A 576,716-nucleotide genomic window follows, 5' to 3' on the forward strand; every position below is an offset into this window, starting at 1 on the left:
CTCCCTTCAGAGAAAGGTACCTCCTTCTTTGATGACCTGTTCTTTCCACTGGGATCTCACTCACAGAGATCTTTCATTTAGGTGTTTTTTTTTTTTTTTTTTTTTTTTTTTTGCCAGAGTGTCTTGGCTTTCCATGCCTGAAATACTCTCATGGGCTTTTCAGCCAGATCAGAATGCCTTTAGGGCTGATTCTGAGGCCAGAGTGCTGTTTAGGACATCTGCCATTCTATGAGTCTGCTGAGTATCTCGCTTCCCATGTTGGATCACTCTCCCCTTTATTTATTCTATTGGTTAGTATTAGCAGGTACTAGACTTGTTTATGTGATCCCTTTGACTCTTAGTCCTTTCATGATGATCAATTGTGAACTGAAATTGATCACTTGGACGAGTGAGATGGCATTGGTACATGCCACCTTGATGGGATTGAATTGGAATCCCCTGGTATGTTTCTAACTCTACCATTTGGGGCAAACAGCTCCTTTCAAACTATAAATTGTTAAATCAAGAAAATCTAATTGGTCAAGTATGGTAGTACTTGTCAGTTTTACAATACTTTTAAACATTATCCAACATCCAGCAAACAATTAGTATTATATGGAAGTAACATAAAACCTCTTAATTTAGCTCATACAAAAAAGGGACATTAATTATAAGATAAAGGGGTGTCTTATGGGATTGAGGATAAGGGCTCAGAAAAGAATTATAACTATGGTAGAATGCTCAGGCGTCCTGTATTAACCTGGACAGGCTGTTCTTTTACCTTCTTGTCTGCCAACATAAAAATATAAAAATGGGACAATTAACTGTCATTATAATTTTAATATGTTTTATCTGAATCCACAATGGATATTTAATAAATACTAGCTTAAGCATGTCAGGTTTTGCTTTTTCCCTTTTTAACCATCTGTAAATAAGCACTTGAGAAAAAGCTACCTAAAGGGACCCTGTGTTCTTCTAAAACATACAAATTTTTTGCTTAGCAAGAATGATTTACCCCTGGGTTATCTGTTGGCTAATAAGATGTTTAGGACCAGGGTGGCTATTTGGTGTAGCGATTAAGATGCTGTTGGATGCCCACATCCTGCCTGTATCAGTGTCCTGCCTCCACTTCTGATTTCAGCTTCCTGCTAATGTACCCTTTCAAGTGGCAGATGTTGGGTGTTTGAGCCAATGGATGGAAGACATCTCTCCTTCTGTTTCTCTTTTACTCAGTCTGTCTGTATCTCAGCCTTTCAAATAAATACATTTAAAAATATATGTTTAGATCCACATAATAAGCATTCTGTCTAGTATTGTAAAATCCAGTCCTGTGAAAAGTCATACTCTCCTACAGGAAAATGCGCAGGAAAAGTGTTGCTTCCTGCACATTCCCAGTGATATTCCTCATTTTGTAGACAACATACAACAACTTAAGCCAGCCGAGGAGGGCTATAGACCTTGTCTTTTCCATCTTTGTTCTCTCTCCTTCTGTTTCATTCCTTTTTCCCCACTCACAGAATTTTTCTCTGCTTCTGTTTTTCAATGGCTCCTCTCTTCAGGAAACCAGTCACACCAAGTTGCAAACCAATCTCTTATTCCTAATTCTAAATTCCCAGGAATTTTCTTTGGCAGCAAGTTGGACAGTGGTAGCGTCCAGAACACTTGTCAGAAAAGGAGATCTTGGGCACATGATCCAATACGGTCATGGATGAGGGCAAAGGTTTGGTGATTTCTTATACTGGTCCTTCTAGCAAAGTTTTTTCAATTGCACTCTTAGCCTCAGGTGTCTCTTTGAGCGCAGTGTTTGAGAATGTCAATTTTTTAAGTGCAAGGGATCTTTTGGTGATTCTTACACAGTTGGTAGGCACTGTTTTCTAATATGCTCTCAAAAAGACTTCATGAAAAGACAAAATTTCAGCCTAAGTATCTTTAATAAGTATTTCCTCTAAGAACATTTTTCAAACATTAGCTTTTCTTAATGTCTTGGGTATACCACACTCTCCAGTGGGGTTGGGCTACTTATCTCAAGCTCTTGGTTCTAGGACATAAGCAGAAGAACAGGGAGAGCCCTAGTTGGTTCCAGAGGCCACGGTAGGGGTGGATGGTGGTTCTTAGGTATTTGGCATTCTGCTAGTAGATTATTCATTGAGTTCAAGGGGTTGAACTTTGTGCTTTTGAGTTTATAGGTTGTAGCTTGGTACAGTTTTAAAAACCATTATCACTTAGAGTCATCCAACTTTTTTTTTAAAGCTTTATTTTATTAAAAGCAGAGTTAGAGAGAAAAGAGACACAGAAATATTTTCCACCCACTGGTTCACTACCCAAATGGCTGCCATGGCAAGGGTTTGGCCAGGCTGAAGCCAGGAACCAGGAGCTGCTTCTTGGTCTACCAGACAGGGCAGGAGCCCACAGACCTGGGTAACCCTCTGCTGCTTTCCCAGATGCATTAGCAGGGAGCTGGATGGGAAGTGGAGCAGCCGGGACTCAAACGGTACCCATAGGGATGCCAATGCCGCAGATGGTGGCTTAATCCACTATGCCACAGCTCCAGCTCTCAAAGTTTCCTTTTTAATAGTATGTTTATCACTGCCTACAAAAATAGGAAGATGGCTTATTACTATTTTTATAGGGACCCATTAACAAAACATATGTGTTCACATTCCTTTCCAATCCTGTTCCTCTGACCTTTTAGGAAGAAGAGTAACAAGAACAATTTTTCACTTTATTAGAAAAAGAAAAAGAAAAGGTATTTAATTTAAAGCACCTGCTATGTGTCAGCCACTGTGCTGGGGTATTTAATGTGCATTACTTCAGTAAATCTTCATGAGGTAGTTAATTTTTTTTTTTTCTTCTTCTTTTTGACAGGCAGAGTGGATAGTGAGAGAGAGAGAGACAGAGAGAAAGGTCTTCCTTTTTCTCTTGGTTCACCCCTCAGTGGCTGCTGTGGCCAGCGCGCTGCGGCCGTCGCACTGCGCTGATCCAAAGCCAGGAGCCAGGTGCTTCTCCTGGTCTCCTATGCGGGTGCAGGGCCCAAGCACTTGGGCCATCCTCCACTGCACTCCCTGGCCACAGTAGAGAGCTGGCCTGGAAGAGGGGCAACCGGGACAGAATCCGGTGCCCCGACCGGGACTAGAACCCGGGGTGCCGGCACTGCAGGCGGAGGATTAGCCTAGTGAGCTGCGGCGCTGGCCTGAGGTAGTTAATGTTATGACATAGTAATTACTACTTATGAATTCAGCAAAGTAGCTTGAAATGTGCAAGACTGGTCCCAAATCAAAGTGTTAGGGCTGATTTGAGACCAGCTAGGAGTAACACCAATGCCTCTGCGTTTTAGATCACATTATGTCAACATACACACGAAGGGGGCTACTGGCACATCCTGTCATTCTTCAAGGAGCAGCTCCAATCTCAGCCAGCCATGCAGGCTTTGCTGACATTCTTATATTTTTTTTTCTCTGCTCTTTTATTCAATACTTATAAACATATTTTATTATCCTAAAAAAATTCTGAAATTGAGACACATATTGCTGTGAGTGGTAGATAATAACTTGACAGTTTTTTCATTTTTGTTTCTTAATGGCACACAAAATTAAATGCATCTTAAAATTGCTAGCCTGTTTGATTAAGTGAAATACGATATATGCTGCTTTGATACTGAACAGTGGATGTGTCCTGTTAAAACCACATGGCAGAAATAGTGCTCATTAAATATCCACATGCTTGCCTACTGGCTGCGCTTCTTTGCTACTCTCCTGTGCCCACATGGCCAGGTCTGGCCGGTGGTTCACGAACAGAGGTGACATGTGTTCCCTCAGGCCCAGTGTCTCTTCCGTTTGCTTTTCCTCGTCACCGCAAACTTGGGAGCCAACAGGTATTAAATACTCATTTATTTCACAGGCGTGCAGTAATATACACTCACCTGACAACTGGACCATGAAGACTCCTTCTGCTGGGCTCCTCCTACGCAAGACTCATTACTTTACACACCTGACACTTAGCAGTGGCCCTGGGGGGCTGCTCCCTGCTTGTATCCTTTCCATCTCTCTGCTTTTCATTACCTGTGCTCTCAGCTAAACATCCAGAGGCAGCATCCCTCTGTGATACCCCGGCTGGGGATGGGAGTGGGCAAGAGGAATAATCCAAAGAGGAACACAAGGGGAACTCTGGACTTCTCCTCTTCACATATTTGCTAAGATGCTAGAGGTGACCATGTAGGAACATGAGCTTGAGAATACTGGGCGATTCCGCTAAGCTGCAAGTATTTCAGCCCAGGCCCATGGAGAAGCATGTAGGACAGAGCGGTCCCCAGAACACAGCAGCCCTCAAGCTTCACCCATCCTTTTGCAATGTACTTTTGGACTTATTTTTTGTGTTATCTCCGGAGAATCTCCTTGGTGGAAATGCCTTGTGGTATTGCCCTGAATTTGAAAAAGTGAGGAGAAAGACGGTTTACTTTGATGTAATCAGATTCTCGGAAATTTAATCCTATATCCTATTTATGGCTGAGCTGGCCATTCAAAATTAAAATGAACCTTTCATCCGTGTGTATCATAAATGGGCATTTATCAGGATTATATGATTTTGCAATCCATCTGAATACGTAACCAGAATTTGTTTTCTTCCCGTTTCCCTATGTAATTACCATGCAACAATAACAAAAGTGACATGTTTGAAGAACAGATAAAATGCTGTAAATTGGCCAGTAATGGTGATATTTCCTCATCTTCTGAAAAACCCATTTATTCTCTCTCAACAAATCAAGGCATTGTCAGCCCATACTCATCTTGTGGCCAGAGGGGCTCCACCAATTTCTGGATGTAAGCGAGTCCTGGAATGCAGATGAGACCCACTAACGAAGGCTTTCAGCACAAGCAGCTGGTCTTTGCTTGCCTCAATTTCTAAATCATCCATAATGGGGCCAAGACCTCCCAAGCACTAAAAAGAGCGAGCTGACATGCTGGACAAACTGTTAATTTTTTCCTGAAGAAGCTGCTATATTGCACATCTGTCACTGCAGCGCAGACAATTACTCACTGAGTCGGGGAAAAAAAAATCTGCCGTGTGTTTCTAGCTGAGTTGTTAAGGGACCTAATGGAGAAAGACAATGGCATGGGAGTCAAAAGAGGCTGGTTCCTGTGTGCTCGGCAATTGTTTCTTCATTTTGGAAGGCTATCTTGTGATATTAAAATATGTGTAAGTAGCCTAAGACATGTTAAGGAAAAAAACAGGAAAGAAATTACATGTGGTACAATAAAAAGATAGATGTATGACGACGCAGGAGGGTCAAAAAATAAAGCCTCACAGATTACGCACCACCGGACTTACTGCTGAGACCTAAAGACACGAGAGCCAGTGCATTAGAAATATCGTGGCTTTGTACTTTGTTTCTCACCGTGTGTATGTAATGTAGGTTACCTCTGTTGTTTCCACAGTGAACTGTAGCCGTCAATGAGGAACTTTAGAATCACAGATTAGCCACACATTCAAGTAACAGAACCTGTATCTTACCCCTCCCTCCCCCTTCCAAGTCATCTGTTTTATTCTAACTGAAATTTTGGCACTTGAAGAAATTCACTTTAATAGGGGATATGAGCATTTGCTTTTGGGAAGCAAGTACTAAATGGGTTAACATTACAAATTCTCATTCTTTCTGCTTTTCTTAAGAGAATGCTGCTTTCAGGAAGAAATGAACATTTCTTAGAAATTTACTAGGAAGAAGCAAACAAAATGGTTTTGACTATTTCCCTTTTTTGGGAAACTGCTGTAAGACAGTCATATCTCTTCCATCTTCTAGCTGAGAAATGAAGCCTTATATACACTCTTAAAATGCTGGGGATTTATTTTCAAAGTTCAAATTAATAGGAAGCAAAAAACCCCACAGTATTTAAAAAATAACCTTTGCCCAACTTCATTCTTAAAAAATTAAGGAGTAAACACAGGACATTCTGACAATGCAACGAGTGAGGTCGGTGAATCTGAGAATGATTTAAACTATCTGACAATCCCAAGATAGGAGACAACTCTAATGTACAGATAAAACTAAAAGTGGCAACAGTAGATCATACTCCTGGCAGTTAATGGCACTGACTCACTGGAGTCAAATCTGGATCTACTTAAGATGTCAGGTGTATAAAGTAATGATTCTTTGCTTAGGAGGAACCCAGCAGAAGGAGTCTTCATGGTCCACTTGTCAGTTGAGCATGTATTACTGCGCGCCTGTGAAATAAATGAGTATTTAATACCACTGGATAAAAAAAAAACACATACTAATAAAACTCTACTCAATATTTTGGAAGAAAAGATAAAATTGAATCAACATAAAGAGTGAAATGCTTCTTCTAGCAATTAAAACAAACAAAATTTAGCACATTCATGACAATTACAAAACATCTAAAATACCCAAGTAGCTTCATGAGAGGTTCTGGTTCCAGCGGGAGACAGAATGAATGTGACACATGTGACTGTGATTGATACTTTAAGTAACTTGAGAGAAAACCTGGAATAATAATCATAAATCCTGGAGTGGAAAGAAAACTTAAGCCAACTCTTATGTACAGATAAAATGAAAAGTGGCACAGCAGATCATACTCCTGGCAGTTAATGTCGGTAACCAGTCCAGCCAAGCTTCAGAGAAAACAAACAAGAAAATGTGGCAATGCAGGTCACGGTTCACTATGAATAAATTTGTGAGTCAAATAAGTTTACCAATTTCTTTCTCTAACTTCTTTTGAAATATTGAAAATTTCCAAGACTTAAAGATAACAATGATTTTACTGCACTATTTAATATTGCCAATGGGCAGTACATTAAAAAAAAAAAAAAACAAACTAAAAGTACTTGCAACTCTATTTTTTCTTGTTTTGTTTTTAACTTTTTTTTTAACTTTAAGGTAAGAAGGAAGTATTTCAAGTATAAAGACAATGACCACTTATAAATTACACTCTCAAACATTGCTTTATTCTTTCATTATGTGTTGTACTGTTAATAATTGTTTACTACCAAAAGAAAAAAACTAGAGAAAAATCCAAAATATTCTTTGCTAACAACTTCATTTTACAATACCAATTTAGATCACTTTTCTCTTTGAAAGACAAAATACAGGTGAAAATGATTTTAAAAAGCATGTCACCAGTGATTTTTCTCTTTGCTATCTGCTTAAAATGAAACGTACTGAAGAGAAGCAATTGTCAGTTCAATTAATTACAAGAATAACAATTTGAAAGGTTAAAATAAATGTTCATAAAATGCAATATTTTGCAATCATGACTGTACATGGTAGACATATGTGCACAGAAGATACCCCTCTATGTACACATTATGCATATCTTTAACCCATTGTCTTAACTTCAGCTTAACTCATACTACACATGAGTTATAAAATCTATGCATTCAAATCACTGATACCATTAATTGGCAACTTTTAGTTAGCACTGAATCTCCTTCTAAAGAGCTGCCATACCATTTAGAAATAAAGGCAAACAAACCTGAGGGGAATGTAACCTTAAAAATTGTATTTGGGGAGAAGGAAGGAAGGAAACGACTAAAGCAAACAGCCTAATCAATATCAAGCACAACAACTACATAAAAAAAAAAAAGTCAAATTGCTAAAGTAGTCATGCTCAGCCTCTCTAAGGTATCGCAGGAATGGATAATTTGGATAGTAAGGGAAGAGACCTATGCACTCTCAAAAAATATAGCATAACCAGTGGGTTTGATGTGAGATACGAGATACCGCGGAATAGAAGAGTAGCTTTATAAGAGAGCAGAGGAACTGCCTCACACCTTTTTTAGGACATGTGAATAAATGAGATATTCTAAATCATGAGCTCCATTGGATACTTTGGGCTCTAAGGGTGCAATAGATGGCAATATTAACTATAACGATATGTAAATAATAACTCTGTAGGCTTCATATCTAAAAGGACATTTGATTTACATTAAACATTCTTTATTTTAATTGTGAGTGTGTATTTCTTCAATTAAGTTTAGGAACAACCAGAACATCAGGTTGGCACTGATTTTTCTTAATGGCTGAATGTGAAGGCATATCTCTAAGAAGTATGGGGGAAGCTTGGGATGTTGTCACTTCTCTAAGTGTTGCTTCATATATTCTGTAGAGTTTAACACATAAAAGGAATACAAAATATTTTAAGTTCTCTGGTAAGCCACATTGTAGGCTCCTGGTGTCAAGATTAAGAAATTTTTTTTTTTTTTGCAGAAAATATGAAGATGAATTTTGGGGTGTGTTAGAGAAGCCAAGTAAACTCTTTAGAGGGGTTGCATTTTAACTTTGGCTTAACTCATACTACAATATGAGTTATAAAATCTATGCATTCAAATCACAGCCATCCATAAAGGCAATCAAAAAAAACCCTTCATAAAGACTGAATATTTCATTAAGGAGTTCCCCCATAATAGCTTGGGAAATGCAATGCTTTTCTTCACTATGCAAGTTTTACATTCATTGGACATGATGGAGTGAAAAGAATTGCCACATCCTTGGGAGTCTTAAAACAGTCTCACAATGGTATCATCATTTGTTACCAGTTGCTCAGCATTTGACTTTTTGAAATTCTAGGAATTTAGAAGAACTTCAGGCTTTGGAATTAAAAAAAACAAAAACAAAAACAAAAACAAAAACAAAAACAAAAACAAAATGAAGCTTTTGAATAGATCTTAGAACACAATACATTATCATAAAGAAATTTTAAAATTGGAATATAATCTCCCCTCTTCCCCCCTCTTCATAGACAGAACATTTAAAAAATCATTAAAAATGGCAATTTTCTAAGTGACAAGCTTGAAAAAAATTAATCACATAATACGGTTACCACAGGGTTACTTTATCCCATAGGAATGCTTCAAAAAAGCAACTCATCTGCTATTCTACAGTCCCTTAACCAAGCTTTCCTCTTATAACCATACCTCCAGAAAAGAAAATAATTCTTACAACAAATGTGTACATTTGGCAAACCATCAAAGCTTCAAATTGTTTCAAATTCAAACTTCCCCCTCCCTAGTTGGCAGTCATTTATTTAGGGACCACCTGAGAAACGTTTATTAAATGTATAAACTTCCTTTACTACCTTGTAAGAATTCTTTTGGGGATTAACAAAATTCAAAAAACCCACGAGAATGATGTGATATTATTACATAAGTAATCTCAATCTTTACCCAACCAACATAGGTCACTATAAATACAACTGTTACTGTTAATAGTTATTAATAATGAAATTCTTGGTAATGAAGATAACAAATCACTTCATCTAAACCAAGAGCAATTTAGAATTTCTGACAGGAAGTAACTGATCCAGCAATCACTCAGTCTTTGGCACATGATGATCAGGACTTGTTTTGCTTCGTTTTAGAGGAATAGCTTACATCTCATTAAGCGCAAATTAGTGCTGTGCACTCCCTCTGTTCATCTCTTAAGTGGGTTGGGCCATTGTGAGAAATTTGAATTCTTGAGAGAGTCATTTTCAAATCTTCAAATGAATTTATTCAATATTCTAACAACTCAGTCCAATGATTAAAATCAAAACTCAGTTTAATGCATTTGAGTTGATCTTAAAAAAATAACAACTTTGGGAAGAAAGAGGTAGAAGTAAGTCTGGATTAATAGAGTTTACAGTTTAGTAATGGTGAATTTAAAAAATACATTTTTTATAAATGTATTTATACATTTAGATAACTATCTTATGTTCTAAATGAGGTAAAATTTATATTATCTGCATTAATGTTGAGGGCACTGTGGTGATAACAATGAAGAGGTTTACTTTGTCAAAATGTCTGAGGGAAATATTAATTGCTGCTTATCAACTGTGAACTTCATCCTACATTGTCCAAAGATAGAAAATTAATGGGTAAAATACTGGAAAAAAATCCTTACGAGAAAACCAAATTCAAGGGATATGAAAATTGTCAAGCCTTTCGAACAAAGATTTGCTTAGGACTTCACTGATGGGATAATAGGGTTTTTGGGTTACTACAGGTAATGAGGCTATGAAACATAATCCTTTCAGGCCGGCTCCATTTTAGAAAACTGTGGATGTGCTCACACTTGCCTGCATCACACTCATGCACGAATCAAGCAAAGCATTAGAGGGTACTGAAAGATGAGATCAAAATAAATAAGAGAAATGAGCAGCTCTTTATACCAAGAAATAACTCCAAAAAAAAAAAAAAAAAAGAAGTAAGGGGAGAGGTTTTCACTTTAGCACCATGAATTGTGATGAAATCCCAGTTCTAACACTGTGGCAGTACTGTGTGCAGTTAGGAAGCTAGAGTGACAATATTGAGGAAATGCAGACTTCTGCTTCAAAAACAGAAGTATGTTGTAATTTAAGGACAACAGGATCTAATGAATAACAAGTGTACAGCATTTCTTCTTTGCCTTTCTTCTTAGGTGGATTTCCCTGAATTGGGGGTCGTAGTTACAGGAGTGTTTTTTGGTAGAGGAAATCCAAGTCCTAAGCCTTTTGGCCTCTGCATGGCCTGAATGGGCTCAGAGATCCCTTTGCCGTCTCGTCCAAGGCCTGATCCAGGCATCCAGCCCATATTCTGAAGCATTCGGTTTCCAATGTTGTTTTCTAGGATTGGCTGGGCATTTTCACCCACAAGTCCTGAAATGATAAAGTGATAATTGTGCATTAATAGGGACACAGTTGAACATCTTAGGATATGAAAACCACATGCTTGAAACATTTTTTTTTTTTCAAAAAGGTACCAAGGAGGGTCGTTTCTTCATCTTTGGAAACACACACAGTAGTGAGATCAATGGAAGACAGATCTTGCTTGGAATTTCATTTCCACCACTTTGAAGCAGGATAAATTATTTAAGACCCTCTGAGCTTTTGTTTTCTCATCTGTAAAAAGCAGGTATACTACACCATACACTGCTTAGCTCACAGAAAGTTGTACTATCAGATGAGATCATGCATGAGTGGTCTTCTACAAGTTCATGGAAAATGGATATTATGAAAAAAATGATCCATGGATTTTAAAATATATTTGCAGCAAAGTAAATTCCATTGTTTCTGATTTTTTTTGAAGTACCTCAATATGTAAGGGTAATTGACAGTAAATTGTGAAGTACTCTACAAATGGATATTTTTTCTTTTTATTACAATTAAAGTCTCAATGGGTGATTCTGAAAATCACTAACTTATAGCATAATATCTTACATTTGCCCAGGACTTTGACATTCAGCAAAACCAAATTCAAACTAAACCCAAAGCACTACTGATGGCATTCTAAATTCCTAGGAATTTATATTCTTATAATCCCCTTCTTGTTATTTATTATTCAGTCTGTAAACATATGCATCCTTTAGCTCTCTTCTTTCCTTCCAGGTCCATGTTTTAATGAGTATAGAGATGGGTAAGGAGAGGAAAATAATATTGAAATTTAAATATATATGTATATATAAACATACACATATAATGTAAAAACAGATATATATCTCTCACCACATATAAATAGTCCTTCTTATTTCTTGCTCTTCCTTCTCCTTCTGTCTACCTCCCCTTCTCACCATCTTCATTATTTGGCAAGGAATAGTCTAGTGCTTGTCATGAGAATTAGATAGAGCTGTTGTTTTCTTCTCTTAGCAAAGACACCTGAGAAATGCATCTAATTTTAAGATTCTCTTGGATGACAGTTTCAAAGATAAGTTTTTTTATTTAAAATTGGATTTTAGGCCCGTATGGGAAAAGTTGAGCATATATACTGTTTGATTTTAGGGAAAAACTTAGGAGTATTAAATATTTGAAGTCAGTGAACTGAGAAATTAACAAATATCATACATGTCAAAGAATCACAAGAACCTGAGATCTTTCTTGTAACTGCAGGCATGGACTTGGTCTGTCTGCCCCAGGTACAGTATAGGTTAGTACTCCTTGTTTGGTCTGTATCTGTTCATACTGTAGTGGCAGCAATTAGATTATGGTACAAGAAAAGAAGATAGCAAGAAAATCTTGACCTAGCCAAATACTAACAACTAGAACCTTAATTACCAGAGCATTTCTTGTGGTTACTTCCTAACCACAAAAGTGGTTATCAGCATTAGAGACTGTAGATTAGAAAAAAAGATTAGAAAAGGTAGGTAGTGACTGTACCTTCATATAACCTTTGCTTTAGTGAGAACACATTCAGTCCCATCTCTTCCACCAGGGCTTCCCACAAAAGTGCTGTAGAGCTCTGGAGTTGCACACTTACGGGGATGCAGTGCTTGACTGACATTCCCTCCCTGGGCCTCCAAGGTTGAAGATACCTTACTTTTCAAAGATCTGCATGATGTTCCTAGTGTATCAATTGAGCCCTGGGTCTAGCATACTTGTATTTATGCCCTGAAATGTGGGCTGAATCTTCCTACAAGGAGGCTGAGATGGGCAGCTTTTGACAAGACTGCTCACTGCTTTCCAAAGCTTGTGAGTCACATGTCTTTCTAGGACCAACCTAGACCTCCCCCCAGCCCCCACTGACCTTTTCTATCATCACATATTTCCTCCCTGACTCAGGATTATGACACTGCACATACCCAGCAGCAGCAACAACAACAAAAGCTGAGAACTTCTGTCCCTTTTGTCCCTCAGAACTCCTTTTCTGAGCCCACGCTCATGATCGCAGTGGTGTCACAGACAGAAAAATCCTTAAGATTCAGTCACAACAAAATATTACCTATGGGACCCCAAAGTGCTCTATTTCTTGGCCTGGGTCATGGCTGCACAAATGGTCAACTAATCATTATTCTTTAAACATATATATATATATATATATATATGTATATATCTATGTGTTCTTTGGTATACATATTTCACAGCAAAAAGTGAAGTAATGATAAAAAGAACTATTGTTTGTTGAACCAGTAGTATATCTGGAAATTTGTATCTGGCATTCTGGCAAACAGCAGGTGGGTTGTTTCTTGTGGTTTTTGACTTGTAAAAGAAGGAAAACTGCAAAGTGTTGGAGATGAGTTTTCTAAGTGTAACTCTTATTTACTACAGAGCAATCACTCATTGATTTTCAGAGCCCCTTGTGGGACATTTTGGGATGCTCAATCTTCATTACATTTTAGGAGTGAGAATAGAATGAATCACTGCCATTTGCAAAATTTATTATCGGGAATTAAAGATTAAGTAAACAGTGACTCTGGACATATCAAATGGATTCTTACTTGGAAACAAGCACTTTAATGTGAAACAGAAAAAATTTCCATTACCTGTACTTTGAATGGCCATGTCTGAGGTCAAAGAAAATATACTGCATAACATTATTTACTGAGGGCAAAATATGTGTAAATAGAGATTATAAGTAGACAAACTCAAAGAAAAGCCATTTACCAATAAATTTTGTTGAGCAAAAGAGTAATTGAGTTTTTATTTTGAATTTATGTTTAAAGTGACAACCAAGGCAGGCTTCCAAAACATGTAATTTTTGTCAAAACAGCTGCTGATCGGGTATGCTAGGTTCAACAGTGCACCAGCAGTCAGTCTTATAACCCTGATTTTTTGGTGATAGCCATGAATTAATTCAATTTCATTCGTAAGCTAAAAGCATATCAGAGGTCTAATGTTGCCGTAGGCTACACATCTGTTTACTCACATTTCAGACACAACATTTGCAAAAATTCAAGTTTAAAATTTGTTTAATTTTAAGAAAAAAAATAAGGCCAATTTAAAAATTTCTACATAAAACTGCTAAATTATGGCCAATTTTCAGCTCTACAGTTAACAGCAAGTGAAAAGAATTCACTTTCATAATTTTCAAATATTTTGTTTCAATCCAGGGGTGGTCTGACTATTCTCATGTTTGTGTTTTTAATATAGGTGGAAACTAACTCATTTCCCCACCTCTATCTCTTATAATGCTGAGTTCACTTCTCTTCTTTAAAATAAAGTATTGTTTATACTTGAAACAAAAAAGGAAGAAAAAAGTGTAACAGTTAATTCCTCAAATGCTAAAGCTTTCCCCATAGAAATACAACCTAAAAAAGTCAAAAGTCACAAATACTTCATTTTTCATGGAAGATGATACTAGCCCTACTGTTGGTCTCTTATCTGTCTTTTATGAGATTAAAGCATGGGAGTGGAATAACTGTCTTAGCACAGTATATACCATAACCATCATTTCCCCTTCTTCTGCTCTCGCAGTGTTAAATCCTTTAAGTCCTTTTCTAGAAAGCTCTTCTGCTCTGGCAGTTTTCACAAAACATAGCCTGCAAACCCTTCTGCATGCTCCCACTCCCAGCCTGTATGCTGGATCTCTTGTTTCTATTACAGCTGAGTAGGTCCTTTCCCTTCAAATCTTCCAAAGAGTATTGTGGAGGGTAATTCACTTGCGTAATTGGTTCAAGAGATGAAAATCTTGTAACGGCCTCTCTTAGCCACTAATCTATCCAGCTGACTGCAAGCCTAATTGGCAGCTTGTTTAGTAATTTGGCTCTGAAAGTGTTGTATTGATGTTGGCTCAACAGCCAATGGAAGGGGAGGTGACACATGCTGCCTCCCATATAACAGCTAATGCACTAATATTACGAAGACACTTAGTAGTTTGTGGTCACTCTTTCTTCCCATCTTCTTTTTCTTATCACTTCATTAGCCAGCTGAGGGGCAGGGCTACTGATATCATTATTAGAGATGTTAGTAAAACAGCAAGTGATTCTCAGTAAACTCATTATGGGACCTCAATTCCATTTTCAATAAGGGGAGGGCCATGATTTTTGAAGAAAGTTAATAACTCGAATTTTTGAAGACAGTAACTCAACGAACAACATTTAGTATAATTTGAGATGTGAGATAGTGGTAGATGCTACTATTTGTCAAGGGCTTTAATTTTTTTAATACAGTAAGAAAGACTCACTGATTCAGACTACTTTGTATTTTATCTGCCACATTGCAGATATTTCTCATATGATTTCTTAAAAATAGTAAGTTCAAATAGTTAATTGCAACAATGGCAATTCAAAGAAACCAGCATCTATTTTGTAGAAAAGGAAAATGTGGTCTACTATTGACATATTTGGAGAAGGGAGTGTTCTTATAAAGAAATATTTTGTTATAAAACATATATTTATCATGGAATGATCATCAAAGCCACAAAAAAAAAAAAAAAAAAAAAACACCTTAGGGCCGGTGCCCTGGCTCACTTGGCTAATTCTCCGCCTGTGGTGCCGGCACCCCGGGTTCTAGTCCCGGTTGGGGCGCCGGGTACTAGTCCCAGTTGCTTCTCTTCCAGTCCAGCTCTCTGCTGTGGCCCGGGAAGGGCAGTGGATGATGGCCCAAGTGCTTGGGTCCCTGCACCCGCATGGGAGACCAGGAGGAAGCACCCGGCTCCTGGCTTCGGATTGACACAGTGCTGGCCGTGGCGGCCACTAGGGGAGTGAACCAAAGGAAGGAAGACCTTTCTCTCTGTCTCTCTCTCACTGTCTATAACTCTACCTAATAAAAAAAAAAAAAAAAAAACAAAACAAACAAACAAAAAAAACCCAAACACCAAAAACCTTAAAAATCTGTTACACTAAATTTGTAAGCACAGAAGGGTGAATATTTGCTGTAACATCATCCAGACCATATATTTCCTGCTTACTATGTACCTGGTACAAGGTATCAGCATTCTGTAGGTGATATCCATTATCTCTATTCTTCACAACAACTGTGCTAGGGAGAGGGAATTTAATGATTCTCAAAGAGATGAACCAAACTGACCTTGACCATATAGTGAGTACGGTAGGATTTAACTTTAGTTAAGGTTACTCCAAAAGCCTACACATCTTCTATTACCTGCACTGTCACCTGTTGAGAATTTTTAGTAGAGATAATGTTTCAAACAATATTTTATTTATTTATTTTAATTTTTAACAAAAGATTTATTTATTTATTTATTTGAAAGTCAGAGCTTTGGGGAGGAGAGAGTGACAGAGAGAGATCGAGGTCTTTTATCTGCTGGTTGCCTCCCCAGAAGGCTGCAATGGCAAGGGCTGAGCCAGGCCAAAGCCAGGAGGCAGAAGCTCCATCCAGGTCTCCTGTGTGGATACAGGGGCTCAAGCACTTGGGCCATCTTCCACTGCTTTCCCAGGTGCATTAGCAGGTAGCTGGTTCGGAAGTGGAGCAGCAGGACATGAATCAGTGCTTCTACAGGATGCTGGCATCACAGGCAGCGGCTTTACCTGTTATGCCATAACACCAGCCCCACAACTGTATTTTAATAGTTTGTTGGGTAATATGTGAATTGCAACACTAACTTCTCTCAATTTATATATGGAAAAATCATGGCATATATACACTGAAACTCTTGGAAAACTTGAAATAAATAATGTTTATAGTCTTTGGAAATTAAAAAGGTCTCCATTTCTATAATTTCTTTTGATCTTCCTTATCAATAGGAAAGGTGGGGATTATTGGCCCTATTGTATACATTAAACTGATGTTTCGAGAGGGAATGTACCTGTCTAAGTCAACTACCTAGTAAGTGTCCCAGTTAGAACATTTACTTAGGGCATCTGAGTGCAAATATTACTCTTTCTATTGATTGAAATAATATAGAATTATATCATCAATATGTTATATTCTGTCATTTCTTCTGCCACATTTTTGCAACTGACTGAGGTTTTATTCTATTCAGAAACTTTAAACTCCTGGAAAAAATTTTAGTAGCTTTAAGCAGTATAGCAAGTCTTACTAAAAATATTGTTCTATCTCCTGAAATACCTCAAGATTCATTTTTGCTCGTTAGAATTCTAGCTACTTTCACTTTCTTTGGCTTGTATCTAAATCATACCAGATGTTTTACTTGCATTTACTGTGAATAGCACATACTAGGTTTTGTTCTTTTATCCATTATGATAATCCCTGAAATAAACTGATACATTTACTCCATTTACATTTATTGTGATTACTGATACATTTGTATTTCTTTTGCATTTAATGCAATTTTTATATTTGTCTTTATTTTGAGAGGCACAAGAGTGCTCCTGTCTGCTGGTGTACTCCACATATGTTCACAGTGGCCAAGGCTGGGCTGGGGCAGGAGCTAGGAATTCAATCAAGGTCTCCCAAATGGATAGCAGGAATCCAATTACTTGGCCATTGGCACTGCCTCCCAGGGTCAGCATCAATAGGAAGCTGGAATCAGGCGTTGGAGCAGGGAATCAGACCTAGACACTCTAAAATGGGATGTGATCTCTTAACTAGCAAGTTAATCACTAGGCCACAGGCCCACCTTTTAAGGCTATTAATAATGCTTTTTCTATACATTTTTATTTCTTCCTTTCTGACATCTACTAATTGATTATAACAGCTTGGAAACTATACACTATATTTGTATTACTTTACAAATTACTTTCAAAGAGTCAACATGTCTATCTGACTTATTTCCTCAAATTTTATTCATCACTGTTCAGAATTTTAGTTCCATCTTATTAATCATCTCTATGGCCATTGTCACCACCATTATTACTATTTGTATACATTTAGTATTAGTTTAGCTTTAAGTACATGTTCAACAATTTTCATTGTCTACCATTCCTCCCGATTGCCATTCTTTTCCAAATCGATTATCTTGTTCCACTTAAGGTAAAGAATTTAGTATGGTAGGTCTTTACCTGAAAATCACTTTATTTTATCCTCATTGGTGGGTAATAGCTTAACTGGATATATAACTTAGATTAATCCAGTCATTTTATCTAAGTACTTTGAAACATTATTTCTTATCTTCTAAACTGTACTGCTGTTTTGAAGTTTACTACTTGTATAATTTCATAGTATGGAGTCTATATCTCTTCTCTTTGACTATTCTTAAGTTCTTCTCTTTACCTATGGTGTTCTGAAATTTTGTTATATATGTCTAATTATGATTTTATTTATATGTAACATTTCCTCACACAGACTTGGACTTCCCGACTTTGAAGATGTATTTTTTTTTATTTGAGAGACAAAAGGAGAGGGGGAGAGGTAATCTCTTCAGATTTCTCTTAAAATTCACTGTCTTTTGGCTGTACTAAAACTGTCACTTAATCTGTGCAGTTATAATTTTAAGATATTTTCATAGTACATAATACATAATTATTCCTTTTCATTTTTCTAAAAGATTTACTTATATATCTGAGAGGCAGAGTTACAGGGAAATAGGGAGAGACAGAAAGAGAGAGAGAAGGAATTTTTTCCATATACTTTGGTTCACTCCCCAAATAAAGTCAGGAGCCTGGTGGCAGGGGCCCAAGGACTTGGGTCATCTTTTGCTGCTTTCCCAGGTGCAGTAGCAGAGAGCTAGATCAGAAGCGGAAAGGTTGGGACTCAAACTGGTGCTTATGTGGGATGCTGGAGTGGCAGGTGACAGGCTTAACCTGCTCTGCCACATGCCGGCTCCTCCTTTTCAGTTTTGAAACTGTTAGTATAACATTTTTCAGTTTTGGTTTATGAGATCATCTTCAGCAGGTTTTTATTTGTGGTGGTTCTGTGAGGTTTGGGTTGAAGGCATGTACCTCCAATGTACATGTGCTTCAGGGATCTGTTTTTATCTCAATATTTTGACGTGATGTAATTTTAAACTAGTGACTCATGAGAGAATAACTTGTTGGTTACAAATTTTAATAAGTTTTCTATATGGAGCCCAGGTAAAAACATTATTTATTTTCCCCTTTTGCAAATAGGTGGGGTTTGTTTCTGCTCTGCTCATTTCCCAGGATGGAGCTTCCTGGAAGTTTTGACTTGACAAGGAGCCTCACATCCAGCTCCCAGATCTGGCTCTCTTCCCGTGGGAGCTCTAACAAACAGATTTCCAGATTTCTGAGATGGGCCACAGTATTTGTGGACATGGGGATGTGGTCCTCGTATCAATTTTAGATCTGAACATTTCTTTGTCTTTCCTGCATTCTCAGCTTCACGTCTAAAAAGATGGTAATACATTTTATTCAGCATTTCCAGTTATCCTGTAGTTAAAATCTTTTCTGATTATTTAGTTTTTCATATCGCCAGGAATGACTGTTTTTTTTTTTTTTAATACCAGTTTGTAATGTTCCCTAGCATGAATGCTAATGAGACTTGTTCAAGACTACTAAAATGCATAAATAAAGGGAGGTTTGGTGGTGTGTGTGTCTAGGTATTTAGGGTTGTTTATGTCCTAGGCTTCTGCTGTACATTCAGACACTCTGGTTTCAAACTTAGTAATATAGGAATGAATCATCTAGCCTAGTATGTAAGATGTGTGCATCCCACACTGGAGCATCTGGGTTCAAGTCCTGGTCTGGCTCCCTGCCAACATAGATCCTGGGAGGCAGCAGTGATGGCTCAACATTGCACTCCCAGCTCCTGGCTCCTGCTCTGGCTTAACTCCAGCTGTGTGGGCATCTGGGGAGTGACCCAACAAATGGGAGTCTCTGTCTCTCTATGTTTTTCTCTGTCTCTGTACTTCACAAAACAAAATAAAACCAAAAAAGCTGTAGCCACAATATCTCAACAAACATACTTAGATCTTTTAATACCAAATCCTTTGTAAACGGACTTCTCCCTAAAACATAGACCATAACCAATACTGCTGACTATTTTTTAAGAATGCTTATAATATTTCTCCTGTTTTGCTTACTCTTTTTTTCACCTTTACAGGTGACATTTTTCAAACTATTAAATGCATTCTGCTGGCAAACCTTCTAGTCAGTAGTTCTCAATTTCATAACAGTAAATCTACATCCTTTGCTACTGAGACCTCCACTATCTTTTGGTATGTGACTTTCAGGCAGAGAACAAGCTATACATAAAAAAAAAAAATCAATATCTAACCTTATCAATATTCATTTTACTTTGTCAATACAAAATACAAAGGTGAAAGAGCAGTAAATAAGCTAAAGCACTGAAATAAATTTGGTGTTCCTGTCACAATTAATAAATGTTCAACTGATAACAAGGCCGGCTGGTCTGGGGCATTGTAAAGTGGCAAAATTATGCTTCAAAGCTGTTGCTACAAGATCAGAAACATTTTCAGTATCGGCAGGTAAACTGGATCCGATTTTGTGTTCAGTGGGGACTTAGATTTTTAAAAAAATATTTACTATGAACATAATATATTATTATTTATCCTTAGGGTCATAAATTATGATACAAACTTAGTTTGGGATTATAAAGTTAAAATGCCCAAATACAATTTTCTAACATTCTTTTCTGATATACCTTTTCTAAAACTGCTGTTTGTATAATATTTCAAATATCAATTGGAGGGAATTACCAAACCATATTCAAGCTGTCAGTCTTTTAACTCTTACTCCCTGTTTCAAATGAGAGAGCTTTATCTTCCTCTGTATTTTTGCAGCTTAGATTTAATGTTGACTAAAGGCAAGATATATCTCAATTCAATTTAATGTGCTTTCTAAGAGGTCTGCAAGGGCTTGTAAAATGGCAAGAATATTCTTTAAAATAATTCTACATGTGAGCTTAACTTCAGAGGTTTACAAATTATAACAGATTCTTTATTATGTGACTGAGGATATTCCAGAATTTGAAAATTGTAATCTTCAGAGGCAAGATGATCTAGGATCCATAACCTCATTATCAAAGTGTATTTATGCAAAAGCATTTCTTATGTGAATTCAGATAATAATCTTCACCTTAGAGTTGATTCATTAGTGCTAGAAGATATCCTATTTAAAACTGAGAACTTTAAAATAACCTCAATCTCTTCCTCTTTGAGAGAAGCAGTTATGCATAGATTTAAAAAATACGTTGAAAACCAGTAATATCATTCACCTCCTCCAGTACTTTTTGAGTTAATTAAAAATGCATTACACTTCTACAAATTTTATCTTTAAATAAAAATACAGCAGTGTAATAAAAATTCTTACTGTTAAGAGAATCATGACAATTTTGAGATGTAACATCTCAAATATGCTGGTGAAAGTTTATGAAAAAAAGCTGTTTTAGGCTAACATTTAATGTTTGTACCCATACTCCATATAGATGCTTTCCTCTGATGGTACTCAGTTGTAACACCAAAACTGCCTGGTAGAAATAATTATATTACCCACGCTTCAACCACTGTGCATTTTCCTTCTCACCTCATGGGTGTTCAGAGCGTTTGGACCTGACTCACTGCTGACACAATGGTGCTAGTAGCATGCCTCAGACTGCTCTTGGGCTGTCTTTGCCACTAATGCTTGAAATCACTGAAAGGTAGGAGAATTCAGGGGACCATTCAGCTTTAATGGGAACGTTAAAGAATCCTCCGCCTGCCTTATGAAAGATTTGAAGGAAAGAACTTATGTATTTGATCTAGAATGGGCTAGATGAGTGTATCTCTTTATGAAGAGATAGATACTTCTAAAGTGTTTCATGAATATTCTGTATTTCTATATATCATAGCTAAATACATCTTCTATACAATTCAATGCACATAACAGTGAGTTCAAATCAACAAAAACAATAGGACAGTCTCACAAAGAGGCTGTAAGTATGTTATTATGGAAAGAGCATGGGGGTTAGGAATAACTGACCTAAGCTTGCATCTCCTCTTCCCATTCAATAATTATATCATCTTAGGTAGCTAGCCTAAACCTGCACCTTAATTTTCTGATCTGTAAAATATTAACAACATCTAGCTTATAGAGTTATATACCTAAAATCATAAAGTTTCAGGTATATAGCAGGTCCCCAGTAAGTGGTAAATATCACTCTATATAAGCACAAATGTGCTATATACACAAAACATTCCCCAATTCCAAATCCTGAAATTTCATACCACTAGAAGCATAAAGAGCAGATATTGTGATTAAATGCATGCCTTTTTAGTGTAGCCCCTTATATGGAATAATTGCATAAGGAATCCTCCGATTTTAAGTAATTCTTGAATTTTCTGGAGCTGAACTATGCAATGGGTTTCCTAAACAGAGAATGTAAGCTTTACATCTTTTACTTCCTTTAAAATAACCAGGCCAACAAAACAGAAATAACAAAAAAGGAAGGAAAAGAAAGAAAGGGGCCTGCATTGTGGCGTAGCAGGTAAAGTCACTGCCTGCAATGCTGGCATCCCATACGGGAGACAGTTAGAGTCTCGGCTGCTCCACTTCTGATACAGCGCCTTGTTAATGTACCTGGGGAAAGCAGCAGAAGATGGCTCAAGTGTTTGGGCCTCTGCCACCCCTATGAGAAACTCAGATGAAGTTCTTGGTTTCAGGTTTGGCCTGGCCAAACCTTGGCCATTGCAGCCATCTGGAGAGTGAATCAGAGGATGGAAGATCTCTGTCTCTCCCTCTCTCTCTCTCAAATAAATCTTAAAAAAAAAGGCAGGAAAAGGAAAAATCTATCTATATACACATATATATTTATTTCTTGTCACTGCTTATTCTATTGATATGGTTCTTATTTTCATAGTCTATATTTAACATCATTTTTCTTAGAAAAGATTGCTCAGATGAAAGGAAGTCAAGTGAAAGTTTATAAACCTGGAATGGTTAAGGATCCCAGGCAATAGGCCAAGGTTGTTACTCTTAGTTAACTGACCAAGTATCCACTTTGGCTGAATTTTCTCATAGATTTTGCTACATCATAAACCCATCATGGCTAACTATTTTATAATCCTGTGTGACTGTGTACATATTAATGCCCAGGTGACTTCCTTCTGTTACTGTGCCTCACTTACCACTGCTCTTGCATTACATATTAATCTTACTCAATATTCCATTTCCAAGCACAAGTCTTTGCCATTTCCAAAAGGCTTCTAGTTCCCTCTGGTCTGTACTGACTTCCCTCTTATTAACACTTGTGGTGTTCTCCCAAACCATGCACATAATAAGAATTACATGTTATCAGAATGATAACTTTTGCAGGAAAAATGAGATTTTCTTTTATCCTAAAGCTAATGATGTCTAAATAAGGGAAGATGAATCTAAGACCGCTGGGTGGCCAGGATTAGAAACTAGACTGCCACATGCATAAGCCAAGTTCCCATCTACTACTGCTACATGGGGCATGTGTTTTGAGGCTGCTGCTTTATCTTTTGAATTTTTTATTTATTACCATTTTGTCTACATATGCCTATTTCCCCAACAAGTCTGTAAATTTCCTAAGACCAAAGATATAACCTTTGAAATTTTTGTATCTGTTATTTCTTCACAGAAAGTCTTGCATTTGGGCAGGTGTGTAGCAAATACTTTATTGATTGGCTACCTGGAAAATTTGCAGAAGGAACAGGTAATACAACCTGACACCAAAATCAAATGATTTGTTTTAATTGTTTCTTGCAACTGCACTGCTTACAGATTATCTATTTTACTCCTGATGATTTATGAACTCTACACTGGAGCTCCACTCCAACACCTCCTTTTTTTTACCTGCTGCAGTAGGTCCAGGCAAAGGTGCAGCTTTTCTCCTCCGTTTGATATCTCCCGTGCATAAGGATCCTAAATGCATGCTTGTTTGCCTACAAATAATTATCAGAAAAAACTATTAACAAAGGAGGGAAAAAATGACACATAAATACACAGCTTGTATAATCTGAACTTAAATCAAAACATTCTCAACAAAGATGGAGCTGCATAGTAAAACCACCAATCTTGTTTATATCGAAACGTAATTACGTTTGTTGACAAGCGTTCAGCAGCTAAATGCGCCATCATAAATTGTTACTGGAATGAATAATATAAAAGGAATGCTTTTTAATTTTCAAAACTGGCAATCTTTCTGGCTCAACATAAAATCAAGCACTGTTGCTTCTGACAGGAAAATAGCTAAGATTAATTATCTAAAGAGATCACAATATTGTTGCTAGGTTATCAATTGGTTACTAATGCTTTACTGTCAGAACAACATTTATTACAGGAAAAGTATGATCAATTTCTTTTAGGATATTATGCAGCAGTGAATTCTTTTAAAACATTTAAAATAAATGGAAGGAAAGTGATGTTCCCCTTATAACCCATCTCATTAGAATTCTTTAATTAATTATTTACTAACAGGTGAGAAAATGTAATTTGAACACATTGATGCTTGTCTACTGCTACTGAATAGTCTAACATGAAACTGGAGTATCTTTGGAAAGCCATGATACATAAAAACTGAGAATGGACCTTCAGCTATCTTGGAATCAGTTATAGTTAGATTATTCTGTTTACTCTTTGTCTCCTACATTAAAGAGTTTTGTAAAAATAAGAAATGGGCCAACTGGAAATAAAAAAAGACTAAAAAAAAAAAAAGGAAAGGATTTAAAGGTCTTCAAATTTTCAAACTATGGAAGGATCTTGTGTTTGTTTCCTGGTTCATAATTTTTGATGTGGGTTTGGGTTAGGACCTAGGGATCATGAAGCAGAGATAAATGAAGCATGTTTACTATAGTACAAGTTCTTTCAGTAATATACTGAAACAGCTGATTTCCTGGTGTTTTCAAATATCCAACTTGAAAACAACCATATTATTACACAGAATATAAAAGGAAAAAATTGGTTCAGGTAAAAGCCAAGCTATATATATGAATATATGTACTATACACATACATTCAGAGGTTTTACTATAATGAAAAATTAGTACTGGGTTGTGGAGGCACAAAGTCAAATCACAATGACCAACCTGGATAATCCAAGGGATGTACATTTAAATAAAATATGCTGTGAGCATCTATCAACGTAGCTTAACAGTAAATGGAGATTTCTCTTGAAATTTTTAACAATTATAATAGTGCTACAGAGAAGACATATTCCTTTGGTGCCAAGTTAATTCATCCCCTTATTCATCAAGCATTTATCAGTAGTATTATAAATTTAGATTAAAACACTACAGTGGTGGTGAAAATAGGAAGAACAGGAAGAGGAGATGGAGGATACAAAGGGTATGGATCATTTAAATTCTATTATTGGAAAAATTTAAAGTTTGAGTGGGAAAATAAAATCATAAATATGTGAAATAAATAAGGACAGTGTTGGTGGTGGCATGCACAACCAACTTAAAAAACTACTACTAGAGATGGCATTATTTAGTCCTTACAACAATTCTAAACATATTGCACTGAATATATATCTTTTGCAAGGGTGTGTAGGAAAAATTTCAATGAGAAAACTATACCTTTGGAGTAAACCCTTCCAGTCATCTTATTCTAATTCCATGGGAGCTACTTTACAACTTCAGGTTGCAGATAACTGAAAGTAATGAGAAATAATTCTGTATATAGAAATGCAAATTAATTCTGTCTTGAGGAAGGACAGCTATCCTTCTGTTGAGAAGCCCAGTTTTATGTACATTTTCATGTTCATTTCAATATTCCTTTACTCCTTATAAAATATTGTGCTTCTCTGACTTCTCCTTTTTTTTTCTGACTTCTCCTTTTAACCTGTTGTAATATCTGCCTATTTCTCTCTTTAATTAATGAGTTAAAAAACTTTAACATGTAACAATTTTATATCTGAGTAAGAGCTGTGATTTTACCTTTTTGTACAAAATGATTCTATCTCATCATTCATGAAATCTCTTAGTGCAGACTGGAGTAAAGTGTATCTTAGCACAGCATATACCAGACAGGCTAAGACACCAGGAAAAACTGACAAGGCAGGGAAAGTACCCTTTTTGAAAACAGGAATAAGGTAGGAATCTGTATTCTGAACTGTTGTCCTTCCATTATGGAGCTCTGAGAAGTCCTCCCATAGACTCCCTACTTAGGATACTCTGCTATAATAACCAGTTTTGCAGTTTTAGCAGCTGCTGATCTGGTTTTTTTTATTTGCTACTGAAAGAATTTCTTTTTTTTCTCTTTTGTTATTTAGTTTAATTATTTACTTTTATATTATTCTTTTTTTAAAACTTTTATTTAGCAAATATAAATTTCCAAAGTACAATTTATGGATTACAATGGCTTTTTTCCCCCATAACTTCCCTCCCGCCCATCACCCTCCCAATTCCTGCTCCCTCTCCCATTCCATTCACATCAAGATTCATTTTCAATTCTCTTTATATACAGAAGATCAATTTAGTATGTATTAAGTAAAGATTTCAACAGTTGTGCCCACACAGAACATAAAGTGTAAAATACTGTTTGAGTACTAGTTATAGCATTAATTCACATTGAACAACACATTAAGGACAGAGATCCCACATGAGGAGTAAGTGCACAGTGACTCCTGTTGTTGACTTAACAAATTGACACTCTTGTTTATGGTGTCAGTAATCACCCTAGGCTCTTGTCATGAGTTGCCAAGGCTATGGAAGCCTTTTGAGTTTGCCGACTCTTATTTAGACAAGGTCATAGTCAAAGTGGAGGTTCACTCCTCCCTTCAGAGAAAGGTATCTCCTTCTTTGATGGCCCATTCTTTCCACTGGGATCTCACTCACAGAGATCTTTCATTTAGGGTTTTTTTTTTTTTTTTTTTTTTTGCCAGAGTGTCTTGGCTTTCCATGCCTGTAATACTCTCATGGGCTTTTCAGCTGGATCCAAATGCCTTAAGGGCTGATTCTGAGGCCAGAGTGCTGTTTAGGACATCTGCCATTCTATGAGTCTGCTGTGTATCCTGCTTCCCATGTTGGATTGTTCTCTCCCTTTTTTATTCTATCAGTTAGTATTAGCAGACACTAGTCTTGTTTATGTGATCCCTTTGACTCTTAGACCTATCAGTATGATCAACTGTGAACAGAAATTGATCACTTTGACTAGTGAGATGGCATTGGTACATGCCACCTTGATGGGATTGGATTAGAATCCCCCGGCACATTTCTAACTCTGACCAATTATTGTCATATTTTTCACTTTAAACTACATATAATTAATCAGATTCACAGTCTTGCAATTCAATAAACACATTCATTGAGAAACTCTATATAGAAGCACTGTCACATTCCTTCAATCCTTCTGAGCCTTTTTCAAACTCTGATATGTGATTAAAATTGAAAGCTAACCTAGCAAGCAATTTCACAAAGTCCCTGAAATGGACAGTAACAAAGCAGTCTTTTTCAATTAAATCTTTTTTTTACAATTTTATTTAAAGTATATAAATTTCATACAGATTCAGAAAGAATTTCTGAGTGGCAAAGAGTCTGCTCTGTCCAGAAAACTATGAGTAGTTCATGATGTCTGCAGGGCCATGATCTGACATGGGACTATATGTTACGGATGGAGAATGCTGGGGCTGGGTCATGGGGCCATATATGCCACAGATGTCCAGGAAGGTGTTTCGACTGTACTGAGGATGTGGGGTCATTATAGGTTTTATAGGAGAGAAAAGGTCTGGATTCACCAGCTGCTGGTAGGGAACTCGGGTTTGGCGGAGTTGAGAAGGAAGAGAGGAGATGTCAGTAAGGTTTCCAATAATCTAGGCACATATTTCCTCTTGGAGTACTCATTTTAGTTATAATGACTTCAGCATAGTACAAAGTTGCTGCATAATAAAACTTTGTATTGGTGCAACTAGGTAAGGATGTGGAATAGGGTGGAAAGGTAGTCCATGAATGGTCATAATTCTAGATTATTAAAAATATAGCCTGGTTTTATTTCAGATGCATTTATAGTTCAAATTAAGCCAGACAATTATCACCAGGAGAACCCCCATTAATAAACACACTTTTAGAAATAATTAGAAGAAATACTCGGGTGAATGTTACATAGAATTGCTCACTGTGACTATGAATAGGACATTGTTCTTGCAGCAGCTGTGGATGCCTGGAGTGTTCTAAATGCTTGCAAATCACTCTCTGAGGCTAACATTGCCTTTACAACTTTATTTTTTATCCTATTTAAAATTTATTAGGAAGGAGTGTTTATAAAGATAGTGAAAATCAAACTTCAGAACAACTCCCTCTTCTAAACCTTTTTCCCATTTGATAGCCCATAGCCATAGAAGAGAAAAGAAACCAATGTTCAAGGAAAGGAAAGTTAAACTCACCAGCAGTGAACCTGAAGACCTGAGTCCTAAGGAAACAGCTGGCTGTATTTCAATAATTCTATCAAAAACTGACTATCTGCTACAGCACATCGAGAAGTCTGGATTATTGATTAGTGAGATACCCTATTTAGGCCTGCCCCTCCCTGCTTTCCTTCAGACACCTGTGATGGAGTTGCCACAAACAACCCTAAGTGAGGTCTACTCTGTTATTTAGTTGTCATTCTTAATGTAAAACATAGCTGTTGGTTTTTTAATTTAAAATCAATGAATGTCTGAAAGGCAGACTTGTTTCTTCAGTCTAAATGAGTCACTTGTCTTTGCAAACCGGAAAACTTGGATTACTACTCAAGGTGATAGCACAATTTTTTTTTCTTGCTTTAGCGTTTTGACGAATGACAATAGAATGTCCTATGAAGAGGTTCAGTTATTAAAAAATAATGTTAAGACAATTTTGTCGTTCTCTGTAAGAAAATTACCAACAAACTAGATTGGTATATAAGGGTGTTCAAAAAGTTCATGGAAATGTCCATTATAGAAACTGCATAGATTTCAAAACATATTGAACCAAAATAAATGTATCTTTTTAATTCCACTTTCCATGAATTTTGTGAAGAACCTTTGTATTTGTTTCAGTGAGGGTATTTTCATGGGGGTGGGGGAGACAGAGGGAGACAAATCAAAACTAACATTGTTTTTTAAGTGGAAAGAATAAACAAATGCTTTTTTATGGATTTGTCAGATGTGATTTGAAACATGGTTTCCATATATTGGTTCTGAAAATTTTTCTATGAAATATTGTATTGTTTTGCTTTTTCAACAGATTTAACTTGATTTATCCCAACAGTCTGCAGCAAGCTATCCTTTAAAACGGTGTGCTGTTAGGCAGTTGGGCATCTTATCCAGAAGAAAAAAAAGTAATGAAGCCAAAACAGAAACACAAGCCTGAGTGTGAACCACCTTGCCTGAAAACTTGACTTTTGGCATGAGCTGACGAGGACCGAAGCAGGCAGTGTCAACCACAATAATATTAAAAAGAAGACAAAAGGAACGTGTCTCTTCATCGAATACATTTACAAATAGAGACTTTTCAGAGAATTAGACCCAGTTAAAGCTGCCCCCTGGATAAAATGTGTTCCCAAGTAGCCTCAGACAAGCTGCAGAGCAGAGACAAACAGATGTGACTGTGGGCCCTGGCGTTTGGCAAGAACGCTCACTGTCAGTTAGAGAAATATCGGCCTGGACAGGGCATCAGCTGCACAGAAATGATGCAGGTCTGCAGTGTCACAGGAGGAGCAATCCAGTGGCAGAGGGGAAGATGGGGGCTGGGAAACCCGGCCCCCTGTGAACTTCCTTTTCTAGATCCAAATTACCCTCCCTCCCCCGTTACTGTGTGTCAACATGTCTTAACACATTAAACTGAGCAAGCAGACATCAGTATCTAGCTCTTTTCCTTTTGTGCTCAAATGTACACTAAGTATCAAGTACTTTCAAGCGTAAATATTTTTAACTACTAGGAGGCCTGCATTAAATCTTTGTTTTTAACAGTGTTTTCTTCCAAAGCCCTTTCTTGCTCAGGAAGGATACCACAGCAACCCCTTGCATTTGCTATTGTCAATCACACCCTGACCAGTCTGTGGTTCTGGCAACTTTTCTTCTCCCCACCCTCTGGCTTTAGTCATTAGAAAACACATTCTGTTTCAATCCCACTCTACTCCTTTTTGGAACAATCTTGACCTTAGCAAGGGATGGTTTAAGTTTTTGCTCAGCACAATAAAGTCAGGACTAGGGTTCCAGTAAAAGGTTGCATGCATTATTTTATGGACTTAACTATTTTGCTATAAGTCTTCTAATAACTTAGCTCTTTTAAAAATATTTATTTGAAAGGTAGAGTGACAAAGAGAGGGAGAGAGAGACAGATCTTCCATCTGCTGGTTCACTCCTGAAGTGGCTGCAATGGACAAGGCTGAGCAAAGCTAGGTGCCTCAAGAAACTCCATCTGGGCCGGCGCCTTGGCTCACTTTGCTAATCCTCTGCCTGCAGTGCCGGCACCCCACGTTCTAGTCCGGGTTGCTCCTCTTCCAGTCCAGCTCTCTGCTGTGGCCTGGGAGGGCAGCAGAGAATGGCCCAGGTACTTGGGTCCCTGCACCCGCATGGGAGACCAGGAGGAAGCACCCAGCTCCTGGCTTCGGATTGGCACAGCGCCGGACGTAGCAGCCATTAGCGGAGTGAACCAAAGGAAGAAGACCTTGCTCTCTGTCTCTCTCTCTCACTGTCTATAACTCTCTCTCTGTCTCTCTCTCACTGTCTAATTCTGCCTGGCAATAAATAAATAAATAAATAAATAAATAGATAGATATCTAGATAGATAGATAGATAAAGCTCCATCTGGGTCTCTCACAAGGGTGGCCGGGGTCCAAGCACTTGGACCATCATCTGGTGTTTTCCTAGGCACATTAGCAGAAAGTTTTATCAGAAGAAGAGCAGATGGGATTCCAATTGGTGCTCCCACATGGGATGTCAGCATCGCGCAATCACAGGCCACAGCTTAACCTGCTGTGCCACAATGGTGGCCCCTAGTATCTTAGTTCTTTAGAATGAGGTCCTTACCTCATCATATGCTAAAAATTCGGCCCTGAAATGCAATCTGGAGATAGTGGTGCTTTGAACACACCCGCTGGCCTGTCTCAGCATCAGCTGTTGCTGGCTTCCATTTCTATTCACTGCTTACCTGTTGGCAACTCAACTTTATGCCAACTAACCTTCCATCACCTGTCATCTGAGACTTCATCCCTTGGATACAGTGGTCTGCCTGCCAGTGCAGTTCCTCTCAACTGCTGCTGTTGGCTCTGTGCTGTTAGTTCCTCTTCTGCCCCAGTCACAATGTTGAGTTCCAGCTACTTGCCAATCGGCTTTATCTGGCTGCGGGTAATGGGTGGCTGCTGTTGGGGCTAAAGTGTACTCTGTTTCTCGTGTGCCGAGTGTGAGGGAGGCACCCCTGTGTGTCAGGAGGTTTCCGTGGGAGTTTTGGGACCTTGTTTCACTCTGCTCTCACTTTGTCAGTCAAGGACTCTCCCGACTCCTCAAAAATAGTGCCAGCATAGCTGAACTGATATGAGCAAGGAGACATGGAAGTAAGAAGCTAGGTGGGAACCATCAGGTACTCCGCGAATCTCATGAAAGCCAGGCACACTTAGCAAGCCAGGGGACAATGGTTTTTACCCATTTGCACCATTAACAGAGAACGTTACCTAAATAACAGAAAAAGTTGATTTAATTTGGTGTTCGTAATGAAAAATGGAAAAGTTACCTTAAAATTTTAATAGAATGTGTAAAACATGCCATACATAGGTCATCTTTTAAAATCAAAATATCACAAATAACAGAATTTAATAGTGTAAGTTTAAAATAAAATACTCATCTAAGTATCTACATTTACAATAATCTAAAAATGCAACCTTCTTTACTCTTGAGCCGTTTTACCCTGCTGTATTTGCTTCTTGGAACATGCTGTGGCTTGAGTGTGTTCGCCAAAGGTTCATGCGCCAGACACGGAATGCCCAGGGTGGCAGTGCTGAGGTGGTGGAACCTTTAAGAGTGGGGCTTAATGGAAGGTGACTGTGTCGTTGGAGGTGTGTCTTTGGAAGAGACTAATGTAGTTCTCATGGGGCCCAGTCAGTCCCTGTGAGTTCCTGGGTTGTTTATAATGGCGTCCCTGACTCGCTCTTGCGTTCTGTCTTACCCTGTCATCTCTCCTTCTTGCATGTGCTCCTGTGATGCCATCTGCCAGGTTGTGATGTAGCAAGAAGCCTGCATCAGAGCTAAGCAAATGCTGGCCCCAGAATCTTGGATCTCCAGAATTCTGAGCTGTATCACCATCTTTTCTACAGAATACATACTGGACTCAGATATTACTGTTACAGCAACACAAAGCAAACTCAGACAGTACACTAAGCTACATGCCCCAGTAAGTGACTATGCATGTGTGTCAGCGGAAAGGTATGGAAGACTGCAACAACAGAGCGATGGTCGTTCCTGTGGGATGGCATTTTGCAGGAACTTTCTTCTTCATAGCTGCCATTATTATTAGATTCCTTTCTGCAATAAGAATGCAACAAGATAGAAACCAATAAGAACTAGAAGTATTAGAAAAGAGAAAAACAAAGAATTGATATAGGCAAAGTGTTTCTGGCAGCTGGCTGAATTTCTTTTAAATTTTTTTTTAAAAAATTATTCTTTGAAGGAGGAGAGAGAGAGAGAGAAAAAGAGAGGAGAGGCAGAGTGAGGGAGGGAAGGAGAGAAGGAGAGATAGATAGATAGAAAGAGAGAGAAAGAAAGGTCTTCCTTTTTCCACTGGTTCACCCCTGAAGTGGCCGCTAAGGCTGGTGTGTTGTGGCCGGCATGCTGCGTCAATCCAAAGCCAGGAGCCAGACACTTCCTCCTGGTCTCCCATGCAGGTGCAGGGCCCAAGTACCTGGGCCATCCTCCGCTGCCCTCCCAGGCCACAGCAGAGAGCTGGGCTGGAAGAGGAGCAACTGGGACAGAACCGGTGCCCCAACTGGGACTAGAATCTGGTGTGCTGGTGCCACAGGCAGAGGATTAACCTAGTGAGCCACGGCGCCGGCCGAGATCATTAAATCTTTAAAATTGTATCTATGAACTATATTGAACTTGTTAAAAGCTAAAACAATTAAAAAAGAAGGAGAGAAAGAACATTTAGACTTGGGTGAGCTGGAAGAACTATGAAGGGATAAAGAGCAGGCTTTCCAAGGTGAGCAGAATTAGGAATTATAAAAAGGGGAAGTTTTGTGATAGGGAAAACACATTGCTCTAGTGCTCTTACATTAACATAGATGGATGGTCTGTGTGATTAGCAGCCCATTTAGCAATGTGAAAGAATTAGACAAATATGAGAAGCATGATGTCATTAAAATGCAACACCAATTCTCCCAAGTAGACTTTTTAAAGAAACTTCACTGAATGTTTTATTCTATGGAAAGTTCATTTCTCCAGATGTGAGAAATGTCTTCTTCACACTTATTTACTTAGAAAACTATAATAATTTGCACAAAACAATCACCACCACTTACAAATATAATTTATGTAGATAAAGAAGTGGTAGAAAAAGAATAATTTAGATGAACTCTTGAAATATGGGAAGTGTGTGTTTATTAACATACACAAGTCATGATACCATTAGAACAGCAGTCCCTCTTGGCTTCAGGAAAAGCCCAGCACACACCATATAATGGAACAACACATCTTAAAAGTACAAAGTGGGCCGGTGCTGCGGCTCAATAGGCTAATCCTCTGCCTGCGGCACTGGCACCCCGGGTTCTAGTCCCGGTCAGGGTGCCGGATTCTGTCCCAGTTGCTCCTCTTCCAGTCCAGCTCTCTGCTGTGGCCCGGGAGTGCAATGGAGGATGGCCCAAGCGCTTGGGCCCTGCACCTGCATGGGAGACCAGGAGAGGCACCTGGCTCCTGGCTTCGGATCAGCGTGGTGCACCGGCCACAGCACACCTGCCGCAGCGGCCATTGTGAGGATGAACCAACGGAAAAAAGGAAGACCTTTCTCTCTGTCTCTCTCTCTCACTGTCCACTCTGCCTGTCAAAAAATAAAAAAAAAGTACAAAGTGATAGTGAACAGAAAACCCACAGTAAAGGGATGACATGAGAATGTAAGTGGTTTTTAGACTTAGTGGCTTTTGAGGGTTTTTGAAAGTGAGTGGTACATTCTGGGATACTAAGACACATTTGAAGCAAGTAGAGGCGAACACTAAATAAAAATTTAATCTTTTGGATTATTTACCCCCAAGTAACTACTTGCTGTTGTTAGACTACACAAGTTCTTTAGCATATTAATAGCATTCACCTGTAATGACTTTATCCTGTCATAAGCATTCTTGTAAGTACCTTACATGATTAAGTGTTGACCATGGATTCCCCTTAACTGTGTGGACCAAGCCAAATTATTCCATTTTTCTGTGCCCTGGGCTTCTTAGCTGCAAAGTGCAGATGAGAATAATAGGAGAATTAATAACTAACAGTTAACAGTTGCTTACTGAGCACTGTTGTACCAGATGTTTTACATGAATGATTTCTGAATATTCAAAAAAATAAAATCTTTCAGTAAGACATAGTCTAATCATGGTTCTTAAAGGTAAAGGAAATTGAGGCATAGAGTGGCATGCCAAAGGTAGAGAAAAATCTTTCTCAAAACATTGACAAACATAACAAGTGGGCCTGTCAGAGATTCTCTATTGTTTCTAACTCTACCGTTTGAGGTAAGTCAGCTTGAGCATGTCCCGAATTGCACATCTCTTCCCTCTCTTATTCCCACTCTTATATTTAACAGCGATCCCTTTTCAGTTAAGTTTCAGCACTTAAGAATAATTGTGTATTGATTACAGTATTCAACCAAAAGTATTAAGTAGAATAAACAAAAAAAAAATACTAACAGGGATAACATATCAAGTTGCTCATCAACAGTCAAGGTGAGGGCTGATCATGTACTCTATAGAATACTATACAGCAGTCAAAAACAACGAAACCCGGTCATTTGCAACAAGATGGAGGAATTTGGAAAACATCATGCTGAGTGAATTAAGCCAGTCCCAAAGGGACAAATATCATATGTTCTCCCTGATCCGCGACAACTAACTGAGCACCAAAGCGGAAACTTGTTGAAATGAAATGGACACTATGAGAAACAGTGACTTGATCAGCTCTTGTCCTGACGGTTGATGTACAATGTAATACTTTATCCATTTTATTATTTTTTTGTTCTAGTACCATTGGTTGAACTCTGTAATTAACACACAATTATTCTTAGGTGTTTAAATTTAACTGAAAAGTGATCCCTGTTAGGAATTTGGAAAACATTATGCTGAGTGAAATAAGCCAATCCCAAAGGAACAAATACCACTTGTTCTCCTTGATAGGTGACAAACTAACTGAGCACCAAAAAGGAAACCTGTTAAAGTGAAATGAACACTATGAGAAATGGTGACTTGATCAGCCCTCACCCTGTTTTTCTCTTTTCTAATACTTCTAGTTCTTATTGGTTTCTATCTTGTTGCATTCTTATTGCAGAAAGGAATCTAATAATAATGGCAGCTATGAAGAAGAAAGTTCCTGCAAAATGCCATCCCACAGGAACGACCATCGCTCTGTTGTTGCAGTCTTCCATACCTTTCCGCTGACACACATGCATAGTCATTTACTGGGGCATGTAGCTTAGTGTACTGTCTGAGTTTGCTTTGTGTTGCTGTAACAGTAATATCTGAGTCCAGTATGTATTCTGTAGAAAAGATGGTGATACAGCTCAGAATTCTGGAGATCCAAGATTCTGGGGCCAGCATTTGCTTAGCTCTGATGCAGGCTTCTTGCTACGTCACAACCTGGCAGATGGCATCACAGGAGCACATGCAAGAAGGAGAGATGACAGGGTAAGACAGAACGCAAGAGCGAGTCAGGGACGCCATTATAAACAACCCAGGAACTCACAGGGACTGACTGGGGCCCCATGAGAACTACATTAGTCTCTTCCAAAGACACACCTCCAACGACACAGTCACCTTCCATTAAGCCCCACTCTTAAAGGTTCCACCACCTCAGCACTGCCACCCTGGGCATTCAGTGTCTGGTGCTGAACCTTTGGCGAACACACTCAAGCCACAGCATGTTCCAAGAAGCAAATACAGCAGGGTAAAACAGCTCAAGAGTAAAGAAGGTTGCATTTTTAGATTATTATGAATGCAGACAGTTCTGGGCTTGTGATTTCAGCCTGGCCCCGCCCTGACTGTAGCAGGCAGTTGGTAAGTGAATCTGTGAATGAAGGATCTTTCTTTCTCTCTCTCTCTTTCTGCCTTTCAAGCAGATGAAAATAAATAAAAATTATAATAAAAGAAGAATACAAGCTATTCAAATGTTTTGGCTTTATAGAAGAGGAAAATAGTCTTGGGTATCCAGGAAAAACCAGGTTACTTATATGTCAAATAAAATTCAGACTATATTAGACTTTGAAAGTAATTTTTGATACACATAATAGAGTAACATATTTAGAGAGATAAGGAAAGAAAATATGAGTCATGGGTTATTTCTGTCCACAATGACCTTTTAGTATCCATGCCATGGGTAAATTCTTTTTTTAACTACGTTTTTATTTATTAATATATAGAGAACAGATTTGATTAATTTCATAGATAGAATTCCAAGAATACAATGATATTTCCTTCCCTCACTCCTTTCCTTTTTTTTTCTTTTAAATGTTTTGCTGTAACATACTTTCCATATACTTTATAATAATAGGTTCAATGCTCCTCAACTGGATGTATTAAAGAATTACTGTTATTTTTACAGAGACTTGACAATGGGATTTTAACTTACTTTTAAGAGGCTGTTATTGTTTATAGGAACATACTGATATTTTTCAGCTGACATTGTGATAGGTTGGGTTTGAGACTGGAGGAAGGAGTAGGTAGAGATATAGAAGAAACAAATTACTCATACATTGATAATTATCTAGGCCAGCTGAGAGATACACTGGTTCTATCTTCTTCTCTGTATTTCTGTATATAATGAAATTTTCTACAATAAAGTATTTTTTTTAAGGGAAAGGGTTTATTGGGGAACACCCAACAGACCGGAGTGAAGGGGCGGCAAAGGAAAAAGAGATGGAAACTTTAAGAGAGAGAGACAGAGAGGAGGGAGAAGAGAGACGGGAGGAGGAGAGGAGCCAAGAGAGGCCAAGGGAGCGCAGGAGAGAAGGACCAAGAGAGCAGAACCAAGAGAGAAGAGTCAAGAGCCAAGAGACAATAAAGTATTGTTAAAAATTGCTCTTACCACTCTGACAATGCAAGCGAAAGAACATCTTCTCAACTCTTAAGACTGCCACTGTAAAGTCATTATAGCTTTCCCAGGGCTAGTGAACCTAAATTTGAAATTAGATTTTCCATGATGCCTAGGTCATGTCATTAGTATACATACCTGGACTGGAACTTGATATAAAAAAGTGAACAAAAATCTTTATCTGAGGTTTATTGTCCTTAGAAAGGATAATGCACAGTTTTTATTCCATCTTTCTAATTAGTAATTTAAACATATGTTCAGCATTTAAGTCTAAATGTTTGCCTTTTCCCCAAGCTCAAAGACAGCTGTCCAAGATTGGAATGCCAGAAAACATTTAAATATCAACATCTGTTGAATTATGTTAATTTAGTGTAATATAATTGGGCATGAGTTGAAATTGATCAGACGTATATGAAATAAACAAAGGTAAATCCCCACCAATATCTGGGTTTACAAGCAAATCACTAAGGAATGATGAAAAACATTTATTTCTAAATAGAAGAGGCAAAAGAAAAGTTTTGATTATAAAGAAATTCATTCTTTTAAAAACATAGTGCTAATATAGTTCTGACTCCATGGGACTTTATCTTGCTATTTTAAAATTAATCTCATAATTAAATGGAAGTGACAAATGGCTAAAGTAAGTCATAGTTAAATGTTTAATACCTGAACATTTTGTACATTAAGTAAAATATTCTAATTATATATGCATTAAATTTTTAGATTACACGGTAAGTCCTGATGAGCAGTAAATACCTTAAATTAAAGACTGATGTCATTTCAGTTCTACTGATAAAAATAGTATTTTTAAATTTAAAGAATTGTCAATGTGGCATATGAGTGCAGAAGATTTCTAGGGACTAAAAGGTGCAAAAGTAGTGGTTGTTTATTATTTTGCTAATTTCAAATATTAATTTTTACAGTGATTCCCTTTTCATAAATTAGGACTGCTTGTTTTGGGAAGTATTCAGGCTCATATACACATTGGATTAACAGATCCCTAAATGTACTCATAATGAAGTTATAACACAGGTTGCAGTAGTGACACAAGCTGTTACGATATGGCCCTGCAGGTGTACCTTAATCATTTCCTAGGAGAACCATCTCTGGGAGTTAAAGGTTAGTTCTGTGTCCATACCCATTTAATCACAGGACCAATTTAGAGAATGCCAACTGTGAAACAGACACCTGTCCTTAAGAAAATGGACTTCTGGCCATGAATTTATTTCCACTAAGGGTCACTGGAACAGCTTTCACATGTTAACTATTTTCCATCAATTAGTGACCATGGCCAACTTGCACGGTAGTCCTAGAGGTAAGAGGCTGTTCATGCTTTAGTCATTTGAAAGTATCTAATTCATCTACAGAACAAGAGAGGATGTGTGTATAAGAGTTTTACTAGGGAGTATTTGATTTCTTTCTTTTTTTAAGGTTAGCACACAGTGGACATATTAGATATTTGCAAAAGGCAAACTTTTTTTTTCCTGCATGAGTTCCTCATATTAAAATGAAAAGCAGCCTCTTGAAATCCTAATTGGCTAACTAATTTGATTTAGAATAATCACAACTTAAAATAACTCTCTATAATGATTACTTTAAAACCTTGGCAAGGAAGGTTAGAATTTCAGGTTGCCAAGAGGACAGGAGGCATGAAAACAGGCAATTTAAGGACAGGATAATTTTATAAAATATACTAATTTGGTTATACTAATTTGGTCATATATAGTAAAACAGATTAATTAAATGCTACTTAAAATAATTTTATGATGTATATGTGGCATGTTTCCAATTAATCACTCAAAGTGTCTCTATACCCACAAGCTATTCACATTTTCTTTTTAATTTAGAACACATATGTAATTGGATATATTCAAATTAAACAAATATGGAATGCATAGATTCTAATTAAGTGGAGCATGTGAATATTTTTATTAGTTTGCTCATGCATACTGAAGAATGAATCAAAATAATCAAGAATATGCTTTTTGTATCTGAAGCACTGGGTAAACTTTCAGAACAATGAAATTTAATGCCAATTTTGGGTTTGGAAAGAAAAAATGATGGAGTACTAAAATTTTTACTTAGAGTAAAAATAGAGTATTTTTAACTAGAGTAGTTAAGTGAAGCTTCAATCTATTATTTTGTACATATCATTATTAAATATATAACATAAAATGACAAGTGACCCAACTTACTTTAAAATACAATGTTGAATCACTATGGTTTTTATATAACAAAGAAGAATTTGTGTTAAAATCCTAACTCTATCAAGACAGGATAGGTAAATTCTCATTTTAAATAAATGAAATGAAACATCACTTAACTTTGCTGATACACTTAATTTTGTTGATACATTTCTGTGAAAAGAAACATTAAACAGAGTCCTCGCCACTGAATCGTACTCTAATGAACAGTTATCCTAGTCCAATTTATTAACAGCTGCTACAAAATGTAGTAATTAATAGTTTCATTTATTTTTGGCAAAGATGCAAAATGACAAATAGTTTTGTATCTGAACTGAATTAGGTCTCCTTTCCAAACAATGAATGGCAAAACGGAGCACACGCAACCCTTGAGCGTCTGCATCTTGGGAAGATCAAATAAAGAGCAGCTGCACTTCTATCTGTTGCATCTGCAATCAAATATAGTGATCTGTGCTGTGCTAGGAAAATGAACATGCTCAGGTTGAATATAAATAGGAACATCCTTCTAACTTGAGGGAAGAAGGCTGGCATGAATATGTGTGTGTGTGTGTGTATGCGTGTGCATGTGTATGTGAGAGAGAAAATGTTATTGGCTTTATAGCTATGATTAAGTCTATTGCCTTTTATCTACTTCAGGAGGCTGTTTTTACTACTAATTGGGCAAACTGACAGTGACAAAGAAAGTTTACTTTTTCTTTCTCACTATTAATAATTAACAAAGAATTAGAGCATTCAGTACCAGGGATTATTAAATCATTTGATAGTAAGTAGATGAAAAACAAAATGCTGTCAGAAATTACTAAAAGTGAATTAACACATGTTTTTAATAAAAAACTTTAAAACACTATGTAGAATTTTATAAATATCAGCAATAAAAGTATTCTTGCTTGATTTGAAATTATATGTCAGACTATTAAAAGATTTGGTCTTTGTGTTTCACAAGAGCAAGTGACAAAAGTGATTAAGGTAAGGAAGCAGGAAAACCCACTCCTTCCCTACAACATAACAGGGCCAAAAACAAAGGCCTTGCCATGATCTCAATATTTCAGTTGAGCTTTCTGGTGCGAGCCAAAGGTTTCTGACATGAGAAACAACGTGGTACTGTTTAACTATGGGATTAAATGAGGTGATGGCAGGGTGTTAGATCTTTCTAATTTTGAGAAGCTTAAAATTATATTTAAATACGGAAAACCAGAAAGCAAGATTGGATAGTGCAGGACAGCTTTCTGGGTGGCCTTGGACCAAATCAGTTTTTCCCATCTACTTCTCTCAGCATCTGTAGAAGGTGCTGGGAGTACCACATTCTGAGACAGGGAAGGACAGCCTGGCTCTAGTCTAGGACCCCTCAGAAACAGGATGTCCTGGTAGGACCTGTTGCCCTTGAGGTATATAACCTGACACCGCTGCCTTTCAAGGTCTCTCAGATGTGGTGCAAGAGGAGTACGTGCAGTTGAGACTCTGCTCCATGGAGCTTTCTTGAATCTTGGGGTAGCAGCTCGTGATGGATCCTAGCTTTCTTTTGTTCCTTGCATTCAATCTGTAAATAACAAATCTGTTCCATATAACTAGTTGATAGTGAGTGTGTTCTGTCTCACAGGACTTAAGATAATTTGGCAACCAGTGAACTTCGATAAGTTGGCAAACCAGATTCCAAATCTGGAATTTATGAGGACAAGAGTTGAAGAAATCAATCTAGGTGTCACTAGAATGTGTCTCTAACAAACCCTAAAGTGCATTTTTCTGTGTGTGTATGTATGTGTGTGCATGTAAATATGTTTGTTCACTCCAGCAATTACATGCAATAATACCTGAAAATGTTAATCATTAAATATTGAAAGTAACAGATAACAGGTATGTAGTTCATACATTACAAACATGCTTTTATGTTTTCATTTAAAGAATTTTATGTTTTCTTGCATTTATATTTAAATGCTCAAAAGTTTTAAAGTATATGTAAATGATTGAATGATATGAAGAAACTCTGAGATATTAATTAAATATTAGATAAGGGATAAAATGCAATAAAATTAAGATGATACTTCATAGTAGGAAAATGCACAGAAAACACTGGATAATGGAAGAATGACTAGAAAATAAAACCCTACAGACAAATCAAATAGAAATATCATATGGGAATAATCAAGATATAAACAACATGAAAGAACATCAGTCAAGAAACATATAACAACAAATATCACAATGCAAATTCTTGGGAAGACACATCAAATGAGTACATGATCTTGAGAACTCTCCCGAGGAGCTGAGAGCGAGATGTACTACACTTCAAAGGAATGCCTACTTTAAGAACATGCTATGGTCATGAACTTTGAAATCTAATATTTCAGTCACTGACAGTGGACCACTTCTGAATTTGGCTTTTCTTAGTTGCTTGGTATATTCTGAGAGTAAATGATCCTACAATTTATTGATTTAATACATTACGGTTCTCTTGTCTAACCTTACGTTTTCCCACAAGTTCAAAATGGGAAGTGTAGTCACTCATCTGAAAGGGGCAAAAAAAGTCAAAATAATACTAAAAACACTAAGAAACAAAATGGATTTAGGAAGAAAATAGAGAAATATACGCAGATAAGGAAGGTGAAGAATTTTTATCTTGCATTCATAAAGCTTGCCACAAAAACTAAACTTGACTAAGTTTTTCTCTCCTTATGTTTATTTCACTTTTTAAACTGCTCTGTGTCTAACACAATAAACAGCTTCAGAAAGATGAGAAAATACACTGAATCCATAAATAAAGATAGAGAGGATATATGAGAGGAACAAAGGGATAGTTTGTAAATAAAAAAATATAATAGCATGACTTTGATCATTACAACGTTTAGGACATAATGTTGAGAAAATCACCCAGAAGTCTTCCAATAAAACAATAATGTATTTTTTAAAAATTCAAGAAATTAGAATATTATTAAAAGGTGTTCAATACAAAATTATAAGAAGAAGACGACAGAAAATGTTAACACTGAATACTGAGACCCTGGAGGAATGTCTGAGGCAAATGATTTCCATGAAACCCAAGACTGAAGAACAGCAAGAAGCTGCACTTACTTCAGCCACGAAAAGACACACACACACACACACACACACAGAGGAAGGACAATATTCCCGGGACACTGGCTGAGAGAAATTTTTAGCGGAGAATGGACAGAACAGGGCAGACACTCTGCGTAGCAGCAAGAGGACAGATACGCGGCCGCTGGCTGCATGCCGCCAGTGACTCCCGCATCTACAGCTGTTACCCAGGGGAGAAGCGCCTTTTTTCCAAGGCACGGAGAGAGGAGGCTGCCACGGCCCCCCGCACTGGTGTCTTTGACTGAGAGACAACTCCACGGTCCTCCCTGGCTTTGCGATGGGCACGGGGAACTCTGGGGGCGCTGATCAGCGACTACGCTCCGTGAAGGGAGGCCACATCGCTGCCTTCCTCTGCTCCCACTCAAGTGACAGACTCAATTTTCTGAGGCGAAGCTGCAGCTAATCTCTGTGCTGACTCGGGGAACAGTGGGCAGCTCTCGCCAGGGACGAGGCAGCTCCTCTACCCTATGAGTGTGAGCGTTCTACGCATAAGCCATGGAACTGAAAGGGATGTGCTTTGTGGCTGGGTTCCTCTGCCAGTTTGCCAGCTTCTGACTGAGAAAACTGAGAGTTCCCTGCGCCAGGCACGGATCTCACAGAAGGTAAAGGGGACACACTACAAAGTACATCAGTGCTCTGCATGGTGCTCATGCCTGTGTGGGTCGGGTGCGCAGGCACCAAGATCTCACTCCAGGCCGTGAATCAGTTGGTTCACTTCGGCACAGGAAAGGGCTGGGATTGTGAACACACTAGCCAGCTCCTACATCCCCTCCCCTAACCGACTGTAACCAGAGGTGCTACCCCACTCCCAATTTGTTTGTCACTCTGGATCTCACTTACAAAGCAGCCAGAGCTCCCTGACCCCACCCAGCACAAAATACTGGGAATTATAATGTAAGCCTCAGGCATTCCACTAAGCCACAGAGGCACACTTCCAAGAATAAAGCCTGTAGCAATGTAACAAAAAATAAACAAATAAAAATCCCCCCAGAGGAGATAACAAGAGATTCCCCCAGGTAAATAAAAATCAGTGCGGAAACACAAGAAACATGAACAAGTAATGAAATATGACTCTCCAAAAGGAATATACTAATACATTAATAGTAGACTGTGAAGAAGGAGAGAGTGATGAAATAGTTGATGAGGAATTGAAAAGAATGATTTTATGGTTACTCAAAAACACATAGAAGCAGTTAAATAAAATAAGGAAGTCCAAACATGAAATGGATGAGAAATTTTGCAAAGAGAGATACTGAAGAAAAAGCAAACAGAAATATTAGAAATGAAGTACACATAAGTCAAATAAAAATATAGCGCAGTCTTGAGAAGGCAGATGAAAGGGTATCATTCTAAAAGACAAATCTTTTGAAATACCTCAAACTAAAAACAAACAAACAAAAAAAAAGGAGGAATTATACCAAAAGCAGTGTTCAGGATCTATGGGCCATCATCAGTTGACCAAATCTACAAGTCTTAGGAGTTCCTGAAGGTATGGAAAAGAATGAATGAGTTAAAAAACTTATTCAATGAAGGAACAGAATAGAATTTCTCCAATTTGGAGGAAGATATGGACATCCAAAAACAGGAAGTGCATAGAACCCTAGGTAGGAATGCTTAGAAAAGATCCTCACCATGGCACAATATTGTCAAACTTTCAAAAGTAAAACATAAAAATATCCTAAAATTGTTAAGAGAGAAATGCCACAACACTTTTTAAGGAAATCCCCTTAGATTGATAGCGTATTTCTCAACAGGAACCCTAGAGGCCATGAGAATGGATAGATACAGTTCAAGTTCTAAAAGAAAAAACAAAACAAAACTGCTAACCCAGAGTACTTTCACCCAGCAAAGCTCTCATTCATAAATGAAGGGAAAATAAAAACCTTAAAAGACCCACCAGCCTTACTTAAGGATGACACTTAAGGATGTAATACACACAGAAATAGAAAAAGACAATCAACATTATGAAAGAATGTGAAGGCAGAAAATCTCCTAGTAAAGAAACAAAAGAGATTCAAGTAAACAACAGAAATATTTATGGGAAAATGGCAGTACAAAGTTCTTACTTACAAAAAACAACCTTATATGTAAGTGAACTAAATTTTTCCAACTAAAAAAATACAGGCTGGATGGATTGATAAAAGAAAAAAACAAGATCCATCTATATTCTGCCAGCAAGAAACATACTTCACCAACAAAGATACAAACAGATTCAAAGTAAAAGGATGAATGATTGTGGGTGGGAGGGAGGTTACGTGAGGAAAAGCTGCTATAATCTGAAAGTTGTACTTTCAAAATTTTTATTTATTAAATAAAAGTTTAAAAAAATTATGCAGACATATCAAAAAAAAGATATTCCATACAAATGGAAATAAAAAGCCAGCAGGAGTAGCTATAGTCAAATCAGACAAAACAGACTTTAATACAAAAACCATTATAGAGACAAGAAAGTCATTATGTGATGGTTATGGGGTCAATTCTACAAGAAGATGTAACCAAGTCTGTACATGAACCCAATGCTAGGGCACCCAGTTTTAGAAAACAAATGTCTAAAGGGAAACATAAACTCCAATATAATAATGGCAGACTACAACATCCTACTTTCATCAATGGGCAGTTCAACTATCCCTCCCCCCAAAAAAAATCAATAAATAACAGAGCTAACCTATACTGTAGACTAAATGGGCCTAAAAGACATCTACAGAACATTTCATCCCAATGCTACAGAATATGCATTCTTATCACCAGTGCATGAACATTCTCCAGGATAGACCATATACGAGGCTATAGAACAAGTCTCAACAAATTCAAAAAAAATTGAAATAGAATCATTTTTCAGGCCACAATGTAATGAAACTGGAAATTAACAATAAAATAAACAAACTATACAAACACACGTAGACTGACCATGCTCCTGAATGAACAGTGCGTCATAGAAGAAATCAAAAGTGAAATTACAAAATTCCTTGAAATGAATGAAAATGAAACACATCAGAATTTACTGAATACAGCAAAAGCAATGTTAAAATGAAAGTGTATAGCAATTAGAGTCTGCACCAAAAACTTAGAACAGTACAAAATAAATGATCTGGTAATGCATCTCAAGAACAAACAAAACCCCAAGCTAGGAGAAGAAAAGAAATTGTAAAGATTAGAGAAGTAAAATATAAGTTAAAAAATATACAAAAGATTAGTGAAATGAAGAACTCACTTTTTGAAAACAAAATTGATAAACTGTTGATCCAACTAACCAAAAAAGCGAGAAGACCCACATTAATAAAATCAAAGATGAAAAAAGAGATTTTACAATTGACTCAACAGAAAAAAAAAAAGAGTAATTAGGGACTATCATAAGCAATTACAATAAAGAAAACCCCAATACCCAGATGGCTTCACTGCTGAATCCAACCAAACTTTTAAGGAAGAACTAATCCCAATTCTTCTTAAAGTGTTCAAATAATTGAAAGGGAGGGAACCCTTCCTACCTCATTCTATGTCCAGCATTGCCTTCATTCCCAAACCAGAGAAAGATACAACAAAAAAAGAGAACTATCAACCAGGATCCCTGATGAAAACACATACAAAAATCCTCAAGAAAATATTGGCAAATTAAATCCAACAACACATCAAAAAGATGATTCATATGGCTGGGACTGTAGCATAGAAGGTTAAGTCTCCACCTGCAGTGCCGACATCCCATATGATGGTTGGTTTGAATCATGGCTGCTCCACTTCTGATCCAGCTCTCTGCTAATGCAACTGGGAAAACACTGGAAGATGCCCCATGTCCTTGGGCCCCTGTCACCCATGTTGGAGACCCAGAAGAAGCTCCGAGCTCCCAGCTTCAGCCTGGCCTGGAATGAGCCAATGTGGACATTTGGGGGAGTGAACCAGCGGATGGAAGATGGATCTCTCTCTGCATTACAAATAAAAATATATACAAAAAAAGAAAAGATCATCCACCTAGACAAAGTGGGATTTCATCTCAGGGATGCAGGGACAGTTCAACTTAAGCAAATCAATAAATGTGACATATCACATCAGCAAAATGAAGGATAAAAACCATTAAGATTATCTCTGGCCGGTGTCACGGCTCACTAGGCTAATCTTCCGCCTGCGGCGCTGGCACCCCGGATTCTAGTCCCAATTTGGGTGCCGGATTCTGTCCCAGTTGCTCCTCTTCCAGTCCAGCTCTCTGCTGTGGCCCGGGAGTGCAGTGGAGGATGGCCCAAATCCTTGGGCCCTGCACCCGCATGGGAGACCAGGAGGAAGCACCTGGCTCCTTGTTCCGGATCAGCACAGCGCACCGGCCGTAGTGGCCATTTGGGGAGTGAACCAATGGAAGGAAGACCTTTCTCTCTCTCTCTCTCTCTCTCACTGTCTAATGCTGCCTGTCAAAAAAAAAAAATTATCTCAACATATGCAAAGAAAGCAGTTGGTACAATACACCTCCTTTCACTATAAAAACATTAAAAAATTGAGTATAGAAGGAATATACCTCAACACAATAACGGCAGTATAAGCCAGACCCACAGCCTGAATAATTTTGAATGGGCAAAAAGTTCGAAGCAACACCACTAAGATCTAGAACCAGACAAAGATGCCCATTTTTGCCATATTACTCAATATATTTTTGGAGGTATTAGCCAGAGCCATTAGATAACAAAAAGAAATCAAAAGGATACAAATTGGAAAAGAGGAAGTCAAATTATCACTACTTGTAGATGACATGATCCTTTATATAGGGAACCAAAAGATTGTACTAAGAGACTATTGGAACTCAGAAGAGAATTTGGCATATTTGTAGGATACAAAATCAACACACAAAAATCAAGAACATTCTTATACACCAGCAATGCTTGGGATGAGAAAGAACTTGTGAGATCAGTCACATTCACAATAGCTACAAAAAAAATTGAATACCTTGGGATAAATTTAACCAAGGATGTGAAAGATCTCTACAATGAAAATTATAAAGCATTAATGAAACAAACAGAAGACACACACACGCATACACACACACACACAGAAAAATCTTCAATGTTCATAAATTGGAAGAATTAATATCGTCAAAATGTCTAAACTATCCAAAGCAATGTACAGATTAAATGCAATCTCAATCAAAATACCCAGGACATTCCTCACAGCAGTACAAAAAAGCAATCCTAAAAACAAAGCCAGAGGTATCACAAAACCAGATTTTAAGAAGTACTACATGATTATTATAATCAAAACAGACTGGTATTAGACAAAATAAACATGCAGACCCATGGAAAAGAGTAGAAACCCCAGAAATTAATCCATACACCTATAATCAATCAAATGAGTTAAAATCAGTCCTTGGAGAAAGGAAAGTATCTTCAATAAAAGGTGTTTGGAAAATTAGATTTCCACATGCAGAAGTTTGAAGCAAGACCTCTGCCTTACACCCTAAACAAAAATCAACTCACAATGTATCAAGGGTCTAAACCTAAGACATAAAGCCATCAAATTTCTAGGGGATAACATTGAAAGACATTGGCAGAGGCAAAAGCCTCTTGGATAAGATCCCAGAAGCAGAGGCAATTAAAGCAAAAATAGACAAATGGGATTACATCAAACTAAGAAGCTTCTGCACAGCAAGAGGAAACAATTAACAAAGTGAAGAGCCTTCTGAAAGAATGGAAGAGAATATTTCCAAGCTGTGTATCTGATAAAGGACTAATATCTAGAATATATAAGGTGGTCAAGAAAATAACAAAGCAAACAGTCCAGTTAAGAAATGGGCAAAGAATATGAATATGTATTTTTCAAAGGATAAACTACAAGTGACCATCAGACGCATGAGAAAAATGCTCATAAAAACTACCATGAGGTACCACCTCACTCCAGTTAGAATGGCTATCATCTAAAAATCAAAAAAAAAAAAAAAATGCTGGCAAGGATGTGAAGAAAAAGTGACCTTGATACACTGTTGTAGGAATGTAAACTTGTACAACCACTATGGAAAACAGCATGGAGATTTCTCAGAAAACTAAAAATTAATCTACCATATGACCCAGCTATACCCCTCAGAATATATCCAAAGGAAATGAAAGCTGCACATAAAAAGAGCTACCTGGACTTCCATGTTTATAGCAGTTCAATTCCCAATAGCTAAGACATTGAATCAAGTTAGCATCCAACAACTGAAGACTGGATAAAGAAAATATGGTATATATATAAGCAATTGAATATTTTGAGCCATAAAAGACAAAATCCTCACATTTGCAACAAAATGGATGATCACTATGCTAAGTGAAATAAGCCAGACCCAAGAAGAAAAATATCACAATTTTGCTTATTTGTGATAGCTAATTTATAGAGAGGATAAAAATTGTGTGGATGTCAGATCATTTGGTATACAGTTATAAATGCTGCTTCACTGAATCATATCATGTAAATGACAATATACCTTTATTCTGTAAGTTAAAAAAAGGGAATGGGGAGGCAGAGGAATAGTGAGGACTCTTTGGGTAATAGTAATGCTTTGTTCTTATTTTGGGTATTAGTTATGAACATGATCAGATGAAAAAAAACTCACCGATCTGTACACTTATATGCATTTTCTGGTACGTATAATGTGTCTTAATAAATTGTTCAAAAAATGATTCCAAGCCAGATCAATTCCCAGGTAAATCACTATGAGTCAAGAATAAAGGCATTTTCAGACATGTGAAATCCGAGAAATTAAACCAGGCCTGTTCCCTTTCTTAGAAAGCTAAAGAAAAGGGGCCGGATTTGTGGCACAATGGTTTTAGCTGGCATCTGTGATGCCAGCATCCAATATGGGCACTGGTTCAAGTCCCAGCTTCTCCACTTACAATCCAGCTCCCTGTTAATGTGTTTGGGAAGGCAGCAGAAGGTGGCTCATGTGCCTGGGCACCTGCCACCTGCATGGGAGAACCAGATGGAATTCCTGGCTACTGGCTTTGGCTTGGTCCAGCTATAGCTGTTGCAGTAATTTGTGAAGTGAACCACTGAATGGGAGATATCTCTTTCTCTGTTTTTCTCCCTCTCTCTCTAACTCTTTCAAGTAAAAAAAATATTTTTAAAAAAATCTAAAGAAAAATAATGCTATGGGATTCAGGGAATGAGAAATCCCACAAGGAGAGAGATAAACAAAATTCTCAGGATGACAGTGAAGAGATATTCCAGGAAATCAGATATTCAGCAGGTGCAGAGAGCAAGCATTCTAGAATGAACCCCAAAAATAGAGGGCTCCAAAAAGGGTACCACCAAGTCAAAGAATGGGGAGGAGGTACACTTCTGAGGAAGTGGATGGTGAGTTAGGGACAGGTACACAGAGGGAGAAAAAAGCAAAATCAAAAACAAAACAATGACCTCTATGACAATTAAATACCATACATCTGTGAATAATAACTACAAACATAATCATATTAGTGCAAACAGAGAATACTTATTTGGTCTTGATGAAAGAGAAATATAAATTCAGGAGAGAGAGAGAGAGAGAGAGTCGTAATATTAAAGTAAAAACTTCCAAAAATAGTAACTTAAGCATGTAATACTAGAAACATGGAGGTCTGTAGTAGAAGAAATAGCTACAAGAGTTAAAAGTGGTTTCCTCTCGGGAGTGAAATTAAATGATGAAGAAGAATAGGGCTGGAGCCCGCTGTAATTTAAGTCTTACAGGAATAGAACAATTTAAGATTCCAAACTATGCATAAGGATAAAATTACTGAAGGTTACAAATTAACAAGTGTTTAGGAAACACACAGGTGAATAGGACAACAATAATATCATACTCCTAATTAAGAGCTCTGGGGTTTGGAGGGGATAGAGCAAAGGCATGACCATTTGTCCCATGTTCCACCAACTTTCCCAGCTCACCAGCAGCACTGAGAGCCACTCAATTTATTTTTGAAGACATCAGAGCATCTTTCTGAGTGGGGCAGGCACCATTCGTCCTGAAGTTTTAAGCAAGCTTAGATCCTTAAGGATTCCCATGGTACGTCACAGTCTTCCTCCGTTAGGCTGGACCACCTCCGGCTTCAGGTCCCAGCTGCCCCACCTCATATGCACAAGTTTAACAAGACAAAGCACTTCTTGCAGTTCCCTGTTTATTTTTCTATAATTTTTTCCTGGGTTGATATTATGAGACTGTGGCAGTAAACTTTTAGATTCGACTCTTGATTACAACAGGAACTTGAACAAACTTTCTACATAAATATTTAAGGCAGTAAAATTTTCTCTATTTACCATTTAACTGTAACCCACACATTTTGATTTCATTCGTTTTCCAGATATAGGAATTACTCAGAAATAACGTTTATTAACTCCGAACTTTAAAAAATATTGCATGTTTGTTACTGATTTCCAAGTCAACTACATCAGTCAGGGAATATGATTTTAATGATAAATATTCATTAAAATTTGTTGATACTAGCTTTATGGCCTGTTAAATGGTTAATTTTCTAAGGATTCTGTATCTTTAAGAATATATCCTCTTTAATAGTTTATATGCTGGGTTTTATAGAATTACATTCATTTAGGCTAGGTAATTTTGTGGAAAAATTTTTTGTTTATACATTTTCTGATGACTTAAGTTACCAATATCATGAAGTGGGATCAACATGATAGTAGTTAGTGAGTTTCTCTGTGTATTGCTATTGACATGTGCTTTATATGTTGTCTAAAACAATAAATTGGGGCAAATGTTTTGTATTAAAGAAAACAACAACATCAACGTACAACATAAAATGGACATGGCCGTAAAAGCATTTTTAAGAAAGAGATTAGGTGCTGGCATCATGGGCTAGTGGGTAAGGCCACCACATGAAACACCAGCATCTCTTGAGTCCCCGCTGCTCCACTTCCAATCCTGCTCCCTGCTAAGGGCCTGGGAAAGGCATTGCAAGAAGGCTCACGTAGTTGGGACCCTGCCAACCATGTGGGAGACCTCGGATGACCTCCTGGTTCCTGGCTTTGGCTGGGGAGTGAACCAGCAAATGGAAGATCTCTGTCTCTCCCTCTCTCTATGTAACTCTTTCAAATAAACTTTAAAAATCTTAAAAAAAAAAAAGACACTATTATCTTTTCAGTCGTTCATCATTTATATATTACTAGCATAAATACACATTTTGCTCTCATAAGGATAAGTAACATTTAAATTTGGGGAGAAAGATTAAATCGTTTTTTAAAGTCAAAAATAGAACAATTATTCTAAATGTTGATCTAAAATTCACCCATTACAAGAGACAGAAAAAATCCCTTTCTTTTTTTATTTTATTTTTTTGACAGGCAGAGTGGACAGTGAGAGAGAGAGACAGAGAGAGGGGTCTTCCTTTTCCGTTGGTTCACCCTCCAATGGCCGCTGATCCGAAGCCAGAAGCCAGGTGCTTCTCCTGGTCTCCCATGCGGGTGCAGGGCCCAAGGATTTGGGCCATCCTCCACTGCACTCCCGGGCCACAGCAGAGAGCTGGCCTGGAAGAGGGGCAACCGGGACAGAATCCAGCGCCCCTACCAGGACTAGAACCCGGTGTGCCTGGGCCCGCCAAATTCTTTTCTTTTTAAAATGTATTCTTCAGGGTTATGCATCTGGCTTAGTGATTACAATACTGCTTGTAACACCCACGTCGCGTAATAGAGTGCCTTGGCTTGAGTCTTATATCCACTGCTCCTACTTCTAGCTTCCTGAGAATGTGACCGTGTGAGGCAGCAAGTGATAGCTTAAGGAGCTGAATCCTTGCCACCCAAGTGTGAGAGCTGGGTTGAATTCCTGGCTCCTGGCTTCAGCTTGGCCCAGCTCTGGCCATTGCAGGCATTTAAGAAGCGAGCTAGCAGTTGGGAGAACTCTGTCTTCTCTCTCTGTCAGGCCCATAAATAAATTTCAAAAATCCATTCTTTGTTTTTCACCAGTGTTAAACAATTAAATAATATGATACATATATAAGTAAACAGTACAGAAAATATCTTAAGCCAGCTTTTTAGAGTCTAAGGCAACATAAACTACTACTCACCATATTCAGATTGGTATGGAAAACAATGGCAGGTGATTTCATGATGAGAATTAAAAGTGAACTTGAATGGCTTACCTGCTGGCTGTTTTCACAGAACAGTTTTTCTTGTGTCCTCTTTCGGCTCGGTTATCTCTCAGAAGCTGGTGCTATACAAAGTGTTAAGACAAAGTTGTAGAAACAAAAATATTTTCACTATATTATTTTGCAAGTAGAAAAATATTCTGCTCATTCAATGGAACAGTATTCATTCACTTGCTTTACTTTTTTTCTTCTAGTTTCTCTTCAAGCAAAGACTACTCATTTGGATTGAGATGCCACTGTCACTGTTGAAAAATGGTCTTGAGAGCTGGCAATGCAGTATTTTCTTGAGAGCTAAACTGCTCTCAGTCTTTGAATACCTATTCTGGAGCTGGAGGTCTAGAACTCAGTTCTGTTCCTGGTAATGTAACCACTTTTGGCAATAACCTCTACTATGCATGACATTCAGCTAAGGATATTTTGGGGCTTTGTCACCATACTGTACCTACTGGCCTAAACATGGTAAAGAAACATACTTACAACATTATTCTTCAAAGGAATTAACGGCTTGGAAATATATAATTAGAAAAATATAACTAATTTCCTCTTCAAAATACCTTATCATCTACTCCTCTAACTAATTGGAAAGAAAAAAGAAATAGCCAATACTCTTCATTATGTGTTTATTCAAACTCAGCTTAGCTTATTTATGCAGATCTATGATTATATGCAAGATTAGGCAGAAAAAAAGTTATCCAGTATATTAGAAAATTAACCCTGACAAAAACAGCAGTCTCAGAGGTAATAATGCAGGCTCTAATCCCAGGTGTACCAGTAACTAACAAGTCATTAAGTTCCAATAACAGCTTTACCACTTACAAGCTAGGTAACCTTAGGCAAAGTACTTAACCTCTCAGAGCCCAAGTCTCCAACTGTAAAATGGAGATAACAATAATATCCATGTGTAAGGCTGTTGAGAGTATTAAAGCAAGATGATGTAAAATGCTTAGCTCTATGGGACCAGAAGACAGAAAATGCTAAGATTTTTATTATAATTAATGAGTGAGGCTGTCAGTGGGTACTATCTTACCAATATCAATAGTTTTTACTGAAGAATAGCTGCTTTTAACTGTTCAATGACATCATTTAGAATCAATTATTTTATTTGGTTATCTCTGAGAAGGAATTCAGTTTAACTAGATCACTAAGAGCATGGTTAGATGATTCGCTCAGGAATGTCTTAACTAAATAAATACATCTGAAACCTCTTGAAAATGTCTATTTCTTTAGATTTCCACTACCAACATACTAGTCTATTTCTCTCACCTGTAATAGTCCCCTAGACGGCTTCCCAGACCCTGGCCTTGCTCTCATCTAATCCTTTTTTCATGTTATGGCCAATATGAACTTTCTGAAAGTAATCTGATCATATCGCTCACTTGAGATAAAACCTAAAATCTTATAAGGGCTTTCATGACCCTTCATAGCTTAGTATACATCTAAACTCATAATTTATTGGGCTTCCTCCTAACCCTGACCTAACCCCCTTACTTTATAAATCATATAAACTCAGCCATCTGAATCTTTTGTTTGGGATGTGCACCATAGTCCTGCACATCTCTGGTCCTTTGCTTCAGTTATTCAATCTGCCTGCATTCTCAGGTGTAGCACTGCATCTGAACAATTTGAGTGCTCAATAAATATTTCATGAATGAACGAATAAATGAATGAGAAGATGAGATGTATAGGGAGTGAGATCTGATATCTGATACATAACTGAAATCATATCTCGTTAGTAGTAAAGAAATTAACAACCATTTATTTGAAGTCCATTAATCTGAAAGTGTTTCAATCTAGAAACACTTCGTACCATGAACACTAAATTGCTTCTGAAAATAAAAATAAATTACTTCGGCATTTCTAAGTCTAGTGCCTTTAAAAATATGTAGCTACAAACCAACAGTTGTGACACAGATAGGTAGAGGTAAGATGATGGAATCTCTACCTCCATCTTTATTAATAGTAGTTAATTAACTTTCTAATTCTAAGGAAAAAAATATATTGAAGACTATTCCTAAAGTTGTTGATAAAAATGTTCAAAGATCTTAAAATTCTAAATACATACATTGTTCTGAAATAAAAATTCTATGGTTTCTCTTTGAAAAATGCAATTCTAATGACCACAACAAACATATGCTGTACCTGTTTGCTCTGGATAGCTCTCAGAGAGGCTACTACTTAGATGACCTCTAATGAGAATCACCTTCTCTGAATTTTGATGTGACAGCTCCTTCTTTTAGATCCATATGAGAGTATTTTTTTTTTCAAATTCACAGTTTCAATGGACTTTGAACATAAAGAAGTCACAAACACTGGAATTATTTAGTGCAATATATCCATATAAAAAGCATCACAAAATTACCTCACTTTGTCAATGACATTAGGAATCTGTAAATTTGTAACTTTAAAATGAAGTTCAGATAAAACTACAGACTTAGATCTCTTGGTCGTGGATATAACAAGTTAATACATGAACACAGATCTTTTTCAGGGCAAAGATAAAACAATCTAATGAGATATTAGAAGAGAAGATGAATATTTGTACTTAAAAGGTTCTCAGCAGGTCACTATCTTCTGAAATAAGTCAGGTTACAAATTCACAATGAAAGATGTAAGAATCCCCACTCTCTGCTCTAATAAGCAAGAGTAGCTCATCAGATTCTAAGAAATTCTTCATTCTTATTGATAATTTCTTTTTCCTTGGACTTCTATCAGTGTCACAAGTGAGGTCATTTTTCAAGGTTCTGGCTCAATAATATCAATTCTGTTTAAAAATAAAACTTTGGAATATGGTGCGAAGTGCTTCTTACCTTCCAACTTTCAGATTGCTGAACTTAGGCCAAACGAAGATACAATTCCCTTATTAGTGACCTGCAGGTGTATATTAAAAATGACTCATATAAGAATGACATTAAAATCCATAAATGTAAAACCTAGGTACACAATTGTAAAAGAAAAATGCTGAATTACATCAGGAAGTGTTTCTGTGGATAATGGTTTTTACTGTTACAGAAATGGAGCTAACTATTCATGACATTTAAAAAAAACTTAATGAAAGTCTCAAATCCCAAATGCAAAAGGAAATAGTAAAGACTAGAATTCTCACTCCACAGCAATCCTCTCTTTACTGTCTTATATGCATAAAGCAATCAAGCTTAGGGATATTTCTACTGGTAGCCACTTTCCAGAAAACTCTTTAAATGTCTCTAAAAGAACTTCAAGGTTTTTCATACTTGGCTTCTTAGTGTTCTCAACATTGAAAGGAGAACTATGTAATATCTAAACTATGACTCACGACTCAATTAGATACTTGTAAATTCTGTCAAAATGTCAAACTATGATGTTCAATGAGGAAAGCCTCAGATTTGAAAAGATAAAAAAAAAATAAAGCAAAAAGATGTGACATACCATTGCTTCTCCATCCTTCCTTCCATCTCTGAACTGACTTTGAACAATTTTATTCTATTGGCCTTTCTTGTATCCTCTCTATGGATTTCCTAAACATTTATCAACATATTCTAATTAAAGCTTCTCTGCCTCAGACTATAACCACCTCAAGAGAAAAAAGCCAAGCTGTTCTGTATAAATATCTCTTTTTATAAAACTGAGAGTCCCTAATAGATAATGCCTAAGTTATTTAACAATTATGTAAGAAAGGTATGATCTATGAATGGTGTAAATAAAAACAGTGTTTATTATTGAAGTAACCAAAACAGAACTGTAAGATATAGAAAAGGAGTGAAAGATGGTTTTAAAAATAAGTGGAGTTGGGGCCAGTGCTGAGGCATAGCATGTAAAGCTGCTTCCTGCAGTGCCGGTTCAAGTCCTGGCCACTCCACTTCTGATCCAGCTTTCTCCTATGGCCTGGGAAAGCAGTAGAAGATGGCCCAAGTCCTTGGGCCCATGCACCCATGTCGGAGACCTGGAGGAGGCTTCTGGCTCTTTGCTTTGGATCAGTGCAGCTCCGGCCATTGTGGCCATCTGGGGAGTGAACCAGCGAATGGAAGCCTTCTCTCTCTGTCTCTGCCTCTCTGTAACTCTGCCATTCAAATAAATAAATAAATAAATCTTTTTAAAGAAATAAGTGGAGTAAACATTATCATTTTTTGACAGTTGAGTATACACAGCTGATCCTTGTTATTTGTAGATTCTGTATTGTGAATTCATCTACTTGCTAAAATGTATTTGTATTACAAAATCAGTACTTCATCTGCTTTTGCAGTTCTTCATAGGCATATGCAAAGTGATAAAAAGATCTGAGTCACTGGTAATGGCATGTTTCCAGCTGAGATTCAACAAGGTGACACTGCCTTTTTGATTCAGCTCTCATATCATAACCAAATGTCTTTTTAACAATCTCTTTAGTATGATATTTTTTTTTCAGTTTGTACTTTTGTAAATGACTTCACTGTCCAAAACTGCCAATAAGCATAGTGCTGACGAGCTTTCTAGTGTGGCTAAGCACAAGGAGGTTGGAATGGGTTGTACAGAGAAAATGCATGTGTGTCAGATAAACCTTGTTCAGGCATGAGCTATAGTGCTGCTGACCTCATGTTCAATGTTAGTGACTCAATTATTTATACACACACACACACACACACACATATATAGATATATATAATGAGATTCTTTAAACCACATAACACAAGGTTATAAATGCATAGACTGATTAAAATATTTTGACTGGAGACTTGAAGGAGACTGTGCAATTTCCCTGCAAGCATTAGGTTTTTTTTATTTACTTTTTTTAACTTATTAATATACAGAGAACAGATTTCATGAATTTCATAGATACTATTCTAAGAACACACAATATTTTCTGCCCTCCCTCCCTCCAGGCATTGGTTTTGTATTCAATAATTTAGTGTTCAGTCTACTTCATAAAACAGAACTACAGTAAGTAACAAGAACTAATTCTATTCATTTATAACCTATCTAGTCAATATAAAAATCTGAAACAGAATACCAAAGTTTAAGCAAATGGCTCATTTAAGCATTAGTTTAAAAAGATGGCAAAATTTTGAAAATAAAAAGAATTGCTTGATTTTTCTACTTATATAATATTAGCTACTAGTTTTTTTTCTTTTAACATTTATTTTATTTGAAAGGCAGAGTTACAGAGAGGCAGAGGCAGAGAGGGACAGTGAGGTCCTTGATCCGCCAGTGCACTCCCCAGATGACTGCGATGGCTAGAGCAGGGCCAATCTGAAGCCAGGAGCCAGGAGCTTCTTCTGGGTCTCCCATGTGGGTACAGGGGCCCAAGCACTTAGGCCATCTTCTACTGCTTTCCTAGGCCATAGCAGAGAGCTGGATCTGAAGTGGAGGAGCTGGGACTTGCACCACGCACATATGGGATGCTGGCGCTGCAGGTGGCAGCTTTACACACTATGCCACAGCACTGGCCCCCCTAGTTAAATTTTGAATGGAGAATTAAACTTGATTGGAAGCATCCAAGTAAACCATAAACTAAAACACAAAGTTATACACTTTAGTACTTCCCAAGTTCTAAAGGGTGGAAAATGTACTTAAAAATTATGTTTGGAAATAAAACATATCCTTATGCAACCTAATAGTCCCAGTAGGATCATTTTTGTAAGCATTGAATAAAGAGGGACACATACCACCTGAGAAAGCAGTAAGTCTATTTTTTGAATACTCTGTGTTTCGAATCATAAGTAAGATAACATGGGGCTGGCTTTGGGGCTCAGCAGGTTAAAGCATCACTTGTGACACTGGCATCCTATACAGAGTGCCAGTTCGAGTCCTGGTTGCTTCGCTTCTGATCTGACTCCCTCCTAAGCTCCTGAGAAAACAGAGGTTGACGGCCTAGTTACTTGTGCCCCTGCCACCCATGTGGGAGACCCAGATGGAGTTCCAGGATCCTTGCCTCAGCCTGGCCCATGCTGGCTGCAGCCATTTGGAGATGGAACTAGCAGACAGAAGATCTCTCTTTCTCCTTCTTTTTCTCCTTCTATCCCTTTATCTCTGTTATTCTGCTTTTCAAATAAATAAATCTTAAAAAAATATTTATTTATTTGAAAGTCAGAGTTACCCAGAGAGGGGAGAGGCAGAGAGAGAGAGAGATGGTTCACTCCCTAATTGGCTGCAATGGCCGGAGCTTCGCCAATCCAAAGCCAGGAGACAGGAGCTTTCTCTGGGTCTCCCACCCGGGTGCAGGGGCCCAAGGACTTGCGCCATCTTCTACTGCTTTCCCAAGTCACAGCAGAGAGCTGGATCGGAGTGGAGCAGCTGGGTCTCAAACCAGCACCCATATGGGATGCCAGTGCTTCAGGCCAGGGAATTAACCAGTTGTACCACAGCGCCGGCCCCATTGAATTTTTTTTTAAAAAATAAGCAAGACAACACATCATTGATGTAACTTGGCCTAGTTAACTTCAAAATTTATAGGAACACTGGTGTAGGTTCTATTTTAAATGTGAGGAGTATCTTTTAAAAGGCAAATTACTCAGTAAAAAAGGCAAATTAAAGGAAAAAATTGTTACAGCTGAATTCATGAGAATTTTTTTAGCTATGTGTTATGAAATACAGTTTATAATGAAGTGCATTATTGAGTAGAAAGAACTATGGCATCTGCACCCAACTATGGACCTGTTGTTCAACTTAAGTCAATCTCACCAGTGTAGCAATGTTACCAATTACCATTACCCAACACAACCCCCTCTTTACTACCTTACTGTTCTCTCAGAAGAAATGATCTGCAGAGGTATGCAGTTCATCATTCTTATGTCTTTTAAAGGCATACTTTCTTACATACCATAGTTTTGTGTCACTTAATAAACAACTTCTATCTTTCGTAAGGAAAGAAACTTGCAAGGATGTAAACTCTAAAGTGGATATGTTTTAGAACTACCATAAATTTAAGCCCTGAATTATCATAACATGCTTCAGAAAGAGAATTAATATATTCAAGGAACAAAGAAAATAGTCTATTTCTTTAATATATAAAAAAACTAAAGTAAATGTCAAGTTCTTGCTAAGTCAACTAATCATTGTGCTCCCATGTATACCAGCAAAAGATTTTAAAAAACAAAACAAAACAACAATTCATCTAGAGCTATAATGTGAACTTGAAAAACACTACTGCCAAGCTGTAAAATTCAAGATAAAAATATGCTCTCACTGGCTGATCTTTAATATCACTTAATTTTTAAAGTTTAGGTGCTGTTGTGATACCTTAATTTTGTGAACAACAAATATAAACAGTGAAATCCTGCAAGAGTTCCAGAGGCTTTCCATGTGGTCACATGTATGTGTGACTGAGGAGGGTGACAGTAAAACAAACAAAGGAACAAAAACAAACACTGGTGCTTGTTGAGGGGAGTTTATTTGTTTAGCGGATTCAACCTTGGCACAATTACACTTCTTTTAAAATAAGCCAGGGATTTACATCCTTTCTCATAGAGCTGACTGACTACACTGAAGGGAGATGGATAAATGAAAGACACTAAGTAACTTTCTTATGAGCTCCTTACCTGGCCAAGCTCTGTCCTAGCCCCAGGGCTAAACCAATGGCTGCAGAGGAAAGAGAAAAGGAATTAGTGGGAACCTAACTAAAAGCATCTGGTCACACGTGATCAGTTTGCATGTGCTTTAAGACATTTATTCGCCAATAGCAATAAGGCCTTAAATATGCTTTATTTTAATGGATATTTCATGTAATTCTAGACTTACACCAATTTTGACAGAAATGTAAGAGTGCTCATAACCCAGTAATTTTCAATTTAATAAGCAAACTGAGTTAGAATTACATTTCCATTTAATTATGTTAACATAAACTGCTGGGACTGTATTCATTTTATGAATCAATTCTGGTTATAAAATCTACAAATGCTATCATTTACCACAACTTAATTATAGCATCATTACAACAAATTATGACCTTTTGGTTGTTGAAGTAATGAAAAAATGTTAAAAACACAAGAACATTATATTTTCTGGAAAAGCCCCCCAGGAACAACATAAAAACCCTTGATATGGATTCTGGAGCATCAGTGGAACTAATCCTTTCACAGTTTAAAGAACTGGGGTTCTGGCTGAGCACAAGTTCAACAATAACAACACAGAAGTCACTTCACAGCGGTAGCCTTCCCTTCTCACAGCTCAGTCCACTCCATATTGCATCAGCTGCTCTTATACTCTCACTCCTGACCTATGCGGCTGACAAATGGTTAATGGTTACTACCATTAGCTGGGTGCCCAGCTTTCTGGCAGTGTTCTATATAAAAACAAGCTGACATCAAGGACTGGGAAATTAAGAGAGATACTGTGGCAAATGAACCATGAAAAGTCCACAATATTTTAATGTGATGTACTATTTCAAGAACAATAAATAGTATTGAGTTCAACCCCTATGTACTAAGTCCTCTTTAGACACATGGCATGTACTACTTCCCACTCTGATAACAACATTCAAGTTTTGGATGCAGAAATGAGTGCACAGATATTAAGGTTAGTTGTCCAAAGTGTGCCTTTACCATACCTACTCTTGAAGTTCAAGGAGCTTACATTGAAAGGGTACATCTCCTGGTACTTTCTAAGACTTTCATATATTATAGAGCCTCTGTGGTACTAAAATTGGGAATAAATAGCTTCTGCCTTAATAGAATTTCTGTACACAGTTACCATTAAAATATTGTCCCTTGGCAGGTAAGTTTTTACCACTGATGGGCACATACTGGTATCAGTGAGTGACAACTGAATTAATCACCAGCTAGAAACAAATTATTCCCTTGCCAATGTTTTAAAATATTTTCCCCCTCTGCTTTGGATTGTGCCTTTTGCTATAAAGAAAAACATATTTTAAAAATCAAAATGCGTAGCTCAGTTAAAAAAAAAAACACAGAGTAAAAGAATTAAAAACAATAGTCATTTGTCTCCTCTGTCCTGACTCCAAAGCTCCTCTAGGGAAACAATTGCCAACAGTTTTTTGGTCTTTTCCTTTGGGATAATGTCATGTGGAGGTACTTCAAAAAAGCCATGACAAATACATATTAGGAAAACACTTTCCGTAGATTTCAAGATTTCTTTGCAGCAGAAAAATTTACAGTTTAATTTTCTGATGAGCTGTTTTAAGTTCTCTCATATTTCTAAACAGGGCTATATTGAGAGTTAGTGATTAGATGTTAATAACTGATTTTATATTATCATAAATATAGATTTAACTCTCAACCCTCTATTTCCATTGACAATATTATTTTTGATTAATCAATTGTGAATAGACATTAGTATGACTATGTGAATACTTTCTGCTGCTGAGATTTTGTTTCTCCTAAAGTTGATATTGCCTTCATTTTTTCCTTTGCTTTTTTTCTATGTACACACCAGCCTTCTTGATTACGAGCTATCCCATCTAAATATTAAAAAATTTCTGAAAATATATCCATCCTTTACTCCTTCCTCGTTATAGCCTGCAGAGATCTCCTTTCTAGAGCCCTTTATCCTATGATCTCAACTAGCAGCAATCCTCAGATCTGGTCTGGAACTGTCTTGGCTTTCATTACATGTTCATGTCATTTTTTTACCTTTCCTTAGATACTTTCTGGTGTCCTAATTTTTGCCTTTTGCCAAAGCCCTCATACTGCTTTGAGAATTATTGAGAAGTACCTTGTTTGAGTTGATCTTCCCCAGCCTCTCTTGCTTTGTCTTTTTCTTCACATGCTTTAATTTGCAATATATACATTCTTGAATATGTATTTATGCAGGTAAGTCTTAAAATATAGTAGAATACTTCCCACAACTTTATTCTCCATTTAAAAATAGTTTTAGCTATTTTAATTCCTTTGCTTTTATATACAAATTAAAAAATTTCATTTACATCTATAAGAAAATCTTGCTGGGTTTTGAGAGGAATTGCATTAAATCTGAATATCAATAGGAGGAGAACTGACATCTTTACTAAGTTGAATCTCCCAATCCATGGACATGGAATGTTTCATTATATTTCTAGCTCTTCTTCAATTTATTTCATCCTTATTTATACCTTATTTAATCTTTCATCACTCACACTAATTTTTTCTAAGATTTAAAAAAGAAAAATTTCAAATAGTAAAGTTGAAAGAATTTTAGAAGCAACACTCATGTTTCTATTATTTAGATTCTATCATTAACATTTTATTATATTTGGATTATAAAATATCTATCAATCTATTTAATGATGTCTTTTGATGAGTGGGTACCCCACCCTCGGTTGTTTGTAATGGATTATCTTTAGACTGAAGGCTTTTCTTAAATATCTAGTGATCCGCAGTTATCCATTCAATATTTAAAAGATACTATAAAACTGATCACAAGAGCAATGAATAAGCATTAAGGCTTCGATGGAGGCTTCGATGGAATAAAATATCTGTCACTTCATCTGCTTGCTGTTGAGTAACACTCTCTCATCGTATTGTGGGTTTATTTAACTTGTTCCTTCTTTTTGGTGGTATTTGGGTTTGAAGACTGAAAATAAATGTTTGGGGAGGTAAATAACCCAAAAGACAGCGGCATCACTGAAGCCATGGAAGGAAGTTTCAAGAAGGGAGTTGTCACTGGTGTAAAAAATGCTGAAATCAAGTCTGATAGAGATCAACAAAACACATTTGGAGGATCACTTCTAGAGAAGTTTCCAGGAAGCACCATGGGAAGAGATCAGAATCATAATGTCATTGCTGGGTACTGAACAAGGTGTATGTGAGTTTTAGATTGGGTGTAGTGTAATCCATTCTTTCTAGAAGTTTGGCTTTGAGAGAGAGAGAGAAAGAGAGAGACAGAAAGAGAGCAAGCGAGCAGTAGGGTTGAAAAGAACTAAAGAAGAGGCTATAAAATACATCAGATAATGCAGGAAGCTTTTGGAAAGGGAAAAAAATAAAGCTCCTTTCACTCAAAACCACAGGTCACAGAGTCAGCCTTTGAGAGAAGAAAAATCCTTTCCTCTAAGACAAAGAAAAAGGAGAATGAAGGAAAATATATTTGGATAAGTTCATCCTTATTTGAAGGTCAGTCTTAATGACTCTAAAGGACAGGGTAGGGCCGGCGCCACGGCTCAATAGGCTAATCCTCCGCCTAGCGGCGCCAGCACACCGGATTCTAGTCTGGCGCCGGATTCTGTCCCGGTTGCCCCTCTTCCAGGCCAGCTCTCTGCTGTGGCCAGGGAGTGCAGTGGAGGATGGCCCAAGTGCTTGGGCCCTGCACCCCATGGGAGACCAGGAGAAGCACCTGGCTCCTGCCTTTGGATCAGCGCGGTGCGCCGGCCGCCACGCCCTGGCAGCGGCGGCCATTGGAGGGTGAACCAATGGCAAAAGGAAGACCTTTCTCTCTGTCTTCTCTCTGTCTCTCTCATTGTCCACTCTGCCTGTCAAAAAAAAAAAAAAAAAAAAAAAAAAAAAAGGACAGGGTAGGAAGCAGAGGAGAAGAAAAACGCTGCAACACGTGTGGTTTGAAAATGGTACAACACAACTTAAAGTTTCAGAACATCGGTTCTGAGTGATGGTTCTAGTCAAGAGGAGCAAGGAGAGTGAGTTACTCAATGGTAAGCAGATGAAGGATGTTAGAGTGTTAGAGTCAGGGAGGAGGATCAGCTGTGCCAAGTGACAGATATTTTATTCCACTGAAGCCTCACCACAACACTGAGCCCTTACTAAAGGTCCAGACCCTGTTCTTACTTAATCCTTACACTATCCTGGGGGGCAGGTACTATCTCCAGTCTGCAAATAAAGACTCAGAGAGATTACTGATTTGCCAGTGGTTTGATAATCAAGTAGCACAGCTGAAATTCAAAGCCCAAGTTTCTTGTTACCATTACACATACTATCATTAATCAGGATAGCATCAACTGATGCAGAAGGGAGCCTAAACCAGGTGCCCAAGTCCTCCATGAATAAAGGTAAACAAGGAGCGATAGATGGTATTATGAACCTTTTGGAGGGAAAGGGCTGACTTTCTATTGATTGATTGTACACTCCCAAAGCTTAGCCTAATACATGGAAAATAAAAGTTACTTAATAATATTTTAGTGGAAAAAATGAGCAAATAAGGAAATACAGAAGTAGTTATTTCCTTGAAATTGAAAGAATCAAGTTTATGTAAAGGCAAAGGAGGGAAAAATGCCTTAAAAGAGAAAAAGAGTCATAGAGAGGCATTTATTTACATTAGAGCCAAGTTTCACGAGGGGTTCCCAGGGAGACCAGCAGTGGTAGAACTCTCTGGGAGTAGGAAGCACAGCATAGTTTGAAACTGATCACTTACGGGGCGGCACTGTGCTGTAGCAGGTAAAGCCGCCGCCTGCAGTGCCAGAATCTCATACGGGCGCCGATTCAGGACCCAGCTGCTCCACTTCCAATCCAGCTCTCTGCTTTGGCCTGGGAAAGCAGTAGAAAAAGATGGCCCAAATTCTTGGGCCCTGGCACCTGTGTGGGAGACCTGGAAGAAGCTCCTGGCTCCTGGTTTTGGATCAGTGCAGCTCTGGTCATTGCGGCTATCTGGGGAGTGAAACAGTAGATGGAAGACCTCTCTCTCTTTCTGCCTCTGCCTCTCTGTAACTCTGCCTTTCAAATAACATAAATAAATCTTTAAAAAAAAAAAAAGAAAAAGAAACCGACCACTTTCAGAGAATGGGTAAGCTGAGAGACACAAGGATTTCCTGTTCTCACAATTCAGGGGAAATAAACGTAGTTTCCAACTCAAAACTCCCTCTGGGACATAAGAAGCAGTTTAGGCATGGCTAGCACAAAGCCTGACATATATTATTTCATTTGGTTGTCATCATAGCTCTGTTGACAACAGGAAGATGGATCACCTATTAAGCCCTCACTATTGGGGTCTTTCAAGTAGAGAGGTTGTGGTTGGAAACTCTGTTGTGTGGATTTTTTTCCCTTCCTGTTAGAATGACTAGAAAATGAATCCTTAGAAAAAAAAGTGTTTTTTTTTTTTTAAATCTCTGCAAATACAGTTTCACACTAATTCTTCCCACTACCTCTTTTTTTTAATTTTTTTTTTTTTTTTGACAGGCAGAGTGGACAGTGAGAGAGAGAGAGACAGAGAGAAAGGTCTTCCTTTGCCATTGGTTCACCCTCCAATGGCCGCCGCGGCCAGCCAGCGCGCTGTGGCCAGCACACCGCACTGATCCGAAGCCAGGAGCCAGGTACTTCTGGTCTCCCATGGGGTGCAGGGCCCAAGTACTTGGGACATCCTCCACTGCACTCCCTGGCCACAGCAGAGGGCTGGCCTGGAAGAGGGGCAACCGGGACAGAATCCGGCGCCCCGACCGGGACTAGAACCCGGTGTGCCGGCGCCGCAAGGCGGAGGATTAGCCTAGTGAGCTGCGGCGCCGGCCCCCACTACCTCTTAATCCCTCTTCCCCAATAATAGTGTTGAACAACAGGTAGTAGAAATGTATAGGATTTCATATGAAGTCAATTAATATCCCATCTAAGGTAAAAGGATAGAGCCAACTTTAAGATTCTCAACTAAGTGCTCCTAAAATGTGCTTTTCAGAAGAAAAGAGTTATTGCAGTTTATGATATAGATATTTTATTGTTAGAGGTAAGTTCCTATTTTTTGAACTCAGAAGCACAAATAGTGAACCTTGCATATACAAAATGATCTAAATCTCTGCTGCCCTACATGGTAACCCCTAGCCATATATGGGTAATTAAATAGCCACAACTCAATTCTAGGCACATGTGGTTTAGTAGCTACTATAATGGGTAGTGTAGATAAAGAGTATTTTCATTATACTGTAAAGGGTTCTATTCCTTAACATTAGCCTAAATAAATTATCAGTGAAAATTTGCATAAACTTCAGAAATGGAAAATAATCTTCCATCTTAAACATCTTCACTGTGAACTAACTGCTTTATTGAAGAGATTTGCCAAGTATGAAGAAATATATAATAGGAAGGGGTAGAGGATTTGAGAAGTAAATATATATGCCAAACTCCTAACCAAATATCCTATAACAGTGTAAGCAGGCAGAGTATTACAATGTCATCTAGCTAGTTAAGAACAACATCCTGTCAGCAACCACAACCAAGGATGACACAATGGTCAATACAGAACAAGTGAACAAACAAATAAACAAAACAAGTGGTCTTAAGTGGTTTTTCCACTACTCTTAGGAGATTTCATAAGCTTTCCTTCCCTTTTGTCTATCTCAAATTCACTTTTAAAGTTCTCTGTTAGAGTACCTGGCTCAGTACATAACAATGCATTTATATATCACTGTACAATTGTACACCGAAGTCGATGCTTACTAATTAATGTTTGTTATCTCTTTAGAATGTTGAGTACTGTGAGGACAGCCATCATGTCTGTAGTCCATCATAGATATTTCCTTAATGGATAAATGAATGTTGCGAGACAAGGGACAAAGTTCCATCAATTACAGCCATTATGTTTTTCTCCATGAATGACAGCACAGGGCCTTGTGAACTTTGAAGATTCTTTTGGGCTCTTAAGTTTTATATACTACATAACCTGATAAAGATATTCCTCATTAACTTTTTCCTTTTTTTTAATTTGACAGGTAGAGTTATAGACAGTGAGAGAGAGACAGAGAGAAAGGTCTTCCTTCTGTTGGTTCACTCCCCTAACGGCTGCTGTGGCCGGCGCACCATGCTGATCTGAAGCCAGGAGCCAGGTGCTTCTCATGGTCTCCCATGCAGGTGCAGGGCCCAAGCACTTGGGCCATCCTACACTGCCCTCCTGGGCCACAGCAGAGAGCTGGACTGGAAGAGGAGCAACCGGCTCATAAGGGATGCTGGCGCTGCAGGTGGAGGATTAACCAAGTGAGCCACGGCGCCAGCCCCTCATTCATTAACTTTTTCTATGAAATAGTCAACTCTAAAATTATGCTCTTGGGGATCTTTTAAAAGTTCATTTCTTTTACGAAACTACAAACAAAAATTCAGCAAGTTTGGCTTGATGTGCTTACTAAATCAGAAAGACTTAGGTTTGGATATAGGCACTGGCTAGTTAGGTGAACTCTGGTAAATTATTTTTATTTTCTGATTCTTAGTTTCTTCCTCACATATAAAATAAATCCCTGCCAGTACTGGAGGCTTTAATAAGATTAAGGAAACAAAGTAGGTGTTTAAAATAAATATTAATTTTGTTCCCCCAGCAATAGACAGTGGAATATATTAATATGTGAACTTTTATTCTATGAGTTTTTATAGTCAATAATTACCTTTTAATTCCTAAATAGCTATAGAGAAAACAGTGCAATTGGATGCTACTCACTGAATTCCCCAACAAGTTAGCATGTTATCAAACACATAGATCATTAATACATTTGCTTTTTAACTGGCTTTTGATTGAGTGAAGAGTGTGACTTTGCAAAGGTCAAATTATCTATAAAATAAATGTATAACACCCACTATAACTACTGCAGAGAGGTAGTAAAAAACATTAAAAATGGTGGCACATGTGGAAATTCTCTGAAAAATAAAATATATACAATACAATAAAAAGTATCATTGTCATTTTGAAATGTTTCATACCTAGTTTTATCTTTCTATATTTTGTAAGCACTTTTACATAAGGAAGGGCTGTTACTGTATTTGTTCTATACATAAAAATGAAGACATGCATAAGCTAAAGGACTTTCCCAAGGAAATCATTCTAAATCAGAGGAATTGTCTCGTATATCTTATTTATCACAATCTAGTGTTAATTTTACTATAAAGCAACAGATGCTAAATTTAAAAGTGTGAAAGTATTTCCAAAGAACGCAACCTTTAATCCAGGCAAATATGGTTTCAAACAAATTTGATATTTACACAAAAGGTAAAATAAGGGGTGAATATTTGCTTTATTAAGGAATTCATCATAGGATTATGAGTCACCCATGTGCATTTAAAATAAGTTTGATGTAAATACAATACTTCAGGTAAATATCCTATACTTAAAATAAAAATATAAATGCCAGTGGAAAATCAGTTAATAATTCTATTTATCTCTACTTGAAAACTAGTATCTCTTAACTGACTGGAAAAAGAGAGAAAAGAAAATATTCTGCAACCATTTAGAGGGTAAACAAAAGGAGTTGAAGCTAATGAAAAGGAATTCTAATTTATTCTTCATATTTTTAAAAAGGTAATATGTAATTTTTTTCAATTTTAATATTTATATTTTCAGAAAATTAACATAGTAAATGAATGCCAATTTCAAAACTTAACACTGTTTTTACTCAGAAACTGGATGCTAATTTCTCCACTTTAGCTAGATTGAGGCTCTTGTCAGTTTTGTTTAGCTGTTTAGCTATTGTAATGAATATTTCACTTTTCTGAGCTAAATGGTTCGTACTAAAAGAAACAACATATATTAACAATTGGACTCGAAGTGCCATTTTATTAAGATGGTAACATTTTCACAATTATGACTTTCTGCCAGGCTTCTCAGTAACTGTCCAGAGCACATTACTTTACCTTGTAAAAACAAGAGTCCATTTTTCCACATGTATGCAGCAAAGTTGGCCATTCACCCAACAATTTTGAAGTTACTTTCTTTTTTTTTTTTTTGAAGTTCTTTTTTTTTTTTTTAATATTTATTTATTTATTTGAAAGAGTTAGAGAAAAGGAGAAGCAAAGAGAGAGAGAGGTCTTCCATCTGCTGGTTCACGCCCCAACTGGCCTCAACAGCTGGAGGTGCACTGATCTGAAGCCAGGAGCCGGGTCTCACATGTGGGTGGCAGGGGCCCAAGGACTTGGGCCATCTTCTGCTTTCCCAGGCCATAGCAGACAGCTGGATCAGAAGGCGGCTTTACCTGCTCCGCCACAGTACTGGCCCATAAAATATATTTTCAAAGAAACTATGCAAATTTTTACTGACTTGCTTCCATTCTTCTAATACACTGAGCTGGATAGTTAAATTGATATCTTTCCACACCCAACACCAAGCTAGGTGTTGATCAACTAATTCTAAGAACACCCTCTGCCCCTCTCCAGCTCAGTGGCTCTCTCTATTTTTTATGATGAGTTATTTTAAAGAGTTACAGAGAGAGGTAGAGACAGAAAGAGGTCTTCTATCCACTGGTTCACTCCCTAGATAGCTGCAGTGGTAGAGCTGGGCTAATCTGAAGCCAGGAGTCAGGAGCTTCTTCCAAGTCTCCCATGTGGGTACAGGAGCCTAGGACTTGGGCCATCTTCCACTGCTTTCCCAGGCACATTAGCAGGAGACTAGATCAGAACTGGAGCAGCCATGACTCAAACTGGGACCCATATGGGATGCCGGTGCTGCAGGCCAAGATTTTAACCAGCTACACCACAGCATCAGCCCCTCTGTTTCTCTTGATAACTATTTCAAGACTGCCCTTCATTGAATTTTAGCTGTATGAAATAATCCAAGCACACAGATTTAAAATTGAACCATTGTAAAATATTATTGCATTAAGGCCTATAAAATATTTCCCTGTTTATTAAAATCTATTTTTTCAGATTGAAATTTTAGCCAGTGAGATTAAGTAGTCATAGAAAAGGCTGTTTTTAGAGGAGATACTCCAACAAAAAATTATGCTGATTTAGAGGAATCATTAACTGGATGAAAATAATAGTTTGCTTTTTATTCAATTTGGAGTCCCTAAATATTCAATAATTTAACCACCATTTCTTAGCATTCTTACAGGTTCTTTACTAAAAACTCTGAGGTAAACTACTGTAAAGATTATACAAAATCACAGTTAATCTAAGTACAATGAATCTGTGTTTTTCCTGTACTATTGTGTAAGCATTGATTGTGTTAATGTTCATATACCTTGACAACTGATTCATTTGTTGGTTATGCTACCATATGGGACTGAATAAGTGCCCCCTTTCGAATGTGAAAACATTATCACATAGTGGTGATGTAAGATTACAGCAGGAAAAATCAATGATTAAATTACTCTGCTCATGGATAGGAGAATAGATTTAAGGGATCAGGAGCATAGAGAACCAAAGAATCTGATAACACGGTATGACAACAGGGTCTGAGTTCACTATCTTTAATTTAATTCTGAGTCATAATAGAAGGAACACAGAGTCTGGCTTCAAGTTCTGGATCCATTATTTAGTGGCACGTGTGTTAGAACAAGTTGCAGAGATGGTTTGAATTTCTGTCTTCCTATATTCAAAATGGGGCTCATAATCCATATCCTACTTATTTACTTGCAGTGCTTTTTTTTTTTTTACCAGAAGAAGCATACAAAAAAATGTAATCTACTTAGAAGAACTATACAATATGGTTATACATAGGTAACATTCTTATTATAATATTCAGAGTGGCTTTCCCATCCTCTAAATATAAAAATAGCATGCGGACTGAAATAAAGCTTGTTAAATATCAAAAGGGACTCCTACTTTGCCCCTTATCAAGCAAATGCAAGACAAACTTGCAATCATTCAGAGATGACTAATTTTAATGTTTACTTCTGATGATGGTCTGTCCTATATTTTTTGAGAGCTGGTGTGAGAACCTAAGCAAGCTTTTAGCCTTCCTGAGCTTCAATTTCTCACTTATAAAAATAAAGTGATTGGATTAGACTGTGTCTAAGATCCATTATAGCTCTAGGATTTGCTTCTTTTGCCAATTACCAATTTTTTTCAACAAGCATCCAGCATGTACTTTTATGAATACTTTCCATCACCAGCTAGCATTCAGCCCCTCTATATAGAAACCGGTACAATATTTAGAAGGTCTCTTTGTCTGGAACCCAAGAGGATTTTACACTATGCACCATTACGACTGGAGGTAGGAAGTGTCTTTTTCTTCCTCATGCTGGGGAAGGTAATTGTGAAAAGCAAAAACTAGTAAAATAACCAGGGGTGATGATTCCAGGAAAGAGGCTTACAGGTAGACACAAGGGATTTGGAAATTCACCCTCTTAAAACTATGGGTGGCCATGATTTCCTTGGATATTACCTGTAGATCATGAGAGCATGAATACCTTGGTTTTCTATTATGAGGTGCTGAATTTGATAAGAATCAGTTTCATGTAATTCATCTAGCCTAGAGAGCAGGTTGAATGGAAGACAGGCAACAGGCAATATGGACACACTTATTCTGGCTAAAATTTGGTGAAGCATATAACTAAAACTATCTTTGGCCATACCATGTACACTGACCATGTACTTTCTTCTGTAAATAAAACAATAATACTGGATTTTCCTTTTAGGGCAATGAGAGACAAAGTGAAGCAAAGTGGAGTCTGTTTCAAAGCAGAGAGCTGAGCTGTCCCTAGAAGGGGGTCGACCCAAGGTAAAGCAATTGGGATTCTGTGTGTGTGTGTGTGTGTGTGTTTGACAGAGTGCAAAGCCACGCATCTGTTTGGGTAAAATACCATTCCCATGCTGTAGTGTCCTCCAGCTTCTCTTTGCTAAGACTAAGATCTAGAAGGTAGCTTCCCTGTTGGCTCTATTAGGTAGGAAGGAAGGAAGGAAGGAAGGAAGGAAGGAAGGAAGGAAGGAAGGAAGGAAGAAAGGAAGGAAGGAAGGAAGGAAGGAAGGAAGGAAGGAAGGAAGGAAGGAAGGAAGGAAGGAAGGAAGAAAGAAAGAAAGAAAGAAAGAAAGAAAGAAAGAAAGAAAGAAAGAAAGAAAGAAAAAAGGCCCTCTATTAGGTAGACAGGAGTAAAAATACACATTTGCTAAAAACCAAAAATCCTAAATTGAATGAAAGCTTTGTTAAGCATGGAATTACAGACTAGAAGTCAAATTTGGAATCCCTAAATGGAAAGAGACAGTGACACGGAAGCGAGATTTAACAAGTATCATAAGTAATAGGACCAAGGTGCTCACCTAGACTTCCTTTGGAATACTTTTCTGTAGAATATCTTTGGCAAAGAGGAGGAGCCTATTGGCAAAGATTTCTTAAAGACTGGGACCCAACCTCTGGAGGCCCTAAACTGTTTTAGGGCAGAAATCTTTAAACTAAGTACTAAGTAAGGTACAGGAAGAACATCAAGGCCAGCAGCATTTTCTTGCATGTAATTATACAAATAAACAATATAAATCAACTACATTGAAATTGTTTATTTGGGAGCAGGCAGGGAGACAGAATTAGTGAGCACTCCCATCTAGCTAGCTCACTCCCATGTGCCTGCAAAAGCTAGACTGGGCCAGGACAAAGCCAGGAGCCAGGAACTCAATCCATGTCTCTCATGTGGGTGGCAGATCTTAATTACTTGAGCTATCAATTCCTGCCTCCCAGGAAGCACATCAGAAGGAAGCTGGAATTGGTGGTGGATCTGGGTCTTAAATCAAGGCACTTTTGGTAGTGTTGCAACCCAGTATCCTCATCACCAAGTGATACTCACCCTTCAGCTAATTTTGTAAAGAAACCTTAATGTTTAAACAACTTTGTGACCAATAATCAGTGGTAAGTGCCAAGGCAAATGGCAAACCCTTGATTTTCACCAACAAATAGACTGTTAAAAATGTGTGGTATCCTGGAAGGATATCTGCTGCATCAGGCCATAGCAATGATCCTATCAATATAAATAACAAGAAGGGCCCTCCAAAGAAACAGAGAGAGGACTGTTTGCCAAATGGGATATGAGTCTTATAAAATCTATGTATTAAGTATGTAGTTCCTGAATGGGAGCTTTTATTGAAATGGCTTGCCTTCCCCAGAATTCCAAATTTGTATTCATGCACATTTAATTTATAGGCCACCATTCCACAAAAAGCCATAGCCAGATCTGATTAAAACTTCACATCACTCTGAGGGCCTGGATGAGAGTTTGAGACAGTAGTAGTCTCTTTGAGAAAGCCAAGAAAGGAATTCCATAGGAGTATGTATGGAAGGAACAGTGTGTATGGATGTGGAGAAGTCAATGACTTAACTACAACAAATTTTGTTACTAGTTACCCAGATGACAGTATCTTCTTATTTTGTGAGGAGTAACCATGTGCCAGACTCTAGTAATCAGTCATGACGGAACGAAAATTTTGCTAGATGCTGCCCTTCCATAGCAAGTATAGAAGGTGACTGAGAGATTTGAGACTTTGTCTCTTAAAAAAAAAAAAAAAAAAAAAAAAAAAAAGGCAAAATAGGAGAGCTGCTAGCACTGTCTTTCCCTCATCAAAAGAGATATCAGATGTGGTTCAACAGCAGCCATCTTAACACTATGAGGAAAAACATATGCAGACAAAAGAAAAAAGGAAAAGAAAATATTGTGGGCAATCCTAAAAGACTTAGTAGAATTCTAACCCCCAATACTTGAGAATATGAAATCATTTAGAGGCAGGGCCCTTTACAGAAGTAATCAAGTTAAAATGAGGTCATTAAAGTGGGCTTTCATCCAATTGTGACCTTACACAATGTCCTTACATTTACAGCTGTCTCTGTGTCCTCATAGAAAGGTGAAAATAGGACTCAGAGACATAGTCACACATGAACACCATGTGAAGACAATGGTGGAGACAGGGGTGATGCAGAAAAGCCCAGAAACATCAAAGATTGCAGCACATCACGAGAAACCAAAGGGGAGGCCTGGAAGAAATTCAAAAAAAACTAATGGAATGGGAGAGGGAGCGGGAAATGGGAGGGTTGTGGGTGGGATGGAAGTTATGGGGGGGAAAAGCCACTGTAATACAAAAGCTGTAGTTTGGAAATTTATATTTATTAAATAAGAGTTAAAAAAAAGGAAAAAAAAAAAGAAACTAACTCTGCCAAGAACTTAACCTTGGACTTCCAGCCTTCAAAACTGGGAGAGAATAAATTTCCATTGTACAAGCCACCCAGTTTGTTGTGCTTTGCTATGCAGCCCTAGTAAACTGACATAGACAATGAAATGTTTTGAAAAATAGAAAGGGTCTGGTCCTAAAAGGCATCACTAAACTACTAAACAAGTCCTTCTTGAGTTCTTATGTGATGGGGTGGGGTGAGGGGGAGATTCTTGTGTAAATTGCTGTTAGTTGTAATTATGTTAATTCCACCTACTGAATTCTGATAAATGTTTTAAAATCAGCCTTGAATAAAAATAGGATTTTGATAGATACAAGTAGGAGGGGACACATGAGCAAACTCCCAGGCTAAAGGGGGCAGTGAAGTGCAGGTTAAAGTCAGGAGCGAACAGAAGCCTAGCAGAGAGCTGGACTGAAGTTTCTATGAGGGAGAGATAAGGTCCAAGGGTAAATGGGGCCAGATTGTGGAGGGTGTTCATTGATATGCTAAGGAGGTTTCTCCATGGCCAGAGGAAATATTGGAGCATTTGAGTAAGGGAAGAAGATAATCAGGAGTGAACTTGAGTAGCAGAAATAAGCAGTATGTAATGAAACACTGAGAAAGCTGAGATGGACAGATCCAGTAGGATCCTATATAAAAGATAACAGAGCTTTGATTAAGGTAATGGAGCAAGAAATGGAATAGAAGGGGTCAGTGTGTGATACTGAAAAGAATGGACTTTCAGAACATAAAATGTGAGGGAACATAATTATCCCAACATTTTAGTCCTGAGTTAAGAGAACTGTATTCTACACATACTGGAATCACCTTGGGAGCGCTAAAAATACTGACACTCAGGTGCCACCCCTGGAGGAGTTTAATTGATTGGAACCACCAGAGATTGAGGTGGAAGGGATGCAGGAAGATATGGCAAGGGCTATGTCTACCACTCTAGAAGCAACAGCAAAATTGACATTATCCAATTCATCTTATTTTAAATTCACACTTTCATGTCTTCATTTACTTACAACTACTTCTGACTGTTCACCGTATCCAGCCATGGTATTAGAACTAGCACTACAATGGTGACAGCATATGCACACTCGCAGAGCATTTAGTCTTTACTAAATAAAATCTGTGGTTTAAAAATAGACTTATATTTACTTGCCTGAGATTTGTGTGTTTTTTTTTTTAAATCAAAACAAAATTAAGAAGAAAATATAAACTTTTTCTTGGCTATAATAAATGCTTTACTTGCTGTTGGCATTTTTTCAATGGAGGGAAAAAAAGATAAGGTGTTATAGGAAAATAAAAATGAATGAAATCAGAGAAGACTAAAGATTATGACATTGTTTCCCTATAACTGAACAATAATTTGTTTTGTGTTTGTTAAAGAACAGATATAATAGGAATTAATGGTTCCTAATATGATTGCATGCCAGAAAAAAAACCCACAATCATTCAATAATTAATTCATGTTTTTCCATTCTTTATGGCCTTCTGCTAATTCAACCAATTTCACAGGAGACATACAATATTTTACTTAAACATATAACTTATGTAAGCTTATCCAGCAATGTTGTGTTTAGAAATAAAATTAGCACCTAAAAATTCAACACACAATTTATGAGAGTCAAATTTAATTGCTCAATTTTTTGAAATTCTCTAGTAAAGTTGTGCAGTCTCTTCTTTTTGTTGCTTGATGGAAATACGTCTGGTCCCATCACAGCTCTTTAATATCAAATGCTGGGCAGGAACAGAGAGTAGAGAAGTAACAAGAAAACCAGTCACTTAGGCTTCCTTTGTCTACTTTATATGGGTTGAGGCAGAGAGAGGAAAGGTGGAGGCTAATGAGGGGCTTGACACTACTCATTGTAATAACATTTTAAATGTTTCCAGATAGTTCATGAATTTCAGTGATGCCTGAATTTAAACTTCTATCACAAATGACACAAAAGAATGATTATATTTTTAAACTATTTAACTTTCTGTCATGGGTTTCATTTAACTTGTCATGCATTATTACCATTGGTGTATGATATTTACTATTTTTAAAGTGGTACAAATTAAACCACAATTACGAGTAATGTCTACCAATTTCACAAAAAATTACCATTGGTATATGATATTTATTATTTTTTAAAAAGGTACAAAATAAACCACTTTTACAAGTAATATCTGCCAATTTCACCAAAAAAATGTAGTGGGACACCCAACAGGGGTATATAAATACACTGAGTACTCACTCATGGTGGTGGGAATCTGGGGAAAAGTGAACCATTCTCTTGTTATTGACTGGGCCAGTACTGGGCACCTGGAGGGAGATTTAAAAAAAAAAAGTAAGTCAAGAATTTGTTTGCAAAAAGACAATGGATCCATTTGAGGACATCATTCTGAAATAGAGAACATAAAATTAAAACTCAAATCTAAGACAAAATGGAAAGGATCAAGTGAGTATTAAATGTCTAGAAAGAATGCTATACCTGGTGTTGTCTAGTATAGTTCCTCTGTGAGAATTTTAAGACTACTCTAAAAGTTTCTTTATAAATGTGTAAATACTTTTCTTATCCAACAGACCAGTGACTCTTATTTCCAAATACTGTTCAACCATGCACATAATCTTACTTGAGAAAAAGAAATTTAACTAGATCAGTATTGAGCAGCTGATATTTCTAGGGGCCCAAGTTATGTGCAGCTACTCTCTAACTATAAATAACATGTATTATCACCTACACATTTTAATGATTACACAAACACAAGTTAAGGAAACAGTGAAATTTAATAATTTCCCCATAGTTAGAAATTATCCATGTATTCACATGGAATAAAATGTAATTTCACCTAACAACATATTTTACTCCTTTATTTCTAAATAAAATTAGAAATATGACAAAGAACTATTCATATATTTTCTTAGTGAAGTAAAGTATTCCCATTTAAAAAAATTCTCAACGTTCCTATTTCATGGAGGATTTCCAAAGGGGGCAAAAACACAGTACCATGTACTACCATCACAACTGACAAGGCATGAGCTTACACTGATAGACCATTATGCTCTATCATAATAAAAACAACTGTAATTGTAGAAGTACCATTTTATGTAACATAATTTTTAAAAAAAGGCTTAACAGGAAGCAAACTACCTGTAAAAAAGAAAAGCCTGCATTTTCAAAAGTTTTCTTATCTCTTGGGTAATACGGATGTCAGCAAAGAATTCCAGAAATGCAAATATTGTAAATGTACACAGATAATGCCATTAATAACCCAATAGCTTGAGCACCACAGGTAAACATGTGGCTCAACTCCAGGACTACATCCTGCATTCATCTCAAAATGAGGTTTTCATGCTATTCCAGTGGGTATCCCTGGAATACAGTAATCCATTTTCTACACTGTGGCTATGAGAAAAGCCGACTGTGCCTATGTCATGCTTTGTTAGAGGTTCATGATCACATTATCTCATGGTGGACCTGACACTTTTATTCAGTTTACAGTATGTTCTATGTACAGGCAACTTATTTCCTTTGCCAGGGCTGCTGACAACCTTTTCCACACTATATTAATCTTGTTTACTGACTTTATCTTGGTACAAATATCAAAAAACTGAACTTTTTATCTCAGAGAAAAAATAAACAACATGTTGACAGAAGCAGAAGCTATTTTCAGGACTAAAATTGCTTGTTTACCTGAAGCTACACTTATGGAAAAATGTTTAAGTCTAGCTCTTGCTTGAAATACATAATCTGAAATTTAATAAATGAAGAAATTTCACATACACCCACGTGATAAATTGCCTGATGAAAACAATGCAGCTGAATACAATAAAATAGAATTTATAACTAATTTATACCATAATACAAATGTAAGCTTTCAATCTAGTCAGAAATAATCATACTACGTATTTCTCAGAAACTGTATATATGTATAAAGAAACTATAAGCTCAATTCAATTGCAGCAAATAACTCAAAGAAGATTTACAGTATCAAATGAGATATTTAAATGGTTTTACATATTTACGAAGCACATGGCTCTTTAAAAAAATAGAAGTGAATTTCCTTTACTCTTATTGAAAGTCAATTTCCCTTTTCTTAAAAAGGTAGCCAAAATAGGCATCTTTTATAATGTTGAAAAAGTGAAATAAAACAACACTGATAGACAAGCATGATGGTCTGAGCATCAGTGGCACTGGTGTGCCTCAGAAGTAGACTATTTCTACAATGAGAACCTTTTGCTACTTTACAATTAGCCACCCTTATGTAAACTCTGAAAATCAGATCTTTCAAATGGAATTCAACTTGTTCAAAACAGTGTTACACTTAAGTTCAAGTTGACTTTAAACTGGAGGATGGCCCAAGTGCTTGGGCCGCTGCACCCACATGGGAGACCGGGAGGAAGCACCTAGCTCCTGGCTTCGGATTGGTGCAGTTCTGGCCATAGCGGCCATTTAGGGGATGAACCAGTGGAAGGAAGACCTTTCTCTTTCTCTCTGTCTCTCTCTCTCTCTCACTGTCTATAACTCTACCTGTCAAATAATTAAAAAAAAATCCTTATTCTTTGACCCTAAATTATGAAAAAAAAAGTTGACTTTAAGCATTATAATGTTTAATATGACTGATTATCAGTAAAAAACTTATTATAAACATTTAAGAAACATACATAATGAATTATTTGGAAAAATTTATAATTGTTTCATCTCTAATTCCAAGTAGACAATGTTTAGAAAAATAAAGTGAGGTGGTTTCAACATAAAAGCAATAATTTCTAGGAAACCATTAAGATGACAATTTTATTCTCCAAAATATATGCCTTCCAATAATTCCAAAAACATCTTAGACAAAAATCATAAGTTGAAAAAAATCACTTTAGGGTCCGGGGCTGTGGCACAGCAGGTTAATGCCCTGGCTTGAAGTGCCGGCATCCCATATGGGCGCAGGTTCGAGACCCGGCAGCTCCACTTTTGATCCAGCTCTCTGCTATGGCCTGGGAAAGCAGTAGAAGATGGCCCAAGTCCTTGGACCTCTGCACCCATGTGGGAGACCCGGAGGAAGCTCCTGGCTCCTGGCTTTGGATTGGCACAGCTCCTCCCCGTTGCGGCCAATTGGAGAGTGAACCATTGGATGGAAGACCTCTCTCTCTCTCTCTCTCTCTCTCTCTGCCTCTCCTCTCTCTGTGTAACTCTTGACTTTCAAATAAATAAATAAATCTTTTAAAAAAATCATCACTTTAGGTAAGAATCTCTATATTCTTAAAGTTTTATTTATAAAATGCATGAAGTTTTTATGCCTTAAATAAAAGGTTTCTGGGGAACAACAGCAACAACAAAATAAAGATAACTGCTTTGAAAAATCACTTTAAGTATCGAATAAAATTTATTAGTAAAAAATAAAATTTTATGAAATAAAATTTATTTTACAAAATAAAATGAATAAAAATAAAAAAATTCATAAAATTTTATAGAGAACAAGGAATTTATTCTTCATAAGAAATAGGATCTCTGGGGACCCCAATGAGGTATAGTGGATAAAGCCACCACCTGTGGCGCCGGCATCTCTTAAGGGCACTGAATCCTGTCCTGGCTGCTCTACTTCCCATCCAGCTCCCTCCTAATGTTCCTGGGAAAGCAGTGGAAGATGGGCCAAGTGCTTGACCTCCTGCACCCACAGGGAAGATCCAGAAAAAGCTCCTGGCTCCTGGGTTTGGGTTGGCGCAGCTCCATCCATTGCAGTCATTAGGAGAGTGAACCAATAGATGGAAGATCTCTTTGTCTCTTTCTGTAACTCTGCCACTCAAATAAATAAATAAATCTTAAAAAACCCCCCCAAAAAAACAAGAAACAGAATCTCTTATCCAACTCCTGTTATTGTTAAAATTCTGAAAACAGTCATTTACGTAATTAGCTAATATTTAGTGATGATGACCATAGATATCACACATTACGGGCTAAATCTCATGACTCATTTGTTAAATATTACTACACCAATAACTACAATCCTAATAAAATAGCAATATTACATTTCATTACCTATGCTTACTGCACAGGCTTTTTAACAAGAATAGATAACATTACTGTTATGTCATAATGCTAAAAGATCACGAGTCTCAGTGTTTGCTGTTGGGTTCACAATCAAGTTATCAAACTCAGAAAACAGGGAATACAGGAGTAAAATGAAAAGTTTACAATAGTCGTACAAGTCCCACTATCAGTTCATAAAGCCAGCAATATCAACATTGGGAATTTACATTATATCAATGGCAAAATACCCAGTCCCTAAAGTTTAGCAGACATATTGAAAGCAATTTCTTTTTCTTTTTGTCTGTGACATATTAACACTAGTTTTATGACTTTCAAAAAAGATAAACAGAACAGATGGTTTTATATCTCATTTTCATTTTGTCATTACCAATTCCATTGCATCCCACCCTGTTCTTCTACAATTATAGCTGAACAAATCTCTTCTCAAATCAGATACCCTTATCTGAGAAGCACAATATTATCAGATCAAAGCCAAGGTTCAATATGAATGATATCCTGCCAACAGGGTCAATGAGTAATATTCTTCCTGAAAATTAATGAAGTTTCACATCCCCATGTAAGTACTAGAATCATCTTTGCTTCCTTCCCCTTAGTAAGGCCATTCCCCTCCAACTTTACTTTGATTTCCAGCTTCACTTTATTTGCTTTCCAAATGCTACTCTGCTTCAGTGCCCGCACTGACAAACACTTATGGTGGCAGGGTGCCAGCCAAAAGAGGGCTTTTCAATCTTGTGAGGACTGGTCAATCAGATCTGCCCAGGTGCTAGGTTGTAAGGAGGCCTAGCCTGAGCCTCCCTGCAGTTTGTCAAGACCCAGAAGTTTTCTGCTTCTCTTAGTACAATTATTAATTTGACGCAACTTCTTTGAAGAAAGAAGTAAGCCTTCAAAGTCTGGCAAGCTCTGCGTGAGGGCTTCTAGTACGTTCAACAAATATGTCAATCAATACATGTGACAGATATTATGGAAAACAACTTAGCAGAAACAGGTTTAAAAATGTGACTCTAAACCTTAGGGGTAGTAAGTAAGAGGAAGAGGGCAAAAAGAGGTAAAAAGAAATCAATTTTAGGTGCTGGTCTGTAAATGTATCATCATTTTTAAAAGTAAGCCAAGGAAATTTTTCTAAATGTTCTGCTGTAACTAATCAAAATGGTTATTAAAATCATTCTGTTTGGGTGGCCATTTGTTTGGCACAATGGTTAAGTTACTGCTTGGGATACTTTGATCCCGTATCAGAGTGTCTGCGTTCGAGTCCTGGTTCAGCTAATGTGTACCCTGGAAGGCAGAAGATGATGTACCAGTAGTTGCATCTCTGCCACTCATGTGGGAGCCTGGACCGAGTTGGAGCTCCTGACATTAGCCTCGCCTAGCCCCCAGCTATTGCAATCATTTTGGGAGGGGGCTAATGAATACAAGGATTTTTTCTCTTTTTTCTCTGATAGAATTCTCAAATATAATAAAATTTAGAAACTAAAAACAAATCTTGAATGTTTATATTTTAATCCTATACAGAAGCATAAAGAAATATTCTTCAAAACATTTCAAATGAGGGTACCTGTGTATTGGTGCTCTCAGAATTCTATTACAGCATAGTTGGGGGGAGTGAATAGAATATTTCATCATATCATCTATTCTCATAAATTACAGAATGGTCACAATTCACAAAAGGTACTATCTGAGGATAGAAAACATATGCAAGAAAATAACATTAGAATTACTTGAAAACAACATATCAAAAAAGTAAAAATTACTTTGGAATTACTTTTTTATTTGACAGGTAGAATTATAGACAGTGAGAGAGAGAGACAGAGAGAAAGGTCTTTCTTCTGCTGGTTCACTCCCCAAATGGCGGCTATGGCCAGCGCTGCACTGATCCGAAACTAGGTGCCAGGTGCTTCCTCCTGGTCTCCTGTGCGGGTGCAGGGGACCAAGCACTTGGGCCATCCTCCACTGCACTCCCAGACCACAGCAGAGAGCTGGACTGGAAGAGGAGCAACCGGGACTAGAACCTGGCACCCATATGGGATGCAGGCGCTGCAGGTGGAGGATTAACCAAGTGAGCCACGGTGCCAGCCCCTATTTTGGAATTACTTTTATAGAAAATATAAAGGGTGGCAATTCAAGTAGTATAAATTGGATATTATTTACAAGATTGAAGGAAAACAGTAATGGTTATCTGATTTAAGATGGGTAAGGGCCGGCGCCGCGGCTCACTAGGCTAATCCTCCGCCTTGTGGCACCGGCACACTGGCTTCTAGTCCCGTTTGGGGCGCCGGATTCTGTCCCGGTTGTCCATCTTCCAGGCCAGATCTCTGCTGTGGTCAGGGAGTGCAGTGGAGGATGGCCCAAGTGCTTGGGCCCTGCACCCCAAGGGAGACCAGGATAAGTACCTGGCTCCTACCATCGGATCAGTGCGGTCGCCGGCCACAGTGCGCCAGCCTTGGCGGCCATTGGAGGGTGAACCAACGGCAAAGGAAGACTTTTCTCTCTCTCTCTCTCTCACTAGAGTTCTATGCAATTTATCTCCCCTGGATCCAATCCATCTCACCAACTTGACAAATTCAACTTTCTAAATTGCTACATTTTACCTGTCAACTTCCTCATTTCAGAGCCACCCCTAGTTCTACACGGAAAGTAAAATGAAAACTAATGAGCTATGCATTCAGGGCTCTCCCTAATACAGTCCTTACTGACTTGCCAATGTGATCTAGCACTTAATGCAGCCCCTAGTCGCTCCTGTTCGAAACTCAATACTACTGCTTACTTGATAGTAAATATTTAAAAGAATACTACTGAATATATAAAAGTATGCTGAAATTTACTGTATAATAAGTAGTAGATGGTTCTCATTTAGTTGGGTGCTTTTTAGTTATATTATTTCACAGAACTAACCTTTTTGATGCTTTGCTAAAGTCTTGATTTATGGAATTCCTCTAATGGTAAGTTGTTGCTGTTCTATGTTTTAAATATAACATCAGTAAGTAATCCATGTGAGAATTCATATTTTCCTTTCAATTGTTTGGATTTCTATTAAAGGAAAATATGGGCTTATACAGTAGACCAATACAAATCATTTTCACTGGCAACAAGAAGCCAAACAAATAGGTACATGTAGGGTGCCTGAAGTGTGCTGAAAACTTTGGAGAGGTCACTTCAATTATCAGGAGGAGTTTTAGCTTCATAGTGTTATGCTTTCTAGAAGTGTTCAGGGGGGAATACGATCCATTTCTGAGGACAACCAGAGTACCTAAAATTTTGAAAACTTCCAGACTACATTACCAAATTTATATAATCTGGCATTCTATAGTATATGCCTCAAAATGCCTAGAAGCCTGGAATTTTATAAAACCTAATAATCATACAAAATGGTATGTTAGTTGGTATATATGCACTATGGAATACTACTCAGCTGTAAAAAAGAATGAAATCCTGTCTTTTGCAACAAAATGGATGCAACTGGAAACCATTATACTTGGTGAAATAAGCCAGTCTCAAAAAGACAGATATTATGTTTTCCTTTATCTGTGGTAACTATTAGAGAAGAAAAAATGTAATATATATGAGCAAAATTGACATTTTGAGATTGGATTATTGTTTATAGCTCTTGTTTCTACTGTTGAGGGACAGCCGTTTTTCCTTCTTACTATTTATTGAATTTTTTACTTAGTGGAGAGTTAAGCTTATGATTATATATAAAAAAAAAACAAACCTGAAAGTATATCACTGTAAAAATCAAAAGACAGAATAAGAAAGGGAGGAGGAGGGAGGCTGGGAGCATGGGCAAGAGGGAGGGGAGGGTGGGAAGTATCACTAAGTTCCCAAATTTGTACATATGAAATACATGAAATTTGTTCACCTTATACAAATTTTTAAATGATGCCAATAGTTTACCACTTTTCTCACTTTTATCAACATAGCTAACACTGGTACAGTTTTTAGAAGAAAATCTTTTATTAGAACCTATGTGGTATCTACCATTCATAGCCTTCATGTTGTTTTAATTATAGTGGGTATAACACAGTGGTTGAATCTGATGATTTACATGTTAGTCAAGATTAAGAGTTCCACGTTGTTATGTTCTATTTTTTTTCTCTTTCTTTCTTTCTTTCTTTTTTTTTTTTTTTTTTCAGGCAGAGTTAGACAGTGAGAGAGAGAGACAGAGAGAAAGGTCTTCCTTCCATTAGTTCACTCCCCAAATGGTTGCCACGGCTGGCGTGCTGCGCCAATCCAAAGCCAGGAGCCAGGTGCTTCCTCCTGGTCTCCCATGGGGTGCAGGGCCCAAGTACTTGGGCCATCCTCCACTGCCTTCCCGGGCCACAGCAGAGAGCTGGACTGGAAGAGGAGCAACCGGGACAGAATCTGGTGCCACAACTGGGACTAGAACCCGGGGTGCCGGTGCCGCAGGCGGAGAATTAGCCAAGTGAGCCACGGCGCCAGCCTGTAATGTTCTATTTTTACTAGGATGTTTTTAATTCTTCTTGGAAGGACTTAAGCACGAACAAAGCAACAAAAAATGAGTAATAATGGTCCCACATGACACATCAAGAATGAATTAATTTGTAGAAATATTAATACTGTCATTAATGATTGTGACACCCCCTTTTTTTATAGCTCTGCAAGCTTATAAATGTATTTTCACAAAGAAGGTGACTACAGTCAAGAGACATCATTATTCTCAAAACAGATGTAGGAACTAACACTCATTGACATGAGCGTACATATTATAAAGTTCCAAGATTTCTAGATTACAGTTTCAAGAGAGTTATCTTTAAACCTATGTTGTCCTATTTACCACCTTGTACTCCCTGCCCCCCCCCCAGTCATAAGGGGACTACACAAAGAGAATAACACACCAAGAAATAACAAAGCCAGTATTTTTTGTATTTGGAGATTGACTAGTGGAGATTACAGCCTAAATCTATAGTCTTGGAAATCTCCAGCTTAGAATTATACATCCAAAACCATTCTGGACCTGGCTTGTAACTTCCAGATAGCACATACATAACCTATTACTTATTGGATGGGTTGAGGGGAAGAAAGACCAACATGCCCCAAATGCTTGCAACAGTCAGGAATGGGCCAGGCTGAAGCTGGGAACTCAATACAGGTTTCACATGTAGGTGTCAGGGACTCAACTACTTGAGCCATTACTGCTACGTCTTTGGTTTGCACTGATAGGAAGCTGGGATAAGGAGCCAGGAATCAAACCCTGGCACTCTGAAATGAGACGAGGTCATCTTACTGGCTAGATCAAATGCCTGCCCCTAATTTATTGTAAATATAGCCAAAAGTGGGCACGGTAGCATGCGACAGGGTTGCCAGAATATGTTATGAATAGACTAATGAAACAACAAATGGCTCTACTACTGATCATTATTGCAAAAGTAGTTAAGAGATTTAAACACTGCCCTATATAGGAGAATAAGCATTCAATGATGAGAATACATGAAAGAGCTTGGAAAAAATTAGAGAACCAGGACCACCTTTTCTTCCCAAGTAGATATCAATCTAACTGTTAGATTACACCCTTAAACCAGAAAGGTTTTACAATGAATCAAAAAATCACAGGAAGTAAACCACAGAGAAGCACAAGGCTTTCCTTTCAATTGAGGATTAGCCTTCCTAGCAGGGAGTCAGTTCATGTGTCACAGGAAAGACACCAAGCACATAGCTGCCTGCACCACATTAAGCAGTGACTGAAGACAGACTTCAGGTAATTTTGAACTAATCTCCATACATTTTTGAGCAATAAAAGCATGTATATTTTTCTAAGAAGTATCAAATGAAAATTAGGTTAAATTGATGAAGGTTTAGAAATGTATTGTACTGATATAGTCATATAGATGATGTGAGCAAGCATCATTTTTTAACCTTAAACTAAATAATGTAATCATTTCAAATCATCATCAATGTTTTTTCCTAGTTAAAATAAGTCAGCATTAATAATTAAGAATTGAGAATTATTGGTCTATTAGAATAGTAATACTTCTAATTATTAAGTACATAAATTCTCATTTCTAGTATACATTCCTAATGAATGATCTAAATGCTTTAATGGAAAAGATTAATCACTATGTAATTAAAAAAACAAATACAGCTACAACTTTTTTCATACTGCTTCTTGGTAATAAACTAAAAATTAACCCACTCAGAATGATTCCTAATAGTGATAGTAAAGAAAGAATTTCACTTTGCTGTCCAGTTTTAGTAGCAAGCCATGAGTGGCCTCTACTGGCTGACCAAAAGCTTCCTAAATCCCTCACTTATAAATCCTGCAATATTATAGGCTTACAGAAAATAAGGGTATGTCAACAAATGTTTACATAAAACCTGCTGTGCATAAGACCTCATTTTCCGGAGAGTAAATGTCAAAATAGGAACCAAGATGTACAAAAGATGTTATAAAAAAACTTAATAATTTCATTCCACTGTTACATGTTTAAATTATATTGAGAATCCATACTCCTCTGAAATTTTTACCTATAAACCATTACATTCCAAATGTGAATTTTTTATTTAGCTCATATTAAAGTAATTTACATTATTTCACATTAAAATATTTTCTTGAGATTCACTGTATACACACACATACACATACACCCCTTCAAAACGAAGTATATATTTAGGCTTGTCAAATTGACTTTGGAGGCAAATACAAAGAAAATCAGAATTGGAACTCTTTGAAAGAAGTTGTGATTTTAAAAAAATGCATGGATATTCTATGTAATGGCTTATGAAAATACTATCCTGGACACAGTAATCCAAGGCAATATTAAAGAATTCTGTATTATTGTACTTAGGTTTGAGTTGAAGTAATTGTACATACAAAATATAAAATAGCAGGAAGAAAGAAAAATCTTGCTAGTATTAGGAAATGTCAATTCAGTATCCATAATAGAGAAGACAAATGCTTCAATTTTTCAGTCAGCAGCTTTCATTTAATATAGGCTTCCCACACATGGGAGAATTTATTAATTTTTTATTTATCTATGTAAACATAAGCTATATGCATTTGATTTGCTTCATTTTTCATCCTATTAAGGATTATTATCAAATATTTCTAATGATGTTAAAAGGTGGCTACATTTATTTTAAAGTTACTAAACAATAACGTGATGATAATCCAATATATATCAACCCTCATTTCAGAATTCAGGCCCATTATCTAGCCTGCTCAAAATTGTTCACAGGGTTATCTAGCTGACACATAAGATAACCCTCCATCTCACCAGACACCACTGGGATATGACACATGACCCATAGTAAGCCCTTCTTATTAGCCTGAAATACATAGTACATAATGTATCTCCTGCCAAGGAATTTGTTTATAAAATCTTTTTATTTCTCTGGACATTTAAAACACTTTCAAAAAGTGATGTTCTACAATTTTAAGGAATTTCAGTGAATGAAAATTATATGTTTTAAAGCCTCCTCTCCCATCCTCCACAATTTCACAAAAGAAAAAGAAAGTCTAATACATATACAGAAAATAAAAGTGTTATCTCCTTGGAGCAAAGTACAAAGACTATAACCTAAAGGGTAGGGCCTAAAATAAAAAAGGGAAATTAACAGTTTTCATTCCTAAGAATTACAACATGGTGCAGAGATCCGTACCTGTGGAATTCACTGTTTTTCTTTGTTCGTTTTTGGTAATAGAAGAGGTCAGAGGGTAACATAAGTTAAGACTTCAACAAAATTCAGCAAACCCATTTGATGACATAACAAATTGAGAGATTTTGACAAAAAGTTACATGTATGTTAAAAAGATTACATAAAATGAAGGCAAAGTGGGAAAACTTTTAAGTGGTTTGTTATACATTATTTTTATACTAAAACTAAAAATCACATCAATAGATAAAATTTTTTTCCACATTAGTTGGCAGTGTTTCTCAACATTATCAGTAGTATATATATATCTATATATCTTTTGAATTGTGTATATTTTTATTGTTTTGTTTTTATAAGTATTTTGATAATCTTGTCCATTTCTTCCTACCTTAAGCTACGGCGGTAGTGTATGTAATCTCAGTTTGCACCAAGGGCAAAAAATTACAGCTGGTTTTGATGTAACAAAGACTGATTCTAGTGGGGCAGGTCGTTGGTGGAAAGGTTAATGTGCCGCGTAGGACACCAGTATCACAAACTGGAGTCCCTGGGATCAAATCCTGACTCTCATTTTGATCTAGCTTTCTGCTCATACAGACCTTGGGAGGCAGTAGGTGATGGCTTAAGTACTTGGGTCCTTACTACCTACGTGGGCAACACATATTTAGCTCCTGGCTCCTGGCCTCGGCCTGGCTCTGAATCAGTGTATGGAAGATCTCTCTTGCTCTTTCTCTTGCTCACTCTTTCACTACTGCTCTTGCTCTCACTCTCTTGCTCTGTCTCTCTGCTTTTCAAACACAATTTTTAAGAAATATTATTTCTGAGAATCTCAAGGATATGTTGACAGCAGTTAATAAGAAAAATACTAAGTCTTCAATTTTTAAACTGATAACATCGTTCATATTTAGCAAATAAAACACTTAAAATTTTGTATTCTAGAGGGCTGTTTTCCTGGACAGGCAAGCAATCACTCACCCAGTCTTTTATGATGCAGTTTAATTTACCTTCAGTAATTAAAAAAAAAGTGTAACTTGCAAAAAAGATGTTTTCATTTGTTTGAAAGGTTGTTTCCAGTAGTTTGAAAGGAAAGAGGAAAAAGATCACAAGTACATACACATACAAACACATACAAACTATTCTTTAACATATAACCAAAGGAAAGAAAGTCAACTATTATTTATTAGAGAGCAGTTTAAGTATAATCTTAGTGTATTACATGCTCAATGACTGGCCACAAAAATCCCGGGTAATAACATGTAGCTTTAACATTTAGCCTATATCTATTTCATGTAAACAGTCACCTACTCAGACTCCAATATTTTGCAGAATTAGCTTTAAATGGAGAGAAGTAACTATCTGTCTCAACTCTGGTCACACAGAGTCCATCAGGCAGCCATGTCTGAGCAAATAAGTGCATGCAATCACCGAGTAGAGCTTACAAGCAAGGAGCTTTAAATGGGCCTTACACTCTTCTTTGTATTTCATGGCACCTACCAGCAGATGTCTAGTTTTGAACTAGGAATTACAGAGCTGGCCTGAAAGAGGGGCAACTGGGACAGAATCCAGCGCCCCAACCGGGACTAGAACCCGGGGTGCTGGCGCTGCAGGTGGAGGATTAGCCTAGTGAGCCGCGGCGCCGGCCCACCTCTATTCTTAAAAAATAACAATGACATTCAATGAATCTGGAATCCATAAAAGAGAGGAGATATTGAACATCTACTTTATCTGTCCAACAGTCTACTAGATGCTAAATAGAGGATTCCAAACAACTGGATAATGTAAGCTGCTCTAGAAAATATAGTGGAACTTAAAATATAGAAAACCAATAAAGATTAAACAACTGCTAAAATCTGAGCATAAATGAAACAAGACTTACGAAAAGAACGATCACTAAAGCCCAAATCAGCACATGTGTTTTCGGGAGGTGATGATACTCAACTGAGTGTCACCAGTGGGTAGCATTTCAGGGAATGGGAGAAGGGAAAATAAACGCTAAACATAAGTCCAATTTTATGGATCAAAAGGGTACAGATGTTGAAAAGGAGGAAATGTACATGGTTAGAAGCCAAGAGGAAATGAAGGCTACAGATAATGAAATTCAGAAATCTAGGGCTATCATTCATTCTGTAAAATAATCTATGTTCACATCTTTGGAACTTACGCTAAATTATCCTGACTGGTGAATGCTGTCAAATCAAAATAACTAAAAAGAAACAAACAAAAAAGGAGATATTTGAACTTATTAAGTTGCCATATTTTTGAATTCTTATTCCTTGCTGCTTTCTGGTTCCTATTTCAGTATTCTGGAAGATACAGAGTATTCTCTACAATGCTGCAGTAGGCAACCCCTTTTGCCTACAATTGCTAGACAATGAAACTTCTTGCCCTTTCTTGCTCCTGTGCAGCAGGGTAAGGAAAACTAAGGCAGGAGTTTAAAGTCAGTTGGAAGGTAGAGAGATATGAGCAAACTGAGGTACCACTTAAAAGGAGAAAGGTCTCTGGAAGTAGCCCCACTTTTCAGTTAGCATCTTGCCCAATATGACACAGAAGTTACAATGCTATATTTGTGGAAGGAGGCGAGATAGGAGCCTGAGATAATCAGGCTGGCTCCTTAAGGCCTCAATATACTAGACAGAACACCAAGATTTCTTATAGCCTAGTGAGTGGACTAGTGGATTAGCACAGTTTGGGAATCCCAGGAAATGTTGGGACTTGGAGATCAGAGGTAAATGGCTAGAATTCAAGGGCTTCAGGATTGGGGTACTCCGAAATCCTAAAAGACCAAATGGAAGCAGACTCATTTAAATGAATACAGTACCAGGGTTCAGACCACATCAGCCAGATGTCAGCATGAACAGAAGGACGGTGCATGTATCTAAGGTAACAGACTGCCCATAATCCCCAGGGATCATAAATTCCCTAGTACCACCATGGAAAGAAACTGTGTGGGGGGAGGGGGCTGCAAGATCCAGCATTTGTTTGAAAGGAGCTGAGTCACCAAATACATGGCTCACAATGAAGTACTGGGAGGGTCTGTTTTCCTTTCTCAGACTCATGTTCCCCAATATTCACTTCTCTCCCCATTGCCCACATACCCAGTATTAGTAATGGAGACATATGAAATATAGCAAAATGTAGTAAATAAGCAAACTATATAATTTCTTTTGCCCTAGTGTTAAATTTTTGTTTCACTACTCTTACAAACTGACATCAACCCTTTAGAATATACTTATGAATAGAGTTATTATTCCTACAATATTAGAATAATTTTTTATATTTGATTCAAAAACAAAGAGTAAAGCACTAAATATTGGTTTGTTTTTTCACTGTTTTGTGGCAAAATTTCATATAATGTATACCATCGTTTTCAATCCACATGTTGCAAAATCAACTGTGACAAGGATAAACTTAGTGTTAAGCTTAGAAAACAAAGCAATGCAAAATTCTAAGAGCAATCCTCACTATCCAATGTAGGGATAATAATGGGTTTTACCATCCATGAGCTTTAGCAAAATAAACTGGAATTTATGGATTTCATCATTTTTTCCCCCTGCAGTGTAAAGTGGTTCTTTAGAATAACATAGTGATGAAAGGTGACAGGTATGGAGCCAGATAGCCTGTGTCCAAATCCCGAGTCCCCTGCATTTCAGCTTGTGATTGCCTGAATCTCCCTGCTTATAAAGTGGAGATGATAATAATACCTGTTTTATGAGAATTTGATGACACCATTTGTAAAGCATATACATCAGTGTCTATCAGCTATCATATGTGTATTAATTGTTTCACAGTCCAATGTGAGATACACTCTCACTGTGACACAAGAGGTACTACAGTAGATGTAAGAAACAATAAAGGGCTTTTATACAATTGATAGGAATGGGAGTATGCACGCAGAGAAATGGTACAAGTGGAGTTGGTTATTTTGAAGTCATCACCACTTCTCTCATTCAATTACTTGAAATAACCTTGGATAGGTTTGATAAAAATCAAAGGAACAATTGCTTCTCGTGAGTATATCAGAAATGCAGTTACATATTTAATTTACAAAACACACTGAATTTTAAAGAGTAGTTACTTTACAAATTAAGTTAAAACCTTACAGTACCTTGTCTGAATCACAAAACTTAATAATTTTAAAGACATCATTAGTGACTATATAGGCTGATAATTCTGATGCTTTCCAATTAGTATAAAGGTCATGAGTTTAAATAAAACAGTTAAGTGTCTTATCTAAAATAATGGTCTCTAAATTGAATATTTTACAGCTGATTTGCTTTTTCAGTTATAAGAAACTGAAAGAAACTTAAAATTTGCAGACCAGCTGAATACATACTACCAGAAATGATAAAGGAAATGTACCTCTCTTGTGTCCAGTCTCTCTCCTCTCTCTCCCTGTCTCTCCCTCCCCCTCCTCCCCTCCCCCACTCCTGCCTTCTTTCATGTTTAATAGTTTCCCTTAATTTTTCACAAAACAACAATGAAAAATCTTGAAGACGACTTCTCGATCACAAACAATATAAGTAATTTCTCAATCCACTTTGAATTCCTATGTTTCTTTGTATCTTTCTTATATCACTGTAGTCTGTCTCATGTTGAAATCACATATGTATGTTTGTCTTCTCTAGAATAATATGCATTTCTCAAAAGTAGAGGCTACATCCAATTTACTGTTGTGTTGCCATCAGGGCTTGGCATCTTTACCTACACTGAAACATGTGTGGAACTAGTCAAAAGCACAAATATTGTTCATGAAAGCTGATTAGCATTTAGAGATAGTCATAAAACTCAGTGTATATCTGAAATAATTCACAAACAGTTTTTCAAAAAATCTGGGTATGTTGTCTTAGAAGCCATGTTGCCATCTGTCTAATTAAAACCATTCTCACACTGCTCTCAAAAAATTAAATAGTCCAAAAAAATGAAATTTAGCATGCAGAGAATAAACTGAGCAAATGAAGACAATTTACTAGGTGGTCTGCATAAAAAGTAGTTCATACTTTTGAACATGTAGAAAATGAAATATATATTATTGCTACCTTTAATGAGCTGCCAGAACCCTTTCAAACAAGTTGTCAAAAGTAATATAAAATAGAGAATACAAAGAAAAAGAATGCAGACTTACCTCTTTAGGCAGCACATAATTAAAATAATCCATTGAAAGAAAGGACGCTGTCAAGAAGTTATATATATATTCTCACAATATAATGGACTATCTCTTAGGAACTTTTAAGATCAAAAGTATGCTGGGCTACCTTTCAAGAATATTTCATATGATCTTAAGATCAGCTCTAGGAGAAGAAATCCATAAAACAATTCTAGCATCTAAGCATCAACAGAGCTAAAAATCTAGATCATCACCAATTATTCCTTGAATTGTTTAGTCGCTATTAACTATGAGCTCAGTGGACATTAAACCATACCACAGAACTTGACACGCTATCTTCTACCATGGTCAGTTTGTGAATCAGTGAAATAATGTCACTGTAACACCACTTTGCTGGCCTGGATACACAAACAGAATGCCAGATAGCACACTTTCACTGGGCTGTGAGCAATTCCACGAGCAGAGAAACTTGTGTTTCTTTGGTCCTCTGTGATTAACCCAGTATGGATTCGGTAAATAGTATCTATTATTATTGGCTTCCACAAATGCTGAACACTTCCTACATGGCAAGGACTCTCAGAAACTGCATATATAATATTTTGAATGCTCACAGCTTTGCCAGATTCTAATTATTATCTCAGACTTACAAATGCTCCCGAAGGGGATTAAAATAACTCACTTAGGGACATTTACCTAAGAAGCAGCAGACCCAAAACTGTGGTCTAGAAATGTTTCGTTCATTGGGATTAATTTTAGGTACCAACTTGACTGGAATGAGGGATGCCTAGAGAATTGTGAGATCAGTATTCCTAGTTGTGTCTGTAAGGATGTTTCTAGAAAAATTTTGTGTGGGATCATGGCTAAAATCATACCTGAAAATGTGGAAGTGGCTTTGGAGCTGGATAATGGGCTGAGGTTGGCATAATCTGGAGGAGAGGGCTAGAACAGGCCTGTATATAGAGTGTTATGGGTGAATCAGGTGAGGGTTCCAGAAGAGAAGGAGACTAGTTTCAGCTGGAAACGAAGATTCTATTGGAAACAGGATTAAAAGTCATCATTATTAACTACACCACAGCAAAAGAACTTTTGGCTGCACTGTGTTCATGTCCTAGAGCTTTATGGAAGGCTGCATTTAAAAACGTTGAAAACTGGCAGGAGAGTTTCTAAATAAAATGTAGAAGGGACTTTCTAGGTGTTTTGGTGGATTTCAGAGTGATTTAAGAGCAAAAGAAAATAGAATATTGAGATTCAGGAGATTCACCAGCCTGGCCATGGGAGGAGTGAGAAGAAAAGCTGTGTAAGTTGCTGCCAAGTGTTTGTTTGGTAAAAAGATTAGTGCAGCTACAAGAGAGCCAGGTGCTGTGCATCGTTGAAATTTGCGAGGCTACCTCTCCCATTATAGGCCACAAAGCTTTCAGGTAACTCTGGGGTGCTCTCCAACAAGCTTACTGCTCAGGCCGCCCTAGAATTCCATTTGTTTTCTGACAAAGCACTCCATGGCTGCAGCTGTAGTTCAAGTGGGTCCAAGCACTCCTCATGCCATCAGTAGATCTTTGTGGCAGCCATGTGGTGCTGGTTTTAACAGGCATTCAGAATGCAAGAGATACGGGGTCATGGTGGCTTCTGCCTGAATCGCAAAGAAAAACCATGGAAACCGGGCAAAAGATTGCCACAAGGTGAGAGCCCCTCCAGAGACCTCCTGATGGGGTGATGCCTAATAGAGAGCCAATGGGAACTCTAGAAAGGTGAAGAAACCAGCAATATGCAGTGCCCACTATGGAAAGTGGGAGGCAGTGTGAAAGGCCAACCTTAAAGAGTAACCAAATGGCATTCAATCAGCAAAATGGCATTCAATCAGCAAAGCCATGGGAGCACAGATGTCTGAGGTCTTTGAGGCCCACCACCTGCCACAGCGTGCACAGAATGCTGAACTTGGGAGCTAATATGTTCCCTGCTAGGTTTCAGTCTTACTTTGGGCTGATTGCTCCTTTCTCTTGCCTGTTTATCCCTTTCTGTGTCCTGCCAGTGGACCTTGGAAATCCACACCTTGTTTTCTGACTTTACAGGGGCTCATAGCTACAAGAATTTGTGTTAAATATCAGATGAGACTTTGGACTTGGTCACCTGAATGATGCTGGAACAAGATAAGGATCTGAGACTACTGGAAGTGTCTTTTATTTTGCATTGTGAGAAAGACATGAATTTTGGGGGCCTGGGGCAGAATTCTATGGCTTGCCTCTGGTTTGCCCCCATGAATTCAGGTGCTGGAAGTTTGCTCCCAATTGTGGCGATGTGACAGGTCATGGGATTTTAAAAGGTGGGGGCATCTCTCAGCGTCTCTCAGGAGCTGGAGCTAGCAACACAACCTATGCACTCAGTTGTGGGATCTTAACTGCTGGATGGAATGGCCCACTCTCATGAGTTTACAGGCTCAAGGATAGAATGGAGATTGGTTTGCACAAGGGAAGACAGGTCAGGGACTGGAAAAGGAGGTCAGAGAGCAGAAAGGAGCCAGACCATATAGGGTCCTGGTGGTCTGAATTCCAAAAAGTTGTGCTCTTTTATTTTATAGCAAAAGTCCCTTATTTTTCTACCTTTAGAAAAATTTAGGACTACAAAGTTATAAAGCGATTTTGTTCGTGTGGGTTATACCTATTCATATTTTATATCTTAGAAATTAAAATGGTGTTAATTTCTAAACAGCCACATATATAAGCACATACTTCCTGGAGACTGAAAAGTATCACTGTGAAGTTGTGAAAAAAATGAAAATAGACAAATAATATCTTAGTATTATTCTAACAACAGTTTTGCCCTTGTGGAACCCGTGAAAGAGTTTCAGGGACTTCCGCCACACTCTGGTACTTGCTATATACTGTGGTAGTTCCAAGTGTGCCTCCCAAACTATCAGTACCAGCATTACCTGGGAACCTGCTGAAAATGCAAATTCTCAGGCCTTGCCTGAAACCTACTGAATTAGCCGCCCAGCCACGTGTTCTAACAACTTTTCCAGGTGATTCTGATACACACTAAAGTTCAAGAACCACTGTAACTTACTGACCAAAGCAGGACAAACTGGAGAAAAACACTAACAAGGAGATCCTAAGAAATGCTTTAACATGTGCAAAAATTGGCTGCCATAAGCATAAATAAATGGCTAGAAACAGAATGTAGAAAACAACAACAACCTTGTAGCGAGGAGAATCAATAGAAGGGTGACTTCTTTTTAAACAAAGGTTTTCAGGCTGAATGAAAATTTAAGAAGCAAAACTGGAAACATTGACAGATTTTGCAAATACGCATGTGAGCATATCCAAATGTCAATTTTCATGGGTGAGTAACACAAACAGGGCCAGTGCTGAAGTGTCAGTCTTCTTAGGAATATGGATACCCACAGATAATGCACAACATCAAAAATGCTAACAAAGATAATGCACTTATGAAGAAAAATCTTAGTTCATGCAAATAATTATTTCTTGAGAACACTCTACATAACTCATCAGGCATTGTTTAGCAGTTTAGAAGAACAAATGAGTTTGGTGATGTGCATTAATATTTTGATTAATGCATTTAAAAATGTTTACTATATGCCAAATAATATTTTTGTTCTTTTCATTATACCTCATCTACAATGTTATAAATCTGTATTCATAATGACATCATAACTGTACTTTGGGATTCTATCAATCTTTATATATTTTAATCACTATACTTAAATGATTCATTACATAGTATTTTAAGTATTTATTTACTTAGCTAATTGTCTTATAGATTACAGAATCTGAGATTAGGAATCATTTCTTATTCAACTTTGTATCTCCCATACAATGTTCAGTGTCTGCAAAACAGCAGAAATGAAATAATATTAATTAGCTGACTTAAGAACTTAAGTTTTATCTTGACATTTACATTGAAATCTCCAGTTCAAAAGTCTTATCAGTTATTTCAGTTGTTTTGTGACTCATGTAACAGAATCCTAAGTATACATGTTTTCAATAAGCCCATACTTGCAGAGTTTAGAGATACATACTTTTTCTTTGGTAAATTACAATGGGAATAACAAATAGAATTAATGGAGAAACTCAATATGCTTTAATTGTGTATAGGAATATTTTAATAAGCATAAAATAGGATCTATAAAAAATTCTTACAGAATTGTCCTCTTTTCATAAAAATAATACAACAAAATTCTACAGTGCTCAATTCTTAAAAGATGTAGAGGGGCTGGCACTGTAGCATAGCAGGTAAAGCGCCACCTGAAGCGCCGGCATCCCATATGGGCGCCAGTTCAAGTACCGGCTGCTCTACTTCCAATCCAGTTCTCTGCTATGATCTGGGAAAGCAGTAGAAGATGGCCCAAATCCTTGGTCCCTTGCACCCACATGGGAAGATGCTTCCAGCTCCTGACTTTAAATTGCATGTTTAGAACTTTTGGTTTAAGAATTGAATTGTTTGCTAGAATGTCTCTTTTGTAAGATTTATTTATTTATTTAAAAGGCAGAATTACAGAGAAGCAGAGGCAGAGAGAGAGAGAGAGAGAGAGAGGTCTTACATCCACCGGTTCACTCCCCAGATGGCTGCAATGGCTGGAGCTGTGCCGATACGAAGCCAGGAGCCAGGAGCTTCCTCCGGGTCTCCCACATGGGCACAGGGGCCAAGGACTTGGGCCATCTTCCACTGCTATCCCAGGCCATAGCAGAGAGCTGGATAGGAAGAGGAGCAGCCGGGACTAGATCTGGCACCCATATGGATGCCAGCACTTCAGGCTAGGGCATTAACCCGCTGCACCACAACACTGGCCCCCATTTTCTTACTATTGAACAGTATCTTCCTGATGCAATTAACTTTAAATCTGAAACAATACCATGTTTTAGTCAAAATGAAATTCTCCTTTAAACTTCTATTAAATTATGTATAGTGTGTAAATTTTTTTTAGGATACTTAGAGATAATAAAATCTCACAATGGGTAACATGCATCCTCCATGACCTAGACGAAGCAACAATTAACTGTCCTCTTTAAAATCTAGACCTTTTGGTTCTTTCCCAATTCTCAGATGGTGACCAGATGTCACATGATCACAGAGTTGCATAGTTTACAAAATGTATTGCAATACAAAATGTAAAATACTAACTTAATTCAGTCTAGGATACTGCAGACACCTGTCTCAGTTAGCTCAACTTGGCATTGAATAACTGGAGTTAGCCTAGATTTTAAAGTCAGACTGTCTGGTTCAAATTCATGCCTGGACACTTTTTAGTTATGCAGTTACTTCACTTCCCTTTACTTCTGTTGCTTTATATTTAAAAGGTCAATAATAATAAAACCTGGCTCCAAAGGCTGTTGGGAGACTTATAGGAGTTGACACACATAAAGTGCTTGGAAAAATGCCTAGCACATAGTAAAGACTCAATAAGTGCTAGTCATTATCAGAAGTAGCACATCTAGATTTTATAGCTCCAATCTGCTTTACCAACAAGATTGACATTTCACTACAGACCTAGTTATTAGTACTATGCATTCCTTTGTTGCTAGATTTCGGTTCCAATCACTAAACATAATCAAAATAGAAAAAAATTAACTTTCTCAGTAGTTGACTGTTACTTCAATGTCAAGCAGCTACTTCTTCAAAGCTAACAGAATGGGTGAAGTGATACTGAGGTAAAAGTCTAATAAGGAGGAAGTTATTATTTTCTTTTCAGGCTTCTATAAAAGGTTGTTTAAATCAAAGCCAGGAAGGGGAGACTATTAGATATGCATCTTATGTACCTAAAATAGTACCTAGAACATTTGTTCAATGAGTAAATAGAAAACTGACTCAACCTTATACTTGGAAATGAAATTAAAAATCAGCAAGGAAGGAATGATTAGCCTACTGCATACTCTAGCAATAGATCCACTTCCTCACTTCTATTGATTTCAGCTTTCAAACATGTTTTTAACTTTTTTATTCCTTTTCACTTTATCCACCTCTTTTTCTCCCCAAATCACTTACTTTAGAGCTTACCTTTTCTTTCTTTCTTTGATTTCATATAAATCCCATAGAACTTTCTATTTGGTTAATCATATGATTCTTTAGATAGTTAGTAAAACTTCAAACTCACATGGATATAATTGTGCTTAAAAACGTCTTGACTATACAGGAAAGTAGGAAAGTGAAAGTACATAAATTTGGTAATTTATAGCAATGATATATCCATATTAAAAACCTGTCGGTAGGACAAAATCAGCATGTCTACAAATTTACTTATTTTTTCTAACTGGCACATTTTCCGTGGTGATATCTTTTGCCCTCAATTCTTTTCTCTATATTGTGTTTATTGAAGGTTCAATTATTATCTCTTTTTTTCTTTTTTTTTTAACTTTTATTTAATGAATATAAATTTCCAAAATACAGCTTATGGATTACAATGGCTTCCCCCCCAATAACGTCTCTCCCACCCGCAACCCTCCCCTTTCCCACTCCCTCTCCACTTCCATTCACATCAAGATTCCTTTTCAATTCTCTTTATATACAGAAGATCAGTTTAGCATACATTAAGTAAAGATTTCAACAGTTTGCTCCCACACAGAAACATAAAGTGAAAAATACTGTTTGAGTACTAGTTATAGCATTAAATCTCAAGGTACAGCTCACTAAGGACAGAGATCCTACATGAGGAGTAAGTGCACAGTGACTCCTGTTGTTGACTTAACAAATTGACACTCTTGTTTATGGCATCAGTAATCACCATGGCTCTTGTCATGAGCTGCCAAGGCTATGGAAGCCCCCTGAGTTCACTGACTCTGATCATATTTAGACAAGGTCATGGTCAAAGTAGAAGTTCTCTCCTCCCTTCAGAGAAAGGTACCCCCTTCTTTGATGACCCGTTCTTTCCACTGGGATCTCACTTGTGGAGATCTTTTATTTAGTTCCCCCCCCCCCCAGAGTGTCTTAGCTTTCTATGCCTGAAATCTCAAGGGCTTTTCAGCCAGATCCGCATGCCTTAAGGGCTGATTCTGAGGCCAGAGTGCTGTTTAGGACATCTGCCATTCTATGGGTCTGCTGTGTATCTCACTTCCCATGTTGGATTGTTCTCTCCCTTTTTTATTCTATCAGCTAGTATTTGCAGACACTATTCTTGTTTATGTGATCCCTTTGGTTCTTAGTCCTATCATTATGATCAATTGTGAACAGAAATTGATCACTGGGACTAGTGAGATGGCATTGGTACATGCCACCTTGATGGGATTGAATTGGAATCCCCTGGTATGTTTCTAACTCTACCATTTGAGGTAAGTCAGCTTGAGCATGTCCCGAATTGCACATCTCTTCCCTCTCTTATTCCCACTCTTATTTTTAACAGCGATCCCTTTTCAGTTAAGTTTCAGCACTTAAGAAGAATTGTGTATTGATTACAGTATTCAACCAAAAGTATTAAGTAAAACAAACAAAAAAAATACTAAGAGGGATAACATATTAAGTTGTTCATCAACAGTCAGGGCAAGGGCTGATCAAGTCACCGTTTCTCATAGTGTTCATTTCACTTTAACAGGTTTCCTTTTTGGTGCTCGGTTAGTTGTCACCTATCAGGGAGAACATGTGGTATTTGTCCCTTTGGGATTGGCTTATTTCACTAAGCATAATGTTTTCCAAATTCCTAACAGGGATCACTTTTCAGTTAAATTTAAACACCTAAGAATAACTGTATGTTAATTACAGAGTTCAACCAATGGTACTAGAACAAAAATAAAATACTAAAATGGGTAAAGTATTACATTGTACATCAACAGTCAGGACTGTTGATGAATATTCCATAAATAACACTGCCTGTTTTAATTTGCTATTTCATATATTCTGTAATTTTTTATCTGTTCTGAATATGCAAGAATCACCCCAAACCCCATATATCTAAATAAATTCACTGTACTCTTTCCCCATTAGCTTCTTTTCCTGAAACCCAATCACTAAGTTTACTTATTTATTTACTTACTTTTGGTTACTGGCCAACACCAGTACTCTTTTAGTCTCACAGGTAAGAAAATTCTGGGCTCTCTGAATTTACAGAATAGTATTACAGAAGAAGAAGGAGTGCCTTCTTCTGAAGCAATCTATGTTGGCTCTGTCACACAGCAATTATGTAATCAAGCTATGCTAATTAACTCACTGTTCCTCAATAGTCACATCCATAATTTGGATCTAATGTTGAACTAATAAGATGTCTGTACATATTGAAATGAAGGAATAAATAGGAAAAAACAGAAGTCCCAGAATGCTTGCAATAAACACACACACCTACACACTGAATATTACTGAATATTTCATCATGACTTTTGTGCCAGGAGCTGTCATTTTTAAACTTCAAGTTCACTGTTGTCTCTTATTTCTTCCCTTGACACACATCATGCCTGTAAACCTCTGCATCTGTCAAAAACATAAAACTCCATTTGTCCATGTCTTCTACAGTAGACTTCTCCTTTTCTATCTGCCTACATTTCTAATTTATTTGAAATGCAATGGTAATTATGGTGACTACTATATAATTCTGAACTTACCTGCTAAATTTCAAGTTATTAGGAAGGCTTCACCTAAACAGTAACCTCTATGAATGTACTAAATCCTTAGTCAAGAATTAAATTTAAGAAAAAAAAAAAAAAACTAGATGTATGAGCTTTGGAGAGTCACAGGAACTCAATTTTCAAATCTTTTTTAATATACATTTTCTTTAAAGTCTCTTATTATCAAAACCTGTCTGAGGGTCTATGTTTAGTTCTTAGATCATTTTCATATAGATTAGAATTCAAAGAGAAGGAATTCTTTTTGGTTCATCCCTTCTCTGAATTTCCGCAGTCCTTTACTCATTCTATTAACAAAGCCCTTACCTTTACAAGATTAGAGTGAGTGCATGTCTACTCTACTAGTAGCAAATCCCTGGGCAGTAGAGACTATTCCAATTGATCTTTATGTCTTTACTTAAGACAGTGACCAGCACATGGTAGGCATCTAATACAAGTTTGCTAAATTGCAATGAGTTCCCTTAAGAGGTTTGAGATGAGCAAGGGATAATTTGCTTCACTGACAACAGGTTCTCTCTTTCTCTCTCTTCCTTTCAAATAGAGAGAGAGAGAGAGAGGGTCCATCTGTGGGTTCACTCTCCAAATGCCAGCAATAGCCTGAGACTAGGGCCAAAGCTGAGAAATGTGAGTGGCAAGAACCCTATCAATTGGGACATCATTGTTGCCACTCAGGGGCTGCAATAGCAGGAAGCTGGAGTCAGTGAAGGAGCTGAGTATCTAATAAAAGTACTACAATAAAGGATGCAGGTATCTTAACTGCAAGGCCAAGCACATGTTCCAAACAACAGCTATTTTCTTTATAAAACCCACCACTCTATCACTGTCTTGATGTTACTGATGATATTAAACTATAATAAGTGGAAGAACTATCACTGCAATCAATAAAACCACGTCAAGATTATATGATACATACAGAGAACAAAAGTGTCAATTATACCAAAGTACATTCACACCACATTGGCCATCAATGTCCATTTAAAAGATTAAATAAGAAAAAAAGGGAAATGTTTAAATTAATTTATAAGTACATTTTCCCACTAATTCAATAATTTTGATAATGCTAAGAATTTCAAACTGACAATGACAACGAAATTGTATCTTTCAAGAATTTCTCACTGTAATTCTAATTTTTTATCCCAGAAATTAACAAAAAAGATTCTTTAAAGACGATAAGTATTAAACTACCTCACATATCTATATTTCAGTTACAAACATCAGATTTTTAGTTATATAAACATTACCTCTCCCTTATGAGGATCCTCTATTTTAGGACTACATACAGTTAAAACAAGTATACAACTATAACCTTAGCCCCCTTTACATCATAAAGCAGAAGGATTCTGTAGATATAAAAAACTGCAACATTTAAATCTTTTTTAAAAAGTTTGAATTCAAGAATTTTTGCAAGTGAGGTTATTCAAGAGACCTAAAAGCAACCTTTTGATACCATAATCAAAATTGAAATTAGATCCCTACCTCTCACCATATATAAACATCAATCCAAATTGTACTCAAGACTTAGATTTAAAACCTGAGACTATGAAATTGCTAGAGGAAAATATAGCGGAAACACACACCTGCCATGATTACTCATGTTTTTGTGACAATTTAACGTGAATCACATAATGGGGAAAGTGCTTGACAAGTAAGCTGAGCGAGCACTCCTATCTCAACACACTTCTGTTATTCCTAAAATGTCAGTACATCAGTGTTGTTGATGCAATTCAAAAAGGGTTCCTTCTCTTTGATTTCTAATCTACAGCTTCTACAAATATGGGGCTAATGTTACTAAAATTATATAATTTAGTAAAGAGTTTATTTTAGTGACAGAATTTACTTTAATAGCATTGTAAGTACTTTAGTATTATGTTTGTAAATTATTAATAGCCTGGAGGTCTAATTAATTTTTTTAGTTACATTTCACTGATTTTATAGGGGAAATACTGTGCTATATTTTACTATCTGCACATACATGGAGGTCTCAGGACAAATGTCTTGTAAATGTCAAGGGTCTACTGTAATTGTTTCCAGTCTGCCCACTGAAACTTAGCAAATGGCTAACACCTTGGCCCCTCCATTCTGACCGTAGCTTGGGTTGGAGGGTTAATCACTATTGAGAGCAGAACTGAACCTTAGTGTTAAGAGGGACATAAATTCTAATCCACAGTATATTTTTATTTTAACGAACAGGCTCTTCAGGTTACCACCAGCCAAGCTAAGTTCATCATTACTAGACATAGCAGTGTTGGTTCCAAATTTTCCATGCTGTTTTTATAAATGTTCTACTATCCAACAGCATGGTGTTTAGGGACAAATTCATTTAATACCTGTGCTGACTGCCATCACCCTTCTGTTTATTCAGTTCATTTTCCTGTATGGACTACCTGCTCAACTGAAAGCAGATGAGAAAGTGTATCAAGGTGGATAAGATTTGGGTTTGGGGGGTAGTGTGGATAGAATAGGTTTAAATTTAGAATTTCTGTGTGCTGATAACTGAATAGTTCAATAAGTGAACAAGAATTAAACCCATCATTCTATATATGAAGACATTACTACAAACAGTTTTCTTTTTAGTAAAGCAGAAATATCGACAAGTATGACTTCAAGTATAACACATTAGGGCTAATTTCAGAATGAGAAGCATCTCAATATCTTCAGAGTCTATAAATGGTTATTTTCTCAGCAAAAGAAGGATCATTAGTTTTAAATCAAGAGTAGTTTATATGATTAAAACAGTATCTATTAGCTCAATTTAATATCTAGAGATTCTACCAACAAGATTGAAACAGACTACTTGAAATTTGAGAAGGACAACATCCTCATTTTTCCCCTGGTACTATACAATCGCAGGTCAAACTTTTGTTCCTCTTGTCCTACAAACAATTTTCAAGCCCACGCTCAATAAATAAATTTGGTCTCAGCACTCCCAATCAGTGCTGCACAATCCCTCAGTAGCAGACCCATGATAAATGGACTTATTTTCCCAAATCAAACACTTGAATTTAAATTCAGATGAGTTAATGCAAAGGTCAACATTGTAATCAGTTCTTTTGATCTTTATAGAATTTCTGGAGTAATACATAATAAATCTGAAACAAGGCAATTTGCAGCTCTGTATGTGTGGCTGGCAATAAAAATCTTAACGATCAGAGCCTTTATGTACTTAGGGAACGTTTTATCGTAATGGCTAGTGAGGGCTTCAATGCATAGGAAACAATGGCAATAGATAACCCCGGAAGACTTGATTTCTTGATTGTTTTATAATTTATTTATATATGTATGTATATAAAACCATATTGAATATACATTATGCCTACTGCATTTTTGAAATATCCATTTTTATTATAATCACCTACTTTTGAGTTAATATGTCAGGCATAAAACTTGTTTAGGATAAAAATTAGCATATTAGGTTCAACCCCCAGTTTTCTGTATTTCTTTCGAGTTTTTCACATGAAGAAGTTTTGTGAGGTAAAGCTATTTAAAAATTATACAGAAGTGGGCATTTGGCCAAGCTGTTAAGATGCCAGCTTGGACTCCCACTTCCCATATCAGAATGTCTTGTTTTAACTCCTGGCTCTGGCTTCTCATTCTAGCTTCCTGCTAATGCAGACCCTGGGATGCAGAGGTGATGGTCCAAGTGACTGAGTTCCTTCCACCCACTAGGAGACTTGGATTTATTTCCTGGCTCCCAGCGTTGTCCTATCAACCCCACCTCCATCCCAACCCTCCCCTAGCTCACAAGACAGGCATCTGGGGGGAATGAATCAGTAAATGGCAGCGCTCTCTCTCTCTCTCTCTCTGTCAATTGAAAAATAAAAAAGTAGTGTATTTCAATTTTATGATCAATAAGCAAAGCAGAATAAATTATGGCACAATCACAAAGGAGTTCCAATGGTCTTTCCTCTGAAATTTAAGGAAGGAAGAAAAGAAGGAAAGAAGGAGAAAGAGAGAGAGGAAGGGAGATAGGAGGAAGGAAATATCATTATGGGTTTTTTTTGACAGGCAGAGTGGACAGTGAGAGAGAGAGACAGAGAGAAAGGTCTTCATTTTGCCTTTGGTTCACCCTCCAGTGGCCGTCGTGGCCAGCACGCTGCGGCCGGCGCATAGCGCTGATCCGAAGCCAGGAGCCAGGTGCTTCTCCTGGTCTCCCATGCGGGTGCAGGGCCCAAGGACTTGGGCCATCCTCCACTGCACTGCCGGGCCATAGCAGAGAGCTGGCCTGCAAGAGGAGCAACCGGGACAGAATCTGGCGCCCCGACCGGGATTAGAACCCGGGGTGCCAGTGCCGCAGGCGGAGGATTAGCCTATTGAGCCGCTGCGGCGCCGGCCATCATTATGTTCTCAGAATTGTGTCAACAGACCACACTGCATCTGTTAAAAACTAATTACAAATTAATATTAAAAAAGTAAAAAGAAAAAGAAACAATGAACATAAAGCCAGACAGACAGACCTGCAGCCAGGTGCCACCTTTACAACTACTGCTGAGATTACTCGGAAGTACAGCTTCAGGCTGTTCCCTTACTTTATAGTCCTATAATAACAATTTATTCTAAAGCTGCAGAGTCCCAGGTTTTCAACAAAACACTACAAGCTTAAGGATGGAAGTAACATGAATTTTTATATTGACAGCAGTGATGAATGAAAGCCTGTTCATTTTTTCCCCCAAAATACATGGTTTTCTTGTATCAATATAGCTAGTGATTACTTCTTGCTACTTTGTCAACTTTATTACAGTCAAGTGCACAGTGTTTGCACAATAGTGCTGCTCTCTAGAGGATCTGTTCTGATTCCAGTTCATGAGAATATTTGACTCATTCTGGTGGAAACTGATTCAAAAGTATTTTATTTAACATTCAAAATAAGCCACTTAATGAAATTTAATACCATGGAAAAAGCATCTGGTTTGTAGCAGTGAGGGTCCTATATATCTATAAAGTATACTCATGCACTGTATAAAGAAATTTCAGTCAATAATGGATATAATCTCATAAGATTATAATGGAGCTGAACAATTCCTAATGCCTAGTGACCAGGTAATCATTGTAACAGTCATATAATGCATTCATCTGTTGATTGGTGATAGTGAGATAAAGAATCCTATTGCACTGCCAGTTATATAAAAGAATATCACATTGATGACAGTAATAAGGATGGACTGGTACTGATTTATTGATCTGTTACACTGTACTTTTTACTGTTACATTACAGTGTACCTCTACTTTTTTTGGAAAAAAAAAAAAAAAAGAGCTTCCTGTGAAAGAATATGGGGTGTTATGCCAGCCTCAGACATCTTGTATTGACTTTGTTGGTTGCACCAGGAGAACACATTGAGTGATTGGCCTATACTGTGTGGATATATGTAAGTGCACTCTAAGGCAGTCACAGAAAGACAAAATTTGCTCGGGACACATTTCTCAGAACCTAGCCCTGTAGTTAAGCAATATGACTGCAGTTGTCCTAGGAAAACATATTGAAGGAGAAAGATTTTTTCTTTTTTTTTTAAAAGCTTTCTAAATGTCCTCTACTATCTGTGCTCCCACAATCTCTCCATACAGATCATCCCAAGAGCAATGACCCCCAAATCTAGCCTTGATTATATAAAGTTATATAAACTGATCTATGAATAGATCTTTGTAAAAAAAATAAGACTGAGAATAGGAGAGGGAGGAGGAAGGGTGGGAGTATGGGTGGGAGGGAGGGTAGGGTGGAAAGAATCACTATGTTCCTGAATTTGTATATATGAAATGCATAAAGTTTGTATTCTTTAAATAAATTAAAAGAAAAAAGAAAAAAATAATAAATAGGACCTCATACCAAAATTTATTCATCTGTTTTCTGGAGACTCAGTGAGAACATGGGTATGTAAGAGATAGAAGTATCCTATGGACTTAGGGCATGACAACCATTATTCAAACTGAAGCGAAACACTGTAGAGGGTTTGATCAAAAAACCAGAAATTTGAGAACACTCTGGGACAAAAATATTCATCTACAGTTTCTGTAGTAAGCACCTTCCTTTGTAGACAAATTTGATTAAGGACTATTAACTTTTTTTAAAAAAATATTATTTATTTGAGAGACAGAGAAATGAGAAGAGAGGGACAGCTAGAGATGGATCACTTTTGCTGGTTTACTCTCCAAATGCCCAGAATGGTTGGATCTGGGCCAGGCTGAACTTAGGAGCTAGGAACTCACTCTGAGTTTCCCATTGGAGTAGTAGTGAACCTAATAGTTGACCATCACTGCTTCCTCCAAGGGTGCACATAAGCAGGAGGCTGAATTTGGGATGACAGCCAGGACTTGACCCTAAACACTCTGATTTGGAGTGCAGTGTCTCATTTGGGGTCTTGAATACTAAGCCATTTTCCCACTCCTATTAGCTCCATTTGAAACAGTGACATCTATCATGGCTAAGATTTGCTCTTGAAAGCCAAAGAAAATTAAAATGTCTCATTCTAAAAATACTGTCAATTTCCCAACATGAGTTGAAATTGCTGTACTTTCTAACACAAATCATCAATATTCTTGTTTTTTCTTTCATTCCTTTTTTTTGTCCCTGTAGTTTCAAATACAAAGTGTACAGATGTCCTGTCACTATGGTTAAAAAGTACAGTCTGTGAGTCACTAGGGGTCTGACAAGTAGAGTCTTTCAAAACCCGGTAATTGCAAAAAGTCCTTGATTTGAGGAGAGATCATTCCATTTTTTTTTACTAAGTTTCTACAATATAGCATACATTAAGAAAACAAAGAAAATCAAAAAATTCAAGCTTACATATTCTGTTTAATCTCATCAGAACTGTAAAAAATTAGTGGTACTTAGATGTACACATCTAGAGAACATCAAAATCTTTTCTTAATCCTTGCAAATATTTTTATCATCTACTACATGCAAGGCAATGCACTATACTATATTTGATCTCCAAGCATACAACACAAATATTTTAAACAAATGACACAGCAGACACTGAGGACAACCAAGTCTAATTCCCAATGAAACGTTACAACCTCTTCACAAATTATATTTTAGATATATTGCATGTGAGCAGAATGAAGCACATATGAAGACAATTTTACCCATTTTCTTATTAGCATGTCCTGTGGTCCAACAAAAATGATGCAATAACTTTCTTTCTGGCAAAAAAATTCTTGGGATGGCTAAGTGTTATGAGGTCAAGAGGGTAAACATTACACAATACAAGCTTCGTTTCTTGGGGAATCTTTTTTGTTCTTGCTTAACATTATTTCTTTAGCTTTTTCTAATATATAATTTATGTGAAAGGCATCAAGACAGAGAGAGATCTTCCATCTGCTGGTTCATTCCCTAAATGCCCTTGACAGCCAGAGCTAGGCCAGGCAGAAGCCCAGAACTCAATCCAGGCCTCCTATGTGGGTTTCAGTGACCCAAGTACCCAAGCCATCATCTGACATCTCCTAGGGCATGCCTTAGCAGGAACTGGAATTGGAAGCAGAGTTGGGATTCAAATCCAGGGACTCCTATATGGGATGCAAGTATCCCAAGCAGCACCTTAACTGCTGCACTAAACACCTGCCCCTTCAGGAATCTGGCAGGATTTAAGCTCACTGGGGTATATATTGACTGCATGTGCAACAACTTTAACTCCTTCTTCTGAAATTTTCCTGCACAGGAAAGTACTCTTTTCCTACTGTTGATGTATGAGGTGTAGTGATATTCCTCCTCCACTGGCCCAAACCTGGCTATTCACAATCTCTCATCCCATGCTCGGTGTAGCTGGTTCAGGGATGTGCATATGACCTGGTCAAAGTCATCAAGAATTAATTCTAGGATATTTTTAACTACTGAGAAAAGAAAACTTATCTTTTTGGGAGAGGGAAGGATATGGAAAACAGAGTCCAGAGATGGAAGGAACAATATTTAATCCTGATGCCACTGTTTGAGCCTATGGATTCAATGTTTCAGCTCTTTGAGCCAATAAATTTTTCTTTTTGAAAAAATTGCATGAGATAGACTGAATTGGGCTTCTGTTACTTGCTATCAAAAAAAGTAAAAAGGATTAACACTAACATCCTAAACTGGAAATTTATGGTTAGTATCCTCTCCTAGAGTTGCCATGGTGTATTCGTTTCTTCCATTGACTTTCCCAATTTTCCTTAATCTGAAAGATGTTCCTGTAGTTTCTCACTAGCATCACAGCAACAATCTCCTACAGATCACGTGCACTCCGCATTGCTGTTAGACACTTTGCCAGATGAGCTGTAGCTGAAAAAGTAGACAGAAGAGTTACAGGTCTTCCAGATAGAGCTGAAGATGGAGAAAGAAGAAAAGGTACAGTTCCCAGAACAGCAAATTTTATGTCATGGTCAAGTGGATGATTTGACAACTGCTCTCGAAGAAATGAGTGGTTATCAGAAATGTCACAAAAAGCAAGTGGCCCGATGGCTCCCTCACCGGAAAAAACTCTCAGAGGAAGTCACTTAGGATACCTTCTTTGTCATGATCTTCTCAGACTCATCATCCCTGGAATGAAAACAGTTTTTGCAGTAATACTGAGGACAGCTGGTTTATTCTGGAATGATATTTCCTCCATTAAGCAAGTTTTCCCAACCTGCAGACTGAGCTCTCCTGAGCCTCACGTGAAGATAATTCACATCTACGAGGCAGGGACCTGGAAGTTTAGATCAATGTGCTAAGCAATAGAGCAGCACCCCATTAGTGCCAGGAGATTAATCCAGCCTCAGCCTAAAGTCTAAAGGTCACATTCAGATTTGTAGGAACAAAATCCTAATTAAATCGCCATGGGAGACATCACTGGGGAACCATGCTGTTGCCTTCTAACTTGGAACACATTCTGTCCCATCTTGGTTGGGATTCTGCACTTTCCTATAAATTTATATAACCTGAAGCTGCTTAAAGTTTCCTTGCTTAATAAATAAGGTGAAGGTATAGATGTAATAACATCTATCTCAAACAACACACTTTGGACTTTTTCATCTAAATTTACATCACTTTAAGGGGGCTGCAACTGTGGCACAGCAGGTTACAGTCCTGGCCTGAAGCACCGTCATCCCATATGGGCACTGGTTCTAGTCCTGGCTGCTCCTCTTCCAATCCAGCTCTCTGCTAAGGCCTGGGATAGCAGTAGAAGATGGCCCAAGTGCTTGGGCCCCTGCACCCACGTGGGAGACCTGGAAGAAGCTCCTGGCTCCTGGCTTCAGATCGGCACAGTTCCAGCCATAGCAGCCATCTGGGAAGTGAACCAGGATGGAAGACCTCTCTGTCTCTGCCTCTCTCTGTAACTCTTTTAAATAAATAAATCTTTAAAAAATAAATTTACATCACTTTTTGGTGCTACTTCACAAATATTTTAGTAAAACACACACGCGCGTACTCACACACACAAAATCTAGTATAAATGGCTCAGCAATCAGGGTCTCAGCTGACACTTCAATTCAGAAATGTGAATGGAGAGCACAATGAGGGACTGTTTGTTCATGGAAGGAGTTCCAGCAATGGGGAAGCAGTTGCCAAGATTACTTTGAGACCTTGGGAAGGGACCTGGTGTTCAGGGCTTAGAGCCAGGTCCTGGCATGTTTTGCTGTAGTTGTAGTCGTACAGGGCAGTCAGGGAGCACCTTTAAAGGTTGGCGACATAAAGGTGCATGCTGGCTATTTTCCTCCTGCAGAAAGGGAAAACAAAAGGAAAGGATTTTCTCAAGAAATTCTGAACTTAGTCAGAATGCTCTGTCCTTCTTTGGATGTTTAAATACTTAACAAAGAGTAATTTGATTTAATAGTCATTTGTCTAAAAATCTGATTCTTGATTCTAGTCTTCTGGGCAGTGGTCTATGCACTATTTTTCTCATTTTGCTCATGGCAGCCAGCATACTGAATTCTTAGAACAAGTCAAGGAATCAAGATGGCAAACAGGGATTTTGGGATGCCTTAATGTGTGGAAAATAAAATGAGTTAACATACAGAAAAAGTTTTATAAACTATAAAGCACCAACTGTGTATGAAATTATTTTATACGTAGCTAGCTCATAATGCATTTGGTGAACAAATGGATAAGGTTAACCAGACATTTGTGATTTTTTTTTGAAGCCAATGATGCCATTTCAATAAGCTAATCTGTGGGATAAACTGTGGGTCTAAATATATGCCAACTCTTAGGTTCTTATCTGTGAAAGGAAGTTACTCCTACCATGGAGTTTTTACATAATAAAGAATGGAATAATTACACCTGCTGTAAACACTAAGAGACACCTGCTTCTCTCAATCTATGCAAAAGCAGAAACATCAATGGTGAAAGAATACTTTGAATATTTACAGGCTTTATATAATGGACCAAATGGTTTATTATGTTTAATACAATTTTCTATGGAACTTTTTTGGGTCTACAGTGGAAAATATCAGAGTTTCATGATGATTCTCCATTTGGCTTTAAAACAAAAGAAGTCACCATAGAGTTAGCACCTGAGAAGTCTGAACTGCCAGATGCACACAAACATTCAGCTTTGCATTTAATTTCCTTTTTCTTTTCCCTTTTTTACACAGCATTGTCCAAGAAATTTTAAATACCTTCTTTTCAAAATATTTGTTTTGTCTTTCAGTCTCTTTAGTTCTATTCATGTAGCTCTGATCTAAGGCCACAGTTTCTCTGTTCAATCACAGAACAATTTATTGAGAATTTATTAGGGACTATGTGAGATTTATTTTAATTAATCTCAATTATAACATATTGTGAGCTGATAACTCAAATAGCTTATCTTTTTCAATTTAATTACAAATTTTATTTCCCTTCATATATGCATTTTCATATTATAAAAATTATAGTATTGTTAAGTCATATCTAACATTTAGGAAATCAAGATAGTAAATGTGCTTTTCAATGAAAATGCTCCAGAACCACTTAAGATATTATTGCTACTACATATGGAAAGATTAGTATCCCATGAAAAAAAGTTTATTTGACTTAATATCATCTTTCTCAATTTTTGATCTTATGATACAAACAAACGGTTTCATTACATCTGAACTGTAGCTCATACAGGACCATTCAAAAAGAGGCAGTGAAATATTTGGGGAACTCTGCTCATTCATTCACCCTTTTGGTTACTGATTGTTCACTGAACAAGGAATTGAGGATCCCTCATATGCCTTAGAAGACAAATCTACTTAAGTTGAACCAGGTAAGAGAATCATCAAAGAAGGGATCAAGTTGGTTAAATCACTGAAGAAGGATATCATAAAATATAACTTCTTAATCAGCAGGAGAATCTAAAAATGAATTCATTTTATGCAAACTGATGGGAATTAGAAAAAGAGAAAAGTTTAATGGCTGAGAACTTTGACCACACTTAGATTCAGTTTAGATGGTGCAAATAATCATGCTTCAGATAAATGCCAGTTGCTTTAAATTATGTACAAACAAAATCAAACCTCTGGGGCTAGAGTATGGCTTAGGAGTTAAGATGTTGATTGGGATACCTGAGTTCTATTTCAGAGTACCTGGGTTTGAGTTCTGGCTCCAGATCCCAATTCCTGCTTCTTGCCAAAGTAGAACTGGGACAGCAGCTAGTGACAGCTCAAGTAGTTGGTCCCTGCCACTCAATGCAGAGACCTGGGTTGTGTTCCTAGCTCCCAGCTTTTCTTCAGCCCAAGCCTAGTTATTGCATGCACCTGGGGAATAAACCAGCACTTGGGAGTTCTCTCTCGTTCTTTATCTCTCATTAAAAACAATCAAAAAAACCTTTTCTCTGACTCTGATTAATAGGAGGTCTCTACAAGGAATAACTGTTTATTTCTATTTTCCGAAATGCCAATCTTAAAAATGTTCCATTCTTCTGTCCCTAAGTACTACATAAGTTCCTACTCTGCCACACCCCACTGCTGAAGATAAGAACTTGAGGAAGTATGGTTTAGAGGTGAGAGTCTAGCTTCTCTAGCAGAAACACAAAGCTCCACCATTTGCTAGTGGTAATATTGGTGGTTCCATGTTTCTGTAAGTTCAGTTTCTTAGTGATTAGTAATGCCTATTCTTACAGGCTATGATGAAGACTATACATGTAAATACTTAGCAAGGACCCTGCATACAGTAGGTTAACAGTGAAATACAAATTATTATCATTCATTTATTCACCAGTTATTTCTAGATATCTGCTCAGTGCTGAATATTGACTTGACTGAAGATAATGGTGAAAAAACAGTCATTGCCTTCAAAGTTGTCATTCCCATGAAGGGAGATTGATTTTGAAAACACACACAAAATAAAACTATGATAGTGTTAAATACAAACTGAAATTATGCTACCATTATTAAATGAATTCTTTTCAGTGAATTTCACAAAAAGGAATTCACTATATTTCACTCAACTGACAATTGTAACTATGACATAGTAACAGCTGAAAGTCAGATTTTCTTATATTTAAAAAGATTTCACAAAAACTATTGATTAAATAAAGATGTTTAATAATTTAATTCAGTAATGAAAATTTGATAAAATGTTTTTTTCAAAAAAAAAGTAGCTTTCTCTGTACTTGAAATAATTTTAAAGGCATGATTTCAAAATAATGTTTAACTTCCACTATCCACTGAAAAATTATGGGCTGTTCTATACGATCTTAATGAACACATATTTTCAGTATGAGCAGTAAAATATCTGTGATATGGTACTGTATTTTTATAATTATATACTATTAATATAATTATTTAAATACATGTAGGGAAGCAAGTAACACACGAGATAATTAAGATATGCAATTACATGATTAGGAGTATAATTACACAGCATACAATCACAGACTTTATGGAGAATCTGCATACATGGACAGATAGTTTTTCATATACTTATGTATTTGATTATAACTATAAAAAAGATTTAAAATTTGAGATAGTTTATTTTAATTAAAATCATTCTGTAAACTCTCGAGTTGCTAAAAAAAATAAGAATTTTTTAGAAATCATTAACAAAACAGTGAAACTAAGACCAGTCATGAATGCAAATATGGTTAGATCAGAAGCAGAAAAGGAAGTCTGGGCAGGGAATACAGTTTTTACTCTTTCTAGGGCTACACTGCCTTCTATATGATGTCAATATTACCAAACAGCCAAAGTCTGGTCTCATAAATTCATGTAGTTCACTATCAAGAGTCAGGCTCTCTGAGACCAGTGTTCCTGGAAGCATAGACATCACCTTGGAACTGGGCAAAAATGCAAACCCTAATCTGACTCTCAGAACCAGAAACTGGGGTTGGTGCCCACCAACTTCTCTTTAACATTCCCTGCCAATGCTTCCATCCCCCACCCCAGGTGATTTTTATACACAGTCAAGTTTGAGAATCACTGCTCTAGATTAATATATTCAAAGAACCAAGATTACTGGTAACTATGGCCCTAAAAGTCCCCTTTGTCATCCCATTTAACAATCTCAACTGAGAAATGAGAAACAAGAACAAAAATGTAATTCTGTGCTGTTTTTAGGCATAATATCGTCTAGTAGCTTTTGAAAACCTTGTGCCCTGTTAAGTCAAATTCTACATGAGGAGTACTACCATCAACTCACTTCACAAGGGAGGAAACCAGAGTTTAGAGGTGGTTTTTAACTTGTATCAGGACAAGGGAGGAGAAAGTAACAGCATGCTTATCTATAAAAAATAACTACAATTATGTAACATCATCTGTTTGTCCATTATTTACTTTTCAATGATCACAGTCTTAGAGGCCACAGAAAAAATTCGTCAGCATCCCTGACAAGAGCCTTATTACGAAATTAAGTTCTTAATAACATCTTATATAATAATCATCTCATAAATAACATCTCATTCTAACATAAGTACAAGTAAAATATGTAGTTGCAAAATGCTTAGAAAGACCACTGATTGACTTACAAGTCAACCTGGTGTGTATGAATCAAATATCATACACTTTACTAATAGTTACTGAAGCACCCCCAAATAAGCTTCTGCCTTTATTTATAACAAGGCACTGCCAATATATTGCTATTCATTAGATCTTTAAATGAGATTCATGATCATATCCATATACATGCACGTACAACTGAAAATGCATTTGTATCATTTAATAACTTATCAAGTAAAAGATGTATGTGGCCTAACACAAATTCAATACTGATTTACGTGTTCTGGAAGCAGTAAAGGTAGTAGTGAAAGGGGCTACAGGAGGGCAGAGGGAGAAGAGTCTACACCCAACAGAGGATTTCAGCTGGACAGTGATGAAAAGTCCATATGTTACAATGCCACCATAAATTATGTTGGAATGAATGGTTAGGCCACAAAGGGGTTCCAAAAATAGGTTGAAACCACTCACAGTCTGAAAACAAATTGCCTAAATTCCAATATGAGAAAACAGTGTTCTTGACATACATTTTCACGTGGCCACCACTGGCTGAAGCTAAGCCTACAGAGATAAAATACAACATGCTTTGGCTTAGAAACTGGAAGTTGTTATTCCATCAAGATACTAAAACGCAAAGAAATCTGCAAGAGTCTGGTGCCTCAAGGCTTAAAGATTTATTATGAAGGAAAGACAAAATGAACAATGGCACATCACATGGCCTGAACCCTGGCAGCGAACCTGCATTTGGGAGGAATGGAAACCTCAGAAGTCTTACCTTTTAATCACCTCAGAAGTCTGAATTTGTATTAGATAATATTGGTTTATCTAAAATACATATTTAAGTTATAATTGTGAGAATATCATGCATTAAAAGCAAAAGTGCTCAAAGGGTTCCACTATTAATGAGTCCATTTTTCTTGAAGACACACATTAAATCTAAAATGTTAAGAAATAATTATATGATCAATTCTCTTAAAAGGCTGAAAATAAAGAGAAAAAAACATAATAAAAACAAACTAAGAGGATGTTTGTAATTTTTATTGAAGATGACTATGGTTAATAGGACAATCACTGGCCCCTCGGTTATTAAATTTGTAAAATCTTATTTTAAAAAATCACACAGTACACACAGTAAAGAGAAAATGCAGAATACATAATTATATCATTGTCATAAATGAAAATTCCACATTGTTGTGTATTTTTTAAAATTAAATATGCCTCTATGGAAGAACAATCACTCTAAGAATCATAGTATATTGATTACTCTTATCATAGAGGTATAATGGTGAAGGATCAAAAAATAGGGTTTTATTTTAAAAGGAACAATATTTAACTTTGACAGAACTGTCACAGGAAAATTATTCTTATTATAAATATGAATCTTATATGCATCAATAAGAGTAAAATAGGGAATATTAAGTGATACTTTAAAAATAATTTTAAAGTTCTAAAATATTTTTATTAATATCTATATTATTATTTTCAAAATTAAAAGTTATATATCATGTTGGAGAAACTGTATTATTCAACATAAAAAGGCATATGATTTAGGAGACAGATTTCAATTATGACTCAAATTGGATTAAGATTATGTTCATATTTGAGAATTCTTTGTCAACGGTGGAAAACATCATTAGCTCAGTTTTGGTATTTTTATGTAACTGCAAAATAACAAAGTAACCAAAAGCTCCCAAACAGAGCAAAAATGTTCTACTGAACTACCAAGAGAGAACCAAACAGTGCAAAGCCATATTGTCCCACAGCATGAAATGATCAGATACCTGCCTAAAATGATGGACAGCTCTGGCCTAGTGAAGAGACAAAAAAAAAAAAAAATCCCATTTACTCTCGTCCAGATGGGACCAACTGGACGCTTCAGTGCAAACAGCTCATCCTTCTTCGGACCTTCTTGTCCAGCTCTTGAGCTAGCTCCAGCTGATAATGATGAATATCAAGGCTACAGTAAAGTGGGTGACAACAGTAGCCTTGTTATAGCTGCCAGTCTTTCAGTCTTGTCATTATTACACATTGAAGATTTATTTGAGTTTATTGTGGTCCACAGGGTCTAGCCATTTGCAATTCATCACCTGCTACAGAAAGTTCAAGATAGTGGCCGAAGCTATAATTGCCACCTCCACCTGCTTCTGGAAATTATGAGGTCATCAGCTAGGGCAACCTAGTCCTCACTGAGCCCCCAAAGTTGCAGCAGCTTCAAGTATAAAATAGTCAGGTCCTATCTATACTTGAGAATCTCTTAAAATCACATTAATAATGTTATATTGCCTAGCAATTGATTAAAATGTATCTACAGTACAGCCTGCCCTATTGCAAAGACTAAAATGGTACTGTCATTAGAAAGAAATAATACAACTGTTAGAGCTGCTGCCACAGTTTGAACATTACTGTTAACACTGTAAATGGTGTCATTAGAATGTGTCGATTGGGGGGGGGAATATAAACCCATTACCATGGAACATTTCTTTTATTTAATCTGACATAATTTTTTAATCTTCAGAAGTCAAACCAGTCTCTGTTGTGAAAGTGGCTGAAATATAAATCCTATATAATAATATTTTAAAAACTAGTACTTTGGTATTATTGGCAGGACAGCTAAAAGCAATGTAAAGGCATGATTGTAATTGAAGAGAAAATGAAAATTTTCATGTATTTGAGATCTGGATGTTATTAAATGAGTATGTTAAATGAGTTTATGCAGAAAACTGTCAGTAATAAAAATAGCCAATCTTTGTTTTTCAATTGTCTTTTCTCATATATTTGTTAGTTTTACTTTTAAAAATACACAAATCTGGGCCAGCGCTGTGGCATAGAGGATAAAGCTGCTGCCTGCAGTGCCGGCATCCTATATGGACACTGGTTCGAATCCTGGCTGCTCCACTTCCAATCCAGCTCTCTGCTATGACCTGGGAAAGCAGTAGAAGATGGCCCAAGTCCTTGGGCCCCTATACCCGCATGGGAGAACTGGAAGAAGTTCTTGGCTCCTGGCTTAGGATCAGCACAGCTCTGGCTGTTGTGGTCAGTTGGGGAGTGAACCAGCGGATGGAAGACCTCTCTCTCTCTCTGCCTCTCGTTCTCTCTCTGTGTAACTCTGATTTTTGGATAAATAAATCTTAAAAAAAACACAAACTGTTTTGCCTTGAAATAACAATTCTGAGAGATTTACCTGTACTACTGAGTACTCTAGATTTTATTGTCAGTACAAGAGTAGAAGCTTATATGATTTCTTTAAAAACATGATTCATTCACCAGTTAGTTCTGTGTACAGATGACTTGAAAATTTATGACACCTGAATCTTTTCCTGCTTGTGCTATTACTTGGTGCAATGTCCTCATTGTTAATGAATTTCCAAGATTTACTGAGATAGCTATTTTTCGTTCCAAGACCTCTTTTTAAAAATCAACGTGACAAGTCAGACTGAAGTAACGGTAAGCTACAACCATAATTTAAGTTAAAACCCTAACTATTTGTAAAGATTGTCTGCATGTTATTCCTCAGAGCCTAGTGATATTCAGTGATTTCATTTTATGAGATTATTGAGGAATCAAAGTTCTAAGTGGCAATTTTTAGTCTATGGATTCTTCTACAAGTGGTATCATTCGTATACTATTAGCAGCTTTTTGCCACCTCAACTATTAATTCGGCTGGAGCAAGACACTTTGTTCCTACTTCTATGGTGGAGTATGATGGTTTCAGGTTATAACATAATTTTACTTAGAGGTTTGGTACCTGTTTTTTTGTTTTTTGTTTTTGTTTTAAATTTTGTTTGAGAGAGAGACAGAAAGAGATCTTCTACCTGCTGGCTCATTTTGCAAATACCTGCAATAGCTAGGGCTGAGCCAAGTTGAAGCCAGGATTCCAGACCTCAATCTGGGTCTTGCACATGGATGGCAGGGATTCAAGTGCTTGAGCCATCATCTGTTCCTTTCCAAGGTGTGCAGCAGCATCAAGCTGGACTGGAACCAGAGCTAGGGCTTGAACCTGCCACTTCAATATGGGATGCAGGCATCCCAAGCATCTACTCAACTGCTGCGCCTAATGACTGCACTGTTTTGCCATTTTAAATCCCACTGTGAGATATGGAAAAGACTATGTCCACGATACTAATTAATCAATAAAATGACAATCACACAATACCATAGTTAACATCTCAGCTAACTGTTCTATGTTATGAATTTCCTGGAAGGCTGCAGTGAATTGGATCCTGAAAACTTTTCTCTTCCTCACTTTTCATCAGCTGACTACTCAGTATAAAGTTGCATTGGAACAAATACCTGTAGAAACATCTAATAGGAACAAGCCTGCAACCATGGGAGATAAAGTTCACAAGAAAAATGACTAATAAATCAGCAAGTTAAGGAGATCTAGGAAATCTTCATTCAAAAATGTGTCACTCAAATTTTGCAAATCATCTCTAGCATATGAAACTCATCTTTGGTCAGGTGTTAGCTAGGGTGCTCAGCTACAGAGTGAGAGGCCAGAATTTTGATCTCACATACATATTCATCTTCACCTAAAGTGTATGAACTTACCTCACAAACACCACCTCATCTGATCCTGTGAGGTAACGGTTAACATTATACCAGTTTTGTACAGGGGGAAGACTGAAACTCAGATAGGGAATGGATTTTCAAAAGTAACAGATTTCCAAGTTGTAGAGCTGGATCTTGAACTCATTTCTTACTCTTAATTATTTTCTTTGTACTACACCATAGGCAGAACCAAAGTAGTCACCTTAACAATCAGTGGAACAGCTTTTCCTAATACTGACTATATTTTTGAGATTATATAATGAATAAATGTGCATCTCTATATTTTCTCGAAAAAAAATCCTTTATTTTTTAAAAGATGAAATCACCAAGGGGATAGAAACGAAAATACAGAAGAACATCATAATATCTGTTTTTGCTCTTTTTAAAACTGTGAAATATAGCTTACATAGTGAAGGCTGCATGAAACCATGTGAGTAATTTCAGGAACAGCAATTCAGGCCAAGAACTAGAATGCTGACATACTCTGGATGCCCTCACTCACCCCATTACATTGAAATCTTCTTCCTTCTCTCTGAGGAGCGACGAGTACCCTGAGTCAGATTTCATCATTCCCTTTCCTCCCACTGGTTGTTACCACTGGAGTATGTCCTCCTAAACAGAACTGTTTACTTTGACCAATCTTTGAACCTCATAAAAATGCAATCACACTGAATGTGTTGTTGTGCAACTTGCTTTTTCCTTCCGATATTATAAATTTTATATATATATATATGAGATTCATTAATGTTGACTCATGTAGCTGTAGTTCATTCATTCCTCCTATTGATATATCAGTGAATGGGTACACAACAATTTATCTGTTCTCATGCCAATATACATTTCTGGTGTTTCTGGGGAGGATTCGGTTTCCTCCACGGCAAAAACTGCCACTACCAATATTTTTGACATGTCTCAGCACAAAACCGCAGAACTTTCTCCAGGGGATATACCTTGTGAGGCTATGCAAGTTCATGAGACATGCAGTCTTTACCGACTACTGCATTTTTCCAAAACAGAAATACCAGTGTATATTCCCAAAAGCAGTGTTTTGGGCATCCCATTGATCCTTACCTAGTTAACAATTTATATTGTCTATTTTGAATTTTTGGCAGTTTTATGGGCAAGACATGGTATTTCATTCTGATTTTAACTACAGTTTCCTAATTTCTAACAAAATTGAACACATTTAAAGTTTACAGATCTCTATTATTTTCCTTTGCCCATCTTTCTACCAGGTATTTATGTTACACTCACAGAAAGCTTCCCCTACTTTTTTTCTTGGGGTATGTGCGTTTGCATCTGTGTTTGTAGGCTTATTTTACTCTCTATTATGTTAAGATATCAAGTTCTTAATTTTGATTGTGTTTGAATTTATCAATCTCTTCCTTTATACTTTAACAACCTTCGCATTATTTAAGATTTTTTTCTTTGTCTTGAAGGCATAGAGATATTACCAATATTTGTTATAATAGTGTTGTAGCTTTGCCTTTGCATTTACCTGTTAAGTACACTTGGAATAAATTTTTGCATGTGCTAATGAGGCAGGGATTCCAAGTTCATTTCCCCCCATATGGATAACTGATTATCCATCACTGATTAAAAAGTCTACTCTTTCCCACTGATCTGTGAAATTACCTTAGTCAAATGACACTAATCGATGGTTTTGTTTTGGACTCCTTGTTGTTTTTCATTTGGTTATTTCTTATCCTTGAACCAATACTGCCCATTAATGTACCCTTTATAAATATTAGAATTTCTAAAAATTTTCAGGACATAATATTCATATCCTAAAACAGGAGGAAATGTTACTACCACTTGCAAGTTAATAAACTGAAAGTCCAAGTTAATCTGAAGAGTGCTTCTGAATCATGATCCACATCTTATGATTTTCAAACTGTTAATTTTTTAACCCACTGATTTTTTAAAAAAATTTTCATGTTATCTCATCAATCTCAAATTTAATATGTCACCACATGTATTCAACGGCTTTATATTATTATGGAAAAAGAACAAGTTTTGGAGACATACACAAACACACACACACAAATGATCAGAGACAGGGTTCTGTAAAGACTGGTTGTATCAACTAGAATAAATCATTTGCCTTTCCAAGGATAAAATGATCTCATCTATACCATGTTGGAAACCACTATCTTGAAAGGTTTTGGAATGTAATAGAGATAACATATTGAGACATACAACACAGCACCTGAATAGAATATGCATTAAATAAATAATAATATTTATTTATGTCAGTTCATGTATCTTTTACTAATGAGGTAGTATAAGATAACATTAAACAATGTAATCAAACAACAAATATACAAATTTAATTATATTTTTTATAATCAACTACCCCATGGAATCCTAACACTGACTACCTGTATCCAGCTGATTACTAAAATGTCAAGAACCAGCCAGCCAACCATCCTGCGATGCAATTCCAGTTCACTAGTTTAGATCTTTTAAAGTCAAATTCTGATATTTCCCTGTTTATACTTCCCCTATTCTAAACCCATCAAAACTCAAATAACTTGTGGTTAACATTAAAACAAAAATTATCATCAATTAAAACCCAGAGGCCTAGAAGTCATTCTTGAGTCCTCCTTCCTTTCACTTCATCCAACACACTTGCGGAAATAAAATCCTGTCCAACAAACTCATTAAATCTTTCTCAAGCAAGTATTCCTATTTATCATCTCCCTTATTCTTCAAGTTCCTCATTCCTAACTGACCACACTGCCCTATACCTTACACACTGCTTCAGTAACACCTATAATCAATCATCATTTTAAAAATTAATTAACATGAGGGCCAGCGCCGTGGCTCACTTGGTTAATCCTCTGCCTGCGGCGCCGGCATCCCATATGGGAGCCGGGTTCTAGTACCAGTTGCTCCTCTTCCAGTCCAGCTCTCTGCTGTGGCCCGGGAAGGCAGTGGAGGATGGCCCAAGTGCTTGGGCCCTGAACCTGCATGGGAGACCAGGAGGAAGCACCTGGCTCTTGGCTTTGGATCAGCGTAGCTCCGGCCATATCAGCCATTTGGGGGGGTGAACCAATGGAAGGAAGACCTTTCTCTCTGTCTCTCTCTCTCACTGTCTAACTCTATCTGTCAAATAAAAACAAAAACAAAAATTAACAAATTTTTGAAATCACACCGAGTCTTATTGAATATTACAATAAACCCACACGGGGTGGGGAGAATATAATTATTTTGAAACAAGAAAATGGAAGAGGTTAGATGACACGTCTATGCCATACAGCTTTAGTACTTGATCTAGAATTCAAACCAGACCAACCAATGCCAGAATACACCTTTCAACCACCACACTATGCCACAGATTATGAATAATTCTAAAATGTAAACATGTTACCCCTGGTAAGAATCCTTCAAAATATCTGATTCTAGATATATTTTGAATACAGATTTTTCAGTGGCTCCTCTCTACCTGCAGCATGAATAATCAAACTCATTTTTTAATACTCCCTTGAAAGCTGTGCACTGTTTTCCCTGAGACTGAGTCCCATTCCTCTTCCTCACCCAATTTGAATGTTCTCTTTTCTCCTTCCTTAATAAATATCATTACCTTAATATTGTAGCAATACACATATGTTAAGCTAACTCAAGGGAGCTGGAAAATGCAAAGAGTGATAACCAAATAGGGTGAAGGCAAGAGAGAATGTGATCCCAAGAGAGGTCTAGCTAGGTGAGAGTGAATGAGAAAGCATACACAAGAGTCTGAAAGTGTACAAGGAAGCCCCAGCTCTGTTCAGGGAGAAACCACAGAATGGGCTTGGCTGAAGACAAACCAGACAACAAATGAGAGCCCATAACTGAATGAAAGAGAGCTTGGAAACCTATTTAGCACTCGGAAAAAGAGAGTGAGAGACAAGAGTGACACAATAATCCAGAGAGGGGAGAAGTCTATGCTCCTCACTGCCCTGCATCAGGCCACTCTGGGCCTGAAATATCTTTTGTCCCTCCTCTCTACCCATTTTTCTGATTACTCTAACTTGTCTTTCAAAACTCAGTTCAGGGTCCTTTTACTCCAAAGGCCATCTCCATACCCACACTGTGAGTACACAGTGCATGCATGCCCTTCCACTCGGCACTCACAGTATCCTACCTTTACAAATATCACTCAGGATATCATGTCTCTACAAATATCAGGCCCTTAGCAAATGGGTTTGGAAGGCACTCTGATTTTCTCCATCCTTCAGTGTAATTCCTTAGGGTACTGTTTTCTCGTTGATCAACAGTGTCTTTCACATAATGGGTTCAATAAATATTGAGTGAATGATGACAAACTAGAGTTTTTCAACTTCTCCAATCAACATAAAAATAATGAAGAAATTCATTGCCCAATTACCATGTCTCTCCCCACCACAAAAATATACACTCACTTTCTTTAACACATTTTTCTTTAATCTCGATTAATCTACATTGACTATGTAAAACATAAGCATTCTAAATATAATGGCTCATGTGCTTCAAGTAGAGCAGAATTTCTCAACTGTTGCACTACTGACCTCTGGGGCCATAGAATTCTTTGCTGCAGGAGACTGGTCTATGAATTGTAGAAGTTTAGCAGAATTTCTGACCTCTACCTGCTAGAGATGAGTAGCTTACCCACCCTGATTTAACAACCAAGAATAATTTTCTTCCACTTGGGGAACTATTGATTTACAAGGATTGCCATTTTCTTTGGATACTAGTCAGTTAAAGTTTTTCCTTTGCCACTTTCTCTATACAGGGCAGCTCCATTTTAATCTTAAACTTAAAAATAGGTTGAAGCAGGCATTTAGCCTATCAGTTAAGACATGCAAATTCCATAGTAAAGGGCCAGGGTTCAAGCTGTAGCCCCACACCTGATTCCAGCATCCTCTTAATGTAGACCCTGGTGGCAACAGTGATGCCTCAAATGGTGGGGGTTCTGTCACCTACATAAGGCATCTGAATAGGGTTCCCCACTCCTGGCTTCAGCCTGGCCTACCCCAGTCATGCAGTCATTTGGGGACTGAACAGCAGATGACAGTACTCTCTGTGTCTCTCTCTGTGTGTCTTGGTACTTCTCAAACAAATGAAAAATTTGAACAAAAGAAAAAGTACCTCAAAAACTGACATAAATTTTCATAAGATTAGTTGACAAGGTATAAGACAAAAAAAAAGTACAATGAATTCAAACTTCACTTTGAAAGGTAAAGATAATAATGGAAGTTTGTAAAGAAAGTTTTGATAACACAAATAATTTCACTCACTTTTGAAAACCGAAAAGAAAATATACCATTAATACATTATTTACACTTTTTTGGGAATTTTGTAGCTTTCAAAGTCACTTCTGTAATACTCTTTACTTTTTCCTTGTAGGTAGAATCAAAACAGACATTTAAAATTACAATTCAATATGAGGGTAAGTAACTGCATCTGCTCGGAAACTTAATAAAATGATCACAAAAACTGCTGCACTGCTGGCAGGAGGAGCTCTGATGTCATTACAACTGAAGAAAAGGCTTATTTAAAAACATATGCATGGCAGTTACTGGAGTAAAAATTAAATTTGGAGAAAAAGCTGAAAAATAAGGAGCATTTCAAGCAGTGAGAAGACTGATGACAATGTTTGTCAATGGGATGTGTGTGTGTTTGTGTGTGTGTGCGTGCGAGAGTGTATTTAATGCATTTCAGGCAAGCCCACTTCATTTGGTGGAAGTGCCTTCTCTTTTTTTTAAATGCAAACAAAAATTTTTTCTTTCTGAATTTTGATTTGTGCAATCTCATTTTTCAAAACCACATTTTCGCACATTGGTATTTCTTCTGCCAATGGTCTTTCCCTTTCTTTGAGGAAACTGCAGTTGTCCAGAAGGCCCACCAAGGAGTGTGGAAGGCACACTTACAGACTAAGCACCCATTAACCACATCATCACCCTTACTGTCACCTCTGGTAAGTTCAGGAGATAAAACAGAGAGACAACATGGGGTACACAGCTCACAGACACACTCTGCAGGGCAAGGCTATGATGCCTTGATTTTTCTTCTGACCTGACCCAGACGATTTTTGCAAGGCTATGGTAAGCCTGGCAGGACAGAAAATTCCTCTCTGGAAGAATGGTGCTAGTCTGAGTTTCTTCAAGAAGGTATAGTGGAATTTCAAAGAAGAATATACCTCTTATCATCAGCCATGCTGAGTTCTGAGCATACCTGAGCAAATCACAATTCACCACCAAGTACCACAGGGTCATAACACCACAGCCACACTGGTGCCCCAGGAGGTGGACCTGACTGTAGCAATTCCTAATGACATGAAAAGTATCCCAGTGCCAGGGAGGAGACATGTAGCTTAGAAAAATACTGATGTCTCTTTTTCCGCTCCTTTAAATGTTAGCATTAGGCTTGCTAACTTCATAATCAGGGATAAAGTCCTACTAATAATGTTACATGGAGAAGAGCTGCTGTCCTCTTACTCATTCCTGGGTCCCGTCACTCAGCCTGAGGGATCTGAGCACCAGCTTCGTGGAACACAGCTGGAGAACCACTGGGACAGAAACACTGATCAAGAACATACGGAGCCTCGTTTTAATAAGAGGGAAGAAAATCGCCAAGACAAGTGCAGTGATGAACCTAGAGTTCAAAGAACTGGACGTGAACCATAGTCCTGCATGTACTAGTGGCCCAAACTGAACCGAGGGGCTCACTTCACTGTGCTTCCCTGTTCTCATAATAAACTGGAAATAGACATGGATGACTAAACCACAGGGTTCCATTAGTGTCAAATGAGTGCCTTGTAGGCACTGTGATCCTCAACAAGTCACTTTCTCTCTCTGCACTTTAATTTCTTCATCTGCTAAAGAATGATTTTATTATCTACCTCAAACAGTTGTTACAAAGGTTAACAAGATATCTGCTCACCAGGAAATACTCAGTGAAAATCAGCTATTACCTCCTACTATTGTGAGTAGTAAACTTTGAAAACCATAAAAGTATCATAAAATATTTGGCAACACAGAATTTTTGTTATATTATTAACATTTTGGAGTTATTTTGCTTAGTTAATGACTTTGGACCAGGTATTGAGTTGTTATGATTTCTACCGAACTCCAGTCTACACTTAGATTTCAGAGTTCCCATTGATTGGATCTTTATTCTCAAATTTAAGTTATCCCACAAGTAAGGGAAATCCTACAACCCTTGTTGAAAATCCAAGCTTGAATTCCTTTGTAGAATTTTACATTAAGCCAGGGGATTTGCCAACAGAGCATAACTTTGCTCATTTAATTCAGCTTAAGTTACAGAGTCACCATTCTTAGTGCTTTTCCTCCAGCTTACAAAGAATTGTGTCAAGTCTATATTCAGGAACATCAAAATCACAAAAAATAGTTCTTCTGATCAACTCTTCAAACTTTTAATAAGTGGAAGAATTTTGTTATATAAAATGCTGCCTCCTCATGGACTGAGGCAAAATTAATCAGACTGGTTGTAAGGTAAAGAAATGGCCTTCTGTTTACTAAGATCTACCATGGAAGTGAGACAGAAAAGACTTTTGAGCTAATAAGTATAATCCTAGGTATCCACAGGAAGAAATTTACATAATAAGTCAACTGACATTGATCAAAAAATAAAGTGCATTTTCTCATTTTCTGAACTGTATTCTAAATACCTAAAAAGCTTAGACTTCCAGGAATTAAAGAAACAAAAAATGAATAATTTTTACTGAACATAACTGTAATATTCTATGAACAAAAAAGAAAATTAATATTGCATCTCTTTTCACTATAGTGTGTTGACATGAATGAAGAGAAAGTTTTAAAGAATTACGTGCGAAACAAATAATTTATTTCAGAATAATTTACAGATAGACTGGAAAGCTGCGAATTACTCAATGAGTTCAAAAAGTTTCTTTAATACCTTACTTGAAGTCTGATAAAATTCCTCACTTGAAAAAGGGGTAGCATTATTTGCAAATTGAGCAAGAGGACCGGATGATAGCCATATATAATCAGTTGTCACCTTGCAGCTCAATTAGCCCTCATGTAAAAACGAGGCATGTAAGGAGAAATGAGGTTTTGACATTATCTCTGCCAGCAAGATAATTACACAGCCTTCATTTAACAGTAGGGCAACACTACTGTAGCAACAAATTAACTCAGCTCCATTTGCAATTCATGGTGTGTTTTCTCATTTAATACCATTTGTCTTACCCCAAGTGAATGTTTCCATTAGTTTTCTCCAGCACAGCAAATACTCAGCTGGACTCCACACATTACATCACTGAGTTAAAGCTAACCTTCTAGCAACTCTGAAAGCATATTCCAAATGTGATAGAATATCCCATTCTCTTTTTCCACATTTAAATCCCCTCTCACTCATTTTAGTTACATGTTTTTCTGGTTAACAGGCATATAATAGGCAGTTTCATTTGTGTTGAACAATCATCATCATGAAATTCCCAATGCCTACAATCTACTTTGGAAGAGTTTGCTCTTTGCATAAAGAATGAAGAAACAAGTGTCAGTGAAGTCCTAACTTGGTTACAAAACCTATGTTAAGTTACTAATACATTTCCAAAAGGTTCACTGTAGGAAAGAAAACAATTTGTGTTGTTTGTATATATCATATCCTAGAAAGAAGATTATAATTTAATTTATTTTCCTTTATAGATTTTACAGTAAGAATATTTCCTTAACTTGAATTTAAAAGCTACTAATTGAATCCAGGAATAATTGTATTTATTTTATCTATTTATAGTTAAAATATTTGTTTAAATTGAAAATGTGAAAAACAATTAAGTAAAAGCCACCATTTCCTCCTAAAACTAGGCATGTTAGAGTTTGAAAAGGAGCAGAAAGTTTATATGGTTATGAGCACAGAAACAGAACTAGTTGGACTTTTGTACTGTCATAAATGGGCTGATGATTCAATTTTATGTTCAACTCTAAAAGATATTGCAAATTCAACAAGCAACTTATTGTTTGAGGTTTACTCACTGCATTATTCACCATTGACCATAGTCCCTGATACTGCTTTAGTCCAAGAAGACTTAAATCTATGCATAATGTGTTGAGTTTCAATTCAAACTCAAATGTATAGAGGCAACTGCATATGTTATCAACAAATGTGTTGGTAGAGAGACAAAAAAAAAACTGAAGAAAATAACTTCATAAGAACCTACAGAAATACTAGAGAGGAAGAGAAACTTCAGTTTTGAAAATAATCACTATTATGCATGAAATTAAAGGAAATTTCTGAGAAGGAATAGCAATTTTTTTCAGGAGTTTTATTTCATCATTCACAACAATCCGCAAAAAAAGTCATTGGAAAAACTGCATTTTATACTCTCAAAGAATTAGGAAAAAACAATACATGTACACCCAAGTCAGATACAGGGTCAATGCATAATGGTTATTTTAATATTGTAAACTAGCAAATAAGTATCCATAATATATTGATTTTCTTCATCTTTATTTTTATTGTATTTATATTTGTAACAAGTAAAATAAGTCCTCAATATCTTCAATATCTTAGAATAACTGTTCTAAGGAAAAAGCATGACAGGGGAGAGTTTAACAAGACCTGAGACAGGAAACTTCCATGATGTATGGAACAGAAAGTTCTACGTTTTATGTGATCTAACATGATACCCAAAGTCAAAGAGATTTCAAATAAATAAGATGGAAGAACCAATATTTTCCTAGTTCTTACAAACTCATTTTGTAAGTTAAATTTTTTCTCAATACATAATTTTATCTTATAAACTTCTTTAACAGTCATCTAGTCTCAGCTCAAACAATTCACATCCAGAGAAAAAATACACAATAGAGATAATGAAAAGTTAAAACATCTTTTTGTGCTCACTTGGCCTTATCAACTGCATATTCACCTGATATTGTACAGAGGGTAAACTGCTTAATCTTCAGTTATTTCTCCATCACTAGCTCTAAAATCATTAATGTCTTAACTGTTACAGGTCTCTGGCATATTGGAACAGTTAACAATAGACAAATGTGATGGATATGGTATTTTTATATATAGTTCAAACAAATAAATACTCAGGTAAAACATGAATGGCTATCATTTTCGGTATATGGAAAATTAATTTATCAATCCAATTATTGGTGAAATATATAGGCAAATATTCATTCTTTTGTTTGCAAAATTCCTTCATTACTCAACTAAACAATTTGATCAGTTTGGAAAAGATCAAGAATGACATATATTAAAAGTAATACTTAAGTTAATACTTAAAGGATTGAGTATGAAATATCTGAAAGGTATGCTAAAATATTAAGTTGGAATACTGATATTCTATTTTTCATTTAACACAGAGGTAGATGTTTAAAATATAATATTTGAGGCTGGCGCTGTGGTGTAGTGAGTGAGGCCACCGCCGGTGGTGCCAGCATCCCATATGGGGGCCGGCTCGAGTCCTAGCTGCTCCACTTCCAATTCAGCTCTCTGTTATGGCCTGGGAAAGCAGTGGAAGATGGCCCAAGCCCTTGGGCCCCTGCACCCAGGTGGGAGACCTGAAGGAGGCTCCTGGCTCCTGGCTCCTGGCTTCGGATTGGCCCAGCTCCAGCCGTTGCGGCCAATTGGGGAGTGAACCGGAGGATGAAGGACCTCTCTCTCTCTCTCCCTCTCTCTCTCTCTCTCTCTCTCTGCGTCTCCTTCTCTCTGTGTGACTCTTTCAAATAAGCAAATAAATATCAAAAAGATATAACATTTGATTGTCTTGCTAGTGTAGGAGTTTTACTCCTAACAAATTTCACAGTTTATTTGAATGCTATTAAAATTATTGTTTCAATGGGAAATACCTGGTTGAAAGATTGGGCTTTTAGACTCACAATAACATGGTTATTTTCAGGAAAACAGTTAAAGACTAAAAGGTTTTTTATGACTAGGAGTATATAGCTATAAAACCTAAATATCACTCAGTAAAATATAGCCCTTAATTACAACTAGCATTTGCTTAAGATTATTGTCTTTCTTTCCCAATTCATGATCAGCAATATAATTAATGTAATGCTTTATACATTTTTAAAATCACCTCTGAAAAAGCCTAAAGCCACTAAAACAATGCACCTGTGATGTATGAGGTGTAAGCAGACTGACTTAGCTCGTTCTCAATGCAAATCATATTCTCTTATAATCCTATTTTCTTTATGAACACATATACATAATGCAGGAGAAATGCCCATTAGTGATGTTGAAGAGTGTTTGCCCAGTTGTAATGTTTAGACACTGCTGATATATTAATGTGTGTTTTAATTGTAAATATTTAAGAATATCCATAATCTTCAACAAAGTAATTTTATTAATGTAACTTGCTCTAAGAAAATAACTGCTCTAAGAAACTAATTGTAACTTGCCCTAAGAAAATAATTGCACAAATATGTGTTTTGGAAGATAGACTATTTCATTCATAAAGACATTCACCAAAAGATTATTTAGTGTAAAACTGAGAACCTAAATACTTTATATATACACAATGAAATGTTATGTGACTATTAATATATTTGATTAGTAATATATCCTTAAATAAGTTAAACAATATATAGCTAAATAACAACTTAAGTACATCTAGTCAAAGTATTAAAAACTGCATGCACAGCATGTATTCATTAATTCAGACATCAATGAGCGTTGCCAGTTATATGTTAGACAATGTTCTAGGCTACAGACACATATGTTTTATAATAATCGGAAAAGAGATGAAGTGGTGTTAGAACAAGGAGGCAAAATTGAGGGTGACTAGAAAGGATTTGATATTAAGTACATCTGAAGACAGATCCAGTAAGATTTGCTAATTGATCAAAAATATGAGAGACAGAGAATCAAGGATGATACTAAGATTTATGGTATTAAAAACTAAAAATACAATACAGCTATTTGCTCTTTCAAAGAGAAACTACAAGAGGAACAATGGTCAAAGTTCAATTTAAGAGTAGTTTGGTGGAATGGGAGCAGGATATTTTGGAAAATCCATTCATAACTGGTTAAATGTTATGTTTGATTTGGATGAAAATGATAGAAAAAACTATATCCACAAAGGGACAGGTTAGTCTATTCAAAATCCTAAATGAGAAGCAATGAATATTTTCATCAAATAATGCAGGTTGGGGTATATGTGGGGTTGATATATTTTATGAAGTCAGTACTTAAGATAATGGATCAAATAAGCACAGCCTTTAAAAGAATATGTACATAATATGGGTCGAAGCCAAGGATGAACATAAAATAGTCACACAAACTCATTAAAATATCACAAGGAAGACAAGAGCCCATAATATTAATTGGAGATGCTGAAAAATGGTAAAGGCAAAAAAAAAGTGTGTAGGGGGATTCTAATTTATTTTTAGCAATGTTTGATGCAAGTAAATGAACAGAAAAAATATTTATTGCTTGGAGAGTTGTAATAAGATATAGAGAAGATAAGAATCTTGAATCCTCAAATTTTGAAGTAAATCGTTTAATCTCTGTAGGCCTCCGTTTCATCAGTAAACGTGTGAATAACAATATCTACCCTGAAAAGGTATCTTGATCTATAACTGAGATAATAAACACAATGCAAAACAGATACTTAAAAGGGGTATTAGTGCTCTTTTCTGGCTTGTACCCCAACTCAAATGCCACTTCTCCAAATCTTTCTCTATAAGAAGCAGCTTAGCCCAAGGCAGAGAAGATAAGAGTATTTATTTTTTAAAATGAGTTCAAACTGCTAGTATCAAAGATATTTCAGATTACCTTTATCTGTATAAATTATTAGATCTACAGACTAATGACCAGCAAAGTGAGGCAAAGTGGAGGTAAAGTTCTGTATTCTATGATTCATCAAGGCATTTATGTGGACATGGAAAAGGAGACACTGTCAGCATATGTTCAGTAAAAATAAATTCTGTAAGACAATATCATTTCATTATATTGGCAAAGTTCTGAGAGTCAAATGGTAGAAATATGGTGTATTTGAACTTCAAAATGGTATCTGGCCGTCTCTAATGGCATTATTGCAACACTGGCAGTAGACTGTGGCTGGCCAAGAGTTTAGTTAGGTAAAATTATAACAAATTTTATAACCTTAGGCAAATAACATTAATTAATGGATTGAAATAAACCTAAGAAGAAGTTTCCAATGGCAGACTACTAGGTGTTATTCTTGGTTCTTCAGTTTAATCTACATTGTTTTGATGTCTCAGAATGAATAGAATGTATGGTTCTCTAATGATACTAGTTCACTTTAGACGAAAGAATTAAGACTCAAAAGAAAATCCTATGGGTTGAATTTAGTATTGAACTAAAAATTAATAGGGACGCGACATATATATTTATTTTAACACACATACAGCACAAAAACTGCTCTAGAGAAAATGGAAAACTACATTAGTACAAGTCTTTTTGTAAATTGAAGGTTTTCATTGTAAATTCAAATAGGTGCTCAGTTTTAGACTAAATACAAAATGTGACATGCCTAGTTTGCTTCACCCTACATCCCAATAAAATACATTTAGAGTAAGAGAAGGAAAAATATTCAACACATTCAATATATTTTACTTCTGTGCACCACATCTAAAGGCCGTTAGAAAGGATATATGTGTGTGTGTATATATACACATATAAATATATATGTATACACACACATGACAGCAAATAGAAAAATGTGAGGGTTCAGAAATGTGAAAAATAACTGGAAAAAGTGAGTTATCTTGCATGAGTAACATATGATTCAAAACCATCCAAATGTAGATCATGTGGCCATTCTTTATAGCTTCCATTTTCCTGATATCACTGTATATATTCTATAGGTTAAAAGAGATTACACAGATATCTAGTAGAAGAATTAGAATCTAAATTTACTTCTTGTGAAAAAAAGGAATCTAGCTTATTCTGTCCAATTCCAGAGGATAGTACTCAATTCTTTCTGAAAGAAGATTGCTGGCCACTAAAAGAAAGATACAAAAACAAGGAAAAAGCTTAAAACCTTATACAATGGTGTACAGAAATTTCATAAAGTTAAATATATGTATAAAATGTCATCAAGAATGTCAGTATTTAAGAAGATTATTTATTGTTTCCTTAAATTAAGGGCATTCATTACATACTTTTTTTGCTTGTTTTTGTTTGAGAGGCAGAGAGGCTGGGACATACACACACACATGCACTCACAGATCCCATTTGTAGTTTCCCTGAACGCCTGCAATGGCCAATCCAGCAAAAGCCATGACCTAGGTCTCCCACGTGGATGGCAGGAACCCAGTTACTGTTGCATCCCAAGATCTACAATGGTTGGAAGTTTGAGTTGGGAACTAGAGCCGAGAATGGATCTCAGTTACTGTGATGGAAGATGTGGGCACTACAGCTGCTAGGCTAAAAAGGCCTGCTCCTGGACACACTGTATTCACTGAATTTACATAATTAACCATTGTGCCAGATATGATATCATAATCCTTTACTCTGCACAATAAGCGCTCCCCTCTCCTCCCCCCCAAAAAAAACAAGGAGTCTTATTAAAGACTAAGAGTTTGGGGGCTGGTGCTGTGGTGTGGTGGGTAAAGCTGCTGCCTGCAGTGCCAGCCTCCCATATGGCGCTGATTCAAGTCCCAGCTACTCCACTTTTGATGCAACTCTCTGCTATGGCCTGGGAAAGCAGTGGAAGATGGCGCAAGTCCTTGGGCACCTGAAACTGCATGGGAGACCTGGAAGAAGCTCCTGGCTCCTGGCTTTGGATTGTCGCAGCTCCAGCTCTTGTGGCCAACTGGGGAGTGAATCAATGGATGGAAGATCTCTCTCTCTCTCTCTCTCTCTCTCTCTCTCTCTCTGCCTCTCCTTCTCTTTCTGTGTAACTCTTTCAAATAAATGAATTTAAAAAAAATTATGAGTTTGCTCACAGCTGCAAATTGAACAAACATAATCAAAATTCAATCACAGGCATTCCTGATGCTTCCTTTAGTTCTGTCACCAATTGCAAATTCTAATCACCATGGGGCCAGACTCTGGCTCAGTCGGTTAAGCCATTGCCTGCAGTGCAGGTATCACATATGGGCACCAGTTCGAGTCCCAGCTGCTCCACTTTCCATTCAGCTCTCTGCTAATGTGCCAGAGAAAGCAGTGGAGGATGGCCCAAGTCCTTGGGCCCCAGCAGCAGCATAGGAGACCCGGATGAAGCTCCTGGGTTTGGCTCCAGGGCTTTGGCTTGGCCAAGCCCTGGTCATTGCAGCCATTTGGTGAGTGAACCAGCAGATGGGAAGATTTCTGTCTCTTCCTCTCCCTCTGTAATTCTGACTTTCAAAGACAATAAATAAATAAAAATAAATCTTAGAAAAATTTTATTCACTAAATCTCTTTTAAAATGCCGATGTCTGGGTCACACTTCTAGAGGTTCTGATTTACTGGGTTGAGCCAGTTGTTGATACCTGCACATGATTTCTCAAACAATTGGGTACATACATGGTCACACATCTAAGAGAGAAAAGTTATTTTTCAGGATGGTGAGGGTGGGAATAATAGTGAAAAAATAAGAAGAAATCTTAAATAGTGTGTAGCTCCATAATATAAATTAATTTTAATTGTAATGTGTGAACCTGCTTATGTTAAAACAAATCCAGGTATTCTAAGATCCGAAATATTAAAGATGCAAGAAAAAAGCAGTCTGATACTGCAGTTCATAATCCATTCATCTACAATATGCTTCTTAAACAAATAAAATGGCACTTTTTAAAGTCAAATACTGTAAAAGATAACTTGTCTTTTGCACAAGTGGCAGATCTGTTATCATTCTCATCATATTGAAAGCTTATCCACCAGATGCCCTCTCTGTGCCCTCCAATAGCTCTTTGTGCACTCAAAATTCACCCCACTATCACAGTGTTTCTTTGGATTAACCAATGTAAGACATTTGAACAGGTCTTTGTTGTTGTAAAATGAGGAAAGTTGCATTAAAAGCATTAAAATAATTGTGGTCACTTGGAAAAAAAAATCAGCAAAATACAGTGCCAGCATTTTATGTGAATCTTTCCTTGCAAAGGACTAACACAGTTTTCAACTCTTTAATTAAAGAGATATTCTTTAAAATCAGGAACAAATGTTAGGTTGAATGTCATCCCTTTTCTCCTATAAAGAATAACCTCTGATAAGTATCTAAACCATTTAAACACAAACACACATAAAATGTGATTTTTTTTCTAATTTAACAAACATAAACTTTGCAGTGTTTGAAGAAAAGTAAGAACCATTTTCTAAATTTAATTAAATGGAAAAAGAGAGCGCTGACAAGCAGATGAGTTGTCTAAATAAACTTTACAAGCTAGATGTTAGGAAAAGAAGTGTCATTTTTTGTTATAAGAGCCCAAGGTGACTGCTTATGTTTTGAACTGCTAGTTAATTCTAGCCGGAGTACAAATCTGTCTTTTCTCTTATAATTAATTCTCAGTGTCAAAACTGCTAGATGTCCTTTTCAGAATCAACCTATCCTGGCTGTTAATTATACTACAGAAATATGTTCAAATAATGTTAACGGTCTGATTCTAATGCTCATAGAACAAGTTGTAAGAAAAACTCAATTAATGACTTAGCTAAATATGTTTACTTAATTATTTTGCAGAGGACATGAGAATGGTTTACTTTTCCAAAATGATATCTGCAGGGATGATTTCCATACAGAAAAGAAATGTGTGCAGTCTTGACATGGACACAGGATAGAAACCACAGTTTGGATACTAAGACAAATAATGATTATTCTCAGAGTGCCTAGCATTGACATATTATTTCTTAGAGACTTTCTCAAATACTGAGCAAATGGACAAACAAGAGGAATATTCAGGCCAAGACAAAGTCCTTAGAAGGATAGAAATACAAAGTATATTTTTTTTAAAAAACACTTTTATATATATATATATATATATATATATATATTTTGCAACAGTCTTATTTTCTCAATGGTCTGTTTTTCTCCAGGTCCCACCCAAGCCTGTGCTCCAGAACCTGCCATGGAAATTTAGACTGAAACCAAGAAACCCATAACTGCCCCAGGGAAAGCCTGGAGCTGACAGAGTTGACTGGGAATCCCCCAGAGCTGCAAGACTAAGTGTAAGTCCACCAAGTGCCCTTCTACTGATGCCTGCAATGGAGAGTGACATGTAGTGTTCAGTTAGTGGATGGTTTATCTGCCTGTGGGTAGCCAGCTTGCAATTTATCAAAGTGAGACAAAATGATAAACGGGATAATCACAGTCTCCAAAAGACAGAAGAAAAATAACATTTTTAAGCATTATGATGAGCTAGTCATGTTGGGGTTTCTTTACATACCTTACATGGATACAATGCTTCTTTTCCCATAATCTTTTCAGCAAATAATACTATACCCCTTCGCAAAAGTAGTTAAGTAAACTGTCCAGAATCACTCAGTAACAGGTCTAACCAGAATTTGAGTCTGAGTCTTTTGGCTCCAAAGAGATGCTTATCTAGAAAACTAAAAAAGGAAGGCAAGATACAGGATTGAATTCAGAGATAAGGGAGATATGAAATCCAATCTCATACCAAATGGTATCTGAAATGTAAAAATCATTTTCCCCCTTCAATTCCTGATAAATCCAAATACAGGTCTGGAAATGAGTTGCTTATATGTTTGGTCTTGATCTGAGAAATCATTTGGCATATAGAGACCTTTGTATTTACAATCATATAATTTATAAATTAAAAAAATAAAATGAGAAATGGACATTTGGCACAGTGGTTAAGACACCACTTGGATGCCCACATCACATATCACAGTGCCTGTGTTCAAATACTGGCTACGTTTTCAATTTCAGTTACCGGCTAATGCACCCTGGGAGGCAGAAAGTGATTGCTAAAATACCTGAATTCCTGTTCATCTACACAGCAGACCCAGACTGAGTCCTAGGCTACTCACTTCAACCTGGCTCAGTACCACTATTTGCAAATATTTCAGGGATGAACAGTGGATAGAGGACTCTGTCTCTATCTCTAGGTCTTGCAAAAACAAAAATAGCAACCAAAATAAATAAATAAATAAATATTTGTCTTGCTCAAGATCACAGTGCTAGATTTCCACAAAGCTGGCATTAGAAGTCTGACCCATAGTCTGGTGTTTTCCATTACAAAGTGCTATTTTGATTTGGTTTTTCTCATAGTGCTACAAAAGGTTGTAATTGTTAGTTACCATAAGTATATTATACAACCATGAGAATAACATTAAAAATCTTCTGAAAATTAGCATATACAGTCATTACATTAAGAAGGAAACTAATTACCAGGAGATATCCATGTTTTCAAAAATAATCAAATGGCATTAAAAAACACACAAAACTAGGTAAACTCACTTAAATCAAAATTTTGGATTTATTGGTTAAAATTCTACGTAGCTCAGATTTAAAATACAGTTGATGTAAAAAGATCAATGTATCATGACATGAGAAAACTGTTACTGATTCTTTATGTGTTTCCAATTTGATTGCTTTGGCCTTCCAAACAAATAAATGGCAGTACCAGAAACCTATTAGTATGATAATAAAGCCTCTTCGCTCCTGGATGTGTACAATCTCTATACTTGGAGGATAACAAATAAACAAACAAAAGTCAGTGTAAAGACCTGCTCTAGATTTCAATTCAATAAAAGAACATTAGAACAAATTAAAAATCTAAAATTTTAAAGGATCAGAAGTGTTCATCTTCTTTGCATCCCTACAGACGTTTATTTCTGTAAATCTTAATAGCAAATAGCTTTTCTCTTTTAGCTTACTGTTCCTACTTTAGTTCATGCTTTTTTCTTCATAAGTCCAATTTAAAAAATCCAAACCTAATAACCTCAAATTATTATTACAAAAACAGTGAACATAGTGGGATTCTTTTATACACAGAAAATAATACAGCTAATAGGAATGTGTTTATGAGCAGAGAAAATGGAAATATATAGAAAGTACATAGTTATATATACACACATATACAGATGAATGTACATATACACTCACTTATATATCCATATTTCAATATTTGGAATGAACATGTCTGAATCATATACCTTCCATCTCCCTCAAAGTAGTTTAGTACTTTATAAAAATATACTTTCTTTTATGTCTTTTTCCTGTCACAAGCAATGAAATAAAGTTGGGACAGTGATTATATACTACCAATAATTCAATGATTGAGGTCTGATTTGAAGTAACAGTACACTTTCTTTGCACTTAATACTACTAAGTCATACATATTTCATATTTCAAATGATAATATAACATTTAAAGTAGTAATTTCAAAAAGAAAATAGGTAATACTTTTCAAAATTTTGTTCAATCTATATAGCTTCAAAAAGGAAACACATGTATATAAACATGCAAATGTGATCCCAGATTTTTATATATTCTCTTTATTCCCTTGTAGCCAGCCACATAATTCAGATGCAGAACTATCCCCCTTTGAACTAAATGAATTCCGTTATAATGGAGAGTTGAGACTTGAAAAAATTGCTTACAATTGCACATACAAGTAAAAAAGATAGCTAAGTCTAAATTAAGATGTTGGCTATGAGGTTTCCAATAGGACCTTGACATGACTGTTGACCTACTCATGACATGATCGCACCAGTACGGATTTGGAATTCTATTAGTATTACCAGAGGAAAAAAAGTCAAGGAGTCATCAAGAAAACAAATCTATATCTTCTACTCCATCAGCCAATTACTGTTGTTAAAGTGGAATTAGATGGGTATTGACAATGCGAAGGGGATAAGGATTAAGCAGATGACTGAATATATTGCAAACAGTGGTGATCATAGTTTGGTTCTTTAACACTGTTGTGTTTTGCTGAACAAAGTTTCTTAAAAAACTCTAAAATAGGAATGTGCAAAGAAGATTAATTACTAATACCATCACTGAAAAAAAAACACACAAATCATAATATATTTGCTAATCAGATAGGGCACAAGTAATTTCACATGAGTAGTATTTTAGCAACTTAACAAAGATTTAATAGAAATCGGCATCTGTTTACAAATAAAGGCACACAGGAGAGATAATAAAAGGTATTTTGATAAATGTATTAATCCAGAAAATTCCTTAATTGTACTTTGAAAATGATACCTTTTAAAAAAAAAAGAATGATACAACTCAACTGATTATAAAACTAAACAATTCTAAAACAGAAGAATGCAGTACACCCTAATATATGAGACCATGATCTTTGCATTAGAGACTTATTTTAAGTCTGAACTCTGCCATTTGACATAGCTTTGTGATCTTGAAGAAGTTATTTAACCTATGTTTTAATTTCCTAATCTGTAATATTAAGATATAATACCTGCATTATATGGTTGTTGTGAGGTTACATGAGCATGCTTCTGTAAAAAACCTAGCCTAGTACTCGATTAGTGTTAGCTTTAGCTATTCTAAAATGTTAAGTTTTATTTTTGTATTGAAATCAGCTATTTTGTCTCTAGACAAAATTCAGTTTTGTTACATAGTGAATGGAATTCCTAAGTATTAAATAGTGGTTACTAATGACAAAGTATTTCATAAAAATTGGTTTTACATAAAACTGAAACCCCAACTCCACCCAGTTAAAAAAAATCACAAAGCACTGAGCAGACTTCAGTGAACAGCCAAGGGAAAACTGCTAGTCTGAACTGCAAATACCACTGAGACCCAAAAATAGCTTTGAAATTTTAAGTGAAAATAATGCATTTTGATTAGTTCACAAAATTCTGGTTAAAGTTTCTGGTACTATTTTCTGTCATTTTCTTATATAAAGTTTTCAGCCATTTTTAAATTATGTACACTACTTCTCTCTTATCATATAATTTAGATATTTTGATATTAAGTGTATGTAGTACATCTTTTCTCTTGTAAAGTCAATGTTAAATTAATGGCATACAATATAGCTGACATGAGTATATTTATGTTAGTCTAAAATATCTGTGTAAAATCATAATAATGAATGTATCAATGAATTGGAGCAGCATCACTGATAAATCTAAAACACTAGTTCTTGTCTTCTTTGTGTGTGAATACAGAATGAGTGATCTTTTCATGCATCTTAATGACCTGACAATATTCTGCATTAGTAAAAATATGCAACATTTAAAATCCAATATATACACTTTATTCAGATGGACACTTTGAAATTATGGTGGATTATATTCTCATGAAAACGTCTGCATTTCCAAGGAGCTGAGGTATCCTTGCTTCATTTCTTTTTTAAAAAAGTACAATTTCTCCTAATCTTAAAAAAAAGGGATATAAAGGAAAGTGATTTTTATATGAATAAAACCCAAATAATGATATATATCGTAATAATACGAAAAACTTAAAACACATTGTTTTAAAATAGTCACAAAGAATGCCAAGAATATAATAAGGGACACCGGTGTTTCCAATGGTAATTCATTCATGATAGTAATCACAAAAATATTAAGGCATGGGAATGTATTAGTAACTTTTAGTATTATTTTTTCAGATAAAATTCCAATCAAGAATAAAAAGGCAGAGATGCCCAAACACAGACAAGAAAAAAACTCTAGCAAATCTAATAAATTTAACTTGCACTGCCAGATCTTTTTAACTTATTGGAAAATTCGCTTGACTTAATATTGACACAGAGATGTGTAAATCAATACATTCAGAATGAAAGATATATTTTAATTTAAAAATGTTCAAACTGCAGCAGTAAATCTATGCACTTAGCACATAAAAATCATCAAGAGTTTAAATGTTGAGACATAATACTGGGGCTAACCAACACCTAAAGGTGAATGTCAAATACTAAATTTTGACCATTAAAATTCTCACTTTTTAAATCACATATAAGACAATCTTTACTAAATTTGCTGTAATATATTTGTAAGCACCACATAAACTGAATTTTATTGGGAATCCTTCAAAGCCTGCAACCAGGGCACCACCTATCTGCTGCTGATAAAAAGTCTTATTTTTATATACAACCACAATTAGTGTGAGCTTTCCAAATAAAATGAGGAAAATTAAAGAACAGAAAGTACCCCTTAATCTTAATCTGTGTGATTTTCTATGCAAAGACTTTACCCGTATTATCTCAGTATGATAGCTACCAGTCTTGTGTTGAAAGTATGAAATACATAAATAGATTGAAGATTCCCTAGAAAGAAAGTATAACATATTTAGTCATTTGGCTATAATAATTTTATTATTATACACACAGATTTTTGGGATACAAAACCAGAAATAATCATTTATTTCATTTAGAAATGTACTTATTATATCAAAAAAAAGTGAGACTTCCAAAGACAAGCGAAACAATTGACTATAGTTTAACTTAATCTATTTAATACCTTTTGATGCACACATTTAACTTGGTATATCACACTATAAATCTAAACTTCCCTGAATTTAAGTAAGTTGGTAATGTCCTGGCTCCCTCATCTTTTATCTGCTGCCCATCACATAGCATTATACACAGGAAGGAAACGTAACAATCATCACCTTGATCATGAGCAAGCTAAGCTTTCCATTTTCAAACTTAATAAGAAAATGTTTTATTTCTTAAAAAATAAATCTCCAGCAAACAAAAAGGCTTGTGAATTGCTTATATTTACTAGAGTTGGCTGTAGCAATGTTTCACCAATTATTCAAAACCACAGCAAAGAGATCTGCTCCTTTTACCATACTGTAATTTCTCTTTATAACAGGTACAGCTCTCTGCCTTCAGTATTCCCTCTCCTTGTTACTCTTATCATCCTCATCCTTTAATAGTTTTCCTTTCGCCAACTATGCTATCAAGCCTTGCTACTTCATAAGGGTGACCCCAGACCAGCATGATCAGCATCATTTGGGAGCTTGTGATAAGTGCAGTATCTGGGCTCTACCTAGGAGTTATGAATCAGAATTCACATTTAAACAAGTTCTACCCTCACAATCTCTGGTTATTTGTAGGAATGATAAATTTAGGAGGTGCTATTATACACTCTTAGAAGAGCTTCTACCCCCACAATTTGTTTTTCTTGTCCTTTTACTTCACACACACACACACACACACACACACACTATCTACTCTCAGATTATAAAGCATTTTAGAGATAACTGATTTCAAAACAGATAAGAAAACTAGATATAAATGTGAAAACCTAGAACAAGACATTGCAGGGAAATGTTCTTGATAGACAATAAAGACAAGAGGAGGGAAACTGAAGTAAAAAAAGAGGTTAAGGATTTACACAAGTTATTGTAATTTCATTGCTGGTCTAAAATAAGAATCTCATGAGGATTCCACAGTCCAAATCTTCTTGCAACATATGAGGTTACTAACAAGACAAGAGCAGAGTTTCTGAGTGCTCTCATCCCTCCTTACTTCTCACTGGGTGGGCTATGCAGGCGAGCATATGCTCTTTGGGTAGATGTGTTCACATGTTAACAAATACATTTGCCTAACTGCTTCCTTAGGGAGTGGTGTGAACATTTAGAAGTTTAAAAATATAACTATTATAAATATGGCACTTTTGTTCAACTTAAGGTCAATTTGGGCAAATTTCCCCTAATGTTCCTCGATACTCTTTCCTTCTGTCAAAAAAACATTGGTGTTCCCTAAGAGTGGGTATCAGGAAGGCAAGTGCAAGCGGTATATGAGACAACTTTAAAACATAAACAAATGGCCTTCTCTGGGTTGGGCTTTACTGCTTGCGTCTGCCACTGTCCACTCTCCCCTATTTCTTTTGCCACCCTCTTCCTGTTCCACTGTCCACTGCTCATTTTTCTTTGACAGTCACAGAAAAGACAATGTCGAAATTACTGGGACAATACTCAGAATTCTTTGGTAAGAAAGTACTTTGTAAACATAATTTTTATTGCAAATGACAACAGAATTCTATAGTATTTAAAATTTCACTAAGTATTTTTAATTTTATTTTCACAAAAATTTTCTTAAAGTTCTTTTAACAATGTCAATTTTTTCAAATGAACTTATCTTTAACTCCACTGTCCAGTTTTTGTTTTTATGTTTTTTGTTGTTTTGTTTTAGAGGCAGAGAAACCAAAACACAGTGACAGAGAGAGATAGCCAAAGAACTCCAATCCATTGGTTCACTCCCCAGATGCTCACAAGAACCTTGGTTAGGTCAGCCCATAGCAGGGATCTGGGAATTCAATTAAGCTCTCCTGCCTGGATGGTAGGGACCTAACTACTTGAGACATCACCTGTTGCATCCCAGAGTATGGATTAGCAGGAAACTAGAACTGAGATTGGAGCTAAGAGTTGAACCCAGGCACCCCAGTATACAGGCATCCCAAGTGGCATCTTAATCATGAGGATAAATGTCATCCTCTCAAGAAGATTTTGATAATAGCAATGGTTACAAAGATAGGTTTTATATAAGAGCTTACTTAACACAAGATAAAAACTACTACACTTTTCCAAATAGCAGCATATTATAAAAAGCTTTAAAAGAAAATATTCAGGCAATGAACTAAAAATTTCAACAGCACAAAAAATAACACCATAATTTAAGTTTAAAAAAACTCTCAATATTAAAGTTTATAAAAAATATTGTAATACTTCTCAAAAACAGAATGCCTGAAAATCCAAATACTGTAGAGCCAAAGATAATGGATTAAACTGTGTCTTACAAAAGCACAGGAAAAAAAGTGAAATGTACATAACTAGTAAGCATGTCAGAAAACAGAGCTTTAACAGTTTTAATGACTGCTTCGTTACATGTTCATTTTTTTAACCTTTTTTTTTTAAATTTTTTAACAGGCAGAGTTAGACAGAGAGAGAGACATAGACAGTGAGAGAGAGACAGAGAGAAAGGTCTTCCTTTCGTTGGTTCACTCCCCTAATGGCCCCCACGGCCGGCGCTGCGCCAATCCAAAGCCAGGAGCTGCGTGCTTCCTCCCAGTCTCCCATGCGGGTGCAGGGATGCAAACACTTGGGCCATCCTCCACTACCCTCCCGGGCCACAGCTGAGAGCTGGACTGGAAGAGGAGCAACCGGGACTAGTACCGGGCACCCCAACCGGGACTAGAACCCGGGGTGCCGGCGCTGCAGGCAGAGGATTAGCCTAATGAGCCACGGCGCCGGCCCATTACATGTTACATTTGAGTATAAAATATACTCAGTTGTGAGCAATAGTTAACTGAGGCTGCATAGTTTATTCTATAATGGAAAAAGAACTACTGAAATAAATAAGTTTTTGCAATGATACAATGATATGACTAACTTTATTATGGAGGCATTTATTAGAATTTTCTGTCTTCTAAATTTCTTCACAGATAAAAAGTAGTAAGAACAAGGATAATTTAAAGTCTGTTATTTAGCATCTGATACACATATTATACATGTATTTGATATTCCTCAAAGCATGAATGAATTGAACAACAGATTAGACAGGAAGAAAAAGAGAATTAGTTACCTGGAAGACAGAGCTAAAAAAATTACAATGAAACACAGAAAGGCAAAGAAATGGAAACTAGGAGAAAAGGTCCAAGACACATTATGAATAAAATGAGAAAGTGCAATAATTCTGTTTGGAATCCTAAGAAGACAGAATCTAAATGATAGGATTTATTTGGATAAGGGTTGACACTCTTTAAAGCAATGACTAAAGATATGAATTCTAACATAAAGGAAGGACAACATAAAAAAGCAAAGCAAATAAATTCATACCTGTACATTTGTTATGAAACTATAGAATATCAAGACAAAAAATATTCTTAAAAGCAGCCACGGAGGAAAAATAAATGTGTATGATTAGTCTGACAATAACTTTCTGATAGCAACAGTAAATACCAGAAGACAATGTGAGGCTATCTTCTAATATTTCAGAAATATTATATAACTTGGATTTACATAACCAGAAAAATTAATATTCAAGAAAAGGGATGAAATAAAGTCAGTTTCAGATTAAGCCCAGCAAATCTATCACTTTAGAATTTCATTAAAAGATCCTCTAGGAACATAGTGGAAGAATAAGAAAACTGACCCTGTGAGGAAAGTCCAAAATATAAGAAACAGTGAGAAAGAATTTGATAACCCTTATAGATCTAAATAAATCCTGAATAATACGAATAATGTCTAGGGGCAGGTGTTGTGGTACAGCAGGTTAAGCTGCCTCTTGGGATGCCTGCATCCTACTGGCCTGCCAGTCCAATGCTAGTTCAAGTCCTGGCTACTCTGCTCTGACTCAGCTTCCTGCTAATGTACCTAGGAAATAGCAGATGATGACTCAAGGATTTGAGTTCTTACCTACCATAAGGGAGGACCTTAAAGGAGTTCTTTGCTGCTGGCTTCAGCCTGGCCCTTCTCCTTCTGTCTCTCAAATTAATATTTTAAAAAATGTCTAATTCACAGGTTTCTAAAACTAAGACATTAGAAAGCAACAAAATGCTTTGTTCATGGGGTGGCAAATTTAGTGTTCTAACGTCCTTGGATTCTTTTATTCAGGTGACATTAACAGCAGATTATGAAAGCTGTTAAACATGTCTAACACAATTTCAATATTAGAAGAAATGGTGGGCAAGGAAGCAAGCCACCTAGCCTCCAAAGTCATAGAATGAAGGAGGAAATGAGAATAAAACAAAAAGGGAAGGGAAGAAAACAACAAAAAGTAAGAGGAAACTTCAAAAGAAAGAAAAATTGAAAACACAAAAAAGGATGGTATAACCAAGTTTGCATATATCAGAAATCACAATAAATGAAAATATGAAATGGTTAGTTATTATGGTAAAAATTATAATAGTACACCTATTTAAATCCAAGTATATACTGGTTATAAAACATATACCTAAAACAAAAGAACAGAGAGAAGTAGAAAACAATAAAAAAAAAAGATGGTAGAAATAATACTAGGAAAACATAAGCTATAGAGAACTGAAGGTAGATATTTTACTATAATGGATGGTAGAAATTATAAGATAAGGAACTTATTAAGGATTTCATAAAAAGTTTAAATTCACTAGGAAACTTATTCCATAGCTTCCTTCATTTTGTTTATTTAGGCACATATTTTATATAGATGGGCTCTTAAATTACATTTTTTTCTGTAACTTCCTTTTCTCCCCATCAACATTTTTTCCTGAGACTCATCCGTGTTGATCTTTGCATTTCTGTTGATTTCATTGCTAAATTCCATAGAATTAAAATACACATTTAAAATGCATTCTACTCTTGATAGGCAAAAAATTAATCAGATGAGTACCAGAAAAAATGTTGTAATAGTCAAAAGCTAGGAATAATCCAAATACCAAAAAATGTTGATGGTGTGCTCATACACAGAGAACCATGTACTATAAAACAAACATAGTGCTGATTAACTTGAAATTCTTGATAGTAGTTACATCTGTGAGAAGAAGTGATGTAATCTGGGAGTGCCATAAAAAGAGTTTTGAAGGCATGGATGATGTATCATTTCTTCAGCCATTTGATATGTATATAGGAATATTCTTTTAAATAAAATCTAAATATATGTATAATATACATTAAATTGTACTTAATTTGATATATATATATCAACACAAGATTCTTTTTACGCATACTATATTTCATTTTTTCAAAGAAAAAATTGCTTTAAAATTCTTTGGGCTAGGTCATACATACATTATAGTTCTGTAAGTTTGGTTGGTTTTCTGACCCTAAATTCAAATGATTGCAGATAGCTAGGTGGTTGTTAGCAAGAATAAGATGGAAACCTGAATTTCTTGAATCTAAACAAGTTTCCAAGAGCATTTCACAAAATGAGAGTTCTAGAAACAGCCCCTTAAAAAAAAAAAAGTGAGGGTAGATTCTTGGGGATATATTACAAGTCATGTTTCTCTGCAGAGAGTTCTTACTAAAAGGCTTCAGAGCTTCTAATTTCAGAAACCTACTTAAATTGTTTAAATCTGGTGAGTCCCTGACAAATTTGATTATAGAACATCAGTCTCTTTCTTTTATATACAATAAAATAATATTTTAGAGATCAAGAAATTTCAGAACTTAAGAATGTGTGTTAAAGTATAGACGATTAAGCTGGAAAGAAAGGCACTGACGAAATTACACAGGGCCTTGAAAGTCAGCAGGCAAAGGGAAACCAGTAAAAGTTTCTGAATAAGTACCTGACACAGTCATGAACAGAATTATATTTTAGTAAGATTAAAGTAAGTATAACATGTTATATGAATAGTAATGTGAAATTAGGAGCTGGGGTACCGATCATAAAGCCCTGTTTAGAGTCTGACAGCTAATAAGGGACTAGAATAAAACAGGCAGCATGGAAAGGAAAATACAAGTGCACAACACAGAAAAGATCCTTTGCCTTTGAGAAGCTTACATGATTACAGTTGGAGACAAAAAACAAGAAAACAAAGACAATTTCAGATGAATAGAAATGCTATAAATGAAAGAGAGGATGATATGAGGGAAAGTAATTAAAATACAGAGGGAGATAAAGACAGCAAAATAATTTTGCCTAAGATCATGTAATAAATGGTATCTTGAACCTGGTTCATCTAATTCTGTCTCTTGGTCTTTCTACTACATCACACTACTCTTCCTCACATTCTTTATACAAAGATCTAATCTGTCAAAGGCACAGATCAAATGCCCTCTGTGATACTCCTAGGGGAAGTGATTATTCTCTGTATTCTGTTTCCAACAGTGCTATAGTTCACATGTTTGTTATGCACTTAAACTTATCTTATGTGTGTACAAGTCTTACATCACAAATGATTGTGAGATTTGTAAAAGTAGGGACATCTTTCATTAATTAACTTTCAGCTTCAAATTATTAGCAGAATTCTTAGAACACAGTACATCTCAATACATTTTTGTTCCTGAATGCAATTATGGTTTTCAAATTTTTATGGTCAAAATATGTACTATATACTTACTATACTTCTTCAAAGAAAAATTTGGATGTCCTTCAAAAGGATATACAAGCCAAATGGCCATAGTGATAACTTCATGGGAATTGACCAGAAAGCAGATAAAATTCTCATTGGGGAACAACGGTGATTCTTAATCAGAGAAAGGAAAGGAGGAAATCAAAGAGCAGACTAGCCATGGCCTCAAGTCATGTATCAGAGTTATCTGGTGGGATTTCAGCTCTAACACTCTTTCCCACTGTGGTAGCTATGACCCACAGCCACTGTTAAGAATTGCTATTTGAGTGAATCACTGCATTGAGGTACCATGTTATCATTTCTTAGATATATTGGGATGGCAAAAATACTAAGAACCAGGAAACACAGACGTAAAGACAAAATACTTAGTTGCTTCTATACAGAGAAAAAACTGGTAGCTGTTATAACAAAAGAGAAAGTATAGATAGAAGAATGTCTGATTTTAAAGACAAAACAAAACAATATATGAGAGTGCCAATATTCAAAAAGCAGGAAAAGGAGAATGCAGGACAACAGTCAAAGAACTATTAGAATATAGGAAAAAGCTGAAACTGGAAAATCAATAGAAATCAAGGTAGGCATGATGATGCTAAAGCGACCAATGTTGAAGAGTAGCAGGAGATAAAGTTGAGAAAGACTTAAATCTTCAGCCATAACAGTAATGGTGACCTGGGATTGTAACGACAGAGAGAAGGAGGAGGACTGAGGGAGGAAGACAGTGAGGGAAGAAAGTATGGTTACCTTCTTAGAACTGTACTTATGAAATTCATGATGTCTGTTCTATTGATATTAATAAAAATTTTTAAAAAATTTATAAAGGAAATAGAAAGGAATGGCACAGATAGATCAATGAAGAACAATTAAATCCCTGCAGGGACATAGAGTCTTTTCAGTACCACAGCCAAGGATCCAAATGTGAAGGACAACTAACAGCAATTACATAATTACCATATCTGGACAGCACCTTACCCAATGATGAAAACAATCAAGAGTGCTAACCTACCTACTGGAAGCAAGCTATTCAAAGGGTAACTTTTTTAAGTACATAGTTATATTTTTAAACATTATTATTTTGACTATTAGGATGACCTTGTCATTTTTTAAAAGGCTGACATTTTGCTTTTTTCAAATGAAGCTTTTTACCTATTAAAATTCAACCAAATCAATCCAGGGTGTGACATTCTCTGAAAAATGCCAATCACATAGTTAAATGCTTATCAAAATGAAAAAGTGAAAAAAAAAAAAAAAGAAATGTCTAACCCAGTAACATCTTCTTCATAGTTCTTTATTCCTTTCTTAGCATCATCATTCATGTAAACAATTATATACAACTGAAATAAATGACAACCTTCAAAAATCATAGCCATTATAATAGGTAACAATTATACACATTTGTCAGTTGATATCAGCAGAGACGTTTCATTCATTCTGTCGAAAACAAATCATTTAATACAGAATAAATAATATTTTACTACAAACATATAAGACCAATAGTATACACTTTAAATCCAACTAAAACACAATCAAGTATGCAAGGCCAATATTAGTTATGCAAAGTCATTTATTTGTATGAACTAGATGGCAGACAACTCAAAACGACAAATGTAAAGCAAGTTCAATAAAGGAGAAACACTGAGAACTTATGAATAAAATACTCTATCAAGAAAAGGTTTTAAAAAGTGAGACTTGGCACATGAGACCTATTCTTTAAAAACCTGATAAAAGTTCTGAGTCCCACGTGGTGGTATTAGACATGTTTCTCTTACATGTGAAAGAATGTGAGCCCACATGTTCTTCATCTTCAGCAGGACCTTATCGAGCCCATATGTTATTCCAAGTCATTTAAAAATCTTCAACAGGACCTTTATCCCCTTCATTAAAATGTCTAATTTCCAGGCAACTCATGGTGTGTTTCTTTATACCTCTTCAGTCTTACATTACTGTCTCTTCTACAAATTCTACTCCAGAATGCCTAAGTGCCTGTGGCTACCAGCTCACACCATGCTGCTTCAAGCCAAAAGTCCTCACATGCTTTCCACTCTGTGTAAAGTGCTAATTCTATTGCTCTTCACTTGAATAGCAGCAACTACCTTGCCAAGACTAAACTCAAGTTCTATCTCCTTGGCAAGTCATTTCCAGATTGTAGAGATTGTCATTTCACTGATAAATGACCACCCTCACCTCACCTCCCAACACACAGAGGAATATAGATTCACTAGAATCTACTGAGTCTTTGTTTTTTATATTACTATTGAAATAAGTCCGTATTAATTCTTTTTAAAGGCCCAAGAACCTAGTTGTACTTAAATCTACATTTTAGCACATTGGAAAATATGTATTTAGAAACATATTTAGATCTCTAAGGTTGAGAAAATAAATAGATGATGTTTCCCAGATCCCAGTGAAAATCCATATATTCTACTCTTCTTACTTGGAAACCTCTGATCCATCTTTCAGTATTTCCTTAACATCATTTCCTTGATCATCAACTAAAGGTAGGTATAGTATCTCTTATCTCTGTGTTGTAATTCTCTATACCTATTTCTATAATTAGAGTGAAGGCTCTTCTAGGGGCAAGGACAAAAACTACTTCAGAATTGTCTATTCCATTCATATAAAAGTGCTTGACAAATAACAGGCAATCTTTGCCTTGTAAGCTTTACAAAAGCAGGGGTTTTTTGGTGTGTGTTTTGACTTGTTAATGGTTCCCAAGTATTCAGTATGGTGCCTGAAACACCAAGTTGTACTCCATGAGTACAACTATGTGCTAATCAGTGTTTAAGAAATGCTTTATAAACTAAAATGAACTGTATGATTGGAAGATACCCAATTTTTGTAAATATCTCCAAATTTTGAAGTGCAATATGTATAGAACCTTGTAACCAAACATATACACAGCTGGAGAGTTATGTATTAATGAAGAAAGATAATTATTTGGGTGAAAAACCTACAATAGAATAAGTCTGTTACTTTATAAATAAACAAATGCTCTAAAAGCCAGTCAAATGAAATACAGAAAGAACTTTAAGGGAGTTTCTTTTCAATGAACTTATGCCAGGCAACTTACTGAGCAATACTATTTCATTATCTTAATGACTGATCTTCTCAGAAAAGGCATCTATTCCTTACTGTAATTTTAAGAAAGTTAAATGAGATCAAAACATTTATCCTCTATTTCTTGATGAGTGCAATGTACCATTCAGATAATAAATGCTGAATTAAAAAATTCTTCATTCATTTGTATTCAGTTAATCTAATGCAGTCAAGTTTCAATGAACTAGTACTAGAGGTAAGCTTGTGCCTTACTTATTTTTGAAAATCAATGTATCGGTTTTGGTAACACTCGCAGAAGATAATTTTTTCTCTTATCAAGGTCATCTGTTACCAGCTGTTCTTGCACAGATGCTTATTTCACTGGCAAATATGAGAAATATAAAAGGAATACAGAGACATTAGGGTCTGCTGGGTCTCTGATTTATTTTAAACTGTTGAGCTACGACTATATTACTTCGTTTTAAAGACCCAAGAATTAACTGTAGCTAAATCCAAGTTTTAAAAGTAGTTTCAAGTACATTGGATTTAGTTTCTAAGGATGAGAAAATAAATAGGACACATTTCCCAGATCTCAGGGAAAAGAATCATTAAATCTCAAGCACTGGGGTTTTCTTCAGCCAACTGTCAAACATCAGAGGGAAAAGCAATTGAACAGAATAGGGACTAGGCCGCCGCAGCTTACCAATGCAAAGATAACAGGGAAATAACATCTTAACAGCAAAATGCCTAAAATCCCAATTAACTATAACAGTGCTTCTATGGTCAACTCTATCTGAAAAGGAGTTAAGACAAAACTATGCATAGAATATACACAAAACGTTTTTACTGGAGAACTAAAAGACAAACTATGGTCCACATAATCCTTTTTCTATTTTTCCTATCTCCTGCATTCTGATCAAGGAAATTGCTTAAAATGCAAGCATTCCATTTCCCTCATGATGCATTTAAACTTCACGTGCCCACTGAAATCATCTGCTCACTCATCCACCTTCCCAAAGTTCATTAAGTATTTGCAACATGCAATGTTTTGTGGAAATGCAATGAAGCCTTTTTCAGCTTAAGCTAGGATAGGGAAGATGAAATACACAAGGAGGTGGCAGTAACTGGCCACTAGTTGGCCAGTGCTTTTTTTTTTTTTTTTTTTTTTTTAAATCACAGGATCATAAAAGGGGTTTGAAATTGAATACCATTAGTTAGGGAATGAACTTTCTAGCATGCCTATATATCCCTAACACCAAGCTACTTCACACAGGTATATCATTTGCCTGGTCCCTGAAGGCATTTGAGCTTTGGACTCTTGAGGTAAATGATTAATAATAGCTTCTTTACAGTCCACAAAATCCTATTATATACATTATTTCATTTTATCTTTTATTATCCCTATTTTAAGGATGAGGAAACTGAAGCTCAAAAAAGTGATTTCTCCAAGGTCATACAGCTAGTAAATCATGGATCTGAGAGAAGTTATTCTGCTTTCTAGATGCATGTTTTTTGCACTACACCAGAAATGACTAAAACACAGATCTTTCAGTAACCAAGTGATGGAGAGAAAGATGCCCCTGAATGAGACCAGAGATGCCTCTAGCAGTTTTATGAGGAGGGAGTTCTTTGGGTCAATGGGGGCATGCCCTCAGAAGGTGGTTCTTGTGAGAGCTTTGAGGAGGTCATGAACTACGTTCTTTCTCCTTCCTGGCTTGTGATGTGATCACTGTCAACATACCCACCATAGAGGCCGGTGCTGTGGCGTAGTGGGTAAAGCTGCCGCCTGCAGTACTGGCATCCCATATGGGCGCCAGCTCGAGACCCAGCTCCTCCACTTCCGATCCAGCTCTCTGCTATGGCCTGGGAAAGCAGTACAAGATGGCCCAAGTCCTTGGGCCCTAGCACCCACGTGGGAGAACCGGAAGAAGCTCCTGGCTCCTGGCTTCAGATCGGCGCAGCTCTGGCTGCTGTGGCCCTCTGGGGAGAACCAGCAGATGGAAGAGCCCTCTCTCTCTCTCTCTCTGTGCCTCTCCTCTGTGTAACTGTGACTTTCAAGTAAAATAAATAAATCTTAAAAAAAAAAAAAAAAACCATACCCACCATAAGCAGCGATCACTATACACTGGACTACAGAGCCACTGGATCCTGTAACCTCAACTGTAGGCTAAAAATATCTTCTTTCTTGTAAGAAACTCCTCTTTGGTACTATAGTTGAAATAATGAAAAGCTAATATATAATACTAATTGTCCTCCTTAAAAACACTCATTTTGCATGAAGTTAGTAAAATTTCCCTGGCAATTAACAACATTTCAGTATCTAGAATGAGGTATCATTCAACTGTAAGATTAGAGAGACAGGAGAAAACAGGCAAGTATACTGCTGGTCAGAATCTGCACACTCAACCTCAGTTCTGCCTTGTATTAGTCATGTCTGTTCCTATCTTCTACAAATTGTAACTTCCTCTTTTGGAACGTGGGTATGATAAACTTGCTCCTCACAAAACTGAAAAAGACATAATTGTGATATTTTATAGTCACTGTTATAGTTTTCATTGTTGACAGTCATTACACTCTAAACTCTTAGCAATATATTGACTCTTTATTAGCCAATGCTTATAAAATAACCAGAGGAATACCACTAAAAATTAAAATTGGTATCTTAAAAGAAAGGCATACACATTATAGTTTATCTTTTTCTTTCTTAACTTAAAGAAGCATGATTTGATTAACTTTCAAACTATGGGATGGGAAGAACAAATTAGGAAATCCAGAAGCTTTTACAGCAAGCTAAATTTATTAAAATTTATTTATTAAAATCTATTAAAGGAGGTGATAATTACATTCTAAAATTTGTAGTATGTATATTATGTGTAGAAAACTAAATTGATTTTATACATGTAGAATACAATGAAAAAAACAACAATCTGGAAATGTATATTTAGAGATTAAAATATACACCTGGAAAATAAGACTACTAAGGGAAAGGCCTTTGTGTAAAAACATAAAATACTGCTGATTATTTCTTAATTTTAATGCCACTTCTGAGGTACTGCTATCAACAGAAAGTAGAAGTAGGTTCCTATTATAATCAACATCTGACCCTAAATCAAATAAGCATTTCCTTCCTTTGTATCAAATACTTATATGAAATGGTGCCATAACCCCACGTATCTCTTTCACCCTTACTCCTCCTGTCTTTAAATCACAAATGGATCTATGGCAACAATATCCTAACAACCTCCTAAATGCTTGTTTTATGAATCTGGCCCTTATTCAAGAAGTTACACTGAAAAGTCTTTTAATCTTCTGAAAAGAATTTAGTGGATTGTATTTAAGTTCAAGTTCAAGGGTATTAAAATGTACAAAGGAGAGTGAAAAAGGTGCCAGGTTATAGATTTTAACTTCTTAACTAGGAAATTGACTCAAAATAGATTTTCTAATTTACAATGAATCAAAAGAGAAAACATTAGACCATAGCAAAAGTGGCACAAATGTATCAAAAACCAAATGAATAAACATTTGAGGAGATTTATTATTAGAAATTGCAATAAATTTTGGAAAGATGAATTGATTTTAGTTAAAAGGTATAACTGACAATTTATTGGGCGGGAAGATGCATTATTTTCCAATTGTTATCCATCTACAGTAAAACTGATTTGTGTCCTATTGTATTTTATGGAAAAGGAGAGTGCAACTTTCAGTGATTTAGATTAAATGTATTAATCATAACCAAGCACTGTGAACTATATATCTACTATTAAAGAAGATTTTTGACATTTAATTCTGTAGCAATATTTTGGCTCTGTACCACTCTTCCTAAATCCAATTCCTGCTACACTTGGCAGATTTCTTCCTTTTAATTTTATGAGGCTTAAAGTAGCATTTAACCACCCATGCGGTAAATAATGCGGGATTAGAAATATTTAGTGTTTTGTTTCCCTTTCAAGAGTGGTAATCCATCAAATCCAAAAATGTTCTCTAAAATTTTTCTATACTTTTGGCAATCTCTAATATAGGGTATCATAAAAACTATAAAATTAAATAAAATGCATAGCAGCCAGAATAGATATGCTTTTCCTGCATTAACCTAAAGAGCAGGTATATTCACTTTGAATCAGAAACATAAAATCCTTTTTGAAGAACCAAACAAAATTTAAAAAAAATAAGATTAAAACATGATAGTTTAGAATTTTATAATTTTAATCTCTCAGTAACAAATCTCAATGGCTATACAAATAAATTCTAAGCAGGGTAACAATTTAACATCCATTCAAAGCACATACTACTGTAAGACAAAATATTAAGAGTTGTGTAGAGGAGCCATCACTGTGGTGCAGTAGGTTAATGCCCTGGCCTGAAGTGCCGGCATCCTATATGGACACTGGTTTAAGTCCCAGCTGCTCCACTTCCTGTCAGCTCTCTGCTGTGGCCCTGGAAAGCAGTGGAGGATGGCCCAAGTCCTTGGGCCCCTGCACCCACGTGGAAGACCCAGAAGAAGCTCCTGGCTCCTGGCATCGGATCGGCATGGCTCTGGCCATTGTGGCCATCTGGGGAGTGAACCATCAGATGCAAAACCTCTCTCTCTTTCTCTGCCTCTCCTCTCTCTGTGTAACTCTGACTTTCAAATAAATAAACAAATCTTTAAAAAAAAAAAAAAGAGTTGTGTAGAACAATTATTGAACATCAAGGTACATGGCTAAATGTCCAATAAATGTAAACATAAATTTGAATGTAACATGATGCATATTTATTCTCAACAAAAAAATTCAAATCATAATATCTTATACAAGTAAAACATAAGGCAAATATGAGTAATAACTTATGAAGCTAATGCTTAATACAGAACAGTTATGAAGTATTTTTGTATTTTACATGTAGCCTTAAAAGTAACTAAAATCATAATCTTAAACTGCATATTGTTAAGATATCAAAATAACCACTAAAAGTAAAATTCTTTAAAGAAAATCAAATTCCAACTTTTAAATTTTAATTTATATAAAACGTTAATTTTGGTATTAATGAATCCAAATTATATAGCAATCACACTATAACTTCATGTGGTACTTAGAGATACAGCAAATAAGGTACCCTGTTAAGTGAATGATTATCTATATGTAATCTATATATAAAACAAATGCTCCAGATATGAGTAAAGTCTGTAATTTACTCAAGACCCAGTGATGTCATATATTCATGATTATAACATCTAATTTCTTCATCTATGTTCATACATTAATTCATACATAATGTAAGTCATAATAAGTATCCTGAAAATAAGTTGATGTCTAGGTACTGACTAAATAGATTAAAGGATTATCTATTAGAAACAAGATAATCCTAAAAGAAAGTGTATGGATATTTATGAAAAAGGTAAAGGTACCTTTTTCACATATGAATTGTCTGCTTTTTACTTCTTGTCCTTGATAGTGCTATATTTTCGAACTGTAGGTAATATATTGGGAGAATATTTTGGAAAAAAAACTTAGCAAGACAACTAACAACTTCAAGAACATTCCAGTGGAAAGTAAAAGTATTTCACTAACAAACTTATTATATTAATTAATATTTCCTGAAATCAATTTCAAAAAGTTAAGCATGTACTTCTTTTGGGAAGCTATATAAAGAAAGAGCATTAGTTAAGGGGAAAAATGTCTGATATTGGTATATGTCAAATTTATGGCTTGAACTAAATTATTTATACCAATGCAATCTGTAACAAATTGAAAGGGTTAATTAAGCATTCAACAATAAAATTTTTTGATAATTCCTCAAATGAGAACACAATCAAATTTTGAAATAGGTGACTTTTACAAGTTGATAAGAAATTTAAGTTTCAGGTCTCCTGATGCTATCCAAATTAACAGTTAAAACAGCAAAATCACATCACTTAAGCTCCTTCTGAAAGTACAGAAAAAAGGGACAATTTCTGAAAATTTTAATTTATAAACGATTGGTGTTCAAAATATCTGACTCTAATCCTTTATGTAACCAATTCTTTTAAAATTACTATTTGGCTCAATAGGCTAATCTTCCACCTGCGGCACAGGCACCCGGGGTTCTAGTCCTGGTTGGGGCGCCGGATTCTGTCTCAGTTGCTCCTCTTCCAGTCCAGCTCTCTGCTATGGCCCAGGAGTGCAGTGGAGGATGGCCCAAGTGTTTGGGCCCTGCACCCGCATGGGAGACCAGGAGGAAGCACCTGGCTCCTGGCTTTGCATCGGCTTAGAGCGCTGGCCATAGCGGCCATTTGAGGGGTGATCCAATGGAAGGAAGACCTTTCTCTCTATCTCTCTCACTGTCTAACTCTGCCTGTTAAAAAAAAAAATTGCTATTTGGGGGGTCTAGCACTGTGGTACAGTAGGCTAAACCTCCACCTGTGGCACCAGCGTCCCATATGGGTGCCAGTTCATGTCACTGCTGCTCCTCTTTGGATCCAGCTCCCTGCTATAGCCTGTGAAAGCAATAGAAGATGGCCCAAGTGCTTGGGCCCCTGCACCCACATGGGAGACCTGGAAGAAGCTCCTGGCTCGCGGCCATGTGGGGAGTGAACCAGTGGATAGAACACCTTTCCTCTCTCTCTCTCTGTAATTCTACATCTCAAATAAATAAATGAAATATATATTTTTAAAGATTTATTTTATTTATTTAAAAGACAGAGCCACAGAGAGAGAAGTCTTCCATCCACTGGTTCACGCCCCAGATGGCCGCAACAGCCGGAGCTGCGCTGATCTGGAGCCAGGAGCCAGGAGCTTCTTCCGGGTCATCCACATGGATGCAGGGGCCCAAGGACTTGTGCCATCTTCCACTGCTTTCCCAGACCATAGCAAAGAGCTGGATCTAAAGAGGAGCTGCTGGGACCTGAACTGGCGCCCATATTGGATGCCGGTGCTTCAGGCCAGGGCTTTAACCCACTGTGCCATAGCGGCTGGCCCCATAAATAAAATATTTTAACAAAAGTAAAAAAGAAAATCGCTTTTTGGGAATGCATAAAATGGGGATTATAATGATACGTACATAATAGGATGGATAGTGATTATAAAGGTGCAGCTTACAAAATACTAAGTGCTATTCAAATATTGTCACTAACATTTTATAATAGAAAAGAACAGAAAATGAGTAACAGAACATTTTTTTCCAGTATATTTGAGAAAGAAAAGATTTAAATGTCAGTAAGAACCTAATAAGTTGAATCAACAATTACCAAAGGATAGTGCAGAAAAAGGAAGTGAGGTAGGAGTGGAAGAAGGAAGAATTAATTGGAAGGGTGATCAAGAGTACCTTTATATGGTAAAGAACTATTGCATTGAAAAAAGTGCATGTATAATATATTAATTTGATTAAACAAACCTAAATAATCACATAGCTGATGAATTCATTGCTTTGACCAAAATATGTAAAGCATTAGAACTATCCAATTACCCAATTTAAAAAAATGGAAATTATATTTTACTCTTGCAGAGGAGTCCGCATAGTATGATTGTTAAGTCCTTGGAAAGCGTCCACAGGAGTAGAATTTAACTTGACACTACAAATTACCAGCTGTGACTTTGAGCAAATCATTTAAGTCATTTTTCCCTAGTTTTCTGGTCCATAAAATGAAGAGACAAGTAATTTTGACCCCAGTGGACTTTTTGTGAATATAGAATGAATTAATACACATAAAGAGGTAAGAACATTACAGGGCAAGTAGTAAGATAATAATGTCAAATAATGCTGTAAGCCATTAGAATTAACAGTAATCAAATATTTCTACCCTTTCACATTAGTTTAACACAAAATAAAAGCTTATATAAAAAATAAATTTTTAATAACATACATTTCCATGAACTTTTTGAAGCCTTTTTGCAAAACATAATGAACTATTATGCTACCAAATAAATAAAAATGTAAGTATTATTACAATCTCTCAAATACTTTGTTAGAGTATGAAAAGCACAGTGCAGAGTTAATAGATACTATATTTGCACAGACTGGCCTAGAATAGACTGGGTTTAAGGGAGGACTTTCCACTGGATATTTTTTGTCCCATTTGAATTTTAAAAACTGTGTAACCACTACTTTACAAAACAATAACAATTAAAGACACTGGTGGGGCTTTCGTGTAAACATAACACAGTGGTCATACACTTATTTCAGCTCTGTCTCATAACCCTATCTAAATGCAACTAAAGGGGTAAAAAGCTATAACTCTACAAGAGCAAAGAGAATACAAAAGAAGATACCACCAAAGAAGAGAAGTCAATAAAATCTGAAAATGAAAATCAAAAGGATTTAAGACTGGTTGCTCAGTTTGTCCTTTGTGCAACCAGGTGAGAAGATGGCAATAAGCCACAAGATGATTGAAGCACCAAACTCCAGAAAAGCTCAGGAATTAGAGGCTCTACATGCCTCTTAAACAGGCACCTAGTGGAAAATCTACTTTTAGAAAGGCTGATTTCTAGATCCCACTACTCAGCTCAAACAGTCATACATTACTACTCCTATTCCATATGCCAGTGAAAGTTCAAACTGTATTCTATGAAGGTGTTGAACTATAGAGTTAGCTATCATAGACCACTTGCTATAACTTTACTGAAGTCAGGGAAGGAAAGAGCAAGTGAGCCTCGGAAAATCTCCTGTTACCTGCTTTACAAAAGAAATGCTGGCAAGTGGACTCCAACACCATCCTACCTTCACTCTAAGTGACCTGAGGGAGATTATCCTCTCTGCAGTTGGTCAAAGGAAATCCCTATAACCCTATGGATGGCAACATTTAAAGACTCCGCTCCCCCTGCCCATCCCAGCAACCAAGAGGTCAGCAAGCCCAGCATCTGCACTGCAGGCATCTGATCAGCTTTTTAGTGCTCTCTCAAATGAAATCTTATATGCTATCATTTCATGAAATACATGAAATGATAAACTAAAAACATGAATGACTTTAATACTAATATTTGGTGGCAAGGATGCTGCTACATATAGTGGCACTGGCAATATAACTGGTGGCAAAAACTTCCTTAAAAAACAAAGTTACACCCACTAAATCACCATCAACACTTAAAAACCTATTAACATATGCTATGTGTTAAGTTTGGACTCCGAATATTGGAGTGTTACAGGCAGTTAGGAATATAATACAAAAACAAGCAGAAGAGTAACAGTATAAAATAACAGGTTATGCACAAATGAATGATTAAATGGTAAAAATGGCGCGTGCAATGATATTTCAGGTGATAAAGTGGCCTCAGAAGTGTGGAGATTAGGGATGGTTTTGAAGAAAAAGTCCAGAATTAAACTGTTCATTGAAGAGTATGAATTTAGCATGAAGAAGAGGAGAGGTTACACTGTTGTAAGCAAAGGCATAGAAAAAATGAATATGGTTGAATATGGGAAGATCTGAGGAGGAGTGGAGGCCCCAAGAACCTAAGACCATCTGGAAAGGATTAAAGTGTTGTGGGTAGGTGAAGGTAGAAAGCAACAAATCTTAATTTTGTTATAAAGACACAGAAAACTATTTTTCCAGTAGGTGGTGACATGGTGGTAACAAAATAGTGCCTAAACTTACTTGATTAGGTGTTGACATTCTAACCTTGTTTTAGAAATGTTCACTTGAAGTTACATGTGATATGAATTAGAGGCAGGAAAATCAGAGACCAGGGAGGAGACTAATGTGCTATCAAAATGCTAAGTGTAGGAGGGATAACAGCAGGGCAATGACAGATGCACTTGGAAAGATGATACTGTTAAGGCACAAAGAGAAATAGAGTCAGGTGTATAGAAAGAGTGGAGGAGTACAAAGACAACAGATAAAACCAAAGTTGAAGTTGAAGAATGAAAAATGACCTACAATCAATGCTTCCCTTAACAAATCTAATGTCTCCTTTTTTCCCTCTCCTTTCCCATTGTTACTAATCAAACTACAATATACTTGAGGACAAAGACATCTCTGACAGATTTTGTTTCCCTGGCTCCTCACACAAAACATTATAACACAAGACCTCAAACTTTCATAACGTGTATGAACTGTTGCATCAACCAATTTGTGGCTGAGAATACAATTAAGCAAGACCCTAAATTTCTGAGTCAAATGAAAATATATTTATTTATTCATCTGATAAATAATACAAAATTCTCTCAAATGTTTTTGTGGATCATGAAATTAGAAGAGTTTAACAAGAATATATGTAAATAAAATGAGAGGAAGTCTAAAGTAATAAATGTTTAGTTTTTAAAGAATATCTAAATTCTTAAAAAAAAACATGTACATATTATTAAAATTTACTGCAATTACATTGTAACCTAAGTATAAATATTTCTGTAAGACCACAATTATGTTTACCCGAAACATTTTAATAGTAAAAGGTCTATAACCAATTAGGGGATTTAAAAATGCATTTTTTAGAGCAAGATGTCACATTGTAATGACACAAGTAATTACTCTTCTATTATACAAAAAAAGGTTACACTTCTACTTTATTTGTCCACCAAGTGCTGATCAGTATTTCAGAAAATTGTGATTTAACAGCAACAAAAATTTCAAAAGTTTTCTCAGCTTAAAAAGTGGATGAACACCTGTTACCATGTACCCTTGGCTTCTCAGAACTCCTTTTCCTGGAGGACAGGCAACAACTGCCTGGTTCTGCTAACTGCAATACAGGGATCCCTTCTATCCACACAATTTCTTTGCGAATTCTCAGTTGTTTAAACTGACCTTCAGTTGGAGGATTTGCAGGTGACTTCAGTATAGAAAGCACTTGTTAAATATTATTTGGAAGTGTTCTACCCATCATTGATTTTGAACTTTTTGGATAATAGGTATCTAACATATCTGAAGGCAAATTAGAAAACTGAGTTTTATAGACCATCAGAATAATTCTATCAGCAACATAAAAGGCAGAAAACCAGAGTTGAAGCTTCTTAGAAAGTAAAATGCAGCATTTCTGTTTCCCTGATTTTGATTTAAAAAAGAAAAATAATGGGAATTCTGGCAATGTCACTACCATTTTAAAGGGCACAAAAGAAAAGATGTAGAGAATCCATAGGTGGAGTCAAATGATTATTAATCAGCTGCCTTAATTTCTAAAGAAAGTACATTTTAGAACACATTTTAAGAGTTTCTTACATTTTTGAAATGTAAACCAATGAGATAGGAGGCAGTTGTGACAGCTGAAGTAGTTTGGTCCCTGCCACCTATGTGGGAGACCCGAATTAAGTCTCAAACTCCCAACTACGGCCCTATGGCTATCACAGGCATTTAAAGAATGAAACAGTAGATAGGAGGGCTCTCTGTTTCTAAAAAAATAATAATAATAATAAAAATTTAAAAAGATAACCATAGTTCAATAAATATTTTAAAAGAACTTCATATGTTTGCAAATTCAATATTTTTAAAGGGGTTTATGAAAAAGTCCACTGATCAGATCCTCAAAAAACAAGCTATTTCTTTACAAATAAGAGGAAATCTAAGAATTTCTACATGAATACTAAAGTGAAAAAGAAAACAGAAAGCATGGCATGTTGTGTATTTACAAATATTCTAAGAGTGGTTGCAATGCAAAATCTTTCAGTAGCCATGAAAACGGAAGAGCAAACTGCTAACTTCTATAGCAAAGTTCTTACATATTAAATTTCAGCACATACACTAATTGTGATTAAATCTCCCTAAAGGAGCACTCAAATATCTATATGGCATACGCAAACTTTCTTTAAAAACATTCAAAGCATTAGTAATCATGCAATATTCTGTTAAAAAAAATGATATTCTTTCACCGTTGGCAGGCCTGTGTATAAGCTTAAAAGCTTCAGTCATCCTAGTCAGGAATCAGGAAAGTCAGCTAAAACCTAACACAATTTCTTGAATGAATACTCTGATTACTGAACACACTTGCTCCTTCCCCGACGTTGTTACAAGAGCAATGTGAAGAAAGGTTCTACCCCAGCCAAGACTGAAAATTATTGCAGCCTACAGATCATATTTTCTCCAATCACCTTCATGTCTTATAATTAATTCTCTAACACATTACCCAGCTTAATTTTCTCCATGGTCATCTTTGTTTTCTTACTTTCCTCCAACCCCTCAGCCAGGTTGATTTTTATTCACTAAAATGTAAGCTCCAGGAGACCATGTCTGTCTTGTTTACCACTGTAACACCCAACACCTAGAACCAGCATAACTGGCATCAATAAGTCAATGGCAAATGAATGGGTGGCATCCCAAAGTTGATCCAGATATTAAGTCCTGTAAAATAGAGAGGCTCAGTCTAATCTGTGGGTGCTACCTAATGGATGAATAGGTATGGACCATTGACTCCTGATATAGTGCATTAACTTATATAACCACTTAAGATTTCCTCTAAACTACTACTGTCAGTGTGATTTTCAAAGTTCAAACTGATTACTTTAACCCTTCAGAGATTACATGGGTTCACAAAATCCACAATGATCCAACCCCTGTTCAAGGTATCAACCAAACCCATTCTGTTATATATTCCTCCACACAAGCAGGCATTATATACCTCAGCATTAGTGGATTTATAATTTTATGAAAAGCTTATGCTGTTTTAACTTAAGTATTAAAAATGACTTTTGGTTGCCAATTCCCATCCCCAGTGAATTAGTGAGCTTCAATTAATTCTTAAATACCCAGATAAAGCATCTTCACCTTGTATGAGGTCTTCCCAGAATTTTCCCAATTTACATGAGAAAATGGAGGAAAAGTACATAAGACATGCAGACAACATCAACACAGTTGAACAAAAGTGGTGATGTGACAGTGATGAGGCACATTATAAAACAGGATGGAATGAACTACCACTACCTGTTGTCTCCCAGAATGCACATTAGGAGGAAGTGCAAATCAGAAGTGGAGCTGGAATTCAAACCTAGGCACTCTTGATATGAGATGTGGGTATTCTAACCAACACCTTAACCACTGTGTGAAACGCCTGTGCCTCCTGCCAGGTTTTTAAGACTAAGCATGGAGCACATAAGAAACATTCAACAACTATTGACTGAATAAATGAATATACTACTCTATCTGTGCAATTTGAATTTGTGAATATCAACCCCACTTTTAATAAAATATATCAGAGTACCAATATTGATATTGATATTGCTTAATGGAACTGACGGACAACTTGTTGGGTTCATTGTTTCAAATATCAATTATGGATATGGATTTATACTGTAGGCAATGATTGAGTGACACCAAAATACAGAATTGTAAATCAAACAAGAGATACTATTATAATGTCTTTTGTAAAAGAAATAAATATTCTATTAAGTTTTATTTTTCTCTGGTATATAATCAGCTTTATCTCAAAAGAAGTAGTAAGAAAAAAGTATCAGTTTCTAAAGTGAAATCTGAATCTCAGGGCAACTCGGATAAGATGAATGCTCAATTAACACACACAGTAATTAATCAGAATTTATGTGATATTTATAATATACTAATATGCTAAGTATGCAATCTTTTTATGCTTTCCAAAGTATTCAAATGTCTTTCAGGATACAACACAAGTATCAACTGACAGGGGCTTTAATGAAGCATTTTGGTACTGAATTTCACTGAAGAATTTTAGATAACTAGTCAGCACACAGTCAAATTAAAGGCTATTGGTATTTTCAAAAATCATTTTAGATTTGACTTTTTGCAACAATTTTTATCAAAAAAGAAAAAACGAAAAAGTTTATATAGTTGTTTTATTTAAACTAACTGTATTTTAAATGGTTCTTCTGTTGTAATAGGCTATAAATCAGAATAAACATTCCTAATTCAGTATCCTAAAAAAACCAAAAGTTTATCAAGATATATAGAGTAAATCATTACAATTTGAATATCATGATCAAAATGCCACTTATGCAATCCTTATTTTATTTGACTTTATAAGTGAAATAAAATCTATCATACTCCTTCTATCCTGGCTCAAGATACTGAACAGATATATTACTGTGTTTAAGGATGTTTTATTATGAATGTAGATTGCATTCTTACTTACATGGCATGCCAATATAAATTATAAGTCAATGTACAAATTTTTTTCAGATATCCTAACTTGATAAATTTGATATATCAATAAGAATTCAATTATATCAGTTTCATATTCTATGGCAAAATAACCACAAATACCACCACCACCATTTGCATTCTCATACAAAAAAATGAACTGCAAAATTATAAACACTTAAACAAAACCCTATAACTAATACATGCAATACCTCATGTAATACTTATATTGGCTTTCAACAAACCAAGGTTTAAGTAGAGTCATTTATTTCCCAATTTTTCAATAACACAATTTGAATGGTAACTCAGTGGACACAGGTTAACTCCTGTTGAAAGACAATGAGTTAGGCCGGCGCCGCGGCTCAATAGGCTAACCCTCCACCTTGCGGCACCAGCACACCGGGTTTTAGTGCTGGTCGGGGCGCTGGATTCTTTGCCGGTTGCCCCTCTTCCAGGCCAGCTCTCTGCTGTGGCCAGGGAGTACAGGGGAGGATGGCCCAAGTGCTTGGGCCCTGCACCCCATGGGAGACCAGGAGGAAGCACCTGGCTCCTGCCTTCGGATCAGCGCGGTGCGCTGGCCGCAGCGCGCCAGCCTCGGCGGCCATTGTAGGGTGAACCAACGGCAAAAGGAAGACCTTTCTCTCTGTCTCTGTCTCACTATCCACTCTGCCTCTCAAAAAAAAAAAAAAAAAAAAAAGACAATGAGTTAAAAAATTTTTTTCAAAACTCTTAAATACAGAAAACACTGATTAATTAGAATGTTTAGGAAGAGGGTATGCTGGCTAAGCTGGAACGCTTCACTCAAGTAAGATTACTTGGTAAGTATTCTATCCCAAAAAATGATCTGGTATCCTTATTGTGAGGGCTATTATTCTGTATTGTACAGAACACAGAAATCCTGGAAAGAAAAAAAGACTTAAGCTTAATCTTTTGGATAATGGTCCCAGGACAGTTCTTGGAATTGTCACTTGCTTAATTTGTGTAAAAGTAGTAAATAAAACAGGCTGGTTGGCTGGGCTCCAAGTAACTGGTGTTTTGTTTTAACTGAAAGATAGCATTAGTGATTCCTATTAATGTTATATTCTCAGGTTCTCTGCATTCACCCTCACATAAATGGACAGAATTATTTTTAACTACAAGATCAGTCTGGAGCCAAACTTCCCAAACAGTGAACAGTGTTTAAGTCTTTCAACAAGTGAATAGCTTAATGATTGGGGAGTGGAGTGATAGGTTAGCAGGGAGTTTAGAGCAATTTTTCAGAGTACAATTAAATTTTTGAGATTTAGTGCAGTAGCTGTCAATGTAAAATTCATTTCAAACTATTGTTCACAGACTATATTAAAGACAAGGGCCAGCTTGAATATAAATGAGGTATAAAAGAAACATAAAAGGCTGCTATATAAAGCACTTTAAATATTAAATATAAAAGAAATTATATATAAAATATGAACAGAAAAGTTTAAAGTCTAAAATTCTGCAGTTTGACCATGATACAAATGTTTTTTAAGTAACCAGCTTCTTGGACCAAATATACCTAACAATAATAGTAACTATCATTTATTTAACATATACACTATGCCAGAATGCTATTGTGCTCATTACATATAATCTAATTTAAGCCTGATAACACTTTTGCAAAGTAGGTACTGCTCATATTTAATAAAAGGAGAAAATGAGGTTTAACATATAATAACAAGTGACAAGAAGAATCAGAGTGTAGACTCACAGAAGTCTGACTTCAGAATCTAAATTTCCTACAATATCACTTTGATCTCTACAAAACTCAAAGCAGTCAATACTTATTCCACTTCATGGATTCCTTCTACATTGGCAAATTGGTCTACTGGCTAAGATTTATTTGTAACCCCGAAGCCAATATTCACAGATATTTTGCAGTCTTTCCTGGACATACAACGCACTGAAAATTGTGGGTGGCCTGACCGACATGTGCACTCCCAGTTGATCAACACAGTAACTCTGCTTTCTTGTTTTAGCTACCATAATGTAAACAAGTGTTCTTTTCGCTGTCCTTTTAGGGCTAGGTTTTATGTATTTTTGTACTTTTTGTTGGTGATTTCACTGTTTTGAATGGCCCAAAAGTATAGTGCTTTCTAGTATACCTAAGAACAAGAAGGCTTGGATATGTTTGGGGAAGAAATCATGTGTTTGATAAGCTTTGTTTAAGCAAGATTTATAGTGCTGTTGGGCATGAGTTCAATGTTAATGAGTCAAAATATATGTTAAATGTCTTTAGACACAAATATACGTAAAACAAGGTTATATGCTGATTAGCTGATGAAAATGTTGCCAGCAGGGGCTTGCAGAAACTGAACCGGTCTTTTCTTTAGGAGCCATGGTTCCAGAGAACCATGTTTGCAGAGATTTCATAGAAAAACTATAGTGAGCAACAAAAATTTACTGTAATCAAACTGGAAACTTTTCCTCTGAAAAATGTTTACATTAAGAATTCAGTAAAAGATTTTCCTTCTGTCATTTCCTTCAAAGATACTATATGATCACACTTTTGCTGGCGTCACTCATCTGCTTAAGAAATCTTTTGTTGCCATTCTGTTTAAGGGGTTGCAGCTACATGTATCCAACTAGCTCAGAATATTAATCTCTCTTAAAAGCAATGTGGCTTTCCAGCATAAAAGTCTAAGGTAATTAAATGTCATGTATTACCAGAGGTCATAAGTACTGTTTCTAAAGATGACTGTTTTCAAAGTTACAGTTTTTTACACTAGGTAGTTATACATAATATGAACAGTATAAGCAATACATTTAACAACAGAAACAACAAAAACAGCACAGCAAATTAGAAAAATATCAGCACAAATTGAAACTCTTACCTTTCTTGCCCAAGTCAGAGATTTTATTGGGGGAAAAAAATTACAGTACTTCAAAATTCAAACAAGGACAATTCAGGGTTGAGAAAATGAAAACCTGAAGGAGTCCATTGTCTTCAGTAAAATTTTGAATACAAAACGCAGAGCAGGAAAACAGTTTATGGCCTAATGCACTAGTTTCATGATAAACACACATATATAGTATATCTCCATCAAGTGAAACTTAATCACCTTTTTACAATTTAGAGAGGGAAGGCAGCTTTTAGTATGGTTAAGCCATGTATCATCAATACCATGAAGCTAGCCTATCAGTTGTAATAGCTTCTATAAAATACCACAGTGAGACCGCAATAAGCCTAGAAAATGGGCTACAAATCCCAGCTATGCTCAAGCAAGCAGTGAACCAAAAATAAAAATAGGTAAAACTGAACCAAGAACTAGAGAGCATTCATCAAGATTCATGAATGGTAAGGCAAAGTTCAAAGGCCAAGGTTTTAAAGTGACTTATTGAGGTCTAAGAGACAATCATTATACAAAATAAAATAAAAAAGCATTTATGTAATTCAGAAGAAAATTCATGAATTTCACTCCAAAGACAAAGCACAAAAAAGCTTACTTACAATTACCAAACACCACATTATTGTACCTATAAATATCACTTTAAATATGCAAAGGTAACGAGACTCAAAGTTGCGTTTCATCATTTTTAATCTCTCCAGTGCAGAGAAGCAATCTTTGGAGATGTCAAACATTTCCACTTAATACATTTGTTGAAATCTTTCTGTTTGATATTAACTTCAGGTAAAGGCAATGTCAACTTTTTAGTTTTCTTTTCCAATCATATTTAAGTTAACCATTAAATGTTGAATTAACAATTAATTGATCCATACAATAATATAAAAATACACATAATAAATCACATTGTTTCCATCAATTATTGGAACTTAATAAAAATATTAACGACTTTAATATAACCATTTTGAAGAATTCAAATGGCCTGAACTTAATATAGTTTCTAAATTATACCATAAATAGAAATGTTACATTTTCCCCACTGCTTGGTGAAAATGAGCTCATGCAAGTATTTTTGACACAGTGACACATATGGTCTGCCACTCAAAGGCTGTACAAGCAGCTCTCACTTTTAAACATGACAATATAATTCAGGGTCACAAAGTATTTGCAATAATACCAGTTTTCACATGATTTCACTAAGCTCTACACCAAAATAATTTTTGATGTGCTTTAGGTATCAGACAAAGCAGATAATTTAAAAGGTAATAGCAAATGATTCTATTAGTGCAGACTAGTTATCACTGTGGCTAGTTTAGAACTAGGATGATTTTTGCAGTACAATGAAAACTATACTATAAAATACAATGGGTTTGAAATACAGAGCAGATAATCCAAATAAAGAAAACTGAACAAAATACAAACTCTAGCAAAGATTATTGACCTTACCTACTACTAATCTTAGCCCTTATTGAAATACCCTGAGTAAAATGCAAATATTTTAAATAATGCTGGTTACTTAAGACTTCTCTAAAAATGAATCATAAATGTTAATGCATCAGCTTTTTTATTTACAACAGTTAGATATGCAAAAATTCATTCTTAACCATCACAGTATAAACATTAAGGAATACTTAGGTTAGGTCTGGAAGTTTTCAATTATTTAGCTTTTGTAAGCATTTTGGCAAAGCAAGTAATACATAAACGGAGTCAATTAAAAAACCATAAAAGAGAAAAATATATAAAATTTACAGTAGTTTCTATCCACCCCGGGCCAACCTAGATCCCTAGAAAGCCTCCTCACTCAGGTTCACTTCTGACTAAAAAGGAAGAATACCAGTCCTCCAGCAAAAACAGCCCCATCTTTTCATCAAAGAGGCTCTCACTTCAATGATATTCCTCCAGGGAAGAGGACAGGAGCCAGGTTCCCTCGAATGTCATTCCCCAGATGTTCAAAACGTAACTAATTTATTAGCATTAGAAGATTTTGTTTATAGGGGAATCTCACTGGTCCAGTTTGTAGCCTACAAAAAAATGGATTATTTTTAAGTATAACATTAGAAAATGAATAAAGGATGAGGATGTGGCTTTTATTCCATAGAAATGGAAACATTCCCAAACATGACAATTCAACAAAAAAGCATGCCTACCGTTGAAGATGGAGTCCCTCCAGATTTTTTCATATTCTTTGAAGGCATTCCATGAAGGCGACTGAGTCTAGCCTGGAAACCTGGGAAATCAAAGTATTCAATGTAGAAGGTTCTATGATCATTGGAGCATAGAAGATTCTATCAGTAGAGAATTAAAAGTTGGTACTAGCATGGTAACAGCATGAATATTACTGAGGAAAATATAAAATTCACACCTAAAAGAATGAAGCAAATGCCTAGCAGGGTTCCAATGCAGTCATCACTTTACTTTCTAGTCTCTTAAGCCCTAGAGTAACATGTAGGTAACTTTTTTTTCTCAATTCACTTTCCTATCTTTGCAACATTTTCACAATGGGCCTAGCACAAAAGCAATTCAATATTTTCTCATCATTTGAAGGCATGATAAATATAGCTGAATTAGTGCCCACATGTTTGTGTTTAATATCCAGTTTATGTTTAATTTCCATTTTAGCCTCTCCTCTTCCAATGAACTTTCCTAGATTGACCAAAAATCCTTTGTACCCACTAATTAGACAGTGCTACTTACCTCTTCGGCTTGAATGCGACATAAGGGGGAAAGAACCAGTTAAGATACTTTCAAAGACGGGATCTGGTAAATTTTTATCTAGTTCTGCAGGATCTTCCTTTTCCCACCAGGGAATGACTCCAGTGATGCCACATGCTCCCCCTGACTCCTTTTCATAGAACCAGTCACTCTGCTCATCATCACCTGTGAAGACAGAAGGCCCCTGGACTAAAAATTCAGTCTTATCACCCAAATACACAATTAGGGCTATTATATAATAAAAAATATAAGATGGCAGTTAAATCTGGATTTCAGGTAAAAGATTAACTTTTAATGCGAGTATGTTGTCTTGTACTATATTTTTAATATAAATATATCTAAACACTGCATGGGACACATTTATACTACAAGATTATGTCTTATTTATCTACATTTCAAATTCAACTGGTGATCCTGTATTCTATCAACTATATATATATATAATATAGTATATATATAGTGTATATATGTATATATATATTTTATACATACATACACATGTATATATATACTATATATTAGAATACAGGATTGTATTCTATCAACTATATATATATAGTGTATATATGTATATATACATTTTATACATACATATATACATGTATACATATATATACACACTACATATATATGATAGAATACAAGATCACCTGTTAAACATATATATATATTATCTATAAAGAAAGCTTTTTACACTATACCACAGCTGAAATAAATGTTCTCTAATATTACAATAAGCATTGCCATCAACAAAAACACAAAATGTTATATTTTAGAACCAATTAAAATGCAAAGTTAATCCTTTGGCAATAACTATAGGGAAATCCATTTAAGGTACTACCCATTCTACATTAAAAGAAAATGTGCCTTAATCTCCTACTGGGAATTAAAAGGTATAAAACTGTGGAACCTGTTCTTTAAGGCTGATAATGGTATATAATTAGCTTAATTCCATGATTTCTATGGAGTATAAAGGGGGAAATAGTCATTAACAGATGTGAATAAATGAAATTAATCTAATTAAGTTCATTAAGAAATAGCTTTGAAAAACTTGATTTTAAATGAAAAATGACAATACACAGAGTTTATAAAGAAAATATAACAAACTATTGTAAGTGAGGTGTTTTTAAAACACAACACTATTCATTAATTTTGATTTTTGGGAACATCCATGAATAACCGTGAGACAATTTTAAAGGTCAATTTAAAATCCAGTATGAAGTGGTCTTTAGTGATTATCAATATTTTTTAAAAAAAGGAAAATAAAGAGCTGTATAAATGGAAAATAAGGCAGAAGGCTTTTCAAAATAATATACAATTAGCACTTTGAATATGATCTGAGATTCATTAAAGTCTTCCTGCTGTGATTTTTTTTAATAATTAATTTTATTTATTTGAATGGTAGAGTTACAGAGAGAGAGACAGACAGACAGAGAGAAAGGCAGAGAGAGTCTTCTAACTGCTAGTTCACTCCCTAAATGGCTGCAATAGTTAGGGCTGGGCCAGTCCGAACCCTGGAACTTAGAACTCCATCTAGGTCTCCAATGTGAGTTAAAGGGGCCCAAGCACTTGTAACATTGTCTGCTGCTTTCCCAGGCCCATTAGCAGGGAGCTAGATCAGAAGTGGAACAGCCAGCACTTAAACTGGTGCTTATATGGAATGGCAGCGTCGCAGGTAGAAGCTTCTTAACCTGTTATGCCACAGCATCAGCCCTTTTCTTTTGATTCTTAGAAGGTACCACCAATTCTGGGTTCTAAGAGAGTCATCATAGTTACCAAACACTTTTTCTCTTTAAACAAAGTTTTCTTATCTTGAAACTCTCTTACTATAATCATTTTTAAGGGCAAAGTTAAAAAAATAAAAACCTAAAGATTCAATAGAAAAAATGATTTTATGAAAAATAGTTGTATTTTAAATGAAAAGGAAATGACAAAAGCATTTAGAAAACTAGAATCAATAGCACATTTCAACTGAGGAATAAAATCTTAATTTCATAAAAAGTAGAATTCATAGAACTTAATATTAATACTTATACTGTGTTATATTTAAAGTATCACAAATCAGATTTGAGCACAAGAAAATAAAGAAAGTAACTTGAAACTGAATACCCTAGATTAAATTCCTACTGAGACATTATTAAGAAAAAAGGAAGCTATTTTACTATTGATGTGATAATTTTATTCTTTTTTAAAAGATATTTATTTATTTGAAAGGCAGAGTTACAGAGCGATAGAGGGAGAGACAGAGAGAGAAAGAGATCTTCCATCTGCTGGTTCATTCCCCAAATGGCCGCAATGGTTAGGGCTGGACCAGGCCAAAGCCAGGAGCCTGGTATTCCATCTAGGTCTCCCACATGGTGGTAGGGGCCCAACCACTTGGGCTATCTTCCACTGCTCTCTTAGGTGCTTTAGCAGGGAGCTGGATCAGAAGTGGGGCAGCCAGAACTCCAACCGATGACCACACAAGATGCTTGGTCAGAAGCAGTGGCTTAACCTACTGTGCCACAATGTAGGCCTTGTAACTTTGTTCTTAACAGAGAAATCAAACCGCTGTTCATGAAGAACTTGAATATGCAGTTAGACAAATTAAAACTCTAGTGTTTTGCAGTAATGGAGAATTTACGTCAACTCTATTAGCATAGGTTTTCTTACTTTAAAAATTGGGAATCTCACGGTTTTTAAAGAATTAAATAGGAACTTAGAGCAAGTTAAATGCAAGAAAAGCACTTGGCACTATGAAACACAGTAAGCTCACAATAAATGCTAGTACATCATTCTAAACCACTCAGTGCTTTTCAGAGATTGAGAGTTGGTCAAAAATTATTTTTTTAAAAAGTTTTTTCATTTCATGTCATTACCAGTATCAACATTTATAATATATTGGGAATAAAGGCCTTTTTTTTTATTAGAATTTAGGGATGTTATCAAAGTGGTTAAGCTTACTTAAGTATGTTGCCAGATTCTAGCATATATAAGTAAAGTCACAACTTCTAAAAGACTACAAACTTTAAAATAGTTACATACATATTTATCTACAATATGGTTTATAGATAAGCAAAAAAAGAATGATTATTTACATTACTCTCACTGGAAGAGTAAAATATTCTCAGTTTATATATTTTGTAACACAATTATACTTTAAACTATACACACAAACATACACACACACACACACACATACACACACGTATATATAGTTTATTTCCTTTGAACTTACTATTGTCCTGTAAGGTATTATTAAGAAATGAAGATAACATTTGGAATAAGTATTTATATGTATTAGCTCAATTTCATGATCTCTATAGAATATGAAAGTAAACAATCATAAGCAGATGTGAATAAATGACATTAATCCAATTAAGAATTAAACCTGTCCCTTTACTAAAATTTTCATATTTTTCATAGCTTCAAAGTTTGGCCAATTTAAGATGTGAAAATCTTCCAGGAAGTCTCAAAGATGGAAAACATCTAAGATGTAAGACATTTCTATTTCATAGTGTACAGTACTGAATTTATAAAAATCATTTAATTATAAACTGGATAGAATGAAGTAATTTCACAGCTGAATAAAAATTATAAATGACTTGCAATTGCACCTTTATGAATGCTTTAACAGTATGAAATACATTTGGAATCAGGTGGAGAATGTCTTTTGAACTTGCCCTAAGAGTCCAAATTGAAAAGACAAGTATGAAAAGCTTTCTCCAAGAGGATAATCCATATACTAGCTTTTGTAGGTAATCAATTTCTTTAAGTAAGGGAGACAGGGCATATTCCACAGCAGGTTAAAAACCAACAGTAATACCAAACTCCACTCCACTAAGTAGCATGTGTAAGCTAAACAGATTGCAGTTATTAACTTATGAAATAACCAATTTTAAGTGCAACTTAAAAACGAGAACTTTTCCCAAAGAGAGAAAAGAGGCATTTCAATACCTTGTCTTCCCTCATCATTGGTAAATAAACCAGCATCAGTGCTGCTGAGACTGCTGGAATCACTGTAATAAGGAAAAAGAAAGAAACAGATCAAAAGAACAATTGATCTCTCAGTCGTAAAATTTTAAAGAGACATGGCAGCTCAGAGATGGAACTTAAGCCTGACAAAGATCTGAAAGAAAATGATTCTTTTTAATCAAACTGCAAATATCCTGGTTCCATTAACTACAGAGCATATTATTTTTGGCACATAAAACCACAGGAATCTAATGGGACCCTGACAGTAAGCCAGATGTGACTGCAAGAGGTGCTGACACAATTGATGCATTTTATTATCTGCTTTCATCAAATGCTCACTGCTCCTCTCTTATGCCATGCAATTCAGCTTGAGCCTGAAACACCACTGCTCAATAAAATGGGAAAAGTCTCAATCAAAAACAGGCTAAGCCTTTCTTCAGCACATGAAATACAAGGGCCTGGGATGAATTACTTTTCATAACCACGTTCCCAAATATTCTAGAAACGACATTACTTAAAAATTCACAACTCTATTACTCTGAAAGGAAGAAAAAAGTTTACAACAGTGGCAATCCATTAAATCAAAGTTGAGGTCACTCTGAATACAAAAAAGATAAATATTAAGGAGGGTATGTACAAAATAACATAGGTTCTCATTACTTCCATAAATGTTTGGGAATACCATACAGTTTAATTTAACATACAAATGAAAACAATTAGCAGATATTTGACTAACACAAACAACATGACACTATTAGGTCTAGCAGAAGCAATGTTTACATGATAGTACTTAACTTGTTTACATAACAGAATACATAAGTTAAAACACCAAGAACCAGGTTATATAATGAGAGGTTTGGCTTCTGAATAAAATTAAGTGATAGTCTTCAAAAATTGTCATGAACATTCTTTTTACTGTAATTCTTAATTTTAACCAATCAGGCTATCTCCCCAAGTGATTTTTTTTTAAATTAAAATGTTTTCTATAAGCATGTAGAACTTAAACTTGGCTTACTTAGAAAAGCATATTGAAATGTCTAAAATGAGACATTTAAAATCATAGATTATATTAAATCCACATACATTTTCACAAGATATTTTAGTTTTTATTTGATTTTCTAAAAATAAATAAGTGGCAGACATTTGGAGCAGCAGTTATGACGCTTCTTGGGATGCCTGCATCCCTATAACAGAGCCTGGTCCAAGTCCTAGCTTCTCTGCTTCAGATCCAGCTTCCTGCTAATGCTATACTTTTCTGTACTATGATTTTCTAAACTGAATTTAGATTTATCCCTGTCTACTCTTCTACACAGAAGCAGATTAATCTCTTCAAAATATAATTGGTCATTTAAAAGCAATGTGATATCCTGGAATGGAAAAAGGACACTAAATAAAAGGAAAGGAAATTCTAATCAACTGTAGACTTTACCTAAAAATGTTTCCCTATTGGTTCATTGTGACAGGTGTACTAGAGTTATGTACAAAACTTATCACTGGGAAACTGTATGTAGGGTACATGGGAATATAAGCACACTGTACAAAATTTTTACAACTTTTCTATAAATTTAAAACTAATCCAAAAGAAAGAAGTTTATAATACACACACACACACACACACACACACTGTAAGAAACACAGTGTTCTATTTAGAAGTTTAAAATCCTTCCTTATTGGATTGATTTCAGGACCTTCCATAGGTAGGTTTCCATCCAAGTTCTTCCCATCTCTGATCCTTTGTTTTCTGAGAGGTATACCTGTCTCCTCTTTTCTCTCCACATGTTCTCTCTCTGAAAAACAGGAGGGGTCTTCAAAAAGTTCATGACAAATGCACATTATGATAAACTATGCATGGATTTCAAAACTTTTTACACATCAAAATAAAATTTTTTAATTCCATTTTCATGAACTTTTTGAAATACCCTTATATAAGAATATCAGAATTCCCCTGGTCTTTGTCTTGCTTTCAGGTATGTTTGCACTTACTTGCATGTATAGCCAAACATGTTTCCTATTTACATTTCACCTCACTAATACCTATTCAGTTGCTCCATGTTCATCATTAGTTCCAAATCCTAAAGGTGTTCTTAAATATTTTTCTTCCTTTACTGTCAAGGCCATAATTTATCTTCCATTTAAAGATAGACTGGAGGTCAGTGAAAGGTAAATAAAACGTTCCTGTTACCATTATGTTATCTTGATAAAATGTAAATCTAAATAGTTTTTCACTGCTAAAAGTTCTTCATTGACTTCAATCTGTTTATAGGATGAAATCCAAACTACTGAACATGTAAATAGGCCTTCAAAAAATGCTTAGTGCTCTAGTCTCAACTGCAATAATCAAATACATCTCTAATACATCACATTTGTTTCATAATCCATGTCTTCACACAAGCTGTTTCCTATACCTAGGAACACTATTCCCTCTGTCCTCTCTACTCTCCAATCTCTGAATAAGTCTTAGTTCTTACACAGCTCCTTTAAGAAGTCTTCCCTAAACACCTTCCACTCATCATAATTCATTATCATCTCTACTCTGGCTACAAGGCTGCTAAGGACAAGACTCTTAGTCCAGGAACCACCAGTGAATCATAAAGAGTAGTCAATCAAATGTTTCTTAACTCTGAGAAACACAAACACACACGCACGCACGCTATGCAGTTGTTCTTATTTATAAATCAGTTCCAATGAAATAGAGCAGTACAGATTTTTATACTAGGAAAACTTTGGAAATATTTGTAAAACAAAACAGACTTATGAAGAAAATACCTTCAGTATCAAGCATTCTTCCCATGAAAGAATTTATACATACCTCTTCAGTGACAACAGTTCATGTCTATAGATGCATTTAAAATCTGAGAGAAATATTTTTAGAATTTTTTTAACTATGAAAACATCCTCTTTGAAAAACAGTACCTGGGTTGTCATCTGCTGGGGAGCCTGATTATCCTAGTAGATACTAATATATTTTTTACAATGAAAAGAAATGAATCACGGGAGTTTCACCTCATTTCTCTTCCAGAGTAGATGTCCTCAGAAGCAGATCAATAACAGGCAGACAATAAGGGGGGGGGGGGGGGGGGTGCGTTGCATAATCAATCCAAAAAGCAGGGGATCTAACTGTGAATAATCTAGAATTGAATATTTTATCTCCACTGCCACACTCTCCCTCCCAGCAATAGAGCAAGATAATTATTTTTAGTCAGGATATGTGGTCCTAAGTCACAATGGCCCAACAATAACATACAAATAATTTTCAGTGTATATAAAAATGATAATCTTCTTGGAAGGAAAGAACAGTATAAACTTTTCAAAGCCTTTTCAATACTTGTTTTTACTTTGTGTGAACTTTACTTCTTTGGGAAAATTACACAGATTGAAAACTGTGGCTAATTAAAGGATTATTCTATATCGTCTTCTACCAGGTCCTAATCATGTCTGAATCATATTTACAAAAAAAAGAAAAAAAATGCAATCTACATGATTAAATGATCACAACTCTCCAAATTAAAAATCAAATACTCTTTCCCAGACCATATTTGAGGTGTGTTCTTCTTGGTTCACAGCATGGTATTTGGTTTTTAAGTATACACACTAAAAAGGCTGAACTGTATCAACTCCTCCTCACTTTCTCCAAGTAAGCATTCATTCTATGTGAAAAGAAAAATAATCACTTACCTTTGATGTTGTCAAGAGTTCTTAAAATCATCACTGTGTTACACCTGCCTCCTAGAATAGATTAGACTAACTGCCAAAGGACTGTTGCTTCTTCCATTTTACTAATGACAAAACTAGGTGTTTCCAAACCATAAATTTGATTATCTAGTTCATAAGTGATCAGAATTCCCAGCAAGCTACAGATTTCGATAAACATCAACCCACATATGTTGATTGGGTATAAATTTTGATTGTCCGGAATTAGACTATCTATCAATTGAGGCACTCTAAAAAGCACCAAAGGCTAAAGCTCTTTAACAAATAAATAATAATGCATTCAATTTGAAGAGCTACAAACGCACGGTTATTCAAAAGTACATTCTTTCTCACTGAAAATTCATTTCCTTTTCTTTTCGTAGCTGAAAATTAAGTCATTATAATACAATCAAAAGACTTTTTAAATCAAATAAGCAATTTTGCTTTGTGGTAAACTTCATAAATTATAAGGAATTATAGCTATAGTTAAACAGTAATATCACTACCATTATTACAATTTATAATGATTTTAAAATAGATTTAATTAAAATTAAAACACATTCAAAGACAAACTTTGGAGACAAGTATTTTTATATTTACAGAATATAAAAGTCACCTTTCACTCATGAGCTCATCTGAGACTTTTTGTTCTTCATATTCCATTTTGTCCTTATTGGTCTGGCTTATTTCCTCATTTTCTAAAACCACTCCTTCATCTTGGTTTTTTGGTCCTTGTCTAATTATTTTCAACTTCCTTTTTTTGACTTTGTTCTTGGTGAATTCTTGATACTGGTAAGCTCTATCATTGTCCATGTCTTGATCTCTGCAACCTTCAGGGGGCTGGGTCATTGTCCGTTTGTTAGAGATGTCCTGTGGGACATCTACTGCCATGCGTTTTACCTTTCTCCTCCTGCGAAGAGTTCTGTTTCCAAGGTTGTCCACAGCAAAATCGGACTCATGCCACAGAGGTCTTTTCCCTCGAACATTATTATTTAGGTTTGATGATGGTCTGCGCTTTGCCACTAACATCTGGTCATCAGAGTCACTATGATCTTTTTTATTATTATTGTGATTATCTCTATAGTCCTTGCTCGGTTCTTCTACACTAGAATCAGAGCCTTCACTTAAACAGTGACCAGTCTCCCACGAGTGATGAACATTGTAAGACCTCCGCTTTCTACCTCTCCTTTTCCTTGCCTGGCGTTTCAGAGGGCAAGAAATACTTCGAGAATGATCTCCTGTTTCAGCAAATCCACCTCGGGCTTGCTCTGAGCTCTCCTCCAATGCTGAGACAAGATCATGAACCAGTTCTTCCATGGTTCTGCTGAAATGCCTAAATTTTTCAGAGAGAAAGTGTCACTCTCAACCATATTAATCTAGTGTTCTATGGCAGATAATTCACTCTAAATTTGACTAAATTAATAGTCATTATAAAATATTTAAAAGCTACTTAATTCTCCTATCCAAACTATTGCAGTTTCAGATATTTAGATTCATTTTTTAGCCTCTTTTTGTTAACGTTCTTATACTAGACATAGTAATTCATTAAAAACAGAGTGTAATGACAATGAAAGATCCTGGTTATTTCTATATTTTACTGTGTAATTACACAAAAGTTTTCTCTTTTAAATCACTGTTCTCCAGACTTCTGTCCATTTTCTAGAGCCAATTTTCCTACAGCAAACATAGAACTTTCTCAAGCCCATCCCCACACATTAATTTCTAGGTGGAAAAAGGAAGCACGAAATGCTTTGTTCACCACATGCTCTACCCACTCACTGCCGAAAGAGGCAGACAGAAAAAGATACAGGTCCTTTCAATATTTATAATCTATGTGAAAAGAAAGTTTAACCAAATGCTAGGCATATGTTTAAGCTACATTAATCTCATAATCCAGTGAAACAAACTATCTTCATACTCAAATAGGAGCCTCTGGGCTACAGGGGCCCATCATTAATTCATTCTGAAGTATTCTTAGATCTTTCAGCTTCCCTGAGAGCAATGAACCACACTGTTAGTGAGAAAATGACCTACTAGTCAGCAAGGATAAGCACTGGCATTCTTTGGAAACTTTTATACATTATATACATTATATTAATTCTTTCCAAATCTAAAATTAGTTAGTGTAATATACAGCTGAAGCATATCATCTTATTTTTTTAAATATTGCAGGTAATTCAGATATGTACTTATGAAGAACATAGGCAATCATTTTTTCAGGTTGAGCTCTAGAGGAACCTAGGGATCAAAATATTCTGAATAGTTCTGTAGAAGCCCATTTAATTTCTTTCTTTCTTTTTTTTTTTTTTTTTTTTTTGGACAGGCAGAGTTAGATAGTGAGAGAGAGAGAGTCAGAGAGAAAGGTCTTCCTTCCATTGGTTCACCCCACAAAAAGCTGCTATGGCCGGCACACTGTGCAGATCTGAAGCCAGGAGCCAGGTGCAGGGCCCAAGCACTTGGGCCATCCTCCACTGCCCTCCTGGGCCACAGCAGAGAGCTGGACTGGAAGAGGAGCAACTGGGACTAGAACCCGGGGTGCCGGCACCGCAGGCGGAGGATTAGCCTAGTGAGCCAAGGCGCCAGCCAAAGCCCATTTAATTTCTAGAGTCTATTGCAGAACTAGGTCTACTTTACTAAAAGGGCCACAAAATAATTATCTTAGCCTCTGTAGCACATTAGGTCTCTCACAACTACTCAACTTGCCATTGTCATGCAAAACAGCCACAGCAACCCATGAGTGAATGGATATGGCTGTATTCTAATGAAATTTCACTTATAAAATCAGGTGATGGACTGGGCATTTGGTCTAAGTGGTAAAAAACCCAGTTAAGATGCCTCCGTCCTATATCCAAGTGCCTGGTTTCCATCCCTTGCTCCAGCTCCTATTTCCAGCTGGGAGCAATGACTCAGATGACTGGGTTTCTACCACCCAGATAGGAAACCAAGATTGAGTTTCTAGTTTCTTGGCCCAGAGCTGCTGTGAGCACTAGGGTAATGAACAAGCAGAGGGAACTCTCAAATAAGTAAAAAAAAAAAAAAAAAAAAAAAAAAAAAAAAAAAAGAGAGAGAGAGAGAAAGAAAGGCAAATGGAATAAAGACATCAGTATGTACACACACACACATATAATCAAACAGGTGACAATGGCTGGCTATAGTTTGGCAACACTTGATCTATTTAGGCTCTATAGTCATGTAGCATTGAATTTCAAGCTTTTGCAAGTTCCTTATGACAACTTCCAATTTTTTTAAATTTTAATAACTCCAAAACAAACATATTTTGTAATCCAAATGGCTTTAGAACTCAGGATACACACATACAGCTTCTAATACTTGATGACTTAATATTTATATCTATGTAAAAATCCCACTTATATGTATTAAACTGTTTTGAATAGACAATGAGGTCAGAAATCCAAATCAACCTAAGGAACAGAGTGGTATGACTCATGAAACTGAACTGAGCTGAAAGAACCAAACTTGTAGTGATGAGTAAAATAAACAAACAGTTATGTAATAAGGAATTGCCTTTCAGTTTGTATTCTCAAGATCTAATCCTTGGAATTCAGAAAGTATAAACAAAAAAGTTAATATGAATAAAGATCTTAAAAAAATAATAGTGATGCAAACATACATTTTAAACAACCTCTGGAAAGCCGCTAAGATTTCTTTTCCCCTTAATAATGATTATTTATATAACTAGCTTCAGAACATTGCATTGACTTAAGAGAAATATGCATCACACAACACTTAGAAAGGCTACAACCCTGAATACATTGATATGCCAAAAAAATCTATCTTCCACTATATATATCTTAATAATTACTTGTATATTAGCCCTAAATGCAAAAAATGTTTTGCTTATTTTTATTTTAATGCTCTTTGGGAGAAATATAATATGAAATATGTATTATATCTAAATATAATGCGATACCTTGAAAAAAATTCACTTGAAGTCAGTTTCACATGGCTTCATTTTAACAAGGGTCCTTTCTCTAAACAAAGATTTTGTATCAACTCATATGAGAATAACTTACTTTTTTGAAGATAGTTTCTTAACAATGGCTAAATGACTAATTTGAAGTATGAAAACATAAAATTAAAACAGTATGTGAACACATAATTAAAACTGCAGTTTATTTTGGAAGTTACAATTTAGTGTTTTATTTTAGAAGAGAAAATCTTGTGGTCTTTACATCAGATAAAGATGAAAACATCTAATTTAATGAGTTGAAATCTGATACTTCTCAATTTTGCTTAAAAACTAATACAGTCTAATAACCAATAATACTACTAATAATGAAATAAAAATTCTTGTAGAATCTGATTACAACTGTTTCAGCCTTATTTGATTTTATATTGTTTATCTCAAGGAAAATGTTTTTAAAAATATTCTAACTAGAATTCAATTTATTCCATGTCACTCAAATAATCAATTAAAAATTTACCTCTAAAAGCTTTATTCAAAAACAAAAAAGATCCATCTCATATGGGTGCTTTTCAGAGTTCAAGTCACCTTCTCCCCTTCAGTTTCAAATAATTAGATTCTTCTGAAAGTCAATCCCAACTAAAATCCCTGTTAATACTAAAGTCGGTTAATGTCAAGTTGCTTCACTAACATCTCCCAGATAAAACTGACATCAACTGGTCTTTCAGAAATGAAGTCATTAAATGAATAAGAGATCATTCATGATCAGTAGGATGCTTTACTTCCTTTGTTTTGACAATCCTAATGAAACATCAAAAGAAGCTCATTGTATTAAAACACTTCATTTTATTTTCCTAAGGACTTTCCTACTGGAGATGAAGCCTAGAATTACATAATTTTCCACAAATCTGTCCTCATAAACATCCACAGATTTAAAGTCTGAATTAAAATAAATTCAGTGAATGTACTACATGATCAACTTGAATTTTTTTGTATTTGTATTTGTATTTCTCTTATGTTGGAATTCATAAAGAAATGTAATGTTTTGGGATCAGTTAGCATTGCATATAATGTCTAACACAATAATTCGTTAACATTACTGATGAAAGCAAACGAACCTTTTCAGTAAATGGTTATAAGGCTTGCCACCAAACCATGGTGAGAAGAGCAAAAGCTCCAATGACTGGGATTGAACTGGAGGTGCTACTGGCAGCTGCTATATTTTGCCACCTTTGTCACTGCAGGAACACCCAGGCAACTTGCTGAAAACAAAACCTTGACTGGCTTTAAAGAAAAATATTTCTACTTTCCAAATTAGTGATTAAATAAGGAAGCCCATCCTTTTGACTTTTTTGGTACTTCATTCAGTGGCTGGAAAGGTAATCAAAGCTTCTTTCCTACTTCCCTCCATTTGCTTTCAGAATGTAAGCTATTGAATAAAACATAAAGTAAAATAAAGCAGAATTGAAAACTAATGTTTAGAATCTAACAAGAAATCCATTCTAATTTTTGTCAACGTGCATATATTCAAGTGCATTCAGACAAGTTTAGGAAGTAGAATATGAGTCTTATTTATTGTTGATACATCATACCCAATAAATATTTATTGATTATAAATTATGAAATCCTAAAATGAGAACAGAGACAACTGAATATTAAAGTGCCTAGCGTATTACTTGAAACAGATGTTTATTAAAAAGTCTGTTGAGCAAGTCAATGAATTACTAAATGAATAACAAGTAACAAAAGAAAATCTGATGACTAGAAACTTGATAACCCAGATTTTAATTTTTCTGACACATTAGTAAGTCAGACATTTTAAGTTATCAGTTAGATAAATGTGAAGTTTTAGGAAAATTATCAAAGCTGGTTGAAAGGTTTCTAGTTTCACAAAATAAGAATGATAGGAACTACAACAAAGTTATGACTATCTTAGAGGTTGAAAAAGAAACCCAAGTCAAATAAGTTTGACTGTATAAAATTGAGTTCAATACCACAAAACACAAAAACCAGCTAATCGTACATCTTTTACTAAGCAGTTTTCCAGATCTATGGAAAATCAAAACAACAGAATAGGAATGAAACTGCAGAAACAAACGTCCAGAATCAACACAGTTTATTTTGATGACTTTTTTAAGACAAGCAAAATCATATAACACAATTATAGAAATACAGCTTAATAAAGAAATCACCTACATGTCCATTTGGTGCCTAAAAATTAAAAAAACAATCTCCACCTTGGAGAAAAAATTTAAAAAGTCAAACTAGAAGTCACAGATCCTAGGTTTGTTAACAAATGTGGTCATAGTTGACATATTATTTGCCATACTGTATTATGCAGACACACAGGTAGTATACCCAGATGTTTAAGAATATTCTTTAGGTATACTGGAATGCTGCAAACATGATGGTTAGGCAAGTTATTTAAACTAATTTTGCCTCTGTGTTAGCTTATCTAAAAATGCAATGAATAACATACTTACGTCAAAAGATTTACAGAAGATGATGATGTATGTAAAATCTGGCACCAAATAAGTACTCGGAGGCAACCTCAGAGACCGTAGGGTTTCATTACCAGAATGGTATTGTAAATATTTATACTCAATGATTAAAAAAGAAATTTCCATTAAGAAATTGTGAATGATTAGACAGTTGTACAGATAAATATTCATTTTGGCAAATCAGGTATGATTTTAAATATTTCATTCAAAAGCACAAAGTGTAGGTACTTGATACAGACTGGTGCCATAATACAGAACAACTTGTATGCCAACCTGTGAAAACAGTTTAGGTTCTGCAAAAGAGAACTGAAAGAGACTTGTCTAAATTATACTAAGGTAACTGATCATGATTTCGTTAGAAGGGAGAAGGTAGATGATTTAAGAGAGCCATACTTTTAAATAAAATAGCCATCTATCCTACAAATCAATATCACCATAGCAGGAGCAGACGAACCTACAGAACACATTTTGTCTCTCTCTGTTACCACAACATTGAATTTTGAAAGATTAAGAAAAGTATCCCTGAAAAGAAACTCTGGGATGATGGAAATAGCATTTATCTTGTTATGTGTGGCAGCTACCTACATACAACTGCCGAAACCAATAAAATGAAGTACTTAGCAATTGTGGATTTTATTTCATGCTAGCTACACCTTTCAAAAATGGTTCATTAAAAGTGCTTCCTATATTTCTCACTGAAAAATGTGAGATTTAAAAGTAGTATAACCAATCCTACATTCTTTATAAAAGGAACAACTTATCTGATCCATCTCAATATTTGGGTAAGATACTCCTTTAACTCCTCACTGGCAGCTGATGCAAAAGAACTTCTCTGAGATCACAGACTACTAAAATTCCCTATGTTCCATTTTCTTCAGGATCCCTTGGGAATGGATAGGCCTTTTTAAGCAGCATTTCTTTTACTTGTTGATCAACACTTTTTGTTTCAAGATATTCAGTGGGGGAATTTGCTTGTTTGTTTTACTGCTTGTCTTGTGTGTATACTTGGGAGGGAAAGGTCTTGGGAGAAAAACACAACAGACATTATAGTTTTCAACTGGAAATCCAAAAGATATCTTCTAAAATGTGTAGGGCAACTCTGAACAAGTCATTGAAGTATTCTGCACCTACCATATGCTGGTATCAGAAGGCTGTCATAAGGATACAGTGTGTGAGAGCACTTTGAGAAGTCAAAGCAGTCTCTCATCCTAAAGGGTCACTGCTGATATGATAGTACAGACAGAGTCAAATCCCAATCAAATCCTGGTGTAGTCTAAGCACACCCATATACAACTAATTTACACTATAAAGAAACGTTGAAGATGATGGAAACAGGCAGGCTACTCCCTCTTCAAAATAAATAAATAAAAAGGCAATGCCTCTTCTAGTACTAAACTTTCAGAACTCTAGATTTCTGGGATTTGGCCCTTAGTACAATCTGATAAATTTTAAAAGAGGCTTGGGGAAGAGGGTCTGGATTAGGATACATGGCTCCTGTCCCTAGTCTTGTCAACAGTCAAGAGGGAGATGAACTGCTCCTATGGTATGGAATGCTACATTCCTAAATTATCCTAAACGTCAGACAAGCAATCAGCCAGCCTTTACTGTAGTTCTTCAACGCCTCCCTCAGCCTGCGTCCTTACAAGTGAGAGCCAGGCCTCGATGTCTTCAGATCATCCATCACAACTCCCTCCCCCTTCCATTCCTGGTCCAGCGGCCTCCGGCCATTCACCCCCTTTCCTGATCTCCCATCCCCAGAGCCGCCAGCCTCACCAGCTGTTCCCGGCGGCAGGAGATCCGATCGGTTGGCGCCCGGTGGCCCCGAACATTAACGACACCCAGGAGCCTAGCCTCGAGGCTCAGGCCCGAGAACAGACTCCAACTACTACAGCACCGGCGACTTCCAAAGAGCAGTTCAGCATTTTGAGAGGAGCTTCCGGAAGCCGACTGCAGGCGGAAACCGGATGCCCGGAGCAACCATTAGGTCTTCTCCCCTCACCGTTTTCCTCTCCTTGTAATCGCTTCCTTGTAGTCACAGAAGAGAAAAAGACGAGTCAGTGAAATGTTTTGCGACCCCACAATTTCTTCATTCTCTTTTTAGTCCCCTTAAAGCCGAGACAGTGTGAAAGAAAAGAAGAGCGAACGAAAAGTCACCCCCCCGCAGGAACTGGCCTATGGTGCCGCCCAGTTGTCATGGAGACCGATAGTAACACCAGTTGTAAACCGGGGGCTGAGGCACCATGGCCACGCTAGCCCGGCTGCAAGCCCGGTCGTCGTTTTTAAGAAGTCAGTACTACTTTAGGAACCGGTAAGTCAGGAAGAGAGGGACGGCGCAAAGGGCTCCATGACTGTACCCACTTTCTCCTCAGCTGGAGCTTACTATTCAGGAATCGCCTCCGTTCCCAGCGCCCCGTTCTCCTCAGCAACTGCAAACCTAAGCAGAAGTGTAAAGAAAGTTTCACCCCGCAGAGGGACTGTACGTTGGGGTGGGCCATAGACATTCGGTTTGAGAAGATTTAAGAGAAAGCTTAGCGTAGGTTATAGTTGTAAGTTTTTTGTTTGTTTGTTTTGGTTTTTGGTTTTTGGCGTTTTTTTTTTTCCCCGCTCAGCATCACCGCTCCACCGTTTGATGAAGCTCCTGTTCCGCCTGTTGACGGCTTCCCAGCCTTTCTGGGGTCAGGGAGTCTCCCTCGCTGAGTGAGCTCTGTGTCTCTCCCATCCTTCTACTGATTTGAGCCTCTATTGTTTCATAAACGTCACTGAACTCAGTCGTCCTAGGACTCATTTGTCTTCTTAAAGCGATAAGGTCCACACCATTCTGACAAGATAATTAGTGCCTGCTTGTTAATTGATACAAGAGGGCAATGGAAGAGGCTGGCCGCCTTCTCCATTTCGCTACACAAACTCCTGAACCCTGGGCGCACTGGCTCTGTAAGCACTGCCTCGGGAATTTTTCCAACTTAAGAGCAACTGGGGAAAAAAAAAAAAAAAAAAGTGAATACCACGACGGTAGAATATAGCAACCCGGGAGGCCAACTGAAAATAATAAAACAAGATCTTGCTGAACTCTTCATATCCTAGCATTTATCTCATTGGCTGCATTATTTCCTCGTGCACATCTCTTTCCTCACTGATCACAGTTCACTTTTACATTATTTTGTGAGATTTCGATCTTTCTTAAACTAGACCAAAAAAGTCAGACTCTCCCTCTCTGCCCTCCCCCTCTCTCCCTCTCCCCCCTCCCCCTCCCCTTCCCCTTCTCTTCCCTCTCCCCCTTCCCCCTCCCCCTCCCCTCCCCCTCCCCCGCTGCAGCCATCTGCAGTGCCAGCATCCCAAATGGGCACCAGTTTGAGTCTCGGCTGCTCCACTTCCGATCCAGCTCTCTGCTGTTGCCTAGGAAATCAATAGAAGATGGCCCAAGTCCTTGGGCCCCTGCAACCGTGTGGGGGACCTGGAAGAAGCTCCTGGCTCCTGGCTTTGGAATGGCACAGCTCCAGCCATTGTGGCTGTCTGGGGGGTGAACCAACAGATGGAAGACCTCTCTTTCTCTCTCTCTCTCTCTCTCTCTCTGCCTCTCTGTGTAACTCTGACTTTCAAGTAAATAAATAAATCTTTAAAAAAACAAATTCTGCTTGTCATTAATACTGCCCCTTCTGTATCTGATGAGTTGCTCATATAATTCTGTATTTTCTCCCTACTAGAAGTGAATTTGGAGGTTTTAATTTTTACTCTGTAGAAATTAAAAGAAATTATTTGAAATTAGAAAAAAAGGTACATATATAGAATAAAAGGTATATATATAATATATAAGAATAAAAGGTATATTCCTTCTTTGGCTTAATACCCAAGTTTCAGCACTAGTCTGAGTGAGGTCAGGCCAAAACTGGAAGCTGGAAACCCAAAACTTAGTTTCCCAGGTAGTTGGCAGTGACCCAACAACTTGAACTGTCACCTGCAACCTCCCAAGATGTATATTGGCAGGAAACTGGAATGGGGAGCAGAACTGGGACATGAAACCAGGTACTCAGATATGATTTGTAAATATTCCCAGTGGTATCTTTACCAACATGCCAAATGCCCACCCCAAATTTGGGGGAAGGGTTAAAAATCAAAACTAAAGTTTATGATGGTTTAAACTAGTCCCTTTACATTCATTATTGTGTCTGCTATATAGATATTTCACATGTTATCCTAGTTTAAACTACTATTTAATTCTTATTACTCTTGTATCATGATTTCTTAAAAGTAAGCTATATTTTATTTTCAACATTTAAACAAAATTATTTCTGATATTTCTTGTGATAACAATATATTCTACTAAGATTATCAATGCTGTAATTATGAATTAAATATTCACTTTGTAACTATATATCCAATATTTCTTTGTTGATGTTTTTGTCTTGATAATCTGTCTACTGATGAAATGAGGTGTTAAAGTCTCCAGATATTATTGTACTGGATTCTGTCTCTTTTGATCTTTTGGTGTTTGCATTATAAATAATATATATACTTGCAATTTTTATTTTATCTCTTATTGGTGAATTGACTGTCTCTTTTTAAGTTGGTCTTCTTTATTTTTTTTTTAGTTTTTAATGTAAATATTTTATCTGATATAAATGTACTTATTCCTGCTTGCTTTGGTTTCCCTTTGGTTGTGATATATCTTCCATCCCTTCATTAGCAGTCTGTTCAAGGGTATTTCAAAAATATTATGGAAAATGTAATACAAAGGTGTGTTTATTTTTGCACATAAAGTAAATCCATGCATATAATTTGTCTTCAAATGTTCATTGAAAATGCATATTATAAAAAAGCAATGCACAGATTAATTTTTGCACCAAAATATTCATAAGTGAAGACACAGTACTAAATGGCTCTGAATTTTTTGTTTCATATGTTCTCTGTTCCTTTTTTCCTCCCTTGATACTCATCTGCGTTGTTTGATATTCATCTTTGTTATTGCTGATCCCTCTTTACTTTTTTGGTATCTGCTCTCCTAATGAGTTTTGTACTTTTGTATATTTTCATGATAGTTACACTTTTTACTTCCAGTGTAGGATTTCCTTAAGCATTTCTTATAAGAATTACCTTGTGGTTATGAATTCCCTCAGCTTTTGCTTGTCTTGGAAAGATTTTTTTATTTCATTTATTTTGGAGGATATCACTTTTAGTCACAATATTCTTGGAGGGCAGTTTATTTCATTTGGAACTTTGAGTGTATCATCTCGTTACCTGCTGGCCTTTAAGACTTTTATTGAAAGATTTATTTCTATTTATTTGAAAGGCAGAGTGACAGAGAAAGAAGAGACAGAGGAGAAAAAGAGATCTTCCATCTGCTGGTTCATTCCCGAAATGGGCACACCTCTGGGCCAAAGACCCACCTCTGTGGCCAAAAGCCACAGACTCCATCTGGGTCTCCCATGTGGGTGGCAGGGCCCCAAGTACTTTGGTCATCTTCCATTGCTTTCCCAGGTGACTTATTAACAGGGAATTGATTGGAAGTAGAGTAGCTGGAACTTGAACCAGTGCTCTAATATGGGCTGAGGCACTTAAGGTGCCCTGTTTTACTTCTTGGAGGCTTTAGTGGGTGGACCAGCCTGCCTGGTTATTTGCTGGAGTCTTGGTAGGCCAAGCTTCTCAGGAAGGGCTTCCTGGCTTTTTCTTGAAGCCACAGGAATGTGGCCACTTGGCTACTTCTCAGCACAGAGGGTGCGTGGGTTCTACTGCCTGTCTTCTTCCTGGGGCCTCAGTGGGCCAAGTTCCCCAGGGCGGATTTCTCAGTTGCTTCCTTAGAGCACTGCAAGCTGCTTAAGGCTGACTGCTTAGCTGTTTGCAGGTGGGTAGGGCTCCTTGCCATCTTCCCAGGGCTGTTACCAACCTGACCACTCTGGATGGGCTTCCTGGCTACTTCCCAGGCTTGTGGTGAGTGAGTTGGGCCCCTCTACTCGTTCCCAGGACTGAGTCGACGGAGTTCCTAGGGGCAGCTGCTCAGCTGCTTCACCAGACATTGTTGTATGGAATCTCAGTATTACACTCTATATGAGGAACCTAGGTAGGGGGAGGCACAATGTGACCTGGCTCCTTCTCCAGTGACATGCGGTGGTGTCATTATCCAGAAGCTTCCAAAACGGTGCCTTAGGACTTGTGAAAGCTGCAAGTTTCATCAGCAGCAGATTCTTTCTGTGTCTGTGGTGTTGGTGGGAACTGCTAGATCCTTTCCCCACAATGTTAGTCCCTGTCGGTTTTGTATTGATTTTGATGATGGATGCTGTATGTTTATATCTCTTCTTTATAAGATCATGGTGTGTCTCCATGCTCCACAACTTCTCTGCCACATTCCTACTGTACTGTGGCCCTCTGCTTCACACATTCCAGTGTAATAGCAGTTGATTTTTTTTTTCTTCCTTTAAAGGAGGGAAGAACACTAGGTGCCTCTAGTTAGCATCCTTGTTGAAGTCACTATCTAATAGGAATACATTTCTAAAATCAACAGCCAGCATAAAAAGTACTAGGGAAATACAATAAAAATGGTTCCATTAATTCAAAAGATAAATGGAAATGCACATGATCCCTGCTCATGCCTTGTGCCCAAATCAGAGCTCTCATTTTGCCAACATGTTCACTGGTGGCTAACTGAAGTTAAAAAAATGAATCATGATGAATTAACACTATGGAGTACATATCTAGAGAGCTTAGTATAGGAATAATAGTTGCAGAATGTAGAATAGGAATGGAGATGAGATAGATTTATAGAAAAAAAACTTTCCTAAAGAAAGAATATGGCTTTGATTGGAAACATCTCTTTAAGTTCAAAATAGGATTTTTGTTTTTTAAAGAAGATGTGCTTCTGAGCTATTATCTGGTGAAATTCCAAGGCTAGAAAAAAAATCACAGAAGCTTCCCATCTGGACTGAAAAGAAAAATTATTTGCCAAGGAAGGAGGCCAGTTTTGGTTCCCTTATCAGCTCAACATAGGAAGCTAGAACACAGGAAAAAAATGGTATCTACTATCGATTTGTGACAGGATCTGAGCATAAATTAAATTTTAGGACAGAGGATGAAATAGAGAAATTTTCAGATGTGTAAAAATTCGAGAGTTTTATTTCTGTGTACCTGATCTGAGGAAATGTACTTAAGAATGTATACTTTTCAACTGAGTGAATATTAAACCAGAACACAGACCTCAATATAGGGAAAGAGGAGGAAAAGAAATAATAGAAACACAATGACCAGTTATGATACTTACAGCTAAATTTAAATGAGCATTATGTGACTGAGATCTATGGGATAGCTTTTTATATGTGACTAGAAGAATCCAACAGAGACTTTAAGTGTTCTTCGTAGACATTTCTTTGGCAATTCCAAAAATTCATTGTGTATTTTTAGTCTTTACATGACTGAGTATAGGCGATAGTCCTGCTAACTGTATCCCTCATATATACTATCGGTTCTTCTTTTTTTCTGATTGCAATATCAATTTCCTCACCACTCTTCTAGACCACATGAATAATCTTTTACCGACCTCTACAACTCCTCCACCTCTTCCATCACGCTGTCCCAAAGCCAATGCCATCCTGTTTCGCTCTTTTGATGCAGTGATTATTATACCATCAAGTTTTTGTTGTTGAATTTCATGTAGTTATATTAATCTATTCCTCTGGCATTAGGGATTTTAGGCTTTTTGGAACATTTTTCCTAACCCAAGATTATAAAGTAATCTCTATTTACTTACAGTATTTTTAAAGTTTTATTACATTTTTCCTTCACTCTTTTTGAAGTTGTGTTTATGTGCATGCATTATTAGATAGCTAACTTTTTGAATGGATATACAGTTGTCTTAGCACCATTTATTAAATGGCCCATATTTTTCTTATTAATTGTAAATTAAAATAAGTAACCATAAAAACTACAAAGGAATAGTAAAATTATCTTTACTGACAACTTGTGTGCCTAGAAAACCTCGTCATATATGAAAAAAAATCTAGAAATGATGATTTGACAAGTTTACAGAATATATAGAGCAATATGTAATTCACTTTCTTATAGAGGTGGACAATTATAATTTCGAAATACAATAATGTCATTTGAATAGAATCAAAATGCATGTCATTTGATGCCAAAATATCCCTTTTTCTATTGACCTTATAACAGTGCTCTCATGTATACACAATTTGTATATGAGACTATTTTATGCATAAGGTTGGATATATTATGTTGGTTTTTTTTTTTTTTTTTTTTTTTTGACAGGCAGAGTGGACAGTGAGAGAGAGAGAGAGATAGAGAGAAAGTCTTCCTTTGCCGTTGGTTCACCCTCCAATGGCCGCTGAGTTCGGGACACTGCGCTGATCCGAAGCCAGGAGCCAGGCGCTTCTCCTGGTCTCCCATGCGGTTGCAGGTCTTGGGCCATCCTCCACTGCACTCCCGGACCATAGCAGAGAGCTGGCCTGGAAGAGGGGCAATTGGGACAGAATCCGGCTCCCCGACCGGGACTCGAACCCGGTGTTCCGGCGCCGCAGGGGGAGGATTAGCCTAGTGAGCCGCGGCGCCGACCTATGTTGTTATTTTTAATAGGAAAAAAATGAAAATAACTTATGTGTACTTATAAGTAATATGATCAAGTAAATGAAATCATATACCTATGATGGAATATAGATACCATTTTAAAAGTGTAAAGATGTTATACATAATTATATGAAAAATATCTCCAAAAAATTAAGGTAAAAATAAGTCATGGGAAACATATAATGCATTTAGTGATCTTTTAATGTGAAAATATGTTGAGACACAAAACAATGATTTTTTTTTTTAGCAAAGTGAGATTTATTTACATCAGAAACCTTCTGCTGCAGCAGTGAGGAGGAGGGTCGCTCCCTGAGAGGCATTGCCCAAAACTGTGAATCTTGAATTATACATAACAAGCTATTAACAGTGATTAGAGCTTGAAAATTAGAGGATGTGGATAGTTTTAATAGAATCTTAATTTTTTCTCTACATTTCCCAGTGTATTTAAAAATTTTGAATTGAGTGTTAGGTAATCATGTTTGGGAGGCTACAGAAAGTTCAGAGGAAATGCATTTATTTTGGTGCAAAGTCTTAATATCTATAGTTTAATATACATAGTTTTTTTTCATAACATGCATTTCCCATGAACTTTTCCAGGATTCCTCATATTATTTGCAAAACAGTGGATGAGTAAGAAAACATTTGTTCTTGGCCACAAAAATTTTGCTTTGAAAATACAAAATTAAACATATTCATGAAGTGTCCATGAATATATGACAGCTACAAATCTTGCCCTCCCACTATAAAAAAAATTAGAAGAATGAACAGATTATTCAAAACATTGTTTTTAGGCATTAATAAAATAGGCAAATACAGAATTTTTTCCCTGAGAGAAAGGAAAACAGGTGAACCAGAAAATTATACCATCTTTTTGCCTATAGTCAGTTTTTGAACAAAATCCAAACTACCAGCAACATAACATTCATAGTGTCTAACATTTATTTATAAATTAAGGATAGCACAGAAATGTAACTATGTCCCATAACTATGTCCCATAACTGAGAGAAAGAATATATACTCAGTAAACACAGACAGATATGTCTGATAGAATTAGCAATGTTTTAAAAATATGTATCCAAAAATGCCTAGGCATGTAAGAGAAAAATATGAACATAATGAGTAGTTAAATAGTTGATTCCCACCTCCAGCTCCAGACTCCAGCTTCCTGCCAATACAGATACTGGGAGACAGCAATAATGCCTCAAGTAATTGGGCTTCTGTCACATTTTGGGGAGACCTGGATTGAGTTCTTCACTCCTGACTGCAGCCCTTGCCCAACCCTAGCCTTTTTAAAGGCATTTGAGGAGTGAATTCCCAGGTGGGAACTCTCTCTCTCTCTCTCTCCCTTGCCCCTCCCCATCTCCCTCCTTCTCTCTCTCTTCCTGTTCACTTTGCTTCTCAAATAATTTTAAAAGGCAGTAGGTAGAATTTTTAGAAATAAAAACCAGAGGATCTGAAGTAAAAAATTCACCAGCTACACAAACATATAGGTACACTAGCACATTTAAAATTGTTGAAACAATCTGATGCTTACAGAAAAAGTAAAAACACAGTATATAAACATTTTTCCTAAATCATGAGGGTAAGTTGCAACTTTATGCCCATTGCCCCCCCCCCAAATTCTTAACACAGAAAGACTTTGTATAACCACAATTCAACCATCAAAATCAAGAAATTAACATTAGCACATTTCTAGTATCTAACCTTTAGACTGCATTCAAGCTTGACAATTGCCCCAATAATGTTTCTCATAGAAAAATTATCCTTATTGTTTTGTTTTGTTTTTCAGTTGTCTTCAATGTGGAATATTTTTTCCATCTTTCTTTGATTTTCATGACTTTGACACTTCTGAGGAGCAAGACCAGTTTATTTATAGAATTTCCCTCAATTTATGTTTGTCTTATTTTCCAACTCTTAGATTAATTTTTATGCATTTTGGTGGTAATATCACAGAATTCATTCATTTATCTCCATGTATTCCCTACAAATACTGCAGAATTTTTATTTTTCCAATTATGGACAATATTAATTTGAATCACTTCATTAAAATGATATCCATTATGTTTCTGTACTGAAATATTCTCTTTTCCCCCTTTTTCATTAGTAAATATTTTAAAAAGTGGGTACTTTGAAACCATGTATGTAGTCTAACAATCATCAAACCTGTAATTTATTTATCTCTATCATGAGGACTCAGTAGTTTTTTATTTTATACTGTGTGTAAAAATCCACTACTCTTACTTGTTTTCATGCTAACTTTGTCCCAAGCCGGACTAGTGATATCCTCTTCATCCTTCCTTCTCTTTCCTGATCATGGTAACAATTATTTTTTCTGATAAACAAAAATCATGAACCTGGTTCATCTTGTTCTTTTCCTGCCTGAACCCTGAAACCCTCCATTTCTCCAAGGAACACTTCTTTTCTTTGGGGATGCACATTATTGTTGGGTGATGGTACCATCAGACCCTCTCAGTGTACAAAGTTAGAGAATATATGTGTATATATTTATATTTTTACATCTATGCTTATTTCTGTATCTAAGTGTTAATCAATATATATATTAAAATTCATGGGTTTACCTGGAGAACAATAACTTAGCTTCTTTACCTATCAAGAAATATGGCCATCCTTACCCTTATTTTTTTTTTAATTATTTCATAAGTTCCTCCATTTGTAGACAAACCTCAGTCACTGCAACTACCTCTTCTCACCCAGTGTGGACTAAACCACCCCAAGTTAAACCATTACTTTTCCACAAACTAGAATGCCCCTCTAATAACTCATGAGCTCTGATTCCCTGTGCTGATTGCCCTCACACGTAGACTCTTCACTTCCCTTTTCACACCTAAAACCAAGGCCTTCTTTCTTCTGAGCCCTGTCTTTCCTGAACATTTGGATGCTCACATTACTGAACTGAGGATCTGATAGCCCATTCTGAGCCACTGTGGCTCCCTCTAGCTCAGACCCCTGCTTTCCCTGCCCATTCCTAGTAGCACTAGAATCTACCTTATTTAGGAACTGAAGTGAGGAACAGTAAATATAATATATTTTAAAATTTCACTGACAATATAAATCTGTGTAACACACTATAATAACTCCTGCTATAGGACTAAATACTAATGAATTTGCAACACATTATTCATTAGTAGTAATATAAGAATAATGAGGACTATTAAGCCAAACAAAATATATGATAGGTCTTCACAAATTCACAGCAATGCGTACTGCATAGATTTCAAGAATTTTTGTGTGCCCAACGAAACACCTTTTAATTCCGTTTTCCATTTTAAAGTTCACTATAAATTATGAAAATTATATTTCTAAAACAATCCCATTATTCATGACTGATAATCCAAGCACCAAATATAGATTATATATAGTTTCTGCTTAGAAGGAGCTTGGAATCCTTAAGACTCAAAAGTGAAATTATATGCAAATCATTAATAATTTTACTCATCAACATATCTTATAGCACAGGACAGCTAATATTGGAATTTTATTCAAATTGTCTAAAATTGTTAGAAGTTGTATGGTAATGAAAAAGACAATTGGGTTTTTAATCTAATATTTACTCATAGCTAAATTACACAGATCAGAATTGATACAGTGTCCTGATATGGAAAATGTTTTCTGCATATTGGTGAAAAGAGATTTAAGCAGACATCTTTTTTCATTTTATATTTATTTTCAGTTAATTTCTGGCCTCTAACAATATTTTGATAATATTAATATTTATTATCTGGGGTGACACTATTTTAGTTGATGATAAAAACTTCTTACTTGTTCTTGATGTTTTATTATATTACTGGTAATATTTTAGTCTTTTATCATTAATCCACTTAGGATGAATTGTGATAATACCGATCATAATACATTTATTTTGAATTCATATAGATGTCATATTTTATTCACTGCTATAGGATTTTCATTATAATTTTGAAGCAATTAATACACTCTTAAAGTGTTACCCACATTTTTCACTTTAAGCATAACATGTCTAGTAGTTCATGACATATTGTACTAATAGTATTCAGCATCCCAGGGTAACCCAAGTATCTGTAAATTTCATTTTGAAGCCGGCGCCGTGGCTCAATAGGCTAATCCTCCGCCTTACGGCGCCGGCACACCGGGTTCTAGTCCCGGTCAGGGCGCCGGATTCTGTCCCGGTTGCCCCTCTTCCAGGCCAGCTCTCTGCTATGGCCAGGGAGTGCAGTGGAGGATGGCCCAGGTGCTTGGGCCCTGCACCCCATGGGAGACCAGGAAAAGCACCTGGATCCTGGCTCCTGCCATCGGATCAGCGCGGTGCGCCGGCTGCAGCGGCGGCCATTGGAGGGTGAACCAACGGCAAAAAGGAAGACCTTTCTCTCTGTCTCTCTCTCACACTGTCCACTCTGCCTGTCAAAAAAAAAAAAAAAATTTCATTTTGAAGCAATTCATAAAAGGTCAACAGAAAAATGTGTATAAGCAGTCAGATTTTAGTACATAAGTGAAAGCTTAGCACCAAGTTAACAACTAGTTAAGTTTTTAGTGTTTCCTTCCTTTTAGTTGCTATATGGAGGGCTTATTAATATAATTTGTGCTTACATTTATGTATTTATTATTAATATTCCAGAAAGATTAATTTTCCACTTGATGAGTGGTGTCACTAGGAATGGTTTAAAGACATAAGCCTTAAAAGTGAATTTAATTGCTTATCTTCTGAATTTTTTGACTGACAACTATTAATAACAGGTAAATTCAACCAAATAGAGTAATTAATACATTAGTTCAAAAGATGTATGAAGTGTATCTGTGTACCTTATTCATATTTTGCTATTTCCTATGCAAAGAAAGCCAGCTGTTGATAGTTGCTAGGGAAGGAAAAACAAATGTTTTCACTTATTTCAATAGACTATATTAAAATATGGAAGCTGATAAAGTCATAAATGTTGATAGTTCAAAAGGTTAAATAACCATTAGATAAGAAACAGATTTGTTCCATTATCATGAATTATATTTCACATTAGTCTTATTGAACAAAATATGCTCCTTATTTTCTTAAAACTCTTATCTTCTTTAGCTGCCTTCTTTACTAGACATTATGTTACTATATCTTTTCCATGTTTTCCATAAATGACATTTTGTATGTTCTATCACATCTTGTAATTGACTAGGATAAGATTTTAAAAGAAAAAAAAATTTCCTTTAACCCTTCAACCTCTTGAACAATGACCTTGTTTTCCATGACTGCTTCACAACATTTGACATTTCTTAATCATGGTCTCCTGTTTTTGATGCCTTTTCCATTAACTTCTGTGACACTGCACAATACTTGTTTCTTATAATTGGACCTTGTTTTCTCTTTCCCTTATGTAACATGTTTCCAAACCAGAGATTGTGTGATTCTGTTAACAAAATGATGATATTCAATGAGCCCAGTATTCTCTAATATTAATATTTTCCTTCTTACCTGGCTTCAACTACTACTTAACAGATCTTCATTGCTGCCCCCTTTTGTTCTGTCCTTCTTTCCATAGACATTTGTTTAGTATCTCCAATATATCAGATACTTTACTATGTGTGAAATGTAAGCATGAATAAAATGTGAGCACAGCATTCAGGAATGTAAATGTTATTATAAGTAGTATGTAGCACAAGGTTTCAATCACCATGAAGATATAGTTGTTGAAAGTTATAGTTGGAAAAACCATTTCAAAAAAAAAGTAACTGTGACATAGTTTGAATGGAAGAGAGAACATGGGCTATTCAGGGAGCAATAAGAACAGAATGGCTCTATTATAGAATGGAAATGGTGAAGAAGATATGGCAAATGAGGTTCAGGCTAGATCTAGAAGGAATTCCACATTCTATAGGGCTTTAGACTACATTCAGAAAGCTTGAAATATTTTATGGTTACTAAAGGATTTTAAGAAAAAATGTTTGATCAGATTTATGTTTTCAAAAGACCATATGGATAGAGAACATCTGGCCTATTAAGTCATAGAAGGCCTGAAAATCATTTGGTCTGGCTCTGCCAAAGCAGCTGCAGGTGGGACTTGAAGTTTAATAAATCCATAGCAAGCTAAATTTTTTAGCTTCTTTTATTATTTGTATAAAGAGAACAGATTTCATGTATTTCATATATATAATTTTAAACCCATAGTGGTATTTCCTACCCTTCCACCTTCCTTCCTTCCTTTCTTTTTTTTCTTTTAATTTTGGTAATAATATATTTAATTTACTTAATAGTCACAGCTTAAATCCTCCAGCAAATAAAGTACTCAACAAATAGAAAGTAGAAAGATCACTATTTCATATGAATGTTAAAGAAGATGGATTTTTGGTTTAATAACTTGCTTGCGATTAACCAGCTAATAGGTGGCACAGTTAGGATTTGAATCACTGTCTCTCTGCAAAGCTAACCTGCTTTTCTCTACCTTAGAGTTTTACCTAGGCTAGCCCAGGGTTTCTAATATGCTAACTGGCCAAATTCTTTAGGATTTAATTCCCAGATAAGTCTAATGCTTCCCTTTGACTTGAAAATATATTTATAGTTTTTAAAAATACTCTATTAGTTTATTTCATTTTTCATTTCTTAGTTATAGAAGTGTTACATGGCTATTATATGAAAATTTAAAGAATTCAGAAGTTAAGACAAGGGCTGTAAACAATAATCAAATCTCCAGATGTCAATTTCACACATATGCATTTTTTGTGTACTCTATATTAGTTGCCACAAATGGAAGAAAACATATGATATTTGTCCTCTTGGATCTAGCTTCTTTCACTAAGCCCAGCAAGTTAATTTTTAACTTAATCATTTTGTATGGCCCACAAATGATGTGCCAAAAGCCACATTGTTCCCTTTTAGTTAAGACAAAGGTTAAATGTTAGGAATTATACCAACAATCTTACAGGAGCCACTAAAAATACAGTGTAGGAAAAGATAGATTGGATTGCAAAGTTTAGTGGAAGAGATCATCATTAAACAATTATTAAAATAGTATAGTGTTAAATGTTATGAAGAACTATGAGGGTATAAAATGGAAAGATCTGATTGTAGTAGGGCAAGTTAGAGAAGGCTCCAGAAAAAAGAATTTGAAACTGTTGTCCTTCCTACTTGGAATACAACAATATGAGACAAGAATACATTGAATACAAATTCTTTTTTTCATTTGGTACATGTAACACAAGCATACAACAATAGAGAATCTTTTTTTTTTCCTTTCTTTTATTTATTTATTTATTTATTTTTTAACTTTTATTTAATGAATATAAATTTCCAAAGTACAGCTTATGGATTACAATGGCTTCCCCCCTATAACGTCCCTCCCACCTGCAACCCTCCCCTTTCCCACTCCCTCTTCCCTTCCATTCACATCAAGATTCATTTTCGATTCTCTTTGTATACAGAAGATCAGTTTAGCATACATTAAGTAAAGATTTCAACCGTTTGCACCCCCATAGAAACACAAAGTGAAATATACTGTTTGAGTACTCGTTATAGCATTAAATCTCAATGCACAGCACATTAAGGACAGAGATCCTACATGAGGAGTAAGTGCACAGTGACTCCTGTTGTTGACTTTTAACAAATTGACACTCTTGTTTATGGCCTCAGTAATCACCCTAGGCTCTTGTCATGAGCTGCCAAGGCTATGGAAGCCCCCTGAGTTCACTGACTCTGATCATATTTAGACAAGGCCATGGTCAAAGTGGAAGTTCTCTCCTCCCTTCAGAGAAAGGTACCTCCTTCTTTGATGACCTGTTCTTTCCACTGGGATCTCTCTCGCGGAGATCTTTCATTTAGGTTTTTTTTTTTTTTCCCCCAGAGTGTCTTGGCTTTCCATGCCTGAAATACTCCCAAAGGGACAAATACCACTTGTTCTCCATGATAGGTGACAACTAACTGAGCACCAAAATGGAAACCTGTTAAAGTGAAATGAACACTATGAGAAACGGTGACTTGATCAGCCCTCACCTTGACTGTTGATGAGCAACTGAATATGTTATCCCTCTTAGTATTTTTTTTGTTTGTTCTACTTAATACTTTTGGTTGAATACTGTAATCAATACACAATTCTTCTTAAGTGCTGAAACTTAACTGAAAAATGATCACTGTTAAATATAAGAGTGGGAATAAGAGAGGGAAGAGATGTGCAATTCGGGACATGCTCAAGCTGACTTACCTCAAACGGTAGAGTTAGAAACAATAGAGAATCTTCTAATTATTTTCCCAAACTTCCTTTGCATTGTAATCTTATGTATTCTCATGTGTAATTTTTACATCTCATTCTGCACTTAAACTATATCTTATGTCATCGTATTGACTTGTGTGCATTCCCTCCATCATGTGTTTGGTGACTAGGTCACTGACTTTGATGCCTAAGTTTGCATTTCTCTCTTTGCTGTCATGGGCTCTTCTCAGCTAGGCTTTCTAGGTAACTTTCCTGCCTGCTTCTCTAGAACCATAATCTGCTACAACTTTTTTTTGCTAATAACAGCTTATTGGTAACCCTACTTTCTTTCTCTCAATCAACCTTATATATTGTTCAAGAATTTTATTGTTTGAAATTGTTTCTCCATTCTGTTTTACATTATGTAAAATGACAAAATCAGTTTTGTAAATATGCTATATATATACATAGTCTAGCATAATGAGCACCAAAACTAACTGCCCAAGAAAACAGAAGTCTGAGGGTATTTTTTGATAAGTAATAGACTTTAGTAAAAAATAAGGATGGGAATAGGAGAGGGTGGAGGAAGAAGGGTGCGAGTGTGAGTGGGAGGAGTCATTATGTTCCTAAAGTTCTATTTATGAAATACATGATGTTTTTATTCTTTAAATAAAAGATTTCTGGGGTAAAAAGAAAAAACAAAGCCTCCCAATTAAAACTGTTGAAAACTGAAAAAAAAATGAATAACAATTTATTCAGCAAACAGAAAGTGCTAAATATGTGTCACCCAGTATTCTAGGAGATAAATTACCCTGTAAGGCCAACACTGTGGTTGGCCTAAGTGGTAGCACTTTATTAATTGGGAATGGGGAGAGAGAATAGTTAATGACTGATAAAATTAAGATAGAGATTTATCTTTACTGAAACTTTACCTTTCATATATCACTAAAATGTAAAAATTGAATGTATTTCTTCCTAAGTCCCATGAGCAACTCCAGCCTCCTTTAACTTAAATGGGCTTTCTGAAAATTCTGGCTAGCATAAGCATTGTATGATAGATTCATTTTATTTAGAAGCATTCATTTACTGATGAATGAGTGAAATATGACAGTAGTTTAGACTTGCGTGATGCATGTGTAGTGGCATTTAAACTAAATTGAAATAATTATATTTTTAAAATAATGACAAAGTAACATGTTGCTTTTTTATTTCCTAATAAGAATTACTGGTACATTAATTAGTTGCAAAATAGGTGATTATAAAAATAAAAAAGTAAAGCTGTTTAAAGCACATGGCTTCTTAGAGAAAGGTTAATTTTTAAAACACAGCTTGTAATTTAAAATGTTTTATTTAGAATTTAAATGACGTTTGAATTGTAAGTATCATTTTGGAAGAAATTAAAGATTAACAGGTTGACTTGCTTTAAGATTATATTTAGTTACTAATGAAATGCTGTTTATACTCTTACCCTAGCGTTGTGGATGTATTTAGAAAAAAGGAGTATGATGCAGCAGTTAAAATCCAGAGCTGGTTTCGGGGATGTCAAGTTCGGGCATATATCAGGTATATTGATTTTGTCATTTAAACTGCTCAAATATATCATAAAGTATATCTTTCTTAGAAATTAATTTATTCGTGTAGTGCTTGTTTGAAATAATCTTTACATTACTCAAAATGAAGTTAATAAATTGTAGCATGTCCTTTTAAAGGAAATTTGTGATCTTTTATCAGTGAAAACCAAATTATATTGACCCATCTCTGCTAACAAGAATTCTTAGTATTATAAATAAGCTTGATCACACTCTTTTGCCCAATTTCCATAGGATACAACACATGAGTGGATTTCTATTTTTAGTAGTGAATTCATCGAGTGGTGACAAAGGGGCAGGGAAGCTGTTCCAATCCTTTCCAACTTGTTGGTGGATCAAAGCAAATGATACTTGAGTGATGTGGCTCCAGTTATTCAGAGAGTAAAATTTATTCCCATTGTAATTCTTCCCACTTTTTTGTTTGTTTGTTTTGTATATATATATTTTTTTTGACAGGCAGAGTAGACAGTGAGAGAGAGACAGAGAGAAAGGTTTTCCTTTGCCATTGGTTCACCCTCCAATGGCCGCCGCGGCCAGCGCACTGCGGCCAGAGCACCACGCTGATCCAAAGCCAGGAGCCAGGTGCTTATCCTGGTCTCCCATGGGGCGCAGGGCCCAAGGACTTGGGCCATCCTCCACTGCACCCCCTGGCCACAGCAGAGAGCTGGCCTGGAAGAGGGGTAACCGGGACAGAATCCGGCGCCCCGACCGGCACTAGAACCCGGTGTGCTGGCGCTGCAAGGCGGAGGATTAGCTCCCACTTTTTCTTTTTTTTTTTAAGATTTATTTATTTATTTGAAAGTCAGTGTTACACATAAAGAGAAGGAGAGGCAGAGAGAAAGAGAGAGAGGTCTTCCATCCACTGGTTCACTCCCCAGTTGGCCTTTCCCAGGGCATAGCAGAGAGCTGGATTGGAAGTGGAGCAGCCAAGTCTCGAACCAGTGCCCATATGGGGTGCTGGCATTGGAGGCAGCAGCTTAACCCACTACGCCACAGCACCTGCTCCACCACCACCACTTTTTCTTAAGTACCCAAATGTTCCCAAGTTTCCCTTCAATTCTGGAAAAAAAAAAAGAGAGTAGAGTGGGAATTATACTTTAAAATACTTCCTTATACTGTCTAGAAAGACCCAAACATACAACTTTACAAGAGGCTTCTCTTTTGACCACTGTGGAAACTGGAAGCATAACCATAAAAGCAACATCTTTCTTTTTTAAAATTCATTCATTCTGTTTTTGGCTTATATAGATGTGGGGATTAAAAAAAATGAATATTGAGGGAACTGTCTCTTGATGTAAAGAATTATTTCTAGTGCCTGCTTAGGCAGCACATATATGCAAATTGGAATGATAGAAAGTAAGCCTGGCCCCTGCACAATCATGACATACAAATTTGTGGAGCATTCCATGTTTGCTTTTAAATATTTCTAATTATTTACAATACTTTGTATTGATAGGACCTTACTTCTGAACATGTCACTATGCTCTGTGTGATAATTTTAAAATTTAAAAGTATTTTAAAGACTATTAATGAGCAATTGAAATTAAAATGTAGTTTAATCACAAGCGCAAAATAATGAAGTTATCTATGTCTTTTTTCCTACTTCTCAAAATTATTAACTGTATTCCAGAATAACTTTTTCTGTTCTTTAGAAGTATACATAAACATGGCTTTGAATTTGGTCTCTTGGATTATAGGCGAATATATTCTAAGATATAAGATTTAAGAGACATTCTTGATTCAATGAAAGCATTCTAATAAGCTTTTTTTTATTCCTAGGCATTTACACAAAATAGCAATAATTATTCAAAAATGGTGGAGAGGTTTCTTAGGCAGAAAAATGTATCAACTAGTTGTGAAGGTAAATATAAAATTTAAATATATGTATGTTAGCATTTGATTTATATAGTATGCTGTAGTTATTTACTTAGGTTGTATTTATATGTAGTTTGGAATTATTAATAATAAGCATTTACATAAGGACAAAATTAAGCATAACTTTTGGTATGAAACCTCTTCAGAGAAGCCTTTCCTGATTTTTCCATGAAGAATCTACTTATTTATTTGTACCCAAACTATACCAGAAATTTTAATTTTGTTAATATATTCATAATGTGTATATATTTAGACTTTTATTTATGATTATGGGTATTTTCTAGATAATTTATGTTTTCTAGATCTGTATCTGCTAGATTTACTTTGATAGTATAGGCATCAGAGCTAGTTCATTTTTCAGTAACCAACATTTTACATGAATGGCTTCATCCGTTGCATAGTCAATAAATATCCCCAAAGGGATGCTCAGTTGGTAGAGGTAAACACTAGGCCTTTTTTGTAATATCTTCAGAACTTTCTACTGAATTTTTTTAAGGTATAAATAAGATTTGAATAAATCAGTAAATGATAATTCCAAATGGATTTTTATAGAAAGGTACATATATAAATAGATATAAACTAATGTATTCCAAATACTATTGGAAAGCAACAAAAGGTTTTATGAAGCTATTGTTTATTAAACACCTGATACTTGCCAGACTTTTTGTGCAGATTATTTATTTGTATATCATTATGCCTACTAAAAGGTAATACCCACAGTAGAGGACCCAGATGGAATTCCATGTCCCTGGCTTCAGCCTGGCCCTTTCCTGGGCATTTGCAGCCCTTTAGGGAGTAAACTACCAGACGGAAGATATATCTCTCTATCCCCTCCACCCTTTTAAATAAATAAAATAAATATTTAAAAGTAACAATAAAAATAAAAACCAAACAAAAAAGTTAAGACCTATTTGGCAGGTAAGGAAACACTGGGTTAACATTATCTATGAATACATAGTGACATAATTAGTATGCATAGCAACCTTACCTTTGTTATAGAGTTTTTCACATTTGGTGTAAATTGTCTGATAATTGCCCACATCCGGCTTAATTTCCATGAAAGCAGAAACTATCTATTATTGTTGCTTTTGCCTAGCATGGTGCCTAGCACATAATAAATTTTTAGTTTACATTTATATAAATGAGTAGAAGAAAGAATGCCAATGTTATTTCTACTACACTGTGATACCCTAATCAGGCAGAATCTGAAAACTGAAACAGATCAGTCATCAGTTAAATATAGCATGGTCTTACTTTGCTTCCCCTTTCTTGACTTGATTTTGGTTAAAATAGGATTTTGCAAAGTAACTCTTTAAAATGCATCTATTTCTGTTTCTGCTTATGATTGTGGAAAGGTGAAATTGGAAAGCAGTGTTTAACTAACACTAATATTTACAGAGTATCTGATAGGTGCCAGACAACATTTTATTTGAATAATTTCTGAGTCTTCTACTCAACTTTTAACTCTTGGTAAACAATAGAAATAGCTTGGTTTTAGACATGATGATGAAAGTTGGCTGACTTTGGGAATATTTGTTAGCCTATGTGGGCCTTGCTTATGTCCCTTGCCTTTCAAATGAGGTTAAGAATATTTTATAAATTTTTGTGAAAATTAAGTGAAATACTGTATTTGAAATCTCCAGAACTATGATAGAGCCATAATAGGTGCTCAAAAATGGTTACTATTTCATTAGCAATGCTGTTGTTATTATTCCCAGAATGTTGAAACAGTTTTCTTGGAGTGTTATGAGAGAAATTTTCAAATCCTATCTGCTCCATTTTATGTGTATGTCACTGAAGCAAACCCTATGAAGATTTCATTATATGTGTGTGTGTACACATATATTTGCATAAAACATTTATATAAAGGTTTGGAAAACTCCATCAAGTTTGAAGCCCACCTTTCTTAGAGTTATTGACTGTAGATATATGAAGGAGGCAAGTAAGTAAAATCAAAGATACGTATTTTTAAATATGTTTTAAAAAGAAAAGAATATTGAAGAGAAAAAGCAGCTTTTCAGGATTTAAACCTAGATACTACAGTCCATCTAAACTGCTATTTAACATATACTCCTCAAATCTAGAGCTTGGCATTTTAGAATACTAAAGGTCAACTTCAAGATAATTTGTCCTTTTCATTGGCTATGTCTCTCTGTTGTGTATATACTAAAATTGATGTAATTAAGATGTGGGTGGTTATAGGAACAAAACTTTTAAAACATCTCTGACAACTGCTGACGTGGAGAGAGCATTAATAAAATGAGATGAAGTCATACTTAAAAACTTTATAAAAATAATAATGTTAATAAACGTCATATTATCGAATGTTTAAGAAGAGATTTTCTTCTGATATTTCTCAAGTTAAAGTTTTGGGGATTTTGGTAACTACCTTTTATCTGGAGTATATACAAATGACCCATATTGTTTATTTATTAATAGATAAGGGTATTTCAAAATGTTGATGGAAAATTAGTTGGAAGAAATTTATTTTGGTGTGATAATTTTGAAATTCATGTATGTGAGAGGTTTTCAATGAGTTTATGTAAAATGTATATTATAAAAAGCATGTCTAGGTTTCAAATTTTTTTTATCAAAATAAATAGAGAGAGAGAGAAATTTTTATCTGTTGGTTCACTCCCCAAATGGCTGCAACAGTGAGGCTGGGCCAGGCCAAAGCCAGGAGACTGGAACCAACTCCATCTGGGTCTACCACGTGAATGGCAAGGACCCAAGCATTTGGGCAATTTTTCATTGCTTTCCCAGGCACATTAACAGGGAGCTGGATTGGAAGTAGAGCAACTGGGACTTGAACTGGTGCTCATATGGGATACCAGCCTCACAAGAAGTTTAATCTGTTGTGCCACACTGCTGGCCTTAAACTTTTATTTCATTTTTTCTGCTAACTTTTAATGTATCCCTGCATATAGAAATTCACTGGGTACTGTATATATTCCATATGGATCTGAATTTAATTGTACTGGCTTAGTAGAGAATCTTATTTCATACTTGAACTTATTTTTTCCTACAAATATTGGAAAATAAATATCACTGCTGCTTATGTGCATCAAATTTTTATGCCTTCTTAGTACTATTTTCTAGATTGAAGTATTTTGTTTCTTGCTGCCTTTTTTCCTCCCATTGTTTCCAATTTTGACATACAGTTTTCTGTGGGGTTTTCTTGTTCATTGTATTTCTATTGACATTTCAGGCCTCTTTAAAAGGAACTTTTAAATTTTGAAATAATTTCAGGTTTACAGAAAAACTAAAACAATAAACAATTCTTCATATATTCATTACTCAGATTTCTTCACCCATGTGAAGAAATATGCTTCATTATTTTTTTCTTATATATATATTTTTTAATTTTTCTCTCTCTATTTAGATAATTATTATGAATCATTTGATGCAAAGATACAAATGTGACAGACAGGTATTCCATACAGTGGTTCATTTCCCAAATGTCTGCAATGGCCAGAGCTGCATGGATTTGAAGCCAGAGGCTATGAACTTCTTCCAGGTCTCCAATGCAGTTGCAGGGGCCCAAGCACTTGGGCTGTCTTCTCTTGCTTTCCCAGGCCAAAGTAAGGAACTGGATTGGAGGAGGAGGAGCTAGGACTTGAACTGGCAACCATATGATAGGCTGTCAATACCACAGGTTATCCACTCTACCACAGCACCAGCCCCTAGAGTTTGTTTGTTTTTTAAAAAAATTTATTTATTTGAAAGTCAGAGTTACAGAGAGAAAGGGAGATACAGAGAAAGAGTGCTTCTGTGCACTGACTCACTCCCCAAATGGCCACAATTACTGGAGCTTGGCTGGGCTGAGGCTAGGATCTTCTTTTGAGTCTTTCACATGGTGTCATAATCATTTCATCTGCAAATAGGGATAGTTTGACTTCCTCCTTCCCAATTTGTATCTATTTGATTTCTGTTTTTTGCCTAATGCCTCTGGCTAAAAATTTCAAGACTATATTGAATAGCAATGGCAATAATGGGCAACTTTTTCTGGTTCTGGATTTCAGTGGGAATGCTTCCTACTTTTCCCCATTCAATAGGATGCCTGCTGTGGGTTTGTCATAAATTTCTCTGATTGTGTAGAGGAATGTTCCTTCTATACCCAATTTGCTTAGAATTTTCACCATGAAACAATGTGGTATTTTATCAAATGCTTTCTCTGCAATAATTGAGATATTCACATGGTTTTTGTTATTCAATTTGTTAATGTGTGGTATCACGTTGATTGACTGCAAATGTTGAACCATCTCCACATAACAGGGATAAATCCCACTTGGTTCTGGTGAATGATCTCTCTGATATGTTGTTGAATTTTGATTGGCTAGTATTTTGTTGAGGATTTTTGCATTTATGTTCCTCAGGGAAATTGGTCTGTTTTTCCTTTTTCTGTTATATCTTTTTCAGGTTTAGGAATTAAGGTGATGCTGGCTTCATAGAAAGAATTTTGGGGGATTCTCTCCCTTTCAATTGTATAGAACAGCTTGAAAAGAATTGGAGTTAGTTCTTCTTTAATTGTCTGATAGAATTCAGCAGTGAAACCATCCATTCCATGGCTTTTCTTTGTTAGAAGGGTCTTTATTACTGATTTAATTTCTCTCTTGGTTATTGGTCTTTTTATGTTTTCTCTGTCTTCATGGCTCAGTTTAGGTAGGTTTTATGTGTCCAGAAATCTGTCCATTTCTTCTAGGTTTCCAGGTTTGTTGGCATATACTCTTTGTAGTAATTTCTGATGATACTCTTTATTTCTGTTTTGTCTGTTGTTAATTTCCTTTTTCATCTCTAATTTTATTGATTTGGTTCTTCTCTCTTCTTTTTTTGGTATGTTGGGTCAAAGATGTGTTAATTTATTTATTTATTTATTTATTTATTTGAAAGGCAGAGTTACAGAGAAGCAGAGAAACAGAGAGAGAGCTTCCATCTGATGGTTCACTCCCCAACTGGCCTCAATGGCTGGAGCTGCACCAATCTAAAGCCAGGATCCAAGATCTTCTTCTGGATCTCCCACGTGGGTGCAGGGACCCAAGCACTTGAGCCATCTTCTACTGCTATTCCAGGCCATAGCAGAGAGCTGGATTAGAAGAGGAGCAGCCGGGACTTGAAAAGGCACCCATATGGGATGCCGGTGCTTCAGGCCAGGGCTTTAACCTGCTGCTCCACAGCGCTGGCCCCAGCTCTTCATTTTGCTGATTTTTGTACAGTTTTTTTGTTTATTTCTTCTCTGATGTTAATTATTTCTTTCTCCTACTAGTTTTTGGTTTGGTATGCTGTTGCTTTTCTAGATCCTTGAGATACACTGATAGGCCATTTATGTGGTGCCTGTCCAATTTCTTGATATAGGCACAAATTTCTATAAACTTTCCTGTTAACACTGCTTTTGCTGTACTCAATAGTTTTGATATGTTGTATTGTCATCTTCATTTATTTCCTGAAATATTTTGAGTTTTGTTTTGATTTCATCAATGACCCATTGTTCATTCAGGAATATGTTGTTTGGTCTCCATGTATTTGCATATGTTCTAGAGATTCTTTAGTTGTTGATTTGCAGATTAATTACATTGTGGTCGCAGAGGATGTATGGTATGATTCTGATATTTTGGAATTTGCTGCTACTTGTTTTATGACCTAGCATGCAATCAATCCTAGTGAAAGTTTCATGTGCTAATGATAATAAGGTGTATTCTGTGACTGTAGGATGGAAAGTTCTGTAGATATCTGTTAGGTCCATTTGGTATATAGTGTCAATTAACTCTATTGTTTCTTTGCTGATTTACTTTCTGGTAGCTGAAAGTGAGGTATTGAAATCCTCCATTACTATTGTGTTGGAGTTTATTTCTCCCTTTAGACCCATTAACATTTCTTTTAGGGGTTGGTGCTGTGGCATAATGGGTAAAGCCACTGCCTGCAGTGTCAGCCACCCACATGGGGTGCTGGTTCAAGTCCCAATTGCCCCATTTCCAATCCATCTCTCGGCCATGGCCTGAGAAAGTAGTAGCAGATGGACCAAGTCCTTGGGCCCCTGCACTCATGTGGAAGACCCAGAATAAGCTCCTGGCTCCTGACTTTGGATTGGCACAGCTTCAGCTGTTACAGCTATCTGGGGAGTGAACTAGCAGATGGAAGACCTCTCTGCCTCTCTCTGCCTCTTTGTAACTCTGCCTTTCAAATGAATAAATAAATCTTTAAAAACAAAACAAAAAACCCTTTTCTTTTAAATAGCCAGGTGCCCTGTAATTAGGTGCATATACATTTATAATAGTTACATTATCCTGTTAAATTGATCACTTAATCATTACATAGTGCCCTTCTCTTTCTCTTTTAACAGTTTTTGTGTTTAAGTCTATTTTGTCTGCTAATAGGATGGCTACACCAGATCTTTTTTGGTTTCTGCTCACATAGAATAACATTTTCCATCATTTCACTTTCAGTCTGCAGGTATCTTTGTTGGTGAGATGTGCCTCTTTTAGGCAACAAATAGATGGGTTTTGTTTTTTAATCCATTCAGTCAGTCTTTGTCTTTTAACTGGAGATTTCGAGGTTATTTGTATTCAAGGTGACTATTGATAAGTAATAACTTTGCCCTGACATTTTTCCATAAATATTCCTATTGTTTACTGTTGATATCCTTTGTACTTTTACTGGGATATTTTCTGCTTTACCTTCTTTCAAAGTGATGACCATGTGTCTGTGTTTCTATGTATAGCACATCCTTAATCATCTTTTCTAAGTCTGGACAAGTGGTGACAAATTCTTTCAATTTCTGTTTGTTACGGAAGGTTGTTATTTCACCTTCATTCATAACTGAGATCATTGCAAACTACATTATTCTGGGTTGATAATTTCTTTCTCTTAAGACTTAGAATATATCTTGTCATTCTCTTATAGCTTATAGGGGTTCTGATAAGAAATATGCTGTGAGTCTCTTTGGAGATCCTCTGAAAGTAATCTGACATTTCTCTCCTGCACATTTTAGAATCTTTTGTTTATTTTTTACTGTAGAGAGTTTGACTACAATGTGTTGTGGTGAAGTTCTTTTCTGGTCATGTCTATTAGTTCCATGTGCTTCCTATACTTGAATGTCTCTTTCTTTCTTCAAATTATGGAAGTTTTTTGTAATTATTTCCCTAAAAAAGGACTTCTATTCCTTTCTCTCTTTCCACACCTTCAGGAACTCCTAAGACCTGTATGTTGTGTTGTTTGATAGTATCCTGTAGATCTCCAACAGTGTTTTTTAGTTTTCTAATGTCTTCTTGTTTTAGGTCTGAATGTATAATCTCCCAAGATTTGTCTTCTAACTTGTATATTCTTTCCTTTGCTTCAGTGAGTCTGTTGTTAAGGCTTTCTACTGCATTCTTTATTTGTTCTATTGAATTCTTCATTTCCAATATTTCATTTTGATTTCTCTTTAAAATCTCAATTTCATGTTTGAAATTTTGTTTCATGTCATATACAGATTTCATTATTTCATGCATTTGCTTCTGATTACTTCTAAGTAAGCCAATGATCTTTTTTTGAAATCCATTTTTTGAATTTCTTCAATATCTTCATCTTCACACTATATTATTGAGGTGTTGTGTTCTTTTAGAGGTGTCATGTTATCTTCCTTATTCTTGTTTCTTGAATTGTTTCATTTATTTTCAGCATTTGTAGAGATACTTGTTGGATTCTTTTTTGTTTTGTTTTTTTCCCTGTAATTGCTTTTGTCTTTGGACTGTGCATCTTTGGCTTAGTGGATTGTCTGCTTTTTCAGTGAATACCCAGAGGCATGTGGTATGTGTGGCCAGGGAGCTCTATTCAGTGCTCCAGGGTATAGGGAGTGTCCAAGGTGACATCCAGGTTGGGGTGGTAAATCTCTCTCTCTCTCTCTCTCGTTTTTTTTTTTTTTTTTTTTAGCAAAGGGGAGGTTTGTTCTGCTCTGTTGGCATAGTCTCACACTGTCTTCAAAGGATACCAGTGCCTGGGCACTAGGCACAGTGGTTATAATATTTGCCCACACTGCCCCAGTAACCACATGAAGGATCTGTGTATCCTTGGTGTGAGCATGGATTCCACATTATAACCCTCACCAGGGATTCATGGAGCCCCGAGCATGAGGAGCTGCCCACAGTGCCTGCCCAAAGTCCCACCCACACCACGCACCCTCCCATGCAGCCACAGTGTTTTCATAGTCCCAGCACACAAGCTTCCCACAGTCATGGGCACCCATCACCCTGTCAGTTCTTCCAGCCAGACTCAGGTCTCTCTGCTTGGCTGGTAGTTGGGTGTGCAGACATGAGCTGGCATAGCTGTTATGTATGTCCAAAATGATGCCCTCCCTCTCTTGCCTTATTGCAGGATACTGGTTCAGGGTGGTCAGGAAGAGAGAAATGTGCCCCCCTTTTTTTCCTCTAGTTTGGCATACACTATCCCCTACAGGGCTGCAAGTTGGATTCCCACCATACTCTTTTTTTTTTTTAACTTTTATTTAATGAATATAGATTTCCAAAGTACAGCTTATGGATTACAATGGCATCCCCCCCCCCCATAACGTCCCTCCCACCCGCAACCCTCCCCTTTCCCACTCCCTCTCTACTTCCATTCACATCAAGATTCATTTTCATTTCTCTTTATATACAGAAGATCATTTTAGCATACATTAAGTAAAGATTTCAACAGTTTGCTCCCACACAGAAACATAAAGTGAAAAATACTGTTTGAGTACTAGTTATAGCATTAAATCTCAATGTACAGTACACTAAGGACAAAGATCCTACATGAGGAGTAAGTGCACAGTGACTCCTGTTGTTGACTTAACAAATTGACACTCTTGTTTATGGCCTCAGTAATCACCCTAGGCTCTTGTCATGAGCTGCCAAGGCTATGGAAGCCCCCTGAGTTCACTGACTCTGATAATTTTTAGACAAGGCCATGGTCAAAGTGGAAGTTCTCTCCTCCCTTCAGAGAAAGGTACCTCCTTCTTTGATGACCCGTTCTTTCCACTGGGATCTCACTCGTGGAGATCTTCCATTTAGGTTTTTTATTCCCCCCCAGAGTGTCTTGGCTTTCCATGCCTGAAATACTCTCATGGGCTTTTCAGCCGGATCCGCATGCCTTAAGGGCTGATTCTGAGGCCAGAGTGCTGTTTAGGACATCTGCCATTCTATGGGTCTGCTGTGTATCTCACTTCCCATGTTGGATCATTCTCTCCCTTTTTGATTCTATCAGCTAGTATTTGCAGACACTATTCTTGTTTATGTGATCCCTTTGGTTCTTAGTCCTATCATTATGATCAATTGTGAACAGAAATTGATCACTGGGACTAGTGAGGTGGCATTGGTACATGCCACCTTGATGGGATTGAATTGGAATCCCCTGGTATGTTTCTAACTCTACCGTTTGAGGTAAGTCAGCTTGAGCATGTCCCGAATTGCACACCTCTTCCCTCTCTTATGCCCACTCTTATATTTAACAGCGATCATTTTTCAGTTAAGTTTCAGCACTTAAGAAGAATTGTGTATTGATTACAGTATTCAACCAAAAGTATTAAGTAGAACAAAGAAAAAAAATACCAAGAGGGATAACATATCAAGTTGCTCGTCAACAGTCAGGGCAAGGGCTGATCAAGTCACCGTTTCTCATAGTGTTCATTTCACTTTAACAGGTTTCCTTTTTGGTGCTCAGTTAGTTGTCACCTATCAAGGAGAACAAGTGGTATTTGTCCCTGTGAACATAAAAGTAAAATAAGGGCCCAGCTCTCTGACGTAGCAGGTGAGGCTGTCGCCTGCAGTTCCAGCATCCCTAATGGTCACTGGTTCGAGTTTTGGCTACTCCAATTTAGATTCAGCTCTCTGCTAAGACCTGGGAGAGCAGTAGAAGATGGCCCAAGTCCTTGGGCTCCTGCACCCATGTGGGTGATCTGAAAGAAGTTCCTGCCTCCTGGCTTTGGATCAGCACGGTGCTGGCCCTGGCAGCCAATTGGGGAGTGAACCAGCAGATGGAAGATTCTCTCTCTCTCTGCCTCTCTGTAACTCTGCCTTTCAGAATGAATGATTCTTTAAAAACTGTAAACTGAAAATAGATCTTAGTAAAAATTAAGAGTGGAAATAGGAGAGGGAGATGAAGGGTGGGAGTGGAAGCAGGAGGAAGGGGGGGTTCTGAAGTGTTCCTGCATCTGTACATATGAAATTTGTACCCCTTAAATAAAATTTAAAAAAATGAATGGTATAGTACAGTGATTTTAAAACTTTAATAACAGATATCCTTTTTAAACTAAACAGATACACAGATACACCCAATGAAGCTATTTGGTGGGTAGAGAATTATGACCGCCTACTGCTTAGATTCATTTCCTGTTACCCGTATTGTCACTTGAGCCACTGTGCATGTTCTGAAAGCCACTGATTCAATTTGCTTGTCTCTGAAAGGATCTTTGGAAGGATCAAGGAAACAAACAACAAACCTGAAGATATTAATTGCCTGGGGGGAAAAGAATTGAATATTTGAGGAAAAGGGATGGAAAAAAGCTTCACTATAAATTATTCTAGCTTTAGAATTTGATACAGTGGAAGTGTATTATCTACTTAATAAGTTGAGTTAACAAAGAAATTAATTAAGAGGGACTTCACCCTCCAATAACACATGAATATGTATCCATGTGCACATACACACAGGTAGAGATAAAAAGTATTCAGATGTAGAGTTAATGTAGGTTCTAAAGGTCAAAGAAATGACCCTTGAACTGACCCTTAAGGGTAACAACATGACATTTTGAAAGTGAGAATGAGCATGTCATATTGAGAAACACTGAGGCTGTTGATCTTGATGACACAAAGTGTTTGGAAAGTATCTGAAGGGTGGAAAAGAGTTGATTATGACTCTCATAAAATATTTTTTCTGTATTTTAAAGGAATTTCTTTTTTAAAAGCATTTTTTACATTTGTCTAGCAGTGTTTCTGTCAAGGTGGAAAGTGGAGATGGTATCTTCTTTCATTTTATTTTGAAAAATTTTTGTTTCTTTTCACTTTATTTGACAGACAGACAGAAAAACAGACAGACATATTGAGATCTTACATCTGCCAGTTCACTCCAACTGCTCACAACAGCCAGGGCTAGACCAGGCTGAAACCAGGAGCTCACACCTTGTTTCACATCTCTCATGTGAATGGCAGGTACCTTAGTACTTGGGCCATCACCTCGTACTTCCCAGGATATGTCTTACTAGGAAGCAGGAATCTAGAGCTGGCCAGGACTTGCACCAGGTGCTGTGAAATGAGATGCAGGCTGCCGTGTGCCAAATCCATCCCTACCTTCGTTTCATAGTTGAAGAAATGGAGTATCAGGGGGACTAATTGGTGTGCCCAAAGATCTGAGCTCCTAATCCATACAGGTCTGTATGGATTCACATGCTGACTATTACCTGTCTTCTCTGTGTGTCCCTCAGGCACTCCAAATATTCTCTTTCTATGTTCCTAAACAGTGCCCCAATTCAATCAGAAATGTAAGCCTGAGCAGCAGTCATTCTAGTCTCCTTGCCACCTCCTACTTCTTACCTCCAATCTTCTATTGGTCATGAAATAATTTCCATTTTTTTCTCATTGAAGTCTCAGTTAGATGAGGGACTAATGTTATGATTCAATGAGTGAAGCTGCAGCTTGTGATGCCAATATCCCACATCAGAGTGGAGTTGAAGTCCCAGTTGCTCTACTTCCAATCCAATTGCCTAGTAATTCACCTAACTGGGAGTTGGAGGGGTGGCAGTAGATGATAGCCCAGATAATTGGGCCCCTGCCACCCTTGTGGGAGACTTGAATGGAGCTCCTGGCTCCTGGCTTTAGCCTGGCCCAGCCCTAGCTGTTGCAGCAATTTGGGGAGTGAAGCAGATCCGTTCTCGGCCTATGTCTCTGCCTTTGTCTCTGTGTGTGCTTGTGTGTCTCCCTCCCTTCCTCTGTTGTGTGTCTCCCTCCCTCTGTTGTTCTGCCTTTCAAATAAATAAATGTTAAAAAAACACAAAGACTCAGTTCCAATCTAAAGTATATCATTTTATTGCCATGCCTGCAGTCCTTCTCCTGTAACAAGGAGTATAAAGTTCTCATCGTTCAACTTATCAGGTCCTTCATAGATGATGATTGCTTCATATATATTCTCACTTCTTGCTGCATCTGTGTAAATATGCTTTGGCCATGTGAAACCATTTGTCTTGTCATTTGTCATCATTTTAAAAATGTTCACTCTGCCTAGATTATCCTTCTTCATTCTTTCCTGACTCCATTGGTCTGAGTTTCTACTTATCCTTCAATACCTTATTTAATGATTAACTTTTTCTGATCTGAAGTGGAAAGTAAAATTCAGAATGACTATAGATACTAGGTGTGACTTCCTAATGCTTTGTCATGTGGACATTGTTCCACTTTGGCACATTTGTTTATTTATACCTGTCTCATTCATTTGGGAGCTCCTGAATATCAGTCATAGTTTTATGTATTGTCTTCCATATATCAGTGAATTTCATATCGAAGGCCTGCAGAAATTTTTACTGACTGGGTAAATGAATGACTAACAGGGATCTGAGTTGGAAGATGTTTTGCTGTGGTAAGCATGAATGATGTTTAGTATCAATACGTGCCTGTTTCAGTTAGTTAGATTCTGGTTCATCTTTCCTCCTTTTCCTCACAGAAGAATGATTAATTTCCATCCTACTGATTTTGGACATGACCATGTTTTGAGAGAAGAATGGGACATATGCCATGCCCATGCAGTAGCTTTAATAAGGTTTCTTATTCTTTTCCTGGTACATAGAAATGGCACACCTCAGATCCTGCTGCCTTGGGGTTAAGATGATGAGACATGTGAAACCTTAGGTCACATTCAATGAGGGTCAGAAGTGAACTTTGTTGTTTTGTAATCTCAAAGCTTATTATAATTACAGTGACAACAAAATCAAAGATGTTTATAAGAAACATACTGAATGGAGTATTCAGTGATGCTTACAATAAATTCTTTGGGCTTTTTGAGTTTGTGATGATGTTAGGACACCTCCATGTGGTGGTATCTTGTAAGAAGATGCTGTCTCTCAGCACTGTCTGGATCATAATTATCACTCAACAAATATTTGTTAAACTACAGTATTGAGTGAAAGCTTAGGTCAAAACTGGAGACAAAGATTTCTACAGCTATCATCAAAAACTGATAGGAAATTCTACCTAAAGAAAAGAATATCAGAATTTTAGAGTAGAGCGCTAGGAACTGAAGCTTGAATAATGCATTTGGTAGGACTTAGGATGAAAAAAGAGAATTAAAATAGAGAATAAAAAGGAAAGCCGAATGACAAAATATTGTAGAGTCCAGGGAAGAAAACTTGTAAGAAACTCGGGGTTGTCAATAGTCCAACTGTGGTAAAGTTCAAACAAAAAGGACTGTGAAAAACAAAACTCTTTATAGAAGCCCTGGATTTATAGAGAGACAGCCAGGAGTGGGTATTTATCCTAATAGTTAAAAAGCCTGCATCCCATATTGGAGTACTTGGGTTTTGTATAGGTTGTAAGTCCCTGTGTGGAACTTAGGATGGAGCAGTGATGGATCAAGTAATTGGGTTCCAGCCACCCATGTGAGACACTTGGATTGTATTCCTGGCTTCTGACATCTGCCTCAGCACAGCCTGGCCCATTACAGTTATTTGGGAGTGAATCAGCTGATGAGAGCTCTGTCATTCTGTTGCGCTCTCTCTCTCTATCTCTCAAATAAATAAAACTTCTAACAAATAGAGAAACAACATTCCTCAAAATGGTACTGAACAGAATATTTCTATCCAGGTTTTAAATAGTTCTCACAGTGATGTAAAATAGCTCATCAAGTCCTGAAGTGTCACGCATTCTCCACCACTGCAGCCTCATTAACCCGCAAGAATAGAGTTATTCTCATCTTCCTTCATGGTCTAACTCTTTCTTGCTTCCTATTTGGCTGTTGTTTTGGCTTGTTTTTCATTTCATCCTCCATTCAGGCCTTCCTGCTGATATTCATGTTGCTGTGTCTAGTACATAACACAAATTTATCTATCATAGGAGTCCTGGCCTGTTGGTTTACAGTCATGAAAACACTTTCCTATTGTTGAGGACTTGCTCTGATTCTTCTCTTTGTTAACAGTGAATTTATGTGTCACTTAGTGTGTGTGCTCATTGCACATGCGTTTCATCCATGCTGAACTCCTGCAATAATTTTCCTGTGAATGGTTATCCCATTGGACACTCAAATCATTCTACTCTTTTAAACCTGTGTAGTATTAACCTCTCCTTACCGCTCACTACCTTATTTCATAAAAGATGAAATAAAAGTTATCATTCTTGTAGACTAGAAAAATGTAGAAGTATTCTTTTTAAGATTTTATTTATTTATTTGAGAGGTAGAGTTACAGACAGTGAGAAGGAGAGGCAGAAAGAGAGGTCTTCTGTCCACTGGTTCACTCCCCAAATGGCTGCAATGGCCGGAGCTGAGCCAATCTGAAGCCAGGAGCTGGGAGCTTCTTCTGGGTCTTCCCATGCAGGTGCAGGGGCCCAAGGACTTGAGCCATCTTCCACTGTTTTCCCAGGCCATAGCAGAGAGCTGGACTAGAAGAGGAGCAGCCGGGACTAGAACCGGCGCCCATATGGGATGCCAGCACTGTAGGCAGAGGATTAACCTACCGCGCCATGTACGCCAGCCCTGTAGATATTTTTCATTCATCTTTTTTGAGTGTTCCCTGAGAAAATTTATCAATATAAACTATAGAGTATAGCTTGTATAATTTTAAATTTGCTGTTATCTTTATATTTTATCATAACAATTTACATTGATTTAATATCAAATATGCCATTTTTTATGTTGATAGTTTGAGAGCAGGAAAATATAAAGGGTCTCACAATACAAGATGAATTCAAATACATTTCATTAAATAAATGTATATGACTTTAGTTCTAGATATTTCAACATTATCCTTTTAAATTGACATCCATTAGTAAATAACTTGTATGACAATTATCTTAACAGGCAATTCATTTAAAATTTTTGTTGGATGTATCAATAGCTTATAGTGGAACAATTTAGTTAATAAAGTTAATTATGTTTTTAAAAGATGTTATTGTTCAAGACAGAAAAATTATTTACTATATTACTGAAAATGAAGACTCAAAATATTATATTTGACTTTCCAGTTTAATACTTCACATTCAGAACTTGAAAAGAAGTTTTAGTAGCTTTGAGTAAGACAGAAGATTTTATCTACTATCAAATTTCATTGTATGTTGTTATAATAAATCCCAGCAATCTGCTCTTACTATGGTTGGTAAAAAAAAAAATAAAGTATTCAATATCAGTGAATAATTTTAAAACTGGAGCCAGCATTGTGATATAGCAGAAAAAGCCTCTGCCTGTGACATCAATATCCCATATGGGCCCTGGTTCAAGTCCCAGCTGCTCCATTTCCAGTCCATCTACCTGCTTGAGACTCTGCCACCCATTAGGGGGACCTGGAAGAAGCTCCTGGCTCCTGGTTTCAGCCTAGCCCAAACCCGGAGATTGTAGCCTTCTGCGGAAGTAAACCATTAGATGAAAGATCTTTTCTCTGTCCTTCCCTCTCTTTCTGCAACTGTCGCTTTCAAATAAGTAAATAAATTTTTAAAAGAAAAAACAAACAGAAGAGAGATTGACATGGTAGCTTCTGTACATATTTTTAGTTTTCTTCATTAGATTAATATTTTTTGTACGGATGAAAAATGCCAAATTCTTTGGATATTTCTCTTTATAGGACTTCAAAATTAGTTATTTAGATAATGCAAATTCTTTACCTTTTAGTGTAAGAAAAGAAACTATAACATATGTACTTTCTTCCTTTAGCATCCTAACGTTTTAAATAAACAACAAATGCAGGATATCCTAGAATGAGTTACTAATGTTAATTTAAAGCTTTAACATGCTTCATCATAGTTATGAAATGTGTTTAGATTTGGTTCACTTGCTTCAAAGAAAAATTATTAGTAACTTGGAGAAAGAGCTTAATTGGTTTTTAATTCTTTTATTTTTATGGAAAAAGAAAGATTATTTGTAAATCAACTGTTGATAATGACCATATTGTTTTTGGTTGCCAGCAAACAAGGCAAAGCATATGCAATGAATACTCCTGATTACTTGATAATAAATCATTTTAATGATTAAACTCAAAATTATGAAATGAGGCTGGCAGTGGTGTGGAAAATAACAAAGACTCAGGCTGATCAGATCTGTTATCCATATGTGCATGGCCTTCTAAAGTTCTGTTGTCATCACTTTAATGCAGATATTTCCTTTGTATTGTCCAATCTTGCAAATAAATAAAGTTAATAGACTCAAAATTATAATAAATATGTATGACTTTGAATGTTCTTTTGAAATAGTGGACCATTTCCTCCCTGAAGCTCATCTTTTCTTGATTTCCAATCAAAATGCTCAGTAATAAAGGAAGGATTAAATAGCTTATGACATATTCATGTAACAAAATACTTTATAACCACTGTATATTGTGTTTGAAAATATGTAAAGAAGGAACTTAAAACTGAGGGAAAGGAGTGCTTGTACTAGATCTGTCTAAATTAGGTAGAAAAAGCTTTCAATAGAAATTAAGCCACCAAGGATATAAGGAGGGGAATTTGCAGTCAGGAGGTGGAACATTTCTAGTTGGCAAAGTCTGGAGCATGCAATGAAAATAAAAGGCAAAACTGACATAGAGGTCATGGGGACTGAGAAAGGAAAGCAATTGTGAGTTAAATAATTGAATGTGCTGTTCTCATGAAGTCTTAGGATAAGGGCAGCAGTTCTGATGAAGAGTATTACCTTTAGTTAGTTGTCAGAATCTTTATACCACATAATTGGAGCGGGTTGGGAAGGGCAAGAAAGATAGGAGGATAGTATGATCTAAAGGCCTAAGGAAGGATGACAACACCAAAAAGGGATACAGATTAATAGCTTCTTATGCTGCTTGGGGGTGATTACAGAAGGAGAGAAAAGGTAGTTTCAGTTTCTCCTATAAATACTTGCAAGAAAAACAGGAGGGATAGGATTTGAATAGCTAGAAAGCAATGGTGAGACTTTTCAGTCTAAAGAAGTAAAATGAATATAGAAATGGAGAAGGGAAAAATATGCACTAATTTGTTGGAATTGAGTTTTTTAAAAAGATTTATTAATTTGCAAGGCAGAGTGTTAGAGAGAGGGGAAAAAAAAAAAAGAGAGAGATTTTTACTTACTGGTTTACTCCTCAGATAATCACCACAGTTGGAGCTGGGCCAGGCCAAAGTCAGGAACCTGGAACTCCATCTTGGTGTACCACCTGGGTAGCAGGGGCACAGCCAATGGGGCCATCATCCACTGCTTTCCATACATATTAGCAGGGAGGTGGATCAATCAGAAGTGGAGCAGACAGGACATGCACCAGGGATCTGACATGAGACAGCAGCTTGACTTACTCTACCATAACCTCAGGCCCCTAACACTGAGTTTTAAGGGATGGGAGTAGTAATAGATAATTGGAAAAATTATTTATATTGAGATTATATCATGAACTTTGACTATCAATTTGACCTGTAAGAAAATGGTTCTCACCTATTGTTTACTAGAATGTAATTCACAAGATAGAAGAAAAACAACCAAAATACAAAAAAAAAATGAAAATCAAATGATATACTCTTATCAATAATCATTACCCTACTATAAAAATAAAAAGGTTAAGTGTTATGTGCCTAGCTTGTAACTTCATCTCTGTCTCACTCCTACTGATCCTAGTATTTACTCAAGTGTTAGTTACATCAGTTAGCTCAACCTATGTATCTTTACCCAAAGCAATTGGAAATGATTAAAGAGCTATGATTTTTGAAAATTATAGAAGGAATTGCTAAAAGCAGTACTTCGCAAATTCACTCAGCAAAGCTGTTTAGAATTGATTAAAAATAAAGAAGTTATGAAGACTATAACTACTTTAGTCATAGGAAAAGAAGAATTGATAAAGCCCAGAGAATTATTAAAAATGCTGGATAGAAATAAGAATCAAATTCTTAATGTAAAATAGAAAACAAACAGCCACTTATAGTGGCTTTTTTAGTACTTAAAAGTTTGTCTTAAAAGCAAGAAAATACTCAAAATACTTTGCCATCTCAACAGGCCAGGTCCTCAGTCATCAAAATTTGTGATCAACAAATCAGAAAGGACACCAACTATAAGTAACAAATATAGCCAATCTAGTCTAATTCTTCTGAATAGCAACGCTGTCCAAAAGGTCCATGTGAATATTAACTAGTTAGACTATTATGTTTCCAACAGGAATATATTCTCCATGAAAATGTCCAAAAGCCTTCTGAAAATTGAGCTAGAAGCTATGAAAAAGGCTATACAACTAACAAATGGTTGATAGTATCAAATTCTGTTGTATTTTTGATCCCTGGAATTCTTCCTACTTGACCTGTTGTAAATGCAGGATATCAATTCTCTTTATTCTGCTCTGCTTCTTTTCTTTTTCTCCTCATTTAGTTCATTGAGTAAACATTTGGTAATCTTCTATAATTGAGCATCATGTTTCCATTAGAATAAAATAGTTTATTCCTCCTATGCTTGATTTGCACCCTGGGTCTTTAGTCTTCCCTCTAAAGTAGACTTGGTACTTTGCTGATAAAGAAATATGAAACTAATAGATAGTAAAGAAAATAAGAATTTTGTTCCTGAGAAATTACAATAGCTTGTTATTTTTGAATCTGTTACTAACATTTAGTAGCTACAATACTCTGTGTTTATTCAGTTGTATGCTATAGAAAGAAAAAAGCCTTTTAGCACAGAACTCTAGAAAATAATTTTAAGGACAAGGGCTTTTTTATGTTATATTTTAACTATTCATATAACTGAAAAGACAAATATTAATATGACCAACTATCATTATCACCTAGGGTGGAGAAAGAAAGAATGGATGATATTTCATGAAATGTTTGTGTCTATGTGTATCTCCTAGATTGCTTATATAAATTAATAGTTCATACTCATACACACATTTTTTAGTATTTTAAAAGTTGTGATAAAATATTCATAACATTAAATTTTACCTTTATCATCTAAGTGTACTATTCAGTGGCTTTAAGTACACTCGCATTGTTGTGAATCCATCACCAGGACTTTCCATCTCCAGGACTTTTCCATCATTCCCAAACTGAAGCTCTGTAACCATTAGGTAATAATTCACTGCTTTCTGTAGCCCCTTTTAATGACCCTTCTACTTTCTGTTTGTGTGAAGTTGACTATTCTAGGTACCTCACATAAATGAATTATTTGTGTCACATACATGTCTTAATACTTTTGAAAACATCTGAGCTTGAGAATAAATGTAATACTATAAAAATTATTCATTTGAGAATGATATGCTGAAATCCAAGTGCTTTTCCACCTCTTCATTACAGAATTTAGAATTCTTAGGCTCAATATTTGCATCCTCTTTCGCATCATTTTATAATAAAATTTAGCCTTTTATACTTTTTGGAATTGAAATTATAGTTAAATTACATACATACAGCCACAAAATATATGTTAGTACCACTGATAACTCTTTTTATAATAACTCTCAGCTATGTCCCAAGTACCTTCAGTACCTTATCTCATTTTAATCTTCTCAACAACAATGAAGCCTTGTGCTCTGCCTTGTAAAGATAGAAATCAGGACTGAGGAACTTCAAGTAAATTGTTTAATACCTCCCAGCTGGTAAACAAAAATCGAGAATTCCTACAGGTCTGAGGCTGAAAAGCCCACACATGCTCTCTCCTTTAAACAATGACATGGCAAAGATAAGAATCCTTTATTTTTTCTGATTCAAATATATTTATTTCCTTCAAAAAGAATATTTAATGCCAACATCTGCTTCAATATGACTTGAAATATAATATAATACTATGGTAAATATTTTAGGTCACCTCAAATCCAAGATTTATGCCTTGCTTGCTGTTACAAAGAAAGAGAATTTAAAATGAAGTAACATCATTGTGTTCATTTGTAAATAACATATTGCAGCCAACTGTTTCTTAATTGCTCAGACTGTTGATAAATAATCCAGCCCTGCTGCTCTCCACAGACAATTTGCTTTGGATCAGACCCGACAATTCAAGCAACACTAATTACGGCGAAACCCTTGGATATGCATCCCTGTTTGTCACAGTGCAGAGAATCCCTTTAGAAAGGGTTAAGTTGCTTTTCTCTGATATTACCTGGAACTTAAAATCTATTACCTGGGCTCTAGTTATATTAATTGAATGAATTTTGCTTGAGGAAATATGAATAATGTTTATCACCTTGAAAAAGTATTTTTTCATTGCTGTTACTGTTTACTGTTATGAGCTATGTAAATTTTATATTTTAATTAAAAGAGCAGATGTGAAAGCTTTATTTAAAGCAATATTGTTGTTGAAATAAGATACATTGCTAAAAATAATTTACTATAACAAATATTTGTACTTTGACAAGTATGTCTTTACCAGAAAGAAGCCAAGACATTAGGAAGTCTTTACTATATCAAGGGATCGGCTGTAAGATGATATCATTGTATTTATGATTTTATGGTGTTAAAATGAATATTAAATGAAACAAAATTCACAAGGATTACTCAGGAGGCGGCTAAGTACATAACATTTTGCATAGATGGTTAGAAGGCTCAATTTTGCTCCATCACTGCATCCATATCCTTGAACGATTTCGACTGAAGACAGCATTTCTTTGAATTTTTCATTAAACCAGACGTCTTGAAATATGAATTCCTTTTATGTTTCTGTGAGTTTTGGCTAAAAGAACCCCAGTGAATAAATCATACAATACTACGTGTCACCAGCACTTGTGAATATTTCTGCTTTGTTATTCTATTCTCAGTAGAGCACCATTGATTATCAAACTCAGCGGAGAGCATTTTATGATCATATATCTCCATTAGCTCCTAGTTTGACTACCATAGATTTTTCTGGTTAAGCTTGCATTATGTATTAGGAAGCCTATCTCTTCAATACAAAGTTTGATTTCATTTTTCTAAGCCTAGAACTCTTATTATGTATTATGTATAAAGATTCTTATCTTTTATATGTAAAAATAGGCTGCACTGTCTTTGTGTAACTGAAATGTATGCCATCTTTTTTTTTCTTGATTCACAGGTAGCGTATTATACTATGAAGATGAATCTCTACAATGCAATGGCTGTCAGGGTAAATATTTCTTAACTTGTTAAACAAATGAAAAGTCAATTGTGCCCTGAATTCTCTTTTAATAAAATGAGCAAAGCAGAATAATGCAAATTTGATTGATATGCTAATGGCAATGAGAGAAAAGAGTACATAGTTAAAAAGTTACTTATGCTAAGTAATCTTGTTGGTATTAAAAATTAAAGTAAAATGTAAAATGTGTAATTATAAATGCTTAAGTTTAAGAATGTTAAATATCTATGAACCACAACTAGAAAAAGACTGGAGATATTAATGCAAAAATGTATTAGTTTGCATGTGTCATATAGAATATTGTGATAAATAGATGAACATGGTTCTGGAATATAAGACTGTTGCTCAATATAAATCAATTAGAAATTATTCATATGATTTAACAGTAATAAAGCCAATTTCCAGCTTAGAAGATTTATTTTTGTCATTTCTATGTTCATTTTTCTGTGCTATTTTTTAATAGAAAACTGAATTTAGCAATTATGGGCCTTGAACTTGGCTTATGTAGATTTTAGGAATGGATATAACAAAAATATTTCTTTTGTTTCAGACAATATAATAACATCTTAATTGCTAAACTATTATAAATGGAAAAATTTGTTACATGAATTTCACTGCTAAGACCTATGTTACCTTAGTCTCTTTCATTAATCCAGTAGTTTTTCTGCAAATAAATGATGTTATTTCAGATGAAGCATGGTAATAAATGCTTTCTGAAAAGTCCTGCATTGAACCAAGGAAGGTGAATTAGCATTATACAGACTATTTGTATTGTTTTGAAACAAGTGCTTGTCTCTACAAGGATGAGTATACTGGGAGCATAGGTCAGGGACAGTCTACAGCCTCTTTCTGCCCAAGTCTCTGCTCTCCTGGAGACTGAAGCAAAAACAAGAGAAAAAAAGTAGATTTCCTTGCTGCTTCTCCCAAGACGGAAGCAAATACTTCGGCTGCAGTGAGGTATTTACCATTCTCAGCAACATTCATATGGGAAAGCAATTTGATTTTCTTCTTTTAATGAGATTGCTTTAGCCTGGGAATTGAGCAGATTTTAATTCTCTGTACAGTCCAGCCCTCCTGAAGACTTAACCTCCAAGTCTAAGATTTAGATTTTTTTAAATCATAGTTAGGTGTGTCTCCCATGTAAAAGTAGATGACTGAGAACCTAAAGCAGTTGTTGACTAATGACTTACCTAGTCCTTAGATTCCCAGGGGAGATTACGGACCCTCTTCCCTATCTTCTGTACTGCTAGAGAGAGGCATAGAAGAGAGCATTAGGAAAGTGCATATTTTTATTTGATACTTAGCCCCAAATCTTCATACTGAATTCTGATCTGGCTCGGAGTATTAATGTTTCTCTTACCTAAGAAACTCACATCAGTGCAAGCCACTTGGAAGACAGTGTTTTTTTTTTTTTTTTTTTTTTTTTTTTTTTTTTTACTTATTTCAACATCAAACTAAGAGCACTAGCTCTTGACAGGGGTTATCAAATGTCAATTTGTCTTTGATTAACATCATTGGACAAGGTTGAACTTTTTTTTTTTTTTTTTTTTTTTTTTGGACAGGCAGATTTAGACAGTGAGAGAGAGAGAGACAGACAGAGACAGAGAGAAAGGCCTTCCTTTCCGTTGGTTCACCCCTCAAATGGCCGCCATGGCCGGCGCGCTGCACCGGATCTGAAGCCAGGAGCCAGATGCTTCCTCCTGGTCTCCCATGCGGGTGCAGGGCCCAAGCACCTGGGCCATCCTCCACTGCCTTCCCGGGCCACAGCAGAGAGCTGGACTGGAAGAGGAGCAACCCGGACAGAATCCGGAGCCCCAACCGGGACTACAACCTGGGGTGCCGGCATCACGGGTGAAGGATTAGCCTAGTGAGTCGCTGTGCCTGCCAAGGTTGAGCTTTAAAGTGAGTTAATTTTGGAAAACAGCAAGGGTTAAGCAAATCTCTTGTCCTTTTGTGTTTTGAAATCAGCTTATCAAAAAGAAAAGAAAAAAAAAGTACACAAGAGTACACAAGAGTGCTGCCTTTGCTTCCCTGTGGCAAAGTAGATACATCCCCACTAAACTCCTTTCTTTACTTCACCAGTGTTAGCTGAATTGCCTGTCTCTACTGTTTGTTCCACTGCTCACTGGAAAAAATGATTGCTTATGCTACAGCTTGTCTGCTTCCTCCAGGACCTGAACTTTGTCCTGTAGACAGTATCTTTTTAACATTTTCTCCTGGGAATAGGCTGAATTCAGGGTAGGGCATTCTCTGCTCTACTAACAAATCATGCCACCCTTTCACACCATTTCCCCATGTCACATCTTTCCAGACTTGTCGACACCTTCCTATGAAAGAAAAACTTATTTCCTGATTAATGTTTGTAAATCTTATTTTCAAATTTAATTCAGTGACTGGACTGAATTTATTTGTAAGTGGACTTTGTCCAGTTTATTTATAAGTGGATTATTGTAAGTTAGTGCTCTAAATTTTTTGCTTTCTGCAGGAGTGAGTGACTGAAGGGAACAATGTGTAGTCCACATACCTTTGTGTTGTACACATTTGGAGCTTACAACTCTTATTGGATACCAGTACTTGAGATATTACCTCTAATAACTACAACTTTGCTTTCTCAGTTCAAGCTACCAAATAACTTTCTCCAAAATCACTACTCTATTAATGGTTTGAAATCGGTGGCTGTGAATATCCAAAAAGAAGAACCTCTAAGTTAACAGATAATTAACAAAAATATATATGGACAGACACACATTTACTTAAATTATGAATAGGAACTTTGCATACAATAAATAAGAAAAAATGTTATCTTGATCGCATGACAACTAAATTATATTCAGTTGTCCTAGGGGCTAGTGAAGGTTTCTGAAAAGAGAGGAGATTTACAAATTTATTTATAGCCTAGTTATCTATAAATAGATGCCACTCTTTAGTAATGAAGAACAAAAATCCGCATATGTGATTTTGCTTTAGGTGATGTTATTAATCTCTTGATTTTCTGCATTCTTTTTTAGAAGAGTCATCTCTTCTCTAAAGACTTTACAATTTTCTTATTCTCCTAGGATTGATCATTCCATTTTTTATGTCAATATTTTATCATCAACATACTTCTGTTATAGAACCTGTAAGAGTGTATTATCCTTACTAATTTACATGCCTAGCTCCACCCACTACACACTGGAAGTCCCTTGAGGCCCAGGGCCCATCTTTTTCATCTTTGTGTCTCAATGGCTTACTTGTAGTAGACAGGTAAATAAATCCCTGGTTCAGTCAATAATACTGGCCTATTCTTTACTAAACAAGAAATCAAAAGAATCTTTGCTTTATTTATGTTTTTTTTTTTTTTTTTTTTTTTTTTTTTTGCTGTAAGTCCATACATGCCTTGTTATATTGAAGTCTTTGCTGGGGGATATTTAAGCCTCTGTTGATTACCTGATTAGGCTAAATGGGATGTGTAAATTAGACATTTTAAGGTAAAATTTGGTTAGTGTAGTTCATATATGAATGGAAAACCTCGTAAGATTTAATCCTTTGCCAAAGTATCATGCAGACAGGTTTGAAGGAGGGTTGTTATGATATAAGCTACTGTCAGAACCCACACTATTGCCTTGGTGTTGATTTGCTGCTAGGCCAGTGACAGTCAATTAATGCAGCCATAAATTGCATGGTGAATTTTTATCTTAGCTCTGGAGCCATATTCCTCTTGTTTCTCTATGGGACACTTTATTTTCTCTTTTAGTCTTTAATTTGACTTTATTCTAGATTAGGTTTCTGCTTTTTCTTTTTGGAGCAATTTTGAGCTCTGTGATGTGGATTCCATTTGAATTTGGCCACCAACTTTTATTTTCAGTTCTCTTTGCTTGGATAGTTTTCTGTATCTGAAAATTCCATGAAGTAAATTAGTTGCTCAACTCATTTCTTTCCCTGTCCCATCTAGACAGACAATTTTATTTCCTCTTGTAGCCTATGATAGAACTGACCCTCCTATTTCTGATGTTAGTGAGCATGTTGTCATCTACCGCCCATCACATACTGCACCTAGAGAGTCAGATTTCCTGACAGTAGTGTAAGGATAAGGGCAATGGAAAGCTTATTTAAAATATCTCCAGGTAGTCAAAAAATGCAGTGAAGGGATTCATTCAACCTAAGGTCTGTTACCATTCCCTTTGCCCAGCGCCTTGATTCAAGATTCTTAGGATTTAGAGTTTTCTCTACCTTCTAGCTTATGCTTACTGGCTGACACCATCCAAGAGGAAGTCTCGTATGGAATTACACCCCTTACACCTTATTCTTCCATTTAGTGAGGGAAAATTACACAAGGCCATGATTACAAACATTAATTCTCAACTGTGTTACCGAGGCCCAGAAGTTCCCGGCAGGATGATTGTAGATTCTGAAATTTAATTCCCAAGGATAAAACGACATAGCAAGGAGCTACTTGAATGCACCTTAATGAAACTTAATGCAGAATATCTCTGTGTTTCCGGGGCCAGGCAAGAAAAGAGGGCCATATCACATATTGCCGAATTTGGTAAGTCAGAAGTATTGGTAAAAACTCTAACAATAATTAGCAATTGTATAGCAGTTACTACTCCAGAGGCATAATTCTATGTATTTTAAATACTGTAGTTCTTCTTTGTAATCCTCACAGCCAACTAACTATTGGAGAGGTTTATTCCATTATGATTATAATTGAGAAAAAAATGGAATCATAGAAAGATATCTTTTCTAGGATCAGACAGTTAGTAAGTGAGTGTTATAAACTAAACCCAGGATATCTGGCACCCACATGCTTGTCAATTCTGGTCACCTGTAATCCTGCCTTTATCTTTTCATTTTCTCAAAATCTAGATAAAAGCAACACTATGAATGCTAAACCAAGCCTTTAGGGAATTTTTATTACTCATGCCCTAGATTTCCTGAGATCCTATGACATAAAAAATTTATTGGCATCCTTACTGGTAGTCATTTTACTTAGAGAATCTTGAATTTAGAGATAATTAGTAACAGATTCGGTTGAATCAACCCTACACAGTGTCACATTCTTCCCCTTGTAGCGGAACTGGATGATTTAGGATGACAAACTTCACCACATAAAAGAATATTCAGGCTGTGGACTTCACATTTTTCTATTGCCAACATCAAGATTGTCACCTCTCATCGCTGTAGATGAAATATGCTTCTTGCTACAATTTTAAGTAGATTTTATAGAAGATAATAGCAAATTATAAGAAAAAGAAATTGTCTTTTCTACACTGTTTGGAGTCTAACGTGCAGATTTTTGTGATCTGTAGTCTGTATTTGATGATATTTGTACCTCTACCATGCCTGATTTTTACCCTGACACATTAATGGAAAAGAAAATGAAGTTCTAACTTCATTATAACTTTGGGATCCACAAAAAATTGTTACTAGGACTGCTTTATGCAACTGTTAATTCCCCACTGCTAAAATAATGTTTATAGTATACTGACCTCCAATAAACTAAGCATAATATGAGTATGAGTATGTAATCTGAATTAGATTTGGAAATTAGTAAAAGTAGCTATCTGGGAAACATTTATTCCTTCTGATACCTTTGAAAAGTTGCAATTTGATCATCTTATATACCTTTGGTCCTTATTTGCTTTACTTTTAAGTCCTAGGACAACTGGCACAATATCATATAAATACAGATATTAAAAACTACAAGGATACAGCATCTTAGCCATATATAAGATATCTATCATACTTTTCCCTTTCAAAGATCTATAAGAAATGAGAAATGGTAATAATATAAACTCAGAGTTTTCAGGATATACAGATATGCATTAATGAGCTTTTTCTCACTGCAATGAAGCACCAGAAGTTCTACCTTCAACAAGAGGTTCATTTAGCTGACCGTTTTGGAGGCTGAAAGTCCAAACAGCAAGAAAAGCTGGTGAAAACCCCATGACTTGTGGAAATAGCACATGTGAAAGATCAGGTGTGAAGATGAAATGAAACAAGAAAGGGTGGAGCCAGGCTTGATTCTTTTATAACAACCCTATCATGAGTCACATGGGCCAAAAGATAAATACCATAATCCTGCTAGAGAGCAGTACCTGCAGGGACCCAAGAATACAGTAGTAGGCCCCATCTCTTAATGGTTCCTTAGCACCTACCATACCACCAGTCCAGAGAATCCAGCCTTTAAGCACATGAACCTTTGGGGACACCCAGACCATTTCTAAACTATAACAAATTGTAATTGATTGTTTCAAGTAGAATTCCTTTACCCCTGGAGTCTTTCTAGATGGTTGTTGATCAATCTCATATACTTAGTGAAACTATGCTGGATCTAAAATATTGCACTTATTTAAATGATTTAATTTGATTTTAGAATTCCAAAATGTTTTAATTTAGATTGAAATTCTCACTTTAAGGAAAATAAAAACTTTAATAATAAATGGAACACAAATATAAAGATCACTTGAAGCAACAAATCTGCAAAGTACTATAACTTTATTGATATATTTCCTCTTACAACTCCAGAGCTATATAATAAAAATTTTAGTTTACAAAACTTAATCACACTTAAAACATTAAGTAATCATTTTCTTTATTATCTCTGAAATACTATATATATATACAGAAAAGATTATATAGCAGTTTTACTTAAAGATGAGTTAATATGTATCAGATATATATGAAGGAAGCTTCATCCATCTCAGTCTCCTAAACTGTCGTCCTATTTTCATATTTATAAAACTATGAAGTAAACATTTACATTTAGAATTAGCACCATAAGGAAATTAGATAGATGGAAATTGATAGGTAAATTAATTCAGAAAAGGGGTAATAAAAGTCTCTTGTATATTGGATGTTACATTGCAATTCTAGGAATAGAAAATAAATAACATGTAGTTTTACTCATACAAAAATACCCCAGAATGTGAACCTAAAAAAGAAGAGAGGAGACCATACCAAATTTTTACCTGATGATGAAGAGATATTTCAATATTCTATTACCATGAAAAAGAATATTTTTCTTCTTGCTATTTCTTGTACCAAAATTATTGTGAAATTACATTGATCTGTAGAGAATGAGGAAGTATGAAGTCATGTAGAATGAGGAAATAATATTAAAGGGAAGTAACTACATGTGAAATTATTCATATTTTTCTCTAAAATATTTAAGATTTTTACTTCTATTCAAATGTATGAAAAATGTTTTCATATATATTTCCATATACTATATGTATACTTTTGAATGACAATGCAGCAACATCTTGAATGAAAATAGGTTATACCAGCAGGCGCCATGGCTTAATAGGCTAATCCTCTGCCTGTGGCGCCGGCACACCGGGTTCTAGTCCTGGTCGGGGCACCGGATTCTGTCCCAGTTACCCCTCTTCCAGGCCAGCTCTCTGCTGTGGCCAGGGAGTGCAGTGGAGGATGGCCCAGGTGCTTGGGCCCTGCACCCCATGGGAGACCAGGAGGAAGCACCTGGCTTCTGGCTTCGGATCAGCTCGGTGCGCCGGCCGCAGCGCGGCAGCCATTGGAGGGTGAACCAACAGCAAAAGAAGACCTTTCTCTCTGTCTCTCTCTCTCACTGTCCACTCTGCCTTTCAAAAAACAAAAAAAAGAAAAAAAAAGAAAACATGTTATATTATTTGTTTATTGCTCTTTATTAAGCTATCTTAATAATATCTTAGTGAACTCACTCTTCTGTGTTCACTGTATTGTCTTCTGGAATGTTGAACATTTTAATAAACAAAAGTTTAATTGTGAATAACTGAGTTCTACTTCATGAATAGTAGATAGATTTTTATAAGTGAATTTATTTTTCATATCTTCATTCTAACTATAGGAAATAAGGTTTCTTTTCTCTTTTTTGAGCATTTTAAGGGTGCTATGGAATTTGAGGAATGAAAGTAAACCCAATGCAGGGAAAATCTTTTCTATGAGCAGATGGCTTTTGATATATCAAGGTTTTGCCATTTGTTTTAGTGCTTAAATAAACATTATTTATAAGACCACTTACATTTTGATGTTACTTAATGAAGAATATGCATCATTGATTTGACTAGCTTAAGAGGTCATTTAGAACTTGCCTGTTAACAAGCTGTAATCTGCTGAGCATACAATGACTTTGTTCAAAATTATCTATTCAGAGCTGATCAATGACAATAATTGTTTTATACCAATCACTTCTGAAATTTGCTAATTAGTTTGAAGGACATGAATACTAGTTCTCCTATTCCTATTTTGGAAAATGGTAACCCAGTTACCTTGAAATAGTAACAGATGTAATCAAAATTTGTCTTGCTTCTTGAAAATAGTTTTTTTTTAAAGATGAAAGTTTATTCATTATTAATGAAATATTAAGAGAAAACAGGCAAAACTCAAGTCACTCATTCTTGTAGCAGGAGATGTAGTTAAATCTCTCTATATTGTATTATTTTTTTTTTTTTTGACAGGCAGAGCGGATAGTGAGAGAGAGAGACAGAGAGAAAGGTCTTCCTTTTGCCATTGGTTCACCCTCCAATGGCTGCCGGGCCGGCAGGCTGTGGCCGGCGCACCGAGCTGATCCGAAGGCAGGAGCCAGGTGCTTCTCCTGGTCTCCCATGGGGTGCAGGGCCCAAGTACTTGGGCCATCCTCCGTTGCACTCCCTGGCCATAGCAGAGAGCTGGCCTGGAAGAGGGGTAACTGGGACAGGATCCGGTGCCCCGCCCAGGACTAGAACCCGGTGTTTCAGCGCTGCTAGGTGGAGGATTAGCCTATTGAGCCGTGGCGCCGGCTATATTGTATCTTATTATATACATTAACTATTGGTTAAACTGGGCTCTGGGCCGGCGCCGCGGCTCACTAGGCTAATCCTCCGCCTTGCGGCGCTGGCACACCGGGTTCTAGTCCTGGCCGGGGCGCCGGATTCTGTCCCGGTTACCCCATCTTCCAGGCCAGCTCTCTGCTGGGGCCCGGGAGTGCAGTGGAGGATAGCCCAAGTGCTTGGGCCCTGCACCCCATGGGAGACCAGGATAAGTACCTGGCTCCTGGCTTCGGATCGGCGCGGTGCGCCGGTTGCAGCGTGCCAGCTGTGGCGGCCACTGGAGGGTGAACCAATGGCAAAGGAAGACCTTTCTCTCTGTCTCTCTCTCTCACTGTCCACTCTGCCTGTCAAAAAAAAAAAAAAAAAAAAAAAAAAAAAAAAAAACTGGGCTCTGTAGAATCTAAGAAAATGTTATCTTTTAAATTCAAGTACAAACATACACACACATCATGTTTCTCTTTAAACAGTATATGTGTAAGATGTTAAATTAAAAAACAAATGATTTAACTTCAGACTGACCTGGATTTGTATCCTGACTCTGCCATTTACTCTTTAACTGATTAGGTGACCTTGAATTAATTACTTAACCTCAGTTTCTTCATTTTTAACATGGAGATCATGCCCCATTCACAAGGATATTGTGTGAATTAAAGCAGTTTGCATAATACCTGGCTCAAGAGTGGAGCTCCATAAATTTAAGATTCTTCATTTCAGTGATGGCAGCTTCTTCACCCACTCAAATGTTCAGTTTTTACTAGCTCTTTATACCCTCTCATCACTCACAAACCACTTAAAGTGTGGCTTTAATTTATACTTTAGTGTGGGTGACTTTTAATTTGATACCTTAACTATCACTTACTTATTATGTCCTTTAATACCCAATTGTGAACAAAAGGATTTGTCTTGGAAGGGAATTGTAGCCTGCCGTTGGGTAGAGGCCTAGGGTGTTAAGGAATTAAAAGGTTCTCTAATATTAAATCAATTGTAGTTTCTCTGGTTGTGCTTGGTAATATTTCCAGTAGTTGCTGAGTTTGGGGAGGACAGAAGCCCAGGGCACTGGCGCTTTTTTTATGATACAGGAAACCCTTCATACTCTAGCACAGAGTTTTCAACCAGTCAGTTTTTATGCTTATACACATATTGTCTCCGAAATGGGCATACCAATAAGGTAGTATTACCTACTCATAAATCACCATCATCCCTCGTTGCTCTTCATACTCCAGCATGCATCTCTCATGTTTTCTGGCACACTGAATCTTATTTCATTTAGAATTTTTATTTATTTATTTATTTATTTATTTATTGACAGAGTGGACAGTGAGAGAGAGAGAGACGGAGAGAAAGGTCTTCCTTTTTTCCGTTGGTTCACCTCCCAATGGCCGCTGCGGCTGGCATGCTGTGGCCAGCGCACCGCGCTGATCCGAAGCCAGGAGCCAGGTGCTTCCTCCTGGTCTCCCATGCGGGTGCAGGGCCCAAGGACCTGGGCCATCCTCCACTGCACTCCTGGGCCCCAGCAGAGAGCTGGACTGGAAGAGGAGCAACTGGGGCAGGGTCCAGCGCCCCAACCGGGACTAGAACCCCGGGGTGCTGGCGCCGCAGGTGGAAGATTAGCTTATTGAGCTGCAGTGCCAGCCTAGAATTTAATGATTTATTCATGATGTAGGTAGCTCCTCCCTTAATGTTATTCAATATCCTAATATTTTCACCTGTAACCTGGGTCACTCTAAATACCGGACTTTTTCCTGCTGCATATTTACAAATGTCCCCTTCTGTAATAAAATTATTACAGTAGATGCAATATAAACATGCAAATCATTTGAAACCACAGCCAAATATATCACCTTAGGCAATTATGTAACTTTTCTGAGTATTAGTTTCCTCTTATATCAAATGTGACTGATAATAATCCTATTGTATTGATTAATCCAGGAAAATATTCATTTTTGTTTTTTTATAGGTATCTATATATACATACATACACATTTTACAATTGATTATTCATTTTCATTAGGAAAGTAGGTTTATCAATCCCTCCTATTTCTTGTTAGCCATAATATGATTTGGTCAAATCAGTGAGATATAGTTTCTAAATTAAATAAAGGAATATAATTTCAGAGAAATGAATTTTTGTTAAAGAATATGATCATTTGAGAAGTACTTTTTAAAAAGATTTTCTTTATTTGAAAGACCAAGTTTCAGAGAAATAGGGAGAGACAAAGAGAGAGAGAGAAGGGAGAGAGAACCTCCGCCTGTTGTTTCACTCCCCAAATGGCTGCAATGGCCAGGGCTGTGCCAGCTCAAAGCTAGGAGCTTCATCCTGATCTTGCAGATTGGTTCAGGGACCCAGGCACTTGAGCTATCTTCTGATGCTTTCCTAGGTGCATTAATAGAGAGTTACATGGGAAGTGGAGCACCTGGGTTTGAATCAGTGCCCATACAGGATGCCATTGTTGTAGGTGGCAGCTTAATCTACTATACCACAATACCAGCTCCTAAGAAGTATTTTTAAAGATTCATTGTATAATTTTGTTACATTATGTATCTATAAACTATTTACTTTTACTTTCAAGAGTTATGTCCTTGGTTTAATTGTTCTTATAAGCTGTTGTTCATATCTACAGTTATTTTTTCCTTTCTCTTACTGGGAATTTGACTAAAACACTTCATCAAAATTTTCACAATTAATATATCAGATTATGAAGTACCTTTAAAATGGCCATTTTTAAAAAAAATTATTTGTATTTATTGAAAGGCAGGGTTACAGAGAGCCAGAGAGAGAAAGAGAGAGAGAGAGAGAGAGAGAGAGAGAGAGAGAGAGATTGAAATAGAGGAAGAAAATCTTTTTTAAAGATTTATTTATTTATTTGAAAGGCAGAGTTACAGAGAGGGAGAGAGATATCTTCCATCTGCTGGTTAACTCCCCAAATGGCTGCAACAGATGGGACTGGGCCAGGCCAACACCAGAAGCCTGGAACTCCATCCAGGTCTCCCAGATAGCTGGCAGGTGCCTGAGTACCTGTGCTGTCCTCCACTGCCTTCCCAGTCACAATAGCAGGGAGCTGGATTTGGAGCAGCCAGGACCCAAACCAGCACTCACGGGGGATGCTGGCATTGTAGGCAGCAGCTTAACCTGCGGCACTACAACACTAGGTCCAAGAAAAAGGATATTTCATCCACTGATTCACTCCACAAATCCCCACAACAATTGAGGCTGGAGCTGAGTCTCCTTTGTGGGTGGCAAGTGTGCAATTACTTGAACCATCACTGCTGCCTCCCAAGGTGTGCATTAGCAGGAAGTTGGAATTAGAAGTAGAGCCATTTGATCCCAGTTGTTCCATTATGGGATTTGGACAACGCAAGTGGAACCTCAATTACTGTGTACATGACCAATATGACCATGTTTTAAATGAGAAAAAATATAAATAATCAAAATTCATGTGAAACATTTTTCTGCATTTTTTTTATCTTTTCAGCATTCAATTTATAAATATTTAAACATTTCTCAGATTGCAAAAAAATGGTCTTTGGGAATAAAACCAATAGAGTATAGCACAGTCTCATTACTTTTTCCAATTAAGAATAAGTATATATATTTAGTGAAAATTATTGTTTTAAGCTGAGTTATTATTTCTTAATATTTGCTATTTCTTCCTCTTCTAATTTTGTCAAGGTAATTTAGGTATTATTTTTTCAACAGAACTGATATGCATTATTGTTTTTCTTCTGATTTTTTCTCACATGTGTTGTATTATCAAATATAGGACTTAAGGAAATTGAGTCTCATGATTACTGGGGCTTTATAAGATACCTAGTAGCTTATTTAATTATATCCTCTTAGACCCTCAGCACTCCTCTCATCAAAATACACACACACACACACACACACACAAACACACACAATTATGTGTTTAGTACTGAAACTGAATGTTAGCATGCAGTGGAAAACACAAAGAGCAGATTATTGCAGTAGAGGTTTCCATTCATTGAAAATTGCAGTTCACTTTATAGTTCTACATTACTATGAATAACAGAATGGGCTTTCTGAAGCCCTAATTCGATTACTGGATCCATCAGTGGTAGCTGGGTAATAATAGGAAATTTATGTAACCTTGTCTTTGTAGCCATTTTTCTCATCAGTAAATGTGTCAATAAGAGTTGTATCTCATAAGAAGATTCTGAATTTTTAAATGCAGAAATAAGCCAAATCCTTAGAGTAATGCCTGCACATAAGAACTCATAAATGTTAGCTGTTATTGTTTAAAGAAGTGTTAATTTTGTCATTCCTGAACAAGGCAATATTCAATTTAAATATTTAGATACCACTGAGTTGGTCTATCTAAAAGATTTATTGCAATCTTCTAACCAATTGGCTATGAAAAAATTTACCCTAAAGGGACTTTAGACTCTTTCAATAGTTAAATAGTTGAGTTTTATGAAATAAATATTTCAAGATAATTCAATTACCTCCAATTATATTATGATTTTTACATACTGTAAATTAAATACACGAATGAACTTACATTTGCAATAATACAAGAGAACTTCAAAAAGTGTGTGGGAGTTAAAAGATAACTTAGGGACCGGCACTGTGGTGCAGTAGGTTAATCTTCCACCTGCAGCACCCTGGTTCTAGTCCAGCTGCTCCTCTTCTGATCCAGCTCTCTGCTATGGACTGAGAAAGATGGCCCAAATGCTTGGGCCCCTGCACCCACATGGGAGACCTGGAAGAAGCTCTAGGCTCCTGGTTTTGGATAAACCCAGCTCTAGAAATTGTGGCCATTTAGGAAGTGAACCAGAAAATGGAAGAACTTTCTGTCTCTCCCTCTCACTGTCGTAACTCACCCTCCCTGCACCCCATGGGAGACCAGGATAAGTACCTGGCTCCTGCCATTGGATCAGCGCGGTGTGCCGGCCGCAGCACACCAGCCGTGGCGGCCATTGGAGGGTGAACCAACAGCAAAAGGAAGACCTTTTTCTCTGTCTCTCTCTCTCCCTGTCCACTCTGCCTGTAAAAAAAAAAAAAAAAAAAAAAAAAAAAAAAAAAAAAAAAAAAAAAAGAAATACAGTCCTTAAAAAATAGAAGTTTATTTTGTGCAGAGTTTTTGAAGTTCACACATAGCTTTCTCATAATACGTGTTTTTCATGAAGTATTTTAAGAACTCTCATATATATTAGTGGAAATGCTATAAGACTTTATATGATATATCAACCATATTTAGCTGAATTTTAAAGAACTATTGTTTTTAACAAAAATGTTCATGACTTATTCTGTTTTTATTACATCTATAGATTCAGAAAGTGTGGCGAGGATACAGGATTCGAAAGTACTGCTTTAATTATTTTTATTTGAAAGAATACTTGAGAGCTGTTTCAGAGACCAATGAGGCAATTAGGTAAGTAACACAATCACTAGCCAGCCTAGTGGTAAACCTTTCAGAAAGATTATTAAGAAGTGTCGATCATTATAATACTTATAACCATTTTCTGAAACTCAGTAATATTTTAGGCAGATATGTAATGGTAAGGTACAGAAACATGCTTCAATTTACCTTAGAAGGTAATTGTTACACTTAAAAACACTATGTAAATTGACTGTAAGTAGATTATTTATGGGTATATTATCTTGGTACTAGGCAAAATATTTTCAGTAACATTATCTCATAATGAAATGCACTTTATGTAAAAACAATTCTACAAATGAAACTGTAAATAAGCTAAGCTTTCAATTTATTTTGAGAAATGCATTCAGTAGCAAGAACTTGCTTCCCAAAGAAAAAAACATTGTGGAAAAATTAATAGGACTGTTTTACTGTCCATTTTATTTCATAAGACACCCAGGAAGATAGGATCTGAATTTAGGTAATATGGTGACATCTTCTATAGATTTTTTCAAAGTAAAGATATTAAAGCTATTCAGTATACTTTCTAAAGCTCTCCACGTGTTAAGTTTCTGTATTACTTCAAAAATGTTTTTTCCTCTTGTGATATTCCCCATTCTAATAACATTTATAAGGAACTATATACCTATACTACATTTAGATAAAAAATGGTATTTAATAATAGCCAGCATACATGTGGTAGTTTACTTCCAAAAAATTCTACATATTATTTTAGTCTTAAATTTTTTGAACTAGAGAAAGTAAATAATTTGTAATAATTTATTAAAATCAAAAAAATCTGTTCTTCAACAGTGGAGACAAGGACTCTTCAGAGTTATTGCTTCTCAGGATGTTAACTTCACTTCTACAGATTATCATTTAGGTATACTAATAGTTATCACAGGTCAGGAAGAAAATATGGTTTTGTCCTTTTGAAACTGGCTTATTACATGAAGTATTATGTTTCCCAGTTTCATCCATTTTGTTGCAAACAACGGATTTTGTTTTCTTTCTTTCTTTCTTTCTTTCTTTCTTTCTTTCTTTCTTTCTTTCTTTCTTTCTTTTTTTTTTTTTTTACGGCTGTGTAGTGTTCCATGGTAGTATCCCATAATTTCTTTATCCAGTCTTCAGTTGATGGGCATTTGAGTTGATTACATATGTTAGCTATTGTGAATTGAGTTGCAATAAACATAGGAGTACAGCTACTTCTTTCATATGCTGATATCATTTCCATTGGGTAAATTCCCAGGATTGGGATGACTGAGTCATATGATAGTTCTATATTAAGACTTCTGAGATATCTCCATACTGTCTTTCATAGTGGCTTTTATCAGCTTACATTCCCATCAGCAGTGGATTAGGGTACCTTTTCCCCCACAACTTTGCCAGCATTTGTTGTTTGTTGATTTTTGTATGAAAGTCATTCTAATGAGGGTGAGGTGAAACATTGTGTTTTTTTTTAAAACATTTATTTGAAAGTGTTACACACAGAGAGAGAAGGAGAAACAGAGGCAGAGAGAGAGAGTGAGAGAGAGAGAGAGAGAGAGGTGTCTTCCATCTGCTGGTTCACTCCCTAATTGGCCACAATGGGTGGGGCTGAGCTGATCTGAAGCCAGAAGCTTCCTCTGGGTCTCCCATACCTTGGGCCATCTTCCACTGCTTTCCTAGATCATAGCAGAGAGCTAGATCAGAAGTGGAGCAGCCAGGATTCAAACCAGCACCCATATGGGATGCCAGCATTGCAGGCTGCGGCTTTACCTGCTACGCCACAGTGCCAGCCCTCTCATTGTGGTTTTGATTTGCTTTCTCTGATGGTTAGTGGTCCGGAGCATTTTTTCATGTGTCTGTTGGCCATTTGGATTTTTTCTTTTGAAAAATGCTTGTTTAAGTCCTTTGCCCATTTCTTAACTGTGTCGTTTGCTTTGTTGTTGTTGTGTTTTTGATCCCATTATATATTCTGGTTATTAATCCTTTATTAGTTGCATAGTTCACAAATAATTTCTCCCATTCTATTGGTTGCCTCTTGACTTTGCTGAGTGTTTCTTTTACAGTGCAGAAGCTTCTCAATTTAATGTAATCCCGTTTGTCAATTTTGGATTTGATTGCCTGTGCCTCTGAGGTCTTTTTTTAGAATTCTTTGCCTATGCCAATGTCTTGCAGGATTTCCCCAATGTTCTCTAATAACTTGATGATATCTGGGCATAGGTTTAGGTATTTAATCCATGTAGAGTGGATTTTTGTGTATAGTATAAGAAGGGGTCTTGCTTCTTACTTCTGCATGTGGATATCCAGTTTTCCAGGTCCAATTGTTGAAGAAACTGTCATTGCTCCAGGAATTGATTTTAGCTCATTTGTCAAAGATAAGTTGGTTGTAGATGCGTGGATTGATTTCTGGCAACTCGATTCTGTTCCATTGGTTTACCCATCTGTTTCTGTACCAGTACCAGGCTGTTTTGAATATAACTATCCTGTAGTATGTCTTTTTTTTTTTTTTTTTTGACAGGGAGAGTGGATAGTGAGAGAGAGAGACAGAGAGAAAGGTCTTCCTTTTGCCGTTGGTTCACCCTCCAGTGGCTGGCACGGCTGGTGCGCTGCGGCCAACACACAGCGCTGATCCGAAGGCAGGAGCCAGGTACTTCTCCTGGTCTCCCATGGGGTGCAGGGCCCAAGCACTTGGGCCATCCTCCACTGCACTCCCTGGCCATAGCAGAGAGCTGGCCTGGAAGAGGGGCAACCGGGAAAGAATCCGGCGCCCTGACCAAGACTAGAACCTGGTGTGCCAGCACCGCTTGGTTGAGGATTAGCCTATTGAGCCACAGCGCCAGCCAGTAGTATGTCTTAATATCTGGTATAGTGTTACTACTGGCTTTGTTTTGGTTGTATAAGATTGTTTTAGCTATTCAGGGTCTTCTGTTTTTCCATATGAATTTAAGCATCATTTTTGCTATATCTCAGAAAAATATCTTTGGTATTTTGCTTGGTATCACATTAAATCTGTATTGCTTTTTGTAGTATGGACATTTTGATGATATTGATTCTTCCAATCCATGAACATGGAAAATTTTTCCATTTTTTGGTATCTTCTTCTATTTCTTTCTTTAATGTCTTATAATCCACATCATATAGATCTTTGACTTCCTTGGTTAAATTTATTTCAAGGTAATTGATTTTTTTCTAGTTATTGTGAATGTGATTGATCTTAGAAATTCTTTCTCAGCTGTGCCATTGTCTGTGTATACAAAAGCTGTTCATTTTTTTGTGTTGATTTTATATCCCGCCACTTTACCAAACTCCTCTATGAATTCCAATAGTTTCTTAGTGGGGTCTTTTTTTAAAATTTATTTGACAGGTAGAGTTATAGACAGTGATAGAGAAAGAGACAGAGAGAAAGGTCTTCTTTCCGTTGGTTCACTTCCCAAATGGACTCTATGGCTAGTGCTGTGCCAATTCGAAGCCAGGAGCCAGGTGCTTCTCCTGGTCTCCCATGAGGGTGCAGGGGCCCAAGCACTTGGGCCATCCTCCACTGCCATCCCGGGCCACAGCAGAGAGAGCTGGAGTGGAAGAGGAGCAACTGGGACTAGAACCCAGCACCCATATGGGATGCTGGTGCCACAGACAGAGGATTAACCATGGTGCCTGACCTAACAGAGTCTTTTGTATCCACTATATACAGAACCGTGTCGTGTGCAAATAGGGATAGTTTGACTTCCTCTTTCCCAATTTGTGTCCTTTTTTTTTTCCTTGCCTAATGGCTCTGGCTAAAATTTCAAGACTATATTGAATAGGAATGGTGATAGTGGGTTTGTCTAGTTGTGGATCTCAGTGGGAATGCTTGCAACTTTTCTCCATTCAATAGCGTGCTGGCCGTGGGTTTGTCAAAAATTGCCTTGATTGTGTTGAGGATTGTCCTGTTCCCAGTTTACTTATAGTTTTCATTATGAAAGGGTGTGGCATTTTATCAAATGGTTTTTCTGCATCTATTGAGATAATCATAAGGTTTTTTTTCATCAGTTTGTACAAGTGGTGTATCACATTGATTGATTTGTGAATCTTGACCCAATCCTACACACCAAGGTTAAATCCTCCTTGGTCCTTGTGAATGATCTTTCTGATATGTTGTTGGATTCAATTGGCTAGTGTTTTGTTGAGGATTTTTGCATTTATGTTAATCAGGGAAATTGGTCTGTAGCTCCTTTCCTTGTTGTATCTTTTCCAGGTTTTGATATTAAGGTGATGCTGGCTTCATAGAAAGAATTTGGGAGGATTGCTTCCCTTTCAATTATTTTGAATAGACTGAGAAGAAATGGAGATAGTTCTTTAAATGTCTGGTAGAATTCTGCAGTGAAACCATCTGGTCCTGGGCTTTTCTTTGTTGGGAGAATCTATTACTGATTGGATTTCTTTCTTGGTTGTTGGTCTGTTTAGGTTTTCTACAATTTCATGGCAAAATTTAGGTAGGTTGTCTCTGTCCAGGAATCGGTCCATTTCTTCTGGGTTTCCAGTTTGTTGACATACAGCTCTCTGTAGTAATTTCTGCTGATTCTTTTAATTTCTGTTGGGAGAAATTTTCTTTCATATTGGATTTCATTAGCTTGTGCATTTGCTTCTGATTACTTTCAGTAGTCCTATTATCAATTTTTTGAAATCTATTTCTGGCATTTCTTTAATCTCTTCATCTTCATATTCTAGTGTTGAAGTGTTATGTTCTTTTTTGGGGGGTAATATTGTCTTCCTTATTCTTGTTTCTTGAATTGCTATGTTTGTTATTTGGCATTTGTAGAGATATTTGTTAGTTTCTTTTTTGTATGTTTTGTTTTTCCCCCCATAATGTCTTTTATCTTTGGACTGTTCCTCTTTGACTTAGTGGAGGGTCTGCTCTTTCAGTGAATACCCAGAGACATGTGATTGGTGTGGCCAGGGAGCTCTGTTCAGTGATCCAGGGTGAAGGGAGTGTCCAAGATGACACCCAGGTTGGATGTGGTAAATCTTCTCTTTTATTTCTTTATCAGAGGAGAGGTTTGTTCTGCTCTGTTGGCATAGTCTCACCTCACCTCCTTTACTCAAAGGAGAGCAATGCCTGTGTGCTAGCCCCAGTGGGTCCAATATTTGTTCACACTGCCCCAGAAACCACGCCAATGATTTCTGCAGTCCTTTGAGCATGGGTCCCACAACAATGATCCTCACCTGGGATTCAGGGAGCCCCAAGCATGTGGAGCTGCCCACTGTGTCTTCCCAAAGTCACAGACACACACTGCACCCTCCCACACAGCCACAGTGTATTCACAGTTCCAGCACAGAAGCCTCCCACAGTCACGTGCATCCATCCCCTGTCAGTTCTCCCAGCCAAATTCAGGCGTCTTTACTAGGCAGGTTGTTGGGCGTACAGACCTGAGCTGGCACAGCTATTGTGTATGTCCAAAATGGCACCTGCCCTCTCACACTTTCTTACAGGATGCTGGTGCAGGTGGTCATGGAGAAAGAAACATGCCCCCTCTTTGTTTCCCTCTAGTTTGTCAGGTATACTATGCCCTACAGGACTCTAATCTGGTTTCCCACCAGGCTCTTCCCATAGCTTTGTCGCCAGTGGCTTGAAGTATTGCAGTCTGGTCTCACTTTTCTCCAAAGCTGGTTCTGAGGCTCTCAGTTGCTCAGTTCTTGAGTTGTGTGTGTCTACACCCTCCATTTAGGTCCTCATTGTCCCTCTAATTTATGTGGAGTTTCTTCTGTCATTTTCTCCCTAACTCTTTTCTAAGTCTGCACTCTCTCCACTTTTTTAAAAACTATCTTCCCTTAGACTATAACTGTAAGCTCCCTCCCTATTCCACCATCTTGAATTTCTCTCAAATTCAGTTTTGATTTACTAGGCAATAACAGTTAAAAACAGGGATATCAGATCGTTTCTCAGCCTTTTGGCTAAGATCAAGTGTAAAAACAGGGATATCAGAAATTTGGATTGTATCTAAGTTTATGACAAAGGAACAGTTCAGCAGGCTGATGAATAAGGTCTAAGAGTCATATAGTTACAGAAATAAGAATCCAGGTTATAAATCTAATTTATGATATTTTAAGTGTTATACTGATGCGAAACTTCCTTTTAAAAACAAAATATTTGACAACTACTTTCAAAACTCATGTTTTTACCAATGTTGTACCTAAAAATGGATTGATTTTGTAGATTAAGTATGGTGAATTTGTTAAGTTGATTTCTTTGGAAGAAGTAATAATGGTCTGTGAGACTTCAATAAGTGTTAGTCAGTAGAAGGAGTTGGAAAACTCAGAAACACATGGACCCTAGGGAACTGCTATTTAATCTTGAGAAAGCTAACATTTCAGAAATTGACATAAATGGCCAGCATGAGCTTGAAAGGACTAAAGAGCTGGAAGATGATGTGAGAAAGAATATAAGTGGGCTGTGAGTAGGGTGAGACAATTTAGCTTTTGAGGCTCCAAATGGAAGGAATGCTCAATGTTAGGATTATGAGAATGCCAACCCTGTACTTTCATAACCCCAAGAATGAGTATGTCTTGAAGTTTTTATTTTAGGGGCCTTACTTGCTTACCATGCACGTCCTGAGCCCTGAGTTTGAAGAAGTCCTCAGGTAGTTGAACAGAGGAAATAGGGTATTAGGAAGCCCCATCTATTCTGTTCAACAGCTAGTTCTGTCTGTATTGTTTCTCAGTTTGCAGATCTTTTTCTTTTTATTTCCATTTCTCATAGAGTGTGAATGCCAATAATAAAGTTTGAATTTAACATAGTCTCCTACATTATCTATTGATGCTTGCCCTTTTTACCTATTGGCATGCATTATTAATAAATATTATAACATTAAAACATCAGTGTGTTATACATCTAACTGGGCTATTGCTAATTAAATAAACTCCCTTTTGACTTCAGGATATGACTCACATTTCTTAGAATTTTACATAGTTCTTTCAGTCTCATCTCCCTTTGCTCACCTATACTGAAGATCTTTCAATTTTAAAAGAAATCATTTTCCTTAGAGCTTCCAGACCTTTGGACAGGCTATTCTTTTTTTTTTTTTTTTTTTTTTTTTTTTTGGACAGGCAGAGTGGCAGTGAATGAGAGAGAGAGACAGAGAGAAAGGTCTTCCTTTTGCCGTTGGTTCACCCTCCAATGGCCGCCACGGCTGGTGTGCTGCGGCCGGCGAACAGCGCTGATCCGATGGCAGGAGCCAGGTGCTTTTCCTGGTCTCCCATGGGGTGTAGGGCCCAAGCACTTGGGCCATCCTCCACTGCACTCCCAGGCCACAGCAGAGAGCTGTCCTGGAAGAGGGGCAACCGGGACAGAATCCGGCGCCCCAACCAGGTTTAGAACCCGGTGTTTCAGCGCTGCTAGGTTGAGGATTAGCCCATTGAGCCGCAGCGCTGGCTTTATCATGCTTTGCATTGTTGTTTAAGTGTGGCTAGAGTTAGGATACTCCCCATATGAGTGCTCAGAGGCTTTCATGCAAAGCTATTTATACCAACTACTTTGTGGTATTAGATTTGCTTGCCTCTCTGCCTTTACCCTTGTGTTTTAAAATCAGTGGGGGAATGTAGGTGGACACTCTGACTTAATTTTCCTCTAAAATTCAATGCCTAGCACAACTCCTGACATGTAGTAAACCCAAAATAACATTTACTTCTTAAATACTCACTGAATCAAAGAATGAATGACTGATAAAGTGAAAATCTATTATTATAAATTTTTATTTTTATTAATATAAACAGATTTCATGTATTTCATAGATATGATTTTGTTATTTTTCAAAATTTTTAATTTTTAACAAATTCAATATAGCTCATAGATATAATTCTAAGAATTTTATATTCCCTTCTTGCTCCCCCCTTCCTTCCTTCCTTTCCCTCTCTCTCTCTTTCTTTCTCTCTCTCTCTTTCTCTTTCTCTCTCTCTTTCTTTCTCTTTCTTTCCTCTTTCTTTCTTTCTTTCTTTCTTTCTTTCTCTCTTTCTTTCTCTCTTTCTTTCTCTCTTTCTTTCTCTCTTTCTTTCTCTCTTTCTCTCTTTCTTTCTTTCTTTCTCCCTTCCTCCCTTCCTCCCTTCCTCCCTTCCTCCCTTCCTCCCTTCCTTCCTTCCTTCCTCCCTTCCTTCCTTCCTTCCTTCCTTTATTCTTTTTAGTTTTGAGTTAACATTTTAAATTTACATTACAGTAAAAGCAATAATGTTTCTCTGAATAATAAGTTTAATAAGTAAAAAGCAAAAATACTCTAGTTTAGTGGGAATAAAGACAATAGTATAAATAATAATTGAATGGAAAATAACCATAGTCTTCTCCTCTCTCTCTCTCAATTTCTCCTCCTTCCTCTCTTTCTTTTCTTCTTCTTTTGTTATCATCTCTTTTTTTTCTTTATGTTTTTATACTATTTTCATGGTCTTACTCCATCCCCAGTACTCTAATACTCTGAAGTTACTCAGGATAACTTTAAATTCCCCTATTATGTTCTTATATCAATTAATTCATTCTTGTTTGTCTTTAAATTTCCTTGTACCTTAATGGTTTCATTTTTTCCTAACTAACAGGTTTTTACAGTGTTTTCCTAAATGAAAGAATGCCACCATCAATCCATAAGTAATGCAAGTCTTATAAAATGCAGAAGCAACTGTAGTATGTGTAAACACATATGCACACACAATCTTTTATTGGCTATTGCAGAATGCCCAAAGCATACAAGCCAACATTTCCTTACTCTATCCTATAAGCTCTCTAGTTATCCACTTTGAAGGAAATATTATTTCTAATTTAATATGTATCATTCTGGAGATATTTTGTTTATATATGAGCACATATTTATATGTCCTTCATTTTAAGAATATAAAATTATACCATACATAGTTCTTCAACTTGACATTCTTACCTGTAAATAATAGCCTGAATATTGTTCAATAACTGAGGGCCTTCCTTCCATGTTTTAATCTTTGCCTAGAATGAATAAACATTAACTTATTCAGTCATCTGGTGATGGAAACTGAAATTGTTACTGTATGCGATCACAAAGATAGAGCTACATTAAATATCTTTGTATGAATGTGTCTTGATTTTCCTTAGCCCTTTATTCTCTCAAATAAGTATTATAGTATCAGCTTGTGAAATTCTTCAAACTTTACTATAAGAAATTTGATAGAAATTACATGAATTTATAGGTAAAATTGAGGAAAATTACATCTGTGCTGTACTGAGTTTTTGATTAAATACAGTTCACTTGCTCACACTCGTTTAAAGTTAACATTTTTGAGTAATGTTTTTAAATGTTTTTATTATCTGTTAAATTTGTTCCTAGAAACTTTTTTTTGTTTATTTGTAAATTATCTTTTGAAATTGTGCTTTACTTTTAATTTTAGTGATAGAAAAGTGATGCATTTTTAAAGTTCTAATTTTTAAATGTTTATTTGAGACATAAAGTGGGGAGAGAGCTCCTGTCTTCTGATTCTCTCCTCAAATAGCTACTTTGACCAAGGCTGGGCCATGCCAAGGCCAGGAGCAAGGAACTCAATCTAAATCTCCCTCATGGGTGGCAGGGACCCAACTACTGTGTTGTCACTTGCCACCTCCTGGGGTACACGTTGGTGGGAGGCAGGGATGAGGAGCTAGAGGTGATTACTGAACCATCTACTACAATATGGAGTATAAGAGGACCAATTGGCATTTTAATTATTAAGCCAAATGCCTATCCAGATTAGTTTTTTTTTTTTTTAAATAGCATTATATCCAACCACCATCCTAAAATTCTACTAATTTGATAATCAGTTGATTTGGGGGAGTTTCTATATAAATAATCATATCATATAAAAAAATTTAAAATAACTAATGTTTTCTTTATTCCAATCTTTTCTTTTTTCTTTTATCTTACTACATGGATTAGGACCTCTTGCACAAAGCTGACTAGAAATGGTGATATTGTTGTGGTAGTTATGATTTAAAAGTGAAAACTTTTGGTATTTCACAACGAAGAATAATTCCAAAATTTATAGCAGATACTTTCTCTGAATAAAACTTCCTTCTATACTTTGTTTACTAAATATTTTTAAATTATCGTGAATGGGAGGCCAGTGCTGTGGTGCAGCGGGTTAAAGCCATGGCCTGAAGCGCCAGCATCCTATATGGGCGCTGGTTCTAGTCTCGGCTGTTCCTCTTCCAATGCAGCTCTCTGCTGTGGCCTGGGAAAGCAGTAGAGGGTAGCCCAAGTCCTTGGACCCCTGCACCCACATGGGAGACCCGGAAGAATCTGCTGGCTCCTGGCTTTGGATGGATGGGCACAGCTCCAACTGTTGCGGCCATCTGGAGAGTGAACTAGCAGATGGAAAATTTCTCTCTGTCTCTACCTCTCTCTCTAACTCCGTCTTTCAAATAAATAAAATAAATCTTAAAAAAATTTATCATGAATGAACACTGAATATTCTCAAATACTGTTGTATACTTACTGTGATATTTTTTCCTTTAATCTGATAAATTATATTTGGAACTTAAGTTTCTTATAAATATGTTGCTCAGCTTACATAGTAATTGACAAAGATGTGGAAATCTCCCCTTACCTTGACTGGAATTATGAATTGTGTTATCAAAACTGAAAATATATTGTTATATGTTTCATGGTTTTTTTTTAATTGTACTGTGAACTCACATGGAGCTAAATGATGTGTGACAATCCTAACTGTATTTATTTTGGTAATTTTTCCCTGTCAATGTTCTTCATTATTTTATCTGTTAATCTTCTATATTTTTTCATTCTATTTTTCCCCCATTTTGTTTGTCATCTTTTATATCGATCCTTTCTTATTCAATTTCTTTTCATTCTATTGATTTAGGAACTAAGACTTCTACCTCTATCCATTTTCTCATTAGCCTTGAAATTTTATGTTTAAAAAACTCTTAAGTTAATCAGTGCCCCTTTTCAAATAATTGAAGGGCTTGGAAGGGAGCTGAGAATATTTTCATTTTTATGCCTTTATGGTTCATTGTTTTAGTACTTCTTATCCTGTCATCCTGATAATTAATTAGTCTAGCAGATAAGATTTCCCATTTCAGAGTTTCTGAATTTTTTTCCTTCTCTACATCATGCTTTATAATCAAGTCTACAACCTCTTTCCTTATCCCTGTTTCCTAAAGATTTTCTCATTGTTTTTTTTTTTTTTTCTGAAAGTTTTGTCCTTTGTTTTACATTTGTGATCCCGTTTGAATTCCTGTGCAGTTGTCCTTGCACGGTTTTTGGAAAACGCTATACTCTCTTGATTGAATTATTTATGTACTGTTGTCAAAAACAAATTAGACATATTATATAAGTCTATTTCTGTGTTCTCTGTTCTGTGTATCTGAGTGTCTATTTCACTGCCATGACTACATTGGTTTTACTGTACGTATATAATAAACCATAATATTAGGCACAGTGATTCCTCCAAAATCATTCCTCTTTATTCTTTTTTATTTCCAACATAGTTTCAACTGTGATTTTGGTAGAACTTTAATTGAATCTATGGTCAATGTGGGGAGAATTCATTCACTTTGTTTTAAGAATAAATTATTTTCTCTTACACTTTTGATGTATTACATGTGCTCTCTTAGTTCTGTTACTTTTTGAAAAAAATTATTGTTTTAAATTATTTGAAAGTCAGAGAGGGAGAGAGGGAGGGAGGGAGAGAGAGAGAGAGAGAGAGAGAGAGAGAGAGAGAGAGAATCTATCCACTGCACTCCTTAAATGCCCAAAGCAGCTGGTGCTGGGCCAGGCAGAAACCAGTATCCTTGAAACTATGTTTCAGTCTCCTTCATGGGTACAGAGTTCCAACTGCCTACTAGGACCCACCTTAGCAGAAAGCTGGAATTGGAAGTGGAGCTAGGACTCAAACACAGAAACTCTGATATGAGAACCAGACATCCCTAAAGTAATTTAACCACTGGCCAAACAGCTATCCCAGTTCTGTTAATTTTATGCTATGGATTTTATGTTGAAACTTTCTGTATATGACCTTGTGTATTTGCTTTAAGTCTAATAATTTGAAATATTTATCTAAACTTTTAGTTCTTATGGGTATCATCACTATGTCTTTTTCCTAAATATATATTTAATATTCCTATTTAGACAGATTCTATTGGCTTTTCATCTGAAAGTATAAGACTATTTGCGTAATGCTTTGTCTCTTGTGCTATATAATTTTAATTGATTGAATTATTTTCTTTTAGTAATTACTACTATACATTAATATACATATATAACTGATTGACTTACTTTCTTCAATTCTTTCAAAACTTGTTTTAAGATGCGCCATCAATGTACTTATACACACTTTGTAACTTTTTTGCAACTCCTGTTGCTTGACTTTTTCCTGTGATCATGAATTCACCAGTTATTTTAGGTTTACAAATATATTTATGTGCATCTCTTGCTCAGAAATATTTTTGCAGTCCTTTCCCACTTGTACCTGATATTTCTTCAGTTTCTCCTATTAGAAATTTTTCAGCAAGAGTATTTTGTGTTGTAAGATAGTGTGAGCATAGCTGCTTTAGTTTTTTTTTTTTTAGAAAGAAAATAGTCATACCTCCTAGAATCTAAAAAAAGAGAGGCTTTAAATTCTAGGTTCTTTACTAAGGTGTCTTTATAGTTTCTCTAAAATGGTCTTTTTTATGTTTATGTCTTGAATATAAAGCAACTTCTCAATTTGTGCATTCCTATTTTCTTTTATGTCAAGAAATATTTATTGAATTTTCTTTATTCCTTATTTGTGTGTGTGTTTATTTCTTAGTGTTGCCTATTACTATGGCTTTTATTTACTCTTTCAATATCCATCTTATTATACCTAATTTTATTCTCATTTGTTTGTACTTCATTTTAGTCAATTTTTTTATACCTGGTCTTAATGTAGTTTTCTGAATCCTCAGCAATGTCTGTTCTCCATTTATTTTTAAGATTTATTTATTTATTTGGAAGTGAGAGTTACACAGAGAGAGAAGGAGAGGCAGGGAGAGAGAGAGGTCTTCCATCCACTGGTTCATTCCCCAGTTGGCTGTAAGGGCCAGAATTGTGCCAATCTAAAGCCAGGAGCAGGAGTTTCTTCCAGGTCTCTTATGCAGGTGCAGGGGCACAAGGACTTGGGCCATCTTCTACTGCTTTCCCAGGCCATAGCAGAGAGCTGGATCAGACATGGAGCAGATAACTGCTCCAAGATGGTGGAATAGGTAAGGAGCTAATTGCTCTAGCCCAAGAGAAGACAGTTTAAAAAAAAGTGGACGCAGTGTAGTCTCAGGGAAGTGTTAGGGAAAAAATGGCAGAGGAAACTCTACAGAAATTAGAGGGACATGGTGGACCTACATGGAGAGCTTGGACGCCCACTTCTCAGGACTCTGGTAACTGAGAGCCTACACACCAGCGCTGGAAAGTGAGGTGAGATGAGACCACAGTAGCCCAAGACACTGGTGAATAAGTGGTAGGAAGGGCCTAGATGGAATGAGGCTTGAAGTCCAATGGGAGAAAGTGCAACAGCCTAACTAGAGGAGAGAGAGAGAAAAAAGGACGGTACAGACACGTTTGTCTCTGATCACCTTACAAAGGCAAGTACAAGCCTATAAATCAGGTGCCATTTTTGACATATATTACAGCTGAACCAGCACATATCTGTACCTGGCAATCAGCGCTAACTCATGTTTGTGCCTACAAGCAGCCGAGTGAAGACTCCTGACTCTGGTGGGGAGAAATAACAGAAATGTTGGACTTTGTGACTGTGTGAAGCTTCTGAATTGGGACTATGAGAAAAAAAAACAACAAAACACTGAGGGTGTGTGGGAGAACTCACAGTCTAGCTGAGACTTTGAACAGTCTCAATAGGTGATGCCATAAGCTCTGGCAGTCCTGGTTACCCAGTGAGAGACATTGCTGGTGAATCCGAACTTACACTGAGGCCTCCACAGATCCTTTGTGTGTTCCTTGGGACAGAGCAGATGAATATTATACCCACTAGGGCTAGTGCTCAGACACTGATCGCCAATGAGAAGCAGAGCTCAGCTGAGCAGAATTACTTCCCTTCTGATTGAAAAAAAGAGAGAGAAGATTTACTATGCCAAACCCAGGTGTGTCACCTTAGGCACACCCTTAGCCCTGGAGAACTGAACAGTTCTCTCTGGCCACACCCACCACAAGCCTCTAGAGATTCACTGAAAGCACATAGTCCACTTATCTACAGAGTCATAGTACAAAGATAAAAGCCATAACAGCAAAAAGAAAAAGAAAAAAAAGAATATCTCCACAAATGCCAAACAACAAATGCACCAATCCAAGATGTAAGCACCAAAGGGAAACTTGTTGAAGTGAAATGGACACTATGAGAAACAGTGACTTATTCAGCTCTTGTCCTGAGGGTTGATGTACAATGTAATACTTTATCCATTTTAGTATTTTTTTTTGTTCTAGTACCATTGGTTGAACTCTGTAATTAACACACAATTATTCTTAGGTGTTTAAATTTTAACTGAAAAGTGATCCCTGTTAGGAATTTGGAAAACATTATGCTGAGTGAAATAAGCCAATCAAAAAGGGACAAATACCACTTGTTCTCCTTGATAGGTGACAACTAACTGAGCACCAAAAAGGAAACCTGTTAAAGTGAAATGAACACTATGAGAAACGGTGACTTGATCAGCCCTCACCCTGACTGTTGATGAACAACTTAATATGTTATCCCTCTTAGTATTTTTTTTGTTTGTTCTACTTAATACTTTTGGTTGAATACTATAATCAATACACAACTCTTCTTAAGTGCTGAAACTTAACTGAAAAGTGATCGCTGTTAAAAATAAGAAGGGAATAAGAGAGGGAAGAGGTGTGCAATTCGGGACATGCTCAAGCTGACTTACCTCAAACGGTAGAGTTAGAAACATACCAGGGTACTCCAATTCAATCCCATCAAGGTGGCATGTACCAATGCCATCTCAGTAGTCCCGGTGATCAATTTCTGTTCACAATTGATCATAATGATAGGACTAAGAACCAAAGGGATCATATAAACAAGAATAGTGTCTGCAAATACTAGCTGATAGAATGAAAAAGGGAGAGAACAATCCAGCATGGGAAGTGAGATACACAGCAGACCCATAGAATGGCAGATGTCCTAGGTGGCACTCTGGCCTTAGAATCAGCCCTTAAGGCATGTGGATCCGGCTGAAAAGCCCATGAGAGTATTTCAGGCATGGAAAGCCAAGACACTCTGGGGGAAAAAAAAAACCTAAATGAAAGATCTCCACGAGTGAGATCCCAGTGGAAAGAACGGGTCATCAAAGAAGGAGGTACCTTTCTCTGAAGGGAGGAGAGAACTTCCACTTTGACCATGGCCTTGTCTAAATATGATTAGAATCGGTGAACTCAGGGGGCTTCCATAGCCTTGGCAGCTCATGACAAGAGCCATGGTGATTACTGATGACATAAACAAGAGTGTCATTTTGTTAAGTCAACAACAGGAATCACTGTGCACTTACTCCTCATGTAGGATCTTTGTCCTTAGTGTGCTGTACATTGAGATTTAATGCTATAACTAGTACTCTAACAGTATTTTTCACTTTATGTTTCTGTGTGGGAGCAAACTGTTGAAATCTTTACTTAATGTATGCTAAACTGATCTTCTGTATATAAAGAGAATCGAAAATGAATCTTGATGTGAATGGAAGTGGAGAGGGAGTGGGAAAGGGGAGGGTTGCTGGTGGGAGGGACCTTATGGGGGGAAGCCATTGTAATCCATAAGCTGTACTTTGGAAATTTATATTCATTAAATAAAAGTTAAAAAAAAAGAATAAGGAAGACAATGCACACCCAAAAGAACATGACACTTCAATACAAGTTTATGAAGACAATGAAATAGAAGAAATACAAGAAATGAAAGTCAAAAAATTGATGATAAGATTACATAGATGTAATCAAAAGCAAATGCATGAACTACTGAAATCCATACAGGACATAAAAGAAAATCTCTCTCATGAAATTGAAATCTTAAGGAGGAATAAAATCAAATGAGGAATTCAATAGAACATGAAATTGAGATGTTAAAGAGATATCAAAATGAAATGAATTCAATAGAACAAATAAAAAAGGCAGTGGAAAGTCTTAAAAATGATATTAGTGAAGCAGAAGAGAAAATATCAGACTTAGAAGATGGAGCACAGGAAAGAATACAGTCAAACCAAAGACAAGAAGAGGAAATTAGAAATCTAAAAAATATTGTTAGGAATCTATAGGATACTATTAAAAAAAAGCAACATTCAGATTCTAGTAGTTCCTGAAGGCATGTCGAGAGACAAAGGATTATTAGGCCTTTTTAGTGAAATACTAGCAGAAAACATTCCGTTTGGAGAAAGAAATAGATGTCAAAGTACAGGAAGCACACAGAATTCCCAATAGACATGACTAGAAGTGATCCTTGCCATGACACATTGTAATCAAACTCACCAGAGTGAAATATAAAGAAAATAGTGGCAAGATGGCGGAATAGGAAGCAAGCACACTGATAGTCCGGGGAGAGACAGTTTAATATAAGTGGAGATACTGCAGGTTCAAGGAAGAGTAGGGGAAGAAACAGCAAAGGAAACTCTTCTGGAACTAGTGATTCACAGTGGACCTGCGTGGAGAGCGTGGGAGCCCACAGTTTGGGACACCAGCGGCAGACTCAACACACCAGCAATGGAACGCAAGGTGAGCCGAAGCTCAGTAGCCCAAGACACCGGCAGGCAACCGGAAAGAGGAGACTAGAGGGAACGAGGCCTGAAACCCCATGGGGAAAAGTTCACCAGGCTAACTAGAAGAGAGAGAGAGAGAGAGAGAAAAAAAGTGACCAATACGGACACGAGTTTCTCTCTCTTCGCTCACCTCTCAAAGGTGAGCAAGACAAAGAACAGGTGTAATCTTGGACATATGTCATAAGCAGGGTGACCTCAGGTCTGCCCTGACCCTGAGCCTAGCAGAAAAACCTGACTCTGGGTGTGTGTGTGAAATAACAGGAGATTAGGACCTAATGAATGTGTAATGCTACTGAACTGAGACTGTGAAAAAAGAGACGGTGGGGGAGAGAACTCACGGAATTCACGTGAGTACTCTCCAGAGATGCTACAATTTGGTAACCTTGGCAGCCCAGTGGGAGACTGCAGGAGAATTTGAACCCACACTGAGGGCAGAACAGATTCCCTGTGTGGTCCTTGGGAAAGAGCTTCCGATCTCTGGTGCCTGTGGGTATATCATTCACCTGCTAACTACCTCCAATTCCATTCAGCTGTGCGGAATTACTTCCCTCTTGCATCAAAAAAAGAAAGAGAGAGAGAGAGAGATTTACCATGCCTAAACTGGGAGTGTCACCTTTGGCGCACCCTTAACCCTGAGGAACAAAACAGAGCTCTCAGGCCACATCCAGCTAAAGCCTTTAAGGCTCCATCAAAAGCAGACAGTCCACTTAATCTAGAGTCATAGCATAACAAGAAAAAACACCAGTGAAGAAACCAAATAATATCTCCAATATGCCAAACAACAAACGCAAAAACCAAGGTAACAAGAACAAGGAAGACACTATGACACCCCCAAATGAAAAAGACACCCCAATTCAAGATTATGAAGATGATGAGGTAGAAGAAATGCAAGAAGGGGATCTCAAAAAATTGATAAGAACATTAAGAAGTTCTCAAAAGCAAATTCTTGAACTACAGAAATCCTTAATGGGCAAGATAGGAAATCTTTCTTGTGAAAATGAAATATTAAGGAGGAATCAAAATGAAATGAAACAACTAGTAGAACATGAAATTGTGATAGTGAAGAGAAATCATAATGAAATGACGAATTCAATAGATCAAATGACAAACACATTAGAGAGCCTTACAAACAGAATGGTGAAGCAGAAGAGAGAATATCAGACTTAGAAGACAGAGAACAGGAAAGTATACAGTCAAACCAAAGAAAAGAAGAGGAAATTAGAAATCTAAAAAATATTGTGGGGAATCTACAGGATACTATTAAAAAAACCAACATTCGGGTTCTAGGAGTTCATGAAGGCATGGAGAGGGAGAAAGGATTAGAATGCCTTTTTAGTGAGATACTAGCAGAAAATTTCCCAGGTTTGGAGGACAGAGACATCCTAGTACAGGAAGCTCACAGAACCCCTAGTAAACACGACCAAAAGAGATCCTCACCATGACACGTTGTAATTAAACTCACCACAGTGAAACAGAAAGAAAAGATCCTAAAATGTGCAAGAGAGAAATGCCAGATTACTTTCAGAGGATCTCCAATCAGACTCACAGCAGACTTCTCATCAGAAACCCTACAAGCTAGGAGGGAATGGCGAGATATAGCCCAGGTACTAAGAGAGAAAAACTGCCAGCCCAGAATATTATATTCTGCAAAGCTATCATTTGTGAATGAAGGTGAAATAAAGACCTTTCATAGCAAATAGAAATTGAAAGAATTTGTTGCCACTCGTCCAGCCCTGCAAATGATGCTTAAAGATGTGTTGTACACAGAAACACAGAAACATGGTCATCAATATGAAAGAAGGTAAAGGAAGGAAACCTCACAGCAAAAGATCACAGGGAATTCAAAGCATATATTAGAACTTATCTTTGGCAAATGGCAGGGCAAAGTTACCACTTATCATTAGTCACATTGAACGTTAATGGCCTGAACTGTCCAGTTAAAAGACACCGATTGGATGATTGGGTTACGGAACAAAACCCATCTATTTGCTGCTTACAAGAAACACATCTTTCCAACAAAGATGCATACAGACTGAAAGTGAAAGGCTGGAAAAAGATATACCATGCCAACAGAAATGAAAAAAGAGCAGGCGTAGCCATCTTAATTTCAGACAACATAAACTTTACCACAAAAACGATTAAGAGAGACAAAGAGGGACACTATATAATGATTAAGGGATCAATTCAACAAGAGATATAACAATTATCAATCATATCCACCTAACTACAGGGCACCGGTTTATCTAAAAGATTTGTTAAGGGACTTAAAGGGAGACTTAGACCCCAATACAATAGTACTGGGGGACTTCAATACTCCACTCTCAGAAATAGACAGATCTAGGACAGAAGATCAACAAGGATACAGTAGATTTAAACGACACTATAGCCCAAATGGATCTAACAGATATATACAGAACTTTAAATCCTACAGCTAAAGATTTTACATTCTTCTCAGCAGTACATGGAACCTTCTCTAGGATTGACCACATACTAGGCCATAAAGCAAGTCTCAGCAAATTTAAAAGAATTAGAATCATACCATGCAGCTTCTCAGACCATAAAGGAATGAAGTTGGAAATTAGCAACTCAGGAATCCCTAGAGCATATGAAAACACATGGAGATTGAACAACATGCTCCTGAATGAACAATGGGTCATAGAAGAAATTAAAAGAGAAATCAAAAATTTTCTGGAATAAATGAGGATAACAGTACAACATACCAAAACTTATGGGACGCAGAAAAAGCAGTGTTAAGAGGAAAGTTTATCTCAATAGGTGCCTACATCAAGAAATTGGAAAGGCACCAAATAGATGAGCTTTCAACACATCTCAAGGATCTAGAAAAACTGCAGCAAACCAGACCCAAATCTAGTAGGAGAAGAGAAATAATTAAAATCAGAGAAGAAATCAACAGGATTGAATCCAAAAAAACACTACAAAAAATCAGCCAAACAAGGAGCTGGTTTTTTGAAAAAATAAACAAAATTGACACTCCATTGGCCCAACTAACTAAAAAAAGAAAAGACCCAAATCAATAAAATCAGAGATGAAAAAGGAAACGTAACAACAGACACCACAGAAATAAAAAGAATCATCAGAAATTACTACAAGGACCTGTATGCCAGCAAACAGGAAAACCTATCAGAAATGGATAGATTCCTGGACACATGCAATCTACCAAAATTGAACCATGAAGACATCGAAAACCTAAATAGACCCATAACTGAAACAGAAATTGAAACAGTAATTAAGGCCCTCCCAACAAAGAAAAGCCCAGGACCAGATGGATTCACTGCTGAATTCTACCAGACATTTAAAGAAGAACTAATCCCATTTCTTCTCAAACTATTCAGAAAATCGAAAAAGAGGGAATCCTCCCAAATTCTTTCTATGAAGCCAGCATCACCTTAATCCCTAAGCCAGAGAAAGATGCAGCACTGAAAGAAAATTACAGACCAATATCCCTGATGAACATAGACGCAAAAATCCTCAATAAAATTCTGGCCAATAGAGTACAACAACACATCAGGAAAATCATCCACCCAGACCAAGAGGGATTCATCCCTGGTATGCAGGGATGGTTCAACATTCCCAAATCAATCAATGTGATTCACCACATTAACAGACTGCAAAAGAAAAACCATATGATTATCTCAATTGATGCAAAGAAAGCATTTGATAACATTCAACACCCTTTCATGATGAAAACTCTAAGCAAATTGGGTACAGAGGGAACATTCCTCAATATAATCAAAGCAATTTATAAAAAACCCACAGCCAGCATCCTATTGAATGGGGAAAAGTTGGAAGCATTTCCACTGAAATCTGGCACCAGGCAGGAATGCCCACTCTCACCACTGCTATTTAACATAGTTCTGGAAGTTTTAGCCAGAGCCATCAGACAAGAAAAAGAAATCAAAGGAATACAAATTGAGAAGGAAGAAGTCAAACTATCCCTCTTTGCAGACGATATGATTCTTTACTTAGCGGATCCACAGAACTCTACTAAGAGACTATTGGAACTCATAGAGGAGTTTGGCAAAGTGGCAAGATATAAAATCAATGCACAAAAATCAACAGCCTTTATATACACAAGCAATGCCATGACTGAGAAAGAACTGCTAAGACCAATCCCATTCACAATAGCTACAAAAACAATCAAATACCTTGGAATAAACTTAACCAAGGACGTTAAAGATCTCTACGATGAGAATTACAAAACCTTAAAGAAAGAAATAGAAGAGGATACCAAAAAATGGAAAAATCTTCCATGCTCATGGATTGGAAGAATCAACATCATCAAAATGTCCATTTTCCCAAAAGCAATTTATAGATTCAATGCAATCCCAATCAAGATACCGAAGACATTCTTCTCAGATCTGGAAAAAATGATGCTGAAATTCATATGGAGACACAGGAGACCTCGAATAGCTAAAGCAATCTTGTACAACAAAAACAAAGCCGGAGGCATCACAATACCAGATGTCAGGACATACTACAGGGCAGTTGTAATCAAAACAGCATGGTACTGGTACAGAAACAGATGGATAGATCAATGGAACAGAATGGAAACACCAGAAATCAACCCAAACATCTACAGCCAACTTATATTTGATCAAGGATCCACAACCAATCCCTGGAGTAAGGACGGTCTATTCAATAAATGGTGCTGGGAAAATTTTATTTCCACGTGCAGAAGCACGAAGCAAGACCCCTACCTTACACCTTATACAAAAATCCACTCAACGTGGATTAAAGACTTAAATCTACAACCTGACACCATCAAATTTTTAGAGAGCATTGCAGAAACCCTTGAAGATATAGGTACTGGCAAAGACTTCTTGGAAAAGACCCGGGAGGCACAGGCAGTCAAAGCCAAAATCAACTATTGGGATTGCATCAAATTGAGAAGTTTCTGTACTGCAAAAGAAACAGTCAGGAGAGTGAAGAGACAACCGACAGAATGGGAAAAAATATTCCCAAACTATGCAACAGATAAAGTGTTGATAACCAGAATCTACAAAGAAATCAAGAAACTCCACAAAAACAAAACAAACAATCCACTTAAGAGATGGGCCAAGGACCTCAATAGACATTTTTCAAAAGAGGAAATCCTAATGGCCAACAGACACATGAAAAAAATGTTAAAGATCACTAGCAATCAGGGAAATGCAAATCAAAACCACAATGACGTTCCACCTCACCCCGGTTAGAATGTCTCACATTCAGAATCTACCAACAATAAATGCTGGCGAGGATGTGGGGAAAAAGGGACACTAACCCACTGTTGGTGGGAATGCAAACTGGTTAAGCCACTATGGAAGTCAGTCTGGAGATTCCTCAGAAACCTGAGTATAACCCTACCATTCAACCCAGCCATCCCACTCCTTGGAATTTACCCAAAGGAAATTAAATTGGCAAACAAACAAGCTGTCTGCACATTAATGTTTATTGCAGCTCAATTCACAATAGCTAAGACCTGGAACCAACCCAAATGCCCATCAACAGTAGACTGGATAAAGAGATTATGGGACATATACTCTGTAGAATACTATACAGCAGTCAAAAACAATGAAACCCAGACATTTGCAACAAGATGGAGGAATCTGGAAAACATTATGCTGAGTGAATTAAGCCCGTCCCAAAGGGGCAAATATCATATGTTCTCCCTGATTGGCGACAACTAACTGAGCACCAAAGGGGAAATCTGTTGAAGTGAAATGGACACTATTTTAAACAGTGACTTGATCAGCCCTTGTCCTGACTGTTGATGTACAATGTAATACTTTATCCATTTTATTATTTTCTCTTTGTTTGTTCTAGTACTATTGGTTGAACTCTGTGATTAACACACAATTATTCTTAGGTGTTTAAATTTTAACTGAAAAGTGATCCCTGTTAAATATAAGAGTGGGAATAAGAGAGGAGGAGATGTACAATTTGGGACATGCTCAATCGGACTTGCCCCAAATGGTGGAGTTAGAATCATGGCAGGGGATACCAATACAATCCCATCAAGGTGGCATGTACCTATGCCATCTCACTAGTCCAAGTGATCAATTTCAGTTCACAATTGATCACACTGATAGGTCTAAGAGTCAAAGGGAGCACACAAACAAGTCTAGTGTCTGCTAATACTAACTGATAGAATCAAAAATGGAGAGAATGATCCATCATGGGAAGCGGGGTACACAGTAGACTCATAGAATAGCAGATGTCCTAAATAGCACTCTGGCCTCAGAATCAGCCCTTAAGGCATTCAGATATGGCTGAAGAGCCCACGAGAGTATTTTCGGCATGGAAAGCAAAGACATCCTGGAAAAAAAAAAAAGGAAGATAAATGGAAGATCTCTGCAAGTGAGATCCCAGTGGAAAGAATGGGGCCATCAAAGAAGGAGGTACCTTTCTCTGAATGGAGGAGAGAACTTCCACTTTAACTATGACCCTCTTGGAATAAGATCGAAGTCAGTGAACTCAAAAGGCTTCCATAGCCTTGGGAACTCATGACTAGAGCCTAGGGAGATTACTGACGCCATAAACAAGATTGTCAAATTGTTAAGTCAACAACAGGAGTCACTGTGTACCTACATCTCATGTGGGATCTGTCCTTAGTGTGTTGTCCAATGTGAAGTAATGCTATAACTAGTACTGAAACAATATTTTACACTTTGTGTTTCTGTGTGGGTGCAAACTGATGAAATCTTTTTTTTTAAACTTTTATTTAATGAATATAAATTTCCAAAGTACAGAATATCGATTACAATGGCTTCCCCCCATAACGTCCCTCCAACCCGCAACCCTCCCCTTATCTACTCCCTCTCCCCTTCCATTCATTTCAACATTCATTTTCGATTCTCTTTATATACAGAAGGTCAGTTTAGCATACATTAAGTAAAGATTTCAACAGTTTGCTCTCACACAGAAACATAAAGTGAAAAATACTGTTTGAGTACTAGTTATAGCATTAAATCTCAATGTACAGCACACTAAGGACAAAGATCCTACATGAGGAGTAAGTGCACAGTGATTCCTGTTGTTGACTTAACAAAATGACACTCTTGTTTATGTCATCAGTAATCACCATGGCTCTTGTCATGAGCTGCCAAGGCTATGGAAGCCCCCTGAGTTCACTGACTCTGATCATTTTTAGACAAGGTCATAGTCAAAGTGGAAGTTCTCTCCTCCCTTCAGAGAAAGGTACCTCCTTCTTTGATGACCCATTCTTTCCACTGGGATCTCACTCGTGGAGATCTTTCATTTAGGGTTTTTTTTTCCCCCAGAGTGTCTTGGCTTTCCATGCCTGAAATACTCTCATGGGCATTTCAGCCAGATCCGCATGCCTTAAGGGCTGATTATGAGGCCAGAGTGCTTTGTGTGGGTGCAAATTGATGAAATCTTTAGTTAATATATACTGAATTGATCTTCTGTGTATAAAGATAATTGAAAATGAATCTTGATGTGAATGGAATGGGAGAGGCAGCGGGAGATGGGAAGGGTGTGAGTGGGAGGGAAATTAATGGGGGGGGGAGCCATTGTTACCCATTAACTGTACTTTCAAAATTTATATTTACTAAATAAAAAATTTAAAGAAAAATAAAAAAGTAAAACAAACAAAAAAATAATATTCCTATTTTTTACTTTTAATTTCAGTTGAATTTTTACTAAGAATCTTCCTTTACTTTTCTTTGGTAGTAATTACGATGTTTTTGTGTTTCTGTGTGCAACACATCCTTAAGCATCTTTTGTATGACTAGATATGTGGTGACAAATTCAATTTTGTTTGTTATGGAAGGTCTTTATTTCAGCTTCATTCATAAATAAGAGCTTTGCATGGTATAATATTATGAGATGGCAGTTTATTTTTCTTAAGACTTGGATTATGTCTCTCCATTTTCTCCTAGCCTTTGAGTTTCCTGATGAGAAGCCCACTGTGAGTCTAATTGGAAATCCTCTGAAAGTAATCTGGTGTTTCTCTCATGCACATTTTAGAATCTTCTCTTCATATTTTACTGTGTTGAGTTTGATTACATGTGTCATGGCAAGGATATTTTCTCTTCATATCTATTGCAAGTTTTTTGTGCTTCCTGTAATTGGACATCTCTTTCTTTCTCCAAACCTGGGAAGTTTTCTGCTAGTATCTCACTAAACAGGCCTTCTACTCTTTTCTCTTTTTCCATACCTTCAGAAACTTCTAGAACCCCTATATTGGCTCTTTTTATAGTATCCTTAGATTCCCAAAAATGTTTTTTAGTTTTCTAATTTCCTCTTCTTTCGTTTGATTGTATACTTTCCTGTGCTTTGTCCTCTAAATCTGATATTTTTTCTTCTGCTTCATCAAATTTGCTGTTAAGGCTCTCCACTGCATTTTTTATTTGTTCTCTGGAATTCTTCATTTCTTTTTGATTTCTCATTAAGATCTCAATTTCATGGGAGAAATTTTGTTTCATGTCCTGTATGGATTTTAGTAGTTTGTGCATTTGCTTCTGATTAGTTCTATGTAATTTCATGATCAATTTTTTACTCCATTTCTTGCATTTCTTCTGTCTCATCATCTTCATAATCTTGTATTAAAGTGTTATGCTCTTTTGGTGGCATCATATTGTCTTCCTTATTTTTGCTTGTTGTATTGGTGCATCTGTTGTTTGGCATTTGTGGAGATATTCATTGGTTTTTTCTTTTTCTGTTTGCTGTGATGGCTTTTATATTTGTACTATGACTTTGTAGATAAGTGGAATGTCTGCTTTCAGTGAATATCTAAAGGACTGTAGTGGGTGTGGCCAGAGAACTGTTCAGTTCTCCATGGTTAAAGGCATACCTAAAGTGACACTCCCAGGTTTGGCATGGTAGATTGATCTCTCTCTCTCTCTCTCTCTCTCTCTCTCTCTCTCTCTTTCTCTCTCTCTTGCTCTCACTCTTGCTCTCTTTAAACAAAAGGGAAATTTATTCTGTTCAGCTGAACTCCTCTCTTCAATGGATACCAGTGCCTGAAGGTTAGCCTCAGTGGGTATAAGATTCGTCTGTTCTGTCCCAAAAACCACACAAAGGATCTGTGCAGTACTCAATGTAAGATCAGTTTCCCCTTCAATGTCTCCCACTAGGTTGCCAGGAAACCCTGAGCATGTGGAATCTTTCACTGTGATGCTCAATGTCCAAGCCATACCGTGAATCCTGCCACACTCTCTTGTTTTTTTTCATAGTCCCAGTACAGAAGCCTCACACAGTCACAAGCTCCAACATTCCTGTTAGTTCTCCCCACCAGGGTTAGTAGTCTCCCCTCGGTTAGTTGCTGGGCACAGACATTAGCTGGTGCAGCTGTTATGTATTTCCAAAATAGCACCCACTGTTATCAGTTTCTTATAGGATGCCATTGTGTAGTGTTCAGGGAGAGAGAAAAGTGTCCATCCTATCCTCTCTTATTTTTTATTCTCCTTTAATTTGGCTGGTACACTTTCCCCCTCAGCCCTTCAAGCCGGGTTCCCTCTAGGCTCTCCCTGATGCTTTTTTTGCCAGTGGCTTGGGCTGCTGCGGTCTGGTCTCACCTCACATTCCAGCCCTGGTACATAGGCTCTTGGCTGCTGGAGTCTTGAGCCATGGGCACCCATGCCCTCCACATAGGTCCACTGTGTCCCTCAACTTTTGATAGAGTATGTATCCTCTGCCATTTTCTCTCTAACTCTTTCCTGAGAGTGCGCTCTCTTCACTTTTTTGGAACTATCTTCTCCTGGGCTAGAGCAGTCAATACCCTCCCTAGTCTGCAATTTTGGAATTAACAGATCTTACATAGTATTTTTGAAAGCACCTATAGGATTTTTTTTTAGGGTTTAGAACTTATGTTTATTTTATTTTATTTTTTTTAACTTTTATTTAATGAATATAAATTTCCAAAGTACGACTTATGGATTACAATGGCTTCCCCCCCATACCGTCCCTCCCACCCACAACCCTCCCCTTTCCCACTCCCTCTCCCCTTCCATTCACATCAAGATTCATTTTCAATTATCTTAATATACAGAAGATCAGCTTAGTATACATTAAGTAAGGATTTCAACAGTTTGCTCCCACACAGAAACATAAAGTGAAAAATAATAGATGATTTTTTTAAATGATGATGAAATCAGATCAGACCTATTGTCATGTTTAATCCCAGTGAGAGTCAAGTTGGGAATTGATAATTTCTTTTTCTTTTTCTTTTTCTTTTTTTTTACAGAAGATCAGTTTAGTGTACATTAAGTAAAGATTTCAATCGTTTGCACCCCCATAGAAACACAAAGTGAAATATACTGTTTGAGTACTCGTTATAGCATTAAGCCTCAATGTACAGCACATTAAGGACAGAGATCCTACATGAGGAGTAAGTGCACCGTGACTCCTGTTGATGACTTTACAAATTGACACTCCTGTTTATGGCATCAGTAATCTCCCTATGCTCCAGTCATGAGTTTCCAAGGCTATGGAAGCCCTCTGAGTTCTCCGACTCTTATCTTGTTTAGACAAGGTCATAGTCAAAGTGGAGGTTCTCTCCTCCCTTCAGAGAAAGGTACCTCCTTCTTTGAAGACCTGTTCTTTCCACTGGGATCTCACTCACAGAGATCTTTTTGCCAGAGTGTCTTGGCTTTCCATGCCTGAAATACTCTCATGGGCTTTTCAGCCAGATCCAAATGCGTTTAGGGCTGATTCTGAGGCCAGAGTGCTATTTAGGACATCTGCCATTCTATGAGTCTGCTGAGTATCTCACTTCCCATGTTGGATCACTCTCCCCTTTATTTATTCTATCGGTTAGTGTTAGCAGGTACTAGACTTGTTTATGTGCTCCCTTTGACTCTTAGTCCTTTCATTATGATCAATTGTGAACTGAAATTGATCACTTGGACTAGTGAGATGGCATTGGTACATGCCACCTTGATGGGATTGAATTGGAATCCCCTGGTATATTTCTAACTCTACCATTTGGGGCAAGTCAGCCTGAGCATGTCCCAAATTATACATCTCTTCCCTCTCTTATTCCCACTCTTATGTTTAACAGGGATCACATTTTCAGTTAAATTTCAACACTTAAGAATAACTGTGTATTAATTACAGAATTAAACCAGTCATATTAAGTAGAACAGACAAAAAAACTACTAAGAGGGATAATGTATTAAGTTGTTCATTAACAGTCAGGGCTATGCCGATCAAGTCACCATTTCTCATAGTGTCCATTTCACTTCAACAGGTTTCCTTTTTGGTGTTCAGTCAGTTGTCACCGATCAGGGAGAACATATGGTATTTGTCCCTTTGGGACTGGCTTACTTCACTCAGCATGATGTGTTCCAGATTCCTCCATTTTGTTGCAAATGACTGGATTTCGTTGTTTCTTACTGCGGTATAGTATTCTAAAGAATACATATCCCATAATTTCTTTATCCAGTCTACCGTTGATGGGCATTCAGGTTGGTTCCAGGTCTTGGCTATTGTGAATTGTGCTGCAATAAACATTAGGTGCAGACCAATTTTTTGTTTGTCAATTTAAACTCCTTTGGGTAAATTCCAAGGAGTGGGATGGCTGGGTCGAACGGTAGGGTTATCTTCAGGTTTCTGAGGAATCTCCAGACTGACTTCCATAGTGGCTTGACCAGTTTGCATTCCCACCAACAGTGGGTTAGTGTCCCTTTTTCCCCACATCCTCGCCAGCATCTGTTGTTGGTAGATTTCTGTATGTGAGCCATTCTAACCGGGGTGAGGTGAAACCTCATTGTGGTTTTGATTTGCATTTCCCTGATTGCTAATGACCTTGAACATTTTTTCATGTGTCTGTTGGCCATTTGGATTTCCTCTTTTGAAAAATGTCTATTGAGGTCCTTGGCCCATCTCTTAAGTGGGTTGTTGGTTTTGTTTTTGTGGAGTTTCTTGATCTCTTTGTAGATTCTGGTTATTAACCCTTTATCTGTTGCATAGTTTGGGAATATTTTTTCCCATTCTGTCGGTTGTCTCTTCACTCTCCTGACTGTTTCTTTTGCAGTACAGAAACTTCTCAATTTGATGCAATCCCAATAGTTGATTTTGGCTTTGACTGCCTGTGCCTCCCGGGTCTTTTCCAGAAACTCTTTGCCTGTGCCAATATCTTGAAGGGTTTCTCCAATGTTCTCTAATAATTTGATGGTGTCAGGTTGTAGATTTAAGTCTTTAATCCACGTTGAGTGGATTTTTGTATAAGGTGTAAGGTAGGGGTCTTGCTTCGTGCTTCTGCACGTGGAAATAAAATTTTCCCAGCACCATTTATTGAATAGACCGTCCTTACTCCAGGGATTGGTTGTGGATCCTTGATCAAATATAAGTTGGCTGTAGATGTTTGGGTTGATTTCTGGTGTTTCCATTCTGTTCCATTGATCTATCCATCTGTTTCTGTACCAGTACCATGCTGTTTTGATTACAACTGCCCTGTAGTATGTCCTGACATCTGGTATTGTGATGCCTCCGGCTTTGTTTTTGTTGTACAAGATTGCTTTAGCTATTCGAGGTCTCCTGTGTCTCCATATGAATTTCAGCATCATTTTTTCCAGATCTGAGAAGAATGTCTTCGGTATCTTGATTGGGATTGCATTGAATCTATAAATTGCTTTTGGGAAAATGGACATTTTGATGATGTTGATTCTTCCAATCCATGAGCATGGAAGATTTTTCCATTTTTTGGTATCCTCTTCTATTTCTTTCTTTAAGGTTTTGTAATTCTCATCGTAGAGATCTTTAACGTCCTTGGTTAAGTTTATTCCAAGGTATTTGATTGTTTTTGTAGCTATTGTGAATGGGATTGGTCTTAGCAGTTCTTTCTCAGTCATGGCATTGCTTGTGTATATAAAGGCTGTTGATTTTTGTGCATTGATTTTATATCTTGCCACTTTGCCAAACTCCTCTATGAGTTCCAATAGTCTCTTAGTAGAGTTCTGTGGATCCGCTAAGTAAAGAATCATATCGTCTGCAAAGAGGGATAGTTTGACTTCTTCCTTCTCAATTTGTATTCCTTTGATTTCTTTTTCTTGTCTGATGGCTCTGGCTAAAACTTCCAGAACTATGTTAAATAGCAGTGGTGAGAGTGGGCATTCCTGCCTGGTGCCAGATTTCAGTGGAAATGCTTCCAACTTTTCCCCATTCAATAGGATGCTGGCTGTGGGTTTTTTATAAATTGCTTTGATTATATTGAGGAATGTTCCCTCTGTACCCAATTTGCTTAGAGTTTTCATCATGAAAGGGTGTTGAATGTTATCAAATGCTTTCTTTGCATCAATTGAGATAATCATATGGTTTTTCTTTTGCAGTCTGTTAATGTGGTGAATCACATTGATTGATTTGGGAATGTTGAACCATCCCTGCATACCAGGGATGAATCCCTCTTGGTCTGGGTGGATGATTTTCCTGATGTGTTGTTGTACTCTATTGGCCAGAATTTTATTGAGGATTTTTGCGTCTATGTTCATCAGGGATATTGGTCTGTAATTTTCTTTCAGTGCTGCATCTTTCTCTGGCTTAGGGATTAAGGTGATGCTGGCTTCATAGAAAGAATTTGGGAGGATTCCCTCTTTTTCGATTTTCTGAATAGTTTGAGAAGAAATGGGATTAGTTCTTCTTTAAATGTCTGGTAGAATTCAGCAGTGAATCCATCTGGTCCTGGGCTTTTCTTTGTTGGGAGGGCCTTAATTACTGTTTCAATTTCTGTTTCAGTTATGGGTCTATTTAGGTTTTCGATGTCTTCATGGTTCAATTTTGGTAGATTGCATGTGTCCAGGAATCTATCCATTTCTGATAGGTTTTCCTGTTTGCTGGCATACAGGTCCTTGTAGTAATTTCTGATGATTCTTTTTATTTCTGTGGTGTCTGTTGTTACGTTTCCTTTTTCATCTCTGATTTTATTGATTTGGGTCTTTTCTTTTTTTAGTTAGTTGGGCCAATGGAGTGTCAATTTTGTTTATTTTTTCAAAAAACCAGCTCCTTGTTTGGCTGATTTTTTGTAGTGTTTTTTTGGATTCAATCCTGTTGATTTCTTCTCTGATTTTAATTATTTCTCTTCTCCTACTAGATTTGGGTCTGGTTTGCTGCAGTTTTTCTAGATCCTTGAGATGCGCTGAAAGCTCATTTATTTGGTACCTTTCCAATTTCTTGATATAGGCACCTATTGCTATAAATTTGCCTCTCATACTGCTTTTGCTGTATCCCATAAGTTTTGATATGTTGTGTTGTTGTCTTCATTTACTTCCAGAAAGTTTTTATTTCCCTTTTGATTTCTTGAATGACCCAGTGTTCATTCAGGAGCATGTTGTTCAGTCTCCATGTGTTTGCATACTTTCTGGGGTTTCCTGAGTTGCTAATTTCCAGCTTCATTCCGCTGTGGTCTGAGAAGCTGCATGGTATGATTCTAATTCTTTTAAATTTGCTGAGACTTGCTTTATGGCCTAGTATGTGATCAATCCTAGAGAAGGTTCCATGCGCTGCTGAGAAGAATGTGAATTCTGTAGATGTAGGGTTGAAAGTTCTGTAGATATCTGTTACATCCATTTGGGCAATAGTGTCAATTAAATCTGCTATTTCCTTGTTGATCTTCTGTCCGGATGATCTGTCTATTTCTGAGAGTGGAGTATTGAAGTCCCCCAGTACTATTGTATTGGAATCTAAATCTCCCTTTAAGTCCCTTAACATATCTTTTAAATAGACCGGTGCCCTGTAATTAGGTGCATATACATTTATAATAGTTACATCTTCCTGTTGAATTGAACCCTTAATCATTATATAGTGTCCCTCTTTGTCTCTCTTAACAGTTTTTGTATTAAAGTTTATTTTGTCAGATATTAATATGGCTACACCTGCTTTTTTTTGGTTTCTGTTGGCATGGAATATCTTTTTGCAACCTTTCACTTTCAGTCTGCATGCCTCTTTGTTAGAGAGATGTGTTTCTTGTAGGCAACAAATAGTTGGGTTGTGTTCTGTGAGCCAGTCAGCCAAACAGTGTCTTTTAACTGAAGAATTCAGACCATTAATGTTCAATGTGACTATTGATACGTAGTGACTTTGCCCTGCCATTTTCCCGGAAATATTTTCTAGTATATGCTTTGAGCTTCCCATGCTCTTTTACTGGTAGGTGTTCTTCCTTTCCCTTCTTTCATATTGATGGCCGCGTTTCTGTGTTTCTGAGTGTAGCACATCTTTAAGTATCTTTTGCAGGGCTGGACGAGTGGCGACAAAGTCTTTCAATTTCTGTTTGCTATGAAAGGTCTTTATTTCACCTTCATTCACAAATGAGAGCTTGGCAGGATATAATATTCTGGGCTGGCAATTTTTCTCTCTTAGCACCTGTGCTATGTCTCGCCATTCCCTCCTAACCTGTAGTGTTTCTGATGAGAAGTCAGCTGTGAGTCTGATTGGAGATCCTCTGAGAGTAATCTGACGTTTCTCTCTTGCACATTTTAGGATCTTTTCTTTATGTTTCACTGTGGTAAGTTTAATTACCACGTGTCGTGGTGAGGATCTCTTTTGGTCATGTTTACTAGGGGTTCTATGAGCTTCCTGTACTAGGATGTCTCTGTCCTCCAAACCCAGAAAGTTCTCTGCTAGTATCTCACTAAAAAGGCCTTCTAATCCTTTCTCCCTCTCCATGCCTTCATGAACTCCTTGAACCCGAATGTTGGTTTTTTTTAATAGTATCCTGTAGATTCCCCACAATATTTTTTAGATTTCTAATTTCCTCTTCTTTTCTTTGGTTTGACTGTATGTTTTCCTGTGCTCTGTCTTCTAAGTCCAATATTCTCTCTTCTGCTTCACCCATTCTGTTTTTAAGGCTTTCTAATGTGTTTGTCATTTGATCTATTGAGCTCTTCATTTCATTTTGATTTCTCTTCACTATCACACTTTCCTGTTCTACTAGTTTCTGAGTTTCATTTTGATTCTTCCTTAAAATTTCATTTTCATGAGAGAGATTTTCTATCTTGTCCATTAATGATTTCTGTAGTTCAAGGATTTGCTTTTGAAAACTTCTAAATGTTCTTATCATAAATTTTTTGAAATCCGTATCTTGCATTTCTTCTATCTCATCATCTTCATAATCTTGGTTTGGGGTGTTTTGTTTATTTGGAGGCGTCATAGTGTCATCGTTGATCTTGTTCCCTCGATTTCTGTGTTTGTTACTTGGCATAGTTAATTCTTCTTTCGTCACTGTGCGTTTTTTTTTTTTTTTATTTTATACTATGTCCGTGTTAAGTGGACTGCCTGCTGTTGGAGGAGCCTTGGAGGCTTGAGATGGGTGCAGCCTGAGAGCTCTGCTTGGTTCTTCCTCCCCTTCCAGCGCCGATGTGTGGACTCGGAGCCCTGGACGTCGCAAGTCTCCCCGCTGTTGTCTGTGTGGCATCCACTTCCCTTTGAGCACTGGCGCACAGACCCTGTGGCTTCCGCGGCTCGGTCCCGCGGCTCGGCTTCCGCGCGGTGGGTGACCTTGTTCTCCCAGTAGGTCCTCCGATTCACAGCCACTCGATCCAGAAGAGTTTCCTCTGCAATATTTCCCTGGTTCTTTTTTCTGAGGCTACCATAACTCCCCTTTTATTAAACTAAATTTTCCCGGACTATCGGTGCGCGCCTCACTATTCCGCCATCTTGGTTCCGCCCCCGCACCTATAGGATTTTATAAAACATTTAACCAGGTTTAGGCCTCTGGGTCTTTCTCATTAAGATAACCATTATGTCTGACAACAACAAGATCATTAGATTTTTTTAACTTTTGGTCATTTGATTCAGTAGCATTTTACATTATCATAACTTAAAATTTAGCACCACTTAACATCTTTACAATACCTTTATTATAATCAAAATGTTGAGTCCGAATTTCCCAGTCAATGCACAAGGCACAGTCGTGGATGCAAAAGCAGAGGTTTATTTGTTACCAGCTGGCTGGGACCCCCTACCTGCACACAGCCCTTTAGCAGTGCACAGGCAAAAGGTCCCTTCATTTGCATAAGAGAGGTTTTTATAGCCTCACACTTGCAAGAGTGCAGGTCATCTCCTAAGTAGGTTACCTTCTTACTCTATATGGCAAGGTATTGGGACCTAACATGTTCATTGGTTCATTTAAACATATAGGCTATATACGTTATGTGGCGGGAAGGCCACACAAAGGAAATGGCATATGGAGTCACTGGCAGGAAGCATTGGGCCATAAATTCCAGGGGAGCTGGTGGAGGGCAGGAGGTCATAAATTCCAGGAGAGCTTACTTTCTTTGTTCTCAAGGACCTGACCTGCCTTCTTCCTGGTCCAGAATGAGGCCTGTCATGGCCTTATGGCTGGCAATGAGCAAGCCAGAGTGAGAAACCAATATTTAGCAAGCTAGGGACTCTATCCATACAAAAATAGCCTTATTAGTTGCAATCTATATGATATGAGAGACATGTATGCTTTGACATTTCCTGGGGCCCAACTGGAAATATCAAAGTCCAGAGAATTTAGAACTTTGATTTTTTTTAAATAAATGTCTAATATGCCAAGAAGGCTTTAAATAGCTGTTAGAAACAAGATTCCTTAACATCATGACATAATATAGAAAAGATTTGATCATTGTTACAAAGTGATCACTCAGCTGCTTTAGATTAAAAATATATTTAAACAGACCATAACTCTTTTTTTTTTGACAGGCAGAGTGGATAGTGAGAGAGAGAGAGACAGAGAGAAAGGTCTTCCTTTTGCTGTTGGTTCACCCCCCAATGGCCGCTGCAGCCGGTGCACTGCAGCCAGTGCACCGCACTGATCTGAAGCCAGGAGCCAGGTGCTTCTCCTGGTCTCCCATGCAGGTGCAGGGCCCAATGACTTGGGCCATCCTCCACTGCAGTCCCGGGCCATAGCAGAGAGCTGGACTGGAAGAGGGGCAACTGGGACAGAAAGCAGCTTCGACCGGGACTAGAACCCAGTGTGCCAGCGCCGCAGGTGGAGGATTAGCCTATTGAGCCGTGGCGCCAGCCAAAACCATAACTCTTTTAAAACTCAGCTGTTCTGAAACAATCGGAACTTAACAGAGACATTAAGGGAACACGATAGATTACTACAATAGAATACAAAATCTGTGTCTCTTTGGTCATACCAAGAATTGGAAATAAAACCTTAAATATAAGAGTTAGCAAATAGAATCATGCCATAACTTGTAACAGTTTTAACAGAATCAATAGTAGGTAAGAGAAGAGAGCTTACTGGAGCTGGCTAGAAAACTGGCAGAGTCACCAAGTAAACAAAAACTATTAAAAGGAGATGCTTCAGTTTTTAAAGAGATTTTTGCAAAAAAAAAAAAATAATAAAACCTCATGGCTGTAACAGAGGATCAGATTCTAATTCTACTTTCAATCAGTATTGAACTATTTTCTTATGGACAATTTATGAAAACATATGTTAGCAAACCTAAATAGTTTTCCCATAGAATGTAAGGTGCTAAGGGTACCAAAGATTACGTTTAGACAGATTTATCTCATTTGTCTTTATATAATTTACATTTAGAAAATATACCTAGATGACTTAAGATGCTGATATTATACATACTTCTTTTTATAAAACTCTAGCTATAAATCATGACATTAAACCAGAGACTACAAAATCCAGCTTAGGGGGACTATAATAATCACTGAATACCCACTGCTATTTCATGAAAAACCTGTTAAACCAAATTGCAAAAAGTTCAGCAAATTACAAAGCAAAATTTTTTAAAAGCAGTGATCTCCATAGGTTCAAAACAGAGAAATTCCTTTAAACCCAATGTCCATGAGATTGTTATTTACCAAAGGCATCTCTTTAAATTCTAATTGAATTTGAATCCAATTTTCCTTTTACACACACAAAAAAGCCTTAGGCCAGCGATGCCTAGTCAATAGTCAGCTACTTAGGACTGCCTCTGAAACAAAAGGTTCAGGCAGCTGTCATACAGGTCCCAGGGGTGACTGTGGGCTAGGGGCCAATGTGCCAGGGACAAGAAGTGCATTGGAGATTGTTCACCATTATGTTAGCTTTAATGAGAGAGGGCATTCATCAGAGCAGATGGGCGCCCCTCCAGAGATTCCTAAGAAGAATTTGATAGGAGTCATAATAAAGAAGGCTACAAGGAGCTCCTGGAAGTGCCTACAAAGAGACAGGGTAGAGGGAGAAAAACTGGAGGCCCTGCAAAGAGACAATAACCTTATGCCCTAGCCCGAAAGCCAATAATGGAAGTGTTCAGTTGTGGGGCTGTCAGTCAAACCAGGCTGAAGAATGAGGAGTCAAGTCGGGAAGTGTCTTAAGTTCAAGACTTCATCATCTGGATTAATCCATGTATAATCAATAGCATCTGAATTTGTTGTGCCTAGAAATCCCCGGGGCAAAATTACAACAATGGGGCAATTGTCACCTGATTAAAAAAAACTCTCCTCCACTGAGGATCAAAAGCCTCAACAGTCAGACACTGTAACAGAGGGAGCCTGGTAGCTCACTAAGGAATAGACCCAAGGACCCTGTGACACTCTGGAAAATAATTTCATGCATATTGGAACAGATGCAGGGAAATAGAGACAAGAGTTAGAAGGCAGAGTTCTGAGATAGGGAGTCAGAGGGGCTGGCACTTTTCACAACTCACTTAGGCTAACTTCTCCATCCTCTAGCTTATAAGCAGGCCAGATTGTTTTACCGAAAAAGATGAGGCATTTTCCTTTAAGCTCAGGGGTCAAAGAAATCTCAAAGTTTGCCTCCTGACTAGAATAAGAGGATAAAAATGGAAGCATACTTCAGGTGTTATCTCTCCTGAGTTTGAGACATCTCTCAAAACTCTCTCACTCTCTGTGGCATCCAGACATGCACTGAAGCCCACAGGAAAGGGGGGAAGGTGAGGGTGCGATTAGCATGTGCACCCACTCTCACTCAGCCTTCCACACCTGTTGCCTAGGGTATATATTTGTCAGAACAGCACACGGAGAGAGTGATCAGTTAGCTTACTGGTGGTGAGCTAGACTGGGCCTCTACCTGGTGAAATATATACTATTGCTTTGTTCTTATACATAAGGACAAATAGTTTTTCTATTCCTCTTAACCTTGAGTCTTATCTAATAGGCCTGATTTCTACAATGAGCCTTCATGGTGAAAGCCTTAGCAAACAAAATTGTTATGAGCCAGAGTTTGGAGAGAAGGAACCAGTCCTGGTTTCCACTTAGTTTAGTGACTAAGCGAGTAAAGAGATAAAGAAACTGAGTGGGGGAATAAAAATTCTCCCCAGTAAACTTCCCTGACATAGATACAACATAGGAAGAGCAAGACAGAAATGACCCAAAAGAGGGAACCTGAGAAGGAAGATAGGGGATACCAGAGACATGCTGAGACTTGTCCACACAAGTTCAGGCCACATGGGGACTGCATCTAATGGGAGTCTAGACTGGAAAGCTACCTGTCTGCAAACAGGATAATTGAACTTCAACCCAGAGTTAATGAACAAAATATCTAGGAAATACCTGCTAATGGGACCAAGAGTTTGAATTTTTAGGAAGTGAGGAGACATGGCAAGTTATGGAAAGCATTTAGCGGAGCAGAAAGAGATGAACATTTTCTCAGGATCTGGGGTAAAGGAAAAACTCATTGAAGTGTGGAGCCTGGAGCCATGGCCTTGCTACAAGCTGCACCCAATCTTGCTAACAAATTGATCTCCAAGGAAGGTAGAACAGATTGAGTTTTTGGCCAATACCCTAATGGGCTGTTGGGGGTCTGGTTTCCAGTCAGGGAGTCCTTGAAAAATGCCAGAGAGTGACCCTGGCCTGAATTTCAAGGATACTCAGCCCTTCTCCCAGCCCTGCTTTTTGAGCCTATCCCTGCAAAAGGAAGCTGAATTGGACCAAATCAGCATTCTCAAAGCAAAGGAAAAAGTATGAATAGTGCAGCCTCTAGCTTTACAGCTCATGAGGACTCCAAAACAGCAGGGGTCTTGCTCCGTGCTGGAAAGTGGGTTTCCTGGCCCCACATCATTTCAGCTGTCGGGGTCTGGTGCCCAGCTACAAGACCTTCTGGAAGCACTGGAGTGTTGCCCCACCCTGGATCTGTCAGTTGTCTCAAGCTGCCTTCTAGTCCCACATGAAGGGTCGATCCATGCAAGAGGCAGGGGAGGTGTTTCACAGCCTGATGCCCACATCGGCTTGTTAGGTCCTATGGTCCAGCCAACAGATTTTCAGAATACACCAGGAAGTGCCGTGGCCAGTGTCCTCCAATGTCATCTCAAGGCCTTTTCCCAGTTCTTTCATGAAAGGCTGATCCACACCGGAGAAGAGAGGGGTTAGAATAGTCTCAGCTCCAGAGCATTGCTCTGGCCTTAATCAGCAAGCCTTGCCCCTGAGTCTAAAGACCAGCAGCTACACTAAACGCTTTTAACTGGCTGACAGGGACCCGGTGTTTTTGAGAAAATGAGAATTGCTATAGAGGAGAGAGAAATTCTCTGAAAAAACTCAAGAGCTGTTTGCATGCTCATCAGTCCACAGGATGATCCAATGCTGGCTGGAGTCAAACTCGAGCGGGATCGCATTACGTTCGAATTGTTCTCTGAGTCATGGCACCAAAATGTTTATGGGTGAAACAGTAGTGAAGAAAATATTATTACCTCGGTTCTTTTTCTCACATGGGAGAATAATTTCCAAGTGGACAAGCAGAGAGATTTAAAAGCAAGGTTTATTAGAGTCAAAGACCTCCAGCCAGAATGGCATGGAGAGGGGCTCCAAGAGATGAAAAATCCCCTAAAACATTTTAACGTATTAGTCTGTTTCAGATGTTCTTGTTTGTCCTTCTTAGGATGAAAACACTCTCTTTTTGGGGAAAGGGAGAAGAAATACTCTTAGATGATTTGTCCTTTCTGTCTCTCTCTTGCTCTCACTCTCTCTCCCTCTCTGATAACATTTTAATTCCTTTTATAGTTTCTAAATTTGATTGTGAGCTTATATATATGCCTCTGTTAGAGTTTCATGTGCCATGTTCATGTGGCAGTTGCCTCTGTCAATTGCCATGAGTTTCATTATTGCAAGAATAGGTAACTGTAGTGATTGCAAGCTTTTAGACCCAGATATCCCATATCATGTGACCATGTGAGTAATTATACATATACACATATAGAATCTGCATCTCTGATTTCTCGTAAGGAATCTTTTTGTTCACATAGGTCAAGCAGTTGACATTCTTCCTAACTGGAAACATGCTGCTTTTGGGATTCCTAGTTAATATGTGGCACAGTGTGGCCTCCTTCAAGTTACAGGCTGTTACTTAATTCCCTCTTCCTAAAATTAAAAGGCCAGAGACAACATCCTCAGTTTGTTCTTCATAGGTCTGTAGGTCTGTTCAGCTTCACTTCTTAGCTAATTTTGATCTTCCACCTGTATATTATAATTTCTTGGTTTTTGATCTGGATAAGTATCCAAAGATACCCAAGAATTCTTCACTTATCTGTGTTCCGGGTATTCGGAGTTAGAGGAGATGGCAGATTGTCTAGTTAAGTCCACCAATTGCAAATATACCCTTTAATTTTCATTTCTTTCTCTTTAATCTTTTCATTAATATGCCCTTATAGTATCTCTACTACCTTTTACAAACATTTATTTGAGAGGCAGAGAGAGAAAGAAATCTCCAACTTGCTTTTTCACTCCCCAAATGCTCATAATAGCTGCAACTGGGCCAGGATGAAGCCAGGAGCCAGTGATAAAATCTGGGTCTCCTGTATGAGTAGCTGGGACCCAAGTGCTTCAGCCTTCACCTGCTGTTTCCCAGGGTCTGTTTTAGCAAAATCCGTAATCAGGAGCAAAGCCAGGACTCGAACCCAGGCACTCTGCCTTGGGGTCTGGATATCCCAAGCAGAGCTTAAACACCTGCCCCATCTCTACTACTTTTAAGAGAAAACTGATTTTTGAATGTTTTTCTTAATTGACATTAATATGTTGATGAGTTTTTTTCTTAAATATGGTTCTGTTTTGAGGTGAATAATCTCGGTTGCTGTTTAACTTTTGTAATTCTTTACCCCCTTTCTATTCTTCTGGTATTTATTAGATTATATATAGTTATTTATTTAGGGCCAGGTCTATTCTCTGGGGGGGTGTGTTTGGGGGTTTCCCGGCTCTGAATGTAGTCTCTATGATATTGTACATGTGCACTGGCTTAGCTTTATTCTAAGTTGGCAGGAATTGGCAGGGGAGACTGATTAGCACTTACAGAGTCTCTTCATTCTTGGAGATCTGCGATGAAGACGGTAATCCCGTGCATTTCTTCCTGCAGTGCTACACACCTTCTGCCCCTCCTTGATGTAGTCCAGGGAATGTGCACAGTAAAGCACTGCTCTGTGTTTCGCTTCCTTTGAGCATGAAAGGCATTTTTTCTTCTCTTCAGAGTATGCCACTGATTTTTTGAGAATCCTGCACTTGACATTTACTGAAATCCGCATCTTTAGGTGTCCTGCTTCCATGAGTTCTGTAATCCTGGCTGAATTTTCGTTATCTTGGTGAATTTCTTCATATACATTGCTTCCCAGTTTTATTATGATATACTTTTATATTTCTTTTTTTAAATAAAGATTTATTTATTGATTTGAAAGTCAGAGCTACATAGAGAGAGGAGAGGCAGAGAGAGAGAGAGAGAGAGAAAGAAAGAGAGAGGTCTTCCATCCACTAGGTTACTCCCCAATTGGCCGAAATGGCTGGAGATGCGCCTATCTGAAGCCAGGAGCCAGGAGCTTCTCCCAGGCCTCCCACATGGGTGCAGGGGCCAAGGACTTGGGCCATCTTCCACTGTTTTCCTAGGCCATAGCAGAGAGCTGGATCAGAAGAGGAGCAGCCGGGACTTGAACCAATGGCCATATGAGATGCCAGCACTGCAAGCAGTGGCTTTACCCACTATGCCACAGCGCCAGCCTCCCTCTTATATTTCTTAGTACCTTTGTAATTTTATGAAAGGTTTAATGGAAAATGTGATTTTACTCTCTAATCTCAATATTGGAAATTTATACTAAACTTTTTAAAGTAATTCACATTTCATTTTCCTTTCTGTTGCATATGCGGTTTTATAAATGCAGTGATGATATGTTACAGGGCGCCATACAGGAGGCATAAAAGAGGAATAATTAAGGTAAAATTAGGTGGCGTGGGTCAGGCAGAAGTGGGAACTCAATGCTTACAGAGATTTCTTAAAGATAATAAAGCTGAGCCTTTAAACTTGTACAGAAATTAGGACATTAGCATATAAAATTTCAGTCGGGTTTGCTGTTTAGAACACATTGGGAGGGGGCCGTGCCTTGGCCCACTTGGTTAATCCTCTGCCTGTGGCACCAGCATCCCATATGGGCGCAGGGTTCTAGTCCCGGTTGTGCCTCTTCTAATCCAGCTCTCTGCTGTGGCCCCAGAGGGCAGTGGAGGATGGCCCAAGAGCTTGGGTCCCTGCACCCGCATGGGAGATCAGGAGGAAGCATCTGGCTCCTGGCTTCCATCAGCGCAGCACTGGCCACCACGGCCATTTGGGAGGTGAACCAATAGAAGGCAGACCTCTCTCTCTCTCTCTACCTGTCAAATAAATTAAAAAAGAAAGAACACACTGGGAAGATTGACTAAGGGTAAATCCAGACATGTAGCAGGAGCTATGCCACACCATAGTATTTTAGGCCATAGTAAAGTGTCCACATGCTGTTCTAAGAACATTGTGGTAGGCTTTCCTTTTAGAGAGGACAGTGGCATGATTAAATTTTAAGCATTATTTATTTGAAAGGCAGAGTTACAAAGAAAACAGAAGCATAGAAGAATCTTTCATCTGCTGATTCATTCCCCAAATGTCACAAAAGCTAGGGGTGGGCCAGATGGAAACCAGGAACCAGGAGCTTCATATGGGTTTACTGCGTGAGTAACAGGGGCACAAACACTTGAGCCATCATCTGCTGATTTCCCAGACACATCAACATAGAGCTAGATCGAAAGTGAAGCAACCAGTTCTTGAACTGGTGCCCACATGGGATGACAATGCTATAGACCGTGGCTTAATTGGCCTGCCCCACAGGGGAGACCACATTAAATTGTGTTTTGCATCAGATGTTTCATTCTACTTTTCAAAATAATTTTATTTAAATAGTCTAGTAAATTTTAAAGGCTTTACAAGGCTTATTCATTTTGCTGAGATAGCAATGTTTTTCCTTCGCATAGAAGAATATACAATACATATTTAGAATTGTTTTCCCAAATTTTGAAATCCTATTTTTCAATGTAAATCACTGGAATCAGAGATCTAGTTACCTTTTGCTGCATAACAAATATATTCAAAGCAGCTTAAAACAGTAAATATTTATTTTCTCATAGTTCTCTCAATCATGAATCTGAGGTGGGACTTTGCTGGTCGCCTAGGCTCAAGATCTCACATCAGACAGTAGTCAAGCTGGCATCCAGGAGTGCTGTCTCATGTGAAGACTCAGTTGGGGGAAAATCTACCTCCAAGATTAGTGAAAGTGCCTTACTCCTTCTGGTAACTGGTCAGTGGTGTCTCTGTTTCCTGAACATGAGGCTTCCCAAAGGACAGCTTATAACATGGATTTGCTTCTTTTAGAGCAATTGAATAGGAGAACACAGAAAACACCCAAGATGGAATCTGCATTCTTATTGTGACGTAGTATCAGAAGTGACATCCTATTACTTTTACTCTTCCGTTCATCGAAGTAAAAAACTAGGTCTATCCACGATCAATGGGAGGCAATTACACAAAAGTATTAGTTCCACAGTAGGGATCATTGAAGGCCAATCTAGAGAATGCCTTTTACACTCAGTTACTTGCATCTTGTATTTCAATAAAGCATGTTGATTTTCAGCATTTTCCCTAGGATAAAGATTATTTTTTCATTTTGCTGAATGTAATTTTTTAATGTCATGCCTTTTCAATATTACATTTCAAACTTTAACATTGTTTCAAAGCAATTATGATTTATCCTAATTATATCAGGAAGCATTGCATTTTTTATTAAAAATTGTATATATTTCCAAAGCAGAGAGAGAGACACATTGAGAGCTCCTATTGGTTTGCTCATTCTCTGTGCTCCCCTCCCAAGCCCAAAAGCCTCTGGTTGGTGCTGAAACCAGGAGCCATTATCTCAATCCAGGTCTCCCATGTGGGTGGCAGGAGCCCAATCAGTTGAATCACCATTGCCACCTCCAACCATCTGCATTAGAGGGAAGCTAGAGTCTGGAGAGTAGAGAGTTGTTGAACCCAGGAACTGTTTTATGGAATATGGATGTCCTAACCAGCATTTAACTGCTACATCAAACTCTGCCTCAGATAGGCAGGAATTCAGTGAATATGAAAGAACTAGTCCAGTCCTCTGTGTTTGTGAATGATTAGATCATTCAGAAAAGAAAATTTAGTATAGCATTTTACATGAAGATGTGTTTTACATTTGACTTGTATAGTGTACCAGATAACAGTAGACTTAACTTTAGTTTATCTGCTCATTTGTTAATAGAAATAGCTGCTCTAGTTTATAGTTAATAATAAAGAAAAAATCTGTAATACATATACAAGAATATATTTCTTAACTGAGAGCAGACCTATTATAAAGATAAATGATATTGATTAATTTAAGCCTGAGTTTGTTGTTGGTGGATGTGTTGCTTTGTAACCTCTAGCCTGATATGCAAAAACTGCTCCAGGTTATGAATAAGAGAATTACATAATGAAATTAAAAATTAGCTGTAGAGTTACAGATTGGAAGCATTAATAAAACATTAGGTTGGAGAGTAGAAAACTGACTTTTTAAAACTTTTGACAGAAATTTAAGATTAGAGTAATGCGTTTTCCAAAGTTTAATGCTTGAATACAGTGTTTGATAATATTTCATAACAGTAGCTCTGTTTTGAATGTAAATATGATTCACAAAAACAAATTAGTTTCTCAGAATGTTGATTTTTTATAGTATGGTTTAACTGGAAATATTTTCATAGATATTATTTTCTTACCTGTCTTTTCATGGATCATGAGAGTCTTTCTAAAGGATATATTTGTTTGTTTTGCTTTTAATGTAACAGTTTTATTAAGATAAAATTCACATACCATGTAATATCTATTTTTTTTTTGACAGGCAGAGTTAGACAGTGAGAGAGAGAGAGAGAGAAAGGTCTTCCTTTTTCCGTTGGTTCACCCCCCAATGGCTGCTGCAGCCAGCTCGCTGCAGCTGGCACACGGCGCTGATCCAAAGCCAGGAGCCAGTTGTTTCTCCTGGTCTCCCATGCGGGTACAGGACCCAAGCACTTGGGCCATCCTCCACTGCGCTCCTGGGCCACAGCAGAGAGCTGGACTGGAAGAGGAGCAACCAGGACAGGACCAGTGCCCCAACCGGGACTAGAACCCGGTGTGCCGGCGCCGCAGGCAGAGGATTAGCCTATTGAGCCACGGCACCGGCCTTGTAATATCAATTTTTAATAGTAATATACATGTTTTAATAGTAGTATACATATTTACAGAGATAAATATGTTTATATGTAAACACCACCAAAATCAATTTAAAGCATTGTTATCCTAAAAAGGAAACTTCTGCATTTTAGCTTTCATCCGCTATTATTATTCCCTCTTAGCACTAAGTAATTGCTCATCTACTTTCTGTCTCTATAGTTTGCCAGTTATGGGCATTTCATATAAACTAAATCTTACAATATGTGATCTTTTATATTTCCTTCTTTCACTTAGTGTGATGCATTCAAAGTTAATGTTGTATCATATATTAACACTTCATTCCTTTTTATTGCCAAATAATATTCCAATATATGGATAAACCACATATTTTCAATCCATTAACCATTTGAGTTGTTTCCCTTTATTTACTGTCATGAATAATGCTGCTATGAATATTCATGTGCAAATTTTTAAGTGGCCATATGTTTTCATTTCTCTTGAGTATATCATAAAAATTTTAAATTTCACAATTTAAGATGGGAGGAATTTTAACATTGACTTTGGATTCAGTTACATCAGAGTTAGAGTTATGGTTTTGCTACTTTCTATCTATGTGACTTTGAACTAGTTGCTTAATCTTACAGAAATTATATGGTGGTTTTTCATCAGTACATTAAAACAGTAATAGCTTCCAGGGTTTTTGTGAAGCATTGAATATGTAAAACACTAATACATAGTTGACATTCAGCAATCAAGGGTAAATGAGAGGGGCTAACAATGTTGTGCGGCAAATTAAAGCCCCGGCCTAAAGCACTGGCATCCCATATGGGCGACGGTTCAAGTCCCAGCTGCTCCTCTTCCAATCCAGCTCTCTGCTATGGATTGGAATGGCAGTAGAAGATGGCCTAAGTCCTTGGGCCACTGTAACCACCTGGGAGACTTGGAAGAAGCTCATGGCTCCTGACTTTGGATCAGCTCAACTCTGGCTGTTGCAGCCATTTGGAGAGTAAACCTGCAGATGGAAGAACTCTCTGCCTCTGCCTCTCTCTGTAACTCTGTCTTTCAAATAAATAAAAATAAATCTTTAAAAAAAAGGACAAATGGGAAACAATGGAGAGCTAATAATTATAAACTGGAGAACTTGGAGAAAAATTTATTCCACAACACGAATCTGACACCCATGTTAATAAAGAAAAAAGAGATAAGAAAGAAGAATGAAAAAATACAAGGATGGCAGTGCTTTTCCAAGAAAGATGCAGTAAGACAGACTAATGATTTATTCTGAACTAAGTTACTATAGAGGAGTCTGCTGTCCTGCCCAAATGGTCCTGCCTTCCCAATCACTGTTGGCAAGTGAACTGAAAGAGATGTGAAGTTGGTGTGACCATGCTGATAGATTCAGGGGTACCTTTTTTATGATCACTGCAACCCTAAATTTCTTTTTTCCCCTGAAGTTTTTGACATTTCTTAGAATTATGACTTTTATGAGTATTTTCTTTCCAGTGTTCTGAAGCGTCAATGAATTCTTCAGTTCTACTCTATTATATTACTTATGTGTTAATTTCCTCACTTCTGATTTTTTAACTTTACATCATGTGGTTCTTATTGGTTGGATGTTGGCCCTCCAGAAATAGTACAACTTCATGTATCACTTGGCTTTTCATTACTACAGATGAAAATATCCCAGATGGCTAGTTTAGAAGGATGGTAGTTTATTTCAGCTCATGATTTTGGAGGTTTACAGTCTGAAACTAGGTGGGCCTCATTGTTTGGGCTGTCTGGTGAGGCCAAAAGATTGCAATAGCAGAGAATGTGTGTGTTGTAGGGGTTCAGAGGTTTGGTAGTTGGGGTAGATAGAGGAAGTTGATAATCACTGGGAAGTATGTGAAGCAAACAGAAAGTTTAGGCACAACTCAAGCTCTCAAGGGCTCCAGTGACTCCAAAGTCTCCAAGGCTTACATCCTTAATGTTATAACTGGGTTCTGTTTCTACCATCTATATCCCAATTATCATTCAGAATTAAATGTTTGCATGAATTTGATAGCTATATCCTGTTAAAATTTTAGAGTCAGGTAAACTTTTCTGCCCACTCATCTTCCCCAGGCCTTTTCCTTCCATTCTGGTTTTTGTTTGTGTGTGTGTGTGTGTGTGTGTGTGTGTTTGTATGAGAGAGAGAATTTCTTCTTTCTCTTCTCATGACATTTTTTAAATTTTAGCAATAATGTTTTACTTTCCTGATTTATTTCTGTTATTTTTATAGCTTTTTTTCCCATAGCATTCTGTTCTTTATTTTTTAATAAAATATCTTGCTTTATTCTAAAAACCATTGGTGCAGTTGGGTTCTTTGTAGAAAGCAGAATCCACTTCATGTGGCTTCAATGGCATAAAATAAAAGGATAATTTATAGAGGTGTGGGCAGGGTGAAGGGATCAGCAGAGATTTTATGATGCAGATCAGTTTGTTATGTGCTATCAGTTTCTTCGAAGTTTTTTTTTTTCTTTTTAACTGATTATTTTCACCTTCCATTTTATGTTTTTTATGTTAAAATATCTCCTCAGGTCACTGGTAATCTCTGGCTTTTTGTTTATACATGGGCATGGGAAAATGAAATGATAATGTTAATGTGTGCATGTATGCATACTGTTTTGTTGATGGGTAGGTTTTGGTGATTGAACAGAAATCTGATCATTTTATTTGAAGATGCCCAAATACTTATTTAGGGAGGTCTTTCTTTCAGGTTACCTTGGTTTCTTCAAATAAATTTCTGATGCTCTGTTAAGGAAACTGATGCTATACTTGCAGTTGAGTAAGGAGGTAAGGGAGGGGCCTTGTACTTAAGGTCCATAGATTACTATATGCTGAGTTTTATGCCTTTTTTGTCATTTTCTTGAGAGAGCCCACCTTTGAGCCTAAGAGATGAAAGATTAGATGCATTCTGTATGTGTATGTAAACAAAAATAAACATAAGTATATAGCCATTGTATTTGTGTGGCAAAAATAGTTAAATTGCTACATTGTAGCAGAACTGAGAATTCTGATCTCAATATCTCAATTATAGTACTTTTTCCAGGATATTACACTATTTTCATGTTTACAAAATAAGTTAAATGACAGAAAAATCTTAGAAAATAAATGTTCCTCAGTTGGACTACATTTGTCATATGGTATTAAATTCTGGATGCCACTGTTGATGATGAACATTGACAAAAAATTGTATCAGTCAGAAAACAACCAAAAATTTTAAGGGTGTTGGAAATCATGAAGAAGAGGCCAAGACTAGAGTACAGAAGCCTGAAGGAAGGCATTAATCTATCTTCAACGATTTCAAGAACCATCCTGAACTGTATTTGTGAAAAAGGGGAAAAATGAAGACAAATTGGTAGATTTTGAATTCAACATAAAAGACACGTTTCCATTGCTTAGAGGTATTCAGTAGTAGACTGATTAAAGAGTTTTAAATGCCCCGACAGAAAGATTCATCTATGATGTCAGGACTTGCGTAGAAAGGATTTCTGAATTTGATATGATATTGGAAGATTTCCAGTATCACTTAAAGTCAGAGATAATTTGCTAATGTGATAACAAATACATTGAAAATATAAAAAAGGGGGTTTGCACTGAGGCATACGGGGTAAAGCTTCCTCCTGCAGTGCTGGAATCCCATAGGGGTGCCAATTCAAGTCCCAGCTGCTACACTTCCTATCCAGGTCTCTGCTATGGCCTGAGAAGGCAGTGGAAGATGGCCCAAGTCTTTGGGTCCTTGCACCCACATGGGAGACTCAGAAGAAGCTCCTGGATCCTGGCTTTAGATTGGCTCAGCTCCAGTCATTGCAGCCATTTTAGGAGTGAACCAATGGATTGAAAACTCTCTGCCTTTATCTTTCTGTAGCTCTTCCTTTCAAATAACTAAATAAATCTTTAAAAAAAAGATAAAAAAAGTGTATATATGTATTTACTTTGAAAATGAAGTTACTTTGCATTTCATAAAGGTCTAAGAAACATGTAAATAATTCTAATCTGTGGCATAATGGATTCATGGTAAAGTGTATGTTATAAAATAGTAATTGACCATGACTGAGATGGACATGATAATATATGTAACTCAAGATTTTATATACACACATATTATATATTTAAAGCCTTTAATGTAAGTTAAAAGTGCTCTAGGTTAGTTACCATGAAATTTTTAAAAATTCTCCATAGTATTAAATGATATAATTGAAATAGTTTATTTATTCCTGAGATATAGTAGCTATCTTACATTCCCACAAATATTGAAAGTTATCTCAGAGATGGTACCACTTCCACAAATCACTGAATTTGTCTTTTACAGTTTTGGAGAAGAATGTCTAATGGATTTATCATTAATAAGAACATTATTCCAATTTCAATATTATATTAAAAAGTTCGTGGATTCATTGACTTGCTTGCCAAAATGCTAATAGCCGTGGTCTATTAAAATGCATTATCAGCTTTTTCATGATCTCTGTCATGCTGATGAAATATCACATTTATGAAAACACCCTCCAGTGCTTTCCAGAGCCCTAAGCAGCTCAGTCATGTTGGCATGTGCTGAGCTTTATGCTTGATTTCCTTGATTATTCTTATATCCGTATATCCGTGTGCTTAGCATGGCATATAAAAATTAACTCTGTGTTCTATGACTATTGCTATTACTTTTAGGTGAACAACTCCCAATTGTACTACAAGAAATCCACTTAGATCTTAAAATTCAGTTTCTCTCTGTATGTTGCATTTCCTCTGTTAACACTGTCTCTGGGTTTTCCCAGTGATTGTACTCACAATACAGAACAGCTTGCCTTTTAAAAATATTTATATCATATTTGTGTTAACTGTTGTCTTTGTAGTCTACTAATTTGCATTTATTTTCAAGAATAAAGCAAAAAATATTATTGAAAGTGATGTTTACAGAAACATGGTCATCACTAAGAAAGAAGGTAAAGAAAGAAAATTGGCCAGTAAAAGTACAACCCTTGTCTCAACTGCTGAGAAACAGGTTTTTTTGTTTTGTTTTGTTTCATTTTTGTTTTTTTTATTTACTGTACAAATTGTTGAACCCTTTACTTAGTATAGAGTTGGTCTTCTATGTATAAAATTAACCATAAATGGATCTTAGTGGAGAATGGGACTGAGATTGGGAGAGGGAGGAGGAGGAGATGTGGGAGAGTGGATGGGAGGGTGGGTATGATAAGAAAAATCGCTATATTCCTAAAGTTGTACTTATGAAATGCATGAAGTCTGTATTCCTTAAATAAAAGGTTTTTTGGGTGGGAATTGTTTATATGAGATATGTGAATTTTCTGCCATTTATATAAATAAAAATTAATAAAAAACAAAAAAGAAAGTGATGTTTATGAAAATATGACTAGTTTCTGGAAAACTCAGTTCAAAAAATTTAAGGATAATCACTTCTGCTTATAATAGTTATCTGGAAGCCTTATCGTAGTCTTTTAATAATCTTGCTCTGGCAGAAGACCATACAGAGCCAACAAATTCAGTAGGCTAAAAGGACAAAGCTGGAGCCAATTGAGATCACTTCTGTACCAGGGAAGCACATACTAAAGATTTCTAGTTCTTTGGAGTTGAGGTGTTTTAATACATTAAGCTATTTGGTGAGTACACTTCCCTTTGCGCTTTAGTTAATGAAGAAATAGGACCATGCAGGAAATCAACATGCCCTTTCAGACTAGTAGCTTGTGTAGCCTCTAAAAGTCAAAGTGGCAACCCAGAGTAAAAATCTGTAGGACAGTGTTGGTATTTGCCCTCTTTTTGCCATAACATAGGGATTCTTCAGAACTTTTTTTTTTAACTTTTATTTAATGAATATAAATTTCCAAAGTACAGCGTATGGATTACAATGGCTTTCCCCCCTATAACTTCCCTCCCACCCACAAACCTCCCCTTTCCCGCTCCCTCTCCCCTTCCATTCACATCAAGATTCATTTTCAATTCTCTTTATATACAGATCAATTTAGTATATACTAAGTAAAGATTTCAACAGTTTGCATCCACATAGAAACACAAAGTGAAAAATACTGTTTGAGTACTCATTATAGCATTAAATCTCAATGTACAGCACATTAAGGACAGAGATCCTACATGAGGAGTAAGTGCACAGTGACTCCTGTTGTTGACAACAAATTGACACTCTTGTTTTTGGCGTCAGTAATCACCCTGGGCTCTTGTCATGAGTTACCAAGGCTATGGACGCCTTTTGAGTTCACCGACTCCAATCCTATTTAGACAAGGTCATAATAGTCAAAGTGGAAGTTCTCTCCTCCCTTCAGAGAAAGGTACCTCTTTGATGACCTGTTCTTTCCACTGGGATCTCACTTGTGGAGATCTTTCATTTAGGTGTGTTTTTTTTTTTTTTTTTGCCAGAGTGTCTTGGCTTTCCATGCCTGAAATACTCTCATGGGCTTTTCAGCCAGATCTGAATGCCTTAAGGGCTGATTCTGAGGCCAGAGTGCTGTTTAGGACAGCCGCTATTCTATGAGTCTGCTGTGTATCCCGCTTCCCATGTTGGATCGTTCTCTCCCTTTTTTATTCTATCGATTAGTATTTTCAGACACTAGTCTTATTTATGTGATCCTTTTGACTCTTAGTCCTATCATTATGATCAATTGTGAACAGAAATTGATCACTGGGACTAGTGAGATGGCATTGGTACATGCCACCTTGATGGGATTGAATTGGAATCCCCTGGTATGTTTCTAACTCTACCATTTGGGGCAAGTCAGCTTGAGCTGACTGTTGATGAACAACTTAATACTTTATCCCTCCTAGTATTTTTTTGTTTGTTCTACATAATACTATTGGTTGAATTCTGTAACTAATACACAGTTATTCGTGTTGAAACTTAACTGAAAAGTGATCCCTGTTAAATATAAGAGTGGGAATAAGAGAGGAAGAGATGTACAATTTGGGACATGCTCAAGCTGATTCTTCATAACTTTTACCAACATTATTTTGAAGGCACAATAATAATAAGTAGAAAATTGCAAGTAGAAAACAAGAATTGGAATGCATCTAGCCTATTACTAAATTCTTTTTACATGCTTGAAGTAGACAGCATTTTAACTGAGTAGCTGCTGAAATGATACAAACATAAACAAAAGAAATAATTTAATTAAAGGCCGCTGGCTGTTGGTAGAGCATACCTATATATCCTTGGTAAATAACAATAAGAGAGTGATCAATCTAGCATGTTGTAATCAGAAACGTCATAATTAATTATTAAGCCAAACGTTTAAATGGATAAATTTAGACATCACAAACAGTGACCAGCTTAGTAGATAAGGGCAATCACAGAAAATCATATTTACTCAGCACATATTATGTGGATGTTGTTTTGCACGTTATTTCACCACTCTACACTGTTTGGGATGTGTATTCCTATGTCTCAAAGGTGAAAAAATAAAACTTGGGGTTTAATTAAAAGGTTAGGTTATATACCAAAGTTGTGACTGACCAAAAAAAAAAAAAAATAAAATAAAATAAAATAAAATAAAAAGAAAGGTCAGGAAGGAAAAAATTCTAAGATTAACCAAAGGTTCTTTTAACCAGGATCCTCAAAAGCCATAGACTAAACTACATGTGGTGATCAGGTAAACTGAAATCTGGAAATTAAATTTAGGGATTCCCTAAATATGACAGAAACATATAATAAGCCTTTCTCAGGAAAGACACTATAGTCTAGGCTTAAAATGATTCCTACTAATAATTTTTCAAATGCAGTATTCTGCACATCAAAGGCATCAGGGACTTCGATAAACAAGATACCACTGTTGGGGTGGGTGTTGTACTGCACTGAGTTAAGCTATCATTTTTGATGCCCAACTCCCATATCACAGTGCTGGAAGGAGTCCTGGCTACAGCTTCCTGATAATGTGCTTAGGGGCTAATCTTATTATGTTTATTTATTTTTTTAAGTTATTTAGTTTTCTTTGAGAGGAACTGAGACAGAGACTTGCAGATAAAGAGTAAAAGCTCTTACCTGTTGTTTCATTCCCCAAATGCCGGCCAGAACCAGGGATGGGCTGAGACTAGAACTTGAAAAGAAATCCAGGGCTCCCATGTGTTGGCAGGAACCCAATTGCTTGAGTCATCATTGCTGCATCACAGATTCTGCATTAGGGGGAGGCTAGAGTCAAGAGCCAGTACTGGAACTCAAACCCAGATACTCTAATGTAGGATGCATATATTTTTTGTTGTTTTTAAGATTTACTTTATTTGAATTCAGAGTTATATAGAGAGATTATAGAGAGAGATAGAGAGGTATTGATTGATCTTCCTTCTGCTGGTTCACTCTCCAAATGGCCACAATGGCTTAGACTAGGCCAGGCCAAAGCCAGGACACAGGAACTAAGAACTCCATCCAGGTCTGCCACATGGGTGCAGGGGCCAAGAACTTGGTCCATTTTCTGCTGCTTTCCTGAACTCATTAGCAGAGAGCTGGATCAGAAGTAGAGCAGCCTGGGCTTGAACCAGTGCTTGTATGGTATGCCAGCTTCTAAGGAGGCAGCTTAACCTGCTCTGCCACAACATGGACCGCAGATGTTGGTGTCTTAACAGTAGTAGTAACATTATGCTTAAGAATAAAATCCAAGCTAAAAATTTAGCAGATCAGTGAATTCCTGGCTTCCTGTGCAAATCTGTTGTTTTTGGTGTATGTGTTGGCTTCTAAAAAAAAAAAAAATGTAAAGAAAAAGAAAAAGCAAAAAGCAAAGGTTGGAAACCATCATTAACACTAAAATCCCAGGCTTGGGAAACTATGTCTAGACAAGATCCTTTGGTGTGATTACTTGCTCATTGAACTGACCAGAAACAAAGAAAACAGAAGCCTTCTATACATAATTATTTGGCCAAAAAATCTCAACCTGGCAGCTATAGCCTGCCTTCTGGCAATATGACTGCTGAATGTGGACCAATAGGCTCCTACTGGGCTACTAGATCAGTGCAGTGTCAGGAAGATTATTTTGGCCAATGCTCACCTCATATGTGATCATGGAATATAATAGACAGCTAATATTCTACTTATCTACCTAAGAAAATGCCTCTACAGCGGGAACTCTATGACATCTATTTAGCAGAAGTTGATGTTTGCTACAGCTCAGTAGCTACTATTTTTTTCTGATTTTTCATTTTTTTCTAATGGGGAGTTTTTGTTGTGGTTCTTCCATTCCTTCTCCATCATTCAATTCCGGCTGTATTGGAGGCAGATAATTTGTATTTTTGTTTTGCTTAATTGGCAGATCATTAAGAGTAACATCTAAACTTGATGGATAGGACTACACCTAATTTTAAATTGAGTACTACTAATGTATGAAACTTTGCAATCCTCTTCCTTGGCAAGGTCAAGGTACTCCATACATAAATTATACAAAAAAGTAGGTTATTTGGATATTTTGTCAGAGATTAGTAAGGAGACAGAAACCACATAGTGATTTGAACTGGGGACATTTAATTAAAAATTATATTAACTAATAAAAGATGAGTTACTTCTTTTTAGTGTACATTTTGTGTTATCAGAGTAAGTTCTTTTTTAATTTTTTTCCAATAATGGTTAATGAATGAAGGGAAAGACCGTGGTTTTGTACTTCATTTATGTATAGAAAGTTGTTATTATTAACTCTTCCATAATGAAAATAGAAATAATTTAGATCTGCTCCATTATATATGTGACTTCCATATATGTAAAATCCTTAATTGGGATTATGAACATTAGTATAGATGCTTGCTAAAAAAATTATAAGGCTAAGCATAAAATATAGACAATGAATTAATAATTGATTACTTGGTAAAATGAAATGAAACTCAGGCTCAATTTTAATATTAATTTCTACATTTTAATTTTAAAAAACAATAATAGTGATCCATTTGCTTTTCGAAAGATATTTGATTTTAAAGCTAATCCACAAAACCATTTTTGTTGAACAAATAATTTTAAAGTTAAGGAAAAGCTTGGTAAACTCTCAGGTTTTGATATATGATAGCTATTTGAATCATAAAAAATGGCTGTTTTGTATGTCCACTCAATAGGTAACATGTCAGGTAGTCTGCCTAAGTGAGCTGTCATGTTATTTCATTTATTTTTATTATTCAAACTCAAATTAACTTTCCATTTCACAATTTATCTATTGTGAATCTGAACAGTTAAGTAGGAAGGAAGAAAAGGTGCTGTTCCATTAAGCTCTAACATATCATTGGCTGTCAGGTAGGCCTTGTTATGCTGTCCATCCTCATTTAACTATCCCACAAGATCTCTTAATGAAGTTAAGCCCCAAGTTCACTCCAATAATTCTGTGGCAAGAGTTTGTGCATTGTAACAATTCATCACTTGTCAGGAAGGCACTTTTAGTTTATACATTTAATAAGGGCATCCTCTAGCTTGGTTAATTAGAAGTGAACAGTTTGCATATTTACTAAATGTGGAGTGTCATTGCCACCACGGCCTATTGCCTACATGAATTATTTCTCTATCTGCAATAAACAGCTGGGTAATTATTACTGCCATAATCAGATAAATTCCCTCTGTAAGGCTTTTCTTACATGGCAATTCTTTGAACTCATCCAAAGCTGAACAAAATTTATGAACCCCACCAGCTAGGCCACTTTTTCATAGTATGGTGTCCCTGTTCTCTATTTCAAGGTCAGGATTAGAGCACCACAGATATTGTGTAACTAAGGAGAATAAATATGATTACCTAAAGATATCATTTCAATAAGCCTCATCTTAAAAAATATGATATTTTGACCTCAGCTGACTAAATGAAAAAGCAGTGTGGATTTATCTCATTATATATAGATGATAGGCTCTTCTTTAGAAAGGGCTAGCCTAGGAGTTAAAGAAAATAACATGTGCTTTGGCCAAAAGCAGTTTAGTCTATAATGTTAACTTATCCATGTAACTTTTTCCTATAGAATCATTTCATATGTATGAGGATACAATAAATATTGTAATTAATTTGTTAGAATTTAGGTAATAACACATACCATGACTAGCTAAAGATACAGAATACATTTGCTTTAAAAAGTCTTATGTTTCTTTCAAGTTATTAATTAGTGACATATTCCATATAATCACTTTAAAATATGGAATGGTGTGAACCATTTGATCATAATCTTTTTACATACTCTATTATTTTTAGCAAGAATGTACTGGCTTTAACACTTTTTTGTTTCTAATTTTTTTGAAAGCCAAGTATATAAAAAGGAGAAAAGCTTCCATCCCAATTGGGATCTAGTAAATGGAAAAACCTTATTTAAATTTAACTCTTTCAACAATAAATTCTAAGCAGCTTACATAAGAATATAAAAGTAATGAGTAATTAAAGGAAGGACTATCATAAAAGAAAATACAGATATAACTGCAACATTGTGATTGATAAAGGAAGATAATTAGTTAATTATGTCCTATTAGTTAAGGAATGAAGAAACATTACTGCATATGCAAAAAAAAATGCTTTTTTTAGAATAGATCCTAAAGAAATTTCACATGTGACTATTCATTAGGAGAAACCAAGTGATGTAATGAACAGTGTTTCAGTAAAGTTTTTTGTTCTTTTTTATTTTTAAGATTTATTTATTTATTTGAAGACAGAGTTACAGAGGCAGAGACAGAGAGATATAGAGAGATCTTCCATCCGCTGGTTAACTCCCCATATAGCTGCAACAGCTGAAGCTGCGCTGATCCAAAGCCAGGAGCCAGGAGCTTCTTCCAGGTCTTTCCACACGAGTGCAGGGGCCCAAGGACTTGGGCCATCTTCTACTGCTTTCCCAAGCCATAGCAGAGAGCAGAATCAGAAGTGGAGCAGCCAGGACTTGAACTGGCGCCCATATGGGATGCCAACACTGCAGGCAGTGCCTTTACCTGCTATGCCACAGCGCTGGCCCCATTTGTTCTTTCTGATGAAAAGAAAATCAGTATGCATTTCAGACCCCCCTCTGCTGTGGTGATTGTGGGAAAAAAAAATCCAGGACATAGCACTAAAATTTTGTTCATTTGAAAACAAGGGACCAAAATACTTCTATATTAATTCATGGAGTTAGCCTTCTTGTCCAACTTTTGAGGAATAGATGCACTAGAAATTCTTATCTCACTTTTTTTAGCTGATCTTTTCAAAAAAGATGAATGGAACAAAGTCCACTTTAAAACATTTTCATTGCTGATTGAAAGTAGATTTGCGGCTGGCACTATGACATAGCAGGTAAAACTGCTGCCTGTGACATTGTTATCCCATATGGGCAACAGTTTGAGTCCTGTCTGCTCCACTTCCAATCCAACTGTCTGCCCATGGCTTGGGAAAGCAATGGAAGATGGCCAAAGTCCTTGGGCTCCTTCCACCCAGCTGGGAGACCCAGAAGAAGCTCTTGGCTCCTGGCTCCAGACTTTGGCCTGGACCAGCTCTAGCCATTGCTGCCAGGTAGGGAGTGAGCCAGCAGTTGAGAGATCTCTCTCTCTCTCTCTCTCTCTAACTCTTTAAATAAATAAATAAATCTTAAAAAAAAGAAAGTAGATTTATCTCAGATGCAAGTGATTGATTTGTTAATGAGCAAACTTTTAAAGTCATGCTTGAAGTTATGTTTAAATTAATCTGAAATTATATTGAGAAAATAACTATTGGTAAAGTTATTTACAGTACTATCTGTTGGACTATTTGCCTTCATCTTATTTGATCTGTTTGGAGCATAATGACATCATTAGTCATTTTCTTCTCTAATATCTCTTATAAATTAAATTGTCTGGTACCATTCCCTCATGGATTCCGTTCTGCTTGTCTATGATTCCATTTCCATTTTTGTTGTGTATTTTCCTTTGTTAACCTGGACTTAATTATTCATATTCCAACTTAGATTCACTCTTGTCTTTTCATTGTACATGCTGTGTGCAATCTTCTAATTTTTTTACTTTCACTATCACTTGTATGATTCAGAAATCCAAATATTATCCTACCTTAGAATTTTTTCCAGATTATCATAACTGTCTTTTCAGATGCCTACCAATATTGCAACGTTGGTATCCGGAAGACACTTTACATATATTTAAGTATGTTTGTATGTAAAATAATTATTTCCATAAACCTTTCTCTTCCTATGGCAAATTAGACCATTCTTAGTTTAGATGCCCAAGTCAATAAAACTGTGATTCATTCTAAAGATTGTTTTCTCTAGTCTATTGGTGAACAAGCCCTATGAATTCTTTTACTAGTTCTCGCTTCTCATTCCTCATCAGTCTGTCCTCCCTGCTGCTGCCTATTTGAACTTTCTAAAATACAAGTCTGATCATTGTAATCTCTTACATTTCCTTTCTTTTAAGGGTTCTTTACTGAAAGACAATCTTCAAAACAGCTAGAAGAGAGTATTTTGAATATTTTTACTACAAAGAAATGATATGGCTTACCCTAATTTGAACACTACACAGTGTTTACATATAGCAGAACATGACATGGTACTCCATTAGTATGTAAATCTTAATGTGTCATTTTAAAAAGGTTGAAAAAAGAGTTACTTAAAGATCCTAGAAATGTGTGTAATATAAATATCGGGATTATGTTTTAGAGCATATTGTTACCATAGGAATTGAACAAACCCAAAAGAAATATTTAAATCATATTTTAAATAGTTACAATACTGGCCAGCGCCGTGACTCAATAGGCTAATCCTCCACCTGCGGCGCCAGCACACCGGGTTCTCGTCCCGGTTGGGGCGCTGGATTCTGTCCCGGTTGCCCCTCTTCCATCCAGCTCTCTGATGTGACCCAGGAGTACAGTGGAGGATGGCCCAAGTCCTTGTGTCCTGCACCCGCATGGGAGACCAGGAGAAGCACCTGGCTCCTAGCTTCAGATCAGCACGGTGCGCCAGCCACAGAGCACCGGCCGCAGCAGCCATTGGAAGGTGAGCCAACGGTAAAGGAAGACCTTTCTCTCTGTCTCTCTTTCTTACTGTCTACTCTGCCTGTCAAAAAAAAAAATAGTTACAATACTAAAAACTTGAATCTTTGAGGAAAATGTTGATATACTGTATCCTAATTGTAAAATTAGTGTAGAATATATGTTTACCTAAAGTAAGAGAAACATTATGGTGAAGAGAAAATTATGCAATGATGACTTACTATAGAAGCAATGAGTTGAAGTATCATTTTATTTCTTAGTAATATAAACAACAGATTTTAAGCATTCCATAGGTACAGTTCCAAGAAGGCAATCATACTTCCCTCCTTTCTCATTCCCTATTTTTTCCTTACTCCTTCCTCTCTCTTATTTTAAATCTACTCTATATTAACAGGCTTAAATCACCACTAATCCTAATCACCGAGTAAAAAGCAGGGAGATCACAGTTCCACAGGAGTACAAATATGGTCCGAAAATGACAATCATTTCACAAAATGTCCATTTCCTATATAATTTTTGTATTCTATATTAATTGCCACATGTCAGAAAACATATGTTTCTTGTCTTTCTGAGACTGGCTTGATTCACTCAGCACAATGGTTTTCAATTGCATCCATTTTGTTGCAAAAGACAGCATTTCATTCTTTTTTGTGGCTGCAGAGTATTCCATAGTCTGTGTGTGTGTGTGTGTGTGTATGCATATGTATGTGTGTATATGTTTTCTTTATCTAGTTATCAATTGATGAACATCTGTATTGATTCTGTATATCAGCTAATGTGAGTTGAGCTGCAATAAACATGGTATGCAGATAACTCTTTCACATGTTGACTTCATTTCCTTTGCATAAATTCCCAGCAGTTGGATAGCTGGATCATATGGTAGATTCATTTCTAGATTTCTGGAAATAAACTTCTGGAGAATCACCATACTATCTTTCATAATGGTTGTACTAGATTACATTCCCACCAAAATTATAATATGGTACATTTTCCCCCACATCCTCTCCAGCATTTATTGTGTTTTCTTCCATTTTTTTTAATGATATCCATTTTAACTGGGCTGAGGTCAAACCTCATTTTAGTTTTTATCTGAATTTCCCTGATGGCTAGTGACCCTAAGCATTTTATCATGTGTCTGTTGGCCATTTGTATTTCATCCTTTGAGAAATGTCCATTTCTTAACTGGAATGTGTGTTTTGTGGTTTTTGAGTTTCTTGAGCTCTTTATAGATCTTGGATATGAGTTCTTTATCAGTTCCATAGCTTCCAAATATTTTCCCCCATACTCTCAGTTGTCTTCACTTTGTTGAGTGCTTCCTTTGCAGTAAAGAAACTTCTTAGCTTCATGTAATTCCATTTGCCTATTTTTGCTTTAATTCCCTATGTTTCTGAATCTTTTCCAAAAAGTTTTTGCCTATGTCAATGTCTTATAGAGTTTCCCTAAAATTTTTCTTTAGTAACTTGAGGGTATCAGGTCATAGATTTGTATCCTTGATCCATTTTGAGTTGGTTTTTGTATAGGTGTAAGGTTGGGATCATCTGTATGCACACATAGATCCAATTATCCCAGAACCAATTGTTGAAGACACTGTCCTTTCTCTGGGCATTGATTCCAGCTCCTTGTCAAAGACTAGTTGGTTAGAGAGGTTTAGATTAATTTCTGGAGTTTCTCTCCTGTTCCATTGGATGTTGACTTTGCAGGCCCGGACTTTAACTTGCTGTGCCACAGTGCCAGAGACTGCACCTATTTTGAATGGGACTGATCTTACAAGTATTTTTTTCAGCCAACGCTCTCTTTGTGTATACATAGGGTATTGATTTTTACTTTACCAAACTATCTTATGAGTTCCAGAAGTCTCTCACTGGATATATATGTATTTGTTTATTGTCATCTACAAATAACGATAATTTAAAATCCTCATTTTTCAATTTGGATCCCTTTGATTTCTTTCTCTTGCCTAAGGGCTCTGGCTGAAACTTTCAGAACTGTATTGAATAGTAGTGATGAAAGTGAGCATCCTTGTCTGGTTCTGGTATTAGCGGAAATTCTTCCAACTTTTCCCCATTCAATAAGATGCTGTATGTGGGTTTGTCATAATGTTGTGACTATGTTTAGAAATGTTTTTTCTTTATCAAATTTTCTTAAGGTTTTTATCATGAAATGATGTTGTACTTTATCAAATGCTTTCTCTGCATCTATTGAGATAATCATATAGAATTTATTCTTCAAATTGTTAATGTGATGTATCACATTTATTGATTTGCATATCTTGAACTATCCCTGCATACCAGGGATAAGTCCCACTTGGTCAGGGTGAGTGACCTTTCTGATGTGATGTTATATTCAATCAGCTAGTATTCTGTTGATTTTTTTTTGAACTTTTATTTAATGAATATAAATTCCAAAGTACAGCTTATGGATTACAATGGCTTCCCCCCCAATAACGTCCATCCCACCCGCAACCCTCCCCTTTCCCACTCCCTCTCCCCTTCCATTCACATCAAAATTCATTTTCGATTCTCTTTATATACAGAAGATCAGTTTAGCATACATTAAGTAAAGATTTCAACAGTTTGCTCCCACACAGAAACATAAAGTGAAAAATACTGTTTGAGTACTAGTTATAGCATTAAATCACAATGTACAGCACACTAAGGCCAAAGATCCTACATGAGGAGCAAGTGCACAGTGACTCCTATTGTTGACTTAACAAATTGACACTCTTGTTTATGTTATCACTAATCACCATGGCTCTTGTCATGAGCTGCCAAGGCTATGGAAGCCCCCTGAGTTCACCGACTCTAATCATATTTAAACAAGGCCATGGTCCAAGTGGAAGTTCTCTCCTCCCTTCAGAGAAAGGTACCTCCTTCTTTGATGACCTGTTCTTTCCACTGGGATCTCACTTTGGAGATCTTTCATTTAGTTTTTTTTTTTTTTTTTTTTTTTTTTCCCCAGAGTGTCTTGGCTTTCCATGCCTGAAATACTCTCATGGGCTTTTCAGCCAGATCCACATGCCTTAAGGGCTGATTCTGAGGCCAGAGTGCTGTTTAGGACATTTGCCATTCTATGGGTCTGCTGTGTATCTCACTTCCCATGTGGGATCATTCTCTCCCTTTTTGATTCTATCAGCTAGTATTTGAAGACACTATTCTTGTTTATGTGATCCCTTTGGTTCTTAGTCCTATCATTATGATCAATTGTGAACAGAAATTGATCACTGGGACTAGTGAGATGGCATTGGTACATGCCACCTTGATGGGATTGAATTGGAATCCCCTGGTATGTTTCTAACTCTACCGTTTGAGGTAAGTCAGCTTGAGCATGTCCCGAATTGCACATCTCTTCCCTCTCTTATTCCCACTCTTATATTTAACAGTGATCACTTTTCAGTTAAGTTTCAGCACTTTAGAATAATTGTGTATTGATTACAGTATTCAACCAAAGGTATTAAGTAGAACAAACAAAAAAAAATACTAAGAGGGATATCATATTAAGTTGCTCATCAACAGTCAGGGTGAGGGCTGATCAAGTCACCGTTTCTCATAGTGTTCATTTCACTTTAACAGGTTTCCTTTTTGGTGCTCAGTTAGTTGTCACCTGTCAGGGAGAACAAGTGGTATTTGTCCCTTTGGCATTGGCTTATTTCACTCAGCATATTCTGTTGATTTTTGCACCTAAATTCCTTGTATCTTTTTCTAGTTTTGGAATTTAGATAATGCTGGCCTCATAAAAGGAGTTTGGGAGGATTCTAATCCTTTAAGTTGTTTTGAATAGCTTGGGAAGAATCGAAATTATTTGTTCCTTAAATGTCTGGTACAATTCAGCAGTGAAGCCATGCACTCCTGGGCTTTTCTTTGTTGGGAGAGTCTTTATCACTGATTAAATTTCTTTCTTGGCTATTGATCTACTTAGGTTTTCTGTGTCTTCATGACTCAATTTTGGTAGATTGTATGTGTCCAGAAGTCTATCCATTTCTTGCAGATTTTCTAATTTGTTGGTATATAGCTGTTGTAGTAATTCTTCATGATGGTTTTATCTGTGATATCTGTTAAAACATCTCATTTTCCATCTTGATTTATTAATTTTGGTCTTTTCTCTTTTTCTGTTTAGTTGGACCAGTGGTGTATCAATTTGTTTACTTTTTTAGAAACCCAGTGGTTCTTTTCATTGATCTTCTTTTTTAAAGGTTTTATCTGTTTATTTGAGTGTTAGAGTTACAGACAGAGAAGGAAAGAGAGAGAGAAAAGTCTTCCATTTGCAGGTTCACTCTCCAAATGGCTATAATGGCCAGAGCTGTACCAATCTAAAGCCAGGGGCCAGGGGCTTCCTCCAGTACTCTCAAGCAGGTGCAGAGGCCCAAGCACTTTGACCATCTTCTACTACAAGCAGAGAGCTGAGTTAGAAGAGGAAGAGCTGAGACATTAACCACTGCCCATATGGGAGGCTGGTGATGCAGGTTGAAGCTCAGCCCACCATGCCATAGTGCTCACCCCTTTATTGACTTTTTATATTTTTGGTTTCAATTTTGTTTATTTCTCTCTAATTTTAATTATTTCTTTCATCCTACTAATTTTGGGTTTGGCTTTTTGTTTGTTTTTCTAGGTCTGAGATGCTTTGTTAGATCATTTATTTGATGCCTCTCCAATTTCTTGATGTAAGCATTAATTGCTATAAACATTCATCTTAACATTGCATTAGCTGCATCTCCTAAATTTTGATATGTTGTATTGTCATCATTTTTTGTTTCTAGGAATTTTTTTATTTCCCATTTGACTTCATCTATGACCCACTATTTATTCAAGAACACATTGTTCAGTCTCCATATGTTTATATATTTCTAGAGATTCTTAAGTTGTTAATTCCAATTTCATTCCATTGTTGTCTGAAAAGATACATGCTATGATTCCAATTTATTTTTTAGTTTGTTGAGACTTACTTTATGTCTTAACATGTGGTCTATCATAACAAAGTTCCATGCAGTATGCAAAGAACATGTATCCTGGAGTTGTGTAATGCAATGTTTTATAGATATCAATTAGGTTCATTTGGTCCATAGCGTAGATTAGCTCTGTTGTTTTTTATTGATTCTTTGTCTAGTTGATGTGTTCATTGATGAAGGTGGGGTTTTGAAGTCTCCCATTATTATTATATTGGAGTTTATGTCTCCCTTTAAATATGTTAACATTTATTTTGAATAGCCAGGCTCCATGGCATTGGGTGCATAAACATTTATTATAGTCACATTTTCCTGTTGAATTCATCCATTAATAGCTACATCATGTACTTCTTTGTCTCTAATAATAGTTTTTGTGTTGAAGTCTATTTTTGTTTGATATTAGGATGGCTACACTTCTCATTTTTACTTTCAGTTACCATGGGCTATGTTTTCCATCTTTTTACTTTTGTTGTGTGCATCTTTGTTGGTGACATGTGTTTCTTGTAGGCAGCAAATAAATGGGTCTTGTTTTTTAGTCCATTCAGCCAGCCTGTATTTTTTAATTGGAGTATTTAGGCCATTTACATTCAATTTCATTATTGACAAATAATGATGTAGTCCTGCCATTTTTCCATAAATATTTCTTTTGTTTGCTTTGGATTTCCTTTGTACTTTACTAGGAGGTTTCCTGCCTTCACATTCTTTCATAATGATAGCCATCATGTTCTGTTTCTGTGTGTAGCAAATCTAAGTATCATTTCTAAAGCTGGATGAGTGGTGAAAAATTCTTTCAATTTCTGTTTGTTTTTGAAGGTCTTTATTTCACCTTCATTAATAAATGAGAGCTTTCCTGGGAACAGTATTTTAGTTTAATATTTTTTTCTTTTGGGACTTGTACTGTGTCTCTCCATTCTCTCTTAGCCTATATGGTTTCTGATGAGAAAGCAGCTGTTTGTCTAATTGGGGATGCTCTGAAGATAAACTAGCATTTCACTTATGCACATTTTAGAATCTTTCCTTCATGTTTTACTGTTGAAATTTTGACTACAATGTGTGGTGGTGAAGATCTTTTATGACTATGCCTATTAAGAGTACGATATGCTTCCATCCTTTCAAACTTTTGTTCTGTGTATTTGTTGTGTATGCTTGGGTGTCCCTATTTTTCTTCAAATTAAGGAATATTTCTTCTATTTTTCCCTGAATAGGCCATCTAATCCATCCTCTCATTCCATGTTTAACCATCTTGGATTCTGTCCATTTAATTTTATTTACTTTTTTCATTGTTCCTTTGTTATGCTTTTTGACTATTTATATATCTTTCCTTTATAATCTCTCCCTTCTCTTGAGAGGTAGCAGTGAAGAAAATGGTGAAAGAAAAATACTCCAGTCTCTTCTTATCTTTCTTTGTCCTGTTTTTTACCATTATTATTTTGTAATGATTTCTATCCAAAAATAATTGGAATTGATGTTTTTTGCATTCATGTAGAACTGATTAAGATTGGTGAGGAAAAAGCTGGTCAATAAATAGTTTCTCAAAACTTGTTACATGTTTTCTGAAGTTACGTGGAGCATTCTGCTTTAAACTACATGGACACCAATCAATGGTCATGTAACTATCACTTTATGACTGTGGTGAAATGAACTTTTAGATGTCCCTGGTCTTTGTTGAGTGGATTGCATACAAAGCAGTAATCATTTTTTCTTCAGAACAAAATTAACACATTTTAACTGAGAGTATGAAGTGTTTAAGTAAATATAAGAAAAATAAAGATTATGAAACACTCTTCACATGAAATGGAAACTCTACCTCAACTTTGCAGTCTAAACATAAATTCAGTAGATTGATCCTCCTACTCCACAGCTGAATCACTGTGAGGATGTGCAATTTAATGAGTTATGTGTCTTGATCTCCTTTTATACAGGAAAGCCCCCAAGCTTTGAAACATGCTATGTCTCAAAGTCCCCATCTGTATAGGCATTTCATTTTTTGAGAATGGTCATCTTATTAATGAAACCTGCCCCTTACCAAACTCAGTGGAATGTTGTGATGATGAATTAATATGTATGAAATGAATGGGACCCCTGAAAATAATGTATCATGTAAATATATTTTACTATTCTTATGCACTTAGTTCAATATTACTCTCAATTACTTGACATTTTATGATATACATATCATATATAGTTATCACTCCTTTTATATAGCCTATCCAGAATAATAAAAAAGAATATAATTTCACACCAAATATGTACATATTATTGGAATGAATGTTATACAAAAAATTATTTTCTACTTTGTTCATTCAAAAGAGCCAGCAAAAAGTTGTATTTCATGAATAATCTTTGAATATAGTTCTATTGTTTTTTAAAATTATGCAAAGTAGGTAAATGAAATAATAGACCAATTAGACATTTCTATGATTGAAGTGAAGCCATGCTTTTGTAACTTTTTTAACATGGGCTATTGTTCTGCTCTTTACTTTTTTGATTATCACATTATCTAGTCTATAGAGTACAGATTTGCTAGCATTAGTTTTAGACAGTGTTATTTACTCATGTCCAGAAACCTTTCATCTAATGTAAAGTCCATTTCTGCCCTTTGCTATTGTTGGTGAAAGTCTGTGCTAAGTGAAATAAGCCAGTCCCTGGAAGGCAAATACAACAGCTTGCCATTTATTTGTGGAAGCTAGAAAGTTGAATCGAGGTCACTAGAAACTAGGAAGAGTATAGAACAGGGGGAATAGAGAGAGGCAGGATAATGGGTACCAAAGTACAGTGTGAATGGGGCAGTTCTAGTGTTTTATAGCATGGTAGAGTGACTACAGTCTACAGCAATTATTTACACATTTCAAAATAGCTTAAGGAGAAGAATTTGAAGATTTCAAATACATACAAATAATAATGTATGAATAAATTCCCCTGTGTTAGTCATTATAAATATAATATAATAATAAGTATAAATACATGAAGTTACAGAACTGAACCCCAAAGCAGTGTCTTGAATGCAACTGCTAGATACCACAAGGTACCATTAACCTAGCCATCCTCCCTTGGCATTACCACTGAATTGAGGGAGTAGTATAGCTGGCCCTATAGGATTTTAGTCATCAGATTATGAAGTCGTTTGATTCTGCAATGGATGACACACTCGTGGGCAGTATTGTCTCCAGGACTTCAGATTGGAGGGATTTAAAGTCTGGTCAGGGGAATTGTAGTTCTGGGACAGATGACAGCTGTCACCTACAAGGAGCCACCAAGCTGACTGAAGCCCACTTGGCTATCATAGCAGCAAAGCATGGTGTTCATGCTTCCTGGGCTGGACTGTTGGCTTTCCACTTGACCATGCCCTAAGATATATATTGTCTTGTTCCTTATCTCTACTTCTTTTGTGAGACAACCAGAGCACCAGAGCAGGAGTGTGTAAGCCTTGGTACCTGACACCAGAGGCCGTGGCTCCTTTGGGATTTCACCAGTCCAACTCTCCTTTCCTCATAGCCCTCTTATAAACACTGAAACATCCTCACTGAACAAACTGATAGTTTCTTGAGAGACCCAGAGGTCTACTACCTTCTCATCTGTCAACAGATTAAATATCTCTTTCCTTCACCTTAAAAACTCATTCTCATTATTTTGATTTGGCACTGGGGACAGGTACTGAGCTTGCCTGAACATTTTTAATACTGGATCCCACTTATAAGTATAACCTGATATGTCAATTAAAAATATAGTTTTAAAATATCTACCAGGCAGAGAATAAATTTCTTCTAAACAATTCAGCTTCCTTTTATTACCACTCTTCTCAATCCCTGATCTCACTATTTAGTGACAGCCTATTCATTTTCCATTCCCAGTTTCTTTGTTTTTTAAAAGGCTTATTTATTTATTTTAAAGGCAGAGTTACATAAAGAGAGGGAGAGGAAGAGAGTGAGGCAGATCTTCCATCTGCTGGTTCACTCCCCAAATAGTTACAAAGGACCAGGGCTAGGCCAGGCCAAAGCCAGGAACCTAGAACTCCTTTTGGGTCTCCTTCCCGGATGGCAGGGGCCCAGGTATTTGGATCACCTTCCACTGCTCTCTGAGGCACATTAGCAGAGAGCTGAATCCGAAGTAGAGCAGCCAGGACTCAAACCAGCCCACGTATGGGATGCTGGTGTACAAGGAGGCTGTTTGCACGACACTGGCCCACATTTCCAATTTCTACTTCCATAAAGACTTTTCTGATTCCTTTAATCAGAAGTGAACTGGGGCAGACATTGGGTCTAATGGTTAAGATGCCTGTGTCCCAGTATCTGATACCCATATGTTTAATAGCTGCCTCTGGCTCCAGCTAATGCAGACCCTAGGAGGCAACCGTGATGGCTCAGAGAGTTAGGGTTAGGTTTCTGCCATCGCATGGGAGAGGAGGATTGTATTCCATCTCTTGGCTTTGGCCTGGCTCAATCCCAGCTATTGTGGGCTTGGGGAGTGAGTGAGTGGATGGAATTGCCCACCCCCATTTCTCTCTCACCCTCTGCCTCTCAAATAAGCAAATAAATACTTCATGAACTTAAGCACTGTGTATGTATTTCTTTTAGACTTCTGTGTATAGTCTTATTAGCAGATTTATTTGCAAGCTCCTTAAAGTCAGAGACCAGACTTTATTTCTTTTTATTTTGACTTCTTTTAATATCTTAAATCTACTTGTGACTTCCTGCCTCATAATAACCAAATGAGCGTTAATTATCTATATATTAATCCTTAAAAGTAGGTTAGACATTTTGAAGAGAAACTTATCTATACTGCAACAAAACAAAGGAATTTCAAGCAAAATTGGTAACAAATTAGGTATAGAAGGATCATACCTCAACATAAGAAAGATTAAATGTGGCAAACCCAAAGCAAATATCATATTGAAAGGGGAAATCTGGAACTAGACAAGGATGTCCACTTTTATGGAAGTCATTCAGTATTTTTACATTTTGAAGTACTGCCCTAGTGAAATTTGCAACATTGGTCAAACAGATCCAGGGAATAGGTGACTAGGTGGCAAAACAAGACAGATAACATTAATGGTATAAATGGTTTGACTGACTTGAAGTGAGTATTTTGTTTCTGGTGAAAACATTTTGGGTATCTTAATGACTTCTACATAATCTATTTAAAGTTTTATAAGTCACAAGATGGTTCTGGATGTCAAATACCCAGTAAAAGCATATAACTTCCTTTTTATAGTTGGTATTTTTAAATTGTTATAGATTTAGCTTGCTTCTTTAAAATTGTCTACTTATTTTATGAAATTAATATGAATATATTGAAAGCCTATAGTTGTTAGAAGATAAATACATTCAATAAATATACCTAAAATACTTTTATTGCATAAATACCCTAGCAGAAACGGGTGCTGCTCATCTATTTTTATTCTGAAGGCATTTTGTAGCAGAAGCACACACTGACTGTTTACCATCAGATTTTTTCAATCTATTTCCTTAAAATTTTTTAAAATGACATAGATGATGGCATTGTTTCTATTTGAAAATCTACATAGTATTAGTAGCAATTATCCCTGAAATTTTGGACATTTGTACTTTTAATGTAATTTTTAATATAGGAATATATAATAATTATATATATTTCTTTCTCTACCAAAGTTACAATTTCTATGAAATTTTTGTAATGTACATATCCTGTCATTTTTTTTTGACAGGCAGAGTTAGACAGTGAGAGAGAGAGACAGAGAGAAAGGCCTTCCTTTTTCCGTTGGTTCATCCCACAATGGCCGCTGCGGCCAGCGCACCGCGCCAATTGGAAGCCAGGAGCCAGGTATTTATCCTGGTCTCCCATGTGGGTGCAGGGCCCAAGCACTTGGGCCATCCTCCACTGCACCCCCGGGCCACAGCAGAGAGCTGGCCTGGAAGAGGGGCAACCAGGACAGAATCCAGTGCCCTAACCAGGACTAGAATCCGGTGTACTGGCGCCACAGGCAGAGGATTAGCCTATTGAGCCGTGGCACCGGCCATATATCCTGTCATTTTTAAGTAATATGGTGATGCATACATTAAGATTAACTGAAACATAATTTCATCTCTTCATAATACCATTCCAGTGAATATAATTGAGTAACTGTAATCCTTTAAAAGATCTGACAGGGACCTGTATTGTGGTGAAGCAATCCGCTGTGAAGCAGATTAAGCTACCACCTGCACCACTAACATTTGATGCAAGCACTGGTTCAACTCCCAGCTGCTTCACCTGTGATGCAACTCTCTGCTAATGTACCTAAGAAAGCAGCAAAAGGTGTTCCAAGTGCTTGGGCCCCTGCCACTAATGTGGGAGACATGGATAGAGTTCTAGGATTCTAGCTTCAGCCCAGCCTATCCCATACCATTGCAGTCATTTGAGGAGTGAATCCGCAGATGGAATATCTGTGTTTGTGTGTGTGTGTGTGTTTCTGTAACTCAGCCTTTCAAATAAATAAAAAAGAAAAAGAAGCAAAAACCTCACAGTTTTTAGAGCTATGGGGGTACTGCCTCTTAAACTTTAATAGGTGGAGATTGCCTCAGAGTAATCTGATTGAGCAGGTCTGAGGTGGTGGCTGAGAATGTGTTTAGAATGCACATTTCAAAACTAAATCATAATGAGAACATATATTTAGAATGTTCCCAGTTAAGGATGATGCCGCTTGCCCAGGGACCACACTTTGCGAACTGTCCTAGACTTGGTTCCACTTCCCACGTGGGGAATCTCTCAGTGCAGCTCTGTAGTGGAACTATCAGAAATGATCAAATGTAAAAGTCAGCTGAGAAACAGTTTAAAAGGATGTGAGCATTGAATTAATATCAAGTATCAGGCCAAGCGCTTTTGGAGGGGCATGTTAATGAATAAACCTTAATCTTGACCTTCAGGGTCTGTCAGTCAGTTTGGCCTGCTAGAACAGAACACCACAAACTGGGTGGCTTAAACACTAGAGATTTGTTTCTCACCATTTTGGAGACTGGGACATCTAAGATCATCATGCTATTAGATGCAGTGTTTGGTAAGGTCTCTTCTTTATTTGCAGACCAAGCCATATATTCTCATTGCATCCTCACATGGTGGAGAGGGTCTGTCTCTTGTGTTTCTTTATATAAGAGCATTAATCTCATTCAGTCCGAGCTCTACCGTTATGACTTCATTATTTCCTAAAGGCCCCCTTCCATATACTGACATTGAGGATTTGGGTTTCAACATATGAATTTGGGGTGATGTGAATATTTAGTTCACGGCAGAATTTTAGCTCTTAGAATGAGTGTAGGAGATGAATTTGTGCATGCATACAACTATAATTTATTGAAAAATATAATGGACATAAAAAAGAGAAATAAAGATTGTAGGAGTGCAACTAAAGCTAAAGATTTAGTATTGTTGTGAGTCTTTACGGAACCTTCTTATTGGAAAGGGTGGAGATTTGGGAGTTTTTGTTGTGGACTACAAAGAAGAGAAAACAAACATGAGCAGAAATTCTATTTTAGTACTATATTTTGAAATGAGTAAGAAAAACAAAGTGTAGCTAAATATATATCTCCCTTCTGAATGACAGTATTCACCTTTGTTAATAATTTTTGTGACTTTGAATAAAATACTTAATGAGTCTACAGAACAAATATTAAAGCATGCCTATAGTATATTATGAGTTGGATATTTTTCATTTAAAATATGATTTGTTTTTGGAAATAATTTTGAGCAGTTTTGTTTCTCCTCAAAAATAGCTTATAAAAGTATATTGTTTTTTCTCTTTGGCTCAGACATTGGAAAAAAATCAAGGAGCTGGCATAGTGGCATATTATGTAAAGCCGCCACCTGTGATGCCGGCATCACATATGAGCACCAGCTTCTCATATGGATGCCGGTTCAAGACCATGCTGCTCCACTTTTTTTATTTGCATACATTTCATAAATAGAACTATACAGTGTGCCTGCCCTCCCACCCACACTCCCACCTCCTTCTTTTCCCTCTCCTGTTCCCAGTCTTGGTTTTTACAAAGATCTATTTTCATTTAACTTTATACACAGAAAATTAAATCTATTCTAGGCAAAGAGTTCAGCACTTTATATGAGTGAGAAAAAGAAAAAGAGAGAAATAAGAATATTAAAACACAAAACAAAGCATAAAAAACATAAAAAATAACCAAGCACAAAAACTGTTCCTCAACAGTCCAGAGAAGGGCTCTCAAAGTCATTGGATCTTGATGGTAATTTTGCTTTTTTTTTTTTTGGATACTTAATTATCTTTCAAGAGAAACCTAAGAATGATACATCTTTTGTGAGCAGTTAGAAATAAGTATAATTTGTGTGACATAAGAATATCCTCCACTTACTACACTAAAATGAAGTAATTCTTTTAGAACAAGTTTTATATTAAGTCTCTTGATATAGCTCTTTGACAACAGAGGTCCTGCATGGGAAATTAGCACACAGTGACTCCTATTGTTTATTTAACAATTAACACTCTTATGTATGGCATCAGTGATAACCCTAGGCTCTAGAGGAGAACTGTGAAGGCTATGGAAGCAGTTTGGATCGACAAACTACTTCAGTATTTCGATGAAGCTATAGGCAAAGTGGAATCTCCCTTCAGAGGAAAGTATATCCTTCTTTGGTGGCCACTTCTTCCCACTGGGATCTTGCCCACAGAGGTCTTACATGTAGAATATTTTTTGCTACGGTGTCTTGGCTTTCCATGCCTGAAATTCTCCCCTGGGTTTTTCATCCAAGATAGAATGCCTTAAGGATTGATTCTGAGATCAGAGTGCTACTTAAGGGGATTGTCATATATGAGTCTGCTGTATGGACTGGACAGCTTCCCATGTTGGAGCATTTGCTCCTTTTTAATTCTGTCTATTATTATTAGAACTCATGGAAGAGTTTGGCAAAGCAGCAGGATATAAAATCAGTGCACAAAAATCAATAGCCTTTGTATACACAGGCAATGCCACGGCTGAGAAAGAATTTCTAAGATCAATCCCATTCACAATAGCCACAAAAACAATCAAATAACTTGGAATAAACTTAACCAAGGATGTTAAATATCTCTACAATGAGAATTACAAAATCTTAAAGAAAGAAATAGAAGAGGATACAAACAAATGGAAAAATCTTCCATGCTCATGGATTGGAAGAGTCAACATCATCAAAATGTCCATTCTCCCAAAAGCAATTTATAGATTCAATGCGATACCAATCAAAATACCAAGGACATTCTTCTCAGATCTGAAAAAAAATGATGTTGAAATTCATATAGAGACACAGGAAACCTCAAATAGCTAAGGCAATCTTGTATACAAAAACAAAGCTGGAGGCATCACAATACCAGATGTCAGAACATACTACAGGGCAGTTGTAATCAAAACAGCATGGTACTGGTACAGAAACAGATGGATAGACCAATGGAATAGAATAGAAACACCAGAATTCAATCCAAACATCTACAGCCAACTTATATTTGATCAAGGATCTAAAACCAATTCCTGGAGCAAGGACAGTCTATTCAATAAATCGTGCTGGGAAAACTGGATTCCATGTGCAGAAGCATGAAGCAAGAACCCTACCTTATACTTTACACAAAAATCCACTCAATATGGATTAAATCTATGACCCAACACCATCAAACTATTAGAAAACATTGGAGAAAACTGGCAAGATATTGGCACTGGCAAAGACTTCTTGGAAAAGACCCCAGAAGCACAGGCAGTCAAAGCCAAAATTAACATTTGGGATTGCATCAAATTGAGCAGTTTCTGTACTGCAAAAGAAGCAGTCAGGAAAGTGAAGAGGCAACCAACAGAATGGAAAAAAATATTTGCAAACTATGCAACAGATAAAGGGTTAATAACCAGAATCTACAAAGAGATCAAGAAACTCCACAACAACAAAACCAACAATCCACTTAAGAGATGGGTCAAGGTCCTCAATAGACATTTTTCAAAAGAGGAAAGCCAAATGGCCAACATACACATGAAAAAATGTTCAGGATCACTAGCAATCAGGGAAATGCAAATCAAAACAAAATGAGGATTCACCTCACCCCAGTTAGAATGGCTCACATACAGAAATCTACCAACAAGAGATGCTGGCGAGGATGTGGGGAAAAAGGGACACTAACCCACTGTTGGTAGGAATGCAGACTGGTTAAGCCACTATGGAAGTCAGTCTGGAGATTCCTCAGAAATCTGAATATAACCCTACCATACAACCCAGCCATCCTACTCCTTGGAATTTACCCAAAGGAAATTAAATTGGCAAACAAACAAGCTGTCTGCACATTAATGTTTATTTCAGCTCAATTCACAATAGCTAAGACCTGGAACAACCTAAATGCCCGACAACAGTAGACTGGATAAAGAAATTATGGGATATGTACTCTTTAGAATACTATACCGCAGTAAGAAACAATGAAATCCAGTCATTTGCAACAAAATGGAAGAATCTGGAAAACATCATGCTGAGTGAAATAAACCAGCCCCAAAGGGACAAATATCATATGTTCTCCCTGATCGGTGACAACTAACCGAGAACCAAAAGGAAACCTGTTGAAGTGAAAGGGACACTATGAGAAATGATGACTTGGTCAGCCCTTGCCCTGACTATTCTCAACTTAATACTTTATCCCTTTTAGTATTTTTTGTTCTACTTAATACTATTGGTTGAACTCTTTAATTAACACACAAATATTCTTAGGTGTTTAAATTTAACTGAAAAGTGATCCCTGTTAAATATAAGAGTGGGAATAAGAGAGGGAAGAGATGTACAATTTGGGACATGCTCAATCTGACTTGCCCCAAATGGCAGAGTTAGAAACGTGCCAGGGGATTCCAATTCAATCTCATCAAGGTGGCATGTACCAATGCTGTCTCACTAGTCCAAGTGATCAATTTCTGTTCACAATTTATCATAATGATAGGACTAAGAGTCGAAGGGATCACATAAACAAGACCAGTGTCTGCGAATACTAACTGATAGAATAAAAAAAAGGGAGAGAACGATCCAACATAGGAAGCGGGATACACAGCAGACTCATACAATGGCAGATGTCCTAAACTGCACTCTGGCATCAGAATCAGCCCTTAAGGCATTCATATCCGGCTGAAGAATCCATGAGAGTATTTTAGGCATGGAAAGCCAAGACACTCTGGCAAAAACAAAAAAAAAACAAAAAAAAAACAAAAAAAAAAAAAACAAAAAACAACAACAACAACAACAACAAACAAAAAAAAACCAAAAAAATGTAAATGAATGATCTCTGTGAGTGAGATCCCAGTGGAAAGAATGGGCCATCAAAGAAGGAGGTACCTTTCTCTGAAGGGAGGAGAGAACTTCCACTTTGACTATGAACTTATCTAAATAAGTTCGGAGTTGGTGAACTCAAAAGGCTTCCATAGCCTTGGCAACTCATGACAAGAGCCTAGGGTAATTACTGACGCTATAAATAAGAGTGTCAATTGTTAAGTCAACAACAGGAGTCACTGTGCATTTACTCCCTGTGTAGGATCTCTGTCCTTAATGTGTTGTACAATGTGAATTAATGCTATAACTAGTACTGAAACAGTATTTTTCACTTTGTGTTTCTATGTCGGTGCAAACTATTGAAATCTTTACTTAATATATACAAAATTGATCTTTGTATATAAAGAATATTGAAAATTAATATGGATGTGAATCGAATGGGAGAGGGAGCAGGAGATGGGAGGGTTGCGGGTGGGATGGATGTTATTGGAGAGAAAAAGCCACTGTAATCCAAAAGGTGTAGTTTGGAAATTTTTATTTATTAAATAAAAGTTAAAAAAGAAGTAAAGAGTTCAGCATATAGTATGAAGAAGAGAAAAAATAAATTAAAAATGAAAAATAAAAATAAAAAACTTTCCTCCACAGTCAGGACAAGGTCTGTTTAATTCATTGCTTCTCAAAGTGTCATTTTCACTTCTACAACTTTCATTTTCGATACTCTATTAGTTATCAAAGATCAAGGAGAACATATTGTATTTTTCCCCTTGGACTGGCTTATTTCACTAAGTTTGAAGTTTTCAGATTGATCCATTTTGTTGCAAATGACCGGATTTCATTTTTTTACTACTGTGTAGTATTCCATAGAGTGCATATCCCTTAATTGCATTATCTAGTCTTCCATAAATGGGCATTTAGGTTGATTCCATGTCTTAGCTATTGTGCATTGAGCTGCAATAAACATTAAGATGCAGATATCACTTTTTTTACTTTCATTTACCTTGGGTAAATTCCCAGGAGTGGGATATCTGGGTCATATTTTAGATCTATATTCAGATTTTTGAGATATCTCAATACTGCCTTCCATAGTGGCTTTACCAGTTTACATTCCCACCAACAGTGGATTAGGGCACCTTTTTCCTCACATCCTAGACAGCATTTGTTGTTGGTTGATTTCTGTATGAAAGCCATTCTATCCAGGGTGAGGTGAAACCTCATTGTGGTTTTGATTTGCATTTCCCTGATTGCTAGTGATATTGAACATATTTTCATGTGTCTTTTGGCCATTTGGATTTCCTCTTTTGAAAAATATTTAAGTCATTTGCCCATCTCTTAATTGGGTTGTTTATTTTGTTGTTGTGGAGTTCTTGATCTCTTTGTAGATTCTGGTTATTAATCCTTTATCTGTTGCATAGTTTGCAAATAATTTCTCCCATTCTATCAGTTGCTTCTTCACCTTCCTGTTTCTTTTGCATACAGAAGTTTCTCAATTTGAAGTAATCCCACTTGTTAATTTTGGCTTTGACTGCCTGTGCCTCTGAGTTTTTTCCAAGAAGTCTTTGCCAGTGCCAATGTCTTGCAGGGTTTCCTCAATGTTTCCAACTTTTATGGTTTCAGGTTATAGAATTAGATCTTTAGTCCATGTTGAGTGTGTGTGTGTGTGTGTGTGTGTGTGTGTAAGGTGTAAGGTAGGGGTCTTGCTTCATACTTCTGCATGTGAAAATCCAGTTTTCCCAGGACCATTTGTTGAATATACTGTCCTTGCTCCAGGGATTGGTTTTAGCTCCTTGAACAAATTAAGTTGAATTTAGATGTTTGGATTGATATCTCATGTTTCTATTCTGTTCTATTGGTCTATCCATCTATATTTGTACCATTACCAGGCTTTTTTGATTATAACTGCCTTATAGTATGTCTTGAAATCTGGTATCATGATGCCTCTGGCTTTCTTTTTGTTGTATAAGATTGCTTTAGCTATTCAGGTCTCCTTTGCCTTCATATGAATTTCAGCATCTTTTTTATATCTGAGAAGAATTTCTTTAATATTTTGGTTGGTATCATATTGAACCTATAAATTGCTTTCTGTAGAATGGGCATTTTGATGATATTGATTCTTCTAATCCATGAAAATGGAAGATTTTTCCAGTTTTGAATCTTGTTCTATTTCAGTCTTTAAGGTTTTCTAATTGTCATCGAGGAGATTTTTGGCATCCTTGGATAATTTATTCTCAGGTATTTGATTATTTTCGTAGCTATGTGAATGGGATTGATCTTAGAAGTTCTTTCTCAGCCATGGCATTGTCTGTGTATACACAGGTTGTTGATTTTTGTGTGTTGACTTTATATCCTGCTACTTTACTAAACTCTTTTATGAGTTTTTGTCTCTTAGTGGATTCTTTTGAATCCCCTGTATATAGCATCATGTCATCTGCAAAATAGTGATAGATTGCCTCCCTCCTTCCCAATTTGTATCCCTATGATTTCTTTTTCTTGCCTAATTGCTCTAGCTAAAACTTCCAGGCCTATATTAAGTAGCAATGGTGAGAATGGGCATCCCTGCTGGTACCGGATCTCAGTGGAAATGCTTTCAACTTGTCCCCATTCAGTGTGATGCTGGCCGTGGGTTTGTCATAAATTGCCTTAATTGTGTTAGAAATGTTCCTTCTATAGCCAATTTGCTTAGAGTTTTCATCATGGAAGGGTGCTGTATTTTGTCAAATGATTTCTCTGCAATTATTGATATAATCATATAGTTTTTATTCTTCAATTTGTTAATGTGATGCATCACATTGTTTTATTTATAAATTTTGAACCATCCCTGCATACCATGGACATATCCCACTTGGTCTGGGTGAATGATCTTTCTGAAGTGTTGTTGGATTCAATTGGCTAGAATTTTGTTGAGTATTTTTGCATCTATGCTCATCAGGGAAATTGATCTGTACTTCTCTTTCTCTGTTGCATCTTTTCTGGGTTTAGGAATTAAGGTGATGCTGGCTTCATAGAAAGAATTTGGGAGAATTCAGTTCCCTTCAAATGTTTTGAATAACTTGAAAAGAATTGGAGTTAATCTTTCTTTATATGTTTAGTAGAATTCAGCAGTGAAGCCATCCTGTCTTGTGCTTTTCTTGTTGGAAGGATCTTTATTACTGATTCAATTTCTGTCTTGGTTATGGGTCTGTTTAGGTTTTCTATGTCTTCATGGTTCAAGTTAGGTAGATTGTATATGTCCAAGAATCTATCTATTTCTTCTAGGTTTCCTGTGTTTTGGCATACAGCTCCTTGTAGTGATTTCTGATGATTCCATTTATTTCTGTAGTGTTTGTTGTTGCATTTCCTTTCTAATATCTAATTTTATTGATTTGTATTTCTCCTTTTTTTGGTTAGTTTGACTAATGGTTTGTCAATTTTTATATTTTTTCAAAAAAATCTCTTCATTTTGCTGATATTTTGTAATTTTTGTTTCAATTTTGTTGATTTCTTTTATAGTTTTAATTATTTCTTTTCTGCTACTATTTTGAGTTTGCTTTGCTGTTGTTTTTTTTAAATCCTTGAACTGTATAGATAGTTCATTTATCTGGTGACTTTCTAGTTTCTTGATGTAGGTACCTATTGCTATAAACTTTCCTCTTAACACTGCTTTTGCTGTATCCCACATATTTTGGTATGTTGTATTACTGTCTTCATTTGTTTCCTTGATTTTTTTTGTATTTCACTTTTCATTTCTTCTATAGCCCACTGTTCATTCAGAAACATGTTGTTCATTCTCCATGTGTTTCCATATGATGTAGAGATTCTTGAGTTGTCGATTTCCAGCTTCATTGCATTGTGGTCTGAGAATATGCATGGTATGATTTCCATTTTTTTAATTTTCTGAGACTCACTCTATTGCCTAACATGGTCAATCCTAGAGATAGTTCCATGCACTGGGGAAAAATGTAAACTCTGTGGCTGTGCAGTGGGTGGTCTGTAGGATCCGCTAGGTCTATTTGGTCTATCAATTAACTAGTGTTTCCTTGTTGGTTTTCTCTCTGGTTGATTGGTCCATTGCTGAAAGTGGGGTATTGATGTCCCCTGTTACTATAGTATTTGAGTTTCTATCTCCCTTTAAATCCCTTAAAAATTCTTTTAAATAGCCAGGTGCCTTGTAATTAGGTGCATATATATTTATAATAGGAACATCTTCCTATTGAATTGATCCTTTAATCAATAAATAGTATCCTTCTTTGTCTCTTTTAATAGTTCTTGTGTCTATTTTGTCTGATAATAAGATAGGCAAACCAGCTCTTTTTTGATTTCTGTTTGCTTGGATTATCTTTTTCCATCCTTTCACTTTCAGTCTGCAAGTATCATTGTTGCTGAGATGTGATTCTTGTAGGCAGTAAATTCTGAGCTTTTTTAAAATCTATTCAGCCAGTCTGTGTCTTTTAACTGGAGAGTTGAGGCTATTTACAGTCAGGGTAACTATTTACAATCAGAGACATTGCCTGGCCATTTTTCCTTTAGTATTCCTGTTTATTTTTATTTTAGATTTCCTTTGTACATATGCTAGGAGATTTTCTGCCTTCACCTTCTTTAGTAGTGATAACTATGTTTCTGTGTTTCTGTGTATAGCACATCCTTAAGCATCTTTTGTAAGGCTGGTTGCATGGTTACAATTTCTTTCAATTTCTATTTGTTATGGAAGGTCCTTATTTCACCTTCATTTATAAATGAGAGCTTTGCAGGGTGTAGTATTCAGTTTGATAATTTTTTTTCTCTTTTTTAAATTTTTAAAAAAATTTTATTTATTATTTATTTGAGAGGTAGAGTTACAGAGAGAGGGAGAGACAGAGAGAAAGGTTTTCCATCTGCTGTTCACTCCCTAAATGGTCACAAGGGCCAGAACTGAGCCTATCCGAAGCCAGGAGCCAAGAAGTTTCTCCAGGTCTCCCATGTGGGTGCGGGGGTCTAAGCACTTGGGCCATCCCCTCCTGTTTTCTCAGGCCATAGCAGAGAGCTGGTTTGGAAGAGGAACAGCCCAGACACGAATTGACGCCCATATGGGATGCCAGCGCCACAGGCAGAGGATTAACCTACTGTGCCACCGCTCCAGCCTTGACAGTTTTTTTCTCTTTAGATTTGGAACATATCTTGCCATTCTCTCCTAGCTTGTAGGGTTTCTGATGAGAAGTCTGCTGTGAGTCTAATAAGAGTTCCTCTGAAAGTAATTTGGCATTTCTCTCACGCACATTTTAGAATATTTATGTTTTTCTGTGTAGTTTTACTACAATGTGTCATTGTGAAGACCTTTTCTGGTCATGTCTATTGGTTGTTCTATGTGCTTCTTGTACTTAGATGTCCCTTTCTTTCTCCAAATTAAGGAAGTTTTCTGTTATTATTTTACTGAATAGGCCTTCTAATCCTTTCTCTCCTTCCATGCCTTCAGGGACTGCTAAGACCTGTATGTTGAGCTGTTGATGGTATCCTGCAGATCTCCAACAGTATTCTTGTATTTGGTCCAACTTTAAAATTTTCAGAGGTTTGTCATATAGTTTGTATCTTCTCTCTTCACCAACCCTATTGTTAAGACTTTCTACTGCATGTTTGATTTGATCTATTGAAATCTTAGTCATGATTTCTCTTTAAGATCTCAATTTCATGGAAAAAATTTCATTCATACCATGTATAGTTTTCTTTAGTTCGTGAGTTTGCTTCTGACCTTCTGAGTAATCTAATGATTAGTGTTTTGAATTCCATTTCTGATATTTCCTCAATCTCTTCATCTTCAGCTTCTAATATTGAAATGTTGTAGTGTTCCTTTAGGGGGCTCTTGTTTACTTCCTTATTATTTCTTGAATATTTTCCTTTATTCTTTGACGTTTATTTTGGTGGCTTTTATCTTTGGTCTGCATCTCTGTGGCTTAGTGAATTCACTTGCAGTGAGTGCCAAGTGGTGTGTGCTGGATGTGGCCAGCATGCTCTGTCCCAGGGTATGACCCCCATGGGCATGGTAGCTCTCCTCTGAGCTGATGGATGCCCCTGTGTTAGTTCCAGGTGTGCTCAGCAGTCATCCACTCTGCATGATGAACTGCTCATTTGATCTGCTGAGTGTTTCCCGTGAGCAAGGTTCCCTCTTTTAAGAGCTATTGTAAATAAATGAGGAGCTTGGAGAGTGTGGAGATGCTCTCTGTGGTTGCCCATATCTAGCCATACTCTGTCTCCTCTTATGCGGTCACTGTTTTCTCAGACTCAGCTCTCAGGGCTCTATGGGTTGTGGACTGTCAATGGGGCTAGGCCGCCCTCCTAGTGCGTCCTGTTCCCAGAGCCACTGTTTGTGTGTGGTCCTCCCAACCAGCTTCAGTGTCTGGGGGAAGGTTTTCCTCTGATTAGCTTTGTGATTCACAGTTGAGTAAAGTGCCCACCCACTGTAGCCCCCCACTCACTTCTCAATGGTGCTCTGTGGGTTGGAGAGTCCCACAGTTAGTGCTTCCTCTTCCTTCCCATTGCCAGGCAACTGGTCTGGTGCAGCTGGCATAGCAAGGGAAGGAATTCTGAATTTTTGTGGCCCTCGTTGATTGGGTGGGATGCGACCCCTATTATTTATTGTTGGGCATGCACTGGAAGTGGGGCAGCAGCTACCTGAGTATGTCCAAAAAAAAAAAAAAAAAAAAAAAAGTGGCAAGAATCCATGTGTCCTTCCCCAGCTGGTTGCAGTTCTCTGCTGTGGTGGGGCTGGGTGGCGCAGGGGAGACGCACAGTCTCCCTCTTTATTCCCACTTTTGTCTTAAGGGATTCACATGTAACTTTAAAAGCAGAATCTGTGGTGCTGTGGGCATGTGGAATCCCCTCTCACCTGGTTTGCCAGGGCAGATGTCTTCCTCCTAAGATCCAAGCTTCCATTGTTTTCTGCTGTTTATTTGCTCCCTCTGCGTGAGTCTGAAGCATTTCTATGGCTCTCACAGGATCTTCTGTCGGCTCTATCCTATGAGTGTGTTTACCCCTCTTTTTAAACATTAATTTCACCCTGCATCAGTTGGACCAGCTGTTGCTATTCTGCCATCTTGGATCCCCCCTGCTCCACATCTTATTCAGCTCACTGCTAATGCTCCTGGGAAAGCAGTGGAAGATGACTCAAGTGCTTAGGCCCCTGCACCCACGTAGGAGACCCGGAGAAAGCTCCTAGCTTCCAGCAGTTGCGGCCATTTGGAGAGTGGAAGAAAGATCTCTCTCTATCTCTCCATCTCTGTCTCTGTAACTGTCTTTCAAATAAATAAATAAATATTTAAGAAAAAATTTTAAAAATAGAAAAATGTCAAGAAATAATTTAAAAAGTCAGCACAATAAGAGAAATAAAATGTACAATGCAAGCAAACTCATTATTGCATGCTAAGAAGTAATCATTAGCTTTCATTCTTTGTAGTTCTATATAGTTCTTTATATAGTTGAAAAGGGATCATAAGCTAAAAGAAAGTATGCATGGGTAATTCAATAAAAAATAGTCTGCATAATATTTCTTTTTTTTTTTTTTTTGACAGGCAGGGTGGACAGTAAGAGAGAGAGAGAGAGACAGAGAGAAAGGTCTTCCTTTTGCCGTTGGCAGGAGCCAGGTACTTATCCTGGTCTCCCATGGGATGCAGGGCCCAAGCACTTGGGCCATCCTCCACTGCACTCCCTGGCCACAGCAGAGAGCTGGCCTGGAAGAGGGACAACTGGGACCGAATCCGGCGCCCTGACCGGGACTAGAACCTGGTGTGCCGGTCCACAAGGTGGAGGATTAGCCTATTGAGCTGCGGCACCGGCCTGCATAATATTTCTTATATCAGGATAGTGATTGCCACTTGCTCTGGAGTTAGAAATTCTGCATATTCAGGGATTCTATCCATTTCTGCCATTAACTGATATGCTATTTGAATAGGTTGTTTAATCTCTTTATGTGTTTCCATATTTGTAACTTAAGGTAATGAGTAAGAGCTATGCTATATATATTACAGGATTGTCTTTTTGAGGATAGAAATGATAAAACATTTCTTAATTTTTTAAAAAAATTAAAATCATTCAATTAAATTGTTTTAAAATATTCCAGGTTAAAAATAGATAATTTTTACAAATTTATAGGAAATCAGTTAGAATGGTTTCCATCCTTTAATTTTTAGTAGGATGATAATTATTATTGCATACTTCACTGCACACATTGAACTGTATCTTCATCTCTATTGATATAACAAAACCTCATATATAAAAGAGAAAATAATTTATCCAGTTCTTCTTCCTACTTTGTCATTTAACAAAGAATATTTGACATTAATATAGCTGTTATTCAATGTAACCTCATACTCTCTAGAATTATAGTAAATCAAGGACCTAAAAATCGATTTTTTCAGTAATTGTATGAATTTATTAAATGAACTACTTTTGTGTTTTGAGATTATGCCTCTTTAGTTTTCCTAGTCTGGTTTCTTGGATTTATTTTTTGGGTTTCTCAGTTCCTTTTGCATTTCCTCTGCATTTTGTTTATACACTGGAAGCTGACATTGTTTTCTCTGTTGCCCAGTTTTAGTTCTCCCTTACTTCCCCTCAAAACACACTGTATTATTTTACAGTCCTATATCCTGGGGATGAATTGTTTTTACAAATTAAATAACTTAAGATTTTTCTCTCTGTGGTCAAATTCTATGTACTTCTTTCTACTCTACCCATTTACAGATGTTTTCCATTTTATAGGGCCTAATGTAAGAGATCTTCATGTTCATTAAATCATTTATAGAGCATAACTTCTGTGTAGATGCATCTTTTATTTTTATCATTTTTAAAGAAAATTATTGTACTTACTTTTGAAGTAGTATAAAATTAGATAAATGTATCCTCAGTAATTATAGTGTCAGTTTACTGGTTATTTTAAATTATTTAAAGGTATATGAGCATTTACAGAATAAATATTTTTACATATATTTATAGTAAAGATTAAAATTAATAAAGTTTTCACTTTTTTATGTAACACATGGTTGTTATTTTTTCCTGGTAAAAATTCTCATCTATTTATATGTAACAGCCTTGAAATTTGTACCTTGAGGACAAAGAAAGGTCACCAATCCCTCTAACTCCTGGTTCTTTGTCAAAAATGGACACAGTTAATGAGGTTTGTTTGGTACAGAACAAATTCTCAGACACAGATAGAGATCCTTTCAATGAAAACAAATTTGTTTGGCTTTACCAGGTTACTTAGCGATTAATAATAGCCTTGAGATGCAGGTCGTAAAGGTCATTGTACCAGCTTGCCAACACAATCTAAACGTGCAGCCAGCCCAGCTCTGTGGGTGCAGAAGCCCCCAAAATACTATGCAGAAAGTAAAACAGGCTATTTTCTCACTCCTTTTTTCATATTAATAAGCAATTTTCAAGAGAAGGGTGGCAAAATGGGGGCCATGCCACTCCAAGTAATTCATTTATTTTGCAATTTAATCTTATGTTGAAAAAAATTGCTCTGCTGCAATAGCAAAGCATGGTGATTTTTAAACGTCAGTGAGTTTCATAAGTAACCTTGTATGAATTATTGTATTAGTAGCCTTTAACAGAAAATTGCAATGAAAATATTTCTAGACATTGAAGTAGAAATAGGAACCTTTTTATGTTTGTGCAACATTTCCCTCTTTTTTTCTTCACAACTTTGAGGAAAATGCTCAGATGATTTACTTAAAGTTGTACTTATAGAACTAGACACTAAGTTACATATCTGGTTTTTAAAAAGTATAAAATACAATTCCAAGACATTGTGGCATTTGTCCTTTGAGAAGTGAAATTTGTTCCTTGGAAAAAAAGATTTATTCTTTCATGTTTGATAATATATTTTTCTGTTTAGCAAATGTTTTTCACATAGTATATTTTACAGTTAATTTTTGGTTTAAATATCAGCCATAAATGATGAGAAGTTTGATTATCATAAGGGAATTTGCAAACTTGGAAAAGACATGAATTTGCCTAATTTATTGCTTTTATTGCAGTTATTTATATAATAGAGCAAATGTCAACTTTTAAAGTGTAGCATTTTCTGGTATCTTCTTGATGTTATTTGAGTTTTTAACTGATATAAACTTACAGCAAATTAAGCCTGATTATAAAACATGCATGCTTCTAAAATTAGCCCATTAATTAGTGTACAAAATAAATGATTAGAGATTTATAAATACACAACCAAATCATTATAAGAAATCAATAGTTCAGATGCTTTCTTGGGCTATGTAAAGATGTCCAAAATAGCTCATCTTCAACTAAAGAAATTGATAATGTAGTAAGTCACTTACTTGATATTTGATGTGAGTATTTACTCAGCTATTAATATTTGATTTAAAAAACGTAATCACTGAAATTGCAAAGACTGCAGATAAAAGTAATTATACCACTAATTTTGATAGAGGTATGATGGTTCCCCTCAAAAAATTTGATTATTATCTTTGAAAGAATTAAAATGATAATAGTATCTTAAATAATTACAGATGATTTTAATGCAGGGAGACACTGGAGGAGTTTGCAGAGATGCAAGAAAGAGAGGAGAAGAAGGCTAACCTCGAAAGGGAAGAGAAGAAAAGAGATTACCAAGCCCGAAAGATGCATTACCTCCTCAGCACAGCGCAGGTTGGTCTACCTGTCCCTGACAGCTCCCGTAAGCCACTTGGGCCCCTAGCCCGACAGAGATAAACTAGCAGGCTGAATGGGACATGACTTGTTGAAAAGATATCACAAAGACAGTACTTCGGGTTCAATTCTGTGCTTCTGTGTAGGTGCATGCAGGCACCATGACTCGCCCGTGACAGCAGCTTCCTAGAGGCAGCCGTTGTGATGCTGGCAGAAAGCTCCAAGTCAGCAGTGTGCTCTGCCACAGTGATAGCACAACACGGAGGGCACAACCTCGCTCTCAAAACTCATTCTGAGTGGCTTATTGTGTTGTTGGGAATTGATCAAGAACTAGCAAGTTATTAAGCAGAGGTGGCCCTCGCATTTTTCTTTTAATTGAGCTGGTGCTGAGATTAAAAATTCTTCTTCCACCCTTTCTAAATTTTGATGGAAGTTTCTGGTACAGCTTTTAAATTTGCTTCAGCAGTTTTATCCTCATATAGAAAAATAAAAGATGTGAATTTGGAATACGTAGAAATTGATTTTCCTAAACTTGCTAACATATCAATAACTCATTTTGTCATAATTGCTAAGAAACAATACATTACATGTGGAATAACTCACAAAGAAATAGTTTTTTTTATATAAATATGAGAATTGAGATATGTTTTTTACTTTAACTCTAGTCAGGAAACTAGCAATTACTGGATTTTTTTTTCATCATAGACCTTAAAATTCCAGTGTTAGAGTTCTAACCAGAGTCACATATTCAAATGTCTTCAGCGGTAGGTGTGAAGTCCTAGTGGTGAAGAGTGAGATGTAAGGCTGAATATTATTCTTAAAGGCATCCACATGTAACAACATATTAAGGACAGAGATATCACATACATTTGTACCTCTAGCCACTACTGGGGAGACTGAACACAAAACTTTTCAATAATGTTGAATATCTTTATATTTACTTGGATTTGCATAACTAAGTTATCTTCATTTAACAGGCAAGGAAAGATCAGAGCTATCATGTGACCAGTTTACTGATATCAAATTTTTAGGAATAGAACTAATATTCAAAATTAGGTCTTTTGACTCTGCTTAGGAATAATATAATTTTTAAATTAAAATCAACATTTTTGAACATTACATAATCCACAACAGTGTACAACTTTTAGTTGTGAGATTGGTAGGCTACATTTTTGTACAGAATTCCAAGTAAGAATTCATTTTAAGCAAAATGTTTTTTCTAACTTCAGTTATTAATTTATATTACACTAAGAGGGCTACTAATACCCTTTAAACCTTATAATCATTTCTAAGATACAGTTGTTATAATTTGAATATTTCTTATCAAAATTCAGATTGTGCTTATACTTATGATATCTAGCTTATAATAGAGAAAGCAACTTTGAAACTGGTGAAATTACATTATAGCATTTTTTGATCTGTTTTATACAAGGTTACTGATTATTTAATGGATTGATTTATAAAGTATGTAATAACTCAATTGTTTTATTAATAAAAATGATATAGTAAACATATATAGAGCTCTTACTCTGTGCTAGAGAGAATGATAAAAATTTTATATGCATTATTACTTTAGCCCTTTTGATTTCATCTCAGTTTTTAAATTAACTACGTGATATGACAAGTAATTTTGCAAATCTGGCTAGCAAACTTGACTTATAAACCTTAATGAATTTCAAAATACTACCATTGTGTGTCGGGTACATTTGTGTTAGCAAATATGTATTAGCTGCCAATGCTGTGTTCATTTTATCTCCTTGAATATACTATGCACATGCTGGTAATATTAATTTATATGAACTCTACTTTAGTGACCCTTTGTCTCCAGAATTCTCTGGCATCTAATAAAATTATTTTTGAGATACTGTGATACAGTGGGAAGAGCATGGGCATTGTCATCAGACATATCTGAGTGGGCATCCTGGCTCACCCACTTAGGGTAAGACATTAGGGAATAATCTTGAATTTTCTAAGCCTCTGTTTCATTATGCATATGTGATATAATGAAACCCACCTTTAAAGAAGAGTATAAGGATTAAATGTAAAAATTTGAAATTGTGCCAGACTCTTAATGGGCATTCCATAAATAATAACAATCATATTATTAGAATTTAACCTATCAAGGATAAACCAAAGTTTTTTACTTTGATTTTCTGCTATTAGTATTGCCAATCAGAAATAATTGTTTTCTCATTGTCTGTCTTTGCTTTCCTTTGGATATTAATGAAAATCAGTTAGAAATATTTATACTAATACTGCCCACTCCTATTTTATACCTGGCTTCACAGACTTTTGGGCATTACACATGAAATTATGTTTTCATATCACCTCCCTTAAAGAACATCATAAAAATATCATGGATTTTAATTTGGCTCTGGCGAGTTGGTGTACATTGTCATAATTGACCTTAGTATTTTATCACAGGGAGCTAAAGATGAAATAACAACCCTTACAGCCTGTGAAGACACTATCTCCAAAGCAAATTGTTTGTGTGTGTGTACATGTGTGTGTGTGTGTGATAAAAGAGTGGTATTATCTTAATGTCTCATCTGTTCATTTTTTTCAGAGCATTAGCTGTATTAACAGGATGGTTAGAAAGTTCATGGGGGCCGGTGCCATGGTGCAGTAGGTTAATCCTCTGCCTGCTGCACTGGCATCCCAGCTACTGCTCTTCCAATCCAGCTCTCTGCTGTGGCCTGGGAAAGCAGTAGAAGATGGCCCAAATGCTTGGGTCCCTGCACCTGCATGAGAGACCAGGAAAAAGCACCTGACTCTGGCTTCAGATCAGTACAGCTCCAGCCATTGCGGCCATTTGGGGAGTGAACCAATGGAAGGAAGACCTTTCTCTCTTTCTCTCCCTTTCACTGTCTGTAACTCTCTCTGTAAAATAAATAAAGAAAAAAAGAAAGCTCTTATATTTTATTCTTTGTAACCAGCTAGGTTTAATTTACTTAGCTTTAAATCAGTATATTTTCATCATGATATAAAAACAATTGAATTTTAAAACTAATACAACTCATGATTGTAAACTATCTCCACCTAAATGAAGGTGTGCAACACCAAGATTGAATAAATAAAGTGAATATGGCTGGCGCCGCGGCTCACTAGGCTAATCCTCCACCTTGCGGCGCCGGCACACAGGGCTCTAGTCCCAGTCGAGGCGTCGGATTCTGTCCTGGTTGCCCCTCTTCCAGGCCAGCTCTCTGCTGTGGCCAGGGAGTGCAGTGGAGGATGGCCCAGGTCCTTGGGCCCTGCACCCCATGGGAGACCAGGATAAGCACCTGGCTCCTGCCTTCACATCAGCGTGGTGCGCTGGCCACAGCGCACCGGCCGCGGAGGCCATTGGAGGGTGAACCAACGGCAAAGGAAGACCTTTCTCTCTGTCTCTCTCACTGTCCACTCTGCCTGTCAAAATAAATAAATAAATAAAGTGAATATGAAATTATTATTATTCCAAATAACATATTTTTGAGTACCTATCATCTATTGATAACTATGCTAGGACTATAGTATATATAAATTGATGTGTGTTTTTTTATTAATATACATTTTTCCATAACTCTTTTGAAGACTCTTGTATGCATGGATTTCGAAATTCTTTGCACCAAAGTAATCTTATCTTTTAATTCAAATTTCTCAGGAACATTTTGAAATATTTTTTAAAAGATTTATTTATTTATTTGAGAGACAGTGTTACAAGCAAAGAGAGGGAGAGACAGAGAGGGAGGTCTTCCATCCACTGGTTCACTCCCCAAATGGCTGCAACAGCTAGAAATGAGCCAATTCGAAGCCAGGAGCTTCCTCTAGGTCTCTCACTTGAGCACAGCAGCCCAAGCACTTGGGTCATCTTCCACTGCTTTCCCAGGCTACTAGCAGGGAGCTAGATCAGAAGTGGAGCAGACAGGACTTGAACTGGCACCTGAATGGGATGCAGATGCCACAGGAGGAGGCTTAACCTACTATGCCATAGCACTGGCCCCAGAAATACTTTTCATGTACCACATGATCCTTTACTATAAGAACCACTTGACCTAATTTCAGAATAATTGGAAGCAGTTTATCTCAGTAGCAAGAAATCACCATCTTTCTATTACAGCTTATATGGATAATCTTGGTGAAATTTGCAACCATTTATAATTATTTTGCTGATGCAATTGACTATTTTGTTTTATTTTAATCAAAAATTGTAAATAATTTCCCTAACCTAAGGAAGACTCACAGAAGGGAAGAGACATTCTTCACTCTGAATATTAATACTGATTTTCCCCACATAACTTTGATTCCTGCTAAGAAATTAAGCAGGGATTTAAAACTATTCCTTAGTTGTTCACAGGTTAAGTTCATACTTGTTTTTAGAATTTTGATATCATATTTTATTAAATATGCCTTCTAAGTTAAAAATAGGAAGTATTTAAGAAGTATTTATTTTAAATACTTGTATGAGTTTTAACTAGTGTATATCTTTTTTTGTAAGAAGTATATCAGTAGGGTAACAGTTCTATTGATCTGATTAAAGGGTATACATCTAATAGCATTTTTAACAAAGAAAGAAACAATATTTTCACTGGTAATTTCAATAATTAGCATTGTTATTAATATCATCTATAGAATATTATTTTTTTATTTTACTTTTATATTTCTAATATAGGTTAATTTAGATGAAAATAGAACATTAATTCAGACACACAATGATGTAAAAAAAGCTAAAGAATACCGTAAGGTATAATTGTCTTTGTGAATTCAGATATAGATAATAGTGAACCAATGTGTTATTTAATGCATTAATAATTTTAGGATGATTATGCTGATGTGTTGATATATTCATATACTGATAGCAAATTTCTGAAGTCAGTTTAAGCCTATTTTTAGTATAAATTCAATACATATTTAAAATAGTTCTAAAAGCTATTACAGATTTTTACTGGTATTAACTATCTCATCTTTATTCAAGCAAATTTGTTAGTGCTAATAGAAATTACACAAGTAAATAACTAATATTGCAATGAGTGAATTAATAGACCCCTCAGGGTTTTATTAATTAAAAAGTTCAAGTCATATTAAAGCACCTTTTGTATATGTTTATTTCAATCAGAAAGCTGAACATGGTAACTTATTTGCATAAATAATCAATCACCATTTACTAGTAGTAATAAGGTTAATTTGTTGCTACAGACATAATAGGATTAGTCAATTATATTTCCCAGAAAATACTATTTGTTATGCACCCCATCACCTGTAAAACAGGATTGAGTTTAGCGCCCTTATTAAATGAACACATCAAAAAGTCTTTGTCCCTGTAAAAGTTATATGAAAGGAAAGCTAATTTTAGTTGATTTGAATAAAGTAAAATGCAAGCATTGCTTCCATTTGTAAATTTATATTTCTGCAAAGATTGATTACTTAATAAAGTTATTTATTTTGATTCAGTAACCAGTCAAACTAAATCTAACACATATAAGACATATTTCCTTTGAAGAAAATCTCATTTGCAGATTTGTTTTATTTCAAATAAACTGACTTTCATTCCCTTGCCCTTGTTCTTGGGTAATAAATTATGTTGTCTGCTCCACCTACTGGTAGATACATGCAAAGGCTTATGATCAGATTCTTTAACAGATACTCCTTCTGAAATGTCCAGAATGTTACGAATCCTCTTGGATATCAGCACGATACAAATATAAAAATAAATGTTTGGAAATACAGATTTGATACAGAATTATACACAGTATAATTACATGATTAGTGAAAATGGAACCTTATGTTTCATTTTAATATAACAAAAATGAATAAAAAGGAGCAGACTTTGGGCCAAGTAGTTTTAAGATTCTACTATGCCTGCATCTCACATGTGTGTGCCTGCTCTGGCTCCACTCTTGATTCCAGCTTCCTGCTAATATGCATTCTGGGAAGCAGTAGGTGAGGGCTCCAGTTGTAGGGTTCTTGACACTCTCATATGAGGCCTGGATTGAATTCCTGGTTCTTGCTTTCTGTATGGCCCAGCCCCAGCTGTTACAGGCATGTGCGAAGTGAAATTTCAGATGAAGCTTAAATTTCTATTTCTCTTTCTCTCAAAAAAATCCTAAAGGAGAAGTAAATACAATATATACAAATAACAATATATATGTATATATGTATATTTCATTTCAGTTATGACATTTAATAGTTTATATGTATACAAATTAAAACTAAAATGAAAACATTTTTAATTTAATTTAAAAATTTACAATATTGAGGAAAGAATTTTCATGTCATTTTTATAATATGTTTTTATGTTTTCCCTATAATAGGTAATGAAAATGTGCATAAGTACACTGACATAATTATTTTCAGTTATTTATTTTTTAAATGTCCATATATTGTGATTAATATTGTTAAGACTTTAATTGGGGCCGGCGCCATGGCTCAATATTTTAATCCTCTGCCTGCGGCGCTGGCACACCAGGTTCTAGTCCCAGTAGGGGCGCCGGATTCTGTCCCGGTCGCTCCTCTTCCAGGCCAGCTCTCTGCTGTGGCCTGGGAGTGCAGTGGAGGATGGCCCAAGTGCTTGGGCCCTGCACCCCATGGGAGACCAGGAGAAGCACCTGGCTCCTGGCTTCGGATCAGTGCTGTGCGCTGGCCGGCAGCGGCCATTGGGGGGTGAACCAACGGAAAAGGAAGACCTTCCTCTCTTTCTCTCTTTCTCTCTCTCACTGTCCACTCTGCCTGTAAAAAAAAAAAAAAAAAAAAAAAAAAGACTTTAATTGGAATTGCCTTAAATGTTGAGAATAAGAAATAGTTTCAGCTACTTCCTTTCCAAAGTCATGATAAATCATATTTGTAAAGAGAAGGAATATATCTTAATTTTAAAAATTAAATTTGGTATATCTATATTTATTTGACAGTATATTGATATGGAAAACAAGTTTATAAGACAAAAGGTGAAAAAAATTTAAATTAATAAATATTGAGTTCTTCTAAATCATTTATTGCTTAGATCAACTCTGTTGTCTCAGTATAAGCAGATTCTATGCATGTATATATTAAATGCTAAATATATAATGGTTTACTTTTATTTTGAGATAATGAGGTCATAGTAGAAACGACAACCTTTCAGTGTACTCTAGGCAGATTTTGTGTGTATTTTGTTCATTTTTGTGTTATGTGTCTTTGTATATGTGATATGCTTGGAAATTTTGAGTATTTCTGGAGATGCTTCTCATAATGCATTGCCCTTTATGATGATGTACCACAGGTATGATAGGGAAACTCCAGAGTGATGTTAAAATGTACCCATAATGCCTTTGGAACACATTTGTAGACTTCCTTGGATGCTTACTTCAAAACCATTTATTTGACTTCAAAAATACTAATATATTCTGTTTAGTTTCTTAGAGGAATTTCTCTCTCTCTTTTTCTCTATCTTTGTATCTCTTTCTCTCTCACACACACATACACACAGTATTGATACAATATACATGTAAAATGATACATGCTTTGTTACTTACGACAGTTAATAGTACTTTTATCTCCACTGAATATTACATTTATGGTTTGATGCAACCTGATTTTGGACAGTATGCTATTTTCCAAATAACTCTTTATTTTGAAAGGTCAGTAATACCAAAATATTCCATTATCCAAATTTTTAAAATATTTGACTCTTCATTTTTTACCAGCTTCTTTCAGTTCATCGTTCTAGCTGTCTTTCAAATCAATCCTTTAATGTCTACTCCCTGAACCCTGAGCAATGGTAGTAGTCTCTAAAATAATTGTCTTTTTATGGTGTCTTTTGCCCTAAGCTAGTATATTTACTACCACCAGGTAAATCTTTCTAAAACACAGTTTATTTCATTTCTTTTTCTTTCTGATGTTTATAAACCTCATAAAATCTCTGTTGTCCAGAGGTTAAAATCCATTGTTTTCACCACAAACATTCAAAACTCTCCATAATCTGGCTCTGCCATGCCTGTTCTATCTTTTCTTCTTAAGATGAGAATCCCAATACAGTATTACTTTGTATACTATCAAAATTCATAAGGTTCTCCTTATAGTAAGTGACCTTGTATACTTTGTTATATTGTGGAAATTCAGAAACTTTCTTCTACCCTTCACAAATAAGGATATCTTACTAGTACTCTTGAGTTTTAGAAATTTACCTTATCGTTAGTGACATATTCCTTCCTCCTACAGAGTCAAAATACTTTTGGAATGGAGGTATGTAAGTTGCTCAGCTGTCCTTATTAGTAGAGCCTGGTGAAAAATAGCAGAGTGTGAACTGTTTATGATGGAGTAGGAAAGAAAAGGAGAGCCAGAAACCCAAGGCAGTATTTCAACTGTGAATACACAAATAGACATAGGGTTGGTAAGGAAGGGACCCAGAGATGCAGAGCATATTGAATCGATGTAATATCTGAGGAAGACAGGTGTTTGTGGCAGTAAAAAGAAAATTGGGGAGAAATCTAGGAGAAGCTAGTTAATTTTGTCCTTTTGCTTAGATACATGGCAATTAATGTAATCATTAAATGTTATCACTGTAGGTACATCTTGTTTCCTTCATACATAGCCCAATGTTCTCAATGACCAATTTTTAATTCTTATATTACCTACCACTTAGTTATAGCAAATTTCTATAAGAATTGAAGAGTTCTCTCAGTAAGACAAAATTATAGTCGTATGTTTTGGGAGATATATTCATAAGTTTTACATGAAGGGTCTTGTATTGTTTTTTTGCTATCTTCCATGTAATTTGTGTGTATATTTACACAGAGAAAATTTAACAGTAGGAACTCACTTATTTGGAGGGCCATTCATTGAATTGTGCCTGAGTAGCATGGGATATTTAGGTTGATCTTCCTCAGTCCTTCTTTTAACAGACCAAAGAAGTTAGATCTGAAAGATGAAACAACTTGCTCAACTTAACAAACTAGTTTAAATAAAATCTTTGGAGTTGGGGCATCTGCAGTCATGGTGAAAATCTTTCGTCTACATTTGATTCAACTAAAGAAACCTGACTTGGAAGGAATTTTATCCTAGGTTTATGGCTATCCATTTATTCAACTTTAAGTGATATGTACCACTCTTTCAGTTATTCTTAGTTCATTGAATTTTTTCCTTTTCTCATAATTTGATTAGTTTATAAGAAGCATTGATTGAATGAGCCACGTACAAATTTAGAGAATAAATAAAAGGGTGTATATAAAAGGGTGAAGAAAGCCAGATAACAATTTAGACTTCTGTAGTGACTGCCTGTGAATAGCTCAGAATAATTTGTTAGATTTATCTCTACAATATTTCATAAAATGACAATTATCTTTTTGATTACTAATGTGTTGTTAGGAACTATTATTTCCTCTGGACACTTAGTAGGCTTATACTTTCAAATCATGTAGTGAATGAAGATCTGACCTATGATCTTTAGATCCATAGTTTAAGAAGTTGGTCTTCAAGTTCTTAGTACCAAGTGAAGAGTCCATATCACAGAATCATCACATAATTTCTTACTTTTGGCAGGCTCTCTTCAGAAAGGCCAAGGACTGAACTACCATGGAGAATGAATTGGCTATTAACTTTTACATTTTATTTCCTCTCTCTTTAACATTATAGTTTTTATTATCTTGTAACATCTGAAAGGGATAGAATTATTATCTATTGTCAGTTCTATCTGAGAAGACAGAAAAAAAAATCTTATATCCCCAAGTAAGCCTCTTTTTTGGTCTTTTCTCCTTGTAATCTTTTGATCACTGTACATCTCAAAATTAGGCGGGAAATTGTTGATAGAGGCAAAAATAAAATCAAAATTAATTGCAAGAGAAGCACTTACCTTAGCTATTTTCCTTATATATTTTTCCTTTTCTATATGCACTATTTGAAGTGTCATTTTAAAGTAACTTTTTCAGCAAAACGTACTATGAAGCTTTCTTTTATGTGTAATTGACATAGATTTACGTGTTGTGGACTTGGATCTTATACAATTTTGAAATCTACCTTCAAGAACAATGTAATGTGTACCAATTTTACAATTCAATAAAAACTATATTTTATCATATTTCAAACATATAAAATGTTAGCACTCTGACAGTCAACTAAAATCTAAAAATATGACAGTATTTTTAATAACTACGTGACACAGCTCCATAATATTTGTTTATCACAAAAACAGGAATCAAATTGATTATAGAAGGGACATTCAGCACAAGATAATGTGTGACAATCCAAGAGCCAAAATCATACTGATTTGAGAAAAGTTGAAAACATTACTACTAAGATCCAGAACCAGACAAGTATGCCCTCTTTCATCATTGCTATTCAATATACTTCTGGAAATTTTAACAAGAACCATTAGGCAAGAAAAAGAAATCAAAGGGATACAGATTCAACAGGATTAAGATAAATTATCCCTGTTTGAAGATGACATGATTCTATATATGGGGAACCAAAAGACTCAATTGAGAGACTATTGGAACTCATAAGAGAGTTTAGTAAAGTTCCAGAAAATAAAATCAACACACAAAAATCAATACCCTTTGTAAAAACAAACAATGCCATGGCTAGGAAAGAACTTACAAGATCAATCCCATTCACAATAGCTAAAAAAAAAAATTTAAATACCTTGGAATAAATTTAAGAAGATAAAACGCCTGTACAATGAAAATTATAAAACATTAAAGAAAGAAATAGAAGACATCAAAAATGGAAAAATCTTCCATGTTTGTGATTGGAAGAATTAATATAATCAAAGTTTCAATACTACCTAAAGCAATTTACAAATTTAACTTGTTACCAATCAAAATAGCAATGACATTCTGCTCATATCTAGAGAAAACAATGCTCAAATTCACATGGAAACACAAGAGACCTCAAATAGGTAAAGCAATCTGAAACAACAAAAACGAAGCTGGAGGCATCACAATACCAGATCAAGACATACTATTGGACAGTTATAATCAAAACAGCCTGATACTAGCACAAAAATAAACATGTAGACCAATGGAACTGAATAGAAACCCCAGAAATTAATCCACACATGTACAGCCAACTAATCTTTGACAAATGAGCTAAAATCAATCCCTAGAGTCAGAACATTCTCTTCAATAGTGATGCTTAGAAAATCAGATCTCTATATGCATAAGTATGACCCCAACCTTATACCTTATACAAAAATAAATTCAAAATGGATCAAGGATCTAAATCTACAACCTAATACCATCAAGTTGCACTACAGGAAATCTTCAGGGAAACCCTGCACGACATTGGCATAGGCAAAGTTTTGGAAAAATCCTAGAAGCACAGGCAATTATAGCAAAAACAGGCAAATGGGATTTCATTAAGCTAAGAAGTTTCTTCACTGCAAAGGAAACACTCAACAAAGTGAACAGGCAACCATCAGAATGGGAGAATGTATTTGTACACTACGTAACTGATAAAGAATTAATGTCCAGGATATGTACACTATGGAATACTACACAGCAGTAAAAAAGGATGAAATCTGGTCCTTTGCAACAAGATGGAGCAAGCTGGAAAACCTCATGCTTAGTGAAATAACCCAGTCCCAAAGAGACAAACACCATATGTTCTCCCTGATTTGGGAGAATTAATAACACAGCTAAAATGAAAATTATAGAAGTGAAGTAGTCACTTTTAGAACCAATGTCTTTAAGAATCCTTGACCTGATTATCGAGACAGTTAACCATTGATACTTTTTACTATGTATATCCTTTTTGTTTTGTTTTGTTGGTTTTTTCTCTGTTTTCTTTCTTTCTCATCTCTACTTCACATTATAGGCTGAACTCTCTGTGTAACACAGAGTTAATTATATGTATTTTAAGGCAATTGGAAGAAGATCCTAGTTAAAAATAAGGGAGGGAACAAGAGATGGAAGAGGCAGTCTAAAACTGTAAAACAATATAGTGCTGCATGCAGGCATATAGACTTACCTCTCTGGTTACAGCCTAAGAACCAATCATGGGGCTCCAAACCCATAAGAATTGGTGGTATAAACAACATCTTCACTGTTACAATGATCATATTAAATGTTAAAGGCAACAGATAGACCAGTCAAAATTTAAAAGGGATGACATAAATAACATAAAGTACCCGATAAAAATAATAGAATTAAAAAAGGAAGGAAAGACCAACATGGGATGCAGTCCACACAGCAGATTCCTAGAATGACTTTTGCAGTAAATAACACTCTGACCTAAGAAGAAACCCATAAGGCTTCTTGGTCGGGCTGAAAGGCCTGAAAGTGCATTTCAGGCATGGAAAGACAAGACTGTGACAAAAAAAATCCTACACGGAGGATCTCTGTGAAACCTCAGAGGAAAGAAAGGGTCATCAAAGAAGGAGACACTCTTCTCTGAAGGGAGAAGAGAACATCCACTTTGCTTATGGCCATGCCCAAATACCCACAGAGCCTATGGTCGCAAAAGGCTTCCATAGCCTTGGCAGCCCATGACAAGAGCCTCAGATGATCACTGGTGTCATAAAAAAAAGTGTTAATTGATAAAGGAACAACAGTAGTCACTGTGCACTTGCTCCCAGGTAGGACCTCTGTCCCTATTGAATTGTAATATGAGAATCGACTGCAAATTCTCTCCCAAAACTATACTCTATATATTGTGTGTGGGTGTGGGGGCGAATTGTTGAAATCTATGATTAGCATAGAGTTGGTTGGTCCTCTTATATAAAGTCATACTAAAAATGATCCATAATGAAGAAGGAGATGGGAGAGGGAATGGGAGGTAGGATGGGAGCAGGGTGGGGACATGGGAGAAAGGACTACTATATTCCTAAAGGTGTATCTATGTAAAAATGCATTCATTAAATAAAAAATTTAAAAAAATAATTAATATCTAAGATCTTTAAAGAGCTCAAGAAACTCAACAACAACAAAAGAAACAATCCAGTTAAGAAATAGGTAAAGGACATGAACAGAAAATTTCTAAAAGGTGAAATTCAAATGACCATCAGACACATGGAAAAATATTAGGATCACTAGCCATCAAGGAAAAGCAAATCAAAACCACAATGAGATTTCACCTCACCCCAGTTAGAATTACTATACTACAAAAATCAATAAACAATAAATTCTGATGAGTATGTGTGGAAAAGGTACCCTAATCCACTGTTGGTGGGAATGTAAACTAGTACAACCATTATGGAAGTCAGTATGGAGATTCCTCAGAAATCTGAAAGATCTTCCATGTAACCCAACCATCCCACTCTTGGGAATTTACCCAAAGAAAATGAAATGAGCATATGAAAGAGTTGTTTGTAATCTCATGTTTATTGCAGCTCAATTGACAATAGTTAAAATATGGAATCAACCCAGATGTCCATCAACTGATGACTAGATAAAAAAAAAAAATGAGGTAAAATACACCATGGAATGCTACATATTTCACAACCGTAAAAAGATTGAAATGTTGTTCTTTGCAACAAAATGAATACAACTGGAAACCATTATTTAGTGAAATAAACAAGTCTCAAAAAAATATATGTTTTCTCTGATAGTGGTAGCTTATATAGAATACCAAAAAAATTTATAGGAATGAAATAGTTTTGGTTATGGTTGTCACTTTTAGCCTGTGTTTATACTCCTGTGGAACTGTGGTGTTCCTGCTTTTTACTTATTGTATATTATGATTAGTGGTGAATTAAGCTTGTGAATTTAGAGTTGATTAAAGTTGTGTCTTTGCAAAAACCGATGAAGAGAGGGTAGTGAGGGAGGATTATTGGTGGATGGAAGCAGGGGCGTGAGAGAAGTGTGGTGTCTTCTTGGAATTGTACCTATGGAATACAAAAAATCTGTTCTCTTTATATTAATAAGAATTTAAAGAATATTCTCCATATTTTGGCTTTATATTCTTTTTTTTGTTTTTTTTCAATATTTTGTTATGCTTTCTAATTCAGAATATTATTTACTCTTTTCTACATTAACATTGATATAAATTTTATTAACATAAAAAGTTACTTGATATATCAATAATATTTTTGAAACAAAACATCTTCCATTTTGCATCGGAAACTATGAAGGTCAAATTCCCCATTTACATTGTACACATATGAAGATCAAGACAATTTTCCACAGACTAGTTTCGGGCTGATACATTTTAAATTCGGCTTCTCTTCCGTCTCCCACATACTTCTAGGACCAAGCACTTCAGGATGTGCATGTTGCAATGTAGTCTCTGGCCTATACCTTCACTCAGGTGCCTGAGGAGTCTACCCAGTGAGTGGTAGGAATATCCCTGGGACTTCTTCCTCTAGAGAGGTGAAAAATTTTAGCTATACTTGGAAGTGACAGAAAACCCTTATTAATATATCTAACTACTACTATATTCTAAAAACTGTACCTAAGAAATTTATATTTATTAAATAAAAGCTTTCTAAAAAATAGATCTGACTAAATTTAAATATTTACCCATTTCATCTTTTTCATAGCTTGATCCCCAACATGCCCATAACCACTCTTGTGTCACCCAACCCAAAGGAAGGTGTGACATGATAAGTCACAGAATGAAGAGACAGTGACAAATTTTGCAAATTTTCCAAAAAACAAGAGCATGTGAACACTCTCAGAGTCCCTCTTTGTGCCTTGGAAGGAACCCAGGAAGGTGGGGGGTCATGGAGTTTATGTTTCATTAATTTCACTGTTCACCTCTGGGCTAATTCTATTTTAGTATAAATAAAACCCTGCTGCTCTTATTACACTTATGCAAATAAGTGTAAACTCATGATGTTTTTACATGCTGTAAAAAATAATCTGCATGACAATTTTCAAATCTAACATTCAGGCATCTAAATAATATATATTATTTTAGTTCTATCTTTAAAATTGAAGCACATAATTTTCTTTAGTTCTGCCTTAAAAAGAATATATTTATTTATTTGTAAAACAGAGAGAGAGAGAGGAGAGAGGAGAGAAAGAGAGAAGAGAAAGAGAGAGAAAGAGAAAGAATCACTGGTTCAATTCCCAAATGGTTGCTACGGATCGGGCTGGGCTAGGCCAAAGCCAGGAGCCAGCAACTCCATCCTAGTTTCTCACATGAGTGACATGGGCTCAAGTAATTGGATCTTCTTCTGCTTCCTTCCCAGACAGGTTAACAGGAAGCTGGATCCAAAGAAGAGTAGCCAGGACTCAAACTGGCACTCTGATATGGAATGCTGGCATTTCAAGAGGTGGCTTTACACTGTGCCACAATGCTGACCTCCCTTTCTTTTTTTTAAAATTAAAAAAAAAAAATTAGGACATCAAAACATAAGGTCAGCCCATTTCCATTCATTAGATTGGATTGTTTTTAATGTATTAGGGTATGGGTTAATGATAATTCTTATTAGGTATTTAAAAATAACCAAGGTATGGGTTTTTAGCTTAGCAGTTAAGACGCCACTTGGCACACCTGAGTACCTAACTTTAATACCTGGGATGAAGCCTTGGCTAAGCTCTCTATTCTGTCTGCCTACTAATGTACAACCCATTAGGTAGCAGGCAATGACAGAAGTGCTGGCCGGCGCTGCGGCTCAATAGGCTAATCCTCTACCTGCAACGTCGGCACCCCGGGTTCTAGTCCCGGTTGGGGCGCTGGGTTCTGTCCCGGTTGCTCCTCTTCCAGTCCAGCTCTCTGCTGTGGCCCGGGAGTGCAGTGGCCCACAGCGCGCCAGTCTCAGCGGCCATTGAGGGGTGAACCAACGGAAAAGGAAGACCTTCCTCTCTGTCTCTCTCACTGTCCACTCTACCTGTCAAAAAAAAAAAAAAAAAGAAAAAAGAAAAAAGAAGTGTTGCATCCCTACTATCCACCTGTCAGTCCAAAATCAAGTTCCTAGCTTCTAGTTTCATCCTGGCTGGCCCTGTTTGTTGCAAGCTTTTGGGGAAGTGAATCAGTGGATGGGAGGTTTTCTCTTTCACTGTTTCTCTGCCTCTCAAATAAATTAAATTTGTTTTAAAAAATCATATATACACATATATATATGTTCACATGTGTGTATATATACCCATCCAAATATGAACATATAAAATTTCCAATACAATTTTAGTACAAAAGTTAAGTTGGAAAAGAATTAGAGCAAAATGTATACAAATACATTTTTTATATCCTACGTCAGTACTAAATATCCCTAACTTATATTGTACCCCAGCATACCATATTTTAGATTGCATCATGTATAAACATTTTATACAAGGTAATTGAAAGTTAACTAATATTTATTTATTTCTATTGGCTCTGTATAAAATTAATGTGCTGGTAAATTAACTACAATCAATCCCATAATTGTCTTCATTGATTAGAAAAGACTAGGCTTTTGTGGTGCCTTTTATTATCACTAATTAAATTTATAACATAATGACATCTAAAACTTTGAAATACAAGGAAATTAAACCATCGCTCTAACAAGATCTGATGAAATCATTGTAGCTGCAATAGTTTTTGAGATTTGAAGATTTATTCTTTTATTACTTTGGCTATTTTTTGAGACACTTTAGAAATATTTCAATTTGATAACAGTTATGATTTACTTGCTATTAAAACTAATAAATAATGAAGAGCTACAATTTTTCAGATCACTATTCATCCTATCCTTCTGTAAGATCAGAATAACTTTAGGTAGATAAGCCATGCTTTCCCAGTGTGACTGATACTTAATTTACTTTTTTTTTTTTTTTTTTTTTGACAGGCAGAGTGGATAGTGAGAGAGAGAGATAGAGAGAAAGGTCTTCCTTTTGCCGCTGGTTCACCCTCCAATGGCTGCCACGGCTGGCGCGCTGCGGCCCAGCACACGGTGCGGATCCCAAGGCAGGAGCCAGGTGCTTTTCCTGGTCTCCTATGGGGTGCAGGGCCTAAGTACTTGGGCCATCCTCCACTGCACTCCCGGGCCATAGCAGAGAGCTGGCCTGGAAGAGGGGCAACCGGGAGAGAATCCGGCGCCCCGACCGGGACTAGAACCCAGTGTGCCGGCGCCGCTAGGTGGAGGATTAGCCTATTGAGCCACGGCGCTGGCTTAATTATTCTTTTAGATTGGGAAACTTTAAAATGGTTATCAAGTGACTGGATTTAGAATTTTCAAGCCTTGGTCTAATCCATCTTTTTTATTCCCCTCTCCTTCTTCCTTTAATCTTTCTATTTAATCTCCTCTTCACCACATGTACCTGGTAATCAAGCACATTACACTCTTGCTGTTAAAGCTAGGACATAAAAAGAGAGTGTATACTCCCAAACCTTTTCATAAAATTAGCTCGTAACCAAGTAGTTAAGATACTCACACTGACTAATGAAACTGATTATTAAGGTCACTACTATAATAATGTAAATATTTCTTAACTTTTGAGATGATGTTAAAATATAGTCCATCACAGATCTATGAATTTTAAATTGTCCCAAAATTTATTTGAGGCACAGGGAGAGACAGAGAGAGAGACAGGAAAAAAAAAAAAAAAAAAAAACAGTGCACCCTTCCACTGGTTCTCTCCTCAAGTGCCTCACAGTGCTCAGGGCTAAGTCTAAGACCAGAGCCAGGAGCCTTGGTATAATCCAGGTCTTCCATGTGAGTGGGAGAAATCTAACTACTTAAGCCATCACTGCTGCCTCTCAGGATCTGTATTGACAGGAACCTGAGTGAGAAGCCAGAGCTGGAAATAGTACCAAGCACTCTGATGTGGGATGTGGGTGTCACTCTAACTTCCTGCTCCTGAACTTTAGGATTTCTTTGAAGGGTCATTTATTTAATTATTTTAAGGGCACAGACACAGAGAGAGGAAAAGAGAGAACTTCCATCTGCTGCTTCATTACCCAAATGCCTACAAAGGCCAGAACTGAGCCAGGCAAAAGCCAGGAGCCACAAGCTCCATCTGGATCTCCCAAATGGGTGGCAGGAACTCAAGCACTTGGGCCATCATCTTAGGCATATTCATGGGAAGCTGGGTGGGAGGCAGGCACCCAACTCTATTCTAAGCACTCCATCATGGGATATAGGTGTCCAAGGGGCAACTTAAGCCACTGTGTTATGATACCAGCCCATGAACTTTAGATTTTATGCAATATAAAAAGATGAATGCTTTTAAAGATACAGAAAACTTACTTATTATTTTATGTATTATTATACTCACAAATGAAACATAAGCAAAGAAGAATTATAGTTACCTATTTTAAAAATACGCAAAATTGGTTTCAATTTGGTATAAGATTTTGAGTGTTTTAGTGTACAGTGACAGGTTTTCTGTATAAGTAATAGACTTGTAATTTGATGTTTCTATCTTTTGATAGTTGGAAGTATTTCACTTAGCAATGAGTTATGTTATTCATACAATATCACAACACAGTAAAATAAAAGATGTGAAAATAAAAGCCATGTGTGGAGAAGAAAAGGAAAATAATTTGTCTTTAAATATTAATCTAATGAATAATATCTCTTGGGCCTAAAATAATGTAACTGCATTTCTCAATAGCTGTTAATAAAGCTACAAACTCTTGCCAAAAGAATATAATGTTTGTTTTGATAAAAATATTTTCAATCTCTTTTATAATATAAAATGCTGATTAGCTCAGTAGTCTCCTTAATGAGTTGAATTTCTGAGATTTTCCTTCAACTATATTCTGCTTTATTTTCCATTTATTTTTAGGGCAAAACCTATATATTTGTATATGCTTGTCATTTCACTTCTAAAATGACATTAAATAAACTATGAATCATTAAAGTAGCATATTATCTTAAAATTTATCCTTCTACTTAGCTAAATCTACTTTTCTGTCAAGTTTTATCTGAATGTTAAAATTGTTGTTGTTTTCCCTGACTTTTCAAGGTAGATTTTTTCCATTTTTTATCTCTCTGTAGGTCTTAGTGTAACATGTGCCATCAGTACTATGCTTACAGTTATTTTCCTCTAATGTGAATGAATTCATAAAGCAGCACAGTCATGCCATTTTGATATACCCTGTTTCTAATAACAGACAGGTTTACAAGTAATATCAACTGACTAATGAGTGATGTATTTGCAAGTCTGATTTGTAATAATTTTAGGTTAATACAAGATGGGGATTTTCTATTTTAATCCCAGTTATTCTGTATTACTTCTTTCTGTTCAAAAATAATGTAAGTAAAGCTAAGTTAGTTTGAAAACTATAACAACTCTTTAGTAGCTTGATAGTTGAAATACACACACACACATATTTGCTCAAGAATGTACTTTTTTGAGGAGCTAATCTTACAAAGAAAAGGCAAAGAGGAATGTAACATTTCTAAAGACTCCAGGACTCAAACAAAGTAACACAACTAGGTAAGGGAAAGTTGTAACTCAAAATCAGATCTGTCTTCAGAACCATACTTTTTCTGTATAGTCTTTTAAGGGGAAAGAGTAAGGACTTACTTCAAGAATATTTTCCTGAATAATGGGTGAAATCATATCAGAGAGAGGGAGAGAGAGATCTTGCATCCTCTGGTCCACTCCCCAGATGGCTGCAATGGCCAGGGATGAGCAAGGCCGAAGCCAAGAGCCAGGAGCTTCTTGCTGGCCTCTAAAATAGATGGCAAAGGACCCAAGCAGTTGGATCATCTTCTGCTGCTTTTCTCAGGCTTTAAGGGGAGAGCTGGATTTAAGTGCAGCAGCCAGGACATGAACTTGCATCCATATAGGATTCTGACATTGCAGGTGGCGACTTTACCTGCTGTGCCACAATGCTGTCCCCTGAAATCATATTTTTTAAGTTCTATTTATTTGAAAGAAACTACCAGACAATAAATTTGACATTATTAACCTTTAGTGACTTGTTGGGATTAGTTTATCAATTCCTTCGAACATCAGAAGGTTATGGAACAAATCTCAGATGCAAGGCCCTCCCATAGGAAGGCAAGCACAGTTTTGTGGTTCTTATGGATAGCCATTATTAATGTATTCGTCTTGTCAGGAAAAGAGTAGAGTGAGTACTCATCAACTGTGTAGTACTTCCATCTTTGAGGCACCAGTGGAAATTTTGAAACAAACCCAATTCAACATTCAGTTATACATTGTGTTAGGATCATTTTATTTGAGATGAAGAATTATTTATAAGAATACAAATGTGTTTGACATGTCACTCTTGATCTTTTTTTTTTAATTAATGAATACTTGTGCCAATGAAAGGAATGATTTTGTTATACCCCACATGATCAAATTGAAGCTAATATTCAGATCACTGGATACATTAATATATTTAATGGCATAAACAAGGCATACAATATTTGCCAAAGCACTGTTATGGAATACTCAGGATGAAAACTTGGCTAAGAAAGGAGACAAAGGTGCTATAGTTGGATACATAAACCCCCCTTTCACTGCCTGAGTTCAAGATAGATGGAGAACAAAAGTATCCATTTTATTAGTAATAAAACCTGGATGGGAGGCTTACATCTGCATTAATATAATCTTGCTTCTATTTAATTCCATAATTAAATCTACCTCTTAGTCATAGACAAAGCAAGAAAACCAGGCCTATTCCCATGAATTTGAAAGGAAGTGGGAACAAAGGATATTTGCATCCCATATGTAGGCTGTCTTTCAAGGTTGTGAGGAAGGGGCTACAACTCTTGGGAATAATTCCATTCCTGATGCATCAAACTGAAAACTCTTTTTTTCATTGACAAAATGAAGGGCAGAGAGAAGTTAATTAAAATATGAGAAATGGGGAAACATGTATTCCTCACTGATTAGATTTATAAGGTAAGGTTAGCAGGAAGCAAATTTGGAGTATTTTTAGTATGGTGCTTTTTTTTTTCAGTTCAGTTTTCAGCTTTCTCATCGCTAGTTTTTATTTATTTATTTATTTATTTATTTATTTATTTATATTTTTGTAAATGAACACAGAGAGGAGAGAGGCAGACAGAGAGAGAGAGAGGTCTTCCATCCGCTGGTTCAATCCCCAATCAGCCGCAATGGCCGGAGCTGCGCCGATCCAAAGCCAGGAGACAGGAGCTTCCTCCAGCTCTCCCAGGCAGGTGCAGGGGCCCAAGGACCTGGGCCATCTTCCACTGCTTTCCCAGGCCATAGCAGAGAGCTGGATCAGAAGTGGAGCAGCCAGGCCTCAAACCGGCGCCCATATGGGATGCCGGCACTTCAGGCCAGGGTATTAACCTGCTGTACCACAGCACCAGCCCCAAGAATGGTACTTCTTTCTAAAAGAGTTTTTTGGAGTAGAAGCTCAAAAATACAAAAAAGATGAAATTGCTAAATAAGTCTGAAACCAGAAAGCATGAGTATAATGAAAATCATAAAGATCATAAAGGTGTAGGCTTAAATAGGTTGAATAAGACCTCTAAGTCAGCAGCAAATGAAATTATGTAGGATTACATATGGATACATTTGTAAGGAAATTATGTAATATCTCAGTCTAGTTACATGATTTATTCCCTCAGTTTTCTGCAATTTCATATTGTAGGAATATAGAATAATAATAGTAGTAACAGCTAACATTTATTGAATAATTATTATAAGCCAAGTACTAATAGAAGTATTTGACATGGATTGTTTATCTTCTTATATTGTATTAGACAAGGAAACAAAGATACATGAGGTTAAGCAATACAGGTTACTATTAGAGAGGTATTATGAGAAAGAATTAGGGATTCGATTTTTAAATCAGGCCCCAGAACCCATACTTAGAATCAGTCAGATATTTTGGACAGTTGAATAGATTATGATTTAATGTATGGCCAGAGAGAAGATAGGACAAGATAGTTGGTATTCAGACCTTGAAGGATTAGCATAATTAACTATTTAACTTAAATAAGTAGAGAAATAAGTGAAGGCAAAGAAGAGACAGTAGTAGATTAGGAAATTGCCTTGTGGTACTCAGAGGATGATTATTATCAGTATCAAGAATAGGAATATAAGCAAATTAGCATATCATAAAGAATGATAGGAGGGTGAGATATTGATATTTAAGATTATTGAATTCTACAGAGCAGTTGTGATATTGGGATGTATGAGTTGTGACTAATATTGCATAAATGCGAAGGTCAGTCACGATGAAGGAGTCAAAGTACTGGAGAGTTATAATATTGGGATTGGTCACCTATGTGTATATTAAATAATCTGAAATTATACAGGAGCCTATAATAGAAAGGAATATCAAATAGGGTACCAAGGCTAAACCAGGTCCAAGAGTAAACTCAGCAAATCTGCTTATGATAACTGTAAGAAAGAGATAAAGTGAAATATTCGGATTGCAAGATGACTACTGAGTGAAAGTGACATTGGACAGTGGATTTGGGAAGATCTAGCTGTAATCACTTTGATGCAGAGGAATACTAAAATGCCTTCCTTATTAGGACTGCAGATACAGTGGTCTTCTAGAGGAGAGGGAAGCTCAGTCAAAATAAAACAGTAGAGAGTGAATTTAATGAAAAATGTGGGAACATAGGCTCTTTGCTTAGCATAGATTGGACAGGGTTCCTTAGAACAAAGTTGAAAGAATATAGGCAAGGAAATCGCAAGTATTGGGAAAAGTAGTTCAATAGTTTGAGGATGAGCTTTCTTGGGAACATATATATAAGAGAGTTGTGATTAATTTGGAAGAAAGTTATTTGGGCATCAGCAATTTGATCCTAAAGAAAGTGGATCAATAATTACTTGATCCATCTATCTCCTAATGAAAGAACTAAGTTTTCATTCGGTCCTTATTTCAAATGATTCAGTGATGACAGACTAAAAGCAAATTATGGATTAAAATGTACATGGGAGAAACCATTCCCTCCAATTTTGAAAAACAAATTAGACAGCTCTACAGAATAAGACTGTATGAGACTACAATGATCCAAAAATCTGAACAAATATGGTGGTCGTCTAGATTAGGGCAACAGCATTTCTCATGAAGCAGTCAATCCTAGACTTTGATGAAACCTAAAATGGCTTCTTCCTATTTAAAGTCATGGAAGTCAGTTTCTTACAGAACCCTATATAACACTAGAAATAAAGTTTTTTTTTCCTTAAATAAACCTTTTATTTAAGGAATACAAACTTCATGCATTTCATAAGTACAACTTTAGGAATATAGTGATTCTTCCCACCATACCCGCATTCCCACCCACACTCTCACCCTTCCTCCCCCTCTCTCTCCCATTTCCAGTCCCATTCTCTACTAAGATCCATTTTCAATTAACTTTATATATAGAAGACCAACTCTATTCTAAGTAAAGAGTTCAACAATTTTCAAAAAAAAAAAAAAAAACTTTCTGAACAGTCAAGACAAGGGTTGTTCAAAATTGTTGCATCTTGAAGTTAATTTCACTTGTTTTTAGAAACTTAATTAACTTTGAAGACACACCCAAGAGTGATACATCTTTTTCAAGCACTTAGACATAATTATAATACAACTCTTTGAGGACAGAGGTCCCACATGGGAAGTTAGTGTACCATGACTCTTGCTAATTTAACAATTAACAGTCTTATGTATGACGTCAGTGATCACCCAAGATGCTTGACATGGGCTGCTGAGGCTATGGAAGCCTTTTGGATCCACAAACTATGTCAGTAGTTAGACAAGGCCATAAGCAAAATGGAAATTCTCTCCTCCCTTCTGAGAAAAGTACATCCTTCTTCGATGACTACTTCTTTCCAATGAGGTCTTACCCACTGAGGTCTTTCATGTAGGACATTTGTTTGCCACAATGTCTTGGCTTTCCATTCCTGAAATGCTCTCATGGGTTTAGCCAGACCAGAATGCCTTAAGGGCTGATTCTGAGGTTAGAGTGCCACTTAAAGCAATTGTCATTCAATGAGTCTGCTAGTGGACTGCTTCCCATGTTGGAGCATTCACTCCTTTTTAATTCTATTATTGCCAGACACTTAATACTATCCATATAATCTCTTCAACACTTAGATGGTATTTTAACCACTCAGCTTAAGGGAATTTGGGGTCCCCTGGCAAGTTTTTAAACTGTATAGACTTAAGTCCTTAGGAATGTATGCAGAACAGCTTTACAGTTACAAACTTCATACACTTCATAGTTACAACTTTAGGAACATGGTGATTCTTCCCATCATGCCTACCCTCCCATGCATACTCCCACCACTCTTCCTTCTCCCTCTCTTCCCACTCATTTTTTTTTTTTTTTTTACTGAGATATGTTAGTTGACTCTATACACATATGTTTACTGCCAAGTTAAGTAAAGAGTTCAACAAATAGTATGAAAAAAAAAAAAAACTGTTCCTCAACAGTCAGGTCAAGGGCTGTTCAAGTTATTGCTTTTCAAAGTGTCAATTTCACTTCTACAGATTTCCTTTTAAGTGCTGTATTAGTTATCACAGGTCAGGGAGAATATATGCTATTTGTCCTTTTGGGACTGGATTATTTCACTAAGTATGTTGTTTTCCAGATTCATCCATTTTGACACAAATAACCTGATTTCACTTTTTTGGACCACTGTATAGTATTCCATGGTGTACATATCCCAAAATTTCTTTATCTAGCTTTCACTTGTTGGGTGTTTGTGTTGATTCCATGTCTTAGCTATTGTGAATTAAGCTGCAATAAACATGGAGGTGTAGATAATTCTTTCATGTGTTGATTTCATTTCCCTTTGGTAATAACTAGAATGTATACTATACAAAGAGATCAAGAAACTCAACTACAACAAAACAAACAATTCAGTGAAGAAATGGGCAAAGGATTTAAGCAGACATTTTTCAAAAGAAGAAATCTAAATGGCCAACAGACACATGAAAAAATGCTGAGTATCACTAGCAGTCAGGGAAATACAAATCAAAACCACAATGAGGTCTGACCTCACCCCAGTTAGAATGGCTTTCATACAGTAATCAAAAAACAATAAATGCTGGCAAAAATGTGGAGAAAAAAAGGTACTCTAATCCACTGTCAGTAGGAATGTAAACTAGTAAAGCCACTATGGAAGACAGTACAGAGATCCCTCAGAAATCTGAATATAGACCAACCATATGATCCAGCCATCTCACTCCTGGAAATAAAGTTTAGTAAATGTTCAAGCCTGTTATTACATTTTCTATAACCAGAAAAATATTTTATTCACTTGTCTGATTCTATAACTTTGAATATTTTTCTTTGAGCAATTAATTACCCTGGATGTCATCTTTTAAATCCAAAGTATAGAATCATTTTTAAGTCAGATCATCTGCAGGGAAATTGAATAGGTGAAAACACTGGATATTCGGGGGGGGGGGGAGGAAAAAGTATCTAATGGAAGGTTTTGAGGAAGGTAGTGGTCATAAAAACATTTTTCACCATTTTTCTTTTATTTTTCTTAGGGTATGCTGGCATTGTTACAATATATTATAAACCTGTTCATGAGATGTGGAGATTTTATTAGAAAAAGTCACAGTAGAAAGTCTTCAAATCACTGTGAAATTGGGTGTCCACTTCTACAACTCTACTAAAAATTATGTCTTGTCGAGGCCCCCAGGAATCTATCATAAATCCAGAGGACATCTCTAAGATCTGCTCACTGGCCTTTGTGACTCTGTGGTTATCTTTTCCTTTCACTCTTCATTCACTCTTTTGTCTTTCTTTCTCAGTCTTCAATAATTCTGGTATATCCCATTTATTCTGATACTATATGGGAATATTTATAGTTCTTTAATATCAAGTTGTCTACAGTTTCTGTTTCTTAGCACATCACAGTGGTATTGTCATTGTTGTTCTTGCTGTTGTTGCTGTTATTTGAGAATCCCTTCTCCTATCTTATACACCAGGCAAACTCCTTCCCTTCCTTCTTGATTCTGCTCAAACGCCAGGAACTCTAACCCCTCAGAATGATCTAGTCTCTCTCTCTCTCTCTCTCTCTCTATATATATATATATATCAATCATATAAGTGCACATGCTGATCAGTATTTTCTAATTATTTATAAACTTATCAAGGCTATGACTACAATGGAAAAGTAGAAATCAAAGACACATCTTAAGAAGTTTCCAGACTAGCAGATAGAAGAAATTATAAATGAAGCCATATTGGGGGTGGGGCGCAGGATGGGAATTTGAATGGGGCACTGCAGGTTTGGGGAAATAAGCAGAACATAGTGAATTGCCTAAGCAAGAAAACAAGGAACTCTAGTTTAGTTCTGGTATGCATTAAGTAATTTAGGGGCCTGAAACGTCTAAGTAAAGAGAGAATTGTTTAGTGAGGAAGATTATCCAGAAAGTTCTTTAAATAGAGTCTCACAAAATCTTTTAAAGTGCTGCATGGTTAAAGAGAAATCCAGTTTCTACTTGCTCTTTCTTATCTCACATTCATTGAATTACGATGCGATTTCTGCCACAAGAACAGAATCTACTTTTGCAGAGGTCACTTGCCACCTTCTGTTTACCATTCCAGTGGTGCATTCTCCATCCTCAGGCTGTTCCACTGCTCTGTGCCATTGACACTGCTGACCTTCATGAAACTGCCTTTTCCCTTATGTCCTGGCTCCTCCTCCTCTGTTTGCTCTTTTGAGTGCCCTTCATAGTCTTCTCTTCTTCCACTTATTTCTTAAACGTGCACACTCCTAAGACTTTTCTCTAGTCTTCTCAGTCTGCAATCTCTCCCGCAGTGATCCTGTTTTTTCAGCTTTAGCTCTGTTGATTCAGAAAACACTGTTGCTGCTGATAACCTCTTTTCTAAGTCCCGATGTACTCTGTTTTTAAAAATTTTTTGACACCCAAATTGTATTTTATTATAGAAAAAGCATCTCAAATACAGGATTTCATAAGCACTGGTAGGTAAAAAATTGTGACTTTCAAAGTGGATACCAAGTACAGGTGTTTTGTCTTTAGGAGAAAAGGTAATGTTCCTTTTCTTTCCCCCTTAATACAGTTTAACCCAAATGATCTGTTGGAAGCTCAACTTTAATAACTCTTAAACAAGTTACATAATTATTCCTCTTTCTACTTTCTCTACCTGGATTATACACTCAAGCATTTATGACTCCGTGTATAAATATTTTATATTCCTCTCAGTTAATCTGGTATCAATATTTTTTATTCCACTTCCATAGATTTTTTTTTCCTGTCCATCTCCTTCTTTTATTTTTATTGGTCTTTTCCTTTACATCTGAATTAAAATCTTGACTTCTACCAGCCACTGGTCTCATCTCACTTTTTCAAAGTAATATGGATTGATTGTCAACTTGGAGCCAGGAACAGAAATAGGTAATAGGTCAGTTTCTCAACTTTGGCTGCTTGCATAAAGTCACCCACAAACAAAAAAATCAACTAGACAAAGGCATAGGCACATGTTCCAAAGATTCTGAATCTGCTCCAAGGATCTTGGACTTCAATATTTTTCCAGTTCTCCAAATGACTGTAATGTGTAGCCACAGCTGAGAACTACTGACTTAAGTTATATAGAACTCAATAGTCACAGTCCTTGTCCTGATTGAAATTAAACTCTACTTGGTGAAAAAAATAAAATATAGTCCTGTCTAATTGGAAGTGACCTCTTTTCTGAAGGAGTGATATTTAATATTAATTCTTAAGGATGAGTAGGATCTGACCAGACAGATAACCAGATGGAAAAATATTGGGTAATTTTTGAATCACTAATATGACTGGTATGTTTTGAATAAGTGAAAACAAAAAGCCAATGTAGCTAACATGGGATGATGGATAGGGAGAATGGCTAAAATTAATTTGAAAAAGAAAAAAAATGGGTTTTGGTAAGAATTTGTTAGCTTATCTTATATGCATTTAAAGCCCAATGACAGGTTTTTAGTAGGGAACTACAACAATTGTTTTGTTTTTAATTATTACTGAATACCCTGTGGAAAGAGAGCAAGCAGGTTTCAAAGTAGAGAAGATACAGGGAGACTGTAATTGTGAAGTATGTTGGTAAAAATATCATGATTGTTAGAAAGGTTTTTTTCTTATAATGTCTGTGTATAACTTGAATATTGGACAATGTTGGTCATGTAGAATGAATTGGAAGGAATTCCCTCTCCTTTATCCTGTAAAAGGTTTTTTTTAAAAAAAAGTCTGACTCTTTCTTTAAATGTTTGTAGTATTCACTGCTGAATCCAAATATGCCTGATACTCTCTGTTTTGGAAGTTTATTAATTGCTGCTTCAATTTAATAGATATAGTCTTACTCCTGTATTTATTCTTGTATGAATTGTGGCAGATTGTGTCTTTTAAGGAACTGGCCCATTTTGCTTAGGTCATCAGATTAGTAGATACAAAATTATTCATAATATTCCTTTATTATCTTTTTAGTTTCTAAGGAATCTGTATTAATGCTTTATTTTTCATTAATGATGTTAGCAATGTCTGTCTTTGCAAGGCTTATCATTTTGGCTGATCTTTTCAAGCTTTTTCTTTTGTTGATTTTTCTCTATTGACTTCCTGTCTTCAATTTTATCATTTTATTCTCTATTTTTTATTACTTTTATTCTTTTTCTTACTTTTGAATTTTCTCTTGTTTCTAATACAGGCTTTTTAGATATTGATTTTTTTTGTAATATATACACTCTCAGCACTACCTCAGGGATCCCACAAATTTTGATAAGTTGTATTTTTATTTTCATTTAGTGCAAAATAAAAATATATTAAAATTTCTCTTAAGATTTCCTCTTTGATCTCTGTGTTATTTAGACATGTGTTGTTTAATCTTCAACTATTTTGGGGTTTCCAGCTATCTTTCTGTGATTGATTTCTAGTTCAGGTACATTGTGGTCTGATATCAGGTATATACTGTATGATATCTATTTTAAATTAGTTAAGATGAGTTTGATGGCATAGAATATGGTCTGTTTAACTGGATGTTCCATGTGAGCTTAAGAAGATTGTGGGGGCTGTTCCTGTGGCACAGCAGATTAAGCTGCCACATGGATCACTGGCATCACATTTTGACACCGGTTCAAGTCTCGACTGCACCACTTCTGATTCTGCTCCCTATTAATGCACCTAGGAAAGCAGCAGAGGATGACACAAGGCCTTGGGCCCTATGCCCATGTGGGAGATCCAGAAGAAGCTCCTGGCTCCTGGCTCCTGGCTTGTGGCTCCAGGATCCTGACTACGGCTCCTAGGTTCAGCCTGACCCAGTTCTGGCTGTTGTGGCCATTTGGGGAGTGAACCAGCAGGTGTGAGAACCCTCTCTCTCTCTCTCTCTCTCTCTCTCTCTCTCTCTCTCTCTCTCTCTCTCTGTCTCTATTCTCTCTATATACTCTCTTTCCCTCTGTAACTCTTTCAAATAAATAAATAAATCTAAGAAAAAAGAATGTATATTCATTCTGTTGTTGGAAAAATAGTCTATAGATGTTATTTATATCCAGTTGATTAATATAACACACAGGTGAGTTTAACTCTGTTCTCACTGGTTTTCTGCCAGCTGAGTCTGTCCATTTCTTTTTCTTTTTTTTTTTTTTTCTACATCCACTTGAATGGCAAAGTAGTACAGAGATAGAAAGGGATCTACCATCTGCTGGTTCACTCCCCAAATGCATACACAACCAGGACTTGGCCAGGCTGAAGCCAGGAGCCCAGAACTCTATGTGGGTCTCACTTTGAAATGGGGTACAGGCATCCTAAGTGCCAAGTTAACATGCTGCATCATGACACCTGTATGTTGAAATTTCCAACTGTACTAGTGGATTCTTCTTTTTCAACTTGCATTTCTGTCGATTTTTGCCTCAGATATTTTACTGCTTGGGGGCACAGATATTAAGGATTATTGCCTTCTTTGGAAATTCACTTTTTAATTATTTAATAACCTTCTTATCTGTATAACTTTCCTTGCTATGGAGATAATGGCAATAATGTTGATATGACCAATTGTGCCATTTCTCTGTTCTGTTTTCAGTTAACATAACTACTCATGTTTTCATTTTTTAGTATTAGCATGTATATCTTTTGACATCCTTTTACTTTTAATCTATATAACTAAATTTAGTTTGTTCCTTATATATAATATACATGTATTATATGTATATAATATACTTTCTATCAATACCTAGATATACTATCAACCTCTTTTAATTGATGTTTTTAGATAATTGATGATTATTAATATAGTTGTACTATTGTTCCTCATCTTTGTTACTGTTTTTCATTTGCTTTCTGGTTTTTTGTTTCTTGTTTGGTCTTCTACTCATTTTTGCCTTATATGGTTTTGATGAGCATTTTATGTTGTTGCACTTTTTTACCTGTATTGCCATATAAGTTCTACTTCTCTGTAGACTTATTTTGGTGGCTACTATAGAGTTTCCAGTGTATATTTGCAACCCATCCAACTCAAGTTTCAAGTAACTATACTACCTTACAGGCAGTCCAGATACCGTATAATAACAAAGTAATTCTCATTTATCCTTCTCATTTCTTACATTTATTTTTATCACTCACTTCACTTCTACATAAATATTATTATATATAGGCATACTTAATTGAATACATTGATGATGTTATTAATAAGATCAAGAAAAATGAAAGTTGTATTTCACTTGACTTATCCTTCTCCAGTGCTCTTTGTTTCTTTATGTCATTCTGAGTTACTAACATATGGGATTTTTCTTTTCTCTGAAAACATCTTTCAGCATTTCTTGCAAGGCAGGTATACTGGCAACCTATTCCATTAATTTCTATTTATTAAAAACCCATATTTCTCCTTGATATGTGAAAGATAATTTCACAAGGGTAATGATTTCTATGTTGGCATTAGTTTTCTCTCAAAAATTTAAAACTTTGGCTTCATTCTTCTGTTACTTGTGTGGTTCTGAGGAAAAGTTGGATATAATTCTTACCTGTGTTCTTCTGTAGGTAAAGTTTATGACCCTCTTAGCGTCATTCAAAATTTTTCTTTACTTTTGGTTTTCTGAAGTGTGAATATAATATGCCTAAGTGTACGTCTCTGTGTGTGTTTTGTTTGTCAAGTTTATCATTCTTGGTGTTCTTTGACCTTCTTGTATCTGTGATTTGATATCTAACATCAATTCGGGAAAACTCAATCATTATTGCTTCAAATTTTTCTTCTCTTTCTCATCCTTTTTCTTCTGTTAGTCCCATTAAATATATGTTATACCTATTGTAATTTTCCCATAGTTTCTAGATAGTGTGTATCATTTTTATCAGATTTTGTGTCTTTGCCTCTTGTCATTTTGGAAGTTTCTCTTGAAACCTCAAGCTCAGTGATCCTTTCCTCATTCATATCCAGTCTGTTAATGAGCTCTCCAAAGGCATTCTTCCTTTCTGTATGGTGTTGTCCCTTTCTTAGAATTTCCATCTCTGCTTACAATGATTATCAATTCTCCTGTGTTATCTATTTTATTCATTAGATCTTTTAGCATTTTATTTGCAATTGTTTTAAATTCCTGTTCTGTGAATTCCAACATTCATGCCATATCTGAATATTGTTCTAATGCTGGATTTGTCTCTTTAAACTACAGTTTTTTTCCAATTTTTTTATAGATACTGCTTCTGAAAGTTTCATTCACCAGTATGGCCTATTTAAGATGTTCTCCTGTGGTTTTTTCCATAAAAGGATATGTGGAAATCAGGAGATTTCCATTTTATATAGGATTAAGTCCAAGTGTTCAGCTTTCTAGTATTGACCCTGATTTTTGCAAGCTCATATCTGACAATAGCCTCTCGCTTAAACTAATTAGTGTTCTCTAAAAAGAGACTCTTAAGTTTCCACACAACTTGGTCTTATTTATATTATATCCTTGGTCTAGAATACCTTTCTTCCTTCTTTTTTTAAATTGCAAAGTTCACCTATCTTTAGAACAAAATAAGATGTTTTCCCACAGAGCTTTCCAAAAGATGTATACATTTACCATAGCCTGGTGTATCCTCTTCTACAACAATGATTAGAAGATAACTTGCTGCAGGCTGATTGTGTTATAATCAGTCCCCAAACCATCCTAATCACAATGGCTTGATGGGATGATGTTTTTTTTTTTTAGTCTCTATACCCATGTTAGATCTGTCAAGATGTTTTTCAGATAGTAGATACTCCACATTTATTTAACTAGTATATAAAGAATGGTATCTTATTTAAATTCATTTTAATCAATATTTTGTGAGAATATTTTATTGAGAATACTGTAAGGATATAAATGAGTTCTGAAAATACACATTTTCATGAACAAAGCCAGCTATATCTAAATAATATTTCACTTGAAGTGTTTCTTTTCTATCAAGAAAAAAGTCAATTTATACCTTTGGATTTTTTCAGGTATATACATGAGGAAAAATTGAGTATTCTCTAGGATGAACAAAGCCTGGCAGAATAGTTAGTAACCTTCTAAGGATGCATTTTCCCATAGATCTGCTTGCATCTTGCACAAACGAATTCTAGAATTCTTATCCAAACACACTTAAGCTAAATGCAGTTAATATTTTTGAAAGATTACCCTCTTCTGTGCCACTGAGGAACTCAGGAAGAATGGTCTTAGAATGAGCATAACAACAACCTGGCGATATTGGCTGAAATAATGCCCTCGATAGTGTTAACATCTATATCCTCTGAGATCCTAGAAGAGTTCTAAATAGATCCTTCCAATGGTTTTTTATTTTTTTAAAGATTTACTTATTTATTTATGTGAACCGCAAAGCAACACAGAGAAAGGAAAAGACAAATACAGAGAGAAAGAAATTGTCCATGTGCTGATTCACTTCTCAAATGTCCTGCAGTAGCCAGGTCTGGACAGACCAGAGCCAGGAATTCCATCCTCATCTCTCACAATGGGACAGGGCCCAAGTTCTTCAGTCGTTTTTGCTGTCTTCCAGGCACATTAGCAGGAAACTGGATTGGAAGCAGAGCAGCTGGGACTCAAACCAGTGCTCTGATATTGGTATGCCAGCTTCACAAAAGGTGGCTTACACAATCCTGGCCCCACAAATAACTTTTCTTGGTCTACATTTAAGGTGACCCCATTCTGCAATTTGGCTTACAAAAATTAAAAAGAATTATTTCTTAACTGAAGTAAAAAAGACAAAAAACCACATTTGTAAATAATTTTTTAAGTCTTGCTTCATATCAATAAATACTATACTAAGGATTTTCTTTTTGAATCCCTAATGTTTCCATGAAATTCGTATTATTTCTAAGGTATTGTACCTCAGGGTTAACGTGACTATTGTCTGAAATACAAATGGGAACATAACAGCAGTACCTGGGAAATAACCATGTTTCTTTTAGTTCTCAGCAAGAGTAATTGAATGTAGAATATCTTACTAAACGCTGGACTGTGACAGTGTGTTAACACTCTGACTATCTCCTAACAGCAGGGCAATTATTTGCTGAGTGGGATTTTTATAAATCCCCTGGCACTAGTATGTCCTGATAATTATGATGAAGTGCATTGGTCAGTGTTGATTCAGCAGTCCCTACCCTAGCCTATATTTCATTCACAGTTCTCTGGCCCATTTTTACTTTCCTGGTTATTAGAGATCTTTGCAACTGTTCCCTACTTTGCCTACTGTATTTTTTTTAAAAGCATGTGTGATTAAAACTTGAAGTCAAGTTTAAACAAGTCTTTAAGAATTGATTATTTCTCACAGTATTCACAAATTTTTAATTAAGAAGCACAGCAGTATTTTTAAATTTTGTTCCTTTGAGTGGCAATCAGCAAATCCTGTTTGTAGTGTAATTGTCATTTCCAAGAGTAAAACTTGAATTATCCTACATACCTTGTATTATCACTCTTCATTAATGAAAGAAGTAGTTACTTTCAAATCAGGAAAAATTATTATTTGTCACATGGTAAATTGTGAAATTGAAATAGTAATTGCAATTTGAGAACTGAAGGTGTACACAATCCTGTTTTATATTCTTCTTATTTTACAGAAACATATTTTAAAAGTGAACCTCAATAACAAAGAGAAGAGAAAAAAATTAGGCTATGGCTTCCCCCAGGCAATTACAAAATAAAGGTCAGCGTATGAGTGGAAAATAGTCATAAAAAACAGTCTTCATGAAATAAGTCAACATACCAAATATAACTAATATATTCATTTCTTTTCAAATCAATTGCATTTTTAAAATACTTTCCATGGGTACTTAAATATAAGAATAAAAGCCGAGAAGAAAAGAACCAACCGATTGTTAGAAATATGGAATGATTCAAAATATTAATGTGATGCTAAGGGTGACTGGGTAACAAACGGTACATTTGCTCGTTGCTCAACCTGACATAATTAATATTCTAGGTCATGCTTAAGTTCCCATGATGGAAGGTCTGAAGGGGGGAATTCAAGAAAAATATATATCTATTATATAACTCATTGCCTTTTTTTCCTTCTGACGAGTCAGAATCATAGCCTTTAAAAAAAAAAATCAGTGCTTTTACACCTCATTTGCCGTATTCACCACTGGGCCACCAGTCAGCAGCCAGGCCTGATGCAAGGAGGTCGGTAAGAAGCTATTAGCAGAGTCCTCTCCTGAGATTTCTTGGGTCTTATTGAGTTGAATGTTAGCATGACAGTACTGCAAATAACTCAGTTGTAGGCTTTTTCTTTCTTTTTTTTTTTTAAACAGTTAGCACAGATTTCCCCATAGTGTTGGTCACTCTAGAAAATTATTGCTGAAAATGAAGTCCCCAAAGCTACGTTGGCAGTAGCCCTTCTAAGTTGTGAAAAATGTGAAAACTGAAAAATATGTCACAGTCCCTTAGGGTTAAGTCTGTCTTTTGTGACTCATAGTAATATTTTTAAAAGTCAACAACAAGCCATTATTCACAAAGGCTTACAAATTACGAAATATGGCAGTTGAGACAATAGTATTTGTTGCTTTATTTACTTGAAGAAATAAAACAGTTATTAAGTACATACCATTCCATTAAATAAATAAATGGGTTATTTACTTGCTGTTGGAGTTGAGTGCTGAACTGTTTTTTTTTTTCACCAGAAACCTTTTATTTAAGGTATATAAACTTTGAACTGTTTTTATTGACATAAGTTATTAAATGTGTTAATTTCTAAAATACTGACACCTTGAACTCTTTAAGTGATTCATTTGAAATTCAATTAAAGTATATTTTCTATCTATATTTGATTTAAATTGCAAAGAGAATACACATGAGGAAGTCTCCATATAGGTTGCAAAATATAATTTAAGAAAGCTATCATATCTACTGATCTATTTGCATTTCCCATCTAGCCTATGTATACATGTGCATGCAAATGTGGAAGGAGATCAAAGAAGATTCCTAATGGGGTAAAGTTAATAGTTGGTAGTTATTCAGGTAGATAGAGATTTTAAATGATAAGTTTTAATCCAGTTAAATTGCATATATTGCCATTGTAATCTGGAAAGTTGTGAAAATTTAGCATTTGATTAAGAGGCTTCAGTTAATTAGATCATTACTAATCAGAATATTTTCTTGTATTTTTGTCATAGAGTATATAGACTTAGTTACACTTAATGTTAGAATAATATTTTAATACATAACATTGGTTTTTTTCTCATTACAATTGACACATTCTCTTTTAAGATGATTTTTTTAAAAATCATCTTAAAAATTGCCATCCTCTTGAATATTAATAGCCATTGAAAGCTGTTATAAATATATGTGTATATATATTTTTCTTTTATTAATATTAATTTTTTTGACAGGCAGAGTGGACAGTGAGAGAGAGAAAGAGAGAGAAAGGTCTTCCTTTGCCGTTGGTTCACCCTCCAATGGCCGCCATGGCCAGCGCACTGCGCTGATCCAATGGCAGGAGCCAGGTGCTTCTCCTGGTCTCCCATGGGGTGCAGGGCCCAAGCACGTGGGCCATCCTCCACTGCACTCACTGGCCACAGCAGAGAGCTGGCCTGGAAGAGGGGCAACCGGGACAGAATCCGGCGCTCTGACTGGGATTAGAACCCGGTGTGCCGGCGCCACAAGGTGAAGGATTAGCCTAGTGAGCCGCAGCACCGGCCATCTTTTATTAATATTAATTTAAACTGTATGTCTACCTTGTCTGTATTTACTATGGACGAAAATGTTTGAATGACTTTAAAAATTATTAATACACTGCATATAATATTTGTTGACACGTTGCGTTTTTTTGTATCAGTTTATCTCAGAGAAGAAAAAGCTCAAAAGTATTTATAAATATGTGAATGTGGTTATATTAACTTCTCTATATACAATAGAATTTAGTCCCCAATGATAAAATAGGAAAAGTTAAGTTAGAGATGCTAAAAGTTGTTTTATAACAGTTTAGTTCTGGACTGACCATTTTTCTTTAAAGAAAATTGAAACTGAAATATTAAGAGAAAGGTTCATCTATAACATCTTTGAAAATAATGAATAATATTTTAAAATTTATTTCAAACATTTTACTGTGATCTTTATGTGGCTTTGGAGAGCAAAGGTAAAATAGAGACTTTTGTGGTGTTTTCTAAATTATGGATTGTTATTCTAATTAGTGTTTAGCACCCATTTATTGAGTGTATACTTTGTGCCTAGCACTCTTTTAGGACTGGGGGTTACAAAAATGTCCAAAACAAAGTCCCTGTGCTCTGATTATTTGCTTATGGAATACTGATACTCTCAAAGATGACTAGGAAACAATTTGATAGCTGCTGTGGTACAGCTATCCCCCAGGTTATTAAGGAAGCATTAGAAATACGACACTGAATCCAGCCTGGGCAGATTTAGGTAGAGATTAATATTAATTGAAGTATTCACCAATACATATAAAATTTTCTTGGATAGTTTTTCCAAACCATATAATCTGGTTATTCTTAATACCAGGGAACTGCTGATTATATGAGGTAAACATAACAACCAGAAATGATTATAAGTATGGTGAAGACATAAGAGAAAAGCCCATTTGAGAGATTTAGTGATACTGCCTTTGTGTAGTCCAGTGTCTGAGATGCAACCAAAAATTTTGTGTTGCTCTTTAAAAATGTAGATTATGGTTTTGAGTATGTTTTTTTCTGTGCAATATTCACATCACACAAATCAGTGTATAAATGGTAGAGTTAGAAACATACCAGGGGATTCCAATTCAATCCCATCAAGGTGGCATGTACCAATGCCATCTCACTAGTCCAAGTGATCAATTTCAGTTCACAATTGATCATAATGAAAGGACTAAGAGTCAAAGGGAGCACATAAACAAGTCTAGTACCTGCTAACACTAACCGATAGAATAAATAAAGGGGAGAGTGATCCAACATGGGAAGCGAGATACTCAGCAGACTCATAGAATGGCAGATGTCCTAAATAGCACTCTGGCCTCAGAATCAGCCCTAAAGGCATTCGGATCTGGCTGAAAAGCCCATGAGAATATTTCAGGCATGGAAAGCCAAGACACACTGGCAAAAAGATCTCTGTGAGTGAGATCCCAGTGGAAAGAACAGGTCTTCAAAGAAGAATCGGAGAACTCAGAGGGCTTCCATAGCCTTGGAAACTCATGACTGGAGCATAGGGAGATTACTGATGCCATAGACAGGAGTGTCAATTGGTAAAGTCAACAACAGGAGTCACTGTGCACTTACTCCTCATGTAGGATCTCTGTCCTTAATGTGCTGTGCATTGAGATTTAATGCTATAACGAGTACTCAAACAATATATTTCACTTTGTGTTTCTATGGGGGTGCAAACTGTTGAAATCTTTACTTAAGGCATACTAAACTGATCTTCTGTAAAAAAAAAAAAAAGAGATTATCAATTTCCAACTTGGCTCTCACTGGGATTAAACATGACAATAGGTCTGATCTGATTTCATCATCATTTAAAAAAAATCATCTATTATTTTTCACTTTATGTTTCTGTGTGGGAGCAAACTGTTGAAATCCTTACTTAATGTATACTAAGCTGATCTTCTGTATATTAAGATAATCGAAAATGAATCTTGATGTGAATGGAAGGGGAGAGAGAGTGGGAAAGGGGAGGGTTGTGGGTGGGAGGGACGGTATGGGGGGGAAGCCATTGTAATCCATAAGTCGTACTTTAGAAATTTATATTCATTAAATAAAAGTTAAAAAAAAAGAAATTAGAAAAAAAATGTATATATATTAAAATCAAAGATTTATATCAAATAGCATTGCAATGGTATAATTTTATCAAAATATTCTATGCATTTGTATAGTCAAATACATTATATTTTCAGAAAATGGGCATATGGTCACTTTAGCAATTTTCATACATCTGTCTATTGTACCTCTATTGCACGGCAGGCATTGTGATAATCTGGACTGTTTTGATGCAGTTGTGACAGTTAGTGATAGACCGGCAAGGATAATGTGACACTATAGAAGAATAACACCTAACTACATACTATTCATTAAATATAGGATGTTATTTTGAGTGACTATAAGACAGAATATATGTATGTGTATGTGTGTGTGTGTATGTGTGTATGACACAGCTTGATTATTAAAGTATAAGACTTAAAAGGCTGCCATTAAGATATATGATTAGTGGGGCCGGTGCCGTGGCTCACTTGGTTAATCCTCCGCCTGCCACACCGGCATCCCATATGGGCACCGGGTTATAGTCCCTGTTGCTCCTCTTCCAGTCCAGTTCTCTGCTGTGGCCCGGGAGGGCAGTGGAGGATGGCCCAAGTGCTTGGGCCCCTGCACCTGCATAAGAGACCAGGAAGAAGTACCTGGCTCCTGGCTTTGGATCGGTGTAGCTCCAGCCATAGCGGCCATTTTGGGGGTGAACCAACAGAAGGAAGACCTTTCTCTCTGTCTCTCTCTCACTGTCTAACTCTATCTGTCAAATAAATAAAATAAAAAAAAGATATATGATTAGTAAAAATTCAATAATCAATCAAATGTTTATTGAGTACATCCTGATACCCAAAACTGGTTCAACCATGGTATATTTGACTTTCTCTAGTGAATGTGTGATGTATAGTTATGATTATATAGATGTAATATACAGTTTGAATATAAAATGGATGACTTAAAGACCTTCTGTTATTTTTTTCTTAAATATAATTATATTAAAATGCCTTATTTGGCCTATAGGAACCATCCCCCAGTAGTTTTTGACATGTTTAAAGTTCAATCCTTAAAGATACTAAAATTGTTGGTCTAGAATTGAGGTGAACTGTGAGTATTTTGTAAAACATCTTTTGTTAAATCTGAAGTCTACTTCTAAGAGGAAGAGTTTTAGTTTAAAATATTCTTTAAACATAAAAATTTTCAAGGTATAATGTTATTTTTATTTTATAAAATATTAAAATTGAAGGCAAAAGTGGAAATTGCTTTCCTTTTCTTTTCAGATCCCAGGTATATACAATTCACCATTCAGAACAGAGCCTGACCCATGGGAGCTGCAGTTACAGAAGGCAAAGCCTTTAGTACATCCAAGACCTCAAGTGAAGCAGATGTACTCACCAAGTCTTACGGATTGGCTGGCTTGTACCAGTGCCCATTCTTTTCCTCAGTCCAAATTTCTGCCACCTATTACCAGGAAGAAATGTCAGGTACTAATTAGACCTACTAGAAGTCTGTTATCAATTTTATTCTTGCTAAATTTGTCCATTTTTTATTGTGGTTAATGATATACAATGAAATTTTCTCTCTTAACCATTTCAAAGTATGCAGTTCAGTGATATTAAGTACATTCATGTTGTTATGCAGCCATCAGCACCATCCACCTTTAGATCTCTTTTCAACATACAAAATTGAACCCTGTAGCCACTCAATAGTTCTCTCTTTTCCATTGCTCTTTGTCACTAGCATGGCTTATTTGATTTAGCATAATGTCCTTAAGGTTCATTCATGTTATAACATGTCAGAATTTCTTTCTTATTAAGGTTGAATGCCATTGTATACATACCACATTTTACTTACACATCTATCCGTTTATACATATTTAGGGTTTCTTCCATATTTTACTGTTATGAATAATGCTGCTATGATCATGAGTGTATAGATATCTCTTAGATACCTTGCTTTTATGTGTTTTGAATATATACTCCAATATGGTATTGTGAGATCTTAATTTTTTGAGGAAATGTTATAGTATTTCTTACAGTGTCTATGCCATTTCCATTCTCATTAGCAGTTTACAATGTATTCCTACTAGTATTTGTTTTTTTATTTATTTGACAGGTAGAGTTATAGACAGTGAGAGAGAGAGAGAGACAAAGAGAAAGGTCTGCCTTCTGTTGGTTCACTCCCCAAATGGCCGCTGTGGCTGGCACTGCACTGATCTGAAGCCAGGAGCCAGGTGCTTCTTCCTGGTCTCCCATGCGGGTGCAGGGGCCCAAGCACTTGGGCCATCCTCCACTGACCTCCCAGGCCACAGCAGAGAGCTGGACCAGAAGAGGAACAACTGGGACTAGAACCCAGTGCTCATATGGGATGCCGGCACCGCAGGCAGAGGACTAACCAAGTGAGCCACGGCGCCAGCCCCTAGTATTTGTTATTCTCTGTTTCTTTGATATTAGTCATTCCAGTGGAAATGAGTTTGGTGGTATTTCCTTGTAGTCTTGATTTGTCATTTTGAGCATTCTTTGTTTTTATGGGCATATTGTCACATTTTTATGTCTCCTGTCCACTGGTTCACTCCCCATATGCCCACAATGCTGGAGCTTGGCCAGATTGAAACTAAAAACCAGGAGCTCACTCTAAGTCTCCCACATGGGTGACAAAGACCCAGAAACTTGAGCCATCACCAGCTGCTTCACAGGGTGCTCATTAGCATGAAGCTGCAATTAGGAGCAATGTCCTATTCAAATCTGGGCACTCCAATATGGAATGCAGACATCCTAAGTGTTGTATTAACCACTACATCAAACACCTGCCCCTGTTCTTTTGGTTTTTCTTTTATTGAGAAGAAAATTATTTTCTCAGGAATCTGGTTTAAAATCACAAATACAGATTGCATATATATGTATCAAACATTTAGTATTCCATGATGCTAAGGAAGACCAAAATCCTTTCTTCTAGCTTTTTTTGAGATAAATAGTATATTCTCTAAAGTCACCCTACTATTATTTCTCCTAATTGTAACTTAGTACCCATTGACTAACCTTTTCTCATCCCTACCATCCCTGTTTTCTCTCATGTTGAACATAATACAATGTGTACAACATATTTTTAAACATATTGTTAATACAATGCAAACATTACATGGTACTACACACACATACATACACACACACCTTCACATATCAATTAAACATACTAAGTAAGGAAGTAGGCAAATTCATGTTTCATATTAAGTTTTGGTGTGTTGAATCTGAAGTTAAAATGTGAATATTTTGCTTCGAATCTGCTTTTTCATGTGAAAAATTGTTAATGCAGCACTTGATATAGATTGTTATTGCTTGAAAATCGACATGTATTATCAAATTTATTTATTTATGCTGTCATATGATTATCTATCTCTTCTTAAGCAATTTTAAACATACCTTGTGGGTTTGAATAATTTAAAAAGTGTAAGTTTAAAAATTAGAGACAAGACAAAACTCATGGCGAAAACAGGGACTTCTTCAGTATAACTGGATTGTAATAGAATAAAACTTCAGGAGCAAAAGGGTGAGTAGATGGAATGAGTGATGATTATCACTATCCTTAAAGTCCTAGAGACTAAAAGTTCCTAAAAGTTCTTATCACCCGCATCAATATATAAGATGCAACAAACAACTGCCACCAGGTAGTATCAATTGAGAGTTGGGTTATATCTGACTTCGAGTTAGACCTCTAGAACTTCTAGCCATTAGTTCCTTATACAGGCTTGTCCCCTGTAGATCTATTGCTAAATAAGAAATTACTGTAAAACCTAATGGGTTAAAGCAGAAAGCATTTGTTATTTTAATTTCCGTGGATTGGCATTTCAAGTACAGATTTTATGAGTGCCTCTGACTCAAGTTTCTCAAGAAGTTACACTCAAGATGTCAGCCAGGGCCATGATCTTGTATGAGTACTTAGCTTATGGGAGGGAGTTGGAATGATGAGAGTAGGAAGACCCTCTTAGTTGTTTTCCTTGCTCATATGATGCATTATTAACACGTTTCATCTCTTCTGCACATTGGCCTCCCAAAAGGACTGCCTTACAATACGGCAGTTGGCCTCCTTCAGGGCAAATGATCCTTGAGAAAGTCAGAGAGAGCTTTCAAAATAAATGTCACAGACGTTTTTTCACTTTTGAATGGTAATTTTTCTTTTTTTATAGATTTATTTATTTATTTGAAAGAGTTACACAGAGATAGGAGAGGCAGAGAGAGAGAGAGAGAGAAAAGGTCTTCCACCCACTGGTTCACTCCTCAATTGGCTGCAATGCCCAGAACTGCATTGATCTGAAGCTAGGAGCCAGGAGCTTCTTCCAGGTCTCCCATGTGGGTGCAGGGGTCCAAGGACTTGGGCCATCTTCCACTGCTTTCCCAGGCCATAGCAGAGAGCTGGATGGGAAGTGGAGCAGCTAGCACTCAAACTGGCGCCCATATGGGATGCCGGCACTGCAGACAGTAGCTTTATTCGCTATGCCACAGCACTGGCCCCAATTTTTCTCATTTTAAATTTTATTTAAGGTTTACAAATTTCATTTATCTTATATTCGTTTATTTCATATATATATATATATGTATATGGCATAATTCCTTTGTCCAGTCATCAGTTGATGGACATCTGAGATGATTGCATCTTAGCTATTGTGACTTGAACTGCAATAAACATCACTTTTTCATATTCTGATTTTATTTCATTTCAGTAAATTCCCATGAGTGAGATGCCTGGGTCATATGATAGGTCTATATTCAGATTTCTGAGGTTACAGACTTTTTACAACTTATATTGCCAGAAGTGACATTCCATCACTTCTGCCATAGTCTATTAGTTAGAAATGAGTATGTACATTCTATACTCAAGGGTAAGAGATTACACAAAAGTGTGAATACCAAGAGTCAGGGATCATTGAGGGCTCATTTACAGCCCAACCATTGAATCAACCTCTGCAATAAGATGACCCTTCATTCAATGCCATTAAAAAGTTTTCCATTTTACTGTAATTATTTGTGATAAGTTGTGTTTCTACTCTGTATTGTTAAGTTGTTAATATACTTTATTATTTTTGCTCTCTCAAACTATTAACTGACAATTAATACTATTAGCTATTGGTTGTACTACATCATAAAAGGAGCTACAAAGAATCATTGAAAATCTATAAAGTCAATATTCCCCAGACTACTTTGTCTATTTCCTCATCCATGATTCATTTCCTCTGAAATTCTATTTATGTCAGTATCTATAATTACCTTTAAACTAATCTATTTCTCCAAATAAGACGGAAACTGAAAATTCTTCCACTTTCTGAAATGGAATGTCAGGCTGGAGTTGAGCAAGAGAACAAAACAGAGATAGTGGGGAAATTTTTCATTCATTTAGACTCATGTATATTTAGAATATGATGTAATAGTTCTTTTTAAATGTTAAACCAATATTCTAATGTAAGCATTTAAAGTCATTTTAAATTTAAAATGAAATTTACATTATGAATAATTGAATTTTTACCATTTTGAGTTACACATATTACTTTTTATTTCTGTTAGAACAAGTAATGGTTTTATATAACATTACTACAATTCAATTTATCAATTGTTCCATAAAGAAAATAATAACTTACTCCCTTTGCATATCTGTTATGTGTGTGTGTGTGTGTGTGTGTGTGTGTGTTTACAGGCAGAGTGGACAGAGAGAGAGAGAGAGAGAGAAAGAGAGAAAGGTCTTCCTTTGCCGTTGGTTCACTCTCCAATGGCCGCTGCGGCCAGCACACCGCGCTGATCCGAAGGCAGGAGCCAGGTGCTTCTCCTGGTCTCCCATGGGGTGCAGGGCCCAAGTACTTGGGCCATCCTCCACTGCACTCCCTGAACACAGCAGAGAGCTGGCCTGGAGGAGGGGCAACCGGGACAGAATCCGGTGCCCCAACCGGGACTAGTACCCAGTGTGCCAGTGCCGCAAGGCAGAGGATTAGCCTATTGAGCCGCGGCACTGGCCTGTTATGTGTTCAATGTAGTATTCAATGGTTGTTACATAAATAACATTGCATATTTGAATTTTCAATAATCAACATTACATGTTATATTCTTTGAGGTAGCTATTGGTGCTACAAGGAATTGAGAATAATTTTGCATATAACTTTTTAAGAAGTGTGAAAATTATATAGTATGGATAAAATAAGGGCATATATTAGCACTTCTAAATTGACAGCAACCTGGAGGTCATCTGAATTAAACTCACTGTATAATATTCACAACATTAATCATTAAACATTAAACATCTTATTTCAAAAGTGATTTATAACTTTCACTTTTTCTTTATTGGTTTGCTTTATTATACTTGTATAATGTGGATTCATATATATTAAAACAAAAATATATATTTATATAGAAAAATCTGTAGAAAGATAAATATACATGTTTACATAAAGAAATGTATATATAAATCTATGCAGTAATTTATAAACATATAAAATATATATTTACAAATCTGTCTACATACACACACACTACTGAACTGCAGTTATTTGTCAGGCATACCACAAAATGATCCCCACTAATATTCAAGTATTTTCTTTTCTTTTACTTCCCTAGTTCCTTCCTTTTTCATTTTCTTCTCTTCTTTTCCCATCTCTTGATTGTTTTTTCTTCATTTAGTTTTTCTTTTGTTTTCCTTCTGTTCTATCTCTTTCCTCACCTTGGCATCCTTCCTCCTCCTCCATTTCCTCTAGCCATGTCCTCTGGTCTATCCTTCTTTCTCTCACCTTTCTCTCCTTCTCATCACCCACACTTTTTCTTCCCCATTCTTCTGTCCTTTTTAAAATTTTCTCTTTCCTCTTCACTTTCTTTCTTTCCTTTTCTTTTTCACAAAATGGACCTTTTCTTAATCTTGCTGTGTTTTTTATTATATTTCCTGTATCTTTTCTTTAAGGACATTTAAGATTATGCTCAAATGATATCTGTACTCTGACCACCAGAGTATATGTACTTGTCAAGTGAATTTCATGAATGTGTGGAACAGGATCAGCTCTGTAGTGCAGCAGGTTAAGCAGCCACCTGTGACGCCAGCATCCTATATGAACACCAGTTCAAATCCTGTCTACTCCATTTCTGATCCAGCGTTCTACTAATGCACCCTGTGAGAAAGAGGGTGAAAATGGCCCAAGTACTTGGCCACTGCCACCCACGTGGGAGACCCATATGGACTTCTGGTCTCTTTGCTTCAGCCTGGCCAATTAATGGCCTTTTGGGGAGTGAACCAGCAGATGAAAGATCTCTCTATCTCTCCCTCTATGTCTAACTCTGCCTTTCAAATAAAATATATACATTTTTTTAAAAAAAGAAAGCAATAAATATATGGAACAATTATAGCAGGTTTTAAAAAAATAACTTCATTATTATTTAAGCTTTAAGAAAAGCTTAGAAATGCAAGATACCTATAAAGTAATATGAGTTATTATATATTTAAAAAAATAAATATATTTAGCTCTCATAACCAAGACTTTGGTGGAGGTAAGGTAAGCTAAATATAGAAAAACCTAAAGTTTGAAACTATTTCCAGATTTTAGGATCCCTGGGATAATAGGAATAGGTGATCACCTGGGATCTAAAAGGGCAGGCTACAAAAAAATACAAATCAATAAAAGCTTTGGCATAAGAGAAGTTGACAAAATAAATAAATGCTTAAAAAATTATTATTTAACAGAGAAAGAGAAGCCTGACAGCTGATACCAAATTTGCTAACCAAAGAGGTAGACTATTAAGCTCAAGAGCAAGTTGTTAATTTAACATACAAATGTATGGGCCAGGCACTGAAAGACACAGGGAGATGGTGATGATCACAGGAGGGTTGGGAGTCCTACGCGTGATTGTGAACCCAAAAGAAAGACTGAGTTTATTTTCAAAATGCTGCTTAAGAAGACTCATTCTCGCTCATTTTGAGTCTCATTGGGATGAGTAATTCTCAGAAAAAAAATAATAGCATAAGTCTAGAAATAGCTATATATGTATGCCAACAAGGTTAGAAGGCAAAGATGAGTGTTTGTATCTTCAAAGTCATAGATATGGGTCATTCTTTTATTTCTTTGATGCTACTGTTATTCAAAACCTTTGTAGGGCCAGCACTGTGGCACAGTAGGTTAATGTCGCTCCCCCATTCGTGGAGAATGACACTAGACCCTGTGCTGTTCTTTTGTCTGCTCGGCCCTCCCCGGGTTTGCTGCTGGTCCTTCCCGGGTTGGCTGCCGATCCCTCCACCTCCGTGGAGGGGCGGCTCCCCCTGCCATTTTCCCCACTTCCATGGAGGAGTGGCACACTGCCAGCCGGCTCTCTCGGGGGCTGCTCAGATGTTATCCGGATGTTCCTGGTGCATGTTGTCTCTCTCCTCCTTTATAGTCCTCTTCCACCAATCCCAGCTCTGCTACCCACATGCCGAGCACACTGCTCTCCTCCAAAGAGAGGCAGCTGTGTAGAAGTTGTTTACTCCTCTCCCAGCACCATATTGTGGGAGAGCAGATGCATAGAATAAGTCTTAATTCCAGTAACTTAGTCTAGTGCAAGTTGCTCCCCACAGTTAAACCTCTGCTTGAGTCACCGGCATCCTATATGGGCGCCGGTTCTAGTCCTGGCTGCTCCACTTCCAATGCAGCTTTCTGCTATGGCCTGAGAAAGCAGTAGAAGATGGCCCAAATACTTGGGCCCCTGCACCCATGTGGGAGACCAAAAGGAAACACCTGGGTCCTGGCTTCAGATTGGCGCAGCTCCGACCATTGCGGCCATTTGGGGAGTGAAGCAATGGATGCCAGACCTTTCTCTCTGTTTCTCCCTCTCACTGTCTATAACTCTACCTCTCAAATAAACAAATAAAAAATCTTAAAAAAAAAAGACCTTTTAAAACTACTCTTAAAGCTAATGAAAGAGTAGTAGTAGTAGTAGTAGTAACAACAAAGGCATCATTTTTGAATGTTTGCTGTGTCCCAAGTACAATGCTAATAGCGTTGTATCATCTTACAAATCTTAAGAGTAATTTTGGGGGCTGGCGCTGTGGTGTAGCAGGTAAAGCCACCACTTACAGTGGCAGTATCCCATTGAGTGCTGGTTTGCATCCTGGCTGCTCCTCTCCTGATCCAGCTCTCTGCTATAGCCTGGGATAGCAGTGGAAGATGCAAGTCCTTGGGCTCCTGAAACCACATGGGAAACCTAGAAGAAGCTCCTGGCTCCTGGCTTTGGATCAGCGCAGCTCTGGCCATTGTGGACATTTGGGGGGTGAACCAGCAGATGGAAGATCTTTCTCTCTCTCTCTGCCTCTCTGTAACTCTGCCTTTCAAATAAATATATAAATACATAAATCTTTTTTAAAAAGTAATTTTGATACATAAATAAATAAATCTTTAAAAAATAAAAAGTAATTTTGGGATATGGTTATATTTTTTTTGACAGGCAGAGTGGACAGTGAGAGATGACGCGAATCCCAAGGCAGGAGCCAGGTGCTTCTCCTGGTCTCCCATGGGGTGCAGGGCCCAAGTACTTGGGCCATCCTCCACTGTACTCCTTGGCCTCAGCAGAGAGCTGGCCTGGAAGAGGGGCAACCGGGACAGAATGCGGCGCCCTGACCGGGACTAGAACCCGGTGTGCCGGCGCTGGAAGCCGGAGGATTAGCCTAGTGAGCCGCGGCGCCGGCCTATAGTTATTATATTATACAATCAATGAAAATAGGCCTAGAGAAGTACTTTGCTAATAGTTACATAGCCAAATATTAACTTTAAAACCAGAGAATTTGTTAAAATAAAAGAGTAAGAATCTGTTTTGTGAAAAGCGCTACTTGATTTTTTAATAGTGGACTTGGAAGCATGTTACTGTATCTTTAAAAATAAAGTTCCAATAAAAATCCATTAACTACTTTCAAATATAGCAATCCTCCTGTCCAGCTGTGAAAAGTACGAGATGATACTTATTTGCCATTTGTGTTATTTACGGTCCATGACTTTTATGGTAACTGGTTCCTATTATTGGTTTCTATTAATGTAAAACATAAGTGAACATAAATGAGGCGTGAATCATTTCTTTTTATTAGCCCTACAGTCTTCACTCAGTGCTTGCAGTAACTCCAGCTGTGTCTTGTTAGTGATAACCTATTTAAAGAAGAGATTTTTGAGAATAAGGAATATGATTAGATATCATTGTTACTTCTTTCCTGTACTATGGTGTTGAAAAAAGAAAATAATATCTAATTAATGGCACAGCAAAGTCCTGAGCGGCCTCTGATTTGTATTGTGCTTAATACACTAATTAGAAAGCAATGAATTCTGGTAACTACTCCTAGACAAGGGTACCTACAAAATTTTGTGGAAAAATGGAATTAAAAGGTAAGTTTATATTGGTGCAAAAAAATTGGAATTCATGCATTTTGGGGGTCTTCAAAAGATTCATGGAAAATGTGTATTATGAAAAAAAATGCATGTGTTTCACCTTTTTTTCTGCACTGAAATAAACAACTTTTAATTCCTTTCCACTACTGTTTTTAAGTACTCTTGTATAAGTAACTACTTTAAAGGTATGATATGTTGTAGGTCACTTTGCAGTGCAACTGTGGCCTTACTTTTGCTATGTTTGTGCCATTAAAAATAGCTGTTAGTACCAGAGAAGTTGGAAAAAAGTAAAAAATTTTTGAAATAAGTAACAAACACATAATTTGGTATTGATTTGAGAGAATTATTTTAATTAATAATAAATTATATTATTTTCCTCAGATTATTTTTAATTTAACTAAACATTTAGTTAAAATAAATGTGTTTTTTTTTTTCTTAATTTGACAGAGTTGTAGACAGAGAGAGAGAGAGACAGAGACAGAGAGAGACAGAGAGAAAGGTCTTCCTCCCGTTGGTTCACTCCCCAAATGGCCGCCACGGCCGGAGCTGCGCTGATCTGAAGCCAGGAGCCAGGTGCTTCTTCCTGGTCTCTCCAAGTGGCCCAAGCACTTGAGCCATCCTCCACTGCCCTCCAGGCCACAGCAAGCTGGACAGGAAGAGGAGCAACTGGGACCAGATCCCGGTGCCCATATGGGATGCCAGCGTCACAGGGAGAGGATTAACCAAGTGAGCCATGGTGCCAGCCCAATAAATGTGCTTTTTTAAATTAGAAACCAAAGCAATCTATAACTATAAGTTTACTAATTATAACATTAAAATCTTTTTCATCTAAGTGGGGTAAATTTTACTTAAACTTTTTAAAAAAGATTTATTTATTATTTGAAAGAGTTACAGAGAGAGGGAGAGCTTTCATCTATTGGTTCACTCCTAATATGGCCTAACATCTAGGGCTGGGCCAGGCTGAACACTACCCAGATCTCCCATATGGGTGGCAGGGACTCGACACTTTAGCCATCTTCCACTCCTTTCCCAGACTATTTGCAGGGAACTGGATCTGAAGTGGAGCAGATGGGACTGTTATGGGATGCCCACATCACAGGTGGTGGCTTGACCTGCTGTGCCACAAGGCCATCTACCTGTGTGAACATTTTTAGTGAAATCACTTTGATTTGAGAGAAAATTTCTTGAATGCAAGTGATGGTCTTATTTTTGATATTGTTATATTTCCTAATTCAGAGGAGAACAAACTGTGTTTTAAAAATAATTTACAGGAAGGTGTGTTGCCTAATGATTAGGATGCCTACATCTGTATCAGAGTACCTGGCTGTATTCAGTTCCCAATCCTGGTTCATGATAACAGCGTCCTACCAGTGCAGACCCTGGGAGGTAGCAAAGGATGGCTCAAGCAGTTGGGTACCAGTCACCCATATGAGAGAACTTGATTAAATTCCCAGCTCCCAACTTCAGCCTTTCCTAACCCCAGCCATTTTTGGCATTTACAAAATGAACCAGCATATGGGAGTTCTGTCTGTCTGTCTCTGCTTCTTGAATAAAAAATTAATTGAAGAAATAATTGGGGCTTTTGTTGTAGTGCAGTGGATTAAACTCACCTGTGAACCCAGCATCCTGTATTCGGTCAGTTTATGTCCTGACTGCTCCACTTCTGATCCAGCTCCCTACTATCAAACCTGGGAAAAGCAGCAGAAGATGGCCCAAGTGTTTAGATCCCTGACACCCACATGGAAGACCTGGAAGGATTTCCTGGTCCTTATCCTAGCCCAGCCCTAGCCATTGCTAATATTTGGGAAATGAGCCAGCAGATAGAAAATCTCTATGTCTCTCTGTAACACTTTCAAATAAATCTTTAAAAAATAATTTAATAAACTTGATGTCCCTTGTAGATGTTCACTAGCATTGGTCATTAACAACATGTTAAAAAAATCTTCCATTATAAAATATGTTCCTCATGCTTTTCTTCTCAGGGTCCCTTTCGAGATATCAATGAAGTGTTAGAACAGCGCTACAAACCTTTGGAGCCAACATTACGTGTAGCAGAACCATTCAATCATTTAAAGTTGTCCAGAGAGGAGCTCAGAAGAAAGGAATGGGTGCAAAATGTGAATGACAAAATGTGAGTGTTTGGATGAAAAGAATATAACTGTGCCAGGCTGATGCTCTAAATTTTCCACTTGATAATATTGTAGAGAATCTTTTGTCAGAAAAGGTAAAACCACTCTTGACTGATTCAGAAGTCATCATTTTTCAACATGTAAATATTTTACAAGAAGACAGTGTTGATGGCAAAGCACTGTATGTGCTACTCAAAAGGAAAGAAAATTAATGAATGTCATTTTAAGGGGGATAAATGACCACCATATATCTATGGAGATAATGTATTTATAATGCTTCTAAAATAATATCCAATGAAACAAAATGTTTCTAACAAACTAAATTTCATTTGGATATATAGGGATAATGTTATAGTGTTAATAAATCAAACACAAAGGAAGTCTCTTTACAACAGAGGAGGATGACTGAAAAAGAAATGAAGGATGATCAAATAGCACATGTGGTTTTAAATTAGTTTGTTAGCATCATTGATTTGGGTCTCTATTCATACATCTTTTTTTCAGGGTACTTCCTCTCTCTTAAGGTACTTTGTCATCACAAGAGGCATATATAATTTATAAATAGACCATTTTCAATCTATAATGGCTTTACTATAATTATTATTATTATCCTGTAATGTCTTTTGTAATTGCCATTGCAATATATTTTATGATAATTTCTTAGTATTATTTATATACTGAATCATAATGGCATTACTATAATATACAAATTATTATAATCATAATGAAATAATTTATGATATAAATTACTACATAAATATTACAACATACAGCATTTCAACTATTATTTATTGTTATTTACATAGTATATTATAGGTAACACTGTAAAATTTATATAATAGTAAAGTAGTACATTAAAAGGTATGCTTTGTTATATAAAGAAATTTGAAATCTCTTATCTATCACAGTGAATTTTAGAAGATTTTATTGGTCATAAGAGATAGTACAGTAATATGCTTTATTTTAATAATACATTTCTGAAAAACCCTTGAAAAATATTTTCACTTAATCATCAAAGGTAAAAATGGCAAGTGTTGCAAGTAAGTTTATAAATGTCTGCATTTTATAGATATTACCTGGTGTGAAATAATTACATATAGTGTGTTTAGCATATTGTTTCAGTAAATGATCAGTTAACCCAACATATGATGATTTAAAAAATGAGAAACATTTATACAATCAGTTTTGGGGAGGTAGATTTGTCATAAAGATATCAAAGATCAATGCTGCTCAGACTTAGCGAAGCAAAATGTATAATTTGGTGATAAATAGTTAAAGTTATATTGCTCAGCATTAGTTTTCTATTTTCAACAATGCAAGGGTTTATGAAATAGCAAAATTAATTGCCCAAATATTTGAGATATTATTGACCATCTCAAAGCTATTTCAGTAGAAATCATTGCATATCAAAGACACTGAGATATCCTTTCTTACTATTTTCTATGAAAAGCTTAGAAGAATTAGCTCTCAGTATTATTCCCAGAGAAAGGTGTTCAACTTGTAGTTTGTGTAAAATACTTGTAAATGTCTTCACTTTCTACAGTGTTGCTGTTGACCTTTTACCCTAAAGCTGTCAGAGATGGAAAGAGTTTCTAGGATTATCAACCAATTAGAAATAAGAAATATTAAAGAAATTACTAATATATGAAACTATATGTTTTAGCAACTAAGCTAAGCAATTTGTATTAGCAGCAAACCTAAAGTAACTCCACTATTACAAAAAATTGAAACATTGACATTTTATAGTTTCTCCCAAAAGCATTTTGGTTTTTCATGTTCTAGATAATTACATCTTATACAACAAAAGAAATGTTAGAAATATAGGTTTTATATCTTTGTAGATAATAATTGTATGATAGACATTAGAGGAAGGTGTATTCTTGACAAAGAGATGCATGGTTTTTTAATGTAGAACATCCTTTGCTACAATACCATTTTTATCTATAATGAATTAAAGTCAGTATGTTTGTCATCTAAAGTCCTTAACCTGGAACCCTGTATTTAAACATGACACGGTAGGCCCTTTTATTTCTAATTTAAAAAACTTAAAGAGAAGCATATCTAAGTGTTTGATACATTTAGCTCTTTCATTGTCCTATTGTGAGCATTGCAATGTATTATATAAAGGTATATGAACTTTGAAACTAGACCTAAGGGAGCACAAATCTCTGTTCTACTTCACAAGATGAGTAGTAATGTAGGTAAGTAATTTGCCTCCCTGAGCCTGTTTCCTTGTTTATAAGATAGAGACAGAAATCTTCCCATAAAAGGTTATAATGAACATTAAATGAGGGTTCAAAATGCTGCAGTAGGGAGTCAGCTTACTGTTCTAGCCCAGGAGAAGATAGTTTTTAAAAAGTGGAGAAAGTACAGTCTCAGGGAAGAGTTAGGGAGAAAAGAGCAGAAGAAACTCTACTGAAATTAGAGGAACATGGTAGACCTAAGTGGAGGGCTTGGGCGCCGGTGGCTCAGGACTCCAGCAGCCGAGAGCCTATGCACCAGCATTGGAAAGACAGGTAAGACCAGACCATAGCAGCCCAAGCCACTGGTGAAAAAGCTGCAGGAAGAGCCTGGAGGGAACGTGGCTTAGATCCCCATGCGGAAAAGTATACCAGGAGGAGGAAAAAAAAAAAAAAGAGGACACGACAGATACATTTCTCTCTCCCTGATCACTTTACAACAGCATCCTGTAACAAGCCAATAGAGTGGGCACCATTTTGGACATACATAGTAGCTGCACCAGCTCATATCTGTGCCCAGCAACCAATCGAGTGAAGACTCCTGACTCTGGTGGGGCGAACTAACAGGGGGCTAGGAGCTTGTGACTGTGTGAGGCTTCTGTACTGGGACAGTGAAAAAAAACTGAGGGTGTGTGGGAGGACTCAGGGTGTAGCTGAGATTTTGAGCAGTCAGAGTGGGAGATTCCACAAGCTCAGGGTTTCCTGCTTACCCACTGAGAGACATTGCTGAAGAATCTGAACTTTCATCGAGGACTGCACAGATCCTTTATGTGGTCCTTGGGACAGAGCAGATGAAGATTATACCACTGAGGCAGTGGTTTCCATTGAGGAGAGGAACTCAGCTGAGCAGAATGGATTTCTCTTCTGATTAAAAAAAACAGAGAGAGAAGATTTACCATGCTAAACCTGGGTGTGTCCCTTTAGGCACACCCTTAACCCTGGAGAACTGAACAGAGCCTTTGGCCACACCCACTACAAGCCTCTAGAGATTCACTGAAAGCAGACATTCCACTTATCTACAGAGTCATAATACAAAGATAAAGGCTGCCAAAGCAAGCAAGCAAGCAAGAAAGAAATCAACAACTATCTCCGCAAATGCACCAATTCCGAAAACGAGATAAAGGAAGACAACATCACACCTCCAAAAGAACATGACACTTCAGTGCTAGATTGTGAAAATGATGAGATAGAAGAAATGCAAGAAATGGAAAAATGCAAAAAATTGATCATAAGATTACATAGAAATAATCAGAAGCAAATGTATGAACTACTGAAATCTATATAGGACAGAAAATTTCTCCCATGAAATTGAGATTAAAGAGAAAACAAAATGAAATGAAGAATTCAATAGAACATGAAGTTGAGATCTTAAAATGAAATCAAAATGAAATGAAAAATTAACTGGAACAAATAAAAATTATGCAGTGGAGAGACTTAACAACAGAATTGGTGAAGCAGAAGAAAGAATATTGGTCTTAGAACACAAAGCATACAGTCAAACCAAAGATAAGAAGAAGAAATTAGAAAACTAAAAAACACTGTTGGGAATCTATAGGCTACTATAAAAAGACCCAACATACAAGTTCTAAGAGTTCCTGAAGGCATGGAGAGAAAGGCCTCTTTAGTAAAATAATAGCAGAAAACTTCCCTGGTTTCCAGAAAGAAAGGGACATCCAAGTATAGAAAGCACACAGAACTGCTAATAGACATGACCAGAAAAGATCCTTGCCATGACACCTTGTAATCAAACTCACCACAGTAAAACATAACAAGATTCTAAAATTAGAATGAGATAAACACCAGATTACTTTCAGAGGATCAACAATTAGATTCACAGCAGTATTCTCATCAGAAACCCTACATGTCTTAAGAGAAAAAAAAAAGGTCATCCCAGAATATTATACCCTTCAAAGCTCTCATTTGTGAATGAAGGTGAAATAAAAACCTTCCATAACAAACAGAATTCGAAAGAATTTGTTGCCACCTTTCCAGCCCTACAAAAGATGCTTAAGGATGTGTTGCAGACAGAAACACAGAAACACAATAACATGGTCATCACTACCAAAGAAGGTAAAGGAAGAAATCTCTCAGTAAAAGTTCAAAGGAAATTAATATTAAAAATAGGAATATTTTTGGAAAAATGACAGGACTAAGTTAGTTATCAATAGTAACCTTGAATGTAAATGGCCTCAACTCCCCAGTTAAAATACACAGACAGGCTGAATGGATTAAAAAACAAAACCCATCTATTTGCTGCCTATAAGAAACACATCTCACCAACAAAGATGCACACAGACTGAAAGTGAAAGGATGGAAAAAGATATTACATGCCAATAGACATCAAAAAAGAGCTGGTGTAGTCATCTTAATTTCAGACAAGATAGACTTTAACACAAAAACTGTAAAAGAGACAAATAAGGGAACTATATAATGATTAATGGATCCATTAAGAAGGAAGCTGTAAATATTATAAACATATATGCACCTAATTACAGGACAAGTGGCTATTTAAAAGATATGTTAAGTCATTTAAAGGAAGACTTAGACTCCAATACAATAGTATTGGGGGACTTCAATACTCCATTTTCAGCAATGGACAGATGAACCTGATGGAAAGATCAACAAGGAAATAGCAGATTAATCCACACGATTGACCAAATGGACCTAAAAGATACCTACAGAATTTTTCATCCTACAGTTGCAGAATACACATTCTTCTCAGCAGTGCATGGAACTGTCTCTTGGATTGACCATATACTAGGCCATAAAGCAACTCTCGGCAAATTCAAAAAATCAAATCATACCATGCATCCTCTATCTTCTCAGAACACGATGGAATGAAGCTGGAAATCAGGAATTCAGGAAACTCTAGAGCATATGCAAACACACAGAGACTGAACAACATGCTCCTGAATGAAGACTGGGTTATAGAAGCAATCAAAAGAGAAATAAAATAATTTCTGGAAAAAATTGAAGATGACAACTCATCAAAACTTATGTGATACAGCAAAAGCATTGTTAAGAGGAAATTAAATAGCAATTGGTGCCTATATCAAGAAATTGGAAAAGCACCAAATAAATGAGCTATCAATGTATCTCAAGGATCTAGAAAAATATCAGCAAACAAAACCCAAAACTAGTAGGATAAAAGAAATAATTAAATTAGAGAAGAAATCAACAACATTTAATCAAAAATAACAATACATAAAATCAACAACACGAAGAGCTGATTTTTTGAAAAAATAAACCAAATTGACACACCTTTGGTCCAACACACCCAAGGAGAGAGAAGACCCAAATCAATAAAATTAGAGATGTAAAAGGAAACGTAACAAAAGACACCACAGAAATAAAAAGAACCATCAGAAATTACTACAAAGAGATGTATGCCAAAAAACTGGGAGACCTAGAAGAAATGGATAGATTCCTGGACACATACAAACTACCTATTTTGAACCATGAAGACATAGAAAACGTAAACAGACCCATGACCAAGAAAGAAATTGAAACAGCAATAAAGGCCCTCACAACAAAGAAAAGTCTAGGGTCAGATGGCTTCACTGCTAAATTCCACCAGACATTTAAAGAGGAACTAACTCCAATTCTTCTCAAGTTATTCAAAACAGTTAAAAAGAGGTATCTTGGCTGGCGCCGCGGCTCACTAGGCTAATCCTCCGCCTTGTGGTGCCAGCACACCGGGTTCTAGTCCCGGTCAGGGCACCGGATTCTGTCCCGGTTGCCCCTCTTCCAGGCCAGCTCTCTGCTGTGGCCAGGGAGTACAGTGGAGGACGGCCCAAGTGCTTGGGCTCTGCACCCCATGGGAGACCAGGAGAAGCACCTGGCTCCTGCCATCGGATCAGCGTGGTGTGCCAGCCACAGTGTGCCAGACGCGGCGGCCATTGGAGGGTGAACCAACAGCAAAAGGAAGACCTTTCTCTCTGTCTCTCTCTCTCACTGTCCACTCTGACTGTCAAAAAAAAAATTAAAAAAAAAAGAGGAATCTTTCCATATTTTTTCTACGAAGCCAGTATCACCTTAATTCCTAATCATGAAAAAGATACAATAGAGAAAGAGAATTACAGATCAGTTTCCTTGGTTGAACATAGATGCAAAAATTCTCAACAAAATTGAGCCAATCTAACCCAACAACACATCGGAAAGATCATCCACCCAGACCAAGTGGGTTTATCGCTGTTATGCAGGGATGGTTCAACATTTGCAAATCAATCAATGTGATACATCACATTAACAAACTACTGAACAAAAACTGTATGATTATTTCAATGCATGCAGAGAAAACATTTGATAAAATACAACACCCTTTCATGATGAAAACTCTAAGCGAATTGGGTATAGAAGGAACATTCCTCAACACAATCAAGGAAGTTTATGACAAAACCACAAGCAGCATCATATTGAATAGGAGAAAGCTGGAGGCATTCCTACTGAGATCTGGTACCAGATACAGATAACCACTCTCACCATTGCTATTCAATATAGTCCTGGAAGTTTTAGCTAGAGTCATTAGGCAAGAAAAAGATATCGAATGGATACAAACTGGGAAGAAGGAAGTAAATTATCCCTATTTGCAGACAACATGATTCTATATATAGGGGATCAAAAAAACTTCAAAATGAGTATTTCAAAACTCATAAAAGTGTTTGTAAAGTAGCAGGATATAAAGTCAATACACAAAAATCATCAGCCTTTGTATACACAGGCAATGATACAGTTGAGAATGAATTCTAAGATCAATGCCATTCATAATGGTTACAAAACAAATCAAATAACTTGGAATAAATTTAACCAAGCATGTCAAAGATCTCTATGATATGAATTAAAAAACATTAAAAAAAGAAATGGAAGAAGATAGAAAAAAATGGAAAAATCTTCCATGTTCATGATTGGAAGAATCAATAGCATCAAAATGTTCATTCTTTCAAAACAATTTACAAATTCAATGCAATACCAATTAAAATACCAAAGACATTCTTCTCAGATCTAGAAACAATGATGTTTAAATTCAAATGGAGACACAGGAGACCTCGAATACCTAAAGCAATCTTGCAGTACAAAAACAAAACTGGAGGCATCACAATACCCGATTTCAAGATATACTACAGGGCAGTTATAATCAAAACAGCCTGATACTGGTACAAAAATAAATGGATAGATTAGTGAAACAAAATAGAAAACCCAGAAATCAATCCAAACATCTACAACCAACTTATATTTGATCAAGGAGCTAAAACCAATTCCTGGTGCAAGAAGAGACTCTTCAACAAATGGTGCTGGGAAAACTGGATTCCCACATGCAGAAGTATGAAGCAAGACCCCTACCTTATACTTTAGTCAAAAATCTACTCACTGGCTGGTTCCGCAGCTCAATAGGCTAATCCTCCTGCGGCGCCAGCACCCTGGGTTCTAGTCCCGGTCCGGGCACCAGATTCTGTCCCGGTTGCTCCTCTTCCAGTCCTGCTCTCTGCTGTGGCCCAGGAAGGCAGTGGAGGATGGCTCAAGTGCTTGGGCCCTGCACCCGCATGGGAACCAGGAGGAAGCACCTGGCTCCTGGCTTCAGATCAGTGCAGCGCACCAGCCACAATGCGCCAGCCGTAGCGGTCACTTTGGGGGTGAACCAACAGAAAAGGAAGACTTTTCTCTCTCTCTCTCTCTCTCTCTCTCTCTCTCTCACTGTCTAACTCTGCCTGTCAATAAAATTTTAAAAAATCTACTCACCATGGAATAAAGATTTAAATCTATGATGCAACACTATCAAATTATTAGAGAACATTGGAGACACTCTGTCAGAGACTCAGAAAGAGACCCCAGAGGCACAGGCAATCAAAACCAAAATTAACAAATGGAAATACTTCAAACTGAGAAGTTTCTGTACAGAAAAAGAAACAGGAAAGTGAAGAGGCAACCGATGGAATGGGAGAAATTATTTTCAAACTATGCAACTGATAAAAGATTAATAGCCAGAATCTACAAAGAGATCAAGAAACTCCAGAACAACAAAACAAACAACCAATTGATTTTCCAAGGACTTAGAGAAATTATTAAAAGAGGAAATCCAAATGGCCAACAGACGCATGAAAAAATGTCAGGATTACTAGCTATGAGGGAAATGCAAATCACAGCCACAGTGAGGTTTACCTCACCCCAGTTAGAATGGCTTTCATACAGAAATCAACAAACAACAAATACTAGTGAGGATGCAGAGAAAAAGGTATCCTGATCCACCACTGGTGGGAATGTAAACTGATAGATCCACTAAGGAAGACAATAGAGAGATACCTCAAAAATATGAATATAGACCTACCATATGATGCAGCCATCCCACTCCTGGGAATTTCTCTAAGAGAAATGAAGTCAATAAACAAAAGAGATATCTGCACCTTCATGTTTATTGCAGCTCAATTCACAATAGCTAAGACATGGAATCAACCTAAATGCCCATCAACTGAAGACTAGATGAAGAAATTATTGGATGTACACTCTATGGAATACTACACAGCAGTAAAAAAAATAATCCAGTCATTTGCAACAAAGTGTTTGAATCTGGAAAACATCATACCTAGTGAAATAAGCCAGTCCCAAAGGGTCAAATACCATATGTTCTCCCTGATCTGTGACAACTAACAGAGCACCTAAAGGAAACCTGTAGAACTGAAATTGACACTATGAGAAGCAATGACTTGAACAGCCCTTGTCTTGACTGTTGTAGAACAGTTTATCATTTTATGTTTTTACTATTTTCTTTTTCTACTTAATACCATTTTTTGAACTCTTCACTTAACACACCATTATTCAAGGTGTTTAAATCTAGTTGAAAGTAGATCCTAGTAAAAAATAAGAGTGGGAATAAGAGAGGGAGGAGATGTACAATTCAGCACATGTTCCCACAGATTTACCCCTAAGGATAAAGCTAAAAAATTTCCGTGGGACTCCAAATCCCATTAAGCTGGGTGATACTAATGCCATCTTTCATGTTAAAGAGATAATTTTAAGTACGTAACTGATCATATATATAGGAATAAGTATCAAAGGGATCATATAAATAAGACCAAGTGTCTGGTAATAACAATAGTTAGAATTAAAAAGGAGAGAATGATCCAATATGGGAAGCAGACCACACAGCGGACTCATAGAATGACAAATATCCTAAACAGGATTCTGACCTCATATCAGCCCTTAAGGCATTCATAGCCCATGAGAGCATTTTAAAGTCCATGAGAGCATTTCAGGCATGGAATCCAAGACACTGTGACAAAAAAATGTTCTATATGAAGGATCTCTATGAATGAGAACCCAGTAGAAAAATGAGACCATCAAAGAAGAGTGTACTTTTCTCTGAAGGGAGGGGAGAACTTCTCCCTTGCTTATGGAGCTGTCTATATACTGATGGGGTTTGTGGACTCAAATGGCTTCTGTAGCCTTGACAGCTCATGACAAGAGCCTCCGGTGATCACTGACATCATAAATACGAGTGTCATTTGTTGAATAAACAACAGGAGTCACTTTACACTTACTCCCCATGTAGGACCTCTGTCCTCAATGAGTTGTACTATGAGACTTAATGGTAAAACTTGTTTTTAAACAGTACTTTATACTTTGCATGTCTATATGGGTGCAAACTATTGAAATCTTTACTTAGTATAGAGTTGGTCTTCTGTATATAAAGATAATTTAAAATGAGTCTTAATGAGGAATGGGGATTGGAGAGGGAGTAGGAGGTAGGATGGGAGTTTGGTTGGGAGGGTAGGTATGAATGGGAGAACTGCTATATTCCTAAAACCGTACCTATGAAATATGAATTCATTAAATAAAAGCTTTCTAAAAAGAAGGTTTAATGAGATAATTAGTATAAAATGCCAGGAACATAGTATGGTCTTAAAAAATATAATTATTATCATACTTCATGTTTGCTACAAACATCATAATTCCACATGTAAGACATCAAAAAGGGGAAAAGGTTTGTGTTTAGCCTTGCAGTTAAAATGGCTATGTCCCACATCAGAGCACCAAGATTAAATTTCTGGCTGCAACTTCTGAATCTAGTTTCCTACTAATGCAGGCTTTGAGAGGCAAAAGTGATAGCTCAAGTGACTGAATTCCTTCCACCCACATGGGAGGCCTAGACTGAGATCCTTGCTCCTAGTTTTGGTCCCTGCTTGTGTGTTTTGGAGCTGTTATGGGCATTTAGAGAGTGAACCAGTGAATAGAAGATCACTTTCTCTGTCTCTCCCATCTCTCTCTCTCTCTCTCTCTCTCCTCCTTCTTTCTTCCTCCTTCCTCCTTTCTTCCCTCTCTCCCTCTTTCCCCTCCACAACCTAACTTCTATACCTTTGAAATAAATAAATACTTTAAAAAATGGGTGGGGGTGCAAGTGCATAGGAAAGGACAAATTCCAAAGATGCCTGGAATTCATCCACCACTCCAGAGAAGCAAGGTTAAAGAGGCACTGCAAGTATGAATTTCAGTACCATCTCTCTCCCCACACTAGGGATGTTTGCATTACCTCCTTCTCCTGCATTACCAGTATCCCTTCAATCCTGAAGCCCTATTGATTCTCTCTCAAATTCAGCCTTTGTTATTTATCTACTGTCTTAAACATTTATAATTTCTTCAATTGCCAGAAAATATCTTCTATTTGATCTACCCAGACTTATTTCCCATTTAGTGCATCTTACCAAACCAACATCAGAGAAATTAAGTCCCACTGTTATTCAGCCAAATGCTTTTCAATGTCTTTTTATCACCTCCGGGATGAATTTTAATTCTTTATTGCAAGACACAGGCCCTTCAGTAACTGAAAACAAAGAAAATGAAACTCCTTATAAGAGGAATATTATGTATTAAACAGGACTTGGATCCCTAAATCATACAAAGGTTAAACCCCAAAATCTGACATCAGAGTTGATGGATTAATAAGTGATTTATATAATTATGGCATCTAAGAGGTGAGCCTGGTAGGGGGTGTTTTTAGTCATTGGGGATGTACCCTTGAAAGATCATACTCATGAGAGTGTTGATTGTTTCCTATGTCTCTGTGATTTATGGCTTACCATGTGATCCTCCCTGCACACATACTGCACCATAGCTGTCGCTCCCCCTCTTCACGGAGGAACGACACAGGACCCTGCGTTGCTCTTTCGTCTGCTCGGCCCTCCCCGGGTTTGCTGCTGGTTCTTCCCGGGTTGGCTACTGTCCCTTCCACCTCCGTGGAAGGGCAGCTCCCCCTGGCCACATTCCCCACTTCCGCAGGGGAGCGGCACACCGCCGGCCGGCTCTCTCGGGGGCTGCACAGGTGTTCCCCTTAGATGTTCCCCTTAGATGTTCCTGGTGCATGCCGTCTCTCTCCTCCTTTATTGTCCTCCTCTGCCAATCCCAACTCGGCTACCCACACGCCGAGTTCGCTGCTCTCCTCCAATCAGGAGCAAGTCCTACAGTTTATTGGCTGAACTGGAGGCAGCTGTGTAGAAGCTGTTTTCTTCTCTCCCAGCGCCATATTGTGGGAGAGCAGATGCATAGAATAAGTCTTAATTCCAGTAACAGTCTAGTCCGGGTTGCTCCCCACACATAGCCAGCCTCCATCAGGTGCCTGATCCTGACCTGTGAGCCTCCAAACTGTGAGCCCAAGTAATCCTTTCCTTTCCCGAGAAGCTCCTCTCAAATATTTTAGTGAAAGTAATGAAAAGCTGCCTAATACAGGGAGTACTGTGCCTTTGATTAATTGAAACAGCCTTATTTAATTCAGGAGACTATGCAGACTATGATTTATAAAAAATAGAGTAGATTTAGGTTTCACAATAGCAACCAATGCCAATCACTGTTATGGTAGGCAGAATAAAAGCCCCTGAAAGAGTCTTGGAGTCCCAATCCCAGGAACTTGTGAATATGTTATCTTACATAATAACAATGCCTTTGGGATGTGATTACATTGGGGATTTGTAGATAAAGAGATTATCCTGGACTACCTGGGTGGGACCAATGTAATCACAAAAGTCCTCAAAAGTGGAAGCAGAAGGCAGAAAGAGATTTGTCTAAATGAAAGGAGGTCAGAATGATGTCGTGTGAAAAGGTTCAATTCACCTTTTCTAGCTTTCCTAGCTTAGAGGAATGAGGGTCACACCAAAGGAATGTGGGCAATCTCTAGAAACTGGTAGACAAAAAAATAGATTCTTTCCTAGAGCTTCTAGAAGGAATGCACACCACTCACATCTTGACTTTAGCCCACTGAGACCTATTTTGCATTTCTGACCTCCAGAATTAATGGATGTATGTTGTTTAAGCTACCAAATTTGTGGTAATTTGTTGTAGCAGCAAAGGAAAGCACATAACTAGTGTTCTTCTAAGAGGTTTTCAAATGAAGGAGGTACCTACTAGATCAGGCTTTGGTGTTTAGACTAACTTTAAACCTGAACTAAACTTGAGGAGAATTCTTAGATTCTAGGAATTCAAAATTTTTCTGCTAGTTAACTGTATGGACATTGAGGATTTTGAAAATATGACAGTGATTTGAGTTTTCCTGTGAAGTTCATGATCAAATCACATTAGAGCTGTATTATATTTTAAACTCACACAGATTTTTATTTAAAAACCTGAGTACAGACAATTCAATAGTTTTCAATTTGGAAAATTTAGATATTAATTTTCTAATAGTTATTCAGAGTCAATGAAATGGGAAACATCTTATAAATGTTGTAGCAAAACAGAATTAGCAACAGTTTCTTGAACTCCCCAATTACTCAAACAAATGAAAAATATGTATTTTATTTCCCTTCATTTTCCTCAAATAGAAGCCTTGGTAAATGTTAGGTTGCTCTATCTTAAACCTTTTAAATACCATTTCTAAATAACCATCAGCATCATTTCATAGATATTACTATGGGAAAAATGTGGGAAAGATTAGGAAATTAGATCCATAGAGTAGTTTTAATGAGAGGCATTGAAGATATGTGGTATAATTCAATGAGATTTGGTTATACTTTTCACTAAACAATAGTGAAAAAGAAATTGAGCACATCTCAAAACTTTTTTGACTTGTGTGATATTTTCAAACACTTTAGACCTTTATAATTTGCATATTTCCTGAACTGTTATTGTATTATGATAAATAGGGATTATCATATATTTTCAGATAATGTTTTCTTAACAATTCAACTTTTATTTGTAACTTTTCCATTTATTTTAATTACTATCACAGTGTGCAACATTTATTAATCAGCAGAGCCTTTTTAAGTTAAAATACAAAATTAGCTAACCCCATTAACACAGAATACTCCAAACAAGCAGTAATAGGAGAGGTAGTTACTGTGCAAATCGTATTATACATGCGGGTGCTCTAGGGCACAGTTAAGCATGATTACCCTCTTTTGATCCAGTATTCCTCTGCCTCTCCCAGCTAATTTTCAGTAGAAATTTACAAAGTGCTGCCTTCATTTTTCCAGCTTAATTTTTCTAATGAAGTTCTGGTACTTTATAACACTGGGGATATAGATAATTCTGTGTATAATTAAGAAGTTCTAGAATTTGTCTACAAAAGGGTCCTTTATTACTTTGGTTATATGGTAAGAACTGTGCTCTCTTTTTATCTACTATTTCTATGAAAAAAATGTACTTTAAATGAATGACCACAGAATACCAGAATTCTATTTTTATAGATATCAAATTTAAACAAGTTTAAGATTTATAACATCTATGTCCTTTGATAATTTTGAGTGCTTTTAGTGTGTTATACCTGATAATATTATGTAAAAAGTATTACTGTATACAGTAAGATACATCATAAAGAGTTTTTTGTCTCTTAAGTTTTGTCGTATTATAAGCACTTATTTTAATATAATGCCTAACATACATGATACTTCAAAAAAATTTGGGGAAATGTGGAATTTAAAAATAACATACATTTCTATGAACTTTTGAATACCCTTTCTATACCTAGAAAAGGTTTGTCTTTGACTTTTAGTTGATATGAGGCATGTAGCATTTGCTAGACATTCTGTGGGTCATACTCACATACATTCTTACATTGACATGATATTGCTGCAGAACAGATTTTGTCTATTTGTGATTTTTTTTCATAGCCCTCAAACATTATCATAAATTCAAATGTGTTTCTATTCAGGGTTTACAAAAATATGTGGAGAAATCAGAAGAGATTTGACAGCTGAATAGAAGTTTGCCAGGCAGAGCAAGGGCAGTGACAGAGGAGGTGGCACTGACAGAACCATCCGTCTGTTAAAAGCATGTAGATCATGGGGGTTTCAGTCTGCTGTCTGAGGTATCCTATGAAGCTTTGCTCATAGCCTTGGTACATCATAAAGACTGGGAGATGTGAGATGGAAAGTGTACATTATTGCCATCTGATAAAGCACCATGTACTCCAGTGATAAAGTGGATGTTACCCTGTAGAATGGGAAACCATCACAGTATTATAAGCACTGGAATTAAAGGATCTGATGGTGTATAAATGCCAGTTTATTAGCTATGCAGATATTTTGGAAATGGAAGTTATTTGGAAGAGAGATCAGTTAGGGGACTACAGACTTAGTCTAGTTAAGAGATAAAGAATTTGCTACAGAACAGAGAAATTGGTAATGGAGGGAAGGGAAAGATTGGCAAACCTCATAGTTAGACTCCAGTAAAAAGAACAAAGGTCCATTCAAGGTATCATACAAAATTAAGAGGGTGTTTAAAAGATACATCAAGGAGTTTTACAGAGAAAGGAGGACCAAAGAAAAACTAGAAACGGATGACTATCTCTAGGCTGCATAACATGGTTTGCTCCTCTGCATTTCTCTCTACATTTCTGCTGCTTTGCTTCCTTGTACTGACCAGCTTTCGCTACTGACTCCTATATCACAAATTTTCTTTCCCATAAATCTTTTTTAAGATTTTATTTATTTATTTATCGGAGAGGCAAAGTTATAGACAGAGAGGGAGAGACAGAAAGGTCTTCCATCTGCTGGTTCACTCCCCAGATGGCCTCAATGGCTGGTGCTGAGCTGAGCTGATCTGAAGCCAGGAGCCAAGAGCTTTTCCTGAGTTTCCTACATGGGTGCAGGGACCCAAGAACTTGGGCCATCCTATTCTGATCTCCCAGGCCGTAGCCGAGATCTAGATCAGAAAATGAGCAGCTGGGACTCCAACTGGTGCTATATAGGATTCTGGCACCCCAGGTGGAGGCTTAGCCTACTATGCCATAGCACCAACCACTCCCATAAAGTTTTAACTTGCACTTAGTTACATCCCAATCCAAATTCAGCATAATCTTCCAGATCTAGAACCCACAGGTAATTCTGCTATTCAGGTCAAATTCCTGATAAATTATCTGTTTTGGTAAATTCTTTTTTATTAGATTATTTGTTTTTATTGAAAAACAATAATTATACATATTTATTGGGTACAATGTAATATTTCAATCAAACTAGACGACACAGGTCATAGGTTTGATACACAATGAATGCTTATCAAATAATGTGTTAAATCAGTGGCTATGTTAAATTAACATATACTGCAGCTGTGGTCTGGGAGAAGGCCTGTCACATTATATCAAATACAGTGATAGCAGAATAGGGCCATGAACAAGGATTTCCTTAGATTGAGGCAAGTGGAGTAGTGGAGGATCCTCCAGTTCCTTGACTTGTTGGCTTCTGATTCATGTGACTAGTTAGGTGGTGATGTCCTCACTTAACTAGGAAACACATAAAAAGATGCATTGCAAGTTTGATAAGATAGAGGATTTGGATATCAGCTTACTTTGGGAGCAGCTCTGAGTCCCCTGATTTGTATCTAGGCAAATATTCCTAGAGAGTACTTGAGAACCCGGTTCTTGAGTTAAATAAAGATATTGTGTATGGAGATAGATTTAGAAGTCATCAATGTAGTAGAGATAGTTAAAAGCTTGATGGTAAAAGAATCCTCCAGGAGAAAGTAGATATATAAGGAAGCGCACCTTTCTGGCTTTAATATTAGGGCAGTACTTCTTAGTCCCTATTGCTTAACTGTATCACCTTGAGGATTAAAATCATATATATATGAATTCCTCAGTCTCAAGCATTTGCCTCAATAGACATACATGATTTAAAAATATACCCAGGTGATTCTGATACATATTTCTGGTTAAGAGTCACTAATTTAAGATATTATCAGAAAATGATTAGTTAGTGAAGAAACAGCAAAAGCCAGAAAGAGACCAAGAGAAATTGTATAAATCAAAGGAGAAGAGAATTTGCTACCAGAAGTAGATGAACAATTTGATGCAGAGTTCAAATATATGAGAAGTGTATGTCCATATTTCACATATATGCTACATATGTGTCATACTTAGATGTGTATTTGATAATATGTGATTTTTCTAATGTTTTATGTAAGTTTTTTTAATTGAGAGAGATAAAGAGACAGTCAAAGAGCCCCCATCTTTAGATGCACACAATAGCTGGGGCTAGACCAGCCAGGATCCAGGAATGGATACCAGAATTCCATATGGATGGCAGGGTCACAATTACTTAAATCATCACTGTTTCTTCCCAGTATTTACACTGATAGGAAGCTGGAGCCATGAACCAAGCCAGAAATTGAACTCAGGCGCTTTGATGTGGGATGCAGTTATGTTGTCTGCTAGGCTAAATTCTCACTGGGGATTTCATTTTATTATTACATTTTTAGAATATTATTGGGAATAAACATCTAACTCTCTCTCTCTCTCTCTCTCTCTCTCTCAGAGAAGAATCTTCATCATGTTCAGAATTTCTTTTCTTTTTTTTAAAAAAAACGACTTATTTATTTGAAAGTCAGTTACACAGAGAGAGAAGGAGAGGCAGAGAGACAGAGATCTTCCATCTGCTGGTTCACTCCCCAACTGGCCTCAATGGCCAGAGCTGCACCGATCTAAAGCCAGGAGCCAGGTGCTTCTTCTGGGTCTCACACGTGGATGCAGGGGCCATGGACTTGGGCCATCTTCTACTGACTTGCCAGGCCATAGCAGAGAGCTGGATTGGAAGAGGAGCATCCGGGACTCAAACCGGTGCCCATATATGGACTCCAGCACTGCAGGCAGTGGATTTACCCACTACGCCTCAGTGCTGGCTTCCAAGATTTCTTTAGAGTAACTGATAGTGAGTTGGTGATCTCATAAGAAGCTTATCAGTAATATGAAATATAATAATTTGATATCTAATATAATTTGATATATAGTAATTTGACATATAAAAATTTGTCAGTAACCTTGAAATCATTGACAGAGTTAAATGCTTAGTTATAAATTCTATTCAGATGTTGAAAACTAGTGGCTTGTGAACTGTAGGTAGCCTCTAGTGTGCTGCATTTGGATTATACAATTTTCTAAAAATTAAATTAATTGAAAAGTAATTAAAATAGTAATTAAAATCTTTTTAGAATTCATATTATTGAGCCTATATTAAAAATCAAGGGATAGACAATTGACAACAGTGGTTAAAACCCCACTTGGGACCCTTGTGTCCTTTATTGAAATGCCTAGGTTCAAGTCCCAGATCTCCTGATTCCAGCTTCCCACTAACAGGCACCCTGGGAAGCCACAAGGATGGCTCAAGTGCTTGGGTCCCAGCTATTCGTGTGAGAGACTCCAGTGAAATGCAGGGACTTTCATTTTGGCTTGGTACATCCCCAGCGATTTCAGACACTTAAGGAGTAAATCAGCAGATATAAGATCTCTCTCACTTTTCCTCCCTCCCTCCCTCCCTCTCTTTCTTGCTCTCACTCTTATTCTCATTCTTGCTCTGCCTTTCAAATAAAAAAAAAATCAAGAGATATGGAAATAGTGAGTCCACAGTTTACATGGCAGCTATTGATTAAAATATGTGTTCTTCATTTCTTTTTGTGAAAAAAAAAAAAAGATAAATTTATATGAAAGGCAGAAAGAGAGTGAGAACTTGATCTTCCATCTACTGGTTCACTCTCCAAATGGCCACAACTACCATGGCTGGGCCGTGCCAAAGCCAAGTTTCCAGAATTCCATCCAGGTCTCATATATGGATGACAGGGGCCCTAGTACTCAGGCCATCTTCTGCTTTTTTCAGGCCCATTAGCCAAGGGCTTAATCATAACCAGAGCAGCCAGCACTCCAGTATGGGAAACTAGTGTGCAAACTGTGGCTTAACCTGCTACCATACAACAGCCTCCACTCTTTAGTTCTTATATCTGACTCATTTGTATTACCATCCTGGCACTTTCAGACAGATAAATTTGTTACCCTTGATTAAATGATAAACTCCTCAACAACAGAGCCCATTACATGGCACTAAACTTAGAGTAATGTCAAGTACTCAGTGTTTTTTCTTACATATTGAAATTTGACACTTGAGTGTGAACCAAGTTTTATTTATTTTGCTGTAATGTATCTGATTCCAGAAATTGTTCTCATTGAACAAAGTCAAACAAAAACAGATAAGTCAATTGAACTCTGATGTTTATTGATATTATGCTAGCAGGTTTCTTTTCTTACTATGAATAGTGTTTTCCAAATTCCATTTCCTGAAAAACTAGCCTGTAAAATTTAATGAATTTTCAGTCAAATAAATTTGGAAAAATTACATGAAAAACAGAAAACAGATTTTTGGCATTTACAGGACTTCTTGGTTTTAAACACACATTTATTTAGTGTGAACATCAATGAGGAGAAATATAAAGCATCTTGAAAATGCATTCGTTTATTCTTTCTACAAATATTATTGCATGCTCACTATATGTTGGACCCTCATTAGGCACTGAAGACATAACAGTGAACAAGATTGGTGAAGGTCCCCTGTCTTCGTGTATAGTTGGCCGTGAAATTTTCTTATTATCCACAGACCATAGTTTGAAATATGCTGTTTGGATGCAACTCAAAAAAGAATTTTTGCTTTCTCTTACGATTTCTCATAATTTTTAGCTTGTTTTTTTTTCCTTATGCCTTTGTAAGAATAATTTGTTTCTTGCTTCCTTATTTTCCTTCTTAAATATACACGTTTCCTGCCGGCGCCGCGGCTCACTAGGCTAATCCTCCGCCTTATGGCGCTGGCACACCGGGTTCTAGTCCCATTTGGGGTGCCGGATTCTGTCCCGGTTGCCCCTCTTCCAGACCAGCTCTCTGCTGTGGTCAGGGAGTGCAGTGGAGGATGGCCCAAGTGCTTGGGCCCTGCACCCCATGGGAGACCAGGAGAAGTACCTGGCTCCTGCCTTTGGATCAGCGCGGTGCGCTGGCCACAGCTGCCATTGGAGGGTGAACCAACAGCAAAGGAAGACCTTTCTCTCTGTCTCTCTCTCTCTAACTGTCCACTCTGCCTGTAAAAAATAAATAAATAAATAAATAAAAAATATACACGTTTCCTGTATCATTTATGCAAGTGCTTAAAACATCTGAGCCCATCATTCTTAGCCATTTTGGAAATTTAGTTTTAAAACATTTGATGTTTTAATTGGCCCAAAGAAAGGTCTGTGTAAATGTTATTTAATGGATATTTAAATTTAGTAGTTTTTAAAAAATGATTTATTTTATTTATTTGAAAGGCAGAGTTACAGATAGAGAGAGAGAGAAAGAGAGATCTTCCACCCACTGGTTCACTCCCCAAAGGCCACAACAGCCAGGGCTGGGCCAGGCCAAAGCCACGAGCTAGTAGCTTCTTCCAGGTCTCCCACGTGGGTGCAGGGGCCCAAGGACTTGTGCCAACTTCTGCTGCTTTTCTAGGTACATTTGCAGGGAGGTGGATCAGAAGTGGAGCAGCTAAGGCTTGTACTGGTGCCGGTATGGGATGCCAGCACTGCAGTTGGCTGCTTAATCAGCTACGCCACAATGCCAGCACATAGTAGTAGTTTTTTTTAAGAAGATTTTTAAAAAAGAGTTTTTACAATCAATTAGTGGAAATTGAAGTCGGCTGCACAAAATGTGCCAGAAAGTTGTTACATACATGTAATGAAATTACTGAGCCAGATGTCTTGCAGTACAAACTCATGGTTGCACTGATAATCTTGCCACTTGCATTCTTTATACTTAAATATTTTGATCTGCTTCTACCATGAGGCAGAGACCTATACTGTCAATATTGCTGCTGAAATTGTTCATGAGTTTTAAATTGTGAATTCTACTCTAAGAATAAAATACCATATATGTTAAACATTTATAAAATCTCAATAAAAGCTATGTTTGTCCATAAAGGAAATCTGTCTAACTCTTATTTCATTTTGTTTCTCATTTTACTAACATCTCTTCAACAAAAATTCTACTAGTTAAAACATCTGAGTGTAACATGTTTGAAAATCTTTCTGTTATATTAACGAGCTATATATTAGGTATAACTGGAAATTTAAGTGGTTGATGCATATATTGAAACCATTTTTAATTTCTCAAATAGAAGATGATAAAAAGAGCTGTTATGTATTTATTTACTTTTTCTGAAACAGACTATTCTGTACTAGAAAGAACAAATAATCAACTTTTTACGGCTCTTTTTTGTTAAACTGGGTAATAGGCATGATTTTTTTTTTAGGAGAACTAAAATTGCTTATGAACATACATACCAAAATTCTAAATGTGCCTCATCCAATTTCAAATAAAATTGACATAAACAGTTCATGTTTTTCAATTAAATATATTCTCTAAGTACTTTGTCTTAAAAAATCCTGCGACTTTTTAATATGAACTGACCCATTTGATAATAAGATGAAACATGAACTGGTTAGAATTCAGTCCTCAAAATGTTAAAATTTACTATTTTTTATATCTTAATAATGATTAACATATTAGAGTCTAAGAATAATTTTTGAGCTGATATACTTTTATAACATGAAAATTTCTTATCATCTCTTAATTATTAAATCAGCTTCCTTTGTCTGTATTTTCTCTTTTTAATTCCTTCATCAACTCTTTCCAAACTTTTAAATCTTGGTGTCTTTGCTTTTCAAATTAAGTTTATAGAACAGAGTATAAATTTCATTCCCTTAACTTATTTAAAAAGTTCTAAATCCATTTAAGATGAATAAATTTCCTGTATTTTAGAGCATAATGATACTTCCTACCCTATGCTCCATTCACCCATGCCCCCATCTACCCCCTCCTTCCTTTCTTATTTTAATTTTTACAATGATATACTTTCAGCTTATTTTATAATCATAAGCGTAACCCTCCACCAAATAAAGAATGCAACAGGCAGTAAGTAGAAAAACCATTGTTCTTGTAGAGTATACACAAGGACTGTAAACAATAATCAAATCTCAAAATGTCAATATCACTCATTACATTATTTTGTGCTCTGTATATTAATTACTACAAATCACAGAAAACATATTTGTCTTTTGGAATTGGCTTATTTCACTAAGCATAATGGTTTCCAGTTGCATCTATTTTATTGCAAAAGACAGGATTTCATTCTTTTGGGGGGCTGAGTAGTATTCTATAGTGTGTGTGTGTGTGTGTGTGTGTATCACATTTTCTTTATCCAGTTATCAGTTGATGAACATCTGTGTTGATTTCATGTCTTAGCTATTGTGAGTTGAGCTGCTATAAACATGAGGGTACAGATAACTCTTTCAATGCTGATCTCACTTAATTTGGGTAAATTCCCAGGAGTGGGATGGCTGGGTCATATGGTAGATCAATTTTCAGATCTCTGAGGAATCTCTATACTGTCTTCCATAATGGTTGTACTACTATACATCCCCACCAACAGTGTATTAGGGTACCTTTTCCCCACATCCTCGCCAACATTTATTGTTTTTGATTTTTGGATGATAGCCATTCTAACTGGGGTGGGGTGAAACCTCATTGTGTTTTTTTTTTTTATTTTTTATTTTTTTTATTTTTTATTTTTATTTATTTATTTTTTTTGACAGGCAGAGTGGACAGTGAGAGAGAGAGACAGAGAGAAAGGTCTTCCTTTGCCGTTGGTTCACCCTCCAATGGCCGCCGCGGCTGGCGCACCGCGCTGATCCGATGGCAAGAGCCAGGAGCCAGGTGCTTTTCCTGGTCTCCCATGGGGTGCAGGGCCCAAGCACCTGGGCCATCCTCCACTGCACTCCCTGGCCACAGCAGAGGGCTGGTCTGGAAGAGGGGCAACCGGGACAGAATCCGGCGCCCCAACCGGGACTAGAACCCGGTGTGCCGGCGCCGCAAGGCGGAGGATTAGCCTAGTGAGCCGCGGCGCCGGCCCTCATTGTGGTTTTTATCTGCATTTTCCTGATGGCTAGTGATCCTGAGCGTTTTTATGTGTCTGTTTGCCATTTGAATTTCATCCTTTGAAAAATTAAGTTTGTAGAACAGGGTATAAATCCCTTTCCCATAATTAGACCATAGGGGATTTTTTTTTCTGTTCTTTCTTTAACCCACATTAAATAACTAGTCTATTTTGAGTATTATACAGCTCTTAATACTTGCTCTTATTTGAGATAGAACTGTTAAGAAAAATTCTGGGATGCTGCCTCGCTCTCACTCTCGTGTCACTTTTATAGAAGACTGCCCTTACAGTGTTAATGACAGACGTGACAAGGGCTGCTCAGATGTTGTCATCTTTTTTAGTATAGTCTTCTGAGTATGTGCTGAGGTTCTACTATAACAAAAGAAAAATAATTGGCAAATTGGCATAATTCCTAATCTTTGAGGTGTAAAATAGAAAAATACTGATTTTTTCTGAGAGAATTTTTAATCATTTATTATCTCATAGTACATGCTGAAAAAACAATAATGTCTTACAGTCACTCAAAGGAAGTCAGAAATAAACTTCTACTTGAACATGCCAAGTTCAACTATTCAAATATTGAGACTATATTTGCTATTCTATCATTTTATTACAATACATTTTCTTGTCTACAAAGGGTAGAGGCTTGAAACTTGAAAAGTAATAATTTTACATCCACTCTGGAGAAAATGGAAAATATCAGGGGACTTTTAAAGGCCCATTGAAAATGAGCATTATGGGTGCTGGCACTGTGGTGCAGTGGGTTAAAGCTGCCACCTACAGCGCTGGCATCCCATCTGGGCACCTATTCGGGTCCTGGCTGCTCTGCTTTCAGTCCAGCTCTCTGTTATGGCCTGGGAAAGCAGTGGAAGATGGTCCAAGTCTTTGGGCCCATGTACCCACGTGGGAGACCCATTAAAGCTCCTGGCTCTTGGCTCCTGGCTTTGGATCAGCTCAGCTCTAGCCATTGAAATCATTTAGGGAATGAACCAGCAGACAGAAAAACTCTCTTTCTCTCTCTCTCTCTTTCTCTGGCTCTACCTCTCCGGCTCTACCTCTCTCTCTGTAACTCCTTCAAATAAATAAATCTTTTTTTTTTAAAGAAAGAAAATGAATATTATGAAAAAAAGTATACCCATGTATGGATTTCGAAATTTGTTACACTAAAATAAACTTATCTTTCAATTTCATATTCCAAGAACTTTTTCAAAAAAATTTATTTATTTGAAAGGCAGAGAGTTACAGAGAGAGGGAGAGATAGAGAGATTTTCATCTGCTGGTTCACTTCCCAAATGGCCACAACGACCAAGACTAGGCCCGGCTGAAGCCAGGAGCCAGGAGCTTCATCTGGGTCTCCCACATGGGTGCAGGGGCCCAAGCACTTGAGTCATCTACTGCTTTCCCAGATGCATTAGCAGGGAGCTGGATCAGAAGTGGAGCAGCCTGAACTCAAACAGGTTTCCATAAGTGATGACAGTATCATAGGTGGCAGCTTAGCCCACCACGCCGCAGCACAGGCCCTTCCATGAAGTTTTCTTTTCTTTTTTTTTTTTTTTAAAGATTTATTTATTTATTTAAAAGACAGAGTTATAGAGAGGCAGAGGCAGAAGAAGAGAAAGAGAAGTCTTCCATCGCAGGTTCATTCCCCAAATGACCGCAATGGCCAGAGTTTTGCAAGTCTGAAGCCAGGAACCAGGAGCTTCTTCCTGGTCTCCCATGCAGGTTCAGGGGTCCAAGGATTGAGCCATAGCAGAAAGCTGGGTCAGAAGTGGAGCAACCGGGTCTCAAATGTATCCACATGGTTTGCAGCACTGCAGGCAGGAACTTTACCTGCTATGCCAGGTAAAGGATACTTTATAAAGTATCCTTTATGTGTTTCTCTTCACCCGGATGAAAAAGTAAATTCATTGATAATCACTTATTTTGTAAGATTCCTTTATTTATCTTGTAATTTATAAATAAGAAATCTCTCAGTAAAAGGTGGAGAATGTCAGAACTCTTTCAATATCAAAGGATCACAAGGCATGTAATTTCACAACATGGGTTAGAGAAAGAAATGTGATAATGGGCCATCGGCCTTAATCTGCTGTTCAACAGCTTTTGTAATGCTGTGGTGAAGTCAGCATCAGCAACTGGGATAATATTCCTTAGAGATGTTAAGTAAGATGTGGAATCTTAGCATGTTCGATAGGAACCAGTTTAAGCACCATAAAAGTGTATTCTCTTACTGCTGCATATCTGCTTAAATAGGTCCCTTACATGTGTCCTCTTCACCAGTTCCCATTTCTAACTAAATCATACCCATAAGTTAAATCCCAGGGTAAATATCACCCTTAGTGCCTTCTGTTCTTATATTCTTTTATTGTACTTCTATTGTTAAGCTTTTCTCTCCACCTTTGCAGTTATTTGTTTTTAAACTTCATTAGATTTTTGAGACATTGGATGAGATACCTGCTTACTCACCATTTTATACCCATAATGTCTAGCACATGTATTGAACATACTAGTTATTTAGACATAAGACTGACTGCAGCAGCTTTATGCCTCCTTGAGGCACATGGAGAAAGTGGTGGGGGAAGGGAGAGGAGCAGGAAGCAAAGACTCTGATGATGAGGCTTCCATCTCTTTAGAGAATTTCTCTTTTTCTCTTGGGAGATTCCAGTAGTAAATGTCACCATGAGTACACTCCCTACAGAGAGAATCCTTGGCTTTCTGTGCTTTGCCTTTATTGGGCAATGATGAGAAAGTTAAGGTGATTCTCCCTGTATAGCCAGCTGCATTGCCTCTTAGCATATCTCTGATTTTTGTTAACTATGGAGACAGAGAGGTCAGATCTAGGGGTGGTCCCTACCCTAGAATTATACAAACTCTGCTGTAATTTTTCTAGAATTTTGGTCCAATTTGCACTTTCTTTTGGCTCCAACTTGTGCAAAAAGTTATTGGTATGCTCTTGTATATCTCATTGGAGAATTTATTGTAGTCTGGAGTCAAATTCCCAGCTTCTAATAGAGTGTCCCTCTATCCTGCTTTGTGCCTAGTGAATGTATTGCACTGAGAGGCTTACTAGAGAGGGAACTAATCTAGGACATGTCTGATGTCTTAGACCTGTTCCATCACAGCGTATTTTTATCCTGCTATCTATAAATCTCTTTCACCATGTCCATTTTGGAACAATTTACCTAAGGCAGAATTTACTGTTGCCAGATAATTATCCTATTGGGCATTCAGAATCCATGTAAATTAATATGTTAAAATATGAAAAATCTTTTTGCTATTGATACAAATATGCTACTATCCATATCTCCATGAACAATCTCATCTCTATTATAAGGCTGTTATCATCTACTTTGTTTCCTTCAACAAAAGTCAATTTTCTAGCTGTGTTGAACTCTTCAATTTTTTCAACATTCCTTTTTATGCTCTAACTCACCTCCATATCTTTGTATGTATTGTTTCTTCTGTCTAAAATAGGCTTCACTAGCTTCTTGTGTTGATGAACTCTACTTGTCTTTCAATATTCATCTCTGCCATACATAGTGTAGGAAGATAACTTTTCCATGCTGCAGCCCCTATCTGTCTACCAGTAACCTCCTATATCCACATAGATACATGCGTATGCAAACATTACTGTCACAAAATGTGTTGATGTTATCATTCCCTACCATCTACTATAAGGTGACTTCTTTTTAGATGTAGCTTCCATTACTATGTTCCTATGTATTTCAAAGTACATAGGATTAAAAAAATCCATTTAGTGTTTGTTTAATGAATAAATATTTAGACAAGAGAGAAATCATTGTGAGTTGGAGTGAGTAGACCAGGCTCCCCAGGAAAGCTGGTTTTGAAAGATAAGTAGTATCACAGATCAGCATTTGGGGAAGAGGAGTGCATACAAAGGCATGGGAGTAGGATTGGGTAAGAAACATGGACAGGCAAATGACGTCCATCAATGGCAGGCAGGGAGTGGCAGAAGACTAAACTGACCCAGAGCATTCTAGGAAACCTGACAGCTCAGCTGAAGAATTTAGACTGGAATCAATAGGTAATATAAGTTCATAGTTTGAAGGTTTGAATTATCTGGCAGAGAAATAAATGGGTTAGAGAAAAACCTAGAATTATGAGTGACAATAGTTGCATTGTATGAACAGGAGAAAATGGAAGAGAAGGAGAAAAAAGATAAGTGTAGTGTGGCATTGCTATTTGGAAAATAATATAAAAATATTAATACTTAGTGTAGAAAGACTTTGTAAAATATTTGAATTGGTCCTGTTTTCCCTGAAATTAATTATCCATTTTAGCTTCCTTTTTGTTTTTTGCTTCCTGAGACCTGTGCCAATTCTTCTGTAACTGCTCATTCATGTGATAACTTGTTTGTTTATAACATGATTCCACCACATTCTTAGTGATAATTTTTGCAAGATTTCTATCTTTAAAAATATTAGACTGAAAACACAGAGAAATACATGTCTTCCTTAATATGGTGCTCAGTTAATTGAAAAGTACCTGCTTTAAGCATAATGTACAACTTAGTATGTTTTTTAAACTGGTATTATTTTTGAGATAACATATTTGTAATTTTTGTTATAGCAAAAGGCTCAATGTTCCACTTAATGAAAAGCTCAACAAATAAAAAATAAAAAGACTATAGTTCAGCAGGAAAATAGGCAGGAGCTATAAATAATAACCAATCAAAAATGTTCAAACTTGTCCATAGAAAGTAAATTATAAAAGATAACAATTTTATAGTAATTGAAAATTATCTGAAATTTGAATACAAAGTAAAATTACTTGTGATTTTTGGCTTTTCATTTGCTATTTATATTTTACTGAGCAACTCCTATTTGAAAATTCAATAATTTCTTCTTAATTTAAGAGAAGTATTATTTTAAGAATCATTAGTCAATTTTTGTATATACATATATGAACATGAATGCACATATTTGAGTGTAGACATGTACATGCATACACACATTTAAGAATACACATGCATATCAATAACAGCTCGATGGCCTCTAGCCATGACTGAAGAACTTTTCCAAGACTTGACTCAGTGTAAGACTCACAAAGATAAGAATGTTGTGATGGCTGCTAGAACTTTGATTTAGCTCTTCCAGTTACTGAATCTGTAGATTTTGCAAAAGAAATTCTGGGGTAAGCCTACAGAGGCCTCTACAGAGGCTGGAGTATAGGAATATGGAAAATTTGATGCTAAAGATTATATTCGATGAGCAGAAGTTTTGGAAGTTGAGAAAGAAGACAATGCTGAAAATGATGAAGACAGGTGGGAAAGTGCCAGTCTTGATGAGTATAAGGAGGATGCTGGTGGGTTGATGTGCATCACTCTTCTGAAGAAGAACAGCAAGAACTCTCCCAGAAGATGAACAGCATACCCAAGGAAGAGTGGAAAGCCAAAACTACCACCATCAGCACCAGTCAAGTTTTGACTCAGTAAGATTTCCAGAAAATCTGCATTGCCCAAATGAGGAAGGAACTGGACACTGCCTCTGGGAAAGCCAACAAGAGGAAATATAGTGAGATAGATAGTGATGAGGAATGTAGGGGCAAGTTACTTTCCCTTTGGGATCGTGAACGCCTCCATAAAAAGCCCAAGTCTGATGAGGAGACAAGACTGGTAACTGCAATGGTTGGGAAAACAGACAAAAAGGAATCTGTGAGGAAGAAAACCAAAATGAATCCATTTGCTAGTGCCACAAATAAAAAGAAGAAAAAGCAGAAAAACTTTATGATGATCCAGTATAGCCAGAATTTTTGCAGGCATTCCTTCCAAAAACAAAAACAAGCATTCCAAAAAACAAGCATTCCTTCCAAAAAAAGCAGTGGTGCTATGAAATGCACTTTTGAAAAAGAGAAAAAGAATGAAGTAACTTCCCAGCAAGTTTTCCAATCCAAAGAGAATGCTAAGTTTGCTAAGTATATATCATTGCTCTGAGTATTAGTAGAGCAAGAATGTTGGTTCACATTTAAAAGTCCAGAAGTGTTATATTGTAGAAATTGCAGTAAAGTTTGGGACATGCTCAAGCCCCAAATGGTAGAGTTAGAAACATACCGGGGGACTCCAATTTAATCCCATCCAGGTGGCATGTACCAATGCCATCTCACCAGTCCAAGTGATCAATTTCAGTTCACAATTGATCATAATGAAAGGACTGAGAGTCAAAGGAAGCACATAAACAAGTCTAGTACCTGCTAATACTAACTGATAGAATAAATAAAGGGGAGAGTGATCCAACATGGGAAGCGAGATACTCAGCAGACTCATAGAATGGTGGATGTCCTAAACAGCACTCTGGCCTCAGAATCAGCCCTAAAAGGCATTCGGATCTGGCCGAAAAGCCCATGAGAGTATTTCAGGCATGGAAAGCCAAGACACTCTGGCAAAAAAAAAAAAAAAAAAAAAAACAAACAAAAAAAACAAAAAAAAACAAAAAAAAAAACACCCTAAATGAAAGATCTCTGTGAGTGAGATCCCAGTGGAAAGAACAGGTCTTCAAAGAAGGAGGTACCTTTCTCTGAAGGGAGGAGAGAACCTCCACTTTGAATATGACCTTGTCTAAACAAGATAAGAGTCGGCTTCCATAGCCTTGTAAACTCAAGACTGGTGCATAGGGAGATTACTGATGCCATAAACAGGAGTGTCAATTTGTAAGGTCAACAACAGGAGTCACTGTGCACTTACTCCTCATGTAGGATCTCTGTCCTCAATGTGCTGTACATTGATACTTAATGCTATAATGAGTACTCAAACAGTATATTTCGCTTTGTGTTTCTATGGGGGTGCAAACTGTTGAAATCTTTACTTAATGTATACTAAACTGATCTTCTGTTAAAAAAAAAAAAAAAAAAAAAGAAGAAGAAATTATCAATTCCCAACTTGACTCTCACTGGGATTAAACATGACAATAGGTCTGATCTGATTTCATCAGCATTTTTTTTTTTTTAAGATTTCATCAGCATTTAAAAAATCATCTATTATTTTTCACTTTATGTTTGTGTGGGAGCAAACTGTTGAAATCTTTACTTAATGTATGCTAAACTGATCTTCAGTATATAAAGAGAATCGAAAATGAATCCTCATGTGAATGGAAGGGGAGAGGGAGTGGGAGAGGGGAGGGATGCGGGTGGGAGAGACGATATGGGGGGAAGCCATTGTAATTCATAAGCCGTACTTTGGAAATTTATATTCATTAAATAAAAGTTAAAAAAAAATAAAAAAATAAAAAAAAGAAATTGCAGTAAAGTTGGTAGTAGTTTATTGCTTTTATTTTGGAGATGGATAATGGTGACAATGTTTGAAATGTAAACAGTAGTGGTATTGTAAAACCATTTTCAGGTAGCATTCATACAAAATAAAAATTGTTGGGAGACTACTACTTGTCATTGTACATGAAAAAATGAATGAGCCATAACCCCTTCACCCAAGGCAGTTGGGTGGAACAGGTGTGCTTCCAATGCAATGTAAATAATTCCTTTGTAGAGATGGGTCCCTATGTACATGGGATCCTTGAGGCCTTGCAGGCTACCTCTGTGGGGATAGGAGTTATATATTCTCTTAAAACAAAACAGGACAATGTTGTAAGAGTAATTTCTAAATAGGCTTACCTGCTGAAAGCAGATTCCTGCTGAATAGATTTGGAGTAGACAATGTAGCTCTTTTAGTCAGTCCAAGAGATTTTTTTTTTGAATGTTATGTAATGGTTTTTTGGTTAAGACCTCTCTTTGGGGCCAGCACTGTGGTGTTGCGGGTAAAGCTTCCTCCTATAGTGCCAAAATCCCATATGGGCACTGGTTCGAAACCTGGCTGCTCCACTTCAGACCCAGCTGTCTACTATAGCCTGGGAAAGCAGTAGAAGATGGCCCAAGTTTGAGCTTCTGCACCGGCCTGGGAGACAGAAGAAGCTCCTAGCTCCTGGCTTCAGATTGGCATCTCCCCAGCCATTGTAGCCAATTAGGGAGTGAACCAGCAGATAGAAGACCTCTTTCTTTCTCTGCCTCTCTCTCTGTGTGTAACTCTGACTTTCAAATAAAAGAAGTAAATCTTTTTTTTTAAAGGCCTCTGTTTTAAATTGCCTTAAATATAAATAATAGTGTGTAGTTCATCCTTAGTTCAGTACTTGAGCTGTCTACTCTTCATCTTAGCTTCCTCAGCCTCCCTTCATCCCCTCATATTTTCAACCTACTGTTTGCCTTGACTAAGTAGAAGGTTCTAGAGCCAGATTGGTGTTCCCTTGTGTGTGGAGAGATGTGTGTTCTCTCTTCCCCAGGTACACTTGAGCTGATTCCAGGGGCCAGTTGCTTTGCTTGCAAGCTGTTGCATTTGGTAATAGTCTGGTGCCTTTTGCTGCACATTTCTTAGTCTTGTGATAGATGAGCACATGCTACTCAAAATTAGAATAAAAGGCAAATTTCTGCTCTCTCAGAAAGCAGCTCCTCGTGTTTACTTTTCTAGTTCCCTTTCCAGTTCCTTTGTTCACTTTCTGGGTCCAACTTCAGTTTTATTTAAGTGAAATTTTGTGACCTTACCCCATCACGGCTGGGGGATTACGAGCTGTCAGACACAGCTCCCACAGAGTTTAGTGCCTCACAGGAAATGCCCAATTCAGTTGGTACATTTCAGGCCTGAGACTGTTCTCTTTATTTTTGAATTTTTGAACTGAGTGTCTTCTTGTGTGTCTGGGTTTCAAAAGCGAGTAGATTTAAATGGCATAGCAGCCAAGGTCTGCTGCTTTGCTGTGTGAATGTGGCTGGGCCTGGGAGTTTGGACCTTGCCTTGGATTTCCCTCATTGCCAAGAGGCCAAAGTCCTTTCTGTGTTTGGTTCCATTCTCTTCTTAACTAGCCTGACGTTTAAATTCAAGATGGGAAGTTACCTAGTTTTAAAAGGCTTGTACTTAACCTTTATTTCCTTTATAGCTTATTTCATCCAATTCCTTGTTATTTTATAAATCTTTGCTTCAGAATATTTCCTATTTATTGTTAATTTGAAGAAGTCAGCAGTGTCTGAACTTGAGCTTTTCGGTCTGAAATTTCTGTTCACATGGGAATGGCTCTATTTCATGTTTGAACTCATATTGTCCGAGTTCATTATACATAAAAGTGATGCATCAATTCAGAATGAAGGAAATAGATTTCCATAATGACTTTATAATGTTAAGCAGTTTATGAAGCTAGCAAAAGGCATAATCATACACAAAAGAAGTATATTAGGTGATAGATATATTAACTCTTTTGATTTAGTCATTTCACAGTATATGCATAAAACATAAAATTATATGTTATAAATGGAATTTTGTCAGTTTAAAAAAAAAGGCACAGCCTGGGGCAGAGGAGACCCTTAGGAAGGTGCAGCACAGCTGGCAAGATGGTGCAGTGCCTGTCTGCTCCCTGTGTGACACTTGAGATGAACAGGGGAAGTAGGAGATGATTCCTGAAGCCTAAAAGAAAAAGTTAAGGGTTAAAAGTTGGCATAGTTTTGGTATAATTTTTTGAAAGATTATGGTTATATAAATTTTTTGTTGTTTCATGTTGTAATTCTTTGAAAACTTATCATCTAAACTGAATATTCCATGCCAGATCTGTTTGTACCAAATTGTTGTCACAATGTTCTGTTTTAAAGCTGTTTTGGAAAGCACGTTGCAACTGTAATATGTAAAAACTGATGTTTTATCATGTGGACATTAAAATGTTTATATTGGAAAATGCTCATTATAAATTAATATACGAATATTTACAGTATAATCCAATTATACATGTAAGAAAGTAGGAAATAAAGCACTAGAGGAATTGTGCCATATATTAAACAGTTTTCTTAGGCACTAGAATCATACATGCATTTCTTCTTTTGACATTACTTTCTGAATCTTTCATAGTTATAGATGTTTTTACTCATGCCGTATTTAAAAAACAGGATAATTTTATTTCGAAGTAAAAAAAAGTGTATCAAGACTCAATAAAAGAAAAAGAAAGAAGCATTATGACTAAATTAGTGTTAATTCATGGGCAGGAAAATAGCTAGTCTTTCATCTATGTCTTTTGAGCCATCTATTCCCTTGAGAAAGCAAGTTTTGTTCAGACATAAAAGACAAATTATTAAAATGCAATTCAGAAGTGATTAAAAACGAAGTGCAGTAGCCAACTCACAGCACCTTCTTTGTAAGCTCAGGGACTTTGGGGCAGCATTTATTTTTGTGCATGTGATACCCATCCCATGTGCAAATTATTGCTGAAATGACCATAATCTGTCTTCTATAAGAGCTCTTTGCCCAAAAGCAGATATGATGATACTTCCATAATTTGATAAATTCAAAGTTTTGTATGTTAATCTTAATATTAAAGAATTTATATTTGTAAAAAACTCTTGCCTTGAGACCAATATTATGGCATAGCAAGTAAAGCTGCCACCTACAATGTTGACATTCCAGATGTATGCTGGTTAGTGTCTCCACTGCTCCGAGATTTATGAAAAATTTTAGCATTTCATAATGGTTAATAAATATTTGTTGAACTTCAAATTTATTTTTTAAAAGTCTAAATTTTAATATTTTTCATAGCAGGATATTTTACTTTATATACATAGCAAGTGCATATAAAATACATAAATATATTGAATTAATAAAATCAAAATTTCACAGTGATTGCTATATATAGGAAATACGTATATATTTTTCCCAGACTTTGTTCTTTTCTCTGAATGTCCCTTTTCTTTATTTTTCTTTTTTTGTTTGTATTTATTTATTTATTTATTTAATTTTTGTAATTTGACAAGCAGAGTTAGACAGTGAGAGAGAGAGAGACAGAGAGGCCATTGGTTCACTCCCCAAATGGCCACTATGGCCAGTGCACTGCATTCATCTGAAGGCAGGAGCCAGGTGCTTCCTCCTGGTCTCCCATGCGAGTGCAGGGGCTCAAGCATTTGGGCCATCCTCCACTGCCTTCCCGGGCCACAGCAGAGAGCTGGATTGGAAGAGGAGCAACCGGGACTAGAACCTGGCAGCCATATGGGATGTCAGTGCCGCAGGATTAACCAAGTGAGCCACGGCGCCTGCCCCTTCATTTATTTATTTTTTTAAAGAATGTTATTTGTGCAAGTAAGAATCTGATACCAATTAAATGATAGCAGCTTTGCCAATAAACAGAAATAGGCTCTTCTATGGCTAGGAAGAATGTCCCTTTTATTTAAAATGAATCCTGCTCTTATTACATTAATACCATATCTCCTTTGATTATATTTATTAAAAAATTCTGAATTTACTCTGTTTCCTGCATTATGATGTATATTTTCTCTAGATTATCTTTTATGTTTGATTTTTTTCGCAATTAGTAATACATTTAAATTTAGATTGAAAAGGAAATTCTAAAAATGATACCAGACTTTATTGTATTGTTAAGTGGCCCATTAAATTAAAACAACCCCAAATGTTGACATTTGAATTCATTTCTGGGAACTCTCGGAAGATGCAGTCTTCTGAATGATATAAGCCCAACTACCAGTTCACTGAAGAGATCAGCAAGGAAGACTTTGCAATAAAACTCATGTAATTCCATTTGGTGCATCACTTTGGCCTTGTGTCTGCTTTCTCTGAGACCAGAGTTGTTTGCCATAATTTTTTTGTGAATGATCTGTTAAAAAAAAATAAAAAAAAATATTTATTTATTTCAAAGAGTTACAAAGAGGGAGAAACACATGCAAGACGGAGAGACTTCCATGCAAGACGGCCTCAATGGCCAGCACCGGGCCAGGTGGAAGCCAGGAGCCAAGAGCTTCATCCTGGTCTCTCACGTGGATGATTGGGGCCCAAGCACTTGGACCACCTTCTACTGCTTTTCCCAGGCCATTAGCAGAGAAATGGATCAGAAGTGGAACAGCTGATACACAAACCAGTACCCATGGCTTTACCTGCTAAGTCACAATGCCAGCCCCCTAGTCTGTTCGTATAGATAAATGAATTGATACAGAGATGCGGAGCTTTATCCATATATAGGTTTTCAAAATCTGTTTTCAGCTTTATTTCTCATTCTCATCTGAACTCACTGCACCTTCAGTTCACAAGGTTTTACCGAGTTCTGCAGGACAGGTTGCTCCTTGGCCTCTTAAACTTCAGTTTGTTTTTAACCACATATGTTAACAGATGTGGGTTTTTTTTGTTTGTTTTTGTTTTTTTTTAGTATTTATTTTATTTATTTGAAAAGCAGAGTTACAGAGAGAAAAGAGAGCAGAGAGTTCTTCCAGCCTCTGGTTCAATCCCCAAATTGCTTCAATGGCCAAGGCTGGGCCAGGCTGAAGCCAGGAGCTTAAACTCCATCCTGTTTTCTCATGGAGGTGGCAGGGGCTTGAAGACTCAGGCCAGCATTTGCTGCTTTCCTAGGCACGTTAGCAGGGACTTCTATTGGAAATGGAGCAACTGAGACTCAGAATGAGTGCTCATATGAGATGCTGGTGTCATAGGCAGCAGCTTAACCTGCTGCACCACAACTCTGGTCTCAAAATTCAGTTTTCTTAATTCTTTTCTGCCAGTTACTAATTTACCACCTGATTTCCTGAGCCAAAAATGTTTTCTTTTCATCTGTTGTATTCTTTTCATCTTCTTTCTTTGTGTGTGTTTATAAATTATTTTATTCTTACTTCAGTGAGTTGTGTTGAGGGATTTGAGTTACAGTGAATGTACATCACAATCTTAGGATGTTCTCTGAGAGTTTACATAAATTTTGAAAACCTTTTCTTTTATGTTGATCTTAACACCTAAATGTAATAGTAATTTTGATAAAATAGTAATGATTATCACATTAACAAGTTATTTTCTGCTTTTACTTCTACTTTTAGCATCACCATTGTTTATTAGATTCTGGTTCTTTTCAGTCTCCATTTTAAATCCTTTATGTATATTGAATTTTTCATCTTTCATAGCAGCCCTATGTGGAAGGAAAGAGTCCTGGAGGTTAAGTAATTTGAAAAGGGAATAGGTCTAGCAAAGGTGTGACTACAGATCTGCTGGCCATGAATTTTTTAACCTCTATGAAAACGCCTCTGATAGTTAAGCAACTGAAGCTTTGAAGAAAATGCATTTCAATGAGAATTGCTTGATTGTCCTTTTAATTTTGGGATCCTACTTTACAATGAATCATATTTTTACTGACATAGTAAATTTTGAGGTATTTTGCCTATCTTTAATTCATATATTTATTATTTAATATCTATATTTATAATATATTTGAGACTTATGAAAATCTGTCAATAGTTTTAGTATTTCAATTTTCACAATCAGAAATAATGAGTTCTAGAAGTTACTAATACTGATAATGACAGAGAGGGTGAAATGGAAACCTGGTATTCTGACTCCAAACCATCCATTATTTTCATGATGCTAGACTACTGTTCCTTCAAATGTATATTCTTTAAATCAAATACATGTGCATTAAGCATATTAACCTAAATATTCTTTCAGGTTTTTGCCATTTTCTTCCTACCATAAAAATGAAAAGTACATCCCATCAATGCATTCATCAAGCAAGTATGGTCCTGATTCCTGTGGGGAACAACATTTCCGAAGTGAAAACCCTAAGAAATGGATCTGTGATAAGGTAAATTCATGAAAGAGTAAAAAAAAATTATTCCAATTTTGAAAGGTTAAAAATTAAATATAAATATTCTCATCATGATTAAGACCAGTTGGGTGCAACTGGAGACCATTAAGCTTATATTTGTGGAATAAGCAGTATCCCAAAACACAAAACACATGTTTGCTTTGATTTGTGGTAGCTAATATATAGAGCGCAAACACGCAACACTTAATGTAAATGAGTGAAATTGACATCTTGTGATTTGATTATTGTTATAACCCTTGTCTACATTCCTGCAGGACAGTAGTCATTCTACTTTTTACTTGTAAAACTCTTTATTTAGAAGAGTATTAAGCCTGTGGTTTGAAAGTATATCATCACAAAAAACTGAAAGACAAAATGAAAGGAAGGAGGATGGAGGAAAGAGAGGAAGGGAAGAATCATTACATTCTTAGAATCATATCTATGAAATAAACAAAGTCTATTCTCTTTATATTAATAAAATTTTAAAAGGTGAAACAAACAAACAAAAAAAGAACACCCAAATAAGCAATGAATTTTCACTAAGGGAGCATACTCTCATCAGGAAATAGAGTGTGGCCAGCCCCTCCACCCCAGATTTCTCCTCAGTTGCATGCTCCTTTTCCCAAAATATGGTCTAATATGTTGTCACCATATATGAGTTCTGTCTGTTGCACATTCGGCAAAGGCAGTTCATTTGAGATGTACAGGCACACTTCTGCTTCACGCGATGTGTAGCTACAGTTCATTCATGTCCATTGCTGCACATCCCATTGTTTGAAATATAACAAAGTATATATGGCCTCCTCACTGTTGGCAGACATGTAATATGTTTAAGTAGGCTATCCATCTAGAGGTACAATATCTGTGTCATAATGGTTGCATTATGTTTAGATGTCATGTTCAGTTTGGAAACAACTTTGCTTAGCAGTTGTACCAATTTTTTTTTTTTTTTGATAGGCAGAGTGGACAGTGAGAGAGACAGAGAGAGAAAGGTCTTCCTTTGCCGTTGGTTCACCCTCCAATGGCCGCCACTGCAGCCGGCGCACCGCGCTGATCCGATGGCAGGAGCCAGGATCCAGGTGCTTTTCCTGGTCTCCCATGGGGTGCAGGGCCCAAGCACCTGGGCCATCCTCCACTGCACTCCCTGGCCATAGCAGAGAGCTGGCCTGGAAGAGGGGCAACCGGGACAGAATCCGGCGCCCCGACCGGGACTAGAACCCGGTGTGCCGGCGCCGCTAGGCGGAGGATTAGCCTATTGAGCCACGGCGCCGGCTAGTTGTACCAATTCATACTCCTGCCTAGAATATGAGGATTTCAGTTGTTCCATGTCTTTTTCAAAACTTTGTATTGTCTGTCTTATTTTTAGCCATTCTAGTGGGTGTGTAATAGGATCTTGTAGATTTAACTTTATTGAATTTAATAAGGTTGAGGTCTTTTCCAGTGTTCACTGGCCATTTGGAAAACCTCATTTGTGAAGTGGCTGCTCAAGTATTCTACCTAGTTTTTTATATTTTTTTTTCTGATAGATTTGTGTGAGTTATTTTACATGCTTATTAAATACTCAGTGTATGAAAAAAGACAAAATTATTTGTAGTTGTATGCTTAAAGATGGCGCAACTGACCTACTGTCAATAAGAGATTGGAGGTTTATTCCAGTGTTGTGTTGTTGTATATTTATGTTTATAAATAGATGGGGAAAGTAAGAGGCATGTAATATACATAACTGAAATAAAGATATATGACATAAATTTAATATACATTTTCCTATGGAATCATTTCCTTGAAGAATAGTGGATCATGCTGTCTAATCTTAAGAAGTACAGTAGCCTGCCTTCATTCTGTAGTACTTTCTGTGTCCCATTTAGTTCAAATTGGCAATGTCTTTGCTACTATAATCACATCACTGTTCCTGGTTTCTGTTGATGTGACTGATTATTATGTTCCTGATTGTAGCCACTATCTCGTTACTGTAGTCTATTAGTCAAGAACTTTTTCCAGGCACTGGGAATAAAGAGGTATGTAAGATATTGTTTTCACCATGTTATATGATTAGGTTCCTTATCAATGTGTTCCTGCTGTAGTTAAAAACACATCACTTACGGGTTATTGAATGACCTCATTTAATCTTAGTCTCCTCCTGAAAGGCCCTATCAGCAATACAGTCAAAAATAGAGTTCAGCATTTGAATGAGGGGAAACAGTTCAGTCCCACCGTATGACAGACATTATGTCTGAAACATGGCATTCATGTTTTAATATGTACATATATATATATATAGCTATATATATATACATACATATACATATTTACCTTTCAGCTATTGAAAGGAAAAGTTAAATGTTTAAATGATTTAAAAGGAAATCATATTATCATTTAAAGAGAAAACTTGTTTTGCCAGAAGCTGTTGTTACAATTGCACTGTTATTTTACACCAAATTTAAATTTGTTTTCTTATTTTGGAGGAATTATTATGTGCCTCTTTATGCTTTAAGAATTGTATTTTAGCCGGCGCCGCGGCTCACTAGACTAATCCTCCGCCTGCGGCGCCGGCACACCGGGTTCTGGTCCTGGTCGGGGCGCTGGATTCTGTCCCGGTTGCCCCTCTTCCAGGCCAACTCTCTGCTATGGCCCGGGAGTGCAGTGGAGGATGTCCCAAGTGTTTGGGCCTTGCACGCCATGGGAGACCAGGATAAGTACCTGGCTCCTGCCATCGGATCTGCGCGGTGTGCCGGCCGCAGCGCACCGGCCGCGGCAGCCATTGGAGGGTGAACCAACGGCAAAGGAAGACCTTTCTCTCTCTCTCCCTCACTGTCCACTCTGCCTGTCAAAAAAAAAAAAAAAAAAAGTGTATTTACTTGGCCGGCACCGTGGCTCACTAGACTAATCCCGGGCTCTAGTCCCAGTCGGGGTGCCAGATTCTATCCCAGTTGCTTCTCTTCCAGTCCAGCTCTCTGCTGTGGCCCGGGAGTGCAGTGGAGGATGGCCCAAGTGCTTGGGCCCTGCACCCGCACGGGAGACCAGGAGGAAGCACCTGGCTCCTGGCTTCAAATCCGCACAGTGTGCCAGCCGCAACACTCCGGCCTTAGTGTCCACTTGCGGGGTGAACCAACGGAAAAAGGAAGACCTTTCTCTCACTGTCTAACTCTGCCTGTCAAAAAATAAAAAAAAAAAAAAATTAAAAATTAAAACATGAGAAAAAAAAGAAGTGCATTTACTCAACAAAATTAATCACAAGTAATTGCTGTTGTATTCTGTGAAAATTAAGGAAAGGAAAGGTATAAAGATTCAAATCTCAATAAATCATTGGTCCTCCTAACCCAATACAAGCTGTATAGCAGTCAGCGCTGAAGCATAGCCTGTAAAGCCACCTCCTGCAGTGCTAGCATCCCATGTGGATGCCAGTTCGAGTCCTGGATGCTCCACTTACTATCCAGTTCTCTCCTATGGCCTGGGAAAGCAGTAGAAGATGGGCCAAGTCCTTAGATGCCTGCACCCACTTGGGAGACCCGGAAGAAGCTCCTGGCTCCTGTCTTCAGATTGGTGCAGTTCTGATAGTTGCAGCCAATCGAGGAGTGAGCCAGCGGATGGAAGACCTCTCGTTCTCTCTCTGCCTCTCCTTCTCTCTCTGTGTAACTCCTACTTTTAAATAAATAAAAATAAATAAATCTTAAAAAAAAACTGTGTAGACAATATCAAATACCAACTTGCCTTCCTACCTCCCTCCTAATCTTCATTACTTTTTTTCATCTTCATATCCTCCCTTCATTCCTTATTTCTCCCTGTCTTCCTTTTCATCTCTTAAAATACAATTATTAAATCATTTATTCCTTTGTGGCTAATGAAATCTACATAGTATAAAAGTTGCCATTATGGGGGCTGGCGCTGCAGCATAGCAGGTAAAGCCATCGCCTCCAGTGCCAGCATCCTATATGGAAAACAGTTCGAGTCCTGGCTGTTCCACTTCCAATCCAGCTCTCTGCTGTGGCCTCGGAAAGCAGTGGAAGATGGCCCAAGTCCTTGGGCCCCGGCACCCATGTGGGAGACCCAGAGGAAGCTCCTGGCTCCTGGCTTTGGATAGGCTCAACTCCAGCCATTGCAACAAAATGGGAAGTGAACCAGCATATGGAAGACCTCTCCCTCTCTCTCTACCTCTCCTTCTCTCTCTGTGTAACTCTGACTTTCAAATAAATAAATAAATCTTTAAAAAAAATTAGCCATCATGTTGATTATATGTAAAATATTAGAATTACTTGAAATATTTTATATTTTGATTCTATATTAAATTATTTAGATAATTTCACTCAACAGGTTTCTAAAAGCAGGCATTTTTTATAAGATTTTGTGTTTTACAAGTGAATTAACTAATCTTTATTTCTTTGATATCCTCATAACTGGACCCAGGCTGTTCCCAGAGCCAGGAAATGGAAACTCAACCTGGGTTTCATCATGTCATTGACAGGAACTAACCACCTGAGCCATCATCACTGCCTTCCATGGTCAACATTTCTGCATTAGCAGGAAGATGCATTGAGCCCATGTACTCCTCCAATATGAAATTTAAATGTCTTTAGCCATCCTCTTAACCACTAGGCCAAATGCCTGCCCCCAAAATTTGATTTTTGATTTTGGATACTAAGCCATAAATTATTTATTATTGGCACATTAAAGAGAATATTGAGGAGACTGGAGTCATTAGGCTCAAAATGTAGAAGAAAGAAAGGATTGACATGAAGTTATGGTGTTTCTGTGGGAAAATGGAATATTTTCACATATTTACATGTACATAACATTTAGTAGCATGTAGCAGACTGGATTCTGCCAAGAAAAAGCTCAATCAAGTTTATCTGGCTGCTGTTCTCCAACCTTTCCATCATGTTTCAGAATTGTTTATTTGGAGAACTTTTTTCCCATCACTTTTAAACATGAAAGTTACTGATTTTAAATGATTTGTTAACCAGTGGCTTTAATGAGTATCAATCAGTAGAAAAATCAAATGTTACTCAATCTGTTCTCCAATCACATTTTCATCAAATAAATAAAATATAATTTAGCTTTTTGTTTTATTTAATGCATTGCTCTGAAGAGTACTGTACAATGAAATCACAAAATCAGAGAATTGAGCGCAAATGATAGTGTTTTTCTATGAAATATGAAAGTCAATAATAAAAAATAACATAGTGATATATAATTTACTTGAAAGAGTAGAAATCAATAAAAATCAATGTCCATATCATATTATTTACTTTTACTTCTTTGATCTACTTATAAACTACCACAAATTAAATTGTTAGATTCTAAGTTTCCATCTTTAAATGGTGAAACATTTTAAGTTCAGGTAAATACTTTATACTTATAAATTCTTTATTGTGCTTATCTCAATATTTAAAATAGATGTGAAATTAAATTGGAGTATACCAGTCACTATTAATTTAATCTATTTGGATAGATCTAAAAAGAGTAGGACAATAAAAACTTCAGTGTACTAAAAACATTCTTTTAGTTGTCAAAACATTTACATATGTTCATATTTACTGAAGCAGAAATGATAGTCTGAGGCCTTTATCTGAATCAGAATGAGTTTCCATGTGCATTTTAGACAACTGATTTTAATGGAACTGTTTCATCTTTCCTTGTTTGCGAAAGGAAGAGACTCTTAAGATCGTTCCTATAGGTAGAATCTATCCTCATCTGCCTTATTACAGGTGAATTACAACAGTAGAGCAGTCCCTTTTTGTTATTTTCACATGCATTTCGATCCTAAAAAGAATTTTATAAGCTACAAAGCATAAAAATATCCAGTACTCCAAAGAATTAATTTAGAGAACCTAAGCATATTGCACAGAACATAAAGTTGACCTTTACTGTCTACAGCTTTTGGAATAGAGTGGGATGTGGAACACATCATAGATTTAATGTGGCACATCGTTGTCTGCAGAAACTTGGGTGGGACTGTGACTGCTTGCCCATTGCACCCGGTGATTGAATCTGCTGTCACCAGCATCCTGATAATAATGAACATTCAGCTTAACGACCGTGATTACGATTATCATAATTGATGTGCAAGTGCAGTGTGTGGGGATCATTACAGCTGAACTGTACAGCAGAGAAACATGCTTCAGTTATGGATAATTTTACTTTTATGCATTGATTGGAATAAAATATGTCTTTCTATTTAAACAGGCCAGCTTCCTATAATTTTAAGAATCTTTCAGTACATGTTGATTGACGATTATGCACTTGCTGGAAAACAGCCCCTTACATTTGTTTGTTTTGTGTTGTTTCATATCATTAGTGAATGTAAACAATTAAATAATTAGGTGTAATTATGGGAAAATATTTTGCTTATGGGGATCACCTTCAATAATCAAATATTCAGTTTAAATACATTCTCTCACTTTTGCTCTCTCCAATATATCAGGGACTGAAAGTCTTCAATTTCCCTCACCTACCAGCAATTGCCCTTTCTTATTTTTCCTAAGCACTGTAGGATTCAAGAAAAGTGTAAGTTTTCACAAATTTTATTAAATAACTATAGATGTGTTTATATACGCATATGTTATCTACACTTTCATCAGTTATGCATTTTAAAAAATTGGGCAAAGGTAAATATTTCCTTCTGCTATTTATTATAATAATATCTAACATATAGTATAATTTAAAATGTTAAAACAAATGTATGCTACCTTTGCTTTTTATCACTCTTGTTTCTGATCAATTTGTTATATTGTTCAGTAATTTTTAATTATATATTTTAAAGTGGCTTCAACTTATTTTCATACTTGAATTTTAACTTGTGAATGAAAATAATATGTGCAGTGATGTTTCTAAGATTTTTCCAAAGATTATATCTGATCATTAACCTAAGGACTCAATTTGCATTTTACTCTAAAGTATTTAATTTGAGTGATGAACAATATAAAGGCACCAAGGTTTTTTTTTTCAACTTTTATTTAATAAATATAAATTTCCAAAGTACAACTTTTGAATTATAGTGGCTTTTCCCCACATAACCTCCCTCCCACCTGCAACCATCCCATCTCCCACTCCCTCTCCCATCCCATTCTTCATTGTGATTCATTTTTAATTATCTTCATATACAGAAATCAACTTAGTGTATACTAAGTAAAGATTTCAACAAACTGTACCCACAAAGACACACAAAGTATAGAGTACTGTTTGGGTAGTAGTTTTACCATTAATTCGCATAGTACAAAACTTTAAGTAAGACAGAGGTCCTACATGGGGAGTAATTGCACAGTGACTCCTGTTGTTGACTTAACAACTCACACTCCCATTTATGACGTCAGTAATCACCCAAGGCTCTTTTCATGAGCTTCCAAGCCTATGGAAGCCTCTTGAGCTCACCAACTCCGATATTATTTAGACAAGGCCATATTCAAAGTGGAAGTTCTCTCCTCCCTTCAGAGAAAGGTACCTCTTTCTTTGATGACCTGTTCTTTCCACTGGGATCTCACTTGCAGAGATCTTTCATTTAGGTCATTTTTTTTTTTTTTTTTTTGCCAGAGTGTCTTGGCTTTCCATGCCTGAAATACTCTCATGGGCTTTTAAGCTGGATCCAAATGCTTTCAGGGCTGATTCTGAGGCCAGAGTGCTATTTAGAACATTTGCCATCCTCTGAGTCTGCTGTGTATCCTGCTTCCAATGTAGGATCATTTTCTCCTTTTTAATTGTATCTATTATTATTTTCAGACACTGGTCTTATTTGACACCAAGGTTTTAAGAAGAATGATAAGCCATTTAAAACAAAAGTTTTTATTCTGTGACTGCAGTAAGGTCTGAAATTGAGATATCTCTCTCAGATTATTAAAAACCACACAATGCTAAAGAGACTATGGTAAACCTTTCCCTCTGAGATCTGTAAGATTTACGTTACCGCAAGTAAGTTGCTTCCCCTAAATACACAGCTGTACGCTGTGGTAGAGGTCAAAAATCTTAGTCTGAAAGTGAGAGATTTTTATGGTTTGTCTATAGAATTTTTCTTCTCAGAGTTTTTATTCCCAGTGTGATTTTTGAACTGTACCAGAAGTTCCCCTGTAAGATTTTAACTCTCTAAAAATTCAACACATTATTTTCTTCTCTGCACTATTGCAAAACTAGAATAATGACAGTTAAATTGTTCAATGGACAGAGATAATGGAATGGGTGTCTCTGTACTATTCTATAATTAAACTCTTAAACTTGATGCTTTTTAATTTCAAAGCCTCAAATTACTCTTTGTTGCTGTTGTTGGAAAGTATGTTGAGATATCAGTGGGAAATTTGGTCTCTGTCATTTTTTTAAGATTTATTAATTTATTTGAAAGAGTTACAAAGAGTGATGGAGAGACACTCCCTCTCCCCAAATGGCCAATCTCCAGGGCTGGGCCCAGCAGGAGCCTGGGATGCATCTGGGTCTCCCAAATGGATGACAGAGGCCCAAGTACTGAGCCATCTTCCACTGATTTCCTAGGTGCATTAGCAGGGAGCTGGATCAGAAGTGGAGCAGCTGGGAATCCAACTGGCCACTCATGGGATGCAAGAATTACAGGTGGCAGCTTAACCCACTGCAACACAGCACTGGTCCCTCCATCTTTATGTTCCTCATCCCTAGTTGTAGCATTATTGCTTTAATTTCTTTCTGTGATTTCCTATTCTTTGGCTTGAAAATAGAGCAAGTTTACCAGAATCAAGGTCCTAAAATGACTGGAGATATAACTAGGAAATAGACTTTCCACCTTAGAAAGAAGCTGATTTTCACCTTAGCAATCATGGAAGTACTTTTGAAACATTATGTGAACCAAGAGATAACATTTAACAGTACTTAGTATAATGTCATTCTAGCTGCTATGTCTGTTGTTTGACATAGGGAAATCATAGGGTCATTTGTATATAGTTCTAGGTAGTGCAATATCAAACCATTAGGTAGCAGCACTGTTTTGGTACTACTGCTGAGGTATTTAGTTTTATGCATACATCTCCACTCCTTCCCTCACCATTTTATCTCCCCTAATGAATTCCTGAAAGTGATACTGCAGAGTCAGAGAATGTGATCATAGGTTTTCAGTGTCAGTTTGACTAAGATATAATACCATTGTTTCATCAAACATTGAATCTAGTTAGGTGGTGCAGATAAGATATTTTGCAGATTGTGGTGCATCATTTACATCTAGTTGACTTTAAGTTGATTACCCATAATATAGGTGGGTCTCATATAATCAGTTGAAGATCTTAAGAACAAAAACTGAGATTTACCAGAGAAGAAGAGTTAATGTCTCAAGACTACAAAATCAATTCCTGCCTGAGCTTTCAGTATAGGGCCTGCCTTACAGATTTTAAATCTGCTCATTTCCAGAATTATTTGAATCAATTCATTAAGTTCTCTCACTCTCTCTCCCTCTCTCTCTCTATTTTTTAAGAAATAGAGATAATCCATCTGTAACCTGTTAATTTTCTTTGAAGAACCCTGACTGATGCAGAGTGAGCACATTATTAATATTTTTGTTCTATATTGTCAAACTTTCCTAATAAAATGTATACATTATTCAATATATGCATTTTCCTTTACCATCATCAACATTAGGTTATTGTCAGTCATTTATAAAAGTGATGTTTTCACATTATTTTATTTGATGTTATATAATATTTAGATTAATTTGGAGAATTGATATAATATTTTTAAGTCTTAGCATTCATAGTATGCTTTGTATTTGATAAAAATGACCTCTAGGAGAGTTTTATATTTTTTCAGTTTCTGTGTATTGTTTAAGCATTTTCTAATTATTTTATGTTCATATTGCTGTTATGAATAGAATTTTCTGTCATCTTACTCTATAAATTGTTTTTGATTTACAGGAAATATTTATATAGAATGCTATATTTGAATGATTACTTTATAAATTTTACCACTAATTCTAGTGGTTAGGTTTACCAACACCATTACACAATTAATAAATATTCATATACCCAGACTTCTACCTCTTACTTTATAATCTCTTTACTTAACTTTAAAATTTTCTGATAAGATTTATTAGCACTTATAGAATGATGAAGATATGACAGAAGAAGACATCATGTATTTTTCTGTATGTAGTATTGGCTGTTGTATATATAATACATACAAAACATGATTATAACCCTTTGGCAGTGTCATATTTGCATATAAGTATTTTAAAATATTACATTGAAATACTATTATTTTTAAAATGAGATTATCAAATTTTATCAAGCAATTTTTCAGCATCCAGAAAGATCACTATGACTGTTTTCCCCTTAACCCATTAAAATGTTGTATTATATATGTCCTAATATTGAGCCTTCTTTGATTGATTTTATTCTTGGTACAAACCCTCCCTCAATGATGCTAAAATTGATCTAATTTTAATACATATATTTATAAAATAAATACTGTATATCAATTTTAATTGACTCAGTTATTATCTTCTACTTCCTTTGTATACAGCAACTGAATTAGTGTTACAGGGAACTGGGCTTGAGGAAAAATGAATACATTGTGACAAAACTTATAAAATTTGTTTCAATGAAATAATATCAAACATATTTTAAAGAAATTAATGAATATTGTACTGGAAGATATTCAGTAAATACAGACTTAGTTCTCCCCAGTTTTCTCATGGGTGTGTCTTTCTGATGGTGATGATGATGGCCATGTCCACAGGGAGATCTTCCATTGAATAGAAACAGCAAATCTGTTTTACTTCCAAACCTGTTGCCCTGAAATTCCAACATAACTTACCCTATTTGGCTGCAGGATCCACCTTGAAATGAACTCTATAATCTGAGTATAATAACTTAGTTATAGGTATAGTTTTCTACTCTGCTATTGGCCTTATCTCACTATTTGACAGGAATAGCGGAAATTAGTCACAAATAGCAGAAATTTTGATTCTCCAAAAAGGTTGTTAATCTATGAGGCTATATATAAAAGACCCTGTCTTATCTGGGGACTGTGAAGGGACTCTGAGAAGAAATGATACTTCAGCTGAATTGTGAAGATATGGTGATAAGAAATAAGACTCCGTGTTTGTGTGCTTCTGTGTGTATTTGGTGAATGCATGAGGGATGTAAAGAGCTTCTAGAAGAAAGATTACAATGTGCTAAATACCTCTCACTTCCGAGAATATAAGGTTTCACTTGTAATATGAAGGGGCATGATTAAAGGAGGAGGATATTGCTGATCACTTCATTTTCTGCGAGGGGCAACTGAATTTATAGTTATACTACTCTTTGAGATTGAGGAAAGAAATCAAAGGAATAGAATCTGGGTAGTAATAAGAAAAAATCTTGAGTTCAATTTTGGACATGTTTGAATTTGAGGTTTTGACTTACCCAATTAGAGATGTAAAATAAATAGCTGAATACAGAAAGCTCATTGCATAGAATGCCAGTATTGACTACAGTCACAAAATTGAGTATATTTGGTCCATAAATAACTGAAACAATGAAAGTAGATTAAACAGCCCTAAGGCCTGACTGAAAACACCATGAGAGTGTTTCAGGCATGGAAAGCCAAGACATAGTAGCAAAAATGGTTCCGCATGAGGGATCACTGTGAGTGAGACCCCAGTGGAAAGAGGGGGGCCATCAAAGAAGGATGTACTTTCCTCTGAAGGAAGGAGAGAACTTCCACTTTGCATATGGCCCTGTCTAAAAACTGACAGTTTGTGAACTCAGAAGGCTTCCATAGCCTTGGCAGCTTATGTCAAGAGCCTCGGGTGATCAACAATGCCATAAATAAGAGTGTCAATTGTTAAATCAATAACAGGAGTCACTGTGCACTTGATCCCCATGCTGGACCTCTGTCCTTAATGAGTTGTACTATGAGAATGAATGGTAAAACTTGTCTTCAAACTGTACTTTATACTTTGTGTGTCTGTATGGGTGCAAATAGTTGAAATCTCTCCTTAGTAAAGAGTTGGTCTTCTGTATATAATGTAAATTAAAAACAAATCTTAATGGAAAATGGAACGGGAAAGGGACTGGGAGGTGGGATGGGAGTGTGGGTGGGAGGGCGGGTATGGGGGAAAGAAACACTATATCCCTAAAAGCTGTACATATGAAAATTTGTATTCATTAGATAAAAACCTTCAAAAAAAGAAAGTAGATTAAATTGCCAGAATTAGGTATATAGAATAAGAAGAAAGAACAGCTATGAGAGATTTTGAGCAATGCCAATATTTAATGGCCATTTGGAGTAGGATGAACCTTTAAAGGAGGTTGATAAATGTGAGGGAAGCCAAGAGAATATACTTATCAAAGAAGTCAAGGAAAGATAATGCAATAAGAAGAAAGGAGTGATGAGCCATGTCAAATGATGCCATGAAGTCAAATAAGATGAGTACTGGAAAAGCCCCATAGATTTAGCAAAATGAAGGTCATTGGTTCCTTAGCAGGAGCTGATTCAATGATAGTATGGGAAACTAACTCTCACTGGAGTGGGTTGAGAAGGGAGTTGGGAGGGAAAGTGGGTATCAAATATATATAATAATTTGAATAAGTTTGGCTATGAACAGGAGAAGAGGTATTGAGCAATAGTTGTAGGGAGATACATGATAAAATATCATTTTTGAAGAATAGAAGATGTTTAGCATGAATAAATTATGCTATCTTTTGTGGATGTTACTATTTAACCAATTTCTTTTGATTTTAAATTAATCTCTCCAAATTTTCATATTTGGAAAGTAATGCTGAGAGGATCTCTCCTGCCACTCAGTCTTTGCCCACAAAAGTATTTCCTTAGAAATAAGTTCCTAGTAATGGAAATGACAATTTGAAGCAGTGGTTCTCCATGAAGAGTAGTTTTGAAGCTTTGACCATAGCTTTTTAGCTGAGTGGAGGATGTCACATGAATCTAATGGATGCCCGCTAGGGATTGTGAAACTTGTTAAACCTCACAACAATTACCTACCTAAAATATCAGTTGTGCTACTGTTGAGAAACCCTGAGCTAAAGAATTTGTACATTCTTAAGACTTTTGATTCATCTTCCCATGTGTCTTAAAGATGAAACTAATTTACCTTTCCAGGGGTTTGTGTGAATTTTATTTTCCTACATTCTCATCAACATTGAATATTGTTTTATTATCATTAATTTGATAGGTACAAATTATTATATCTTTAAAAGTTTCATTGCTTTGATAACAACATGAACTAAAAATATTTTCAGATACTTTGTGGGCACTTCAAAAATTACATATTCGTATCTTTTGCCTGTATTACTTTTCATGGGCTTGTCCTTTTCTAATACATCTAATTATATAGTATATGAACATTTGGTTCAAGTATATATTTGTTCTTACTTATCCTGCTTGGAATTCATTGGTTATTATATTATTCTGATTTTCCTTACTTTAGCCAAAATACCCTAGAGGAGCTTTATAAGAAAGAAAAGGTTTATGTCATCTTTTAGTTTGAAGGTTACAGTTCAGGATCAAGTGGCCTCATATTCTGGTGCCTGTGGAGGCTGGTCATTTCAGGTATGGAGGAATAATCTCATCGTGATCCAGGAAGGAGAGAGAGAGAACAACTAGGCAGAACTTCAACTCAAATAATAAAATCTCTTGCAAGAACACCATGTCCAAGAACCCAATGACATCCCATTGGCTCCAAGTCTCAAAAGCCATCATTAGATTAAATCTCTACCCTTAATCCATCAACCATCAACATTAAGACATCAGAGTTTAAACAGATGCATGAGTTTTAGGAAGACAAATCCTGCTAAACCCATACCACTTTACTAATTTTATCTGATTATTTTAGAAGGGGAGCAGTTTTGTCTAGAATATACTTCTCAAGTCTTTCTAAATATGAAACAATCATTTATGTTTTTTCTGGTATATTTATGATAGTAGAAATTGATCTGAAATTTATTCTTTTACAATGATGATTAAGTTATATAAATTTTCCAGTAACTTCTGATTTTTCTGATTGACATTTACTCATTTTCCCATGATTAGTGCTAAGATTTGAATGTCCCCTCAAAAACACACGTGGAAATTTAATTGCCATTAAAACAGTGTTAACAAGTATGACCTCTAAATAATAAGGCAATGAGGGCTCCAGCCTTATGAATATATTAATGCTGTTATTACACGAGTGGTTTTGTTATAAAATCCAGCTCTTGCTCTTGCTGTGTAATGCCCTTACCAGATGCTGGCATCTTCAGATTGATCTTCCCAGCCTCTGAACTGTGAGAACTGAATTGCTTTCTTTGTAAATTACTTTGTATTTGGTATTCTATTATACAGTAGAAAGTAAACTAAGACAAATAGCAAGTCTGTCATTTTTATTTTATTTTTCATTTCCTTTAATTTTACTTACATTGTGACTTCTATAGAATTTTTATTAGTTTCAGTTTACTAGCTACTTTTATATAAAATAACATATATGTATGTATATTTATAAACTGAAATTCAATTCCTCCATTAAATGTCAAGTATTATAGAATACTAGCATGTTATTTATAAAAATATTTGTATGAGGATCTATCTGGTTTAGAAAAGAACATTCTTATTTTTTTGAACTCATGTTTTTCTTAATGACTCCATTTTTTCTGTTCCTGATCAGAGATACCTACTATCCTGAATTTTCAAAATCATGTCTTATATATGTGTGTATTCCTAAATAGTAGTGTAATTTACAATTTAAGCATATTTCATAAACACATTTATATAAGTTTAGGCACCTTCTATAAATAGATTTATATAAGTTTGTAAATCATAGTATGTTTTTTTGTTTTTGTTCTTATAACTCAGTAGAAAGCACATATTTCATTCCTTTCCACTGTTGTAAACTATTATACACATAGAAGTTTTGTCAAGATGGTGGAATAAAGAGAGAGCTTACTGTTGTAGTCTAGGGGAAGATGGCTGAAAAAACAGTGGCGAGAATGCAACCTCAGGGAAGAATTAGGGAGAAAACTGCAGAGGAAACTCCACTCAAATTAGAGGGGCACTGTGGACCCACGTGGAGGGTTTGGATGTGCACAACTCAGGACCTCAGAAACAGAGAGCCTTAGCACTATCTTTGGAGTGAGGTTAGACCAGACTGCAAAGCCCAAACCATTGAAGATAATGCTGTAGGAAGAGGCTGGCATGAGTCTGGCTTGGAACCCTATGGGGTACAGTGTACCTGCTAACCTTGAGAGAAAAAACACAGACACACATTTCTCTCTCCCCAACCACCTGATGCTGGCATCCTATAACTACCTGAGAGAGAGCAGGCACCATTTTGGACATATCTAACAGCTGCACCAGCTGCTGTCCACATGCCCAGCAAACAACCAAGAGGGTGATGCCTGAGTCTAGCTGAGAAAATTGACATGGGGCTGAGTGCTTGTGACTGTGAGAGCCTTGTGTGTAGGACTGTGAAAAAATTGTGGCTGTGTGGGAGAGCACAGGGTGTGCCTGAGACTTTGAGCAGTCACTGTGGGTGGCTGAACATGCTTGGGGCTCCTGATTCCCTGGCAGGATCCTTGTTCACACTGAGTACTGCACAGACTACATGGACCTTTTGTAAACCCACTGGGGCTAGTACCGGGCATTGATCTCCTTTGAGGAGAAAAAATGAGCATGAGAATATGCCAACAGAGTAGAACAAACCTCCCCTCTGATTAAAAGAAAAAAAAAAAAAGACTTACCACTCCAACATGAGTGTCACCTTGGGCAATTCCCTCATCCTGGACCACTGAACAGAGTTCCCTGACCACACCCATCATATGCCTCTAGGTATTCACTACTAAGCCAAAGAGGTATAATTCAAATATAAAAACCATTGCATGGGGAAAAAAAGTGTAACCACAAATGCCTAATATAAAATGCAGCAATTCAAGAAACAATAAGGAAGACAACAGGATGCCTCCAAAAGAAACAACACTTCAATACTAGAATGTGAATATGAAGAGACTGGTGAAATGCCAGAAGTGGAATTCAAAAATCTGATCATGAATTACTAGCAAGTATTCAGAAGCCAGTCCATGAACCAAAGAAATCTATACATAACATGAATGAAAATCTTTTGCACAGAATTGATATTTTAAAGAGAAATCAAAATGAAATATTGGAAATGAAGAATTCAATAGAACAAATAAAAAGTATGGTGGAAAGACTTAAGAAAATACTTGGTGAGGCATAAGAAAGAGTTAGAAAACAGATCTCTGGAAATCTTACAGTAGACCAAAAAATGGAAGAAAAAATTAGAAAACTAAAAAAATCAGATTTATAGGATACTATCAAAAGACTCAACAAATGGGTCTTAGGAATTTCTGAAGGTTTGTAAAGAGAGAATGGATTAAAAGACCCTTTTTAGTGAAATACTTACAGAAAACTACCCCAATTTGGAAAAAAAAATGACATTCAAGTACAGAAAGCTCATAGAACTCCTAATAGACATGACTAGAAAATATCTTCACCACAAACATTGTAGTAAAATTCTCCACAGTAAAACATAAAGATTCTAAAGTGTGCCTAAGAGAAATGCCAGATTACTTTCAGAGGATCTCCAATTAGACTAACAAGTGCCTCATCAGAAATCCTACAGGCTAGGAAGAGAATGGAGAGATATATTCCAAGTCTTAAGAGAAAAAAATTGTCAACACAGAATACTGTACCCTGAAAAGCTCTCATTTATGAATGAAGATGAAATAAAAACCTTCCATAACAAACAGAAATTAGGTTCTGGCACTGTGGAACAGAGGGTTAAAGCCCCAACCTGCATCTCTGGCATCCCATATGGGCTCCAGTTCAAGTCCTAGCTGTTCCACTTCCAATCCAGCTCTCTGCTATAGCCTGGGAAAGCATCAGAAGATGGCCCAAGTCCTTGGGCCCCTGAACCTATGTCAGAGACCTGGAAGAAGCTCCTGGCTCCTGGCTTCGGATCAGCACAGGCTGGCTGCTACAGTCATCTAGGGAATAAACCAATGGGTGGAAGACCTCTCTCTCTGTCTCTACCTCTCTCTGTAACTCTGTCTTTTAAATAAATAAAATAAATATTTGAACAAGAAAAACAAGCACCCAGCTTTACACAAAGGTGTTTAAGGATGTGCCTGAAACAGAAACACAAAAACATGAACATCACTATGAAAGAAGGTGAAGTCAGAAAATCTCCCCCAAAAAAATACAATCCAAAGTAAACAATAGAATTATTTATGGAAAAATGGCAGGGCCAAGTCACTACTTATCAATACACATTTTGAATGTAAACGGGCTCAACTGTCTGGTTTAAAGATACAGACTTTCTGAATGGATTAAAAAAACAAAACCCATCTATTTGCTGCCTTCAAGAAAAACATCTCACTAACAAAGATAAACGCAGACTGAAAGTGAAAGAATGGAAAAAGATATTCCATGCCAACAGACCAAAAAAGAGCTGATGTAGCCATCCTAATATCAGCCAAAATAGAATAACATAAAAACTGATAAAAAAGCCAAACAAGGGCACTGTGTAATGATGAAGGGATCATTCAACAGGGAGATGTGACTATTATAAATATATATGCACCTAATTAAGAGCACACAGCTATTTAAAAGAAATGTTAAGGGGCCGGCCCTGTGGCACAGTGGGTTAACGCCCTGGCCTGAGGCACCAGCATCCCATATGGGGGCCGGTTCGAGTCCCGGCTGCTGCACTAACAATCCAGCTCTCTGCTATGGCCTGGGAAAGCAGAAGATGGCATAAGTCCTTGGGCCACTGCACCTGCATGGGAGACCAGGATGAAGCTCCTGGATCCTGGCTTTGAATTGGTGCAGTTCCGGTCATTGCTGCCAATTGGGGAGTGAACCACCACATGGAAGACCTTTCTCTTTCTGCCTCTCCTTTCTCTGTGTAACTCTGACTTTCAAATAAATAAATAAATCTTTTTTTATTATTTTATTTTTTATTTATTTTTTGACAGAGTGGACAGTGAGAGAGAGACAGAGAGAAAGGTCTACCTTTGCCATTGGTTCACCCTCCAAGGGCCACCGCGGCCGAATGCTGCGGCTGGCGCACTGTGCTGATCCAAAGCTGGGAGCCAGGTGCTTCTCCTGGTCTCCCATGCGGGTGAGGGCCCAAGAACTTGGATCATCCTCCACTGCACTCCCAGGCCACAGCAGAGAGGTGACCTGGAAGAGGGGCAACTGGGACAGAATCTGGCATCCCAACCGGGACTAGAAATCAGTGTGCCAGTGCCACAGGCAGAGGATTAGCCTATTGAGCCACGGCACCGGCCATAAATCGTTTTTTTTTTTTAACTTTTATTTAATGAATATAAATTTCCAAAGTACAGCTTATGGATTACAATGGCTTCCCCCCCAACAACTTCCCTACCACCCGCAACCCTCCCCTCTCCCGCTTCCACTCCCCTTCCATTCACATCACGATTCATTTTCAATTCTCTTTATTTACAGAAGATCAATTTAGTATATATTAAATAAAGATTTCAATAGTTTGCACCCACACAGAAACACAAAGTGTAAAATACTGTTTCAGTACTAGTTATAGCATTAAATCACAATATACAGTACATTAAGGACAGAGAACCTACATGAGGAGTAAGTGCACAGTGACTCCTGTTGTCGACTTAACAAATTGACATTCTTGTTTATGGCATCAGTAACCACCCTAGGCTCCTGTCATGAGTTACCAAGGCTATGGAGGCCTTTTGAATTCAGCAACTCCAATCTTATTTAGACAAGGTCATAGTCAATGTGGAAGTTCTCTCCTCCCTTCAGAGAAAGGTACCTCTTTATTTGATGACCTGTTCTTTCCACTGGGATCTCACTTGCAGAGATCTTTCATTTAGTTCATTTTTTTTTGCCAGAGTGTCTTGGCTTTCCATGCCTGAAATACTCTCATGGGCTTTTAAGCTGGATCCAAATGCTTTCAGGGCTGATTCTGAGGCCAGAGTGCTGTTTAGATATCTGATATTCTATGAGCCTGCTATATCCTGCTTCCCATGTTGGATAGTTCTCTCCCTTTTTTATTCCATCAGTTAGTATTTGCAAACACTAGTCTTGTTTATGTGATCCCTTTGACTCTTAGTCCTATCATTATGATCAATTGTGAACAGAAATTGGTCACTTGGACTAGTGAGATGGAATTGGTACATGCCACCTTGATGAGATTGAATTGGAATCCCCTGGCACGTTTCTAACTCTACCATTTGGGGCAAGTCAGCTTGAGCATGTCCAAATTGTACATCTCCTCCCTCTCTTATTCCCACTCTTATATTTAACAGGGATCACATTTCAGTTAAGTTTCAACACTTAAGAATAATTGTGTATTAATTACAGAGTTCAACCAATAGTATTAAGTAGAACAAACAGAAAAAAATACTAAAAGGGATAAAGTATTAAGTTGTCAACAACTGTCAGGGCAAGGGCTGTCCAAGTCACTGTTTCATAGTGTCTGTCCATTTCACTTCAACAAGGTTCCTTTTTGGTGTTCGGTTAGTTGTCACCAATCAGGGAGAACATATTGTATTTGTCCCTTTGGGATTGGCTTATTTCACTCAGCATAATGTTTTCCAGATTCTTCCATTTTGTTGCAAATGACCGGATTTCATTGTTTTTACTGATGTATAGAATTCTATAGAGTACATGTCCCATAATTTCTTTATTCAGTCTACCGTTGATGGGCATTTAGGTTGATACCAGGTCTTAGCTATTGTGAATTGAGCTGCAATAAATATTAAGGTGTAGACCACTTTTTTGTTTGCCAAATTAATTTCCTTTGGGTAAGTTCCAAGGAGTGGGATGGCTGGGTTGTATGGTAGGGTTATATTCAGGTTTCTGAGGAATCTCCAGACTGACTTCCATAGTGACTTAACCAATCTGCATTCCTACCAACAATGGGTTAGTGTCCTTTTTTCCCCACATCCCTGCCAGCATCTGTTGGTAGATTTCTGTATGTGAGCCATTCTAACTGGGGTGAGGTGAAACCTCATTTGGTTTTGATTTGCATTTCCCTGATTGCTAGTGATCCTGAACAGTTTTTCATGTGTCTGTTGGCCATTTGGATTTCCTCTTTTGAAAAATGTCTATTGAGGTCCTTGGCCCATCTCTTAAGTGGGTTGTTTGTTTTGTTGTTGTGGAGTTTCTTGATCTCTTTGTAGATTCTGGTTATTAACCCTTTATCTGTTGCATAGTTTGCAAATATATTTTTCCCATTCTGTCGGTTGCCTCTTCACTTTCCTGACTGCTTCTTTTGCAGTACAGAAACTTCTCAATTTGATGCAATCCCAAATGTTAATTTTGGCTTTGACTGCCTGTGCCTCCGGGGTCTTTTCTAAGAACTCTTTGCCTGTGCCAATGTCTTGTAGGATTTCTCCAATGTTCTCTAATAACTTGATGGTGTCACGTCGTAGATTTAGGTCTTTAATGCATGTTGAGTGGATTTTTGTGTAAGGTGTAAGGTAGGTGTCTTGCTTCATGCTTCTGCATGTGGAAATCCAGTTTTCCCAGCACCATTTATTGAATAGACTGTCCTTGCTCCAGGAATTGGTTTTAGATCCTTGATCAAATATAAGCTGGCTGTAGATGTTTGGGTTGATTTCTGGTGTTTCAATTCTGTTCCATTGGTCTATCCATCTGTTTCTGTACCAGTACCCATGCTGTTTTGATTACAACTGCCCTGTAGTATGTCCTAACATCTGGTATTGTGATGCCTCCAGCTTTGTTTTTGTTGTACAAGATTGCTTTAGCTATTCGAGGTCTCCTGTGTCTCCATATGAATTTGAGAATCATTTTTTTTCTAGATCTGAGAAGAATGTCTTTGGTATTTTGATTGGCATCACAATGAATCTATAAATTGCTTTTGGGAGAATGGATATTTTGATGATATTGATTCTTCCAATTAAAAAATATTGATGGAAATTGAATCCGTAATAAAGGTTCTCCCAGCAAAGAAAGCTCAGTACCAGATGGCTTTGCTGCAGAATTCTACCAGACATTTAAAAAAAGAGCTAACTACAATTCCTCTCAAGCTATTCTAAAAAATTGGAAGGGAAGGAATCCTCCTGAACTCCTTCTATGAAGCCAGCATAACATTAATTACTAAACCTGAAAAAGATACAACAGAGAAAGAGAACTACAGACCAATTTCCCTGATGAACATAGACACAAAAATCCTCAACAAAATACTAGCCAATCAAATACAAGAACACATCAGAAAGATCATTTACCTGGACCAAGTGGCATTTATCCCAGTTATGCAGGAATGTTTCAACATTTGCAAATCAAATCATGTGATATGTCATATTAACAAATTGAAGAAAAAATTATATGATTATGTCAATAGATGCAGAAAAACCACTTATAAAACATGACACCATTTCATGATAAAAACTTTAAGAAAATTGGGTATAGAAAGAACATTCCTCAATACAATCAAAGCAGTTTATGACAAATCAATGACCAGCATCCTATTGAATGGGGAAGAGTTGGAAGCATTCCCACTGACACCCAGAACCAGACAAGGATGCCCACTCTCACCATTGCTATTCAGTATAGTCCTGAAAGTACATTAGACAAGAAACAGTAATCTAAGAGATACAAACTGTGCAGGAGTAAGTCAAATTATCCCTACTTGCAGATGACATGATTCTATATATAGGACATCCAAAAGATTCTATTAAGATACTATTGGAACTCATAAAAGAGTAAAGTAGCAGGATATAAAATCAACACATAAAAATCCATAGCCTTTGTATATACATACAATGCCACAGCTGAGAAAGAACCTCTAAGTTCAATCCCATTCATAATAACTACAAAAAATACCTTGGAATAAATTTAACAAAGGATGTCAAAGATCTTTATGATGAGAATTACTAAACATTAAACAAAGAAATAGAAGAAGACACAAAAAAGGAAAAATCTTCCATGTTCACAGATTGGAAGTATCAATATCATGAAAATGCCCATACTACCGAATGCAATTTACAGATTCAATGCAATACCAGTCAAAATACCAAGAACTTTCTTCTCAGATATAGAAAAAATGATGCTAAAATTCATATAGAAACACAGGAAACCCCAAATAGCTAAAGCAATCCTATACAACAAAAAACAAGTGAGAAGTATCATGATATCAGATTTCAAGACATACTTGAATTTATAATCAAAGTTATAATCAACCCATCCTTTTACTTGTACAAAAACAGATAGACCAATGGAACAGAACAGAAACACCAGAAATCAACCCATGCATCTGCAACCAAATTATCTTTGACAGTGGAGCTAAAATCAATCCCTAGAACAAGGACAGTCTCTTCAATAAATTGTGCTGGGAAAACTGGTTTGCCACATGCAGAAGTATGAAGCAAGACCTCTGCCTTACACCTTATACAAAAATCCACTAAACGTGGATTAAATACCTAAACTTACAACCTGATAACATCACATTTTTAGAGAACATTGAGGAAACCCTGCAATACATCAGCATAGACTAAAAGTTCTTGGAAAAGACCCCAAGGGCACAGGCAGCCAAAGCCAAAATTGACAAATAGGATTACATCAAAATGAGAAGCTTCTGCACGGCAAAATAAATAGGAGAGTGAAGAGGCAACTGACAGAATGGGAGAAATTATTTGCAAACTATATAACTGATAAGGGATTAATAACTAGAATTTATAACAAGATCAAGAAACTCCACAGCAACAAAGCAAACAGCCCAGTTAAGAAATGGACAAAGGACTTAAACAGAAATTTTTCAAAAGAGGAAATCCAAATGGCCAACAGACACATGAAAAAATGCTCAGAATCACAAGCCATCAGGGAAATGCAAATCAAAACCACAATGAGGTTTCACCTCACCCTCGTTCATGCACAAATTAACAAATAATAAATGCTGGTGAGGATGTGGGGGAAAAGGTACCCTACCTAGTCCACTCTTGGTGAGAATGCAAATTGGTACAGCCACTGTGGAAGACTATGGAGATATCTCAGAAATCTGAATATAGATCTACCATATGACTCAGCCATCTCACTACTAGGAATTTACCAAATGAAATGAAATCAGCATATGAAAGAATTACCTGTACCCCCATGTTTATTGCAGCTCAATTCACACTAGCTAGCATATGGAATCAACCCAAATGCCCATCAACTGAAGAATGATGAAGAAATTATGGGATATATACACCAGAGAATACTATGCAGTGATAAAAACAGTGAAATCCTGTCTTTTGCAACAAAATGGATGAAACTGGAAAACATCATACTTAGTGAAATAAGCCAGTCCCAAAAGGAAAAATACCATATGTTCTCCCTGATCAGTGATAACTAATAGAGCACCTAAAAGTTAATCTATAGAAGTGAAATTAACACTGCAAGATGCAATGACTTTGAATAGCCCTTGTCTTGACTGTTGAGGAACAAGTTTTTTTTTTTTTTATACTATTTGTCTATTTGTTGAAATCTTTACTTAATATAGAGTCAATCATATGCTTATAAAGTTAATTAAAAATAGATCTTAGTAAAAAATAGGAATGGGGATAGAAGAGGGAGGAGGAAGATGGGTGGGAGTGTGGCTGGGAGGGCGGGTATGGTGGGAAAAATCATTGTAGTTTGTATTTCTTAAATAGAGGGTTTCTGGATAAAATATTATACACATAAATTTGTTACATTTTACTCATTTTACTAGAAATGAATCTGGGTTTATTTCTAGCCTTTTGCTCTAACAAGCCATGCTAATATGAATGCTATATTTATTCTTTTCCATGTTTCCTAGTGCACATATTTAAAAAGTGTTGTTGGATTGTAGGATGTGTACACTTTTAAATTTGTTCCAGAAAAATGCATTTTCCAAAGGATTATGTCAATTTTGTCTACAACAGTGACATTCTGTGTTCTTGCTAACATGTAATATTGTTGACTTTAAGATTTTCAAATCACATAGGACTGAAACGACCATTTAAATTAGCATTTCCTTGATTTTAATTATTATGCTTTCTTCTCTGAAAACATTCTTCTTCTCCATAAAAATTATAGTTGTTTTCATATACAGTCTATACATTTGTTACTAGGTTTACTGAGAAATAAACCTAATTTTGTTGTTTATGTGAAAATGATATTTTCTCATTTATTTTCTGACTCATATAATAAGTCTTCAAAAATTTAATGTGGAAACTACAGAACTGTCATTCATTAACATCACTATATATGAAACCCATGGTATTGGAACATAATAATTATGAAATTACATTTTAAAATCAAATTCCCTGGGTTCAAATTCCAAGTTATATGCATAACTACATTTCAATTATTTAAATTTATTCTAATTTATATGCATAATTAGTTTAAATTTGAGAAGAAGAAAGAGAGAGGAAGACAGAGAAAGTTCCCATCTATTGGTTCTCCCTTCAAATGCCTGCAGTTGCCCCTGGAAAGGGCCAAAGCCAGGAGCTCAATCTATGTCTCCCATGTGGGTGGCAGGAATCCAATTACTTGAGCCATCAACTGCTGTCTCACAAAGCCTGAATTGGCAAAAAGAAAGCTGGAGTATCAAACTTGTGTACTCTAACATGAAAGACACGTATCCTAACCAGCATCTTAATTGATAGGCTAAATGTCTGTCCCTAGATGCTTAATTTAAGCAAATTATTTAAACTTTCTGTACCTTAGTTTCCACATCTGTGGAAAGAAATATTTCACTTTATTCAAAATGGTATTATGAAGACTGAATTATAGAATCATGTGACTCATTTAGAAAAATACTCATGGTAAACATACATTTTAGTTATTATTATACTTATGACACATTTTATTTATTTTCCTAATTTGTTAATATATATTATAATCTGATTGCATATATTACAATGTCTCTAATGCTACATTTATCTACCATTTAAAATATATCCATTATAAGCTCTATTTTCATGAATGAATATTAGAATATGCTATGTAGAAAAATTGATTGTTAAAAAGCTAATTTGTCTTTCATTACTATAAATACATTTTTATAAATTTAGATTTTAATATAAAAGGTAAATATTGACATTTATATATACCAAACATCTAGTTTGTGCTATTTATAAAGCAAATTTGTAAAAGCTTAGTATCAAGTCAGATTTCAATTTATAGATAGCATTTCATAACCTTTTTATCTTCCATTTGATTTTATATAAGATCATTAAAAGCAGCTCTTTGAAAATTATTTTTGCTAAGTCCCCAAGTTGGTGCTTAATATTTTACCACTTACAGAAAGGTAAAGGAAGCCAGTAATGACACAGACCATAAAAATAACAAATCCAGTACTTCTCTTAATTTTGTGTTACTTGCCCACTCATGTCACCTTGTATAGTGTGCACCAAGGAGTGCTTAGACTATCCGAAATGTCTGCTCAACTCAGAGTTCCATTCATCTGTGTCACATACTGGGCTTCCTGCTTGAGAATCTGCTTGAAGAAATGGTTCCATTGTGAAAAGTTGTTGCCGATTTAATTTATTTTAATATACATAATGGAGTATTTCTAAATTCACCTAAAATCAATCTATTTTCTTCTGAAGACATTCTTCACGGAATTATTTAAATATTCATAGTCATCCTCAGAAGATGCCATAAATGTACTGTGGGACTGATTTTGAGAATGATGCCTGTTTAAACTTTTGTCATTTAATTGGCAGACTGATAATTGTGTTATTAATTCTGAATTAACCTCTAAGTTACTTTTTAGGTGACTATACAAGTTTAAATTTTTACATAAAATTATAATCTCACATGTTGAAAGTTATGAAATGTAAATGACTAAAGGAGCAGAAAGTGATAACTTGATTGGAAGCAACTGACATTAAGAATATCAATTAAATATTATAAAGTTATAAAAGCAGTGAGAATATTTATACTGTTGGTTGAAAAGATACACATGTTGACCTTCCATTCTTATTTAATCTATTCCAAGAGCTATTTGCAAAATGTTTGCTCACAATTGGAATATTTAATAAAATCTAATTTTCCTCTTCTGTAATTCCTCAGTTGGAAAATGTGGTCCCCTGATGATGATCTAGGGCTTTGAAGAATAAATGGATTCTAAAGAGAAAATTAGATGGTACTTATTATGCTGTCTAACTAGCAATGCATTGTCATTTGTCTGTTGGAGTATAAATGTCTTGCTTTCCCTACCTTCTTGTAACTTGCCTATAAAGCAGCAATAGAGAAGAAATGTTGTTTTATTTCTCTTTTAACTGTTTGCTTTGCTTGTCCCAAAGACAGTTCATACTTAATATGCCCAATACAGAATTCTTCATATATTCTCTGACATGTACTCTCTACAAACTCCTCTAGAGATCCAGTCACTTCTGGCAAATATTAGAGAGACACTAGTTTTGTCCACTTCTTTCCTTATGAAAGCTTCACCTAACCTCAGCCCCCCATTACACTGGACAAGCAAGCTTAGTACTTGAAGGCTCAAACCTCGATATAAAAATAAAGTCCTAGTCAAAACATAAATTTTCTTGTGGTAAATAAAATATAATTATTTATGTACTTGCCCAGCTATGATTGTTAGTCATTTTTATTACATATATTTTGTGAGTATGTTTCCATCTGAATCGATTTGCCCTTAGAAAACTATAAGACTACTGTGGCAGTAATGAAGAACAATTAGCAGTTACCTTGAACTTTTTTCCTTCACTTTTGTGTCATCTACTCATATGTACTACTTTAAGAAAATTATTTCCATTTTATTTGTAATTGTATTCAATTGTATTTAGTAGAAACTCCTTCAGATTGCTAAAACATATAAATTATTTTAAATGGTTAACATTTTCTTGAAAAAAGTATTTTTAAAAGAAATAAATTAAATTTGAAACACGGGAGCTAAAATTCTGTATACTTTAGCTCTGTGATTTTTTTGAGATATTGCATATTGTTTCGTTAACAATGCAAAAATCATTTGTCATCTTAGTTTTGACATTTAATATACATAAATAATGTCCAAAGTGTGGGAGAATTCCAATCTGAGGTACTAGTATACTTTCTACTTCTTATGGTATAATTATGGAAGTACAAAATAGTACATGTAAAATCTATGCTTAGTTTTTTAAAACTTACTCATAGCTAGTGTTATCTAAAATTTAATGCATAGCAAAAATTCTAACAATATATTAGAAAAACAAATGATAGGATATGTTGAGTATATTAATAACTAGCATATATGCTTTCTCTTGTCTCAAAACATTATTGATAAAGTTTCCAAGGCTTTACCATTCTGTCATTTTATTGATCTATAATAGATACAACTGCTGACAACAAAAGAAGATCTGTAATTGGGTGAATTTTTTCAGACTGAGGTTTTCAGGTGCCAAATGTTAGGTATTTGGTGTTCTATGAAGAAAAATCATTGCGTAATATTGCTACTGTATTAATATAAAGTTATGTCATAGTGGCATTAAAATTATGATTTTAAAGATTGATTTTTGATGCTATTCTAACCTAAACATAAATTCACTTTCAAGAAATCTTTGTGCTATTGGGTACTTTTATTATTGACTCAGCAAAGTGTATTATTCCAAACAGAACCATATTTTCATATATTGCCTGTTTTCCAATAAATATTTTAATTTTTAGTAAACAAGTAATTATTTCCAAATTATTACATATTATGATGTCCTAAAGGAAGACTGTATGCTTGGTTTTGTTTTCTAAATGTTATAGGCAAAAGTTAGTTATTTTTATAGCACAATAGTAGAAGTGTGTCTGCTATGTGTATCACATTTGTCTCCCTTTGTTCTATTGATCTTGCTGAATTGTGAACATATAGGAACACCTGGGTCAGATGTCATGGCTTCGGGAAAGAGGAGAAGAAGTCAGGGGAGAACCATATCTTAAGCTGAAGCAGCTAAAGTGAAATGTTATGCTGTAATTATTTTCTTTATGGGGGAATAGTTGATTAGAGTGAGGCCAGACAATATAAGTATATGTTGCGTGTATGTGAACTTGGGCTTTCCTGCTCCAGACTTGTTCACCATACAGGCTCACAAGATCACTAATATAAGTTGAGAAACCATCTGTCTTCCACTTATCCATTAAGTTTTATTTTCCTTGATAAGATACCATATTTTATGTGGGAAGCTTGATTTAGAGTAGCAAAGTAGGTTTTCAGTTTAATTCAGAACTTGCTATTTTCTTCAGAATAATGTTAAAATGTGAAGTTAATCATTTAATACCTTTTTGACATCTGACTTTTTAGAGAATCTGATTGAAGCTATGGATTTTCTTTCTAGAAAACACTATAGATAAGTAGATGCAAATAATTTGCATATAATCATTTTTATTTTATTGAAAGCAAAAAGTTTTCTTTTTATAATCGTGACTCTCAAAGTCTATTTTATAAAAACATGGACATGATTTCAAACTTTGCAGGAAATGAAATTGTACAAAAGTAAATTCCAGTGCAAATACTGCTATTGTATCACTTGTATACAAAGTAGAAGTACAGCTATTTAGCATAGTAGTTAAGATGCCTGTGTCTCCCTTTGGAATACCTCAGTTCTATTCCTAGCTCTGCGGCTCCCAACTCCATCTCCCTGCTAATGCAAACCCTAGCAAACAGCAGCAATTGCTCAAGTAATAGGGTTCTTGCCACCCATGTGAGGGACTTGGTTTACACTCTGCTCCTAGCTTTGACTCTGGCCCAGACCCACTGCAAGTATTTGGAGAATAATTAGTGAATGGGAGTGATCTGATATTCTCTTTTTCTCTTTCTCTCTCTCCCCTTATATCCCACCACTCCAATATCTTTCTCTCTCAAATAATTTTTTTAGGTTTAAAGATTGTGGTTTTAATAGCAACACACATATTATCTTTGGAATTAATTTTATTTCAATTTTTTGTTCGATGGCAGCAGTGTTAAAAATAATTCATCCAGATATGTAATGTCAAATGGAATAACAACTCCAATAACTTGCCCTTTCGGAGAGGGAAAGCAGAGACTGAAGTAAAGGCATACAACTTTTTTCCAAAAAAATTTCCTATGGTAAATGTGTATTATTGCATGTGCCTTTAAGTTACTACAGTTCTGTGTTTTGGAGTCTATGTTGTTGATGTAGTCTGTGGCAGATGAAATGTATGAATTCAGGTATCATTTCAAGGATGTTGAAGCAGAAGTTAACTTCAGCAAAGTGTTCAGAGATCCCTGCCAGTACTTGTGCAGAAATCAACACATTGCCATTTTCTACTTCAGCCTGCTTCCTTTAGAACTAGAGAGTTGGCATTATTATCTTCCTCTAATCTTATTTTCGAGTGTAAGAATTTGTTCAAAAGAATTCATCACTTTTCAGAATATTGTATAATATGACTGTAGTGATTGAATATTGAATAATAAAATTATATATGTGGTCCAAGCCATGAATGAGCACCTTACCATATTGTTCTAGCCATCACTACCTATTTCTCTCAAGTTATTTTTTAAAGATGTATTTATTTTATTTAAAAGGCAGAGTTGTAGAGAGGCACAGGCAGAAAGAAAGAGAGAGGTCTTCCGTCTGCTGGTTTACTCCCCACATGGCCACAACAGCCAGAGCTGCACTGATCCAAAGCCAGGAGCCAGGCGGTTCCTCCAGGCCTCCCATGTAGATGCAGGGGCCCAACTTGGGCCATCCCCCATTGCCCTCCCAGGCCATAGTAGGGAGCTGGATCAGAAGTGGAGCAGCCAGAACTCAAACCTGCACCCATATGGGATGCCAGCACTGCAGGTGGTGGTGCTGACCCCTCAAGTTATTTTTGAAATTTCTATTTAAATATGAATTTTTGTCATATTCTGCTCTTATTTTCACTATATCATGTGAAAAGTCTTTGGCTCTGAAGGTAACTACCATAAGGGAGTATGCAAGTTCTCATTCAATATTTTAAGCAGTAATTCATGCTAATTTAAAAAGAAATGTTCAAGATAACACATAGTACTTTTTGCATCTAACAGTAAAACCAGATATGTTTCTAAAGATCACAGATAGTCTACCTGGGCATGAAATTTCAGATTTTCCTTTCAATTGAAATTATATTCAACAAAATAACTTCTAATCATTTTGAAGACAAGAAAATGGCCTATATAGTTTCCAAAAGGGTTCACAAAATACTAATTCTTTTAGCATGATGTCAGTAGGAATGGACAAAATTCATGCATTGTTTTCTTTCAGAAACATCCTGTACCAGGCCAAGGCAAAATGTTGGCTCTGTCATTTACACTATGACAGACTATGAAATATCAAGTGCAAGAGAGAATAAAGTGTTGTTTCTATTTTATTCTTTTAAAAGAATAAACTTCAATGCTTATTTTCATACCATATGATTTTTTTCTAATGCTATATGGTTTCTCCCAAGTTGAGCATTCCTAATCTGAAAAGGTGAAATCTGAAATGCTTTAAAATCCAAAACTTTCTGAGTGCTGACATGACATCACAAGTGGAAAATACCACACCTAAACTCAAGTTATGAGCCACAGTCAAAATGTAGGCACACTAAAAATATTGTTAAAATTACCATCAGGCTATGTTTATAAGATGCATATGAAATATAAATGAATTCCATCTGTAGATTTGATTTCCATCCCAAAATTTCACATGAGGTGTGCAAAATTCGAAAAAAAATAGGAAATCCCAAACATGTCTGGACCCAAACATTTCAGAGAAGGGATATTCCACCTGCGCTCTGACTTGCTGAAAAGCAAAGGTCTTCAGATGGGGAAAATCATAGCTTGAATTAGTTTTCAGCCCTTTCAAATCAAGCTACATTCAATGACAAAGAGTCGCATTCTCTGATATATGTTCACAAAGGACAGAAGTGGTCCAGCTGGATTTGTTTCATATTTTCAACGCTAAAATCTTCACTACATCTTCTTGATGTTTATTTTCTTTGCTATTTTATAATTCAAGTCTCTCTGTATGTAACAACATTAAGATTCAACAATCTTAAATGCTACATATGAACTACAGAGTTATTTGGAATATATCCTCCACTGTTTAAAAATTAAATCCAGGATGAAAAGTGAAGACATAGAATTGCAAACGTAGAACCTTTGGCATGCTGCAACACCCAAACAGAAATAATCTTTGTAATATTTTTTGAATAACAAATGGCTTGGTAGATTTGATTGGAATTCATTTTTATATGTTTTCTCTGTGGCTGTTGAGAGCTACTGAATAATATTATTTTCTGAGTATGTTTCCTGAGATTTTAGGAAGAAACCATTTGATGAGAAGATCAAAAACAACAATATGACTAAATTAACCACAGATTTACTAGATAATTAACTGTGGTCAATGTGCACAGCTAATTATGTAGATATATTATAGGCATAAATGATATTAAAAATATTTGCTAAATACACTGTGCAGCTACTAAACAATCAGAATGGATGATAATCCTGGGGCTCCCTGCTGTGATAAATAGTAACTCTTTAATTGCTGGATCATAGGATTGTAAAGAGGAAGTGCTTGAGTTAGCCGCTATTTACTTACAGATAATAAAAACATTTTTATGACTTAGTAACCTATGTAACTATATACTGGTGCATGTTGGCTGAATCTCAGCTCTTATTATAACTAAGGAAAATGGTCTTGTTTTAATCATGCACTCCTACCCTAGCAATTGTATGTGTTTCCGGCATGGGATGTAGCTGTACCCAACTTCACAGTGGGTTTAGTCCTCTATCATCTGTATTTTCATTTGTTTGGTCTATTGATTTCTTAAGTCTTCATTTTCTGACTGATTTGGGGAATGTTTATAATCTAGGTGTGTGTGTGTTCAGGGTACACGTGTTAAGACAGAAGCATTTTTACTCTTAACTGTCCCATTTTTGGCTCCACATAACTCCAGAATTGGTCTGTTCACTAATAGCAGAAAATGACTCCCTGAGAAAGCAAGCTCCACATTCCTTAAGTCTGTGTTTAGTATGATAGCCATATAGCTACTGATCCCTTGAAATGTGATTCCTCTAAATTTAGCTGTACCATAAGCATAAAATTTGCATTGAATTTTGAAGACTTAGATAATATAACTTATTAATATGTTGCACTGATATTTCAGGTATCTTGGGTTAAAATAACTTATTAACATTTAGTTAATTGCACTTATTTCTTGTTGCTATTTTTAATGCGGCTAGTAGAAAAATAAAAGTACCTTTGTGGTCCACATTGTGTTCTTTTGGATTACACTGCTTAAAATTATTTATTTGTCCAATTGTTTGAGATAGAAGGGACTTGATTTTAGCAGAATGATGGAAAATTTTCCTCTGGAAACTTGGGAAAGCATTTTTGTCTGATTATATTCTTTCACTTACAAACTGTTATTCTTTCACTTACAAACTGTTCCACTCTGATATTATATTGGATATGAAAACATCACCACTTTCTTCAGATGTTGCTGCTGCTTTCATTCTCAGTTATTCCTTCCACTTTTTCATTATGGGTCAAGTAAAGAAGTGGGTTTTTTTAAAAATGATATATAATGTAGTAATTTTTCTTTTCAAATATCTAAATGAAAATAATAGCAAACTAAAAAAGATTAAAAATTAAAGCTTTGTTAAAATTTACAATACTATTGCTAATTGGTATATCTGGGTACTACTGATTTTGGATTCGTTTTGCCTGTGGCCCAATGATTAAAGAAATCACTTTTGTTCTAAGGAATCTACTAAGTAGAGTGTCCCATTATTACCATCCCTCTTAATTAGGTTCTATGAATTTCTTATTGTGAAAATCAGAGTGCATTGCTTTAATTAAGGGATAAGGTGATACAACTATATTTCTAAATATGGTTCAAATGATTGTACTTTCTGGGTTGGTTTAACATTTTTAATCTTTGTTAATAAACATATTTGGAATAATACAATAATAAGAAATCACTGTTTGCTGATAGTGGAAGGAAGGCATGACTTGAGGCAAAGCACATCAACAAAACCTCTCAATATTTTAGAGACTGGTTAAAAATTATAATATGAATAAGTAGGTATGACTCTTGGACCCAGAAAACAGGAAGAAAAATCAATCAGAAATACCTTGGATATTAAAACCGACTTTGTGCTCTAATGTGAAGCCGCTTGATTGAGTAGTGCGGTGTCAACCATATCTTTCTTCTAATGCTAAAAGTAATGCACATAGACAGAGTGACAATCACAGCACAGCCTCCCATCAGCAATAATTAATCTTTTAGTTAACAGAGACTAGAAAAGCCTCTCATCAGCCTCTTCTGAAGTCTGAGGGACCCTGTTTTTGATGTTTGCATTCTGAGGAAAATTGTCCCCACCAGTTCTAACAAATTGAAACACCAGGCTAATTATGGCAGCTAATGAAGTGTGTGGAATGGTCACAGCTTGTCGTGAAACTGTTCCTTCAGCTTGGATTAGAGTTTCATCAATCACTTTTTTAAACTGATCCAGAATTGCTTCTGCCCGGTGCTTGGCGTTTTTAATGCTGTTTCTGTAATTGGTTTTTTCCCTAAAGCTTAGACTGTTTTTTGAAATATTACAGTCTCGGGACAGGACTTGCAAACTCTAGTTTATAAAAAAAAATTTATTATTAGTGATATCAGCTGATCAAGTGATGAAAAGCTAATAAAAGGACCACCAAAATAAAATTTGATACAGTGTTTCAATCCTGCTAAAGGTAGCAATAAAGTATATCTATGTATATCATTTTTTCAAGCATGCCTGTATATATAATACAACAGGAGAGTCACAGTTGGTGGCAAGGTAGCTAAAATTCCACCAAGAGTTTAATAAATGCACAGATGTTAGCTTTTTTTAGAGGATAATAGCCTAACATTTATAAGATTTATAACATTGCACACTTTTCATTGAGCCTAATATTTTGAAACATTAAGACCAAATGTCTATATTTATGTTTCTGGTTAAAGCATTCCATATAATCTCGAAGTTCAACACAGAAAACCTTCTTCAAAGATTTTTATCTGGTTGAAAAAAAAGATAATCAGTCATTTCTCAGGCTTGACTGCAATTTCTGTACAACTAAATCTCATTTTTAATATTATTGAAAGTTGGTCATAACAACAATTAAGCACCCACTATGGATGGAGTGCTCTCTTGATTTGGAAAACAATTCAACAGAATAAAAGTATTAAATTACACTTGTGTGTGTGTGTGTGTGTGTGTGTGTATATATATATATGTCATTTAAAATGGTAAGAAAAACACAGATGTTTTGCTAGTACCATTGCTTTTTAAGACAGACTGCAAGAGCTACAGAGCTCCTATACATACATTTCAGTTCTCCCTTTTTGTGGTAACTTAGAGTTAAAATTGTACTTATTAAACTGACATGTGCGAAAAAAAGGCTTCTTTTTTTTTTACATGACAAAATATGTTTATTAGTTATGAATCAGAAAATACTGACTTCAAGTCTTGATTCTTTTTTTATTTTATTGATTTTTTAACTTTTATTTAGTAAATAAAAATTTCCAAAGTACAATGGGGAAAAAAGGCTTCTAATCATCAGAACTAAACTAAACTAGGATACTGATACTATTGCTTCCTCTTACAATATTTTGGCATACAAATTTTTTAAATTTTAAAGTCTGAGAGAAAGAGAGAGAGAAAGAGAGATATCTACCCCTGGTCCACTTTTTAAATGCCCACAACAATCAGGGCTGTGTCAGGCTAAAGCCAGGAACCATGAACTCAATCCAGGTCTCCTACTTAGGTTGCAGGGACTCAACTACCTGAGCCATCACTGCTGCTTCCCATGGTGCACATTAGCAGGAAGCTGGAATTGGGAGCAGAGCCAGGACTCTTACCCAAGTGGTGTCTTAAACATTGTACCTCCACATACAACATTTTTAGTTATTAAAAAAATTATTTATATAGAAAAGTATAGCAAAATACACTGATTAAGTGTAGATAGTGGATACATGATATTTATCCATACATTGTTTATAGTTCAAAATAGAGAAAAATGATATCAAACTCTATTCGTGCATTTTTGTACTTTTTCGGCTGTGTCAAATCTAATATCCTGTAGTTTGCCAAATTCACTAATAATAATTGTTTATAGATTTTCTCTATATGTGAAATCATGTTTTCTATCAATCATTAAGTTTTGTGTCTTCCTTTCCAATCATTTCTGGTCTCACGTGACATACTTTTATTATTTTCCTGTACAAATTATGTTTTGTTATATTTAATAAGTATGTTTAATCAAATTAAATATGGTTATTTGCTCTGTTGGCTAGAAAACTTTTAAAAATACAAATAGTTGTTAGACTTTGTCAAATACTTCTGCATCCATGAGATGATCATATGATTTCTTTTTTATTATTATAGTAAATTATACCATTTGAAAAATAATACTATCACAACCTTCTGTTCCAACAAAGAACTCAAACTGATCATGAGATTTATTTATATCACATGAATTATGATTTTTCTGTATCACGGCATTCATTTTGCTAATACTTTGTTTAGTGTATTTTACATTAGGTTAGTGAGATAAATAGATCTCTGTTTTTCCTTTCTTATAATGTGCTTTTTAGATTTTGGTAGCAAGGTGATTTTCACCTCATAAAATAATTTGGTTAGTATTCCACCTTTTTCTGTCTTTGGAAGAATGTATGTAGGGTATGATTTCTTCCTTAATATTTGGAAGAATTCACTAGTGAGTCCATCAGGTTTTTGGGGTATTCCTTGTGGGGTAGGTTTCTGTTTACTGATTCAATTCTTTTAAAACATAGAGGACAATTAAGATTGCCATTTCTTTTTATTTTTTAATTGTTATTTATTTATTTATTTTTGACAGGCAGAGAGAGAGAGAGAGAGAGAGAGAGAAAGATCTTCCTTTTGCTGTTGGTTCACCCTCCAATGGCCGCCACGGCTGGCGCGCTTCGGCCGGTGCATCGCGTTGATCCGAAGCCAGGAGCCAGGTGCTTCTCCTGGTCTCCCATGCGGGTGCAGGGCCCAAGCACTTGGGCCATCCTCCACTGCACTCTTGGGCCATAGCAGAGAGCTGGCCTGGAAGAGGGGCAACCGGGACAGAATCCGAAGTCCCGACCGGAACAAGAACCCGGTGTGCCAGCGCCACAAGATGGAGGATTAGCTTATTGAGCCACAGCACCGGCCAAGATTGTCATTTCTTATGACGTCTGTAGTGATGTTATGTTTCTGCTAAGTTTGCTCTATGACTCTAAGTTTTCAAATTTATTCTATACTTAATATCTAGGATGTGTAGTGATGATAGTTTTTAAATTTATCAATACTGACAAATATTTTATTATCAATCTTACTGAGGATTTTTCAGTTTCATCAATAAGTCTTACTGGTTTTCTTAATTTAATGATTATTTTATATTTCTTTAATAGTTGCCACTATGTTTTACTCCCTTTAATTAAATTTGCTGTTATTTTTATCATTTTTGAGATAAATACTGGGATAATTCATTTTGAATCTTTGTTTCTAATAAAAAGGCCATAAGTTTCTCTGAAAACATGAATTTGGTGGTATCCCATAAGTTTTCTTTAAAAAAAAAATTATTTATTTGAAAGGCAGAGTTACAGAGAGGCAGAGGGAGAGAGAGAGAAAGAGAGAGAGAGAGGTCTTCCATCCATTGGTTCACTCCTCGGATGGTCACAATGGCTGGAGTTATGCTGATATGTATCCAGGAGTCAGGAGATTCTTCCGGGTCTCCCTTGTGAGTGCAGGGGCCCGAGGACTTGGGCCATCTTCTGCTGCTTTCCCAGGCCATAACAGAGAGCTGGATCAGACTTGGAGTTGCCAGGACTCGAATGAGCACCCATGTAGGATGCCGGCATTGCATGTGGCAGCTTTACTGCCATGCCACAGTTCTGGTCCCCATAAGTTTTCTTTTAAACTTAAAAATGTTTCTATTTTTTTAATTTTCATATCAATTAATGTCTTCTCTTGAAGTATCTTATTGAATTTGTGTATATAGAGATTTTCTAGTTATATTTCTATTAATTTATTAGTTTGAGTCCTCTCTGATCAGAGAACAAACTGGGTGATTTTTAATATTCTGAAATTTCTTAAGAATTGCTTTATTGCTCAGGATCTTATCGTTGTGTTAAATGATTCAAGCATGTAAAAAATAATGTATGTTCACTATTATTCATCCATAAATAAGAATGAAATCTATCATTTGCAGTAGCATGATGAGACTGGAGAACATTGTGTAAGTGATATTAGGCAGAAAAAGACAAATATCGTAAGTTTTCACTCATATGTGGAAGCTAAAAGCATTGAGTTCACCAAAATAGTGTAGAATATTGGTCACTAGAGGTTGGGAAGGGGAAGGAAGAATGATAATAGAGGGGGAATAACGGGTACCAAAATACAGTTAAAGCCGGCGCCGCGGCTCACTAGGCTAATCCTCCGCCTTGCGGCGCCGGCACACCGGGTTCTAGTCCCGGTCGGGGTGCTGGATTCTGTCCCGGTTGCCCCTCTTCCAGGCCAGCTCTCTGCTGTGGCCCAGGAGTGCGGTGGAGGATGGCCCAAGTGCTTGGGCCCTGCACCCCATGGGAGACCAGGAGAAGTACCTGGCTCCTGCCATCGGATCAGCGCGGTGCGCTGGCCACGGTGGCCATTGGAGGGTGAACCAACGGCAAAGGAAGACCTTTCTCTCTGTCTCTCTCTCTCTCACTGTCCACTCTGCCTGTCAAAAAAAAAAAATACAGTTAAAGAGGAAGAATAAGTTCTAATGTTCTGTGGTGCAGTAGTGTACTGTAGCTCACAAAATTATTATGCATTTATAAAGAACCAGAATGTAGGAATTTGAAAGCTCCCAACACAAGAAATCATCAATGTTTCAGGATATGGAAATGCTGACTACCTTGTTTGAGCAGTCACATTGTATTTATCTATCAAATTATCATACTGTATCACATAAATATATATAACTATTATATGTCAATAAAAACAGCAAAAATATGTATCATTATTACGTATAATGCTCTGTATTCATCAATTTCTTGATGTTTTTAATGGTTCTGTAATCATCTGTGTCTTTACTGTTTGAGATCATATTGGTGTTATTAATATCAATATTACTGATTCTTCTTCCTGAGATATCAGAACAAATCATTTCTTTGAATCATGGAATATATCATTAAGGCTTATTTAAAGGAAGGTGTTGCTCCCCCTCTTCGCGGAGGAACGACACAGGACCCTGCGCTGTTCTTTTGTCTGCTTGGCCCTTCCTGGGTTTGCTGCTGGTTTTCCGGGTTGGCTACCGTCCCTTCCACCTCCGTGGAAGGGCGGTTCCCCCTGCCACTTTCCCCACTTCCGTGGGGGAGCGGCACACCGCCGGCTGGCTCTCTAGGGGGCTGCTCAGATGTTCCTCAGGTGTTCCTGGTGCATGTTGTCTCTCTCCTCCTTTATAGTCCTCTTCCGCCAATCCCAACTCTGCTACCCACACGCCGAGTACGCTGCTCTCCTCCAATCAGGAGCAAGATCAGCTCCTGCAGATCGTCACTCAAGTTGGTGAGAGGCAGCTGCATAGAAGCTGTTTACTCCCTTCTCAGCGCCATATTGTGGGAGAGCAGATGTATAGAATAAGTCTTAATTCCAGTAACTTAGTCTAGTCCGAGTTGCTCCCCACAGGAAGGCATTAGCAGTATATTTTCTAAGGCCTTGAATATCTGTGACAATTTATGGTCCCTCAATATCTGTTTCTCTCTTCTTCTTTATAAGGGGTCAGCAAACTAGAGCAGATTTTTTTTTTTTTTAGTTTTGATGGCCACAAAGTCTATGCTACCACTACTCACCTTTGCCATTGTAATGCAAAGTTGTCACAAACAATACATAAATGAATGGACATAACTATGTTCCAATAAAACTCAATTTACAAATCAGACAGTGGGTTGTCTACATATTCAGATGTATATATGGATATGTAGATATATCTGCTCTGCCTCTCTGCAACTGTGCCTTTCAAATAAATAAATAAATCTTTAAAAAAAAAGAAGAGACCTAATTGAAAGGATAATAACAATTTATAATTAAGGCACATTCCTCAAGACTTGTAGGAACTCGGGAGTTCCATAATGGACTGCCACCCAGTTGAGTGTCTAAAAAAAAGTGAGAGGCCGGTGTTGTGGAATAATAGGTAAAGCCACAACCTGTGATACCAGCATCCAATATGGGCACCAGTTCATGTCTCAGGTGCTCCACTTCCAATCCAACTCCTTGCTAATGTGCCTGGGGAAGCAACAAGAGATAGTCCAAGTATTTGCGACCTGGTCCCATGTGGGAGACCCAGATGAAGTTCCTAGCTTTGGCTCAATCTAGCCCTGGCTGGTACAGCCATCTGGGGAGTGAACCAGCGATGTAAGATCTCTCTCTCTCTCTCTTTCACTTACTTCCTGTCAAATAAATGAATCTTAAAAAAAAAAGTGTCATTCTTTTCATCTCCTTCTTGTATAGAATGGGAGATTTGGTTGCCAGAAATTGATTGGAATCTTCAATAATAATGTAATACTTGAATCAATGTAGGCCACGAAAGATAGTATAAATAATGTAGAATAATGCTGGGTCCCTTATACTGGAGAGTATCACACTAATCCTGAACTTTTGTGTAGAAGAAAAATTCACTTTTAAAGTCATTGTTAATTTGAGCTTTCTGTTTATTGGAGCTACATCTAATCACCGTCTGATACCATATCTACGAATACCTTTCTGTTGCTTTCATATGAAAGAGAAAAGTAGAATATGCATAAAATACTGGGATACCATCCTTTTTCTCATAATTTAGCAGGTATTAGCTTGTGATCATCTATCAATTGTGTTATAAAACAAATGTCCAAGATGAGATTGATTGTTATATGGTGGAGGGAGATAAAAGGAAGTGTGCTTTTTTTGAATCATTTTCTTTGTTCTGAAGTATGACCTTCATCTCTAATTCAACCTTGAGTAGCCAATTATTGGCCTTGAAAGTGAATTTTAATTCTGATATTGTTATCTTAACTCATATACTCTTTTCTCTAATATTACTAACCGGGTTGCTTTTATGGGTATCTGGTCCTTTTTCTAGCCTCTTTTATACTTTTAGTGTTTGACTCTGTTTCATAGAATCCAAGTATTCTGGGGTTTGATTGAAACTTTCTATAGGTTCCTGACTTTCAAATGTCTAATTTTCATTCAAGTCTCTACCAAATGGGCCTAATTTTCTTCCATGAGTGTGTATAATTTTTTTCCTCTTATTAACATTTTGTCAACATTGAGGGCCTGTGGACTTGGCCCATCTATTTAGATCAAGACATCTTCCCATGTTCTTTTTGGAAGACAGTCTGTTCCTACTCTCCAACACTAATAATTGATGGAAGAGATGAAAATTTACAGTTTTACCTCGTCTTCCTCCTTTTTTCATTTTTAAAAGATTTATCTATTTACTTGAGAGACATAGTTACAGAGAGAGAGAGAGAGAGACAGAAGGAGAGGTCTTCAATCCACTGGTCCTTTCCCCAAATGGCCATAATGGCTGGAGCTGGGACAATATAAAGCCAGAAGCCAGGAGATTCTTCCAAGTCTCCCACGTGGGTGTAGGGGTCCAAGCACTTGGGTAATCTTATACTGCTTTCCCAGGCCATAATTAGAGAGCTGGATCAGAAGAGAAGCAGGCAGGACAGGAAATGGCAAATGTATGGAATGCTAGCACTACAGGTGTTAGCTTTACCCTCTATGCCACAGCACCTCCTACTCCCCACTTCCTCTTATAACTTTTTCCTCTGCCCATGAGCCTATATGGAACTGAGTTGCCTGGCCTGTGTAAAGCCTAGCCTACAGTTTTGTTTCTTCTGTTCTACAATGTTGTACTTTTGTACTGATTATACTCAACTTTTCTTGATGGGATAGAAATTTCCCTTAAAAAACAAATAATGACCTAATGACCCCAAGGGACATGGAACTTTATGCTTTGATTAAGTAAAAAGTTAGAGGTTCCAAAAAAGTTTCTTTAGAATTATCTGCTACTAGAAACCCTCAGAATATTTCCTGGTGTAATTGTCTGTCTACCAGACCCTTTTCTGGAGATGATTTTTTGATGAATTTTCAGTTCCACTCATGAACACATAGACATTAGTTGTTTGAAATACCCACTTTCTGTCCTCAGACAATTTGTCCATGTGTTGATAGGGTTTGAAATATAAGATTTCTTGAAAGAGGAAATTCCTCCTCTAGGCTAACTGACTATCCCTCACTATGTGTAATAGCAAAATTGTGAGCTTAAAATACAGTAAATTACATTAACAGTTTTAAAAAATCTGAATAGATCCTAACCATGTGATTGCAAAATAAACAAAACTAATTGAAACACTTTACCATTACTGTACAAGTTCTTAAAAACTGATGGGTTCCAGGCCAGCGCCGCGGCTCACTAGGCTAATCCTCCGCCTTGCGGCACCGGCACACCAGGTTCTAGTCCTGGTCGGGGTGCCGGATTCTGTCCCAGTTGCCCCTCTTCCAGACCAGCTCTCTGCTGTGGCCAGGGAGTGCAGTGGAGGATGGCCCAAGTGCTTGGGCCCTGCACCCCATGGGAGACCAGGAGAAGCACCTGGCTCCTGCCATCGGATCAGCGCGGTGTGCCGGCCGCGGCGGCCATTGGAGGGTGAACCAATGGCAAAGGAAGACCTTTCTCTCTGTCTCTCTCTCTCTCACTGTCCACTCTGCCTGTCAAAAAAAATAAATAAATAAAAAAAAAACAACAAAAAACTGATGGGTTCCTAGAAATATCATTAAATTGTTAGCATCTATTTAATTATACTAGGTAAACATAAATATATAAAGCAATATACATTAATAACATAAACCATATTGCTAAATAAAGAAAACCTGCATAAAACAAATCCTCAACCCATCTATTGTATTAATATTATGTTCATTATAGAGTTTTAATTGACTTTTACAGATGAAAAAATTCTTACACTTCTTTTACTTTCTTAAGCCAAGCAAATATATATGAATACTTGTCAAAATTTACTTAGTTAAATTGGATAAAATCAAGAACATTCTAACTCTTATTTGCTAAAGAGACCTTGTGAATTACCCCCTGGAAGAATTTTATTTGTTTACAACACTTTGAATTGATCAACCTTTTTTTTTTTTTTTTTTTTTTTTTTTTTTTCTGACACAGTTAGTGAGAGAGAGAGAGAGAGAGACAGAGAGAAAGGTCTTCCTTTTTCCGTTGGTTCACCCCCCCAAATGGCTGCCACGGCTGGCGTGTTGCGGCTGGTGCGCTGCGCCCATCTGAAGCCAGGAGCCAGGTGCTTCTTCCTGGTCTCCCATGTGGGTGCAGGGCCCAAGCACTTGGGCCATCCTCCATTGCCTTCCTGGGCCACAGCAGAGAGCTGGACAGGAAGAGGAGCAACCGGGACAGAATCTGGTGCCCCAACCTGGCCTAGAATCTGGGGTGCCGCCGCCCAGGCGGAGGATTAGCCAAGTGAGCTGCGGTGCTGGCCCAATTGATCAATCTTAATTCACAGACTTTTCTTACTAGTAATTTATATTACCCAAGTTGCTAATGGTTAATAGACAGTTTATTACCTGGTAAATTATTTTATTTTCAGATCTGAGCTTAATGCCATATGTGAGTAAGGTTGCTATTTTTGTACTTGATTTAGTTATTCTTACATTGAATGAATGTTCTGTTTCTATATAAATGGTTTTATTAAATGCAATAATAATTTAACCAATATTACAGGTGTGGTCAAAATTTTTTAATATTTCCCAAGGTTTTATATATAGCAATTTATTATATTTAATTTACTAAGAATATAGACTAATGGGGCAAATTTAAATTATAGTTTGAAAAAGGGCATCAGTTAATTCTAAATTGGCCATGGTGAGAAATACTTGTTTTCTTTTTTTTTTTTTTTATTTTGTTCGTGTTAAATTCTTATTTGCAGAGCTAAAGTGTAAATGTATATATATACCTGTATATGTAAGTCAAGATGATGCATACACAGTAGTTGAATTTAACTTTATTCAAGAAGTATTTTTCTATTATATTGTGTGACTGTGCCAACCATAGTTTCAACAGGCAATAATCAATTAAATTTGTTATAGTTTTTAGACTCTCAATATTTAAATAATTTCTATGCTGTCCAAAAATAATAGAATAATATATTATATGTTGAGACTAAATTATATATTCATCAGATATCAGTGATCTTGTATTTGAATCTTTCATTTACACAGTTTAGAGTTCTGTTTCTATATTCTGCACTAGTTCTTCTTTGAAAAGCAACAGCAAACAAACATTCCCTAGTATTTTGAATACCAGGGTATTTTACATACACATGTTTTTTAGTTCACACTTAGTAAAGTTCAAGGGTATCCAAGTATGAAATAGCTTGTGGAAGAATTCACATTGCTTTCTTAATTTGATTTAGTTATGGAAAAGGACACTATTTTGGAAAATAGATCTTTAATAATTTTTGTTCTAATATAGACATTAAGCATTGTGCACAGAATAGTCTATAGAGGAAACTGGCATTATAAAACACATTTGTTTCTATGTACAATCTTATCTGCATTTTAATATGTTTTACTGTCTAGAGTTACTTATGGGAAACACTGTTAAAATGCTCAGAAAGGAATAGATGAATGTGGTAAAAAAAATAATATTGTGAACCCATATGCTTAAGTATTTAGGATAAATGTAGCTAGTATTTTATATAAATGATTTAAAAATAAGGCATCAGTTACTGAGAAACATATGACTAATTGTCCAAGTAGAAATGATACAGACCTAAGAATCATAAACATTTGATATGTCAGTTATTTTTATTCATATCAAAGTAAAGCATGTACATAGTTAAAGAGAAATGTTCAAAGATTTATAATGAAAACTGACAAATTGGTGACTCACTTGTCCATGTTCTACATGTCTGGGTTTCATTCCCAAAGGATACCACTTTCAGCTCTTTTGTCTTCTATATAAATAATATGGTATCTCTGATTTAGCATCTTTAGTTGTTAGCCATTTGCCTTCAACTATGACAGATAAGGAGTTCACTTTCTTGTAATGTAGCTCTAAGTCTTATGGAAACAAATATTCAGACTTTACTATCTAAAAATTATTTATTATTGCAACAAGAAATATGCTATGATCATCTTTACTTTATATTTTCTTTTGTATTTCCTGGGGTTATTACTTGCCTTTTTCTCCAATTGCTTAATTTTTTAATCATCTCTTATTTTTCCCCATAAGCTTATCTTAATACAAATTTTATGCCTAAAATTTTCATCTCACACAAAATTGATAGATTTGATTCAATGTAAATTTTAAGTTGCACGATGTTTCTTCTCTGTTTTAAGTCATTGTTATATATCATTCTGCTTTGGGGAAATATCCTTGCATTGCTTTTTTCCTAATTCTTTTCTCAAATCTTTTTTCTGAACCAGAGTTCCTTTAGGCAGAGATCAGATTCTTTAATTGAGCTGTACCTTTTTTTTTTTTTTTTTTTTTGGTCTTAAGTTTCTATTTCAACCTCATTATCCTTTTGTTTTCTTTATAGGAGAATTGATTGGTGTTGAATTCTAATTTTTTTCTTGTTTTTAAAATATTTATTTATTTTAAAGACAGAGTGTTACAAAGACACAGAGAGGGGGTAGGGGGATAGAGATCTTCAATTCACCTGTTTGTTACCCCAAATACCTGCAGCAGTTGGGACTGGACCAGGCCAAAGTCAGGGCCAGGAACTCCATGCCAAGTGTCCCATGTGGATAACAGGAACCCAAACTGGCCCATCATCCATCATCTCAGGCTTATTTTGCAGGAATTATGTTTGCAGGCTTATGTTTCAGAAGCATAAGCAGAACTCAATCGCACACACTCAGATATGGGATGTGGATGTCCCAACAACCCACCCAAAATTGCAAGTTTTCTTCAAGGTGTGTTCTTCGCTGTCTTATTATACTTCCCTAAAGCTCTGCTCAATTTTTTCAAATAGAAGGCTCCATTTGTATAATGAGTACATTGTTTTTTAATAATGTCTCAGAATATTTATTATAGATTTTAGTGGTACTTTGTTCGGCTTCCTGAATCCTCTCAAATTCACCTAAATTTCATGTGTTTGTGTTCTTATCTTTGTCCACTTTTTTTTTAATCTGAGAGAGAGAGAATCAAAAAGAGAGCTCCTATCCACCCATCCATTCTCCAAATGCCCACAATAGCTGAAGCTGGGCAAAGCCAAAACCAGAAACCAGAATCTTAGTCAAGGTTCTTCTATGTGGGTGGCAAGAACTCAGCTATGTGAGCACTCACCTGCTGCCCCTCTGGGTGTACATTAGCAGCAAACTGGATTTCAGAGCAGATCTGGGACTTGAACCCAGGCACTATGATAGGGGATGTGGGCATCTAAGCTGGCATCTTAGCCGCTGGGCTAAACACCTGATTCTCTTAACCTTTAATATGAGAAGCTTTTCCTAGACTTCTGTTGAATTTTTGCTATTCAGCTGTATTTTGAAAGGAGACATGGAAATGCTAGTTGAAATCATTGTATATAGTTGGTCAAGGCTTGTGAAATGGTGATTTTTGTTGTATAGGTGACTTGTGCAGGGGCTATGACCAATTCAAATTTTCCAACAAAAAAAAAATCTAATTTCCTATGAAGTATATTGGGATCCTGGGAAATGGGAATGTGAGTGGGGATTATGAGTGCTCTCACCATTCAGTATGCCGACTTTCATTTCATTCTCAGTATAGACTAAACTTTAAACTTGCCCTCTACTTGCCTGGTGCCTCCAGTTCGCCAATTCCCTCACATTGGAGGATACTTCTTCCAAATCTAGTTGGAGAAGTGGATAAGGATTTCTGGGAGTAACCTGGGAAAGGAGCTTGGATGTTACACAATCTTTTTTTAATTTATTTTTATTTTTTTAATTTATTTTTAAGGAATATGAATTTCATAAGTACAACTTTAGGCATATAGTTATTCTTCCCACCATATCCTCCCTCCTACTCCTCCGACTCCTCCCTCTCCCCTTGCCAATAATATTCTCCATTAAGATTGATTTTCGATTAACTTTGTACACAGAAGACCAACTCTATACTAAGTAAAGATTTCAACAATTTGCACACACACATACACACACACAAACTGAGAACTAGTTTTACACTTAACTCTCATAATACAACTCACTGAGGACAGAGTTCCTGCGTGGAGAGTTATAGTGCACAATGACTCCTGTGGTTAATTTAACAACACACTTATGTATGATGTCAGGGACCACCCGAGGCTCTTGACATGAGCTGTCTAGGCTATGGAAGCCTTTGGAGTCCACAAATTACATCAGTATTTGGCAAGGCCGTAAGCAAAGTGGAAGTACTCTCCTCCCTTTAAAGAAAAGTACATCCTTCTTTGACGGCCACTTCTTTCCATTGGGGTCTCACTCACAGAGATCCTTCATGTAGAACATTTTTTGCCATAATATATTGGCTTTCCATGCAAGAAATGCATTCATTGGATTTCAACAAGACCAGGCAGCCTTAAGGGTTGATTCTGAGGTTGAAGTGTTACTTAAAGTGATTGTCAGTCTATGAGTATGCTGTTTGGCCTGCTTCCCATGTTGGATCATTCTCTCCTTTTTAATTCTATCTATTATGATTACCAGACAATTGATCTTATTTATATGAGCATTTTAACACTTAATCCTGTCTATATATTCATTTATTCATTTTAACACTTAAAATAATCACTTTAACAATGAAGATGACATTTTTACCACCAAACCTAATGGGAATTGGAGTCCTATGATAAGTTTTTAAACTGTACCCTTAGAAGTAAGTCCCTAGGAAGGTATGTAGCAGTATACAGCTTTACAGCTACAAACATTCTCCTCCATCTCTTATTCCCACTCTTACTTTTTACTGGGATAAATTTTCAATTGGATTTAAACACCTAAGTTAAGAGTTCAACTAATGGTATTAATTAAAAAAAGAAAATAGTAAAAAAAAATAGAGTAATAAACTATTCCTCAACAGTCAAGACAAGGACTGATTAAGTCATTGATTCTCATAATATCATATTCACTCCTACAGGTTTCCTTTTAGGTGCTCAGTTAGTTGTCACAGATCAGGGAGAACATATGGTATTTGTCCCTTTAGCACTGGCTTATTTCAGTAAGTATGATGTTTTCATGATTCATTCATTTTGTTGCAAATAACCGGATTTCATTTTTTACTGCTGTGTACTATTCCATAGTGTACATATCCCATAATTTCTTTACCCAGTCTTCAGTTGATGGGCATTTAGGGTGATTCCATGTATTAGTTATTGTGAATTGAGTTGCAATAAACATGGAACTACAGATATATCTTTTGTTCAATGATTTCATTTCCCTTGAGTAAATTCCTAGGAGTTGGATAGCTGGGTAATATGGTAAGTCTATATTCAGATTTTTGAGATATTTCTAAACTGTCTTCCTTAGTGGCTTTATCAGTTTACATTCCCAACAGTGGTGGATTAGGGTACCTTTTACCACTCATCCTTACAAGCATTTGTTGTTTGTTGATTTCTATATGAAAGCCATTCTACCTGGGGTGAGGTGAAACCTCACTATGGTTTTGATTTGCATTTCCCTGACAGCTAGCGATCTTTAACATTTTTTCATGTGTTTGTTGGCCATTTGGATTTCCTCTTGAAAAATGTCTGTTTAAGTCCTTGGCCCATCTCTTAAGTGGGTTGTTTGTTTTGTTGTTGTTGAGTTTCTTGATCTCTTTGTAGATTTCTTCCATTCTTTCGGTTGCTTCTACACTTTCCTGATTGTTTCTTTTGCCATATAGAAACTTCTCAATTTGATGTAATCCCATTTGTTAAATTTGGCTTTGACTGCTTGCTCCTCTGGAGTCTTTTCCAAGAACTCTTTGCCTATGCCAATGTCGTTCAGGATTTCCCCAATGTTCTCTAATAATTTGATTATGTTGGATCATAGATTTAGATCTTTAATCTATGTTGAGTGGATTTTTGCATAAGGTATAAGGTAGGGGTATTGCTTTATACTTCTGCATGTGGAAATCTAGTTTTCCTACACCATTTGTTGAAGAGACTGTCCTTGCTCCAGGGATTGCTTTAAGCTCCTTGGTCAAATATAAGTTGGTTGTAGAAGTTTGTATTGATTTCTGGTGTTTCTATTCTGTTCCATTGGTCTATCCATCTGTTTTTGTACCAGTACCAGGCTGTTTTGATTATAACTGTCATGTAGTATGTCTTGAAATCTGGTATTCTGATGCCTCCCTCTTTGTTTTAGTTGTATAAGGTTGCTGTAGCTATTTGAGATCTCCTATGTCTCCATATGAATTCCAGCATCATTTTTTCTATATCTGATAAGAATTTCTGTGGTATTTTGATTGGTATTACATTGAATCTGTAAACTGCTTCAGAAGAATAGACATTTTGATGATATTGATTCTTCCAATCCATGAACATGGGAGATTTTTCCATTTTTTTGTATCTTCTATTACTTCCTTTAATGTTTCTTCTTTTACTATTTCCTTGGTGAAGTTTATTCTGGTATTTGATATTTTTGTAGCTATTTTGAGTGGGATTGATCTTAGAAGTTCTTTTTGGCATGGTAAATCTTTTTTTTTAATTAGAAGGGAAGTTTATTCTCAACTGAGCTCCTCTCCTCAAAAGAGACTAGTGCCTGAGTGCTAGTCCCAGTGGGTATAATAGTTACCCACTCTTCCCCAAATACCACACAAAGGATCTGTGTAGTCATCAGTGTAAGCTCAGATTCCCCAGCAATGTCCCTCACCAGAAAACCAGGAATCCCTGAGTGTGTGGAGGCTCCCACAGTGACTGCTCAGAGTCCCAACCACACAGCCATGAGTCCTCCCACACAGCCTCAGGTTTTTCATAGTCCCAGCAGAGAAGCCTCCTACAGTCACAAGCTCCCAGACCCCTGTAAGTTCTCCCCCCAAGAGTCAGAAATCTCCACTCGGCTGGTTGCTGGGCATGGACATAGCTGGCACAGCCATTACGTATCAAAAATGGCACCCATTCTATCTCCGTTGTAAAGTGATCTAGAAAAGATAAATGCCCCTCCTTTTTTTCTTTCTTCTTTAGTTTAGTAGGTATACTTTCCCCACGGGGCTCCAAGCCAGTTTTCCTTTAGGCTCTTCCTGCAATTTATCACCAGCAGCTTGGGCTGCTGCAGTCTGGTCTCACTTCACTTTCCAGAACTGGTGTGTAGGCTCTTGGCTGCTAGAGTCTTGAGTTGTGGGCATCCACACCCTTCTTGTAGGTCCACTGTGTCCCTCTAATTGCTTAGTTTCCTCTGCTGTTTTCTCCCCAACTGTCCCCTGAGACTTCACTCTCTCCACTTTTTTTAAAACTATCTTCTCCTAGACTAGAGCAGTAAGCCCCCCCCCCCCAACTCTGCCATCTTCTACTTCCCAGGCACCTTGGCAAGAAGTTGGATTGGAAGTGGAGTAGCCAGGACTCAAACCAGCACTCTGATACAGGATGCAGACATCCCAAGCAGTAGTTTAACCCACTGGACCCACACACAGACACATACACATACCTCAATAATGTTATTTTCAAAATCATAACACAGAGAAGATTTTATCATGCCTCTAAGTTTTCATTTTCACATATATTTGAATGTGGTAGATGGAGGATGTATGGTCTGAGTATGTCCTCCAAAAGTTCATGTGTTGACAATATAATCCCCTAATTCCTATGTTAATGATATTTGGTGGTAGGACCTTTGAGTGGTAATTAGGATTTTATGGGGTCTTTAGGATATGGCCCCCATGATAGCATTAGTGGCTTTATCGGAAGGGGAAGAGGGACCTGAGGCAGCATACTTGCTCTGTCTCACTACATAATACCTTCCACCATGTTCTATGGCAGCCAGAAGGCCCTCACCAGGTGCCCATCAGCTGGTGACACTATACTCTTCCCAGCTTCCAGATGAATGAGCATAATAAATGCCTATTCTTCATAAATTATACAGTCTGTGGTATTCAGTTTTATAAAAAAAAAAAAAAAAACAACAGACTGACACACCAGATATAAACACAGAAACTTTGGATCCTACCCCCAGGAACCTTGCCATCTAGTAGATGAGATGAAATTTGTGAGGAAATTACTATGATGCAAAGTGTGTAAAAGGCCTGAGAAAGTATCAGAATTCGCTATGGATACTCAAGGCACGGAAGTCTTCATCACATCTGAAGAGAGAAAGATTTCCTAGAGGAAGTAGAATTTTTACTTGAGACTTAATGTTTGGCATGATTTTCACCAACTAAAATTTCATAAATATTTGCTGAATATAATTAGTACTGTTCAGCTTTGGTGGTTTGACATTTTTCTTTCTACTTTGTTTAATGGTAAATATTCCTTTCTTCAAATTGCTGTCTCAGCGGCAATCAGTTCCACTTATTTTTGTCTTAGTTTCCCTGAGAAGAAATAATGAAAAATGAAAGCATTTCTAGAGAGAAAATTCACCATTCAATGACAGTTACTGATATATCCTATAATTAAAAAAAAAAAGCCTTCCTGTGAAATCCCATGATAGTAATGAAGCATGTACATTATTAAGAATTATACATATTGAGTAATAAAGCTTCAAGTTCACATGTTCCCAGATGGTATTTGGGGACTACTAGATTAGCAACTTTTCAAAAACATAAGCAGTAATTAGAAATCTTTCATAATTTCTTTCAGAAATGGCACTTGATTTTAATTCTTTCATTTAAAAAAATCTTTTAAGAAAAAAAACTGTCAGAACTATTGACATTTTTATAACTTGGCAAAAATTAAGCATAATTAAAATGAAATATTTGTTGCATAAATTAAATGGCAATTAATATGTTTTCTGCCGCTGCTTGAAGGATAAGATTAAAATGGTGCTGTTAGCAGACTCCCTGCTGTGAGACTAATTTCTTGATTTTTATACCACACATTATCATACACATTCTCACAGTAAAAGAGTAAACCAACAAGTAGAAACAGTGTTTGATGAAAATGGTATACAGAAGGAGATAAACTAGCTTTTATGAAGGCAAGACAATATTGCTTTTTATTTTAAGATCTAATGACTGGTTGATTCCAAGGGTAAGATTTGTGTTTTAAAAGCCATTAAAATAAATAGAAAATTGCCCTTCATTTTTGTCAGCTTTGCCTTTTTAAATTAGCCAGCTTATTGTTTTGGGGGATGTTTGCCTTTTCAGGAGGTAATTAGAAAATGAACAAGGCATGTTGTACACAGGCCTCCCCTCCAGCTAACACTAACCAACAAACAGTAAATCCCATCACAAAAACTTAGGCATGAACAATTTCAAAAAAGCAAGTGGAAGAAAAATGCATGTTGTTAATACTTTTCTTGTAAAAGATCACTTTTTTTTTTAACAGAGCCCATGGTCTCGAAAGGAACACATAACCTTGATAAAGTTCAGTTACTACTATATAAAAAAAAAAAAAAAAGAAACAAACAAAAAATTTCAGCTGCCACTTGCCCAGACAATAGACCAAATGTTGTTTATACATTGTTTATACATAATCTCTTTTTTTTGGCTAATTACTTTTTGACATTAGACACCATTTGTAGCATCAATGAAAGAAATAAGTAATCATTATTAACAGTCCTTTTTATTTCTCCAGGTGTCTCTCTTGGGCAGTGCTGCTTCAGGAATATAAATACACCACTAGAGATTAGAAATTATGGGCTAGGTCCCATTCACTGGCTGAACTATGGCACTCTTCTTTTTCAGGGACCATGACAGAGCCAATGCACCTGTGTGATGGCATTAGGACTTGAAAGTGCTTGTTGAAAGAAGTGAAATTAACAGTACTTTTTTCATATACAAGGCCATGGTGCCCCTGTCTTGTAGCTTCCAGAGAAAAATCAATGCTGGTCTATATTCTACACTGCAGATGCCAAAGTCATTTGGAATATTTTGCCCCCTAAAAACATCTCAGAGCAAATGGATAGGTCTTGTTAGGGTGGCTTAGTGAGTTTTGACATTACTTTTTTTTTTTTTAACTTTTATTTAATGAATATAAATTTCCAAAGTACAGCTTATGGATTACAATGGCTCCCCCCCCCACAACTTCCCTCCCACCCGCAACGCTCCCCTTTCCCGCTCCCTTTCCCCTTCCATTCACATCAAGATTCATTTTCAATTCTCTTTATATACAGAAGATCAGTTTAGCATATATTAAGTAAAGATTTCAACAGTTTGCACCCACACAGAAACACAAAGTGAAAAATACTGTTTGAGTACTAGTTATAGCATTAAATCACAATGTACAGCACATTAAGGACAGAGATCCTACATTAGGAGTAAGTGCACAGTGACTCCTGTTGTTGACTTAACAAATTGACACTCTTGTTTATGGCATCAGGCATCAGTAATCCCCCTAGGCTCTTGTCATGAGCTGCCAAGGCTATGGAAGCCTTTTGAGTTCACTGACTCTGATCATATTTGGACAAGGTCATAGTCAAAGTGGAAATTGTCTCCTCCCTTCAGAGAAAGGTACCTCCTTCTTTAATGGCCCCATTCTTTCCACAGGGAGCTCACTCACAGAGATCTTTGACAGGAAACAAACATTGCAGGGGTTAGATAATGTAAGCAAAATCACAAAGCTCTTAAGGATAAAGTCTTGTTTGGCCTAGCAGTTAAGATGCTGCATCCCAAGTCAAGAGTGCCAGGGTCCGCTACCAAGCTCTTCCTCCTCCTGACTCTAGCTTCCTGCTAATGCACATCCTGCAAGGCAGTGGTGATAGTTTCAGGGTTGAGGGAATGTTTTTCTGTCAAGGACTGTTGGATATTTATAACGTCATTTGCAGGCCATCAAAAATATCAACTAAACAAATTAGCCTGCCATAGATTTATTGATAATTTGAATCTCACCTGCAGTTGCTTTGGCAGGGACAAACCAAATGATTTCACAGGTCTTATACGAGGTTGCCCACCCCTGGTAGGAAATTGGGTTCTGCTGCCCGGATAGCAGATCTGGACTGAGTTCCCAGCCCTGGCCTACCCCACGGCTGTTGTGGGAACTTCAGGAGTGAACCAATGGATAAGATATCTCTCTTTCTCTGCCTCTGAAATAAATACAATTTTAAAAAAATTAGGGGCCAGCATTGTGGTATATTGGATTAAGCCACTGACAGCAGTGCAGGCATCCCATATGGGTACAGATTTGAGTCCCAGTTGCTCTACTTCCAATCCAGTTTCCTGCTAAAGCACATGAGAAAGCATCAGAAGATGGCCCAAGTGCTTGGGCCCCCGCACCCATGGGGTAGACCCAAATGAAGCTCCTGGCTCCTGGCTCCTGGCTTCGGCCTGGCATAGCCATGGCTGTTGCAGTCATCTGGGAGTAAACCAGAAGATAAAGATCTCTCTCTCTCTCTCTCTCTCTCTCTCTCTCTCTGTCTTTGTAACTCTGCCTTTCAAATAAATAAAATTAGTCTTTATAAATAAATAAAGCTGGATTTGAAACCCATTTATCTTGACTCCAAGGCAGTACTACCTTTAAGTGGAAGACACAGAAGGTTTTCAAGCTTACAATCATTAATAAAACTTTGAGTATAAGATAATATTCTTCCTTTTTAGATTTAGATTGATAATACATGATCAACTCCTCTCAGCTACAGTTTGTTTCATTGGGAGTGTTTAAAATGGTTTCTTTGAAAGAATACATGATAAGTCCTAAATCTCTGGATTTAAAAAAAAAAGTAGAAAATACCAAAGGATATTTTCCTGAAAATTCAAAGTGAGCAGAAAGAAGGGGATAACTCCTAAAGCTCTAATAGTTGTCTATATATTCATTTTTTCAAAGCATAGATGTTCACATCATCACAGAGTTTCTATGTAATGAAAGTAAAGTTTGATCTTTCAGGAATAATGACAGGTGATCTTTTAAACTTGCCCATGAGCCCTCATTTGAAGAGTATGGAAAATTCCAAATGTGAGGCTAACTTAGTTGAGGTCCTATTCCAAAAATATTTTGGTCTTTTTGTTTAAGATTTATTATTTATTTACATGAAAGAGCAACAGAGAAAGAGAGAGAGATAGAGAGAGATTGGTCTTTCAGCCGCTGGTTTGAGCTAGGAGCCAGGAATTCCATCTGTGTCTCCCAGGGGTGGCAGGGTCCCACATACTCAGGCCGTGTTCTGCTCCTTTCCCATGTATATCAGCAGGAAGTTGGATCACAAGCAGAGAAGCCAGTACTACAGCTCATGGTATAGTAAACAGAGGCTTGTTAAGACACTGCACCTCAACATGGTGGGGCCGGGGGCAGAAGGTATTTTGTATGAAAATAGTGTTTGATATTCAGCCAAAAGTTTCATCACCTCTTTTTATTCTTAAACTCCAAGAAAAAAAAGTTTGCAATATGTTCAAGCTTAATAACCAAAAATACTTTAACTTGAACATTGTATGCATAACCTTTGATTTCTACCTTGTTCCACTTATCCCAGAGATTTCTGTCTCTGATGGTATATTACCACTGTCCTGCTTACTAACATTGAAGCTGGTTAGGTACTCAGCTGTGAATATCTGGTGAAAAGCTTTAAATAACTAGATAAACAGTGCAGCTGCCAACCTAAAGTAATCTTACACTTAGGGGGTGAGTGGCCCAGGAAATTTGCTCTTTGTCATTTTGACTTGGGTTTGAAAATGGACCTGGGCTTCATTCCAGCTCAAAGAGCCATTCACTTCCAGAGACTCCTAAATTGTCCCAAGGAGCTCATTTTGGCAGTGGATTATTTGTGTTTGGCTGGGCATCCTAATAGCAAAAGCTGTCTGCTCTGGCAAGCAAGAGCTGTGGCAGGATTTAGAATTACCATCCCCAGTGTTTTTGCTTGATGAGGTTATTTTTCAGAAAAGCAATTCCCCCACCCCCCATTTAGAAAGTGACACTGCACAAGTGACGTGCAAGGTGATAGTCTTGAGCTCATAAATGGCTTTCTGTGGCAGGATGATCTGTTTTATTTTATCAGAGGCAAATTTTAATGATTTAATGATTATCAGCACCACATTATTCCCAAAACCAAAGTTGTCCTAATGGCATATTCACTTCTTCTTGTACAAGAGCTAATATTAACAATGGATGCTAAATGAGATTTCAGGATTATGTTTAAAAATAAAAGTGATGGGCCGGCGCCGTGGCTCACTTGGCTAATCCTCCGCCTGTGGCGCTGGCATCCCATATGGGCACCAGGTTCTAGTCCCGGTTGCTCCTGTTCCAGTCCAGCTCTCTGCTGCGGCCTGGGAGGGCAATGGAGGATGGCCCAAGTGCTTGGGCCCCTGTACCCCCCTGGGAGACCAGGAAGAAGCACCTGGCTCCTGGCTTTGTATCAGAGTAGCTCCGGCCGTAGCGGCCGTAGCGGCCATTTGGGGGGTAAACCAAGGGAAGGAAGACCTTTCTCTCTAATGTCTCTCACTGTCTAACTCTATCTGTCAAAAAATAAAAAAATAAAATAAAATGAAATAAATAAAAGTGATAAGGAGTTTCTGAAATGTTTTATTTAGAGGATATAGAAGGTAGGTATTTGAGTCAATCTTTGTTTATCTGCCCAACTGAATACCAGTGTCTAACACTAAACCAGACTAGGTGTTGATTACCACAGGTTGGAAGCCAGGCTAGTGCCTGACACGGTGTAGATGCTCAAATGCTAGTTCACTGCACAGATAAAAATATTACTCAGAATTAATTGTTGCTTTATTAGATCAGAGGATTCCAATATTAAGCACACAATAGATCCATGGGATTAAAGGAAGAAAACAATGGAGCTGCTACTGATATTTTTATCTCATTTCTGTGTGTGTGTGTGTGTGTGTGTGTGTATGTATCTTTGCATTATCATACCACAACATTACACATATTTAGGGTGCTTGCTCAAAATAGTTCTACTGATAAGGGGCCAGTATCGTGGAATAGCAGGTAAAATCACCACCGGTGAGCGCTGGTGCATGTCCAGCTGCTCCCCTTCCAATCCAGCTCCCCACTAATGACCTGGGAAGTACAGCAGAAGATGTCCCAAGTGATCAGCCCCTGCCACCCATGTGGGAGACCTAGAAGAATAAAAAAAAATCTTAAAAAAAATTCCACTGATGGAGTATATGATCAAAGTCCTCTTTTACTATATTATTGTTCCAAATTAGTCTTCTGTAGGTTTAAATGGAATTTATTTAACCTGATTTTTGAAAGAACATGGTAAATAGAATATGAACTGACTTCTATCATTGAAAGAATAGTGGAAGAAAATACTATTGCTAAGTGTGCCCATGTTTTATCCAATTTAATTATTATGAAAACACTGCATAGAAGATAGCCCCCTGTTACAGATGATAAAACAGAATAAATTGGGAAATATTTCTTTTGCTTCCATTTCCTGGAACATATTATAGAGAACTGGTATCATTTCCCCCTTTCAGTAGAATTCACCAATGATACCATCTTGACCTGTATTAGAAGGTTATTAATTTTTGGTTGTTTTTAAAATAGATACAGGCCTGTTCAGATTATACATTTTTCCTTATGTGAGTTTTGTTATATTCTGTCTTCTGAGGAATTGGACCATTTCACCTAAGTTATCAAATTTGTAGTCCTAGAGTTCCTCATAATATTTCTTCGTTATCCTTTTAATGTTAATTGGATCAGAGAAGTATGATTATCATTCAGTTTTGATATTAGTAATTATATCTTCTCTCTTTTTCCTTAGAAGTTTATCTATTTTACTAATATTTTCAAGGAACCAGATTTTGATTTTGTTGGTTTTCTTCGTTTCCTACTTTATGCATTCAATGCTATACATTTCCCTCTACTCACTGCTTTTGCTGCATCCCACAATTTTTAAAGATTGTATTTTCATTTATTTTGAAATATTTTCTCTCTTGAAACTTTGTCTTTGACCTATGTGTTACGTAGAAGTGTATTTTTTATACTCAGATATTTGGAATGTCTTCAGCTATGGTTCTATTATTGATTTTTTTATTTAAATCTGTTGTGTTATGAGAACATACTTTGCATGATTTCTATTTTTTAAAATGAGTTAAGATGCATTTTTTGGCCCATGATGTGGTCTATCTTAGGGAATGTTCCATGTGAGCTTGGGAATGCTGCTATTATTGGATAAAGTATTCTTTACTTATCAATTATATCCAGTTGATTGATAGTATTTTTCAGGTCAATTGTAACCTTATTTACTGCCTGCTGGATCTGTCATCTACTGATAAAGAAGTGTCGTAATCTCCAAGAACAATAAGAATTCATCTATTTCATCTAGCAGTTCCATCTATTTTCGTCTCATGTATTTTTAAACCATTTTATTAGGCAAATACACTTTAGAAATTGTTACATTTTATTAGACACGACTATTTTATGAATTGCCCTTCTTTATTATGGTTGATTTTTCTCATTTTGAAGTCTGTTTTGTCTGACATTAACAATTTTAGCTTTCTTTTGATCTGTGTTAGCATAGAAAATTGTTATCCATCCCTATATTTCCAATATGCTGATGGAAAGCATATAGCTAGATCTTGTGTGTTTTTTATGCTTTGTCGTTTATTGATGCTTTAAAACCTTTCACAAAGTGATTATTATATAGTTGGTTATATATCTACCATATTTGTTACTGTTTTCCCTTATTCATCATTATTCTTTTGTCTTATTTTTGCTTTCCATCCTTTCAGGCTTCTTCGGTTTTAAGCATTTTATGATTCTGCTGTCTCTACTCTTAGCATATCAATTATAATCCTTATTTATAGTTTTTTAAGTGGTTGTTCTAGAGTTCGGAGTACATATTTGCCAATTCAAATTCACTTTTAAATAACTCTGTGCTACTTCATGAGTAGTGCACATAACTTAGATTATCTGAAATGCCTTCCTCCCATTCCTTCTTTTTTATTTTTTAAGATTTAAGTGTTTATTTTGAAAGGCAGAGTTACAAAAAAAAAAAGGGAGAGACAAAAAGAGAGAGAGATCCATCTTCTGTTATCTGGTTCATTCCCCAGATGGCATGGTCAGTGCTGGGCTAGGCCAAAGCCAGGAGCCAAGAGCCAGAAGCTTCATCTGGGTCTCCCACATATGTGGCAGGGGCCCAAGCACTTGGGCCATATTCCATTGCTTTTCCCAGAGCATTAGCTAGGAACTGGATGGGTCGTGGAGCAGCCAGGACATGAATCAGTGCCCACATGGGATGCTGACATCACTGGTGGAGGCCTACCCCACTGTGCCACAATGCTGGCCCTCTCCTATCCTTTCTTTTTTCTTCTTCTTTTTTTTTTTAACAGGCAGAGTGGACAGTGAGAGAGAGAGAGAGAGAGAGAGAGAAAGGTCTTCCTTTTGCCGTTGGTTCACCCTCCAGTGCTGGCCCTCTCCTATCCTTTCTTTTTTCTTCTTTTTTTTTTTAACAGACAGAGTGGACAGTGAGAGAGAGAGAGAGAAAGGTCTTCCTTTTGCTGTTGGTTCACCCTCCAATGGCCGCCACGGCCAGTGTGCTGTGGCCAGCGCACCGCGCCTATCCGAAGGCAGGAGCCAGGTGCTTCTCCTGGTCTCCCATGGGGTGCAGGGCCCAAGGACTTGGGCATCCTCCACTGCACTCCCGGGCCACAGCAGAGAGCTGGCCTGGAAGAGGGGCAACCGGGACAGAATCTGGTGCCCCCACCAGGACTAGAACCTGGTGTGCCGGCACTGCAAGGCAGAGGATTAGCCTATTGAGCCGCGGCGCCAGCTCCTCCTATCCTTTCTAACATTGCTGTCATCCATTTCTCTTATCCACAAGGTTTAATCACCTACATTGTTGTCACTAGTATGTTGAACTGTTAGGTCAATTAAGAACAAGAAAATTTACCTTTTCTTTTTTCTCTCTTTATAACTCTTCATTTCTTTATATAGAGTTTAATTTCTAACATGTATCATTTTCCTTCTCTGAAAATCTTTTTCTAAGTCTTCCTGCACTACAGGTCCATTTGTAAAAAAATAAAATATTGTTACATAATAAAAATAAGGCTATTCACAGTCCTAGATTTCAATTTTCATCAAGTTGCCAACATAAGAACTCCTTGTCATGGTTCACAATATGCCTAGACTCAATTGTAAGAGTAATAAGAGGGGCCGACACTGTGGCATAGTAGGTAAAGCCACTGTTTGCAGTGCTGGCATTCCATATGGGCACTGGTTCAAATCCCGGCTGTTCCACTTCTGATCCAGCTCTCTACTACGGCCTGGGAAAGCAGTAGAAGATGGCCTAAGACCTTAAGCCCCTAACACGTGGGAGACCCACAGAAGCTCCTGGCTCCTGGCTTCAGATCAGCCCAGCTCTGACTGTTGTGGCCATTTAGGGAGTGAACCAGCAGATGGAAGATCTCTCTCTCTCTCTCTCTCTCTCTCTGCCTCTGCCTCTCTTTAACTCTGCCTTTCAATAAATAAATAAATCTTTAAAAAAATTAATAAGAGGTACTGGCTTTGTGGCATTGTAGCATAGTGGGTCCTGCCTATGGTGCTGGTATCCCCTACGGTCATCTCAACTTACGTTCAGTTCCAGCTCCCTGTTGGTGTGCCTGGGAAAGCAGAAAAAGATGACCCAAGTCCTTGGGCTCTTTGACCATTGCAGCCATTTGGGGAATGAACCAGTAGATGGACGATCTCTCTCTCTCTCTCTGTTTGTCCCTCTCTCTGTGTGTGTTACCCTGCCTTTCAAATAAATAAATAATGATTTTTTAACTTTTATTTAATGAATATAAATTTCCAAAGTACAATTTATGGATTACAATGGCTTCCCCCCCATACCGTCCCTCCCACCCACAACCCTCCCCTTTCCCACTCCCTCTCCCCTTCCATTCACATCAAGATTCATTTTCGATTATCTTAATATACAGAAGATCAGCTTAGTATACATTAAGTAAGGATTTCAACAGTTTGCTCCCACACAGAAACATAAAGTGAAAAATAATAGATGATTTTTTTAAATGAAGATGAAATCAAATCAGACCTATTGTCATGTTTAATCCCAGTGAGAGTCAAGTTGGGAGTTGATAATTTCTTTTTTTTTTTTTTTCACAGAGGATCAGTTTAGTATGCATTAAGATTTCAACAGTTTGCACCCCCATAGAAACACAAAGTGAAATATATTGTTTGAGTACTCGTTATAGCATTAAATCTCAATGCACAACACATTAAGGACAGAGATCCTACATGAGGAGTAAGTGCACAGTGACTCCTTTTGTTGACTTTACCAATTGACACTCCTGTCTATTGCATCAGTAATCTCCCTATGCTCCAGTCATGAGTTTCCAAGGCTATGGAAGCCCTCTGAGTTCTCCGATTCTTATCTTGTTTAGACAAGGTCATAGTCAAAGTGGAGGTTCTCTCCTCCCTTCAGAGAAAGGTAACTCCTTCTTTGAAGACCTGTTCTTTCCACAGGGATCTCACTCACAGAGATCTTTTGCCAGAGTGTCTTGGCTTTCCATGCCTGAAATACTCTCATGGGCTTTTCAGCCAGATCCGAATGCCTTTAGGGCTGATTCTGAGGCCAGAGTGCTATTTAGGACATCCACCATTCTATGAGTCTGCTGAGTATCTCGCTTCCCATGTTGGATCACTCTCCCCTTTATTTATTCTATCGGTTAGTGTTAGCAGGTAGTAGACATGTTTATGTGCTCCCTTCGACTCTTAGTCCTTTCATTATGATCAATTGTGAACTGAAATTGATCACTTGGAATACTGAGATGGCATTGGCACATGCCACCTTGATGGGATTGAATTGGAATCCCCTGGTATGTTTCTAACTCTACCATTTGGGGCAAGTCCGATTGAGCATGTCCCAAATTATACATCTCTTCCCTCTCTTATTCCCACTCTTATGTTTAACAGGGGTCACATTTCCGTTAATTTTTAACACTTAAGAATAACTGTGTATTAATTACAGAATTAAACCAGTCATATTAAGTAGAACAGACAAAAAAAAATAATGTTTTTTTTAAAAATAGTAATATGGGCTGGCACCATGGCTCACTTGGCTAATCCTCCACCTGCGGCATCAGCACCCCGGGTTCTAGTCCCAGTTGGGGCACCGGGTACTAGTCCCGGTTGCTCCTCTTCCAGTCTAGCTCTCTGCTGTGGCCCGGGAGGGCAGTGGAGGATGGTCCAAGTGCTTGGGCCCCTGCACCCACATGGGAGACCGGGAGGAAGTACCCAGCTCCTGGCTAGGTCTGCGCAGCACCGGCCGTAGCGGCCATTAAGGGAGTGAACCAATGAAAGGAAGACCTTTCTCTCTGTCTCTCTCACTGTCTATAACTCCCTGTGACTCTCTCTCACTGTCTAACTGCCTGGCAAAAAAAAAATAGTAATATGAATTATTAACTATTGCTCAATATTTCTGTAATATGAACTATTAACTATTGCTCAATAGTTGTAATTATTGCAAATACTATGCTGATTTCTCCAGAATTAGAATTCAGAAAAAAGAGAAAGTAAGAATTTGGATGCTCAGCACCAGAGGAAAACACTATATTACATAAAACACTGGAGGAACAGATATTCAGCTTCGTGGCTAAAACACTCACATCCCAAATCAGAGTTTCCTGAGTTGGATTCCCAGCTCTAGCTCCTGACTCCAGTCATGCAAATGCAGGGAGGGCCTAGGAGGCAATGGTAATGGATGGAATAACTGGGCTTCTTCCACTCATGTAGAGGACCTAAATTTGTTGCTGGCTCCTGACTCTGGTCCCATCCCAATCCTTGCTATTACAGGCACTTGGGGAGTGAATAAATGGCAAGGAGCTCTCTGGTCTGTCTTATATCTCTGCCTCTCAGATAGATTTTTAAAAATTAAAAAAAATTCAACTGTATTCATGCTATTCAAGAAGAAGGCTTTATTCATATGAATTAATTTGTCTTTTGTCTAAGCATTTTTGCTGCTCAGATTTTCATTGCACTTAAACAGTGTCTGTCACACCCATGCTTCATGTCAGTTGGACATGACAGACAGTGCAACAGATGCAGAGCTTTTCCCTGGGGCATAAAAATGCATTAATTATTGAAGCAGATATTTCGGGGGAGGGCCTCTGTTGTATTAGAGTTCAGATGCCGATTCCTCGTCACAGAGGCACCCACATGCCCGCATGATCTCTGACACGTTGACATTTATTTAAAAAGATTTGATTTATTTATTTGAAATGTAGAGTTACAGACAGTGAGAGGGAGAGACAGAGAGATAGGTCTTCCATCTACTAGTTCACTTCCCAAATGGCCGCAATGGATGGAGCTGCACCGATCTGAAGCCAGGAGCCAAGAGCTTCGTCCAGGTCTCCCACGCGGGTGCAGGGGCCCAAGCACTTGGGCCATCTTCTACTGCTTTCCCAGGCGACAGCAGAGAGCTCTATTTGAAGAGGAGCAGCCAGGACTAGAACTAGCCCCCATATGTGAAGCCAGCACCTACTGTGCCACAGTGCCTGCCAAAATGCTAACTTTTTGTGTGGCTGTGATGTATGGAGGTATCAAAAGCTATGGGGCCAGGGTAGAGTTCCTTAATCTCCTGGGTGTTCATAAGAAAAGAAAAGAAAAATTCAGTCAAAATTACCTCTAATAAGGAAAAGGCCTCTTTTCCAAGAAGAAATCTATACTTTTATATATAGCTTATTGCATATGCACTGTTGTTGATTTTAATAGCATAAATTTTCAGTGATTTTACCTTTTTAACAAACATGGAAAACATTTATTTCTATCCTCAACTAAATGCTGTTTCTGTAGTTAACCAATCAAAAATTATTTCTCCTCTTTACCTTTAGAGCTTGTTTAACATCAATTTGAGTCAGTTCTGTGATACCTGACAGTTTGCTCTCTATTAGAGTTATTTGGGTATATATATCACCTTTCCCTTTTCATATGTGCATTCAACAAATTTTTTTTCACAAAACAAAGTGGTGACAACTATGGTAACATGCTAAGGTTAAAAAAAATTAATAGATTGTGAGCTTCTTGAAGACCGGGTAGCTATGTGTGGTTTATGCATGAATCAGGGTTGTATGCAGATAATACCCACAGCTACTAAAAATTATGGGCTTAAGAAGGCAACCTAAATGCCCATCAACAGTAGACAGGATAAAGAAATTATGGGATATGTACTCTATAGAATACTATACAGCAGTAAAAAACAATGAAATCCGGTCATTTGCAACAAAATGGAGGAATCTGGAAAACATCATGCTGAGTGAATTAAGCCAGTCCCAAAGATACAAGTATCATATGTTCTCCCTGATCGGTGACAACTAACTGAGCACCAAAAAGAAAACCTGTTGAAGTGAAATGGACACTATGAGAAATAATGACTTGGGCAGCCCTTGCCCTGACTGTTGATGAACAACTTAATACTTTATCCCTTTTAGTATTTTTTTCTGTTTGTTCTACTTAATACTATTGGTTGAATTCTGTAATTTATACACAATTATTCTCAAGTATTGAAACTTAACTGAAAAGTGATCCCTGTTAAATATAAGAGTGGGAACAAGAGAGGGAGGAGATGTACAATTTGGGACATGCTCAATCGGACTTGCCCCAAATGGTAGAGTTAGAAACGTGCCAGGGGATTCTAATTCAATCTCATCAAGGTGGCATGTACCAATGCCATCTCACTAGTCCAAGTGACCAATTTCTGTTCACAATTGATCATAATGATAGGTATAAGAGTCAAAGGGATCACACAAACAAGACCAGTGTCTGCGAATACTAACTGATAGAATCAAAAAGGGAGAGAACTATCCAACATGGGAAGCACGATACACAGCAGACTCATAGAATAGCAGCTGTCCTAAACAGCACTCTGGCCTCAGAATCAGCCCTTAAGGCATTCAGATCGGCTGAAAAGCCCATGAGAGTATTTCAGGCATGAAAAGCCAAGACTCTGGAAAAAAAAAATGACCTAAATGAAAGATCTCTGCGAGTGAGATCCCTGTGGAAAGAACAGGGCCATCAAAGAAGGAGGTACCTTTCTCTGAAGGGAGGAGACAATTTCCACTTTGACTATGACCTTGTCCAAATATGATCAGAGTCAGTGAACTCAAAAGGCTTCCATAGCCTTGGCAACTCATGACAAGAACCTAGGGGGATTACTGATGCCTGATGCCATAAACAAGAGTGTCAATTTGTTAAGTCAACAACAGGAGTCACTGTGCACTTACTCCTAATGTAGGATCTCTGTCCTTAATGTGCTGTACATTGTGATTTAATGCTATAACTAGTACTCAAACAGTATTTTTCACTCTGTGTTTCTGTGTGGGTGCAAACTGATGAAATCTTTACTTAATATATACTAAACTGATCTTCTGTATATAAAGAGAATTGAAAATGAATCTTGATGTGAATGGAAGGGGAGAGAGAGTGGGGGGTGGGAGGGAAGTTATGGGAGGGGGGGGAAACCATTGTAATCCATAAGCTGTACTTTGGAAATTATATTCATTAAATGAAAGTTAAAAAAAAAAAAAAAGAAGGCTTCCATATATTAAGTCTTCAATTGAAAAAACTTAGAAAACTTACCTGCAAATTTTGTTTTAAGGGTATGATGTAAATTCCATTTGAAGTACAGTTTAACATCAGTTTGGGCCGGCACCGCGGCTCACTAGGCTAATCCTCTGCCTTACGGCGCCGGCACACCGGGTTCTAGTCTGGTCGGGGTGCCGGATTCTGTCCTGGTTGCCCCTCTTCCAGGCCAGCCCTCTGCTGTGGCCAGGGAGTGCAGTGGAGGATGGCCCAAGTACTTGGGCCCTGCACCCCATAGGAAACCAGGATAAGTACCTGGCTCCTGCCATAGGATTAGCGCGGTGCGCCGGCCACAGCGCGCCGGCCGCGGCAGCCATTGGAGGGTGAACCAATGGCAAAAGAAAGACCTTTCTCTCTGTCTCTCTCTCACTGTCCACTCTGCCTGTCAAAAAAAAAAATCAGTTTGATCTTCCTGTTAATCTTTGATCTTTTTCCTTCTAGGATTTCCAAACTGTGTTACCATCATTTGATCTCTTCTCAAAATATGGAAAATCATATTCAAAAGCTGGACAGATTATATAAAGGTATGCATTTTTGCTGAGAAGTGCTTCAAAAATTATATTAAATAACATAAAAAGTCAAATGAGTTTGACCTTTCAAGAATTTTTAAAATGATACTATAATATTTATACCTAATAAGAATGCTTAAGCTTTCACTCTAATCTAATGGTTTCTAACATCTAAAAATAATGGGTTTTATTTTCCCACTGTCTTCTCCAAAATAGTTCAAAAATACATTAAGAAGTAAAACTGACAAAAATCTGTAATATTCATCTTGAAATTAATTAATACAACAAATAGTTATATAAAATATAATCAAAAATACTAATGGTATCCAAAAGCTAAAATGCTTCTTTCTACTATATTTTTACAATATCATTTAAAATAGTGTGCTAGACATGCACATTATTTGAAGTATGTGTCATCTTTAGGGGCTCCCAAAGAAATAGAATCTAGGGTCTCTGGTTATGGTTATCAAAGTTTACAGGATAAACAAGGATAGAGATAATCTCATAAAATTCAAGATCATAAAATTAGCATTCAACAAATACTGTATCTAATATGTTTTAGAATAGAAACATAGTTATATTTGAAGTGAGAATAATAGAAGGCATTCTTGCATTTTTCAACTAAATTTAAAGGAGGTATTGAGTAAAGAAAACAAAGATTACTGTACTCGAATGCAAGAGGCAGGAATGAGAAATCATGCTGGTTAGGATGTCCCTGATATCCTCTCAAACAAAGAACCACCCATCCATTGGAAATAGCACACAGGACAGATTCAAGGAACTTAAGTTCCTTAGATTTAGTGTGAATATTTCCTCCACTCCACTTACAACTCTGAATGCTTCAACTTGGAGGTTAATATATTAAATGCAGATACTATTATCCACCTTTTAACTCCTTTGAAGGAATACACAAAGGGAACGATGAAATATTCTAAGCCAGTAGCAAAATGTATATCTAATACCAAAGGATAATGCTGTTTCCAAAGTGTGTAAAGTATTATTACCCATTAGAGCCTTCATCTGGCATTTATGAGCCACCGTGTAAAGTAGTCTAAATAAAGTGTTATATATTTGGGTGTGACTTCAGTTTTTAATTTAAAGATACATTAATCCTATTTGTAAAGGTGAAATGTTGAAAACAACTTGAACTTTCATTAATATTTGCTAAGTTAAATAAATGATTAAACATATAATGCAGGCATTAAAAATGTTAACATAAGTCTTTACCTATTAATAAGAAAAAATGCCTAAAATATATTTTTTAAAAAAGGAAGCTCAATGCAAAGCAATCTGTATATTCAGATTTCATTAAATAATATATATATACATACATGAATGCTTATATTGATATGTCTGTGTGTAAAAGCACACTTTCATATGTTTATATATTAATATGCATACTTTTATATATTGGAAAAATGTTAACGGTGGTCTTATTTGAGTGATATGATTGTGAATATCTTTTTGGGAGTTGCTTCTTTTTATTCCATGTTTTGATATTTTTTATGTAATCAAACAAAAACAAATTATTAAAATACTCCAGTAGGGAGTATTTGTTTTACTCTGCCAATTATGAAAACATCTTGACTTTATCCTATTTAATCACAATCATTTAGAGATAATTATCTTTTTTCTGAAGACAAAATAATTGCTTGTTTAATTATTTATACAGTAAGGCAAGAATGAGTAACAAATGTTTCCAATTATTAATTTAAAAATGTATGCAATGCAAAGACACAAATTTGTGACTGAATTCGTTCTAGTGTTTGCTAACTCTGTCCTTGCATTTTAAACTGTGTGAATCAACAATAATATCAAAATACCACCTTCTCCTCTTAGATGGGAGAATGAACATTGAGTGTTTAATTTTGGTAAGTGAAGGGTAGCAGCCTCAGCTGAGGCTCTCTTATTAAGATTTAATTTCACCAAATACAGAGTGCTTCTGCTCTTTGTAAAGAAGGCCAAGATGAGGACACTTGCTCCAAACTGTTGAATAAAGATGCTGTAGTCATTTTTAGAGCTATCTATTTGATTGCCTCGGCTTCAAGGTAGTTCATCACTTCACTATAATTCATTTGACATTACCTCTTACACCCAATACTACATTTTCCCATCAGTCCGATTAGAAATAGTGATGCCTTTACCATACTAATCTTTCTTTTCTTTAGCAGTCTGAATTTAGGATAAACAGAGCCTGGACTTACCCATTACCATTAATGCGCTAAGGGTTTACCCACTAAAATTGCTCAGAGAGAATTAAATTTTACACGCACACATATTTTAATACTACCCTGACTAGAATATTATGCTTCCTTTTACTTTCTTTACTTTGTCTATAAATGGTCACTTTTTACAGCCTTTGGTAGTTTCCCCAAAACAGTTTTGTCTAAATCAGAGTGTGCTAGTGTGCTATGTGCTGTCAGAGGACTTTGCCAACGTTTTAACTCAATTCATCTTTCCAGGCCAAAGAGTCTCTATAAAGATTAGAGTGGAAAAAATTAGCAAAAAGGGTGAAGTCATTGGTTATAATTTTCTGAATTGAAAAATGTATCCAATTCAGTCTGGCATCAAGTGAATTTCCATGCATTGTGTGCTTCTTAATTTTCTCAGATTCTTCTTCACAACGGGCTTTGGTCCAGGCTGGCTTCCTTCTAGAATGTGGTTCATTCTGAAGCCAGATAAAATGAATATTAATCAAATTACTTGTTAGACATGAAAAACAATGTACCATTTTTCCTTTTCCATAAATTTGGCATACAAATAACTCAAACAGAAATAAAAATGAAAAAGAAAAAGAAATATGATTAGAACCTGGGTTGGGAAAGGGGTCACATCCCATTGTCTATATCCAGAGGGAAAAAAACCTTAGCAACTGTGTGAGGAAAAATAAGTTATAAGAAGAGGAAGTAATAATCAAGCATTTAAATTATGTATATTCCTCTTGGGAGTTGAAAGTTATTTGACATGAAAAATTATTAAAATTTGTCAGCTTGGCATTGTGTGAGTTTTTATAAGCCTTTTTAAGTTTAATCATAATAAATTGGCAAAGAAAAGAGAAAAATATCTTCTGTATCTTTCTCTTGGTCAAGTCGTCCTTTACTGAAGATTTTATAAGTATCTCACCTGCCTATAGGAATGTGTTTTACTGTGTTTTTCCATTACTGAGATAGATTTTCTGAGTACTCCATGTATCCGGTGGCAGACGTGCTCAGGATTGTTCATCAGGATCTACAGTGGTACAAACAGTTCAGAGAACAGGATGGACCCAGTAGGACTATAAATGAGTCATGTCAGGGACGATCACCTCCCAGATCCTAGCCCAGCTAAAGCCAAGAGAGAAATATTTAAACAGAGAATTTGACAACTCCTGTTACTGAGTTTTCTTTTCTCCTCTTATGCTACTGATTTGTTTTTAGAAACTGAAAGAAGACAAAATGTAAAACTACGGTTAAGATGTGAAGTGAGTGTGAAATAGAAGACCCCACTCTGGATTTCTGGATTGTACCTCTAGGGCCAGTGAGTAATCATGACATGAGGCTGTTTCCTCTCCATCTCTTATCTGTCAAGAAAGAAATTGAAACCATTTCTTGTTCATTTTTAAAAAATCCTGTATACTTCTAAAAAAAAATAAAATTAGGACCCTATAGGAAATACACTTAAACCATACTTACTACAATCCAATAAAGTATATTTTACAGCCCTGGTTATGAATTAATTATTGTATGGGGTTGTATATTAAATCTCCTAGATTTATCTTTTAGAATAAATGCTTAAACTTGAGTCTTTTGCCTCTGAAAATGTGTCACCATCACAGCCCCTCATGACCAAAATCACGGTAAATATTTCCACTAAAGTGGCTATATTCTGACCACATCACCCTGGTCACAAATGACAGTGTCAGTGTCTGATACCTAAAGTAAGGGGAGCTAACATGTAAGTAGGAATGAGTGATTTGCAGTGTGGATCATATGAAGTACTTTGGCATAAAAGTAATTCCTAAAGGAAATAAGGACTCAAATTACAAACCACTCAGGATATTGAACTCAAGACTCACAGACACGAGAGACATAAACCAGAGGGTTCAGGAGTAGAACTACAGGTGCTACCAAATAGAGCAGATATTTGCAGGTCTCTGGTTTGAAGAGAGCACACCAGTAATCTGTTTTCTAGGGCAATGTCAGAACCTGCATGACTCTGAGTTATGATTGGTTTCCCAGAAGCTGGGCTTTTGTGAGATTTTGCTTTTTATTAGGGGCCTAAATTTTCCTGGAATCCTCAGATGTTAATCCAGCAATAAGATTCCTGTACCCTTTGCTTTCATCCCATGTATATGCTTACAATAAAATTTCCCACTAGAGATAGAGTAGCTCAAATGAACCTTTGTATCCTGCATCTGAAGTGTATACAAATCTCGTTGCATGTGATTTGGGGCCTGGAGCCAATGATAGCATACAGAGACAGAAAACCTAATTCATTGATCATAAAAGCCTTAATTTAAAATTTGTAGCCAGCAAAACCTAGACTCTGGGAAATGTTACAGGCCAAATGATCTGTTTCTTCAACAAACTTCAACAAACTTTTCTGCAGCAAACTGGAGAAAGAAAAAAAAGGAACTTATTAAAAAGATGTATCAACCAATTACATTATGTGCACACTTTGGTTCCTGACCTGAATAAATGAAGTGTAAGAGAGAGAGAGAAAGAGAGAGAGAGAGAGAGAGAGAGAATCAGCATTGCAGCATAGTGGGTTAAGCCACCTCCTGCAATGCCAGCATTCCATATGGGCACCAGTTCTAGCTTGGCAGCTCCACTTCTGATATAGCTCCCTGCTAATGGGCTGGAAAAAGCAGTGGAAGATGGCCCAAGTGTGGGGGCCCCTGCACCCACATAGGAGACCCAGAAGAAGCTTCTGGCTCCTGGCATCAGCCACTGCGGCCATCTGGGGGACTGAACCAGCAGGTGGATGCTCTGTCTCTCCCTCTCTCTTTCTGGAACTCTGTGACTTCAAATAATTAAAAAAATAAATCTTAAAATAAAAAAAGATCCTTTGATATAATTGTTGGGAGTTTGAATACTGAATGGATATTCAGTAATAGGAAGGAATTATTAGTGTTTTAGGTGTGATAATTATATTATTTCATTATAAAAAGACATTGTTTAGAGTTAAATATGGAAATAGTTATAGATGCAGTGATATGATCTCTGTGTTTTAATTAAGGAGGCAGAAAAGTGGAAGGATATATGAATGAAAAATAAAGAGCTTATTTTTGTTAAAGCTGGTGATTGAGTATATATGTGTTTATAATATGATTTTTGTCTGCTTTTGTAAAGTTTTAATAAAATAAATACTTGGCCATCTCTATCTGATTATGAAGCCATTTCTTCCCATTAGTTTTGTGCAAATGACATCAATACCCCTAACTGAATCAGGTATGAATGGCTTTATTTTTGAAGATCCATCCATCCATACATACATACATATATACATACATCCTTCCATTCATCCATTTGTTTAATTAATTTATTTTAAAGTCAGAATGACAAAGAAAGAGGGAGAGAGACTCACAAAGAGAGGTCTTCCATCCACTGGTTCACTCCCCCAAATGCCTTGTACAGCTTAGGATGGGCCAAGCTGAAACCAAAAGCCTGGAACTCCATCCTGGTCTCCTACATGGGAGTCAGGGGCCCAACTACTTGGGCAGACATCCATCTGCTTTCCTAGGCATATTAGCAGGAAGCTGTATCATCATTAAATACTGTTGTTTTTCACATTGTATAATCCGGAATTCTTTCAGTTTCTCAATGTCTTTTTCCATTTCTCTGGCTACCATATCTGTTATTCTATTAGCTTGAAATGCTATCCCTACATCCACCTACAAAATAGCTTCATAAGTATTCAACTAAGAACCTAAAATCACTTTCTCAGAGATGTTTTCCCTGAGTCACAAAAACTAAAAATCTGCTATCTTCCTTGTAGCAGTCATATGTCTCCTTTCGTATAAGATCAATCTTGCAATTCGTTGACATTCTCACAACTGTTATAAACTCATCAAATCTCAAATCTCTCTGGTTCCCCAATGAATCTTACCACTAATATCTGGTATGGATCAAGCACGCAATAAATATTTATTATGATTGTTTCTATTAGGCCTACATTTGGAAAGTTGTTGTTTTACCAGTCACAATGGATTTCATATATGTAATCCTGGTGATTACTGAATTATTGTTATATATAATATTATTCCTCAGTTTTATTTATATATATTTTGCCTCACATAGTACCTCATATCTTGTGGACAGAAAGTTATTTCTAAGTGAAAGACAATTTTCTGCCTAATTAGATGATGAAGATTCAGAGTATGTCTTCTAGCTTTCTTATTCTCTACTAACAATTAGCAATCAGTTAGATATTTTGTAGTTCCTCAGTAAATAGTCATTGAATCTAACCTTAACGCAAATTTGTAAGACAATTAGCTGTAATTGAAGACAATCAAAACATTGCTCACTTGGAAGCCATATGACAAGTCTTATAATTCAATCCTTAATTATGCTCATATCAATATAATATTTGGAGCTGGAAATCTTAAAACTGTTTTATGTAAATGAGGTATTATGCAAGAGTTATGTTTTGTAAATTTTTTGTGAAAGATTCATTTTAGAACATCTTCAGTGTTACTTTACCCTTTTTAAGACAATAGAGTGGGATCTGGGCAATCAGAGGGTGCTATGGTGCATGCTCAGAGCTCCTTGGTTGCCTAGAGGAGTCATAGCAGAGAGAACAGTGCTCACAGGAGGATCTGTGCAGACCATATGTTCAGTTCATACAGTAGTGTGGATGAGATTGAACACACTGGGAGCTAACACCCGGGCACTTCTCAGCTTGGAGGAGAAGGAGTGGTCCCAACAACAGAGGTGACCATTCCTCTCTACCCAGTTAACCAAAGGAAAGCTATAAACTTGATGTTACCCTGGATACTCACCCCATCCTGAAGCACTGACCAGAACTCCCTGGGCACACACACACCGCATATCTCTTGGTACTGAAAGTATAAACATTCTAAATATTCCAATGAGCCACAGAGGCAAAGCTCAAAGGTAAAAAGCCATCAGAAGAAAAAAAAATTCTAAAAATGCCTAAAAATAATGCAAAAATTCAAGAAACAAGAATAAGGAAGATCATTATGATGTCTGCAAAGGAGTACAAAAACATTTCAATATTAGAATCTGAAGATGAAGAGATTGAGGAAATGCTGGAAATGGAATTCAAAAAACTAATCATGGTATTACCCAAAGTAATCAGAAGCAATCCATGAGCTAAAGAAAACCATATATGATGTGAATGAAATTTTTCCCATGAAATACTGGGATTGAAGAATTCAATATCAAATAAAAAATGCAGTGGAAAGCCTTATCAATAGAGGTGTTTAGGCAGAAGAAACAATATCTGAGCTAGAAGACAAATCTCTGGAAATTTTACAGTCAGACCAAAAACAAGAAGAAGAAATTAGAAAACTTAAAAACAGTTTTGGAGATATATGGGATACTATCAAACAACCCAACATATGGATCTTAGGGGTGCCTGAATGAATGGAAAAAGAGACAGGAATAGAAGGCCTACTTAGTGAAATAATTACATAAAACTTCCCTAACTTGGAGATAGAAAGGAAGATCCAAGTACAGGATGCACATAAAACACCTATCAGATATGACCAGAAGAGCTCTTCACCATGACACATTGTAGTCAATCTTTCCACAGTAAAGCATAAAGAAAATATTCAAAAATGTGCATGAGAGAAAATACCAGATTGCCTTCAGAGGATCTCCAATTAGACTTACAGCTGATTTTTCATCAGAAACCCTACAAGCTAGGAGAGAATGGCAAGATATAGTTCAAATCTTAAGAGAATAAAGTTGTCAACTCAGAATACTGTACCCTGCAAAATAAATGCCTTCAATAACAAACAGAAATTGAAAGAATTTATCACCATGCATCCAGCCTTACAAAAGGTACTAAAGGATGTTCTGCACACAGAAACACAAAAGGAAACCCACCATCATGAAAGAATGTGAGGCAGAAAATCGCCCAATAGAAGTACAAAAGAAATCCAAAGTAAATGATAGGAATATTCATGGAAAAATGTCAAGACCAAGTAGTTACATATCAATAGTTACCTTGAATATAAATGGCCTCAACTCTCCAGTTAAAAGAGACAGACTGATTGAATGGACTAAAAAACAAGACCCATCTATTTGCTGCCTACAAAAAATACACATAACTGACAAAGATACACTTAGATGGAGAGCGAAAGGATGGAAAAAGATATGCCATGCAAATGGGAAAAAAGGGGAGCAGCTGTAACCATCATAATATCAGACAAAACAGACTTTAACACAAAAACTGTAAAAAAAAAAAGATAAATAAGGACACTATCTTGATTAAGGGATCAGTACAACAGGAAGACATGACTATAATTACAATGTGCCTGGCTATTTAAAAGATCTGTTAACAGTTCTCAAGGGAGACACAGACTCCAATACAATTGTAATTGGGGACTTCAACACCCAACTTTCATCAATGGACAGATCAACCAGACAGAAAACCAACAAAGAAACAATAGAGCTTATCAACATTGTGGACCAAATGGACCTAATTAACATCTACAGAACTTTTCAACCCACAGTTGCAGAATATATATTCTTCTCAGAAATGCATGGAACTTTGTCCATATTACACCATATACCAGGTCATAAAATAAGTCTCAGAAAATTCAAAAACATCAAAATCATACTGTGCACCTTCTTTGATCACAATGGATTGAAGCTTGAAACTGACAACTGAGAATCTCAAGAACATATGAAAACACATGCAGAATGAACAACATGCTCCTAAATGAACAGTGAGTCATAAAAGAAATCAAAAGAGAGATTAAAAAATTTCTAGATATGAATGAAGATGACAATACCTCATATCAAAACTTATGGGATACAGCAAAAGCAGTATCAATAAGGAAGTTTATAGCAATCAGCCTACATCAAGAAACTGGAAAGTCACCAAATAAATGATCTATCTATGCATCTCAATGACCTAGGAAAAAAACAGCAAGCAAACTCCAAATTAGTAGGAGGAAAGAAATAATTAAAATTAAAGAAGAAATAAAACAATATTGAAACAAAAAATACAAAAGATCAATGAAATGAAAAGCAGGTTTTTTGAAAAAATAAACAAAATTGACGTGATTGGCCCAAATAAACAAAAAAAAAGAGGAAGAAGAACAAAATAAGTAAAATTAGAGATGAAAAAGGGAATGTAAACAGATACCACAGAAATAAAAAGAATCATCAAGAATTACTACAAAGAACTGGATAAAGAAATTATGGGATATGTATTCTTTAGAATACTATACCGCAGTAAGAAACAACGAAATCCAGTCATTTGCAACAAAATGGAGGAATCTGGAACACATCATGCTGAGTGAAGTAAGCAAGTCCCAAAGGTACAAATACCATATGTTCTCCCTGATCGGTGACAACTAACTGAACACCAAAAAGGAAACCTGTTGAAGTGAAATGGACACTATGAGAAATGGTGACTTGATCAGCATAGCCCTGACTGCTAATGGACAACTTAATACATTATCTCTCATAGTATTTTTTTTGTCTGTTCTACTTAATATGACTGGTTTAATTCTGTAATTATCACACAGTTATTCTTAAGTGTTGAAAATTAACTGAAATGTGACCCCTGTTAAACATAAGAGTGGGAATAAGAGAGGGAAGAGATGTATAATTTGGGGCATGCTCGGTCTGACTTGCCCCAATTGGTAGAGTTGGAAACATACCAGGGGATTCCAATTCAATCCCATCAAGGTGGCATGTGCCAATGCCATCTCACTATTCCAAGTGATCAATTTCAGTTCACAATTGATCATAATGAAAGGACTAAGAGTCGAAGGGAGCACATAAACATGTCTACTACCTGCTAACACTAACCGATAGAATAAATAAAGGGGAGAGTGATCCAACATGGGAAGCGAGATACTCAGCAGACTCATAGAATGGCGGATGTCCTAAATAGCACTCTGGCCTCAGAATCAGCCCTAAAGGCACTCGGATCTGGCTGAAAAGCCCATGAGAGTATTTCAGGCATGGAAAGCCAAGACACTCTGGCAAAAAGATCTCTGTGAGTGAGATCCCAGTGGAAAGAACAGGTCTTCAAAGAAGGAGGTGCCTTTCTCTGAAGGGAGGAGAGAACCTCCACTTTGACTATGACCGTGTCTAAACAAGATAAGAGTCGGAGAACTCAAGGGGCTTCCATAGCCTTGGAAACTCATGACTGGTGCATAGGGAGATTACTGATGCCATAAACAGGAGTGTCAATTTGTAAAGTCAACAACAGGAGTCACTGTGCACTTACTCCTCATGTAGGATCTCTGTCCTTAATGTGCTGTACACTGAGGCTTAATGCTATAACGAGTACTCAAACAGTATATTTCACTTTGTGTTTCTATGGGGGTGCAAACGATTGAAATCTTTACTTAATGTACACTAAACTGATCTTCTGTAAAAAAAAAAAAAAAAAAAAAGAAATTATCAATTCCCAACTTGACTCTCACTGGGATTAAACATGACAATAGGTCTGATCTGATTTCATCATCATTTAAAAAAATCATCTATTATTTTTCACTTTATGTTTCTGTGTGGGAGCAAACTGTTGAAATCCTTACTTAAGGTATACTAAGCTGATCTTCTGTATATTAAGATAATCGAAAATAAATCTTGATGTGAATGGAAGGGGAGAGGGAGTGGGAAAAGGGAGGGTTGTGGGTGGGAGGGACGGTATGGGGGGGGGAAGCCATTGTAACCCATGAGTCGTACTTCGGAAATTTATATTCATTAAATAAAAGATAAAAAAAAAAGAATTACTACAAAGAGCTATATGCCAACAAATCAGGAAACCTTGAAGAAATGGATAGATTCCTGTACACATACAATGTAACTGAGCTGAGTCATGAAGGCATAGAACATCTAAACAGAACAATAACCAAGATGGTAAAACTATTTGCGGGGGCAGAGCCAAGATGGCAGAATAGTGAGGGCGCCCACCGATAGTCTGGGAAAATTTAGCTTAATAAAAGTGGAGTTACGGTAGCCTCAGAAAAAGGATCAGGAAAAAATTGCAGAGGAAACTCTTCCAGATCTAGTGGCTGTGACTCAGAGGACCTACTGGGAGAGCAGGGTCGCCCACCGCATGGAAGCCAAACCACGGGAGCCACAGAGTCTGAGTGCCAGTGCAGGAAGGGGAGTCGATGTGACACAGACACAGGCGGGGAGAGGAGGGATGCCCAGGGCTCCGAGTCCACACATCGGCGCTGGAAGCGGAGGTGAGCTCAGTAACCAGAGACATTGGCGGGGAAACGGCAGACAGAATTTTAGAGGGAAGCGGGCTTTGAAGCGGGAAAGTTCACCAGACTACAGGAGAGAAGGAAAAAAAAAAAAAAAAGGTGAGGGCATACTGGTACAGACAAGTTTCTCTCTCTGCCAACCTTGCAAAGGCTAGCAAGAGAAAAAGAGCTGGGATATACATAATAAAAGGGGAGAGTTAAGGCTACAATTCAGTAGCCTAGGCAACCCAGTGGGAGTCTACAGGAGAAAAGGAGTCTGCACAGACTCTTTGGGTAGAAGCCAGAGATCGGAAGCTAAATACCATCCATTCTGCTCAGCCTTGCAGTATTACTTACCTCCTGAATAAAAAATAAAATAAAATAAAATAAATAAATGAATAAATAAATAAATAAAGAGATATTTACCACGAATAACCTGAGGGTGTCACCTTTGCACACCTGTAACCCTGAAGAACCAAGCAGAGCTCTCAGGCCACCCCCATCTCAAGCCTCCAAGGCTCCTCCAACAGCAGGCAGTCCACTTAACACAGACATAGTATTAAAAAAAAAAAAAAAACACACAGTGAGGGAAAAAGAATTAACCATGCCAAGCAATAAACACAGAAATCGAGGGAACAAGATCAACGATGACACTATGACACCTCCAAATAAACAAAACACCCCAAGCCAAGATTATGAAGATGATGAGATAGAAGAAATGCAAGATACGGATTTCAAAAAATTTATGATAAGAACATTTAGAAGTTTTCAAAAGCAAATCCTTGAACTACAGAAATCCTTAATGGACAGGATTGAAAATCTCTCTCGTGAAAATGAAATTTTAAGGAAGAATCAAAATGAAATGCAGAAACTAGTAGAACAGGAAAGTGTGATAGTGAAGAGAAATCAAAATGAAATGAAGAGCTCAATAGATCAAATGACAAACACATTAGAGAGCCTTAAAAACAGAATGGGTGAAGCAGAAGAGAGAATATCGGACTTAGAAGACAGAGAACAGGAAAGGATACAGTCAAACCAAAAAAAAAGAAGAGGAAATTAGAAATCTAAAAAATATTGTGGGGAATCTACAGGATACTGTTAAAAAAAAAAAAAAAAACATTCGGGTTCTAGGAGTTCCTGAAGGCATGGAGAGGGAGAAAGGATTAGAAGGCCTTTTTAGTGAGATACTAGCAGAGAACTTTCCGGGTTTGGAGAAGGACAGAGACATCCTAGTACAGGAAGCTCATAGAACCCCCAGTAAACGTGACCAAAAGAGATCCTCACCATGACACGTTGTAATTAAACTCACCACAGTGAAACATAAAGAAAAGATCCTAAAATGTGCAAGAGAGAAACGTCAGATTACTCTCAGAGGATCTCCAATCAGACTCACAGCTGACTTCTCATCAGAAACACTACAGGCTAGGAGGGAATGGCGAGACATAGCACAGGTGCTAAGAGAGAAAAATTGCAAGCCAGAATATTATATCCTGCTAAGCTCTCATTTGTGAATGAAGGTGAAATAAAGACCTTTCTTAGCAAACAGAAATTGAAAGACTTTGTGGCCACTCGTCCGGCCCTGCAAAAGATACTTAAAGATGTGCTACACTCAGAAACACAGAAACACAGCCATCAATATGAAAGAAGGTAAAGGAAGAACACCTACCATTAAAAGAGCATGGGAAGCTCAAAGCATATACTAGAAAATATCTCCGGGAAAATGTCAGGGCACAGTCACTATGTATCAATAGTCACATTAAACGTTAATGGACTTAACTCTTCAGTTAAAAGACACAGACTGGCTGAATGGATTAAGGAACAAAACCCATCTATTTGTTGCCTACAAGAAACACATCTCTCTAACAAAGAGGCATGCAGACTGAAAGTGAAAGGTTGGAAAAAGATATTCCATGCCAACAAAAAACAAAAAAGCAGGTGTAGCCATATTAATATCTGACAAAATAAACTTTAATACAAAAACTGTTAAGAGAGACAAAGAGGGGCACTATATAATGATTAAGGGTTCAATTCAACAGGAAGATGAAACTATTATAAATGTATATGCACCTAATTACAGGGCACTGGTCTATTTAAAAGATATGTTAAGGGACTTAAAGGGAGACTTTGATTCCAATACAATAGTACTGGGGGACTTCAATACTCCACTTTCAGAAATAGATAGATCATCCGGACAGAAGATCAACAAGGAAATAGCAGATTTAATCGACACTATTGCCCAAATGGATCTAACAGATATCTACAGAACTTTCAATCCTACATCTAAAGACTTTACATTCTTCTCAGCAGTGCATGGAACCTTCTCTAGGATTGATCACAAACTAGGTCATAAAGCAAGTCTCAGCAAATTTAAAAGAATTAGAATCATACCATGCAGCTTCTCAGACCACAGCGGAATGAAGCTGGAAATTAGCAACTCAGGAAACCCCAGAAAGTATGCAAACACATGGAGACTGAACAACATGCTCCTGAATGAACACTGGGTCATTCAAGAAATCAAAAGAGAAATCAAAAACTTTCTGGAAATAAATGAGGATAAAAACATAACATATCAAAACTTATGGGATACCGCAAAAGCAGTATTGAGAGGCAAGTTTATAGCAATAGGTGCCTAAATCAAGAAATTGGAAAGACACCAAATAAATGAGCTTTCAGCGCATCTCAAGGACCTAGAAAAACTGCAGCAAACCAGACCCAAATCTAGTAGGAGAAGAGAAATAATTAAAATCAGAGAAGAAATTAACAGGATTGAATCCAAAAAAACATTACAAAAAATCAGCCAAGCGAAGAGCTGGATTTTTGAAAAAATAAACAAAATTGACACCCCATTGGCCCAACTAACTAAAAAAAGAAAAGACCCAAATCAATAAAATCAGAGATGAAAAAGGAAACGTAACAACAGACACCACAGAAATAAAAAGAATCATCAGAAATTACTACAAGGACTTGTATGCCAGCAAACAAGAAAATCTATCAGAAATGGATAGATTCCTGGACACATGCAATCTACCTAGAAAACCTAAATAGACCCATAACTGAGACAGAAATTGAAACAGTAATAAAGGCCCTCCCAACAAAGAAAAGCCCAGGACCAAATGGATTCACTGCTGAATTCTACCAGACATTTAAAAACTAATTCCATTTCTTCTCAAACTATTCAGAACAATCGAAAAAGAGGGAATCCTCCCAAATTCTTTCTATGAAGCCAGCATCACCTTAATCCCTAAGCCAGAGAAAGATGCAGCACTGAAAGAAAATTATAGACCAATATCCCTGATGAACATACACGCAAAAATCCTCAATAAAATTCTCGCCAATAGAATACAACAACACATCAGGAAAATCATCCACCCAGACCAAGTGGGATTTATCCCTGGTATGCAGGGATGGTTCAACATTCGCAAATCAATCAATGTGATTCACCACATTAACAGACTTCAGAAGAAAAACCATATGATTATCTCAGTAGATGCAGAGAAAGCATTCGATAAAATTCAACACCCTTTCATGATGAAAACTCTAAGCAAATTGGGTATAGAAGGAACATTCCTCAATATAATCAAAGCAATTTATGAAAAACCCAAGGCCAGCATCCTATTGAATGGGGAAAAGTTGGAAGCATTTCCACTGAGATCTGGTACCAGGCAGGGATGCCCACTCTCACCACTGCTATTTAACATAGTTCTGGAAGTTTTAGCCAGAGCCATCAGACAAGAAAAAGAAATTAAAAGAATACAAATTGAGAAGGAAGAAGTCAAACTATCCCTCTTTGCAGAAGATACGATTCTTTACTTAGAGGATCCAAAGAACTCTACTAAGAGACTATTAGAACTCATAGAGGAGTTTGGCAAAGTGGCAGGATATAAAATCAATGCACAAAAATCAACAGCCTTTGTATACACAAGCAATGCCATGGCTGAGAATCAGCCCATTCACAAAAGCTACAAAAACAATCAAATACCTTGGAATAAACTTAACCAAGGACGTTAAAGATCTCTACGATGAGAATTACAAAATCTTAAAGAAAGAAATAGAAGAGGATCCCTAAAAATGGAAAAATCTTCCGTGCTCATGGATTGGAAGAATCAACATCATCAAAATGTCCATTCTCCGAAAAGCAATTTATAGATTCAATGCAATCCCAATCAAGATACCAAAGACATTCTTCTCAGATCTAGAAAAAATGATGCTGAAATTCATATGAAGGCACAAGAGACCTCGAATAGCTAAAGCAATCTTGTACAACAAAAACAAAGCCAGAGGCATCACAATACCAGATTTCAGGACATACTACAGGGCAGTTGTTATCAAAACAGCATGGTACTGGTACAGAAACAGATGGATAGACCAATGGAACAGAATTGAAACACCAGAAATCAACCCAAACATCTACAGCCAACTTATATTTGATCAAGGATCTAAAACCAATTTCTGGAGCAAGGACAGTCTATTCAATAAATGGTGCTGGGAAAACTGGATTTCCATGTGCAGAAGCACGAAGCAAGACCCCTACCTTACACCTTACACAAAAATCCACTCAACATAGATTAAAGACCTAAATCTATGACCTGACACCATCAAGTTATTAGAGAACATTGGAGAAACCCTTCAAGATATTGGCACAGGCAAAGAATTTCTGGAAAAGACCCAGGAGGCACAGGCAGTCAAAGCCAAAATCAATTATTGGGATTGCATCAAATTGAGAAGTTTCTGTACTGCAAAAGAAACAGTCAGGAGAGTGAAGAGACAACCGACAGAATGGGAAAAAATATTTGCAAACTATGCAACAGATAAAGGATTAATAACCAGAATCTACAAAGAAATCAAGAAACTCCACAACGTCAAAACAAACAACCCACTTAACAGATGGGCCAAGGACCTCAATAGACATTTTTCAAAAGAGGAAATCCAAATGGCCAACAGGCACATGAAAAACTGTTCAGGATCACTAGCAATCAGGGAAATGCAAATCAAAACCAAATGAGGTTTCACCTCACCCCAGTTAGAATGTCTCACATACAGAAATCTACCAACAACAGATGCTGGCAAGGATGTGGGGAAAAAGGGACACTCACTCACTGTTGGTGGGAATGCAAACTGGTCAAGCCACTATGGAAGTCAGTCTGGAGATTCCTCAGAAACCTGAATATAACCCTACCTTCGACCCAGCCATCACACTCCTTGGAATTTACCCAAAGGAATTTAAATTGGCAAACAAAAAAGCGGTCTGCAGCCTAATGTTTATCGCAGCACAATTCACAATAGCCAAGACCTGGAACCAACCTAAATGCCCATCAATGGTAGACTGGATAAAGAAATTATGGGATATGTACTCTTTAGAATACTATACCGCAGTAAGAAACAACGAAATCCAGTCATTTGCAACAAAATGGAGGAATCTGGAACACATCATGCTGAGTGAAATAAGCCAGTTCCAAAGGGACCAATACCATATGTTCTCCCTGATTGGTGACAACTGACTGAACACCAAAAAGGAAACCTGTTGAAGTGAAATGGACACTATGAGAAATGGTGACTTGATCAGCATAGCCCTGACTGTTAATGAACAACTTAATACATTATCCCTCTTAGTATTTTTTTTGTCTGTTCTACTTAATTTTACTGGTTTAATTCTGTAATTAATACACAGTTATTCTTAAGTGTTGAAAATTAACTGAAATGTGATCCCTCTTAAACATAAGAGTGGGAATAAGAGAGGGAAGAGATGTACAATTTGGGACATGCTCAAGCTGACTTGCCCCAAATGGTAGAGTTAGAAACATACCAGGGGACTCCAACTCAATCCCATCAAGGTGGCATGTACCAATGCCATCTCACTAGTCCAAGTGATCAATTTCAGTTCACAATTGATCATAATGAAAGGACTAAGAGTCAAAGGGAGCACATAAACAAGTCTAGTACCTGCTAATACTAACCGATAGAATAAAGGGGAGAGTGATCCAACATGGGAGGCGAGATACTCAGCAGACTCATAGAATGGCGGATGTCCTAAATAGCACTCTGGCCTCAGAATCAGCCCTAAAGGCACTCGGATCTGGCTGAAAAGCCCATGAGAGTATTTCAAGCATGGAAAGCCAAGACACTCTGGAAAAAAAAAAAAAACACCTAAATGAAAGATCTCTGTGAATGAGATCCCAGTGGAAAGAACAGGTCTTCAAAGAAGGAGGTACCTTTCTCTGAAGGGAGGAGAGAACCCCCACTTTGACTATGAACTTGTCTAAACAAGATAAGAGTCAGAGAACTCAAAAGGCTTCCATAGCCTTAGAAACTCATGACAAGAGCCTAGGGTGATTACTGAGGCCATGAACAGGAGTGTCAATTTGTAAAGTCAACAACAGGAGTCACTGTGCACTTACTCCTCATGTAGGATCTTTGCCCTTAGTGTGCTGTACATTGAGATTTAATGCTATAACAGTACTCAAACAGTATATTTCACTTTGTGTTTCTATGGGGGTGCAAACTGTTGAAATCTTTACTTAATGTATACTAAATTGATCTTCTGTAAAAAAAAAAAAAAAAAAAAAAAACAAGAAATTATCAATTCCCAACTTTACTCTTACTGGGGTTAAACATGACAATAGGTCTGATCTGATTTCATCATCATTTAAAAAATCATCTATTATTTTTCACTTTATGTTTCTGTGTGGGAGCAAACTGTTGAAATCTTTACTTAATGTATACTAAGCTGATCTTCTGTATATTAAGAGAATCGAAAATGAATCTTGATGTGAATGAAAGGGGAGAGGGAGTGGGAAAGGGAAGGGTTGTGGGTGGGAGGGACGTTATGGGGGGGAAGCCATTGTAATCCATAAGTCATACTTTGGAAATTTATATTCATTAAATAAAAGTTAAAAAAAAAGAAAGAAAACTATTTGCATTGATATAATCAATTCAGTATTTACCAGTAAAAAAGGAAGAGGAGTGAGCTTTGAGCATAGCAGTTTAGACATTCCATATCTGAGTGTCTGGGTTCATGTATCAACTCCCAATTAACTTCCTTCTGATCACACTCTGGGGGGCATCTGTGATGACCCAAGCAATTGGGTTCATGGATGGGAGACCTGGGTTGATTTCTAAGATCCTGGATTTGCCTCAGCTGAGGGCTATGGCTCGCATTTGAGGAGTGAACTGCTGGATGAGATCTCTCTCTCTCTCTCTCTCTCTCTCAAATAAATAAATGCATTTTAATTCAAAAAAAATAACCAAGATGAAGATTGAATCAATAATAAAGACCCTTCCAACAAAGAAAAGTCCAGGTCCCAAGGGTTCACTGTTGAATTTTACCAGACATTTGAAGAACTAATTCCAATTCTTCTCAAGCTATTCAAAACAATTGAAAGGGAGGAATCATCCCAAATTCCTGCTACGAAGCCAGCATTACTTTGTTCCTAAATCTAAAAAAGAGACAACAGAGAAAGGAACTATAGACCAATATTCCTGATAAACATAGATGTAAAAATCCTCAACAAAATACTTGCCAACAGAATCCCAACAACAAATTAGAAATATCATTCATGAGGACCAAGTGGGATTTATTCCTCATATGCAAGGATGGTTCAACATCTAAAAAAAATCAATAAATGTGATTAACCACATTAACATACTGAAGACCAAAACCCATATGATTATCTCAACAGATGAAGAGAAAGCACTTAACAAAAGTCAGCACCGTTTAATGATGAAAACCATAAGCAAACTGGGTATCAAAGGAACATTCCTCATATAATCAAGGCAATTTATAAAATCCCACAGCCAGCATCCTACTGAATGGGGAAAAATTGGAGGCATTCCCAGTAAGATCCAGAACCAGACAAGGATACCCACTCTTACCATTGCTGTTTTATATACTCCTGGAAGTTTTAGTCAGAGCCATAAGGAAAGAAAAAGAAATCAAAGGGATATAAATAGAAAAGGAAGAAGTCAAACTATCCATATTTGCTGATGACATGATTCTATACATAGGGAACTCAAAAGACTCCACAAAGAGACTATTGGAACTCATAAAAGAGTTTGGGTAAAGTAGCAGGATATAACATCAACATACAAATTCAATAGCCTTTAAATACACAGACAATACCATAGCTGAGAAAGAACTCCCTAAATAAATCCCAGTCATAGTAGCTATAAAAAATTTAAATACTTTGGAATAAATTCAACCAAGGATGTCAAAGATCTCTATGATGAAAATTACAAAACATTAAAAAAGAAATAGAAAAAGACATAAAAAAGTGGAAAAATGTTCCATCTTCATGGATTGGAAGAATCAAAATCTTCATTCCCATTAAGGTGGCATGTACCAATGCCATCTCACTAGTAAAAAGATCAGTTTCAGTTCACAATTTTTTTTTTTATCTTTTATTTAATGAATATAAATTTCCAAAGTACGTCTCATGGGTTACAATGGCTTTCCCCCCCATACCGTCCCTCCCACCCACCACCCTCCCCTTTCCCACTCCCTCTCCCCTTCCATTCACATCAAGATTCATTTTCGATTATCTTAGTATACAGAAGATCAGCTTAGTATACCTTAAGTAAGGATTTCATCAGTTCACAATTGATCATAATGATAGGATTAAGAGTCAAAGGGATCACATAAACAAGAATAGTGTCTGCTAATACTAACTGATAGAATCAAAAAGGGAGAGAACTATCCAACATGGGAAGCAGGATATACAGCAGACTCATAGAATGGAAGATATCCTAAATAGCACTCTGGCCTCAGAATCAGCCCATAAGGCATTCGGATCCAGCTAAAAAGCCCATGAGAGTATTTCAGGCGTGGAAAGCAAAGACATTCTGGCAAAAAACAAAACAAAACACCTAAATGAAAGATCTCTGTGAGTGAGATCCCAGCGGAAAGAATGGGCCATCAAAGAAGGAGGTACCTTTCTCTGAAAGGAGGAGAGAACTTCCACTTTGACTATGACCTTGTCTAAATAACATCGGAATTGGTGAACTCAAAGGGACTCCATAGCCTTGGCAACTCATGACAAGAGCCTGGGGTGATTAATGACGCCATAAACAAGAGTGTCAATTGTTAAATCAACAATGGGAGTCACTGTTCACTTACTCCCCATTTCTGGATTTCTGTCCTTAATGTTTTGTACTATGTGAATTAACGGTATAACTAGTCTTCAAACAGTACTTTATACTTTGTGTTTCTGTGTGGGTGCCAACTGTTAAAATCTTTACTTAGTATATACTAAATTGATCTCTTCTGTATATAAAGAGAATTGAAAATGAATCTTGATGTGAATGGAATGGGAGAGGGAGTGGGAGATGGGATGGTTGCAGGTGGGAGGGAGGCTATGGGGGGGAAAAGCCACTGTAATCCAAAACCTGTACTTTGGAAATTTATATTTATTAAATAAAAGTTTAAAAAAAAAAAAAAACAAATACCGGCCTACGCCATGGCTCAATAGGCTAATCATTCACCTAGCGGCGCCGACACACCAGGTTGTAACCCTGGTCGGGGCACCAGATTCTGTCCCGGTTGCACCTCTTTCAGGCCAGCTCTCTGCTGTGGCCCAGGAGTACAGTGGAGGATGGCCCAAGTCCTTGGGCCCTGCACCCCATGGGAGACCAGGAGAAGCACCTGGCTCCTGCCTTTGGATAGGTGAGGTGCGCCGGCCACAGCGCGCCGGCCGCGGCGGCCATTGGAGGGTGAACCAATGGCAAAAGGAAGACCTTTCTCTCTGTCTCTCTCTCTTACTGTCCACTCTGCCTGTAAAAAAAAAAAAAAAAAAGAAAGAAAAAAGAAAAAAAAAAAAAGAAAATACCATACTACCAAAATCAGTTTATAGATTCAATGCGACACCAATCAAAATATCAACAATATTCTCTGATCTAGAAAAAAAAAAGATGTTAAAATTCATATGGAGGGGCCGGCGCTGTGGCACAGCAGGTTAATGCCCTGGCCTGAAGCGCCAGCATCCCATATGGGTACCGGTTCTAGTCCTGGCTGCTCCTCTTCCAATCCAGCTCTCTGCTATGGCCTGGGAAAGCAGTAGAAGATGACCCAAATGCTTGGGCTTCTGCACCCGTTATGGAGACCCAGGAGAAGTCCTGGCTCCTGGCTTTGGATCGGCACAGCTCAGGCCACTGCGGCCTTCTGGGGAGTGAACTAGCAGATGGAAGACCTCTCTCTCTCTCTCTGCCTCTCCTATCTCTGTGTAACTCTGACTTTCAAATAAATAAATAAAATATTAAAAAAATTATATGGTAACACAAAAGACCCCTCATGTCTAAAGCAGTCTTAAACAACAAAAATAAAACCAGAGGCATCACAATACCAGACCTCAAGACATACTATAAGGCAATTAAATAAAAACAGCTTGGTACTGGCACAAAAACAGACATGTAGACCAATGGGGCAGAATAGAAACTCCAGAAATAAATCCATGCATCTACAATTTATCTTTTATGTACCAATTTATCTTACAAAGTAGCTAAAATCAAATCCTGAGCCAAGACAGTGTCTTGAACAAATTTTGCTGAGAAAATTGAATCTCTACATGTAGAAGTATGAAACAAGACCTGTACCTCACATCTTACACAAAAATCCACTAAAAATGGATCAGAAACCTAAATCTACAATGTGATACCCTCAAATTACTAGAAAACAATGGGAAAACCCTTCAAGATATTGGCATAGGTAAATACTTCTTGGAAAAACCCCAGAAGCACAGGAAATCAAAGCCAAAATTAACAAGTGGAATTACATCAAACTGAGAAGCTTCTGTACTACAAAAGAATCACTCAGCAAAGTGAAGAGGCAACCAACAGAATGGGAGAAAATATTTACAAACAATGCAACTGACAAAAGATTAACTTCCAGATTCTATGAAGAGCTCAAGAAACTCAAGAACAACAAAACAGTCAATTAAGAAATGGGCAAAGGACATAAACAGACATTTTTCAAGAGAAGAAATTCAAATGGCCAATAGACACATGGAAAAATGCTCAGGATTACTAGCCATCAGAGAAATGCAAATCACAACCACAATAAGATTTCATCTCACCCCTGTTAGAATGACTCTCATACAGAAATCAACAAACAACAAATGCTGATGAGGATGTGGGAAGAAGGGAACCTTAATCCACTGTTGGTAGGAATGTAAACTGGAACAGCCACGGTGGGAGACAGTATGGAGATATCTCAGCTGTAATGTGACCCATATGACCCAGCATTCCCACTCCTGGAAATTTATCCAAAGGAAATGAATCAGCATATAAAAGAATTATCTTTAACCTCATGTTCATTTCAACTCAATTAACAATAGCTAAGATGTAGAATCAACCCAGATGTCCATCAAGAGAACACTAGATAAAGAAATTATGATTTATATATAAACTATGGAATGCTACACAGTGGTAAAAAAAATGAAATCCTTTCATTTGCAACAAAATCAATGCAACTGGAAACCATTATACTTAGTGAAATAAGCCAGTCATAAAAAGATAAATGCCATATGGTCTCTCTGAACTGTGGTAACTAATAAAGAACTTAAAATGTAATCTATAAGAGCAAAACCGACACTTTGATATCTGATGATTTTAAACAGCCCTTGCCTTAACTATCAGGGAATAATGTTTTTCTTGTTTGTTTTTGTTCTTTTTTTTTTTTTCTTCATACTAATTGGCGAACTCTCTACTTAGTGTAGGGTTAATCTTATGAATGTAAAAATTAACCAAAAATTGATCCCTGTAAAAAATAAGAATGGGAAAGGAGGAGGAAGAAAGGTGGGAGTATGGGTGGGAGAGAGGTAGAAAGGGAAGAAATATGTTCCCAAATCTGTATATATTAAATGCATGCAGTTGTGTTCCTTAAACAAATTAAAAAAAAAGCATGCATGTAGTCAAATTTGGTGAATAGAGAAGGCATTATAGTAAATATGTGTTTGAAGGCAATTCAAATGAGTAGCAAAGGCACATGCTTTCTTAGTAAGACAACATTTACTGCAAGGAAGAATTTATTGACATTGTAAGGTAGAAAAATAGGAATAGAATAGAAAATATATTATTATTCAATATGACACAAAATAATGGAAGAGAATAAAGAATTATTTTAAGTTTTATAGTATAAGAAATTCAGTAGAAATAGCTAAATTCAGAACAGAGAAGTTTCCTTTGAAGCATCATGCATCGAATATATCCCATACAGCAAAATGCATAATTCACCTATCAAAATTCATTTAATTGGGCCAGTGCTGTGGTGTAGCGGGTAAAGCCGCCACCTGCAGCGCCGGCATCCTGTATGGGCACCCGTTCGAGACCCGGCTGCTCCACTTCCGATCCGGCTCTGTGCTATGGCCTGAGAAAGCAGTAGAAGTTGGCCCATGCCCTTTGGTCCCTGTACCCGCATGGGAGACCCAGAGGAAGCTCGTGGCTCTTGGCTTCAGATCAGCGCAGCTCCAGCCTTTGCAGCCAATTGGGGAGTGAACCAGCAGATGGAAGACATCTCTCTCTCTCCCTCTCCTTTTCTCTCTGTGTACCTCTGACTTTCAAAGTAAATAAATAAATCTTTAAAAAAAATTTCACTTAATCTGTAAACAACTAGTAAAAGAAAACATAAGGTGACATTTTTAGGAGGATGGTCTATATAATTTGGCCTTGTGTGCTACAATAGTTTGTAACTCTTCTAAACCTAGTGTCTTTTTTACCTCAATTCTTATTTTAAAAATTAGGATGTATTGTGGAATTATTGATTGTGATTCTTTTATAATAATCATTTAGAAGAAAGAAATCTTATTCTAGTATTCTTAACAAAACCAAAATTTGGGGACAACTCATTTTTTAAAAATTGATTTAAATGATTCAGAACTGTATCATGGCTTTAGGACTACAAAGATACCAATCCTTGGAAATCCAGAAACAAAAGCAATTATAAAAGACATCTGAATTTTCTGCTCAGAAAATTTGAATTGGTCTATCTCAAGTTGCCAGTTCACGTATATAATGACCAACCTTACATGCTTTCTCCATCACTCTCTTTTTTCTTTCAAGTTATATCAATAGATGTAAACAAATTAATTCCTGCTTTTGATATATTCTTGAAAATTTCTAAGTCTTTTATTGATCAGAATATCTGTTTCATATTTCTCACTGAGACCCAAGGTCTTTTTAAAAATTCTAACAGTGCTTTAAAGCCAGAGTATGCAAGTAATGCCATTGTTCTTCACCACTGTTCCCCTCCCCCTACACACACATAAGCTTTTGATAATTACAGGGGTATCCCGATGAATAAATCACACTTTTGCATTAAGGAGACAGAACACTGCAATGGAATCTTATTAGAAAGTAGAACAGAGAAAGGAAAAAGAGTCTGTTTCTTGTGGAAAACGATTTAGTTCCATTGCCTTATACAGAATTTCCTTCCTGTCATATCAATATGAATGACTCAATGATAAAGAAATTCAAAATGCTTCAAGGAATAGAAGCTCTAACGTATCATATGGCTTCCTAATGTGATGCCATAAAAACACTGTTGCTCACTTCAGTGCACACATTGTGGTGTCTGATTTCTAACTAGTCTCATTAACTTATAGTTACATCCTATGCAATTTTTAGATATAGGTTTTGACATATACTACCTTGATTTATCACTAGGTCAAGTTAGGATTGCTGCTTGAGTAAAGTGTTCCTTTGAGAAAATATTTGTCAAGAAACTTTGGAGTAATTCATATTTATGGAATGTAGTTGCAAACTCAACATTACATTCTTAGGGAAATTATTAATCTTAACATCAATTGCCTACCTTTGTTATGCTGTCCATTCACATTTATGGTTCTTTGCAACTACATGGTATCCAATTTCTGTGCTTAACCTTATTCCCAATTTCAACTTTTTTTAACCCATCTCTTTTAACATTTTCCTCATTTTCTCTTCCATTCTGTTGTTTTTACATTGTTAAGTTTGCACAAAACTTTTAGGAACAAGATGGAATTCTAACAAATTCACAAAGCAATGTGCAGAACTTCTTAAATACAGTAATGATGCCTGAAAAGTTAAAATATTGCTGTATCAGTAGAATTTAGTTGGCCCAAGTTTCAGATTATAATAAGCCGCTACACTGGAAAATGAATGAATGAGTGTGTGAGTGAGTGAACCACTGAGGGATGATCTTTCATTTGGTCTATTTTTTTTGTGATTTAAATTCCAGTTTGCTCCTTTATCTGCTCCTTTATCCATGTATTTTTTTTTTTTTTTGACAGGCAGAGTGGACAGTGAGAGAGAGAGAGAGAGAGAGAGAGAGAGAAAGGTCTTCCTTTTGCCGTTGGTTCACCCTCCAATGGCCGCTGTGGCCAGCGCGCCGCAGCCAGCGCACTGCGCTGATCCAAAGCCAGGAGCCAGGTGCTTCTCCTGGTCTCCCATGGGGTGCAGGGCCCAAGCACTTGGGCCATCCTCCACTGCACTCCCGGGCCACAGCAGAGAGCTGGCCTGGAAGAGGGGCAACCGGGACAGAATTCGGTGCCCCGACCGGGACTAGAACCCCGTGTGCTGGTGCCACTAGGCAGAGGATTAGCCTATTGAGCTGCGGCACCGGCCTATCCATGTATTTTGTGTTACATCTTCCAGTATTCTTCTATAGTGTACCACTGCAAGTGAAAGATTTTAACTGAGAGTGATGGCGCTAATCTGGACTAACAATGGGAAGGATTGTTTGATGTGTCCTAAAAAGACTAAAAGAGTCCATGACGACAAAACACCTAACTGTCGCTCCCCCTCTTCGTGGAGGAGCGACACTGAACCCTGTCTAGGCTTCCTATCCGAGTCACGGCACCATTATGTCGCTCCCCCTCTTCGTGGAGGAACGACACAGGACCCTGCGCTGTTCTTTTGTCTGCTCGGCCCTCCCCGGGTTTGCTGCTGGTTCTTCCCTGGTTGGCTACCGTCCCTTCCACCTCTGTGGAAGGGCGGTTCCCCCTGCCACTTTCCCCACTTCCGCGGGGGAGCGGCACACTGCCGGCCGGCTCTCTCGGGGGCTGCACAGGTGTTCCTTCAGATAGATGTTCCTGGTGCATGTTGTCTCTCTCCTCCTTTATAGTCCTCTTCCACCAATCCCAACTCTGCTACCCACACGCCGAGTACGCTGCTCTCCTCCAATCAGGAGCAAGTCCTGCTGTTTATTGGTTGAACTGGAGGCAGCTGTGTAGAAGCTGTTTCCTCCTCTCCCAGCGCCATATTGTGGGAGAGCAGATGCATAAAATAAGTCTTAATTCCAGTAACTTAGTCTAGTCCGAGTTGCTCCCCACACCTAACTGTTCATTCCTAAAAAAATAAATAAATAAATAAATAAAAAATAACTGTTCATTCCTCTCATTTTGTGATTCAAAAATTTTTTCTATGAGAATGCAGTGAAATCTCAATTTGAAATGTGATTGGTATTTAGCTTCCTCTTTTGAGGCTCAGTTTCCCCAGCATGCTCTCTCACAGGGCACAGTAGGGTCGTGCTAGGCATTCTTCATGTCTAAACTAGCGTTAATGAAGAAATCACCTTGCTATTGGTCCTAGCAGGTGCAGTCACTTACCAAAACAAAACAAAACAAAAAACAGTACATTGAGTTTAATTTGTAGTTCTCAACTTCATATTTGTGATCACGGGACACAGTTAGGCATCCATTAGTACACCATGGGTTTAAGCAAAATTTGCCACAAAGTGACATGTCTGAGCAGGAAGGGGCCAACATTGTGGTAGAGCAGGATAAGCACCCCAGATCAGAGTGCCAGTTTGAAGCTGCTCCACTTCTGATTTAGCTTTCTGCTATAGTACCTGGGAAAGTAGCAGCTGATGGTCCAAGTAATTGAGTCCTCACCACCCATGTGGGAGACACTGATGGTGTTCCTGGCTCTTGGCTTCAGCCTGATCCAGCTCTGCCTGTTGTGGGAATTTGGAGAGTGAACCAGTGGATAGAAACACTCTTTCTCTCTGTCTCTCTTCTTGTCTCTCTCTCTGTCTCTCTCTATCTCTCTTTCTTTCTCGCTCTCTTAAAAAATTTTTTTAAAATCCTTATATTGAATCATGCAACCGGACATTCTCGTTGGATAGATCACCGAAGTAAGTAGAGGAGAAACATGGTGTGTGTTTAATGTTAACTTGCAAAATGAATTGCTGCCTCATTGGAGGGACTGTAAGATCATTCAAATTGCAAGTGAAGCCCTAACTCCTATTATGAAATCAAATAATGATTGTTTACTAGATTCTAATCACTCCATAACTTACCTGTTTTTCAACTTGGAATTAGCCTGTGCTATTTAATGCATTTTCAAGGCATTTATATTTCATTCCAAACTATCCCACAGAAATTAGTTATACTTCTGCCAGTGTGAAAATAATACATGTAACTGAAAGAAACATGGAAACTAAATATAAAAAGTATGAATGTCCCTCATTCATACTTACTGTTGTACCGTATTAATATCACTGATCAGGAAAAGAAAATACAAAGCAACGTCATTTTCTGAGTTTGGGAGCCTAGATAGTTTACCCATCGATGTCATAAATTCAATAGAGAATCTTTCATTTATGTATTAATAAGTAATATGAGCAAAGAAAGTTTGTTAGTAATTAGAAAATGGAATCACTCACTAGAATCTTAAGAGTAATTAAAATCAGAAAAAATACCTTATTTAATGTATACTTTTTTGTTTTTGTTTTTTACTTTTAGTTAATAAATATAAATTTCCAAAGTACAGTTTACGGATTACAATGGCTTTCCCCCCCATAAATTCCCTCCCACTCACACCCCTCCCACCTCTTGCTCCCTCTCCCATTCCATTCACATCAAGATTCATTTTTCAATTATCTTTATACACAGAAGATCAGTTTAGTATATATTAAGTAAAGATTTCAACAGTTTGCACCCACACAGAAACACAAAGTGAAAAATACTGTTTCAGTACTAGTTATAGCATTGATTCACATTGGACAACACATTAAGGACAGATCCCAAATAAGAAGTAAGTACACAGTGACTCCTGCTGTTGACTTAACAAATTGACACTCTTGTTTATGGCATCAGTAATCTCCCTAGGCTCTAGTCATGAGTTGCCAAGGCTATGGAAGCCTTATGAGTTCACCGACTTCGATCTTATTCAGACAGGGTCATAGTCAAAGTAGAAGTTCTCGCCTTCCTTCAGAGAAAGGTACCTCCTTCTTTGATGGCCCCATTCTTTCCACTGGGATCTCACTCACAGATATCTTTCATTTAGGTTTTTTTTTTTTTTTTTTTTTTTCCAGAGTGTCTTGGCTTTCCATGCCTAAAATACTCTCATGGGCTCTTCAGCCAGATCCGAATGCCTTAAGGGCTGATTCTGAGGCCAGAGTGCTGTTTAGGACATCTGCCATCTATGAGTCTGCTGTGTATCTCGCTTCCCATGTTGGATCGTTCTCTCCCTTTTTGATTCTATCAGTTAGTATTCGCAGACACTAGTCTTGTTTGTGTGATCCCTTTGACTCTTAGACCTATCAGTGTGATCAATTGTGACCTGAAATTGATCACTTGGACTAGTGAGATGGCATTGGTACATGCCACCTTGATGGGATTGTATTGGAATCCCCTGGCACGTTTCTAACTCCACCATTTGGGGCAAGTCCGATTGAGCATGTCCCAAATTGTACATCTCCTCCCTCTCTTATTCCCACTCTTATATTTAACAGGGATCACTTTTCAGTTAAATTTAAACACCTAAGAATAATTGTGTGTAATTAAGTAATGTATACTTTTTTTTTTTTTTTTAATTTTTTTTTTATCTTTTTTTTTTTTTTGACAGGCAGAGTGGACAGTGAGAGAGAGAGACAGAGAGAAAGGTCTTCCTTTGCCGTTGGTTCACCCTCCAATGGCCGCCGCAGCCAGCGCGATGCGGCCGGCGCACCGCGCTGATCCGATGGCAGGAGCCAGGAGCCAGGTGCTTTTCCTGGTCTCCCATGGGGTGCAGGGCCCAAGCACCTGGGCCATCCTCCACTGCACTCCCGGGCCACAGCAGAGGGCTGGCCTGGAAGAGGGGCAACCGGGACAGAATCCGGCGCCCCGACCGGGACTAGAACCCGGTGTGCCGGCGCCGCTAGGCGGAGGATTAGCCTAGTGAGCCGCGGCGCCGGCCGTAATGTATACTTTTTAAAACTAAGTTTGCTATATCCATAAATGGTAAGACATATAGTGTAATGGGAATAGTTAAGGAAAATTTCTTAGAGGAAGCGAATATTAAGTCTCTAAATATTAAGGATCTTAAATTAACTGAATTGAAAATATGAGTGAGAGGGCTTATCTGGCTAAGAAAATTACCTAGGCAAAATCACTGAAACAGAAATGTTCAAGATGTGTGTAGAAGGAAATTTTTAAAAATCTTCTTTGGGCAGGTAACACAAACATTAAAATAGTTTGGTTTGAAATAAACTAAAGGAAGGAATTAAATAATTAGAGACAATATTCAAATGATATAAAAGCCCTCTCTAGAAAACTCATAATTTGTATCCATTCATTCACTCAGTGTTTTCAAAATAGCCAAATATCATTAAATAATTATAAGATTAGAAAAGTGTCTATTTTTCTTTTTTTATTTGACAGGTAGAGTTATAGACAGTGAGAGAGACAGACAGAAAAGCCTTCCTTCGGTTGGTTCACTCCCCAAACGGCCGCCACGGCCGGTGCTGTGCTGATCCAAAGCCAGGAGCCAGGTGCTTCTTCCTGGTATCCCATGTGGGTGCAGGGCTCATGCACTTGGGCCATCCTCCATTGCCCTCCCAGGCCACAGCAGAGAACTGGCCTGGAAGAGCAGCAACAGGGACTAGAACCCGGCACCCATATGGGATGCTGGCACCGCAGGTGGAGGATTAGCCAAGTGAGCCATGGCGCCAGCCCCCATTTTTCTTTTAAAGCACATACAATATACCCCATATCATGTGAGTAGATCATTCTTCTATTGGACATTAGAGAGTAGAGTAATGAAGCCTAGTAGAGAAAGTTCTCTCTCTGGGATATGCTTACATTTATGCCAATTGCTCAAATCTTTAGAAGATCCCCAAAGAGTCTATTTAAAAGAAAGAAGAAAACTTTTCAGTGAGAGAGTGTTGTTTCAGGGTGGTTCAGAGAGACCTTGGTCAGATGTTCCAGGAGACAGCAGTGTAAGTGATACTTGGAGGTACAAATAGATAACAATAATGAGTGGAGTTATTTTTCCACTTCTGCTTCCTGCTATGAAGGAGATGTTATTGGAACAACAACCCTCCTGCCATAAAACAACTAGTAACACTGGATAAAATATACCCCCTGTTCAAATACATCAGGAGCTCATAATGCAGGACCACCTTTAGGGGCCAAGACACTAATGAGAAGAAATAAATTGCCCAACATGCTCCATTGCTCCTCCACTTGAAGCATTCCTGGATTTCTAAACACTGCTGAATCAAGAAACTAAGAATCAGTGCAGAAAGTGGAAGCTGAGAGCTGGAAAGTGAAGGTTGACAGAGTTTCATGGGGCTTGGGAGATAGAAATTGAAGTTCATATTCACAAAACAGAAGGCAACAACACAAAAATAGTTAGCTGCTCTACCACAATTCTAATTAATATAGAAGAGTCTGTTAAACAATCATGAGTACAGGCTACCAGAAAAAAACATACACACAAATACGCCATTCCATTTACTAACATTAAAAATAGGCCAAAGCATTGTGATTTGGGGTGTGGTCATACTGTCGGTGAGGAAACCATGGGTCTTCTGGGATGTGTGCAAATGTTCTACAAGGGCATTTCAAAAAGTTTGTAGGTAAGTTGAATTGCAAGGTAAAATTATAATGGTGCAAAAAAATTTGAAATGCATTAGTAGATTTTTTCATTATACTCATTTACATGAACTTGTTGGAACTCCCTCATGGTTTTTGTCCTAGGTTGTGGATACATTTATGAGTCTCACCATTTGTGAGACTTCAATGAACAATATTTTTCATGAATTTTATACCTCCCTATGTGTATGTTTTGTTTCATTACAAAGTTGGTGCAGTAACAGTGTAAGAGTAGTACAAACAAAAAACCAAAGCTCTGGGCACTATTCTTTATGTAAATGGCAGCTGTTCCTCAGCACCCCACCCCCCCACCACCACCTCAATCTTGCGTATGGAAAAGGAGGCCCAATAACTTACCGTCTAATTTTAAGAGACAATACAAATGTTAACATGAAATTCCCCATTTTTAGGTGTTGGCAAACAGTTGTTATGAAAACCATACAAAGCACAACTAGAGCTCGATTCTTCCTTTGGTTGACAGTTTGGGCAACTGCAATGGCTGTTTCTATTGGTTCTGACACACACTGTACATGTGATCTTGGCAACATTTCTTAATCTCTCTAAGCCTCAATTCTCTCATCTATAAAAATTAGGGTAACAATACTTTCCTCTTAGGGTTCTTAAGAGGGTTGACTGCATGTTAAAATCACTAAATCCTATGTCTCTAGTACAGTAAGCTCTCAATAAATGAAATATATAATTATATATATAATATATTTTATTTTATATTGGCAATATTTTTATATTGCCAAAGTACTCTCTGGGAATAACAGAAAGGAAAAAATGGTAACAGCTTCAAACAAAAACATACAGCTACAGTTCCCTAGACCCATATTTTTCTATCACTATCTCCCTTCTCTTCCACTGATTGCATTCCAAGCTTAACTCCCCTCTTGCTACAGCCCTACTAAAAACCACTGAGCCACCCCAACTTGTACAGAATGAGATCAGATGGAGCAGGTGTGAGATCTATGTCCCATACAAACCCACTTTTTCCTCACAGAAACACCATTTTTCATGGAATTTTACTTATAAAATTGTTTTCCTAGTCTAGAGAATATATGGTAGCACTGGAATAGATTTCTGTGGACTGCCCTGGACAATATTATAGTATAGCATTATATTCTGAGGCCCATGCATTAGCAATTCCAAACTGTCTAAAAAAAGAAAATTTGCCACATATTTATTTTTTAGCATGAAAATTTCTATACAGCAATAATAAAATGCTTCAATTTCATATATTTTGTACACAAAACCGTTAAAGATGTTCTCATGAAATGAGAGCCCATAGATAATAAAATTTTCATATTAGCTCTTGGAACTCAAATTTTACAAAACCAGTAGTAAATAAAAATATTTTGCATTCCAAAATCCCTTTTCCTATTTTTTTTTTAAGATTTATTTATTTATTTGAAAGAGTTAGAGAGAGGAGAGGCAGAGAGAGTTCTTACATCCGACGGTTCACTCTCCAATTGGCCACAATGGCTGGAGCTGCGCCAATCCGAAGCCAGGAGCCAGGAGCCTGGAGCCTCTTCCCGGTCTCCCACATAGGTGCAGGGGTCCAAAGACTTGGGCTATCTTCCACTGTTTTCCCAGGCCATAGCAGAGAGCTGGATTGGAAGAGGAGTAGCCAGGACTAGAACCGGCGCCCATATGGGATACTGGTGCTTCAGGCCAGGGCGTTAACCCACTGTGCCACAGCGCCGGCCCCCTATTCCTATGTTTTGATATTTGAAGAAATAATTGAAATAAAAAAACACTTAGGTTGGCAGGGAGAAGGCAATCTTAAGGGTAATTCATAAAGTGACTAGCCATCATCTATGTAATCGAGAATTTGCTGTACTATATTTTGACCACCTGCAGTTAATTTTAGGCATTTGAAAGCATTTTGGGGGTACTTATCCATATAGCTCTTTTACCAAATATATAAGTTGAAAATAAGTAATATTTAATAACTAAATATTGATTGCTTGATTCTGATTAGTATTTCCAAAACTATGTGAGGTTAGAATTTATTATCCTGATACTCAGATGAAGAAATTAAGGCAAGAAAAGCAAATTAACTGATGTCACATGATAAATAACAAAGTTGGGGTTGGACTCAGGTCTAGTAGATAACCATCAACTTGGGTCCTTAATTGTCGCATTAAAATGCTTCTCCTGGTGCAAGTGGATAGCAGTCCTCCCAGACCATGCTGTCTCCTTGGCGTGAAACAGCATTCTGGAAACCAAGAGCCTATTAATTTACTCCTTCATTTTAGTGAATAATCCCATTCTTTGGTTTGGTTCAGGATGATGGTGGTGTTCTCTTTTTAAGGTTCAACAGTGTCTACTCATTTCCTTGGCTGTTATTATGAAGGAAGAAAGTGATTGGTTATTGTTATGCATTATTTCATTCTTGTAAGACAGAGTGAAAGAAAGGGGACATGAAGAATGAAGCAAGCAATATGTAATTGTGTATAACTTAGTATTTATGTGTGTGTGCACACATACAATAAAAAAATGTATGGGGCCAGTGTTGTGGCGCAGCTGATTAAACATCTGCCTGCAACACCAGTATCCCGTATTGGCTCTGGTTCAAGTCCAGGCTGCTCTATTTCTGATCCAGCTCCTGCAAATGTACCTGGAAAAGCAGCTGAAAATGTCCCAAGTGCTTGAGCCCCTACCTCCCATGTAGAGATCTGAATGGAGTTCCAGGCTCCTGGCTTTGTTCTGACCCAGCCTTGGCCTTTGTGGCCATTTGGGAAGTGAACCAGATCTCTCTCTGTATGTCTCTTTCTTTGTCTCTTTCTGTGTCTCTCCTTTTCTTTCCCTGACTCTGAAGTATGCCTTTCAAATAAATAAATAAAAATGAAAACATTTGAAATATCCTAGCAGATATTATACACAGAAACTCTATGTTTCCACATCTTCCCTACCATAGTCTCTGAAGTCACTGGAAATGATATCAAAATATTTTCTTTTAAGGAAATATAAGTAAAAATAAAGGAAATAAGTCAGCACCAAGGAGAAAAAAAAGTGCAAATAACATACTGGGAACAGAAACTGCAGTCTAACTAGTGCCTCCCCACCTTCATTACCATCCTTCCAAATAAATCTCCCTGCTCCTCTTGAGCTGGCAAATAAAAAAATCAACCCAGAAGATATATGTGTGTGCTTTTCCTGATGAGCATCACCATCCATCTAGAGTACGTCCCACATGCCAGTTTGAAGATGGGCTAGAGGGAGAATTAAAGACTTCAGAAAGTCCACAGCATAATCAAAGGAGGCTTTTTTCTTCTGACTACACAGCTTTCATTTCTGTCTTGTGCGATTTTCTCCCCATCTCTTTCACTTTATGGCAAAGATGCTGGTTTCTGATGGGACAATAACTGATCCAATACCTAACCTTCCAAGGCAACCAATTGGTTTCAAATCTATGGCACAAATCTTTTGACAAGTTTCATTTTTGGCATAGACTATTTGTTCAAATGTGTCCACATTCACACACTACAATCCTGAATTCTGAGACCTTAAAAATATTCTGTTAATCTCAAAAGTTTTTTAATTGAATCAAATATTTCCTAAAATATATAGCAGGATGCAGACTTGCCTCATATTGAGATGAATTTCAGTGAAAATGCTGAGTGTATTAATTTATCCAAAATAATTGGATTTTTTGGTATGTTTGTTTCCCTGACAAGTGATCAGAGTATAGAAGGCAATGTTTTTCTTTGTTGCAGATTTGATGGGATATCCCTAATAAATCACTTATTCTATTCTGGAATCTTGTCTCAAATATATGGAAGTAAGTCTTGGAAGTCAAACTCCTCTCAGCAGAGTTTATTCCATGTTGGGCTTTTCTAATTACTTAAAAGTTCTTTGTTGTATGGAGTATGTGATTTCACTTACTGGTACAAACTTGGTACTTTAGAACCAGTTGATTCCCTTTGACTATAGTTGTCTGTCAAGCTTTTGGAAAAGATACCTGAGAGTTCTTTTCTCTGTGCTAAACATCTTTAGGTTCCACAACGACTTTAATCCCCTGCTTGTCTCTCCCACTATTTCTGCTTTGCAGTAATTGCTAATTAACATCCCTATTTCTACTGACCTGAGCTTAGAATCTCTCCACAGGCCTCCCCAGACAGCCACTATTCCATTTGAATTGGTGTATAAACTGAAGCCCATCTTTTCATCCTGCACATTCTGATTTCATTATAACAAAGATCAGCGAAGAATGGGAAGTGGAGTAAAACTCTTTAGCATTTGGAACATGTTCTAGTTTAAGTACTGATCCAAGGTTGATGTCAGTGTATCCTCGACTCCAAATTCTTTAGGATGTCAACTGTGTCCTTGATAATACAACTTCCATTAAGAAGAATTGTTCCTAAGCTGATCATTGGGACCGTATTTGGCAAGGTCCTCCATGTTAGATTACTAAGAGAACAAGACAATAAAAACAAAGATCAACTGCCTGAGTGATAGCTGGAAATATGTTTGAATTGAGGTTTGCTGTCATTTAAGAAATGATTAATTAGATTTTATTCATTTTTACTCAAGACTATATATTTCACAGCTTGTGTCAAACACTTAAAATTGAGCCTATCCTTGTTTGACAGAAATGTGTAGCTAATGTTCATGTTAGCTTTACTTTAGGCATGTTATTTCTTTATCAAATACTTGTAGAAGATTTTTAGAAGGAAAATATTGCTCAAAAGATTAACCTTATTTTACATTCTTCATCACCTTCTGCCAAGAGAACTTGGGAATGTTCTGTCTTTGTTGTATGAGATCATACACATCTACTGCCAAACTTCAGAGAGGTCACCAGAGTTTGTATTTCTCCATCTGTCAGCACCATGAAACCATTGAAATTTATGGATGAATAATCATCCATATGATTATTCATCCATAAATTGTGTGACTCTTCCTTTGGGTGCAAAGTTTTGAGAAGTTAAGCATGCAAATTTAATGACTAATTAAAATAAATCAACATGAAACTTAGTAGATTTAGTTATTTTCTAATTTTTCTGTGAATATAAAATACTTGCACAATTTTATGGTATACTGCAATATTCCAGCATATGCATATAGAATAAATTGATGAACTCAGACAATCAGCTCCTCCACCTCCGCATGCCCCTTCCTCATCCTTGGAGCTTATCAGTTTCTCTCTTCTAGTTTTAAGATATTATATAATACATCATCATAACCTATAATTACCCTATTGTGTAGTTGAGCACTAAAACCTATTGCTTCCACTTTAAATTGTTATTAGAGAGAAAGAGCACTCCCCCATCCACTGTTTCATTTCCTAAATGCCTACAGTTTTTGGGACTGGGCCAGGGACAGGGCCACGGCCAGGGCCACAGCCAGCAGCTGGGAATAAAATCCAAGTCTCCCACATGATTGGCAGGAACCCAATTACTTGAGTCATCACTGGGATCTTCACTGGGAAGAAGCTGGAGTTAGGAGCCAGAGCCATGTCAGACCCAGCCCTCCAATGTGGTATGTGGACATCTTAATCACTCAATTAATTGCCTGCCCCCAGATCTTGTCACATCTATCTGACTGTGTTTTGGTACACTTTATCCCTCCTGCCTCTATCATGTCTCCCCTACCCTTCTCAGTCTGTAGTCATCACTATTCTAAGTTCAGATTTACATTTTTTGGTAACTTCTACATGTGAGAGAGATTATTTTCTTTTTTTTAACTTTTATTTAATAAATATAAATTTACAAAGTACAGTTTATGTATTACAGTGGTTTTCCCCCCCATAACTTCCCTCCCACACACAACGCTCCCCTTTCCCACTCCCTCTCCCCTTCCATTCACATCAAGATTCATTTTCAATTCTCTTTATACACAGAAGATCAGTTTAGTATATATTAAGTAAAGATTTCAACAGTTTGCATCCACACAGAAACACAAAGTGAAAAATACTGTTTCAGTACTAGTTATAGCATTACTTCACACTGGACAACACATTAAGGACAGAGATCCTACATGGGGAGTAAGTGCACAGTGACTCCTGTTGTTGACTTAACAAATTGACACTCTTGTTTGTGGTGTCAGTAATCACCCTAGGCTCTTATCATGAGTTGCCAAGGCTATGGAAGCCTTTTGAGTTCACTGACTCTGATTATATTTAGAAAAGGTCATAGTCAAAGTGGAAGTTCTCTCCTCCCTTTAGAGAAAGGCACCTCCTTCTTTGATGGCCCGTTCTTTCCACTGGGATCTCACTCACAGAGATCCTTCATTTAGGGTTTTGTTTTTATTTTTTTATTTTGCCAGGGTGTCTTGGCTTTCCACGCCTAAAATACTCTCATGGGCTCCTCAGCCAGATCTGAAGCAGAGAGAGATTAATTTTTTTTAAGTAGAAAAGTTGCTTCCAAATAACAGAGCACTTAATTCCTCTTCACTTACCTGTGTATTCTATATTTGCTGGTGATACAGACTAAACAAACATCAAGTATCTGTCAATGGCTGGACTTCAGTGCATAGCACTGTACTCATTTACTTAGGAACACTGAATCATGGCTCAAATGTCTTTCCTTAGTAACAGTGGAAAAATTACAACTTTAATTATTCTTTTGGTGAAAATATTTTTAAAAAGAATGAACTCCAAGGATATGATTAAATGGATTAAAAATAAAAGCCTTGGGGCAGAATGAATGCAAACCCTCGATGAAGAGTCCCAATGACTTAGCGAATGTTGGACTAGGGCCTAGTTTCTGAAAGAAGATCATTTAGTCTTAGATATTATATTAACTTTGAAGTGGCTTTGATATATATGTGAAAGTTTTGACAAAATATAAAGTTATACATATGTAGTTCTGGTGAAAAACATGACTGAAGATATAAATTTAGATATTAATCAGGATATATTCATAGGTTATGTTAGAATCAATGATAGGGGATTAGTTCACTGAACTGGGTAAAAGTAAACAGCCTGGGAATTGGGCATAAGTGAATGCAAAGAAAACAAGAAATAGAGTAATAGTAGGTATGTTTTTCTTTAAATTTCTATTTATTTTTATTTAAGAAGAGAGAGAGAGACAGAGAGAGATATCTCCCATCTGTTGGTCTATTCCCCTAAATACCTACAACAGCTGGCATTTGACGAGGCTGAAGCTGGGATCTGGGAACTCAATCCAGATCCCACATAACAGGAGCTCAGCTACTTGAGCCATCACCTGCTGTCTCCAAGTGTGGGAACTATCAGGAAACTGGCATCAAAGCAGAGCCAGGACTGGAACCCAGGCGCTCCAGATGGGATGTGAGTGTCTTCAGCAGCATCTCAACCACTACACCAAAGGCCTGTCCCTGGAATCTTTTCAGTTGTCACAAAAACCTGAGAAAGAGAATTCAGGGTCGGTGGTCAACAACTGCACACAGTGCCTAGCAATATGATGTCAAATGGTTGGAGAGAAAAATGTTCAGGAAGACTGATTTTCCTTATCACTGATTATTATAGTTGCTCTCAGTTTCCAGTAACCAAATAATTCTGTTTCTAATCAGCTGCTCTGTGAGTCACAATCCAACAGGATCACCATCACTAGGACATGAACTTGTAAGTTCTTTTGTTGAGTAAATATAATGGGTTGCATTATCCTCTATCCCCTGATGGCACCCTTCAGCTACTTACTAAGGATAAGGATGGCATGCTGGTTATGGAATGAAGTCAGTCTCTTTGTAATGATAACCTGATTGTACAAAAGTAAAGTTTATGACTTTTGGGTGACATAATAATCATGATCACCTGAGTTAACTAGCTTAAACGCTTGGTTCAAATTGTATATTGCCTGATTGCTTCAATGCTAATCCATAAAAAGGTTTTTCCAGTCAGACAATCAAAAAGAAGATAATTCTTCCTAACAATTTATAGCCTCCAAATAGAAGGAAGGGAGAAGCAATGTGGGAAATAATTTCTTCTAGGTATTTAGCTGACCAATATAAACCTTTTACTCATTGGTTACAGTGTTGATCCATCTTGTAAAAAATGTGCTCCTGCAGCAGACTCATAGAATGGCGGATGTCTTAAAGAGTACTCTGGCCTCAGAATCAGCCCTTAAGGCATGCGGATCCGGCTGAAAAGCCCATGAGAGTATTTCAGGCGTGGAAAGCCAAGACATTCTGGCAAAAAAAAAAAAAAAATGACCTAAATGAAAGATCTCCACGAGTAAGATCCCAGTGGAAAGAACAGGTCATCAAAGAAGGAGGAACCTTTCTCTGAAGGGAGGAGAGAACTTCCACTTTGACTATGACCTTGTCTAAATATAATCAGAGTCAGTGAACTCAAAAGGCTTCCATAGCCTTGGCAACTCATGACAAGAGCCTAGAGTGATTACTGACGCCATAAACAAGAGTGTCAATTTGTTAAGTCAACAACAGGAGTCACTGTGCACTTACTCCTCATGTAGGATCTCTGTCCTTAATGTACTGTACATTGTGATTTAATGCTATAACTAGTACTGAAACAGTATTTTTCACTTTGTGTTTCTGTGTGGATGCAAACTGTTGAAATCTTTACTTAATATATACTAAACTGATCTTCTGTATATAAAGAGAATTGAAAATGAATCTTGATGTGAATGGAATGGGAGAGGGTGCGGGAAAGGGGATGGTTGTGGGTGGGAGGGAAGTTATGGGGAGGGGGAGCCATTGTAATCCATAAGCTGTACTTTGGAAATTTATATTCATTAAATAAAAGTAAAAAAAAAAAAAATGTGCTCCTGAATGAAGTAGAAGACCCAGTCAGCTCTTCGTTTTTCTTTTCATCCTCTAGTCTCTTCAGTCTTCTGCTCAACTTCCTGCTCATCATGCAGTGATCAACTAATTTGTCATTAGCAGATGGTGTCTTTTTCCTTAGAACTCTGACGTTTTCAAGGCCAGATGGCTTATCATTCTCAAACTTATCATCAAATTCTTTTTTTAAACACTGATGCACTTATTTACTTAAAAGAGAGAGATCTTCCATCTGCTGGTTCATTTCCCAAATGACCTCAACACTGGTAGGGGTCTGAACCAGGCCAAAGCCAGGAGGCAGGAACCCTCTTCTAGTCTCCCACTTGGATGGCAGAGGCCCAAGTAGTTGGGCCATATTCTGCTGCCTTCCCAGGCCCATTAGCAGGAAGCTGGATCAGAATTCGAGCAGCTAGGGCTTCAACTAGCACTTTGATATGGGAGCTTAACACTCTGTACCACAACGCCAGCCCCCACCAAACTCTTATAAGGAATTATGTTTTAGTAATATAGACTTCTTAATGTGGAACAGTACACAGAGATGATTGATTAGACAATCTGAAGAAACGATGTGGAAGATGTGAAGCAGTGGGATCACTCTGAAAGTAAGTATTGCATTGATATTAAATATTCTGAGCTTAAAATCTAATATAAAAATATATTTCAGGGTGGAAGGCCAAGTGATCATTTCCTGCTCATGACTTGAATTTATCCACAGAAATCTTAAACTGACTACAGAAAAGTCCAAAAGATAGCATATAACACAGCAGGTGTTGGGAGCACCACTCAAATTCCAACTTTGCTTTAGTCCTAACATCTAAAACTTATTTTATGATATTTTGTCATCCAAAATTTACAAAGGAAATCCAGCAATATTTTTAGCGCTGCAAGAATCTAGAGAGTTCAGGGAAGTGCTTGTCCACACATATGAGAAAGGAAATATATCAACCCTATGTATCAAACTGTAAAATCCACACAGAGCAGAACAGAACAGAAATATGCAAAGCTGCAGGCTGACTCTATCTTAACCATTCAAGTCACAATTTGGATATAATTTTATCAGAGAGATCTTCCCTGCTAACCAAATTGAACGAAAGTCTCTAATCCTTCAATCGCTATCACTTCTCAACCCTGTTTTAGTTTCTTCATAGTTACTTGTAGTATAGTACCTGATGTTCATTTGTTTATTGAATTATTTCCCCTGGAATGTGTGCTTCCAAAGAACAACAGGTTTTCTGTCTCCTTATTAATGGTGTCTTAGCATCTCAAACAATATCAGGTACATGGTAGGTACCATACGTGTTGAATGGATGAATGAGTGAACAAAGAGGAGATGGATGGTTTCCTTGACCAGTACATCTGCCCTGGAATGAGGCTTAATGTATCTGAAAAAGGTTCAGTCGCAAAGTAGATTATTTGAAACATAGAGGCACAGAGGCAAAAGCTTATTGTGCCCATCCAAGTACTAGCCAGAAGAAAGGATACTTAGTCATCAACCCCTGGTGCTCTTACTATGTATGAGAACCAGCTCCATCTTCCCTCCCTGAAAACCTACCTTCCTTCTTTTCTTCTTCCCCTCTTAACAGAAAACATTAAGAGGGGGTGGGCACTAGAGCCTCTAATTTCCATTTCCTGGATTCCATCTTGACTCTGCAACTTAAACAGTGATCTTAGGCAAATTATGTAATCTCTCCCTGCATCACTTTTAAAAATCCTAAACAATGATGATAATCAACAGATCTGTTTTGAAGAAATACATGTAAATCACTCATAATAGTCTAGCTTCTCTAACATATAATAAGCACTCATTAAATGCTATTAGTATTTCCTTCTGTTGATTTGAACTTCTGATATATTGTAGGAAATCAAATATTTGATTTACTTTAATTAAACCCTAGCATTGCCAATGCCTATTACCTTTTGCCATAATGAATTTTTTCATTTTTTTCTATATATAAATGTATTCTGTACATAGCTTTCTTCCTTTATTTCAGAATATACCTTCTGTTTCTACTGTTGCAGTTGATGAACAATCCTTATCTACTTCATACATGATCTGATTTATTTTCAATTCAGATGTTCAAATCTCTCTACCTCCATCTCTTTTGAACCTCAAAAAGTTTATGGAAAGTACATATTATGAAAAAACTATGCTTGTATTTCAATTTTTTGCACCAAAGTAAATTTATCTTTAAACATTTTTATTTATTTATTTGTGAATCAAGCAGATAGACAGTTCCCATCCACTGATTCACACCTCAAATACCCACAACAACCTGACTGGACCAGGCCAAAGCCAGGAGCTGGGAATTCTGAGTCTCCCATGTGGGTGGCAAGGACCCCACCACATGAGCCATCAGAGCTGCTACCCAGAGTATACATTAGTAGGAAGCTGAAATCAGGAGTGGAGCCTGGACTCCAACCTAGGCACTCTGACAGTGTTTGAACAGCTAAACCAAACACTAATCACTTATTTTTTAATTCCATTTTTCATAAACATTTACATAAACATATCTGGTTAAATTAGCTATTTTCAAATAGCTATTAATAAATAAGTGATTTATAAAGTTATATAAGAAGATTTCAAATGAACACTTGTATGGGAACTTGATGTGGATTCCTGGCAAAACTAAAACATAAATGTAGAAAATTGTAGACAACATCCAGTTTCCTTCCCCAAGAGTGTCTGGAAGGAGTCAAACAAAGCATCCTCCTAAGTGATTCTCTCTCTCTCTCTCTCTGTCTCTGTCTCTCTGACTCTCTCTCTTTCTCTGTCTCTCTCTCTCTCTCTCTGATTCTCCATACTTAAAAAATAATCAAGACTTCTTCACTGTGATACTTGTGTATTCTAGATTGTAAGATTAAGTTCAGGGTTTTGCCTCTCTTGGACCCCCTCCCCACCATGTCATTCTCGCTGGAGATCTCTGACTCTAATAAATCTTGCTTTTAAACCCTTTTTTTTAAAAGTGGACATTTATTTCTCTCTTCCTGGAATGTAACTATATTGAGTCTTATAAACCTACAAAGCATAAGGTCTTGAATCTCACTGAAAAGATGTTTGAGTAAGTGACCATGGCACCCTATTCCTACTTCTTTAAACCTTTGTTACTGACATAAAAGAAATCGGGAGATTTTCCAAGTTTCTAATTGCCCTGTTATGCTTGGATTTAGAGGTTGAATTTAGACACCTTTAATTCACTCCCAAGTTGTTCAAAGCCCAGAAGATATCCTCTAGAGGCAGAAGATGGAAGAGGACAATGAGAAGTCCTTTTAGAATTTTTCAAGTGAGATGAGAGCGATTAAGAGAAAGGAGAAGGCAGTGAGATCAGTTTTCCAAAGCTGTTATGTACTCTCTCACATAATGTTGTCCAAAAAGGCTTGCAACAGTTTAAGCTATTTTGGCTGTAGTGTCATGTTTACTGAAAGCTGTGTAGCTGAGGCGCTCTCTGAATAGAACTCTGTGGTAACATAACCAATACATATCAAATGCCATCAAGAGTAAAATTTTTAATAACAGTTATGGGGGATCAGAGAATGATACCTCCTGGATTAAAGGAAACTGAAAGGTCTTAGAAGCTGCTCTTGAATCAAAATCTCTAACCTTCTGTGGTCCCCCCCCACACACTCCCAAGCTCAGGGAGCGGCTTTTCTCTGAAAGTCCCTTATCTACCTCAAGACTGGATGCACCAAAAAGGGACACAGTAGTCTTCTGTCTGCTCCTTGAGGTTCAGTTAACCAGACAAGATTAAACCTACATCCAAGGACAGAAGATTGAGTGCATAGACTTTGTCACAAAGTACCGTCTGTTTTTTGGTCCATTCTACTTCCAGAGAGAATCACTGACAAATCACTGTCCCTTTGTACACATTTTGTACCCATTCAATTCCCTGAAAATCATTTACTAATGTTCTAAATCACCTACATTCCGCATTTCTCTCTCCCTTCTGAAGAAGGGCGTATAAGTTTCTGAACCTCATTGAGTTATTAGAGCAATCACCTCCATGTAATGCCCCAGCGCACCTTCCTAAGTTTGCATGCTTTTTGTCATCTCATTTCAGTAACCCTTCAGAGAACAGAGAATTTTCCTCATTCCTATAAACTTGGTGAGGTATAAAAATTTTCTAGATTATTATGTGCTACTTAATTTCACAAAGAAAAAGCAATTCTGCTAGTCTCAATCCCCCTGATAGAAGTTGTACACAATCAGGACACAAAAAAAGACAGTAATTTGAATAGGGAAAGTTTGCTAGAAAGAATTAGTAATAAGTACAAACTGTCCCTAAAAAGCCTGCAAAGCATTCCAGAGAAACCTCTACAGAGACTTGACTGAGGAGTGGCTGGACAGAACTATTAGTCTTATCTTATCAGGCCTATTTGACTTGAGTAATGTGCACATTGGGTCTGTTTTGTCTTGGCCATCTGGAGCAACCTTGAGCAATCCTTTGTTCTTTATTTATTTCTTGTCTATTCTAGACAATGTCCTTCTTAAAATTAATAAGTAGCCTTCTTTTTAGTAGCCTCTTTACAGAGACAGTACCCCTCCCTGTCTCTGAAGGTGCTGATAGCCAATCATATTCTGAAGAAAATAATCTCCATCCAGTGAGAAATTGGCCCCTGCTCACCTAAGCCTTCCTTTTTGGGCCAAACCAATGTATGCTTACTTACTGTATGATACATAAATTCTGACTAGAATTCGGTCACTTTGTGGAGCACTCACCAAGTCTCATGGAAAGTCACTATGCTTGTGTCTCCAGGGCCTAGGTCTCTCATATTCTGCCCTGAATAAACTTTGCATTAACCTTTTTATGGATCTTGTTTATTTCCATAAACAGTAAGTATAACTTAACTCTGGCATTCTAAGGAACTGGCGAGTGAGAAGAACTGGAATTGAGTGAGCACTTGGCAGTTAAGGTGCCTGAATCCTATGTCAGAGTGCCTGACTTCAAGTCCCAGCTCTGCCCTCAATTCCAGCTTCTGCTACTGCAGACCCCGGGAGACAGCATGTGATAGCTCAGGTGACTGGGTCCCTGACAGCCAAGTGGGAGGCCTGGGCTGAGTTCCTGATTCCTGGCTTTGGCCCAGCCCACTCTTAGTCATTCCACGTATTTGGCAAGTGAAACAGAAGAGGATGGAAGCCTCTTTCTCTCTTTCTCTCTCTCTCTCGCTCTCACTCTCTCTGCCTTTCAAATAGATAATTAAAAAGTAGAAATTTGGGGAACTCTAAGGAATATAAAACAGCAGATAAAAGAAGTCAATATCTTTAGGGCTGAGTTAGAGCATGCAAGGAAGAGCACCCACCACTTAGGATAGTTGAAATGGCAGAGAAGTTGCTGTGTGCCACCCTAGTAGAACTTGTAGCCTTTAGGATGCTGGAAAAAATTTTTCACAAAAGGTGTCTCACTGGGAGAATCTGCTGGTTGTGGCTGCTGCTGACTGCCAACACTGCCGGACTCAGGCACTAAAGAAGCTGCTGAAACTTCAAGAGCCAGATGCTGGAGAAACCTCCAACACTCTAGGATACTGGCGTGGGGGAAGTCATCTGTAGCAACTTGGCAATGAAGTCACAGGAGCTGAGGGCCTACAAAGTGGTCCATCTTGGAGAAGCAGCACCTGCTGCAAGGGCCTTGGGACACAAAGAACTTGGGAAGCGAGGCCCTCCCTCTTGAGATGTCTCTCTAGTGCCCTCTACTGGCAAATTTGCCATGGTGCCAGCTGACAAAGGGGAAGTGTCTAAAAGACCCAGATCTATTTTTACAGACCAGGCATTTTATGTGGTGTTAGAGCTTAGAAGCAGTGAGTTAGTAACTGGCAAAAAGAGTACATTCTTTAATGCAATCTATATACTTGGGATATGTATGTGTTGTGTGTGTGTGTGTGTGTGTGTGTGTTTGTGTCTGTATTTATCTGTGAGAGAGTGCACTATGATACATACACTTGACTGATTACTTGGAAATATTGTCCTCTTCTATCTCCTCAATTTCTTGAAAATGTTTATATTTGAATGCTCAGTAGAAAGGATGATTTTGTATTGTTAACATGCTGGTGAATCCACCTATGTCTTCACATTCCTATCTCTCACACAGACATAGGTTTCTTTTACTCTGCGTGAGCCCATAGCTCAACCACTCTGAGCCTTTTTTCCCGGACGAGTGTATCCTAGCTTTATGTTGCTGGAGGAAGTCTGGTGGACAGTATGAGATTGCTCTTATGCTGGCTAATTTTCTGGCACAAGGCTGAGTCTCAGGAATGATACTTTGTTGCCTTTAATTTTCTTTGCCTACAAGAGGGGTCACATTGCTTCAGATGGTTTTACACAAGGATTCAATGTCACAGAGGACTACTGAGATATTTTCACTTTGAAAGATACAGTTTTAAGAAACTGTTGCATTTATTGTATTTTGGAAAATACAACATGTAAAAATGTATTTGAGTAATGAAAATTCTTTGTATATATCTTCAGTGTTAAGTTTTTGGGCACTTTTATTTCACTTACTCAGTGGTCTATCCACCATAATTAGTCCACAAAGCCTGAAGAAAACATTTGATTATAACTTGAACCTGAAGGCATTTTCAGTGCTACCAATATTCACTCAGTACTTACTCATTCATGTATGATTCATTGTATATAAGTATATATTGAACATATGATTCATTATGGTTGGTATTGGGGAGAAGCATGACTGCAGATATGCATGACAGATTTTGCATCTGGACAACACTTCAAATCAGGATAGAAAGATAGCACAACTGCTAAAGAATTTCACAACAGTAAACTAATCAGAAATGTAAATTTTATAATCTAAGAACCAGCTAGTTAAAAATAGAATTTTAAGATTAGATTCATATAAGAAGAAGAGGATCACCGTGGACTAGAATGTTAACTCCTTAAGGAAGGAAGCTTGTCAGGTTTGCCATTGCCTTCCTGGCTCCTGCTAATGGTGGACTCTCGGTGTATTTAATGGTTGTCTATATGCACATAAATTATCTAAGGGGTAACCATTTAGCTATGTGGAGTGGCTATGAAAAAGATCAAATCTGTTCTGATTCTGCTACAAAATAGCTGAACTTGGAAAAAAATCTTGTGCTTAAGGGTCCCCAGGATCACCCTGAGGTTCAGCGATTCTCTGGAAAGAATTGTAGCATCACCAGCTAATGCCCCAAGTCTCAAAAATCTTGATCCTGAATCATTTCTAGTTCAAATCCCTAAAGCTTTCAAAGCCCCTGATGTCTTTCCAAGTTGTTTTTCAGTTACATTTCAAGAGATTTGATCACAAACCATTCTGAACTGGCCCAGACCCTACCATAAAAGTGATGCCTACATAGATGGGCCCAAAAGTGTCCAAAATTCACCCTTTGCTTGATTCTAATTAAGATGAAGTAATAAGATCTCTGTCCCAGGAGGAGACTGAGCATCATTGCTATAGCATAAGTTCATTGTGTATCAGAGCATGTTTGCAAACTGTGCCTGTGTAAGCATATATCCCCCGCTACATGTAATGACAAAACTTCCTCTTTTCAATATTCGTGCCTCACCCAAACTAAGAGAACCTGATTTCCCTTACTCAGGGAGCTATGGCTTTAGAAATGATTCCTCGTGATCTTATTTGCTACAAATAAAAAAAAATACTTTGTGTGACAACTATTTCCAGTGAAGGTTTCGCTATCCCCTCACCAAGAACTCACTTTATATAAGTAACAACAGAACTCAGCCAAGCTTTTATGCTCATGGTTACAGCTGTTATACAACCAAAGGATATAGTTTAAAATCATCCACAGAAGAGGAAGAACATGTGTAAGGTGAAGACACAAGGCATAGTTCCATTTGTTCACTTCCAGTAGAGATATGTGAACTTCACACTACCCTACACTTCTCCCACAGTAGTGTGAAGACATTCGGGAGCACTGCCAACAGGGAAAGCTTACCTGAGCCTTGGCATCCAGGGTTTGCACATAAGTGTTGCTGAGTACCCATGAGGCTAACCTTAGTCTCAACCCCCACCAGAGGTCAAGTTGATGGCACATAGCCCAAGGCTTCTACCATAAATCACATATTTAGCGTAGACTTTCTGGCTGTCTGGCATGGTCCAAGACCTCCACCATTAATCACTGTGTTAGCATAGACTCTCCGGCATGGCCCAAAGCCCCCAGATAAACAAAGGCATTCTTATCAAGGAGGACATAGCAGAGGCTTTGAGGTTACTTCCAGGAACCTGGCAAGACCAAAACCTTGTTTTGAAATGTGCAGGGTATCGGCAACCCTGTGTTAACCCTATATTATTCATCATTTAACCTCTGTCTTTGCCCAGTTGTCTCCTATGTCTTCTATACCTTGGGATAAAAGCAAACTGGGCCAAAGTAATGACTAGCTTTAAAATGTAACAGTGCTTTAAATTTTTAAGTAAGCAACACATAAGTAAGTTTTAAAAGACCATTCTCATTCAACAAATCATTTAAGAAACACCAGAGAGTGAAGCAAGGACACATTTCAATTGGGGAATAGTTCTCTTTTTCTTCATGTTCAGCTTGCAAAGGCAAATGGTTCTGTTTCCAAGCCACACTCCTCCTGGCCCTCCACCCTACCTAGAATCCCCACCCAAATCTCTGAAAAATGAGTGCCTCTCAGGAAACTTTTGAAAATTAGCTCAGATTAATTGCTGCTGGGTAAATAGGGCTTATTAGCTGTTTAAAATAAGAAGGAGGAATAAATTAAAAATAATAAAATAAAACTGTACCTATGAAATACACAAGAAATAAAATAAAATAAAAGGAGGGAAAAATCAGCAGGGGTGATAGTGGATAGATTTATATTGCAGATGGAAGAATTTATGTTCAATTTAAAGACAATTTGCAAGGAACATGAAAAACTAAAAAAGTTATCAAGGTTTATGGAGTCTCCTGGTCTATGAAAACCTCAGAAAGTGTATTCTTTTATGTTTAAATCTGACCTTACAAAGATGCCATTTTTGTTGTAACTCCTTAAACTCAGAAGTTAAACCATATCCAAAATAAACTCAGCATCTCAGGCTCCAAATGCAGACTAGAAAGTTTTAGTAGACAGGGCATATTTATGGCACTTTCCATTTCAGTTTAAGCTTCAGCTTGAAGATGGATTTATTTTGAATATTACACTGGGACGAGAAATGATAGAACATAGAATTATGTTTGAGCGAGTATTCCAGCTCTGTGTAGGAATAGGCTTTTGCTCAAAGGAAGATAAAATGAATTTGAAAGCCACAATTACCATGCTTTTATAGTAATAGATTTTCTGTCTGTAGAGCAAATCCATAAGTAACTAGTCAAGCACATAAACTTGACTCAGCATGGGGCAATGCCAATTAACATAGTAGTTGCAGAAAGGTGTGACACCTTTCCTTACCCATCATAAGGGACACACCTATAACAAGATACAGGTTAACAGGAAAAACAAGCACAACACATTTGTTTAAACAAAGTTTTTGGTAACACAGGAGATTTCATAAATGAATATTTAAAGACTCAGGGAAGGTACTAGCACTGTTGCACAGTGGGTTAAGCTGTCACCTGCATTATCAGCATTCCATGCGGGCACCAGTTCATGTCTTGGCTGCTCCACTTCTGATCCAGCTCCCTACTAATGGCCTGGGAAAACAGTGGAAGATGGCCCAAGTGCTTGGACCCCTGAACCCATGTGGAGATCCAGAAGCAGCTCCAGGTTCTTGGCTTCTGCCTGGCCTACCCTTGGCCATTGCAGCTATTTGGGGAGTGAACTAGTGGATGGAAGATCTCTCTCTGTACATCTGTGTCTCTCTCTCTCTGTAACTCTGCCTTTCAAATAAAATAAAGTCTTTATTAAAAAGGCCCAGGAAAACTGTTTTTATGCTTTAGTTCAATGAATAATGGGAAGCTGTACAGAAATAAGATTGGACAAAAAGGCTGTGAGTGAGGTCTGTCTGTTCAGATTTTTGACTTCTCTGTGTGATTTTTCTTCTTTTTGAATATAGAGCTTAGTATATTCTGGAATGAATATCTTATCATTACCATCAGTCAATATAAGTCAAAAATTTCTTTAGAGCCAGTCCTTATACAAAAATGTGGGTGAAGATTAGAGTAATATTTCTAGATTTATGGTGGCTTTGGAAGAGAAGGTTTCTTGCTTGTGGGAAGAAAGGGGAGCAAGAGAAAGAAAGGCAGACAAAAGAAAGATCTTGCTTCTGAGACTCTTTCCTTTAGTTCAAAGTATTCCATCTGCCAAGGCACCATGCTCACCTGAGTCCCAACAACTTCCACTAATATACCAAATGCTTGCTGCTTGATTGACACTTCATTCACTGGTCTTATGGAATGGTATCTTCACAAATATTGTAGCATGTTGCCTTAGAAATCATTACTCCTGGAGGAGACCAGGATAATGTATCATTAAAAACCATCATGTAGAGTAGGTATGATGGCCAGTCTACAGTTTGTGTAATTCTGGGACAATCCCATCAACTTAAGAGCTCATTTATTACCAAAATGAGAGAAAGAGAAAATGACAAAGTCACCAAGGAAGAAATGTTCTTGATCTCAAGAAAATTTGTATTAAATTCACTAAGTAGTAAAATTCAGTACATACACACAAATCATCAAAGATTCATGGAGGAAGTAATGGTAAATATATTCTTCCTAGATCATATCATATCAGGCATGATCAGAATCATGGCCATAAACATGGTGAATATATTCTTGATATGAGCTCATTGACTGATTGTCAGACATTGACACTCCACCTAAGCAGTCAAATGATGTAAGTATAGTAGTACAGCATCAGAACGGTTTCCCTGTATGCTCTCTTACAACCTATATCACCAGCATCAGCATTGTGCTTAGAAGGTTGTTAGAGGTGCGAAATCAGGCCCCCGTGCAAAACTGCAGGATTCAAATCTGCGTTTTTCACAAGAACTTCAGTGTCATATGCCCATCCAAGTATGAAAATCACTACTTGCGGATCTGGCTAACTGCCTCTTTTTATAATTAATGAGTCACACTTTTTGCATTCATTCACTTCTTATCCATGATGTCTTTTCCATTACAGTGGTATGATGAGTATTTGTGACAGGCTGTATGTTCTACAAAACCTAAAATATTTACTATCTGGCTTTTACAGAAAAGGTTTGCTAATCTCATGAGTCTACAATATTTTTCCCTATTTTGTTGAGATAGGATGGCAACTGCCCTTTTAAAAAAAAAAAATCTAGGCTAACATAGGCTTAAAGATCCAAGATTTTCAGAGCTGTTGTGGCACAGTGGTTCAGTCACTGCCTGTGGTGCTAACAATCCTGTATAAGTACCCATTCAAGTTCCTGCTGCCCCATTTCTGATCCAGCTCCCTGCTAAGTTGACTAGGAAAGCAGCGGAAGATGGTCCAACTGCTTGGGCCCCTGCTAACCACATGGGAGACAGAGATGGTATTCGAGACTCCTGGATTTGGCCTGGTCCAGCCCCAGCACATTGCAGCCATTTGGAGAGTGAACCAGAGAATGGAAGATCTTTGCCTCTCCTTTTCTATCTGTAGCTCTGCCTTTCAAATAAATAAATAAAATTTTTTTAAATGTAAGACTTCATACCTTTTATACTAGAAGTACTACTCCTTATCCTTCTCTCCTTTTAAAGAGATTTCAAGATAAGTGAAAGAAAGGGAATGAAAATAATTTGAGAATTTTCGTTTTATAAGCTGTGTAAAAATAATCTATGAGAGCCATCTTATTTTCTAGAGGGGAGTGTGAGGTACTAAACACGGGCATTTTATACCTTAAAAAAATTATCTTAAGGTGCACTGCAAGCGTAGTGCCGTGCATGAAGTCTCCCTTCTCTGAACACCAGGATTTAAATAATAGAGTTACCAACTGCAGCAGTCAGTTTGTATTGTTCTCTTATAATTTTCTGAATGTAACTCTTACCTTCCTACAAAGATGACTTGAGTAGCAAAATAATAATTGCTGGACCCGAAATAAAGGTCAATATGTGATTCTTGGTTGAGAGGACACAATCACGTGTGGCCCTGTTTCTGGTCCTTAACACACTGCCCTTTACATAATCAACACTGAAGAAATGTCAGTTGTATGATCTCTTTGAGAGAAAAAAAAATAGAAATTAAAAAAGCATTGTTTAACAGAAGTCGAAAAGACCCAAAATTTCACTACAGGTGCGCTATATAAATGCTGTCTTCAAAAAGAAAATAAATTACATTAAAAAGAAAAGAAAATAGCCAGTAAGACAGAACTTCCATTCATGACAGAGGTATGCAGTACATTTATGACTGTCCATCCACTTCCCGGCCCACACTTGTCCTATTGCTCTTTGGAAACCATGTCAGATCTATCACCTTATCAGAATTTATGAATATGTATTGTTTGTTAGCCATCAATATGAGTATACAAAAAGGGCTTTATTCTAAATAATGTTGACATTAACTTGGACTCATGACCTTATCCAGACACCAAATGCTTATTGCAGCCAGATGGTAACCTGATCTTAAGATTGGGGGAAAAAAAATTGATGGGCTTTGATTTCCATGTATCTCTGCCTGAGAGTTAGCAGGCTTTCTGGAAGATTTCACTGCGAAAAAAGGTGACATCTTCCCTGGACAGGGAAAACAAACACAATGGCTATGCTTCCTAACATTATAAGTAGCTGTAGGCTTACTATTCTAAATACCTAGCATCTATCACAAAGCAAAGTCAAGTCCTCATATTTACTGAAAGAGTCCAGGGAATTGCACCTTAAAATATGGTGCCTTGGTATGCTGACTATTTTTTAAGATGTATCTATTTATTTTGAAAGTCAGAGTTACACAGAGAGAGAAGAGGTAGAGAGAAGGAGAGAGAGAGAAAGAGAGAGAGAGGTCTTCCATCCACTGGTTCACTCCCCAACTGACCACAACAGCTGGAGCTGTGCCAATCCAAAGCCAGGAACCTCTTCCGGGTCTCCCATGTGGGTGAAGGGGCCCAAGGACTTGGGCCATCTTCTACCGCCCTTTCAGACCACAGCAGAGAGCTGGATGGGAAGTGGAGCAGCCAGGGCTCGAACCAGTGCCCATATAGGATGCCAGCACTGCAGACAGAGGCTTTACTTGCTACACCACAGTGCCACCCCCTGGTATGCTGATCATTTTAAATTAAATGTCTGTAACAGCAGGTACTCAAGGATGCTTTACTCTGATATTTCCTTGTGTGACTAAAGAATGGACCTGACAAAGAAGAAAACAATTACTTTTGGTTCTTTCCTTGAGTTGTCATTAAATAATTTCATATCTGCAGGAAGGAAGATTAGAGAATCTAACTACACCAGGCCAGATTTTTGTCACAGTTTGTTGTGCATCTCCTAGGTTCGTTGAATTCTCAAAGAGAATCATTTACTATTGTCTGAGCATTGGACACATTTGTTCACTTAAAATCATTTACTACTCCTCAAAACTGTCACATTTCCCATCTCCTTCTTCCCACTGAAAAAGGATATATAAGCATATTAACCATACCAGGTTGTTGGGTATATTATTCAACTTTTTGTTACTACAACTCAGTGTCAAAGACAAGGTCCTTATGAAGTTAGGAGGTTTATTTTGGCTCATGGTTTTGGAGGTTCACAGTTCAAAATTGTGTGGGCTCCATTGGTGCAGCTGTTTAATGAAAACCAAAGATGGCAATCATGGAGTGCATAGTGAGTTGGAAAGCAGAGATTCAGGGGCCAACCAAGCCTTGATAACCAACGCTCTCCTGATGACTGCCAACCAGGTACACACTCCCTGAGCCAAACATCTTCCACTAGGCCCACCTTCTAGACACTATAATCAGATTAACTTTTCACCCTGCTGGTACCATCAACATTTGACTTTGGGGTTTAGACATTTATATGAACTGATAAGCATTGTATTAAACATAAGTCATGTTCAAACTCTAGCATTGTGTAGCAATACTCTTGTGGCTGTCCCTTGTGCATAGCAAATATATTTACATACCTTTTTCTCTTAATGTTCTATTGTCAGTTCATCCCACTGAATATTCAGAGGGTAAAGGGGAAATTTTCCCTTCTCCCTCATATTAGCCTTGAAGACATTAATAAATGACCACTCATGGCAATGGCTTATACCATGTGAACTAAATAGACATAGATCTCATCTTTGGAAAATTGCTATAAAAAAGATCATTTCTTTAGTATACTCAATAAATATATATACTGAATCACTTCTATGCTGAGCACTATTCTATAAGCTGAAGATGTAGTAATGGTGATAGGAAACACAAATTCCTCATCTCTCAGAACTTAAGTTTTGGAGAAAGACAGTAAGGATAAGTAAAATATATATACAGTAACAAGTTACAAGTAAATGTATAGGGATAGTGCAAAATGGCAAGTAGAGCTAATAGGGGGAGAGCTGGAATTTGACATAGGGGTCAGAGAAGGTCTCCCTAGGAATGTAGATGGCCAGTACCAACTATCTAAGACCTCACTGTGAAGATGATTGATTTAGGAGTGGGTAAGCTTATCTGATCCACAAGTATAGTGGAAAAAGGAAGAACAGCTAGGAATAGAAGGCAGTAAAAGCAGACATTGACATTGTGTGCTAGTATCAGCCAGGGTGTTAGCCAAGAAACAAGTGTCTGTGTCGAGCTTGTACTTCATTATGATGTTGTCATAGAGGAAGTGAGATTGGAGGAGCTCCTTGAAGAGAAGGCTAATGTAATCTGACCACATTGTAGCGTTTCTCCAGAATAATAATTTTCTCAGTACAGAGTGTCCTATCCATGGAATGCATTAATTGAGAATTTTCAAATTTATCTTTTAGCAAGATAAGTGCAGCCAAACCAATTCACCCTATCCTCACCCTCCCAGTCCTTCCATCTCCCCAACCCTCTCGCTCCTGAGGTCCAACTCCACTCTAGAGCCTTGGATAAACCTAGCAGAACTCCAATTAGACCAGTCTCATACTTCCACATCAGGGAGAACCAAAGAAGGGGGCAAATTCCAGGACAGTTAAATCAAAGGAGAATAAACAAGATAAATAACTTATTACACCAGGTGCTCTCATTTTTTTCATTCTGCAAAGATGAAAGAGGCCACAAGTTCTCCCCACTTTACAATAAAATGCTGATCTCCATTACCAGCTGGTACCAGTCGGGTGTCACTTCTGCTTCTTATTGCTGTGAGCCACATATGGCTGTGGCTAGGACCCTACAAATCATCCAGTAAGCTCATTTTTATTAGTAGCTTCTGTTTAATTAAGAGATGCACCATGTTCCATCAATCAGCTTCTGTGCATTCAAGTCATGCCCAGTAACTCCACTACTAATAGATATAGTTCTGTGGTTTAGAAAAAGCAATAGATCTTGAGCTTACTGGCTCCAAAAGTCAAAGGGGTAACAACTGACAGCAGAAACACTATTGTAGCAATCCCTTTAAATATGAGAATGACTGACTACAGGGCCAAATAGTAGGGAATGCTTTAAGGGCCTCTACCCTGCAGACAGAAGCTTTGATTCATTGGACCAGATGCCTACCAAATAGACGTTGCCCTAGCATATCAATATTAGGTACTAAATTGTATAAAATAGGGTGAACTATGGGTTTTCATTACTTAGAGAGCACATACTACAGGATAGATGGAATATCCAAAGGCAAAGTGCCATGGTAAAAATGAGACCCATATATGTTTTTAATCCTTTTGTTCCTATTGGAATTCCTTATTCAAGGCAAGGCTCTGAGTCAGAACTACTACTTAATGACATCTTTAGCCTCAGTTAGTTTCCAAAAACGTTCAAAGTACAGTCATCCTATGATACTCTCTGATGATTGTTCCCAGGATGCCAGCCCCCTCTCAAAATACCAAAATCTCTAGATGCTCAAGTTTCTTATTTAAAATGGAATAGTATTTGATATCACCTTTGTACATCCTCCTTCTCATACTTTAAATCATGTTTAGATTACTTACAATACTTAATATGATGTAAATGGTTATATAAAAAGAAAGTAGTGCTGGTACATGTTTAGTATAGAGGCAACCATCCTAAGGCTAGCTAAATATATACATTTATATGTATAAATATATAAAACCTGAAAGAAATGTGAAGCAAAGAGTGCTCAAATAAAGTGTGCTGGAGAAAGACCAAGGGTCTATGAAGAGGTGAGGAGTCACAGAAAGGTGTGCCTATATAACACTTTATTTTTATGGATTCAGCAGAGGGCATGCAGCAAATCTAAATTTTGCTTTGTGGAACTTCCCTGGTAGAATATATAATAAAAACTGACAATGCCAAATACAAGGAACAAGAAATTTCATTCATTGCTAATAGGGGTAGGAAATGGTACATCCATTTTGAGAGACAATTTGATGTTTTCTGGTATAGGTAAACATACATTTAACATATAAACCAACAATCCTACTCCTAGGTATTTACCTGAGAGAACTGAAAACTTATGGTAACACAAAGGTCTATATATTAATGGTTTATTCATAACTGCTAAAAGCTGAAAACAACCAAGGTGAATGGATGGTACATCCTTATACTGGTTTACTGTTCACCAAGAGAAAAAAAAAAGGAAAGCATAAGCTAATCAATTCATGCAATAGCATGAAAAAATTTTAAATGAGTTTTGCTAAGTGAAGGAAGAAAGAGCCAAAAGCAACATAGTGTATATTATTAATTTAATTTGCATGATGTTATGAAAAGAGGAAAATTATAGTGATGGAAAATAGATCAGTGATTGCCAGGAAGTCTAAAGGGGTTGACTATCAAATAGCAAGCCTTTCAGAGTGAGCCTTTTTGTATGGACATTTAAAATAAAATCAACCAAGATATTGGGGATCCCAAGAAGGAATAAAGACTGTACCTAAGAGTATTATAAATGTATGGTACAATGAAGGCATGTGTGTTGGAGAGGAAAAGCCAATCTGGGTAATTTTGAGAAAATGATGTTGGATTGAACTCTGTAAAGACAAAATAATTATGCATAAATACTGTATTCTGGTTGATAAGTTTGTTTCTCACTAGGGTATGTGTTATCAATTCTGAAACTAATTTACATGTAGACTAGGATTGAGCAAATATGTAAATAAACTTCCTTGTTATTCCAGAAATAAGTTACAAATAGGCAAGCAGAGGTTGGGGGAGGCTAGAATACTTCCATTAGTGATGTCTTAGCCTTGGAGATACCAATATGATTTACCTTCATGTATACATAAATAGATGAATTCAGAAGTACATGTTTACATGTTGGATAGTTTACATATATTCTAGTACCATCTCCAGAGGCAGGCTAGATAAGTGATACCTCAGTAACAATGAGCACATTCAGTATCCAATCTTGTTATCTAAATGTCGTTCTCAAATAACAGGAACCAGAGCTCCTCAGAGAAATAGCAGATCCTAAGTCTGTGCCAAAAAATAACTCCAAGATGCCAAAAAAGACCCAACAAGCCAATTCTAAAGCATTTTAGTGACACAAGTAAAAGAGTACTTCCCCCCCCCCCCCAAAAAAAAACATGGGGCTATTTCAAAAAGACTCCCAGGAGCCACAGCTAGAGTGATTTTAGCAATAAAATAATAATAATAATATTGAATTATAACTCAAAGAATATTCTTCAAGTGCACATTGTTGTAAATAATTAAATGGGAAAATCAAGTCTTCCTTACAAAAAAAAAATCCCAATTTATATAGGTAGTCTCCCCTGCAGATGGTGCTTATTTCCCCTCCCCTGTATGCATTAGACTTAGTAACTCACTTCCTAAGAACCGACATGGAAACAGAAAAACGGTTACCTCACAGTGGAGACAACTGGTGGATCACCACCTTAACTAGATAATCAAGGTTAACATCACTTTTGATAAATCATGCTGATTTCTTATACCCCTTAATATGATCCCCACTTCACCTCTCTGGTATTTTTTCCCAAATTCTTAACCCTATTTTAAAATAAAACTGAGGGAAATCAAATTCTTGAGTAGCATCTTTCAAAAAATGTCAAGATTATTTTAAAAGATGGAAAAACTATGAAACTATCATAGATTGGAGTAGGCAAAAGAGACAATGCAAACAAATGCAGCATGGCATTCTGAATTGGATCCTAGAATAGAAAAAACGATGTCAGTCGAAAAGCTGATGAATAAAATCTGTAATTTAGATAATAGTATTAAACCAGTAGCAAACTATTAGTTTTAACAAATATGGCTATAACACAATTATGTTAAGACATTAACTTCCGGGATGCTTAGGAATATTGGAACTCTCTATACTATCTTGGCAACTTCTCTGTAAATCTAAACTTATTCCAAAGGAAAAAGTTAAAACAAAGGAATCCATACACACCCATGCATCATATATAATTGTGTAAGACATTATTTTAAGTAACTCTTTTTTCAAACACAAAGAGAAATAATGTTGTAGTGCCATGAGGGATTACCAAAATAGGAGAAAACAATCAAAATCATCCCCTGTGACCTACATACCTTACTTGTTTTCCATTTTAGATTTTATAGAGGAAGGAGAAAAGCAAATATAAAAAGAAGGAAAGGAATAGAGGAGAAAGAGATGAAACAACCAGTGAGAGGGAAATATAATGAAAACTTCCTGAGCTCTGCAAATCATGATTAGGCTTTTATAACAGACCTGAGTTACAAAATCAGTATGGCTCAGTACAGCAGCAATAATGAGGCCATCAAGACTCGGATACACAAGTAGTTCAGAAAGTGTCTGGAAGCGCTAGGGGTGGGATTCTGAAGTCAGCAGCCACATATACACTCATAAATCAGATTATCACATGCTGACCAAGTTCTTCTGGTTGGATGGTGCACACAAAGATATTTCAGGGGTCTTCAAAATTCTTAGAAAATGGAACTAAAACTTAAGTTTATTTCCGCACAAAAATTTTTGAAAGCATTGCAAATGAGGAATCTTCAAAAAAGTTCATGGAAAATGTGTATGATGAAAAAGTTATCTATGGATTTCAAAACTTTTACACCAAAAGAAGTTTGTGTTTTAATTACATCTCCCCACAAACTTTCTGAAGTACCATGGAATATGTAACTGTTTCATTCATGAGGACAAATCACAGAACATTTTCACAAGCAGCTATTTTGCTCTCCTCCTTTCCCTGTAAATATATTCTACTCCTCCGGGTCGTCTGCCATTGCGTGAGGATGCAGGCAAGTCCAGGACTTTTACAGTCGTGCTCAGATCCTGAAAGTCCTGATGATCTCATTGAGACACAAAACATCCTCCCATTTCAATAAATAGTGTCCCATTCCATGTAATAAATAAAAGTTAGAATTGCAGTATCTCTCCTTCCCTATCTTGGGCTTTCTCCAGTTGATTTCTTCTTCCCTGCCTTCCCTGTTGTTCTCTTCCTCTTCCTGTCTCTTGCCAACGCAGGATCTGGTCCCTTTGGTTTCAAAGAAGAGGAGAAAAAAGAGAGAGAGCACAGAAACATTCTCACTTGGTTGGTACTGTCAGGTGATTGAGCTCAGTGCTCTTGGACCTGACAGATGTTTCAGATGACTCTTTCTCTCTTGGGATATTTCAGGGATTTTTTTCCAGTGATTTAATACCACAGATACATCCCTGGAGTGCCCTTGAGTTCAGCTATATTCTGGCTGCCCTGGAATTCTCTCCTGATCTGTGATTCCTCCAGCCACTGGTCATCTGAGGCTCCACCTCTAGCTGCTTTCTCCTGAGGTTTTCTTGTTCCTCCAAGTGGATTTCTAGGGAGTAAGAGCAAGAAACTGTCAGTTTGTCTCCAAATTTGTAAAAGTTCCTCATCTGAGGCACAGGGTATACTCACATATTGTTTGCACTGAAGATGTTCCAAATCATAATTCCTTCCAAGCCACAACTTCCCCTTTGCTACCACTGGCCATCTTAGGCTAACACTCTCCTTATTTCTCAGAAACAATTCATATGCCCAAATACTATGTGGATTATACAGTAATTTATAAGCTGCTGGGTTTTTTTTTTTTAAGATTTTATTTATTTATTTGAGAGGTAGAGTTTCAGGCAGTGAAAAGGAGAGACAGAAAGAAAGGTCTTCAGTCCATTGGTTCACTCCCCAAATGGCCACAATGGCCAGAGCTGCGCTGATCTGAAGCCAGGAGCCAGGTGCTTCTTCCTGGTCTCCCATGTGGGTGCAAGGGCCCAAGGACTTGGGCCATCTTCTACTGCTTTCCCAGCCACAGCAGAGAGCTGGATTGAAAGTGGAGCAGCCGGGACTAGAACCGGCACCCATATGGGATGCCGGCGCTGCAGGCGGAGGATTAACCTACCCTCAAGCTGTTCTTTGAAGTCTATCTTCTTGGCTTGAGGTGAAAGAAAGACCCATCACCATTTCCCTGGGGTGGAGTTGTTTTCACAGCATACCTACCTTTCCCTTGAAATCTGCCTCCTAAATCCTCCTCCAATCTCCTGCACTGGCCCTTTTATACTCGCAATGTGAGGGAGAGATTTAGGAGTTATGAAGAGACTTCTCAACCACTTGCTGTAAAAATCATTTCCTCTCAATCTAGCATCACATATACCTCAGTCAATATTCCCATAATATTGTTCCGTTTACATTAAAATGATTTTTTGTTATTATTTTTTCTTAGAATACCTACAGCTTGATTCCCAAGTTCTGTTAATTCACAGAATAATCACTGTGCTATTTCCCAGAATACAAGATATTTTAGATCAGATTGGTTCATTTTGTTTCATTTTTAGAATTATCAGCAGTCATGTTTAGACATCTTTGGAGCAGAATGAGTCAGTGATAGCATCACTTGAAGAAACAGCAAGAAATGTGGTTATAAATTTTTTAAAATGACATGAATAGGGGCCTGGCGTCATGGCTCACTTAGTTAATCCTCCACCTGCGGCACCAGCATCCCATATGGGTGCTGAGTTCTAGTCCCGGCTGCCCCTCTTCCAGTCCAGCTCTCTGCTGTGGCCCGGGAAGGCAGCGGAGGATGGCCCAAGTGCTTGGGCCCTGCACCCGCATGGGAGACTAGGAAAAAGCACTTAGCTCCTGGCTTCAGATCAGCGCAGCGCCAGCCGTAGCGGCCATTTGGGGAGTGAACCAATGGAAGGAAGACCTTTCTCTCTCTCTCTCTCTCTCTCTCTCACTCACTATCTATAACTCTACCTGTCAAATAAATTTTAAAAAATAAAATTTAAATTAAAAAAATGACATGCATAGTCCAATCTTCTTCCATGCTGAGTGGTACCAAGCTCTCTTCCAGGGATAACAACACTCAGGGGCCTATTGGGAAAGCTGTTCAGTGGAGTCCCACACACAGTTCACTTGAGAGGAAAATCAAATTTTCTTTCCATCCTCAAGCAGTGAAAAGGTGGCACATTAACCCCCTGCATCCTTCTGATAATGTGAGAAGTAAATCTAAGTAACACTATACAGTGTATGTGAGGCCACCTCTTCAAAATCCATGGGTCAACATTTTTTTCACAGTCCTTTTATCTTCTAAGCATTTTATTATTATGATAGGTATTAAAGGGTCTTATAAACTATTTAGAAAATATGAAAATACCAGCCAAACACTGAGTATAGTATTTTTTGTAATATAGATAAAAACGTGTTACTATATGTTATAATACATATATGAAGGATGTTTTATACCAGAAGTGTGTATCTTCATCATTGCCCCCCCCATTCATCCTCAGAGAGGATTTTCTCCCCCAGGGACTGTATTAAGAAGTTTTGTGACTTTGGGAAGAGAATATATAGATGCTGTGATGTAGCCTTAAGCTTCCTCCACCTGCCACTCTTTGTGAATTGAGTTGGATTATGTCATTTCCTCTGATGCCCTGTAATGCAGCCCTAAGAATAATGACCCTGCAATGTGGCTCTGCTGAAAATGGCTTTTCCAGTGCCAGAAAAAGATGATTCATACTTGGCTTAGGAGCCATTTCTGGAAACTGCCAGGACAAAGGACAGAAGTAATTCACTAAGGGGCTCCATCATCATCCAATCCAATTTGGAAATGGTGGCATATCACTAAATACAAACATTTTAATTGTTATATATATATATATGTGTGTGTGTGTGTGTGTGTGTGTGTTTGTGTGTGTATTTGTTTATACATATGAATTTCTGCTCCATATGTAGAGGTATGTAGTACAGATACGTTCATACATACACATGCAATATTATGTCTTTATTTTAAGGGTGTATAAAATTGGGAAGTACAGTTGTTCCTCACTCCTTCCTTTGAATTATGTAGTCTGAAATAAGCTAATACTCGTACCTTCCTTCACCTGAAAATAGGAGCTTGTTTGAAATTGTAACTCTGTCCTGATGCACTTGGGAATCTCTAAAATCACACGATAAGAAGATGTGCCTGGTTATCTTGTCTGCTTCCACACAACCTGCCACTGATATTCCAAGAGTCTCTGGCCACTTGGCTCACCAGTGCATCTGTGGCAGGGCATCCCCCACATCTTAGAGAAGATGTATCCTCAGGGAAGGCATTGAGGAATTCATCTCCCCGTTCTGAAGAACGCCTTCTCGGCGGTGTCTCCCAGACCTCATTTGACCACCCGGCTATCAGACTCCTCCCTGGCTATGTGTCAAGCTGCACATTTATTTTTCTTAATCTTTTCTCAAAAATCAATTCCCTGACTCCCTTAATCATTTTTATTGATCTCTTGAGTTTTCTCTAATATGATGGCCCCTATCTGCTCCTGAGCACAGGCGTTTGCTCCCTTACTCCTCTTTACCATCCCACTGTCAGCCTCAGCTGGGTGCCACTGAGTGTACAGCATGGAGGGGGCCAGCCACCTCCTGTCTCCTAGAATATCCACTTCCCACCATTTCATGAGACTCAATAAACACAGCATAACAGAGACCCAACAATGTGCTGCTTGCTCATCTCTGATGTCTCCTGTGTTTCATTCATATTAGATTCAGCTATGACCATAGCTTCCCAAGTCACATAGCTTTGAATTTCTAAAGCCACTTTTTTTGGCAACTCTATTTCTTAACTCTTTGCTAAATTGTACCACATGTCAGCTGAAAATTGTAAGACTACATTTGAAGAGGAACAAAATACAGATGCTTGTTCCAGTTAAAGTATCTTGTTTTGCAAAGGTGGCAAGCTTATAAGTGTAACAAAATTATCTGAGAAGCAACAAAGAAAACTTGGGAAGTCTTAGGTTCCTTATTAGTCCCAGGGAAGGGACAATTTACAAGGCCCTCTGGGCAAGGGATGGAATTGATGACTTGTACATGGTAATAATTGCTTCCATTTTTTGAGTGCTTACAAGGTGCCAGCTAGTAGTCTAAGGTTTGTTTCTTTTTTTTTTTTTTTTCACAAATCTCATTTAAATTTAAAGCAAATATCTTGGAGAGACACAATTGTTGTGGCCATTTTGTAGAGGCAGAAACTAAGGCACAGAAACACTGAAAATGCGCTGAAGTTTGGTATAGTTTAAGTTGGCAGAGTGCAGAATTCAGATCCAGGCAATCTGCTCAAAAGGCTGCAGACCTAATCATTTGCTAGTGTCCCATGTAAGCACATATTTTTAACATAGGTAAAGCCTATAGATCAGATAGCTATCAGGTGTCTATCCTAGCCTTGGTTGTCAAAAATGTATGCGTTCTACTTTTTGAGAACCAAGTTGCTAATAGTATGATATCTACTAAACATTGCAAGGGAAGTAGACAAAAATGACTAGAAGAGTGAAAACTTTATTTTGATTAACTTCTTATTGTAAAACAACCAAAAAGCAAAATGCTACTTTATTATGGCCTCTTTAAAAATTCTTTGCCTGGAGAATGACAGATAAATTTCCATCCAAAAGAATATTCTTGAAACTATTTCAGATCCAAAAATCTTTCTTTGGGAGCACTACCTCATATATGTACATCAAGTTTCCTCACCATTCATTTGTGCAAATCAATCTCAGATGAAGGACAGAAATTTGCCTGGAAAGAATTAATCCAGAGGGAAAGGCAATTGATCACTAGATTCTTCTCAACCTACCGTTTCCCTTTGGCCTTCACTAGAAAAGCAAGAGTGAGTCTCCATCCCCTATTTGTTAAGAGAGGCCAGCTCAGCTCTGCTGAAATCAAATCCATATTCATCAAATCTCCCTGTTTGGGTCACTTATTATGTTAAAATGAAAAGTAGTATTTCAAGGGGATTCAATTTATGATCCAAGGGACATAAGAACCAGCCTTAAAATATGAACGATTCCTGCAATGAATTATTAGTGGCAACCTCTGGTCAGGTCTCTTAGAACTGTTCCAAGGAACTAAAGATGAATTTCCCATTTCTCATTCCCAGAGTTTAGAGGCCTACAAGAATGAGTTTTTTAATCTATGACTTACTGCCTGTTACTAAGTGATTCTGGCTGTGTCAATAAATTTGTTCACAGCTCTAATTGTGTTAATGAATTGAACATAATTAAACTTACAACATGTCATGAGCTTCTTCTGGCAGAACTCAGTAGATTTTTCAAAAAAAGATCTCAGTGGGAAAACAAATAAATGTAGAGAACAACTTCTGCCATCATCATAGAGTCTCGGCACAGAAAAGACTGAGATGAGGGATCCTGAAATTGGCTTCATGAAGAATATTCCTCTTTGAGTAAAGTAAAGTGCTATTCAATTTGTAGTGAGTGTGACCTGTCCTTTGATTAAATCCAATAGGTTGTAAGCTCCTTTAGGTTAAAAAGTATGTATTATTTTATTATTTTTTCTTTTCCCCACTCAGTTGAGGGCTTATTGCAGAAAAATGCACTGTGAATGAATGTGGCCATGTGAATAGATTCTGTCTGAATCATATCATTTGGAGGCTCATGGAGGGAAAGGATCCTACTATTTATTTGTTCATCTCCCATGTGCCAGTCACTAAACTCAGAGCTCTCATATACAAAACAAAACACATTGAAAAGGATCTGATTATCTCCTTTTGATATGTGAAACAACTGAAGTTCATATAGATTGAATAACTAACCCACGCTCAGATGTCAGTAAGTAGGAGACTTGGGATTCAAATCCCTATCTGTTAGCATGGTGGTTAACACCACTTGAGATACCTGTATCTCCTAATAGAATGCCTGGATTCAAGTCCTGACTGTCCTTTTGATTCCAGCTTCCTGCTAATGTTTGCCCTGGAATGACACAGCGATGGCTCAACTAGTTGGGTTTCTGACACACATATGGGAGATCTGGATGGGATTCCAGACTTCTGAGTTTGACTTGGCCCAATCCTGGTAGTTACGTATATTTGGGGAATGGACCCATAGTTGGAAAATCTCTTTTCTCTCTCTTTCTGCCTTTTGAATGAATGAATGAATGAATGAATGAAATGCATGTCTATTTGACTCTAATACACATATTCCTTTCATAGCTGCATACTATTTTCAGAAAATACCTTCAGTAGATGTGCTTGTTGGGTTCCTGGATGACAAAAATACTCTTTGAAAAGTTACCAGAAGTTCTCTAGGCACCAGACACTTGGTTTAAATGGTTTCCCTTTGCCTAAATAATTTTCTAAAAAATAAAATGCATTGGTAAGTAAAAGATACTTCCAACTATTTTCAAGAGATTTTATTTACATGATGTCTTCAACGTTAAGGGCCATGACTTAACACTTCTTTCCTATCTACTACAGTGTAAAGCCTGGGTCTTGAGCACTGTGAATGTTTAATAAGTGCTTCCTGGTGACAAATGTTTCATTTGAATTATTGTTTTACAAAATGTAGCTGCCAAAAGAGCACTGCTTTTAGCTTACAAGTCCTAAGAGCTTGGTTTTTGACAAATAAGGGAAAAGAAGTCAAGACCTAAGCAATATACATTACTTATGGGCTCAATAAAAGGGACAGAAAAATCCACAAACCCCTGCTTTAGTCAGAAGGCTTGTGTTCTCTTCAGTTTTGCTAGAACCATTCACAAATAATCTCATAGGGTTATTAGATTTTCAGCTATTTTCCTAAGGTTGAGAAAACGTGAGACAAGGAGAAGAAAAGAAACAAAGCAGTCAAGAGTTCAAAAGGTTAAATAATCGTCATATTTATCTGCAGTCTCCGAGTTCCTCCAACATGCTCTTCCTGATTCTAGCCCAAGAGGAACAGTCATGTGAGGAGGGCTGGGAAGTTACCGCCGTCCCTGGTTCATACGTGAAGAAACAGAGTAAATGAGCATGATGCTTAAAGAGCTCAACACAAGGCTCACTCTCCTCCTTCAGCTCATCGCCCTCTGAAGATCATTATGCTGGGGCTCCTCTGCTGGGAGAGCACTGTGAATTCCAGGCAGGCCAGAACCATGGGGCAGGGGGCAGCAACAGTGCACGCTACTCCAACAGACCCACCTCCCGAAAGCAGGGAGAGGTTGCACTGAAGTAGGTGAACTCCATGTCTTGGGAGAGGCTAAAACATTGAGAAGGTAAAATGTATAATTGAAGGCAGATCAGGTAGCAAAACAGATCAATCTGTTTAAGGAGACAAAGAGAAAATAATATAAATTAGACAAGTCATCAATGGCCTTAGATAGCCAGTAAGTGTGACTGAACCCAAATCTCCTGCAAGTTTAAGTTTGTCTCAGAATAGGTTTCTTTTCATATAAGCACAATGATACTTCTTTTAAAAAAATAAGATATTACATTTGGGGGATTTGTGTCAATATTGTCTCTTAATTGATTTTTCAAGCACACCTTTTTAATAAAGAACAGTCAATTCTTATCAAGCATGGATTTCATATTTGTGAATTTGCCTGCTTGCTAAAATTTATTTGTAAGCCCCAAATCAATACTCATGATGCTTCTCATGGTCATTTGAGGACATGCACAGAGAGGTGAAAAATTGGAATAACACAACATGAACATTCTCAGTTGAGGTCAAACACAGTGATTCTCTGCTTTGTTTCAGTTGTCTCATGTGATAGACAATCTTCTCTGTGGTTTACTGAATACTACAGTTTCCATTATTTTGTGAATTTTATTAGTGATTTTGCTTCTTCAGATAGATCCAAGTGGAGTGCTAGGAGTCTATTTAGTGCTTCTAAGCCTAATAAGGCAATGACGTGCCTTAGGAAGAAAGCCCATGTAGAGACCAGAAGCCCATGTGGGGACCAGCATTGTATGTAGTGGGTAAAGCCACTGTCTGGTACATTGGCATCCCATATGGATGCTGGTTCGAGTCCTAGTCATTCCACTTCTAATCCAGCTCCCTGCTAATGGCCTGGGAAGGTAGCAGAAAATGGCCCAAGTGTTTGGGCCGCTGCCACCCATGTTGGAGACCTGGATGAAGCTCCTGGCTCCTGGCTTCAGGCTGGCCCAGCCCTCGCCATTGCAGCCATCTTGGCTGTGAACCAACAGATGGAAGATCTCTCTGTCTCTTCCTCTTTACAACTCTTTCAAATAAATAAATAAATCATTGAAAAGAAAGATAGAAGGAAGAAAGAAACCACATGTATTAGATATGTTTTCTTTAAGCATGAGTTATAGTACTGTTAGGTATGACCTCAATGTTAATGAATGGACACTACATGTTAAATAAGGTGCAAACAGATGCACTCATAAAACAGGGTTGTCTTTTGATCAGTTGACAAAAATGTTGTTACCAAAAGCTTGCAGGAACCTAACTTGGCATTTCCCTTAGGAATGAAGGTTCAATATTTACTAATTTGGTGTTTGCAATTACTTCAAAGAATAAACTACTGCAAATAACTAGAAACAATTATATCTTTTTAAGAGTTAGTTTAGGGGCCGGCGCTGTGGTGTAGCTGGTAAAGCGACCGCCTGCCGTTTTGGCATTCCCAAATGAGTACTGGTTTGAGTTCCGGCTGCTTCTTTTACTATCCAGCTCTCTGCTATGGCCTGGGAAAGCAGTAGAAAATTGCCCAAGTCCTTGGGCCCCTGCACCCATGTGGGAGACCCAGAAGAAGCTCTTGGCTTCCAATCGGCATAGCTCTGGCCATTGTGGCCATCTGTGGAGTGAACCAGCAGGTGGAGGATCTCTCCCTCTCTCTCTCTCTCTCTCTCTCTCTCTCTCTCTGCCTCTGCCTCTCCATAACTCTGCTTTTCAAGTAAATATATATTTTTTAAAAAGTTAGTTTAATGAGAGTCCCGCTAGTGACTGCTGACGGTGAGTGCTAGTGTAACACTTAATAAAACTCAATGAATATTTAAGTGAATGAATCAATGAAGCCAAAAGATTTGCACCCTAAAGCTTGGTAATGGTGCTAGACAGAGTCCTGTGCTCACTGGTAAGTGAGCATGCTTATTAAAGTTCATGGAAAAATGGAACTAAATGATAAGTTTATTTGGGTGAAAAAATTGAAATACTTGCCTAGTTTTTTTTTCATAATATACATTTTTCCATGAATGTTTTGAAAAACTCTAGTATACAAACTACATAGAGAAATTGGAGAGAAGAGGACCAACACAGCAGGAAGTAGCTGAAGCTGACTCACAGAGAAGGAGGCTACAGGATAGCAATCCATTTGCTACAACTCCAGTAGCTGCAGAGAGACTTGGAGGTCCAGAGACAGAAAGATGTCCAAGGAAATTGATTGCAAATTCCAGGGTAGAAAACTGGCAAAACAGATCTCACTTTGGCATGCCTATAGGAGTGTATGTTGAGAGTGGAACAACAAAACAGAAAATTATTGGGAGTCGCTTCTCTAATCTTGTGGAAGTAGTCTTACCCCCAATAATGTGCCTGATAGGCACACCAATCTCAAAGGCTGGAGTCCTCATTTATTCTCATAATCACTGTGGCCGACAGATAGAACAATGCCCCCTGAAATATGCCCATGTTCTAATCCCCAGAACTCATGACACTGTTATGTTATATGGCATAAGGGGATTTAAGTTGGAAATGGAATTAAGTTTGCTAATAAACTGACAAATCAGGAAATTATCTTGGGTTATCTGAGTGAGCCCAGTTGGTGGCAGAAGAGTCAGTGTCAGAGTGTTGTGATGTAAGACCTCACCATCCACTGCTGGCTTTGAAACTGGAAGTGGGGAGGGTCACAATCCAAGGAAGACTCTCTTCCAGAACCTCCGGAAAGGAACGCAGCTCTGATGACACCTTGATTTCAACTCTGCAAGGCCTGCTTTGGATTTCTGGCTTTAGGAATAGTAAAATAATAAATTTGTATTGTGTTAAGCTACTAACTTTGGAGTAATTTATTTATGGCAGAAACAGGAAACTATCTCTCTATTTTGTATGACACTTCTAGTGTTTTTAGATATTTTAATATATGTGACCATGTGTAATCTTTTTAATTTCTGGGAAACACAGAGACTATAGGACATCCCAAACTTAAGAGTCTTTAGCTATTTGTAAGTTGACCTGGACTCTCAAATGTATACTTTCTTTACCTATGTAAAAGGATACCTAGGAAATCCTAAAATCCTCTGGAATTAGACCTGGATATTTGGGGACCTCCAAGGATCCCTTTACTGAATGTGAATGACCTCTTCCAACCTACCTAAGTAAAAAGGGAAATGGGAATCCAAAACTCTCTACAGGAGGTCACTGTCCACTTCTCTGAGCTACCACCATATTAGAGGCTGCTTGATAAAAGTGATGACCAAAATGTAAGCCTCTGTGACCTCCATCCTCTGGAATTATGCGCATGAATATGTGATGTTGCATGGAAAAAGGAACTTGAAGATTGGGAGATTATCCTAGATTACCTGGCCAACCCTGTGTAATGATATGAGCTCTTTAAAGGAAGACATTTCCCCTATTGATAGCAGAAGTGGAAGAAGGCAGAGAGATGCATCAGAACGAGTTGTTAGAGAAATTTCAAGCTCAAGAGTTTTAAAACCATCTCTGGCTTGGAGATGGAGGGGTCATGTGAAGACGTGAGAGGGAAATGAATTTTATCAACAACCGAGGAATGTGGACGAGGACTTGAACCTCAGGTGAGAACTGCTACTTTGGCAGATACCTTGATTCTCAGCCAGCAGGACTGTAAGCAGAGAATCCAAATGAACCACCCTGTGAGCAGACTTCTGACCTACACAACAGTGAGACAATCCTAAGTGTGGATTGTTTTAAGCTGCTAAACTTGTGCTCATTTGTTATGACAGAAAGAGCAAACTAACACTTAGGAAATGGCCATAAAAGAGACAGAAACAAAGGAACATCATTGTAAAAAGGGGGCAAACTTACATTTGCAATAGGAATCAGGAATAATTCTGGATAAGGAGATAGGAAGATTAAATGTGGTTTTTAAAGGGTAGGTTTTAAATTTAAAAAAAATGGACAAATGAGGTAGGGTTGGAGAGAAATTTTCCCAAAAGGGAATAGTTGAGTTAAAGGCAAGAAAGTGGAAGCTCAGTCAGTACCTGTTTGGGCAACAGAAAATCCTCTAAACATACCCTGGGTCATCTTCTCTTTGTCTGCACTCTGAAAGATCATTTTGGTCTAAACTGTGCCAAGTGTGAGAGGCCAGAAGGAAAATTCTAGCCTGGATGTCAATCAACCTTGTCCTGAGACCTCCAGCTGAGAATAAGGAAGATAAATTACAGTTTAGGCTCAGTCCCAGGTTAACTTCTCTGTGTGTACAGATCTCAGCACTTTAACACTTATCCGAGGTCTCTCTCAAGCTTACCCCACAGGCTGGTGCTTTGTACATTTGTACAAACTTTTAAAAATCTCTTTTGTACAGGAGATGTATAGGTTGGGGGTCACAAACAGCAGATTCACAATGCATAGACAGGGCAAGAGGGCTGAGGATGGAGAGAAGTTCCCAGCAGAGGCAGGGAAGAGGAAACCTCGGGTATTTAAGAGAGACCAGCAAATGTCCTCAAAGAATGGCATCTGTCTCAACATAAAGGATTTTCGACATAAAGTTTGTGATAACATTCTCTTGAATTTTTCTGACTTAAACTCAAGAAGGCACTGAAATTAGCATGGGCCACTGCGTCTGGAGGCTTTTGAGTTCTGGCTCTACTGCTGATGCACTGCATGTCCGCCTCAACCTGCAGCCTTGAGGATCCAGAGAGCTACTATCTGTGAACATGCTTGCGGAGTATTCACGAAGTTCCTGGGGCCCACGTCTCTGCCTTAGGGAATTCCTCCTCTGATGTCTTGGAGTGTCCTGTCATGGAAAAGAGTGTAGGTTCCCCACCTCCTTTGGAAGAGGCAATTACAGCAGAGACATCCTGTCAAGTGGCCAGAAGCAATTGTGCCCACTTTGTGGACATTATTTCACTTGTGTCTACTCCAAGGGAAATTTCTTTCTCTGTGAATGCAAGCCAGGCTGTCACCTTCGCTCAGGCATCCTGTGCTCTCTGTCATGTCCGTCACACATATGGTGCCTGGCAGGGTGCACCTCCACTCCAAAGCCCTTTCTGGAGAGCATCTGCTAACCCTGCCAGCCTGATGCCTCCAACCTCAGCACCACCTTTTCCCAGGTTTCTTGCTGAATCAACCAATTAGCTCAAATCGTCTCTGACTGCTCTGAACTATGTCTTGTTAAAACATGGGTGGATGGGGACCTGGTGAAGTCCAAAAGTCACTCTGAGAATGAAGTCTTCTCAAACGGCTCGGATTTACTTAGTTAGCCATCTTAGTGCTCAAGTTTGCAGAGTGACTTCTGGCAGAATCCCAATAAGGATCGCCAGCAACGCCTTCCCTGAAGCATTTCTTGTGACATTTCCTCAAGAATCGTTCCACATCTTAAAATCTAAAGTGCATGACTCATTTTGAAAAACAAATTAATAACTGACTTCCTGCTCAAGGGATCAATGGTATATTATATCACAGATTATCTCTCCTTTGGCAGCTGCATCTCAGCTCATGGTATCCTTGCGACAGTCCCAATACCTGTGTGCAAGTCGATCACACTGAAGTTTCAGCTGCTGATAGGGCTGAGCTCCCTCCGAGATGATAGGATTCCCTGCACTTTCCCAAGGAAAGTCCCCATAGGGGTATCTTGCATTTTTACACACCAGACAGGGTTGGGGGTTGGAAAAGTTAGAAACCCCATCTAGTAACTTGGCATTTTGCCTTTGGAGTTGTCCTGATTTCAAACATTCATTTTAGTGTCTAGAATGGTGTTAAGGACAGTGCAGAAGCTAACCAGGAGCTTAATATTAGGGGAGGCTGAAACATGCTTTATGTAATATAGAAAAGATTTTCATAAGCCCCGAAATGAACTTTGCAGGTGTTTATTCGTTATACATGTTATTGGTGCTCAGTCTTTAACCTGAGAACTATTCTGGTCTGTTATTCATAGGATGTATCAAGCAAGTATATCAGTCAATTCCTCATCCTGAAACTTTTACCAGTGCACAGTTCAACCAGAAAACACAAAGAAAACCTACATTCTAGTGGTATTTTCTGCCTTGTTGACCAAGAGCCACTGTGAGATCACAGTGGACACCATGGAGGATATGAAGAAGAAATATACATAAACAAGCTTTCTCCTATATTTAAACTATTCATCTGACTAAATGGATTATTTTAGGTTTGCACATTCAGTGTAATTAGTGCATATGGTCCAGCTGTGAAGAAATAGCTGAGGACTCCTAACTTATTATTAATTAGGCTCATTAAAATGCAAGTAAGAGAACGTTGCCTAGGTAAACAATACCTTATGTCAAAAAGTCATTACTTGACAAGAGCTACTCTTCCTAACTAAAGTCATTACTGGTATTTTTTGGAGGCTTTTTTTGAAGGCTCCATGGGTGCCAGTTAACTACTTTTGACTGACATCAAGGACAGACGTGCAGAGCTGGAAGGAGCCGCTGGTAGGGCACAGCAATGCTTTTCACAGCATTTCAAAATATGTCTGGGGGAGGTTAAAGGTTGACAGCCCAATGACGGGCCTTCTTCAACTGCCGTGGTGTCACAGCAGGAGCATGTCAGGAAAATTTCCTGAGCCCCTCTGAATTTCTTCCATGTTCACATTTCTTTTCCTGTCTCACAAGTACAGAGGGATTGGCAGCTTTATGACAAACACCTGGGAAAGAAAAATGCATTATCCCTGTTAGGAACAGGCAGGTGTGGAGGTGAAAAGACATCTGAGTTTCAGTGTGGCGTCTCTGCTGGTCCTTTGCCAAATGGGAGGGGAGAGCAGGCCTGGCCAGTCCAGAGGGACATCACACATGGGCCCTACCTCCTAGAATTGTGGGCCCTTTTCCAACAGAGTGTATAGATTAGCCATGGCCTCTGACCCTTGGGGATGCACCTCCACAGCCTAGTAACTCAGGAATCAGCTCAGCAAACCTGGTGAAGCCCTTCCCAGTTTGCTCAGAGCACAAGGCCAGAGGCTCGGCAAGTACACTTTGCAGGATGGATGCTGAGACTCCACACCTGGGCCCTGGAGAGTGAGTGGCTTTCCAGCCAGACGCTATAATGAGAATCTCAGAAGGATTCAGGGATTATTCCCCAGGCATACTCTTCTCCCTAGGATTCTTCGTGTGAGAGCACCAGAAGCAGCAGCACACATGCCAGCTGATTTCTCTAGTTGTAGAAATGTTTCCCTGTCTTCAAAAGTCAGTGCACGCTTCCATCTAAATCACTGCAGCCATGCAGGCTCTGGTCTAAATGGATCAAAAAGGTCTATTGACAGATGCTGAAATGAGTGTCTACCTTTAACACCAGGTCAATTGATAAGTGTCTGACCTAGACTTGTGACTGACATGAAGAGCTGTCAAGAAGAAATCTTCTTTTCCAGTGCTGACAACAAGACAGGAGGAGAGGGGAGAGGGAAAAGAGAAGCCCAGGAAAGGATCTCACTCCCTGGTGGACACAGCTGGGCCCTCTAGATGCACCCCAGGCAACTACATGTTCAAAATGACATTCAGAACCTATGCTGGATAAAGGAGGGGAGTACATCCAAGTCTGAGAATTCCATGAATGGGATTTGGAAAAAAGCAAACATCTGTCTCAATTCAATATAGTATTATCATTCATATTTTTAATCCCCTTTCCAAAATGACTATAGGAATAACATTAGATATAGAGCAAACTTTTCCTATGCTATCATACAGGAAAGTTTACAGCTACACCCTTGAAAAGAAACATGCAGTGAATGTTAGAGAGGTCCAGAAGTGTCCTAAACTGCGTTATTCCTGTTTTAGGTCATATTTGGACCCATGACCTCTTCAAGGAAAATGCAGTAGAATGTATGCTAGATTGACCATATCATTTATTCTGTCCATATTTTTTCTAGGCTTTCCAACAAATATTTGCAAAGTTATTTCACTTAGGTTACTTCACCTGTCAAGAAGCTGTAATTTTAAATTTCAGATTCTCTCTTTTGAGTTGTGATGATGCCTCCTGACAGATAGTAAGATTGTTGGTAAATCGTGCTGCCCCCCTACCCCAGCCAAAACTAGCCTGTCCTTTGCTTAGCAGCCTTTGCTGTTGCTCCTCAGAGATGCTTCTTCCCCAGCAGATACTGTGACATCAACTTTCATGCTGACCACCAATCTTTGAGAAGTTGACACCATCACAACCTCTTTAGAGATGAGCAAGCTGTGCCTCGGAGAGGCTAAGTAACCAGCCCAAGGACCAAGTACACTTGATTATTAATACAATTGGAATTATACATAAAAGAATAAGACTGTCAGCACCTTTGGGATGTCATCACACTGCGAAGAGCAGCACAGACCAAGCTGGAGACAGATAGGGGATGGTGGGTCCTGCTTATACTCACAAAATATTAGTTCTTTGCTATCCTTTTCTAAAATTAATATTCTGGGAAAGTGACATCAAAATCACACTATTACATGAGCAGAGTTGAGCCTAAATAATCCCCAGACTTGAAGGGGCCAGGGGGGTTTGGGCACCCCCACCCCAAACTAGTCTTGGAGTAACTAGAAGAAGCCTGTGCTCATCACTTCTGTTGCCCCATCTCCATCTTTCCCTGCTCTTTGCCCAACACTGATCCTCAGGGACTGCTGCAGTGGGCTGTAGTGTCATCCAGCCCCCAACAGCAGTGCTAGAGTGTAGAACAAATGAAGGAAGGAGCTGAACAAGACTCTGGCTTGAATTCTCCTAGTTACTCACGAGTCACCTCTACAGATGGTCATGGAGCCTCTCTAGGAGGCTATTCTTTATGGCTCTTCTCTCTTCAAGAGTCCAAACATTTCTCCTTCCCCTCTTTTCTCTTGAACCTAGGAGCAGTGACTGGTCTGCTATAGCTGACTGTTGAATCTCAAAGTATCCTTAGTGGTCTCCACAACTCATCTATATCTTATTGATTAGTTTCTTTACAAATTAATACTTCTTGAATATTCTTTTTGGGGGAGCAGGGCATACCAGCTGTTAGGACTCTGGCCTGTATAAGCCCAGTACTACCTATACCTCCTCCTTGTGTTCCTACAAAATTGACTCTATGTCCACTTGAAAATCAGACAGGGCCACAACACAGAATAAGTTCTCAAAGTAAAATTGTTCAGGCACTTCCCTTTATAACGGTGTAGGAGTCAGTAAAAGTCCTGAAGCACATCCTTTTGCTTAGTGTTCACTAGTGCATTACATCTATCATATTATTTTATCTAACAGAATTCTTAACAATATCATCTAAAGATAGAAGTCATGGTCAGTTTTGTGTTGCTATACCAGGGAATCTGATTCTGGGTGATGTATAAAGAAAAGATGGTTCTTTAGCTCACAGCTCTGTAGAGTCTAGGTCATGGAGCCAGCATCTGCTTGCTTGGCCCCATTGTGCATGGCATCAGAAAGGCAGCAGCACCTGCAAAAGAGATACACATTGAGACAGGAAGCAAGAGACCCAGCACAGATCAGGATTGTCCTTTTTACAACAACCTGCTCTTTTTTTATTTATTTGACAGGTAGAGTTACAGACAGTGAGGGGGAGATACAGAGAGAAAGGTCTTCCTTTTCCGTTGGTTCACCCCCAAAATGGCCACTACGGCCGGCGCACTGCGCCGATCCAAAACCAGGAGCCAAGTGCTTCCTCCTGGTCTCCCATGCGGGTGCAGGGCCATCCTCCACTGCTTTCCTGGGCCACAGCAGAGAGCTGGACTGGAAGAGGAGCAACTGGGACTAGAACCCGAGGCCTATATGGGATTCTGGCACTGCAGGAGGAGGATTAGCCAAGTGAGCCACAGCGCCAGCCCCCAACAACCTGCTCACTTATTCCCACTGCACACTTACTCCCCTTGCCATCATTCCCTTTCAGTAAGTGAAAGCTCCAGTTTTCCAGTTGATGTCACAGAGCTAATTCCCTCTGCTAGTCCAGCCTTACTCCTTTGGAGGGTGGTTCCCCCATGATCTAACAACCTCCTTGAAGACCTCACTTCTGAAAGTTTCCACCATCTCAACACTGCCACACTGGGGAAAAGGCTTCTAACACATGAACCCTTGAGGGCCACACTCAACTTATAGCCAAACCATAGCAATAGGCTGATTTTCATGCCTATTTTATGAATGATGAAACTGGGCCTAAGCTCCGTTACTTGCCCAAAGCCACACAATAAATGACAGAATTTGAAAATGGCCAGGGACAGTAGTCCTAAATTATCTGAGTAAATTTGGCAAGTTGTGAAAGTGGGAGAGGCTGGCATGACCTGCAGGGCAGTCTAAAAACATCTCATAATTGGCTTTTCAAAATATGGAGTCTTAAAGTGTTTTATTCTGCATTAAATGAGTCCAGGATGACACCAGAATGAGTTGCTTTATGGAAATTTGCATGTCCAGTTGCCTATGTGACATCTCATCTTCAATATCTAAAGATACTTTAATCTGAATGTGCCTCAAACGAAACTCTTCATGCCATTCCCACTGCAAGCTGATTCCCCTTGCCATCATTCCCTTTCAGTAAGTAAAAGCTCCAGTTTTCCAGTTGCTTAGCCAAACAACTTTGGATTATCTTTGGCCCCTCTCTTCTATCTCACTCATTGTACCTGGGAATCCTGATGACTGTCGATGGTGGGTTGAATAGCACCACCTCCAAAATTCTTATCCACCAAAAATCTCAGAATGTGACCTTAAATTAGCCATTGTAAATGTCATTAGTGAAGAATAAAAGTGCAATCACACTGGATTAGGATGGGCCCTAAATCCAATGAGTGATGTCCTTGTGAGGAGAGTAAATACAGAGTCAGAAGAGAAGAGGCTAACATGAAATTGGGATGATGATGCCACAGTCAAGGAATGTCAATGATTGCCAGCAGTCATTAGAAGCCAAAGGAAAGGCATAGCCATGATTCGACTTTTCCCTCCCAGTTCTAAAAGGAGCCAACCCTGGCAGCACCTTGACTGCATGCCTGTAGCTTCCCTAGCTGTGACAGAATAAGTTTCTCTTGATTTAATCTACTAAATTTCTGGTAATTTGTTATAGAGGTCTTAGGGAACTAACACATGGTCCTTTCAAAAATGATCAAGAATCAAAGGACACTTTACCACCTCCTCCTCCATAACCCTCAAAGATACCATGTTCTCGGATACTGCAATAGCCCCCTAAGTGGTCACTCTGCTCATCTCTCTATGGTCTATTCTCAACTTACCAGACTGAATAACTCTTCTACAAATAAATTGCATCACATTATTCCCTGATCAAAACACTATACCAACTCCCAGTCATCTCCATAGTATAGAAGCCCAAGTGTTTACAGTAGTACAGAGAGTCCTAATCAATCTCCCCTTCCTCACTCTACTCTGGCCACACTGATCTCTATATGCTCCCTCTGTACGTCAGATGTGTTCTGCTCCTCCCTTACTCCTCCCCCACCACACCCCAGGTCCCTGCAAAGGCTGCTCCCTTTGCGTGGATGACTCCACCTCCTGATATTCTCATGGCTCACTGCTTCCCTCCCTTCAAGCCTCTGTCTTGAAGGTCACCCTCTCCATGGGGCTTATCTGAGCACCCTATTTTACATAACCTTCTCCTGCCTCCTCCTACATCACACTTATTCTTACTTTGTTTTCCAGCGTAATCATCATCTTCTAACATATTATACAATTAATTATTTATTGTATATGATAATAATTGTCCATTCCCTCAACATAAACATGGTGAGTGTAAGTAAGCTCCATACTGCAGGAACCTTTATTTTGCTCCTTTATATATTTCATGTGCCTCATAGCATGCCTAGAACATAGAAGATACTAAAAAAAAAATTGATGAGTAAGTGAATGAGTAAATGAATGAAGAGAGGTAGTAGATAAAGTTAGAAAGATGTCCAAAGCCTTTTTATCTAGGGGCTTTTTAAACTCTGGGAAAAAATTTAAATTTTCTTCCGAGAACAGGAGAAACATTGCTGTCTAACCGTGTAAAGTATTTAATTCTTCCTTTGCCTATCTTAGGGTCCAATTTTCTCTGCCCTTAAAGAAGGTCATTTGAAGAACCCTCAGAACTTGTTGATGACACCAGGATCTTAAAAAGCCTTCATTCTGGACTTGATTCAAAACAGAACCAAGGGTTTGTATAGTTGCCTCAGGGCTAACTAAATGATTAGTTTTAAAATATGAAAAAGGAATGATAAATTCAAGAAACATTCACCGATCCAGTAGTCAAATCCTCATGACCAATGACAAGAGTGTTGATTTATTTGTAATCAGCAGAGTGAGTTCAAATGAGAGCTCAGAGAAAAAGGCAATCAGCTTCTGCACCTTGCTCGCAGTCAGCAGCCACGTCTGACTCCCTGGCTTAGGTGGGTCTTTTAGGGTAGCTCTGAATGTGGCCAAAGAAATGTTCAGTAATTGAGAATTGCTTCAGCTTTGGCCAGCATCTTTTTCTGTTTGTTCATAAAATGTTTGTGCCTTTATCCCAGAGGGGGGAAATTGCCTTTTAAAAGCCTCATCTAACTTTCCTCTGAGCTAAAAGGTGCGTCTCCAGTGAAATTGGTATCATTTCCCCTTCTGTTTTAGTGCTGCAAATTGGTTATCAAAATGCTGCCTGACCTTCCCCTTCCCTCTCCATCACACACTGACACTTCTAGCCTAAATTTGCGTCTTGCATCACCTCAGGAAACTCATGGCTAATTTCATTATTTGGGAGAGAAAAATGCAAATGAAGCCAGACAGCTGGTGCTCTCCTCGAGGCTGAGTGTGATGGAGGGGCCGAGGCCCACCTCATCAGAGGCCCCCACACCCTCCTGCTCAGACAGGCCCTGGCGGGTAGGGAGTGAGGAGGCTGCCGCAGCAGCAGGAACAGATGGCTAGGAGGGGAAGACGGAGAAGCCCAACTTGCTGGAGAGACTGGGGAAAGGTGGAGGGTCGGCTGCTGGGCGGTGAGACACAGTGCACCGGCCAGGGTGCGCACTCACTGTCCTTAAACACTGCACCTTCCTTGACAGCAGTGGAGCCCTGGAGTTGTGCTTAACGGCATTGTCTGCCAATGGCTGTGCGTTATTTGTCTGCTCCAGGCCTATGTTCCATTTTCTCTTTCTGTGCACTTAGCATTATTTTTCCAAAAAGGGGATGTCCACAGAGGAGGAAAGGAAAGGAGAATGGGAGTCCATTGCTTCCATCCCATATGAATGGCAGTCTGCAAATCCAAGTGTGTAAAACATATATAACTTTATTTTTCTGTTAACTTCATTTCATTTTCTGATCAGACCCTTCGGGAATGATGGAAACTTTATTTCATTCAGCATCCTCCCTTCCTCTAGAATTTATTAAAATTTTCAAAGTGGGTGAGCCTGTGGCACAGCAGTTAAGTTGACTCTTGGGACATCTGCATCCCTTATCAGAATGCTGGCTTCCAGTCTCAGTTACTCTTCTTCTAATCCAACTTCCTGCTAATGTGCTCCTGGGAGACAGAAGATAATGGTCCCTGCCAACCACATGGGAAACCCAAATGGAGTTCTAGGTTTCTGATTTCAGCCTGGGCTTTTGGAGAAGGAACCAGCAGATGGAAGATCTCTGTGTGCGTGGTGTGTGTGTGTCTTTCAAATAAAATTAAAAAAAAAAGAAAAAGAAAACTATTTTTTAAAAAAATGTTCCAAGGAAAACACATTGCACCCTGTGTCCACATTGCTCACTGTCCATCATCCCCTGCAGTCTTTGGTGGTGGAGATCTGTCGGGATTGCTGCTTGGGAGTGGGGTGGGGCTTCTTTGGTTACTCCATTTCTTCTTCCTCCCTCCTCCCTTCTCTGCTACACACAGCTGTGGGTCTTATGCTCCAAGGTGGCACCAGGCTGGAGAAACTGTGGGCTCCTCAGGCTCCATCCAGCCTTCTGACCCTCAGGCTCACAAGTGTTATTCCATCCCTGCCTTTCTTCCTCACAAGCACAAGGTAGGCAGCATTTTCCACCAACACGGGCACACTTGCCACAGCCCCACAACATCGCTATAGAGAAAGCCTCAGCTGGCCTGGGACAGGAACAGGTCATTGCTCATTCTGTGTTCTCCCACAGTCTCAGCCAAGATGTAGGCTTGAGGAAAAGGCAAGAAAACAACCTACTGAGAGTAATATTTCAAAGATATTCATAAGACAGAAAAGATGCACATGGACCAGGTTAGATATTCTGTTAGCTGATGCGATGATTCAGGTCAGACCAGGCCGCTGGGTCCACCCCACAGTCTCTGATCACCATGAGCCTTCTCAAAGACCTCTCTGGCCTCCTGGAGGATTCAAGTGGCATTCTTGTTTGAAGAGTAGTGTGGGACTCCCATGGTCTAAATCCTGGAAATATTGGACACTGCCTACACTGCAGGAACACATTACTGAAAAAGCAGAGAGAGAAGTGAGGAAGAGCTTGATGTAGAGATTTAATCACGGCTTCCAATCACCTCACTGATTACAGAAAGGCTGGAGAGGGCTTGCTAGAGACTTGTAATCATGCCTTGCAATTGCACTGGGCCTTTTACATGTTATAACCCTTTCGCTTTGATTATCTTGGTTTGTACTCACAACATCCCTGTGAAATACAGTCTATTTAAAGGCCAAGAACGATGCAGAGCTGGGACGTGCGTGCCAGGGTCCTTAGTGGTTGGCTGGGTGGTGTCACTGCTCTTGGTTCCCTTCTGCCTCCTCCATCCCACTCTACACCATGCAGCCCTGCGAGCTTTGTCTTCTTCCTATTGCCCTACTTTGTTTGTACCTAGTATTGTGATATCATCACTTCTCACCCTAATGAGCTAAGTCAGAAAGTCCTTCCTGGTTCCACACCTCTAATCCATGGTTAAGTCCTGAATTGATAGCAGTTTTACTACTATCTATGCTGTCTACTGAATGGGCTTCCAATGACTCTGGCCTTTGGAAAACACTGCCTTGGCTGCTAGGTGTCAGCACAAGAAGCATTCTGTCTTGTGTAGGAACAATGTAGAAATCATGCCATTTCTTGAATCCTTTTGGAGCACATGAAGAGTCAAGTATAAATGCTTGCTGAATGTCTTCAAATGCCTCCCACAGCTTTTCCAAAAGTGTCTCCCTTCAGAACACCAAAAATTTTGATATCTACTAATCTTGGTAATATGCAGAGGAAGGAGAAACTGAGGCACAACAGAAGTTTTGCCTCACAGCCACTTGAGTTCACATGGAAAAAATCCAGAGCCTTTAAATTCAGACATCTCAATGGATGCACCTTTTTAACCTGAAATACATTTTTCTCTTTCGCGTGTACCTTTTTGACTCACAGGCTGTGATGCTGGCTGGCACAGGTGATTGCTTTATTGTGGTCCTATTTTTCTAGGTAAGAACGGAGAAACGCTGACCAGCTGCAGGGCCTCCTCTCCCTGCCCTGCAGCCTGCGCAGCGTACTCTGGGCACCATTGTGGAACAGCAGCTGCGGGGAAGTTCTGTAAATGCTGTAACAGAATTTGTTAACTGCTTCCACATGATTTTTAACGTAAATGTCACATTGCATTGTAACAGTGAGCTAACAACCCGTCTGCGGGTTCTCATTCTCACTTAATTCACTTCCCCAGCGCTGAAGTTACAGTGCTGCCTGGGAGGACAGCAGTGTTCAGAGAATTACTTGGCAGCTGGGCCATTTACTTCTTCACTTCTCCCCTGCTGCCTCCCTGGGTGGTTTTTGAAGTTTAGTTATTGCCTTGCTTTCTCTCAGGCTGCTCTCCCAGGAGGAATGTAGCGATTGGCATGAGGAATCAAGTTCAGGCCTCTTTAGGGACAGGGGCCTCACTCTGGCCCAGCTGCTGAAGGGGCCCATGGTCCCATTTGTCCTCTGCCATGCCATCGAGGGGTGGAAATGGAGTCTGGGTTGCTGGCTCTGTGCTTTCCCTGCATAATACTACACGGGAATAACTAAGATCCACTTCCTACCCCAAACTCACCTATGTTGAATTCCTAATTCCTAGCACTTCAGAATGTCTGCTTGTTTGGAAACAGAATCATTGTAGATGTAATTATTTAAGATGAGCTCATTCTGGAGTAGCGGGGACCCCTAGTCTAATATGACTAGTGCCCTGATTTAAAAAAAAAAAAAAAAAAACATGACTACAGACACACACACACACACAGGGAGAATATCCTGTGAAGACGAGTGTTTCCGTCACAAGCTAAGACTGGAAGCTAGAGGAGAGGCATGGAAGGGATGCCTGCCTGGAGCCTTCGGAGGAAGCATGGCCCTGCTGATACCTTGATCGCAGCCTTCTAAACTCCACAATTTCAAGGGCCAGCACTGTGGCACAGTGGGTTAACACGCTGGCCTGAAGTGCTGGCATCCCATATGGGCACCAGTTTGAAACTCGGCTGCTCCACTTCCAATCCAGCTCTTTGGTATGGCCTGGGAAAGCAGTAGAAGATGGCCCAAGTCCTTGGGCCCCTGCACCCATGTGGGAGACCCGGAAGAAGCTCCTGGTTCCTGGCTTCGGATAGGCGCAGCTCCAGCCATTGCGGCCAATTGGGGAATGAACCATCAAATGGAAGACTTCTCTCTCTCTGCCTCTCCTCTCTCTGTGTAACTCTGACTTTCAAATAAATACATAAATCTTTTTTAAAAAAAAAGAACTCCACAAGTTCTTCACTAGACAAACAAGAGGTTTTCAGTTTTTAATCACCTCAGTTTGAAGTAGTTATGGAAGTGCTAGAGTACTATACAATATGATACACAGGTTTCCAATTCTTCCCACCCAAAAAAGCTTCTGAGAGAGGCCCCAAGAAGTTAGAATATCCCTGAAGGGCTGCTGTCCCAGTGGTTACTGCAAAACTTGGACTTTCTGCCAGGTCCACAACTAGAAACCTGTGAAACAAAAGAGTCCCAGGATTCCCCTGTGGAATTCTGGGAAGGAGGGTCTTAGGAGAGGCTGGTTTTAGCCACATTATATCTACACTGGGGAGAACAGAGTCCTCAAAGCAGTGAGAGATTTGCAGAATACCATGAGCACCTCCACCTGCATTCTGGAGCCCCCTGCACACTTAGCAATGAGACTTCGTTTCTGTCTCCACCCCCAAGGTGATGTGGCATTCTGTTTAGAGTAGTGCAGTAGTGATATTGTCTGTACCTGATTTTACTAGGGTTGTCTTAATGATAACGATGGTGGAAAGAGCATCAATAACTACCACCACAGTGACTCAACCACTCATTGTGCAATAACAATATGCACGTATGTGCCTTGTCTCACTTCCTACTAGGAGACTCTGGAAAACTCACTTAATCTCTCTGTGCCTCGGATTCTTAACCTGTGAAATGAGTATGCTAACACACAAAATATCTAAAAGTGTTACGTTTTATTAGTATTATTCATATATACAGCAAGTGTGATTTTCTTATTTTAAAGAAGAAACAGAGAGGGTCTGCACTGTGGCACAGCAGGTTAAACCCACGGCCTGCAGTGCCAACATCCCATATGGGCACTGGTTCGAGTCCCAGCTGCTCCACTTCTGATCCAGCTTCCTGCTAATGTGCCTGGGAGAGCAGCGGAGGATCACCCAAGTCCTTGAGTCCCTGCACCCATGTGGGAAACCTGGAAGAAGCTTCTGGCTCCTGACTTCAGACCAGCCCAGCTCTGGCCATTGCAGCCATTTCAGGAGTGAACCAACAGATGGTAGACCTCTCTGTCTATATTTCTCTTTGTAACTCTGTCTTTCAAATAAATAACATAAATCAAGAAGAGGAGAAGGAGGAGGAGGAGGAGGAAGAAGAAGAAGAAGAAGGAGGAGGAGGAGGAGGAGGAAAAGAAATAGTAGAAAGGTAGAAAGGGGAAGCAATTTTCTGAAAGTCACTGTCAAGGAAGTGACACCTGTTACCACCTCTAGGAGAGAAGTCCCACTGGATGGCAGACAGCAAAGAGCATAACAATGCCTAAATCAAAGAATAGTCAGCCTAGTATGTCAACCCACTGCATGATCAGCAGGTGTTGGTGTCATCAAGAAAGTCATGACTCACACAGGCACTGATAGTATAATACTTCCCTACAGCATCATGTAGAGAAGAGACAGAAAGATTTTCTCCAATAGTGAGCACTTGTCCCTGTAGCCAGCTGGTCTCTCACTGCAGTCTATGAAAGGAAACTGTAGGTTCTTTGTGCTTGCCATTCCCTCCTGACCTGGAATGGATGGAGCATTTGGGTCAGCCAGGTGCCATCTGATGCACACACTTTAGAACAACAAAAAAGGTATATATCAAATCTACAACAGGAATTTTCCCAAAGGAACAAATAGGCCCAGGACCAGCTGTGAGAGCTCTTAATCTCTTTGTAAGAAAAAATTTCCCACTCCAAGGCACATTCTTAGGTGACTATATAGGGATTGAAAGACTGTATGCCCATGAATGCCTTGCCCAATAGTAACACAACTAGTAACTAGTAGAGCCAGGGTTACCAAATTTTCCAAATTGTTCTGTGTTTACTGATTGTGTACAAGATACAGTGCTAGTCACTATGAGATCTATAATACAGAGACACAGAAGTCAATATTTTCTTCAAAAGGCTTCGTCAAAAGGTATGCTCATGAATAAAACACAGGGTTTTTTTTATTTTGAAATACTGTCCTTTAATAGTGTATTAAACATACTTTTATTGAGAACTTATTATTTGTAGGGATTATTCAAGGCACTGGGGTACAACAAAGAATCAAACATGATTCTTGGGGCCGGCACTGTGGTGCAGTATTACACATGGGCCCCGGTTCCAGTTCTAGTCCCAGATGCTCCTCTTCCATTCCACCTCTTTGATATGGCCTGGGAAAGCAGTGGAAGATGGCCCAAGTCCTTGGGCCCCTGCACTGGCGTGGGAGACCCAGAAGAAGCTCCTGGCTCCTGGCTTCAGTTCGGCTCAGCTCCAGCTGTTGTGGCCATTTGGGGAGTGAACCAGCGGATGGAAGACCTTTCTCTCTGTCTCTCCCTCTCACTGTCTGTAATTCTACCTCTCAAGTGAATAAATAAAATCTTTAAAATACACACACACACACACACACACATGATTCTTTCCTACAGAGCAGACCATGGATTCACAGACCAGCAGGAACAGAACAAATAACACTCCAACATTTATGTGATACATTGGGCTGGACCCAACAGACAAAAACCAAAATAAATAAGTAAATAAATAAATAAGTAAATACTTAACACTTGAACCTGGAGTTTTGGTCCTCACTAGACATGAACTCCAGAAGTGATATGGAGAACTATTGGGCAATTATAGAACTGCAAGCACCATGAAAGGAGGTGTGCAGTGTGCTCTGGAGTGCAAGAAGGCACATCTCAAAATGAGGGTGTAGGAAGGCTTTCTGGAAAGACGATTGCCAGAGTTGTATTGGAAGAAAAATAGATTTTTCACCAGATTAGTAAGAAAGGGATAAATTCTTCTCAGGAGTAGACAGCAGTGGCCTGTTCTGGAGTACACTGGGATTAATCAGCCTGATGGTACACAGAATTGGGTGCAGTATGGGGGAGAGGGATGGCAGTGAGGATAAAGGTCAACATTAAAAGGCTTATGTAGAAATCTAACAGGACACAGAAGCTTAGTGCTAGAGTGTTAGCTTAGAAACATGGACAAATGCTGTAAGGACAGGAAAAATCTGAAAGAGATGTGGACCCATGGGGTAGAGGACAATGGGCACTCTAGATAAAGGGGTGACTTTGGCACAGCTGGTTATCACATGATGCCAGGGGTGGGGTAGACTTGTTCAGTTAAGGTTTCAAGCCACATTGTGCATTAACCTATACATTTTTGCATGCTGGGCATTCTCCAAAATGAACCAGGCATGATCTGCAAGTACACACATATGTATCTGGTACATGGGCATCAGTGGCCAAAATGTGAAATGGCCCCTGAACTGAAAAGAAATCTTGAGACCTATGACTGAACAAGGAAGCTCCACAGAAGAATAAAGAGATTATTTGGGTAAATTGCAAACAGGATATAAGACTGGGGCAGACCAGATCTGGTCAGAAGCTGCATGCAGCAAGATTTTTTTCCAGCTATGATGGCAGTTGAGGGAAACATTTATATATTTGCAAATCTAATAGGGAGACAGAGAGATGGCGTAGGAACTTATTTTACCAATTTCCTTTTCTGTATGCTTTAGGAGTTAGCTCTTCAGGTGGCTTGCTTCTCTTCTTGACTTTATCTGGAAGACTTCTGAGGGCACTTAAGCTTTTAGGACAAGGCAGCAACATCAGCTGGATTAGCAGATAATCAATATCGTTCTAAGGTTTAGGAAGAGGTCAAAATGGAGGGCTGAGACTCAGGATGGCTTCACTATGTCATCATGGGCAGACTTTAAGACACCTGAAGTGACTATATAGTGCTATGTTTTTTATGCTGAATATCTCCCAATGACCCATATGCTAAAGAGCTGGTCCTCAGAGTGATGCTGTTGAGAGGTGATGAAGCTCTTAGAAAGGGGGGTTGTATGGGAGGTGCTTAAGTCAAGTTCTCTCAAGAAGTTTGTTATAAAGGCCCGAGCTTGGCCCCACCTCCTGTCTTTCTGCTTCCTCTCTGTGTGATTCTTCCTCCACACATGCCCCACAGTCTACCATGGGCTCTTCCCTACAGCGTGCATCAGGCCATTTGGACATCCAGCCTCCAAAACTTTGAGTTAAAGAAACCCTTCTTTCTCTCATAAGTGGTTTATCTCAAGTATTTCACTGTAGTGACTAAGAGAAAGATGACTAATACAATAATTTATCGTCATCACAGGGATGCTGCTGAGAGTAGGGGGTGTAATATATAAAAACAGTAGGACAACAGGCATAAACCTGGACAACTTTGGAAGCTGGAATGCAGGATAAATCCAAATAGATCAAATAACCAAATAGATCAAACAACCAAATAACAAATAGATCAAATATTTCTAAGATAAAACCAATGGAATAGGAATATTTAAGGAGCACTTACTGAGGTAGAGTTGGTGGTAATTTCTGAAAAGACAAGGTTTGGGGAAGTCATTACTTGTCATATGTTCATATATATACATATATGCATACATTCAAGTATATTTATGATAAATATTAAATAGGTATACAGATACATAACTCAAACAACAAAAGACTTGCTTTTTAAAGATCTATTCTTTTTTCCCTTTCAATTATTCTAGGGAGTAAAGAATAGTAGTGATAGGCTTTAGAATCTCAGGTTGTGGTTCCATTCCCTGCTTACTAACAAGCAGTGTGATCTGGATTATTTAACTTCTCTGAGGCTCTCTTTCTATGAAGTGAGGGCAATAGCATTTACTTCAAAGGGGTGTTGTAAGAATTGGCCAGCGCGGTGGCTCAATAAGCTAATCCTCCGCCTAGCGGCACCGGCACCCCAGGTTCTAGTCCTGGTCGGGGCACCAGATTGTGTCCTGGTTGCCCCTCTTCCAGGCCAGCTCTCTGCTGTGGCCAGGGAGTGCAGTGGAGGATGGCCCATGTGCTTGGGCCCTGCACCCCATGGGAGACCAGGAGAAGTACCTGGCTCCTGGCTTCGGATCAGTGCGGTGCGCCGGCCGCAGCATGCCGGCCGCGGTGGCCAGCGGAGGGTGAACCAACGGCAAAGGAAGACATTTCTCTCTGTCTCTCTCTCTCTCACTGTCCACTCTGCCTGTCCAAAAAAAAAAAAAAAAATAGAATTACCTACGTCCATTATTTGGAACATAGTAATCCCCTCGGATGTGTCATGCATCTCTTTAAATAGCTTGTGAAAGTACATAAAATGTATTGGTTGACTATAGAAATTTTTTGAAATGCAAAAGATTTAGAAAATAAAAACATATAGAAAATGGAACACAATCAACCCATTAAGTTTTCTACACAATGTAGCTTGAGTAAAAAGGTAATAGTTTAACTCAGGTACCTGAAACGGTCAGGAGTTAGATCATCAGGAGTGGATGATCTAGAGATGAACCCCTTGCCATCTTGGGCGCTGGGTTCTTCATTGCTACCCAGTGTCTTATTGCAAAGAGCACAGTGGTTGCCACAGGCCTTAGATGAGCATAAAATTAGAGGAGTAATCCCAGTGGAAATTGTTTCATCCCAAAGAGATCTCTAAGAAAAAAATTCTGAGAAATTTCTGAACAGCCCATCTTGTCTCTTGTGTTAAACTCTCAACTTGCCTAAGTTCTCCGACAGGCAATGCCAAGGCATATGTTTGTTTCCCTGACTGAGAGTGGGGAGGGCAGTCACTCTTACCTGAATCTAGGAACAGGGACTTCTGGTATTGCCAAATGGGATGATTAATGCAGTCTGAGACAAAGTCACCCATGCCCATGGAACATTTTCTTCCAGATTTCTTCTGTATACACACACACACACACATCACACGTACACACACACACGACCTTTTAAAATGTTTTCTTGCAAAAACAAACAATAGGGCATGCCATTTGGGAAAAAAAAAAAACAAATATCATGGACTTTCATTGCGAATAAATACTCATAAGACTAACAAATCTCTTTAAATGGTTGCATAGTATTCCACTGCATCATCCTTTATGTAGCTAGCACTGTATTAACGAAGTGAATGGGATGCACCCACTCCCTAGGAGAGCAAGCAGTGTGACTGATGAGAAGCACATGTTTTCCATCTCTCCAGATGTGTGCCCTTCGGTGCTATGTGTGTGCAAGTGCACAGGGGAGAGGCTCAAGGCTGTATACAAGCTCCAAGGTCCTAGAAAATGCCTGCACCCTTGACACAGAGGGCGCTCAGAAGTCACAGCCACCTGGCACCCTTACAGTTACTGCCGCCAGCAGCCTGTGGGCCCTGGTGAGCACCTGAAGCCCATGCGGTACACCTAGCACGCCTCAGAAGGGGAGAGGCATCTAAGTCCCGTGCTTACCTCTAAGACAGAAGGGCTCACTTCATGAACTTACACTTTGGCGTCTCAGTATATAGAGGTTACATGAATAACCAAAGAAGAGATGACATCTCTGTTGCATGCAGTGAGCAGGTAAGAGGATTTATAGGATTCCAGAAAGAAGGAGGGAATCACCACGAGTGAAGTTTGAGAAAAAAGAGAACACGCTTCTTACACACACACACACACACACACACACACACACACACGAGACCCAAGGTTAACTAACTCAGATTACTTTTTTTAAAATAGCCATTTCCATATTTCCCAGTGAATCGCTGCCAATGTTTTTAAACAGAAGGCTGCCTGCTCCTGCTGGGCGTCAATCTCACCGGAAGGTCCCCTTTCTCCTCGCCGCCAGTGCGCCCGGGCGCGGGGACTCAGGAGCGCGGCGGTGCGCGCTGACTCAGCCGCCCAGGCGCTGCGCTCGGCGGCCGCGCTGTGCGTCCGCGGCCCGCGGGGCCTGGAGGTCCTGGGCGCGCCCTGCCCCGGGGCGGGCGGCAAGACTCCATTGCCAATCTCCCGCCTCCCCGCCGCGAGGGCCAACGAGAGGACCAATTAGTGGGAGCTGTGATGCAGAGATGGGTCCGCTGGGGACGAAAACCGCTCCCTGGTCTCTTGGCAGAGGCCACTGGCAGGGCCGTGGGATGTCAACAGCTTTCCATCATCACTCCCGGCCGGCCCAGGGGGCTGCCCAGCTCCTGGCCCCGACGCAGCCCGGCCGTAGGATTGCGCCCCGAGTTCCCTGCCCTTCCAGAAGTTAGAATGCATTGGATATGGGTATACTTGGCTCGTTAACTCGAAGGCAGGGCTCCTGAGTGAACGGAAGCACTTTAAGAAAATAAACAGAGGCATTAGAGGATTTTTTTTTTTTCCAGGATAAGTGAAAGCCCTTGAGGAAATCAGAAAGGAGCATGCTATTTTGAGAGCGCCTGAACGAAGGGAAGCACACGTTTTAGGCCGGCCCGTGCACCGATTCGTTACGTATCTGTCCAAAAGGAGTTGCTTAACAACTCTGCCAATGAGAGTAGCTGATCAGATCCTCGCCAAATTGCTTATGAATTAGAGGTTACTATGGAAGATAGCAACTATTTCAGACGTGTAAAATGGTTTTAGGGGGAGTTTGCTTTGTGCATAAGATTCTCTGTGTTTCCTACAGGCAGATACAAGAAGACTATAATCACCAGCGGTGGGTTTTTTTTCTTTAATCAGCTCTTCATTTTCTTAATTCTATTCGAAAGGGAAAACAGGCACAGAAACACCCCCTCCCCCAAAAATAACCAACTAATAATTCAAAATATTTTTCTCAAGTTCTAAAGCATGTTACATGTTCTTACACAGCAAGGAAACCGTTTATTAGCCAAATGTAATGCTGCAGTATTTATGTTTTTTTCTCCCTGGAAAAAATATTATGTTTATGTGCATATATAAAATGTCTACATTTATTCTGTTTCCTTGGAGGGCAGGGAAAGGCTTGGTTTCTGACCCAAGGAACAGGGCTCCCTCTAACTCTAACTCACCTGAAATAGCACTCACCATACACAATCTAAAGAAATGGCACAATTCAAAATAGGTAGTAAGTATCATTGATGATGTAAGAATTCAGTGATTAGTAAATTAAGCTCAAGGTCCAGGAGTTTACTAATTTGCTAAACTTTTTAACTTCAGGTTTTTCTGTCGGGAATCCATATTATTGGAAATACTTAGCATGATTCCACTTTGGAAATATAAACAAAACCATTGTACTCTTACCAGGACCTTCAGTCCCTCTGGTTACCTCCCTCATTTGCTTAGTCCACACTACTCTTAGGCAAATCTTGATATTTCAATAGCTCTCTTCCCACTCTGTCTTAACTTCCTGTTTTCTCTAATCAAATTGTTATTTTCTTTCATCCAACCACTATCTCTCTTATTAAGGTCTTGGCCCTCTATCTACTGCTTGCACAGAAACATGCAAACCTCAGTCCTTATGTGAAGTATCCCGTTGATGTTTTGCCTGCCTCTATATAGGTTAAGCAGCTGGACTAGCGGGGTTAACCATTGCTTTAGAAAGCTGTTGTGGACTAAGACTCCACATCCCTATCTCTTTGTTCAAAAGCCTTAATCTAGGGCTCAGATAGGAAAGACTGAAAAAAAAAAAGTTCATTCTTTGTTACTGAATAACCCTCTCTCCCTGCAAGGGGGAAAAATATCCAGCTATAAAGCAGAAAGAAAGTAGGTGAGAAGGCAGAAAAAGGAGATGGGAATGCATCCTGTGGGAGGTAACTGTACTACCCCCTGCCCTGTGTAGCTTGGGATCTGAAGGCATACACAGATGCTCGGTTTCACTCTTGAACCCTGGGAGGGAGCAAGTCTTAAGGAGTTGCTCTCAACTCAAGTGGCCTAGAGGTGGTAGGGCAGTGATGCTTGAAGAGTTACTAGGGATTCAGTAAGGAGAAGGTGCAATCTCCCTCAGCCCCAAAAGAACAAGAAGGGCCTTTATGATTCCCCAGGTTCTTACCAGCCCCAGGGGCTGAAAGTTGAGTCATTTGATAGATCTGTAGGGACATTTGCAACTGCTTGAGGAGCTGTAAAGGAAGAATCTGCCTGGGCCAGCCAGGGAAGATCAGTCATCATCTGTCAGCAGAAGTTCTGTGGAGATGGGATACCTGAAAAACACATGGGAAGAGTTACATGTCAGTAGATCACAGGTGTTGATCCCATGATCCTATGCAATCCCCAGGTGCAGGAGAGAGGAGGACCAACAAATCCTGAATTTGCCTGAATTTAGTACTAATGTGATTGATCAATAAGTGAATTTTACCTGGAATTATTAAACTGCCTTCCTTAAAAAAAGAAAAGGGGGCTCAAGAGAGCAACTCAATTTAGTCATAGGAAAAAATTCTTGTCACCTACCAGCTTTGGGGACTCCAATTTGTATGTATCATACCTCACTGTCTTTCTGACACATTGACTCTTCGAAACCTCAATCTTCTAAATTCTCTCCTATCCCCAGGCTGCTGAACCCTGCTGAAGAAAACAGCACAACAAATGGGGGAGATTGAAGCCCTAGAAGGTGAGGCAGGTGAGCATTGAGGTCTACCTTCATTTTAGGGGCAAGATTTAGGCAGGTGAAGGAAGGAAAGTCATATGAGCTAACATCTATGTGGGATGTCACAGCCTACAAAAAAAAAAAAAAAGGCATTTTCATGTAAGTCATCATACTTAGCACTCACAATAATCTAGTAAGGAAACAAGTCTCCCATTATGTAATTGGCCAAGGACATGCAATGCACTAGTGGCAAAAGCTTAGACTTGATAGAACTTACCAGATTCTTATTCTCACATTCTTTTCACTGTCCCATGATCAGGATCTTCCTTTGGTGTCTAAAAGTTTGCCTGTGGGTGTTGTAAGTTTCCTTTAGTTCAGCTGGCAAAAGGTTAACTTTCACCTTCAGAATCCCATTCAATCCTAATACTGTTATTCTGTTTCACAAACTAAATTTCACTCATGTGTTCAAAGTCATAGTACTGTCAAGAGTTTGAGGCTAGGGTGAAAGTAGTTTTTCTGTCTCATAATTCAAAGCCTTATTATAGCTTATTAATATATGGTGATAATGGCACATTACTAATGCTATATTTGTAGAGAAGCAAAAGCTGCCTCATTCATGATGAAACATAATTGAATGGTGGCACTTTCTTCCTTAGATTCTTACAAATGTCACAAATACATCACAATTGGAGTTATTTTTGATCAGATTTCCATTTCTTTTCAGTGAGCTCCAGTACAATCACATATCTTAACCTGAAAAACTGAGAAATACAAATGTAATTTCTGTGAAAAATGCCTAACATGAGCAAAGCACTACTCCCTAAGTAGGAACCATTTCAAGTTAAGTGCTTATTATTGTTAACAAAACCAATTTCTCAATATTAACTTTAAAGCCAGTTTATTTTTTTAAATCGTTTCTCACTGGCTTCCTCTTTTTTCGATCATTTTGCTGCACTTGCAATTTTATATCTCATTCATGGCTCTCCTGTCTGCAAACTCTGTTTAGTGCAAAGCTTTGCAAAAAAAAAAAAAAAATCTCTTATTTGACCATGAACTTTCGATGATCTAGTTAGCGTTACTGTCAAGCTTCCCGCCGTCTTTTTGAAAAGCAGGACTTGTCCATTCTGCCCTCTGGCCAACTTCAGTGGGACTAAAGCCCGAGCCAGAGCCATCAAACTGCCTGACGGCTTGTCACCAGCGAGGCTCCATTAATTTACACACATTTCCACTGTTTGGCATCTACCATGATAACTCTTTTCTCTTCCAAGCAGCTCCTGTTTGCATTTAACACTTGGGTTAATTTTCATCAGAGTTTAAATTTAGCCATCAGTTATTTCAGGGGAGCTGTCAGCCAACATATGGAGAGAGGGAGAAAAAAAATCCTTCTGAATTTATAATAAAGTGGAATCTGTTGAATGTGAAACAAAAACCAACTGCAATATAGTGAGGCCCCGGTGGGGAGAGCGGGGTCAGCAAAGAACTGCAGAGTGGATTAGCTGTTCTATTCACCAGAGCCGCATCTGGGCACCTCCAGAGCTTCTTGATATATCAAAAAATGATGGAAAGACACAGTTCAATTTGTCCCCCTTTTATAAAGGATAATTAACCTGTCAGTCTTGCTACTTTAACAACTTCATTAAATTGGAGGCGAAATGGGTGCTGAGAAGTCTTGTCTTTATCCAAAAGGAACACAGGGCACTTGTGTAAATAGTGGGGGAAGAAAGAAAACACACACACTACGTACCTTGATAATACTGTGTGGTTCCTGAAAAATGGAACATGCTTCTTCCAATTATGTAATAATCCTGCCTTGACTATGACCTGCTAAAAGTAATTTTCTTAACTCGGAAGGCAGAGGAAATAATGTCACAACCCAACTAGGCCAGCAAAGCACACCATTGAAAAATTGAGGTTATAGGGTTTCAAGTGCTGTGGGGCCAAACTATTTAAGACCTCAAGTGATGGCTACTAAAGGTGAACAGCATTTCACAAGTAATGAAAAGAAATGAAAACAGAGCCCCACAATCCTCACCCTCGTCCCTCTGCCACCCCCATGTTGGCTTCCAGGGTTTGTATCTTGGCAACAAATCCCAGGAAGATTCTGAACTTAAAATATGTGCATTCAAGAGGAAAAGAGCACTTGGATCAGTTTAATGTTTAAGACCTTAAATAATCACACTCTTTTCCTTCTTAATGCTAAAATATTGGACATTTTAAGACTGAGATAAGAGTTTCATTTATGGTTTCCTCTTTAGAAATTCTGCTTTGTAAAACTAAGCACAAATACACAGAGAAAAATTAATTCTAATATTTTCAAGTCTCATTAAAATGAAAATTATGCTATTTTCGGTCAAGTGGGAATTGCTTTATGAGGTGAGTAATTCTGTCCTACAAGATCGCTTTTAATTATGACAAAATAATGACGTAATCATCACAAAATAATCATAAAATTTTTAACTACATATATTAAGAATGGAATTTAACATGCTTCTCTTGTTAACACAGTCAAGAATTCTAGGTGTGATAATACAATTTTCAAAGAAAATATTTTAAGTTTAAATTCTTAGTTAAAAATACTATTGGATGCTTACAATTACTTGTTTTTGTTAATGTTATTTAAAAACATTTAAAGGTAGCATTGGCCCTTTAAAGATTATAAACCCAAACTAAATTAATTCATATCCATATAAAATACAGTAATTTTATTGTGAAGTCATGTAAAATGTTTTATTTTTTGATAATTTGTGAGTACAGGGAGGCAAGAATAGAGAAAGCCATATTTCTTTTAGTACAATAGATGCCACTTGATGAAAACCTTTAAATTTTATTACAAATGAGTTTTGGAAAAGGGATTGACAGAGTTATTCACTAAAACACTGACACGTTTTATTTGAGGAAGTCAGCATTCATCTATTTTTTGTTTTATCTAAAACAAGATTTAGTGTCATTCCTGGAGCAATTCAGCTACTATAAAAGCTTTTCAACTAACATGTAAGAACATAGCTTTTCCTTTTCATACTTTTTAAAATAGAAATTGTCTCATGTTTTATGAACAAAAATTTTGGAAAATATGATACTTTTGGGTATCAATGGCATCCAGAGATTTTTTTTTTTTCAGAGCACGTTTAGTTTGGGTTTTATCATCAAGTAGAGGATTTTTATTTACCTCACTTAATTAAGGACTGTATCTCTCCTTAGAAGACATTTTCATCACAGTATTTGGAAAGAGAGATGGTCCTTAGTCATCTCCAAAGTGACTTTTTACCGTTCCTGAACTTGCCTGTCTCTGCAGTTAGACAATAATTAAGATGAGGCATTTTGTATAGTTGCATGCCAGACCTCTGTCTGCACGCATTTACAAAGAGGAATTAAAAGCTTTATTAGCCCTATTTCCACAGAATGGTAAAAAAGGAACCGTGATTCAGAGTGGCAACTGTTCTTGCCGCTGGTGCGTTTCCAGGTTGTCCTGATCTCAAAAATCGTGGCGGTGGACAAGCAACACCACGAGTGCTTTTGCGAAGCAGTGACATCCCACCTTTTTATAGATAGCACTTGGCATGTTTGCTTGCTGTGTCTTTTAGAGGAAAGACCCAAGGGCCATTGAGATTAGCAGGCTCCTCAGCCGTGTCACCCTCTCCAGCTGGTCTGGCACCAGGGGCACTACAGACTGAAAAGTAAATGACTCTGATCCCGTCTGAACTAATGTTGGGAGACTGGAAATGTTAAGAAGGAAAGCGGCTTCAGTCAGAGCTTATTGGTCATTCGCTAGGTACAAATGAAACGGAACAGGGACGAGGGAGAAGGTTTGCGAGAAAAAGCCTACTTTAGCATCCAGAGGTAGGCTCATTTTACTGTGCCTCTGATAGAGAAACCCAAGCTTAATTTAAAAACCAAGTGACTACACATCCCCAAATGAAATACTCCAAACATGCGAATGTCACCACCTTTTATCTGTGTGGTCTGTGAAACCCTCTGCTATGGTAATTTTGAATGGGCACATTTGACTGAATCAGACTTTGTTTTGAAAGAAGAAAGTGTTGTTTTAATTCAGTGCATATTCTTTTTGTTTCTAAAACAATAAGACGCTGCTCATTTTAAAGACTGAGCCAAATGCTAAAATGAGCAGTGAGTATCACAAAATAAACATGGCAAAGAAGCTCAATTTCCTATTGTAACAAAATGCCTAAATTGCCTCAAATTTAATCACTGTAATTTAGTCATTTTTGGAAAGACAAGTCAGCCATTTGTTGGTAGTGATGCTTTTTATTTAAAATACATTTTCCCACTAATAATCTTCAGATTGATAACCTACTCTAAACAAAATTATCAATGAATCATTATAATTAGATCTCCGAATATATGGCGCAAATCAAACTTTCTGCAGAGAGGTGGCTGAGCCTGCATCAAGTCTTCATGGTGACTGCATTAGCATTTCAGACTAAACTAGTGTTTTTTAACAAAAATTATTTAGGTGTTTGCAGCAACCATGAAAACTTGTAATTTTCATTTCACAATTTTCTTTTCCCTATATTTCAACCAGACTGTGTATAAAAATTGCCTTTATTACCACCACAACAACAATAAAAGGAGGGGAGATTTGATGATTATCTGAGTAGTATATATTGACCTGATTACCTGCCAATTTTTAGGTCATTCATTTGGCTTTGGGTCTATAAGGGAATTTAAACAGGGCTGCAAGGCAGATAGGTGCTCAGAGTGCAGATTGTGAGCAGTGTCTCCTATCATAAATTAGGGCAGAAAAATCCCTACTCAACTTACTTTTCCTGTTTCCTTTACCCACATTTTGAAAACAGACATATTTTCAATCAGGTGGGCAGGTGGCTATGTAGGTTCCTAATGTTTGAAGAGATGATGGGGACCCCTTTCTTTGAGGCTGGAGGTTATGCTGTTAGCAAGTAGCATAAGCCAGGGATAAGGGAGATAATGGCAACTCTGTGTGTAGGCAGTGGCAAGCTGACAAACTTGATCCTGGTTTTGAATCACATGAAATTGTTAGGGAGTCACTTAACATTCCACATGCTTTATAGATTTTGAAGTACAAATCTGCATTGCTCTTGACCTATCTGTTTGATGAGACTTTATATTTAACAGAGCTGAAGTGAGATTGTTTTGAGGTTGTGATTCATTCATAGACCCTCTTATTTTGAGGTGCTTGAAAGGTAACACTTCAGGACACTGAGTTATTCTCAGTTGCAAGGATTTCTCTTTGTTTCCTTTTGTAAAAACATAATAAAAATTGTATATAAAGCTATATAGCCTACCTTTTGAGACTTTTATATTTTCATATTCTAGGGCTCATTTCTATAAATGTTTCATAACCTGTCTGTTAGCCAACATAGTAAGGGCCATGGAACATCCTTATTTATTGAATGTCTAGATAAATAAGCACCCCTGTCCCCTTATTAGCTTGCTCCAAGGAAGCCCTGTAGTCTCCCTCCTCTGAATCCCATAAGGTCATTCCTTTGTGTTTGAATACACCACCTCCTGCTAGTTGTTGTTTTAATAAGGACTTGTCTCATCTCCCAGTCAAGCACTTTAAAACACTTGTGAGTCCCTGCCGTCCAGCAGGCTCACCGACAAGTGCTGCTATTTCATACCACCCTCACAGTCATGTGAAGAAAGCACAACCACAGCCAGTCTACAAGTGAGGAGTGGATGGAAGCTCAGAGACATTAACTAACTTGCCTACAGTGACCTCATTCTTCAGTGATGAAATCAGTATTTAAAGTCAGGGCTTTTGAATTTCATATTCCATGGTGTTTTTGTCTCAAAATCCATACATGTCAAATTCATCACAATCGAGTATTCCATTTTATATCTCGCTCAGAGTTCCTAGCATGGTGCCATGTTTAGGGAAAGTCCCCAAGAAGTTCTCAGTGACTCAGTTATTCTTTACATTTTCCATGTAGACTGCCAGCCAATGTGAAACATGATCATTTATTTCTTTTTTAATACAAGATTTATTAGAGTCAAAGACATCCAGTCAGAGCAGCATGGAGCGCGGCTCCAAGGGAGGAAAACCCCAAACGTGATCACTTTAGCTTAATCATCTGTTTGCCTATCTGTCACTTGTATGAGGCTTTCTCTTCTCTTATTCATCATTCTCTTATTCACTATCTCTAAGTGTTAGAGACTTGAAATCAACTCCTAACCTTTGTGCTATACCATAATTGCAGATGTAAATAGCCCATAAGATTTGGTAGAACCAATGTAGATATCCAAAGAGTCCCTGAGAGTACTTTCATTTTTACTGAATCACTAACATTAGCTTGCAATCTATCACTCCTTAAAGCTTTCTTCAGGCCGGCTTCGCGGCTCAATAGGCTAATCTTCCGCCTGCGGCGCCGGCACCCCAGGTTCTAGTCCCGGTCGGGGCGCCGGATACTATCGGTCACTCCTCTTCCAGTCTAGCTCTCTGCTGTGGCCCGAGTATGCAGTGGAGGATGGCCCAAGTGCTTGGGCCCTGCACCCATATGAGAGACCAGGAGAAGCAACTGGCTCCTGGCTTTGGATCTGCGCTGGCCACAGCAGCCATTGGAGGGTGAACTGACGGTAAAGGAAGACCTTTCTCTCTGTCTCTCTCTCACTCTGCCTGTTGGGAAAAAAAAAAAAAAAAAAAAAAAAAAAAAAAAAAAAAAAAAAGCTTTCTTCAAAAAGGCTGCTTCCCTTTATAGTAACATAGATACATTTCTACCTGTTACTGAATTGTGAGCCTGCAATTATCTCAGCTTATAGACGCTGGAAGTTGCTGCCATGGTCTTTGGGTAGGCAGATAGTGGCACACTTCAGCTGATCAGATAGTTCTTCTTTCATGGGTTCAATTGTGTCTCCCTGAAAAATGTTAAAGTCTTAAGATCCAGCACCCATGAATGTGAACTTATTTAGAAACAGGGTCCTTTTGGATGTAATAAAGTTAAGATGATGTTATTAGGATGGTCTCTAATCTGAAATAATTGGCAACCTTATGAGAAAGGGAAATTTTAACACAGAGACAAACATACACCAGAGGGAGAACACAATATGAGGATGAAGTCATAGGCTGGAGGGATGCTTCTGCAAGCCAAGGACTAACAGAGATGGCCAGCAAACCATCAGAAGCAAGGGAAGAAGCCTGGGACAGATTCTCCCTCCTGGTTTTCTAAAGGTGTCAGCCCTTATGACACCTTGAATGTGGACACTAACCTCCAAAGCTGTGAGACTAGCCATGTCTATTGTTTAAGCATCTCAATTTGTTTTATAGTAGCCTGAGAAAACTAATGTACATGCTTTCCACTAAGATTTATAGATAATGGCCTTTAATTAAATGACTTCTGTCTCTAGAAATAATAGGAAAATGTTTTTCATGATTTTTTTTTGGTCCAAAGACACAAATGTCTAGTTTTCTATGCAAAATTTTGTAAAGAAAATATATTCATTTTAGAGTGTATAAAATCAAATAATTTTTTACATATCTCTTGAGTACTTTGCAAATAAACTATATGCTGGTGATTATACATGACAGAATATGCTGCTGGAGATGCTTATAACACAGGATCATCTATTGTCCAGGAGAATAAACAGAGAAAAAAGGCACGCTTATATGGGAAGGTAGAAGTTATCTAATACCCAAACGTGACATAATCTAGGCCATTTTGTTCTGAGTGTCATAGAAATTGATTGAACATGAGAAATCTGGGCCAATCAGTTTCGGTGCTATGCTTGCCAAGTGGTACAGAGAAAGACAAATGCTACATGATCTCACATATATATGGCATCTAAAAAAGTCAAATACACAGACTCAGAGAGCACAGTAATAGTTACTAGGGGGATTGGGATGATGTTGGTCAAAAGATATAAAATATTGATTAGTCAAGAAGAATAAGTTCAAGAGATCTGGAGTGCAAGTTGGGACTATAGTTAACAACAACATATTATGTAGCAGATTTTAAGAGTTGTCACCACAAAAAGAGATAAACATGTAAAATAGAGCTATGTTAATTTACCTGATTTAGCCATTCCACAAAGTATGCATATACCAAAATATCATGTTGTATATTATATAAATATATAATTTTAGTCAACTACATATATATTAAAATTTTATTTTATTTTATTTATATT

The 576,716-nt window shown here is 37.1% G+C and overlaps 3 protein-coding genes and 2 non-coding genes across 8 annotated transcripts; 2 read left to right on the top strand and 3 right to left on the bottom strand.

The window, feature by feature from the left end:
- Nucleotides 1-6,914: 6,914 nt before the first annotated feature.
- Nucleotides 6,915-64,447, bottom strand: LOC149122532 (G patch domain-containing protein 2-like). Its single transcript, XM_089312204.1, has 5 exons — nt 64,281-64,447; nt 59,528-59,567; nt 52,032-52,102; nt 23,291-23,379; nt 6,915-10,601 (listed from the first exon to the last, which is right to left on the bottom strand). The coding sequence occupies exons 1-5, from the start codon at nt 64,334-64,336 to the stop codon at nt 10,381-10,383; spliced, it is 477 nt and encodes a 158-aa protein (XP_089168330.1). The 5' UTR covers nt 64,337-64,447; the 3' UTR covers nt 6,915-10,380.
- A 10,849-nt stretch (nt 64,448-75,296) lies between these two features.
- LOC100342470 (G patch domain-containing protein 2) lies at nt 75,297-186,813 on the bottom strand. 2 transcript variants are annotated; one of them, XM_089312201.1, is made up of 7 exons: nt 186,614-186,813; nt 179,031-179,747; nt 174,707-174,768; nt 170,753-170,935; nt 170,206-170,285; nt 75,920-75,987; nt 75,297-75,419 (listed from the first exon to the last, which is right to left on the bottom strand). In XM_089312201.1, the coding sequence occupies exons 1-7, from the start codon at nt 186,667-186,669 to the stop codon at nt 75,413-75,415; spliced, it is 1,173 nt and encodes a 390-aa protein (XP_089168327.1). In that variant the 5' UTR covers nt 186,670-186,813; the 3' UTR covers nt 75,297-75,412. The 2 variants fall into 2 exon arrangements, with proteins under 2 accessions (XP_089168327.1, XP_069911425.1); XM_070055324.2 differs by lacking the exons at nt 75,297-75,419; nt 75,920-75,987 and adding an exon at nt 168,048-170,079 and having other exon boundaries at nt 186,614-186,812.
- A 154-nt stretch (nt 186,814-186,967) lies between these two features.
- Nucleotides 186,968-476,543, top strand: SPATA17 (spermatogenesis associated 17). 3 transcript variants are annotated; one of them, XM_002717401.6, is made up of 10 exons: nt 186,968-187,148; nt 203,032-203,121; nt 204,927-205,008; nt 226,179-226,229; nt 240,314-240,417; nt 325,088-325,211; nt 364,332-364,535; nt 375,403-375,551; nt 411,441-411,576; nt 476,461-476,543. In XM_002717401.6, exons 1-10 carry the CDS (start codon nt 187,081-187,083, stop codon nt 476,539-476,541), a joined length of 1,089 nt encoding a protein of 362 aa, XP_002717447.2. In that variant the 5' UTR covers nt 186,968-187,080; the 3' UTR covers nt 476,542-476,543. The 3 variants fall into 3 exon arrangements, with proteins under 3 accessions (XP_002717447.2, XP_089168328.1, XP_089168329.1); XM_089312202.1 differs by lacking the exon at nt 204,927-205,008; XM_089312203.1 differs by lacking the exons at nt 325,088-325,211; nt 364,332-364,535; nt 375,403-375,551; nt 411,441-411,576; nt 476,461-476,543 and adding an exon at nt 250,562-251,910.
- LOC127483619 (U6 spliceosomal RNA) lies at nt 204,459-204,561 on the top strand. The gene has a single exon (XR_007910058.1). It is a non-coding gene; the product is annotated as a U6 spliceosomal RNA (small nuclear RNA).
- Nucleotides 409,069-409,204, bottom strand: LOC127483626 (small nucleolar RNA SNORA24). Its single transcript, XR_007910064.2, has one exon. It is a non-coding gene; the product is annotated as a small nucleolar RNA SNORA24 (small nucleolar RNA).
- Nucleotides 476,544-576,716: the final 100,173 nt, after the last annotated feature.

Source organism: Oryctolagus cuniculus, chromosome 13 (assembly GCF_051225735.1).
Source record: "Oryctolagus cuniculus isolate XC-2025 breed Fujian yellow rabbit chromosome 13, ASM5122573v1, whole genome shotgun sequence".
Taxonomy (NCBI): Eukaryota; Metazoa; Chordata; class Mammalia; order Lagomorpha; family Leporidae; genus Oryctolagus; species Oryctolagus cuniculus.

Excerpts from the sequence above, each read along its gene's own strand:
- LOC149122532 (XM_089312204.1), bottom strand. The coding sequence starts at position 64,336 with ATGAGATTCTGGCACTGCAGGCGGCGGCTTTACCTGCTACAGCACAGT. Across the intron at positions 59,568-64,280 it reads CTACAGCACAGTGCCGCCCC|CCATTGGTTTAGCCCTGGGG; the intron begins GTAAGTGATCAG and ends TTTCCTCTGCAG. Across the intron at positions 10,602-23,290 it reads GCCTGGACCTACTGCAGCAG|GACTTGTGGGTGAAAATGCC; the intron begins GTAAAAAAAAGG and ends TTATCATTTCAG.
- SPATA17 (XM_002717401.6), top strand. The coding sequence starts at position 187,081 with ATGGCCACGCTAGCCCGGCTGCAAGCCCGGTCGTCGTTTTTAAGAAGT. Across the intron at positions 240,418-325,087 it reads GAGACCAATGAGGCAATTAG|GGAGACACTGGAGGAGTTTG; the intron begins GTAAGTAACACA and ends ATTTTAATGCAG. Across the intron at positions 411,577-476,460 it reads AGAAATGGATCTGTGATAAG|GATTTCCAAACTGTGTTACC; the intron begins GTAAATTCATGA and ends TTTTCCTTCTAG.
- LOC100342470 (XM_089312201.1), bottom strand. The coding sequence starts at position 186,669 with ATGTTCGGGGCCACCGGGCGCCAACCGATCGGATCTCCTGCCGCCGGG. Across the intron at positions 170,936-174,706 it reads CAATGATGAGGGAAGACAAG|GTGATGATGAGCAGAGTGAC; the intron begins GTATTGAAATGC and ends CTGTCTTCACAG. Across the intron at positions 75,988-170,205 it reads GAGGGACTCCATCTTCAACG|GTGCCCAGTACTGGCCCAGT; the intron begins GTAGGCATGCTT and ends ATCTCCCTCCAG.